The sequence below is a fragment of the Sugiyamaella lignohabitans genome, chromosome A (genome assembly GCF_001640025.1).
Source record: "Sugiyamaella lignohabitans strain CBS 10342 chromosome A, complete sequence".
In the NCBI taxonomy this organism is placed as follows: Eukaryota; Fungi; Ascomycota; class Dipodascomycetes; order Dipodascales; family Trichomonascaceae; genus Sugiyamaella; species Sugiyamaella lignohabitans.
In genome coordinates, this window is record NC_031672.1 from 3228840 (window position 1) to 3671549 (window position 442710).

General features: G+C 44.5%; 139 protein-coding genes and 10 non-coding genes across 149 annotated transcripts; 66 read left to right on the forward strand and 83 right to left on the reverse strand.

Moving 5' to 3' along the window:
• Positions 1-6429: 6429 nt before the first annotated feature.
• SNT1 (Snt1p) lies at positions 6430-12696 on the reverse strand (the record flags this gene model as incomplete). The annotated part of the gene is made up of 2 exons (XM_018877867.1): positions 6430-12280; positions 12689-12696. 2 exons carry the CDS (start codon positions 12694-12696, stop codon positions 6430-6432), a joined length of 5859 nt encoding a protein of 1952 aa, XP_018735227.1.
• Positions 12697-13277: 581 nt separating this feature from the next.
• On the reverse strand, positions 13278-14669 carry THI22 (putative phosphomethylpyrimidine kinase; the record flags this gene model as incomplete). The annotated part of the gene is made up of 1 exon (XM_018877868.1): positions 13278-14669. One exon carries the CDS (start codon positions 14667-14669, stop codon positions 13278-13280), a length of 1392 nt encoding a protein of 463 aa, XP_018735228.1.
• Positions 14670-16702: 2033 nt separating this feature from the next.
• STP3 (Stp3p) lies at positions 16703-18514 on the forward strand (the record flags this gene model as incomplete). The annotated part of the gene is made up of 1 exon (XM_018877870.1): positions 16703-18514. The coding sequence occupies one exon, from the start codon at positions 16703-16705 to the stop codon at positions 18512-18514; it is 1812 nt and encodes a 603-aa protein (XP_018735229.1).
• Positions 18515-21650: 3136 nt separating this feature from the next.
• AWJ20_1021 (putative mitochondrial Complex I, NUKM_20kd subunit) lies at positions 21651-22313 on the reverse strand (the record flags this gene model as incomplete). The annotated part of the gene is made up of 1 exon (XM_018877871.1): positions 21651-22313. The coding sequence occupies one exon, from the start codon at positions 22311-22313 to the stop codon at positions 21651-21653; it is 663 nt and encodes a 220-aa protein (XP_018735230.1).
• A 6270-nt stretch (positions 22314-28583) lies between these two features.
• EXG1 (Exg1p) lies at positions 28584-30351 on the forward strand (the record flags this gene model as incomplete). The annotated part of the gene is made up of 2 exons (XM_018877872.1): positions 28584-28645; positions 29166-30351. 2 exons carry the CDS (start codon positions 28584-28586, stop codon positions 30349-30351), a joined length of 1248 nt encoding a protein of 415 aa, XP_018735231.1.
• Positions 30352-30622: 271 nt separating this feature from the next.
• On the reverse strand, positions 30623-34378 carry NUD1 (Nud1p; the record flags this gene model as incomplete). Its single annotated transcript, XM_018877873.1, has 1 exon — positions 30623-34378. The coding sequence occupies one exon, from the start codon at positions 34376-34378 to the stop codon at positions 30623-30625; it is 3756 nt and encodes a 1251-aa protein (XP_018735232.1).
• Positions 34379-41277: 6899 nt separating this feature from the next.
• PCS60 (Pcs60p) lies at positions 41278-43197 on the forward strand (the record flags this gene model as incomplete). Its single annotated transcript, XM_018877874.1, has 1 exon — positions 41278-43197. One exon carries the CDS (start codon positions 41278-41280, stop codon positions 43195-43197), a length of 1920 nt encoding a protein of 639 aa, XP_018735233.1.
• Positions 43198-43367: 170 nt separating this feature from the next.
• DUR1,2 (bifunctional urea carboxylase/allophanate hydrolase) lies at positions 43368-45470 on the reverse strand (the record flags this gene model as incomplete). Its single annotated transcript, XM_018877875.1, has 1 exon — positions 43368-45470. One exon carries the CDS (start codon positions 45468-45470, stop codon positions 43368-43370), a length of 2103 nt encoding a protein of 700 aa, XP_018735234.1.
• Positions 45471-46221: 751 nt separating this feature from the next.
• AWJ20_1026 lies at positions 46222-46293 on the reverse strand (the record flags this gene model as incomplete). The annotated part of the gene is made up of 1 exon: positions 46222-46293. It is a non-coding gene; the product is annotated as a tRNA-Arg (tRNA).
• A 2008-nt stretch (positions 46294-48301) lies between these two features.
• On the forward strand, positions 48302-50401 carry AWJ20_1027 (uncharacterized protein; the record flags this gene model as incomplete). Its single annotated transcript, XM_018877876.1, has 1 exon — positions 48302-50401. One exon carries the CDS (start codon positions 48302-48304, stop codon positions 50399-50401), a length of 2100 nt encoding a protein of 699 aa, XP_018735235.1.
• A 301-nt stretch (positions 50402-50702) lies between these two features.
• Positions 50703-50784, forward strand: AWJ20_1028 (the record flags this gene model as incomplete). The annotated part of the gene is made up of 1 exon: positions 50703-50784. It is a non-coding gene; the product is annotated as a tRNA-Gln (tRNA).
• A 421-nt stretch (positions 50785-51205) lies between these two features.
• AWJ20_1029 (uncharacterized protein) lies at positions 51206-53593 on the forward strand (the record flags this gene model as incomplete). Its single annotated transcript, XM_018877877.1, has 1 exon — positions 51206-53593. The coding sequence occupies one exon, from the start codon at positions 51206-51208 to the stop codon at positions 53591-53593; it is 2388 nt and encodes a 795-aa protein (XP_018735236.1).
• Positions 53594-53726: 133 nt separating this feature from the next.
• Positions 53727-55835, reverse strand: KEL2 (Kel2p; the record flags this gene model as incomplete). Its single annotated transcript, XM_018877879.1, has 1 exon — positions 53727-55835. The coding sequence occupies one exon, from the start codon at positions 55833-55835 to the stop codon at positions 53727-53729; it is 2109 nt and encodes a 702-aa protein (XP_018735237.1).
• Positions 55836-57328: 1493 nt separating this feature from the next.
• Positions 57329-60166, forward strand: AWJ20_1031 (filamentous hemagglutinin family outer membrane protein; the record flags this gene model as incomplete). The annotated part of the gene is made up of 1 exon (XM_018877880.1): positions 57329-60166. The coding sequence occupies one exon, from the start codon at positions 57329-57331 to the stop codon at positions 60164-60166; it is 2838 nt and encodes a 945-aa protein (XP_018735238.1).
• Positions 60167-60517: 351 nt separating this feature from the next.
• Positions 60518-61234, forward strand: AWJ20_1032 (uncharacterized protein; the record flags this gene model as incomplete). Its single annotated transcript, XM_018877881.1, has 1 exon — positions 60518-61234. One exon carries the CDS (start codon positions 60518-60520, stop codon positions 61232-61234), a length of 717 nt encoding a protein of 238 aa, XP_018735239.1.
• Positions 61235-61377: 143 nt separating this feature from the next.
• Positions 61378-62610, reverse strand: ODE1 (putative delta-12 fatty acid desaturase; the record flags this gene model as incomplete). Its single annotated transcript, XM_018877882.1, has 1 exon — positions 61378-62610. One exon carries the CDS (start codon positions 62608-62610, stop codon positions 61378-61380), a length of 1233 nt encoding a protein of 410 aa, XP_018735240.1.
• Positions 62611-65508: 2898 nt separating this feature from the next.
• RRP43 (Rrp43p) lies at positions 65509-66396 on the reverse strand (the record flags this gene model as incomplete). Its single annotated transcript, XM_018877883.1, has 1 exon — positions 65509-66396. One exon carries the CDS (start codon positions 66394-66396, stop codon positions 65509-65511), a length of 888 nt encoding a protein of 295 aa, XP_018735241.1.
• Positions 66397-66741: 345 nt separating this feature from the next.
• Positions 66742-66954, forward strand: TIM13 (Tim13p; the record flags this gene model as incomplete). Its single annotated transcript, XM_018877884.1, has 1 exon — positions 66742-66954. The coding sequence occupies one exon, from the start codon at positions 66742-66744 to the stop codon at positions 66952-66954; it is 213 nt and encodes a 70-aa protein (XP_018735242.1).
• A 455-nt stretch (positions 66955-67409) lies between these two features.
• Positions 67410-68351, forward strand: RBK1 (Rbk1p; the record flags this gene model as incomplete). The annotated part of the gene is made up of 1 exon (XM_018877885.1): positions 67410-68351. One exon carries the CDS (start codon positions 67410-67412, stop codon positions 68349-68351), a length of 942 nt encoding a protein of 313 aa, XP_018735243.1.
• A 190-nt stretch (positions 68352-68541) lies between these two features.
• On the reverse strand, positions 68542-71073 carry UBP12 (Ubp12p; the record flags this gene model as incomplete). Its single annotated transcript, XM_018877886.1, has 1 exon — positions 68542-71073. The coding sequence occupies one exon, from the start codon at positions 71071-71073 to the stop codon at positions 68542-68544; it is 2532 nt and encodes an 843-aa protein (XP_018735244.1).
• Positions 71074-71278: 205 nt separating this feature from the next.
• UBP12 (Ubp12p) lies at positions 71279-73462 on the reverse strand (the record flags this gene model as incomplete). The annotated part of the gene is made up of 1 exon (XM_018877887.1): positions 71279-73462. The coding sequence occupies one exon, from the start codon at positions 73460-73462 to the stop codon at positions 71279-71281; it is 2184 nt and encodes a 727-aa protein (XP_018735245.1).
• A 6214-nt stretch (positions 73463-79676) lies between these two features.
• Positions 79677-81338, forward strand: AWJ20_1039 (uncharacterized protein; the record flags this gene model as incomplete). Its single annotated transcript, XM_018877888.1, has 1 exon — positions 79677-81338. One exon carries the CDS (start codon positions 79677-79679, stop codon positions 81336-81338), a length of 1662 nt encoding a protein of 553 aa, XP_018735246.1.
• An 896-nt stretch (positions 81339-82234) lies between these two features.
• On the forward strand, positions 82235-85096 carry HUL4 (putative E3 ubiquitin-protein ligase HUL4; the record flags this gene model as incomplete). The annotated part of the gene is made up of 1 exon (XM_018877890.1): positions 82235-85096. The coding sequence occupies one exon, from the start codon at positions 82235-82237 to the stop codon at positions 85094-85096; it is 2862 nt and encodes a 953-aa protein (XP_018735247.1).
• A 4133-nt stretch (positions 85097-89229) lies between these two features.
• On the forward strand, positions 89230-90144 carry SOL1 (Sol1p; the record flags this gene model as incomplete). The annotated part of the gene is made up of 1 exon (XM_018877891.1): positions 89230-90144. One exon carries the CDS (start codon positions 89230-89232, stop codon positions 90142-90144), a length of 915 nt encoding a protein of 304 aa, XP_018735248.1.
• A 481-nt stretch (positions 90145-90625) lies between these two features.
• On the reverse strand, positions 90626-93145 carry SRS2 (DNA helicase SRS2; the record flags this gene model as incomplete). Its single annotated transcript, XM_018877892.1, has 1 exon — positions 90626-93145. One exon carries the CDS (start codon positions 93143-93145, stop codon positions 90626-90628), a length of 2520 nt encoding a protein of 839 aa, XP_018735249.1.
• A 241-nt stretch (positions 93146-93386) lies between these two features.
• Positions 93387-96263, forward strand: MSH2 (mismatch repair ATPase MSH2; the record flags this gene model as incomplete). The annotated part of the gene is made up of 1 exon (XM_018877893.1): positions 93387-96263. The coding sequence occupies one exon, from the start codon at positions 93387-93389 to the stop codon at positions 96261-96263; it is 2877 nt and encodes a 958-aa protein (XP_018735250.1).
• Positions 96264-96329: 66 nt separating this feature from the next.
• On the reverse strand, positions 96330-98678 carry AWJ20_1044 (uncharacterized protein; the record flags this gene model as incomplete). The annotated part of the gene is made up of 1 exon (XM_018877894.1): positions 96330-98678. One exon carries the CDS (start codon positions 98676-98678, stop codon positions 96330-96332), a length of 2349 nt encoding a protein of 782 aa, XP_018735251.1.
• A 665-nt stretch (positions 98679-99343) lies between these two features.
• On the reverse strand, positions 99344-100186 carry AWJ20_1045 (aldo-keto reductase superfamily protein; the record flags this gene model as incomplete). The annotated part of the gene is made up of 1 exon (XM_018877895.1): positions 99344-100186. The coding sequence occupies one exon, from the start codon at positions 100184-100186 to the stop codon at positions 99344-99346; it is 843 nt and encodes a 280-aa protein (XP_018735252.1).
• A 1013-nt stretch (positions 100187-101199) lies between these two features.
• On the forward strand, positions 101200-102438 carry FEX2 (Fex2p; the record flags this gene model as incomplete). Its single annotated transcript, XM_018877896.1, has 1 exon — positions 101200-102438. The coding sequence occupies one exon, from the start codon at positions 101200-101202 to the stop codon at positions 102436-102438; it is 1239 nt and encodes a 412-aa protein (XP_018735253.1).
• A 1156-nt stretch (positions 102439-103594) lies between these two features.
• On the forward strand, positions 103595-105250 carry AWJ20_1047 (arrestin Aly1 related; the record flags this gene model as incomplete). Its single annotated transcript, XM_018877897.1, has 1 exon — positions 103595-105250. One exon carries the CDS (start codon positions 103595-103597, stop codon positions 105248-105250), a length of 1656 nt encoding a protein of 551 aa, XP_018735254.1.
• Positions 105251-109790: 4540 nt separating this feature from the next.
• On the forward strand, positions 109791-111578 carry RTG1 (Rtg1p; the record flags this gene model as incomplete). Its single annotated transcript, XM_018877898.1, has 1 exon — positions 109791-111578. One exon carries the CDS (start codon positions 109791-109793, stop codon positions 111576-111578), a length of 1788 nt encoding a protein of 595 aa, XP_018735255.1.
• Positions 111579-113148: 1570 nt separating this feature from the next.
• On the reverse strand, positions 113149-113622 carry EMI5 (succinate dehydrogenase assembly factor SDH5; the record flags this gene model as incomplete). The annotated part of the gene is made up of 1 exon (XM_018877899.1): positions 113149-113622. One exon carries the CDS (start codon positions 113620-113622, stop codon positions 113149-113151), a length of 474 nt encoding a protein of 157 aa, XP_018735256.1.
• Positions 113623-115164: 1542 nt separating this feature from the next.
• Positions 115165-116247, forward strand: ATG18 (phosphoinositide binding protein ATG18; the record flags this gene model as incomplete). Its single annotated transcript, XM_018877901.1, has 1 exon — positions 115165-116247. The coding sequence occupies one exon, from the start codon at positions 115165-115167 to the stop codon at positions 116245-116247; it is 1083 nt and encodes a 360-aa protein (XP_018735257.1).
• Positions 116248-116580: 333 nt separating this feature from the next.
• COX23 (Cox23p) lies at positions 116581-116874 on the forward strand (the record flags this gene model as incomplete). The annotated part of the gene is made up of 1 exon (XM_018877902.1): positions 116581-116874. One exon carries the CDS (start codon positions 116581-116583, stop codon positions 116872-116874), a length of 294 nt encoding a protein of 97 aa, XP_018735258.1.
• A 285-nt stretch (positions 116875-117159) lies between these two features.
• Positions 117160-118839, reverse strand: AWJ20_1052 (uncharacterized protein; the record flags this gene model as incomplete). The annotated part of the gene is made up of 1 exon (XM_018877903.1): positions 117160-118839. One exon carries the CDS (start codon positions 118837-118839, stop codon positions 117160-117162), a length of 1680 nt encoding a protein of 559 aa, XP_018735259.1.
• A 2337-nt stretch (positions 118840-121176) lies between these two features.
• On the reverse strand, positions 121177-124320 carry AWJ20_1053 (uncharacterized protein; the record flags this gene model as incomplete). The annotated part of the gene is made up of 3 exons (XM_018877904.1): positions 121177-121184; positions 121255-123919; positions 124006-124320. 3 exons carry the CDS (start codon positions 124318-124320, stop codon positions 121177-121179), a joined length of 2988 nt encoding a protein of 995 aa, XP_018735260.1.
• A 588-nt stretch (positions 124321-124908) lies between these two features.
• Positions 124909-125811, reverse strand: EHD3 (Ehd3p; the record flags this gene model as incomplete). The annotated part of the gene is made up of 1 exon (XM_018877905.1): positions 124909-125811. The coding sequence occupies one exon, from the start codon at positions 125809-125811 to the stop codon at positions 124909-124911; it is 903 nt and encodes a 300-aa protein (XP_018735261.1).
• A 653-nt stretch (positions 125812-126464) lies between these two features.
• Positions 126465-128330, reverse strand: TOM70 (protein channel TOM70; the record flags this gene model as incomplete). Its single annotated transcript, XM_018877906.1, has 1 exon — positions 126465-128330. The coding sequence occupies one exon, from the start codon at positions 128328-128330 to the stop codon at positions 126465-126467; it is 1866 nt and encodes a 621-aa protein (XP_018735262.1).
• A 5297-nt stretch (positions 128331-133627) lies between these two features.
• Positions 133628-135541, forward strand: CAT2 (carnitine O-acetyltransferase CAT2; the record flags this gene model as incomplete). The annotated part of the gene is made up of 1 exon (XM_018877907.1): positions 133628-135541. One exon carries the CDS (start codon positions 133628-133630, stop codon positions 135539-135541), a length of 1914 nt encoding a protein of 637 aa, XP_018735263.1.
• A 182-nt stretch (positions 135542-135723) lies between these two features.
• On the reverse strand, positions 135724-137118 carry EAF7 (Eaf7p; the record flags this gene model as incomplete). Its single annotated transcript, XM_018877908.1, has 1 exon — positions 135724-137118. One exon carries the CDS (start codon positions 137116-137118, stop codon positions 135724-135726), a length of 1395 nt encoding a protein of 464 aa, XP_018735264.1.
• A 1249-nt stretch (positions 137119-138367) lies between these two features.
• On the reverse strand, positions 138368-140680 carry AWJ20_1058 (uncharacterized protein; the record flags this gene model as incomplete). Its single annotated transcript, XM_018877909.1, has 1 exon — positions 138368-140680. The coding sequence occupies one exon, from the start codon at positions 140678-140680 to the stop codon at positions 138368-138370; it is 2313 nt and encodes a 770-aa protein (XP_018735265.1).
• Positions 140681-141890: 1210 nt separating this feature from the next.
• Positions 141891-144245, reverse strand: SPT5 (transcription elongation factor SPT5; the record flags this gene model as incomplete). Its single annotated transcript, XM_018877910.1, has 1 exon — positions 141891-144245. One exon carries the CDS (start codon positions 144243-144245, stop codon positions 141891-141893), a length of 2355 nt encoding a protein of 784 aa, XP_018735266.1.
• Positions 144246-149608: 5363 nt separating this feature from the next.
• Positions 149609-152290, forward strand: GPH1 (Gph1p; the record flags this gene model as incomplete). Its single annotated transcript, XM_018877912.1, has 1 exon — positions 149609-152290. One exon carries the CDS (start codon positions 149609-149611, stop codon positions 152288-152290), a length of 2682 nt encoding a protein of 893 aa, XP_018735267.1.
• A 175-nt stretch (positions 152291-152465) lies between these two features.
• On the forward strand, positions 152466-152537 carry AWJ20_1061 (the record flags this gene model as incomplete). Its single annotated transcript has 1 exon — positions 152466-152537. It is a non-coding gene; the product is annotated as a tRNA-Gln (tRNA).
• A 331-nt stretch (positions 152538-152868) lies between these two features.
• AWJ20_1062 lies at positions 152869-152940 on the reverse strand (the record flags this gene model as incomplete). Its single annotated transcript has 1 exon — positions 152869-152940. It is a non-coding gene; the product is annotated as a tRNA-Gln (tRNA).
• Positions 152941-153939: 999 nt separating this feature from the next.
• Positions 153940-155397, forward strand: CCT2 (Cct2p; the record flags this gene model as incomplete). Its single annotated transcript, XM_018877913.1, has 1 exon — positions 153940-155397. The coding sequence occupies one exon, from the start codon at positions 153940-153942 to the stop codon at positions 155395-155397; it is 1458 nt and encodes a 485-aa protein (XP_018735268.1).
• Positions 155398-157850: 2453 nt separating this feature from the next.
• Positions 157851-159659, forward strand: ATG20 (Atg20p; the record flags this gene model as incomplete). The annotated part of the gene is made up of 1 exon (XM_018877914.1): positions 157851-159659. One exon carries the CDS (start codon positions 157851-157853, stop codon positions 159657-159659), a length of 1809 nt encoding a protein of 602 aa, XP_018735269.1.
• Positions 159660-159877: 218 nt separating this feature from the next.
• LOT6 (Lot6p) lies at positions 159878-160486 on the reverse strand (the record flags this gene model as incomplete). Its single annotated transcript, XM_018877915.1, has 1 exon — positions 159878-160486. The coding sequence occupies one exon, from the start codon at positions 160484-160486 to the stop codon at positions 159878-159880; it is 609 nt and encodes a 202-aa protein (XP_018735270.1).
• Positions 160487-160774: 288 nt separating this feature from the next.
• ARP9 (Arp9p) lies at positions 160775-163402 on the reverse strand (the record flags this gene model as incomplete). The annotated part of the gene is made up of 2 exons (XM_018877916.1): positions 160775-162099; positions 162715-163402. The coding sequence occupies 2 exons, from the start codon at positions 163400-163402 to the stop codon at positions 160775-160777; spliced, it is 2013 nt and encodes a 670-aa protein (XP_018735271.1).
• Positions 163403-163977: 575 nt separating this feature from the next.
• Positions 163978-164262, reverse strand: AWJ20_1067 (uncharacterized protein; the record flags this gene model as incomplete). Its single annotated transcript, XM_018877917.1, has 1 exon — positions 163978-164262. One exon carries the CDS (start codon positions 164260-164262, stop codon positions 163978-163980), a length of 285 nt encoding a protein of 94 aa, XP_018735272.1.
• Positions 164263-165602: 1340 nt separating this feature from the next.
• ECO1 (Eco1p) lies at positions 165603-166862 on the forward strand (the record flags this gene model as incomplete). The annotated part of the gene is made up of 1 exon (XM_018877918.1): positions 165603-166862. One exon carries the CDS (start codon positions 165603-165605, stop codon positions 166860-166862), a length of 1260 nt encoding a protein of 419 aa, XP_018735273.1.
• A 1279-nt stretch (positions 166863-168141) lies between these two features.
• ABZ1 (4-amino-4-deoxychorismate synthase) lies at positions 168142-170496 on the reverse strand (the record flags this gene model as incomplete). Its single annotated transcript, XM_018877919.1, has 1 exon — positions 168142-170496. One exon carries the CDS (start codon positions 170494-170496, stop codon positions 168142-168144), a length of 2355 nt encoding a protein of 784 aa, XP_018735274.1.
• Positions 170497-171207: 711 nt separating this feature from the next.
• Positions 171208-171624, forward strand: MRPL27 (mitochondrial 54S ribosomal protein YmL27; the record flags this gene model as incomplete). The annotated part of the gene is made up of 1 exon (XM_018877921.1): positions 171208-171624. One exon carries the CDS (start codon positions 171208-171210, stop codon positions 171622-171624), a length of 417 nt encoding a protein of 138 aa, XP_018735275.1.
• A 2511-nt stretch (positions 171625-174135) lies between these two features.
• Positions 174136-175260, forward strand: AWJ20_1071 (putative mitochondrial Complex I, 40kd subunit; the record flags this gene model as incomplete). Its single annotated transcript, XM_018877922.1, has 1 exon — positions 174136-175260. The coding sequence occupies one exon, from the start codon at positions 174136-174138 to the stop codon at positions 175258-175260; it is 1125 nt and encodes a 374-aa protein (XP_018735276.1).
• Positions 175261-175511: 251 nt separating this feature from the next.
• Positions 175512-178649, reverse strand: PIK1 (1-phosphatidylinositol 4-kinase; the record flags this gene model as incomplete). The annotated part of the gene is made up of 1 exon (XM_018877923.1): positions 175512-178649. The coding sequence occupies one exon, from the start codon at positions 178647-178649 to the stop codon at positions 175512-175514; it is 3138 nt and encodes a 1045-aa protein (XP_018735277.1).
• A 5226-nt stretch (positions 178650-183875) lies between these two features.
• AWJ20_1073 (uncharacterized protein) lies at positions 183876-186515 on the reverse strand (the record flags this gene model as incomplete). Its single annotated transcript, XM_018877924.1, has 1 exon — positions 183876-186515. The coding sequence occupies one exon, from the start codon at positions 186513-186515 to the stop codon at positions 183876-183878; it is 2640 nt and encodes an 879-aa protein (XP_018735278.1).
• A 1868-nt stretch (positions 186516-188383) lies between these two features.
• On the forward strand, positions 188384-189817 carry VPS62 (Vps62p; the record flags this gene model as incomplete). Its single annotated transcript, XM_018877925.1, has 1 exon — positions 188384-189817. The coding sequence occupies one exon, from the start codon at positions 188384-188386 to the stop codon at positions 189815-189817; it is 1434 nt and encodes a 477-aa protein (XP_018735279.1).
• A 553-nt stretch (positions 189818-190370) lies between these two features.
• Positions 190371-191945, reverse strand: SNF3 (Snf3p; the record flags this gene model as incomplete). Its single annotated transcript, XM_018877926.1, has 1 exon — positions 190371-191945. One exon carries the CDS (start codon positions 191943-191945, stop codon positions 190371-190373), a length of 1575 nt encoding a protein of 524 aa, XP_018735280.1.
• Positions 191946-196696: 4751 nt separating this feature from the next.
• AWJ20_1076 (Polysialic acid capsule expression protein) lies at positions 196697-197758 on the forward strand (the record flags this gene model as incomplete). Its single annotated transcript, XM_018877927.1, has 1 exon — positions 196697-197758. The coding sequence occupies one exon, from the start codon at positions 196697-196699 to the stop codon at positions 197756-197758; it is 1062 nt and encodes a 353-aa protein (XP_018735281.1).
• A 595-nt stretch (positions 197759-198353) lies between these two features.
• Positions 198354-201767, reverse strand: AWJ20_1077 (uncharacterized protein; the record flags this gene model as incomplete). The annotated part of the gene is made up of 1 exon (XM_018877928.1): positions 198354-201767. The coding sequence occupies one exon, from the start codon at positions 201765-201767 to the stop codon at positions 198354-198356; it is 3414 nt and encodes a 1137-aa protein (XP_018735282.1).
• A 968-nt stretch (positions 201768-202735) lies between these two features.
• SLI15 (Sli15p) lies at positions 202736-205921 on the forward strand (the record flags this gene model as incomplete). Its single annotated transcript, XM_018877929.1, has 1 exon — positions 202736-205921. The coding sequence occupies one exon, from the start codon at positions 202736-202738 to the stop codon at positions 205919-205921; it is 3186 nt and encodes a 1061-aa protein (XP_018735283.1).
• Positions 205922-206020: 99 nt separating this feature from the next.
• On the reverse strand, positions 206021-207193 carry CNS1 (Cns1p; the record flags this gene model as incomplete). The annotated part of the gene is made up of 1 exon (XM_018877930.1): positions 206021-207193. One exon carries the CDS (start codon positions 207191-207193, stop codon positions 206021-206023), a length of 1173 nt encoding a protein of 390 aa, XP_018735284.1.
• Positions 207194-207582: 389 nt separating this feature from the next.
• On the reverse strand, positions 207583-209922 carry AWJ20_1080 (Mediator of RNA polymerase II transcription subunit 12; the record flags this gene model as incomplete). Its single annotated transcript, XM_018877932.1, has 1 exon — positions 207583-209922. The coding sequence occupies one exon, from the start codon at positions 209920-209922 to the stop codon at positions 207583-207585; it is 2340 nt and encodes a 779-aa protein (XP_018735285.1).
• Positions 209923-210148: 226 nt separating this feature from the next.
• On the reverse strand, positions 210149-212614 carry SRB8 (Srb8p; the record flags this gene model as incomplete). The annotated part of the gene is made up of 1 exon (XM_018877933.1): positions 210149-212614. The coding sequence occupies one exon, from the start codon at positions 212612-212614 to the stop codon at positions 210149-210151; it is 2466 nt and encodes an 821-aa protein (XP_018735286.1).
• Positions 212615-214104: 1490 nt separating this feature from the next.
• AWJ20_1082 (uncharacterized protein) lies at positions 214105-214395 on the forward strand (the record flags this gene model as incomplete). The annotated part of the gene is made up of 1 exon (XM_018877934.1): positions 214105-214395. One exon carries the CDS (start codon positions 214105-214107, stop codon positions 214393-214395), a length of 291 nt encoding a protein of 96 aa, XP_018735287.1.
• A 492-nt stretch (positions 214396-214887) lies between these two features.
• POL30 (proliferating cell nuclear antigen) lies at positions 214888-215313 on the reverse strand (the record flags this gene model as incomplete). The annotated part of the gene is made up of 1 exon (XM_018877935.1): positions 214888-215313. One exon carries the CDS (start codon positions 215311-215313, stop codon positions 214888-214890), a length of 426 nt encoding a protein of 141 aa, XP_018735288.1.
• Positions 215314-216186: 873 nt separating this feature from the next.
• Positions 216187-219144, reverse strand: MCM6 (MCM DNA helicase complex subunit MCM6; the record flags this gene model as incomplete). Its single annotated transcript, XM_018877936.1, has 1 exon — positions 216187-219144. The coding sequence occupies one exon, from the start codon at positions 219142-219144 to the stop codon at positions 216187-216189; it is 2958 nt and encodes a 985-aa protein (XP_018735289.1).
• A 1232-nt stretch (positions 219145-220376) lies between these two features.
• Positions 220377-220664, reverse strand: TMA10 (Tma10p; the record flags this gene model as incomplete). Its single annotated transcript, XM_018877937.1, has 1 exon — positions 220377-220664. One exon carries the CDS (start codon positions 220662-220664, stop codon positions 220377-220379), a length of 288 nt encoding a protein of 95 aa, XP_018735290.1.
• A 3939-nt stretch (positions 220665-224603) lies between these two features.
• CKB2 (casein kinase 2 regulatory subunit CKB2) lies at positions 224604-225026 on the forward strand (the record flags this gene model as incomplete). Its single annotated transcript, XM_018877938.1, has 1 exon — positions 224604-225026. One exon carries the CDS (start codon positions 224604-224606, stop codon positions 225024-225026), a length of 423 nt encoding a protein of 140 aa, XP_018735291.1.
• A 992-nt stretch (positions 225027-226018) lies between these two features.
• On the forward strand, positions 226019-227749 carry AWJ20_1087 (uncharacterized protein; the record flags this gene model as incomplete). Its single annotated transcript, XM_018877939.1, has 1 exon — positions 226019-227749. The coding sequence occupies one exon, from the start codon at positions 226019-226021 to the stop codon at positions 227747-227749; it is 1731 nt and encodes a 576-aa protein (XP_018735292.1).
• Positions 227750-228135: 386 nt separating this feature from the next.
• On the reverse strand, positions 228136-229629 carry ARO8 (bifunctional 2-aminoadipate transaminase/aromatic-amino-acid:2-oxoglutarate transaminase; the record flags this gene model as incomplete). Its single annotated transcript, XM_018877940.1, has 1 exon — positions 228136-229629. One exon carries the CDS (start codon positions 229627-229629, stop codon positions 228136-228138), a length of 1494 nt encoding a protein of 497 aa, XP_018735293.1.
• Positions 229630-231911: 2282 nt separating this feature from the next.
• Positions 231912-233216, reverse strand: CDH1 (Cdh1p; the record flags this gene model as incomplete). The annotated part of the gene is made up of 1 exon (XM_018877941.1): positions 231912-233216. The coding sequence occupies one exon, from the start codon at positions 233214-233216 to the stop codon at positions 231912-231914; it is 1305 nt and encodes a 434-aa protein (XP_018735294.1).
• Positions 233217-236134: 2918 nt separating this feature from the next.
• SHS1 (septin SHS1) lies at positions 236135-236641 on the forward strand (the record flags this gene model as incomplete). The annotated part of the gene is made up of 1 exon (XM_018877943.1): positions 236135-236641. The coding sequence occupies one exon, from the start codon at positions 236135-236137 to the stop codon at positions 236639-236641; it is 507 nt and encodes a 168-aa protein (XP_018735295.1).
• Positions 236642-236983: 342 nt separating this feature from the next.
• Positions 236984-238123, reverse strand: MSW1 (tryptophan--tRNA ligase MSW1; the record flags this gene model as incomplete). The annotated part of the gene is made up of 1 exon (XM_018877944.1): positions 236984-238123. The coding sequence occupies one exon, from the start codon at positions 238121-238123 to the stop codon at positions 236984-236986; it is 1140 nt and encodes a 379-aa protein (XP_018735296.1).
• Positions 238124-239222: 1099 nt separating this feature from the next.
• On the forward strand, positions 239223-239963 carry AWJ20_1092 (uncharacterized protein; the record flags this gene model as incomplete). Its single annotated transcript, XM_018877945.1, has 1 exon — positions 239223-239963. The coding sequence occupies one exon, from the start codon at positions 239223-239225 to the stop codon at positions 239961-239963; it is 741 nt and encodes a 246-aa protein (XP_018735297.1).
• A 121-nt stretch (positions 239964-240084) lies between these two features.
• On the reverse strand, positions 240085-241686 carry CYC2 (Cyc2p; the record flags this gene model as incomplete). Its single annotated transcript, XM_018877946.1, has 1 exon — positions 240085-241686. The coding sequence occupies one exon, from the start codon at positions 241684-241686 to the stop codon at positions 240085-240087; it is 1602 nt and encodes a 533-aa protein (XP_018735298.1).
• Positions 241687-242857: 1171 nt separating this feature from the next.
• Positions 242858-243274, forward strand: CIA1 (Cia1p; the record flags this gene model as incomplete). The annotated part of the gene is made up of 1 exon (XM_018877947.1): positions 242858-243274. One exon carries the CDS (start codon positions 242858-242860, stop codon positions 243272-243274), a length of 417 nt encoding a protein of 138 aa, XP_018735299.1.
• Positions 243275-243402: 128 nt separating this feature from the next.
• Positions 243403-243969, forward strand: CIA1 (Cia1p; the record flags this gene model as incomplete). Its single annotated transcript, XM_018877948.1, has 1 exon — positions 243403-243969. The coding sequence occupies one exon, from the start codon at positions 243403-243405 to the stop codon at positions 243967-243969; it is 567 nt and encodes a 188-aa protein (XP_018735300.1).
• A 148-nt stretch (positions 243970-244117) lies between these two features.
• SWD1 (COMPASS subunit protein SWD1) lies at positions 244118-245044 on the reverse strand (the record flags this gene model as incomplete). Its single annotated transcript, XM_018877949.1, has 1 exon — positions 244118-245044. The coding sequence occupies one exon, from the start codon at positions 245042-245044 to the stop codon at positions 244118-244120; it is 927 nt and encodes a 308-aa protein (XP_018735301.1).
• A 1195-nt stretch (positions 245045-246239) lies between these two features.
• On the forward strand, positions 246240-248246 carry ESF1 (Esf1p; the record flags this gene model as incomplete). Its single annotated transcript, XM_018877950.1, has 1 exon — positions 246240-248246. The coding sequence occupies one exon, from the start codon at positions 246240-246242 to the stop codon at positions 248244-248246; it is 2007 nt and encodes a 668-aa protein (XP_018735302.1).
• Positions 248247-248459: 213 nt separating this feature from the next.
• Positions 248460-250908, reverse strand: RTS1 (protein phosphatase 2A regulatory subunit RTS1; the record flags this gene model as incomplete). Its single annotated transcript, XM_018877951.1, has 2 exons — positions 248460-250714; positions 250887-250908. The coding sequence occupies 2 exons, from the start codon at positions 250906-250908 to the stop codon at positions 248460-248462; spliced, it is 2277 nt and encodes a 758-aa protein (XP_018735303.1).
• Positions 250909-252728: 1820 nt separating this feature from the next.
• On the reverse strand, positions 252729-257126 carry MYO2 (myosin 2; the record flags this gene model as incomplete). Its single annotated transcript, XM_018877952.1, has 1 exon — positions 252729-257126. One exon carries the CDS (start codon positions 257124-257126, stop codon positions 252729-252731), a length of 4398 nt encoding a protein of 1465 aa, XP_018735304.1.
• Positions 257127-262995: 5869 nt separating this feature from the next.
• Positions 262996-264552, forward strand: GCD2 (Gcd2p; the record flags this gene model as incomplete). The annotated part of the gene is made up of 1 exon (XM_018877954.1): positions 262996-264552. The coding sequence occupies one exon, from the start codon at positions 262996-262998 to the stop codon at positions 264550-264552; it is 1557 nt and encodes a 518-aa protein (XP_018735305.1).
• A 1782-nt stretch (positions 264553-266334) lies between these two features.
• GCV3 (glycine decarboxylase subunit H) lies at positions 266335-266889 on the forward strand (the record flags this gene model as incomplete). The annotated part of the gene is made up of 1 exon (XM_018877955.1): positions 266335-266889. One exon carries the CDS (start codon positions 266335-266337, stop codon positions 266887-266889), a length of 555 nt encoding a protein of 184 aa, XP_018735306.1.
• A 1309-nt stretch (positions 266890-268198) lies between these two features.
• Positions 268199-270232, forward strand: AWJ20_1102 (bifunctional fructose-2,6-bisphosphate 2-phosphatase/6-phosphofructo-2-kinase; the record flags this gene model as incomplete). The annotated part of the gene is made up of 1 exon (XM_018877956.1): positions 268199-270232. The coding sequence occupies one exon, from the start codon at positions 268199-268201 to the stop codon at positions 270230-270232; it is 2034 nt and encodes a 677-aa protein (XP_018735307.1).
• Positions 270233-272600: 2368 nt separating this feature from the next.
• On the reverse strand, positions 272601-275450 carry FLC3 (Flc3p; the record flags this gene model as incomplete). The annotated part of the gene is made up of 1 exon (XM_018877957.1): positions 272601-275450. One exon carries the CDS (start codon positions 275448-275450, stop codon positions 272601-272603), a length of 2850 nt encoding a protein of 949 aa, XP_018735308.1.
• Positions 275451-277525: 2075 nt separating this feature from the next.
• Positions 277526-278542, reverse strand: BUB3 (Bub3p; the record flags this gene model as incomplete). The annotated part of the gene is made up of 1 exon (XM_018877958.1): positions 277526-278542. One exon carries the CDS (start codon positions 278540-278542, stop codon positions 277526-277528), a length of 1017 nt encoding a protein of 338 aa, XP_018735309.1.
• A 1022-nt stretch (positions 278543-279564) lies between these two features.
• On the forward strand, positions 279565-281154 carry ERG5 (C-22 sterol desaturase; the record flags this gene model as incomplete). Its single annotated transcript, XM_018877959.1, has 1 exon — positions 279565-281154. The coding sequence occupies one exon, from the start codon at positions 279565-279567 to the stop codon at positions 281152-281154; it is 1590 nt and encodes a 529-aa protein (XP_018735310.1).
• A 2339-nt stretch (positions 281155-283493) lies between these two features.
• Positions 283494-284309, reverse strand: BIO3 (adenosylmethionine-8-amino-7-oxononanoate transaminase; the record flags this gene model as incomplete). The annotated part of the gene is made up of 1 exon (XM_018877960.1): positions 283494-284309. The coding sequence occupies one exon, from the start codon at positions 284307-284309 to the stop codon at positions 283494-283496; it is 816 nt and encodes a 271-aa protein (XP_018735311.1).
• A 1145-nt stretch (positions 284310-285454) lies between these two features.
• On the reverse strand, positions 285455-286885 carry PHO11 (acid phosphatase PHO11; the record flags this gene model as incomplete). The annotated part of the gene is made up of 1 exon (XM_018877961.1): positions 285455-286885. The coding sequence occupies one exon, from the start codon at positions 286883-286885 to the stop codon at positions 285455-285457; it is 1431 nt and encodes a 476-aa protein (XP_018735312.1).
• Positions 286886-288794: 1909 nt separating this feature from the next.
• AWJ20_1108 (aldo-keto reductase superfamily protein) lies at positions 288795-289730 on the forward strand (the record flags this gene model as incomplete). The annotated part of the gene is made up of 1 exon (XM_018877962.1): positions 288795-289730. One exon carries the CDS (start codon positions 288795-288797, stop codon positions 289728-289730), a length of 936 nt encoding a protein of 311 aa, XP_018735313.1.
• Positions 289731-292209: 2479 nt separating this feature from the next.
• On the reverse strand, positions 292210-292566 carry RPC31 (Rpc31p; the record flags this gene model as incomplete). Its single annotated transcript, XM_018877963.1, has 1 exon — positions 292210-292566. One exon carries the CDS (start codon positions 292564-292566, stop codon positions 292210-292212), a length of 357 nt encoding a protein of 118 aa, XP_018735314.1.
• Positions 292567-293372: 806 nt separating this feature from the next.
• On the forward strand, positions 293373-294572 carry AWJ20_1110 (SMR domain protein; the record flags this gene model as incomplete). The annotated part of the gene is made up of 1 exon (XM_018877965.1): positions 293373-294572. The coding sequence occupies one exon, from the start codon at positions 293373-293375 to the stop codon at positions 294570-294572; it is 1200 nt and encodes a 399-aa protein (XP_018735315.1).
• A 1108-nt stretch (positions 294573-295680) lies between these two features.
• Positions 295681-297426, forward strand: VBA5 (Vba5p; the record flags this gene model as incomplete). The annotated part of the gene is made up of 1 exon (XM_018877966.1): positions 295681-297426. One exon carries the CDS (start codon positions 295681-295683, stop codon positions 297424-297426), a length of 1746 nt encoding a protein of 581 aa, XP_018735316.1.
• Positions 297427-297913: 487 nt separating this feature from the next.
• On the reverse strand, positions 297914-298007 carry AWJ20_1112 (the record flags this gene model as incomplete). Its single annotated transcript has 1 exon — positions 297914-298007. It is a non-coding gene; the product is annotated as a tRNA-Lys (tRNA).
• Positions 298008-299811: 1804 nt separating this feature from the next.
• On the reverse strand, positions 299812-301173 carry SAM50 (SAM complex subunit SAM50; the record flags this gene model as incomplete). The annotated part of the gene is made up of 1 exon (XM_018877967.1): positions 299812-301173. One exon carries the CDS (start codon positions 301171-301173, stop codon positions 299812-299814), a length of 1362 nt encoding a protein of 453 aa, XP_018735317.1.
• Positions 301174-301423: 250 nt separating this feature from the next.
• AWJ20_1114 lies at positions 301424-301517 on the reverse strand (the record flags this gene model as incomplete). The annotated part of the gene is made up of 1 exon: positions 301424-301517. It is a non-coding gene; the product is annotated as a tRNA-Lys (tRNA).
• Positions 301518-306601: 5084 nt separating this feature from the next.
• Positions 306602-308314, reverse strand: AWJ20_1115 (uncharacterized protein; the record flags this gene model as incomplete). The annotated part of the gene is made up of 1 exon (XM_018877968.1): positions 306602-308314. The coding sequence occupies one exon, from the start codon at positions 308312-308314 to the stop codon at positions 306602-306604; it is 1713 nt and encodes a 570-aa protein (XP_018735318.1).
• Positions 308315-309385: 1071 nt separating this feature from the next.
• Positions 309386-310354, forward strand: AWJ20_1116 (uncharacterized protein; the record flags this gene model as incomplete). Its single annotated transcript, XM_018877969.1, has 1 exon — positions 309386-310354. The coding sequence occupies one exon, from the start codon at positions 309386-309388 to the stop codon at positions 310352-310354; it is 969 nt and encodes a 322-aa protein (XP_018735319.1).
• A 208-nt stretch (positions 310355-310562) lies between these two features.
• On the reverse strand, positions 310563-310665 carry AWJ20_1117 (the record flags this gene model as incomplete). Its single annotated transcript has 1 exon — positions 310563-310665. It is a non-coding gene; the product is annotated as a tRNA-Arg (tRNA).
• An 859-nt stretch (positions 310666-311524) lies between these two features.
• Positions 311525-311947, forward strand: ERV1 (Erv1p; the record flags this gene model as incomplete). The annotated part of the gene is made up of 1 exon (XM_018877970.1): positions 311525-311947. The coding sequence occupies one exon, from the start codon at positions 311525-311527 to the stop codon at positions 311945-311947; it is 423 nt and encodes a 140-aa protein (XP_018735320.1).
• Positions 311948-312175: 228 nt separating this feature from the next.
• Positions 312176-314065, reverse strand: VRP1 (Vrp1p; the record flags this gene model as incomplete). Its single annotated transcript, XM_018877971.1, has 1 exon — positions 312176-314065. The coding sequence occupies one exon, from the start codon at positions 314063-314065 to the stop codon at positions 312176-312178; it is 1890 nt and encodes a 629-aa protein (XP_018735321.1).
• A 1523-nt stretch (positions 314066-315588) lies between these two features.
• FKS1 (1,3-beta-D-glucan synthase) lies at positions 315589-321180 on the forward strand (the record flags this gene model as incomplete). Its single annotated transcript, XM_018877972.1, has 1 exon — positions 315589-321180. The coding sequence occupies one exon, from the start codon at positions 315589-315591 to the stop codon at positions 321178-321180; it is 5592 nt and encodes a 1863-aa protein (XP_018735322.1).
• A 192-nt stretch (positions 321181-321372) lies between these two features.
• MSP1 (Msp1p) lies at positions 321373-322032 on the reverse strand (the record flags this gene model as incomplete). Its single annotated transcript, XM_018877973.1, has 1 exon — positions 321373-322032. One exon carries the CDS (start codon positions 322030-322032, stop codon positions 321373-321375), a length of 660 nt encoding a protein of 219 aa, XP_018735323.1.
• Positions 322033-322367: 335 nt separating this feature from the next.
• Positions 322368-322700, reverse strand: MSP1 (Msp1p; the record flags this gene model as incomplete). The annotated part of the gene is made up of 1 exon (XM_018877974.1): positions 322368-322700. The coding sequence occupies one exon, from the start codon at positions 322698-322700 to the stop codon at positions 322368-322370; it is 333 nt and encodes a 110-aa protein (XP_018735324.1).
• Positions 322701-323131: 431 nt separating this feature from the next.
• AWJ20_1123 lies at positions 323132-323203 on the reverse strand (the record flags this gene model as incomplete). Its single annotated transcript has 1 exon — positions 323132-323203. It is a non-coding gene; the product is annotated as a tRNA-Glu (tRNA).
• Positions 323204-325620: 2417 nt separating this feature from the next.
• Positions 325621-326754, forward strand: TPS1 (alpha,alpha-trehalose-phosphate synthase (UDP-forming) TPS1; the record flags this gene model as incomplete). The annotated part of the gene is made up of 1 exon (XM_018877975.1): positions 325621-326754. The coding sequence occupies one exon, from the start codon at positions 325621-325623 to the stop codon at positions 326752-326754; it is 1134 nt and encodes a 377-aa protein (XP_018735325.1).
• Positions 326755-327015: 261 nt separating this feature from the next.
• TRP2 (anthranilate synthase TRP2) lies at positions 327016-328581 on the reverse strand (the record flags this gene model as incomplete). Its single annotated transcript, XM_018877976.1, has 1 exon — positions 327016-328581. The coding sequence occupies one exon, from the start codon at positions 328579-328581 to the stop codon at positions 327016-327018; it is 1566 nt and encodes a 521-aa protein (XP_018735326.1).
• A 2094-nt stretch (positions 328582-330675) lies between these two features.
• Positions 330676-332010, forward strand: PTC2 (type 2C protein phosphatase PTC2; the record flags this gene model as incomplete). The annotated part of the gene is made up of 1 exon (XM_018877977.1): positions 330676-332010. One exon carries the CDS (start codon positions 330676-330678, stop codon positions 332008-332010), a length of 1335 nt encoding a protein of 444 aa, XP_018735327.1.
• Positions 332011-337892: 5882 nt separating this feature from the next.
• Positions 337893-338735, reverse strand: AWJ20_1127 (3'-5'-exodeoxyribonuclease; the record flags this gene model as incomplete). The annotated part of the gene is made up of 1 exon (XM_018877978.1): positions 337893-338735. The coding sequence occupies one exon, from the start codon at positions 338733-338735 to the stop codon at positions 337893-337895; it is 843 nt and encodes a 280-aa protein (XP_018735328.1).
• Positions 338736-340921: 2186 nt separating this feature from the next.
• On the reverse strand, positions 340922-342382 carry OSH7 (oxysterol-binding protein related protein OSH7; the record flags this gene model as incomplete). The annotated part of the gene is made up of 1 exon (XM_018877979.1): positions 340922-342382. One exon carries the CDS (start codon positions 342380-342382, stop codon positions 340922-340924), a length of 1461 nt encoding a protein of 486 aa, XP_018735329.1.
• Positions 342383-347605: 5223 nt separating this feature from the next.
• On the forward strand, positions 347606-348445 carry HGH1 (Hgh1p; the record flags this gene model as incomplete). Its single annotated transcript, XM_018877980.1, has 1 exon — positions 347606-348445. The coding sequence occupies one exon, from the start codon at positions 347606-347608 to the stop codon at positions 348443-348445; it is 840 nt and encodes a 279-aa protein (XP_018735330.1).
• A 65-nt stretch (positions 348446-348510) lies between these two features.
• On the reverse strand, positions 348511-349485 carry AWJ20_1130 (membrane transporter; the record flags this gene model as incomplete). The annotated part of the gene is made up of 1 exon (XM_018877982.1): positions 348511-349485. One exon carries the CDS (start codon positions 349483-349485, stop codon positions 348511-348513), a length of 975 nt encoding a protein of 324 aa, XP_018735331.1.
• Positions 349486-350529: 1044 nt separating this feature from the next.
• On the reverse strand, positions 350530-351240 carry DDI2 (Ddi2p; the record flags this gene model as incomplete). Its single annotated transcript, XM_018877983.1, has 1 exon — positions 350530-351240. One exon carries the CDS (start codon positions 351238-351240, stop codon positions 350530-350532), a length of 711 nt encoding a protein of 236 aa, XP_018735332.1.
• Positions 351241-355644: 4404 nt separating this feature from the next.
• UGP1 (UTP glucose-1-phosphate uridylyltransferase) lies at positions 355645-357150 on the forward strand (the record flags this gene model as incomplete). Its single annotated transcript, XM_018877984.1, has 1 exon — positions 355645-357150. The coding sequence occupies one exon, from the start codon at positions 355645-355647 to the stop codon at positions 357148-357150; it is 1506 nt and encodes a 501-aa protein (XP_018735333.1).
• A 319-nt stretch (positions 357151-357469) lies between these two features.
• Positions 357470-357541, reverse strand: AWJ20_1133 (the record flags this gene model as incomplete). Its single annotated transcript has 1 exon — positions 357470-357541. It is a non-coding gene; the product is annotated as a tRNA-His (tRNA).
• A 1129-nt stretch (positions 357542-358670) lies between these two features.
• Positions 358671-359486, reverse strand: RNH1 (Rnh1p; the record flags this gene model as incomplete). The annotated part of the gene is made up of 1 exon (XM_018877985.1): positions 358671-359486. The coding sequence occupies one exon, from the start codon at positions 359484-359486 to the stop codon at positions 358671-358673; it is 816 nt and encodes a 271-aa protein (XP_018735334.1).
• Positions 359487-361357: 1871 nt separating this feature from the next.
• On the forward strand, positions 361358-364045 carry YPP1 (Ypp1p; the record flags this gene model as incomplete). Its single annotated transcript, XM_018877986.1, has 1 exon — positions 361358-364045. The coding sequence occupies one exon, from the start codon at positions 361358-361360 to the stop codon at positions 364043-364045; it is 2688 nt and encodes an 895-aa protein (XP_018735335.1).
• A 2003-nt stretch (positions 364046-366048) lies between these two features.
• On the reverse strand, positions 366049-367464 carry GAD2 (glutamate decarboxylase; the record flags this gene model as incomplete). The annotated part of the gene is made up of 1 exon (XM_018877987.1): positions 366049-367464. One exon carries the CDS (start codon positions 367462-367464, stop codon positions 366049-366051), a length of 1416 nt encoding a protein of 471 aa, XP_018735336.1.
• A 1047-nt stretch (positions 367465-368511) lies between these two features.
• On the reverse strand, positions 368512-371487 carry POL92 (polyprotein of L1-like non-LTR retrotransposon Zorro 3; the record flags this gene model as incomplete). The annotated part of the gene is made up of 1 exon (XM_018877988.1): positions 368512-371487. One exon carries the CDS (start codon positions 371485-371487, stop codon positions 368512-368514), a length of 2976 nt encoding a protein of 991 aa, XP_018735337.1.
• A 2461-nt stretch (positions 371488-373948) lies between these two features.
• Positions 373949-374021, forward strand: AWJ20_1138 (the record flags this gene model as incomplete). Its single annotated transcript has 1 exon — positions 373949-374021. It is a non-coding gene; the product is annotated as a tRNA-Arg (tRNA).
• Positions 374022-374158: 137 nt separating this feature from the next.
• On the reverse strand, positions 374159-377740 carry RAD26 (DNA-dependent ATPase RAD26; the record flags this gene model as incomplete). Its single annotated transcript, XM_018877989.1, has 1 exon — positions 374159-377740. The coding sequence occupies one exon, from the start codon at positions 377738-377740 to the stop codon at positions 374159-374161; it is 3582 nt and encodes a 1193-aa protein (XP_018735338.1).
• A 1167-nt stretch (positions 377741-378907) lies between these two features.
• On the forward strand, positions 378908-380134 carry POT1 (acetyl-CoA C-acyltransferase; the record flags this gene model as incomplete). The annotated part of the gene is made up of 1 exon (XM_018877991.1): positions 378908-380134. The coding sequence occupies one exon, from the start codon at positions 378908-378910 to the stop codon at positions 380132-380134; it is 1227 nt and encodes a 408-aa protein (XP_018735339.1).
• A 182-nt stretch (positions 380135-380316) lies between these two features.
• On the reverse strand, positions 380317-381207 carry AWJ20_1141 (uncharacterized protein; the record flags this gene model as incomplete). The annotated part of the gene is made up of 1 exon (XM_018877992.1): positions 380317-381207. One exon carries the CDS (start codon positions 381205-381207, stop codon positions 380317-380319), a length of 891 nt encoding a protein of 296 aa, XP_018735340.1.
• A 790-nt stretch (positions 381208-381997) lies between these two features.
• AWJ20_1142 (uncharacterized protein) lies at positions 381998-384325 on the reverse strand (the record flags this gene model as incomplete). The annotated part of the gene is made up of 1 exon (XM_018877993.1): positions 381998-384325. One exon carries the CDS (start codon positions 384323-384325, stop codon positions 381998-382000), a length of 2328 nt encoding a protein of 775 aa, XP_018735341.1.
• A 1537-nt stretch (positions 384326-385862) lies between these two features.
• ARO1 (pentafunctional protein ARO1p) lies at positions 385863-388457 on the forward strand (the record flags this gene model as incomplete). The annotated part of the gene is made up of 1 exon (XM_018877994.1): positions 385863-388457. One exon carries the CDS (start codon positions 385863-385865, stop codon positions 388455-388457), a length of 2595 nt encoding a protein of 864 aa, XP_018735342.1.
• A 991-nt stretch (positions 388458-389448) lies between these two features.
• AWJ20_1144 (uncharacterized protein) lies at positions 389449-390435 on the forward strand (the record flags this gene model as incomplete). The annotated part of the gene is made up of 1 exon (XM_018877995.1): positions 389449-390435. One exon carries the CDS (start codon positions 389449-389451, stop codon positions 390433-390435), a length of 987 nt encoding a protein of 328 aa, XP_018735343.1.
• A 913-nt stretch (positions 390436-391348) lies between these two features.
• AWJ20_1145 (uncharacterized protein) lies at positions 391349-392653 on the forward strand (the record flags this gene model as incomplete). The annotated part of the gene is made up of 1 exon (XM_018877996.1): positions 391349-392653. The coding sequence occupies one exon, from the start codon at positions 391349-391351 to the stop codon at positions 392651-392653; it is 1305 nt and encodes a 434-aa protein (XP_018735344.1).
• Positions 392654-392901: 248 nt separating this feature from the next.
• On the reverse strand, positions 392902-393999 carry AWJ20_1146 (uncharacterized protein; the record flags this gene model as incomplete). The annotated part of the gene is made up of 1 exon (XM_018877997.1): positions 392902-393999. The coding sequence occupies one exon, from the start codon at positions 393997-393999 to the stop codon at positions 392902-392904; it is 1098 nt and encodes a 365-aa protein (XP_018735345.1).
• A 2007-nt stretch (positions 394000-396006) lies between these two features.
• AWJ20_1147 (uncharacterized protein) lies at positions 396007-397596 on the reverse strand (the record flags this gene model as incomplete). Its single annotated transcript, XM_018877998.1, has 1 exon — positions 396007-397596. The coding sequence occupies one exon, from the start codon at positions 397594-397596 to the stop codon at positions 396007-396009; it is 1590 nt and encodes a 529-aa protein (XP_018735346.1).
• AWJ20_1148 (uncharacterized protein) lies at positions 396152-396505 on the forward strand (the record flags this gene model as incomplete). The annotated part of the gene is made up of 1 exon (XM_018877999.1): positions 396152-396505. The coding sequence occupies one exon, from the start codon at positions 396152-396154 to the stop codon at positions 396503-396505; it is 354 nt and encodes a 117-aa protein (XP_018735347.1).
• A 2725-nt stretch (positions 397597-400321) lies between the features above and the next one.
• GAP1 (amino acid permease GAP1) lies at positions 400322-401944 on the reverse strand (the record flags this gene model as incomplete). The annotated part of the gene is made up of 1 exon (XM_018878000.1): positions 400322-401944. The coding sequence occupies one exon, from the start codon at positions 401942-401944 to the stop codon at positions 400322-400324; it is 1623 nt and encodes a 540-aa protein (XP_018735348.1).
• A 1554-nt stretch (positions 401945-403498) lies between these two features.
• AWJ20_1150 (uncharacterized protein) lies at positions 403499-404881 on the forward strand (the record flags this gene model as incomplete). Its single annotated transcript, XM_018878002.1, has 1 exon — positions 403499-404881. The coding sequence occupies one exon, from the start codon at positions 403499-403501 to the stop codon at positions 404879-404881; it is 1383 nt and encodes a 460-aa protein (XP_018735349.1).
• Positions 404882-405112: 231 nt separating this feature from the next.
• On the reverse strand, positions 405113-405685 carry FRQ1 (Frq1p; the record flags this gene model as incomplete). The annotated part of the gene is made up of 1 exon (XM_018878003.1): positions 405113-405685. One exon carries the CDS (start codon positions 405683-405685, stop codon positions 405113-405115), a length of 573 nt encoding a protein of 190 aa, XP_018735350.1.
• Positions 405686-407024: 1339 nt separating this feature from the next.
• Positions 407025-408323, reverse strand: AWJ20_1152 (uncharacterized protein; the record flags this gene model as incomplete). The annotated part of the gene is made up of 1 exon (XM_018878004.1): positions 407025-408323. One exon carries the CDS (start codon positions 408321-408323, stop codon positions 407025-407027), a length of 1299 nt encoding a protein of 432 aa, XP_018735351.1.
• Positions 408324-409196: 873 nt separating this feature from the next.
• Positions 409197-411809, forward strand: SEC15 (Sec15p; the record flags this gene model as incomplete). The annotated part of the gene is made up of 1 exon (XM_018878005.1): positions 409197-411809. The coding sequence occupies one exon, from the start codon at positions 409197-409199 to the stop codon at positions 411807-411809; it is 2613 nt and encodes an 870-aa protein (XP_018735352.1).
• Positions 411810-412766: 957 nt separating this feature from the next.
• Positions 412767-413177, reverse strand: BCK1 (mitogen-activated protein kinase kinase kinase BCK1; the record flags this gene model as incomplete). Its single annotated transcript, XM_018878006.1, has 1 exon — positions 412767-413177. One exon carries the CDS (start codon positions 413175-413177, stop codon positions 412767-412769), a length of 411 nt encoding a protein of 136 aa, XP_018735353.1.
• Positions 413178-413346: 169 nt separating this feature from the next.
• Positions 413347-416160, reverse strand: BCK1 (mitogen-activated protein kinase kinase kinase BCK1; the record flags this gene model as incomplete). The annotated part of the gene is made up of 1 exon (XM_018878007.1): positions 413347-416160. The coding sequence occupies one exon, from the start codon at positions 416158-416160 to the stop codon at positions 413347-413349; it is 2814 nt and encodes a 937-aa protein (XP_018735354.1).
• A 225-nt stretch (positions 416161-416385) lies between these two features.
• On the reverse strand, positions 416386-418725 carry AWJ20_1156 (uncharacterized protein; the record flags this gene model as incomplete). The annotated part of the gene is made up of 1 exon (XM_018878008.1): positions 416386-418725. One exon carries the CDS (start codon positions 418723-418725, stop codon positions 416386-416388), a length of 2340 nt encoding a protein of 779 aa, XP_018735355.1.
• A 706-nt stretch (positions 418726-419431) lies between these two features.
• MRPL49 (mitochondrial 54S ribosomal protein YmL49) lies at positions 419432-420169 on the reverse strand (the record flags this gene model as incomplete). The annotated part of the gene is made up of 1 exon (XM_018878009.1): positions 419432-420169. The coding sequence occupies one exon, from the start codon at positions 420167-420169 to the stop codon at positions 419432-419434; it is 738 nt and encodes a 245-aa protein (XP_018735356.1).
• Positions 420170-420630: 461 nt separating this feature from the next.
• On the forward strand, positions 420631-423531 carry FZO1 (mitofusin; the record flags this gene model as incomplete). The annotated part of the gene is made up of 1 exon (XM_018878010.1): positions 420631-423531. One exon carries the CDS (start codon positions 420631-420633, stop codon positions 423529-423531), a length of 2901 nt encoding a protein of 966 aa, XP_018735357.1.
• A 227-nt stretch (positions 423532-423758) lies between these two features.
• Positions 423759-424394, reverse strand: AWJ20_1159 (uncharacterized protein; the record flags this gene model as incomplete). Its single annotated transcript, XM_018878011.1, has 1 exon — positions 423759-424394. One exon carries the CDS (start codon positions 424392-424394, stop codon positions 423759-423761), a length of 636 nt encoding a protein of 211 aa, XP_018735358.1.
• Positions 424395-424684: 290 nt separating this feature from the next.
• AWJ20_1160 (queuine tRNA-ribosyltransferase) lies at positions 424685-425965 on the reverse strand (the record flags this gene model as incomplete). Its single annotated transcript, XM_018878013.1, has 1 exon — positions 424685-425965. One exon carries the CDS (start codon positions 425963-425965, stop codon positions 424685-424687), a length of 1281 nt encoding a protein of 426 aa, XP_018735359.1.
• A 391-nt stretch (positions 425966-426356) lies between these two features.
• Positions 426357-427925, forward strand: ELP4 (Elongator subunit ELP4; the record flags this gene model as incomplete). Its single annotated transcript, XM_018878014.1, has 1 exon — positions 426357-427925. One exon carries the CDS (start codon positions 426357-426359, stop codon positions 427923-427925), a length of 1569 nt encoding a protein of 522 aa, XP_018735360.1.
• A 465-nt stretch (positions 427926-428390) lies between these two features.
• MET30 (Met30p) lies at positions 428391-430607 on the forward strand (the record flags this gene model as incomplete). Its single annotated transcript, XM_018878015.1, has 1 exon — positions 428391-430607. The coding sequence occupies one exon, from the start codon at positions 428391-428393 to the stop codon at positions 430605-430607; it is 2217 nt and encodes a 738-aa protein (XP_018735361.1).
• A 215-nt stretch (positions 430608-430822) lies between these two features.
• CHS2 (chitin synthase CHS2) lies at positions 430823-433654 on the reverse strand (the record flags this gene model as incomplete). The annotated part of the gene is made up of 1 exon (XM_018878016.1): positions 430823-433654. The coding sequence occupies one exon, from the start codon at positions 433652-433654 to the stop codon at positions 430823-430825; it is 2832 nt and encodes a 943-aa protein (XP_018735362.1).
• A 2259-nt stretch (positions 433655-435913) lies between these two features.
• On the forward strand, positions 435914-436912 carry SCO1 (Sco1p; the record flags this gene model as incomplete). The annotated part of the gene is made up of 1 exon (XM_018878017.1): positions 435914-436912. The coding sequence occupies one exon, from the start codon at positions 435914-435916 to the stop codon at positions 436910-436912; it is 999 nt and encodes a 332-aa protein (XP_018735363.1).
• Positions 436913-437147: 235 nt separating this feature from the next.
• AIM2 lies at positions 437148-438036 on the reverse strand (the record flags this gene model as incomplete). The annotated part of the gene is made up of 2 exons (XM_018878018.1): positions 437148-437935; positions 437988-438036. 2 exons carry the CDS (start codon positions 438034-438036, stop codon positions 437148-437150), a joined length of 837 nt encoding a protein of 278 aa, XP_018735364.1.
• A 1569-nt stretch (positions 438037-439605) lies between these two features.
• On the forward strand, positions 439606-440157 carry YAR1 (Yar1p; the record flags this gene model as incomplete). Its single annotated transcript, XM_018878019.1, has 1 exon — positions 439606-440157. The coding sequence occupies one exon, from the start codon at positions 439606-439608 to the stop codon at positions 440155-440157; it is 552 nt and encodes a 183-aa protein (XP_018735365.1).
• Positions 440158-442710: the final 2553 nt, after the last annotated feature.

Consider the following 442710-nt stretch of genomic DNA (forward strand, 5'->3'; position numbering starts at 1 on the left):
GGAGGTCCGTGAGGAGGTCCATGAGGAGGTCCGTGCGGTGGCATTGAGTGAGTTCGTGGAGGCATTGACCCGCTAAACTGGCCTCCTCCTGTAGAACCATGGCCCTGACCATTATTATTATTATTAGTTGCCAAAGGTCCATCAAGACCATTACCACTAGAATTATATGGACCTTGTCCATGAGCAGGTCCATGAGTCTGATGTGCGAGGCCCTGAGCCGGTAACGAAGTCGTAGACAGAGAAGAAGACGGAGGGCCCTGAGACTGGCCATTTCCATTTCCATTGCCATAAGCCTGGTTCTGATTCTGGGTCTGATTCTGATTCTGGGGTGCAGCAGGGTAGCCGGAGCTAGGACGAGGTCCGGCACCAAAAATGTTGGAAAACGCCATATCCCGCTGCGACGGGCCCGTAGCACGAGCCTGCCCCTGAGCAGACTTCATCGAATCGTACATAATTCAACCCACAAAAGACCAAAAAGACAAGAAACAACAATCAAAAAACCAAAATCCCCGTACCGCTAGTGGTACATTCTAAACCTGCACACGTTAGTCCACCATCGCCCACTGGGGGTGGGGACGTGCCTCCGGCGGCTGGGGCTCTGCCCCAAACCCCGTGGCTCCTCTCGCTTCGCTCGAGTCGTTTTTGAGCGGGTGCCAATAAAACTCCTGCGAAGCAGGAGCAACCAGGGTCTGGGGCGGAGCCCCAGCCGCCGGAGGCACGTCCCCCCAGCAAGAATACCTACCAAAGAAGGAGCTGATACAATTGAAATGGCCAAGAATGCAAAGAGGAGATGTCAGCGAGAGACCGTGATAGACGAAAACGAGAGTCCCGACGAACCGGGGTTGTTGTAGCTGGAGATGGGTGCAATTTACTTGAACCAGGTGACAGATGACTTGGCAAGCAAAGGACTGGCGACGGGAAAATATCGAGAGAAATCCAATTCGAAAAACCACGGCACGAGTCGATTTGTCTTGAATCAAGCAATAAATCAATCAATCAATGCTGGTGAGTAGAAAAATTGGATCTCACAGCTGGCGAAGTAGACCTGACCAGAGTCGTGTTTCTAAAAGCGAGGTGCGAGTTTCAGGTGTCGAAAGATCTTTGGTCGAATGTCCGTGAATGTCGTCGCGAGCGAAAAGCTCTGATAACAGAGACAAAGGACAGAAATCAAATGTTCTCGAAGAAGCCCGTGAGCGAGCTGTGAAGTGGGTTTTGTTTGGTTGGGTCGGTGCTGTTGCTGCTCTGATGCTGCTGCTGCTGCTGCCTGCTCCTGTAATGGTTTTAACGATACTGTTAGGAGGTGGTCCAGTTTGGCTGAGACTGAGGCTGGAGACGAGGCGCATGTCTCTTGCAGCGGCTGATCCACCAGCCGCACGACCAACCACCGGCACCTGAAACAGGGTCTGTCTGCTGCCTCCGGCGGCTGGGGCTCCGCCCCAGACCCTGGTTGCTCCTGCTTCGCAGGAGTTGACCGGGGTACACACGGAACTCGACTCGAGCGGAGCGAGAGGAGCCACGGGGTCTGGGGCAGAGCCCCAGCCGCCGGAGGCAGGTCCCCACCCACCAGCGGCCGGTGTAGAGTGAGGCGGGTGTGGTGCCCAGTAGTTTATTTTCTTAGCGAGAAGCTCAAACAGGAAGAAGCAGAGAAAGAAACAAAACAAACAAACACTGGGTAATAGGTACTGCCGTATCAGGTTGCAGAACGGGTTTAAAACGGCCAGCACCGACCGAAGTGGCTAGCTCACCAGCGGTGCCTGATTGTCACCGGTTTCCGGGGCTGCATGATGCATCTGAGGAGCTCCGACATGGGATCTTCAGGGACGGGGCTGAGCGGTGGGGTGACGGTGCCTCCGGCGGCTGGGGCTCCGCCCCAGACCCCGTGGCTCTTGCTTCGCAAGAGATTGCTGGGACCGTCGACGAAACGACTCGAGCGCAGCGAGAGGAGCAGTGGGGTCTGGGGCGCAGCCCCAGCCGCCGGAGGCATGATCTCCTCGGATGATATTCCCGGCCCGTGCCGGTGTGAACGGAAATGCTGGCTGAGAACAAAATTGAGACTTCTTGAGTCTCTGACCATGAGAATGGAATGGAAACATCATTAGTATCTCACGTACTCATGACTCGAAATGCCATATACAAGAGATATTTGTCGAGAAACCCGTTCACCAAATTTGACTCACCTGGTCCAGAGTTTATCTTGCCAATAACCCTAATCTATTTCTGCTTCTCCTGAGCCCACCCGACCGGATGGAAATGCTCGTTGAAAACGGAAAATTGGAGACTTTGGTTTCGTTAATTCTCCATGGAGAGATCAATGGCATTAACTGGATCCCAAAGTAATAGCAAATCCGAGCGTCTGGAGATATCATATGAGAAATTTCATTATGAACCTTGCCCGTGCGAGCCAACACCTTGAAGCACATGTGCCAACTCCACGCGACTGGACAGAAATGCGAGTTAAAAGCGATTAGTGTTTTAGAGATATTAGTCTGAATTTTTATATTGTGTAATTTAATTGCATGTGCCAACCTATCATATGTGCTGGGAATGCTTATATTATTATGCGGGAGTTGTGGTTCGCCTGTTACCCGGAGTTTAGAGAACCACCTACCACGAACGAATGTTCTCAGCTGAGCTCTTTTCTTTTTGTTTTTCTTTTATTCGTTCTTTGAAGTTTTATCCAAATATATTCTAAGTGCCAGTAGAGTGACCTTACTTTTCAGTATTCTGGGAATAGGTTTCTTGTTCTGAAAGGTTTTATTGTTACCCGGCATTTTGATGTATTTCAACAGAAGCATGGTGTTGGACATGCATTTCTTTTACATGAAGTTAATGTCATGGGCCTAAATATGAGTAAACATTATATGAGTTTAACTAAGCGCTATCCATGACCCTGAACACTGAACACATTTTGGTGGATTGAATATCACCATTTTTGGATCTAGCAACAGGCTCAGTTTCCGGTGCACCGTTTATCCACGATGGGGAATTTTCTCGTTCTCATTCTTACTCAATTTTTAGTCTTTTAGTCTTATTTTTCTCTCCTCGGTGTGAATCATCCATCTGTTAAGAAGTCGAGGTATAGTCAAAAAAATGGTCTAATACTAGACAAAATCAAGTGGGGAATTTAAAACCTAGAAAGAGAAGTGAAAAATGGATAAGAAAAGGTACCTATAATAAATGCACTTACCCGGTCGAGAACCTCTGGCGAGATGTACTTCCTTGAATCTGTGAGACCAAGAATCGAAGAAGAATCACCGTTTTAGAGCTTCGAATGCCATAAACACGGGATGCTAGTAGGAAAGGTTCAAATTGCCTGCTTATTATTCTTTGAGCCCAACAACGACCCTCAAACTGCTCTCTTCGAACCCTGGCTCGGTCCTTAAACTACTGTAGAAAGCACCCTCAAGGCTGTTAATTCGTTGTGGAACATTTGCTCATTTTTGAGCTTCTGGTAATTTCCCAAGAGTTAAAAAAAAATCCGTCTGGGTTGAACCAAGCCAATGATATGTCTAGTGGGGGGTTTTGGCTCATGAAATGCGCGATGTTGGTAAATACAGTTCAAGGTCAGTCTCTACTCAGGTTAAAAAAAGCATCATACAAGAGGGAGCCTATTTTAGTTTGATGGAAGTATCGCTTTTCTGAATTCCCTGTTGCATAGTTCATTGCATAACACATCCATACATCCTGGCAGATGCTGGAAATAATAGTTTAAACATTGCATTGTAAGAGCCTGCCATGGAAACCGGAAATTTGACACAAGCTAACGAGCCTGGACGGCGCAAGTGAGAGATGCCAGCAGATTATCCTCTGAGGCTCTTTCTCATCTCATACCCCTCTAACCCAATTTAGACCCGGTTTAAATCGTCCACATAAAATGCATGTATGGAACCTGTCATATTAAATCTGTGGATCACCGGATGTGTCTTTGATTTGGCAGCTTGGAACGACCCCTGGCTGCTGCTAGCTGCAGTCTATCCGATCACCAAAAATAACCCGACTGAATCCAGCTGGCTGAGGGGCCTTGGGAAAGAACGGACCTGCCTCCGGCGGCTGGGGCTCCGCCCCAGACCCCGCTGCTCCTCTCGCTTCGCTCGAGTCGGCCGAGGTGGGGACCCCAGGCCGCTCCGCGAAGCGGAGCACAACCAGGGTCTGGGGCGGAGCCCCAGCCGCCGGAGGCAGGCCCCTTCCCACGGAGAAATGAGTACCGCACCAGTTGACCAGTCAAGGTACAGGGATATCCCTGTTACGCTGCCGATACTGGCATTGACAGAGATGCGTCCCCAATCAGGCTCGTGCATGAGCTCTGTCCCTTCCAGAAGTATAAATAGAGAAGCTTTTCCTGATATTTTTTGAATTTTAAGCCCGGTCCAGAGTTAGTCTAAGATCAGCATTTTGCCTTTTAATTTTGAATGGTCCATTTATTTATGATTCGCTAATAAATCTATTTGCTAGCTGTGGTGGTGGTGGTGGTGGTGGTGTGCTCGGTTCATAATTGGCTGCCATCTTGACGTTGGTAGTTCCTGTCTTTCATACGGCTCTTTCTTTACGGTGGTAACTCTTGAGTCTATCTGCCGAATTTGCAGTCATTAAGTAGAGATGGGTATAAGTTTCGCGATTCGCTGGTTTCTCTGGTCAATAGCGTTAGCTGCTATTGAAGCTTGTCGGGGTCTGCCTCCGGCGGCTGGGGCTCCGCCCCAGACCCTGGTTGTGCTCCGCTTCGCGGAGCGACCTGGGGTCCCCACCTCGGCCGACTCGAGCGAAGCGAGAGGAGCAGCGGGGTCTGGGGCGGAGCCCCAGCCGCCGGAGGCAGACCCCGGGCCCCTACTTCCCATATCGTCAGCCAGCAGAACAGCAGCGACAGAAAGAACAATTAAAGTACCCAGAATGAAAAAGAAGATATCATCCTACAAAGGATTAGGGGTTATAGAAGCTGATATATTCGGGAATGCAAGGGATCCACGAGGTATCATAATTCCCAGTTCTTTCAATCGGGCTGATTGTGCTGCGGTATCGACCCTGTATATCTTCACAGCCGGATATGCAATATATGCACCTGATTTTAACAGCTACAGACAGACAAAACCGAGACCACCTCAATTTCTAAGTTTTTTTCAGAAATTATAACCGACTAACACTAAATAAAACTGACTACAAAAAAACACCAGCCGCCCAATTTGTAAAAAAACCAGAACTGAGAAGCCATTGTCCTTCCTATCACCTCTAGTCCACTGCCACTTATCTTCACGAAGCCGCAGTCAGCCGCATACAACCGACGTCGTCAACTCCACGATTCACGACACCGCTTCTCGTTCCCCTCGACCCAAAACCCTCCAGAACCTCCATATCCGCACTCAACGAGGACCCTACCATGCCCGTAAGTGACTCCCTGACCCACCCCGAGCCCAATTGAGCCACCCTTTAAACGGGAAACGTGCTCTAGGGCCCACCAGCCTCCGGCAGCTGGGGCTCCGTCCCAGACCCCGTAGCTCTTGCTTCGCAAGAGATTGCTGGGACCGTCGACGAAACGACTCGAGCAAAGTGAGAGGAGCAGCGGGGTCTGGGGCGCAGCCCCAGCCGCTGGAGGCATACCCACCACCCAGAAACTAACGGCAGTGCCCAGGCACAAAACTCGACTTTTTTGGACTCGGTCAACGACCCCGACACCCGGATTGTCGGCAATTTTGCGATTCTGCCGCTGCGAACTAAAGTGCGTGGCCCGGCGTATCCTCCTCCCAGTGACGACAACTACGATATTCTGGACGAGGTGCTGGATCTTTTTCGAGTGAACTCGTTTTTCCGCAACTTCGAGATCAAAGGACCTGCTGACCGAGCTCTGATTTACGGCATCCTGTTTGTGTCCGACTGTCTTAGCAGACTTCGTCCCACCACTCCATTACAAGAAGCCACTCGTATTCTCAATACACTGGCCATTGACCACTTCTCGATCCCCGGCGAGCCTGGATTCCCGCTCAACACTCTCTACACTGCACCACGAGACCGTAACGAAGTCGACCTACTGCGTTCATACCTGTCCCAGTTCCGCCAGGAACTGGCTCTCCGTTTGCTCGAAAAGATCTATGAGAACCCTGCCGCCCCGAACAAGTACTGGCTGGCATTCACCAAACGCAAGTTCATGAACCTCAGCCTGTCCAAGGGTGCCGCCTGATGTACCCTATGTCTCTTTTTATATATATATATTTTTATTGTGTTGGTGGGGCCTGTGCCTCCGGCGGCTGGGGCTCCGCCCCAGACCCCGTGGCTCTTGCTTCGCAAGAGATTGCTGGGACCGTCGACGAAACGACTCGAGCGGAGCGAGAGGAGCAGCGGGGTCTGGGGCGGAGCCCCAGCCGCCGGAGGCATCACAGGAGAGAGAAAGACATAAATAATTCGTCATTAGTCGTTAAATATTATTAGTATTACAGTGGGGGATCACGGGTGACGGTTGTAGAAACCGCCCCGTTCGTTGCTTTCGCGGCTCGTGGGTTGTTCGTTGTAGTTGTGGCCGAACAGCGGTGGGGCAGGGCTCGTGGGTCGGTGTGCCTGTTGGTCTGCGGTGAGACTATGTGGGATTGACGGGCCGTGTGGGGGTATTTGTGGCTGGTCCGTGATACGGTTGCCTGGTGGAGTTGGATGGTAGCCCGGTTGCGGTTGGGAAGGCGGTCGGTGAGGTGGGAAGTTGGCTGTTGGCAGCGGTGGTGCAAACACTCCAGATCGCACCGTTAATGGTGCTAGTGACATGTATGTTCCGGATGATGAGTTCACTATTGGCCGGTTCGGTGGAATAGAGAACTGGCCAGTCGGTGGACCAGCTGGTTTGCCAAGCTGATGGCTTCTCGACCGTGCTTCAGCTTCGGCTTGCGCTTGAGCTTGGGCCTGTTGTTGTGAGGAAACTTCAGGTGACCCCTGATGCTGGTGCTGATGCTGATGTTGTTGATGCTGTTGATGTTGCTGCTGCTGCTGCTGCTGTTGTTGCTGCTGTTGCTGTTGGGGTTGTGGCTGTGGTTGTTGAGGTTGAGGTGGCGGTTGCTGCTGCTGGGGCAGTGGAGGTGGTGGTGACTGGGTCGAGTACCGGTTGTCGTACCAGCCACGTTCTGGAGGACCTGAGGACAACGGTGGCAACAGTGGGGAGGGTCCCTTGTCGAAAGTCGACCGTTGAGGCTCACTATTGAGAATGCTAGCAATAGTCGACGTTCGTGACGGGTTCAGCACCGGTCGTTGACTACCAGAGTATCCTTGGTAGGTACTCAGGTTCGAAAACGGAGGAAGAACAGGCCGTGGTGGCTGCTGTTGCTGTTGCTGCTGTTGCTGCTGCTGCTGTTGATGCTGAGGTTGTTGTTGTGGATGCTGTGGGGGACCCTGGGGATATACATCTCTTGACACCATTTGGCCCAAAGGCGGTGGACTTGCCTGAGTTACTCGAATTGGTGGTGAAGCCGAGAGAGGAGGGTTTCCTAGCGGAGGTTTAGCAGCAGCTGTAGGTGGTCCTGATTTCGAGCTGAATGATTTCGCACGTGGTGCAAAGTAACCAGGACTGGGACCTTGGAGTGGTCTTTGTAAGGGTCCACCTTGTGAAACCTGTCCTGATGGTGGAAGTTGTTGCTGTTGTTGCTGCGGAGGAATCTTTCCAGAGGAAGGACCCACACTAGGACCAGTTGGCAGTTGATGATAAACCTGAGCCGGCATCTGACCCTGCGACTGATGTGGTTGAGACCGGGGTTGAGGTTGAACTGGCTGTTGCTGCGGTGGTAGAGCTTGTTGTTGTGCCAATGGCAACTGCTGCTGTAGAGGTTGCTGTTGCTTCGACTGCTGATACTGCAGTTGCTGGTGAGATTCTGGGTACGAATGTGGTTGTGGTGATTGAGACTGTGCCTGTGCCTGTGCCTGCTCCTGTACATTGGAAGCGCCCTGTTGGTGATATCTGGGTCTCTGTAGAATATCTTCAGGCTCGAATTTCGGTTGAACTGGACTCAGAGAGTTTCTCGAGTCAGCTCTTGCCGCTATCTCGTTATACCGTCTTTCGGCAGCAAACTTGTGATAGTAATTCTTAAGCATCACCACACTCTTATTCTTCATAAATTTAGCCATTTCTTCCCACCGCGTTCCAAATGCCTCGAGTAATCTTTCAAATGTACCAATTTCAACCAAACTCCAGTAACTTGACACTTTTGTAGCTGTGACTTCGTTTTCACTTGGTTCTTGAGAACGATCATCCAGAGCAGCAGCTGTGGCAGCAGCCACCTCATCTCTCTTTTGTTGGGCTCTTTTACCAGATCCTCGAGGAGTTCTTGTCGTCTTGACTCGTTTCTTGACATCACCTCCAATATCATCACCAGCTTCCTGCTTCCTCTTTTCACCTAACTCTTCCCTTGCTTGATTAGCTGCGGCTGTTGCCAATGCTTCAAATGCACTTTCAACTACTGTCTTCGTGTCTGGTCTAGAGTTTGGTGATGGTATTTCGGTAGTCGTGTTCGTTACTGCTTCAGATGCAGACACTGTACCTGTCACACCACCCGGTACTACTGCCTCCGTAGGAGGCTTGGGCACCACCACAGGTCCTGTTTTGGTCTCAGAAGCACTACCGGGACCTGGATTATCTTCAGATTCACTAACAGCAGCTGTTCTACTGCCATTTCCACTAGGAGTAGCAGTGGTCGAATTAGAAACAGCTTTGGCCTTGCGTTTGGCCTTTCTAGTACCTCGTCGGTACCGATTCATAACCAAAGCTTTGTAGTCGACCTTTTTCTTCGTTTGATAATAATGTAACACACAATCTCCAAATGTTCTCTTTCCACCCATCATACGAGCGATTTTACCAAATTCCTTTGGATACAGCGCATACGCATCACAAAACGCTTCATGCTCTTCGGAAGTGAACGTGTCAATGGCATCAGTCACCAATCGTTTATACGGACGAGACTTGTCACCAACGAAATTATTCGAGTCGCGAAACTTGAACTTTTCACGTTCAATTGGATCGAAAATCATATCTGGCACAACTGCTGACGTCAACTGGGCTCTGACAAGTGGATCACGAGCATTTTCTCTTTCAAGATTGGCAAGAATTTCTAAGAATTCCGCTTCACTACGAACAGAATCTGCCTGATAAGTGGCTCTACTACGCCGGCTTGCTCGTTCATCGGCATGGGTAGCTGCCACCACTGGAGAAGTAGCAGCTCCTACTGAGGGTTCTTCAACAACTGCCGCTGACCCATTGGTTCCAGCTACCTCTACCTTTTTCTCATAACGGAGACGGAACTCTTCTTCAGCCTGTTCTCGAAACTTGCACCATGATTCTTTGAGTGATTTGTATTCTTCTTGAGACACCTGACGTTGTGATGATAATCGATTGTGGTATTCGTTTACAGCGTCAAAAAGCTCATCCTTCAACAACTTTTTGAAAATATTGTCGTTAAGGCGGAATACTTCGTAGTCGGCAAGATGTCTTGTTGGATGTTCAGTATCCAGATATGTCATCTTTGACCGTAGAACATCTTTCGGACATTGTTTCAATTCCTGAAACATATACTCAATGCGAGTCAGAGGATATGGTGCACCAGGAAGTTCCTGCTTGACTGGTATCGATTCGACCTTAGATTCAGGTTTCAATTCCAATTTGGGCACAACCTCCGGTTGCTCGTGTTCTGTAGACACCGGCACCAAAGCAGCACTAGCAGGTTCAACTGGTGGTATATCTTGCTCCATAGCGTCTATAGTATTTTCGGTAATGGCCGGTTTGGCGATGATTGGTACCTCAGATGGTGGAGAGCCTGCTTCAACCATCACTTCATCTATTGGGTCTGTACCTTCTGGTACAGACTCTATTACATTTGCCGAAATGCCTGTATTGTTGACTTGAGTTGACGAGTCTGATGACTTGGCTAAGACCATGTTTTCAGGTGCCTGTTTACTCACCGATTCCTGGATAGGAACAGGAGTAGATTCACTAGCAAGAATTGCAAACTGATTCAGAATATCCACAGCTTCAAGTTCATCGGGATTCTTGACTTGTGTAGAAGTAGAAGTGGTTGTTATTCGGGCTGGTTCTAAAGGTTGGTCTACCTCTGTAGTAGACTCCTTGAGAGGTAGAGTAGGAGCAGCGACTTCTGTCATTTCAGAATCTTTTACACTTGATGATGTGTCAGTAGATTCCTTGTTAATTTGCTCGGTTATCGACTCAGAAGTAGGAGCAGAGGCCTGCACTGACTCAGAAACAGGCTCAGAAACAGTAACAGTTTTTCTTTCTGATTCAGATACCGCTTCGACCACGGGTTCAAGAACAGTAGATTTTGAAACCTCCTCAACTTCCTTAGTCGGTTCTTCTCTGAAAACATTTCCTACATCAGAGCTAATAGCTGTACCATTCACAGGTGTGCCATTAACATGATCTGGTCTCTGTTCATTTGTCGATTCCACTGGTCTATCCGCTGTAGAACTAACTGGAACTTGAGCTTCAGTTTTCTTTTCTTCCGTCTTTGATTCAGACGCTTGTGTAGCGGTAGCAGGCTCCACAGCGTCTTTCAAGACAGTCTCATCTGGCTTCGGTGTTTCTGATTTCACCTCCAATTGATTATCAATTGACATCTTTTCACAAACCGCAGCAACGAAAGTCACCTTTTCACTCACAGCAGGCTCTGGGACTTCTTCTACTGACACCAACGATTCTCGTTTTCCATTATCTCGTGCACGTGTATCTTCACGCTCGGCTCCAATGGCCTTGGCCTCATCCAGTTTAACATCGCCATAATCATGTTTCGATTTGGAGTCTTTTTCCGTCTCTTGTTTAATTTCTGGCTCATTCCTGCTTGTTTCACCTTTTTCTTTCTCTGCTGTCTCTTTCTCTCTAACCAAGGCAGATTCTGATGCAACCGACGACAATGATCTCCTACTATCCTGTGAAGATCCATGTCGTTTCAACTCTGGAGACGGAGCCGAACTGCCAGTTCTGGACTCACTTGCTGCTCCATTAGGCTCTTCACCAACCTCGCTATACGAAAGTCGGGACCGAAACGCGTGTGAATTGGGTGGTACTTTATCGTCACTCGACTCTCTAGACCGTCTATTTGACCCTCTTCGGTCGAAATATTCTTCCCTATTATAGCTGCGATCATGATAGTCTCTCGATTCCCTAGAATGAGATGGTTTCCTTTCGTGATCATAATGATCTTCGCGAGGAGGAAACTGCTTACTTGGCCTTCTCTCCCATTTCCCTCGAATGCTGTCTTGAGCTTCTCTATCTCGATAATCTCGAGTATCGCGAGATTCACGGGGGTCACGGGCATCTCGATTGGTACGAGGCTCGCCAATATCACGAGAATCGCGGCCATCTCTGGCATCATGAACATCTCGAACATCTCGAACATCACGGACTTCCCGTGGATCTCTAGCCTCACGAGACTCTCGAGGATCGCGATTATCCCGACCCTCACGGCCATCTCGGCCATCGCGAATACCTCTTGGATCACGAGAATCCCATTCCCAATTCCTTGGCCTATCTCTCTCGCGGTCTCTTTCCCAATAACTCGGTCCAGATGGTAGTCCACTAGCACTTCTACGAGGTTGAGCATTGCCAGACCGTCTGAAATCTTCCGAGGTTCTTCGTCTGGTATCACTACTTGCACTACCGATACTAGTACTTCCACCACTACTCGCAGAACTATTAACACCATTACCTATGCTTCCAGGACCATCATCACCACCATCATCTCGTCTCGATCCAGAAAACTGTCTTGATCCCTGCCACCGCGATCCAGGTCCTGACCCGAGTCCATTAGAATGGCCCGAGCCACCTGAACCACCAGTAGAATACCGTTTTGCACCCTGTGGATGGAATGATTGATCAGGAGACGGACTTTTTATTCGAGAGGCAGATGCAATACTCGAGGTAGAATGCCGTGAAGGCCCTACTGGAGGTCGTTGTGTACTTGAATTGGAAGTGGCTGGAATGCTCGAAAATGAAAGAGATGACGTTGATTCTGGATATCCTGATGCTGCAGGGACTACAGTATTCAAAGAAGCCTGCTCATTATTCCCTATCGTCGACGACCCTAAACTAGTGCTACCTGGCCTGGATCCACCACGGGATTGTGGAGAAGCCACGCCAACCCTATCTCTTTCGCCAACTCTGTCTCTATCCCGATCTCGTTCTCGTTCTCGTTCCCGTTCTCGGTCTCGATCTCGATCTCTTTCTCTTTGTTCGCGGTCTCTCTCACGATCTCGTTCCCGGTCCCTTTCTCTATCGCGACCAAAGTCCACATCTCGCTCGGGAAATGGTCGAGAATCTCTGTAATCACGGTAATCTCGCCGCTACATAACCGTTAGTCATAAATTCTCTTAACTCGCATCTCACACATGCAAAAACCTGAATCCTGTTCAGAAACCTTTTCAGAAACCTGTTCACAAAGCGCACCAAATTCACAGATTACCATCCGTCACCATCACTTACATAATCGCCAGACTGGATATGATGCCTCCGCTTATACTCAGCGGCCTCGCGCTCTCTCCTCTCACGCTCTTTATTGCGCTCCTCTATTCGTCGGTCTGGTAGCCAGCCATAGCTGCCACTGCCACCTGGATTTGAATGAGACGGCATAGTTTGGCTAGCTGGTTCGTGCACTAGACCTGGACCCTACTGTTAGTACTGTACTCGGTTCGTATCTCGACACCCAAATCAACCTCGTTTGCCACATACCTTGTCATGCTCAGACTCTAAATATCAAATATCGATCTCAAGTATCTAACCAATGTATAACAACACTAATTTCTCCAGAGATATATAAATACGAAAAGTGGCCAATAAATAAATATCAATATGACACTCGGAAACAGGCACGATAACTGCCCGACCGCACCAATACGCTGACTTTTTCTCCTCAACAAAAGGATCAAACTATTTGTACCGAGTATCTACACTAACTACAGTCACGTTTCAATAGAGCGGTCTCTTCAAACACACACCCACGTCCCGGTCAAAGTCAATATCGTTATCTTCTGCGATGTCACCAGCCTCTCGCACCATCATTATATGCGAGCAGTTTTAATTTTGTGAATTCACCATCACCTCTCACCCCTGCGCGGCGTATGCGGCGTAGATGCAGGGTCCTCAAGGGGTGTGCCTCCGGCGGCTGGGGCTCCGCCCCAGACCCTGGTTGCTCCTGCTTCGCAGGAGATGGTTCGCGACCGTGGACGTAACGACTCGAGCGCAGCGAGAGGAGCAGCGGGGTCTGGGGCGGAGCCCCAGCCGCCGGAGGCACACCCCCCTACAGAGAAAATAAAGGAGTCTATTTAGAGCCATGGGCCAGAGAGTAGGACCAGAAGTCGCATTCCATGCGGGTGGCAGTGGCGAAGATGTCGACGAGCTGTTCGAGACGGGCGGGAGAGGCGTCGAGGACAGCGGCTTCGAGGAGGTCGATGCCGGCTTGAGAAGCGACAAGAAATTCCGGTTTGGAGTACTCTTCGACCCATCGCCAGTAGGGGTTTCCGGGCACGGATTGCGGGTCGGCTTTGATGTTGTTGGCAGCTTCGACATAGCCGAGAAGACAGGGAGAAAGTGCAAACTCGAGCCCAGTCCAGTCATCTTGCAATCCGGTGTCGAGAATGAATCTGGTGTACGCATAGCATTGAATGCTTTCTTTAGCGTTCTTAATATCTTCTTCAGGTAAACCGAACGTAGCACAGTAAGCCACGTGGAGTCTTGTTTCGTGCTGAATTGTCTGCACAATTTGAGCCGATTTGGCTGCCACGTCGATATCATTCGACTTGTATCCAGCCAGTGAGTGAGCACGGGCATAGTGGATCAAGTACAGATAATCTTGAGTAAGAAAGTATTTAAACGTTTCTACTGGTAGAGTACCTTGACCCACTTGTTTGGTGAACGGGTGGTTCACATACAAGTCCCAATGAGGTTTCACCTTGGGATGGTTCAAAAGATAATCCACAAAATGACCAGGCGTGTAGGGACGAATCTGTAGATTGTGGATATGATTAACTGGACCATGACCTTGGCCGATATTAGGAGCAGTTACAATGGCTCTCTGAACATATCGAATACCGTTCTTCACGGCATTATCAAGTGACATTCCATGACCCAGATTCGACGCAATGGCCGATGCCAGTGTACAACCCGTGCCATGAGTATTCTGAGAACCTACAAATGGGTTCTCAAACACATAATATTCCTCACCGTCATACAGAACATCGACAATCTTAGTAGGAACATCACCTTCTTTAGCAGGCTTTAAGTCATCAGTCAAGCCGATATGACCGCCTTTAACGAGCACCGCCTGGCATTTCAGTCCATATAAATCAGCAGCCAATTGCTTGATATCGGCAATAGACTGAATAGCAGAAGCGTCGTCCGACTCGGACAATCCAAGCTCCTTACGAATAAACAGAGCCTCCAGCAAATTCGGCGTAATAACCGTAGCCAGAGGAAACAACCCTCGAATATACTCACCAACGGCATCCTCGGCAATCAGTCTCGACCCCGAAGTCGACACCATAACCGGGTCAATCACCACACCCACCGTTCTCCCCTCGCGAGCACCTCGTTCAATCTCGGCACCAAGTTTCCTCACCACCGTCTGAACAGTCTCGCGAGTCGACAGCATTCCCGTCTTCACCACGTCCACAGGAACGTCCTCAAACACAGCGTCCAAACAGTTCTCTATCATCTCCTGGCTGGTCACTGGCCATATCTGTCTCACACCTTTGGCTGGGTTCTGTTAGATCCTGGGGGTGGCAGACTGCCTCCGGCGGCTGGGGCTCCGCCCCAGACCCTGGTTGCTCCTCTCGCTTCGCTCGAGTCGTTCCGTCGAACGAGACGGAGACGGTCCAGAGGTCTCCTGCGAAGCAGGAGCAACGGGGTCTGGGGCGGAGCCCCAGCCGCCGGAGGCTGGTGGGACACTTACTGTTCTGGGCGGTCAGGCCGGTGATACAGGTCATTCCGTAGCATCCGTGGGCTGTGAAGGTTTTGAGGTCGGCTTCAATGCCAGCACCCCCTGAGCTGTCAGAGCCTGTGAAGAGTTAGTTCCGCAGTGTTGAGGAGACCGAGCCAATTGGCTCGAAAATCGGTATTTTTTGGGTTCTTACCGGCAATTGTGAGGACTTTGGGCAATTTCGACGCCATTGCTGCTACAATTGTGGTAGTGAGGACAAAGAGAGCTTATCTGGTGCTTCCTAAAACAACCCGAGCTCCAGGGTCTAGGATTGACATCCCCTGAGAAGACTATGGTGCGGCTTAATGCACTGCAGGTACCGAACGCATGCTGCGATTGGACCCTGTTTACGCAGCCGCGCCTCTACCCCGCCTCCGCCCTCCAAACTCCACTCAAACCCCATTCAACCCCTCTTCAAGCCTTCAACCCAGCGGTGCTGACACCTCCCCACGCCCGACTCGAGCGAAGCGAGAGGAGCAGCGGGGTCTGGGGCGGAGCCCCAGCCGCCGGAGGCCAGCGGCCCGACCCCGGCACCACGCCGGCCCCAGCACGGCTGACCCGAACTGCCAGGCTGCTCGTTCGGGCAGGATCCGCGAGGCTGTGGAATGACCCAAAGCATAGTCAACCCTAGCCCAGAGAATGCGGTGCAGCGGGTTTGGTGAGCGCCGTGCCGAGATAAAAACGCGTGAACAGGCGGCTGAGGCAGGAGACCGAAAATCACAAAAGAGAGAAATAAAAAAAAAGCGGTGAAATGCGTGTGGAGAAGGAGTGGCTGCTAGGTCTAATGGCTGTAAAAAGGCCGGTATGGCGGGTATCGTGGGAGAGAGTCGGAGAAACAGAAGAGCGATCTCGGAACCGGAGCCAGCCATTTCTAGACATCCCGATCAGGGTAACAGTGCCCAGTTGGGCAGGCGCATATATGCACAGTATGCGTCCACGCCACATTCATAGTCAGAGTTGGGTGGAGAGTCAGCCGGACCGGCTGACACATGGAGACAAGCGCCAGGCGCGCTAGCCCGCAGGGTTGGGTTGCTGATGATGATGATGATGATGATTATTATTCAGCCGTGGGGCTATATAAACTTAGGAAGCCCCGGCTAACTTCGTTCTGCCACTTATATGCTAGCTACTTTGTGTGAAACAGAGTAGAAAAATATTGCAAAAAGCGTCCCAGCAACGAATTTGTCGGGGTTTTTGTGGTTTTAAAAGAATATTTACTGGTCTCGTGTTTGGTTTTGTGTGTTTTTTCACAAACATCCTATAGTGTGGCTATTTGTTCGAGACGCGGACAATTAAATTTCCCTATTGTAGCTATTGCAAGGCTTCACGTCCCGACCTTATATAAGGCTGAACTTGAAGGTTGGACCAGGAACTGACTGTCGGTGAACGCGAACCGTGTGCGTGTAAAAGCCGTTGATATCAAGACGAAGCTGTGTCGAGCTGGTTGATTTGTTTTTTTGTCCAGTTTGCTTGTTTTGCTTTGTTCATTGAAAAAAAAACTTTGGTGCTGTGACGTGACGAGATTTTTTTTTTTTTGTCTTTGCTCAGTACATTTCTTCGAAGTTTATTTATTTATTTCGGTGTTATTGATTCATTCTGAATAACCATTTGGAAGAAGTATTAAGTAAAGATTTGTTTTTGTTTGGCTTCGTTTCTACAGAAAAAAAAAAGAAGAATCTGGAAGAAACATAAAGATTTGAAAGAAAAATAAATCTAGGACAGTGACGGTTGCTATTATCCATAAACTTCGTTCTGGTGAATCATTTAAAATGGCCGGTGTTAAAAACGAGGAAAAAATATCTGATCAGTCTGCCACTGTTGATGGTGGTGCTGACATCAATGCCAGTGTCGAGACCGGTGCTACTGATTCATCCAATGGTGATGTTGGTAATGAGAATGGAAGTACAACCACGGCTGGAGATGACACTGATGTTCATCAACAGCTAACGGCTGAAGATGCCGAGGCTGACGGGCAATCTCATTTATTGAATGGCGGCGATAATGATAATGATGACAGTGAAGAGAAACAGAATGAAATGCTGGATCCCGCTATTACTGGTGATAGTTCGTCTATGGCCACTGCTGTAGCCGTAGCAGCAGCTGCTGCTGCCGCGGTTGCTGCCGCTAATTCTCCAGATGCCAATGGTAATGGTTCATTATCACCTAAAAGAGGTCGTAAAACTAAGAAAGCCAAGAAAGAGCTTGATCTGGATCTTGACCAGCATCAACACCAACATCATCATCATGCTCAACATCCACATATTCAAATCGAAGACCAACAAATTCTCGATCCGGCTGATGCTGAAGCATTAGCTGCCTCTGCTCTTTCCCAATCACCTCTTGATACTCTGTCGTTAGCTGCTACTTCTGCTGCTGCCGAAACCAAGTCTCGAGGAGCTCGTGCTGGTAATGGCAAGGCTTCTGGAAAAGGTGGACGCGGTGCTAATAAGAAGGCCGAATTGGAATATATGAACACTGCATCGGGAATTATTGATGAGAACATCAGTCCTGAGCTGGCTGGTGCTGGAGGAGTTGGTGTTGGCGGGGTAGATGGTGGTCATCATGACGGACATCATCATCATGGTCATGACGAGACAACACATCCCGACCTCGTTGCCAAGAGTGAGCAACAGTTACTGGAACAAGCTATTTCTGCTGCTGTGATTGCTGGTAATAATGCTGGTCACAATATGGGGGGTCATGGCATGCAATTACTACCCAGTAATTTCCAAACTGCGTTTGGTGAGAACCACGTGGCAGCTGCTCAATTGGCATCTGCCAATGAGCTTGATAGTGGTCCTATGAGTATAGCCAGTTTGACGAATCCCACTCCACAAGGTGGCCTTGCTTCTGCTAATGGAGCCAATCTTGCTGCTTCCAGTCGTAAGAAGCGACAATGTTCGACCTGTCTCGGCTGGTTCTCGAATCTTGCTACTCATCGATCCACTCACTTGGCAGACAACTCGCGACCTCACAGTTGTGAGGTTTGTGGAAGAGGGTTTGCCCGTCCCAACGATTTGTTCCGTCACCAAAAATCGCACCGCGACGATGCTGCCTTCAGATGCCCCCTGTTTGTCAAGGCCACTTTGTATCAAAACGCTTATGGCAATCTCGAACCTGCATGTCATCAGAACGGTGGTTTTTCACGATGCGACACGTATAAAAACCATCTCAAGGCTATGCACTTTGAGTATCCTGCCGGTACTAAGAAGCGAGACCGTCCTGGCATGTCTGGTAAATGTAAAGGATGTGGTTTGGAGTTTGAAAATGCCGACAGATGGATTAACGAACACATTGAGACCCGTGAGTGTGAAGATATAAAGAAGCTTGACGCTCTTCGTAACAAGTTTGATGACCCTTCAATTGAAGCTGCTGCTGTTGCTGCTGCCGCCGCCGCTGCTGCTGTTTCCGATGATGCTGATAAAGCCCTGGTCGACGCTACTCGGAATGCTGCTGTCCAGGCTCAACATCATAGTCCTTCACACGCCATTCACAACGACCACTCGGGTGTCAACGTTTCTGCTCCTGGCCCTATTCTACCGCCATCGTCTTCGGCCGGTCTCAGTGAAACCACCGCCTAGTCCTCTCCTATTATTATTTTATTTTTATTTTTGATTTTGCGCTCCTGCTGTTCTTGTTACTGTTTGTTCCTGTTTTCGTCGCTTCCCCTCTCACTCTAATTTGCTTGCCTGCTTCCCTCCTCGGTCCCAGTTTTGGTTTATGAATCTCTTTTTATTGCTGTACCTGTCTATAGATACGAATTAATGAGCTCGGTTACATCTGTGTCGTCGGCCTGCCTCCGGCGGCTGGGGCTCTGCCCCAGACCCCGTGGCTCCTCTCGCTTCGCTCGAGTCGTTACGTGGTGTTCCCAGTCTCACTGGTGTCCCTTCAGAGGAGACTCTTCAGAAACAACTTTTGTTGACGATCACGTAAATGCAGAACTGTTCACAGGAAATAAGTCTGCTTATTTGATCCCTTTAAGAATAAGATGGAGAGGATGACCCTGAGTGACGACATGATTAGAACCACAGTCAAAGGTGTAATTTTAACCTCGACAGGCAGTAGCAAATTTTGAAATACACACTGAGCAGACTACATATGTTAATCTCTTATATAAACTTAAGAGATTTTGTCACAGGCATCTGACTGCTATCTTGAAAAATATCATCTTCTCTCTGTAATTGTAAATATGGTAGACAACTTGGCGGAGCCTTCAATCGCCCACCTGTACGTTGAATAAATGCTTTGATAATCGTGTTAATATATACGTAAAAAGATGCATCACCTCCAGAGCGATTCGTTTCTTCTCTTGGCTCTGAGCTCAATTTGTCCCTGTCCATTGTTAGTTCCTGTATTGACGACATCCTGCTTTCTGCGGGAATTGTATGTTGCTCAACTTGGATGGGTAGCAATCCGCGAATCGTATATATCTCTCTCAAACAAGCTCGTAACAAATCTTGACACTTACATGAACCTTGTATGAAGTATAAGCTAATAGAGCTGGGATCAAACCGAATGTGATGAGCAAAAAGCTGCCGCTCTTCTTGGTGATGCGAAAGTGGTTTTGGGTGTTTTCCCGCATATCTAAAAAAAATAGTTAGAAATTGCCAAAATCCTCGATGTATTTAGATCATCTCATAGTAGTCTTGGATCAAAGAGTGTGTGCTCAGTGCTAGCGGATAAACAACGCGTTCAATTTTTCATAGTGGACATTTTTACTACTATCATTCCTTCAGTCGTCGAATTATTGAGGAATCGTAAAGAATATCAATTTGTTCGCATTCCAATACAAGATATGGGCTATGGCTCGTATGACTCGTCCTTCAAATATCTCTATAGCTGTCGATGAATTCATGTCGTCCAATATCTACACACCACCTATCGCAAATAAATATGCTGTCGCTTAAAACCCACATACGAGTAAGTATTATTTACCCATACAGTAAATATTCCACTGACACCACGATATCATGCCCATTGCCTCAACCTTAGTCATTGTCGAATATAGCACATGAATCGCATGCCTGAACCATTAAACCGTAGGCACAGGTATTATCGCAGTTTTTGTAACCAATCTTATGATCAAATCTCTACTTCTACCACATCCTTGAATATCCAGGGATTTCATACTTACTATAGAATTTCTCTATAGCGGGATCCTTATGGAGCGCTGTTTTGAATGTTAGTTCATGTCTTTCTGCTGAACCCGCGAGTCTCCACGCAAGATATCACCTAGGTTCTAAGATGAACAGTTATATCTATTATCACACATACCATGTCTATGTCCACCAGCCATTTTTCACTATTATTGTCTGTTAACAGAGATACCTCTCAATCACTCTCAACAGCTCTGCTATCGTCGTACGTACAGTTAATTTTGACGAACTGAATATCTGCAGCGTGATTGGAGAGCCCCTCGGTGCGTTTTAATGCATGTATGCAATTAAAAGCATTTACAGCTGTATTTGTAAGGTGGATCTGTTGCATTGCAACTGTTTCGATGAAAGAGATACGAGTTGGAGTCGATTTCCTTTGTCGGATTTTTGAACGTTCACATGAGTTTTGAATTTTGAGTCATTCTAAAGATATATTTCAAAAAACACTAGCTGTGACCATGACTGTAAGTTGACAATAGTTTCAACGATGGGTACAACAAAGTTGTCATGACGTGGATGTTCCCCCAGAGTGACATGATACCGTCATCTGCAGCACCAGTGACTCATATTAGTTTTAGAACAAGTCATATTTCACTGCTCTCTCTTTCTCTTTTGTCTATAAAAGGGGATAACATGCCACTTAACTGAGCATGAAAAAAAGAATATCTGAAGCAATACTCCTCAGACTGATGATGCCGCGTTCACAGTCGCTGATAGCTGGCTTGCGAGGTTCGTAGATTGGCGTACAGGCCAGATGTCAGATACTTCTACATAAAATTTTGGGTATTTTCCCTGACATCGCTCTCCTGTACACCAATCTACCAACCTCGCAAGCTGGCACTTCGTTGCGAATCACTGTAAATGGGGGGGTTTTTTTTGGTCCGGTTTAGTTCGAGTCGGACAGGGGACAACTTAACTGTTTCCAAGACAAACATAGGGATTTTCAGATGACATCTTCACGGTTACAGTGGCTGATAGCTGGCTTGCGAGGTTCGTAGATTGGTGTACAGGCCAGATGTCAGATACTTCTAAAAAAAGCCCTTTACTTTCTCTGACATCGCTCTCCTGTACACCAATCTACCAACATCGCAAGCTGGTACTTCATTGCGAATCACTGTACTGCCAGGGTCTTTAGTCCCTTCGAACTATTTTCAAGTCGGCAAGGAGACACTTACTAGGTCCAAGTAAACTAGGTAAACCCTTGCCGTTGTCAGATAGCCAGTTCACAACGTTTGTAGCCTGGTGTGCAGGCACGGGATCAGATACTTCTATATTCCTTTACAATCCCTGATTCCACTCTCCTGCACACCAGTCTACTAACATTGTGAAGGGGCACTTCTACTTCCCGGGGACCTGCTGCCTCCGGCGGCTGGGGCTCTGCCCCAGACCCCGTGGCTCCTCTCGCTACGCTCGAGTCGTTTCGTCGACGATCCCAGCAATCTCCTGCGAAGCAGGAGCAACCAGGGTCTGGGGCGGAGCCCCAGCCGCCGGAGGCAGACCCCCCATCCCGCCAGTATTCGTTCTATGCTAATATATTATTTTGGTTATACAGGAAAGATACCTACTTTCTGTACCACATTCTGGTGATCTTTTGGTTTCTCATCTTCTTCTGTAGCTGGAACACTCCGTACATGAGAGCTTCAGAAGTAGGGGGGCAGCCGGGCACGTAGACGTCGACAGGGACGATACGGTCACATCCACGCACGACCGAGTAAGAGTAGTGGTAGTAGCCACCTCCGTTGGCGCAAGAGCCCATGGAAATAACCCATCGGGGCTCGGGCATTTGATCGTAGACTTGACGCAGAGCAGGGGCCATCTTGTTGGTCAGGGTACCAGCTACAATCATGATATCAGACTGACGTGGCGAGGCACGGAAAATGATTCCCAAACGATCCTGATCGTAACGAGGAGCTGATACGTGCATCATCTCGACGGCACAACATGCCAAACCGAAAGTGACGGGCCAGAACGAGCCTTGACGAGCCCAATTGGCAATACCGTCCAACGAGGTCAACGCATAGTCAATGGCGCTGTTAGGCTTCTGTTCTGATGGTAGAGGGTAGTCGGTAGGCATGCCTTCTGTGGTGGTTTGTAAAAATTTAGGAATTCCTTGAGTCGAAGCATATCTGACACTGGATGGACCCACAGCAGCAGTAGCAGCCATGTTCCTCACAGGGAGACCAGCAAGTCTCGCCGAGTTTCTGTATAGCGATCTAGTAAACATAATGACGAATGATGTGTATGGATTTGTTGGTTGATTAGACCAGACTGTTTAAATTATTAATGCAATGAGAGTCCTGTCAATGTCCAAAAAAGTCGACTACTCGAGCTGACTCAAAATCCTCACCAAAAGTGTATATTAATTAGTCCTTGGATTGATATCTCAGTTGGATACCTGACTGTTTTTCCAAACCTTTTTTCTGCGATGTGCTTCCAAATATTATTGATGGGACCCGTTCAAGTGGCTGATACTTGTGTCGTCTGTATCTAATTTGCCGTTGTTCAAACACGTAGCTTATCCACACAAACAAACTATCTCACACCGATTTGCGCTTCTTCGTGAGATCTCTTCAGTCTGCTTCACGCACTCGAATATTTCATGTACAATGCTATTCAAACACTTTCTATTGGCCCGACAAATCACCGCACGGCTGGCGCACGCCGCGACACGTGCGGCTGGGTTTTTTTCGTGAAGCAGGGTCCGTCCCTGAATATGTCTATTGTGTAGAATGGCCTGTGAAAAACCGTAGATGGTGGGATGAGAGGTGTGCCTCCGGCGGCTGGGGCTCTGCCCCAGACCCCGTGGCTCCTCTCGCTGCGCTCGAGTCGTTTTAGTGTGGCCAAGTGGAGATTTTGGTGGGACAGGCTGAATGGAATCCATAGCCGACTGCAGAAAACAGAAATATATTTCGTACGTAAATGCGTGTGGAATAGTTTACTGGCCATACCGGCTCGTTTCCGAGGGCCAGTGCGCCGTGAAAAGAGAGCAGACTTAGGCCTCGTTGAAAAGCTCCTCCTTGAGGGTGATGCCTGCGACACATGTTAGTGATTGAACAATAAAAACAGCTGGAACGATTGAACAACAGCAAAAGTCACATTCTAGAAAGAGTAGAAACTCTCTTCTGTCATTTTTCTCTCTTCTGAACACATTCGACAGATAAATTTAGCCATTCATGACGTGGTTCACGTGCTAGGTGAGTCCACCTGGAACCACAATTCAAGACAACAAAAAACCACGTCGTGTCCGTGTCTGTTGTTCTTGTCCGACTGTACAGTACTTACCCAACTCATCTCTGACCTCCTTGAGCTCGTCAAGGTATTGTTGATATTGGTCCTTGTTTTCAACCTTGTATCTGAGACCCTCGAAAACACGCGAGGCAGTAGCGTAGTCGTTGACACGTCTGGCGGCTAAAAGAGCCTTCTCAAGAACAGTAGGGGCGGGAACCAAATCGTAAGAGAAAACGTTGTTCAACACACGTTGAACCTCGAACAAGTCGTAAGCCTCATCAAACTCCTTCTCGAATCTGTTCACTTGTTAGTTTCTGCAACCACTCAATATCAGCTTGTCCAGCACTCCAGACTCTGTCACAATCACAAACAAAGTACATGGCTCTTTAAGATTAAACCTGTTTTCTACGACTGAAATAACAGAACCATCGAGAAATCGCACTAAGACCACCCCCCGGTCACAAACTTGATACCGAAGGTAAGCCACGGAAGCCCAACCACGAGATGACATGTTGACAAGCAGAGCACTGACAACAAACAACAGACACATGACTTACCTGGCAGTAAACTCCTCAAAAGTCTCTTCATCATGAGCAGAAGAGTATTGTCTGATAGCAAATGATTTAGGAGCAGTAAGAGCGCCAGCACTGGCACGGGCCATCATAGGACGGGCAATGGCGGCCAAACGAGCAGGTCGGAGGAAGCGACTGGACATCATTTTTAGAAGATTGCTTGTTGCTGAGAGCTTTAAATAGGGTCTACTAGCAATTTAGTAGATGTGTGGTGTACAATTGACGAGTGTCGGTGGTAGGGGTAATAAATAAATTAACTGCCAAACTTGAAAATTGACAAAAATGACCTGATCGCTTTTGTACGTCTGATTATACGCCGAACAATCGGGCTCGACATGATCTAAAAATTATAAGCACTGAAAAAAACCAGCCAATCCTATTCGTCGGTGGGTAAGGGTCTCGCCAGTTGGGACTGGAGACCGGGGCTGCTTCAGCCGTGCTGGTTTGGGAGGATGCCTCCGGCGGCCGGGGCGTTGCCCCGGACCCCATTGCTCCTCTCGCTTCGCTCGAGTCGGGCTTGGGGGTGTCAGGAGCGTGTGGAGAGGGCTGGTGTTGGGTTGTGAGGTGTCCTGCGATTGCCCGGTTCGAGTTTGTGCAATTCCCCATTGGCACGCTAGCACGCTACCACCCCACAATCCAGCACCGGCCCTCTCCACACGCTCCTGACACCCCCAAGCCCGACTCGAGCGAAGCGAGAGGAGCCACGGGGTCTGGGGCGGAGCCCCAGCCGCCGGAGGCAAAGTCAACCCCGTAGAAGAAGAGGCTGTTGCCTTCAGGGTTGATACTGCATGTGTTGATGTAGATAGACCCCTCTGTTTGCATGGTAGCTGCAGTGCAGGATGACATTGCGGGGATGCTACTTTTTATCAATAAAGGGCCAACGAGTCTTGTCAGGGTCAAGTGGGGCTGGAATTTTAGATCAGTTGGTCGAGCAGTTGCAGGTCTGTAACGGGAAGTCACAATTGAGGCGAGTTATGGGTTGGTGGTTAGTATGAAATGGTTGTCAATGTTGCGGTTTATCGCAAGCGCAAGTGTGAAGAGTGATGTTGCAGGACGGTAGATGTGACCTCATACATTATCTTCAGTTGCTGTGGATGTTGTGGATCAAAGAACCGGAGTTGAATTGGCGGTGGATCTTGCCGTGTTTCAGGGCCCGAGTGATATTGGACCACAGCCGAGTCTGGATGGTGAAAATAAAATAAGCAGCCAGCCGTCTTTGAAGCCAAAACGGAGGTGTACAGTGTACAGAGGCATTAGCAGAAAATGTATCAAGATCCGTTAACAACAACGACAACTGAGTCCTAAATTATTTTAGCACGTTTCAGGTTTAACATTTATAGTAGCCAGCGATAATTGATTGTGGACAACCACATAACGCTAAACAAATTGGTAACTAGACCGTAGTGCTAGTATCAGCAAGATCCTAGACCATCCTAGTCGTTAGTCTCGTTAGTTACTTTTTATCGGGTTCTGACAGCAAAACGATGTAATCTGTTTTGAGTTTAGTTCTTTGTGAAGCCAAGTTTTCAGTTATCCTAGCCCTTTACATCGAGGGATGTGAAAATGAGGCCTTTTTGGAAATGATATTCCTGACGTTGTGTACAGTACCAATCCCATGAGGCCAACAAATAGAGCAAATGATCCGAGCAAATATAACTGGAGGTTCTCAATTTTTTTTTTGAAAAATTGAAAGTGGATTCTTTGTATTGGTTGGTTACTGGGTGTATGGGCTTTGCCGAAGCGCGATGCCGAACGAGGGGCCATGCGCTCAAACTTTGTGGTAGACATTGCAGTCAAAGAGGCGGGGGAGGGGGAGGGGTACTGGCAGGGGGAGGGGTCTGGCATGCATTGATTAATTAAAAGATGCGTTTAGCTGGTGCCAGGGGGAAGCACGAGCATAAATCGAATCGTTCCTCATCCACGGTTCCACGGTGGTTACACGGTTAAAGGATTTAGACGGTAGAAATTCGACTGAAAAAATCCCGATTTAGATGGCATGGAAACTACCAGTGACATGGTGCGCTACTGTCTGACTTCTAACTTCAATTGTAGTGTATTAGACGGTTATGATTAATTAGTGCACTTAGCCTGTGGATGTAACAGATTAGGCAGTTGACTTTCCGGTTGTTCAGCATTTGGAAAACTGTATAACGCGAGTTAGCAAGAAAGGACTAGCACACTGTAATTGTGGAGCCGGTGTGCAGGAAAGAAACAGCCCAGTACATGGTGAGCCACGAAAACGGCTCTGTAACAGCCCATATACAGTACTCTATGTACTGTACAGAACCTAGAACTGAACCTAGAGTACTGAACCTAGAGTACTGAACCTAGAGTACTGAACCTAGAGTACTGAACCTAGAGTATTGAACAGAACCTACAGTACTCACGGAGACCACCGTGATGCAGGGAACGAATTGGCTGTCTGGTTGCTGTTTATTATATTATACGTGTCTGGAGTCCGAGTCGCGGAGTCCAAAAGTCTACTGTCAGGTGGTCAGCTGCAAGATTGTTTCAAATCATGGCCGTTTCTCCCCTACTCCGCCTACTCCCGTCCCCCACCACCACAATATGTTATATAATTATTATATTACAATAAATAATTATTTCACATGTACCCATCACTAATGGTGGTGGCAGCCGTTAACGGGACGAATGTGCGTACCCCTGCCAAGAGACTAGAATATTGGAAAAGGAGCATAGAACATAGAACACCAGGCATGGAGCGAGTTCATGTGAGTACTGTGTCTGCAAGGCGGGAAAAAGGGCTATTGTTATTGCTATTGCTTTCTTTCTTTTTTTCTTTCTTTCTTTCTTTCTACACAGTCTAATATTGAATTGTCCCTTTCTCGGTAACTGGCTCGGCTAGACCATGGCCGCCTTACACAAAACATACAAGTTCATCACCGACAATTCATTGCCGACCCAATACAGCAGCAGCAGAATGCCTGAACGAGGGCATTTAACCCCACATTTTGTCGAATTTGCGTGTTTTGACCGAAAATCCGATCTTTGATACCCCCGCAATTCATCACCTGAGTTTGAGATCTTCTGTCTGGCAATGCCAATGAGGTCAATTCAACTACCAGTCGGTGCATTAACAAAGCATCATCAGTTCATATCTGAAGCAAATGAGCTTCACATGAGCTTCACATGAGCTTCACATGAGCTTCACAAAATCACTCTCGCCGGTGCCTTTAAGGTAACAGAATGCAACCCAGTCCACCTTAAGGCACACTCTCCATGTGCAGTGTATAATAATATGCACAAAGATAAACAACTGGGAAAAAATAAATATATTGAACCTCCTATTCTGTGACAACCCATGAGCGTTATGGAAGGTTTCCTGGGTACTCAACAAAGAAGGAAACTCGCTTGGATATTAGCTTATATTGCCTTTTTAGAGCCTCTACAAAACGGCGCGCTTGCCATCATAAAACTCTATTCCAGTGAGTCTGTTTCATTATTTACTGCTAAATTAAATTTTTCATAACCCTGAGCTAAAAAAAAAAAGTAGCTCTATTTCTCCGAGCTCTCTTTTATTTTTAATTTCCACATTTTCCCGATAATACCCTCAAATACTTTTCACTAGGACTCTACACTAGTTTCTACCTACTAGCTTCTGAAGCCCCCCTACATTCTATGTCAATCCAACGACCAGGTTCATTAATACGGCAGTGATAGCAGTTTCTTTTTGTAAATGTCACTGCAGCTCCAGTGCGTGTATTTTTCAAAGATTTTCTCCCAAAGTGGAGCTGAGTGCACTAGCTGCATTTTTTGGTGCATATCAAACACGTCAATTCTGTGTTGATACGCATCACCATGCATGTACGTGAATAATTACGTAGTTCGCTTGTCGAGATCTTCCGCTCATGTATACACGGATATTTTTCCATGCCTCTTTGTGACCTTTCTGTTGATCAAAGGCTTCAGTCACTTGATGCACCACCGCCAGTTGCTCCTCCATCTGACCCTGGGGGTCAACTGTTCACTTCTCAGCTGAAACTGACAAACCCTCTTCGTCATTGGTGTTTCCAAAAACAAAACCTGGGCAGCAGCCTCAATAGCTAGATCTGGTTAAAACCTAGTGCCGCTGCTGGTGGTGCTACTGCTACTGCTACTGCTACCAGTTCTGCTGCTGCTGCTGCTGCTGCTGCTGCTGCTCTTCTACTACTACTTCTGCCGCTAGCTCCCTTTAACAGTCTCTAGCTCTCACACCGGTTCATACTTTTTTACAAAGTAAATTAGACTTGTAACAGCAAATTAAAAATAAACCTAATTGTACACAAAAAGAGAAAAAGTAACAATGATCGGATCAACGCCATTGATCAATCTTTTGCCCGATCCGCACCAAGGTTAGTTTCGGTCGGTATGTGATGACAGCCCTTTAACAAGCAAAAAGCCGAATAACAAGCATCTCATCAACAACGCCTAACACAATCCCGTAGGGGCGGCCACTCGCACGCATGTACTCCGTCAAGCCATAGTCGCGCATCTCCTACCGTACAGCAGCACGCCGATACACGCTTATCCAAAGGCGGTATACGAATGTGGTGGTGGTGCCCCAGTATATAATACATGTGCGCCGTAATATATATAAGCACCAGTCGGACCTTTTTTAAAATTTACTTCTTCCATCCCTGTTTTCGTTATTTTGTCATTAGAAACGGAGATAGTTGAATATCCCCTGTATAATAATGTCATTTGTACAGATTGCTACAGCTTTATTAGCTGCTACTGGTGTTGTCGCTAGTCCATTGTAAGTATTTATATTCTCTACTGGTTGAATAATTGGCAAGAAAACTGGAACCCAATTCTCGAAGTGACTGGTAATATTGGTATTGGACGTAGCAACTGAATGTGTCTGTATTGGAATTGAATATGAACTATGAGCTCTTTGGTGGTACTTTGATGAAATTGGGCTTGTGGTTTTTTATCTCTCGTCATGTTACTCATAACTTCATCATGGATTCGGTTTCTCCGTTCTATCTCATAGAATCAATATGATGCCGGGCCAGGGTCACAATTTTACAAAACGCGCCCAAAAGCTTATCTGCTCAGCCTCGAGACGCATTCCTTTCTATGTTAGACCCTTGAAAGGTCCCTCCTGCCTAGAAAGACCCCTTCCCACAACTTCCTTCATGCACATATTGCATGCGTCTATGCAAGATCGAAACCCCCCCTTTCCCTACCCCCACTTGCCAAATCCAGTCAAGTCGTCATGAAGCGTGTGGTAAAATACAGTGGTCCGACGGATAATACTAACAAAAGTGAAACAGTCGGTTGACTCAGCGGAGTTACCTCGGATTCGACTACAACACTGAAAAGGTCCGTGGTGTAAATCTCGGTGGTTGGTTTGTTTCCGAACCTTTCATTACTCCATCGCTTTATAATATTTCTGGCGACCCACCAATTGATGAGTACCATCTTGCTCAAGCTTTGGGTTCAAATGCTCAGTCTGTTCTCTCTCAACACTGGAACACTTGGTACACTGCCGACGACTTTGCCACTATAGCCAGCTATGGTCTCAACCATGTTCGTATCCCAATTGGTTATTGGGCGTTCCAGCTGCAGCCTGGTGACCCATATGTTCAGGGCCAAGAACCAATTTTAGACAATGCCATTGAATGGGCTCGTAACAACGGTCTCAAGGTTTGGATCGATATCCACGGTGCCCCTGGTTCTCAAAATGGTTTTGACAACTCTGGTCAACGTGATGTTCTCAACTGGCAAAACGGTGACAATGTTCAAGCCACTTTGGACGTTGTCAAGTATGTCGCTCAAAAATATGGTCAAACTGACTATAATGATGTTGTTGTTGGAATTGAGTTAGTAAATGAGCCTTTGGGCCCTTCTCTGGACATGTCTGGTATTGAGCAATACTACAATGACGGATGGAGTGCTGTCCGTGACGCTGGTTCCGATACTGGTGTTGTTATTCACGACGCTTTCCAACCTCTTGGATTCTGGAACCAATTCATGACCACGCCAAACTACTGGAACGTCGTTCTTGACCACCACCAATACCAGGTTTTCTCTTCTGGACAGCTTCAAATGAACATTGGCCAACACATTGCTGCTGCTTGTAGTATTGGTGGTCAAACTCAAAGCGAGTACTTGTGGAGAGTCACTGGAGAATGGTCTGCTGCTCTTACTGATTGTACTCCTTGGCTCAACGGTGTTGGACGTGGCTCTCGTTACGAGGGTCAATATGACGGTTCTCCTTGGATTGGTTCTTGTGCTGGTAACGATGACGAAATCCCTGCCTGGCCTCAAGAGCGTCAACAAAACACCCGTAGATTCATTGAGGCCCAAATGGATGCCTACGACCAAGGTACTGGTTGGATTTTCTGGACCTTCAAGACTGAGCAATCTCCCGAGTGGGATTTGAGACGTCTTGTGGACGGTGGTCTTTTCCCTCAACCACTGACCGACAGACAGTATCCTAACCAATGCAACTTCTAAAGTTTTTGATTGATTTTTATTCTAGTATATTAGGTACCTAGTTAGCATTTTCTTTTGCATAACGGATCACGATGATGAGACGCCAATGAAAAAAATATATATTATATTATATCCGCTTTTCTTCTTTATAATTTAATTTATGTTCCTTTCTCTTTGCTAATCCTACTTACTGGAACAGGTTGCCTTCAGCGGCTGGGGCTCTCACCGTGGCTCCTCTCGCGTCGCTCGAGTCGTTACGTAGGGGATTGGATATGATAAAATTCATTAGTCATTAATTTACACTGCGAACTATTTTTAGAGCCTCTGTCATTTCTTCTTGGTCGATGAGTGCGCCGTCAAGCCATTTTAGACCTCTTGGAGACGAACCCACTAATGTTCCGCGGTACACGGTCCTTAGAGCCTTCACTTTATCCGACAGTCCAGTTTGATCAAACTCAGACAACTTCTCTAGCCACCTTTTTTGTTCGTATTTTGTATGCGTCTTACGGTAGCTTTCTTGATCATCTGCCGCTATTGGTGGGTAGAACAGTTCACTGGCAGGATTTTCCCGTGTGTCAAGGACCTGCAAATACGACATTTCCGAAATACAATCGACTAGTTCCCCAACATCGGAGATTTGGTTGCGGAATAGGTACAGTCGTCGAAGTTTAGGTATGCCTACTAGTGGACGAATGCTTTGGATTTGATTAAAAGATAAGTCCAGTTCACGCAGATTCAAGCAAAATTCTGGGAATGACTCAGGAAGTGCTTTCAATGAAACGCCTGATAACTCAAGAACTTGTAGATTCAAAAATGGCTCTCGAATATTAAAAGCCTCCAGTAAATTGCCTGATAAATAGAGCCTGTGAATATCACACAGTGTTTCCCATGTTTGAACATGTGTATTTTCAGTCTGGCTTCGGAATGAAACTACTTCCAACTTATACAATGATCCAAGGCCGATTACTCGTTTGTTTCTATCAAACTGCAACTCTTTGAGCCCTTTAAACTTTGACACATCGATGGTAGTATCATTTCCATTAAGACTTAGCTTTCTAACTGAAGATATCGTTTCTGTGGAAGAGAAACTCACAACCTTGTTGTGGTCTAAATCTAATGTGACCAGACTAGAAAGCATATCTAGTCCCTTGACCAGTTCAATGCGATTACCACTCAAATTGAGCTGCTCTAACTTGTTCCATTTCGACTTCTGAAAGTCAACAATAGCCAATTTATTATTTCTGGCACTCAGACTGCGAAGACCACGAATGTTGTCAATGCCAGACAATGAAGTTAGATCGTTATTGTCAACGTTCAAGTCCGTCAGTTGAATGAGTCCTGAAAGTGGCAGCAGTGAATCCAGCTTGTTGTTCGACAAGTTGAGTTGTTGTAGATGGCTCAGGGATTTGAACGACACCAGCTTCGTCAGTTTATTGTTACTAGCATTCAGCTCTAGCAATGAAGTTGGAAGACCATTAATAACATTCAGGTTGTTGTTGGATGCATCCAGTATTTCGAGACTCGGGCATAGCTTTGCCAGTTCAAGAAGAGTGGTGAATTGGTTGCCAGCAACTGACAGTTCTAACAATCGAGTCCAATCTTCGCTGGGATGTTTTTCATTCAAGATGCGTACAATCGAGTTATAAACATCAGAAAATGACGATTCAATGCTGAAGATATTGGTGGCATTGACTCTTGGAGTGACTATTGAACTGAGATTAGAAAATGGCTGGTGTTTGGACTGAAACAATCGGCGAGCATCTTCAGGTGCAATTTGAAACGATACCTCTCGCTTTTGAAATTGACTATAGGTTGAGGTGACTGTTATCTTATCCGACCGATTAGGGGTCAAATTTGGAGTTGTTTTTGGTCGACTATCAGCAGCAGACAACTTAATACTACTGGTTCGGGAAGTTTTGTGAGGTAGTACCGAATGTGACGGATGTGGCGTGGGTTGTGATCGAGATGATGAGCTTGAAATATCAGACATATTACTAACACCTTTAGCTATTTCTACGACATCATCAAGGTCGACATTTTGACTGATTTTATCAGCTGAATCATCACTTTCTGTTAACCCTTTTGGAATCATCTCTAAATCTTGAAGTGAGTTTACGGTCGTCTCATCCTTGGGGGCACTATTTGGTATTACTTCAGATAGCTCCCATTCTCGACTACCCTTCGAATCATCATCTAGATCATCAATGCCTTCAAAAGGGTCTTTATCAAATTCGTCCGACGAAGCAACTTTAGTTGTCCCTGTCCCGAAATCTGGCTGGCTAGTACTACGCCAACATTTATTAACGGTATCCCACACCATACCATCAAAGTGCTGGTTGTAATCTTTTAAATCGTTTGGTGTTATGACTGCCATAGCAGGGTGTCTTTTATTGGGGGAGCCTGGTACTTTGGATGGTAGAGAGGGGTTCATCAAAACTGGTGACCCGGTTGTTTTACTGTTTGCATTGCTTTTGTGAGAATTTATAGCAGAAGGTGGATTCTGGGTGTATGAGTTTGTCTGGCTTTCTTGATTGCCAGACTTTGATGAAGAATAAGAAGTAGACGATGACGATGACGAACTATGCTCCTCGTTGATAGAAGTTGCTCCAACCTCGTATACCCCCTTTGCAGAATTGTAATATTGGGCTTGATGGTTGGTGGGTTTATTCTCATATTTAGCCAGGGACGATGAATTGCTCGATTCGTCTTCATCTTCGCTTTCAATTTCAGGTGAGTGCTGTTTAAGCGAAATCTCCAGCATGTTCAAACTGTTTGTGCTGTCAGAAATGTCGGTAGAATCACTCATAATCGAAGAACTAGATTGAGAGAACTCCGGTACTGGTGGCCGTTGGTTTCGTAAAGCGTTCATAAGAGCATCTGCTTCGTTCATATAATCCTTTAACTGGTTGACTTCTTGTGAAACTGCTGGTTTCTTGCCTCTAAGTGAGTCAAGAGTGTCTGGAATATGTCGTAGAGTAGATGATGTAGATGTCTGGTCGTCTCGATTACCCACACTTCCCAGCAGATCTTCCATTCTGCCTTTTGTGTAAGTGTTACTTTTCTGGAATACTTTAAGTGGAGAACTTGCTGTCGAGTCAACTGATGAGGTGTGGTATTCGGAGAATTGTGATGGATCTGAATCGTTGGGTTGTGTCATTTCATTGGTTGATTTGTCAGGTATTGTGCTATTTCCTTGGTTTGGATAGCTGGGACTGGAATTTGCATCCTGTAAGTTAGCTGGTTTTCCTGATTCAGAAAGTTCGTGGGTATTATCTAGTGGTGGACTTGCGCGATCAAAAAATCTGAATCCCAGAGACCCCGAATCATTACCCACAGTGGTTTTAGTAGGTCCCTGGTCGGCCATAATTTTGGCCTCACGGGCATTCTTATTAAAAATTTCACGCATGCTGTTGTTGTTACTAGAATTACTCTCTGTGGCAGAATCTTCACTTCCTTCTGGAATATCAGACAGAGCCTTGGCATTACGACCATTTTTCCCCATGCTGTTTGGATTACTACTGTCATTTTCGTCGTCTTGATCTCTTTCAGGTCCTTGAAAAAGGTTTTGTAGTGATGAAGAGCTTGAAGAAAAGATATTGCCTGCATTGCTTCCAGTGCCATTGTTTTTATAGGCCCTCTTCCATTCTGGAGTTCTAGCTTGGGGAGCAGAATTATCTACTTTTCTGGTATCGTAGTGCAAGGAATTGACGGTACTGGCTGATCTACTGGCAGTATCCGTAGCACTGCCAGTTGGAATTCTGGCAGGTCCAGTCGCTAAAACGGAGCCTTGGCTACCAGCTCGTCCATGGGTACTTTCTTTCTCAGACACCCACTCCTCCTCTAGTCCTTCTTCAGCCCAGTCAATGGCCGGACCTGCAGATCTGTTCTGAGCTCTTGGTCCAATGCCATTCCCACTACTGTTATTCTTTGCTCCCGAAAAGGAAGTAGTAGTGCCGGCAGAACCATCATTCTCGCTCTCATTGGATAGCCATTCCTCCTGTAAACCGTCCTCGGACCAATCTAATATAGGTTTCATAGGGCTCGCCATGTTGTTGCGGTCGGCGCCTTTGTTAGCCTCAAGTTCGTCGCTACAGTTCTCGTTAGTATTCACAAGTCGATTCTGTTAACAGTGCCCCATCACGAACGCGACTATTAAGTACCATCATCCAAGTACTCTCTTTCCTTGCTCTTATCATGGAAGACAATTAATATCAGATAGATTAGATAGATTTATGAACATTGCAACACATGAACATGAATTCATATTCTCAAGTCGCGCTCGGCCAAAGTCATAAATCCTCCTCATATGAAATATACACACTACCAGTACACCAGATTACCGGTTTGCTGGTTCTGTCGTGTTGGCTTGACTTACCTCTGGTCTGAATACCGCAATTGATAGCGTGACAGGCCGTCGCTGTACTCGAGCTCGCTATTCATTGCAAGCTAAACCTCGTCACAACTGTCACGACTGTTGACCACGAAGAACTCTATTTTCGACGCAAATATAAGTTTTTCTTGTTGATTTTTGCTATCAAATTATATTTTCTGATACGATAACCGACTGTAGCTGACTAGCCAGACTACTACTGACTATATCGTCCGTTCAATATTGAATGTTACTATTGTACATGAGCACGGCTGCTAACTATACATTTGTCTGTGATCATAGTACCAGATGAGGAAAAGTAAACAACCCGCAGAGGAGCGGCGGAGAAATCGACGCGGGATCTGGACGCGCTTCTCTCAATACAACAGTGAACAGGTTCAGAAGAGGTCCTGTCGGTCTGCAGTTGCACCACCCTTCACTGCAACTGAAATGCAAATGCAAATGCGATTCCAGTCCAGTTGCAATTTAATCGTAATAACCTATCATAAAATCAGCATAAACTAATCATAAACGCAAATCGCAGCTTTGGCTTTTGACGGTCAGCGAACCCACCAAATACGCTCCTACAGCGGTCATACTCTCATCCGCTCATAAGCTCCTACGCTCCTACGACAACCAGCAGTCCTGAATCCTTCGTATCTGCTGTGTGCCGCCTCAATTCTCTGCCTGCCGCTGGCTGAAATAAAGAGAAGCGCCGCCTGAGCCTCAATTACCCATGGAAATGGGAAAACCGGCCGACCAACCGTTGCTACATTCCTGGGCCCTCGAGAGCCAAAACAACATGCAAGGTACAGACGTATAAAGCTGCTGCAGTATGTACGGTAATACATTCCATCCCGACGATATCGGGGCCTATTCGGGCTACGATTATCAGGCAACCCAGTATCGCACACTCTACCTCGACCTCACTATACACAATATTCACACAGCAGCAGCACCGGATCTCGCGAGATATATTAAAAAGCCGTCTGATGGGCGATCGGACCAGATCGGTTGTGATCGCTCAAGATATCCGAGATCTAAATAACATCACATCCAATGGCTCTTGTGTTTTCTGACACTCCCAATATTACCTGATTTTGGGGATACCTGCTTAACCGGCACTGTTCACTGGCAGCCACTCTGTAACACTGATTACACACCGACCGGGTCGATGGGTTTGTTTTGATGCCAAGAATGAACCAGATGGGGGGTGCGGGTTGTGCCTCCGGCGGCTGGGGCTCCGCCCCAGACCCCGCGGCTCCTCTCGCTGCGCTCGAGTCGTTGCTTGGGCGGTGCCAGCAAGTAGCCAGAGGTTTGTTGCTTGGAGATGGGTCAATGGGTCGAGTATTTCGGCTGCTGGCAGGGGCAATGTCTGTGTCCCGGAGCTGGTCCCTGCGTCGTACCGACAACCAACGGGCATCTGAACTCTATATCGATCGGACGTGGATATGCACGTGGGGCGTTGGCATGTCGGCGACGACCGTAAACAATCCTCGACTGAGGCGTTTGAACCGTGGCTGTTATGATTCATATGGGTCTGTCTCGGCCGGGCCCGTCTGTCGCTCGTCTAGGGCTGGATTACCTGACAATCCGGCCAATGGTCAGTCCATATTTTTTGCTTTCTCGGTTGGTTTGGCACCAGGAAAGCTGTAGATTCCTGCCAATCCATCGCTAACTCTTCCGTTTCTCGGTAAGCCAAATCGCCCATCCAACTGAAAAAAAAAACATCCAGCCCAAACCGCAGTCTGCCCCTCAGCCGACGCCCGACTCGAGCGAAGCGAGAGGAGCAGCGGGGTCTGGGGCGGAGCCCCAGCCGCCGGAGGCACAACCCCCGCCAGAAACCTGCCAGACGGCCCGTCCGTGGCGGCCGGCGTAACCGCCGATGAGCCCGTATTCGCTTAATATAAACTCCCAATGCCCTCCTACGGCCAGTTGGAACCTGCAGCGTAGAGTTGTTCGGCCGCCGTAGCAGCTGACCTGCTGCTGGCGCTGCTGCTGGAGGCACCGCTTACCGCTGCCGCTGGGGCGCTGTTTGCGGACATTACGCAGGTCATTTGGGTGCAGCATTTTTGGCGGGTTGTTATCCCGCATCTGCCGGGGCCCCCGCCGGCGGCCTGCCTCCACACAAGCAGGCCATTTATCCAGCCCGCCGGGGGCTGCCGGGGGAGAGTCTCCGGACGACACCCCCACGATGTGCGGCAGCTGGATTATTGAGAGGAGGAGGGCGCTGCTGCAGGCATCCGACGTCAATTTTTTGTCCGCAACTCAAACATACACAGATAAACATACCGCACACGCCGTGTTCCGATAACACACATACATACCAAGCAGGCTGCTGCTGACCGGTTAATCAAATATCGCTCTCGAACGAGATTAACTTTAAAGGCAGTACACAAAGTTCGGTCACAATAAAAACAAACACCGCTATTTTTGTCAGGTCACAAACCACCGGATCTTTTTTTTTTTTTTAGTTTATGGCTGGTTGATTTTGTATGTAAGTTGTTATTGTTGTTATTATTTGATTGTGGCTTTCTGTGGTTGTTATAACTTTCATTTTCTCCGAATCTAACCAGTCAAGTTACCTGCTGATACATAATTCTCCTCGCCTGTTGTCCGTCCGTCCGCTCTATTATTATTGTTCTCTGTGCGATTATTACTACATTCTTGTGCACCTACGGTTATTTCTACAACAGTGCCAATTAAAACTAGTTCTACAAGTGTATGGAATCTTAACCCTGGCAGTGGCTACGACTGGGGGGTATTCGCTCTTTATATTTTCATACGACTTTGATTTGGACTGGTTCTAGTTTCTTGGGTTAATTTTTGGTTTGGTTTGGTTTAGTTGGGTTTAGTTTATTGGTTTTTGTTTGGTTCTGTTTAGTTTTTCTGGTTTTGTTTTTGGAGAAGGTCAGCTCACGGTTAAAGTTGAGTTTTTGGTTCTGGAATTGTGTATTCTAGAGTGAATTTTTGGTTTATTTTCGGTATATTCAGGCTTACAAGAGTAATTTATTTTCACTCGTTAGACTAGGTTTCTGTGATACCTGTTGTGGACTTATAGTAGTGAGAAGTGTGCTGGTTTTTGGTATTATAATCCGAATCGCTTTTTGTTTGTTTTGATTCCTGATTTGGCATTTTGCTTACTATCTGCTATTGATTGCTGACTGTTTAATCAGTTATTATAATTCCTTGGTACGATTTCTGTGATTTCCGTTTCCTGAAATATTCTGTAGCATCTTGATCTAGCAAGGTCGTGGTGCTAGACTTTGGTTCCGGTTGTTTCGTGATTATTCGCGTTTGATGAATAATGCAATATAATCCTCCAACGAATCATGAACCAAAGACTAACTTGCAAATGATGAATTCCAATACTCATAGCAGCCAATACGGCAACATGATGGACGCTTCAAATACCGCCGCCTCGTTCGCAGGGTTTGCCCAGTTGGGCACTCAGCAACAGCAACAACCGGATCCGTTTGATATTCTATGCCCTCCAACGCCTAATCAACCACCTCCAGATATTCATCGTATTGAAATGCTGGAGAAACAGATTTCCAACTTCCGTGACACTCCATTTATCGCATCTGCTGTATACAGTCCAAACATGGCAGGGCCAACAGGAGGTCTTGTTCCAGATCTCGATATGGTCAATCATACCATGATCACCCCAACTATGAACAGTGGCAGTGAGTTTGAAGATTTCTCTTTTCTTCAACAGCCTGATGTCAACTTTAAAGCCATCAACTCGCTGTATGCTACAGCCTATGACTCTCCTTTACTTATGAACAACGGTTTCGACAATCAAACCCACGCCGCCCTCCGAAAGCAGCAATATATCAATAGTGGTATACCTTCACAGGCTGCTGGAGGGTATCCATCTCAACAACCACCGCATCCACAACAGCAGCAGCAGCAGCAGCTACAGCAACACGAGCTTGAACTCAGACTCCATGAGCAGCATCGTCAGCAGCAACTTCTACAGCAGCAGCAGCTTCAACAACAGCGTCGACAGCTTCAAGCTAAGCAACTGCAGCAACAACAGCAGATGACTCTTCAAGAGCGACAGAGACAGCAGCTTTTGAAGCAACAGCAACAGCATGTACAAGAACAACAACAGCAGTTAGCACAACAGCGGTTGTTAGAGTTGCAGTTGCAGCAACAACAGCAATATCTCACTCAGCAAGAAATCACTAGGGCAAAATCACAACAACAGCAACAACAGCAGCATGAACAACAGATGCTGCTCCAACGTCAGCAGTATCAAAAGGAGAAGATCCACAAAGAGTATCAGAGACTTCAACAGGAGCGAAAACAAAAAGCCCATCAACAACAACAGCTACAACTGCAGCAGCAGCAACAGCAGCAACAGCAGCAACAACAGCAAACTGTTAGACAACATCCACACTCTCACTCCCTGCCTCATCAGCCTCCTCCTCAATCAATGCTTCTGACACCTGATTTAGACCACCCTCAAACACATACTACACCTGCAACTGTCAAGTACCATAGTCAACCACAACCACAACCACTCCCACAATCTCATACAAGACCACAACCGCAACAGCAGCATCCACAGCAACAACAGCAACAACAGCAGCAGCAACAACAACAACAACAACAGCAACAACAGCAGTATAAACACTTCCCCAGTAAACCAACACCTCCACCTATGCCACCACCAATCTCAGCTCCAACACCAAGCTATGCTCGTACTTCGCCAGAATTTGCCTCGAAATCGACTTTTTCAGTGGTTCCTGCTCATCATCAACAAACTCCGAATCCCAATTCATTGCCGTCTCCTAAAGCACCTGCTGCAATGCCCAAAGCTAAACCAATTGTTTTTTCCAACATGACTCCTGCACAAATCAAAAACAACATGATTCAGAAGCCATCACTGAAGAAAAAACAGTCGAAAAAGAACTTGAGAGACAAGAGCATTATGATCGAAAGAGCGGCTGAATCTTCTACGGCTGAGATACCTGCTGTTCCACCAGTTCCATCTTCTTCTTCTGGTCCAATGACTGATTACCAATCAAGTGCCGATTCGAGATTGCCTCCTCATACCCCTCATAAGACCGAAATTCAGACATCGTCACCAACAACAATTCTTATGACGGAAAAAGCGACTGCTGTGCGCGGTAGAGAGTCCGGTTCTATTTCGTCGCCGACTCCTGCCAGTCGTCTACACTCTGGCGCTATCCTGGTCCATGAGGCATCGCAATCGAGTCCAGCACGAGGTATTTTCATCACTCAGGACCATACAACCCCTGTTACTGCAGACACAGACTTGGCTGCTCCACCCGGTCTTCCAAAAACAGCTCAGAGAGCTGTTTCTAAAGTGACGCCGGAAATGTCTTCAGCCATGTCTCAGTTCAAAGTAGTTCTCAGCTCTGACGAGGCAAACAGTCCGAAAAGTGCCGGTATTGGCAAGTCGAGCCTTCAGCAACAGCAGCAACCGGTGCAGTCACAGCAACAGCAGCAGTCTGTTTTCATGTCTAACCCACCGAGCCGTCGTAGCAGCAGTGCTCTTAGCACTCAAATGCCGTCTCCAATACCTCACAAGAAACAGTTTCAACAACTTATTAAAGAATCATCGTGGACTACTGCTGAAAGTGCTAGGACTCTAGGTTCTCCACTTAACATTCGTCCCGAGTCTGAGCTTTCAGCTATTTCTGATTCTGACAGGTCGAGTGCTGATATTTTATCTGAGTCTGCCGCCGCACCAGTATCAATGTCAATAACTGCAGAAGCTCACGACACTTTGCCTCTTGGTTCACAAGCATCTCAGTCCCAGCCTCAATCCTCGCTGCCCTTGGACGAATTCGCATACTTGGACACCTCATGGATGGAATCCGTAGCCAAGTCATATGCCTGGGACCCGCTAATCGAAGCAAGAAAGCTGGTTGACGACGACTCGAGCTCCTCCCAGTAACCTCCCCATATTTATTTTGCATATTGGTAACCCCTCGATTGCTTGTATTTTTACGCTGTAATTTTAATGAATGAGTACTCTAACTTGTGTGATGCTCTCTGCCTCCGGCGGCTGGGGCTCCGCCCCAGACCCCGCTGCTCCTCTCGCTCCGCTCGAGTCGTTTCAGGTGACAGTGCCCGTAATCTCCTGCGAAGCAGGAGCAACCAGGGTCGGGGGCGGAGCCCCAGCCGCCGGAGGCACACCACCCCTCTCGGACCTCGTGGATCGTCTCGCTTCGCTTGAGTCGAATCAGGGGGTTTCCAACTCTAATGGGGATGAGCTGAGAGTGTTTCGCGTTCTGAAGCAAAATATGGCATTCCGAATCCTCCCCGCCCCCCGAAATGTGCCCGCCAACGTGTTGGCAACGTATGAACCCTGTTTGGTCAATTAGACGCTGGGTTGTCTAAGAGTCGGTGTTTATCGATTCTAGATACCGATGGTAGATTATGCAAGATAACGATCGACATGCGGACGGAGGTATTTCGGTTGCAAATCAACAATACCCCGCATTTAGGTGGGGGCACTTTCTCGGAGCGAAACACCGGCCAAGTCGAACCGCTTTAAATTGACTTCATGACTTTCTTTAACCTCTTGATCTGTAGCACTCATGTTACTGTATTCAAGTATTAGAAACTTTGTTGCTGGACGCAGTTTATCAACCGTTGCCAGAGTGCAATGCGTTGCTCAAAGAACTGCAAGATCTCGAAGAAATGTCGCTAACAGATACCGAAATTTCACCTCGTCAAGTTCAAGATATCGATTTATAAGTGAAGAGTTAAGTCATGTAACTGGTCCTACAGAACCTCCCCTGTCTTCACATACTATAGGTAGTTTGGTGGAAGAAACAGCCAAGAATTACGGTCACTTGAATGCCGTTATTTCTATGCATCAAAATGTGGAACTCACTTATAGCGAGTTAGACCGTCTTTCATCTATAGTCGCGACCAATCTGGCTGAAAAGTACGGTATCAAGAAGAATGACAGAGTATCTGTTTGTGCTGGTAATATCTGGGAATATCCAGTTCTTCAGATTGGATTGGCTAAATTAGGTGCCATTATGATTCCGCTGAATCCGGCCTTTACTCATGGCCAGTTCCATGCTGGCATGGAAGGAAGTGGTTCAAAGGTATTGATTATTCAATCTCATCTTCATAGAGGCAGGCGGAAGCCGGCGAGGGATATGGAACCTCTTATACAAGAGATTCTGTCCAAGAAGAACTCTCCTGACATTGAAGCCATATTCGTTATTCCTCCAACGTCATCTACCCCAGAAGGAAACGCTATTAAAGGTGATGCTCTTTCTAAGCTATCTGCAAAGCATACTTCCGAATTCAAGTTTCATCGTGGTACCATCCCGTTTTCAAATCTTCTAGAGGACATTACACCCAAAGAATATGATACCGACTGTCAGGATACCATCAACATGCAATTTACATCCGGAACTACTTCAGCTCCTAAAATCACCTCATTGTCTCATTATAACCTGGTCAACAATGGACGTTTCATTGGTAATCGAATGGGATTGTCTGCTACCCAGTCTCACCATCCTACGGGCCAGGATCATATGTGTATCCCGGTGCCCATGTTTCATTGTTTCGGACTAGTTTTGTCAAATTTATGTGCATGGTCTACGGGATCTTGTCTAGTATACCCTTCAGACGCATTTGATCCCATTGCATCTCTAACTTCAGTACGCAAATACTCGTGCACTACTTTACATGGCGTTCCTACTATGTTTGCTGCCCAATTAGACCTGAATGATGGCCAACAAAGAGGGTACGAGTATCTTCGTACTGGAATTGCTGCTGGGTCCTCTGTACCAATTGAAATCATGAAGAGACTCTCCCAAGAGCTTCATCTTAATGAACTGACTATCTGTTATGGCATGACTGAGACAGCTCCAGTCAGTTTTATGTCTCATCCGAATGACAGTGCCGAGAGGCGCTGTACTACGGTTGGTACCATCATGCCTCATACCGAAGCTAAAATCGTTCGACCTGGGGATGATACTTTGACTCCTCTGCCTATTGGGGAAAAAGGTGAAATTGTGGTTGCTGGGTACTTATTGATGAAAGAATATTACCGGGATGCTTCCAAAACTGCCGAGGCAATTGCCGTAGATGCTGATGGCAAGAGATGGATGAAAACTGGTGATGAGGGTCAAATTGATAAGGAAGGATTTTTAACGGTGACTGGCCGTATTAAAGATCTTATCATTCGTGGAGGTGAGAATATTCATCCTCTGGAGATCGAGAATGCTCTTTTTACGCATGACGCTGTTCTTCAAGCATCAGTAGTCGGGGTTCCTGATAAGAAATACGGAGAAGCTATCTGCGCTTTTATCGTCCTTGATCATACTCATAAGAAAGATCCCCCATCCATCAGAGAGATCCAGGAATTCGTCACTGAACGATTGGGCCATTATATGGCACCCAAGTACGTACACTACGTCGACGACTTCCCAAAAACGGCCAGTGGTAAGATCAGGAAAGTCGATCTGAAGCAGACTGCCATAGAACTTATGTAATCTATACTGAACTTGTGTTTACACTATTTACAATTTGGATCGCCGGTTATTGCATGCCAAAATGACCCCCTCTAATCTTATCAAATACAAGAGGAACACGATTTGCGGCAGGGCCTCAACGTCTAATACTAACCAAAAGATCATAATAGTTGTTTATTAATAATACATAATCAGTCTTCGAACTCGATGAGGGCAACTCCCTGCTTCACAATGTCGCCAACACCATGTGTGACTGACTTGATAACTCCGTCTCTGGGACTGCGGATAGTAGTCTCCATCTTCATACTCAAGATGACAACCAACTCTTGGTCTTTCTGTACGCTATCTCCAGGAGCAACATGCACTTTCGCAATAGCACAAGGCATTGGTGCGATAACACTGTGTTTGTCTTCTTTGATACCAAGAGCTTTGGCTAGCCACTCTGGCTTGGGTTGTTGTAAAGTGTATTGAGTTCCGTCCTGGAAAACATTGACGGTATGTGTTTCGGGATCGATAACTACTGTGTTGTTGAACTGTGCGTAGTCTTCGAACTCAATGCGAAGTGCTTTAGATTCCGGATCGTATCTAGCAAGGGAGACCTTCGTTTGAGGACCACCATCTTGTGAATATAGGAACTGAGTATCATCGATTTGCTGAATGTCGATTCTGACATTTGGGCTTTCGGGGTCTGCACGGTGATCCCGGAACTCAATGGCACGCGATAGTCCTCCTCTGCTTGGAGACATAGAAAATGGACCTTGAGCAGAAGTCTCTGATAAGAGTGTGGCAACTGCTGCTTGTGCATAAACTGCAGATGGTGTTTCCTTGATCTGGAGCAAATGATCTCTATTCTTGGGGATAAACCCAGTCTCGAGTCCATCAGGATTATTAGACCCAAATTGGGTGCTGCCGACGATTCTCCTCAAGAATTCAATATTCGTAGTAGGTCCAACAACTTCAAGCTCGCCAAGTGCCATGTACATTTTAGCCAATGCCTCTTCACGGTCTTTGCCATGAACGATAAGTTTTCCGATCATTGGGTCATAAAGAGCAGAGATATCTGATCCTTCTTTAAAAGTAAAGTCGATTCTAGGTGATCCTGTAGATGGCAGAGACATGTGAACAATCTTTCCACTGGATGGAAGAAATTCCTTGAAAGGATCTTCACAGTAGATTCTAGCCTCAAATGAGTGTCCACTCAGCTGTACCTCTTCCTGCTTTTTCGGAAGTGGGAATCCAGCGGCAATCAGCAGTTGCCACTCAACAAGGTCCTCTCCACATACCATTTCGGTAACAGGGTGTTCGACCTGGAGTCGAGTGTTCATCTCCATAAAATAAAACTTATTGGTGTCATTGTCAAAAATAAACTCCACAGTGCCAGCACCTTCATATGCTACTGCCTTGGCGGCTAGTCTAGCTTTTTCCCACAATGATTGTCTAATTTCCTCACTGATTCCTGGTGCTGGTGACTCTTCAAGTACTTTCTGATGACGTCTTTGAACACTACAATCACGTTCTCCAAGGGCAACTGTATTGCCATACTTGTCAGCAAACACTTGCACTTCGATATGACGAGGAGTTGTGATATACTTTTCAATCAAAACATTGTCATCGCCAAATGATGATTTAGCTTCGGATTTGGCAGAATTGAGTTGTTGGTCGAATTCCTCAGCTGACTGGACGATTCTCATGCCTTTACCACCTCCACCAAGAACGGCCTTGATCAGAACCGGGTACCCGATTTCACCTGCTTTTTCTTTCAAGAATTGAGGATCCTGATTCGATCCATGGTATCCAGGAACGCAAGGTACTCCCGCTGCTTCCATTATTTCCTTCGATTTATCCTTAGCTCCCATTGCTTCAATTGCACCCTGTGGAGGGCCAACGAATACGAGTCCTTCTTCTCGAACCCGTTTGGCAAATTGTGCATTTTCCGATAAGAACCCATATCCAGGGTGAATTGAATCACAACCATTCTTCTTAGCAGTCTGTACTACTCTTTCGATATCGATATACCCACTGGTCTCACTTCCCAGAGAGAGGTTGATTGGCGTGCTGATGGAACTAGGCAAGTCACGATCAGGACCTGTATACACAGAGCTGGTTTTAATACCCAGTCTAGATGCTGTTCTGTGTACTCTATGTACAATTTCACCTCTATTGGCCACACATAGTGATTTTAAAGGCTTTGGTATAATGTTTGTTGTGTTTTTTTGTGAACCGGATGTTGAAAAGAGTCGAGCGCTTCGGCGACTGACTGCCACTTTCACGCCATTACTTGTCAGACGATTCATAACTTTGATATTCTTAACTGTCTAAGGACAATACCTTTTTCAAATTCTGTTAAGTCTTGTCGCGTCGTTTGTCTAGTGTTTGATCTTAACCTTCGTCCTTTTATAATATCAATAAGTCTGTGTTCGGCGCAAACTCGGTAGGGCCCAGATTTACACCAAATGTGGGGTAAGTGGGGCATACCTGCACCCCTGAGCGCGAACATAGGAACCATGGCCGAGCTATTTCCGGTACCGTTTACCGTTGTATACAACTGTTTATCAATATTCCGTTCTGGAGGGTTTATTATTGGCTGTTTTTTCTTATGAATATTGCTTTTCTTCTGGTTTTTTCGCGGATGATATTTGTTCTTTCTGTGTATACCGGCTATCGGCGGGCTCGCTAATAGGCGGTTGTTCCGCCATTCAGCATAAATTTATAAGTGGCTCTCGCTGGGTTATGCTCAGCTCTTATGTTGCCGGCCATCGGTTTTGTGTGGTTCTTGGCGGTTTTTTTTTTTTTTTTTGATAGATATTCAATCCTTTAAAGCAATTTAATAATATCACTCTCATGCCCATAAAATGAGTAGCTTACATATGCGGAATATACACGACGTACAAATGACATACAGCCTTTAGCTATGTTAGGAGAATCATTTCCAATAACTTCAAACAATTTAAATCAAGATATTGGATACTGAAAGAAAAGAATTTTAAAAAAATTATACTATGCTGTTACCTTTATGAAATGGAAAGGAAAGAAACAAAAAAATGAAGCCCACAGCATGACTCGAACACACAACCTTCGGTACCGAAAACCGACGCGCTACCATTGCGCCATATGGGCTCTTTGATGTATGTGTCAGCTCGAAGGGTATGTTGTATCCGGGTATAGGATTTTTTCCCGCTTAGAAGTTAACATAAGAAAAGTCAATGAATTGATATTAAAACGCAACTAGAAGTTAGCATAAGAAGACTTAATGATAACACAGCTTAGTCTTCCAGCTTCTAAGGGAAACTACGAGTATTTATATATCTTGGATATCAGGGTTAGGGTATCCGATATTGACTGATAAGATAAGAGTTGAGATGTGAAAGGAAACTATGTCTGACAGACCAAGTAAACAGCCTGTAATCAGGTAAACTTACGTAGCAGCCCTCCTGGTATTGTGTAAATGATTGGATTTGAAATTATACGAATTTTATTAATTATGTATAGTATAGGACTTTAAACAAGATTTATTCATTCATTATATGTCAGATTTAGACTGCCTTTAAATCACACCTCTAAGCCAAATCACGTAAACCTTACCCTTGGAAAACGGGAGTATAATTATGATTCAAGTCATTTTTTCGAGAAATTCAAGACAGGATACATATCTATTATCCAAAAGTACACGAATATGACACAAAGTATCTAGAAAGGTCCAAATAAAACAATATTACACCAGAATGATGGAATTGAGTCCTTCTAAATCAATTTCTTCAGTGATATTAAGAGTATTGGCAGGAATCACATTGTTTTCGCTCGTACTCACTTACTAAAGTATCACGGATACCAATCAAATATGCCTTGCCATTGTTAAATGCTTTTTTTTTTCTTTATTTTTTAATTCTAGCTATCTATCTCACGTGTTTAGTTGGCGTTTTTACCAATGAAAACTCGCCTAAACTCCAATGCCCAATATTTCTGATACCCTGCCATTCTCGGCTACATACTTGAATACTGGATCTTACCATAGACTGGATCGTGATTCATTATGTCAAGATCTGTACAAGAAAACTTGCAATTAACCCACAATGCCTTTCTTTTTTTCACTCAGAAAACCTAATTAGACACTCACAATATAACCAAGAAATAGAAAAAAGATACCAAGACGTGATGATCCCCCACAGACTTCCTTCTACGGAACGGTCCAATTCGACACCCTGTGGACATTAATATATTAGCTCCCAACAGCCACAAGCTCTCGAGAGATGCCGAGCTTCCAATCCACTGAACCATGCACCTACTTTACGATTTCGCTATGCTGTTTATTGGGGATACATTGCATGGTCAAATCTTCAATTTTTACAATGCTGCTGTCTTAATTCTAAAATAAGGTTTACTTGACAGTCAATGCTTTGAAACACTGCCATTGAGCGAAAGACTCCTCTCAACCTAATTGCTTTTTGCCGTTGAAATTGATTAGAACGCGTAAAATTAGGATTTGGCTGTTTCGTATTTTGACACCAACAGAGGGAAATATATCATGCACATTTGATGAACTCGCAAATCTTTCAAATTAACCGTTCACAATCACGAACATCCTCAACCAAGCTTGATCTTCACAAGCTTCCACCCAAATTTGTAAAAAATATTTTCTACTATACCCCGCAGTATTTCAATAGTGCACCGAATGACAAAAGTAAGTTGAATACGAAGAAAATACAATGCAATTGTGTAATTTAGCCGGGAACTTTTGAACTTTGTAGTACCTTACTTTGATGCCGTACCTATCGAACCCCCGCTTTCCGACGGGATTTAGAACAACCGTGCTCACACGATCATCATTGTTTATGCCCAGTAACTTGTATCATACGTCCTTTGCCCCGAAATGCGGGGATAGACAGGTTATCCTGCTGACAGTTCCTGCCCCTGAAGCTTAGCTAGCTTGCATTAATAGAAGCTGCAGAAGTTACCCCGCTGACAGTTACTGATCTTTGCCAGATAAAGGCATATATTGGAGTTCCGGTTAAATTGTTAATGCATCTCTCTATTTGAACAATACTCACACTCTTTAATTTATTGATATTTTTTTTTTGTTTGGAGCCTGTGGAGGGGGTCGTGGACCTCAATTTTTTTGTATATATAAATGACCTTACATCCCAGGTCATCATGGGCCTATCAAGCTATTCGGTCGCCAGCAATGATTGGTGTCATTGTTGCATTCGCTTATCTATGTTTCCAGGCCGCTATAGCAGCCCCACCTCCAATTGTCAACTCGAATCAAGGTGTAACTCTATTGTACCAAAACAATTTAAACTTCACTGATGATGTGAATCACAAATCTTTCTTGTTTCTCGATGGCTCAAACACTTATGAGCAAGCATCCGCAGCATGCGCGTCATATTCAGAGTCTCTTGTATCTCCAGCATTGCTTCGTTCTTCTCAGAATGATTTATCCTACCAGATAAACTATCTGTTATACTCTAGAAAGATTAACCCCGAGACTGGTATCTGGGTTCAAGGAGGTTATATCACTCCAAAAAGTGGTTTGTTTGTGCAACCTGTTCGGGATAGAAATGCTCACTATGCTGTTCTTTGCACTCAATCCGACACTAGTACTCTAATTGCTAACAATACTGTGACTCCTCAGAACTCTGTCTCTGTTCAATCAAGAGGAAATACCTTTGTTGGTTATAGGAACAAAAAGTCATTCCGCTTCCTTGGTATTCCTTATGCGGACCCATTTGACAGATGGTCGTATTCCAAGCCATACAGTGGCACAAGACAGGTTATCCAGGCCAATAAATATGGTGCTCAATGTTTCACAAGTCCATCTCCTCCCAACTCTGGATACAGTGAGGATTGTTTGTTCTTAAACGTGTTCACACCTTACCTTCCTCATGGCAATGGTCCAAGTACCAACCTCAAACCAGTTGCTGTGTGGGTCACTGGTGGAGGTTATACCTCAGGCTCCGGTTCGGATCCTACCTTCGACGGAAGTAATATGGCATCAAGAGGTGATACTGTATTGGTAACTGTGAACTATCGTCTTGGAACCATTGGTTTTTTGAACATTCCTGGTACTGACATTACCGGTAACTACGGATTCGCTGATGTTATCACTGCTCTTCAATGGGTTCAACAGAACATTGCCAATTTTGGTGGTGATCCTAATAAGGTCACTGTATTTGGTCAGTCTGCTGGTGCTGGTACCACCAGAGCCTTGCTTGGAAGCGAGCCTGCCAAAGGACTGTTCCATGCTGCTATTCCCGAGAGTAATCTTGGAGGCTACGACTATGGTACCTCGTACTCTGAGTACTACACCCCCGAGGAGGAATATAACGTAGCAGGTAAAGCCATCGTCACCGATGTTGGCTGCAGTTCTGCTTCGGATGTTGCTTCTTGTCTACAGGGAATCGACCCTCTCACCCTTTCCAACCTCAATGACGTTGCAAGGTACCTTACAGTTGATGGACATTATATTAAAGAAAGCCATATCGACGTTACTGGAAACAATTATCTTGCGGATGTTCCTCTGATTTATGGTAGTGCTCGTGATGACGGTGCTCCTTTCATTGGCTACCCCACCACAGACGACCTTGCTAGTTCAGTTGAGCAATTGCTCAGTTTCAATAGCTCTTTCACCAACTCCATTATCAGCAGTGGTCTATTCCCCGAACCTGGAAGCAGCATTGCTGATGTTTACAATGTAAGCTCCAGACTAGCCACTGACGTTATTTTCAGATGCATCGATCAAGCTACCATCAATTCTGCTGTCAAGCATAGAAAACTGTCCAAGGTATTTTACTATCAATTTGATAGAACTTACAATGGATATGATCCTAACAACGTTTGCTTCGCACCCTTGACTGCCTCTCATCCATACGGAGATCCATCCTTGCCATATTATAGATGTCACTCTGGTGAATTGTATTATGTTTTCGGTACTCTTAACGAGTTTGGCCTTCACTTTAGAGACGAATACGACCTACCATTTAACCAACTTATCATGGATTATTGGACTAGTTTTTTCAGAACTGGCAACCCAAATCCTGATCCCAACTACCTTAAAGCTCGTGGCTATACTGGTACTTTACAGGTCGCTTCTGCCAATGGCCAATGGCCCCAGTTCAATGCACAATCCCCTGAGATCTTCCTGCTCGACGCTCCTCGGGCTACTAAATCGCCTTTCGTTGATCTCGAACAATGCCAATTCTTGGGTCTACCCTTGAACTTTTATGAATAGTAAATCAGACTTTTGTTTTCCTTGCATTTTCTCTCATTGGAGGAGGCCTGGGGCTCAGCCTCAGACTCTATTTGCTCTCTCACACCTCTAAAACCACTCCACCGGTTCAAAAATGTGTAATTTCGCAGTTTCTAATGTGTAAAACAAAGTACCCATTGAGATAAAATAGTCCCTATACTCAAATAAACCATTAGGAGCTTCTTGACCCTCAATAAAGCCGTGGTAACCAAATACAAATGGCTCTGTGCGGCTTGGAAATAATGCATTAAATGGAGGTGCGTAAAAGACAAAACACGAATCAGGTCTTATAGTGTAGTTGGTTATCACAGCGGATTCTGATAAAGACCATTCCGCTAACCTGAGTTCGAATCTCGGTAAGACCTTAATTTTTTTGGATGCTCGCTAGACAATAGAAACAAAACAACCTATGAGGTTTCAATTGCAATAATATTTTCTACGTTGCTATAGCATCTATCAAAGGCTCATCCCTTTCCCTCTTATCTAGGTACCTGCGATAGTTGTTTCAAGTCAGTTGTCATCAGTCTCCAGTAGTTCAAATCACGACCCTAACATCCAACCTAAAACCTTGTTGGAGCCAAATCAGCAACTTCACCGTCTGTCTGTTTGTTTTAATCACCCAATAGATGTTAACTGTTCGCCATGTTTGTTTTCCCGGCCAACAATGAAGGGTATCGCAAACGAAAAAGAGTTTTGAAGGCGTGTGAGCAGTGCAAGAGACGCCGGAAAAGATGCGATTTTCCCATAGGCAGTGTCAGGTGCGAACCCTGCCAGAACTCTGATATCATGTGTAGTTTAGCTCCTACTTTTGAATTGTTAGAAAAGGAGTCTAGATTGGACAGTTTAGCTCAACAGAGTTTGAGCTCTAATGGACTCGTTTTCATGCCCAATAGTGCTACATCAGCCCAATCGGTACACTCAGCACAAACCGCCACAACTGTAACAAACCAGAAAAAATCGACAGCAGCATATACTCCTATAACTAGACCACCTATACGGCCAACACTTGACAAACGGTCATCCAGTGCCAATAGCATTTTAACATTAAGTGGGTTTGAACCAGGTTCTGCAACAAGCATTGGCCCCAACGGAATTACGACTGGAATCACTCACAATGGGATCAATGGTGATCTCAGTACTGTACCTGGTGTCATCATTAGTGCTGGTACAGGAACGAGCACAACTGCTGGCACTAATGGGACTAATGCTGTGAGCTCGTTTGCATCGGCTGCAATTAATGCCCAAGCAGCAGTTACTGCTTCCCCTAGTCTTCACCCGTCAGCGGCAGCTGCTGGCGGACCAGGTCCATCTCTTTTTAGACCGCTTAGACTTACTCCGGATGCCCCTAAACGACCGGGTATGGGGTCTCGTGCATCGAGTTATACGCATTCAGGTGCTGGCTCCTCATCACAGATTCGTAAACAGAGTCATCGTCGAACTGGCTCTCATAGTCCGGTGATGGCCAACAAAATCCCCAATGGTACTTTCTCGTCTAGCTCTTCATCTGCCACATCGCCTATTCCCAATCCCTCAGTAACCAGTAGTTCTAGCAGTGGAGGCCCTGTTTCAAGTGGAACTGCAACAGCTAGCAATGGAGCGTCTACTGTTGATAGAGAGTCTATAGGAGTATGGGTAAAAGGAGTAACAACTCAACAGCGATTAGATCCACATCTTCACACATATTTGGCATCGATTAATGCATTTTCAATGCCTCTTCGACCTGATCGTGAAGCATTAATTCGCATATACTGTGAGTCAATAGACAAGCTACTGCCACTTCTTGACAGAGAACAGTTTGTCAAGCTCCATAACATTGGACAAGCACCAACACTACTTCTTCATGCAGTGCTATTAGCAGCTGCAAGACACCCAAGAGCAGCTCAGCATCTCGGACATGAGTCGACAAGACAATTTTGTGCATCGACAGCTGCTAAAATCAGGGCCCTTCTGTTTGCAGAGGTCGAGCAAGATAGATTAACGCTGGTTCGTATATATGCTTTGCTTTCACTTCACTCAGAAGGTCCCGATGGACTTGAAAATAGTTGTTCGGACTTGCAAAAGGCTCTTCATTATGCCACGTCGCTGGGAATTCATCATGACCGTGGTTTCATAGATAAGGATCAGCTGCGTAAACTGTGGTGGAGTATATGGTGCATGGATCGGATAAGTGCTTGTGTCAATGCGCGACCACTTATTATTTCCAACGACGATATCGGCCTACCTCCTATTCGACCTGAAGAACATGCTCAGTTAGCTCGTCTCAGTGTGGCATGTCAGAAACTTGAAAAGGTCATTCATTTGTATCGACCTGGTTTTACGAAAAGCAATCCTTGTGTTGTTCCTGAAGAGGTTGACCAGTTGTTTTCAGGAGACGATACTCTGGAACCCATAAATGCTATACACGCACTTCTGCACTATTCAGCTGTTATTTTGGCTCATAAGAGAGTTAGCAGTACTGATGAAGAAGGACTACAAGAAGATTCTGTTGTTAATGAAGTTGTTGGGTTATCCAGTAATGGCTACCAACAGCAAGGTCAACAACAAGCGCAACAATTGCATTTACAGGAAAGAATTGCCCTTTCGCCTCAAACATTGTCAACACCTTTGACGATGATTCTGGCTCAAGAACAGCGAGTGAGCGAAGATCTGCTCAAAACACTAGACTACGTCTCTACTAAAGATGATGTTGATGAGACGTATCGAGCCACACCAGAATCAGACGCTTCGTTTGCGGACGCGCGTCTGCTTTCGGCAGCTGGGGCAGTTCTCCGGATCATTAGGAACTCTAAAGACCTACCTCCTTTACCTTTAATCCCTTACTGTGTGTCATTGACCCTGACAGTTTTTCTAAGAACATTTCCACGTGTGGACAGTGAAACCAATTTTAGCTGGCGCGATGCCTGTACAGCGCTGGAGAACATGGCCAACAGGTGGTGGGTTGCTGGTGCAATGGGAACAATGGGCAGAAATGTGTTTGGTTCACTAGAATCGGAGGCCAAAATCAAAGAAGAAGAAGCTGAAGCCGCCGCTATGCAAACCGACCTAGTGGGCATCCCCATGGAGCAATATCTTGACATGTTTTCGAATCTACCTAATCAAACGTCATTTATTGATGAAGCACTCTCCCTGGATGGGTTCAACAATGTCGAGCCTTGGTTTCAGGAAAAACGTTAATGTACATAATAATTAATTAGTCATAATAATAAAATAATAATAATAAGATTAACCAGCTATGGACGGTGGATACCGGTACGTTCGTGTCATACTGGTTGTGTTTTGTTTGCGAGCAAGCACCAGAAGCTAGATTTTATAGCTTGATATTGGGCATTTCAATAACTCGCAGCCCAGATACAATATTAACAGGGTCAAGACCGCCAACAATAAACATCCGCGAGTCATAATAACTACCCTTGTGGAAGCACTGGCCAGATGACTGCATTCCATTGCATAAACGTGAGTGCCAACTTCCGGTCTTAAGGTTGTAGATATCCACGAACACAATACACTTTTCTCCATCGTGGCCACCAACCACTATTAGTTGACCATCCACCAGGTCTGACATATGAAGAGTTCGCGGTCGCGAGCTATCAGCCAGGGTGTTCCATTTCTCACTCGCAAAATCAAACAGCCACAGCGTTTTGAAAACCCGATTCGTCGGGTCATTTCCTCCATAAACGAGCATCGAATCTTTATACGTATGCGCAGTATGGTTCACTCTAGGAGACGGCCAATTCTCTTTGCGCTCCACCTCGCTGAAGCTAACGTTATACGGATCACCTTGAGATATCGTCAATTTCCAAAGATCGTTGAAACTCTCATCAGAACTAGATGCCCCACCAAAAATGTACAGGGTAGATGTAACAATAGGCTTCTTGAAGCTGTTCATAGAAGCAGTTGATCCAATTGTTCCAACATCATCGAAATGCTTGCTTGATTTTCGTAGTGTACACGAGTGGCCAGCCCTAGGTTCAGGTAACTTGGCACCTTCCGGAGACAACTTGGTGAATCGGAACGACCTCACATCCAGTACATATAACGAGTTGTAAAACCTCGTTTCGTCTTGGCCGCCAAAATAATAAATATGGTAGTCATCAGCCAAAGTAGCAGAAAAGTCTCGTGAAGGGGGCGGCACCTGACCATAGATAGGAGGGCAAGACAGTAGATTGGTAATGCAGTTGAAAACATACAGCTTATTAGAATGACCGCTAGGTGTTCGTCCTCCGAAAATAAATAACTTGTTATTAACAAGCGTACAGCTGTGACCAGAGATGTATGGGGGATCACTGCCAAATAGACGTGGAGTGTGTAGATAAAAAGCCAATGGTGGAGCAGCCACGTCGAAGAAGAACGAAGCAGCATTGGCACCATTGCCATTGCCATTCAACACAGAGGCAGATGCTGACAGCGAAGCTCCCGATACAGACACATTCGCAGGCTTGACATTGCTGATAATAGATGAATTTGATGCCTCTTCTTCGATTTGACCGGGGACGTTCGTAGCAGAAAGCGTAGGGGACAATACGGATTGCCCAGGAATCGACAGCTGTGACTGGGATGGTAATTGTAACTGGGATTGAGATTGTAATTGCGATTGCGACTGCGATTGTGACTGAGGTGAGGCATGTGAGAGTGAAAACTGTGAGTTTCGATGATTCACAGTGCCTACATTGGAACTGAAATTAATACCCGAACCCCCGTTCGGGTTGTAGTTATTATTATTGTTGTTGTTATTAGAAGTAGCGGCATTACTGCTAGCATTGGAATTGGAGCGGTGAATATCAGTCGCTATTCTCGATCTATCACTATCAGATGAAGAAGACATGGACCCAGTCCTGCCCTTGAGATTAGATACACGATCGCGAGATGCTGCAGACGTGTAATATGACTGAATGGAAGGAGGGAACATCACCGCGGACGAAGTAATTACGGAACCCGAAAACGGGGTTGGTGAAACAGTGAGTTTTTCATTAGCAGCCACAATAGCAGGTACAGATTCACCATTTAAAGAACCAGAGACCGATGGCGAACCAGATCCGATCGAACCATTACCACTAATAACACTGACATTTGACTCGATAGGAGAAGGAACCCAAGGTTGTTGAATACTTAATCGATCGAGGTTTCGGGTTGTATCCTTTAGAGAGGTTGAGTCGACTTGAATGCTTAGAGAACTTTCATCATCGGGTTTTACGTCGCCATAAGGTTTTGTCAAAATCTGATCCAGAGGCCGATCTTTGACTGACAAAGAAGCCAATTGAACGTGAGCTCGCGAAGTTACTGAATTCGCAGATGATGCCAGAGAATGAAAGCTTTTAGTTGAAGGCGGTCGTGAGCTGGGAAGACAATTAATCGCTATAGGAGGAGAAGGAGGTGGTGGAGGAGGCACCTGTTGAGCAAGCTGAACATCCTGCGACATTGTCGTCATAAACAAAATGCACCAGCTGAATCCGAAAAGGAAACAACTAAGAAAATCGACACCCCAAAAATACGGCCGTTTGGTTCGTAGAACGCGAGTGTTTGTTTGTAATTTATGTTCCAACCACCGGTTTTCAGTTTGTGTCAAAAAAGTGGGTCTACTGGTGTTCACGTTTAGATAAGGAAGAAACGGGTTCTACTCAAACTAACATATGCACTCGTACTAATTACCAATTAGGTCTGCATACCGTTGTACAGTCGCACCAATTAAAACTATATTCCCCCACCGCCGCATGATGTTAGACCGTTAAATTTTAATTAGACATAACCAACGGTTTCAGAAAAGGGTTAATTGCATGGAGGATCCAAGGTGGAGGGTTAAAGTTTGGCTGTAATGAGGCGTTTAAAATAACCGTCTTCCAAAAAAACCCCGTTTATAGCTAATTCCGAAAACGATGGCTTTTTAGATCTTCATTCTTGCCAAACGGGTTTTGTGTCTTTTGTAAATTCTGAACAGTCAATAGATAATGACGGGGTGAAGATCGCTGTAGGTGGCCCCACCTCCGAAAACAGGCATAAACAGGTAGCTCGTTGGCTGCAGCGGATAAATACGTACAAAGGTACCGATAAACCCATAATTAAATAGTTTGGTACGGTTGCCAACTGTAACATTACAGTATGCATAGCTGCATGTGCGTTTATTCTAGGATATCCACGGATACCAACTGCTAATCTTAAGGTGTATTTTGATTATATAGCTAGTAGTTGCTGGTTTTGATCTTGTTTACAGAATTCTTGCCGTTTGTGGTACTTCCAACAGTTAACAGAAAAATGTCAGTTTGGCTCCGGCCCAGATGAGATGAGATGTGATAGCAGATGTGAGATGAAATAAGATCAGATAGATTATGGATTCCAGTCCTGAAGTTACATGTCAAGATGTTGTAATGGTTGACTAGCTGAATGGATTTGGGTTTTGTACAAAGCTTTTTTTGTTAATTCAGGGAACATATTATTTTAAGATCTATTGAATTGGTGGAGGAAAATAAAAAAAAATCTGTCAAGTCAAGACAATGATGTTGTCGACTGGGGTGGACGACAGACTGAGTGGGCCATCCTGAGGAAGGACCAACTTCTTCAGATGTGACAACTAAACTCGTGTTATGCTATGCTTATAGTTGCCTGTGATCGATCAAAGTACAGAGCCCGGGAACTCAAGTTAAGATCTGTGGTGTGCTGCTATTTCTTTTTGCTTTTAGTTAGTTGAAAGAATTGTTATGATTACTGTATCTAGACATGGAGTACCAAGGAAAAAAAATAGACTTGGGTATCTTCTCATATTGATTCGATTTGTTGGTTTATCAGCTCAACTCGGTAGCTTGTTCACACTCAATTATAAGTAGCAGAGAACATCCGCCATATCATGATTTCTTTCCTCATCCTTTCCCTCGTTAGAGAAAAAACACTCGCTCTTTTTCCTATTCTTTCGTTTATACTATGAAGTTCACTAATTCTGTGATTCTTCTCCAAGCGTTGGTATCAGCCTCTTTGGCCCTGCCAATTGAAAACAGCAATGGTGCCAAGCCTTTGAATTCGACTGCCAGTCCAATTGGTTTGATGGCTATTAATCCTGAACGAGATGATGTTCACCAACGCTCAGTCATTGCCAAGTCGGATGGTTCTCTTTGGCTCCGTAAGGGTACCGGCTCTGATGCCGTGGGCTCCGTCGACCGTGATATGGCTGTCCAGCCCATGGCTGGCGGTCGTAGACTTACAGTTGGTCAGGATGGATCTCTTCAACTTGCTGAGAAAGTAGATACCTCTAACAGCGAAGAATTTTCTATTGATGTTAAGGACTATGTTCTTCACTTGACTACTAAGGATGCTATGGCCTGTCCTGTTGACGATCAATATAAAGTGTTCTGGGGAGCCAATGTCCGTTGCGAAGGTGGTATTCCTGTCAAGCTGCAATCAATAAATTTGGAAGCCAGTAACAGCAACAACACCAGTGCCAACAAACTTTTGAAACGTCAGAATTACGGTGGTGCCTACATCTGGCACGAACCGTTCTTTGATTGCCAGGGTCAATACCATGAGGGTGTTCACTCATGCGACGAAGCTTATATTTGTGACCGACAATACTTTGACAATAGATGGCATGATGGCCAATGGAGAAATGGTGTCTGGCATGAGGGCAATTGGGGTTCTGATGGTATCTGGCACGACTCAGTTTATGATGGCAGATTCACTCCTGAAAGAGATGGTCGTTATGGACCTTATGGCCGTCACCATGGTGGGTATGAGAACGGCGGTTGTGGTCGTGAAGAATGTGGCCGTGAAGAGTGTGGCCATGAAGGATCCTGTGGACGTGAACGCGAACGCGAACGTGAGGAGTGTAGTCGTGAAGAGTCATGCGGTCGTGAAGAAAGCTGCGGCAGAGAAGAATCCTGTGGTTGTGGAAATGAAGGCTGTGGTTGTGACGGTCGCTATGATGGCCGTTATGAGGGTCACCACGGACGACACCACGAGGGGTATCACGATGGTCGCTACGATGGTCGTTATGATGGACGCTACGATGGTCGCTATGATGGCCGTTATGATGGTCGTTATGAGGGCCGTTATGAGGGTGCTCCCTACGACGGACGTCACCATGAAGGTCGCTACGAATGTGAAGAGGAACGTGGTTGCGGCTATGAGCACCACCCTTCTAACCAAGGCTGTAATGAATATGGCGGTTATGGCCGATATGGATATCACGAGCTAGTCAAGACTGAGGAAGCAGTTCCAGCTACCGAAGAAATGGAAGCTCAAGCTGTCGAAACCCCTGCTGAAGCCACTGTAGCAGTTGCTGATGCCGTTGTGCCTGCTGAAGAAGAAGAACAATCAGCTGTAGCTCCAGTAGTTTCACTTGCCAAGCGTCTTTTTGGACTCTGTGGAGGCAGTAGCAACAAGGGATGTGATTCCGGATGCGACAGTGGATGTGATAGCGGTGGTGGAAGCTCTGGATGTAGCCTTTGCGGACTCTGTGGCGGAGGTGGCGGTGGCAGCAGCTGTGGAAGCAGTTGCGGAAGTGGTTGCGGAAGTGGTTGTGGAAGCAGTTGCGGAAGTGGTTGCGGAGGTGGCTGCGGTAGCAGCTGTGGTGGATGTGGCAGTTGCGGTGGTGGCTGCGGTGGTAGTGGCTGTGGCGGCGGCGGTGGCGGCTGCGATGACGACTGCTATGACGATAGCTACGACTGTGGTTCCTCTGGTTGTTTTGGTATCTTCAACAAACGAGATGCTGTTGTACCTACTGAAGTGGCCACTGAACAAGACTTGACAAACAACCTATGTTGCCCATGCTGCTGCAAATGTGGATGCTGTCTTGCCAAGAGAGACGAATCTGCAGTTGCTACTGAAGAAGATATCAATTCTGCTTTTTTCTGTCCCAGCAGCTGCTGCGGAGGATGCTGCTGTGGAGGTAGTAGCAGTGATGATGATGACGAAGACGACTGTGGTTCAAGTTCCAGTTCTAGTTCCTGTGGATCCAGCTCGGGTTCTAGTTGTTGTGGATCAAGTTCTGGATCTAGCTCCAGTTCAGGCTGTGGAAAATCATCTGGTTCTAGCTGTGGATCAAGTGGATCTTCAGCCCCCAATTGTGCTCCAGAACCCGCTCCAGCACCCGTACCCGCACCAATCCCAGCTCCAGCACCAGCACCAGCTCCTGTCTATCCAGCACCCGCACCTGCTCCTGTTCCTGTGTCACCTGCTCCTGCTCCTGCTCCCGTGGCACCAGCTCCAGCTCCAGTTTGCCCGGCACCAGCACCAGCCCCTGCTCCTGCTCCTGCTCCTGTTCCTGCTCCTGTTCCCGCTCCGCCAGCTCCCGTGTGTCCAGCTCCTGCCCCTGCACCAGCTCCTCCTCCTCCGCCTCCACCTCCACCACCTCCTGTCTGCCCTGCTCCGGCACCAGCTCCAGCACCCCCTCCACCCCCTCCTCCTCCACCTCCACCTCCACCTCCACCTCCACCTCCACCTCCAGCTCCCGTATGTGCTCCACCACCACCACCTCCTCCACCAGCACCAGCACCAGCTCCCGTGTGTGCTCCACCACCTCCACCTCCACCTCCTCCTCCACCACCTCCACCTCCTCCTCCACCTCCTCCTCCTCCACCACCTCCACCTCCTCCTCCACCACCTCCACCACCACCTCCTCCAGCTGAGCCCTGTGAGCCAGAACCTGCTCCTGCTCCAGAGCCCGAGCCAGTCTGGTCAGAGCCCTGTGCTGAGGAGCCCGAGCCCGTTCCCGTTCCCGCACCCAGCGAGTGCGAAAGCGCCGAGAACAGCGAGGAGGCCAACTAAACCCGTCGCTGAGGCGTCCAGTAAAAACACCAGTTACACATTCCAGTCGTTCATTACAATCCTTATATAAACGGTTCTTTATTGTCGGTATAAATTAAAATAAAAATTATTCTAATTCCCCCTCCTCCTTCTCGCTGCCCTCGCTGCCCTCGCTGCCTCCGGCGGCTGGGGCGCTGCCCCAGACCCCGTTGTGCTCGCTTCGCGAGCATCCTCCCGGACACCGGTTCACCAGCACACGGGGGACCCCGCAATGGCTCGCGAAGCGAGCACAACGGGGTCTGGGGCAGCGCCCCAGCCGCCGGAGGCACCATCTCCGTCCCCCCTCGGACCCTATTACGCCGTGCATGTCGTATGCACCTGTCGGTATCTCGGCAACATGTTCGTGAACTTTCGTATCTCGAGACTGGACATCTGGACAAAATGGCGTCAACGGTGCTGAAGGTGGTCCTGCTCATTCTGGCGCTGATAAATGCCAAGTCGCTGCCTCTTGCATTCCATGCCAGGTTCTTTTATTATATGGCCAAACACTTTTATGTGTTTAAGAGGGTCAAGGCCAAATCAGTGTTCGAGCCTCGCCAGTATTCTACTCATACGCCGCTGATGGAGATTGATTTCAATCTTCACAAATCCAATTCGACCTATTTTACTGATCTGGATATGGCTCGAACTGACTTGATGATGCACGTATTCAAGGACTATTTCCTTCATTATCAGGACAGCGAGAACAAGACTCGTGACGGCAAGTGGCCCTATTGCCCTCTCGGCGGAGTGGTCTCGGTGTTCCGCCACGAGATCAAACCTTATAGTCCTTACAAGGTGCGATCGCGTATCCTAGGTTGGGATAATAAGTGGATTTTTGTCATTTCTCGGTTCGAGTCTGGCAAGAAGCTACATGCTATCGCTCTGTCTAAATATGTGTTTAAAATGCGCCGAAAGACTGTGCCTCCAGAAGAAGTGCTCAAATTCTGTGGTCTTGCTGACGAAGAGACGCTCAAACAGGGCAAAATGGACTTTGATAAGGCCGAGCATTTCCTCCACCTCGAGAACTTGGAGCATGAATCAATATAGAAAACCCCCCTCGAATAGACTATTGGCCAGACAGGTATGGCAGAAAGGTATGGAGTAATTTGTGTAACATCTAATAATCTATTATAGACGACTACTTATAGAAATAAACTGAAAACAAAAAATCAACCCTGGAGCTGGAGAAGCTATTCGTCGGAAAGACGCTTGCCAGGGTTAGTGGGAGGAACTCCGATATTGTTGATGTTTCTGAACATCTTAATACCGTTGTCACCCTCAATAAACTGACAAGATCTAGCTACTCTGTAGAGCGAGGTGATGAAGTTGGACTCGTCCTTGACATAGTGCTTGCCCAAAACCTTCTTGATAGCCTCGGTACCCTTGCGTCCATTGTAGAAAGGAATACGGGAAACGTAGTGGTGGAGAACGTGGGTTTCAATGATATCGTGCAAGATGTGCTTGCCAATAAAGCCAAAGTCACGGTCAACAGTAGCAGCAGCGCCACGGGCAAAACTCCATTCATCAGCGTCGTAGTGGGGCAAACGAGGATCAGTGTGTTGAAGATAGGTAATGTGGACCAACCAGTGGTTCACCCACATCCAGGGCAAAACGTACATGAGGATAACGGTAGAAAGACCCCATCTTTGGATAGAGTAGTACAAACCACCCAAGGTCAAACCGATACCAATATCAGAAATAATGATATCGTAGAAATCCTTCTTGTCGAAAATAGGAGAAGACGGAACATAGTGGTTGGTAACCCACTTGGAACGGGTCGGGTACTTTTGTCCAGTGACATTAGTGGTCAAGTACATGAGCCAGCCGAAAGTCTGTTGAAGAATCAATCCGTACAAAGTAACAATAGGAGTATCTTCGGCATTGGCCTTGATACCACGGATAGAGAAAAAGGTCTCCTTCTCCTTGGGGACGAAAACCATATCACGAGTCAAATGACCAGTAGCCTTGTGGTGCTTAGAGTGAGAAATTCTCCACGAGTGGTAAGGAACAAGCAAGAAAGAGTGAAGGACCCATCCAACAGTATCATTGGCCCATTTGTAGTCGGAAAAGGCGCCGTGGCCACACTCGTGGGCCAAAACCCACCAACCAGTACCAAACAAACCTTGGACAATAGTGTAAGCAGCCCAAGCAAGAACACGAACAGACAACCAGGGAATCAAGTGGATGTACGAAATGGCAAGATATCCAAACAAACCAATGAAGATACCGTCTCTAATGACATATCCCAAGGAGCGAGGAAGAGAACGCTTGTAGCACTCGGGAGGAATTGCATCGAGGATCTCCTTGATAGTGAACTGAGGAGCAATAAATTCCTCACCATAGGTGTTAATGGCCTTCTTGAAGCTGGGCTTCTGAGGTTGATGAGACGACGGTCTACGTTGAGTGACAGTAACGGACGACATTATTGAGGTTCTTTTTTTTCTGCTACTAAATAAGAAGTAAAAAAAAAAGCTCGACAATAGTCAATCCTCGAGAACTATTAAGTGTTGTAAAAAATCCAAGTACTTAAGCACTAAAAAACTCGAAGAGCTTGAAGAACTAAGAAATTAAAAACAAAAAAAAAAAAGATTTAAATTCGCTGTATGCAGATATTTTTCTATTTATACGTAGTACACCTGGATGATCCAAGAAATTTTATCTTCCCCTATATGTACCATGTACCTAATACATGCGTACATAAATACGCACCGTGCTACCGAGGAATCAGGGCCGTGTAAAAGTCAGACCTGACCAAAGTTGCCTGACACATGGCCGTTACTTACGTGTAATAAATGTGCCTGAAGACCGCATCTCCAAATCTATCGAATCTGCTGTCCAGGTCCACAAACTATGATCCTCAAAATTCTTTTATTTACTTTGTTGGCTGTTTGTAGCTGATAAAACTTATTTATCCGCCCCATGTCATACTGACTAAACTCACGGTTAAATTAGGCGTTTGTTTTACCAGGATGGTCTGCTGCGACGGTGGCATAATTGGCAATTGCCAGCTGGTCACTTATCAGGTTAATCTTTGCGAATCAGACTGCCTCCGGCGGCTGGGGCTCCGCCCCAGACCCTGGTTGCTCCTCTCGCTTCGCTCGAGTCGACCGTGTTGATTCAGGTGTGGTGTTGTCATGGTGCTGCTATCGTAAATACGTTTGGACTTGGTTGCAGCTTAATTTCCGAAATTCGTTATTGATATTTACAGCCTCGTTTCTTTTTATTGCGAAAAATCGTTGAATTTTCACCCATATTGCTTTTTTCTGCTCCTTATCAGGCAAGGATCTGAATATTTTTATCCCTCCGAGGCAAAACTTATTTTGATATGCATGCAGAGGTAATTTGATGATCGCCCGGCTCCTGGATCCTGGATATTCAGTCCTCACACTAGCACCAGAACAGCTACGAAATCCGCAAAAAAGTCCACCAACTTCATAGATAAGGAAGCCTTGCCATTATCTCATTGCTACTATAGTATCGGGGAGATCGGTCAATGGTGTGTTCTCGTCAACAGAACAAACAGACCACCACTAACATTGATATGAGGTCAGTTGAGGTAAGACTGCCGGCACCCTTCCGGAAGCACGTTACGGACATATGGAGTGGGACCGGCGACTTACGGAGTTTGAGTGGGGGATATCCGTGTGAAGCTGCCGGCGAGCAAATAAGACGAAGGATAATCGTCATTTGGTGGTCTAGAAGCGGGGGGTGTGGGAGATATCAATGCACCAACAGGCTGACCTGATGATACCTGTGGGTGCTAGTAGACATCTTTGTGTCGAAGGCTGCTATCGACAGATACCACAGGTATTTTAATGTTATTGTTATTATTTCATATCGAGTAATAAAATGGACTTATAAAATAAAATCAACAGCTGCTTCGCTCGGATAAACTTTAATTGGGTCCGACTGTAGTCCGCAATTAGTTAGACCAGGCCCTGTCTGAGTTTTAAACAACGCACCAGCCCATGACAACACCAGTGACACATTTTTCTTTCAAACTTCTCGATGTTAGCTTATCAGATAACTAACTGAAATCACTAGACTAGCCAATTTGGGGTTTACAAAGATAGATGGGATATTATCAAATTTACTTGTTTAAAGGCAGCAACCAAGCCGCTAACTAACGTCAGATAAAGCCAGCAAGGTCAGCTAGGGTCAGCTAGGGTCAGTTAGGGTCAGCCAGAGTCAGCTAGGGTCGCCAAGGTCAGCCAAGGTCAGCTAAGGGTAACCCAAACATACGACAAGGCACATTAAATTGGTTCAAACACTCTTTGACCAGAATCTTCGCCATTGTCTTCTTATTTGGAAGCTCATGGCCTGATGGGCAACAGAGCAGCCAGTTTTATTGCTCGATTCAGAGCCCGTGTCTGTCCTGTCTATAGCTCTTCTTGGGATAGTCTCACTGTAGAGTAGAGTAGAGTAGATCCGAAAACCGTTTCTTTATTGATCAAACAAGATCAAATATGCAACGCACCACACGCATGCTGAACATCCATGCACTCCTGTGCATCTGGTACAGAACAGTCCCCTGATATGCAGGTGGTAGATGAGCGGGTTTTCTTACCGCTTAACACGTGGGGGAATATATGACAGTCTGAGAACGAGTAATCGAAGCACGACAATGTATTAAAACAGCACTCAATGGTATCTAAAATATTTGTCAATGGAGTCAGGACTCAATTTTGGGGCTGAAGGGTTGGAATTAAAGGGCTTTCGACAACGAACACATGCTGGAAAACCTCTTCCGCAGTTTTGCTGTCTCATCTGCGCTGCAGCTTCTCCCAACAAACGACTGCGTGGGGTTTTGTTGAACCCAACTAAGTTATTCTATAGCCGCGACAGCGCGAATATGTGGTAAGTGACTGGCAGTAAAGCTGTGGGGACCAGACTCCGAAACTGGCTCTGGAAGCGGCATCTGGAGTTGAATCTGGAGATGAATCTGGAGATGAATCTGAGATGCATCTCTGGACCTGATTCTGGATTCTGGACCCTGCGTAAAAAAAACGACATATACACACGCCATTGTTAGTCTGTTAGCCTTACTATTCTTCACTCCTCCTATCTTTCACATCTTACATGGAATACAGATGTTTACGATATGGAAAGAAAATTAAATTTCGTGAAGCACTGATTGATCAAATACCTAGCATATATATCGCCCATAGATAGACTACACTGTATAGTACTTAGATTTTCAGGAATACTGTTCTGGCAGCGTTCGGATTCCTGGTAATGTGAAAGACCACATAAAAATCATGAGATTCACTGTTGTGCTAGTAAAATAATAAATAAATAATTACTAAATAGGTACAAGTACACTAGCTCACAGGAGCAGTAGCGAGTTCGCTAGCCCTTTTGCGAGCAGATGCCAGTACAGTCTGGATATGCTCTCTCGACACTTGAATACCCTTATTAATACCAGTAGCGTTACTCGATGTAACAGCAATCGTCAATCCAGTCAAGAGACCGGACGGCGAAGTCACGACATTTATCCGACTATTGAGACATGCCTCTTCGGTTTCGCCCTCGATGTCGGCTATAACTACTGTTTTCTGGTCCTTTTGCACCTCACCAATAGCAAAGGTGCTGCTAAACTGGTCCAAGGAAGCAGACTCATCAGAAAGCTTCAATGGACTTACGGTCGACAGATCACTGACAACTTGCTTTGTATCAGGATCGACCTCCATCTGAGGAATTCTTGTGTTTTTTAATGCAGTGATAATGGCTGTCCACACAGCGTCGAAACAGGGGCCAGTCCTGCTCAAAACCTGAACACTGGCACTCAAAACAAGCCATTTAGTTTTTTCGGCGCCGGGAATTACGAAATTAACTGGATCAATATAATCAGTGTTATTGAGCAATTGGAATGCTCGTTGTGAGATAACCATCTCCTCCTGAGTGGGTGGTCCATTGCGAGTACCACGAATGACTTCAACATTAGGATATACACCGTGCTTTCCCTTCTGTTCCGTAATACCGCCGGTAATTCCACACACGACGGTCGTACCTCCTACACTAATAACAGCCGAACCTAATGTCCCTGGCAGCGGCTCCGACGCCTGGATCGTGGCCTTCCTGAACTCGTCAAACGCTCTCAGTCCACTGGGTCGAAGTCCCAGTTCCAAGTGTCTCTGCAGATAAATATCAGGCTCCAGCCTGGCAAACACCTCAGGTGGAAACGACAACGGCGTAGCAGCTCCCTCCATCTCAACAGTAAATTATCCTCTCTCACCATGATCACTGCTTCACGGTCGCATTTAATAAATTTCAGTGGTTAGGGTTACACGTGCAAGGGGTGGAGATACGGGAGACGAGCCATTTGCCTCCGGCGGCTGGGGCTCTGCCCCAGACCCCGTAGCTCCTGCTTCGCAGGAGATGGCCGAGACTGTAGACGAAAACGACTCGAGCGAAGCGAGAGGAGCAGCGGGGTCTGGGGCGGAGCCCCAGCCGCCGGCGGCAGCGAATCCCCAGTATGGACTGGTGCGGCTGACTAGTGAAATTTTATGAGAGAAGGGGAATATTTTGGACTTGCTGCTTGGTATATATCAACAATGTCTGGATTCACCTCAATTTTCGGCAGCTCTGGTGCTGCCAAGGACAGCGCTCCCGGTGCTTTGAGCACTTCGACTTCGTCGGCTGGTAACGCCGAGATCAAGAAGAAGCTCCAACAGCAGATCTCGCAGGAACTGGCAGTGGCCAATGCCACCGAGTTGGTTAACGTAAGTAGAGTGGTACGGGGAGAACAGGCCCAAGAGAAGAATTAATGGGATGAGAACGGTTTTATGGGTGGTAATAAGAAAGTATGACTAACAGAACAGAAAATCACTGAGAATTGTTTCGAAAAGTGCATTCCCGTGCCCGGAGCCGTGGTCAGCAGCGCTGAGAACGACTGTACTAAGAAGTGCATGGAGAAGTACATGTATGCCTGGAACATCATTTCCAAGAGCTACATTTCCCGAATCCAACAGGCCGGCGCTTCTGGTATTTAAACCATTTAATAACCTTTTTATTGTAAATAGTGTATATATTTGATTTGTTTCATTGTTAACGGCAGTAGTTTCCGCATAGCGGGGACATGCAGGGTCGACCGATAAGGGCAAGGAATTGCTGGTTCCGAAGAGATGGAGGTAGAGGGAAGAGAATCGGGTGGGGAGAATGAATATGTTTAATAGTTAAATTAATGATCATCTGATTTGAAAAGAAAATAGATAGCAAAAGTATGAGAGATATTGTGGTATTTGGATCAATTAACTATGATCTGGTGACAACCTCGAAAAGAGTTCCTGCTAGCGGGGAGACAATTGCTGCTTCTGGATTCAAAACTTTTCATGGCGGAAAAGGCGCCAATCAAGCCAGAGCTTTGAGACGACTGTCAGATAAAAATGAAATCACTGTACGCATGATTGGTAGAGTTGGAAATGATGTTTTTGGCGAAGAATTGCTTTCTGGATTAGAAAAAGAGGGAATTGACGTTTCTCGTGTCGAGAAGATCAAGAATGAGCCTACCGGTACTGCTACTATCATTGTTGACGAAGCATTAGGAGAGAATCGAATTCTTGTATATCCAGGTGCTAATGGAACATTCAAAGTCACCGAGGAAACTGTTTGGGATGAGATCAGAAAAGCCAATTTCCTAGTTTTGCAGAACGAAATCCCTGTTGACGTAGTGTTTAAAGCTATCCAGGTAGCCCATGATGCTCACATCACTGTTATATATAATCCATCTCCTATGACAGAAATACCTCATGAAATTCTGTCAAAAGTGGATCTTCTCGTTCTGAACTCTACAGAGGCCAATGCCATTCTACCTGACTCTGTGGCTACCATAGACGACGATGTTGACAGGGCACTAATTGCCATGAAGAAACTCCAACAAAAACTCGAATCCACCAGCATTATCATCACGCTTGGAGCCAATGGCTCAATCTTCTCCTCTCCCGGAGCTTCTCCCCAGACCTTTTCTGCAGCTAAAGCCGACAAAATTGTCGACACCACCGGTGCCGGCGACACATTCCTCGGTGCATTCGTATCCAAATGGTCCAAAGACCCTCGCGACCACAATATTATCCCCGAGGCCATATCATTCGCCTCTGCTGCTTCTGCTCTTGCCGTAGCCCGTCCAGGGGCCGCAGATGGCATCCCATATCTTCGCGAGCTCTAAGGCGGGTCTGCCTCCGGCGGCTGGGGCTCCGCCCCAGACCCCGCTGCTCCTCTCGCTGCGCTCGAGTCGTTACGTCCACGGTCCCTGCCATCTCCTGCGAAGCAGGAGCAACGGGGTCTGGGGCGGAGCCCCAGCCGCCGGGGGCAAAGCCCATAAAACATAGTTAAAATGCAATTTATAAATAAGTTTGTCACAAGTCCCGGATGAGGTCTGAAGTGTCATCGTCAACGTCTTCCACGGATAGAGAAACCCCCATCATATTGCGGTGGCGGATGGATGAGGACAATGGGTCTACGACCGCGTCCCTGGCCGGATCTGTGACATATTCGGAGGAGCCGAGAACTCGTCCTGTTCCTTGGAACCTGTCGGCGCTTCTGGTCAGTACACGAGGAGGGCCAACAGGATTAAGACGACGACTAGAACTGCGACTCCTCCCCCCGTACTGTGATTCTGACTCTGGAGGAGGATCTCGGACAATTTTCCGCGCCTCTTCCACGAGTGACTTCATAGCATCACCTCCAAGGGGCTCGCTACTTCGCCGGCGATAAAATAAAAGGTATGCGGCTCCTGTAATACTTGCCTCGGGTTCAGTGGGACGAACGTTCGCATCGTCGTAATAGTACCACTTATTATCAACAAAGTTCTTAGCATAGGCTGTATAATGACCACCTCCTAATCCCCCATAGTGATTGTCCACAGCAATCAAATCATATATCAAGTCTCCTTCTTGGTAGCTCTTTTTATCAGCTACCCGGTCTGACATGTCCAGGCCCTCTATGGGGAAGTTAACAACAGACGAGATCTTGTCACGAAAACTACGGAAGCTGGAGAATCGCTTCAAGTGGATTGTGAAAATGTCCGGAATCTTCCACAAATCAATGGTCTTGGTCGCCTGTCGAAGTTTTTGACATCTGGAACAATACCACAAATCGTCCTGACCAAGAACCTCTGTTTTGGAGAACAAATCAAGGCAGTCACTAAGCTCGATAACAGTCTTTTTCTGCGTCTCTTTGGCTATACGCAGCTCCTCTGCCTCAGGGTTCGGCACTGTTTCAGGGGTCCAGTCATCAATGAGATTCTCCTTCCAATCACACACAAGAATCTCATTCGCAAACAGAAGTTGCGGTGCTTCGGCCGGCACATCACTAAGATTATCACTGACGTTAACAGGAGTTTCACCATCACCTGGCTTATCACCGACGGTGGAAAAGGCTTTTGTTTGATCTTTCATTGTGCCAAAGGGGGTGCCTGTATAAGCAGGCGTAGATATAGCTTGCGAATAGCTGGGAATAATCTCATCGTCCAGGCCACCAGTTAATGGCATCAAATCCAAGTCCAAGCCACTGCTTTCTGAGCTGTCTGATCCTCGACTTGAAGCCTTGTCACTTGACGAACTGCTAGCCAAACCAGATACTACGGAACTCGCACCGGGGGTATCTAAGAGTTTGGATTGTGGTTTTCGTGATGCTAGGGGTTTAGTGCTTTTCTGGCTTGAAAGTGAATAAACTCTAGGCGAAAACTCAATAAAGCTAATAGTAAAAGAGTCCTCTAGCTTCGTGGACAACGGTTTAGATACTTCTCGAGTATCTGCACTCACCGTTGCATCCACCGGCACGATATCACTATCTGTAATGCCATTAATCAAAGAGCTAACTTCATCGATATTCTCGGTTTCAACAACTTTGCTATCTGTCATGTCATCATTCATAGTGCTATCTTCATGCGTGTCTTCTTGGGCTTCGGCAGCGACTTCATCATTCACCGAACTCGCTTCACCATCATCTTCGGCATCAACAATGTTCGTATCACCGTCAACATCCGTAGAACCGGGTTCTTGGTCTTCGGTTATATCAATATCAGACCCCTCATCCTCAGATAGTTCAGCTTCATCGTCGTTCGTCGAACCTCTCAGTTGCATATATCGATCTGACAGCTTAGCTCTAATCACATCTTCATCTTTAGCCTCTTCACTGGTCAAAGTAATATAAAATGGAAGGCCAAAGTATGTTCCAAAGTCCGATGTGCCGGGTGGCTTACGCGCATCTGCTTTTACACTCCGAGTCGTTCTGTTGTATACTCTGACAGCAAAAGGATCTCCCTCTTCTTCTCCTTTAAATGCCCTGTCCAGCTCATACATTACGATAGCGTCATTTGGTTGGATTTTTAATGAGACAACGTCCCTGTCTTCGTGTTCCGTTATGATCCGCTGGCTGTAAACCTCAGCACACAGTAATCTATCAGCACCGCCATTTTTTGTCATATCTAGTCGTTTCACGATATATTCTTTTAATTGGCGAATGGTGGAATAAGCATCCATTGCGACTTCATACAAGATTGGCCTTCCTTGTAATGGCATAACGGTAATCACTTTAATCCACAGATTATCACTTGGTAATGGAAGTGTTAAATCCATAAAGGGATCAAATGTCACGCTTACCTTCTGACAGTCCGGACATACCAAAACCGACCTATAAAGACCAGCAAATAAATCCAGTACAACCGAGTCATTTCTCTTTTTATGGAGTTCCCAACACTCGTCTGCTAGAGCAGCAATAGCATCAGGGTCATTGACCTTGTCTTCAGGTAGCTCGGGTTTCTCAGTAGCAGGCTTCTGTTTTATTCTGTTGAGATCTTCATGAAGTCCATCCAATAAGAATGCTACAAACTCTTGTGAATCTTGCTGAGAATATCCTGCAAACGCACTACTATATCTTCCAATCATTGACTTGAATTGCCTGGGCGCATAGCTCACATTCTGTGAGGACAGAAGAAGGTTGTGGAGCAAAGACGAGAAGCCATTAGCTACATTCCCTTCGTATCCAATCGGGTTATCAAGGTTGATATCTTTCTCATAAGCACCAGCTATTAAATGTTGTTAGTAATTCCATATAGTGACACTTGAAAAGTCCTAGCAGTAGTAGATGCCATTAATACTTACTAAGGAAGTATGCAGATAACTCTTCTACATGTACCAGGCACTGCAAAGCCGAGTTCATATAGCAAGTGTTTCCAAGATTGTTCAGGCCCGTAATACCACTCGTTTTCTTAGTTTGTGTCGACAGCCAGCCAGTCAAATTTTTCTCTTCAACCACGAAAGTCAATTCGTTAACATGATCCATGAGCGTATACAATTTGACAGCTTCCGGCTTCGTAATCAAACGAGTTTTAAGCTTGCGAAAGTTTTGTGTTGTGAGTGCATTAGAAAGTGTAGGAGACTTGGATCCTTCAACAAACCAGAGTCGCATATCAGTACCTTCCAAATTCTCAATGATATCCTGCACCGTTGATGCCATAGAAAACTGCTTGGTAATAGGCTCGGTAACCCTATTGTTCATAACAAGAGGTACGAGGTGAACAATTGGCGGATTAAGCTCAGTAATCAGTTTATCGTTAACTTCGACCACTTGTCGAGTGACAATGGGACCCACGTTCCCGTACCATGAAGTCAGCATCCGCCATGATTCTTCACACAAATCAATTGCATCACCTTCGGGAACAAGCAGCACGTTAGAATCTACAGGCCCACAAACAGAGGCAGAAGTAGAAACTGATCGAGATGGTGAGGCAGATGGACTACGATCATAACTAGACAGCTCAGGATACGGGCCCCTAGGAAGGCGTAGTCTAGAAGGCTCTGAAAACCCAAAATTTGCCGAATTGTAGGGTCCAGCTCCAGCCAACATTCTATTTCTATATTGGTGCCTGTCCCTCCTAGTTTGACTATTACGATACTGTGACGACGTCATTCTTTCCCTTCCACTGTAATCTCTTCGAATTTCTTGTCGTACATAATCCTCATCATCTTCATCACTAGTTTGGCCGTAGTTAGAGCCAGAATGCTGCTCATCATCTTCGCTATCATCTTCCTGAGTTTTGTCGACTAAGAACGAACTACTGTCCAGTGGTCCGATTTTCATGCCACCTGTTAACGAACTCTGTTTGAAAAACTCAAACCAAGCTTCGCTCACAAGATAACGAATCTGACCAGCTTCTTTAGGAGTTCTGCTTTCCAAGCTCTGAATGGTATGGAACCGGTCTTTCTCAGGAATACTTGAATACTCGTCATCATTGTCGTATTGTTCGTCACCATCAATGTTATCTTCTTCTTGTCCTTTACCGTTATGTCTTTCATAATGCGCATCGTCGGATTCCTGGTTATATTGTCCGTAATGGTGTGTATTATGCTCGTACTCGACATCATAGAATCTCTCTTCATCTTGTTCCTCATCTTGATCGTCATCATATTTGTCATTATTATCACCATCCTCTTCATCATAACTGGAGTCCACAGTGGAGCCCAAAGTAGAGCTAGATTCCGGAGTCAATTCGGATGACTCGGGTCGGAGAAGGTTCGGATCCAGTACAGGCGTCCACGACAATGGACTATTAGCTGATGATTGTGACTGATACATATGTCCATTTGAAGTTAAAGCAATTCCAAGTGCAGCAGCAGCATTACTCGTTGGAAGCTCGTTATTAATGTCATTGCCAGTACTTCCATTGAAGGACCTAGACCCATTAATCGTGGAAGAGCCAGAGCTAATAGTCACTTCCCCACCATTGACAGGAGCATCATTGAGTTTCTTTGAATTAGATTTACTATTGCTGGCACTTCTGCCTGCCAATTTGTCCGCTCCAGCTGAAATGGCCGCTCTGATCATGCTCCCCTTGGCGATAAACGAATTCTTACTAATACCACCGAAACCTCTAGTTTTGCTTGTGGTTCTAGAAGGACCCTTACTATCACTTCTACTGGAGCTTCTGCTAGCATTTCTACTCGAGTTTCTACTTCTACTTCTGGAGCGAGCAGGTTCATCACTATCACGAATATCCAGATACTCCATTTCTTTGCCAACAGGAATAGAATGCTGGTTAGGAGATAATTCTACCCTTGAATAGGGCCGTTTATGAGATTCAGATGCCAATGAAGATGTTATACCGGTTGATGCTGGTGATTCATATGGTACGGAAGAGTCAATGTCTTTGAGAGAGCTTAAAGGTGACGAGCCTGATTCATCTGGGGTACTGGAATTGGATGCTTGAGACTGTAACTGTGACTGATGTGGCTGTAGTTGCGAAGGTGAATCCGGAGGCAATGGCGATGAGACCATCGTACAGGATCGGCCAGCTGATCCAACTTGTTACCCAGTAATGAATATTACGAGCTAAACCGCGAACAACTGAATGCAATATAACTCAATACTTAGAATCCGTTAATCCCGCCAATTTTAAAAAGCTATTGAATTTTAGAACTTCTACTGGTCAAGTCTGTCTAGTGTTAATATGACAAACTGTTGCAGCTGCCTTGGTCGGTACTTTTCAATACAACAGTGAATTACCCACACTTTCAACATACAAACCAGTCTACAATTAACCAGTCGTTGCAATTGTGAGCTTCACAAAGAGAAAACAATAAAACTTGCCTTTTCACTTGAAAAAACTAACAATGTCCAGTCCCATAAACAATTGACTAAATGCACAAGTCAACGACGTTTGTTGATTGTTGGGCCTATCGTTGAAAACTTAATCGTAGCAGCCAGCCTGAACAACGTTTGTGTTAAATGAAATTATATGCGCTTGTGTGTACCATATACTAATATGGGCAGCCAAGATTCCAATAATTTAGGGTCCAAAAATAAATCAACATATGCATCCCTAAGCAGGGTAATAGCTATTGGGAGTTTATCTTGCTTCAGGACTGTGGGGTAGATGACGCAAGCATGCCTCCAAGAACACCGCATTTCCACCCCCGTTGACCTCTCTCATTTTATAACTACTGTCCCATATCCTAGCTCTCCTCTTATTACAGTCTGGTAATGAATGAGTAATGTGTGTACAATGTGTCAAGCAAAATTTTCATTTGAGAGGTTCCATTATACTTGATTCGGCCTGGCTCTGAGGACCGGTGTCGACCGGTGCGATGGATCTATCGCCAAGCCCACGTTCTAAATATCACAGAAATCGGATTCTTGGCATACAAAACTATGTTGACCCCTTCTCCATGCAGATATTTCCACCCTGTATCTCTCTCGTGGTGAAAACCCTGTCGATCCTGACATATATAACTACTTTGACCAGATATTAAAGACAGGAACAAGTTGGTACTGGCACTTTGCAATTGTGATTTTGCCTCCGGCGGCTGGGGCTCCGCCCCAGACCCCGTTGCTCCTGCTTCGCAGGAGATTGCTTTGGCCGAAGAGGTAATGGGGTAACTAGTAGAGAAAGGTCCAGTGAGACATAGTTCATTCATTAATATTAATTAGCATTTCCAGCTGACAGCATGGGTTGACATAAACAATAAACTGTCCACACTAAAATAACCAGCTGATTGAGCTCAATTGGTGATTAACATCCTGTCACATTGGCTCTGGCTCATAGACCAGAGTGCTGCTTGAAGCTGAGAATTCCGACCTGGTTGACCAGAGCAATTTTAGCTTTCCAAATAGTATCTTCAGGCGGTCGAATCCAATTACTATTGGCGAGTTAATATCCTGCAGTGATCTCTCTAAGATGAATTGACCAAACTAAAGTCTCTCTCTGATCGTGTTGAGCTAGTATTTCTGGCTCTGCAAGAGTGCTGATCAAGGTTGAGCTTTCCCGCGTCATTCATCGCACTCAATCAAGGGCTTCTGAACTAATATCTCCGGTCTATGGCAATCCAAGCCATGAGTAATTAAGATGCAAATAAAATAATTCGTTCTTGTTCGATTCTCATGATCAGATATCCAAGAAATCACATTGTTTCCCGTTTTGTCTGGTGGTGAAGCAGTATATGTCCAGTCCCGTCTCATATGTATTTTTTTGGTGTCTTTTATGCTTTTTAGTAGTTCTCATTCAAGTTTTTGATATTAGACTCTCATTATTTGCTAAGAAATTGAGGAATTCGTGTGATTTATTCAATAGGTAATGATTCCCAGGAACCAGCCGAGCTGTAATCCACTAGGGTCTGTGAACATCGGGACCAATCGTGCCAAAGACAACTGTTTAGTGCTAGTCGTAATAAAACGAGCATTAGCATTCGTATGCTGGCAAAGGTACATTAAGTAGAATGAGATATTGGATTCTAGAACCTAGCGCATCACCAACGGTGACGCAATTGTGATCCAATCGTACATCACTGAATGTCATTAATATTCTTTAAAATGTGTCGCTTATTTGCGAGCATACAGGGAATCATGACTATGCCATAGGATACAGATTGGCCCTTTTCAGGATTCTTTGGTAATAAACTGGAGGCTGCAGCGAAGAATAGTTGAATAGTAAACAAATAGAGTAGTATTAGAGCAAGCGTAGAGAGTACAAAGAGACAACGAATACAAAAAGGCTTGGACAGTGGCTGCGATTAATAACTAAATCTTACCAGAGGATCAAGGGTTTCCAAAACTTCCTCGATTAGCTTGCTTGGTGGCGGATGAGATACACTCCGACCGGCCAATAATCTCCTGGCAGTTGTATTCAACTGAATAGATTCTGTAGCTGAGGGGTGGGGTAGGGAGGAGGGCGTGTGCCTCCAGTGACCGGAGCTTCTCTCCTGAATCCGTGGCTCTTCTCCCTGTACTCAATACGGGTGTGAGATAGCCAACACCTGGTGTGATATTTTTGTTCTATCCCTGTCTCGTTTCTCAGTTCAAGTACCGATCACGTTGCCACATTTTTATTTTGTCATCCTGAGTCGCTCCTTGACGTGAACCAATGATTTTGACTTAAGCTAATCTCCTTTGATCTATTCTGCTTTAGTTTAGTTAGAACGAGAAAAATATCTATCCCTTTCGATCTTAAGACGGGGTCGATGATTCACGATGTGATGACCCCATACGCCTTATCGCTGCAGCTTGTATGTCTGATAAGCGCTATCAAGATCTGCGCTCATCGCTGATCTCTAACTCTAATCCCTGTCAACCCGATCAGCTTGATCTCTGAATTCAAATTTATCGAGTCACATCCCCTGATTAGAGCGATAAATTGAATATCTCCTCAGCTTTGATGACCTCCATAACAATTCTTATGGTCGGTTATCACGTGCCTAGGGATACGGCATGCGTCTGTGTCCCGTGCGCTTGTTAATCTAATTTAAGCCCTATTTTTAAGCATAATCTTCCGTGCTTCTGCATAATCTCTGACACAAAAGTATATATATGGGTCTCTTCGCTCGCCCCTATCTTCCTCTTACTTATCACACATTCACATTTCTCACAGCTGACCACAATTGTTAAAGACTAACTAAGCGCTTATTTTCTGATTGAATTTACATTTTTTCAAGCAGAATTGTTAAAGACAGACTAATTGATTATTTCGAGTAGAATCGTTAAAGACTGACGAAGCGCCAATTTCTGATTGATTTTACATTTTTTCAAGTAGAATCGTTAAAGACCGACCAAAGGCTAATTTTCTGATTGATTTTATATTTTTCGAGTAGAATCTGTTTTTACGGTTAAATCCGAATTGTTAATTCTTATGGTTACTATGTTTCATTGTGGCTGGAACAAGATTAAGTCTTTGGGCAATTTGCTCCTACCTACTACTTACGTCTCGTTTCTCTTTGGTAAATATGAGAAGCCGGTTCCAAAGGAAGAACCGTTTATGAACGATTACAGATGGCGTGTTCAACCCACTGAGATGTGGACCCACCGTCCTCCACCTCCCTCAAAGATGAAGCGGAGACTGGCCAAAATCAAAGAGAGGATAGAACTTACTGCTCTCGTGGTCGTACTGGTTGGCGTCATACTATGTCCCATCCGGGAAAAAAAACCCCGGGAGGAGAAAGGGAGAGAGAGAAAGAAAGGAGCTGAATCAGCTGCCACCAAGAGATATGTCGGAGAGAAGAACGCAGTAGAAACACCATCAGGATCCACAAAACAGAAGGGATCCATTAAATCAATCAAGATGTCTACAACAGCCACTACCGACTCACAATCCACTCTCGTAACAGAGAAGAAACGAACTAGAGTCAAGAAGATTTTCAAGAAACTTTGGGGAAAGAAGACTGAGTCTCAGTCTGTGAAGGATACCCTTCCAGTATCTACCAAACCATTTCACAGTAGTCTCCCACCTGTCACTGGTACACTCCCAGTATCTACCAAATCAATTCACAGTAGTCTCCCACCTGTCACCGGTACACTCCCAGTATCTACCAAACCAATTCACACTACTTCCTCACTTCACGAAAATCCATTCAAGGTACCAAGAGAAGCTGTTGGAAATCCACCATCTCCCCCTCCAAGATACAACATGGTGGTCTGGTAATCAGTCATTCAGTTGGACAAACACTCTTTCCTCAACATACGTTAGAGCCAGGGGCATTGACTAGTATCTCTTGCATCTCAGACCTAGGGTAGTCGGTAGCTGCACTTCTCGCGCTTGATATCCTTAACTTGACATGCTCTAGTATTGGCATCCCGAGTCATACTGGGATATCTAGTCTTGTCATCCTTTGTCCAACTCCACTCACAGACGTATTCCATCAAGATTCCACTACTACTCCAAATCATTCAGGCTCTCTTTCTTTCTTCTTTTTTTTATTGCTATTCATTGTTAGCTTCTAGTCAAGGCTGGCGGCGAGGGAAGCTGCCGGAGCGAGCACAAATTGCATCGTGCCCTCCATCATCATTATTTCAATGACTCATGGACCAAGGCTGCTGGAGCGAACACAAATTGCATCGTGTCCTCCCCTATTCACTACCAGAGGATCTCGCATCAACGAGAGTATCTTTGCATCATCCACTATTCTGCATTATCTCTCAATATCTGCTTGATCCTCAGGTAAGAATTTGTAACTATTATCACAGCCACTGTCCAAGCCTTTTTGTATTTGTTGTCTCTTTGTACTCTCTACGCTTTTTTTCTAATATGACTCTATTTCTTTTTACTATTCAACTATTCTTCGCTGCATACTTCAGTTTATCAAAGAATCCGTAAAAGTTCACATCTATGTTCAAGGACAAAGTCAATAGCCATGATTACCTATATGCATTATTATTTATAATATAAGGTTTAATATTATTATATCAATATTAACTGCTATAATATTATGCTATATAGCTCATTACCATGTCAAAATGTAAATGGATGTGTTCCATTTTATGCTCAGGAGTGAGCTGCTCTCAGTCGAGTCGTTTGAGGGGGTGCTGCTGTTGTAGGTACAGAGATCTTAGAAGCAAATGGAGTCTACATATGCAAATAATGAATCATGGGGATGGAGAGTAGTCCACATATTTCGTACTTTACACCTCCTTGTACGAGCCAAGGCCGTGCGACCGGCTAGAAATATTAATGAGGCGCGATGTTATAAACATATTACTGGTACTCAGAAAATTATCAGTTTTCCAAGTTCCAGTTCTCTTTATAACTTGTTAAATCTATAAGATAATAAATTAAATAACATTGGCAGGAGTGGGCTGGAGGTATTATTAACATTTCGTTGCCTGAGCCAAAGCATGTCTTGGATATCATCGGCTGGACTTGTAGACTAAATACGGCGAGGGAGATGCAAAATGGAAAATTGGCCCAAATGCTAGGAGCCAAACTACGATGTTTTGTATATAGAATAGACGACATTATTATTTTCCAAAAACTGAACTCTACTTTATTAATAGGTGCATAATCTTTTGCAGATCTACGTTAGATAGATAGTGTGTAGATGGTGGACCAGCAATGATCTCTATCGCTGATTCAGAGGAGCTATATCGGCCAAACCCTAGCAAGCTTCAAACCTATCGCACTGTATTGGCCATAATCCGTTCTTTAGCAACTTTCAGCATATTCTAAGTGTGGAAAATGGGATTTCCGGTCAGAATAGTGGGTTCACTTGGGGACGATGCTGCAGCGATAAAAGACACTTTTTGAACTGATGCGTCTGCCAGCAGATCAGATAAAGAAGCTGCAGGAAAGAGTGGAGAAGCGACTTCTCACTTCACCAGATTGAGTACCTGAGTCGCGTTTGTCTTTACGTTTTTCTTTCCCAAAATGAGCAGGTGGACAGGACAGGCACGAATAAAAGGCTCGTCGCAGCTGGCGCATATGATTCTGCTGACCATTTGCGTGGCAGGACTCCAGTTCACATGGATAAGTATTTATGACCAAGAGTGTGGGGTGCTGGTGTGCCTTCGGTAGCTGGGGCTCCGCCACAGTCCCTGGTAGCTCCTGCTTCGCAGAAGATAGAGGGGACCGTCGAGAGAAACGACTCGAGCGTAGCGAGAGGAGGAGCGGGGTCTGGGGCGAAGCCCCAGCCGACGGAGGCCGACCCCATCTCCCTTAGAGAGCCATTTACTAACAGAGTTCTACGGAGTGGAAATGTCATATGTCAACGTTTATTTACTGTCACTTGGCATGACCAAGTCGATTTTGTCCATAGTGTGGATAGCAGGACCCATTTCAGGGCTGGTGATGCAGCCAGTTATTGGCGTTTTGTCGGATAACTGCACTTCGCAGTACGGGAGGAGGCGGCCGTATATGGTGGTGGGGTCGCTGATGGTTTCGTTTGGTTTAGTTATCATGGCATGGGCCAAAGATATAGCCGATTTGGTGTTTACTGGCCATGCTGCAAAGATGGTTGCACTTGTAATTGCGACATTTGCGATCTTTCTCACCGACTTCTCGATCAATGCTGTCCAGGCTTGCTGTAGAGCTATTATAGTGGATACGCTTCCTCCAGAAAGCCAGGAGCTAGGAAACGGATGGGCAGGCAGAATGATTGCCATTGGACATTTGATTGGCTATTTCTGTGGAGCCATAGACCTTGTCAGTGTCACAGGAGGCTGGCTAGGAGACACACAGCTCAAAGAGCTGGTGATTATATCAGCTCTGGCGTTGCTGATTACTGTCAGTATCACCAGCTTTGCAGTAACAGAAAGAGTTCTTTTAGCTAGTAATGAAGGAGGAGATCAAAGTGAAGATGGTCAGGAGGACAATGGCGCATTCAAAAGCGGTAGTGGTGCAAGTATTAAAGCTCGACTGCTGGTCAAGTCGGTGTTGGATGTGTTTATTACGTTACGAGAGACGATATGGAAATTACCACCTACAATTGCCCTTATTTTTAAAGTTCAACTGTGTGCGTGGTATGGCTGGTTCGGGTTTCTTTTCTACTCGTCGACCTGGGTTGGCGAGGTTTATTTCGGCCATGTTGGACATGACGACCTCGATACCACCGACCCTGTAGGAGATATGGCACGACAGGGAGCTACTGCGCTGGTAGTATTTTCGTTTGTATCATTGGCATCGTCATTAATATTTCCAGAACTCATTGGTAAGTCCAGTTCGGTCGTGCCTATGATTCGCCGTCATTCATCGCCTAGTTTGAATACAAGTACATCTAGGATTGTGGTTTTATTCTACTCATTGCTGTCATTACTTCTAGTACCCGTGAAACTAGTACTGGAGTCGGGACAGAAAGTGTTTGAAACGTTTAATATCGAACTGCCGGATCTGTGGTTTGCAGCACATATCGTGTACGCCATAGCCACATTTTCGTCTGCTTTCGTAGTGAATGTCAAGCAGGCCACATGTGTAGTTGCACTGTGTGGATTTTCATGGGCCATTACCACCTGGGCACCGTTTGCTTTATTAGGAGAGGAGATTCTTCAATTTGATGGATCAAAGTCAGTGCTTCCCGTATCAGAAGACAGCGATACCGAGCCACTACCAGAGGACAATCTTATCGGCGGTGAAAGCTCGACCAACCCGGCATTCCCCAAAGGATCTAAAGATTCCGACTCGGCACAGGCAGGAGTTTACTTAGGAATCCACAACGTGGCCATCACAGTTCCACAGCTGGTTGCCACCTTTGTATCGTTTCTCATATTCAGCTTCGCACAAACCACTGCCACCGAGACCAGTCTCAAGACACGGAGCGGAGCGACTGTTGAAGATGGGCCCGGCGATGGCGGGCTCGCTATTGCCCGAACACTCCAAGTCGGCAGTCTCACTGCGCTTCTAGCAGCATATTACACCCGTCGCTACAAGAAAGCACGGGCGGCATCTCGCGATATTTAACAAAATACAGAATCTATCACTCTCTTGCCAGTGTGCCTCCGGCGGCTGGGGCTCTGCCCCAGACCCCGTAGCTCCTGCTTCGCAGGAGACTGCTGGTACCGTCGACGGAAATGACTCGAGCGTAGCAAGAGGAGCCACGGGGTCTGGGGCAACACCCCAGCCGCCGGAGGCTCGGCACCGATCGTCGGTGGTCCCTGCGTTGTCCCTCTTAGCCGGATGTGGGCCTGTCAGATTTCCGCCGTGCAGGGGTGTTTATATAGATCTGGCGACATGAGTTGCTGCAATGTTGACATTGCGTATCTGATAAGGATAACAACGACGAAGTTGTAGTTCCAAAAAAAAGAGCTCTGGTTGCAGGTTGTTTCGATAGTTGTTGTGTGTGCTCATCGGGTTGGGCCGTTTCTGTGTTTATTTGTGAGTTTGTGACTCAGCTGTTTCTGGTACTGCGGAGCTCCCGGACGAGGTTCCTCTCATTGGGGCAGTGCATCTCTATTTCGGACCGTCTGCTTAGTGGCTTCCAATTGCTTCTCGAACGCTGTGGTTGTGATAATTATTTTTCCAGTTGTCTGGTATTGGTAAGTGCTCTTTGTTGTGACTAAGATTTAAACTTTAAAGTGGCAACGGTGGTTTAAAGACGAATTGTCAGTCTCAGGGTTAAGAAGTTGGTTGTTGCGGCTGGCAGTTTCCCGGTCCTGATTGTGTATATTGTGTATCTTTGTCTCAGATGGTTCTTCTTATTTTTATATTTGCTTTGAGTTTGAAAGTTATAAGATACTAACTGAAGTTCGAAGTTGCTACTTAGCGTTTGGTCACAGATCTACCGAGGCTGCTTACACTTTCGCCCATACAACTGGCTGATATCAGGCCATTGATCTGGTGTATCCGGTGGGTTGAACATGCCGCCATGGAGTTTATTCACTTCTCCGACTAAGAAGAAGTCGGGTCATTCTAATGGGTCAACCGGTAAGACAGCACAACACCGCCAGGATCAAGAGTCTGCTCTGATTGATATGTTTGGCAGTTCTATAGCACCTAGCGGGTTTGCCGGACCTAACATCTCGACCATGTCCTCTACTGAGGAGATCATGCGGTCTGTATCTGAGGTAGCAGCTGCTACTACTGTAGCGAATGGTTCTGTCAATGGAACTTCTAATAGCTCTGGCACAAATGCTGTTGGGGCTGTTGCAGGGAGCACCGATGAAGATTCACATCTTTCAAAATTGGTAGTTAAAAAATGTCATTGCTGTGGAACAAAACTTCAGGTCCCTGAAAAGCTGACGTATTATAAATGTGCTATTTGTGAGACGTTTTACGACGTCAAACCTGGTGTGATTACTAGAACTGAAAATGCTGTGGGTGGTGAGGCAGATGTGACTGTTAAAGGAAGTGCCAGCGAGATTACAGGAGCAGCTGCTGCCACGAAAAGCTATACATTATCTATCGAGGAGATTGAAAAAGTTATAGATCAGATTAGACGACACAAGGAAAGCAATCCTGGAGATATTAATACTTTGAATGATGATTATGCAGATCTTGATAGTATATTAACATCGAGCTTATCCACAGTGGACTCGATGAATGAGTCTTTTTCTTTACATCAGAAACGGGCGAGCTACTCAAGACCAAATATTAACTTTACAAAGGTGGAAATGTTCTACACGTTAATAATGAATTGTCCAGGTTACGAACGGCCAATGGATACCATTCTAACATGTCAATTGAACCTTCTCAAACGACTGAGAAAAGTTCTAGAATCACCTTTTGATATTTGCTTTCTTTTGGTAATACTTGAAAATCCCATTTTATACATTCCAGCATTATTTTCCAAAGCATCTGCTGCCGACACTACCAATAGCATTTTACAAGCACCCAAACCGCGTCCGACTGGACCACCAGATCCCCTCCTTCGAATTAGGGTCATGGCTGTAGATGTTTTAGAAAGAACTGTGGGTACCATTGCCCATGGCAAAAAGGCTTGTCGCCATTATTTATTAAATTGGTTGTCACGATACTCGTTGAGCCGATTCCAATCAAAAGTCGACTTGTTAAATGCCTATGTTGCACACCGTCTTTTAAAGCATTACCGAACCGTGCAGTCAAGAGCTAGAATTCATCCTATTCCCAAAACCACCACTGCATCATCGTCATCATCATCATCGCATCGAAAACCGCATTCCTCGTCCTCGTCAGCAGCAGCATCTACACCGCCATATTCGAGCTCGCCCTCTCCAGCACGGAATAGAAAGCGAAAGGGCAGTTCGTCATCTCAAATAAAACCGGATTTATACAGCAGCGACTGGAAAATATCTTCATTCGTCCGGGTCTTGTCAATATTGTTCAACGCCAACAGCGTTTCCACGAATAAAATACCAGTGTCGAATTTTTACAATACCATGGTGGATTACGCTGACGTGACCAGCGACTTTGATGAGTGGCAGAAAACACGACCTTTCACTACTAGTAATGCGAATAGCAATTCTGGCGTCATACACGGCAATGCCCTGATTCCTCAGCTTCCTTTTGCTCCAGGGAGACCACAATTCTCCTTCTGCCAGTATCCGTTTCTCTTGTCAATGGGTTCGAAGACGGAGATTTTAGAGCACGACGCTCGTCGACAAATGGAATTAAAAGCACAGGAAGCATTTTTCGGGTCGTTGGCTAATAAAGTGCCCGAGTCGCCATTCCTGCATATCCGTGTGAACAGAAATTCGCTTCTACAAGACTCGTTTGAAGCTATTGATAAAAACGACGAACATCTGAAAAAGGGACTGAAAGTCGAGTTCATTGGCGAGCCCGGTATCGATGCTGGTGGACTCAAAAAGGAATGGTTTTTGTTGCTTTTCAAAGAGCTTTTTGATCCATCTAATGCTTTATTTATTGAGGACGAGGAGTCTCATTATTGTTGGTTCGACGCTAGTTCTGAACATGCATTGAAATATTATAAGCTAACTGGCGTGGCTATTGGTCTGGCACTCTACAATTCTACTATTCTTGATGTCAACCTTCCCTCAGTGCTGTTTAAGAAGCTTCTTTCATCTCCCTATTCTATACAAGATTTTACAAAACTGTATCCTTCATACGGAGCCAATCTTCAAAAGTTGTTGAATTACGAGGGTGATGATATCGAGGAGGTGTTTTCACTTGACTTTAGCATCTGTTCACAGGATCCCGCCGACCGTTCGAAGATAAAAGAGACGGTTTTGATTCCAAATGGGAAAACCATTCTTGTTAACAAGTCCAATCGGCAGGACTATGTCAAGCGGGTTATGGCACATTATCTGGATATAAGTGTTAAGCGTCAGTTCGAGGCATTCAAGCAAGGATTTTACAAGGTAGCAGGTGGGAATGCCCTGTCACTGTTCCGACCAGAAGAAATCGAGCTGTTGATCCGTGGCAGTCTAGAGGCCATCGACGTCGATGCTCTTAGATCGGTGACCCGCTACCAGCACTGGGGTCCTAAAGGCTACGATGCCGAGCAGGATATTGTTGTCAAGTGGTTCTGGAAGTTTTTCAAGAACCTCGATCCTCTTAACCAGCGCAAACTACTCATATTTGTCACTGGATCAGACCGCATCCCCGCCACTGGCATCGTCAACATGCCTTTTAGAATCTCTAAAATCGGTGAGGACTCGGACCGGTTCCCTATCTCACACACCTGTTTCAACCAACTATGTCTTTACAAATACTCGAGTAGAGAGAAACTGACGGCCAAAATCATGACCGCTATCAACGAAAGTGAGGGCTTCGGTATCAAATAGAACCTCTAGCTAATAAAATGTCTAGTACTACTGGGTCGTGTGCTGCCTCCGGCGGCTGGGGCTCGGCCCCAGTGAATGGACATGTCAGTGAGCGGACATGCAATTTGTATTAATCTAATTCCCGTAAAATATGGTAAAAAATAGCCATAGAAAATAATTATTGATGTGCTGCCTGCTTTGTTCTTTCTTTGTGTTAATCAGATAAGCATATAACTTATAAATAGATACGCACGGATATCAGGTCATGTCATTGATATGATATGCCATGCCATGCCATACCACCACAATCCGTTTTCCGGGATCACGGTACCGGATTAACTCAGGCGACGGAACCACATTCTATCACAACACACCCCTTCCCACACACCGACTCCAGCGAAGCGAGAGGAGCAACGGGGTATGACATCTCCGATCACTGACATATCCATTCACTGACATCTCCGATCACTGACATATCCATTCACTGACATACCCGTTCACTGACATATCCATTCACTGACATGCTCGTTCACTGACATATTCATTCATTGACATGTGACATGCCCGTTCACTGACATGCCCATTCACTGATATGTCCATTCACTGACATGTCCGGTCACTGACACGTCACATCCATTCACTGACATGTCCGTTCGACATGTCCGTTCACTGACACCCCTGTCCGACATGTCTATTCACTGACATGTCATAATTATTTTTCTATGGCTATTTTTACCATGATTTACAGGAATTTAGATTTAATACAAACTACTGCTTCTTACAAGCTCTCGCCCTGCTAGTCATCTCTAACCAAGTTGCCGACCGCTCCACTACCATCACGAATAGTGCAATTACCCTTTTATATTTCCATTTCCAATTTGCAATTCCTCCTCCTCATCCTACTGCTAGTACTGTTAGCAGTACTACTAACACAAATTACACTTGCTATTCATCGCTAACTTTCACTATATCCAACATAGAACGATTACATACTGTACAGTATAGCTAACGCTTGAAATCATATGATCCTTAGCTAACAGGCTTGAGCTCAAGCTGACCGCTGATCGACTGATCTACTAACAAATATTTTGAATTTAAGCTAACAGATGAGCAATGTCGTCTTGTTCATCCCTGTATATCATTACCAAAAAACGATGGTCTCTTAAAACATGACGTAGTTAGGTAGTATTAAGGGTTTCACGGATTTCAGACCGAAACTTACGTTTACGTAGATGGAAAGAAGCGGTGATCCATTGTCATTGACAAAGTGAGAACGTTACATTCACCACATTCACAGTTCGATAGACTAGCCTATGAACTTCAAAAGTTCAAGTAATGAAGGCTTAATATGCAGCACGCAGTATACCACTTTATGCCTATACACATAACACGCATTTGGGTTCACGCTGTTATAAGCAGAGTGGCTGGGAGTTGATTTTAACCGATAGGCTATAACGGTTTTTTACCCCTCCTCCTGCAGAGCATTTACTACGCGACTAATTATACAGACAAGGTTGCAGTTGAATCTGTTTTAGTCGGTCTGACGTATGTTTATTATGCAGGTGAGTCAACCGATTGGTCTGCCGATAACGTACAGCGACATAACTAGAATGATAATTACTGTTTTGAGCAGCTTGGCATTTGGTGGCATCCGGCGAACTTTTTTGATGCCTCAAACTGACAGCTATAAATGGCCAAACTCTTTATAGTGATATCTGAATTCTGCCACAACCATTTGCCAGTCCATAGGCTTAGGAGCTTAGAAACAGCCAGCCCATGATTTGCTTCATCAAGCAAGCGGTGATGAATGAATTATGGGCATAGTAGCAGGCAAGGGAAATCGATCTAGAGAGCAATGTTTGAAAATGGGAGCTATAGGGGGAATATAAGGATATGTATGTGGGTGATATTTACAAGAGGGTGGAGGGTGGATGGCAGAGGGTAGAGGAGAGTGAGAGCGAGAATGAATGATAGTGAGGTATGAAATGAGAGAAGGTTGATTATGAAGAAGGGTAAATAAGAAAGATTTAATATGAGGAAGGGTAAGTAACAAATGAAAAAGGGTGATATATCAATGAAGAGTGATGTATGATATGTGAGGTGGGATATGTGAGGTGAGATGTGAGGTGAGTTGTGAGATTTGAGGTGGGAGGGGTCAGAGAGGGGCATGTGCGACAGGATTACGCGATGAGGGGGTCAAAATGGGAAGAAGAGTCGGGAAGAGAGGGGGTTTAAAGCCGGAAGAAGGATCTAGAAAGAGGGGTGGTGGGGATGGAGATGGGTTGAAGGATCGCTGCAGTGGGCGGGGGTTGATTTCGGCGGCGGTGAGAGGCAATACCGCGGAAATATGGGGGTCTAATGCTGTAAATGCAACACATAAAAAGAGACATCAGAGACATCAGAGACATAAGAAACATAATAGGAATAATAGGCACAATAGCTAGCTATAGGAGGCATAGACCACATAAAACGCATAAACCACACAGGGCCGACGTTAGAGACATAAGAGACATAAGAGACATAAGAGCCGAAAGACCGAGCTCAAGTCACGAGTCAAGGCCATTACTAAACCACGGGACCCTAAAAGTAGCCAGCCATCCCCGAGAGACCGACTCGAATGAAGCGAGAGGAGCTACGGGTGGCAGGGGCAGAGCCCCAGCCGCCGGAGGCATAGCCAGTCCTCACCAATTATAAGACCCCCATTATAGTAATGAGACACACATTAGCGTCAGAGGAGGCAGTTGCATGTCTGGCAGGCTTACATCATATTTAGTCCTGTCCGCGCGGCCCTTGCAGCCGCCGTGTCTGGCTGCTGCTGCCCCTATATACAGCCGACGGGGGACGGCGGATAGTCCCTCGAAACGAACCACAGGCGACTCATACAATAGAACATTTGAAAGCTGGCAGCTGGTTATCAGGTTTTTGTATACAACATTTTTTTTTTACGCTTGACAACAAATATTACTAAGACGATTTGCCGGATATATTCTGGTGTGAATGGTGTTATATTGCAAGTGAAAACTTAATTATTGAATTACCAACTGATTTGTCTTTAGCTGTGTTCGGTGTCGTCGTTGTTGTTTTTGATATTCAGAACTGCTTCTGCTTGTACTTTTACCACTAGATTCGCTTACAAGTAATATAGTTGAGCAGCATATCGCAGTGTTAGATACAACAATAAAACATACAACCAAGATTGTAGATCTGTTTCGACAGTTGTAATTCGAATATCTACCATTGTCTGGAAGTCAGAGTGGGCTTAAGAGCAAGGTGAGTATATGATTGGGGTTGGAATCGATGGTACTGCCGATTAGTGATGGCTGTGTAATGTGTGATGATGACTTTGAGGTGGTTACTTTGAGGTGGTGACTTTGAGATGGATAGTGGCATCAATGAATGGTGAAGCATGATGAGACCTATAGTGTGTATCTACCCGGTGAATTTACTAGTACTGGTGTTGGCCAGTTGATAGATAATGATATTGGATAGAGTAATTCGAATCGGTCGGTTGCTAGTACGATACGAGCAAGACGTATATCAATGAAGTGAGATAAATGAGCAACTCTCGTCACAACACAAGCACAAGTGATATTTATAAAAAGAGTTCTGTTAGAGCCCGTTCGACTTACTGTGAGCTTGGTCATGCTCATTACAAATTAGAACATTAGAATTCTTTCAAGTTGGTATCCAAAGCGGTTTCAGCCAGTTCTACCAGTAAAGCGAGCATCAGATATGGCAGTTTAGCATAGAAGAATCATAAATGTGCTAAGGTGAAACTTTTGTCATAGCAGCATTGTAGACAGCTTATCGTACTATTGAACGACTGAACGACTGAACCTGCTGAACAATTTAACAACTGAATATTGAATTTCGGACATTGCAGAGGTAAACCAATGTCTCTTGAGTAATTGGTGTGTGATGAATCAGCATGCCCTGACTGAATGCTCCATGTTGCACAAAAATTACTCCGAGTTCTATGAAATCCCTTTCCACGAAGTCCATCCAAATGAAAACCACCATCAAGGGACATTATTGTCATTCCACATCTCTACACAGCCAACTGACTAATATCGGATGCTCGCGAAGCGAGCACAACGGGGTCTGGGGCAGCGCCCCAGCCGCCGGAGGCAACACATCACTAACAACAAACAGCGATGACAACCACAGTTCCAGCCATTTATGCGTTCCCAGAGTTTTCTGGCGTGGCGGCCGCAGTAGCTGACCACGTTGTAGCAGCTCAGAACGCCGCCCTGTCGGGAAATTCTAAAGGCTCGTCGTCAGGATCCAGTACCGGCGGCGGATCCAACACTCCAACCAATAGCCACAGTCGTACTCATAGCACGAATACCAGCCACAGCCGGAATGGCGGGGGCGATGGGTCGTCAGGCGGACGGCGGTTCAAAATCGGGTTATCAGGAGGTTCATTAATTGCAGTTTTAAATGAAGGTTTATTGGCTAGAAATGATGTTTTATGGGACAAGTGGGATATTTATTTTGCCGATGAGCGGTTAGTCCCATTTTCCGATCCAGAGAGTAATTACGGTTTAGTAAAGCGACATTTGCTAGATCTGATTCCCGAAGACAAACCCCGTCCTCGGGTATTCCACGTGGACGAGTCTTTAATTGACGATGCTCAAGAGGCAGCTGACGCTTATGAGAAGACGCTTATTCGAGGGTTTGCTGCTAAAGATTCAGTCAAACTTCCAATGTTCGACTTGCTGCTATTGGGATGCGCCCCTGATGGCCATACATGTTCACTGTTCCCTCATCATCCTTTACTTCGTGAAAACCTCGCGTGGGTAGCCCCTATAGAAGACGCCCCCAAGGCCCCTGCCCGAAGAATCACACTGACTCTGCCCGTCATCTGTCACTCGCATCGTGTTACATTTGTCGTCGAGGGTCAAGTCAAGGCCCCAATCATCAAGACGATTATGGAACGTCCCGAGAAGGGCTCTCCTTGCAGTCTTGTCAATGAGGGAGCAGCAGGTAAAGTCAGCTGGTTTGTGGACGACGAAGCGTTAACCGGCGTGTTCGTGACCAAAAAGGAGTACAAGATGCAAGTCAAATAAGCAGACAGATGATGACGATGGTTGTGTGTGGTAATGGTAATTTGTTTTTATTTGGAATTGAAGTAATATCAGTAACACTACTAGCAGCGAGAAATGGAAGCAACTACTAAAAATAAGTTCCAACAATCAATGACAAAATTAAAAAATACACAACAGAAAACAATCAAACAACTCTTTCTGTATATTTCCCCCCCGTTGCATATGAAACGAATTTGCGCTTTTCAGTTAACATTTCTTGTCTTCTTTCCCATTTTCTCTATCTTCGTTGTGCCGACACTATATATACGCTAAATTTACATTAATCGTTCGTGTGGGTCCGTGCCTCCGGCGGCTGGGGCTGCGCCCCAGGCCCCCTGGCTCCTTTCGCTGCGCTCGAGTCGTTCGTCGACGGTCCAAGCAACTCCTGCGAAGCAGGAGCAACGGGGTCTGGGGCGGAGCCCCAGCCGCCGGAGGCTGTGTGGGGAAAACTGATGCTATGTGATTAGGTAAACGGCAGCTTTTGGTTAATGGGACCCCGTCGTGTGCCCAGTGTTTTCCTCTTGGGAGGGATGGGGTGACTGTGTGGCAGGGTGTTTGGTGAGTTCAGAGTTGGCGTTGGTTTCGATGGCATCAACGGCGTTCGGAACCCGGTTGCTCGGGTCTGTTTACTTGTATTCAGCAGACTGGTCCTGTTGTTGGTTGGTATGGATAACGAACGGGAAATGGGTGCACTGGGTATATGGGGTTTGCGCTTTTTGTTTTGCGGCCGTTCAATAACGCTACTAGCGAGCGTAAACCCGCTGAACGAGGCCGATTTGCTGGGTACTGTTGTTGCAGATGAAGCAAACTGGATCTGTTTACGATCGGGAACGGGTCGTCTCAAGAAGTTGGCATAGCTGACGAACATATCCCAGGATATGTTTGTGGTCCCCTTGCCTTTATCACAGGTCTTGAAGTGGTGTTCGAGACCAGTGAGTAGTCGAGTCATGCTAGCTTCTTCCTCGTTTCCGAACTTGACAAGTGTGGTAGCAAAGCTTACATATAGTAGCAGTTTGGCTCTTGTTAAAGATACAAACAGTAGACGGCGTTCTTCCTCTTCGCCCTTATCACCTCCTCGTGCAACGTGGTCGTCAATGGTATTGATAGAAAACACTATCGGCCATTCTAGACCCTTGGCAGAGTGCATTGTTGATATTGTTACTCGATCGTTTGAATACGCACTGTCTTCGCCATCTCCTCCTAGTGACAGACTTAGCAGTAGAGTTTGCAATGGGTTGAGATCTTCTTCTGCAGCACCCCCATCGTCGTTCATTTCATCATTTTGGTACACTAGATCTATTTGTGATCTGATAAGTTCAATATTTTCTAGTCTTTTCTCCTCGTTATTGGCATCATTTGCCGCCAGGATCTTGACGAGGTTTGTCTTTTCCAAAATATGATCTAGGATATTCCGAATGCAGGTTGCTGGTCCAAGCGCATCTGCCTCTTTTAGTATATCTCTACACCCCTCAATCAACTTGATGTAATTATCCAACCCCTCCAGTGCATCTTTTCTTATTTTGAGACCATGCTCTTCACGGAACTCTTCGTCGTAAGCATATTGCTTTAGTTGAGTAAATATACTCGTTTTATCATCAACTCGTGTCAGCAGTTTAGTTAGCGTGACGGGTCCAAACCCGCGTTTTGGTGCGTTGATCGTGCTAGAAATAGCTACTCTGTCATTATCAGAGTTCACAACGCGAAAATAATCAACGACCAATTTGACTTCTGCTCTATCCCAAAACTTAAATCCACCTAGTACTCTGTAGGGAATTCCATTGAATGCCAATTCCAGTTCACATTTTTTGCTGGCGTATCCAGTACGAGCAAGAATAGCCATATCTTGGTATTTGAATAGAGTACCTGAACAATCTCTCAGATATTTGATTTGTGTGGCAACATAAGCGGCCTCGTCTTTTTCACTTTTGAACTGGGCTAATACTGGAAGTGATTTTTTTGTAGTGTTCTGGGAATCCTGGGACTTCAGTAAACGGTCCCCGCCAATTCGGTTACGATCCCTTCGAATCAGGCCAACGGCTATATCTAGAATTGGCTGGGTTGAACGATAATTCTCTTCTAAATAAATAACTTTTGAGTTTGGAAACATCTTTTGTAATAGTCGCATATTCTCAGGTTGGGCATTTCGAAATGCATAAATGCTCTGATCTGGGTCTCCAACTATGGTAATATTACCAGTGGCCTTAGCAAACAGAACCGTGAGCTCCAGCTGGACAGTACTGCTATCTTGAAATTCATCAACCAAGACAGCTTGAATATTGGACACAATATCAGGGCACTGCTTAAGTAGATCTCTTGTTTTGATAATTATATCATCGAAATCCACCAGACCGTTCTCCTCGAGCTCATCTTGATATTTCCGGTAAATGTACATTCCTATTGGCGAATTAAACTCATTCGGACACACTTTAGCAAAATCTTGCACCTCTGTGTATCCATGGGACTTGAATTCTGATATCTTCTTAATACAGTGCTTGGGATCCAAGTTGATGTTCATTTTCGTCGTTGGATTCGAGTAGCACTTCCCGAGCTTGGAACTATAGCCGAATTCTTCAAGTTTGACCGTAGTCTCAGCAGAATTTACTATTTCTTTCATAATTGCAGCTTGATCCGTGGGGTCTGCGATTGTGATCTTACCACTAAGACCAATTCTCGATCCATATCTTACTAGGTATTTGAAACATTCGCCATGAAAAGTGCCAACATTGAGCTTTGAGACCTCATTATTATTGGGAATTAACTGCTTGATACGGGATCGCATCTCACGAGCAGCAGCATTAGTAAATGTCATGACCAAAATATCTTTGGCAGGGACGGTATTCATTAAGTACGCTACCCTCGAGGTGAGAGTCTTGGTCTTGCCCGTTCCTGGACCTGCTAGGATCTGATATTGACCCGATAATGGAGCCACCACCGCCTCATGTTGTGCTTCATTCAGATTTGCAAGGATCGGATCCTGATCCATATCAACTTGAAGAATACAGAATCTTAAAATCTAAGTTGAACTTTGGATCTGATTTTCATAATATGTTTTGGATATACTTATTCAAGACAGAATGTAAAGATAGCCGTATTTGTATAATTAACCCAACCCACGCGAACCAGACGCGAGATACGCGTACTAAATTGAAACCTGCATATTAAATCACCTACAAAATAAGACTGATCACCTACTGTCATTCATCAACATACAACTACAAACAATCATGTCATCTCGTCCAGAGCTGAAATTTTCAGACAGAAATGAAGAATCATCATTTGTTCGATTCTTCAACTCTCTGCCTGCAAAAGACCCTGCCACCGTTCGGGTTTTCGAGCGCACTGAAGGTTACACTGTTCACGGAGAAGATGCCAAGTACATTGCTCAGACCGTGTATCGAACGACGTCTGTACTAAAATATATTGGGGGTGATTCTAATCATGGGTTGGCTTCTTGTACGCTATCTGTTATTGTGTTCAAGAACTTTTTGAAAGATGCTCTTCTATCTAAAGCTTTGAAAGTCGATATCTACACCCCTGTTAAGGGAGCAGGTAGAAATTCAACCAGTCAATGGAATCTCTCTAAACACGCCTCTCCTGGTAATCTACAAGCTGTTGAAGATTTGATTACAATAGATCAGAAAGCTGTAGTTATTGCTGTTAAAGTGGTTACCAAAGCGGATCAACGTACAGTGGGAGCTAGTTTTGTAGACGCCTCTGCTCGTGAACTAGGCACCTCGGAATTCCCCGACAACGAGCTTTTCTCCAATCTTGAGTCTCTTGTTATCCAGTTAGGTGCCAAGGAATGTGTACTTCCTAAAAATGAAAACCAAAAAGATCCTGACTTGCTTAAAATCAGAGATATGGTAGATCGTTGTGGGCTGGTTATCACTGAGCAGGCCACATCGAACTTTAATGGTAAAGACACTGAACAAGACTTAACTCGTTTACTGAAAGTCAGCGATGATGAGGAAAATAATGAGGGTGAAGAGGGCAATTCAAATGATGGTATTGCTTCTTTTGTGGATACGAATAATACACCTGTTTCTTTGAGCCCACAGTTGAACCAGACTGTGGCCATGGGTGCGACCGCTGCCCTTATTAAATACCTACAGCTTATGACCGACCCAGAGAATTACGGCAAGTATCGTCTTATCCAACACGATTTGAGCCAGTATATGAGGCTCGATACATCTGCTTTAAAAGCTCTTAATCTCATGCCTGGGCCGAGAGATGGTGCAAAGTCAATGAGTTTGTTTGGTCTCCTTAACCGCTGTAAGACGATGGCTGGTACAAGGCTTTTGGGCCAGTGGCTTAAACAGCCACTAATGGATGTAAACGCCATTAGGGCCCGTCATCTTTTGGTAGAGATCATGATGAACGACACTGGCTTACGTCAATCATTACAGGAAGACCATTTGCAAGTTGTACCAGATTTAGGAAGATTGGTACGCAAGTTTCAAAAGGGTACTGCAAACCTCGAGGATGTGGTGAGAGTTTATCAGCTCGTTATTAGACTACCTGATTTCATTGATGTTTTGAGTAATGTTAGAGACGATGAAAGCAACTCTTACAGCAAGATTATTGAAGAGACATACACAGCTTCGTTAAGGAAATATCAGGCTAATTTAGAAAAATTACAGGAGTTGGTTGAAACAACAGTCGATTTAGCTGCTTTGGATCGTCATGAATTTATTATCAAGCCCGATTTTGACGATAGATTGAAGGAAATTCGCAATCGTTTAGATGATCTTAGAACAGAAATCGCAAATGAACATATACACGCTGGTGATGACCTTGGAATGGAACCAGAAAAGAAGCTCAAACTTGAACAGCATCATATCTATGGTTGGTGTATGAGACTTACAAGAACAGACTCCGGGTGTCTGAGAACCAGCCGTGGATATGTCGAGCTGTCAACTCAAAAAGCAGGCGTCTATTTCTATTCATTTAAGATGAAGCAGTTTAATGAAGAGTACACGGAACTTGACACTGAGTATCGACGAACCCAATCCTCGCTGGTTCGAGAAGTCGTCAATATCGCTGCTACCTACTGTACCGTTCTCGAGAGCCTGTCTACAGTTCTTGCACATTTGGATCTCATTGTCAGCTTTGCCCATGTATCAGCATTTGCTCCTTCACCATATGTCAGACCAAAGATGCACGAGCGTCACAGTGGTAATACAATCCTTAGACAAGCTCGACACCCATGTATGGAAGTTCAAGATGAAGTTACATTTATTCCTAATGATGTGGAGCTCATCCGAGGAGAATCAGACTTTTTGATCATTACTGGACCCAACATGGGTGGTAAATCCACTTATATCCGTCAAATCGGTGTTATTGCCCTCATGGCACAGATTGGCTGCTTTGTTCCTTGTGCTGAAGCCGAACTGACAATCTTTGACAGTATTCTTGCCCGTGTAGGTGCTGGCGACTCGCAATTAAAGGGTGTTTCTACTTTTATGGCTGAGATGCTTGAAACCGCTACTATTCTCAAGAGTGCGACTAGAGAAAGTCTTATTGTAATTGATGAGTTGGGACGTGGAACTAGTACGTATGACGGTTTTGGTCTTGCCTGGGCCATTTCAGAGTATATTGTCAAAAATATTGGATGCTTTGCCATGTTTGCAACCCATTTCCATGAATTGACTGCGTTGGCTGATAACCACCCAGGGGTCTGTAATTTGCATGTTGTTGCACATGTCGAGGATGATACCACTTCGCCAGATAGTGATATTACTTTGCTTTATAAGGTTGAGAAAGGTATAAGCGACCAATCATTTGGTATCCACGTTGCTGAGGTCGTGAAGTTCCCACCAAAGGTTGTAAAAATGGCAAAACGCAAAGCTAATGAGCTTGAGGATTATGAAGGTGATGACAATGATGAGGTATTGAAGAAAGCAACTAAGAAGTTCTCCACCGATCAGATCAATCAAGGCAACAAATTAATGAGAGAAATTCTTACCAAATGGCGCAAGTCTGTAGACAGCGATGAAGAGACGAGTGCTTCTTTAGAAAAACTAAGATCCCTTATTTCCACCGAGTATGAAGATAAGTTCAAGTCTGATCCTTACATTCAGGAAATAGTATCTCAACTATGATGTAAAAGTGATATTTAAATATATATAATAGTAGTAATAGGAAACCTTCGCAGGTTATGTTAAGAACTAGGACAAAGTAATTTCTATCAAGACAAGCTCGTCTCCTCGTGAACCGGCCTGCTCCACTGCTTCATATCTAATATCGAATTCTAAAAGCTTACCAAGAGTGATTCTAGATTTATCAAGGGGTTCACCGCCAATAGAAACAGAAGCATGTTCTACTGGGAATGTAGCATACAAACCAATAACACCCAATGCCTTGAGCCACAGATTTATGCCCAAATCGCCTTCGCCATCAGATGTTTTGGCCGTTATTTCGTAAGAATGAATTCCAGCCACTCCACAAATGTTATCTAGAAGACCGAAAAATGCAATTGCAGGGGAATCATCGCGGGATATATCAATCCAATCATCATCTTTTCTCAGCTTTCCATATGCAGGTTTAGCTGGGACGGGAATCAATGGGGCAGCAGTGATCATATCCCACTCACCCGATAAAAGGGACACCTCAGCGGTTTTGTCCTTCGGCAACCATATTTTCCCCGTTTTATATGAACGGATGACCAAATAGTCAGCCTTTGTGGCAACTTTCTGAATACCGCTATTGACAACAGCAAGCAAAGTCGTCCAATTCAAGCCCTGTGTCACTTCATCATAGCAGAGATTGAACGCAGCCAATAGTATACTATAAATACTAGTCGCCTTCCCATCTCGAGATCTTTCATACAAGTCTGAATAGTTATATCCCCAGTGTAAAGTCTTTCCTTCATCAGCATCAAATGGCAAGTAAGGAAAAACAGGTTTAGCAATGCCGGACGGTCTCAAAACCACTCTTTGATTAAATCTCGAAGGAGAAGAGAAGGCATTGATAAGATCAAGCTCATGTTTTTTTGGGCTATCTGTGAAGTAAATGGGACCACCAGAGATACATCTCGCAGCAGCATGTAGTCCAGTGACTCTGGTTGCTAAAGGTTCCTCTCCACCAGCTTGTAATTTCGACTGAAACATGTCAAAGTCTGGAATCGAGTATAGGTTTCCGGTATAAGTAGTATTGTACAGGTTACAATAAATATGCCAGAAATGACTAGCTAGGATCGTTGGGAAGAAGTCATTCGAGTTACGCAATACTGGTGTCGGTCTGGGCTTGGAGCCGACAGTTCTCTTTTGAAGCGAGCGAAGCATGATGTTGGGTACCATAGCCATACAGTAGATGACTTTTCCATCAAAGTATTTCAGCGACGAGTCAAAGAGCGCCTTTTGATATGCTGGATATAAAGCACCACGAATATGATGATCCTGGATATCGTCAATGACGGCCTGATAGTCAATCTTCACACATGTAATACCAGCTTCTGCAAGTGAAGAGAAGTAGTCGTCATAGAATTTAGCAGTATCCTCGGCGGCTACCAAACGGTAGGTTTTTCCATTTTTCATGCGAGCATCAACTGTTTTGTAAGACTCATCGAGTTCTGAACCAGGTACCACACCTTCCCAATATCCTACCAAAGTAGACCACACACCAATGTCTACAATATAGGGGAATTTGCTACGAATATCCTTGACAAGACCCTTGAGACCACTGGGAAATCTAAATTCATCGGCTCTCAAATCATACAATTGACGGTATTGATTAGTATGTTGCCAGCCATCATCTATAATTATACCGCTGATGTTAACACCAGACGCATCCAAGTCAGCCAATGCATTGATGATAAGGTCATGAGACAATACAGGTCCCAAACCATTCCAAGTACAGTACATTAGGCCGTCATACCATTCGGTTTTCCAAGTTGGACCCAACTTAATATTAAGACTCTCCATCTTTTGTAACACCTTGTTGTCGATCTGGAGGTTCTCGTTGTTGTCGCCGTCGTCGCCGTCGTCGTCACCGTCACCGTCCTCACGAAAAGCAACCTGTCTAGCAACATCAAATAGTGCCTGCACAACAGGTTCAAATTCAATTCCAGAAGTAACAAACACTCTTTGGCCCAATGTCTGGGTATCCGGAGAGTCATTCTCAGTGCGTAGGACGAGACTTCCACCACCACTTGTCTTCAAATTAGAAGTACACAAATCAACAGTGCCCGAAGAGGGCAAGATTCCAACATGAACACCATCGCTACGTTCAAATATAGTCAATACGCCCAATCTATCGAGTGATAATTCCGAGTCTCCGGTTCTAGGGGCCAACCAGAAGGCCGATTCTCTCACAAACGAGAGATGCCGAGTCAACAAGTGAGGTTTTCCAAGGTGGATTTCTTTGGAAGAATAGCCATCAATGGAGTTGGTGATCTCAAACACCTTAAAACCCGATTCTGATACATGGGTATCAGTGGAAGTCAAGTCAGAATTAAAATGTTTGAAGATATCAGAGAGATCCAGAAACGCCGCGAACGGAGAAACAGGCGGCGCCATTGTTTAAAAGAAGGAATATTCCCAAGTCGGAAAAGGAGCAGTGAACGACAGAGAGCTTCACGCAGCCTCAAAACACCAGAAACAAGGGTACAAATAAGGTTTTCAAATACTAGAGACTTCAAATGTTTGAACTCTACTTTATGATAGTTACTAGAAATAAGTGATAATGTCGAATACGATGATGCTTGTACTGTCAGCTGGACGATCGGCATATGGCGGGGCTTGCATCAGAGTGCAGATAGATACGCAATGCAGCACATTTCAGGGGAGATAAGAAGCACAGACAGGCAGGGTATGTTGCTAGAACGGGCCATAGTGTCAACTGTCGAACTAAATAGTAATTTCCCCGACCCGCTAATTTCATTCCGGTAAATACCTGCTTGTGAGATATGAGTGATTCAGCCAGTTCTTATTCGCAAAACTCTACCAAATTTCAGCCCACAAGCAGGTTAATTCCAGCAAATGTGGCTCCTGCTTCTGACTATGGCCCACGCCTTTCAGTATCAATAGAGCCAATCTTAAAGTGACGCCTTTAACAGTATAAAATCTCCTGCGAAGCAGGAGCTACGGGGTCTGGGGCAGAGCCCCAGCCGCCGGAGGCAGGATATTCCTCGCAAGATCAATCACTTAAGACCCGCTTATATTAAAGAAGGAGAAACTAGCAATTACTCCCAGGTGGTAGGATCCCAGCCAGGAGCAGTGACAAATTTGTCGGAAGCGCTTCCGAGGTTGTCGAGATCTTCCTTGGAAAGTTCGAAATCGTCGACCTCGATATTGCTCTTGATTCTCGACTCAGTAGCAGACTTGGGCAAAGGCAAAAATCCCTTCTGGAGGTTCCACTTGACAAGGATCTGGGCAACAGACTTACCATACTTATTAGCCAAAGCGACCAGCTCGGGATCGTCGAGTCTATTGCCTCTCATCAGAGGAGAATAGGCTTCAACAAGAATACCGTGTTCCTTACAGAAAGCAGCAATGTCTTGACGTTGGAGCCAGGGGTTGACCTCAACTTGATTGACAGCAGGCTTGATCTTGAGCTCGGGCCAGGAAAGCAATTCTTTAAGATGGTGAACGCCATAGTTAGAAACACCAATGTTCTTAACACTTCCCTCGACAACGGCCTCCTGCAAAGCCTTGTACGAGCCTAGTCTCAATTGAGAAGGACCTTGAGGAGCATGAAGAAGAATGAGATCAATGTATTCGATGCTAGCTGCATTCTGCAACGACTTCTTGATAGCAGCTTTCGTCTTCTCATATCCGAAGTCGTCTAACCAAACCTTGGTCGTATAAAATACATCACTACGCTTCACCGAGGGGTTGGTCTTCAAAAAAGCGGCAATTCCATCAGCAGCCTCCTTCTCGTTCTTATAGAAGCTGGCACTGTCAACATGTCTATAACCACTGCTCAAAGCAATCTGAACAATCTTGCTGGTCTCGCCTGGAGCAGCAAGGTATACACCAAAACCAATGTGAGGAATTTTGGCACCGGAACTGAGTACGAATGACATTGTTGAGGGGTTGTTACTTCAAGTCTACTGGATCAATTGGAAGTAAAGTCTACGAATATCAATTGGAAGAATAACTCGCCTGTATTTATATACTTCATAGTCCTTCACTGTTCCTCTCCCTCCTCGGTGCAGTAATGATCGACACCGTTAATTCCGCCATCTCACTAATCGTCTCGGTAAACGCCGATACATATCCGGCGATCGTCACCCAGTTCTCCAGGGAGTTGTACTCCAGTTTTTGCCTCCGGCGGCTGGGGCGCTGCCCCAGACCCCGTTGTGCTCGCTTAGCGAGCGACTGGGATTTTGGACCGGAGTCAAAGTGGGGTGAAAAGGTGCCGGGTGTTCATTGCAGCTCCGGTGACGTTTGTGCGAAAACTTTTGTGGTGCTGCGACATCCAGAGCTTCAGCTTCTTCTCCACCAATTTTTTCACGTTTGTGGTTAATCCTGAATAATTATGCTGAGACCTAATTCTCCGCTCAGTACCATTAAAAAAACTCGCCCAATATACGTGCACAAAATTATTACTAGTCAACCTTGTTTGGTCTCCGAGAACATTTACTAAGCTCGGTTTGGTACCCACTTTAACCACGAAACCCGGAAACCCTATACGGTCCAAGAAACTCCTGCGAAGTAGGAGCCACAAGATCTGGGGCGGAGCCCAAGCCGTCCGAGGCAAGTCCCCTGAACCAGCGGGGCTTTTTCAGGGGTATGTCGATCTTAGATAAGTCTGCGGACAATCTCCGATGAGATCCAGTTACCCGGCCGTGGAGCAAAGGGATCTGATCATAGGACTCGCAGAGTATGAGAACCATTAACCCGAGGACACCCTGCATTGGTGGAATAAAAATAGAGAGGAAAAGTAAATAAAATAACGCAGATGACGAGTTTTTACCTGCCATCTGTTTTCCTTCGTTCAAAAATCGAAACAGGTGGTCTTTTAACTCAGTGTACTGAGTTGATGTACTACTATTTGACATAGATGAATCTGAATTTGCATTTTTGATTTTTAGAAATGGCTTCTGAGAGTTCGACACCTCCAGATATTCCTATCAAAACAGAGCATGATAATGATGAGAGCGGTATAGTTCGTCAGAGATCGCACTCAATTTCTCATCCTCATCCTCATCCTCATTCGCATTCACATGGCCATCATAGACACCGTGTGGCTCTCGCCAAGAAGCCTATTCTTCCAGCGTTCTCCAACAAATACCTGGACCCTATTATTCTTCATTTGATTTTGGCGTTTTTTGGTATTGTGGGTGTTTTGGCAAGAATTGGTCTTGACCGTCTGACTTCGTTCCAAGGGTCTCATTATGGAGGTGTCTTGTGGAGTAATTTCGCTGGCTGCTTAATCATGGGAGCTTTGGCTAAGAGCAAAGACCTTTTCTCTGATTTGATAGTTGAAGAACCTGATTTCAGTCGAATCGTTGACATTGTTGAACATCACGGTTCTGAAAAACCCGTTTTACATCGTGCTTTCAAGTCCAAGGCCGAGATTCCACTTTATGTAGGACTGGCAACCGGCGCTTGTGGAAGTATCACCTCATTCTCGTCATTTATCATTTCGTTGTTTGAACTGAGTTCGCACCAACTTACTCCTGGGGTAGCTTATCCGAACCCAGGATATGGTGTTCCTGTTTTTCTCAGTTATCTCATCGTGACTATCGCAGTCTCATTCTCGGGATTTTATTTTGGTCACCACTTGATTGATGCCCTTGAAAAGTCCCGAAATGTCTCATTGGCACGATACACATTACTTATAGAGTTGGTGTTGTCGATGCTGGGGTTGTTGGGGTGGATTGTTGTGTTAGTTTTGACTATTGTTCGATCGGAATGGAGGTACTGGACTTTCTCGTGTCTGTTTGGGCCATTCGGAGTGTATGCTAGATTCTGGCTTGGAAAGCTTTTAAATAAAAAATCGACTAAGTTCTTCTTTGGTACATTTGCTGCTAATATTTTTGCTTCGATTCTCATTTCTATTCTAGTTCTTCTTCAGCACGGTAAAAGGCACTCTGGCTCTTTGTTGGTGCAGAGTGTACTACATTGTCAAGTTATTTCAGCTTTACAAGATGGTTTCTGTGGAAACTTTTCTACTATTAGTACATTTGTATCTGAACTATCAGGATTTAAACGCAAGAGATATGCTTATTTCTATGGAGGAGTCTCTATTGGACTTGGCTTCGCTATGGCCGTCTTAATACTCGGTACATACTCATGGGCAGTTGGACTGTCGGAATCTTCAGCTTGTTAAAATTTTTTTTATTTATCTTAGCTATCTGTACAATACTATTAATTTCCTGTTCCATTTGTATTGAGACCTTATTGTAAATTATAATAACTAATAATAATTGTAAATTCTTGTTACCAGAGCTCTGTCCTATCCCTTTCCTCGTTGCCCTCAGTCTATCTGTAAGGGGGACCAAGTTTCTACCATAGAATGGGAATTTGAGACTGAACAATGGATTAACTAGAGCTTAGGCTAGTCATCTGCTCTCTTGACAATAATTAAGATGTCAAGGAGGTCACATTGATAGTATTAACATTGTTGACATAGGTTGTCAGAAGTGGAGCTCCTCACACCTTGCCATAATATTAATATCTAGTACCGTGATACAAAAAGTCATCTGATACGCTATTCTCCCTCTAAACCCTTCCAAGTCCTATCAGTGAATTACATTATCATCCTTGCTGGTGGACGGATGGATTATCCGGTTAATGATGGAATCGTACTCAGAGTGTCCAGGTGCTTACTGTCGGCTGCTCTGTTAGGCGATAGCAACTGAACCCTTGAGCAGTTGCTAGCACAGGAGACCTGACCAGACAGATTGGAAGAAGAAACTTGAAGAAGAAACTTGAATAAGAAACTTGAACTGATATTATTGTAATAAGAAGCTTGGGTACCCCCATTCATCGGGGTCCGTCAGTAGCAGAGGACCGACACCAGACCATGACAATAATGGGCAGTCTAAGTTATCCGAAATAGAAGATCACATAACCTGGGCCAGAATGACCGTTGACGGCCTAGGCCACTCCATGGCCTGTGATTAGTCTTAGTCCCTGAAATGCAAACCTTGCGTTCTGATTATTACTTAATCGTGGACTATCATGAGAACGGGCCGAGACCCAATTGTCTCTTTTCGAATGCAGTATGCTTGCATTGTGCATGTGCCGGTGCTTAAAATGCAGTCGTAGCTCACCGGCTCGTCTGTGCCGATCGGCCCTTTTCTTTTTCTGCTGTTTGGTTGCTGATCTGCCGACGGTTGTCTAGGCCCGTCTTGATCGATCAATTATTCAACTAAACCACCACTGATTAGACGACTATATTCAAATAATCGTTTATATATCATATTAATCCTATAATCATGACTATTCTCTATTTCCCGTAGAACCTCATATTTTCAGCAAACATGCCTCTATCTGCGATGAGAGACGACATTGCTTCTATTTGTCAGGGGAAACCCAGGACTCTGTATAGCTCACTACACAAATCTATCACAATTAGCTTATCGGTATTAGAGCCAGTTATATTTTTACCAGCTTGTCCAAAATATGGCGAAGACATTACCCCACCCTCTTATGAAGACTCGAATTGTAACTCGTGTAATACAATCGCCCCTCAGCCAGTTCTGCGAGGCTCCCTTGTTCTCAAGTTGTCAAAGCCTACAAGTATCAGAAGTGTATCATTGAGCTTATATGGTGTTTCTGAAACCCAATGGCCATATTACAGCCCCCTTGATATTGGCCATAATGGCTCTCCATATATTTCCAAAGACTCGGTTGTTATTAATCGGCATGAATGGCATTTCGCTCCAAACGAACAAGCTGCTATGGATACTATCAAATTAATAAAAGATTCAGACCAATCAAGCACTGTAACCACTTCCGATACTTATGGTGCTGATACTGTCTTATTTTGTAACCGTACGAAGGTTCAGAACAAAAATGAGTATTCTATCTATAATAATGCGTCTACGAACACCATTACTGGTTCATGCATACCACTTCTAGAACCACGAAATGATAACTTTGATGATAAAAGCCATGATGAGAACCATAAAAAGGAAAAAGAGACCATATACCCTGCTGGAGAATACATTTATAACTTCACTATCGCACTTGGTAGAAACCTTCCAGAGACTGTTAGAACTCAGTTCGGCTCTATTAGATATTTTGTTGAGCCCAAAGTGGTTCACAAGGGGTTCTTTGGACATTCTAGCTCAGGCAAACAAGAAGTCGAGCTGGTGAGATGTCCTAAGTCTAATATTTATAACCCTCTTGCCAATAGCCCATGTCGGATATGGAAAGACTTTCGTAGTCTATTCCACTACGATATCCAATTAGGATCTCGGTATCTTACACTAGGAGAAAAGATATCTCTGGTGATTCGACATCGGCCAATGTTTGAACAAGTACGCATCGGAGAAGTCACTATCGATATCGTTCAATACATTAAGTATACGAATTCATACACAAAGAAGAAGTCGTCCCGGTGCCAACTAGTACAGCTTGCTAGAAAGAAGTATCCACATCAGAATATGAGCGAAACTATTTTGTCTAGCGATGAAGCTTTAATTGACGCCGATGTTCTACCTGATACAAACAGCTCTAGCTACATGGCATCAAAGTCTAACACGAACTTGTCCGATAGCGAGGTAACAGACGGTGAATACACTTCCGACAGTACTAGCATTAGTGTCAGTCCAAGTGTGGCAGTCAGTGAAGTATCACCCTCCCTTGGACGTTCGGTCAGTAGTAGTACGGGCAGTACCCAAACAGAGCAGCCCAGTGTCCAATTCCACACATCCACCTTGAGCGTTTCAGAAGAGCTGTGCTCACCGTCGGCCACGCTCATCCCTTACACAAGCTGCTCTCCATATATTCAGGTCAAACACAACCTACAAATCTGCTTCAAAGTATCTGCACCGCATCCCAAGAATCCAGGACTTAGAAAGCAAGAGGATATTCTTATCCAAATCCCTATCCATTTACTTTCATCCAAATGTACCACAGACAACCTAATTTTGCCTCTTTACCAGGCGACCCCTCCTGTACTCGCATGCTAATTTGATAATCTCTTTGTCTATAATGATTTCCTCCTAATAAGTTGGAGCTCTGCCCCTATAGATTCTTTTAAAAAATAAGAATAAATATGAAAAAAAAAGCAACTGGTAGGAAGTCAGTGTTGTAGGGAAATGTGACCGCTGCAAACCAAAGAAATTATTCTGTAGTATTCAATCTGTATTAGACGATTGCTCATTTCTTGCCTGGTGACCAAGCAACAAAGACTGTAGCTATGGCGTGAACAATCGGGTGCCGTGAGACTTGGGGCTACAGGCTGTCTAGTACTTCACGGCCAACATGAACGAAAGAATGAACCTAAATAAAATAATTTAAAGTTCGAATGGATGTGTAACTAACTGAAGAAAAAGCAGAGAGAAATGCTGAGGAGCCTCTTGTAGCATGCAGAAGGCGTTACTTAAGAACTATAGTGTAGAGCAGGAATTTATTGATAAACGAATAGGTCACAAGTTAAATAAACCATCCGAACTAAGCTGCAGAACGAACTTGATTTTAAATTACATCAGTAGATTTCAGAGAAATCAAGGGGATATAGCCACTGGTCTAAAAGCTTTACACCCAACACTCGGCATAGCCTGCCATCGTTTATTTGATGCTGCGGGTAACGCTAGGTTAATGGATATCGCCCTTTAATGCATTAAAGAAGCAACCGATCCCTTAATCAAAGCAGGACTGGCGCCCCTCGTCGTCGTTCGTCGAACTCTAAAGACGACAAACATATCTTTGACATGTTTCCAACCAGAATAGCATAAACAAAGTAATAAATATCGGAAAAATCTATCAGTCAAAAGACCAGGCAATTAAATTCAAAATATATTTCTATCCCTTAGAGCAGCTATACTAGAAGTGTGAAAAGTGTGAACACATCGTTCTGGTGGCCAAGGACTAAAGTATTAGATTGTGCTTTTTATACAGAGAAAAATTTATTCAAAGATGAAATGTGATATAATAGCTGAAACTGTTTGTTGGGAAAAATCAACCTGAACTAGAATTCAGCCCGTGATATTGAATTATTCATTTGTCAATGCGAATTTTGGAAGGAAAATAGAGAGGTAAAAAAGCATGAAAACAAAATCAATGATGACAGGGTTCTCAAATAAAGCCCTAGTAAATCAGAATAAACAGATTGCTTTGTGAAAACGTCATACCGAACCGTCAATACAGAAAGTACCAAGAGTGATATTGAGCCAAATACAAATGAGTCTACACCCATGATCAGGACCCCCACGGATGGGAGTTATCTGAACAATGAACCCATATCAAACCATCGGCCAAACAGTAGACTAAGAGAGATTTGTGATGTCCAATCACGTTGACCTCTCATCCGAGCTATAAGGGTAAATGGAAGCTCAAGCAGATGGAAAACTTTTGAGTGTAGTTTTTATATTTACTTGGTATTACAGTTTCTCGCGTGGAAAATTTAATGATTAATTCCCGTGTTTAGTATCAATAATATAGTATATATTGGTTATATGAACTGGTATTTCACTCGTTAAACTAACACAAAGTAATTAAATGCATAAAAAACTCAAGTACAGCTCTTTTTACTTTGCTCCAGGTGGGCAGTGGAACAACCCCATTCAGGGGACCCCCATGCTCGACTCATCTCAGCAAGAAGAGTAGCGGAGGTTAAAGCGGAGCCCCATTTCAAGGAAACAGGCGAGTCCCGGTTCTGGCCGTTGGGAACCTGCAGATCTGTGCAGAGCAGTGAACCTAGCTAGGTCAAAGAGGTCACTGGCAGCTGCAATGGGCTAACCGGTCGATCTGCAGGTCAGAAAAAATCCCGCAGTTTTCTGCAAAGGACTAACGGCGTTTCCCCACAAGGCTAGATATATTATCCTGTGACGGCACTGATAACCTGGGAACCTGAACTTTAAGACAGGGGTAGTGTCCTCGGGCATGTCAACTAATTTCAGCCTAAAGATGACGCTATCTCGCAGTTTATTTTTCTTTTACGATTATTAGTTAGTTGTAGTTTATTGTTTTTGGGATCGCTGCTGCTTGTGGACTGCAACCACCAACACCTCTGCTGACTACAAATCGTGGAGTAGTAGGTTGCTGCTCATCGTCTCCTGTCAATCACTAGCAGATTTGCAGACAATGATTCTAACTTCTAAAGCAACTGGAAGTATATTATTAGGGTCGGTTCTTGTAATTTTATTGGTCATTCGGACTCGACATTCCTCATGTAATGCTCAGACTCAATGACCATCTGAGGAGACATGCCTACGGAGTTTAATTTTTCATGAGTAATTTGAATGAAAAAAATGTATTATGCATTTTTTACATTTTTACAGCATCTCCGATAAGGCTATTGCTGTTTGTTATTATTGTATGCTGACAGTAGGTCAACTGGCCAAAAAACGAAAAACCCGAATTGGTGGATTGGCGGCGGGTTGTACCGAACTCAGTTAGAGACTTAGGCTGTTAATATGCAACGACGTTGAACGTTACATGACCATGACTGTAGCTGAATGGGGGTCATCAGACTGCAATGGGGGGAAAGCGGGGGACTTAACCACAGATTCACCGGGTCTTTTGCTCCTCGACTCGATCGATTGCCTGTATGCCCCGTGGTTTGTCTTCCCTGATCTTAAAAATAAAAATAAAAGTAAAAATAAATGAATACTTGACGGAAATAGAAAACATTTCTATTCGATGTGCAGAGCTTGCCAAAGATATGTAGCAGGGATACTATTTGATTACGGTATGACGACTATGAGTATTAAGAATGGACGTTTTAAGATGGCTGGAAATAGCTTGAGGAAGGAAAAATATTTGACCAGTCCTTTAATACCCAAGACGGAGTCTTTTCGACCGAGGGTAAACGGGATTCTCGGGCATATGCATATACCACGTTCGATAAGCTGCATTTGCGGAGTGCAGCTTAAATGTACTGTTCTCAGGAGATACATGAAAAAAAAATTATATACATATAAATATTATTGATTCTCGGATTATCCTTTGGATTTATTTTACCCCGTTCTCTTAAATTTTCCTTTGATTTAACCGGTACTGGTATTTGTTATTTACTATTTAGTACTGGGTATTTACTATTTAGTATTGGGATCTTTACTAATTACTAACTGGTGCTTTGGTCAGAAATATAATTTAATTAGGAACGGTATATTCTCTCGCATCAGTAATTATTCGAGACTCAAATACAACACAACTTCTAGCAGAGATCAGGAGACTTTCAAGTAAAATCTGATTGAAGAACAAGAACCTGGGTCAGATCTAGCGTCAAGTAAGTATACACATTGTTCAATTGGGGCTGGGCTGGTCGGTAGGGAAACGGATGGGGGCAGTCCACAGCTGATTTCAGTGATTACCAGTGGTCAAAGCCGAGTTCGTAGATAACCCCACGTCAGTTAAGGATCGACCGTAACCAGCCATTGGCTTATAAAAGTGAAAGCGTCCCTGCTATATGTTTCTCCGTAAGATCCGCTATAGGTAACCTAACTTTGGTAGTTGTCTAACCAGCCAGGATTAACATTACCCTGCTTTAACAGCTCACTTCAGCTGCTTCTCCCTACTAAACCGAACTGAATTACCCTTGCATTTGACAGGTGCTTGACAGGAACAGGCTCCCATACAGTTAGATAACCCCACACAGTGTGATTTCTCCCAACTGTTGCCCAAGTCAGACCTGCTTGTACGGCTTTCTGGTCCCGAACCTCACAATATTCTTTTCGGCCTGGGCCTTTTGCAAATAGTGTACCCCAGTTAAGCAGTGGTTACGTAGTGGTTCGTGAGGAACCCACCACCCACGTTTCTCCACACCACGCTGACTCAAAATATAAGATAACCGCATACAGTCGCGCTTCACGCTTCACCACTTTTAATCAGCGGTTATTTTTGCAGTAATTATATTCGCATCGTTTGTTTTACATTATTGTTACCAGAGACTTTTTGGAACTGTATTTTCAGTTATCGTCAATTATATTGGAGAATTTATTAACGATTATTGTTAATTGATCTTACTTTTAAGTTGGCGTTTACCATATCATATCAGTGAACGCATCACAGTACGCCACATCTTATTATCCGAACTACCGTTGATACTTTTGTTGGTGGTTTATCGTTCATTGGAGTATTTAGGGATTAGTTTTGGTGTCTTCTGTTGGTTCATATCAGGTTCACCGGTACAGGTATTATTTTGAAATTACTTTCGACATCGTAATCACACTCTGGTTTATCGTGTCTTCTGGTTGATACTCGTTGATAGGCGATAACAGATTGGTTTTCTAAGCGGGGTTGTTGATTAAATAACTAATTGAGTGGTTTATTTATTGACTGTGACTGATTAATTGGTTAACTGATTGACTATTTGATTGATTAATTCCTAGGTTGATCTACCATACTGGAATCTTAGAATCGGTAAAGCGAGAAAGTAAAGAAAGAGTACAACATCTAGTAAACTGCGGATAGAACGCGTTTGCTTTACCAGTAGTAGAGATATCTTGTCGACGAGACCCACAAATAGAGGCTGTGACAGTTGATCTCAACTAATCTGGAATCAAGATGCCTTCTGCTCCGTACATCAAACGTGAGGATGACGACGGCGGTGGTGGTCCTGGCGACTATCCCGTTTTTCCCAGTGGAGGTAGTAATAACAACAATTATGGCCCTGATTCCCAGGCCAGATTGATGTCAAGAGAGGTTCTTACACGAGGTTTCAATTCTTTTGATGATACAAATGCCAATCAAGCTTCATCTATGATTGATGAGTCGGATTTATTAGATCTGGAAGGCATCGGTTCGCCCGAGGTTCAAAATGCTTATGGACGAAACCAAGGTGCTCAACAAGGGATAAGCTTGACTGCTGGAGCTGGTTCTATTCCTGGCACTACTTCTAATTTTGTGCACAGTGGTAATAGTGTCACTTCAGCTACTTCGGCACCACGGGATTTCTCTCGTAATGCTGCACAACAGTCTTATAAGTCTAATTTACCACTCGGCACTACACCTCCTATCCCCGAATCAACATCTCCTTTTGACAACTTTTTGTACAATCAAGCGAGATTTGGTGCAAACGCTAATAATACTGGCGGTAACATCAACACGAACCAACAACAAGGCTTAGCAGCAAATTCTGGTAACTTCCAACAACCAAGTGGTCAATTGGCAGGCTTAGGCAATCCTCAGATCCATATACAGAACCAGTCTCACTCATCGCAACCACAAACCCAGGGCCAGCAGCAGAATTTTATCAGCAGTAAACATAATAGATTTCCCTCGACTGGAAACGCTTCTCTTGGTCCTGGTAGCTACACCTCCCCCAGACCAGAGTCTCATGTTGATAGATTTATGCATGAAAACGCCATAGCCAGTAACTCTAGTACTCCAATTGGTTCATATGATGGGAATTATTCGACCAGTCCAGGTTTCTCTGTGGGGTCTACTGGTGGCGGATTTTCTCTGCCAAACTATGGTATTGGTGGGTCTTCTGCTGCTGGTGGTAGTAGCAGCATAGGAAAGGCCATGATTCTCAATTCTGACGATAAACAGCAACAATTACTAGAACGCAGAAGAAAACGACGAGAATCTCACAACGCAGTAGAACGTCGTCGTCGTGATAATATTAATGAAAAAATCAAGGAATTGTCTGAATTGATTCCAGAGAAGTTTCTTATGGCCGGCATGGACCAACAGCTACTACAGAAAGGAATGGACGACAGACCCAATAAAGGTACAATTCTAGCTCGTAGTGTTGACTATATTCGTCAATTACAAGCCATTATTGACGACCAGAATAGAGCTGAATTAGATCTTCAGGACCTTGTCAACTCACTCCAGCGTAACCTTGGCGTTGCTGTCACGGAATACAAATATACATCAGCCGAACTAGCTCTCTCAAGACTTGGAATCGGTCCACAGATCAGTGGTGCCACCCCTCCAGTAATGCCCAACACAGGTATTGGTACAGGATCAGGCCCCGACGACCTGAAATCACCAATGTCGAACAGCAGCCAGTCATCTCGACCGACCAACAACGAGTCTGGTGCTCTATCCGACACAGCACAACCAAACCGGAATCTCCCCGGCGGATCTGGATCCACTCATATTGGTGGACCCACCGCAGGTTCGGGTAACAATTCTGCTAGTGGCAGCGGTAGTGGACAAATGGCCACAAACACCCTGTCTCCATCGCAACACCGAGGAAACCAGGGCGGTTCTCATGAAGATAGATCCACCAATGAAACCCCCGAGTTCACCCCGGAATTCGACATCGACTTCTACCAAAGGCAGGGCTATGCGCCACAAGACGAGTCGGCCATATTCGATGACGATTACGGCTACAATCGATAGTGCTTACCCAAGGTCTGTCCAACTCAGGCCCTGCTTATTTATTTGTTCCCTGTTTTCTCTTCTCGACCTCAGCACCTAATGAATTTTCCCTCTTTTGCTGATAATAGACTACTGTGCAATATAATCCCAAATCCGTATTGCCTCCGGCGGCTGGGGCTCCGCCCCAGACCCCGTAGCTCCTGCTTCGCAGGAGATTGATAGATCTGCCCACTATTTGTTTCACGCCCTGCATAATAGTACATGAATCAATGCAAGTGCGAGATCGTAACGAACCCGGGTTGGAACACCAGTGAAGTTTCGTGATCCTCTGAAGACTCCAAAATCGTAGACAAATAATCAGTATTATTAAGTAGGAAATATATATAAAGAAAGTGATTTTATTGAAACAAATGTACCACCCATTCGCTCACAAGTCTAAATTGAAATGTCTGGCGAGCTTTCAAAATTGATTCTGGATGTAATTTGTAAGACAGCGACATAGTGGTTAACTGGATTTCTTCATGTGTTTAGGACGGTCTGACATCAGTATAGCCAAAGAAACTGGGAACTGTGGTACATTTTACTTATGAATTAAGTTAGTCGCTCCATTAATTGTTTGTCAATTAATGGTGAGAAGTAAAATCAGCAGTTTCAATGTTCATAGTTCCACTTCTGGTGGAAGGCAACCTCTTCAGAAAACTGGGATTCAAATACTTATAGTCAACAGTATGTGAGCCTCAGAAATAGGACGCCAGAGTTTGTCGTTCCTAGTTCAGATGAGACATTAGAAGACCAAGTTCATCAGATCATAAGTTGTCATCGTACCTCTCAACAGAAATTCAGTCGGCTAGTTCTCAGATCTGAAATGTCACTCTATAAATTTTAAAAATAGTAACTATCATCACATGGATTAACCTCAGAGTTAGAAGTGGCAAATATCCTCCCTAAAATAATAATGGCCTTATTTTAAGAAGAAAGACTAATAAATAAAGTCACTCAAAACTATAGCAGGATCACAATCAGGCAAGAAGAGACCTGACAACGATCACCGAAACGGAAAAATTGAGAGTAAAGAACAAAATATAAGAATTTTTTCTGGCTATCGGTAACTATGCGATGTTGATGTTTGACCTTTCAGGGGGGCTGCATTTTTCAATTTAGGCTCATTCAGGGGTGCATATATCTAGCTCAAGCGTTGCTTCTGGCGGATCTATGCGCACGTTCCTGCTGATCTCTACATCACCTATGCTCTTAGAGTTACCATGTGCCCCTTATCAACTCTCTGCTGGTAGCAACTAGCACTCACAAAATATGTCTGGCAAGCCTCCGGCGGCTGGTGCTCTGCCATAGACCCCGTTACTCCTCTTGCTACGCTCGAGCCGGCTTAGCTAAATCTCTCATTGGCTATAGAATTGGCAGTGCTGAAGACTTAGTATGTATTTGCATCATAATACAATATATATATTTGGAACATAATTTTGTAACTTTGTCCTTGAAAAGTGTTACGTCTTGTCGGTAGAAACAATCAGAAGCCACGGGAAGTAGCAATTATATTTACATAAAATACCCCGTAGGGTAGTGAGGGGGGGGCTTAGAGGTCTGGCATGCGGAGCACCTCTTTCTCGCGGTTTTCAGCCAAATCACGCAGTTTGGCCATGAGGGGGCTTTTCTCCCATCTCTCAGGGCATGGCTTGACATCGTTATTTCTGGTAGCCCAATAGTAAATATCCCAGTCCTGCTCATCCAGGAGCTCGTCATACTCGTCCATCTCCTCACGAGACATAGTGCCGAGGTACACTTTAGCGAACTTGCTGAGAATCAAATCTGTTTCCAAAATACCTCTCTTACGACTTTGATATAATAATCGAGCACGCTTAGTCTCAGTCTCCTCACCAGGTCGTGGCAATGGTTGTACCTTTAACTCGATTTTAGATGTCACAATCTCCTCTTCAGACACGGCCGGAGCTCTGTTGTTGGTGCTTTGAAAACGGATGAGCAATGGTGCTCTTGACAGAACTGCCACACGACTGATAGGTCTCGAAACCAACGGTAATCTCCTCAGCATTGTGTATATGTCTTTCTCAGTAGATGTCGTTAATGATACCTTGAAATTTCTGGGGTTATGATCTTCCTTTTGAGACTCACCCGCGCCCGCGGCTGGTTCTGTTCGGGATCTGTCTCCGATTTACTCAGGGGGGAATGGAGGTCTGCCTCCGGCGGCTGGGGCTCTGCCCCAGGCCCCGTAGCTCGCTTCGCTCGTTTCTTGGACCTTGGGGAGAGTGGGTACTGAAATAGAAAATGACAGCGACTTCCGGAACAGTAAGGAAAGGGAGCCAACTGGCCTAAGCGAGATATAAACCAGCTGGAGCCAGACTATCAGTTTGACCCTATAAAATATCTAAAAACTCTTGATTCTGGATGAATGGAATGTCACAGAGTAAGAAACATTTAAGCATTTACCATTAGCTACTGAAGGAGTCTTTCAGATGGCCATCTCCATCAGCTATCAATCAAGTGTGCTTATCGCACATGTCAGCCTCACATCACGCGCTGCAGGGCACCACCCATATCGAACCCCTTAATTTACTATCAGACGCCATCAGAATAAGCAAGACCACAGCCAGCCACTACAAGTTTTTGGCCGAATCACTTTTTTCTGAGAAACAGCGATTGTTCGTCGTTCTGTGCGAGTGTCACCGAATTTTGTATAATACAGCCTGTCAATCTCGATCGTTTTGTTTTATTGGATCACTGGATCCTTCTGGACCGACATCAGCCAAAGCCCGGGTCATCCATTCATCCATCAAGCAACTCGTTCAAGGACTAGTTTGCAGTCGAAAATCCATTTGAAAGGGAAGAATCAGAAGAAAGAGAGAATTGAGAATTGGACAGAACAAACAATTATAGAGAGAAGATAACAACGGTAGGAATAGAGTCAAGATGACATCGCAGGATGTCATGAACTTTGTGAACTTCAACCAGGACTTCAGTTGCATCTCAGTGGGAAGTCGCAATGGGTACAAAATCTATAACTGCGATCCGTTTGGCAAGTGCTTCACCAAACGTAAGTACTACAATGATGGTTGAAAAAAGGACACATGTTGCTGGCTTTCTGGCCGTCAGTCAGTCTGCAGCAGTACTCGTACAGCCAGCAGTGAACCAATTCATTTCGTAGAAGCTGCTTCTAAACTAGCATTATCTCACCAGAATACTAACGAGAAATAGCAGATGGAGGAATTGGTAAGTCCAGGACACAAAAACCGGCAATCTGGACTCCCCAACGCAACGACTCGAGCGCAGCGAGAGGAGCAGCTGGGTCTGGGGCGGAGCCCCAGCCGCCGGAGGCAGACCCCTACAGCCATAAAAACAGGCAACTAACAGCGTCACAGGCATAGTGGAGATGTTATTTTGTACGTCGTTGGTAGCGGTAGTGGGAATTGGCGACCAACCAGCGTTGAGTCCACGGCGACTGAAGATCATGAATACCAAGCGACAGTCGACGATTTGCGAGTTGACGTTTCCAACGGCGGTTTTGAAGGTCAAACTGAATCGGAAACGGCTGATTGTGGTTCTGGAAGAACAGATATATATCTACGATATCAGTAACATGAAACTGTTGCACACAATCGAGACGGCGCCTAATCCCAATGCAGTGTGCTCATTATCGGCATCATCAGAGAACTGCTACATGGTATACCCCTCGGCTGCTCCAGTTAGCAGTGGCCTGAGTATTGGATCCGGTGTAGGTGGGGCTGGTATCGGTATTACAGGAAATGGTGGTGCTGGTGGTGCCGGTGGTGCGACCGCAGTCACATCGCCTAATCGCACGGGTGAATTAAAGATATTCGACTGTATCTCGCTCCAACCAGTAAATGTAATTGAAGCTCATAAGGGTCCATTATCGGTAGTCACGCTCAATAATGACGGTACATTGCTTGCAACAGCGTCGGATAAAGGAACTATTATCCGGATTTTCGCGGTTCCTAGTGGCCAGAAACTATACCAGTTTCGACGAGGTACCTATCCATCCAAGATCTTCTCTATCAACTTTAATCTCAACTCGACGTTACTGTGTGTGAGCAGTGCCACAGAAACTGTTCATATATTCAAACTATCGACCAAAAGCGGTGCAAAAGTATTAGCTCAAGGGAGCAACCCGCAACCTGGGCTGCCAACAGGGTACTCTAACAACTCAGCTGATGGGACTACATCTGTCTCAGAGGGTTCTAACGCAAATTCCACATCCAGTTCGGCATCAGTTGATGGGCCTGGCGATAGCAGTATTACAAGAGAAGATGACGACAGCGATGGTGATCTAGGAACTGGTGGTGTTAGTGGAGACGGGCTTTCCAGTGAGCCAGTTGGGCCCGTGAGATCAGAATCACAGGGACGATTTTCTGGAACCGCTGCCATGGGATTTATACGTAAACAATCCATCAGCAAGCACGTCGCAGGGTACCTACCCAACGCAGTATCGAACATCCTGGAACCAAAAACCCGCGATTTCGCCTACTTCAAACTGCCAGCACCTCCTGGAGTCAAGTCGGTCGTCGCATTCAGCAACTCATCAACCCACGCACTCGTGGTGACCTCGGAAGGCTACTTCTACCAGTACGCCATCGACCTCGATAACGGTGGCGAGTGCGAGCTCGTCAAGCAATTCTCGCTCCTCGACTCCGAGGAATACTAATATACTCTGCTAGCATACATACCCAAGCTCTAATAATACCATTTGTTGACGTTCAGTTGCCTCCGGCTGCTGGGGCTCCGCCCCAGACCCCATGGCTCCTGCTTCGCAGGAGATGCGTGGGGGTCGCGTGTGAATTTGGGGGATTGATTCTCCCAGCCACGGTTGACACGCCCGACGAAACGACTCGAGCGTAGCGGGAGGAGCCACGGGGTCTGGGGCAGAGCCCCAGCCGCCGGAGGCAGTCAGCGACGCAGGGTCTTCAAGCACGGCGTGATGCAGGTGATTTATAGTGGGAACATGCAAGAGTCGTGAAGCTTTGCTCTGTATTGCACCATGCCAATTGAACGAGACAAGTCCAAGGTGGACTTCACCAAGGATGGTAATTATAAATTTTTCCCAGATGAGCCTCTAGATAAGTTGCATGCCGACAAGTTTGCGTCTAAGGAGCCATCTCAGTTCTATGACCCCTGTGCCGAGGCTTCGAAGATGAGTCTCAACTGTCTGGAGAGAAACAATTATGACAAGTCGGCCTGTCTGACGTATTTCCAGGCATATCGCGATTGCAAGAAGACCTGGCAAAGAGCCCGTAAGGCTGCCGCTTACGGTGCATCCTCTTCTTCCTCGTAGAATTTGTTGTGAAGCTATTGATGAATGATAAGTTTTGCCAGCGGGGGGACAGCTCTCGACCCTGTTTCTCGCTTTTATTGTACATTGGTCGATATTTCTCAAAAACTAAAAGTTATTGTTCTGCCAAGTAGCGGTGCTATTGAACAGATCTGGCCCAATGTTGTGTGGCTTCCTGCTGGATATTCTAATCTAGCATCTTGGTTCTGGCTGAACATAAAGTCATGGAGAACATCCGTGTTTTAAATAACATATATTTAATATAAAATAGTTAACAATGAGCTTGTGTTAGAGCGAAAAATCCATGGCATCACTGTCGCTGTCACTGTCGTTGTTTCCATGCGCTGTGAAACTATGATCGTTGAGGAATGACTCTTGACTCATCATAGAACTGCTGTCGTCCGCTCCACCAACTGTTCGAAGAATATCGTTAACAATTGTCCGAACAGCCTGTCGAGCTGGCGTTTTGACAAATTGTCCAGTTGTACCCGCTGCAGTGGTGAATTGTCGTGTAACCGGAGGGGAGATGCCATCCATGATATGATCGATGTCTGAGTCTGTCTCATCGTAGAAAGTAGGTAGTTTACGATTAGCTGGAGTTGACGGTGGTTTCGAAAAGGCGTCATTTGTTTCGGTCCTCGTAGGCTGATGTTGCTTTGTAGAGGCTGAGGATGTATAATAAGTGTTACTGGCTGCTGTGGTTGTAGCTGTGGTGGTCGGATTATTAGTGTTACGGGTCGTAGTAGGGTCATTAAAAATATTCGTAGAAGGTTTTGGTTCTGGCGTCAGCCCTGATGCACTCTTTAAGGAAGATGGAGCTGGTGAAAAGAGCTCACTTTGTAGTTTTGGTGGTGCCACTATATCTGACATAGACGAATCTTCGTCCAAAAGATGCTGCAGAAAACTGCTGCGACGTACATCGCTAACTCCTGATTGTTGTGTTTTCGACGGTTTTGGTGTAGCTTGGATTCTCCAGTTTCGGTTGAGCACTTGGTGTCGAAGAACGCTGTTAGCTGCTCCTGTTGGAAACGGTTTCTGACTATTGCTTCCTGCCTTGGGAGTCCGTAAAACTGACTGCGGTATCCTTCCAGGACTCATGAGTCTAGTGACTGGCTTTTCGATATTAAAAGACGAATCATCCATGGAATTATCATATGCTGCATTTCTTGTATTCTGAGTATGGCCCATACCAGTAGGTGGCGCCAGTGTAGTTTGGTCGTTAAGCCGTAGTGGACTCCGATGGGGACTCTTTTCTGGATCTGTAAGTACAGGTATCCGTGATGGAGATCGCTTGATTTTGCGTTGTGATCCCACGGGTGACCCTAATTTCAATGGAGTCGACTGGTTTGCGGGGGTTATATCGTCGTCCAAAAACCTACCCCGACTTCTTCGAAAGTTATCCGGTGAATACTGTTGCTGTTGTTGATTTTCATATGCCCTATCTCTATTCAACCCTTGAAGACCAGTTTCAGGGCCATATAGCTGGCCATGACCATGGCCATGTTGACGAAGATATTCGTCCTCGTTGTCAGGGTCATATTCCTGTTCCCCTGGCATAGTCATATTGGTGGTATCATAAATGGACTCTTTGTCAATAGACAAGCTGCCCATTGGAGCCGCTATCTCTTCATATGTGGATAGGGTGACCTCAGCTGACGACTCCAAGAAGTCCTTCCAAAAGCCAGCATTATCCCACAATCTCCTTGATTCTTGAGAATACTTTTCAATGCTCGGTAAAATGGATTCAGAAATGATTCTATTTGCCTGTGCAAAGTTCTTGTCAATTTCTTGTAAAGCCAAAGTAATTGACTGCTCAGTCTTTTCCAGTTCTTCAGCTAGGGCCGTATTTGATGTTGGAGCCCCTGTATTGCGTGATCTGGTGCTTCCTGCTACAGTGAGTCTCCTATTAGCATTCGAAGTCAGCTTCTGAAAGGCACCGTTACCACTACCAGCTGTCCCTGGAATCATATTTAGCCTGTCTCTAGTAGACTCATATATCTTTGATCCATTTACCGCTGATTCAAGGTTGGATATCTGGGTCGATCACCTTCAACGCGCGTCACAATTCATCGCGTTACTGTTACCGCGCGTCAATTCTCATGCAAGATTAACGCAGGGTCTCTCAAATCTGTCAGATTGAACAACCCTGTTTTGGCCAATATCTCGATTTTATTCAGTTGAGATTTTAGGGATATTGAGTTTCTTGATCGAGCAATAAAACTGACTAATTTCTAAATAATTTGTTCAAAGAGAACTGCTGATAAATCAGTCACTCTGATAACTGTATAAAATAACCTGCTGCAGCTAATATCACATACTCCAACCAGATCCATAAGAAATTATAATTTAAACACTATGAAAACCAACACTAAATCGATACTAAATCAAATGAAGTCAGCTCAACGTTATTTTTGAATTTGTGATACGGATTTAGAAATTAGAAAGCCAGTCTGAAATAAGGCACCAAAGAAGAACATACTTCAGAAGACTCAACTAATCGCATATACGTCCTACAGATGGATTCTGACCAGTGAGGAAAAATATAATATATAATACATATAATATACAATATACAGTATAGCATAACCACTATAATTATCTCATCAATATGTACTTCAAGCTCGGGCCATAGATCTCGGACCCTAAAGTCACGTGAAAAAAGTCACAAAACCCTTGCCCTAAACGAAAAAAGGGGACGAGCTCGTCTTGTATCGGTTGATTAGCTTTGTATATCAAGATCTTGATACGGACAATTGAAATTTGAAAATGGGTGTTACTGTTCAATCTATTACTCCTGGTAAGTTGATACGGCTTTGTGAGACACAATTGAGCTGTGTGATAGAATACTGACTGAATTTTTTTTAGGCGACGGCAAGAACTTCCCCAAGAAGGGAGACCGTGTTTCGATGCACTATGTCGGAACCCTTGAGAACGGCAAGAAGTTCGATTCCTCTCGTGACCGTGGTCGTGCTTTCCAAACCGTTATCGGCGTTGGCCAAGTTATCCGTGGCTGGGACGAGGGTGTTCCCCAAATGAGCATTGGCGAAAAGGCTCTTCTCACCATCACCGGCGACTACGCCTATGGCGAGCGTGGATTCCCTGGTCTCATTCCCCCCAATGCCACTTTGATTGTAAGTAAACTCCTCATTTTTCTGATGTCTGTACTCATCAGACACAGCTGGCAGTGCAATTGACTAACTCAACGCTCTAGTTCGAAGTCGAGCTCCTCAGCATCAACTAAGCACCTCGACTGGCCACTCGTGTAATTATTTAGGTTATAATACAGTGTCACTTTGATTGACGGGTCTGCCTCCGGCGGCTGGGGCGCTGCCCCAGACCCCGTTGTGCTCGCTTCGCGAGCGGCTTCGGGATGGTGGCAATGTTTGGGGTGATATTGGCCCTGATTCGCTTCCCAACAAAGCGCCAGTCGTCCGAGCCTGCTCGCGAAGCGAGCACAACGGGGTCTGGGGCAACGCCCCAGCCGCCGGAGGCAGAGCAGGGAAGTACGGAAATGCATTGTCTATAGTGAAGGGTGTGAGAGGTCTACAAAAAGGGTCGATTTGTCAGGTCGGATGTTGGACGAGGCCGGCACGATGGGGAGTACTCGTTTGTAAAAGGTGTCGTACACCTTCAGTGTTGGCAGTGGCACGATGTCGTTGGGTGAGCCATCGGCCTGGTTTGAGCGGACTCGGATCAGGGTGTAGACGAGGTGTCGGCGGGTCGTTGGTAGGAGTCTGATGGCGACGTGTTTGGGTCCTTGCCAGGCGAAATCCGGCGAGGATGACATTGTTACCGCATATGTTAGAATGTGTGAGGTGGCGTTTTCGATGAAATAAGATGCTTCTAGGACAGTGGGTCTCGAGGGCTCCCGTTGCTGAAGTTGTTGGTCTGGTTGCTGTTGCTGAGTTTCGCTGTTTGGATCCTGTTGAGCATGCCGAATGTCTTTGATTGCAACTATGACTCTCGGCTCGTAGAGTGGAAGATGCAGTCTCACTGGAGACACGACAAACGAATGGATTGTGGCAGAGTCTGGTCGTTTCCATTTGATCGTCAGATTAGCTTCGGCTGATACTGTTCGAACGTCCTGTGAACTGGTCCGGAAACAGTCAAATACAAAGCTGTGTTTGATGGAATCGTTGTGGACGAGCTGATTGCCAGCCTCGCCAAGCTCTTTCGGCTGACGACTAATGATTTCACACGCAACGTCTTGTGATCCACTCGATACTACTAAAGATGTGTCTACTATAGACACCTCTCCCTCACTTAGAAACAGCACTGACGCCATCAGCTCCCATCTCTTGCGGATCACAGGACTATGTGAGATAGCTTCATCGGTAGATATCGTATTGTTCTCGGTTTTGTCATCTTTGTAATCCGTAATACCAGGTACAAATACATTGTCCCAAGGAACTGGATGTGGTCTTGGAGCGACATCAAAATTGACTCGAAACGGTTTGGTAACGGGGATTGATACTAGAGCACCATCTTTGATAAGTGTAGTCTTGTCGGTATCGGATTTGAGATAATATTTCACCGACAATTCTAGGGATATATTGTTGACAGCCGAGTTGGGCACTTGCAACGTCAAAGATTGACTTGATTTTGATGCTGCTGCTAACTCGTGGAACTCGCCGCTAGTTTCCTCTTCAGATTTCTCTGTATTATTGACTGGCTCAGACTGGCTGCTGTTTCTGCTTATCCAATTGAGGGAGATTGCCTTGCCTCCATCAGTGGATGCAGTTCCATCGACCTGAAGTAATATAGGTTCATCTTCCTGGTTTTCCACAAACACTCTGACCGTCAGTGTCTCACCCGTGGATGCTAAACTTGGAGCGTCACTTGTAGTGACAACTTGCGATGGTCGAGGATGAACTTGCATACCATGAGGAGGCGAGTTAGGGGATGTACGAATATGTCTATAAGCGATTTTGTTTGGCTCATTCTCAACAGCCCATTGAATAACTGGAATAAGGGCATCTTCAGTTCCTTGCTTAATCTCTTGTTGAACCTCGAAAAGAGGATATTTGATATCAACAAGGACTCTCGCATATTCAACGTCTCCAAGCTGTTTTGGAACGAGATGAAGCTGGAAAACTCGTGCCACATCTTTAGTAAAAGACAGGTTTGCTTTGAGTTTAGTTGTTTCACCGCTATTCTTGTCACTTTGTAACATGAACAATTGAGAGTTGGGTAATGTTTCATCATGAATAAGAGTAATTGGATTATTATCGAACCCTCCTCCTGTCACGAACACTTGAAGCCTACTTACTGTTACCGAATCAGGCGATTTGAACAGCGGAGATATTGTAATTTGAGCGTTGACACCAATACCCGTGTAACAAGACGAAGACTCAAATACGAATCCGGCATCAAACATTCGTATTTCTTGTCTTCTTCCCAATTGGAACACTGGTTGTGGGTCGGTATTTTCTCCAAAGATATCAACAGTTTTCTCGTTAGTAGTATCAGTACTAGAATCAGTTAAAGCCATGAGCTCCAGTCTTGCTGCTACTCCATCAACACTATTAACCTCTTCAGCACAAAGCACAATTCCTTCTAATAAAGGAATCAAAAGCTGTGGCCATTGATCTTTGCGGTATATTGCCACTGCCTTTTTGTAATAGCCAAGTCCTGTCTTATAATCCTTGGCTTTAGCGTACAGGTCTGCCAGTCGCGAATAAACCAATCCAGTCGATCGGGTGCCAGTAGTGTCCTCTAAGTCTGCTAGAGCCTGTTTCAGGAGTTCTAAACATGATTGATTGTAGTCAAAATCGCCACTAAAATAAGGATCTTCATCTCTAGCTAGTTCGCCTTCATTCAATTGCTTAATGAGGTCGTATGCCTGAAGAAATAGATACCCGCTTCTCGGCAATCGCAGGACTGAACCACCCAAGTCTTCATTGTGGGTTGATAATTTAGCCATTGATTGGTCTTTAGGGATAGCAGAGTTGCCGGTCCATGAGACCATTTCTGCCAGTCGCTCAAACTGATGCGCTCGCCAGTTTATGTATGAAAATCGTTCTGTCGATAGTCCTCGTTTCTCGATTAAGGTTGCAACACTTTCCAAGTGAATACAAAACTTTTTGTATGCAACGTTTGGCTGCTCCGTCAATAAGCAGAGGTTGACGATTTTAAATGCGATTATATCTAATAGCATTCTGCCCTGACACCATCTCTCGCTACTGTGCGCTGATATACCTGTTTTCGTCCCGTTATCAGGAGTCGTATCTCTATCTGCTGCCGGTTTATCAGTGCCTTCATCTTCTCTTTCTTGTACTGTGAGCTCTGGCTGTGAGCTCTGGCCGGTTAAACTCAATGTTTCGAATAATTCTAAAGTCGAGTCGTATGCTGTTTCATATAACGTTAGAGCTACTTCCAGTTCTTGTCTGTACTCGGCCATAGCAGCAAGCTTGAAATTATATCTTAGCTCCCAGCCAACATTTGGCAGCGGGGGAATTGTCAGCTTTCCTACTTCACTAGTAGACAGGATGTTATTTTGACCCCGCTTCCTTCGTAGAATTTTTGATATTGTTGTTGCAAACTCCTGAGACTGAGCATAAGCCAGCTGACATATTGTTTCTGCCAGGGTCTCCCGTTCAACCTCCTGACTCTTTTCTGGTAATACAAACAAACCTGTTCTAGCTGCCAGTCCTGTGCTTCTTCTAATATTATAAATACGATCATTAATGGCATCAGTGACTTCTCCTTCAACTAACAAAACCACAAGTAGCTTGATTCCACGCTCCTGAGCTTGGATCTTAAGCTCGTTCAAAACTCTGACCAAATCTTCATCCACGGCTATGCTCTTGCCCAGTTCATGAACACTGACAAGTGTTGCTGGAACCAAATACAAATACTTCTGAATCCAATCTACACTTAACACTCCATCTGGAAACAATTGTGAATTGGGATTATGTGGACTAATTGCTGAGTGCAAGTCGCCATTATTGTATTTCTTGACAAACTCCTGCTTTGGAGCCTGTCCTGCTGGTAGTTCTGTGTCAGATCCATAAACCACTTTTTTCGTGGGTAGCAGTTTAAATGTTTTCTGTAGAAAAGGTTAGAATGCTTTACTAGGAGAAGTTGTTTCAGGTGACTGAGATACTACCTCAAAGTTCGTGGTGAAAGACTTACCCTATCAATGAATTCGATATGTAGGAGATAATTGATCTCTCGACGGTTTACCCTGAAAGATTCAGGCTCCCAATGGGTTACAACCCGAGATTTCGCAGCCAATCGAGACTTGAAATCTGCTGCCAAAGGTGTCACAACGACTGGAACTTGACGAGATGCCAGCTGCTCGCCATGAGCAGTTAATGGGTGTGATTCGACCACTCGCTTGTATGCTTCATTGTTTGCAATATCTACCTCTGAATTCCCAGTTTCTAGTCCAGATACTACTAATAACGGTGTGAGATGACTGAGAAAGTCGCTCGGATAGACCTCCATCACTATAATTCTGATACAATTGATATGATTATGAGTTGAATTCGGTGAAGCAGGCAATGCCCTATAGACCTATTCATGATCACGTGATATTGACAGGTATCAGACGGATTCTGAGTGCAAATAGTTACAAATAGGTTTCAGTATCAGAAGATACTATATTAGTGTCTTCGGAGCTAGAGATTTAGCAATTGAGGGTTTCTAAGAGCCAATATTAAGCCAATCTGAATATTGTTCTGACTTCAGTGAAAAAGGGTGATATTGGCCTCTAACACCAGTAAAAGCTAGAGGTGGCTAATTTAAAAGTCAAATAATACATCTTTTAGACTATCTTTTGCTGGAACCCGATCTTGATAGAAATGATTGGTTTCTACTCCTAAAAGATCAGTATTTTGATGAACCATCGTTAATATCGACGATTGATAGACCCTGCATCAAGAAAGCACCTACATTGAACCTAAATAGGTTGTATATTATCAGTACTTTCTTACAGCCAACAGTTTAACTTGATTTCATTTACCTGAATACAAGTTAAAAAGATAGCATTCAGTATTTATTTAGTTAAATATTCAACAGCAGCTTATTTGCGGCTTATTTGCCGGTAAAGCTGGCCTTTCGCTTTTCAGCAAACGCAGCCATACCCTCTTTTTGGTCTTCAGTTCCAAACAGAGTGTGGAATACTCTGCGCTCATATTTGAGACCTTGCTCAAGAGAAAGGTTATATCCCTCATTAATGGCCTCCTTGGCAGCCTTGACAGCCAAAGGACTGAATTGAGCAATCTCAGCAGCAGTCTTAACAGCTTGATCAACAAGCTCTTCAGGCTTGAAAACCTTGGCAACCATACCCCATTCAAGAGCTTCTTGAGCCGAGAAGTTACGACCAGTAAGAATCAATTCACTAGCACGAGCCTTGCCAATGTATCTTGCAAGTCTCTGAGTACCACCAGCACCAGGAATAACACCCAACTTAATTTCAGGCTGACCAAAAACAGCCTTTTCACCAGCATAGATAATATCAGCCATCAATGCCAATTCACAACCACCTCCAAGAGCATAACCATTGACAGCAGCAATAATTGGTTTCTTAACTCTAGTCTGATCATTCCAGTTTTCAATGAAATCTTTACCATATACCTCAGCAACAGTCTTGTCTTTCATTTCTTTGATATCAGCTCCAGCAGCAAAAGCCTTTTCAGAACCAGTAATGACAATTGCACCGATTTCGGGATCCTTGTCAGCATCGAATAGAGCGTGGTTCAATTCTGCAATCAAGGGAGAAAACAAAGCATTTAAAGCCTTGGGACGATTCAAAGTAACTAAACGAACACCAGTGGCTGGTTTGGAAACGACAATGTGCTCATAAGAGCCACCAGTTGAATAAGCCATTCTGGCAGTGAAAACAATAGGAGTACGACCTGTAGAAACAGCCGCTAATCGGAGACAAGCTAGAGATGTGGTTGCGCCAATGCGAGAAGTGCGTAACGAGGCAAACATTGATTTCCAACGGATATGTAATTACACGCCGGGATTATGTCGATTTTTTATACACCTTTCAACGGAGTCAGTATTCCGTAGCTTTCTAAGCAGATTCCAGGTATCAATTCAACTCCACAGTTTATAACATGCAGCGAATCCCTTTAATATAGCGTTCTTCGGGAGCCAGTTCCGGCTATCCTCGGAAATATCTCGGCCAGCACAGCAGATTGTGGGGTCAATAACCCTAGCCCACATTAGTTCGGGTAATGTCCGGGGATACCCCTGAGTTATCAATCGAATCACAGGACCTGGTCTCAGTCGGCTCGAACTGGATAATTTGAATTGAGGGAGATATTTTCACTCGACTTTTCCGCTTTTGCGGGAAGTCCCACTCAATTTCCCATTCCAGCAGTACCTCGCTCCAGGGTCCAAGAAACGAGCGAAGCGAGACACGGGGTCTGGGGCAGAGCCCCAGCCGCCGGAGGCAAAACCCCCTTCTCTCAGACTTTGGGCTAACTCGAGGAGCTCACAAAGAGCTTTCGAAGAGAGCCCGAGAAGTAATTGACTCGGGACATTGTCCCGAGCCACCATAGTCAAAATACAAAAAATATAACTTAGAAGGGTCCTTTCAGATATATATATACACACAAGTTTTATGGGCGGTCGCCAGGTTACATATGAGCACTCTGGCGGCTGATGGCTTCCAGACGCTGACGAAGGGCAGGGCGTTCCTTGATTATGCGCAACTGGGTACGAGCAGCCTCAGCAAATGACAGAGCTTGTACACGTTCGGGAACAGTACGAGCGATTTCAGCATTGCGTTCAAACAGCTCGAGAGCATCCTCAGTCTTGTTTTGTTGCAAGCAGAATTGAGCTAGCGTGCTGATAGCAACATCACTGAGAGGGTCGATGGTGACGGCCTTGCGACAGAGCGACTCGGCTTCGGCAACATCTTGGTTCAGTTGGAAAACAGTAAGGGCCTTGTTAACAAGAGCAAGGACATTGACAGTACCGACAGACTTTTCAGTTTCAAGTTTAATGGCGATATCAAACTCTTTAAGAGCATCAGGACCACTACCTTGATCAAGAAGGATCTCACCGTAGTAGTTGTGAACGTCAGAAGACTTGGGGTACTTCTCAAGCAAGTTGCGGAAAGCAGTAATAGCCTCGGATGTAGAACCTTGTCTATATTGGGCAACAGCAAGTTGGATGTGAGAGTACATGAAGTCAGGGTTGAGTTCGATACTTTGCTTGTAATCAGAAATAGCAGCGTTGAAGTCAGATGTGAGGAAAGCGATTTGTGCACGGTGGTAGTATACATCAGCAGATTTAGGATCCAGCTTAAGAGCTTGTTCGAAATCTTGGTTAGCAGATGCCACGCTTCCTCTCTCCATCTGGACACTAGAACGTTTGATATAAGCTTGGACAGTAGGGTGCAGTTTGATACTCTTTTCAATGTCATCAAGAGCCTCGTCTCCCTCATTAAGAAGGAAGTTAAAGGTACCTCTGTATTCAAGGGCAAGAGCAAGAAGTTCGTCATCTTTGATCTCATCAACAGACTTCTTGATCAAATCAAAGGCTTGTTCATAGCTCTCAGCAGTTTCCTTGGACAAAGCGTCGAAAGCCAATTTAAGATTGTATTCACCAGTACCCTCAACAGCCTCGTTGAGAGAAGCAGGCAGTTGACGTTCGTGGAATGAGTTAAGGTAAGCAGAAACAAAGCTAGATGAAGGCAAAGTTTTAGGTTGTGTGGCGTACTTCTCATTAGCAATCTTTTCAGAGTTCAATCTCAAAACTCTGTCAACAGCATTGTTCAAGTTCTTATCTTGGAAATCACCCAAAATACAGGCCGAAGTGAAATCAAGAATAGCATCGGGGTATTTCTCCAACTTCTCCTCAGCAATGGCTCTTCGAGAAAGACATTTAATATAATCAGGCTTCAGCTCAAGAGCCTTGGTGGTGTCTTCAATGACTTTTTCAAAGTTTTGCAAAGCAGAGTAACAGGCGGCTCTGTTAGAATAAAAGATAGGATCAGTAGGATCACACTTGATAGCACTAGAATACAGCTCAATGGCCTTTTCATACTTTTTACTGCCATAGGCGTCGTTACCAGCTGCCTTGAACGAGGCTGCTAGTTTTTGTTTTTGATCAGCTGGGAGCGATGTGACGACGGAAAAGTCGTTAATAACGGGATATTCTGGAGCATTGGCTGATTCCTTAGTTAATGGGAAACCCAGCAATTCTGTGCCAGATGACTCTTTAACGGAACCAGTGGCGGCGGCACCTGTAGCAGTTGCAGCAGCCGAGGCAGCCTTCTTCTTATTCTTCTTTTTCGATTTCTTTTTTTCAGAGGTTCCTGCAGTTGGAGATGATGAAGAACTGGATTCATTATCAGCCTCTGAGGATGTCAGACTGGGTTGCTGACTCAACACATAGTACAAACCAGCACCAGTACCAGCTGCCAAAACTGTAGCGGTTACAATGGCAGCAGTCTTGTTTTTTTCAACAAAATTGCTCAAACTACTCCAAGCAGTCATTTTTGTATTTGCGAATGAATGTGAGCTAGGATATTAACTTTTGTGAATTAATGACGCTTCTCTTTTATACAATCCGGAAGACTTCCCAAAGAAAAGGTGCTTCTTTTCTATTCGACTAGACTTGCTAAATATTGTTGGAAATTATGATTCTGGACAAAGAATCAATTCTTCAATTAAGTAGGCCTATTCTCCTAAAAAATCCAACTCTCAAGCGTTTTACTGACTTGAAAATCCAATCCAATTGTTAGAAATTTCAGAGGCTATTTGTGTATATACCCAAATTTTTCACATATTGGGAATACCCTAACCGCGCTAGCGCCGTGCGACGAGAGTGAAGAGGGGGAAATAAAAGTAGTATATTACTAGTGAAAGAAGGGATTTGGCCAGTTCATATCTATTGTAGTTGTTCTAATAAACTGCCGTAGCTTCCCCATTGACATGAGAGTTTTGAGTGGGTGCAGGTAGGTATGAAAAGTGAAAATGTGTATGCCGGTTCTCCTCCGCTAGAGCCTGCAGATCAGACGCAGGGCTCTCACTAGCCATGTAGATCACAGCACCGTTTGGAATTCGATCTATTAGTAATCGGTGATCTAGATTTCGTTTAACAAGTTCTGACAAATGCTATAGTTCTCGTGTAGGAACTGGATGTGAAAGGTACACTCCGAGGTGTGTTTTCAAGAAATGAAAATCTCGGCTAGGGGTCTTACCCGTAAGGTGTCAGAGCGTTTTATCGCTTATTATATCGTTTCAGACATTTCTCTGGGGTCTTAGACCGGGCCCAGACTCTTCCTTCTCGATTGAAGATTATCAGGATTACCTAAGCTATTACCCAAGTTTGAGAGTATTCTGTCTTCGGCGACTACCTTATTGGCTAATGTTGACAGGTCTTCGTATAATCAATTAGCTTGAAGTATAGAATTGTAAATTTTTAATTTTTACGATTGACGAAGTAGTTGAGCTTATAAAGTTTGTCTAAATTAACACTTGAAGTTGGTGAGCATCTTGTTTGAAATTAATACTTGAGGTTAGCGAAAACTTTAAATGTGATTGACTGGTTTCAAAGGTTTCAAATACATGGCATTTTTCTGATCATGGTGGTTCATGAGAAAAAACTCGCAAATTGCGGGATTTTGGGACCAGTTTCATGGACATTTACAATATGTTCAAAAGAATATAAATATGGATTGAAATATCCTAGTTATGCCTGGCTCTTTTCATCCTCATCAACACTTCAACCAACAAAACCAACTAACTAATCCACTCCTTTGTATTAACTACATTCTTTACACTCTTTTTCACATTTTTCAAAATGGTTCCTTCAAGATTTATCGCCTCTGTTTTCCTTGCCATCTGCGCTGTCAACGCTGTTCCTATGGACGCTTCTGAGAGCACACAGCTCGAAGCTCGTCAGAACCCATTATTGGACGGTGCTGAGAGCGGATTCACCAACTACCGTCAAACTGTCGACACCTTGACTAGACAGCTTCAATCTAACCCTGGTCACTCTAACGCTGACCGTATGGCCGCTGCTATCACCGGTGTCGATTCTCAAATTGATAATGCCATTGGAACTATATCTACTGCCCTTGCTCCTTTCACCTTCGGTGTCTCCAAGGCCATTGGTAACTTCTTGCTTGGACCCTTCGTTCAATCCGTTACCAACGGTGCTGAGGTTGTTCTATCCAACCTTGTTGGTGGTGCTATGGATGCTGCTCAAGCTCCAATGGTTGCCAGTTTGAGTGACAATGTCAGCAGGCTTGTTCAACACGGTCAGCAATACAATGTTGATACCACCAGACTCGCCAACATCAATGCTGAGATCCAAAACCACCTTCCACGACTTGCTGCTCGTCAAAATCCACTTTTGGACGGTGCTGAGAGCGGATTCACCAACTACCGTCAAACTGTCGACACCTTGACCAGACAGCTTCAATCTAACCCTGGTCACTCTAACGCTGACCGTATGGCCGCTGCTATCACTGGTGTCGATTCTCAAATTGATAATGCCATTGGAACTATTTCCACTGCTTTGGCTCCTTTCACTTTCGGTGTCTCCAAGGCCATTGGTAATTTCTTACTTGGACCCTTCGTTCAATCCGTCACCAACGGTGCTGAGGTTGTTCTCTCCAACCTTGTTGGTGGTGCTATGGATGCTGCTCAAGCTCCAATGGTTGCCAGTTTGAGTGACAATGTCAACAGGCTTGTTCAACACGGTCAGCAATACAATGTTGATACCACCAGACTCGCCAACATCAATGCCGAGATCCAAAACCACCTTCCTGAACTCAACTAAACTTTGTCAGTTATCAACAGGTGGCTTCATCCGGATGGATTTCTCTTTTGACATATTTTCTTTTTACTATCTTATATTTTATCAATACAAAAATTTAACTAATAATCTAGTACGCATGCTGCCAACTGATACATGACCCTGACGATCAATATGCAACGACCTGCGGGACATTCATTTCTGTGCCAGCCAAAATATGCTTGCTCCAAGCATTTTTTCACTGATAAATGGACCCTAAATAATCATACTCAGTCAAAAAAGGTACAGAGTTGATTTGTTTTATGAAAAACCTCAAATACCAGCGAATTTTCAAATTCAACCGGTTCTACCCGTTTCTTATCGTTTCAGATATCTTGCATGCTCTAGACAATCACGGCGTCTTCTGCAAGATACCCTTACATCGGCATGACCATCTGGCGGTCAAATCTCTTTGTGATGAAACTGTATATTCTGTCATCCTCATTAAAATTAGGAATACTAGGTCAGTACGACTACAGAAAAAGCTATAGCTGACAATTACATTTAACTGCACCTGAGAAAGTAAGTTGGTTGTTCTCGCAACCCACTAAAGTCTTGAGACGATCAGTGAGGTCAGGTGTCATTTGTTTGCTGGGTCACTGCAAACTCATATCAGTTGACACCGCTCATCTACTACAACAAATAGGAACAGAATAATCGAAGCAACTGTCTAGCGTATTGTATTGTATTGTACTAGGATATTGTTTTGTGGCTATTGCCAAGAATGCCCATCTCTTTATCTAACGACGGGGATTTTCGAAATCACCGTAGAGGTGGTAGCTATTCAAACTCGGCGTCAGCGGATAGGAATCGTGATGGCAGATCAGGAGTCAATGCTACATTATCAGGTATCTTACAACAAGTTTTAAGAAGCCAGTCAGCAAGAGCAATGGGTGATTACTCTAGAACACCTTCTCTTGTGAGGGCAGGAAATGTATCCAGACGACCTTTGGTGTTTCTTGACGATGAAGATGATGATGAGGGGCAGAATCGAGCCATTCGAGAGCGTCACGCCATAATAATGCAACAAGATGATAGTGAACGAGATCGAGACCGTGAAAGAGAACGTGATGGCGACAGAGATGTCTCTTTAGGCCTAAGAAATAATGCTAATATTCGGACCAATGGCTTGGCCTCCTCCCGTATTGATATATACAGTGATATTAGACGACCTCGTTCAAATGCAAATATCGACAGAAATATGTATTATTATGAGTACTGTCCAATACCAAGACAGACTCCTGATGAAGTGTACGCCAATCTTCGGTCGCTACGGTTACGAAGAAGTGAGGTGCTTGATCAATATAGTCGTACTCCAAGAGAAGAAGACCCTAATAGTAGCGGATATGTTGACAAGCCATCAGTGATTGACCCAGTGCTGGACTTTCTCAGAATCGAAAAAGGACTCGTAGATGAATCTATTAGTAACCTGAAATGTTCGTGGCTGCGAAGTGGGGCTAAGTTCACTGGAAGTCTACATCCACCTGTGAACATGTCGAATCGAGATACTACCTACAGCAACCAACTGAATGAAGATGACAAGGGACTTCAAGTGACAATTGGTTCTGTTGAATATAGTCGACAGACCGTAACAGGATCTATGACTACGACAGATAGTTTATATTCTGTGAATTGTCAACCTATTGACGAACACTGGACAGGAGAGATCATAGATCCATATGATTTCTGCAGAGACGTGGTGCATTTAAGACAACGAGAACGTAAAGAATATGTAGGAGGAGTTTATACAAGAACCAATGTCGTTTTGTATATCAACAATCGACCAATTGATTTCGAAAAACAATATCTAAACTTCTCTCGGCTCCGGAGTTTATCGCTATTCTCGATCTTCTCACTGGAAGAGCTGATGCACCACATGGCAGATCATGATTTTGCACGCAAACTCCGACACCGTTTTATAATAATGAAGTGGAAGACCTCGTCACCCGAGAAATACTACTTCAGCATGCTCTGGAGAGGGTCTGGGTATATTGAAGGGTTTGTGTACGAACCTCACAAGGAGTTCCAAACTCAGAAATTCGACATTTGTCCCGAGCGACGAGGGAACATGGGCTTCCCCAGTTTTTCCTTTGCATAATTGTTATTTATTTTATATTTATATTTATCCATTGATAATCTTAAAGAAGCTTTCCACGCGGTTGTACTCCTGTACGGTTTCTACAACGGGGACCCACTGGAGTTGATCCAGAAGAACTCAAGGCTATAAATGACCAATTCGAGCACGGAGAATTATATGTGAAACCGAGTAAAAGTGTCGGAGCCAAATTCTTCCCGTAATGTCAGGGCTGCCGACGAACGGATCGCCAGGGCCTGGTTCGGATTAATTTTCGCACCGTTGCAGGGTACAGCTGACATGTCTGGTGCCGGTGCGGCGATACCTTTAGGCAGGTTTAGACCGAGCAGAGGTGCAAGTGCACTTGGAGAAAGAGCCGAGGTGAAAGTACCGACGGCATCAGCACCCGGCCGGCTCCAAAGTGACATGCACGGAAGAACCGCACGTGAAGTCAGATCTCAAGGTTGTTTCCTTGAACATGCTGAAAAATGATTGCTAAATGACAATTTCCTCAAATGTTTTGTTTTGCCAGATGCTCCCTTGGTCCGATTCCAGCTCGGCTGACGGCCGGAAGGAACCAGAGTGAACTTACTTTCTTTAGTGAAATTGAACGGCTTTTACAGCCGGCAATGATGCAGGTTAGTGGGGCATCGACATACCCCGGACCCAAATGGGTAAGCCAGTAGTTAGAAGGTGGGGTGTGGGAATAAATGAGCTGCAGCTCGGTCGGTGGCCGGGTTACTGAACCGATTTGTCGGCCTATATATAACGAGGCATATTCCCCGAGGATTGATTACCTTACACCAAAACATTTGGAACATTTGTATCTGTTTTTATATCAAAAAGATTTAAACAGGATTAATTTTACCTTTGGTAGATTAGTCGTCGTATCATACACGTCAGTTGTTTTACCAAATGCTCTCTACCAGGCTTGTGCCTTTACGTCGTTCAGTGAATATGGTTTCTCGTTCTGCTGTCAGTAGTAGTATGACGCTTGGTCTACGGGCCAATTCGACTGGGGCTAAACTTCCTCCTCCATATGTTGAGGATATTTCAAAAGGTGCTACCTTTCGATTCCAAGATTCTTTGCCAAAATTACCGGTACCAACTCTTGAGGAGACTGCTGTTAAATATCTTCGTTCAGTAAAGGCTATTGCCAGTCCTGAACAATACTCCAATACTGAAAAGGCAGTAAAAGAATTTCTTAAACCAGGTTCTCAAGGTCCAGAATTGCAAAAGAAATTGCTGGCTAGAGCCAATGATCCAAATGTTAAAAACTGGCTTTCTGAATGGTGGAATGAAGGTGCTTATATGGCCTACAGAGACCCTGTAGTCCCCTATGTCAGCTACTTTTATTCTTACAAAGATGACAAGCTACGTACTAATCCTGCCACTAGAGCAGCTGCCATTGCCACTGGTGCTTTGTCGTTCAAGAACCAATACGATACCAAGACTCTAGAACCAGAGTATATGAAGAAACTGCCCATTTGTATGGATCTATACCAGTACATGTTCCACGCATGTCGTATTCCCGTAGAGGGAGCTGACCAAATGGCTCAATATCCTACTGACAACAATACGCATATTATTGTCATTCGCAAAAATAGATTTTTCAAGGTTCCTTACATTGTCAATGGCAAGCAACTTAGCACTTCAGAACTTGAGTTAGAGTTCCTTAAGATCTACGACCTTACCAAGTCACTTGGTCATGGACCTGCTATTGGTGCTTTGACCAGTGAGAACCGTGATAAGTGGACCAAATTCCGTCAGCAATTACTTGCTGCTGATCCTAAGAATAAGGAGTCACTCAAACAGATCGAAGCTGCTGCTTTTGTCATTTGTTTGGATGAGGGAGCTCCTGTTACCAGAGAAGAGCGTGCTCACCAATATTGGCATGGCGACGGTCAAAACAGATTTTACGACAAGCCTTTGCAATTCATTGTTGCTGACAATGGAGCTGCTGGTTTCATGGGTGAGCATTCCATGATGGACGGTACTCAGACTCACCGTATCAACGACTATCTTAACGATGTTATTGTTAACAATAAGATTGAATTCGGAACCAGCACTGAAAACAGTAGCAGTCACAAACCCGAAGAAATCACTTTTGGTCTCAACTCTGAGGTCGAGAAAGCTATTTCTGAGTCGATCCAAGATTTTAAGGAAGTTATTGGAAAGCATGAATTGTCTGTCTTTGCCTACAAGGGCTACGGAAAGGGATTGATTAAGAAGTTCAAGACTTCTCCTGATGCCTATGTTCAGATGCTTATCCAATTGGCTTATTACAAGTATCAAGGAGAGTGTCGTCCAACTTACGAATCTGCTGCTACTAGAAGATTCCAATTGGGTAGAACTGAGACTTGTCGTTCCGTGTCTCTTGAATCTGTCAACTTTGTGAATACTTTTACTAGTCCTACAGCCAGCAACGCTGACAAGATTGCTGCTGCCAGAAAGGCTTTTGATAGCCACGTCAAGTATATCAGTGATGCCAGTGCTGGCAAAGGTGTCGACCGTCATTTGTTCGGTTTGAAGAAGCTTTTGTCTCCTAACGAAGACGTTCCTGCCATCTTCTCAGATCCTATGTACACATACTCATCGTCATGGTTCCTTTCGACCTCTCAATTGTCGTCCGAGTACTTTAACGGATACGGATGGTCGCAAGTCATTGACCAAGGATTTGGTCTTGCCTACATGATCAATGAGAACTCGATCCAAGTTAACATTGTCTCCAAGGGTCTAGGCTCTGAAAAGATGAGACACTATCTCGAGGAGGCTGCTGATGAGCTCGGCGAGCTCTTCTCCAGCGAGCTCAATCAATCCAAATTGTAATTATGTAATAGATTGCTTTCTGCTCAATAGTAATGATTATGCCCGACCGCTCGTGACGTTCACTCTTTTTCTATGACATCTGGGGCAGAGCCCTAGTTATCATACAAACTGAAGATCCACAAGTCAAACAAAGTGAAACTGATCATTAAAGTTCATTAAGTCGTAGCAGTAGAGTATAAAAACTATTTACGGCGAGTGCTTCTTCGCACGGGTTGAGCCTGTGGTTTAGCAGGGGTGGCTGTTTTGCGTCGTTTGGATGAACGGGTCGAGGATGATTTCGGTGGTTGCTCGTCTTCCTCCTCTTTTGCTGATTCTTCAGGTGTAGGAGCAGACGGTGATAATTCTTGGTCAGGTTCCTGTTTGGCCGACCGACTTTGAGCACGGGTCTTGCGTCTAGCAGGTTTTATGGGCGATGAGTGTGGAGGCGAGGCAACCGAGTGATCTGACTCGTTTTCTTCATCAGAAGAAGGGCCGCCAGACTGGTCGTCGTTTTCAGTTCCTGCTCTATTAGCCTCATCTGCGGTAGTTGCAATATTGGCGGCTTTTCTATTACGTTTGTTTGTCGATGGTGTACTAGCAGAAGCAGAGGCTCTCTTGGTAGAGTTAGAAGATTTCCTGTTGTCAGGAGTACTAGCAGAATGCTTTTGGCCACGTTCATCAGTTTCGCTGTCAGCTCCATGTTCCTCTTCAGAAGTATCTTCAATAGCATGGTCATTAGTAGAAGCAGCAGCTGACGCTCTGCTTCGTCGTTCTCGTTGATTTTCTTCTGGTTTCTGTTCAGATTTTACAACTATGTCCTTTGCTTCCTCTTCTTCAGTCTCTTCATTTTGTTCATCTGCTTCATCCTGTTCATTCTCCTTGTCGTCATCATGATTACTTTTGGTGTCGTCATCATTCTGATCCTTTTCGGTCTTGACATTAGTTTTGTTTTGTTCAGCATCTACAGCGTCTCCATCATCAGCTTCACTATCTGAGTCATTTTCTCCATCACCGTTTACGGCCTGTGCTTGCGCAATTATTAGATCACCATACTGGTCCCACGGCAAATCGAACTCTACAATGGCACTTGCTGTACTACTGGTACTATCAGCATCGTGATATTTATCTTCTTCTTCATCGTCTTCTCCTTCAGCGTTACTTCCATCGCCATTGACTTTTTCATCATCATCATTTTCTTGTTTATCTTCATCCTCTTCATCTTCCTCTTCCTCATCATCTTTTTCCTGATATTTCCGTTTAATCGAACTTCTCGAGCTATTACGCTTGGCACGTCGAGCACTAACAGTCTCCTCTCCATCTTCAGAATCATGTTCATTTTCCTCGTCCTGATCATCTTCTGCTTCAGGGTCACTACCATCCACAACTCCATTGTCTTCTAAACTGTCAAGACCAGGAAGATTATACAGCTCAGACAACTTGTCCCATATCTGAGGAATAGAAAGTCTTGATCCTGAAACATGCGGACTGTTGAGAAAATTACTAATACTCAGCATTCGAAAGTGTTTGTGCATACCAGCTGGTTTATAGCGGCAGACAGCTCTAAAGAGCATGGTCTCTTGCTCGACATTCCAGCTCATGATGGTCTCGTGTTCCTAAATTTCAACCCACAATCACCATAGAATCAGCAGCAAAATTTAAGTCAGAAAAAGGCAAAAAGTATTAGAAATATCAATCCTTTTTTTACCTTTTCTTTAAAAATAAATTAATACTCATATATTGGACCAGCCAGTGTTTAGCGAATTAATTCTGGACGCGAGAAGAGATCAAGTCGATAAAGATCAACAATGTGAACAGTAGGGGGAAGTGGCGCCGCATACTTTGAGGCGCAGATTGAAAAATATCGTGCATTTTAGAGATATGTATATTCAAGATTGCATTGAAAGATAAATTTCACTGTCGTACAGACTGATTCATAATCAAGAGGACTGCGAAAACAGACCGAATCTTTGGAATTTCTACACCAAATACCAACTGTAGACCATTCTCACCCATCCAAATACAAATACAATAGAAATATGAGTGGAAAGGAGTCTTTCGTGCCCTCAGGCTCTGCTGCCAGTATGAGCGCAGCTGCCGCTGGTCTCAATGTCTACAAGAACTACGGAGTTAAATATTTGTGTGCCAACTGTGCTTCTAAAGTGAACCTCAACAAAGGAGATCCTGTTCGATGCAAAGAATGTGGACATCGTGTTTTGTACAAAGAGAGAACTCGTAGAATGAGTAAGTGAGCTTGGAGTGAGAATTTGGATCAGAATCACAGCATAGAAAAAGCCCAGATGATCTTTTTGGGAGTCTTTACTAACAGAGCAGTTCAATTTGAGGCCCGATAGAGAGACGGTTGTTGTATAATATTCGAGCAGACCGGAAACAGGTTTGTTCTGGCAGGTAGACTGCCACCTTATTTAATGTGTAACGGAAACAAAAGTAATTTTACTTGGATCACTATAGGCTATACTGAGTTGGCCAGATGAAGTGAACCGAATATTCTAAGGTCTCGGGGCAGAGCACTGAGATCTTTCTAAATACTGAGATAACGAAAAAAAAAAATAGGAAGTTGTCCTGTTATATAAACGATTTAGAGGTGAAATGTTTATGCAAGTAGTATCAGTATTACAGTATTAAGAATAAGAGTATTAAGAGTATTATCATAAGAGTTGGAGGATATGAAGCCACGAGAGCTATGAACCATTTGTAGTTGAAAATGTTGAGAATATGCAATGAAGTTGTAAAAAGGCAGCAGGTCACCCCGACGCTCGACTCGAGCGTAGCGAGAGGAGCAGCGGGGTCTGGGGCGGAGCCCCAGCCGCCGGAGGCAGCAGGTCATGGCTACCTATTTTGATGGAAACTGGATGTTGGATGGTTAGGTCGTGAAGGCGGAGAAGAGGAGAGAGAAGGAGAGGGAGACGGCGACGGGGAGTCGAGTCGCAAGTGGCCATAGGGAGAAGATTTGTGGTCGTAGTTATCGTGGTCTTCTTCGATAGCGGAGATGAGTTTCTGAGTAGTTTCGTTGTATGGAGCGTTTTCGGTGGATGCTTCGAGGCGGCGGATAATGTGTTGGCGAGAGGCATGGTATTGCAGGGTTTGAAGAATGCCGTGAAGTCTGGTGAGGAGTTCGCCGATAGTGGCAGGATCATTGTCCTGGTCGAGAGCAAAGTCCACGAATTTGTTGATGCGTTCACGGTCTATTCTCGAGTCGTTCATGGAGTTGATGAGTCGGTCGACTTTAGTTTCGGATTCTTGGATCGTGGGCATTTCTGGTGAACCAGGCCGTGGTAGGTCGTGAGAGCTGTGACTTGGTCCATCGACACTCAGGCTGATGATAGGGGTAACAGGTCGGAGAATGCTAGTACCACCAGATATGTTATAGACTCCGGTGATTGGCTCAGGACTGCGACGAGATGGGTCTCTACTAGTATCCGAACCAGCAGTACCAATACCAATACCAGTCCCAGTACCAGCAGTAGCAGAAGTGGGTGGAGAAACAGCAGCATCCGAACCAGCTGTAACAGTAGCAGTGGCAGTAGCAGTGGCAGAAGATGAAGTAGCATCGGTCGATGTTGGTGCACCAGCAAGGGGTATATCGCCGATGAGAATCTCGGCGCTGTCAGAAGCATTTGCACCGAGATAGCTGTGGATTCTGCTAGCTGGAGGGATATACGAGTCGACTTTTCGTCTTATTCGTTTCCAGGTACGTTTACGAACAAACGATCTAAACCAGACATGAGTTCCATGCCAATTTCTCGAGCGAAACCGCCACGAGTACTTCCATCCCTGGTCATCGACATCTCCGGACATGTCGACATACCACCTTTTCCAAAGCCATTCCCAGGTGAAATCGGGCAGTGAGTAGTCGTTCATGCCGCCATTAAGTGCCCGACCCTGGCCAGTAGTCCAGTTATGAGGATCCAGTGGAAACAGCGATTTGTCCGAGAAAAACGGGTATCCCATGAAAAACCAGCCTCGTTGGTTCTCGACAACAGTGTCTACCCCGTAAAACAGACTCAGTTTCCGCAATCTTTCTGGATCATGATCGAGATCATCTTCACACTGGGCAAAATCAGTTGGCATTCTATCAAGAGCCGATAATAGCAGGAGATGTTCTTCCAGATCAGGTGTCAATTGAGGTTCACCCGGACGACTCGTGTCTACACCACCAGCACCACTACCAAATCTCTGGCTCGAACGTCTAAACAAATCAGCACTCGACCGTGAAAGTGATGCTGTCATACCATTTCCTATCGACCCTCTATAAGCAGGACCTCCTCCAGCACCTCCAGCGGCCGCAGCAGCAGCTGCAGCTGCTGCTCGAGCGTCCATATCCTGAGCTCTACTGACTCTTCGATGACCGTAATACAACGGTCTCTCCGAGTTTAATGCCAGAGACTGAACTAAATTATGAGCTTTATTCTGCAGTTTTGTAATCCCTACCTGTGAATGTGTTCTGTCCTTACCGCCATTACCATGACCGTGGACATGACTGTACCCACTAAAAACGCTCTCACCCGTCCGAACACTGTCAGCCGACTCCAGACTCGATCTCGGGTCCTCGACTCCTAACTCACGACCCTCACTGGCACCACCAGACACAGCTCCAACACGAGAACTATCACCAGAACCTCGACTAGCACTACCAGTGGCTCCACCAGTGGCACCACTAATCACCCCACCTGTCGACCCAGGTATCGCAGCAGCTGTCGCAACAGTAGTTCTAGGGCCACCTTCAGATCTCAGCAGTGACCTGAGATTGACAAAACTCGACTTTATACCCGACTTCGACCCCATCTGACCACTTCCACCCCCAGTCTGGTACCCACTGTCAACCTCGAGCGGATTGCGAGAGCTCGACCGCACCGCTCGTCCCGTATCGAAATTAATCTGTTCTTCTGGCGGCGATTCATCGCCTCTTCGTCTCCCAGGACTCGCACTCGGACTCTGACTCAAACTCGTCCTGTTGCCTCCACCCAAATTGAACTGTGCTAGCTCTCTGTCTCCTCCTCCTCCTCTACCACCAACTCCAACATTTCTGGCTCTTCCACCATCCTCGAGCTGTCTCCTTCCTCTCTCCAAACTGCTCCTGGCACTGTCATCCGACGACTCGGCCACTCGTCTCAAATCCTCCTCAGTCGGGACTTTCAGCATCGTTCACCCTCTGAATGTTTGTCATCTCGTGAACCACTCTCCCTTGCTATCATGCATAACCACCCCTCCGCCACATGCAGGGTTCACACACTCACCCTCGCACCCCCCTTCACTGCCTCCGGCGGCTGGGGCTCCGCCCCAGACCCCGCTGCTCCTCTCGCTGCGCTCGAGTCGGTTCCGTCTCCGGTCCCAGCAAAAAATCTCTTGCGAAGCAAGAGCAACCAGGGTCTGGGGCGGAGCCCCAGCCGCCGGAGGCAGACCCCTCCTTCCATACGGTCACGTGACACGTGTGAAATTTCAGGTGGTGAAGTACTAGGGTGAGTTGGCAGAGACTTGATCCGAGCTGAGCGGGTTAGAGAGAGTGTACAATGCTGATAAAATCGATAGATACGTTTATTGTGCGGTCGGGAGCGCTTCTGGAGGCCAGACCGGAGACGGTGAGTGAGGTTTTGTGGTGGTTTGGGGGTGGGAAGGATGGTGTTTGATGGGGGTGTTGTGGCAGGTAGGGATGTAGGTTGACTGGTGGATGAAGTACTAACAGACTGGGTGTAGACACGAGTGTCGTTGACATATTCACACAAGAACAAGAGCCGGGCCAAACCGAGTGCTGAATCGACCGCTAACGCCGCTGTGGCAAGCACAGTGGCTGCTGATGCCAAGCCAGCGGTGCTGTATGTGAAGACGTATGATCCAGTATCAGGAACCTGTTTCCGGGTTAAAATCGCACGATCCAACGAACTTTCGAGAATCTGGTCTGCTCTGGGCCCCCGGGGCGTCAGTATCACCAAAACCAGCGGATCAGGCGATATTTCGTCACTCAAACAACGAGGAATGGCATCTCTCATGAGCGGCGTCGACCAACACTTCGACGACGACGCTCCTGCCCGCGAAACAACGCCAGAACCGTCAGCCACGGGAACTACCACGCCATCGGCCACTCACTCGGAACAACCACAAGCGGGTTCTTCGAGTGGCAAGAAGAAAAAGGGCGGCAAACGGAAGTAAATGGGCGGGTGACTGCCTCCGGCGGCTGGGGCTCCGCCCCAGACCCTGGTTGCTCTTGCTTCGCAAGAGATTGCTGGGACCGGAGACGGAACCGACTCGAGCGCAGCGAGAGGAGCAGCGGGGTCTGGGGCGGAGCCCCAGCCGCCGGAGGCATGACCCGGTTCGTGTAATATACAGAGTTATTAAAAAGAAAGAGAGAATGTGTTTAGGGGGTGTCGGCCTCGTATTTGGGGGTCTCGCCGTCGTCGATGCCCCAGGCACCGGGCGTAGGTGCGCCAATGGGGCCCGGAGTGGGTGCTCCGAAGGGTGCGGGGGTCGGGGCGCCAAGTGGACCGGGGGTTGGTGCTCCGGGAGTGGGTGCTAGGTCGTCGCGGTAGGGAGCAGGGGTCGGGGCGCTGAGTGCTCCGGGAGTGGATGCTGCGAATCCTGGGGTTGGTGCCGAGTTGTAGAGAATGCCACCGCTGCGGGCTGGATTGCTGTCGCTGTATCGTGAGGATGGTGGATTGGCAAACGACGATGAAGACGAGGATGAAGATCCAAGATTGTTACTGGAACTATTGCCGAGATCCCAACCAGGGGTCGAGGATCCGGCATTCCAGGCAGGTGTTCGTCCTCCATCTCCCCCACTGTATCCGGGTGTTCTTCCTCCAGCATTCCAGGCAGGAGTTCGAGACCCAGAATTCCATGCGGGAGTCTTGTTTCCTCCTGCCCCTCCAGCCCATGCTGGTGTTTTATTTCCAGCACCACCTGCCCAGGCAGGTGTTCGAGCTCCTCCTGACCACGATGGAGTCTTGGAACCAGCCCATCCAGGGGTAGCTCCACCTGAAATAGGCCCTCCTGGTCCGCCAGGACCTCCATTAAATCCACCAGGTCCACCAGGTCCTCCATTATATCCGCCAGGACCACCAGGACCTCCTGGTCCGCCATTATAACCACCACGGGGTCCACCAGGACCTCCTCGGAACCCACCAGGACCGCCGGGACCTCCTCCCATTCCACGTCCGGGAAATAATGCGTCCAAATACGACAGTTTTCCCGAGCCATTGGGATTGTCAAATAGCAGTTTCTCGATATCGACAGTGACGACTTTATTTTTAGCGTCGAGCTCGATCCGCGCCATATTATCGTTGAAGTCCTTGATAAGACCGCTGAATCCCTTGTATTGAGATCCTCGGCCAATAGTCACTCGCTTGCCAATGACTCTGTTTCGTGGGATGTTTCCTCTAGTAGCACGATGGACTTGAGGTGGGCCCATACCACGAACTTCGGGGTTCATTTTATTGAGATCCACCATGCCAGGCTGAGCTTCATCTCGAGCTCCTTTGGTCGACACGGTCTGAACATTGCCGATTTTGCTAACAAAAACACCCAGGTTCTCAGCAATGTCTCGGTCATGCAAAAATATATACAATCGGTGAATATGAAGCACTTTACCCTGACGACCTTCTCCTGATACTTCACGAACAGTATCGCCCTCGCGGATCTCTCGTCCGTTACGATCCGTAGCAAACCGTGATCGTTGGTCTTTAATCACTTTCATGATAATAGAACTGGGTGGTAATGTTCTGATTTGTCCGTCCTGGTCAAGAACTTGTACCGATTCTCGCTCAATGTTCACAATACAGCCGACTGCTTGTGCATTCAACTGCACCAAATCGTACAATTCAAACTTACCTAGAACATTGGATCCTCCAATATCCGACGCTGCTTTCAAGTCTTTAGAAAATACGGTAATTTCTTCTTGTGACAGATCACTTAATAAAGTGACGCTGTTGTCTCGTAACGAGATCTTTACAACCATACCAGTATCATCTTTATAATTACCGTTGATAACTCGTACGTGGTCTCCTACCGAGAATCGTTTACGAAGAGTCGAAATAGGCACCTCGAATTTCTCGTCTTTCAGTAACTGGCCGGTACCTACAATAGTGACAATATCTCCAGTGACATCTATCACTTTACCCTGCATACCAGCTTGTTCTCCACTATGAACCTCGACATGCTCACCAGGCTGGAAATTCGATCCAGTAGCCAAAGCAGACTTTTTCATGCTCTGAGACAGAGCCAGCAAATCAATTCCCTCTTCACTGGCATTATTGAATCGAGTCAGTTCTTCCAGACGAGGATTGACATTGTCGGTAGTCAGAAACGAGATTTTGAAATCTTTTAATAAATAACCATTTTCATAGTCTTCACCAGCATACGAAAACGAGTTGGCGCCTCTTCTTTGCAGGTTTCTCTGGTCGTACTGAGATGCTTCAGTGGCTGAAAACAGCCGAGGAGGAGGCCGGGCCTTGGCTGCTGCTGCTCCGCCAAACCCGCCTCTTTTTCTCTTCAAAGCATCTGAATCAATCACCGACGCTGATTTACCGTAATCTAATCTTGGTACGACCTTGAGTCGCGCTTCAAGCCCGTTTTCACTGAGATTCTCCACAATAGCCAGGTCTCCCATGTACTTTCCTCGCTTGATACGAACATAGTTTCCGGGTGTTAGTTCTTGTTCTTTTGACTTGTTCACCCGGAACATATCTGGATATTCTTTAATAGGAACCAGCACCATATTTGTGGGATACACATTAGCAAAACCACGTAGTGCTTCCTGGACTGCAGCCTGTTTGCGGGCCTCTATGTATATATATCCAGTAAAAGTGTCTCTTTGGAAAGCCGAGAAGATTTCCAAAGGGTTTTTAGTGTACTGTAAATTGACTTTCTTCTTCAAAACAGATCTCACCAGTTCTTTTTCCTTACCTGGTTTACAACGGACTCCCCAGATATTCGGGTCATGAACCGACGGCAGCAGCAGACGCTGCGGCACCACTCCGGTATCCTCTCTGTACTTAGACGCCGTCGACCGTCCGTATTTCTCCCTATACTCGGAAGCCAGTCGTTCGGCGTCCTCCTCGGCAATGGCCTCTCGTCTCCTGTCCACCTCTCGGTGCAATCTATCGTCGTTGTCCTCGACCTCATCCAGCTCAGGCTCCTGAATAAACCCGTCCTCCCGCAACAGACCCTCCTCGTCCTCTTCGAAATCCTCCTCATCCTCGTCAACCTCGGCTTCTACATCCAAAAATTGGTTTCTTCTCTCTCTTCTAGGACGTTTTCTCCGCGACTGCTCTGTTAGATCTAGGTCTTTCTGGGCCCCCGAGCCTGCCTCCGGCGGCTGGGGCTGCGCCCCAGACCCCCCGGCTCCTCTCGCTTCGCTCGAGTCGGACGTCGGGATGCCCTCGTTTAGTTGGGGTTCACAGAATTGCTCGCGAGTGCGGTTCATGGACCCGCAACAACGATCTCTAAACACCGTTGCCCGATCCCCACGCCCGACTCGAGCGAAGCGAGAGGAGCCGGGGGGTCTGGGGCGCAGCCCCAGCCGCCGGAGGCACACCCCCATCCCCCAAACAGTCCCCAGTGGACCGTGGTACTTACACTGACTTCTTCTTCTTCGTCGTCGTCCTCGTCGTCCTCGTCATCTTCGTCGTCGTCATTTTCGGCTTCTTCGTCCGGTATTTGGTCCTGGTCGTCGCCACTGTCGGCGCCGTCGCCATTTATCCGGTTTTCAGATTCTTGGTCATCCGCGAGCTGTTGTTTGACGTTGGCCGACGAGTGGTCGTGGCCGTCTTCGTCGTCGTCTTGCTCGGCTCCGGGCGTCGTCACCTCATCTTCTCGCCCGTACTCTTGCTCTTCTTTGATCTGCCGCTCCGACATTTTCTGTTCTGTAGCCTGTTCTTGCTAAAAAACCCCGGCAATGAGCTAACTTTGTCAACTGTCTTCGTTGCTCAACCGCTCGTCTCTTCTCATGCCACACCGCGATCTCACAAAACTGAAATTTGGTGTCTCGTATCCAGGTTAGGGCTTGTATCCCGTTCCAGCACCTGTAATTTTTCAGAGACTAGTCACGTGATATAAGTTTGAAAAGGGTTCATTTTTTGGCTTTTTGAGGATTTGATTCTGTTTTATTTGCCAGAAATGATCTTGCTAGAGTGGTGATTGAATACCAGAGCTCTCAAGAGAGTTTAATAGGACACTGCTGGTGACGAGTTTCATGCAGAGACTTTAGATGTACTGTGTCGATCTCTGACATGACTCAGGGGGTCCAGTACCCCAACCAAGCTCGAAAATACTTTTGCCGATGAATTGTGTCACTGTCATCTTACTACTGCCTCGTTAATCGATATATACGTTTGTAGATGTTTTTATATGGTGTTTTTTCTTCGCCATACTTGAATCATCGCTCGTTCCACCCCATTCTACGGGCTGTAACCTGCTCATGAACATGAACCAAGTACAGAGCAGAGTGAAACATCTGTGAACAGTCATTCGATTGACATTCTGTTCAATATCGGGAAAGTGGGACATGACAAGTCTTCAGAATTTCAAACCATGTTCAGAACACTGTGGTACCTCTGGCGGTTCCGTGGCTAGAAGCACACTTGAACGCCCCAAATCCACCACTACCTCGCTACTCACACCACCCAGATCCCTAAACAGTCTCTCCCAAGCACGAAGTCACCCGACGCAACGACGTGAGCACAGCAAGAGGAGCAGTGGGGTCTGGGGCGCAGCCCCAGCTGCCGGGGTCAGACCCGGGGCCGGGGTTGTGCCTCCGGCGGCTGGGGCTGCGCCCCAGACCCCGTTGCTCCTGCTTCGCAGGAGATTACGAGGACCGTGGCGGTTAGGGGTGGAGATAGGGAGAGGTTGTTTCTAGTTTGAGGCTGTGAAGGAGAGTGCATTTGAGGTGTAGTCCTGTTAATATTTCTGAAGAGGAAGACCACTGTCATGTCATCTGACTGATAATCTTATTTTTGAAAAACTTAATAGTTCCTTCAAGCTAGAGATGCCTGGAGATCACTCAGCATCGACTCACAATCAATAATATGGCAATTGTAGATCATATCTACTTCTGCCTATATAAGGTTTTTCAGGGGGTGCAATTACATGGCGTGATGTTCCCGGATCCACCTCTCCAGCCGATTGATCCGTTTAACAGTCAACAGACAACCGAAAGACCAACTCCTCTACATTGCTTTAACGAAACTGCTGACCTGGATAAACTCGCTGACTCAGTACCCGACTGACACAGCATCAAATGTTCTAGTAGCACGCTGGCAGCAAAACCATTTCTTTCACGAAGCGGGCTTAGAACGGACAGATACCTTACCACACCTGTCAAGTGCTTGTGTGGATTCAAATTGGCTCATGAAGTATAACATAGTGAAAGCTTTCACTGTGGCATCTCGCATCTCGGTTTACCCCTGGAGCTGCTATTTCTCCGGACCAATCTAGATCTGCCCACTATTTGTTTCACGTCCTGCATAATGGCACATTGTTCTCTACGCCGATCGGGCCCGAAACATTACGAGATGCAGCGCACTAGTCCATCTAGCCACGAATTTATCCGGAGCCAAGTTTCGTAGTGGGGTGGTTTGTTTACAAACGGCTCACTTCCCTCTGAATTGATAATAATAACCAACTAACGAGCAAACGAACAAACCCAAATGTATCGTTTTTTATAAATCACCCATAAACCAGGCAGTGGCAGGTTATAATACCTTTCGAGATAGCCAATGAACAGTTACTATCGAGGCTTTCAACATCCAACCGGACTCAAAAGGCCGGCCGGCTGGTAATTAGCCGGGCGGTGTCCAGTTGCCTCCGGCGGCTGGGGCCCTGCCCCAGACCCCGCTGTGCTCGCTTCGCGAGCGTCTGATCCGTCCACTATCAATCGTAGAAAATAACGGAACCCAAGCCCCACCGGGCCCTACGAAGCCCGAGTCGAGCGAAGCGAGACGAGCAGCGGGGTCTGGGGCGGAGCCCCAGCCGCCGGAGGCAGAGCCCCTCCCGCCGGCCAGGGGGAAAGAGGGGCAGTGAGGGCCCCGCCGGAAGACGCGTGTTTATGCGAGAGGATGCATCAGGCTCAGCGGGTTGCAGTCGGATTTTTTCCTTTGTCTGAGGACGGATGAGACGATAGTTGGCGATAAAGTAGGCCAAGTGCAGGCCGATCGGCCCGTTTGGGCAAGAGGGTAACAACCTAAGCGGGCTAATCTGCCGAAAGTCTGCTTATATGTAGGTTTAGCGAGCATGGCATGCTCGGGACTGTGGCCAGTTGGGATGGGATGGCAGGCTTGTGCCGGTCGGGGCTGGCGAATCCGGCCAGAGCGGGTTGATTTTAGGCTACTGGGTCTGCGTTCGAGGGAGGGTGGGTAGCAAGCAGCAGGAATCCAGCAGGAGGTCGGTAGGCAGGGGAGCAGCAGGTGGGGGGCAGAAATGCGCCTGGAACCCCCCTCCCTCAGGCATGCTGTTGCTGCTGCTCAGGCTGGCTGGCCATCAGCAGGTGCTATTTGTTGAGACCACACCAATACAACCAACCTTGTTGCGATCAAAGACAAACTGTCTCAGATTTTAGTTGAACTTTAAAACGTAGGCATTTCCGGAAAGTTTTTCTTCTTCCCGTGCTAAGTTTAGAATTTCAATTCCTGATCAATTGAAAGAAAAGTGAGTATATTGATATTGGAAATTCACCAGACTAGTGGTAATGTGGTAGTGAGATATAGCGAGATGGATAGAGAGAGTGGTGCGACAAGGCGGGTCTAGAACATATGGTTCTGGTTCTCGTTGATAGTGGTTATTTTGATGAACTGGCTAAATGAACTTCAGCAATTGAAGCTCACGAAGAGTTTATGACTCGTGGATCACGGCAAGAGAGTAGGGAATCAAGCAATTCGAAACAAAGCAGTGCGTGCAATTGAAGCGCTGAGTTGTTATAGAAGGAAAGCAATAAGGATGAGATATATTCTGAACCAAGAACAGAAGAAGATTAGAATAGGAACCAGATCAAGAACAAGAAAAAGCTCGATGCTCGCCAATTGCTACCTGGCGGGCCATCATATCGCATCGATAGATGATTTGAGACTAGGGTACTAGACAAGACCATATTACGAGTATCTTGAAGCAATTGGATGACAAGCGGCCACAACGGAGTTTTATGAGCTATAAAAAACCGATGCAACCATAATTGATAACTAAATTGGTTGACTTGATAGATCACCTTGTTTTAAGCAGGCATCTTGAACATGTGCTTCAGAGTGATACAGGTTGCTCAAGCTGATTAAAAAAACAAACTGTTCAACTTTGCTGAGAATTTTGGCTTAGTGATAAGAAGCTATGGCATTGGTGTTGTTCTCTTGTCTCTTGTCTTCTTTCCCTACGTTTTCAATCTTTTTGTCTTTTTCACTCTATTTTCGGAAGAAGTGATTTAATAAGAGATGCTGGCAAAGTGTGATATGCAATGTAGGGATTGTCTGCATTGTAATTAGATTTGTCTTCTGATTCTACAAATTGCCATGCTCTTGGTTGATATTCTGATATTTTGATATTCTTATACTATTACCTGACCAGGACTGAGTTTACTTCAGATTCCATTTCTCGTGGAGAACAGAAACAATTGCAATTGGCTGAGAGTATCACTAGACCTGTTTGGGGAGGTGACTAGCTATGTTTCAATCTCAATTCTCTCACAGCAATAGTCAGATGAGTGGTGTATATTACCTGCTCATCAGTCTCAGCCCATATTGATACTATGGTGATGGCTTTCATCTTTCATCAGTCTACCTACCAAAGAGTCCACCGTCTTCTATTTTGATCCCTGTATCTGTTTCTGTGTGGCTGTTTCTGTACTATTACGAATACTGTGGTCGTAATATGCAGTTTTTGTTTCCTCAGTTCGAGCTCATTAAGTCGAATGTTAGATATGATCGAAATTTTACTTCTCTTAGAAGAGTTGTACTCTCATGCCCTTCTCAATCACCCTCGTTCACTCGTCAATCCATCACTGGCCAGAGTCCAAGCCGCTCGCGAAGCGAGCACAACGGGTCCGGGCAGAGCCCGGCCGCCGGAGGCGCAATACCCCCACCAGAAACTAACCCGAACAGCATGGATCCCCTTGACTCAAGACCGTCTTCTGGTGCGACCTCGGGAGCCACGTCTCCCGCTGCTTCTTCATACTCGTTCTCGTCTGCGTTCCCATTCGATGTCGATCCAAGACAGAAATTGAGACATCGTCGTGCTTTGTCGGGTATTACTCCCCGTGAGTTGAAGTTCATCGACTCGGTGATCCCCCTCAAGTCTCGTCAACAATGGAAGAAGTTTGCTGTGAAGGAGGTCGAGTCGAAAGACGACTTCCAGTCTGAGTTTGTTCGTCATGTAGAGATCACTTTGGGCCGTTCGTTATACAACTGTGACGAGCTTGCTGCCTACCAAGCAGCCGCTAGATCTATTAAGACCAAGTTGATTGTACAATGGAATAGAACTCAACAACAACACACTCTGTCGGATCCTAAGCGTATTTACTATTTGTCATTAGAGTTTCTCATGGGTAGAGCCATGGATAATGCCCTGTTGAATACAGGTCTTAAGGACGCTTCTAGACAAGGTTTGGACGAGTTTGGGTTTAGAATGGAGGATGTATTGGAGCAAGAGCCCGATGCCGGTCTTGGTAATGGTGGTTTGGGCCGTCTGGCTGCTTGTTTCATCGACTCGTTGACCACATCCAATTATCCTGCTTGGGGTTATGGTATTCAATACAAGTATGGTATTTTCCAACAGAAGATTGTTGATGGATACCAGGTCGAGCAACCTGATTACTGGCTCGTTTACTCGAATCCTTGGGAGATCACTCGTCGTGAAATTGCTGTTGATGTCATGTTCAATGGTTATGTTCAAAGAACTGCTGATGACCAAGGTATTGTCAAGAAATCTTGGGTTGGAGGTGACTTTGTCAGAGCTATTGCCCATGATATGCCCATTCCTGGTTACAAGACTAACAACGTCAATAACTTGAGATTATGGTCATCTGAACCCCATGTTGAGTTTGATTTCAGCAAGTTCAACGAAGGTGACTATGACCAAGCTGTTCGTGAACAAAACAATGCTGAGACTATCTCGTCAGTGCTTTATCCCAATGATAACTTCTACTCTGGTAAGGAGTTGCGTTTGAAGCAACAATACTTCTGGGTAGCTGCTTCTCTCAGTGATATTGTTCGTCGATTCAAGAAGACCCGTCGTCCTTGGAAGGAGTTCTCCGACCAAGTGGCTATTCAACTTAACGATACTCACCCTACCTTGGCTATTGTCGAGTTGATGAGAATCTTTGTTGATAGAGAGGGTCTTGACTGGGACTCTGCCTGGGCCATTACCACTGAGACTTTTGCCTACACCAACCACACTGTTCTTCCCGAAGCTTTGGAGAAGTGGTCAGTCGATGTTTTGGGCCACTTGTTGCCCCGTCATTTGGAAATCATCTACGATATCAACTTGTTCTTCTTGCAAATGGTTGACAAGAAGTTCCCTAAGGATCGTGAGTTGCTTTCTAGAGTATCGATTATCGAAGAAAGCTCTCCTAAACAAGTCCGTATGGCATATCTGGCCATCATCGGTTCTCACAAGGTCAATGGTGTCGCTGAGTTACACTCTGAGCTTATTAGAACCACTATTTTCAAGGACTTTGTTGCCATTTACGGTGCTGACAAGTTCATGAACGTTACTAATGGTATCACCCCTCGTCGTTGGTTGTTGCAAGCCAACCCTGCCTTGGCTTCTCTTATTGCCGAAAAGCTCGGTGGCAGCTACGACTACCTAAAGGATCTTGGTTTGTTGAAGGGTATTGAAAAGTATGCTCATGACTCTGAATTCCAGACTCAATGGTACAATATTAAGCGTGCCAATAAGGAGCGTCTTGCCAAGCTTGTCAAGTCTCAGAGTGGACTGGTTCTCAACCCAGATGCGCTCTTTGATGTGCAAGTTAAGCGTTTCCATGAGTACAAGCGTCAACAGCTCAATATCTTTGGTGTTATCCATCGTTACTTGGAACTCAAGGCCTTGTCTTCTGAGGAGAAGAAGAAGGTGGTACCCAGAGTTAGCATTTTCGGTGGTAAGTCAGCTCCTGGTTACTATATGGCCAAGGTTATCATCAAGTTGATTAACAGCGTTGCTGCTGTTGTCAATGAGGACGAGGATGTCAAGGGATTGCTGCAAGTGGCCTTTGTCGAAGACTATAATGTGTCCAAGGCTGAAATCATTACTCCTGCTTCTGACATTTCTGAACACATTTCAACTGCCGGTACCGAGGCTTCTGGTACCAGTAACATGAAGTTTGTTCTTAATGGTGGTCTCATTATTGGTACTGTTGATGGTGCCAACATTGAGATTGCCCGTGAGGTTGGCGAAGAGAACATGTTTATGTTCGGTCACCTTGCCGAAGCCGTCGAAGACCTTCGTTTTGATCACCGATACCGCGGCGTCAAGCTCAATGACAAGTTGCAGAAGGTGTTTGAGACTATTCAATCAGGCATATTCGGCGAGTCACACATTTACAACGACCTCATCTCATCTATCCGCGATAATGGTGATCACTATCTCGTTAGCGATGACTTTGACACCTATCTTGATGCTCAGAGACGTGTTGACGAGGCCTTTGTCGACAAGGACACCTGGGTCTCAAAGAGTATCATTGTTGTCGCCAACATGGGTTTCTTCTCCTCTGATAGAGCTATCGATGAGTATGCAGAGACCATCTGGAACGTTGAGCCTCTCCCTATCGCTAATTTCGACGAGTAACGCGCTGACAAGTTTCTTTATACTTATACAATTTCTTGAATCCTTAATATATATATTTTTTGTCCCTGCCTCCGGCTGCTAGGTCTCCTTCTTCAGCGTCTTACTCTTCAGGCTAAAGTTAATCGATCTGATAAAAGGGACGGCCTCCTACCAGCGTCACAAACAGACTTCAAATGGTTGCATGGTGTAGCGGTTATCACATCAGATTTTGATTCTGGGAATCCCGGTTCGACTCCGGGTGCGACCTTCTGCTTCAAGCTCCTCTTTTTTTCCTTTTTTATATCGAAGATTTAGAGACCACCCTATACACTCTCTATTATTGACGCTAACGTACCCAGTGGGATACGAAATGTAGTTCAAAGGTTCGAAAATAGACACTCCATTCCTTGAATTTACTGGTCAGTCTGCCTCCGGCGGCTGGGGCTCTGCCCCAGACCCCGCTGCTCCTCTCGCTACGCTCGAGTCGTTTGCTAAGACCGACTTTCAGTGTCTGATTAACTTTGAATTCGAATAACATCCGATGGTGTAAAAAAAATGCTTATTAAATTGCTCTACCCCTGAGTAAATTCAGGCAAAAAAGGTCGCACCCGGAGTCGAACCGGGATTCCCAGAATCAAAATCTGATGTGATAACCGCTACACCATGCAACCTGGCTATTGGCTTCTCATTTTTTCATTATACTGTCACCTAGCTATCTGAGTTTTTCCAGACCATAAAGTTTTGTGGTATTTACGCTATTTTCGGCATCCTAAAGACCTCCAATGGTATAAAGGTTGTTCCTCCTCTAATCTCAGAAGGAAATAACTGTTCCTGGGCAACAAAACAAGTGTTAAAGGGAGCCGGAATTGTCAACGCAGGGCAAATGGTTAAATGATAGCTGATACAGTTTCAGAAACAATAAACACGATTGACTTTTACTATTATTATTACTATCATGTAAAATTATATACTTTGGACTATAAAAAATACGTTCCTTTGATCATAAATAATTACCAAATATTTTATTTTGTATGACTTGTGTATTTTATTCGTATTAGTTAGTTGATGCCGAACATGCACACGAACTGAACTCTTACTTAGCTCCTTAAAAACGTCCGTACTCCGTTAAAATTAGTACATTGAACGACCAAGTACCTATTTTATTCATTTTATAACTATATTTCACGTTAAATTACAGAACTGGACCTAAAATTTAAGGTAAATTGAAATTGGTTCTAGATCCAGCAATCACGTGATTAACGCGCGGCGGATCACAGCCGCATTGGAAACGTTCTGAACAATTCGACAGTAAAAAGCAGCGTTTATGATCCGTAAGTTTGTCAACACGCTTCGTTTGGTTGACAACAGGATATCAAAAATCAATTGAGATCAAAATGGTAAGTAAGCATGTGTTGGCAATGAGGCTCTTAGCATCTGGTTTATATTTGAATAGTTTATTGTTTGTTAGCCAAGGGTTCTCATTGGTGCCAGCTAGGATGCGACCTGTGAAACCGATGGTAATGAGTGAGGACTAACATTGATCTCTATAGTCAGTTCCTATTTTCGGAGATGAAGTGGTAGAAGAAAGGGCTGAAAATGCCCGTCTTTCGGCTTTTGTTGGTGCCATCGCTGTCGGTGACCTTGTCAAAAGTACTTTGGGACCCAAAGGAATGGACAAGTTGTTGCAGTCGTCAACATCAACAAACTCCCTCGTCACAAATGATGGTGCTACCATCTTAAAGAATATCCCATTCAATAATCCAGCTGCTAAAGTTCTCGTTAATATTAGTCAAGTTCAGGATGACGAGGTCGGTGATGGTACAACTTCAGTAACAGTACTAGCCGCCGAATTATTAAGAGAGGCTGAAAAGTTGGTAGACAAAAAGATCCATCCCCAGACAATTATCGAAGGCTACAGAGTTGCTTCTAAAGCAGCATTGACTGCTTTGGAAAAATCTGCAGTCGACTCGTCAGCAGATCCCGTACGGTTTAGAAATGATTTAATTGCAATTGCCAAGACTACATTGAGTTCCAAGGTTTTGAGTCAAGATAAAGACTTTTTTGCTGAGCTAGCTGTCAATGCTATTCTACGTTTGAAAGGGTCAACCAACTTGGAGCATATCCAAATTATCAAAAAAGCAGGAGGAAAATTAAGTGATTCCTACCTCGATGAAGGATTCATCCTCGATAAAAAATTCGGAGTTAAACAACCTAAAAAGATTACCAATGCCAAGATCTTAATTGCCAATACCTCTATGGACACTGATAAGGTGAAGATCTATGGAGCCAAGATGAGAGTTGATTCTACGGCGAAATTGGCTGAGCTCGAAAAAGCCGAGAAAGAGAAAATGAAACTCAAGGTCGAAAAGATCAAGGCTCATGGAATCAACTGTTTTGTTAACCGTCAACTTATTTACAATTGGCCAGAACAGTTGTTTTCCGATGGTGGCATTAACACTATTGAACACGCGGATTTCGTTGGTGTCGAGCGTTTGGCGCTCGTTACTGGTGGTGAGGTTGTTTCTACATTTGACCACCCTGATAAGGTCAAATTGGGCCACTGTGATTCCATTGAGGAAGTCATCATTGGTGAAGATTCAATGATCCGATTTTCTGGTGTTGCTGCTGGTGAGGCCTGTACCATTGTTCTTCGTGGTGCTACTGATCAATTACTAGAAGAAGCTGACCGCTCTTTGCATGACGCTTTATCGGTGCTATCTCAGACTACAAAGGAAACTAGAACAACTTTAGGCGGTGGTTGTGCAGAGATGGTTATGTCTAAGGCTGTAATGGCTGCCGCTCAGAACGAGGAGGGAAAGACGGCTCTGGCTGTGGAGGCTTTTGCTAATGCACTTAAGCAGCTGCCCACTATTCTTGCTGACAATGCCGGCTTTGACTCGAGTGACCTCGTCACTAAATTACGTAATGCTGTTTATGAAGGTATGACCACTTATGGTCTTGATCTGGATAACGGTAAAATTGCAGACATGAGAGAGCTGGGTATTATCGAATCATACAAACTCAAGCGAGCTGTTGTTACCAGTGCCTCAGAAGCTGCCGAGCTGCTTCTTCGTGTAGATAACATCATCCGCTCTAAACCCAGAACTGCTGATAGGAATAGAATGTAGTGTATACCCTTTAATCTGATTTTTCATTTCTAGGAAAATAGTACAAATTGACAGCTGGCCTTAATTTGCAAGTAGGCATGTAAACTGCTTTGAATTATCGTAAAAAAATGCGCCAACTGAACTCCACCAGTTATCAAGATACTCACCCGTTTATTGGCTCGATGAATCACAAGGTAACATTCTTCTACTATATATAATCACTATTGTATACGGTTGTATTTAAACTTAAAGATTAAATAAGCGATTTCGGAAGCCATGATCAGTATACCGCAATTTGATTCCCTTGAATTAGTTATAGAGGACACCAGGCTGATGCTGTGACAGACCAAAAACCGGCGATAATAATGCGGCCTCTTTAGTCTCTGACTATGGGGATCGAGCGAGAAGTATAATCGTGAAAAGATCGGCTGAAAAAGTCACCCATGATAATTTTCTAACCTAGCTATATTTTACTATTGGTAGGTTGTTTTATTTTTCATTTCATTTTCCTATACCTATTTTGTAAGAGGAATTATAGCTTTTAGTTAGAAGACTTTGAGGAACGTCAATAAGAGAACCAGGGATATCATGCTTTGACTGGACGTCAACCTGGTGCCTTAGCTCTTTTATGAATAAGCTAGTCCAAGCTTATGTTAACTGCTATACCATTAAAACTGATTTATTTTCATTATTCCCAGTTTAATTTCTGCCTCCCAATTATATTGTTACCCGGACTACGGGGTTTCTTGAGATTACACCGTATGGCAGAGAACAATGATCAGAAAGGTGGCACTGAATGTCATAAATTGGAAATAATAGATTTCCGCTGAAAATATATTTAATAGGCTAAACATATTATACTTCTAATAAGCCTTCGATACATATACCACATAAAATTTCATTTTCTAACATGGTCAAGTTACTACATGGCTTGTAAATTATAAGTCCTCGAGGCCAAAATGTTTCACTCCGGGTAACACCAAATGTTCCCCGACTCACATATTGATATTAACAATTCCTGACAAGATCATGAGTTGAATCATGGTTTACACTTTCTAGGATAAACGTCTAGACTAATATGTCTAGCAAATTGAGCTCAACTACTATTTTTATCCGGTCGCCTGGGGGCTAGCAGTGAGCAGAATGAGGCTTCTCGATTAATATCTCCAGACTGAGTCCAATTCAACAAGCATTTTAGAGTTACGTTCATGAAATGGGGTTTCCAAGATAAAATTACCAAACTATGGACCTTCAGCGATTATTTTCGACTGGCATTCATTGGGTAGCGTGACCTTCAACTGAAAGTTAGAACTGGAGATATTGAAGGCTAGGGTTGAAATGTGAGTACCGGGTAACACTAAATGGGAAAGTGGGATAACTTATCAGATTATAGGAAAAAAAGTTGATTAACCGTCCAGGGTGGATATCCAGAGCGCACCTCTTAGCGAAGTGCGCTCTACCAGTATATCCACCTGGTGGCCTGGTATTTAGCTTGTGTGACCAAGAAGCAGAATATGCTATCCCGACCAATATCTCCAGACGGTAACCATTACTTCAAAGTTCAGCTAATAAATTAGTCTCAAGATAGACTTATCAATCTAACTACAGTCTTCAGCTGATAGCTTCAACTGTTGTCCGTCAGCTCGGATGGCAATACACGGATGCTACAGGACACATTGTGAGCTCACTTAGCCTCACTCGGCACGGCTCAACCGTCTCTGGTAATCTCGTCTCAACTGATTCTTCTATCACGATAATTCACTCCTGATAATTTTATCATCATTAGTACTCCAGCAGGTCCAGGGTGTACTTGTAACTCAATGGACGGATAATTAATGTTATGGTAAAACTATTTAATTTTGTTATAAAACCTACACTTATGCCCCTTTTTTTATCTTATTCTATTTCCACAATATTAATATTCTACTTATTATTATTATTATTGAGAATAACACAACACTATTGCTATACCTTTCTATCTTATAATTCATCTAGACTATTCAATCAAATAAAACAAATCTAGTTGGAGGTGAGTATCTTGCGAGCGGCTGTAAGTTCGCCGCTCGAAAGTGTGGCGCAAGTCGCAGTTGCAATCTGTAAGATAACGGGCTTATCGTCAGTCTGCTTCACAACAAACAAGCATAGACATAGCAAGACAAGGAGCGTGGAAAGGCATATGAATTCTGATTTTCAAAGACTTGGTTTGTATTTGATAGAAGATTGACCAGCTGAAAATAGAAATATCAGGAAATATTGTTGTATTTTGAATGGATAGTGAATTGGTTTCATAGACAATTGCCCCACACTTTAGATCCCTTGTACAAGAGCAATTGTGACCATAAGCATATACACCTTGTGCTCGAATTAACAATTTTCGAGTCTCTGACATAAGCAACATCAGTATAAGACAGTCAGATTTTTGAAAGGATATCCGAAGTAATTGAGTGGAGAATACTGACAAACCCAACAAAGCTATGGCTGACTTTGAAGATAATAATCCATTTGCAGGGGGCGATACACGTAGCGAAGTATCATCTGAAGCTCTGCATTATTCAATTCACAATGAAAACAATAATCCAAATGATGATCCTGAGGATGGAGATTCCTTTAATGATCTAGGTGGTGAGGGTGATGATGATGATGATGATGTTGACGACGGCGATTCTCATAGTGGCCCTGGCGAGGACGAGTCTACGTCTGGTGGTCCTGAATCAAGACAGCATTCTCGTTCATACGCATCTCGTGTGGAGCAACTTCTAGCAGAGAATCCAAAGGTACAAATCACGATTGTCAATGCTGGTAAATCTCATGAAGGCAATTCGAGAGGATTTATCGCTTATACTATTAAAATTCACGATCTCACAGTCCGAAGAAGGTATTCTGAGTTTGAAAGCTTGCGCACCACTCTTACCAAACTGTTTCCTACCTTGATTGTACCTCCGATTCCGGAGAAGCATTCTATGTCAGACTATGCTGTGTCTCCTACTAAAGCCAAAGAAGATAGTGGGATAATTGAACATAGACATCGAATGTTGGCAGTATTTCTTAATCGATGTTGTCATATGAAACGGATTCGCAATAGCTCAGTTTTCCAACGGTTCCTTGATCCTAATTCAAGCTGGAGTGAAGTGCTAAACTCGCCTCCAGTTTCAAATTTACCGAAGAATATTTTGAAAGCACCTCCTTTAGACCCTTCATCGCCTACAGCCGCTCATGCTTATTTGCCAATTCCTAGTTCCTCGGCCAAGCTTGCAACTGGAGGTAGTGGTAGTTCTGGCATTGCTGCTTTGACTGGTAGAAGAAGCTCACTTGATGAGTCAGATATTCACTCAGCAAGTTCTCACAATGATGGTCAGTCGGCGGCTGGGACTGCAGCCATTTCTACAGAAGCTGCTGGTGAGACTAGTGCTACAGCCACATTTGATGAAGTCGAACAAAATGCCAAAGAGTACGAGACAGTGATAGTAGGTGGTCTTGAGAAGGTGAATCGAAGAATTATAAAGCGGTATTCGGACATTGCCAGTGACTACTCTGAATTAGGTGCCAAGTTCAACGCATTCAGCTTGGAGGAATCGGGTCCATTGGCTAGAGCAGTTGAAAAGGTGGGACAAGCGGTAGATGATAGTTACATGGCAATGGAGGCGCTGGTTAATTCATTGTCGTCCTCTTTTAGCGAGCCACTAGGTGAGTCGGCACAATTTGCAGCTGTGGTTCGCTCGGTATTAAAGTACCGAAGACAGAAATCACTGCAGCACGAACTCACTGCTGATAGCTTAGCATCAAAACGAAACACTCTTGCAACACTGGAAAGATCCGAACATGAGGCGCAGAGAATCAATCATTATCTCCATGGCGATAACGATGTTAATAGTAACGGCAACGAGTCTGATGCGTCGTTTCCTCCAACTCATGAGCCATCGTCTGTACCGTCGAGTGCCTCAACCAAGCCCAAAAAGGCATCTTCTGCATTTAAATTCCCAGGTCTGAATAATCTCAACCAGGCTATCCATGGCATCATAGATGTGGATCCTGAGACAACTCGTCGTAACAATATTGGTAAAACTCGTGAGCAGATAAGTCAGCTCGAAGAAGCGCTTGTTGTTGCCAAATCAGACGCTGTACTAGCCAACGAGTCGGTCCGTGAAGAACTCGAGCGGTTCCAAAAAACCAAGGAAGAAGACCTTCGCAGAATCATGAACGCATATCTACAGTGTCACATAGAATGGGCAAAAAAGAACCTCGAAAGCTGGCAGGAATGTCGTCAAGAGGTAGACAAACTCTAAAGCATTAGTACGTCTATATATTATTATTATATATTATATTTTCCACTTTATGTCCTATGTTACTTCTAATAATCAGTGAGAGTCTGCCGCTTATTGGAAGGGAGCACTGGCCCATAAATTTGACTCTACAATAAAGAAGGGATATAGACTCGGGATCTCTATCCTAGCTTTGGGGATAGTCTTCAATTGTTATAAAAAGGAAATGTTTGTTGGAGCTATCATGAACTGAGCTCAGCCGATAGTTCCTCAACAAGCTTTTTGATAGAATCATCTACACTAGCATCTTTCCACGCTTGGAGTTGTTCTTCACGAAGAGTGAGCAGCTGCATAGTGTTTCTGTCAATATTGAGAGCTACAGCACTCGGAACGACTCTTATTTTGATTCCGGTAAGAATTTGGCGTAAATGGTCAGCAGCTCGCACGCCACCATGACCACCATAACTGACAATACCTGCAGGCTTTCCTGCCCATTCATAGAAGAGGTAGTCAATTGCATTTTTCAAGGATGCGGGGATACTCCAATTATACTGAGGAGTAACAAATATAAAAGCATCGAATTTGCTCACTACAGATGACCAGGCTCTACTGTGCTCATATTCGTAATGAGGAGTAGGATTATCTGATGGCAGAGTCGAAGGAATCTTGGGTTCATCATAAAGAGGCAGTTTCTGTTCTCCTACATCGACAAGCTCGAAAGTGATGTTCTTAGTGGCGAATTCGGCAGATCTCTGTCTCACGTACTCAGCGACATGGGGATTGACTCTGTTCTTTCGGGCACTGCCACTGATAACAGCCACTCTCTTAACGCTACTAATACTACCAGTCATTTCTAGAAACAAAACAAGAAACAGTAAGAAAAGAGATATGATAAAGTATATTTACTTCTCGCATTTAAGACCTGCCAGTGCGGCGGAACGACCTGACGGCCGACGCCATAGATCGCCAGCGAAGCTTCCGTTCCTGTTTGATAAGCACTGACCGATAATTGTTGATTGGAAGAATCAGGATGGCGTGCTAAGTGAAGAGCAGCATGGGACATAAGCTATAACGCAAAAGCTATGACGCCGATGCAAATAAAATAACAATAACAATAACAATAATAATAATAAGATCAATTAAATAACTTCCCAGATATATGCTGGACCGAAAGAATTGTAATCGTTACGTGACATGTACACATTGTCGATGGAGCCAGTGAAATACTGTTTAGCAGCGATTTCGGCACCAAGGAATGCCACATCTTCCCATCCATGACCCTTCCATTCAGGGAAGTACTCGGGCATTTTAGCCAGTTTGATAGAGGTGGGAGCTTGTCCATGACCTTGATGTAGCGCAGGATTGTTGACGGCACTATTAAGATGGCTGTTGAAGTTGTTAAATCCTGGAGTACCACCTCCATTGTTGGCATTTGGAGTATTATAGCCAGTGTTGACAGTTGAAGGTAGCTCTGAGTAAGTTGTGGGTCTTAGAATAAGAAATCGTGCTTGAAGGTTAACAAAGATAGCTTCTTTAAGACCCTTGATACGAGAACCACGACCTGTGATAATTAAATTATCCCAAATATCCTGGCGACGAATAATTTGATCTATCCTCTTAATCGCTTCTCCAACACTAAAGGTAAGTTTATCCACCAGCGTCTCAGTACCGTGAAATCGCTGTTTACCTACTTCAATAGTCTTGCCATTACGGTCTACGAAGCTATTGAACTCTCTATCCATATTAGGAGGCTCAACTTTCTTGGCGCCGCCAGATTCTTCGTTTTGTTTTGCTCGCTCTCGCTCGGCCAAAATCTCTCTTGTACGACCACTAGCAACAATAGCAGCTACATCTACAACACCATCATCCTCTAAATTATTATCCTCAGACGCATCAGGATTCAATCCAAACCATGAGTTTTTCGTATCGTCTTCACTGAGAACTTCATATATAGGCGATTTTTTGAGATCTTCAGCCTGTTCCCATGACAGATCTGGTAACAGTTTCGTGATTTCACTGGTTATCGAGTCCCCACCATACGGAATAGTTATAACGGCGTTCTCTACCACTTGAAAATCGGATATAGGACTAATTTCAGTCCGCTCTTTGCCAATATCGATTATGAGCGAGAATGGAGTGTTGTGAGCATAAGCCACTACTTGACAAGTAGGAATTAATGTGAAGCCTGTTACTTGGATAGTCTCAAATGCGTATTGAGTGATGCTTTCAATCTGACCTCTGGTCCATTGGCTTGGTGTTACCAGTAGTAGCGCTGGGGGAATATAACTGGCGACAGGTTTCGTTGCCGATTTATAGATAAGTTTAATAAAATAATTCAATGCCGCTAAATCCACGATTTTTGATGCAACAATTGGACGAACAGCATCTTTTTCTACTCCGGTACTCTTGAATTTTCCTTCATTCTCTGGATCTTTATATACTACAGTAGGAAGCTCAATAGTAGCTGGAGCCAGAGATTCACCCAGGCCATATTGAGCCTGTGTCAGTTCAGACCCAAGAGAGATAATCTTTTATTGGTTAGACTTTATTGAACTGAAAACTGAGCTCCTGTTCGAGGAGCTTGGGTCGACGGAGTGAAGAATAAAATATATGCCCTTTTACCCTTCCCTCTTTCAACCAATTGCAGCACACCAGACTTTCAACTACTTACAAACAGATTATTGTCACGAAATATCGGCATTATTAACAATTTATGCTCTTAGAACCCAGAACCCAAAGTCTAGACTGGAATTTCGTTACTACAAGACGCGTCCGTCTAGCATTGCAGATGTATTTCACATTTTCGACTCCGTAACAAAATATCCCACTTATTGATTAAACCTGAAATAAAATGTGTAATGTGAAGATGCATTGCATAAATATGCAGATGATTCAGGTTTAAATTACCAGGAGATCATATCATAATAAAAAATCAACTTCATCAGAAACGCTAGACGATATATATATATAAAGCCCTATCCAACAGAAAATTATAGAATAGGCAAATACCAACATGAACATTATAACTATAATAACTATAATAACTAGATAGTCTTTCCTAGAAGGTCAAACAAGTCACCAGCAATAATAGATCCGAATACCTGCAAATTCTGAAGAGCATTACTAAATAAGCTGGTAGCGGTAGAGCATCCTTTGGCGACAGGCTTGCCATTGAGTCTATCAAGCAACCAAGAATATGCGGCAGCAGATCCCTCAATGGATTCACTGATATGTTCTGAAACAAGACTCTTTTGGAAGTTAATGGAGACACCCTTAGAACACCACTGGTTATACAAGGTATTAGTAGCTACAATAGGGGCGACTTCATCCTCATCTGATTGATAGAAGTATAATGGCGTGATTGGAATCTGAGTAGGATCAACTCCCATAGTGTTCTCATTGATTACCTTTTGAGTTCTTGCATCATAAAAGAACTCATTTCCATTATTGAACCACGTCCAGAAATTTGTATCAACGTACTCGGCAAAATCACTCAGTAAACACTGTGATTTGGAATCATCGAATTTGGCCTTCTTATCTGGAAGGATGTATTGGTTTATGACATCCTGGAGTTCAGAATATTGGGCAACCATGCCGTTAATACCAGCAGGAATCAAACCAGCGAAAGGACCGCCATTAATTTGTAGCAACACAGAACTAACATTTGGTACTAATCCGCCTAAAGCGGTTCCCACAATTGTAAGCTCAGGTGCATAAGAAGGTTGAAGTTGTGCAGCCCTACAAAAATAGTCAGTAAACTTGTTCATTGAACAGAACATAAAAGGCGGACTGCCTCCGGCGGCTGGGGCTCTGCCCCAGACCCCGTAGCTCCTGCTTCGCAGGAGATTACTGAAGAGAAAACGACTTACCAGCCCTAGAAAATGTTAGTTAATATTTAATTCGAAGAGTTCAGGTTCCAAAAAAAAAAAAATACTTACTGAAGCAAGACTACCACCAGAGTAACCCCAGGTAACAATTCTGGGATTGAGATTCAGTCCAGTGAAAGATTGTGTTTGTAGAGCTGCTCTGATTGAATCAAGTACCAAACGACCTGCCAATTGTCCAACTGTGAATGCACTGTTGGGTCCTTCATAATCAGGAATAACGACGTAAACACCTTGGTTAAGAACAGCTTCGATCAGAAGAAAGTCCACTTGAGAAACGATACCATCAAGTCTTGAACCAACCTGAAGAGAATAAGAGGGTGCACAGTTCAGATAAGAAGAATCCTCCTCAATCTGATAGGAAAGAAGCTTATTACTGTCAGCATTTGCTGGGACTTGAAGCTTGTTAGTCCACTATTTTTTTTGGAATAAATTAATCGTGAATCGAATAGAGGGCTTCACATCAACTTACCAATAATAGTGCTGATGGCAGCAATAGGGTTACCCAGAGCATCTTCAGTTCTATACATAAATTGGTAGCTGGCCTTTGCCTTTTCAGGATCAATCAAAAATCCCAGACTACCAGGAATGGGTCTAGTTTTTAAGATTGCTCCAAGAGGCTGCTGCTCAAATCCAGAAGGAGTGGTATAGAACGAATCCTCAGTAGGAAGAGGAGGGACGGTACTCGCAGCATATGCCTGACAGGCAAATAACAGTATCAAAACTGAATTAATAAAATACATTACTGGAAGCCTGAGTCAAATGGATTTGGTATTCCAAATGTCCTTCTGGCGGACTTCTCGCCCCCTTTTATAAATGTGTTTATTTTTTTACTAATATATTATTTACATACCGATAGCCATGTGCCTAAAGATGGATGGCCGGTCAGGTGCAGTTTGACCCCGCATTGATTGACATCTGTTTCACTACCGAGGATAAAAGATGCAAAGAACCGGATGATCTGTGCTTAGAACGGTATTTTAGGTTGACAGGATGCATTGTTTATTATTAACAAAGACTATTTTCTTCTATTAGCCAGGTGCATGGACTTTGACACAAGCTATATCACTAGAAGCATACAATGAAGTAGACAATGGAGTAAAACAGTTGTATCTAGTAATGTCTTAAAATGAGCATCTAGTATGTTCATAGTCATTGAAATTCTTTACCATTTGGTATGTAGTTGATACCTGATATTGCCAGTTAAAAGAATTGGACCTTGGGCATCAGTGGTGAGTCTGCGGTGTGGTTTAGCGGGCCAAAGGACATATGACGAGATACCCCCGCTCGAATTTTGCTTTTACCGCTTGTTTTTCTTTCTTTTTCTAGATTTTTTGACTTTTTGTCTGTTTTTAGTTTAATTTTTCTTTTTGACTTCTGTCGCCCGTTAATTAAGGTTAAACGCCATTATCTTTTGCAGAAGAACCCTCATATTGCCCACAGGAAAAATCCTGACTATGACTATTGTGGCCAAGCTAGCCCCCTCGAGCCGCCCCGCATTTGGTGCCTTACGATCGGTTCCTGATGGTTACACTAATATCCGAATCCTAACGTCCTCGTTTAGAGTAGATCACTGATCCTCAACTACACTTCTGACATTCCGCGTATACTCTTTTGTACTGATCATTGATCTTTACCCCACTTCTTTAGTTTCTTCGGCACATCCTCAGGCCGCACCTACTTCTTTTCTCGCCCTCGTGCTTCGAACCTGGTACTTGAACCTGAAACTGCCATTGCTGTCCTTTGTTAAACTCGGTATAGCGGGTTCCCGCATACCATCTCATCACCGATGCTTGTCTACATCAACTCAAGAGCCGTCCCTGCGTCTAGCATGCTTGGATTTTCTCGAGCTACAACATCGTTACGAAACCCTTACATCTATCTTATCTATGCATATCACGCGCTTGGTCTCTGATCTCGACATTCTAACGCGTTTAAGTGAGCTGAACACGCGACTAAATCCACGACTTAGTTCTGGACACCGGCACTTTATACTAAAGTCGTAGCTGCCTGTTACTCTGTCCTCGTATGGGCTGACAAAATTTGTCTTGGTTCTGGTCAAATAATAGAGGACACGCTCAGAATGGCAGTATACATCTCTGAGAGAAAGAAGAGGAGATTACTGGCATTGGCCGCTGAAAAGGAGAACGATGGTGACTTTTTGGCAGCAGATCTGAACCCACTAACGGGTCCGATAAAAGGATTATCTTCACCATCTCTTTCATCAACGCCGTTATCTCTCACTAGCTCTTCTCCACCACGACCTGGAGGTTTACAGCGTGAAGGTTTACAGTTGATGTCTCCACCTCCATCCTCGCCATTGCGTTCGTTGTCGAATAGTAAATTGAACGAAAAAGCTAATAGAAATGACGAGAAACAGACACCCGAGACAAGGAGTTCGAAGAATAGGACACGTTCAGACCCGTTTGCAGACTTAATCTCTTTAGAATGTGGGGAAGTTACTCAATCTAGTGGAACGAGTAGCGACAAAATCCATCATACTATTTCCAGCAGTACAAATGGGACCAGTCAAAAGAATACAATTCTGTCAATGTTTTCGGCCAAAAAGCAATCTACCAAAATTTCTATTCATACTGATGCGAATGAGAATGCCGTGTTGGAACCGATAAAACCAACTCCCCTGAAACCTGTCAAATCCCTCATTCAAGCACAGCTCTTGGTCGGTGTAGAGTCTCAAAAAACATGCCCTTTATGTGGCATGTCTTATTCACCAGTACTAAAAGAAGATGTCAAATCACACGACAAGCTTCATGGTCGTTATTTGAGAGGTAGACCTTGGCCAAAGTCGTATGGAAAACGTATTCCATATAATCATGACTTTATTACTACATCGCATTCTGAATATATCGTCAAAATAGACGCCAGCTCCAAACCTTCGGAAAAAGCAGCAGTTCAAGATATTCTCGATCTTGTCAATTCAGAACTGAATGCCCCGCCTGAAAATCCTTATTGGCGAACTCGATCTGAGCAAGGTGCTGCTTTTGTTTATGTGAAAGACAAGCGAGCCACGTCTCTGCTAATTGTAGAACGTATCACCCAGGCTTACGTCATGGATGCCGCTACTGGCCAGCTAACCGACAAAATTCAACCAGCAATCATTGGTGTCTCGCGTATATTCACAGTGAAAGAGTGCCGTTCTCTTAATATGGCCTCGAAGCTACTTGATTCCTGTCTATCGAACTTTATATACGCACTTTCAGTTCCTAAAAACCGTGTTGCCTGGAGCCAACCCACAGCATCTGGACTCAAGCTGGCTCAACGCTGGACTCAGTTTGACCCAACCTATAAAACTGCCCTCGTCTATCTTGAAGAGGGATCGTGATGTCATATTTATTGTATATTATTAGCATTTGCATTGAATCTCTAGCATATTATTAAATAGGAGAGACTGTGGGGAATCCATCATTCTGTCAATTTATATGATGACCCTCCTATTGACTGTATATACTATAGCTGTCTGTCTAGTCTATATGGTCTTTTCTAATAGATAAAGTAGATCTCCAGCAATTGATCCAAACACCAGCAGTTTCGGAAGCGCATTACTGAAGGCTGGTAGCAGTAGAGCATCCCTTGGAAACAGCTTTTCCGTTGAGTCTGTCTAACAACCAAGAGAATGCCGCTGCTCAACCCTGCTTTTTTGGGGGTAGCGGGTAAAGTGCAAGATAATCTGGATTTACTCACCAATAATAGTCATTACAGAAGCAAGAGGATTGCCAAAGACACCCTCAGTTCTATACATATGGTATGCTGCTTGTGCTCTTTCAGGAAGAATCAGAAATCCCAAACTGCCAGGAACAGGGCGAGTCTTCAAGATAGATCCTAATGCCTGTTGTTCATACCTCTGCCTGGTGCCGTATAGAATGGATCCGCAGTGGAAGGAGACAGAATAACTGTAGCAGCATATGCTCCACAAGTCAGCAGGAATACTTGAATCCAAAGTACGAATTTCATCATTGGAAGCTAAATATTTTATTTTATCTTATTTGTTAATTCATACTAACATAGCAACGTCTCCATTTTCATATTACATCATACATTCGTTGCATAGTATTTCAAGCGAATTCACTTCGATTCACACCATGTTTACCATGCTAAGTAAGTACATCACAAACGCCTCCGATCGTCAATATTTCCCCTTCTTCTGCACAACAAACAATGACAAATTACATATCTCTTTTGGATATTTATACAAGGTTTTCCGCAAAGTGAAAAATACACGATCCACTACAGATGGGAGTTTTGAAAAAGCAAGTTACTTCATGATCTGTCGGGTATTGATTATCCTGCACATCCACGCCTCCCATGATCGACCAGTATCGCTAGTTTATCGAAAACTTTAAATGGACATGCATGGGGAAGCCGATTAATGCTTATCCTCGGGTAGTTAGTTATTCGAGATATGTCATTGTGATATATTTATGGCTTTGCTACATTGACCATGGTCTTAGGAAAGATAACTTCCATAGCCGGATAATTTGTCTTCCAGTTACGAGCTATGGAGATTAAGAAGTTGAAAAAAAAATGTTCCAGCTATGAGACAGAGTTCGACGATTAAGAAAGTAAATAGGAGTGATTAAGAGTGGGGTAAAATTATAGTATATCTAAACTTCGCGAAAGGCCTGAAGAGCTGTATTGAGCTTGGTCTGCATTTCGTCCCATTCAGCTTCAGGGTCACTGAGAATGGTGATAGCTCCACCAGCACCAATTCGCCAAGTATGCAAGTCTGCTTTGTACATGTATGTTGAGCGAATAATAACGCTCCAATCGCCTTCGTCTTGGACCGACCAGTAGCCTGATACTCCAGAATAAATACCTCGTGGTACTTGGTCCTCCAAATGATGTAGAATCTCAACAGAGCGTAATTTGGGAGCACCTGTCATAGATCCTGGTGGAAGTGAGTGGCTTAGGACATCAATACCCAAATACTCATTGGGCAGATCACCCTGAATAACTGATACCAGCTGATAAACAGATTTGTACTCCTCGACAGACATCAGTTTATCAGCACGAACATTGTGAAGAATTTGGTTGAGATCGTGTCTAATGAGATCTACGATCATGAGATTCTCACCGAGTTCTTTTGGTGTATTCAAGATGGCTTCAGCTTTAGCACGAGTCATGTCAGGCGATTTTTTCACAGTTCCTTTGATAGGACGGAACTCACACATACCCTGTCTGTTCCAAGACATAAACCGCTCAGGTGACGAACCTACTAAAATAGAATCAGGGAGATCGAGAAAACACGAATATGGAGCAGGATTACGTTTAAGCAAAATCTTGTATAGGTTCCAGGGATCAACCACTTCCTTATACTCGATTTTAGTTTGGGCTGTAAGACATAATTCGTAAGAGTCTCCACTTTTTAGATACTCTTGTGAGGCCCTGATTTTTGCAATGTACTTTTCTTTGTCTGGCATTGTAACAGTGGGATTAGCAGGAAGTTCTAGAGGGGTGATTGTGGATGTGAATGGGCCAGATTGTTTTTGGAGGTTATCAATTTTCTCTATTGTGGTTGTCAACCATTCATCGTCACCAGGGAGCAGAGACACTGTGTATAGTACATGAGTTTGATTATCAATAAGAATGGTTCGTTCAACATCGACAAGAGAAACATCAGCAGCATTAGTCTGATTTTCTTGGGACACAGGGAGAGGTTTCTTTTCAGGAATCATATTGAGGGAGGAAGCCTCATAAGTGAAGTAGCCTACTAAACCACCAATGAAAGGTGCGTTTGGAGGAGTTGTGGCCTGTTTGTATATAGCGATTTTAGGTGACATGTAGTGAGCGAGGAAATTCCAAACTGAAGGATGCGAATTGGTATCACCACCGTCCTTATGGCTACCATATGTGGCTAGGTCTATAGGAGAACGTTCAGTCTCTTTCCACTTTGTAATGTATGCATATTGGGGGGATTGACTCGTGTAATGCGTAATCGTATTTGTCTTGCCAGGTTGTAAAACACCGATGATAGACCATCTTCCTGGCTCTGAGGCCGAATTAAGTAAGACAAAGTTGCCTGTTTCCAACAGCTCATCGCAGATAATATCTGCACCAATATATGTTGACGATGGCGAATCACTATTAACTAGAGGCCGTAGCTGTAGTTTTTTATAAGGAACTTGTACCGGGGACGTAGTTGATGAAAGATCTCCCGTTGTTAAAGGTTCCGGCTTAATGCTATAATGCGATTTCATAATATTGAATTTTGCTTCGTCTTGAGAGGCAACTCGTCCATGTTCTGACGACCATTTCTGTGCTTCCAGCCAGAAGTTCATCAAGACCTCTGCACCGTACTCGGAGCAGATGCTTTCGGGGTGATACTGAACTCCATAAAATGGCTTTGAGAGATGCTTACCTGCCATCAAGACTCTCTCGGCATGATCATCTTCGGTCGATATTAACCAAGCAAGAGGAGTTATTGATCCTGATGTATCACGGCCAGATCCAGCTCTCGTACCATTGCTAGTTGTATTGCCATTAACATGGCCATTTGTTGTACCGTTAGGAAGATTATCTTTATCTGAGATTCTGGCATGTAATGAGTGATAGCGAATGCTCGAAAACCCTTGAGGGAGACCCTTGAAGATGCTTTCTCCAGAATGCTGAATCTTTCCAGGCTGACCATGCTTTATAACCTTGAGTCTATGAATTGAACCACCAAAGCCAAGAACCATGCTTTGGAAACCCAAACAGACACCGAAAATAGGCAATACATGCTCATCGGTCAATTTCCATAGACTATCGAGGACACCAATATCATCCGGGTTATCAGGAGATCCAGGACCAGGACCAACAACGACAGCATCAAATAAAGGTAGAATGTCGTTTATAAGTTCGTCGGATCCAATAGCATCATTTCGTATAGTGATAACAGTGGCACCAGTAACCTTTTCAATCAAAGTGGATAAGTTAAAAGTAAACGAGTCGTACGAGTCTATCAGTAAAATACGAGCCATTTTCAAGAAACAAATTGCCAAGCCTCAATTAATCAACTGAGAGCATTCACTAGAGTTGGTTTCACAGTGCACGGCAACAATGGTTGAGAGGATCAGACTGTTAAAACGCACGCACTGCCAGATCGAAATTTTTGAGACGTGAGATGCCCACTTTTCTGTCCATCTCGATCAAGCCGTGCTGATCTATCGCTGGAACATGTGAAAAATGCAAACTGAAAGGCCGACCGTTGGGAGAAGTCATACTTGGAAAAATATGAACTTATTAAACCAGACTAAATCCAAATAAAATCTCCGTAAATGAATCCTATAAAAAGAACGGCTAATAAAGGGTTTCTCAACTTTTCAATTTGTCAGGTAATATTTATATGGATTTAGCCAATCATAAAATACCAGTAATATAATTCTCGTATACTGAAAGACAAGATTAAGATAATTTTCACATTTCTCTAGCAACTTTTGTTTTGTGAATTTTCTCTTAGAAAAATTTAATAATTTTTGACACATAGTCAATAAATTATTATTCTAGGGGCAAAGAAAGTATCTCTAAATAACCAGCGATCACTTTCGTATCTTCAATCTCTTGCACCCTGCATATTTCACTCTGAAAAATACGCACGGCTGACGACATGAAATTTTAGTAGCTTCAGAGCTTCACGAGCATTGAATTCAGATAAGTAGACCAATTAATTGCCTTAACACACAACAGCCAAAATGAAACCCACTCAAATCAACTTCCTGCTACGCCCATGGCAGACATACCGTAATGGAGAGATCTTTTACGGTATGCTCAAAACTGGTAATAAGAGATGGTCACTGACTACCAAGCAAGGTAATAAAACATTCTACAAAGGTACTGGTTCGTCAGGTGTGGGTAGATGGACCACAAGAGGAAGATATATTGTCAACTGGGAAAAAGTACGAACCTACGTTGTTCCTAGCGGTATTGATACTACTCAACTGAAGCCATTGGTATGTGCCACAGCACCCAAGGTCAAGCATACATTCAGAGGCTATCAAGGTCCCATGGATGGAAAGCTATATGTACAAAAGGTGAAAGATTTCATCAAATACGGTGTTGAAGAGAGTCCTGAAAGTGCTAGAAACGAGAACTTTATTGAGAGAGGTTAATCTGGGAAATATGTCGACCGCAACCCAAGCTACAAAGTTTAATGGCCCAGGTTGTGCCAGCACAATGGTATGCATTTGAGAACCTCTGGAACTGAAGTATCAAGGGTCATTTGTATATCAAAGGCAATCTAAAAACTAGGCCCTGATGGAGGGTTTAGAATGTATATATTCTGTTTTGTTCATTAATTTGATTTGTTATGCATTGTTAAATATTAATATACTATGAGTAGTACCTATAAAGTCAGTTAGAATCAGGTAACAGAGGACACTTTCAATATATTGAGAGCCTGATAGCCATATTCTTTGGTATTCACGAAATTGCTTTAAATCGAGCCCCATAAGATTGGTGAATGGTAAAACGGCAATTGAGTACTCTACAACTGATACTTACAACTCCAAGTTTGATCCGTTGTGAATTTCGTAGTCAGCCAGGGTGATATGGTCCTTGAAGGTGGTATAACCTTTTTTCAGTACAATCTTCTCAGGAGAAGTACCAATTTGAGCAGCCAACAATCTTTTAAAGTCGCCGACCAGGTCGTCAGGCAGGCACTTGACTCTGACTTTCTTTCCTACTCTGAAACCGTTAGTTAAACACCAACGAGAATCCCCAGTCGTTCCGCGAAGCGGAACACAACGGGGTCTGGGGCAGCGCCCCAGCCGCCGGAGGCAATCCCCACAACCCACCTATCGTTACAAATGACTTCAATCATGGCACCGTCACCAGTTCAGAGCTCGAGTTCTCCAACATCGCTGATTATCTACCCACAGATGTTAGGGTTAGGATTCAGATTTCACACTCTAGGGAACTCCTGTTCAGTAGGCCCCAGAAAAATCCCAATAATTTTTGGAAGCTCTTAAACAAAAAAGGTCAAAAAAGGTACTGGTACTTTAGCGAGAAGATGGCATCGTGTGCCTTTGAAGAAGGAATCAAAACCAGGTCTGGTCCTCTGACTGGTTTCTAGAGTTTGAGACTCACAGTGTTTGAGGTGACAGCCGTAACAAAATGAAGATAACACGACCGTAATAAAAGTACCACTGTATCCAGAAGTGGTACTACCAGTGGACGACAAGCAAAGGAAGGGTCAGGCAGGGTCCAGCGATAAGAACCCTGACAATCTCTAGCGCGTGGGCGGCTACAAAGTTTCACACGGCCCGATGCAGTCAAATGCCACGTATAAATGCACTTCACACATCGCGATCTCACTTCCCACTCTGTTTGATCTGGTCTCCCTACAGTCTTGCTTTCAATTTCCCGCATCGCTACCTCTATTTGTACAGTTCAAAAATGGCACCTCAGACTCCTTTGCAAAGAAAAGCCAACCTCAAGTTCGCCAAGAACCAGCAGAGCAAGATGGGCAAGCCCCCAGCTCCCAAGCCCAAGGAACAGTCTCCTCTCTCCACCACCTGGTTAGGTAAGTACCACTAGCAACGGTTATTTTGAGTCTTTCACATGGTCACAAGGCTCAAACAACTTCTTCATGAAGTGATACAAGCTCCACTGGACCACGGATCGCACATTCGACCAAGAACTAACTTGCCCGTTTAGTCGTGCTCGGCTTCCTAGTGTTTGGCGGCGGCATTCTAGAGCTGCTCAACCTGATTGGCTTTTTCTAAGCACCACACACGGCTGTGTGGTCTGCCTGGCTATCTATTTATTATTTGTACTCGAGTATAATACTAAACAAAAGGGTTGTATATTCAAGCGCGTTGCACTGCTTCACTCACTTTTCACTTCCTCGACTGACACGTTCGTTCCACCTCCGCTTCCATGCATGCACTCACGCTAATCTTGATAGCCGATCCCATTGTGCAGAGAATGGACCCTGCACGGCTGACGGGGTGACCTGCCTCCGGCGGCTGGGGCTCTGCCCCAGACCCCGTTGCTGCTCTCGCTGCGCTCGAGTCGTTTTGTCTACGGTCCAGCAGTTTTCTGCGAAACAGGAGCCACGGGATCTGGGAGAGAGCCCCAGCCGCCCGAGGCAAGCCCACCCGTCCCGGTGGGCGCATGTTATGCGTATATAGGACTGCAGGGCTAGGGGCAGGGGTGCAGGTTCCTCCAATAGCGAGAGGCTATTTTTCAAATATCAGCAAATTCATAGCTCGATACTGAGATAGCTGCAGAGCGCGAGACGAACAGACAGACCGACTTGGAAGTTGTCTTGAGCTTTGAACAATTGAAATAAGCAATGCTGTCGGCTACATTGAGACAGGGACGAGGCGGTAAGTGTATTCTTTCAGTCTGCTAGAACAGCAGGCTGTAGTTTGAGTGATGTGATTGTGGCTGGGTATCGACTTTAGACGGGTGGTTACGCTGAGCGACCTTTATATAATTATTGGAGAAATCTAGTCAATGGTCTATTTGTAGCTGGTCGAGGATGGTTTGGCGAGTTGATATTGAAAGTGAATATGATAATTTTTTTTGAAGGGAAAAGAAGCGGTCAAGGCAGAGGCTCGGGTTGGAAAAGGCACGCGCATGTCAAAACATATCATTTTCTTAATTGTACTAACATAATGACAGTGTCAGCCATTGGTTCCTCCATTGGTAGACGTGGAATCCAAACTTTTGAGAACCTGGATTCACAAGTTAATATCACCAGAACTGGCAAAACTCTTATCACACAAGGTACCGGTGGCAGATCGTCGAGAACCGGGTATACTGCGACAGTATTCGGCGCTCCTGGTTTCTTGGGAACCGTTCTCACTGCTAAACTTGCTCGTCAAGGTACTATCACAGTTGCTCCTTTTAGAGAGGAGATTCACAAGAGACACCTCAAGGTCACAGGAGATTTGGGTGTCGTCAACTTCATGGAATGGGATATTCGAAACATCAAGTCCATTGAGGATTCCGTCAAGCACTCCGATATCGTTTATAATCTGGTCGGCCGTAATTACACCACCAAAAACTTCAGTTATCACGACGTAAATGTCGAGGGAGCCAAGCGTATTGCTGAGGCTGTCAAGAAGTTCAACGTCCCCAGACTTGTTCACGTTTCTTCTCACAGTGTCGACCCCAATTCGGCGTCGGAGTTCTACAGAACCAAGGCTCTCGGTGAAGAGGTCGTCAGAGATATCATTCCCGATGCCACTATCGTCCGTCCTGGTCCCATGTATGGCTTGGGTGATAAATTCCTTAACAAATTAGCCCAACAAAAGTATGTTTTACTACCTAATGAAGGTAAGGAGACATTCTATCCTACATTAGTCAACGATGTGGCTACTGCACTTGAAAAGATTGGATATGACGATTCCACTGCTGGCAAGACCTTTGAACTCAACGGACCCAAGCTGTACACCAAATCCGAGCTTCTCGACGCTATTCGTGACGCTACTAAGAACGAGATCAAGGACGTCAACATCTCCAAGGGCGCTTACCAGGCCATTTCCAAGCTGGCTCAAAACCTTTTCTGGGCCACCACCTCACCAGACGAGATCGAGCGTATGTTCATTGACCAGGTGGTCGACAAAAACGCCCTTGGCTTTGGTGACCTCGGCATCACCCCCAAGTCGCTCGAGTCCCGCATCCTGCACCTGCTCCGTTTCCACAGATCCAACGTGTACCTCCACGAGACTGTCGAGGCCGAAGCTGCCCGTAAGAAGGACGAGGAGACCTACACTAATATCATCGACCGTCTGTAGATATCCATCAAATAGATAAAACCATGCGCATTTCTTCTTCCTACTTCACGACATGCCTCCGGCGGCTGGGGCTCCGCCCCAGACCCCGCTGCTCCTCTCGCTGCGCTCGAGTCGTTTTCGTCGACGTCACAGCAATCTCCTGCGAAGCAGGAGCTACGGGGTCTGGGGCGCAGCCCCAGCCGCCGGAGGCATCCCAGGTCCCGTATCGTCGGTAATGTACAAATCGTAATCGTCAATGCAAAACTATTTTGTCAACTATATATACCTTGGGTGAGCAGCTGGAACTGGTCGTACAGTCTGGTGTAGATGCTGCCGAGACTTTTTTGGATGAGCACGTTGTCTACGAACTGGTCGACTTCCGTGTCACTCAGGTGTAGTTGAAATCGCTGCCGCAGCTGCAGCGAGGTCGCCGGTCCTGACGAGAAGCATGGCAGGTTGGAATCCCGCGACATCATTTCCACCAGGATTATTATTGATTCTGCGTGTTTTCTGAGCGTCTTGAATGTCTGTTTCAGAAGATATCGGAACTGCTGAAAGTATTCCGAGTCTACACCGCCCATGAGGTCAACATATTCTTGGGTCAGCTTAAATGGAGCAGCCTCGAATCCAAATTGTCCCGGTGAGTTCGATAGTAGAAATCCAAAGTCAATGTGGATGATGTGACCATAATTGTCGAGAAGAATGTTACCATTGTGCCTATCTTTGATTTGTAGAATGTACGACAGGATCGAGTATGGAGCTAAACTTTTGGCAAAACATGATAATGCTTCGTTGTGTGTATCGGAGCCTCGGGCACCAAACTTCTTTTCAAAATGTTCTGAAAGCGATGCAATAGTACCCTTGGGATTGGTTCCATTAGCAATAGATGCATTGGTGAGAGCTTTCTTAATTGAATGGATACTCAACCCGTTGGTAATTGTTTCTACAAGACCAGTCGACTCACTAGTAATCAGAATTCGCATCTTCTTCACCCACACAGACACGCCGCTATCTGCCCATATTTTATTGCTTGCCTCAATCAGCTGGCATGCAAATGCTTCTTGTCTAAGATCAAATCCGGTCTTTGCAATCACGGAAAACAGGTCCCAGTTGGGCAGGTGACCATATGGCGAGGTTCGTCTGATCCTCTCTTTACGCAGAGTCCAGTCTTCTCCTAGATTAGCAGCGCTGGGATCATCGCTCGCACCAATACCGGCTGTTTTCAAGTCGTTCTCCAGCTTTCGCTCACCCGCTTCTCCCTTGAAAATGGTTGTTGGATTCATGGTATGGTCTTCCATGCTTTGCATATTGGCAATGATCTTAGCTTTGATAGACGCTATCTCGTCTCTGGGAAGTTTTGAACCATTAGCTCCATCCAACTGGGTTAACATGATGGCTGCTGTTCGCATATGTGTTGCAAGATCGGTGATGTCAATATTATTATTGTTTGAGGAGCTTGAAGCTGGGCTCACATAGGATGAAGAGAATGATAAATTAGACGCCCGTGGTGAAGATGAAGAGTCGTTGTGGCTAGCGTGGAACGGTAAGGCAGATATAGAAGCCGTTAGAGCATCTGGTTGACCACTGTGTCCCTCGTAGTATAGACCGACCATGGACATATCGCCAACATCTCGTTCTTCTGTTGGTGGAATTAGTTCATCGTTACCATTTAATTCATTATAGTCGACATCATCATCTTCATCATCTGCAATTTCTGTGGATGCATCACCAGCAATACCACGTTCTTTTTTACGTTGGTCATGGAGATACGCCATGTCGAAAATATACCTCCTGTCAGTTTTATTCGATAACAGATGCTTATTTTTCTCGCTGTCCGGGTTGAAATCGACATCATCGCGAAGAAACTCAATTAACATTAGGAAGGGGACTTTTTCAGCTGAATTTAGTACTGTAGCTTCGGCTGGGGATATGCGAACTATTCTATTCTGGGTTGGATTAGGTCCGTTGGTGCGGGTCGGAAGTAGCAGAGGAATATCAACTTCAGCTGGAAGGTCTCTATTTATAAGAGCAAGCTCGACGCGAAGAGCTGCTAGTCGTGCCTGTTTTGGAACTTGCAAAAGTCGCGTGGAAATAGACTGCAATGCATATACAAACTGTGTCTCACAGCGGAAGTAATTGGTTTTCAATTGTCGAACCAGCTCTTGTCGAGGAACCTGACTAGTAGGATTCGAAGTCACTCGACGGCCAACAATCACAGGCGACAGAGGTGGAGACGCGTCTGAGTTAGCTCTGTTACGATAACTAGACGATGATAGATCTGGTAATGATAATGCCTCGGTCTTTCCTCGTAGATAGACGTCGTCCTTGATCAGTCTCGTAGACCGTTGCGATTTAAGAGCGGGTCCAGCTGTACGTGAAACATTGAGCGATGACGCATTTCCAGTAGCACCTGCTTCTGATACGATGCTGCTGTCAGCTTCAGCATCGGTTATAGCAGGCACAGTAGTTGTAGATGTTCGAACAGATGCGACCGATGAAACAGATGCGACTCTACTTGTGGATCCCGTAGTACTGACGGTTACAGTACTGGCAGTTCTTACTCTTCTCATAACAGGAGGACCAGAATTAGCATCTTCAGATTCCGATTTCTTAGAGTTGTCAGTGGCTGTTACGTTCGATGTAGACTTGCTCCGTAAAAGCTTGGTTGCAATATGAAAGATATGAGTTCTCTGTTTCCGACCCTGTGATACCATTAAGGGTTTGATGAATCCCGGAGCAGCAGGCATGCCAACTCCAGATGCAAATAATGAAGCAAGAATAATTGCTGGACCAGTATTTTCCCGTAACTTGTGACTAGGAGCCGAACCAACATTAAATAATAAATATTGAAGTTTATTATACAATCTCTTGCAGACCTGGAACCCATATGATTCTGGTTCTGTAGACGACTCAGTAAGATGTGCTTGTAACTGCCAAAACACCAGTAACGTACAATGAGTAGAATCATCACAAAGCTCTATCAATAGATCTTCTAGAGCCATAGACTCTGTCTCAACTGTAACATGCAATTGTACTAGCTGAGGAAGGAAAAACTCGACTTCTGCCGGTGGGTAGGTTCGAATTTTGTTACACAAATGATAATGAATTCCCAAATTATCAGCATATCGCTCCAGATACGATACACATAAAAAGAGTGAGAAATGTGAAGATTCGATAAACCTCAGCAGAAGAGAATATCCTCCACCAGACCCTGGTCCAATGCTACTGCTATTTGAAACGGATCTCGATTTGGACCCAATAGCAGACCCAATGATTGATCCTAGAGCTGAGCCAGTTCCAAGACCAGATCCAGACCCTGTTCTGGTAACCGAACCAGAACCGATTCCAGATTGGCTGTTGGATATTGAATCTGATCCATTCTCCGTCCGGCTGGGCCTACCACCGCCCATCAACCTATTCATCATATTCAACGAGCGCGATGTATCCGTTCGACAAGTAAAATTGACAATTGAATTATATCATTCAGCAAAACAAGTTGGCAATTAGCCAACAGAGCATCTCAGCACGTAAAAGACGAATAAAAAAAGAAGGTGAAAGCAATAATAAAGTAAACGTGGTCGTCCGCGAAGTCAAAATCAAGAAATCAACATTTGATATGATCATCATTTAACTGCGTGGCACCTATGCGTAGCCGCACTATCCGAGGAGTAAATATTTGAGTTCAGCGAATTAATCTATTTTAGTATTCATTTGAAATTTTGTTTTATATTTCAAGAAAATTTCGTTTTAACTACTAATAATTAAAGAGAAATATAATAAGCTGATATCCTGATTTCTGTGCTTCGAGATCAATCAATTGGCGAATATCTATCGATGGTACAAACCGACTGCATCGGCAAGAATGCATCAGCCTAATATTAAGCTATAAAATGCCTAATTTAGATCAAATAACATAGGCAATAGGTATTTTTGCCTCTTGGCTGCCAATTAAACTTATAAATACTTTGTATGAGCATATTCAAATAACCTCATGCATTGTGTAGAAGCCATTAGATGAAAAAGAGACAGCGTCTCTAGTCACTATAAGGTCAAGATGCTGCATAGGAAACCACTGTGACGCACATATTTGCATGCAGGGTCCAAAGTAAGGCATGCATGATAGGCGGACAAGACTTTACAGTCAGATGTAATTCACTCTAAAAGTAGATTCTGTATACTAATTAACTCATTTCTAGAGAGTGAGAGTTAGAGCGCATGTTTTAGTATCTGTCATTTGCCTACTCTAACTATTCCACCAGAGGAGAGAGTTTTAGACACTCAATCAAGGGAGCGAAAAATGACAAAATTTGCAGCACTAATTATTCTGTAACAACAACCAACGGTTGGAATCCTGCTTATTCCTATATGTGCAGTGAATATTGTTGATTTTTCTCTTAAAGACTGGATCTCACTGTGAAACATCATGAATTTCAGCCGCACTAGATCTGATGAAGGTAGAAGAAGGATCATGCTAAAACTCAAATTAAGCTTCCATATCAACCTATATCAACAAACATGGACGACTCTGAGCTACAAGCAATTCGCCAAGCGCGGTTGGCAGAAATGCAGCGTAATGGCGGAGGATCGGGTGGTGCTGGAGCACAAGGGTGAGTTTTCCTGGAATAAGATAAAAATACTGGGATTTTGGATGTACTAACTATTGTTCAGACCCGAAGCACAGCAAGCGCAGCAACAACAGGAAGACGATATGAGAGCCTCAGCAGTAAGTGATCATGATTTGAATTTGAGGCTATACATATCTGATTGAATAAGACTAACTGGTATAGCTTTCTCAAGTACTTAGCACGGAAGCCCGTGAAAGGCTATCTCGAATCAGAATTGTCAAAGCAGACAGAGCTAGAAAGTAAGTGAATGTCGCAAACACTATTAGTGTAACAGCACCAGAGCGTTATATTAATTTTTTTTAAATCGTTTTTTTTTTGGTCTTTTGATAAGCCTTGGATTGACTAACAAATAAAGCGTCGAGGACCTGATTATAAGAATGGCAAGATCTGGTCAAATCCAACGCAAAGTCAGCGAGGATGAGCTCGTATCACTACTCAGTCAAATTTCCCAACAAGAACACAAAGTAAATAGTACAAAAATTGTCTTTAATCGCCGTGATCATGAACAAGATGACGATTTTGGAAGCTCCAAAAAGCATGATGAGGATGACGACGAGGATGATTTCTTTGATTAAACTTGCTACCAGGAAGAAGTACCGTATAAAAGAAACTGCATATTACTACTGTACAAATACTAATTTTTTTTGATATGAGCATGAAGGCATCTTAACGTCATTTCATGGACAGATGCCGTGAACACTATAACATTTGGCATGGCAAACCGTGAAAGCTGGAATGCTAAACTATTCATTGGGTAGAGGAGTGCTCCTGGTCCACTGTGAATTGTAATTTAGTTTACTTTATAGCATCTGGCTTTTTGCTGTGGACAATTGCCTTGAAAAAGCACTTAAGCTATGCATGAGCGTCATGCAGGGTCCATTTACACACAAAATTTTGGATAAAAAAATGAATCTTAAACATGAGAGACGAACCGAAAAATCAGAAACGAATACTTTCTAATATACATGGCATATAAACAAAAAATGCCTTTGTATATCAAACAGTTTTCAGGGAAACAATATCAAGGCGAATATTACTTCCCTTCAAACTGATCTGTATTGCCCACATATCTTCAACAAGACTTTGGTTGACTATTAGAGATATTGAAATATATTAGAAGCACAAGATAGAGCCCAATAGTGAACTATATTTCACATTATAAACTACTCTTCACCAGTGGATTTCGAGCAGACTTAGAATATTACCCTTACCCAATTTTCAAAAATTTGGAATATATGGGCGAATACTCCGCATCGCATCTCAAAGTTACAATCTGTGTACTCTAATTGTTTCTTGTCATCTTCAGCAGGTCTTGTTTGCCAAAACGTAAAAATGCCACCAGTGTCACAATTTCCTATGGGACAAGGCCAAGAGCCTTCCTACTTTGAAAAATTTAAGATGGGTGCTATGATGGGAGTAAGTTTTGAGAGGCACTGAATATGTGTAATAGGTCTCAATTTTGGTACTAACAGTAATAATAGTCTACCGTCGGTGCTGTAATTGGTCTTCTTTTTGGTACGGTCGCAATTTTTCAACATGGCCCTGGTCCTAATGGAGTTATGAGAAGTCTTGGACAGTACATGCTTGGATCAGCTGCTACATTTGGGTAAGTATTAGCATTTGCAAGAGAATTTATGGCATTAAAACTGCTAAGAATAGTATTTTGATATGGTGTAGCTATTTATTGCACTTGTGTTGTATATGTTTGGCGTCCCTGAATTGAATGAGAATGGTTACAAATTATTTGGAGTGGTTACTATGCAAGTGGGAGTTATAGTTACTGACACTAACGCATTCAGAATGTTCATGTCTATTGGTTCTATTATTAGATCCGAGTCTGAACGTCCCCAATCCCCTCTACAGTGGCAGATGGCCTATGCCAGAGCCCGTATTGTGGCCAGAGAACAATTCGAGAAGGAGAAGAGAGATAACTAAACTTAATTGAATCCATCGAATTGATTGAACTAAATTAGGGTTAGTTGAGCTTTTTATGTCTTCTTTTCAAGCAAGAAAGTTTAAACTAATGTGTACATATATATTATATTATTAAGACCATTCCTGGACTGTGTGGATGACCAACTGGAACATCTAGTTAGTCCTCGCCATCTCTATCAGTCTCCAAAGCCATATCGTCTGTCTTTTGAATACCTGTGAAGAGCTTGTTGTCTCTGAACACAGAATTTAAAATCAGCAGTTCTCAATCAGAAGGTAAGTATATCAGGGTCGTGAAATATAAACGTTCAAGGGTCGTTAATAGATAGCGGTTAGGGCGATCCCATTGCATACAGGGGTACTTGAAATGCAGGGAAAAAAATCAGGGGCATTATCAACTCAATCCATGCAATTGGAAAAGGATATTTATAGTAAGAGTACAAGTTTCTTTATATTATACACTTGAGGGTTCATCTAGCCGGTATTATTTTAATAAATAGGCAGTCGATGGCATTTTTAGGTTTAGTCTTTATACAGCGAGGATAAGTTCTGAAAAGCAGTTAGTTTGTCATGTCACTTGATATAATGGGTCATTCACCAGGGATAAGAAGATCTTATACTCACATGAAGGTCTATGTTGACAGGAGGGTCTTTAAACAGAATATGATGCTGAACCAAAAAGATTGCGTCAAAGAAAATAGTGACCTATGTTCGGTTAGTGTCTGAGACCTGGAAGAGAAAGAGATTTGGTGAAAAAATCGCAAACAAATAAAACTAAATCAAATCAGTCGCACATATACTTACAGCCGCCAAAGCCAACTTGACAGAATTATTCCAAATACCAGACATATCATTTCTGTTGTATGCATCAAGAACAAGCTGACAGAGAGAAAGAAGACTTCCTGCTATATCATAACGTACTGACGTCATGGACCAGCCCTTAGTTGAACGTCTCTTATGATTGTAAATGACCTGAGGAATGTATTTAAATGCACTCATGACGACCTTAACATTACCGAGGATGGTAGCCACATCTAGCATTTGCAAATGGTACGGATTGTCGACGGTGTGAGATTGGATTCCTAGTGCATACAAGATCATGCCAATAGAAGTTACTGAACCACCTATTAACAAGTACTTTGTGATTCTGCTCAACACCTGTCGATGGTGTCTAGTGTAGCCAGCCCAGTAAAGCTGATAAACTGTGTATAGCACGACAGCCAGCCCATGATACGCATATACCACATCATTGAACCTGACTAAAGGGAACTTGAGTTCTCCATTGTTGGATAAAGTATGTCTTTGAGCATATTCATTGCGAACCACCACACTGAAATACAATAATGACAAACTGAATGCATATGTTAAGTAGCCAACTGCGTTTAGAATGACAAAATCCACTGACATGCCCTCTACAGACCTCAGCTGTCGATTAAGTAGCACTGGCGGGTACAGTGAAACACTCTGTAATTATGTTAGAGCCATTGAACAACAAAAATACTCCTATTTAAGACTCCAGACCACGGGATCAATCGCCAAAATAATCTCATTCTTCAGCTCTGACCGTTCTAACCAGACAGCCGATATTTGATCTGAAAACAAGCTTAACTCGTACAAAACCCTTACAAATCCCAGTAATTATCTTACCCATAGAATGACATATAACCAGCCTATCAGGCCCGACAGAACCACTAGAGCGCCTGCCATTTGTGCCTGTTTGTGCTGTGGAGCTTAACTCTAACTTGGATCGTTTTTAAAACACACGTCCGCTGCACATGCACCGGCTCACAGACGCGCTTCGACACCTGGCGTATCGGCACATGCACCCTGCCCATTAAGCCGTGCGAGCTAGTTTTTCCGAGGGGACCCTTTGAGTGTCTCCGGCGGCAGGAGCTCTGTCCCAGAAACCGTGGCTCCTCTCGCTACGCTCGAGTCGGTACGTTCACGGTCTCAGTAATCTACTGCGAAGCAGGAGTCGCGGGGTCTGGGGCAGAACCCCAGCTGTAGGAGGCAGTCAAGAACCCCTGGGTCGGTGCTAAGAGGCATAAATAGATTTTCGCTAGATGGACTATATATAAATCAATAGTGGTTCGTGGGTATCGTCGGTGGGGGTCGTGGCATGTAGGTGCCGTCGGCCGAGATGAAGCCACGCGAGTTTGGTAGTGGTGGAGGTGGAGGTGGTGGAGGACGGTATATTGGCGTCATTTGGTAGGCCGGAGGGGGTTGCATGGGTGGATAGGGTGGTGGTTGTTTTTGTGAGTTGATGAGGTTTTGAATTCTTCTTCGGTGCATGAAATGTCGTCGGATCCCTGCGAATAGAATTGACGCCAAAAACAAACCTCCAAGACCAGCGGCAATTCCAATAATGACGGCCTGGTGTCGTTGTAGCCATCCTTCTCCGAATGGTGTGATGAAGGTGGGGCCTGAATGACCACTACCACCTACACAGTTTCCTCGTTGACATTGACCAGTTCCTTGGCATGGTGTGCCATCTAGGAAATTTTGACTGGTAGTGAAACAAGTATTGCCAAATCGTGGATCTACACATGACAATTGACACGAGCTGTCGTCGGCACATGCTTTCGTCACATTGAGCACACTGCCATCAGAAGTCACTGAACTGTTGCCTAACAATGTCACACACTGCTGGTCTCGTGAGGTACAGTGGCCAGAAATACACGTTTGGCCAGTCAATCCTGGAGCGTCACACGATTGACCATTAGGAGCACGGACGTTTGGAGGACATGTTGACGAATTGCCGGTACAGAACTCAGCTGGATCACAAGACCCCTGTGAAGCTCGGCACAAGGTTGTTGAACTAGCAAATTTACAGTCCTGACAGCACGATTCATTAGCAGGGTCACATTGAGAGCCAGCTGTGAACTTACAGGTCAGTGGGTCGCAACATGTATTGTTACCACATCCTTCAGGACCACCACAATCGCACTCCTCACCTTCTTCAACAATTCCGTTGCCACATTCGTTGCTAGTAACGAGCTTGACACCAGTGTTGGACGTCAAACATGTCGAGTTTACCGAGTTTCGACCAAGGGCTCCACATACGTTGCCCTGTGTACACTTGCTAAATGAATCCTGAGACTCTGAAGATACCGGGTTCATCAAGAACTGAGCACCAGCATCACATGAAGAGGCTGATAATGGACAGCATTGAGAAGTCGCTTCCAGATTCTGTGCACAAGTGTCGCTATCACAGTCATGTACTGCACCATATGAATGGCCCAATTCATGTGCAAGTACTCTCCAATCCAGTGACGTACGGGAAATTACGTTAGTTCCAGCTGTGAATGTATTGTTACCGGACTCAGAAGCGGTGCTGACACATGCCATACCGAGCCAGGAAATGCCAACAATAGACCCCTGAGAGCAAGAAGTCAACAAACTCCAAGTGGCAAGCTGGTCATCCGACCTCTGTCCACGCCATTCTGAAAATAGTGACAGTCTGTTGCCGATGTTGTTATTCTGTGAAGATGAACAGTTGAAGTTCCAGGCATCTTTAGTTCCTCCTGGATTATCAGGACATCCTTGAGAAATATTTACCATATACACCTGACTCAACCCAAGTGTAATATTGAATGCACTTTCAAAAGCGTGCGATGCAGTATTGACAATATTGATAATATGCGAGTTTGCTTCTGAACTGCTGTTAAAGCCGGCCAGGAAATTGCAGTCAGCAGCAATTCCCATTAGAGCCACTTCTCTTGGAGACGGACATCCTGCTGTGTCGCCAATGCTATTCTGCAAATTGGCACCACTAGAGAATCCTGAATTACCACCTGTGTCGTTATTTGTATCCGAATCGTTCGATGCTCTAGGAAATATATTGCTCAACACTCTGTCTCCGAGAAATCCTTTGGTTTGAAAAGAATCAACATCACGCTTCTGATGGTTGGTTAAACGAGTGAAGTCTTTATCGGACAATGTGAAGGTTCTACTAAGTCGCATATCAAAATCTCTCCACACAACCAGACGGCTATCTACTGTATCCAGAAGATCGTACTCCTCATCATACCGGTTTCCCAGTGTCTGCTCCATAGCCTCGAGTCTGTTTAAATGATAAATAGAACTCGGTACACCCAAACCTTCTTCATCGTCGACTTTCCAAGCCCCTTCAACAATTGGATCAATGCCGTCCTCATGAACCACAATTCTAGCCCAGCCAACTGGCCTATACTGATGAATGAGATTTCCCGTAGTGGGTGAGATAAATGCTACTCTTCGATATGCTGTGCCTTTAAAAGCCCTGGCTTTGGTAGACGAACTATCTTCTACAAAGTCCGGATGGGGGACTATTTTCCCTTGTTCGTCCGTAGTTACTACTTGATGACTAGTAACAGCAGTATTCGGTTCGAGAACCAGTTTAAATTGTAACACATCCTCGGGCACTTCGGGAGCCCCGCTGACTAGAGACTCATTTCTAGTCAGATAACTGTATAAACCTTCCGACTCGAATCCAAAAGCTTGTTCATTTGGATCTGTAATGGCCCACCATCGCCGTCTCAAATTGTGCAAGTGGTTAAGAGATGGAATCTCGACCGTCAGAGTGAACGGATCATCAGCAGCGACTCTATGATTATCAGTCTCAATTGATATTCTGCTTACTGAAGACAAGTGTGATAAAGGCCGCAGTCGGTCAACTGAGGTCGACAACGCCAAATGAACGGAAATAAATAAACATATCAACGATGCCCAAGAGGGCATTTTGAAAGATGGTTGATAGTGATGTGATGTCGAATGATAGAAACTCCGAACTAAGTTTCAAAAATAAATGACGGAGTAAATAACAATAAATAGCTCACTCTACCCCAGACGGGTCATAAGCAGAGTTTATGGATAAATATGGAGATGGAACTTTGGCGTACCAGATTTCGCCTCTTCGCTTACCAAAGCGGAAACACTTGAAATTTGAACTCACAACAAACAAACCTTTGCCAGATCAAACTCGTAAAATATAATCAAGACACAATTCTCATGCAATATAGTCCAATTGCCAATTTCCAATTTCCGGCTTCTGAAAAAATACTTCAGTTGCCAATACACCAGCAAATTGAATGGTGACTTAGTCAAAAGCACCAATGCGGATTGAGAGAGAAATGTAGTAGATCTACCACTTGTAAGAAGTCGTTGCAATGAAGAATCTGTCGTGGTTATCAAAATGCTTTAAACACCCACTGTAAGTTCTAATAAAATGCCCGAACCAATACAACCCAATACCGGAGAACACACACACACACACACACAAAAATCCTCTCAAAGTATGATCCGGCCCGCAATCTAATAAACAACTTTTTGCCGTATAAACCTATTTATTTATACCCTAAAATTATGGTAAAGGTTGGTAAACCTAAATTTAACGGTTGAAGCAGATCCGATCGAAATTGGGTTTCAAATTAGATCACTAAATCTTGAATCTCGTATACGGCGGTCACAACCCGATAAAACGACAATTCAACGCACAAAGACTGATACAAGCAACGGAGATACTAGCGGTTTAGTAAAAATCTAGATCAAGTCCGTTGTTGATATTTCAGAGAACAGTTCCTATTACGGAACGATGCAGGGAGGGGCCAAGAGTGTGCAGCGGAGGGGCAGCCAGTCTCTTGAGGGGAGGATGGGCATGAGGCACAGCAGCATGGAAACCTTGGCGCTGACGAAGGAATCTGTAACCGCAGTGGGTGTGAATAATCCGGTGGCTCTTGGCTTGGATGAGTAATTGTAGAAACTTCCGGACTAAACAGCCACAATTCCGCAACCTGGCATTTCCGACATTTGAATCGACAGATTCACTAGCCCTGCTGGAGCCCGCCCCGCCTCAAAAAACCCCGAGCGTGGCTGAGTTAACCTCAGCCCGCATGACAGCGCCAATTCAGGGTCCGAAATGGCAGTCGATCGTTTCCATACGAACAGTGACGCAATGGACCGATTAGTAGCGGACTTGTCCTGTACGAGCGACCCCGCCAAGACCACACTGGGCAGTGACCGACACACGACAGCTGCATCGCTAGATATCCAAATGCAGGCTACAACGGCCGACTGACACCCTCTGTTTCAAATCCAAGCCAAGAAACAAACCCTTTTTCACGGGTTTGGTCATTGGGTGGGTCGGGGGTGTGCCTCCGGCGGCTGGGGCTCCGCCCCAGACCCTGGTTGTGCTCCGCTTCGCGGAGCGGCTGGGACCGTGGCGGTCCGACTCGAGCGGAGCGAGAGGAGCTGCGGGGTCTGGGGCGGAGCCCCAGCCGCCGGAGGCAGTCCTCCGACTGCCCCTCATCTGTCTCGTTCGAATCAATTGTGTATGTTGAGAGACGCCGCACAGACCGCGCATGCCGCTGTCCGATAAGATAAGGCGTCGGTCGGTACCATAACTGGCTGGATTGAAACCATCAGGCTTGTAAGCACGCTGTGTGTTCTTGATTGGATATATTAAAGAAGGTGGTATCGGGCATATCTGGTGTTTTGGAAGTGTACATTCTTTTGTAGTTAGCTCGGTTTTGTTGTTGCTACGCTTGTTTTGTTCGATAGACGTTCTCTATGGCTTGAGCTAGCTATTCACAGCAATGTTCGTCGATTGGATGTTGTTGCCTCTCAGCTGTCTCGGTTATTTATCTGTCGTTCTAGGAGCTACTCCTGATATTTTTGTTAGTACTAGTGGTGGTGTTAATATTAGTGATTTCAAGTCTTCGTTTCCTCATGACACTATTCCTGATTATATTCTGAAATATGCTCCCGTCGTTCATTTATATTCCGAGGAGAAATACTTGCCATACGATATAAATGAGTATGTGAAACATTTCGTTGTTCGTGACGAAACTGGCCAAATGGTCGCTCCTGTCCCACCTGTCACTCCGTTTACTATAGGAGATGTCGTTTATTCGGTAAAGAATGCGCTTGGTGGCCTGTTTTTGTCATCATCACCACAAGTACCCCTGAATACTGCACAAACACAAGGAGAAGCACAAGGACAAGGACAAGAAGATGAAAAATCTGCTGAAAATGGCGATGAAGATAGTAATCCTCCTGATATATCTCCTTCAAGGCCGTTGTCGGGCCTGCGTGAGCTGGCGGAAATCTCGCATTCCGTTCAGACTCGCAAGCTCGATCCTAATAATCTCTTTCTGTCTGCAGTTGAAGACTACTCTGTAGACCCCGACTGGATCACTGGAAGAGGCAATTTGCCCAGTTTTGAGGATGATAAGATTGCTAATGCTCCTGCTGTGCTTATTGTAGTTGATAAGGGCGATGGGATAGTAGACGCCTTCTGGTTTTGTTTCTATTCGTTTAATCTCGGTCCGTTTGTCATGGGTGGCGGTCCGTATGGAAATCATATTGGCGATTGGGAACACTCGCTAGTTAGGTTTAAAGATGGTGAACCTGTGTTATTGTGGATGTCTGCTCATGGCGGTGGTTCGGCTTATGATTTTGGTGCTTTGGAGAAGCTCAACACCGACAGTAACCGACCTGTGCTCTTCTCTGCTCGTGGGACACATGCTAATTATGCTACTGTAGGCCAGCATTCTCATGATATACCCTATCATATGTTATCTGATTTCACGGATAGGGGTCCTTTGTGGGATTTGTCTAAAAATTATTTGGCTTATACATATGACGGACACGAGGTACGACTGGCTAATGGATCGGATCCTGGTCGAGAAGACGAATATGGCGACTGGCTTAATTATCTGGGTCACTGGGGCGATAAAAAGCTCGCTCCGGAAGACCCTCGTCAGCGCTACCATCCTTTTGAATGGCTCATGATAGACGGACCCCTGGGACCACTGGCAAAAAATCTGCTGAGACGGGATCCATGCCAAAGATCGAAATGGTGGAACTTCTCGAAATCCTGTCGTATTAGACACCGACTGCTTATGGGTGAAGGCATCGAAAGTGAAGGAGGCGGATGTGCCCGTGCTCTGGACGCCATCGGACCATACTGGCTGCAATGGCTGCTTCGTGTGGTTACATCTGGCGGCTTTGGATGCTATTTAGTCGACCGCATTTGGGGTTAGTGGCCATTTATTTATTATATTTATTTTATTGGTTGGAGAATATCTGGTATTTTTGGGAGACTCCCCGTTCTGCCTCCGGCGGCTGGGGCTCTGCCCCAGACCCCGTGGTGCTCGCTTCGCGAGCAGCGACTGTTGGTCCTGTTGAGTTTATATTTCGCTATTTTAGTACTTCTAAAGTCATACAGCTTCAATTTTGTCGATTGGGGAGAAATTTTATAAGCAGTGGATCTGCGTGGCTATAGTTATCACACATCTCTTTTAGGTGGATACTGTGATTTTCAATTAAATAAAGTTAAAAAACGTTGAACCCCACCATGCAGCCTTCCTAAATTAAACAGATGCGTATCGCTTGACAGAGATCGACATAGTTTATCTTCTGCCTTCCCAAATTAGCAAGTGGATAGCGAAGTTTCATTCATAACTGTATAATATTAATATATATACATATACATATTTCTCATCCAAATTTCATAACGTGAATATTCAAAACATAATCTCAACTTAGTAACGTACAACAATTCATAAAACAAAAATCTGCTTAGACTGCAAACTTTTAAACGCGAGAACCGCCTTGCTCAGCATCCTCGACAAACTCAACATCTTGCTTAGCATCATAAGCGTTTTGAACAGCACTCTCACGAACCTTGGCATTGTCAATAGCAGTTGGAGCACCAAACAAAGTGTCCATCTCCTCAAGAGCAAGACCGGTAGTCTCAGGAAGGAACCAAACACCAATGCAGTTAAGGAAGTTGAATCCCATGAAGAGCATGAAAATACCCCATCCAAGAGACTTCAAAGCATAAGGAGAGAATTGGGTAACAACAAAGTTGAACAACCATTGAGATGAAGCACAAAGGGCAACGCAGTACTCTCTGATACGGTTGGGGAATATCTCAGAAGCATAGATCCATGGAACTGGGCCCCAACTAAAGCAGTAAGCAGTAACATAGAGGTAAATGAAGACAACCATGGCATAAGAAGCAGATGACAAGACAGCAGAATCGGGATTAGGAGGGTGAGTCTTGAGCAAGACACCAATAATAAGCATGAAAAGACCCATGAAGAAACCACCCACGAGAAGACACATTCTACGACCGAATCTCTCAATAGCGAACAGACAAAGAGCCATAGTCATGACCATCTTGACAACACCATAGAGACCAGTAGCGAAAAGACCAGTTGAAGTACTAGAGATACCAACAGCTTCGAAAATTTGTGGGGCATAGTAACCGATGGCATTAGTACCACTGAATTGTTGAGCAGCCATTAAAGAGAAACCAATGATAGCACGCTTGCGGTTTCCTGGAAGGAACATCTCCTTCCAAGTAACACCTCCAGTAACTTCAGTCTCGTGAAGAAGAGCTTGGTAAATTTCTTGGTATTCAGCTTGAACTTCAGGGCTTCCAACATCCAATCCTCTCATGTAAGCAAGGTTAGCAAGAGCCTTGTCATCTTCACCACGCTTAGCCAACCATCTTGGAGACTCCTTCAAGATAATGGTACCCAAAATAAGCAAAACAGCAGGAATCATTTGCACACCCAAAGGAATACGCCATTGTGAGTTAGGATCATTCACGCGCTCATTGACTCCATAATCAGTCCAGTACGAGATAGTGACACCAGTAACAATCCAGAACTGCCAGGTACCCATCATAGTACCTCTAATCTTCTTGGGAAGCATTTCAGCAACATAAGTGGGAACACAACAAGTGACACCACCAACACCAAGACCAGCAATAACACGACCAACGTAAAAGAGAGGCAAACCACCAGTACCAGCGATTTGCATGACAGCACCACAAAGGAAAACAATAGCAGCGAAGATCATGGATAATCTTCTACCAAATCTTTGACAGGCAGGAGAGATGAAAAGAGCACCAAAGAAACCACCGGCTTGAAGAAGAGATACGGCATTAGAAGAAACCGCACTAGAGTTAGAAGCTGTGACATGGAAGTGGTCCTTGAATGATTCTAAACTGAGAATACCAGAGATAACACCCGAATCATAACCCCACATCAAACCACCAGAACAGGCGACACATGTTGTGATGATAGTACGGATAAGACCCGTTCTATTCAACTTTAAAGTTGTGATATCAAGAGTTGGAGCAGGTTGAATAGGATCCATTGTGATAGTTTTTCTGATCTTCTTATGAGTTGAAAAAGGAGAGAAGAAAACCTGTTTGTCAATCCAAATTTAAAAAAAGACTTGCCAAGGACCTCCTATTTATATAGATCTAGCAATTTGATAAAAGTTGTAACCTACTCAGATGCATCAGATCAGATGGGAACAGGTAATCTCCATGCCGATCTCGAGATGCGTGGGGGAGAAGGTGCGGGGTATAGGGTGGGGCAAAGGAAGACGTGGAGGGGCAAAAACAGTACCTACTGTTACCGTTGGCAAAAAAAAAAAAACTACTACTACGACAACCCCACTAGTGCCAATATCGTTTTAGTGATAGTTGTTTAAATCCTTGCTTAACAGTTTGTATAGCCGTTTAATACCTGGCTAATTTTCCATGGTGCCGATATCATCGGTGGGGCTGAGGGGTAATATGAGATCATCCGACCACTCTGGAAGAAATAAATGTCTCAGAATTTAACAACGAGCTTTTCTACCCTATTAGCGATCGTACAAGAATCCCTCAACCATTGGTTTTGTGGACATTGTCTTAGTCTCATGCGGGGTGCTATGGGCTACCATCATAGAAGCTGATAGCGAATCTTCAGGGATGGTTGATGATCAAAATACACTTTTCCAAGGTTTAGGATACTGCCTTGGCCGATATGTGGAAATCTTGTCCCACGGCCCATAAGTGGACTACCCCCTCCTTTTTTCGCTAGGCCCCCCGCCTGTGTTTCTCATTTTTTTACTAGCCCCCCACGGCCGTGTGATATAAGCAGGCTGTTCTAGTACTGGGGGTTGCAGGTTGCAGTGAACGAACACTATCCTGCATGTGCCCCCACGAATCGACCTCAGTTCGACCTGAGAGCCTATAGTCAGTAAACACTGAGACATTATGATATTACCACCATGAGTTTTGACTACGTGCATCATTCGAGGGAGGGTACCAAAGTGGGGTTTTGTCGAAGCAAACTGGTTCAGACCTGGTAACTTGACAGCCTGTGTTAGTTCATGTTTGACATCTGAGATTGTTCTCTCTATTGACTGCTATCAATAGCATCTAAATAGTTTGCTGTTTACTAGAATTTGTTTACTTATTTAATGTATAATAGTTAGTTAAAAAAATTGACTCATATCATCACCGGGTTCCGGCCGTTGGTTGATCTGAGATCCTCTGGATCAATAAGCTGGTATAGTTTTTCCATGGATGAGATGGCGGAAAAATCATCGCCCCCTCTGCACTATTGAAGTGTAACTACGTTATCGATGGCTTCCCCACTTTCCTCGGCGAGGTAATTGGAATGGGCCTACGGATAATAATGTATGGATCTGCACCTAGATATAGCGGTCGGATTCCTGTGATGGTTTTGAAACGTGGGAATCAAATCGTGGGGGGCACTTTAACTAAGGGGGTAGGCCTTCAACCTTTGAACGTCTATGACGCGTAGCTGCTTAAAACTTGATGGTTACACTGTAGATCGGCATCGGCTTTGAGTATGGTCCGTTGAAATCATTGGACTTTTGAAAAATGGGGGGGTCAATGATTTCGATAAAATAGATATTTTTGATAGAAATAGATAAAGTCGATATATATCACACGACCAAGCTTTTATACGCTTTGAACTTTGTTTATGTGAAATTTATTTTTGATTTTAATTTTGTATTTTTGCATTTACATTTAGTAAATCTACAAATTAGCAATGGTACGAAATTTTATTGTCAGGAATTAAGCCGAATAGCTGAGCACTCTATGAATATCCTCCTGAATGATGGATTGGTTATATTGTTAGTAAGGTTGTTATCGTTCTCATTGATGAAATCTATTGTGACGTTTAAATTTCACTGGTCTCGTCTATGGGATTATTCTTGGTCTATGATTTACGATAACATTGATAAAATCTATTATGACGTTTAAATTTCACTGGTCTTATCTATGGGATTATTCTTTGTTTATGATTTACGATAATATTGATAAAATCTATTGTGACGTTTAAATTTTATTGGTCTTGTTTATGGGACTATTCTTTGTTCATGATTCACGATAACATTGATAAATATCATCATCTCTAGTCGTTCCAAATACACTACTAATCGATGAAAGGAGCTGATGAAGTGGTTGGTGTAGTGGTTAGAGGTATTTATATTTGGTTTCTAATAGCATTCGAGATGTTGGAACGAAATTATCAACAAAACTTTTTTTAATATTCTCAGTTAATGTATCTCAAAAACAGTTACCCCTAGTTCTATATGGTCAAGAAAACATTCTTACTAGCTTCCCATATTTTCTCTTAATACCCAATTTTAATATCCAGGTGTGGTTGTATGTTATTTTAATTTATTACGATTCCCAGAGGTGACTAAGCATTTTCTTGGTTTTCAGTGACTGCCTAGTGTCGATGTCAAACTTCGTATACTTCCCGCTGCGATACATAAAAATCAAAGAGCCATGATCCTATTCAAGTTCACTTCCTTGTATTATCTATTCAGCCTACGTTGTTTTCGTATATAACCTTTGAAGCTTCAAGGTTTGTTCTGCTTGTCAAGCTTACCCTTAACATAAAACTAGCGACTTGTCTAAATTAGGCCAGAAACACATATGCTGTAGATAGTGTTTTCTTCTCTTATTTTTCTTCTCTTGGCTATAAATACTAGAATTCTAGAACGCTAAAAGATAATAGTTCTCCGTGGCAAATAATGGAAAATGTGGAATTCTACACTACTAGACTGAAATGAATACTAAGTATTATAGCCACTCATTTTCGTCTGATTTACTTGACCGACTAAAATCTATTTGTAGCAAATAGTCTAACTTTTTTTTTTTATTGAGCGAAATTTGACCTAGAACACTGTCTTCGGCTATGGTCAATGCAAAGCTCGGTTGATATGCACTGTACGTATGCGGACTGCAACCTTAACTAACAGACTATCCGATTTTGGTGGCGACCACCTTGCATGAATCATGGGGTCGACCGTTAGTGCGAAGGTTAGCAATCTATATCTAAAAACAGCAGTTCGAGGGTAACTGGTAGGCGATAAGATTATACGGAGTTGATATTTGTTCTTTCGATTAAACTCAATATGCCGTCAACCAACTGTTAGCATACCACTATCAGGACTGTCGAATTTATGAACAAAACCAGATTTTTAAAATATCGCGAATATATAAAATACGGTTAGCGGAAGCTGGGTAATGGGAATTATCATTGATAAAGTTTAGATTGAGGCATGATCGATAGCTCGAAGTCGTCGGCCAAAAGGCTATGCTATATAAAAGAAACGAGGGAGAGAGTCAACTGCAAACAGACTTGGGATGGTCCTGTGATTAATGTGACCGACCATAGCTAGGTTTTTCTCTTAGATGATCCTGTTAGATTTTTTTCTTGGTTAAAGGGTTCTCTTAGAATGTCCTGTTGAGCTCTCCTATTAGCTGTCCTTTTGGACTGTCCTGTTAGACTGTCTTAATTTTTAACTTCTTGTCTTGACTTTATACATATGTACCTAAAAAAACTGTGACGGTCTGCTGTAACTACTAGCTACATAGCCTACCAAACCCAATACCTCATTTCATATATATACTGACCAAATATTATGCCCTTATCCCCTTCCAAAGTCCTACTTCACGATTGACCCGCCACGACTCCCGAATTCCGAATATTTAAAAGTGGCTTGGCTTACTAAGAATATTCAAAAAGTCCAGCCCTAGTTGTGGCTCATCACCGTAAAATTTCATGTGTTTATGCAGTGATGCCCGAATGTCGCCATCTGGAACTGACGCAACATCAGGAAATGACGCTATCACAGCCATACAGCTGCTAATGGGTGCATAGACCATAGTCATTGGTTGACTTTGCATACATAATGCCCCAAAGCCGTCAATGCAACGATCACATACCAAAATAGAGCCTAAAGTTGATAAGAAAATGTTAAATTAGCGTCCTTTCCTCGCTCCTGCCGTGCGAGGGGGTGTCTATACGAACCCAGCAACCAGATGGAATTAGGCAAGAAATAAGCTATACTAAGCTCAACGGCTTATTATCTGTCCTTCTGGGTAAGGAGCTGCAAGAGGGGTAGATTGGAGACGTACCCTAGCGGCTTTACTATCAGTGAGTATATATAGTTTGGAGTACCTCAGTAGATAGTAGATATATGCATTTAATTGTGGCTTGACCATTGTTCGGTCTGAAATTTGATTTTCATTATTCAAATTGAATTGATATCGACTTTATAAAAAGTCGTGCGGTTGTAGGTGGAGGGCCGATTTTTTTTTTGGCTCCGTTCCGCTATCTGATCGTCAGAAGATAGCAGGGCTGGAACCGAGCTGTATCGGAGGCGTCGAGCATATTAGCATCTGCAGTTTCTACCGAAAGTAATCCTTTTTTTTTGTTGTACCATTAGTTTTCTTTCGACATAAAATTCGACGAATTTTCGTGGTTGGTCGACAAGAGTCGAGTATTAACTCGCAAATATTTTTATTCAAAGTTTTGAGGTAAGCCGTGGCAAGGTTTTATTAAGTTTTTATCTTATCTTTTAAACTAGCCGCAAATAAGAGGTCCTGGTCATATAGTGAACAATTTTTAGTATTGTTTTTAAGAACTATTGGCATTTTAAGAAATCAAGGATCAATACTGAGGGGCATTAGCTGGAAATTGAAATATTATTTTTTGCTAATATCTGTTGAAGTGTTGAAATAACTTCTCGTCACGAGCTGACACTATTTTCCCTGAGTTTTCAGTTTTAGTGCAGATCCACTCACAATGTATTCGGCAATAACGCCACCATCAGAGGCTTCGCCATCGATATTGGCGACAGCCAAACATTTTCTCAAAGCTCAGGCTAATGCGCTGATATATTTGTCTTCACTTTATGATTCGGATCAAACAGCTCAGGATCAGTTCTTCTCTTCTCTACAGTACATGTATAATGCAATTCTCACAAATGGAAAGATTATCGTGACTGGTATGGGTAAATCATTCAAAATTGCCGACAAACTGGTAGCCACCATGAATTCATTAGGTATCCATGCTGCTAGTCTACATCCTTCTGACGCTTTACATGGTGATTTGGGAGTTGTCAGGCCTTCAGATGTGCTGATTATGATTACTTCTTCTGGAACCACCCCAGAGTTGACGACTTTACTAAATCATATCCCAAGAGGTTTGGTTGTATTATGTTTAACCTGTAGTCCTCAATCTCCACTGGCAAAAGCTTCACATTCTGTACTATCAGCTCAGGTGCCGGATCATCTGTCTGAAGTCAATGTATACGGGCTGGCTGCTCCCACAATCACAACGACTGCATGCTTGGCTGTGGGTGACGCTATTTGCATTACTTTAGCTGAGATGCTTGTTGCTGATGAGAAAACTAGAAGGCGTAATTTTGGAAAGTGGCACCCCGGTGGGGCTATTGGCCAATCTTATATTGAAAATAAGACTTCTGTTGCGAATGGTGGTGTGGTAGTAACGACGGCGGTTTCTTCACCTCCACAATGTTCCTATGTTGATTGGTCTGATATTGGTATTATAGACTGTTCTCCAGACCAATGTGATGAGTTGAATCTCTTGCGAGCATGTGCTGGTACAAGTTGGGTGCTGTTTGAATCAACTCATCTTGCTTCATCGTCGAATCTTCTGGCTGGATTTCGAAATAAAGCTAACTTTGCTCAGCGGCTGTACAATAAGAGTGAATATATCGCTATTTCATCTCTACCGCGGATCTCACAATCACAACTACAAGCTGAGCAAGAGAATCTTCTGTCACAGATATATGTCATCACTGATAGTACTGACACGCCCATCGGGGTGCTTGACAGACGATAACACAATGATACCGGTCAATGGTTGGACAGCTATACAATCTTTGAGAAATTATAATGCGATTTTAAACTGAAATCTTATCCGTCGTGAAGAAAACTTTGTGTGGCAGAATTTAGCGGCATTTTTGAGGATCCTGCCAATGGTCCTTTGGATCAGTCTTACTCGTGTATCAAAATTATTGGCATATGCTACAGTATTAAAGTCACTCGACTCGTCCATCAACGATCATTACACTAAAAGTAGGCATGCTTGCTCATAAATAATATTTATTACTAATTACATAATCATAGTAGTCTTGCTAAGAACCTGACTCATTTTATCTACCATTGTACTCCGCTCTGCTTCAATGTCTTTTAATGCCAGTGCCACATTTCTGGTTCGGAATCCAGGGGGTTTAGCAAACAGTCCCATATCATCTCTGAATCGCTTAGTGTCACTGCTCTTTTCGGGTTCTTTCTCTGGGATGTACTTGTTGGCTATAATCCATCTATCGTCTGGGCTTTGGATACACTTCAAAGCATTGATGCAAACAGAATATAGTTCCATGATATAAATATGCTCTGGGTGCAAGTTGTCTGGGTCCTCATTATATGATAATTTAACTTGTTGTAATTGTGCATAGACAGCTGATGCAGCTTGAAATTGTTAGTCCCTGTTCTTCCAAATAAGATTCATAAACTATTAATATAAACTTACCTCCTTGATAATCACCACGTTCCATTTTCCATGAATAAAGCAGTTTATGATATGAAATCCTGGGAATGTCATCCGAATTAATTGCAGCCTTGGCTTCCAAAATCGATGAAACTATATGCGTCATGCCTACGAATGGAAGGCGGCAGAGTCTTAAACCGTCTCCATTGGCCATACATTTAATAAACTCTTCCAAATGTTTTTTCATCTCAACGGGAGGACATGAATTTAGATCCAGCTCCACAAGCGCATTGTACGCCTCATCATACTCTCTAAGGTGTAGTGCGCTTCTCAACAGAGTTGTAAAAATCTGATTCACCAGCTTATCTTCACCAAGAGAGCTAAATGCAAGCCCTTCAGCTGCCAGTTGAGCAAACTCCATGGCTTGTATATGAGCTCCAAGCGCAGCAGCAACTTGAGCCACAGCATTGTTATAGCAAACCAATCCATTGAAGAGGTTACCAGGTAACCAATAGACTTCACTAATCTTTTTTGCGATGCTTTTTTGCAAGTCTGTGATTTGATTATTTTCGGATGACATCCCAAGAGAAGCACTGTGTAAAAGAAGGGCACCCTTAGAAGCATCCCCAACTGCTAACAAAATATTTCCCTTGACAAATGTCGAAAATGGATCCGATGGCAGATAGATGTTGATAAATTCTATCAAATCATTGGTGTTTGCACTAAGAGACTCTTTAACTTGCAAAAACATATCAACTACCAAGTCAGCCATCTTGCTTTGGGTATTGGTGTTTATCCTTTTCCAAATAGATTCAAGATTGATAGAGCTGTTAGCCAGGTTTTGGCGTACAATGAATCCTTCTAAAAATGAAAGATTACCGCTGTTGCCATTAACATGACTAGAATCTGTAACTGTCAGCTGCTGAACAGCGTACACAAAAGAATCCTTGACCACTTCATCGGTGGAATCAGAAGCACCACTGAATTGGAGGTCCATAACAGCACTCAATGACTTGAAAGTTGATAAATAGCTTGGGTAATTGGCAACATACTCGCTGACTAAATCTGGTTGCGAAGAGGACAGTAGCAGTAGGACTATTATGTCAAAGGTGATAATACGGCCAGTAGAGAAAAAGCTATTCAGCATTGTGTTATGGGCGCTAGCACCCAATCTGGTAAGAGTGAGGGCATCTTCACGTTCGTTTTGCTGTGTATCGTTCGTGAAAAGCTCTAGTACCGATTGGATAACATTATCAAGAGCTGGTATATCGTACAGTGCAGTCACTAAGGACTCCAAAGAGTTTTCCGTGACTTTTCCTTCAAGAATGCTCTCATACATATATGCAATACGATCAGCAGTGAGGTATGATTCGCGTCTGTTGAATTGTTCTTTTAATGTAAACAATAAATCTGATCGCACTTCCTTAGGAAGGAATTTCCTGAACCTAACCAATGCATCAACGGTTCTCAGTATACCTTCTACCAAGGCAACTTCATTTTTTCTCAAAAGCGTAGAAATCACTTCTGTTTCGTACTTAGCAGGGAGTGCTGATCGGTTGAAATATATAAGCTCAAGTGCCGTCAAAGGTCTAATTAAAGACACACTTGAAGCCTTGACCAACGAAACTCTATCGGTATGTTCATCATATACAAGTGACAAAAATTCATGACCCTGTTTTTCCAATTCTGCACACAAGCGATCAAACCGAATCCATTGGAGATGAATATCTCGTTCGTAGGCTTCGAAATCTGGATTAAACGATCCGCCACTATTTTCTACCGATACTGCAGCTCCAACTACACGACATACTTGACCAATTAATGAGACATTTCTATCGCTCGAGTTCTGGGGGAAACCTCTATAGTGATCGGCATATACAGGAATGGCTGTTTTTATCGTTTCCTTCGAATATCCTGTAGGACCGAATATTTTGCGAATGAATCCTTCAGAATGGCCCTCAGATATAGTTGATTGTGAAGAGACCAAGCACAATCCTTCAAGATCATCTTTATCGTGTTCGCTCTCTGTCAAGCTCCAATATGGAGGGTTTGATTCGTCCTTGCCAAGATTTTTAGGAATGGTACAAGAAATAGTAACGGTACTAGTATCACTTTTCCAAGCAACGACAAGCAGCAGTTTATCACTATAAGATATGAGTTCGAAATCAGCAACAAACCAAATAGAGCTTTTATCACGTGGGGCTACGGGTACTATCTCGAAATCGGGACCCATCTCAACCAGTGATGGTACTTCTCCATCGTGATTGAGAGACCAAAACTTAAATAGGCCCTCATTAAAAGGCGTGTAAGTCACTAATAGACTATGCCGTAGCCCATGTGAGTTATCGTTATAATGATGGCCGAACGATACATGACGGGGAACTGCCGCAGATTCTAGATATAATGACGAGCGTGCCGGTCCTGGTTCATTCGGTAAATGTGCATCCAGAATGTTTTCAGCAACTACTGACATTGAATCCAAAGACCACACTTTGAAAGCTCGGTTAATCGATACCGTTACAATGTAACTTCCGGTATCAATTTTGGAACTTCTATTTGGTAGAGAGTCAATGGAAATGATGGTCTTGGCAGACAAGCTTGGATTTCCTGGGACAGTATTGGAGCTATTCCAAGGTAAAAGACTTGATAATGATAAGCCACGTCCAGAATCCTGGAATGGGTACCAAGAGATGTCTCCTAGGGGCGAGTCGCGCACAAATTTTGTCAATGCACCATCCACTGTAGATGCAATTAGCACTTTAGAACTTATTGCATGTAACAGGTATGGTTTACGAATATCAAATCCATAAGGAAATTTGATGCTTCTCCATAAATGAGAGTTCTCATCTGAGAGTTGATTAGAGTTGTTGCCAGAAACGATAAACTGATCGAACGGAATCTGTAGTGTGTACAGCAGACCTGGTTTTACCAAAATATCTATAACCAGATAATCCTTATCCTCACTCAATGCAATACACCTTTCAAAAATTGGTAATGGAAAATTCAAACGAATAGTCCTTAACACTGGCAATGCAGCTCCTTTGGTTCCAAGGTCAATAGCACTAAGTTCCAAAGTTGAAGTCTTCTGGAAAACTCGCCATAAAATCGACTGAGGAAATTTCTTGCTACCAATTGGTAAGCCTACATGTTTCCGCGTGAATACTGATCCAGTGGTAGCAAGCTGATCTCGATAATAGTTTAATTCAACGTCCGATTTGTGATCCTCCGAGTTTTGGCTGTTGGTCGAGTCGAGTGAACTAATATCCGCATCCGGTTGGGGCAGTTTCAATTCGAGCAATTGATTTGCATCATTGCCCGACTTATATACAACGCTCTCTCTTGAAAGAGTTAGAGTCATATCTACGAAAGCTTTGCCCACTAATTCCTCGCATAAACTGAAGTGACATATGCCCCGAATGTACGAAAATGTCGTGAAGTGAATTTTAAACTTCAGCCGTACTATTTTGGCCATGCAGTTAAGGATTTATGTCGGGCAATATAAGAGCAACAATTAATAGTGCGATTTAAAAGTAAATGAGAAATTTTCTCTCAATTGTTCTACTGCTATTGAAACGGTTTTTGTGAGTTTAATTTGCGACTTGTTATAATACTAATTGTTCTCTCTTTGAGAGGAGTGCTAAATACATACTATATAACGGGAATTTAACAACACTGGATGATAAAAGCTAAACTATTCCGTTTCAAGTTATTACAAAGGAAGCTCTTCTTTTCTATAAATCTAACGACTGGGTTAAAACAATAGTTAAATAATCAATTGGAAGAAATTCTGAACTCTCCATAGGTTGTCACGTGCCAAGTCTAGCGTGAACTTGCGTTGCTGCAGTAACGCGCACTCCAAATGTAAACAAACGTTGATCAGCAAACTCATTTTACTTCCTAACCTAGGATTCTAAACATACAAAGGGTAAATTGATTAAGAGCTAGACATAAATTCACAACGAAAAGCCAGCTAACTTTTTGAATCGGAGTTTGAATAATACTCACGAAAGTCACATATCGTTGACTGTCGCCAAGATTTATTATTCATTCGGACTGTCGCCAGTTCACAGATGACATCCGAGGTGGGCTCCCTCGAGTGGGCTCGAAGAGAGTCGTCCTATGCTCAGGACTTGTTATATTCAGAAGTTGAGGATTTCACCTATGCCGCGAGACGAGAGATGGAATGGCTCAACGAGCATTTGGCTGATATTGTCTCCAACGATCATGAGTGAGTTTTAGAATTATAATGACCATATGTGAGAATACTATCTAACAACATCTAGCAAACTGGCGTCAATTCTTCAGAGTCCAACAAAATTGCGAGGGATGCCGTCTCCTCGTAAAGAGAAGCTTGCTTTGATGAACCACGATGGCTTGAACTCATCAGCGAATAGTTTTAATCTTCCTAAGCCTCCATCGAGAGGTCTGGTTGGAACCCCAACTAAACATGGCTCAAAAGGAACGACAAATAATAATAGTGCCACAGCACTTCAGAATATTGGTTTCACTTCTGATAAGGAAAATCTCACTCCTGTTTCTAATACCTTTGCTAAGACCATGGACAGCAATAAACCTAAAGATGTTTCGTCTGATGCATCGAAACGTCTCAACGTTCTCAGTCCTAAATTTGAAAATGGAATTTACCAACCGACTCCTAGTTTTGAGACCACATTGCGTTCGCCCCAGAAATCTAGTACTATTAAGCCAAATACTGTTTCAAACGCAAAATCGTACGGAGGTATGAAGGAAAATGGTTATGTTTTACGAGTTGAAAGCGACCAATCTATTTCAAGACCCCAGGGCATTTCACAATTCCACATGCAACAAGTCTCAACCCCGTCCCATACTTCTTCAGCTAATGAGACTGTCAAAGAAATTCAAACTAGCAAGAGCATTGCTGATATTACAAATAAAGATAATACCAAACCTACAATTAGTGGATCCTCATCTCAACAGTCCACTGGTGATCTAATAAACTCTAGTACACCTAAGGTTGCCCCGACAGTTTTCCCCAGTACTGCTTCTGTGGATGACGATGAAGATGAAGATGAGTTCATTGATGCTAAAGAGGACAATAATGACAGTTCATTTCTTGCAATAAGCCAATCCATCAGAAAGACAAATATTCCAGAGAATAAAGCAATTGAGAGGTACAGCTTTTTGTCCATTAAGCAGATAGCCTCAAATCAAGGACCATCATCCACCCAAATGGGAAAATTGGAAGGCCAGATATCTTCTCCAAAACCAGGCTCATACGAATCTGACGACTCGTTGGACAGTTCGCCTGTATCCCGAAATACTTTTGCATTTGCAAGTTTACCAGCTAGAGAACCACTTACTAAGAAATCGTTGTCCAAGATTCTCTCCGATTCACCTGAGTTCTCTAGACACAACTCGATTGCAGCAGAAGCCGACAGAGCCTTGCGATTACAAGCTAGTTCTGAGAGATCTGAGGGACTGCCAGCAGAGAAGAGCGAGGTTCCACCACCACCCAGCGATGCACCAAAGCGAGAATCTATCCCGACAAAGCCTATTCCAGTAGTGAAACCAACCGTCCGCTCTAGTGTTATTAAGAACATTGTAGCCCAAGAAAATATCGGTACCTACTCGGCGATCAAACAATCGACACAAGCGTCTCAGCGTGTAAGTAGTGTGAATTCCACAAAGTCAGTAACTCAGAGCAGCCAGCCTACTGCTGAATCAGTTTCATCTTCAAAGCTACCTCAAAAAGTCACCGAAACACCAAAGAGACAGTTAGCAGAAGTAAAAGCTCCTGATAGTGGCAACAGTCTTATGTCCAGGACTGCTGGAGGTGTTTTGAGATTTGCAAAGCAGCTTTTCTTTGAGCCCTCGCACGACAAGATTAAGACTTTACCGGAAGTGCAGCCAACTCCAGCACCGTCGTCAAAACAGGATACATGGTCAAGGCTGATGGCACCCACCTATGCCAGTACTAGAAAGAATCTCAACACATCTCCAGTAAGAATTCCGTCATCTGAAGCACCCAGTGTCACAGCTCCACCTAGTCCTAGTCCCTCCTTTGGTGGAGCCAAATCCACAGTTCATGTTCTTCCTCCGTCAACTACGTCAACTACGAAATCATCCAATATTACAGCTGATGCACCTCCATCGCCCACTAAGAGTTTACATCGAGAACCTTTTAAGCATACGCCGGTGCCGGTGAAATCTCAACCCCCAACGGTAAAACCACCTTCCAAGCCGGTAATACCAGCTTCTGCTGCTAAGCCTGCGGCAAACATATCTAAAGCAGCTCCAAAAGTATCCACTACAGCATCGGCTGCAACCAGTATTACGGTGACAACGTCATCTCAGGCAGCCGTAGTTAAAGGGTCGAATGTCAAGCTCACAAAACAGCAACTCCAACCGAAACAACAGCCTTCAAGTCAGCCGAAGGTCACCTTGAAACTTCCTCTTACCGGGAGAAAAGATCCCATGGCTGAAAATAAAGGAACAAATACAAATACTTCTGTTTCTGGAAACTCAGCTTCTGCATCGCTTAACCTTACAAGTAGCACAAGTTCTAGAGGAAACCCGGTTATTGGACCGGGTACTTCTTTGAATCCCAAAGCTCAAAGTAGACCAATAGCACCTGCCACTATCAAAAAAGACATACCGAGCACAACTCATCCAAAAGTACCGCCATCCTCTAATATTCAGTCGATAAGCAAGCCAACGATTCCAGTATCAGGTGCTGCTGACAGTGCTACTTCGCAACCGAGAATTATACAAAAAGCTCGCTTTGATCAAGATAAATCAAAGAAGCGTACATCTGATCAAGCCTTTACTACTCCTATGCCGGAGCGTTCAGGCGTCCTAACTTCAGGTGGACTTAAGAAAGCTAAAACCCCAGGGCTGACTAAGACTCCTTCTACTGCTAGCACCTCTACACTGGGAATGGTAGGCTCTCAACTCAAGAAGCCATCGCATGCCACTTCAGGTTCAATGATGAAGTCTACATTACTCCAACAGGCCAAGGTAGTTGCTTCCAATAGTATCCCACAGGTTGAAGGAGTTAAATTTTCAAACGACAAAATTCGATTTGGAGGTCAATCATCCACAGCTACGACGCCTGGACAAACTTCCACAAAGACACCAAGTACCCTCAGACAAGTCACAAGCATCAACAGTAACAGCAAGCCTCATGGACTTATATTTACTCCCCAAGCTCAGCAACAGCGACAACAGCTGATGCTGCCAGAGACGATCCTACCAGAAATCATGTCAGAGTCGGAAGATGACGACGATGGTAACATTCTCCAGGATTGGGCCAACTCACCAGAGTTGAGATCAATGCTCATCAGGCAACAAAAGATCGATCCTGATCAGGTATTCGGACCCATTGCCCCTCTGCATATGGACGAGATTTTTAAACAGTCGCGGGTATCTAGATTTAGACCCCGTAGTTCTTCGGCTAATTGGTCGGGACAAGACAGGTTGACTCAGCAAGAGATTGAACGGTATGCTCAAGAAATGGGCTATAGGAAGGACTAGACCTTGTACTAGGCATTATTTATATAGCTTTTAATATTTTGGAAATGAAGTCATGAATATATCATTAATAAATGAAAACTGTACATAAGAGCCTAGAGCTTATTCGCCTTGCATCAGCTGCTGGGCTTGCTGTTTATTCCAGCTCGAAGTCCATTCCTCAGCTCTATTTTTCGGCACAACAAAGAACCGTGCAACACCATCCATAACAGGAATAACTGGTGACTTCATTGAAAGTACCTTGATAATAGAGGATTTCTTACCAACCTTAGCTAAGCCTCCACTTATTGTTTGCACAAAAACTTCTAAGTTGCTCAATTGATAATCTGTCTGATGGCTGCTGGACTTCGAAAACCATGGTGGCGGATTCTCGAACAGTTGACTCAGGAAAAAATTGATTGGTGCTTCTAAATCAGACTGCTGGAATATATCACTTTCCATTTCGAGAGGATAGAGAAATAGCAAAGGTACTGATAAGTCCGATCCAGGATTGAGTTCATCCCGAAGTGAGATTTTTAGATCTTGATGCATCGACCTCTGTTGGTCATCGTTTCCAGCCCCACCAATCGCTGTATTAATTAAGGTGATATTCCTCGATTGCAATGCCACTTCTAGGTTTCTCTTCTTGGTCTCTTTAAGTTCAATAGCCTTTTTCCGTTTTTGTTCTAATTCAGCTAATCTATCTCTTCGAGTTTCAGCAGATGTTTTCAAGCTTTTGAGTGCAGCATTATCGGGATCTATAGATAAAGCATAATCAGCACAAGCTAGGGCCTCGTCAACTCTATCAACCGCTAAGTATGCTTTAGACGAGCGGAATAATGCCTTGACATTTTTGGGGGAAATTTTGAGAGCTAATTTGCAGTCTCCAATGCAGCGTCTATAATTTTTCAGTTCTAAATTACAAGCAGCTCGATTAACATAGCAAGCGACGTTAATCTCATCCACTTCACATTTGACATCCAGTGCTTTAGTATAAAACTCAATAGCATCCTTGTAGTTCTTTTGTCTATAGCAGTCGTTTCCTTGTTCTTTGAAATTGGTAGCAATCTCATCAGGCTCACCATCATAAGCAAGTGCTTTTAATGCTTCGATTTCTACATTATCTTCACCTTCGTCAGCTTCCAGATCTGTCATAAAAAATGGTAACCGTTTTAGTTCCTTAACAATCTGATCTGGGGAGTAGTCCGAAAACTCTGTGAGCTGAGGCGGTAGAGATGGCATCCCTGGACCAGGGACATATCGCTTTGGAGGCGTCCAATCAGGATTAGACGACATTTTTTATGTGAAAGAGTAAAGTATCACAAAAACAATAAAAAGAATATTGTAGAGACATTGCATACAGAAATTATCTATGATTTTCGTAAGGCTGAATGCAGGTATCAGTGACGATCAGGGTCTGCCTGGACTTTATTTTACCCTTACCCAGACAGTTGTCAAAAGCATTTATAACAAAATGAGTTAAAAATGTTTAATGTGAGTTCTAGAAGCATCTTATTTGAAATTCGTGGAGAGATTTTGTTCACAGGATCCTTGTATTTTGTGTGACAGTCGGAGTGTTGCGAGAGGTAACCAGCTCCACACTGATTTCTTGAAGGTCATTCATAAATCATTACTGCATTCAATATACAAGTATAGACAAAATATTATAAAGTAAAATATACAAATCATGCAGGGTTGTTTCTCTCTGTCGCGCTATCAAACATTGCAAGATTGAGTGGTGCATCATTGACAGACATAACAGGGTTACCTTCTTCCAAAAGATCGAACGAGCGAACCTTCAGTTCGGAGTAAGTTTCCGATGCTTTGTCAAAAACGACCAAATCCGACAGATAGAACCTTGAACCTGGACTCGACATCGGATTTGCTGCCGATGCACCTGTGACAACATTGCTATATAATGATGGCTGGCCAGATGGCGTTGCTATCGACGAACCCGCTTGCGAAATTCGACTAGCTAGTGGGGACAATGCTGCCGTTCCAGACCTTGGTTGTGGCCTAATGTTGGTCGAAAAGTCCTCACGAATGGCATTAAGTGCATCTAAAAGTAATCCAGAAAGATCAGGTAAGCTCTTAATTACCGAAGTGTCGTGCAAGACAGAAAATCCATGAATGATTTTATCACGGAGGAGATTGCCCTGTTGAGACTGATTCGATGTATTATGAAAATGAATCATCAAAATTTTGACAAACAAAATTACAGCATCGTGAATGTCTGATTTAGAATAATGAACCACTTCCGGGCTTGCAGTAGAAGGTATTGTGGCTGAAGTTGCAGGTGCAACAGGTGTTTCACCATCCAGTTCAGTATTAGGAACAACCTCCCCACCGTCGACAGCCATGCCATCACTACCAAGAGAACCTTCAGATTTACTAGCCGAACGGTCCAATGGCGGTACCGGTACCGCTGCAGGTGGAGTTACATCAACTACTTTCATAGCAGTACCTTCCACTTCACTCTCTTCGCACACAGAAACTAGTTTTTCCAAACACTTTTCGATATCAAAAATATGTGAGGAACAAATGTCTTTGGTGCATGAATCCGACACCGAATCGACAATTTCCAATAGCACCCCTACAATGTTCTTTTTTCCTTCAGCGGCATCATTTTGTACTATAGGGAACTGACTAGACTTCAGAAATTTGACTTCGCACTGGTACAATACCTCTCCTTTGATTGCTTTATGCAAGTGAACAATCAGATCACCAAATACTGTTTTTGGCACTCGTAAATTAATGCCTTTACAAGCACAAGATAAAAATAGTCGGCTCGCAGTCTCAATAAACTGTGGCGAGATTTCTGATTCTGATCGGCTTTCCACATCCTCTAAACGTAAGAGTTCCAAGGTTACCTTGGCTTGAACTTGACAGAGAGCAACATTGAAGTCGTTACAAATAGTAACAATGTTCAAGATATCGTGTTCATATCGATTCTCAACAGAATCGGAGGCGTCTTGATTGCTTAACTCAGAAGGTTGCTCATCGGTATGATTATCTGTTGATTGAGGAACAAAATTCAAAAGCTTATTAACAATATTTCGCAAGAACGAGAGAATTGCAGGGTCTCGCTTTTCAACAATCGGGTCTACAAATCCTGACATGAACAAGTCAAAGTCATTGGTAGATAGCCACACAAGAAAATCAGTAACAGCTGTTGACCACTCATCATATGTTTCACTGGTAGGCGAATTTATGATTTCCTCCACAATATACCTGAGATAAATGCTGGGATTGGACCTTTCGAAACTACGGCGATGAACTTCCAGTAAGAGATCTTCACTAGGTTTCAAGGAAAGTGATGATAAATCTTGAGAAGAAATAACTGTCATCATAAGCTTCGAGTTTACCGTTGATCCTGGCAGTCGCACGCTCTTGAGTTGCATAAAAATATCCGCAATCTTCTCCATTGACACGCACTCGTATATAACACAGAATATGAGCAATTTGGTGAACGCATTCATATTATACAGGAGAGCGGGTTCGACTTGATCTCGCAACCAGGTGGTGAAAATATCATCAAAAACGTGTAGATCCACATCTCTCAACTGTTGCAATACCCTGACAGACATCCGTAGCTCAGAGTCGTCAGTATTTTGTCTCTTGCAAGATTCTAATAATAAAGTAGAAGCGGAGTTGAAATATCGAGGCAAACTTGCAGCGCTGATTACTTCGTCAAGCTGGATACCTAATTTGGTCATTATTGCCATCTCAATTTCACCGTTTACACTACTCTTAGGGGTCTCCAAAGAATTGGATTCCGACATCGGCGAGAGTGTGATAACTTCCTGAGGGGACTGATGTGAGGAGCCCGAAGACCCGTTTCCAGGTTTGAGCAGAAGCTCAAGCTCAGATCGTAGTTCGGGTTTGTCGTTAAGACTGCCAAGAGCGACTTGAATCAAATCCCAAAGGCCCTTCGACATTCTTGTTTTTATCTTGAGTGAATGATACTGAGTAATAAATAATTGGATGAGATCATCCAAATGGTTGAGCGCAGATAGTTCGAGCATATGATCCAGCACAGTATTAGCTAAGAAATATAAGTATCTTCCAGAAGATACTTTTGGCACCAAAACCCAGATTAAGTGACTTAATGCCCTCACTTCCCTCAATTTCTCAAATACTTGTTGCACCACTGCAAATTGAGACAAGCTTGGAATATATCTAGAATATGTTGTTAGTACCCTTTATTTGATTTGTCCCGTAAAACAGTAATCAGTCGCTGCTCATTTACACTTACCCTTTCGAAATGCTGGAGTCAAAAGCCTCCACGAGATAGTCACTCATTTCGATCTTGGACTCTTTACGCAACCCTTCTAGCATCGAGAGTTCCTCTTTAGTAATTGAGCTGTCATCTTCATCCTCATGAGGGTTCTCGCTAGTCGTAAATAGAAATTTTAGTCGTTCACGCAGCATGGATTTAGTTTGCTCAAGGTCGTCTTGCGCATTAATCGTAGAGGAACTACCTTCTTTGCGTAATCCACTTAGCAACATCCTCTGTTGTGAAACATATGAGTCGGTCTTGTCTACGAGGGGCAAATTGTTCAGAATTAGCATCTGGGTATTGGCACGTGCTTGAAGCCTACTCACAAAGAGAATACCCGACGAAATAACTTGTCGAAAGTAGCCTCCCAGACTGACAAGCCCGTGGTCCACAAACTCGGCTACTAAATCGTACACGTTATCCATATCATAGCAGTCGACATTGCTAATGCCAATTAGGAACGACAAAAAACTTGGTGAAATTTCCCAATCATGACGCTGTTTCCATTGAATGCATAATCCTAGACAAATAAATATCCGCTCGCGACCTATCCTGCTTCGCGTTGTTGCCCAGGTAAACAAAGTATTCAGGATTTCTTGTCGTGTCAGACGACTCACCATCAAATCTGCTGACACAGAATCAAACTTATACGGGGCCGTCAGACCATCCAGTTTTCTAATAAAAACTGCTTTGCCGCTTCGTGAAGCTCTTGCCATTGGTGACCCTCCTACTAATAAGGATTCGTTTCTTATTCGGATAGTTTCCAGCAGACTATAAATATCAGAGTCATCTCTTGCACTGCTACTGTTGATACTATTGCTAACCACACCAGTGTCACTGGTACGTCCATTATTGGCCCCGCTACTAGGCTTTGCTACTTCACTCAATACGGGACCCAGTATTCGCCAATTTTTGGGCATAACAAACGAGTCACTCGATATGAGCAACAACTCTTTCGCATATTTTGCAATCTTGCCAAGAAGTTCTTTAAAAACGTTCTGCAGAGATAAATCGGTACTCAATTTTGAGATTGTAGAATACTGGTGAAGCAGGGCCAGAGCCAACAGCTGAGAATAACTACGGTTGGAAATCAGCTCTTTCCAAAGCATTCGAATAAATATTAGTGCAATCGGTAGCTCCTCAGGCGTTCCATTATGTAATAACTTCAGTGTCCATTTTAGAAATATGTCCTTGTCAAGTAATTGTTCGTAGAAAAGATATGCTGATAACCGGGTCATATATTCGATCTTGAATTTCCAAGCTTGTCTAGGTGAAAGTGATGCGGTGCTCGTTGCCACTGGTGGAGTTCCTGCTCGAGGTGTTGGAGTTGAGCGTTGAGGGATTCCTGAGGCAGGAGAACTGGCTACTGGTGTCGTACCTCTACTTCCATTAACCGGATTGCTTGTCGTATTTACATTTGCACTGTTGGTAGCAGTTGAACTGGCTGTAGCATCAGCTGGGAACTCCTTAATAAGCTTTTCAATGTAGCCAACGACCTCTTCTGACCAATCTCTGATCCAAGCAGCTTCTGCAGCTTGAGATGACCCTCCACTTCCCATTCCTTTTCTCTTTAAACCTCGCAGTTCATTGGCCCCTACACACCGTGCAAACCATACTGCTCGTGAGATAGGAATACTCTTATTGCAGCAGTGTTCTAAAAGACTTCGATTTCTAATGCCATGAGGAATTGTTCTTGATAATCTTCGTAATGGTACAGATGGCGAAGCCAGATCTCGTAGCCACGCTTCTCGCTTCTGATCGGTTAATGTTACTCGTGGAGGCGGTTTGAATGTCCAATTCGATGAGATACGGCAGTTGCGTTCACGTATTTCCATTGCATTCACCAGGAAGAACGACAAGGCTGGTAAACTGGTCCATTGTTTTAGTAATGGGATCATCGACGCTTTACCAGACCCTGATTCATTTGTTACTTTCGGTTGTTCGTGATGCCCTCGTTGTAAACAGTCCAGAGCCACTGTGTCTTCCTCTTTAGACCGTCTCCAAGGCTCGAAGTCAGGGTAGATTTTAGGTAAATGGTTTCCATTAGGCAATGGATATACGTCAGTAGGTTCTGTCAGGACATACCGCAGCTCAGAAAGATTATCTCGAGCTGACATTGACGAACTTAAATGCTGTCTACCCTGACTTAACCCTCCCGACCCTCCACTGCTACCTCCACTACTACCAAGTCTTGGTCCGCCTCCTGATGAAGACGTGAGAAAATTACCATATTTCGACCCGACTCCACCTGAGCTGCCTCCTCCCATTCCACTTCCACCGACACTTCCTCCCATTCCCCCACTGTTGCCGGCATTTCCTCCGGCCAACGACCCATGTCTTCCATTGGCTCCACTTCCAGCACCACCAACCCTACTACCAGTGCCTCCACCACCGCTCGGTGGACCACTCGTGCTCTGTATATTCACCCGTCGAGACATGAAACTTATTCCTTCTTAGTCCTTTCGGGTATTTTCTCTTTTTGCTCTCTCTAGGGTTATCGGTCTGTTTCGCTGTTAGCAACGTCTTCTTCATAGCCATATATATCTCCACTAGAACGGGGTCCGTGACTGCCTCCGGCGGCTGGGGCGCTGCCCCAGGCCCCGTTGCTCCTGCTTCGCAGGAGTTCTTTCGACTCCCAGAGAATCGGAAACTCTTTTTACAGTTCGGGTTCATTGAGTTCTTTCGATGTCTGCCGCTGCTATTTTTCATCTCGCCGAGAGGGATTCTGATGTATCAACCAAAAATATCAACATATGTATCAACCAAATACCAAAAATGTAAATATCTGCGAGTAATCTAGAGCCCTCATACAATCTTTTGTAAAATATTTCCAGTCGTTTTGCCCTTAGATTGGCATTCAAATCCCCAACAGCTCGAATCTTAGATGTCGAGATTGGTGTCATAACCCCCGAACCTTCACCGGTGACTGATAAGGAGACCAAACAGCCAGATCAATTTTGAATTTCCGAGTCAACACGTAGCTGTCAGAGCTATCTATCCACCAGTTACCTACCTTTAGTAGCCATTTCTCTTAGTTTTGATCTATACAAAATACCACTAGTAACTTTCCAGCCAACCTACAGTACCGACCGTCTCCTGTTCAATGATTCTTTATTGAAAAGTCCGCGATATCTCGTTAGATCTTGCTGTCTACTAATGTTCTATTTCCTGTTGTTCAAAATCCAAAGATCTATTTTCTTAGTTTATCGTTGTCTTATGTCCTTAGACTGATTCCGGATTTCCTAGCTTTTGACAATCTCTCCAACTAGACTACTTCTCATCAGTATTAGTGCATATCATATCTGTACTTCGCTGCTCTCTCTTCGGTGGTACGTAAGGCTGGTGAGCGCCGATCGCGCATAACAGATATCACCGCCCATCCAACCCGATCTAGCAACCCCACCATAACTATAATGGAACGGCTACTTTCTCCGCCTGCGGTCACCGGACTAATCGGGTGGGGGTACTTCCTGACCACCAGGAGAATCAGTCTGACTTAGAAGAAATGGGTCTAGAATTATTCAAGAAATGGGCTGAGTCAGAACGGGTTTTCTAAGTTATTTCGCTAGGAATAGTATCCAGCCAGGTTTATTTCTGACGACAAGAGACGGGGTTGTGTGATCAGTGTAGTGTGGCTGTGGTCAGGCTAATATGGCTGTGCGCGTACGAGCTGAGCTGGTAGTAAAGTTTGTATTAGTGGATTTGATCGAATGATGATGTGAAAATTCTATATATATGTATATATATTTATAGGCTGGATGGGTATGCTAGATTGGGGATTGTAAGAAGAGTTGGGTGTTTCAGGAGGATTATAAAAGAGGGTCATATATCTAAAATGTCTTTTGACAGTCTGATTCACCTTAGTCCTGAGGTAAAGATTAGACTAATTGTCAAACTAATAACGAATATAAAGATACCAACTTAATTTATGTCTGAAATCGGTGAATTCCAACAAGTTGTCATTAACGGACATATCATGTCAGTGAACGAGCATGTCGTGTCAGTGAACGGACATATCATGTCAGTGAACGGGCATGTCATGTTAGTGAACGGGCATGTCGTGTCAGTGAACGGACATATCATGTCAGTGAACGGGCATGTCATGTCAGTGAACGGACATATCATGTCAGTGAACGAGCATGTCGTGTCAGTGAACGGACATGTCGTGTCAGTGAACGGACATATCATGTCAGTGATCAGAGACATATCATGTCAGTGATCAGAGACATATCATGTCAGTGAACGAGCATGTATGTCCTCGTTCGATAATGTTAGTTTGGACATTCATCCGTGGTGCAACACCCAAGTTATGAGCTGCACTAGCAGGAAATACAGTCAATCAAATGTAAATACTTCGTAGACACTGACCGTAGGAACCAAGCAAGATCAACATGTTAAGTCATTCCACGTTAGCTATAAAGCTAAAGTGCCGATCATGGTGAGATGATCTGGAATATTAGAGATGTAATTGAATGAATCTACAGATTTGATGTTGATGGGTCTTGCCGGCCTCGCTGTGCTCTTTTGAATCATTAACTTTTCCAGTTTACTCTCATGATCTCAATATAAAAAAATTACTGTAACTATGACCGGAATTACCCGCTAGTAGCGGCCAGTCGGATTTCATTAAATTCCGCATGACGGTCATTTTTTGACATTATTAAGGACATAAATTAAATCTAAATAAAATAAAGATCTGGGGTTGCAAATTTTACTCTTCGCCCTCACCAATCTTGGGAGCAAAATAGTAACGCAAGTGGCCATTAGGGAGCTTGAACTCGATCTGACTAGGCAGGTCATCACACAAGTCCAATGTGACGGTTGACGAAAGAGAGCTGGCTTTGCAAATATTGTTAAAGTAAGAAAGATTGAACGACAGCGAAGCAGGCTCGCCAATGTTGATAATAACAGAGTTATCCTTGTTTTCCAAATCGGTATAAGGCTTGAGATGGATGCTGCCATCACCGAGATCACCCTCGGCGATGAAAGTAACACCCTCCTTGTCGGCAACAATTTTGATGGACTCGGAGATAGCCTTGAAGTCACGACAGATACGTTGTAAGTCGGCCGAAGGCATAGTAATTGAGGCAGTATATTCAGCTTCAGGGATTGTAAGGTATTCTTGATCAATGTCCATCAACTTGAGGTTGAACTCAGAGATACGATCCAATTTGTTGTCCTCAAAAGTCAAAGCCAACTTATTAGCTTGATCTTCAGCGCGAAGTGTGAGAATGTCATCATTATTAGAGCACTTAAGAACAGTAGCTAGAGAGTTGATGTTAAGACCTAGAGTCAAGTTACGATCAGTTCTGTATTCAGAAAATCCGTCAGTCCCAAGTAGCAACGACACCAGGACAATGTGTGAACTGTCAAGAGCTTGGAGAGCAATACCAGATTCAGAGAAATCAAAGTTACAATCGGTGACGAGCTCACGAATAGCGTCAACAATCTATGAAAAGTACGTTAGTATTCAGACAAAAAATCAATCTGGGCATTGACTAAGCAATCCCTCGACATCAGCGTTGTGAAACTTACCTTTTTCAAAAGGGCGGCTTGGTCGAGTTTGGCTTCAAGCATTTTTGTTGTATATATTTATAATTAGGCTGTTTTTTGAACAGAATTAAGTGCAATTGAAATGCGTGATATGTGTAGTGAGGATAGAACAAATCGACAGACGCTGATTACTTTATATCTCTAGCATCTTCGAGACGCGACTCTGCCGCGTGGTAATTAGATCGTGCGGCTGAACGTCCACATTAGGCAACCGTCCTGGCGGTCAAACCCATACGCGACCGGTACGCGTCTGTCTTTCTCACGAAGCCTCCGGCGGCTGGGGCTCCGCCCCAGACCCCGTGGCTCCTGCTTCGCAGGAGATGGCTGGCACCGTCGGTGAAACGACTCGAGCGCAGCGAGAGGAGCTACCAGGGTCTGGGGCGGAGCCCCAGCCGCCGGAGGCAGTGCACCAGTTCGATGTTCGTCATTAGAATATAGTAAAATTACACATGAACATTTAAGCAAATTCGTTATCTTCGTCATCTTCGCCGTCAATTTGTGTCGTGGCGGCAGAGGGTTCGGTGTCTGGTGCTGAGGCTGCTGCTTCGGCGGCTTCAGTGGCAGGCTCGTTCTCGGTCATCTCGTCCACGATGGCACAATTGGGATGGAGAGCGTAGATGGCTGACTCGCTTTCTCTTGTGCCATCTTCTAGCTGCTGTCCGACGACCTTGATCAGAATGCTGTCTTTTACTAGTCTTTTAAGAACCTTGTGGAAAAGGTTCTTTTCATCTTCAAGAGCTTCTTCGCTGTTGAGGTTATCGATCTCGTGCTCGAGATACCAGGTTGATAGGGTTTCTTCTCTCAAACCGTCAGATCCTGCGGGCTCGAGGTTTATCCGTTGAACAATTAGGTTCATCATGTGCACATACTTGTCGTAAGTAATCTTGGTTCGGCTGTGAGTCGACTGTTGACCTTCGGTCTCGTTGTCTTCCTCGGGAAGCATGTTCGAATCAGGACCGTCGACAGCGGCGTCTTCGTCTTCGTCCACTTCAACATCATCCTTATCGACGTGGATAATCGATTGTCGTAAGAGGTGATAGGCTTCGTTGACAAACTCAGGGGTGATGGTTTTGACACAATTGGCTCTGGCAATAGCTTCAGACAATCGGATCATGGATTCCAGTTGACGCACAGTAATACGGTACGAGTTTCTACCAAACCCTTGTGAATCGTTGAGTCGAAGTTCCTTGTATCTCTTTACGAGAGTCAGTCGGGCCTCCTTTTTCAGCTTGGGCTTAAATGTTCGAGCATATCGAATATATCGCTGGAGCTGCTCTGTGGTGAAGGGGGATTTGATGGCTGCATCGCGATTCATGTGTAAGTCGACAATATGGCTTGCTAATTGGTTGTCAATGGTTTCATTACAATCGTCCAAAACTACGAAAAACAAGTCGAAACGGGACATAATAGGTGCACTCATGTTGATATTGGCTCGCAACGAGGTTTTACGGTTGTATCGTCCACCAATAGGATTGGCAGCAGCCAAAATAGATGTACGAGCATTCAAAGTAGCATGAATACCAGCTTTGGCAATTGAAATGGTTTGCTGTTCCATGGCTTCGTGAATGGCAACTTGATCGGATATATCCATTTTATCGAACTCATCAATAGCACAAATACCGTTGTCAGCAAGCATCAAAGCACCTGCTTCGATAGTGAACTCACCAGTCTCCTCATCTTTTACAACTGCGGCAGTAAGACCAGCAGCTGATGATGCCTTACCCGAAGTATAAACAGCACGAGGAAGAAATCCACAAACATACTTTAAAAACTGCGATTTCGAAGTCGATGGATCACCAACAATACACACATTGATGTCACCTCTGAGATTGATTCCTTCAACAGTGGTCTTATGAACACCACCCATCAATTGAAGTAAGATTCCCTTCTTAATGATCTCATGACCCCATACTGTAGGAGCAATTGAATCGACTAGTTTCGAATAGATATAATCTGAATGAACCATTTCTTTTAGCTCTGCCACCTCTTCTATAGTCAAAGAATTGAGGAATTGCTCCTGTTCCTCTTCACCTTGAGAGCCATCACCACGAACATCACCACGAGAAGCGTCACTAGCATCGGATTCCTGGACCATACACGCCAAAAAGGCAAGTTTATAAGTCAAGTCTCTGGCTCCAAGAGCTTTTAATCCACTGACTCCACTATTAATACCTTCAGCTCCACGGCCAACACCACGACTATCTCTAATAGCAGTGGGTTTAACACCAGGCAGGCCCAACTGAGCCACATCTGGAATGACAATTTCTGTACCCGTAAATACACACTTGTCACCAGCCTTGGCTCTCTCGACAATCTCTCCACGGAGAATGACGTCTAAAGTCCGTGGCATAGATCCAGTGGGGATTTCGTTGGAATTTTCTTGGATTCGCACTTTCTGCCAATCGACAAACTGAGACTTGGCGACGTTCAAAGTCCAAGCTGTACGGTTTTGACAAGTGGCATTAGGACACATGTATGGTTCAGTATATCGAAACACTTGCTCAACACCTTCGACAACCGATTTACAAGCGTCACAAATAAATGTGGCCTTGTACAGTTCAGGACGCACTTCACTAGTTCTGGTCACAGTTCCAGAAATACTGATTAAAGCGCCAATCTTATCACTTCGAAGATCTCGAATACGGTTGATAAGTGGTAAATTATAAAACGCAATTTGAAAAATCTTCTCTGAGTCCTCAGCTGATGTCATACTAGTACCCGTTTGTGAAGGATCCTGGGAGCTGGCACCGGATCCCATTCTAGGAAAGAGAAGTCCAGGTTCGTACTTCTTGATTAATCGTCGTAATCCCTTTTGTAAAAATGGTAAGAATCTATAATACTGATCCGCAATAGCACCTGCTAATACACCGTAATCGTAGCTTTGTAGGTGTAACACATCGACATATAAAGTTGACAGTTCATACGTTTTAAGAGCATGAATTTGGGCAATATAGTGTTTACCACCCTGAGAACTATCATCCTGGAAGTTTTCCAGAAACTTTTCAAACGATTCACGGACCTGTTCACCAGTATGGTCGATAACTCTCGGGACATTTGAAAGACCCAGAGCCCCTCGTCGAATATCAGCCGGTTGGTCATCGTTGTCAATTGGATTAGTATTGTTATTGTTGTTGTTATTGCCAAATCCCGGTCGACCAGCGCCACGAGGACCCGCAACGCCAATTCCACCACCGAACCCGTCACTATTCTGTGGATGAGCCGAACTAGAAGTTGCCGAGAAGTCGCCAAACCGTCTATGATTATTACCAGCAGAACTCGATCCACCAAAGCCACCAAAGGCACTCGAGTCACTCTGAGGCAAGTTAGGCGACGAGGGAATAGGCATTTGCCCATCGTCCGAAGTGACGCCACCACCGTTGTCCTCCGACATTAAAGCGTCTACAAGATTCGACATTGTTGTGACAGACTTTCAAAAAAAAATACCTTTTGGTGTATCTAGAAAACAAATAAAAAAAAAAACAAGAAGCAGCATCCATGTCATGTAACATTTAATTACATCTCGCGTCAAGCCACGCGTTTTGCACGGCAAAACCCATTACGCTTCCCAATCGGGTAATAACACCGACGCGAACAACGCGCCTCGAGACCGTCTCCAATTCTCCTACCACTGGAACCCAATTGTGCTACAACGGGTGCTCCAGCTGAGGTGGTTGCGCCTCCGGCGGCTGGGGCTCCGCCCCAGACCCTGGTTGCTCCTGCTTCGCAGGAGATTGCCGCCACCGGTGATTAAACGACTCGAGCGCAGCGAGAGGAGCTACCAGGGTCTGGGGCGGAGCCCCAGCCGCCGGAGGCAGTCCCCCCAAACCGAAAAGGATACAAAAGGGGACCTCTCTTGCCATTGAAAACTGTCGATATCCACCGGCGGTCGCTGGGATGATCCCCCGAATATGAAGGGACTGGGGACTGCCTCCGGCGGCTGGGGCTCCGCCCCAGACCCTGGTTGCTCCTCTCGCTGCGCTCGAGTCGTTGCGTTCGCGAAAGGGCACATTTTTTTCTTCCGCTAGGTTATGGGTTGATAATCTCAGGGCCGAGGAGATAAGAGCACCCGACACCAAACCCCGGCTCGAAGCCTGATTGGCTGCTTCTACCGCCCCAAACAAATCGAATGCCACGGGCGAACGGTCCCGCCTGCTCGCGGAGCGAGCACAACAGGGTCTGGGGCAGCGCCCCAGCCGCCGGAGGCAGCACCACCGGCCCAGTTGCATGACCAGAAGCACGATAGCTGATAACGCAAGGCACGGCAGAGATAACCCGATCGGCCAGGCGCCTCGATTCGACGACGGAGTGGTCCTAATCGGCACCGTATCTGACGCCATTACTGTCCTGATAAGAGCGGAGCCGGTCCCTTGTCCCGGTGGTGCTGCCTCCGGCAGCTGGGGCTCCACTTCAAACCCTGATTGCCCCTGGTTCGCAGAAGTTTTCCGGGTCAAGAGGGCACCCCTAGTAACGACTCGAGCGAAGCGAGAGGAGCAACCAGGGTCTGGGGCGGAGCCCCAGCCGCCGGAGGCATGGCCTCCCGTAGCAGAAGTAGTACAGCGGTAGCATTTATTTACATCGGATAGTATAGCGCTAGCAGAGTGCTAGCGGGTGAACGGTCGTTATTGGGATCATCAGTCATCAGCGTCATTAAAAGTCTTCTTCAAAGACCTCGTCGTTTCTATCAAACTTGGTTTGAGAGTTCATGTCGGGGTGGTTACCAGTGGTCGAGTTAGATCGACGACGGGTGTGGTTGAAATTGAACTCGCCAGTTTGCTCGAGGTCCTCGATCTCGTCGCCCTCTTTACCCCAATTGCCTCTGCCGTGACCGTCTTTCTTGACCTTGTTGGGGTCTTGGTTGTAATGGCCATTCTTGGCAAAGAAACGGGGAAGTTGTTCTTCAGAAGAACCACTGGTAGATCTGGTAGTACGAGCCATCTTGATACTGTGTTTGTATTGTGTGACTTGTGAGAGAGAAATGGGTGCTTGTAAAGCTAATGACTTAAGTCGGTCGTGGTTGTTACGATAGTTGGTTAATAATAGTTGGTTTCGGGGTGTATTCTACTATTGTTGTGCTGTTCTAAATAAATAGAATCAATACTTCAATAATAATATGAATAAAGAAGAAGAAAAAAAGAGAGAAAGAAATTCGAAATTGTCGACCGATATCGTCTTTATTTATACTTTTTCCACCTGGTAATAATGCCATGTTCCATGCTCTCTTGTCTGATTGCTTTTTCCTGCTACCCTTTCCTCATTCCCGGTTCAATGTCTCGTTTGAACTAAGTTTATCTGCGTTGGGACGAGGGGGAGTGGGGGGGGGAAACCTGTATATCGCACTACAGGCATGACGTATTGAGTCTGTCCCTCTCTCTATAAGCCTGCTGGCTACACCAATTTGACCCACCCTCGCAATCTCCCACTTTCCACGCACACAATATGGGTAAATTACCCCCTGTAGATAAGTCACGCTCACCCTCCAGCCAGCAGTGTGCCCGCCTTCCTAATCTAGGCTAGATTATGCATGTTAACACTGCGCCGATGCATGCCAGAATGCGGGGGAGGGGGCATTTCTATAGCCCCAGTAGGCCTCTAGCATCAGGCCAGCTAAGCGCTCTCCACCGGATTCCATCAGTTCTTAACCCCACGGTCTCATTGGATTCATTTCCTTTTTTTATCACTCCTTGCTCAAAAATCCTAAAGATAACAGTAGCCAGTAGCACAACAACAACGAAACGAAAAAAGAAAAACAGTCCATTTGACGAGGGCGACTGCCCTGGTCAAATCCGGACCCACATCCCAACAGAACAGAACACACAATGAGACGGGTTGGGGCACCGATGATGCATTCATGCTGTGGGTTAGGACCCGGATAATGGTCAGGGGATCAGGCGAGGGCCGATCGCCGCGATCGGCAAGAGTCACTCGAGGTAACGCAATAAACAAACATGTTATGATCTGCCGACTCCGGCACCACTCTCGGATTCGAGGCCCTTCTACGGTGCTCTCCCAGGGGTCCGGTCGACTCGAGTCGACAAGTGAGTATATGTGTAACTTCGGAGCGATGTGCCTGTTTGCTGGCCAATCGGGCCGATCCGTACAATCAGCGCTTTTCCCTCAACTTCCACTGCCAGCAAACGACCCCCACCACTACCCCCACCATATCATCAGTATCATCACATACTCTCCAAACAGCTCACACCCTCTCACCACCAATTGCCTCATAACCCGACCTCCTCCAAACCCAGAACTGGAACAACTGCCCATACCGGCCGGACACACTGCTGGAATGAGCAGATAACACGGAACCCGGCATGCTGCGAGACACTTACATCATCGTCATGCGATGCTGCGGCCCGGTGCAACTCTGCTGTCGGGGAGTCTGCCTCCGGCGGCTGGGGCTCCGCCCCAGACCCCACTGCTCCTCTCGCTCCGCTCGAGTCGTTACGTCACGAACCCCCGTGAAACTCCTGCGAAGCAGGAGCAACCAGGGTCTGGGGCGGAGCCCCAGCCGCCGGAGGCACGGCCCCCCTCCCCCTGCACCCCAGCAACGCCAGTGACTCATTAGCACCCCTAACTTACTCCACAGTTGGGTCTGATGCCCGTGTAATCTCGTGTTTCAGCGGCTGCACGGGAGGTGGTGGCCGTGCCTCCGGCGGCTGGGGCTCTGCCCCAGACCCCGTGGCTCCTCTCGCTCCGCTCGAGTTGGGTTCCGGAGAAATTGGTCGAGTGTCGAGTGAGGGGTGACTGGTCTTTTCGGGGTGGCTGGTGTGTTTTTAGATTGGGTCGGGTGGTGGTGACTGATGGTATCGCGCTAAGGCTGTAAACAGCAAACTCAGGGGTATGCAGCATGGCGAATGGCGTCAATCGTTTTTACTGCGGGTGTTGCGAGCTGGCCGTGATTCATGTGACTGGTTTCATGTTTCCACAGGGGTTTATTGGACGTAGGTTCCGTGATGAGATTGAGCTTGTTTTGGACTGATGATCCTGGCACGAAGTGCTCTCATAACACCGTTATTTAAGGGATTTCGTACTGTGCTTGAAGACTCGTGACGGTCAGTTAGGGCCGATGCAGCACTTTGTCGCCAATAAGTGTGAGCTGGGCTATTGATTGGTGTCCAGCTTTCTTTTTGGATTTGACCCAAGGTATGGAAGCTATTTATTAATTAACTTACATTATTGAACAATATGTATATTTGAATTGACTTATATTTCCGACCACTTTCACTCGCAGCTGTTACCATCCTACTGCACAAAAAATAACTCAGTGTATGAAGAAGAGTCAATAATCTTCTTTTTCATTTCTAGTTCATGGTCATAAATGAATTGTGAGTGTGCTTATTAGAGTTGAAAAGCAAACTTGTTTTGTTTCAGACCAATTCACTGCAATTTTTATAGTGTGCTTCTTATATAGTAGTTTGGTACATGGTACATAAAGCATCTTACTTCCATTTGCCCCACTATCTACATATGAAAAATAATATCTCGGTTTTTAAATTATTATTATTATTATTTGCTACGCTGAATAGCTAGTTCGGGCTATTGAAATTATAACTGTCAAAAGGTTTAATTTTTTATTTTCGCAAAAACTCATTTACTCAGCTCCGTAGTCTGTTACCGAGTTATCGCGGACTTGATGCTGCAGACTTGAAGTTCTTCTCGCACTTCATGCCGCAGTACCATGAGGTGGCTTGTAACGACAAAAACCGACAATATTGGCTTGGTGGCCTTTTTATGAGATTATGACCAAAATATCAATATTCACGAAGAGGATATTTGAGAGATAGAAAAATTATAAAATCATTTTATTTTTCATTTCATATATTCATTATCCAGCCGAATATTTATTGATATCTCAAGCCGAGAACATTGCTAAGCAGCGATATGATATTACCAGCCGTGCAGTGAAGCAGGACCGGCTGGCAGAAAAATATCATGGCCATGCTGCACCGTTTCCTAAACAGTCATCTATAGAGATATATCTCATTTCGTATATTCTGGGCGGTGCTTCTGAAAAGGAGATTACAAACCAGAAGGATATCGAATTCATTTCGTCAAAACCAGATTTACATACAAATTCATTGAAAACGATAGCCCTGTGGCTGTTCTAGCATCAAATACACAGACGCACCAGTCAACTGCGAGGTACTGAGCGAGAGTAAACTATTAATCTACTCACTTGACGCGAATTTCAACAAAAAGCACTACTGGGATTTGTAAACCCCATAACATTGTTGGCCACGTACCAATAAGAATAATTCGCACCAAAAAAACTACCACTATACTGCAGCGAACAGACTAGATCCAATATCAACATCAGCGCGCCAAAATGGACGACAACATGACGACATCGGAGTACTCCGAATATTCAGGTAAGCAAGATCAAACCCACACCGTCTGTCAGATCTCGGATACTTGTCTCGTCTCGTCGTTTCCCAATAACAGTCGAGGTCGTTCCGTCTCAGATCACGAACCCCACACAGAGATCCCGCGGAGCCATACTCCCCCAAGCCCCGACTCGAGCGAAGCGAGAGGAGCCACGGGGTCTGGGGCGGAGCCCCAGCCGCCGGAGGCACATCTGTCTATCCATAGAACAAGAACTAACACTGAACAGAAGATTTGTGGATCGACTGGTTTCTAGGATCGAAAGGAAACGAGTATTTCTGCGATATTGATAATGATTTCATCACAGACAGGTTTAATTTAACGGGCCTGAATACAGAGGTTGACCGGTTACAGGAGTCGATTGACATTATCACCGACAACTTTTCGCGATCGGTGGACGATGACGAGCGCGATAGAATAGAAAAGGTGGCCGAGCATTTGTATGGACTGGTGCATGCTAGATATATCCTAACTACGCGAGGACTACAAAAGATGTTGGAGAAGTACAAGAATTGTGATTTTGGCCGCTGTCCTCGTGTGCACTGTCATTTACATGCTTTGCTTCCTATTGGTTTGCACGACATGCCCCGTCAGTCCACAGTCAAACTGTACTGTCCCAAGTGTGAAGATATATATAACCCAAAATCGTCGCGCCACTCGTCGATTGACGGTGCCTATTTCGGTTCCAGCTTCCCCGGCATGCTTTTCCAAGTCTACCCACAACTGGCTCCTAGCAAGTCGTCGGAGAGATACGTGCCCAAGATCTTCGGGTTTAAAATCCACGAAAGCGCCAAACTTGCTCGATGGCAGGACAAGCAGCGAATGCTCATGGAGGAACGTCTCAAGGACGACAGTTCCACCCACAACCCCACAAACACTACTAACAATAACGGGAGTGTCACCAAAACGACCTAGATTCTCCTCTTACACTGTCACTGTAATATTATCCTCGCCACCCACTCACTCACGTCCCATAGACTCATGCTCCACGTCTGCTAACGAACCTTTTAAGCTAATATTTATATATGCATTCTTGTGTATTTCTGGAGGGGTCTGCCTCCGGCGGCTGGGGCTCCGCCCCAGACCCTGGTTGCTCCTGCTTCGCAGGAGTCTCGTGGGGACCCCGACGAAACGACTGAGCGTAGCCGAGTTGGGGCAGAGCCCAGCCGCCGGAGGCAGCACCACGGTCGATGGCTTATCATGCATAATCAGGGTTATCAGCTCGGTTTGGAAATGTCACCTATGGAAGTGAGCCAACTGTGAATTGGTTCGATTCGGTCGGGTGTTGGGAGTTTGGCCTGTGCTGATATTAGACAGTGAGAGTTAGTCTCTGGCGTTGACTGGATCTGTGCAATTCTGAATCACTGCTGCATGATGCGGAGTAATGACACATTCAAACAGTCAGATCTGAGATCTGAGATCTCAGCAGGATCTTCTTTTCTGCAGCATGATAAATATAAATACCCCTGAAATTGACTGTTCTGTACTTGTGAGAGGACAATAGAGTTTACGTATTCAGAAAGGCAGCAATGACTTCTGAAATAAATAAATTTGCTTTCTTGAAGCTCAATGGCATTGTCATAAACAAAGAGAATGAAACTAATGCTAAACGTTTGGAGCAGGATACCATCAATGTGATGGTCCTGTCGTTCTGTCATGAACTATTGAACTATGGTTATGTCGTTACTAATGAACTTTATGATACACTGTCTAGAATAGACCAGTCGTCTTCGCTGTTCACCGAGGTGTTGGAGATAGCTGCCGCTTCGGTAGGGGCAAATGTAAGGCACGAGCCCTTTTATCCAAACTTCCCTCTCCAGGTGATGAATGCTTCTGAGGCAGAGCTGTGCCTGAATAGCTTTTTACACTATTGGTCTAACGGGCAACTACTTCCCTTCTATCGGAAGATGCCTAGAATCAAATTACGGAAGGCCTATCCAGTGACGACTATCGCGTTAATACCGATTGAGAAGATCAAAGACCGATTCTTCTCGATATTGGCGTCGAAATCCAGTATCCCTGATTCTTTACTGGCATTTGTTGATGAGGGTATCGCTCTAGGCTGGGCAAACGAGTACGAGGGGGTCATCCCTTTCAAGCTCACCCTTTGTCGAGTCGCTGTCGCCGTGGTAAGAAAGCAGAATATGCCTATTAATCATCTGGTGACGACGAGTACTGATGTATTACGAATCATGGCTAGTTTATCTGATGGCGACATTGAACTAATAAAGAAGATAAAGTTCAAATCATTTCCAAGGAAGACACGCCGTATTCTTGTGAGTGCTCTTGAAAAGGTTATATCGACTTCAGATATCAAAAGGTACCCCGATCTGTGGAAGAGGGCATTTCATAGTCTTCATATCGGCGAATATGGAGGCCGAGCCGCGTCAATTGCATCCAAATTTCGTAATACAAACAACGTCCATACTCCAGAGACAGCAATAGCCGAAGCTTTGAAGGGAGGTGTCATTCATACCGCAGTTGAGGGACTGGTTCGCCAGCCGTCAGTGTTCGGTCGTACACTCGACAAACTGCTTCGAGACTGCCAAAATGAATCTGATTTTGATTACGTTCTAGGTGCATTTTCCAGAGTGGTTTCGTCAGTCGAGACAAAAGTGTTGATTCAATTGTTAGGTCATTTCCAAGGTCGCCTGGATGACAGTGTCACCACCAGACTTGTATTTACAAAGGGAAGCAAACCAAAAATTCTCGAGGCCCCTAAGTTACCGGCCATAAACCATATTTATGCCACCAAATTGCTCCAATTAATTACATCAGCATTGGAATCTTCATTCAAGGAGAGAGCACTTCTAGCTTGTTACGAGGTATATATCTCGCGTGATGTTCACAATGTGGTAGTACCGTTACAGTTAGCATCAGCGAATAACAACAAGCGAACAGTTGCACGGGGATCTCGTATCACTCTGGAGGATGATGACAAGCCAATTCTACGACTTTTCATACACTGGATTGGGTACGATATCGATTTGAGTGCTGTACTCCTGTCAGGCGACTTGAAAAGAGAGAAAGTTATCAATTTCAGCAATCTTAGGGCCGGCGATTTTGCAGTACATTCTGGTGATATTACGAGAGCCCCGGGTCCTGAAGGCGCCAGTGAGTTCATCGACATCGACATGGAAAAAGCCATGAACGCAGGATTCAGGTATGTTGTGCTCGATGTCCGAGTGTATACAAGTCTGGGAGGCCTGGTTTTCTCAAGTCTTGAGCAGTGCTTTGCGGGATTCATGCTAAGAGAATCTTTAGAGGCCGGCGAAATTTTCGAGCCAACCACGGTGCGAGCCAAATTCGACCTGACCTCCGACACAAGAGCCGTAAATCCATGCCTTTTCGATATGGAGACCAAAGAAGTTGTATGGATGGATGTGACCACACTCCATGTATCTGATCATGGCAACTCTGTTAGCCACAACGTTCAAGCGGTTTCTAAAGTCGTCCAGTCGTGTCTTGAGATGTATAAAACCAAAGTCACCATCCCGCAACTGATAAAACTACACGCGGACGCATCCAACGCCGTAATCACCACCAACAGACTACACGCCAACTTCACAGTGGGATTTGGTCCCGAATTCGACCTCGATGTGAACGACTTCGCCGACATCAACTCCCGGTGGGTCTAGCCCTAACTATCGCATATGCTATTTATTTAACGAAACGCATCTCCTGTCTATGACCAGCTGCATCCCAGATCCCGCTGCACGTCTCGCTACGCTCGAGTCGTTCCGTCGACGGTCCCAGCAATCTCCTGCGAAGCAGGAGCCACGGGGGTCTGGGGCAGAGCCCCAGCCGCCGGAGGCACACAGACCACTCCCATGTCTCCGGCTGCTGGGCCCTGCCCCAGACCCCACTGTTCCTCTCGCTTCGCTCGAGTCGTTTCATCGAAGGATCCCAGCACTCTTCTGCGAAGCAGGAGCCACGGGGTCTGGGGCAGCGCCCCAGCCGCCGGAGGCAGCACGGGCCAGACACAGGTCGTTTCCAGAGTGTACATTACAATATAGATGACTATTTACTTGGCAACACCGAACTGTTGGGCGATATGGGCACCGAAGAGCTCGAGGGCCTTTTCTAGTTTATCAGCAGGGACCGATGCGAATGTGCCTCTGAAATAAATAGCGTTCTTTTCGTCGACGGTTTCGGCGAGTTCTTTTTGAGGGGGGTTGGTCTTGTCGTTGACGAGGAACCAGTGGCCGGGGACCAGCTGGACGCCGAATTTCAATCCCTCTTCGTAGAGGTAGTTCTCGATAGCAACGGCATCGTTGTTGAACTCGGCATACTTAGGGTGCTTGCGGGCATCGAGCTTGATCCAGAAGAACATACCGGCATCGGGGGCAATGAAATCAATCACCTCCTTGGGAACATACTTCTCAATGGCATCTACAGCCACATCACGCTTGTGCGAGTAGGCCTTACGAAGACCAATGAGCCAGTCAAGGTATCCCTCTTGGCCCCATCTTTGCAAGAGACCATTGACAATGGCTTGTGAGAAACCACTGGCAACTTGAATCGACACCTCGTGCAAACGCAGGTATCTCTCGACAAATGCCTCTTGAGCGACAATCCATCCAATACGGGTACCAGGGGCAATGACCTTGGAAAACGAGTCAAGACGGATAACTCTTCCGTCAGTATCGACTTCAAGGTAAGAAGACACCAGGGTCTTCAGGAAGTCTTCATGCGAAATGTGTTCATAATCCTTCTTACGTTGCTCGGGATCCTTGGTGTATTCGGGCATTTGCAAAAAGTAGTAAGGTTCATCCTCAACAATAAGGAAATCGTGCTTTTGAGCAATCTTGTAAATAGCCTCACGACGTTCACGAGAAAGAGTGCTACCAGTGGGGTTTTGACCAGTAGGGATCGTGTAAAGAAGCTTGGGCTTAGGGCCAACCCACTCGTCCAATTGCTTGTCTAATTGAACGGGGTCAATACCATTGAGATCCATCTTGACAGGGACAATATTAACACCCAAACCGTGAACACACTCGGCAGCAGACGAGAAAGTGAACTGTTCAGCGAGAATAGTATCACCACGGTTGGTGAAAGTACGTAAAGTAGAGTCCCAACCTTGGGTATTACCAACAGTCAGAATGACCTGCCAGTTCTTGTAGGCAACGTCATGAACAATCTCAGTGTGCTTGGTGATGAAATCCAACAACTGAGGTGCTCCGTTGGAGTGTCCATATTGCAAAGCAGTATTCAAGAAGATGTCATCGTACTTTCCAGTAACAGCCTTGGTGACATGGACATTAGTAGTCTCCTCGGCGCTGGTAGGAGCAGCATCATTTCCTTTAGCAAAAGGAGGAGCAGGTGATTCGATAGAAAGGTTGTCAAATGGGAACATGGTTGGCACTGGCAAACCACCACCGAGAGAAATAATCTTGGGATCATGGAAATGCTTGAATGCCTCCTTCAAAGCCGAAGGGTTTCTGCCCTTGGCCTCCTCAGAAAAGTGGTGTCTAAGATCTTGAGCCAAAGGCTTGGAAGAAGCGTCTGTAGCAGTCATTTTTTAAAAACTTCAAAAAATTTTCAGAATTTTTCAGTACTTTTGGATTTAGTTCTTGTACAAGACGAGGTTTTCGGTTTTTTTTTTCAGTTGATTCGACTAATTTGGATTATATTTATTAGATCCAATAAGGTGTCGTTGTTTCTGATGCCAACAGTTTTAATCTGATCCAAAAAAGAAAACAATCCGACTTAGACTCTCTTCACCACTGTTATATAGCTTATGGCCTATACCAGATTTATTTATCTAAAGGTTGTTAGTCAGAAATATTAATCGTGCATAGAACGGCTACATCTGCCGTCGAGATGGTGCTTCCGATGGCTAAGATAGCGCCATATTCCGACATCGGCACCCGAAAGTGAATGAGTAATGTTTTATGACTTTATCCGGGCCCTAGCCCTGGAAAACGGTCTTACGGCTTATCACCACATCAATCACCGCGTCCGATAGCGTTTGGGGTTGGCTGGGTAGCTGGGTCGATATTTGGTCTGATTGTTGGTCTGATAGTTGGCTGATAATTGACTGGCTAGTTTGCTGGATACTTCACTGGTTTGAAAAGGAAGTCAATAATTACAGTAGCAGATCATCACAGTAGAAACCGAGATTTCTTGAGAGTGATTTGATAGAGAGATTTGATCTTTTCTGGTCGTCGGTCGTCTGAATCAAAGATGCGGAATGCCCGATCCAATCCGCTAATGCCCAACACTACCATCCCCATTTCGAACTGTAATTGCCAGAACCGACAAAACGACCCCGTCTTTTGCCAAGCCGATATTCAGTGACATAGGAACATGAATATTCTACAGGAATAAATATCACACATCACATGAATACTATCAACAGCATGGATAGCACGAATCACACAAATCACCCGGTACTTACTGTATATTAAACAATATCAACACTAAAGTCACTTATCACTAGTCACTATTTGTAGTAGTAATAGTAGTAGTATCTACAGTAGAGATATTATCAGGTCAAGGCGGAAATTGACGGCACTTTATAGTTGATAGGATGCAATGCATTGATGAACTCCCAACCCCGACAACAGTAATACAGTCGATCCAGACAACATCAGTAACTGTATCTCGTAGCATCGTTCGCTCTCAGTATCTCTACACTGATGGAAATTCCGTGCGGGGTCAGCAAAACGACGAGGGTCGAGCCACGAGCCCACCAAATTAGACTTTCGTGCTCTCCGAACATACTCCCTTGTACCTGCAGTTATCCTACTTCATCCTACTAACAACCAACTGAGCAATGAATACCTGAGCCAGCTGACTTCTCGTCTCTCAAAGCAGATCTCAATATAACCTGAGAAGCAAATACACTGAAGAACTAAACTGGCCAAAGTAACAACTCACTGGTGGTTGGTATCTTTTAACGATAACCCTGTAATATTGGCAAACTCGGTAGTCCAGTCAACCCCCAGCTGCTCAGCAGTGACTCAGTTCTCGTTCAGCTCTTATCAGTTATCAGCCCTCACATACTACCCCTCTCCCCCTGAGTACCTATCGATAGATAAGAGACTCGCAATCTGCTTTCTCCCGCTAGAAAAATATGCCCTGAGTCAGACATCTCAGCGTATTTGTTCGGTTATCAGCGGCCGTATCACACAAAAACTGGCCCGGGTTAGGTGACTTGGCACGACAAAACCACCTTCCCCTGCCTGTCAGCTAAAGGTAACCCACAGCGCCGCCTTCATCCAGCGGAGCTCCACGCGAATACACCTCCGGCTGCAACTCCGTTTCAGCTCTGACACCCCTAATCTCCCCCGGTCCCATATCCTTCTCAGAATCCAAATCCAACTGACCCAGTTCCAGCCAGTCTAAATCCTTCTCTGTCCAACCCGGTCCATCCTGGACCCGTGCCGGCCCAACATCCTAACCGTACTCTCTCCTCCAAAACCCCAGCTTGTGCCATTCGCGACAACCCTCCTCTACCCCAAGCACGACTCATCCGATCACTGTCGGGCGGTCCGACGCGTAATTTCAGCAGCTCGATCGCCGTCAAACGCGCTTGTCAGGGTCTAACACGATTCCGCCAACCTGCCTCCGGCGGCTGGGGCTCCGCCCCAGACCTTGGTTGTGCTCGCTTCGCGAGCATTCCGTGGAGAACAGTCTGTAGGGACCCCATCGCCGCTCGCGAAGCGAGCACAACCAGGGTCTGGGGCGGAGCCCCAGCCGCCGGAGGCAGGACCCGAAAGAAGAGCATGTCAGTGTTTAAATAGTAATAAATAAGAGGGTCGGTTGTTCGTTATCTTCGTTAGAAATCGTAATAAATTATCGCAGTTGCTGGAACACATCTAGCAGCGACGAGTTCAGGCGTGTGTTGGCCCTGTTGTCGTCGAAGATGTTCCAGAACCGCAGTGTCTCGTCGCCAGCACCGGTCACGATAGTTTTGCCGTCGGGACTCAGTGCCAGGTACAGAACTCGGTAGGTATGGCCCGTCAGTGCAGCGACCTGTTGCATCGACGGGTATTTCCAGATCATGATTTGGTTTTGCGAGAATCCGTGTGTTGACACAATCTCGTTCGAGTTCTTACTCCATGCCAGGTTACACACTTGACTGCCTGTATCTATCTCGTTCAGTAATGATCCAGTCTGGGTATTCCAGAACCGGATTTTTCTATCGGCAGTACCTCCTCCACTGGCTAGTAATCCTCGTTGGTGCGGACTCCAGGAAATCGCTTTAATTGCTGCTTCATGTGCTTGGAATTTATGTAGTGGTTCAGTGTTCAATCCGTCCCATACCATCAGCTTATTATCGTTTCCTCCACTAGCAAGTAGGTTTTCCTCGACATTCCACCTTAATCCACACACTTCTTGTCGATGTCCACTGAGTCTTGTCACATAATGGTCTGCTACCCTCACATCGCGGTGCAGAATCGTTCTATCTTGGCTTCCTGATGTCAGAATATGTTCATTCCACGACAATGCACTAGCTCTCGCTAGATGGCCCGTCATTTTACGAATCCGTTTACAATTCTGAGTATCCCAGATCTGTACTGCGCCCGAACTCGTGCCCACTGCCAGGTGCGGTCCATGGGTTATCCATGATAACGAGGTGATTCGCTCGTCGTTCAGTGTACACAGACTATCGACCTGTCCACTTTGTGCATTCCACAGATAAACAGAGCTTCCTAGACCGACTCCAAGCACATTTGTAGACCCCCAGTCGACCAAATTCAGGTAGAAATCGTCTGCCAAATCCGGCGCATCCAGTACTTTATACGGCACTTTGGACACTGGACGAGGTTGTTTTCTCGGCGATAACAGCAGTCTCTGCGAATCCATTCGCACTGGCGAAACCGAATAGATCTCATGCGAGCTATTGGCTGTAAGGTTTCTTCGAGAAGGAGATGACGATGGCGAAGTATGATCTGATGCCAGACCACCAAACAGTCTATCCACGGGTCTATGAACCCCTCCTGTGGTCTGAACCCCTCCACCTGCCCGACTGCCCCTAGACGGCGATTTATAGTGAAACATATTCTTATTTGGAGTCGCTGGTTCGGATCTGGACGATGCTTGTGGCGGCGACGTCGTCTTACCACCTCCTAACATCGACTCATCTCCACCACCCATCCCCGACGCGCTTCCAGAACCCACCGTCGACGGCACCGCCGACGGCACATCATTACCAAACAGCTCCGCTTTGAGCAACGTCGAAAATGTGCGATTGGCCTCTTCCACTACACATTTCTGTTAGTCCAGTTGAATCTCGGTGGTGAGGACATCCCTCCGGCGGCTGGGGCTGCGCCCCAGACCCCGCTGCTCCTCTCGCTCCGCTCGAGTCGTTCCGTTGACGGTCCCAGCAAACTCCTGCGAAGCAGGAGCCACGGGGTCTGGGGCGCAGCCCCAGCCGCCGGAGGCACACGGTCACCCCCAGTATCTGCTTACCTCGCTGGTAGTCGAGCTCGCTGGTGGCCGGGCGTCGCGTCTTTTTTTCCGATTCGTCTTCGCCTGCCAGGCTGAACGCTGCTTGGAGATTGATCCCGCTACGGTTCGGGATGTACCGGTCTCCGTAGATTATTCGTCGTTTTTGTGGTGAGCCTGTTGGTGACGACGATGTTGTGGTGATTGGTCGTCGAGGGAGGTTGATTCCGTCGCTGTCGAGGTGTACTTTGCGACCGTTGATTCGCACCGGGGTTGGTGACCCCGGTGTTGGCGGAATGTTCGAGCTCGACAGATCCGTGTCTTCGTCATTGCTCATTGTGAACTAGTCTGGCCTTCTGGCTCTTGGTGATTTGGGTCCTGATCTGTTCCTGTATGTCTCTCTGTCGATCTTGTTCTCGTGACTCTTGATATGTACTCTCTAATTCGTCGAAATACGATATTTCTTGTTCTTACAACGTTACAATACCTCGATGATTGTTATGATTTGTATAGCTTTCAATGGCCAGCGGTTCAATGGTCTACGAATCAAATCAATCAAATTCTAGGGCATCTGCAGTTCTGAATCGAGTACTTTGTGGTTGTTGAGATTGTCGATTCCTGGTAGTTACTGCTATTATTTTTAATTATTTTCTTGCTCTGTTGTCCAATACTTCTCACAATTGATAATTTATAAGGTTGATTACTGATCCTGGTTCATAAGTTTTCTGTGAACTTCTGCAACGGCCGCGATCGGTTCATACAAATTCCACCTGATTCGATTTACCAAGCACCGGTGAGGCTCACTCTGTTCTATCCGGCTTGAATAAAAACTTCTCAATTATAATTGGTTTCAATTAACAAACCAAATAATTCTCTAGTTCCCTCTAATTCAATTCTATGAGTTGATGCTTAGATGTATATGCCAGTTGGTCTGCCCTGCCTATCTGCTGCCGGCTGTATGTCGTTCCTATGGTTTCAATTCTGATGGTTGGTTTCAAATCCGTTTATATTTTCAGGTTGGTGAATGCATATGCAAGCGACCGTCTGTATGCCGGGTAAATCTTTGAGATGAGGCATGGCTCGACAGCGACCCTGCCGATCAGCCAGTGTCTTTCGTTACGAACTATCAACTTATATAAAATGAATAAAAAAAAAGGGATTGAAAGGAGATATTACCAGCCTGCTGTGTTTAGAGTTGGTAGATAAGGAGGCTGTATGGATAACAGGATTAAGTAGCCACTTTAAGTAGGCGGTTGTGCAAGCCTTTTCAACTGTTATGGGCAGCATCGGGTAAAGTCTAATTACTCGTAGCTAGCGGGAAATTTAAATATGGATAGTTTCTGTGTGAATTCAAACAATTACTAGCTTCAGAACAATGTTCGTAGAAACTGAAACGGAGCTTACCTCAATCAACCTAGTGGCCGATCAAAACGCAGGGGGATATGCATGCACGTAGAGCGTTATCAGCCATACCCTGCATAAGTTTGTTCATATGCTATATTACAGAATAATATATATTTTGTTCTGCGTTTTCCAAATTTTATTTAAAATTTTGCACGATAAACACTAGAAGATTTATTTTGAGAGAAATACTAGTAACACAGTTTTGCTATTTTACAGTCCTACAACTTAGCAATCCTCGTGTTCAACCCAACGGTCGGATAATCTTTTAGCAATGGATAACATTTCGGCAATAAATTATGATGTACGTGATTGTTGAGTTGTCTTTTAAATGTCAGGGTTTGACAGATGTTTTTAAAAAAAACTTGTGATCAATATTATATATTTCGAAATGACTTTCTAACATTAAGCGTAGAACCGTGCCTCGCCAGAGGAAATGAGACGACGGAGAATCGTCAAAAAGGGTTTTCAGCTGTGTTTGATGGTGGTAGGCCAGAGTGGCACGGGAAAGACTACATTTATAAACACATTGTGTGATGGAGATGTCTTGAAAATTCCGTTTTCTCCGCCCACAATGGAAATACGCGCTAGAACTGTTCGTAAGTATTAAACTTGGCGATGCAAAACACAGCAGCTTTGGAAATGTGTTAAAACGTATCTATGAACTGCTCGCAAGATGGAAAAAGTTTTTTGAAATCACACAGATTTCAAGACAGAAACACCCAACAACTCGTAATGTCGGAACCATTATTACTGTTTTATAAAAGTGTCTCAATAAATGTGATACAGTTCTACTGAGGACTTAAAAATTAGTACTAACAAATATATTCAGCGTTGGGAGACAAAGACGGAACTACTATTGGGTTGACAGTAGTCGATACTCCTGGATTTGGTGATAATATTAATAATGAAGATAATTGTGACGCTATCCTTAAATATTTGGAAAGCAAATTCGACGATATCCTTATTAGCGAACAACGTATCGATCGTAAAAATAGAGCCAAAGATGAGAGAGTACACGTAGCACTTTATTTTATTAGTCCCACAGGTCATGGGTAAGTTTACTCCAACCATAAGCCTCTAAATTGAACCACTAACACAGCAGGCTCCGCGAACTTGATATCGATTTAATGAGAAATTTGTCTACAAGAGTAAATGTGATTCCCGTCATAGCAAAAGCAGATACTCTTACCAAAAAAGAGCTCAAACTTAATAAACAGGCTATCATGAATGATATTAATCATTTTAAGATTCCTATTTATGACTTTCCGGTTGGAATAAATGATGATGTTGAGACAGTTCAGGAGTGCAGAGCATTACAAGCAATGATTCCGTTTGCTGTTGTGGGCCGTGAAAAAGTTTTCTTCTGCGAGAATGAACATGAATATGTTCATGGCCGTGAATATCCATGGGGTTTCGTTAGAATTGATGACCCTGACCAGTCTGACTTTGCCGCTCTGCGATCAGTATTATTTGGCTCTCACCTAACTGAATTCAGAGAACTCACGCACGACAGATTATATGAAAAATATCGTACTGAGAAACTGCAGTTAGTCGGAACCAGAGGCGCTGTTCCCTCATCCCCTGGAATAGACACAAATATTCTCCTCAACGGAGTGACTGGGTCTACGCATACGCTAGGAGATTTAGTAAAAGACAGAGAATTAGATGATAATAGTCAACTACAGAGGTTTCAGCGTGATTCTGACGACAAAACCCCCACAATGGTTTAAATGCTTTTTTTTAATTGCTTACTATCAGCAAAACATGTGCCCAGCATAGCATGTGCTAATAAAAAAAAATGAGACAACTGACAAAAATCAACGAGATAGAATGAAACCCCAAGAGAATTCAATAGAGAAACCTTATAATTGACCTCTCTCTATGATATACTTACCAGGTTATAAATTCCAAAAATAAATTATGAATATTATATACAATTCTACCTAAAGGGATGCATGCAGAGCAATCGGGAAAGGGGTCCGCTCTGGGGGGTTAACTATTTACAAATCGTGTGAGACACTCTCTTGGAGGTGGTCATACTTCTGGAATACTGTTACTATTGACAGTCTTTTTTACAGGCCAACCGCACGGTTCACTTGGTCGAGTGTCTTCGAAGCTGATTCTCTTGCTCGCAATGTTCCATTACGAGAAACTTGCTCAATATAAGACGGGTCATCAAGTAATCGCTTATAATTATCCCTGACAGTCGCTAGAGACTCGACCAAAATATCCGAAACAGCGTCTTTAAATTGTTTATGGTCTTTAATGTGCGAGAGTTGAGTTTCTAAGAGCGTTTGAGGCTCTGTTCGTAAAAGCCCTGAAGCCACGACGAGAAGATTCGAAACACCTGGTCGTTCGATTGGATCAAATGTTATTGGACCTTGAATTGAATCAGTGACGGCTCTTCGAATTTTCTTTTGGATTACCTTTGGTTCGTCTGTTATATAGACACAAGAGTTCTGATCAGGATCCGACTTGGACATTTTCTTTGTGGTGTCTCTTAAAGATGCAATTTTTTTAAAAGGGGCAAAAAGAGTTGAGGGGGTTGGAAAAATAGGGTTCTTTTTGTCTCCAAATCTATGGTTAAATGTAGATGTGATATATCTTGTAAGCTCCAAGTGCTGTGACTGGTCTTCCCCCACTGGAACATAGTTCGCCTTGTGGATCAAAATATCTGCTGCTTGCAAAGCAGGATAAGCAAATAACCCAAGCTGTAAATTTCGTAGACTTTCTTCATTCATGTCACTGATAGATGCCAATTCAGAAACATCTGCCTTGGATTTCCACTGAACCATCCTATTTAAATATCCCATTCCTGTGATGGTTGACAGAATCCAGTATAATTGACTATGCTCAGCAACTGATGACTGGTGATAGACAATACATCTTTCTGGATCTATACCTGATGCTATTATACTTGCTAAGGCTTGTTGACGCCATTCGCGAAGTTTAACAGGATCCTTTGGTATCGTCAAAGCGTGCAAATCTGCTACAGCAAAGAACAATTTCGCATCAGTTGGAGCTACATCTGAAATATCTGCCCATGACCGTACAGCACCTAAATAATTGCCCAGATGAAAGACTCCCGTGGGCTGAATTGCTGAAAACACCGTTGATCCAGGGTCCAACTTCAAGGTTGAAGTAGAAACAATGCTGCTTCTGGTTGAGGATTTCAACGAAGCTGTCGACTGAAGTAACCTAGTCAATCGCATTTCATATTCTACTGGCCAAACAAACTAGAAACGTAGTCGATAAACCGAATCTAATTCACCAACCTATCAGTAAGCTCCAACTTTGTTTTTCTTTTTAACGTTTGGGCTGGATTCGTTCATCCAAACCGACCTCATGTCGGCATCAGTCTACAAATATGTGACCCAGGTTTTTTTCCTTGCCCAGAGGGGCCGTACCCTATTTCAGGGGTTCTTTGCAGTGGAGATCCATGCGTCGTAGGTGATCGGCATGTAGAGCTGCTCCATTGTCATTGAACGAAGCACTCCCTCCTAAAGAGAAGGATTTCCAAGATTATGCTTGGAGGAAAGCATTAGGCTGATAAGTTAGGTAATGATGGCCGCCTATGCTTGGCTGCCTATGCTCATTAGAGCTCGCCCAAGAACGAGGTCGCGTCTTGTCGTTTTGAATTGTCAGATTTTCTTAAAGTTCCGTACTGTAAAACGTCTAGTCCGAGAGTAAGACATTGTAAACAGTTCGGTTAGAAAACGAATAGTGGTTCTACACCAAGCTAATAATTAACTTTACAATCTGTTTAAGATTATGTTTAATCCGCATCGGTCTACTCGAATTGCGCCCCACATAGACATGGTTTCTAGACTAATTTTCTAAAATGCAAATGTAGTACTGGTGCTGCTGCACACAACACAGGAACAAGCTTGAAACGAAAATGTTTATAAAAAAGATGCTGCCTATATATTTATTAAAATGACCCAATTAGTATGACCCATACCATTGTTCCATATAATATTGTTAAGATCAATGGAACCAGTCCGTGTCTAGTTTCCATGTCTATGGATACCTGCCAGTGAATATGCGGTCAAGTTTCTTTTTTTACCAAATAATTCGTTAGATTCACTCCTCACGACTCCATCAATGTGGATTATCAACTTTATTTATCGTTAGCATCAAAATACCATATTCTCTCAGTTTCTTAACCGACTTTTATGCAAATTATCGATATTTATTATTAATTACAATTTACAACCAAAGCTGTGTATTATTAATTTTTGATTTCTCTTCCATTTATACCCCTCCTTTTGATACTTAGTATTGTTGTTCTCTGACTAAGATTGTTCATTAATGGATCAGAACCCCCAAAACTCGTATAACCCCAGCTCCTCACTGTACAACAATCCTGCTCATCAAAACAGCGACACCATCCACAATAGATTTCGCTTCGAATTAGAAATATCCCAAGAACCAGTCCGTTCTCGCATGTGCGGGTTTGGTGATAAGGATAGAAGGCTCATATCTCCACCACCGTGTGTTCAGTTAAAGATATATGATAGAGAAACTGGAGCGCCTTACGAGGATATCACGCATTTAGATGTTTCGTTTTACGCATTATTGGTAGAGCTGTGGACTGTTGATGAGACTACTAATTTGTCATCAGTTGTCCAAAGCCCAAAAGCCATGTCAGGCCCAGGGGCCAGTTCTAGAGGTTCCGAAGGGCTTCCTGGCTCAGGTCGGAGCCAAATAGTAAGGAACCTGATAGGAACTTTAGTAGCTACAGCTTTCAAGCTATATAATTTAGATGATAATCTTGGCATTTGGTTTGTACTTCACGACCTCTCGGTTCGCATAGAAGGTGAATACAAGCTTAAATTTTCATTTGTAAGGTTGTCTTCAACTCCAGGGTCAAATCCAGCAGTTCCAGTATTATGTGAATCATTTTCTCAGCCTTTTAGATCCTATTCAGCTAAGAAATTCCCAGGTGTTATTGACACCACCGAATTAAGCCGCTATTTCGCACTTCAAGGGATAAGAATCCCCATTCGTAGACTTCCAAAGCCTGATTCCGACCTGAAACATAGCAAATAGACACTCAAAACTGACACAACTAATTACAAACCATTTCTATTAATAACTATGTACACGAATAAATTAAAATGGGTCCGTGTCTAAAATTCTGTACTATACACCCAGTAACTTCTGTCTCTCTTTAAGGCTCCATTCTGAAAGTATTTTGTGAATTCCATCCTCTTCTACCCAATAACCCGCCAATAGGTGCGTCCCCATTAGGACCCATAGAGCCAGCTATAAAATTTACATACCCTTCCGGCCCACAGACTACCGCTAGTGAGGGTTTCTCTGGTACAGGTGGGTTATCTGCCACTTGCTCCAGAATTGAATTGTACCTAAGTTTCGGGTTTTGTGGACTAACATCTTTTGTTGGCGATGCTTTATTTGATGCAACGGTATCTTTTTCACCACTGACATTAGCCAATTTCTGCTCCGATACTTGATTCGATATTTCTACAAGAGAAGGCTTTGCTTCTATTCCAAGTTCCTTTTCCTTTCTCATTGCTTCCATCATCTTTTGAATCTTTACTTCTTGTTCTATCTGGTCGTGGACTTCTGCATTAGCCTGGGCACTGCTGTAGTTTAGCTCTGCAGGTTCTGGGACGTCCTTCAGACTCACAAACTTGTTTTCGTTGTCCACAAAAATATTAAATTTGGCCCTGCCGACTTTTTCCAGGAATAATAAAAATCTTTGAAAAGGAATTTCATCGCGCGACCGAACAGAATAGTATACAGTGGTGAAACCTCTTGGTGGGTTGACCGAGAACAGAGACTGTAAAATAGCCGAAATTCCTGTGCCGCCAGCAAAAAATGCCACATTCTCTGGTAATGGAACTCCTTCTGGATGATCATATTCTGGAGCCATTCTGCTTGGCAAATCTAGCATAGGATTCCGAGGTTCTGTGGCATCAATGGGAGAATATGGGAATTTATAACCAATATGAGGACCTCGAATCTCAACATCACTACCAAGAGGCAATTTGTGGAGATATCGTGAAACTTCACCATCAGAATATTTCTTAACCAACATCACAAACCGACCCTCGTCATCATCTTTGCCAAGAAGTCGTAAGAGTCCTTTTGTTTCATCTCCCTCCTTGTACTGCATATAGTACATTGGTAAAGGAGTATATTTGCGCACAACCTGGATTTCAGGCTGCTTAACCTCGACACTCCAAATCTTCTTTCCATTCCATAGTCCACCTTTTTTCTTAATCAACTCACGGTGGGTATCATACTTTGGGGAAAGCTCCAGCAAGGCTACATCCGGAGAAATGTCTTCCTTGTATGTCAGTTTATAGGTAACAAAATGATCAGGAGATAGCACATTTTGATCACCCGATTTCTTTTCCGACATGAAATGTCGGTATGCATATATGGCCCATAATACACCTGCCAATCCAGCTAGTAATGGGATGTGTCTCTGAAACGGTTTTGATTCCACCGGGATAAATTTTGCTTCCTTTGGTGGCTCAGGATACTCATAGGACACACGGTTATATTCGGCTTGTGGAACATATTCGGATTTTTTAACCGGTGTCGAAGACCAATTGTTCTTAGCAGGGACATCTGGCTTGGGTTTCGAACTGGATTCATCCGACTTTGACGTTTCTGAGTAGGCTCTGACGCCAACTACCGTAATCTTTGACCAACCACATACCCGTGGGGTCGATGTACGATAAAACACACTCTTTCCGACATGGATTGAGATTCGTGTAGTCGATAACCACAGAGGAGCCATTTACTTCCTTCCAACTTTTAGCTTGTCGCGTTTTATAGTACTGCAGTAAAATGGTCCTTCTCTATAAATTTCAGCCTGTGCGGCTAGATTTGTCGTTGTATGGGCGATCCCCCTGACCATGCAATAGGTACCGGCCCTGCTTGAGGTTGGCACATTCCGTAGACAGCCCACCCGAAGAGAGATATTTGTTCGGCCATTCAAAATGAAGAGAATAATCAAATCTTCATATAAAAATTGCAATATTTATACTTTCATATAGAATACTAAATGGACCTGAAATTATTCCGGGTATTCCAATGGAGAATGACTGGCGTCCAATGCCACACGAAGAATTAACATCCCCGTTATCAAAATCTGTCTGCTCCAATTCACTCGGCCATATCTTTGTACCTGCGTCGGGTAGTTAGTTACCTCTCCATATTTGGGTTCTTTAAATGTTTCTAAGACATGCATAATTTGCTGTTTAGACCGAGGTGCCCTAGCAAGTCCATTCCGCCCACACCTTTGTTCTGCACTTTAACTAGCCATATACAGGTAACTTTTTCACTTAGGACCAAGATATTTTGCTAATCAGTTTGGTCCTCTATCATCTGAGATAACTGCATTCTTAGTTCATTTGCTTGGCATAAAATTTCGGCAATTTGGATGTACCTTTGTCCGCCTTGTGCAGATTCCCTGCAGATCCTCGCAGAGCTAGTTACAAACCTTATATCGAATAACATTTGAATTCCTAATCCATCCATGCGAATTCCAAAATCAGCTAGCAAGAAGAGTCGAGCAACAAAAACTGATGGGTACGCAAACATTCCAAAAACGTTAGCTTTCCTTATCATGATAGTTTGTTTAAAATTTGCCCTGCTGAGCCTTTCTAGGTGATAATAATGTAGCCAGCATTTCGTAGTTTTTAGTTTGCGGTCGAAGGATTAATTCCATCCAGCAAAGAATAAAAATCTGACTGGAATAATCGTTTTGTCCACTCATTAAATTCCAACATTAATGTTCTGTTCCTCGGAAATCTACCAGGACCACAGAACCACTATATATTTATATCTAAGTCGTTTTAGAACATCCAATGCATGTATACGAATCCTGTCGGGCACCCTGCTCAGACCCAGATCCGACATTGAGTTAAGTTGATCTGATATTTTCACATCTTACTAAGATGGTAAACATGGAATTTTCAAAAATAGCGACACTGGAAGGTCATTCTGATCGAGTGTGGAGTTTGTCAGTACATCCACATTTACCATTATTAGCGACCTGTTCGAGTGATAAAACTGCTAGAGTATACTCTTTACAGAATGACCAATTCCCACTACTGGGGGTATTAGAAGATAGTCATAAACGAAGTATCAGGACGGTAGCTTGGAAGCCCACTGGAGAAGAGCCTTCGCTCGCACTAGGAAGCTTTGACTCAACTGTCAGTATATGGGGTCGTGAAGGTGATGAATGGAGTTTTTTGGCCACCATTGAGGGCCACGAGAACGAAGTCAAGCGGGTTGCTTGGTCATTTGACGGAATATTTTTGGCAACCTGCTCTCGTGATAAGAGCATATGGATCTGGGAAGGTAAGTTTAAGACTGTCTGACGTTTGGATTTGCTAGTAAATAACTAACAAAGTTGCTAGCTGATGATATGAACGAAGAGTTTGAGTGTCTCAGTGTCCTTCAAGAGCATACGCAAGATGTCAAGCACGTAACATGGCATCCTAAGGAGATGTTACTGGCGTCAACGTCTTATGATGACACAATTCGCATATGGAAAGAAGATGATGATGATTGGACATGTGTAGCCGATATTGCTGGTCATACAGGTACAGTATGGGGTTGCGATTTCGAGACCCCCTCATCAGCTGAAAGCGAAGCCCGCTTGGTTTCATGCTCTGACGACTTAACTTGCATTGTATGGGCCAGAGTGGGTAGTACAGGTGGATTCGATAGGAACGCCATTCCATCCACATTCCGCTCAGACCAGTTATCTGAGGAATGGGTCAAGGAAGCAACGCTGCCTGCTGCTCATAGCAGAACAATTTACTCAATTGCGTGGAGCCCTACTAGCAGACGTATTGCTTCTGTAGGTGCCGATGGCAAGCTTGTAATTTATAGTCAGAAACCCAACAGCACAGAGTGGTCAATTGATCAAATTATAGAAACATCGCATGGTATTTATGAGACGAACTATGTTGTATGGGCCGCTCCTCGATCCGACGGCAAAGAACTAATACTGACAGGTGGAGACGATGGAAATGTCCACATCTGGCAGGAGTCCAGTTTGGATGCGTGAATAAAAATTATGATGCGATACATTAATACTAATAAATAGGCATGTTTGAATGCTCGGCCAAGCTGCTCAGCCTCAGATGGGTGGGCTCGGTCCCAAGCCTCGAGACTACTGCTTTGGAAGATTCAATCATGAAGGACCTGAAGTGAGATCAATCGTCGTCGTCGGAAACTGGTGGATCTTCAACCGGACCGAGAGACATAGGAATTACAAATGAATCCTCGGTATACTCTCCTCTGTTACGCTCGATTGTTATGACATCGACATCTCCTCCCTCCTCATCAAGCTTTTTCTTATTTTCAGCAGCCTCGTCGACAAGATCAAACTCATCTTCTCGCTCTTCGTACTCTATATTCTCTTCAAGTTCAACAAAATCCGGTGCCAGTGCACTCCATTTTTGAGGAATCGAATATGTCCAGAGATAGACTGCACCGGTATCTAGTCCAGTCGCTGCCACAGCTGCCTTGTTAGGGTGGAATTCTATATCTACAAGTTCCTCTTTTGGACCCTCGTATATTTTGACTAGTGATCCCATAGAAGTCTCCCACATATAGATATCATGGGCAGATTCATAAGTAGTAGCAACAACATATTCACCGCTAGAACTCATTGCTATCGAGTTCCATTGCAAACGATTTACAACATCATGAAATTTGTGCTCAAGTTCCATATCCCACGATTCAGGCTCCATTCTGCTAAGATCTGGACTGTTGAAAAGCCGTATTGTACGGTCGGACGCGTTGACTACAATGCTTCGTCCTGAAGAACTGATTCGTATCTGCTTGATATTAGAACTGCTGATTTTAAAACTACGCACGAGTTCCAAATCTTTAGTGCGAATAATGTTTAATGCTCCTTTGTTGGTTCCTGACAGAATATAATCTCCTTTTTTTGTGAATTCTGTTACGAGAGTTACTTGTTTGCCGGCTTTCGATTTCGTGTTGGTTTCGACTTCTGGCTTTTCTTCTACCTCCTGATCAACTTGCTGGTCGGAATCTACATCCATTTTATCGGGATCTTCTTCTTTGGCCTTGGACTTTGAAGCTGCTGCCGATAAGGGATCAATCACCGTTGGCATCACTTTAACTATAGGCTTTTCACCAGTTAAATCGACATACCGTGGATGATCCTCATATAGAGATGCAACAAAAATGTTATTATTATCAGGATGAAGAGATGCATTCCAAACAGGGGCTCCAAGGTTGATAGTTTTCACCGCCTGACCAGTGCTAAGATCCCATAAGATACATTTCCAATCTCTAGAAGATGATAATATGTATCTACCATCTCGAGACCAGCTAATAGATTGAATTGGCCGTGTGTGTCCTCGCAAAATCAGAATAACCCCGTATGTATCATAATCAAAAATGACAATTGTGCCATCTAGTAAACCGGACGCGAGATAATCGCCTTTTCTATTGAACTTGATGCATGCTGAGTGACCCCATACTACAAATTGTGTTAGTCTATACAATAGAAAACCCCCAGTAAATGACGCGATGTTTCAATTATTGGATCTTAGGTGTGTATATTCTCACAAAGATAACGTCTTAGACAACATCGAATTGTAAGACCCAATTTTCCAATAATCAACTACTGCCAGAGATATCATGTCAGAAACGAGATTAGACAATGAAATATAAAAAACGTACCAAACGAATGAGTTAATGTATCGGGAAATTCCTGTGCTAGAGCAAAAGGATCTAGTAAAGACAGGTTCATTCCTCAAAACAAATGGGATGATTAATGGCTTTTCTCAGGCTCGAATACTGGAGATCACGATCTCGCGATTTATCTCACTACTGTGCCTGGATCTGTTGGGCTGGGGTTCCAGAACCAGTAACAACTGAGGTATTGTTGTTATCGATGTTAGCATCGACAGACAATAGTGGATGATAGTTATAACGAGTTGCAGCTTAATCAATATAATATTAGTTAGGGAAAAAGTAAGACTTAAGGAAATCTAGTTAATCAAATTAAAACCTGATAAAAACCCTCTATTTAAATACTTTACAAAGGTACGCTAGCTTGTTTGACACCCTCCAATTAATAACCAATCTGACTTATACGTGTATAAGGCTTATTAATCTTTCTCTCAGATAGAAAGTCTCGGCCTTCTGGTTCATAGATCTCCACAAGATCCGTTAGATACAGCCGTGTATCTCAGGGGGAAGTGAAATTTTTGAGCCGTATAAAAAATAAATCATGTCGATCATAAATATTTTGAAGTCAATAATCCTATTTATCTATACTTTTGACAGGTAGTTTAAAAAATGGCTCGAAAGTCTGCTGCTGGTGGTGCTGCTAATAAGTCTAATCCTAGGCCCAAGGCTGAGGCTGTGACAAGTGACCCAAGATTTGCATCCGTTCATAATGATCCAAGATTCAACTTACCGAAGAGAAAGAATATCAAAAGTGATCTGGACAGTAGATTCAAAGATGCTATCAGCAAAGAGAAGGAGTTCCAAAAAGTTGAAACCATTGATAAATATGGACGAAAAATTAGTAGGAACAATACTAGGAAAGAGTTGGAACGATATTATAACCTAGATGATGAGAAAAAGGCCGACTCTGAGGAGAGCGAGAGTGAGCAGGAAGAAAAAGCGACGGCAGATATTCAGGAAGACTCTGAATCTGAGTCTGAATCTTCTGATGAAAGCGATGATGAAGAGAAGCTGGCAAAGTCTGTTACATATGATCGTGCCAGAGGAGAGGGTCCAGAAGACTCGGAGAGCAGCAGCTCTGATGATAGTAGTTCTGATGATAGCGATGACAGTGACGATGATGTCTTTGGTGATGAGGAAGATTATGATGAAGAGGAAGAGGAGGGACCAGGAGTCAAGCCAAAGGTTGAACTTGGTGATGAAACTTCATCATTTGCAGTTGTTAACATGGATTGGGACAACATCCGTGCAGTTGATCTGATGGCCACTTTATCCAGTTTTGCACCAGCTCGTGGAAGAATTGTGTCCGTTAGTATCTATCCCAGTGAATATGGAAAAGAAAAAATGGCTCAAGAAGAACTTCAAGGACCAGCCAAGGAGTTATTTGTTGACTCGAAGAAAAAGAGCAAGTCCAAGAAACCAGTTAGTGACGAAGAGTCGTCCGACGAAGAAGAAATCAATGAAAAGACTATTATTCAAGAAGATAAAGGAGAAGAAGTTGATGGGTCTAAACTCAGAAAATACCAACTACAACGTCTGAAATACTACTATGCTGTGGTCAAGTGTGACTCTGTTGCGACTGCTAAGAACATCTACGACAATGTAGATGGTACTGAATACGAATCGACTGCCAACTTTTTTGATTTGAGATATATCCCTGAAGGCATGGACTTTGAAGATGCTCCTAGAGACGAGTGTACAAAGATTCCCTCCAATTATAAGCCGAACAACTTTGTCACTGACGCTCTCCAGCATTCTAAAGTAAAGCTCACTTGGGACGAAACACCCAGCGAAAGATTACAACTTGCTTCCAAGGCATTCAGTCAGAAAGAAATTGACGATATGGATTTTAAGGCATATCTTGCCAGTGATAGTGAGGATGAAGAAGAAGCTGGTGAGGATGCACGCGAAAAATATCTTTCGTTGCTAGGACCCATGGCTAATAAGCTTAACGGAAAGGACGGTAAAGACAGCGATGGAGAAGATGACGTGGATATGGAAATCACGTTTACTCCTGGTTTGGATGAGGCAGGAAAAGCTCAAGAGGAAGAGAAGGAAGAGACGACAATCGAGAAGTACCGTCGTAAAGAAAAGGAACGAAGAAAGAAGAGAATGGAGAAGTTCAAAGAATCCAAGCATGCTGATGATGACGAGGAAGCCGTCACCAAACCTGATATCAAACAAACCAATAAAAAGAACAAAAAGGGTGCCAAGGTGGACGACAAGAAGGCTGCAGAGATGGAACTTCTTCTTATGGATGACAATCTTGACAATCTCCAAGCCAAAAAGTCTGATCAGATCGATCGGAACGTTAAGAAATCGAAGAAGAGCAAGAAACTACAGGAGGCAGAAGCTGCCGAAACTGGTTTCGATATGCAAGACGAGCGTTTCAAAGATTTGTTTGAAAATCCTGACTATGCTATCGACACTACTGTTCCTCAATTTAAGAAGACCGATGGTATGGAGAAGGTAATGAGCGAGCGTAGAAAGAGATCTCAAAACACTGGTAATGGCTCGGCTTCCAAATCTTCTTCCAAACGAAAGGTAGACTCCGTGGACGGCAAAGACGAACTTCTTTCGCTCGTAGAAAAGGTCAAGAGACGGGCAAAGAAATAAGCATCCTATAGCATTATGTATATTTTAATTTATTTTATTCATTCACCAGCCCTAGTTGAGCTCTGTGAGCAAGTACGCGTCGCCCTAGTTCGACAAAAACTGAAGGGATCCGGTCTGAAGCTGAGCCTCAGCACGCAGATATATAAAGCGGAAGTCAAAATAAGTCTAGATTTGATAACTACATGCAATTTTTCCTAGTGATTTCGTTCACTGTCAATTGGCAGGGCTGGTGGCAGGGGATTCGGTGTGGGCATTGGCATCGCTCAGGCCGCGTGTCGTCAGGTCGGGTATGGAGGTAGGAAGGGGTTGATCGGTTTTTGTGAATGCGGTGGTTTCTGGGTCATATATATTGGCCGGTGTCTGTTCGCCGTCTTTAACAGCGTCCGTAGCAACGTTAAAAGTTGTTTCATTTCCACTGTTCTCTTTGTTGGCAGATGGTGAACCTTGGCTATCAGCCTGGTTGATATTGAGACCATTTAGACCCTTGACGCAATCTTCTAGTCGCTGCCAGCTCTCAAGTCTAGCACGTTCGCGTTCCTCTTCAGACTCTTTGGCCTGTCGATACATGATTGAACACTGATCGTAGAGTACCGGGTTGGCTTCCATAAACACCTTTGTGGCATTGAACACCATACCATGGATCGTTCTGTTCCAGTGGCCCGAGTTCTCATGTAAAGCCGGGAATATTATTGGCAAGATTGTCTCTGAATACTCAGTAACCAGGTTACAAAAGTATTCATGAGTCCAGTAATAAAGAGCACGCTCAGCCACCTGGAAATGAGGACTCGAGATACACTTTGCCAGTTGCATAAATAGTGGGACATGGATCTTTTGGAACTGATGTGGCTCAATCACTTCAAATATATCTTCAATTTCAATCAAAAATAGCACTTCCTTGGGTGAATTGACTTTGGGCCAGTACCTCAGTAATCCCATAATAATCTCTTCAGTCAGTGAATCATCTTTCTCAAGAAACTGAACCACGCAGTATGCTAGCTGTGAATGGTATAAGCTTAGAGCTCTTGCCTTGTGAAGCGGCAGTAGCACTCGGCCGAGAAAGATCTTGTGTTCAGCTTTCAAGGGAAGTGCAAATCCATTAATAATACTTCCTAAAATTTCTAGCAGCTCAGCGATACCATTGAATCGATCTGTTTCATATACAAATTGAAAAAAGACATTATTAATAGATCGACGAATAAATGCTCGTAATGTCAGGAATTTGCCATAAGTTCTGTGTAGTGTTGTTTTCAGGCAGTCTCGTTCGCGGGGGTCCTCACTGTCAAACAACTCCAGCAGCTGTTGAATGAATCGTTGGTCAATATACTGCTTGGCAATGTTCACATTAAACGAAGGAGACTCCATAAATCGAAGGAAGAAGTCATACACTAGAGCCATATGAGGCCATGCTACCTCGCTAACAGGCTCATCTTCATCGGGGTCAAAAATATCTCCTACTGGATTGACTGGTGGTCCAATAGGACGGAACAGGTTCTTTACAAACATCTCAATCACTGAAGCATGCATTTGCTCATTGAATGTGATTGGTGTCGTCGATACAAAGTCGATCAACTCACAAAGAATATTGCGTTTCATTTCCTTTCCTTGAATATCGGCTGCTGGGTCGTTAAAGTCAAACAATACTTTACATTGGTCAACTTTACGCAGGAAAAGCTCGCTATGGTCGGCAGGCGATACTTCATTGAAATTCGGTAGATGTTCTAACTCTCTTTTAGCCGAAATTTCAAAACGTGAAGAATTGTGTCTTTTTGGTGCTCTGATGCCATCAAATGAACCAAATCTATCAATAGACAGACGATTGGCTTGTGACGGGCTGTTTGGTCCAGATGTTCCGGGAAGTTCTAAATCACTTGGCATTGTCTCTGTAGATCCAGGTGCCGGAACAAATGGATAGCCTGAAGGTCCGACAGCCAAAACAGGTCGATTACTTCCTGGACTGCCTCCACCTCCACTAGAGGGTGAGGTCGGGCCACTGTTATTACCACCAATTCCAATGAAAGATGGCGACAGCTGAGCTCCCACTCCTGGAGTCTGTCTTGGATCTAATGAGATTGTAGGGATATTATCAGAAGCGGTAGCTGCAACAGTGGCAGACGAAACTGGCGTCGTTACAACTACTGCTGGAGAGGCAGACCCAGATCCAGGTCCTGATCCAGATCCTGACCCGGTCAAAGCACCAGCCTGGCTTGATGGCGGAGTTGATGCTGAAGGACTCTTGCTACCACTGCTGCCAGAGCTGGCCCCTAGTCCTGATCCACTGCCTCTTACTCCTCCACTATTCGACCCACTACTATTGCTACTGCCACCTGGTGAATTGCCATCTCCCTTGACAATCTCAATGGCGCTCCTTCCATTCCCACCAGACTGGTCCTGGCCTGCTTCCCCTGCTCCACCAGACTGTTGCTGCTGTCTCAGCTGTTCATGTGAATGAGACTTTGCAAGCTTATCGTCTCTCTTTCTATTCTTTGTATCTTGACTTTTCGATCGGCTTAGCTATTTACTTGTTAGTTTTTCTATATACTTCTCAGCTTGGCTCTCCTGACTACCAGCAACCAGCCCCCTATGAACCTTTATCCAGTCCGGACGCCAATTCAACGACTGCCAACATAGACAATATCATACGAAACGGATAGATACCAACCATCTGAATAACTCAGCTACAACTTCCAAAAAGACAAAACGAAAAACACCAGATATACCGTATTATTCTATCACACTTACTCTTTTAGTCCAGCCTTTCATCATCGTGGAATGCGACGAATCCCAACCCCTGTTGGTGGATCTCCTCCTGTGCCTATTACTTGAGCAATTACTAGGTCGTAATTCTTATTTTGACCCGAGTATATTGACTTTTGCAATATCTACTCTTTTGAACTGTCAACCAAGGGTCCACCTCTAAAGCCTGTTTGTTTCGTGTTGTTGTTGTTCGGTCTGTCCTTACAAAAACAGGTCTTTCCGCGTTCCAAACTTCCAATGGCGTTTCGTGCCTTGTCTCTATAAATTATACTATTACAATGACCCACGTTTGACAAATATTAAGGTGTTTACCTACTATCCTGCCTCTTCACTTGTGAATTCTGTCGTCACTGCACCGCTAAATAACCGCTGCTAACTGAGTCGACTGTCGTTTATGATCGAGTCCAAATGAATATCTACGCTCAGTTTTCAGTATTTCAACTTGTCAACACCCTGTTATATTCTAACAGTAATCTAGAGGCTGTTTTTTGTCGAGTTCTCCTTACTCCTATTCCGCCTCCACTTTGAAATCACGTCTAATTAATGCACCTTCTGACTGATAAAATAATCTTAGTCGTATTTGTTGCTATCAATAGAACTTGTCGAATTCTCTCACTTCAACCAAACAAATCAGTTGCAGCCTACTCGAATTCGAGTTTACTCCAGAGTTTTATCGTCTCGTGCTTGTTTATGTTCTGCTATGCTGAGGTCAGTCGCGGTGTTTTGAGTATGTGTATGTGTATGTGTGTATGTTTATCGACAATGGTGACGACACTCAGTAATATTCACGTAGGACCTGTAGTACTGGTAGTACCTGGGTGATGCAGAAAGGCTCAATGACCCGCTTTCACTTCTCTCTTACTATTCTCCCAACCAGGCTGGCCAAAACAGAAATACCCCACAGCAACCTCAGCTGCCGCCCTATATAACCACTTTCAAGTGTACGGCGCTATCTCCCCCTATAGTATAGTATGGTCTACTACGCCTATAGGGGTATACAGTTATACTGAGTTGTACTGAGTTATTTGGTAAGCTATACTGAATTATTCTGAGTTATTTGGTAAGCTATAGTGAATTCTAATGAGAGGTCGGTGTGTGTTTATTCAGCCAAGACATTGCTGTCGAGCTTGCTTTCAATTGTCTGAATGTGAGATTGACATAGCAGGTGAAATGGCTTGGCAGTGAGATTTCCCGGTTCTAGCAGGGATGAAAAATGCTTAGATTCAGCGAATCACTCTGTCAGTTGGTTTCATCAGAGCTTCTGAATCTAGATACTACTGTAGCTTTTGTAATTCTAATTATTATATTATTTTATTTTGGGGCCACAATGAGATCAGGAAGGTGGATTCGTGACATCTTTCTGGTCGTGTCAACTACAAACATCGATACGTCCAAAATGTAACCCCACCCCTTCCATCCTCATAGCCCCTTTAACCTTGTATTCTAGTCTTTATAGTCGTTATTTATACCCATTGTAACCTCTACCGTTACTTTACTTTACGAAGTTCTCATAGATATCAGGCATTTACTCGTGATTGTCCTCTGCCAAGCCTAAACACCAAGGACTGAGGCTCGGCCCCAACCAGCAGATGCAAGTCATGTTTCACAGTGATTAAAATAAACGTATAGAAATTGACCATATTCTCTAATTTTTCAGCGTTAATTTATAGTGTAGAGTCATTAGCAGCTAGCAAAAAGCAAAAAGGCAGCAGTGGTATCATCAAGTCATCACGCCGCAATGGGGTATCCGTCATTAGGAGGCTCGCTAAGCATTCCAGCATCTGACAGGCTGGTTCCGTCAGTGATATCCTGACTAGGTAGTTGCTGCTGTTGAATCTGTTGTGATTCATCACCATTAATGGCTGCTTGGTTAACAGTAGCTGTCAGCTCGGCAAGTCGCTTAAGATTGGGAACTTGCAACCAACCTGGGATGTAGGATTCAATGCGTTTTAGTACACGAGGCTCCATTATCTCAAATGGACCACTATCGTCGAGTGGAATAGCCTCCAGCAGAAGGGTGTTGTTGTTATCATTCTTCACTCTTGAAGCCACAGCATTCAGGATTTCGGCACTGATAGGAGGTTCGTAATCAGCAACAAGGTATTGGTTGATCAACTTCTGGACCTGGGCTGGTGTCAAAGTCCAGCAAATATCATAAATGATATCGATATCTTCCATTGTAGATTTCTTAAGCTGCAGCAGCTTGACTGATTGCATGATATGTTCGAGTCTTAGAATGCCCTCAGCAACGTCGTGTGCTTTACACCACTCCTCAATACGAGTGATATTATAGTTGATTTGAAGACCTCGCTTCCACGACAAGAATGCTCTTCTCATCAGCAAGTCGTTGAATGCTTTAACACCAACAAGCTTGAGTAGTTCCATGATAGGTTGCTTGACAAACTCTGGTTCCAGATAGTATGCATCCATGGCTTTGTGAACCTTGTTGAATAGACTCAACAAGTCATCCATAGTAGCGGTGTTTCCACTTCCAGTGAACATCTTTGACAAGAACCTCGTGTTTTCTTGAGTAATAAAGCCTGGCAATGATTGCGACATGACAATAGCAGGCACAATCATCTTGTCCAGTACCTTTTTAATCTCCTTCATCCATGTGTGATAGATGTTAAACTCAAGGTTCTCAAGGTCCTGTTTGACAATGCCAACCAAGCGACCATATTCTTGGAACTCGAATTCGCCCATTTCATCAAGCAAAGCCTCATTTTGCACAATGTTGGCCTCTGCAAGACAGATAAAGGAAAGGATTTCGTGAACATTAGAAATCCAGAATGCACCAGGGTTGATAACATCCTCACCAGTATGCTTCATGACTGAATCCTGAATAGCGTGCATAGCTTGTCCAAGGAATCTCTCAGACTCTTTAACGAATCCCAGTCTCCACATCTCAGAAGTAATCAAGTTGATAATGTTAGCTGGGAACAAAATCTCCTTGGGGGTGATCTTTTCATTACTGCTTGGAGCAGGAATCTTCAAATTAAAGATCATGCCTTGGATGACTTCAGTATGTAGAACCTTTTCATCCTCCAACAACCGTTCAATCTCTCCGTTCAAGCCAATAGATCCAATACTGATCTCAGTACTCGCACTGTATTGACGGCCGTGATGGTGAAGCTCATTAGAGTTGGGAATAGCAATAGAAGCAGGTCTAGGACTGAAACCAGCAGCTTCGTCAAACGCACCACCAGCAAGAGCTCCAGCAGCAGCACCTCCAAGGGCATTAGTAAGCGACCGTCTCTTGGGATTGCGCTTCTTTGGAGAGGCTGTATTGAGATTATTGCCGCCATTGAGAACACCTCCAAGACTACGCAGAGGTGTCAAGCTAGGAGCAAATGTTGAAGGTTGTGCCTTGATAGCATTCTCCAGATCTATGCGCAACTGGCTAATAGTTTCATTCAGACTGGCATGTTTTTCTTCATATTCCTTGACCGTCTTAGCAGACTCACTTAATGCCAATTCTTTAGCTTCTAGTTCTTCACGCACACGCTTGTTTTCTTCTACTTGTGATTGCAGTTTGGCCACGATATGATCGTGTTCCTTTTGGACTGATGCCAAATTGGCCTTTATAGTATCAATTTCACGCAGCAGTTGTTGTCTTGTTTCATCTGATTCATTGGAATAATCAACCAAACGCTGTTCAGATTCACCATGCTTACGTTGCCACTGAGAAATCTGGTTATGTAGACCATCAATGGTACTCTGCAACTTTTTGTTGTCCTCTCTACGAGTGGCCAAAGATTGCGTGAGCTCGACAACCTTGTTTTCCAGTCGATACTGAACTTCTTTGTAGTGGTTAACCGACTTAGCTTCAAGTCGCAGTTGTTTAAGCTCTTTGATAGCAGCTCTACGACGAACCAAACCTTGAACAAGAATAATCTTGTTACGAGTAGCATGATATTCTTTTCTGGCCACATGACCTCTCCAAACTTTTTGAATGGTAATGGCAGCACTGTCGTATCTAGCTTGTAATAGACGTCTTCGAAGCATGTAACCACGAACCATTCTCTGCAAAGCAATAATAGAAGTACGGGTTTGAGAATAGCTTGTCCGAGCAGTGTAGCCTCTCCATCTCGTCTGGATGACAGTGGCAGCAGCCTCGCGGCGTTCATTCTCATATCTTTTTCTAGCAATGAAGCCACGAATCAAAGTCTGGGCAGCTATAATGCTTTGACGAGTAGCAAGGTATTGCTTGCGGAAGTGTAACATGCGTAAGTTTTTCTGGATAACGATAGCACATTCATTGAGGCGGTCACTACGCAGCTTTTCAAGGTACGCCAACATACCGGCTCTGAAAAAGATTTTGGTCTTACCGAGTTGATACTTATCAGGCGACTGAATAGATTGTTGTAGAATCACATCACACAACTCTTTGACAGCCACTGACCAGTTGGTCGATGGGACCAACATGTAGTAACGCGACGCAAACTCTTCATAGGTCCATCGGGTGGGGAAACCAGCACATGAAATCCGAATTGTCTCTAAAACACCACATGCTCGTAGCTGCGACAAAACCATAGGACCATTGAATTTCCAGGCCGCCTTATCATCATTGGGCTTGATACATCGGATATAGTGTACATTTGTCGAGTTGATAGTAGTCATAAGCTCAATCAATGAGCCCTTGAATATACTACCTAGAGTTGGTTTTCTCACCACTGCCCTACCAGGAGCACTAGAAGAACTTGCAGCAGCCGGAGCGGCAGCAGCAGCAGATTTGGTTTCCAAAACCTGCTTCAAGAACTCATTGCTAGTAGCATTTAACACTTCAATAAGCTCATCAGGAACAGTATCTCTATTCTTCTCGATAAAGCCCTCTACTTCATAAGCAACATCCATGGCGTAATGACTAACAATGAAAGAACTCTTACCAAATCGTGGTTTCTTGAAAAACTTCGAATGTTCAGCATTATCGAAGTTCTGGTATAATTTTCCCACCCAGCCTTCATCCGATCCAGCTGGTAATCTTGATTCTTCATCAAGCAGCGAAAGAATACCCATCTTGGCTTCAATCAGACTGATACAAGGCTGGTTATCACTGAAATCAATGAAAGTCCACTCGATCTCTTCTCGAACATATTCATCTTGCTCGAGTTTGAACACATGCTGGTTAAATTCTTGTTGTAACTTCTCGTTGGCATAATTAATGCAGAATTGTTCAAATGAGTTGATCTTAAAATGTTCAAAACCATAGATATCCAGAACACCGATAAACGAGTTGACTTGGTGCTTAGATTCATCAGCCAGCAATCCCTGGTTAATCACAGTGACCAACCAGTCAAACAGAGTTGAGTAGATATACTTTGCGACTGAATCTCTTACCACGGTGGCTTGTTTATGGTTCAAATTGGAAACAATCTTTTCACTTCTAGTAATAATCTGCTTTTTAGTGATCCATTTGGCAAAATTTACAGCATCCAGACCCAGCAGTTCACACACTTGTGTCAAAGCTGGTTCGTCCGAGTTAAGAACAGCATTTGTTCTTGTGGCAGTAACCTTGATATTACCAATATACAGCAGAGCCGCGAGGATCTTGAAAATATCATGCTGAACAGTAGAATCGACGCCAATGGTGGTAAGAGCCTCTCTAGTGAGTGAAAATTCGGCAGCATCATCGACATTTTGAATCGCAGGCTCTCCACCCTGGTTAAGATAATCGAACTCTTCAACAGGCAGCAGCTTAAACTGTTGTCTCTCTTCATCAGTAGCACCACTACAAAGCTGGTAGAAAATATGATAATTTCTCTCTGTAGCCGGCTGGAACACCAAACGCGATCTTTCTAGTAAATAAGTGCGGATTCTAGCACCAATAATATCGACATTTTTATCGAACTGGATCTCGAGATACTTTCCGAATCGCGAAGAATTGTCGTTTCTGGTGGTCTTGGCGTTACCAAAAGCTTCCATAATAGGATTTGTAGCGAGAATCTGCTCTTCAGTCTGACTTAAAGCCTCGTTATTATGATGGCTGTGACCCTTGGCAATTTTTCTCGGATGGTCTGGATCCTCTACGGTCGCAAAGTATCGCATAATATACTTCGCACTGACCGTCTTACCAGCACCCGACTCACCAGACACAACAATAGTCTGATTACTCTTATCTCGAAGCATGCATCTACCACGTTAGTCTCACAACCACCCCACGATCTCGCGAAGCGAGCACAACCAGGGTCTGGGGCGGAGCCCCAGCCGCCGGAGGCAGTCCAACTTACCTGTACGCATCCTCCGCAATCGCGAAAAGATGTGGTTCCAGCTCGCCACGGGGCTTGCCGCTGTATGCCTGGATGATATCGGGCGTGTACAAGTTGTCCACACGCTGAAACGGGTTCGTGGCTATGAGCACGATACCCGAGTATGTGTAAATATTGAGCTGGGCATATCGCATTCGAATGGCATGAAGCACTGCCGGCTCGTTCAGATACGACAGACTGGTCAGATCTTCAGTGGTCTCGAGAATAGGAGGGTTCCGTAGTGGAGGCAGGCTCTCACTGTTCGCATCGATATCGGCCACGGTTGTCTCCGCGGTTCGTTCCTGAAATCCTGGTTAGATTTGCTGTGGGGGGACTGCCTCCGGCGGCTGGGGCTCTGCCCCAGACCCCGTGGCTCCTCTCGCTGCGCTCGAGTCGGGCGTATGGGGTCCCGGAAAGCTCGCGAAGCGAGCACAACCAGGGTCTGGGGCGGAGCCCCAGCCGCCGGAGGCAGGGGCCACAAAAGCACTTACCGTTCCGTCTTCCAGTTTCAGGGAGAGTGTGACTTTGGTGTCGTCGACGTCTTTGGCAACGACCTCGGCTCCGATCCATCCTTCTTTGTCATCCTGGACCCAACACCGGCTGAGAGTTGTTAGTACTGAGACTGGGGTGGAATGCGCATGTCGCAAACGCACGCACGGACGGTTTTCGCTATTAGGAGAAATAGCGTGTCTTTGATCTGTTGACAAACAGGATCAGGGAATCAGATTTTGGCCGTCAGGTTCTGCCAGCTGGCGGCGCGGGCTACTTACGTTCCAGGTTCATATGCTGACGCAATCATCTGGAAGTGGTCTTTCTATGCTTTTGGTAACGTTTTGTAAGTGTGTTTGTTCGCTTCGATCTATCTAGCAATTCACAGACAGCAGACCAGGTAGCTAATGCTGATTCACAGTACCGTATACCGCAGTACAAATACTATCCTAGCTCTATGAAACGCTGGGATATCTAAGCACTCTGTTGGCACGGTTTTAAGCGGTTGTCAGAGCGTCCAGGTTGTATACTCCGTTACTTCCTGCTTGTTACTCAGTGGTTCGACGCTCAAATGGCAGCTACAGGTGGATACCGGATGTCGAATATGATTCAACGTGGATTTCAAACGACTCTTTTCTAATCCGTCCTGTACAATCCAGTCCAATAAAGCACAATCCAGTACAATATAACAAAACAATTCAATCTAGTTCAGAAGAGCCAGTTAGTCGATATCGTCAACTTCCCGAATAACGCAACGCTTCCTATGGTACACAGTTGAGATCAGATCGCACAAACGCTGTCTGTAATACGTTAGCTCGTCGTCGACCTTGATGCAATTTGCCCTTAAATTATTTTATTTCCTGTTAATATGAAATGAATGAGATGACCATGCTAAACCCACACATACGCCAAAGGTTAAACTAAATTTGACTAAGATTTTCTGCCTTGATCTGTCTTACTTACAAGTTTGAGTTTCTCACTATTACACAAGTGTGGTCGACTGAAAAAAAATAATATTCAAATCAATCTGCTCTATCCACACAAGTCAGCTTGAATATCTCGTTCAAACGATGTTATCAACTTCTAACAGACTTTGACTGTTTACTGTGGCTGTATGTAGCTAAACAACCTATCTGGTCCTATCAGTAGCGAACTAACTGTTATAGAACTGATATAATGCTGAGACCTGCTGTAACGAATAAAAACAACCAGTCAGAATGGAAATGACTGTGCCGTTGTGTGTTAATCGATTTCAAATTCACTCAGTCGGGTCCGTCCTTAGAAAACTGGGTCTGTCTGTGTGTTTTGGTCTGTGTCGATATACAGGTATAGTACCACTCTAGTAATAACAGAAATAGCGGCTCTTTGGGTCAACCTTACTTACGGATCAAAGCCCTACCCTAGTTTACCACGTAAGTTTAAAAAATCGCGACCACCCGCGTCCCTCATCCATCTCTTTCTGCCTTTAAAATGCCACTACTCCAGGGGTAACTGCAGCCCGGCTGCTGCCCTATTTGGGCAGATGGGTCTTCTGTAGTGTGGCTGTTGGGACAAATCCACCTGAAACACCACTTTCAATCCAATTCGGCAGTGTTTTTGCAGCTCGCCACGCGTCCACTACTTTTAGGTGATGAGGCTTTTTCAGGGGTTGGTCACGGCGCTCCGGAAAAGCGGTCGAGAGCCTCCGGCGGCTGGGGCGCTGCCCCAGACCCCGTTGCTCGCTTCGCGAGTTGTTTAGGGTCGCCGGTTGTAGTTAGAATAGAGCTGGTTGGTTTTGAATCCTTGGTTGTGGTTTTTTGTAAGTGTATTTCTCCACATTTGATTGGCTAGATCGGGACCTCGGCCTCAATTCTGCGCCGTTCATCTACATTGAGGTTAGGGCTCTATAAATAATATTAATTTCAGGGGGTGACGGATGACCTGGAGAAAACAGGGGTAAATAGAGGATTAGCATGGCTGACTAGCATAGCCTGGTTTCTCCCGAGAGTTGACTCCGATAGCACCTGATCAAGTGTGGATCCGTCCTTTGAGGTCAGGCCGTACCTGCTCAGAGCTGTTCGGATTGCTGCCTTAACTATCAGAATATTTTCAGATAATTAACTTGTTGCCTGACCAGACATGAGGAACAGCCTAGTGTCACTCTTAAGGGTACTCCAAAAGTCGTAGCCAGTGGGCTGCGCCAGTGTGCTGCACCAATATATATCACCTGTGCCCCTACTGGAGCAAAACGACACGAGCTTCGGAGGTCTGTTATCGGTGCCTTAGCTCTACCGTCCTTATAGGATATCGTCTAATAGAGTTTGTTCGGCTATGAACTTATATTGGCATATAGCAGCCTCACTATTAATGATAATTAATATATATATCCTGTTAATTCCATTTGTTTGTTTTGGATTAAAAGAGCTATACCGAGAAGTCTCACCCTGACTACTGGTATATTTGTGGCTCATTAAATCTTTCGTTGAATAAGATGGAGACGGTGGTAACCGAAGAGCATTTTTGGCCCTTTGAGTAGTATGCATCTAATGCGAAGATTATATTTTCCTCATACAGTACAACGGTTTAATATGTTATACTAAAAACGAGAGCAAGCTGAATATCAGGATCCAGTGAAAGTTCCGTAAAGATGGGAAATTAAAATGTTTGCCAAAAGCATTTAGAGCAATAAATCATGTCACTATGAGATGCTAGACAGTTTCCTAGTACACTAGAAGCTTAATCGTGAAATAATAAAATGTGTAGCTTTGAGACCAATATCCTACAGCAAAAATTTATCAGACAAATAATCCATGTCAGAGAATGGGCGTGTCGGTGAACGGACATGTCAGTGAATGGACATGTCAGTGAATGGACATGTCAGTGATTGGGCATGTCACTGCAATGGACATATCAGTGATTGGGCATGTCAGAGAATGGGCGTGTCGGTGAACGAACATGTCAGTGATTGGGCATGTCAGTGATTGGACATGTCAGTGATTGGGCATGTCAGTGAACGGACATAGCACAGAACGGATATTTCAGAAAACTGGCATGTCAGTGATCGGGCATATCAGTGAACGGACATGGCATAGAACTGATATTTCAGAAAATTGACATGTTAGAGAACGGGTGTCAGTGGTTCACTGAGATGCCTGTTCACTGACACTATTATTCTATCATAATGGCACTACATAGATATTCATATTTCTTCTTCGAACATGATTTATTTCAGCTAATATCTCACCTGTCACATGTATGTTGTCGATCAATCCTGCTTCCCCTGAATATACCTAATTTGACTAGTTTCACCTATCTGCTTCTTACACAAAGCATACAAAATCTATGGCAACGCACTGAAAAAAGCAGATACCTCTATTGCTTCCTCCTCTTCCAATGCGCACTTAACTCGACACTCATATTAAATCTATGACTCACCATCCTTGATCTCTTTGATCAGTGACTTCTCCTCTTGATTTTCCTAATTTTTGACATCTCTTCTATCGCCAAAGTAAGTGATAACAAACAATCAAACATAAAACATAGTCATTCAGTCTTCATTACTGATCATACTTTTTATCGTAGAATTCAAACCTCTGATAGTAGTTTTTTCCTCACATTTCACACATCTGGGACTCCACGTAAAGCATCTGATCATACACTTAGAAGATTAATTTTATGCCATTGGTGTTTTTGGACTCTCGTAAAGTGGTATAGCAACGACTTAATCCAAGAATCTGCATCGACAGCAGATTCTGGAGCAGAAAGGCATTGGGAGTATCCAAGATACCAACCACCTGGCGTCTCTACAGGACACAATTCTTGCAACAATCGAAAGGGAGTCAGTCACTGTCTCAGCTCTATAATAATTGAGTCTACTATTGTAGTACGATAATTATACTACTCTCAATCCGAAGTAAATCATAAACTAGCACTAGGCCGAGTTCATATATTACTTCGACCATTACACGACTAAATACTTCCTGAAGTGAGAAGGAAAACCGAAGAAAAAATCCACGACTTTAATGGCTACTAGATGCCGGAACTAATTATGATGGTACTCTCTTCACAAGAACATTACCTTTCGTTCTGGCAGGAATGGACTAACATCTGAGCACTACAAAATGCACTATAATGCGTGATTCATTATTTGAAGTTCAAAGCATTTAAATAGTCATTTATCACTGAGCGGCCCGTCACTCGTCTTTTGATTAATCATTTTCGGTTTGTTCAGAAGTACACTATCGTTGCACTTTACAGTCAACGACAGCTTACAGCGTGCAAAGTATCCCATTCAATTTGAAATCCCAATGTGATTCTCTTCAGAGGAGTTTTTGAGCAATTGTAGCTATGACAAAGGCTTCTCATAGCCAATTCATTATCCCACACTCCCGAAAAATCCGAGCCATCTCCTGCGAAGCAGGAGCCACGGGGTCTGGGGCGGAGCCCCAGCCGCCGGAGGCAGGTCGAACACCACAAAACAACACAGGAAATTGGATCATGTTTATTAAATCATTAAATGGCGTGAACAATGCTTAGACGGAACGCTTGAACTCGATGCCACGGGCCTTTCTGGCCTCGAGAAGGGCGTCAAGACGTCTGTCGAGGAACTCGGCCTGCTTGGTACGTATACTGTCAACGACCAGACCCACGCCCAGGAAAGCGACTGCGGAGTACAGGAAGCCAATTGGCTTGTATCCAAGGGGCTTTTGGCGAATGCCTTGTGCCAGTCCTTGCACTGAAAGACCTGTTCTTGTTAGCACTCTGACGGGACGGTGGTGGTGGTTTCGCCTCCGGCGGCTGGGGCTCTGCCCCAGACCCCGTTGCTCCTGCTTCGCAGGAGATTGCTTGGATCGTAGACGGACTCGTTGAAGCGTGTCGTTGAAATCGAGGTGTCGAGTTCTTGGTTAACTACGAGCAAGGTCAAAGTTGAGCCGAGATATCAGTACCACTCAGACTGATGAAGGGGAATACTCACCAAAAACGGTCCAGGCAGCGAGGTCTCCGTATAAACCCATGTTTTTTGTTTGTCTATTGAGTTTGTGTGTTTCGAAGATGTATAGTATAAATGCTATTTGCTTGATTGGTGGAAGTAAATCTGCAGAAATATGCGCATACGTGAAGGGTGTATGTTCGTAACAGACCTTAATTTGGGGAAGTGAATATTTTTGTCAGGGCAAGGCCATGATGAGCATCAGCAGGGTGACCATCAGGATCATTTATCACCATCATTTGACTAGTTCAACTCTGTTAGCTGGGTGTCTTATAAAAGATCCACATCAACAATGTCTGGCACTGAGTCTACTGAGAAGCCTCTGGAGGCTGCTGCTACTCCTTCAACAATTGGTACTGCTGCTCAGGAATCTTCCAATGCTACTCCAGCATCATCAACTGCTGGTGCTACTACATCAGCCAATTCTACTTCAAATACCGATACAACAGCTACTGGGACTGATTCTGCCGCTGCTGGTGGTGCTAAATTGAGTGCCAAGGAACTGAAAGCTTTAAAGAAGAAAGAGAAACAAGCCAAGAGAGCTGCTCAAAAAGAGGCATCTGGTCTTCCTCCACGAAGCGATGCCGGTGCTGCTAAGAGTAACACCTCGACTCCAAACCTCGCTCCTGTAGGATCTAATCAAGGAACTCCTCGTCAAAGTCATCAATCTCACAATACTGGATCAAACACTTCGAATACTAGTAGCGGTGCATCAGGTCAAAGCTCGGGATCAGGAGCTAATAAGGGTGATCAAGCTCCTCTTACTGTAGCCCAGTCTATTGAATCGAATTTACCACTCTTTGCCCATTTAGAACCATCGGTCCCTCTCAACAAAGCAATTGCATCGTTCCCATCGGCACATGTGCACCATTCGATACTTCAGCTTTATTTACAGTACTCTACTTATAAAATTATCGGATCCACAGCCAGATGTAGAGCCATGCTAGAAGCTTTCAAAGATGTCATCTCCGACTATGTAACTCCCGAAGGCACGACCCTTACCAGAAATCTTACCTCTCAACTCAGCATTCAAATCGATTTTCTTAAACAGGCCCGTCAATTGAGCATTCCAATGGGCAACTCGATTCGATGGCTCAAACAAGAAATCTCCAAAGTAAGCATAGACCTGACGGAGCAGGCTGCCAAGGAAGAGCTTATTGAATCGATTTCGAATTTCATCCGCGACAGACTAGACGTAGCTGATCAAGTCATTATGGAAAGTGCTGCTCAGTCTATCAATGATGGTGATGTCATTCTCACATATGCCTGTTCCAACGTCGTCAAACAGGCTCTTATTGCTGCTCAGAAGAGTAATAAGAAGTTCCGAGTCATTGTTGTCGATTCGCGACCACTATTTGAGGGCAAAGCTCTAGCAAAAGAGCTGGTTGAGAACGGTATTCATTGTACTTATGTCCTTATTAATGCATTGCCATATGTAATTCAGGATGTGACTACCGTGTTCCTCGGTGCCAATGCCATGTTTTCCAACGGACAATTGTATTCACGAGTAGGAACAGCAGCCATTGCAACTTCAGCCCAGTCTCATAACATTCCTGTTATCGTGCTGTGTGAAACAATCAAATTCAGTGACCGAGTGCAATTGGACTCTGTCGCTTATAACGAGCGAGCAGCCGCCAACTCATTACTGTCTAACATTTCCATCGACCCTGAGAACAATGTCATTGCATCACCCATCAAAGACACCATCCAACCTACCAACCCACTGTCCATCCTCAACATCCTCTACGACCTCACCCACCAGAGTGCCATCAAAAAGGTCATCACCGAAGTGGGCTCTCTCCCTGCCAGCTCTGTACCTGTCATCCTTCGTGAGTACAGAGCCACATAGACATCCCATCAACCGTAGACACCCTAGACACATTCTACATGTTAATAACATTATTTTTATTTACATTAAAAGTTGCTATGTACATAAACCCATCGAGTCTACTCTTTCAGAGACTCAAGTCTACACCTGTTAGTATCACCGCTAGGGGATAGGGGGCTTGCCTCCGGCGGCTGGGGCTCCGCCCCAGACCCTGGTTGTGCTCCGCTTTGCGGAGCGGCTGGGTCCGTGTAGCAACGACTCGAGCGAAGCGAGAGGAGCCACGGGGTCTGGGGCGAAGCCCCAGCCGCCGGAGGCAGTCACCGACAAACTTACGTTTTACCACCGAGTTTGACTACCGTCGTCCGGATGAGACGCGGGTCACGGCGCAGTGACCGTAGAACCTCGTTTTGTACACTGGGACTGGCATCGAACTTCATGTAAAAATGGCTGCCAAGGACATGCGACTGACGGTTGATGTTCATGATCTTGGGGAGTGGACGCACGCCCCAGTTCTCTATTTTACGAATGACACCTCTATTGTTGATAATGAGCTTGCCAGCCATCCGTACTAGCTCGGCAGCGTCAGCAGCTCCGTGAGTTCCAGCGCATCGCGCCAGGCCTACCATCTCATACAGCATGTTGAAGATTGTGTGTGGTGATGGTCAGGATACTGTGAAAATGGACCAAATAAATGCAAATCAGCGTTCTTTCCAGAAACTTGTGGAAATATTGAGAGTTATTACAAAGATGATAACCAATAAAGTCCAGATTACTCTTTTTTTGGTTATAAAATTGCAACACCAATTTTATTTACTCTGTAAAAGCTAATGATCTGAGTTACCAGTATGGAAATGAAAAATGAAAAATATTGCATAAGTGGTGTTTTTTGCATTTAACAGGCAGATGGGTCTAACAGGCTTATAGAATTTCGACAGCCAGGACTATAAATGCCTCGGGATTATTCAGACAATAATCTCAATTATTTTAAGGGGAATTTAATAATGAGAAGTCAACCAGATATTCTATCAAATTAGTTAAGAGTTAACAAAAAATATGGTTGACTGAAAATAATCACATGATATCAGCCTTCAGGATCAGACTGATACTGGCAGGAGCATATATCCACTTAGCGGGCATATTCACATGCTATAGTATGCCATGCAATTCAGACCCGAGCTGCAGTCAGATAGAAAAGATCCACAGCGAGCTGCTAGCAGACGATAAAACAGGCGATAAAACGAGAAATGGCTTAACAGCTAACTAACTATTATCCGACACCCATTGGCTCAACAGTCTCAGACTCATGACACGAGCCCCCTGTAAATCTTGCGAAGCAGGAGCCACGGGGTCTGGGGCAGAGCCCCAGCCGCCAGAGGCAGTCCGTTTAAAACCAAAAGTTTAGTGTCCAGAAATGCAACAGTGAATTCGTGAATTCTACTCAGTGCTCAACAGCCTTGTTTTGAACTCGGTGGAGTGGTGCGGTGGGTGCAGGGAGACAGGTCGGTTCTGTGACCCGAGTCAGTCAAGACCGCATACGCATTTTTACACCGTCCACTGACCTGCAATCTGCATATCGAGCTTATCGGACAAGTGAGCTTGAAAAATTATAAGATCAATCACTTTTGTCTGTTTAACCTGATTTGTTGTTTTTTAGTTGGATTTAGTGATTTGTTGTTATTTATACAGGACCGCTGATTTCATCTGTGAAGACCCAATTACGCTGATACAAACACGTGAATTACACAAAGCACCTTGCACCAATACTAGCATAACAACACAACACCAAGAATAACTAAAACAACAATGTTTACTCGATCCATTTTCCGTCAAGCTTCTGCTGCTGCCAGAATTGCTTCACCTGCTATGGCCATGGCCAGACCAGCTGTTGCTACTCGTTCGTTTATGCCTGCTGCCTTTAGATTCTACTCTGTTAAGAACACCTTGACTGAGGGATCTCCTGCCTTGGCCTATGCTTCTGAGAAGCCTCTTGTTAGATATACTGAGGAGCACGAGTGGATTGCCCTCCACAAAGACAATGTTGCTTTCATTGGAATCACAAAATACGCTGCTGATGCTCTTGGTGACGCTACCTATATTGAGGTGTCTGATGTCGGTGAGGAGATTGAGCCCAATGGATCGCTTGGATCTGTTGAGAGTGTCAAATCCGCCAGTGATCTTTACTCACCCGTGACTGGTGAGATCATTGAGAAGAACGAGGGTCTCATTGAGAACCCCACTATTGTTAACAAGGATCCTCTTGGTGACGGTTGGTTTGTCAAGCTCAAGGTCAGTGCTCCTGAGGAGGTTGAGGGACTCATGGACATTGAGGCCTATGAGGAGTTCATCAAGTCTGATTAAACTATCTATGTACGAATAATTGAATGTTTGATATGTATTTGGATTTGTCACGTTTGTCCGGACAGCTTTTTGTTAGGTAGAGCTGATGCACATTGAAGAGCAATGAGTTTCGAGGGGCAGAGCCCACTGAGACTTTTATACTGCTTCCTGAACGATTAGCTAGACTCAAATGAATCGAGTAAAGAAGCCCATTTTAATTTCCTAGGGTCTGGGAAAATGATGTAATGAGAAATAGTTCAGATATCGCGGACCGGGTCGTTGACCAGTTTGATGGATATGCTAATGATTTTTAAAGGTGCACCACCAGCTGCAAATAAAATAACCCGTCTGACGTTGCTATGATTTATTATTTCAAGGCAAAGTCAAGCTTTTATGAGCGGTCTGTCACTATGTCAATTCAAGATGAGATATAGTACCTTCTTGAGCTCTAAAAGTTAGATAAATTATCAACTGAATATACCAACTGATACACGACAAAACAATATCCGGAATTATACAACTGGAAAGTTGATTCTGGAAACGAACTGTAAAACTATCCATCGTTATTTTGAAAGTATATAAGAATCATATCAGTCCACCGGGTATTGAGCTGAGATAGTCTACGTAAGAGCTACTCGAGCAGGCATACAAGTTGTAAAATCAAGTCGTACGATTGACATCATACGAGGTAGATTTACAACCTTTCTACAATTTACTCTCTTCTAACTAAGTATAAATTTCGTTTACTTCAACAAAAGAGTCCATTCTGGCTCAGATAAAGACAATAATATATGATAATTTATAGGACGTCCGAAAGTTACCCGCCTTTGCAGGTTAGGTGGGTTACCCCGGATCTAGCCTCACTGTATATTTCGCACCTGCAGAAGCGTGCTATTTAAACGGTGTTTTGTTATCAGGATCACCGCAGACCAATTGTTATCTGTAGGTCCGATTTGATTGGACTGGGTCATAATTGTGCACTGCTACAGATTTAACATCGAGTAACTCTTTTAAAGGGCTCAAGAGGTTCTTTAGAGTTGAAAAAGCTTTGTGCTAATTATATCATCCGACACTAAAATAGATCGTCATAGACCTCATTCCGCTCGAAGCAGTCTTTATAATCAGGCTTCATTTATCGCTTCACATCGAAATTTGTTGACTCTATTGGACTAGATCGCACAGAATCCGATTGACTTGACTCACACGTTTTGAAATTATAGAACATTTTAAAGCTGTTATCTGTTGGCGAGATTCTTAACTTTTGTCAGATTAATTTTATCGCGACGGCTCTTAGATTGTATCACATTATCATCTATCAATTGAAGTTATCATGTCATCCAACCTCCCTGATACTTTCCACGACTCGGACTCGGATTCAGACTCCAACTCAAACAGTCATGGAAGTACAAAGTCATCTACTTATGAAAGTGGCAAAGACAATGTAACTGGCGTGACGTCTACTCCCCCTCGCAAGCCAATTGAACTGACTGTTTCTACAGTCGGTGTATCTGGAACTCCTGGTAGTGGCACTACTTTCACCGTACCAATATCACCTTCTGCTACATCACCAGCATCAGGAAGATCTGCTTCGTCTCCAACTGTCACTAATAAACCATCATTCAACGACCTTTCAAGTGGTCTGGGTGGTATTTCTATAGCTTCTACGGCAGGATCTCGAGTTGGTGGTGGTACTACTGGTACAGGAGATTCCGGAAACATAAACCGATCCAAACTTGATCCTGTTCCATCTTTTACGATTCTTCCTCAAAAGAAGACCACTCGTCGTAATTCAGACGTGGATGCAATTCACCGATCGTTGCCCAAGTCGCACGTTTCACCAGCTCAACTCTACTCTACAGACTCGGGTCATTTATACCACGCAGGTAAACTGTGTATTGTATTAGTGGGTCTTCCAGCCCGTGGTAAAACCCATCACGCAGTAGCATTGACAAGATATCTTCGTTGGTTGGGTGTCAAGACCCATGCGTTCCATTTAGGCGACTATCGTAGAAAGCTGACCCCCAAGGATTTCCGGGTTCCAGACGACTATTTCATGCCCAATGCATCCAAAGAAACCAAGGCTTTTAGACAAAAGGTTGAAGCAGCCTGTCTAGCTGATATGTTCAAGTTCTATGATGAGGAGAACGGCCAAGTTGTTATTTACGATGCAGTGAATGGTACTTCTGCCAAACGTAGAGCGTTGGCCAAGACCATGACAGACCGTAATGTTGGTGTTTTGTTTGTTGAATGTTTTTTCACCGACAAGAATCTTGTGGCAAGAAATGTTCGAGACGTCAAGATATCGTCTCCCGATTACCAAGGAATGGATCCCGACGAGGCTGTTAAACATTACTTGCGAAGAATTGAGCTTCGTATTCCGGATTATGAAACAATGACAGAGACTGAGTTGACGTATGTCAAGCTAGTCAATGTGTCAGAACGGTTCATTATCAACTATGGAGAACGACACTTGGGATATTTATTCAACCGGATTATATTCTTCTTGATGAACTCACGAATCAAGGTGGGTAGTGTATTCTTTGCCCGTGCTGGATCTGGAAATGCCTCTAATGAAGAAGATGATTATAAATCAGATGGCCATTTATCTGGAAAAGGTGAGGAGTATGCCGAAAAGCTGAAAGAGACATTGTGGGCACATATTGACGAACGTCGACTCAAACTTGCACAAATCTCAGCCCCTGATCTGGCACTGGATAAGAAATTGCAACGACAAGCTCGAGTAGCACATGAAGTGTTGCGGTCGTCAATGTCTTCTGGAACAGGAACTGATTTTATGGAGAATATTTCACCGCCTGTCACTTCAGGTACTTCGACACCCAATTCATCGGCCGACGCAAGAGCTATCTCGACCATTAGAGCCGATGCCCTGAATTTCCAAGATAAGTCCAACGTGACAGTCTGGTGTTCGACAAGACTTCGAACAGTACAAACTGCCGAGCGGTTTGCACAAGAAGGCAATAAAACTATTCAACGCAGTCTCCTCAATCAACTGAACCCCGGTGTCGCTGGTGGGCTCACTGAGGCCGGATTAAAAGAAGAGTTCCCTTACGAGTATCTTCGACACCAGCAAGACCCGTATCACCACCGCTACCCTCGAGCCGAATCGTATCAAGACGTGGCAGTTCGTCTCGAAAGTCTCATCCTAGAGATGGAACGCACCCAGGGAGACCTCCTCATAATATGCCACGAAACTGTACTCCGTGTTCTCTACGGCTATCTCATGGCCTGCTCGGTGGAAGACATCCCTTTCCTACGGTTCCCCCGCAACGAAATCGTCGAAATCGTGCCCAACGCATACATCAACCAGGGCAACCGTATCACGATCCCCAACGTTGACCCTTAGTTCTAATAAACACTCTCTAATTAAACGGATCTGTGTGCCTCCGGCGGCTGGGGCTTCGCCCCAGACCCCGCTGCTCCTCTCGCTTCGCTCGAGTCGTTGCTTGGGGTGTCCAGAGTTTCGATGATCCGGTGTACGGAGAGAGCTGTTGAAAGGTCAAGTTTCAAGCTACAAACCTACCCCTTTCAGCCAATATCCCGACGCCCGACTCGTGAGAAGGGAGGGGAGCTGACGGGGTGTGGGGCAGAGCCCCAGCCGCCGGAGGCATGCCCCGAAAAGAGTGGTGAGAAACGAAAAAAGAACTTTTAAATGGCAAAAAAACATATGTACGTTAGTCGGCTTTTATAAGCAGCTTGAGTTTCATTCGCATGCGACGCCATTCGGCATACTCGTCGCGGACGAAACTGGCTCTCTCACCGGCCGTGTCTTTGATGTAAAACCAGCGGGCGGGCCACGTGTCGAGTAGCAGGTCGACAATGCCCAGATCACGCACCAGAATCACAGCAATAAACCATAGAATGCCAATTACTACACCAGCCACCACTCCAGCAGCCACTTGTATGGGTGTATGGTACAAGAGATAGACTCGTGAGTAACAGACCGAGGTCGCTAACACCAGCAGAAAAATGGCTCTAGACACCTTCTTGCGGGTCGAGAAGTTCTTGACTCGGAAAAACATCCACAGACAGATATACGTAGCATAATAAGCCATGAATTGTGAATGTGCCGAAGGCATACCATATCCATTACCGTCAAGGAGCGGGGTAGCATAGTATAAAGTAGGACGTTCCTGCTTTATGACCTGTTTCAGATACAGGTTAATGATTTCACAAGCGAGTTGACCACCGAACATCAAAATAGTCTCTGCTTCACGACGAGATAGAACGAGCGAGGCATATACCATGAGAATGGCCTGAGGAGTCAGCGACAGAATCGCCAGCAGCAGCGACACAGGATCATCCGGGTTATAGAGCACCTCGGTGAACTCGAGCGCTATTCTTTTCGTCATCTTCTACACCAAACGCCACAATCTACCAACACAATAATATCGTGCAACTCAGTTCAATATTCAACGCTCACCACCAATGAATTATCTACTTCTGACGAACAGAGTAGGATCTGGTTCAGCTTCTCTATCTATATCGTTCAGTTAGTACTGTTTCAGCATCTGGCATCTAACCCACAAAACTCGCATCACCACCCTTATCCCCTTATCCACCACTCCTCACACCTCTACCCAACTCATATCCAACCGTCCAACCCCCAAAAAGCTCCTGCGAAGCAGGAGCCACGGGGTCTGGGGCAGAGCCCCAGCCGCCGGAGGCAAGTCCGACCCCCCGAACCCGACCCATCTGACGTGGCGTTTACACCTTATTTTCGGCTCAGTCGTTCTAACCACCGAGCCCGAAGCTGTAAAAAGGCCAAAGAGCCAGATACCCGGGCCAAAGGACCCAATTGTGTATGAAGCATGCACCAGCGCTGGTTCGATCTGAGACCACTTACAATGAAAGGAAATGTGCAGGTTATAGCTCTGAAGAAAGAGATCCTGTACAAGAAAAAGTCGCAGCTCCAGATAATCAAGCCCAAATTTGTAAAGGGCGGATCGTCTGTGTTTCGCGAGTTTTCGTTCTCACAGAGATTGCTGATTTTCCACGCCTTTGATTCGATCTTTAAGTTTACAAGTCTTCGGCATATGTTTTGTTTTCGCGTGTGTTGGAAAAATCACGGATCAGCGCATCGTGCGGCACTAGCAATGCAGGTCGTTCCAGTTACCTGTTCAGGGTCCCGAGGCTCGTCTACGACGCTATTTTTTCCTCCCGGCCCATTTGGGTGTTAGTGGGGCTTTCGTTCTGGTTCGGTCTGTTTCACCGGCCGAACGGCACTTGGTTCACTGGTGGTTTTTATTGGCTTTGATTCGTCTTCGGGAATCGGGTTTTATCGTGCATCTTCCGCCCCTGATCGACGTTCCGGCAGGGTCCGGATGGCCGGCGGCGGCTGGAGCTCTGCCCCAGACCCCGTGGCTCTTCTCGCTGCGCTCGAGTCGGTTTCGCGGGGGGTTTTGTTGATTGGGAGCTGGGGTCGGATTAATATCGAGGTCGGTGATATGAGAACCTAGGTTGTTTGTTTGATGGGAAATGGGTGATGACTCAGATTTCTTGTAATTATTATTAAAAACTAAGTATTATGCAGTTTGACGATTTATTTAGTGGGTGACAAAAAATTTCAAATAAACAAAAACAAAAACAGAAATTAATAAAAATAATAATAATCAAAAATAACAGTAAACATGAGCTTTTAGTCGTCGTTGTTGGTTGTATGCTGGTGTTTTTGCAAGTTTTAAAGTCGCTTGGTTTGCCATTATACAGGTCTATCATGGGCTGGTTGTGTCAGGTTTACCATCTTGTGTATACAGAGCTTGTGCATCGCCATCTATATCTTCTTCGCAGATAGACTGGTATACTGATGAACCTGTGTCTGATACTTGAGATTGTCGCGAAATGGCTCGAGCCTGGCCTGGTGGCGAGGTGGTTCCAGAATGTCGACTGGCTCGGATAGTATCTAGCGAGGTGGTTGATAAACTGGCTGGCAATTGGTACTCTCGTTGTGGCCCGGCAATTACAACTGCTGGTTGTTGCCTTTGAGGAAGGAGTGGGTCATGGGAGGTGGTCAGTGTATGTGGAGTTGCAACATTGGTGCTAGTCGAGCTGCTTGTTGTTGCCGAGTCGGTGCTTATCCGATTGGTCAGAGTTCGAATACTATTACTGGTGCTCGTGCTCAGAGGGTCAGTTACAACTCGTAGTTTGCTAGGTCCAGCTGCTCCAATCGATGCTTGTGTTGGGAATATAAATCCAGGGTCCTCGTTGCCACTGCTACTGGCATTAGATACGACTGTGGACTTTGCACTCGATGATGTCGATGCTGGTACCGGTACAGGCACAGATACATGTCTTATTTGACGTCCAGCAACAACGGGTTCTCCAATAGTAGCAACATTATTTGAGCCTGGCTTGTTAAGTCGAATCGGCTGTCTGTTAATAACTTCAAATCCTTTGCCAGCACTGATATCGCTATCACGGCTATGACTGAAATTGTCCTTCAGACGTCCTCCTACTCTACCCATGATACCTTTGACAGAGCCATAAATTCCTGGCTTGGTCGATGATGATGATGCCGCTGGTCCAGTCTCGTCAATGCTATCCTCTCTTAACAACGAGTATCGACTGGTGTCCAAACTCATCTTCATAGGCGAACGCGACGAATCTCGGCCAGTGTAGACCAGTGGGTTCACACTCTCTGAATCCCTAGGTTTATACTCATCATCGGCTTCTCCAGCAATTTCATCATCAAACAATGAGTTCGTGGCTCGCTTTGTAATGTACAAATCGGCTTCTCTCACAGCATAGTTAGTCTTGCTTGACCCTTTAGGTCCATTGGCATTATTAGAAAGCGCCGCTTCTGACGACTCTGCTGGGGTGTCCATGGTCCAATCATTAGAACTCTGTCTCCGACGAGGTCTTCTATAGTAGTTGGCAGATGATGCTGTTGATGCTGTTGCCACCGGAGTGGTAGCACTACGAGATGTTTCCATAGTGGGAGACGAAATAAACACCTCTTCAAACACGCTCTCTCGAGGTTTCATGGTTGCCATACTATTTCCAGCAGGATTGATCGAGTACTGGCTCCTTGGCCGTCGATATCCTGTATCAGCTGTAACATCCGTTGGTGATTGAGGAATCAACCCTCCCTTATCAGCTATGAGATTGGCTGTATTGCTGTTGCCATTACCGCCTGTGCCAATAGTATCGCCATCATGTTGCAATTGCTTCAAACCATAGACAGGAGGTCCTGTGTATCGCTCGGCCATAAGAGGACCTTCGGAAATGGTTCCCTCATCGTCCTTGCCAGCACCTCCCAACCTTGCAAACAACTCAAACAACGCTTGAGCAATATGTACAATAAATAATAACAAAATCACTGCATGGATAATTAGTATCACATACGCAACCCATCCTCGCACCGTCTCATCGGTATGAAGTGACTTTGCAAATGGTACTAGCAAAAATATTATCACGATTCGTGTAGCGGAGAATAAACTCGTCACCATTGTCATGCTAGTACCGCTCTTAAACGGTTTATAATGAACCACGCTGATAAACCGAATCACTTCGATGACCGCTAGTAATGTAATCTGCGCGATTCCGGACTCCTGGATAGCTCCAAATGTCAGTCCCTGCATAAATACCACTACGAGATCCACTGCAAAGTACATGACATGGGTGTCTTTGAAACTGTTAAACAATGGTCCGTACACTAACAGCGTCGGCAAATCGTCAGTAAACTCCATGACCTGCTTCGACATTATATGCATTTTGTAGGTGATCCATACAGCACTGCAAACCCAGATAATGATCAAAACCAGTGCAAACACATCTGATACAACTGGCGAGTGGTGTACAAGTAGCATTTGGAAAAACGACGTGGCCAGTAAAGGTAGTGCAAAAAATAGTAGCACAAGTCGAACTACAATACCTGCTACGAAAAATGCCCCTCTACGCCAGTCAATACGGAATCCAGACCGCGTTCCTAGGCTGCCCATGGAACGATGCCACCTACTAGTTAATAAATATACAAATACTGCCAGTGCCAAGACGAGTCCTAGTAAAATCAACATCCAAATTATGAAACTAGGCCAAATATCCCTGTCATGGGCCAACTGTACGTCTCGTGCCATTTTACTCATGCCATAGTGGCCCTCATCGATATAAATATTACCAGAAAAGTTCTCTATCTTTGACGAGGCAAAACTGTAATGAAATAGCAAACAACTCCATGACGCAGTAGCTAGCAACGGTCGAAAAAATCCTGGGTACTCCAGATTCAGACACCCAAGAAAGAATGCAAACTGCAAATATCTCAAAAAATCACCCAAACCAGGTGTGATTAATCGAATGGCATTCGCATCGTATCCGTAATTACTGCTCCAAATAAGAATGTTTTTCGTTCCTGTCCATGGATTGAGCCATGATGCTAGCACATAAACTATCGCTAAACCAATTAAAGTCGCTAGTACTGCAAACACCAGCACATACCACACATAGCTGGCCATGACCGGAGTAGCCTCCACAGTGATACAACCTATAAGTCGACCGTCATTCCGAGCGTCTATGATGTAAAATGTGGTATCCAGACTCACAGCCTGATACGTGTTGCTAATATTCATAGAGTAGCTGAATGATGACGGCCCCTCTGCTAAGGGGCACTGAGTTCCGGTAAAGTCGCAAAACCGTTCATACTTATTGTACGAGTTGAACTCTAAAACTTTCGACTCGACTCTTAACGTCGCTAGATACAGTTAGATATATGGTCAGTTCATCGATAAACACAAACTTAATAATGGTGTACTTACTGTAATGGTTAGTAGCAGCATCCAAATCATCAATCATACCACCAGTGATATTTCCTGTTACTGACATGGACAGAGTCCGGAACGGCGAGTTCTCTATCGGTTCTATCGACGCAGTGGCTCCTGTTGGTACAAATAACGTTCCATTTTGCTCTGGGTCCGCCATGCAGTTGGAGAATTGTACATGGGTACTTAGAGCCAAACTTGGCAGCACCATCAGCGCTACAGCCGATGTTTTCCACCAGGTTCCCGTCATGTTGATACGCGAACTAGCACCAAGAACGATATACGAAATTTTCTGAGAAATAAGGTGATGCAGCTGCCGTGACGGTCTGGTTCTACTCTATGATAAACACGATTATTTCATTAGCAAAGAAAGAATCAAATATCGAGTGCCCCAACTCCAAAATTCGAATAGAAAGCTGTTGGTACTAGGTACTAGGTACTAGGTAGGTAATCGAGGTCCTGTTCTGGACCCAAAACCTGCGCTGAAGCAATTAATTTGCTACCAACGATTAAAAAATGTCTCGGCACCTCTGCGAAGATAATATCCTTGCAGATTTCTTTCAAATAAGCTTTGTGGACTATGAAATCAACCTTAATATAACAGCCAATATCTCAGTTAATCAGGCTTTCTCGTTTCTTTTTCTGTTTCACCTAGTCTCTCGACTCTCCTGTGAATATATAAATATTCAGTATCGCTGTTTCTTCTTTCTCCAACAGCTGACTCGATCCTTAAACCTTGGACCCCTAAATTTGATAAATAGCAGGACTTGCTCTGAAATGACTGCCAACGCTGCTCCGTCTCGTTAGTATACATACTGGGTCGCCGTCACGTCCGGCGCCTGGGGCTCCGCCCCAGATCCCACTGCGCCTATCGCTTCGCTAGAGTCGATACCCGGGGGTGGGCTGGATCCTCCTGGTTTTGGTTTCAGGATCTTAAATACAGGGTAGCAATAAGGTAGTCCTGACAGCTGATTAAAACAGCTATTACTGAAGTTAACTAGGATCTGGCCTCGGAAAAAATGGAGTTGATCTATTTTTGTTCGTCATTGCTCTGGTTGAGAATAGAAGCATGTGAATACAATTAGCCCAACAACTGAGATTCTGGGTACTGGGGAACTCTACAACTCATGTTTCATCGTGTTTGTTGTCACCTGAAGCTGGAAATAGGTCCGGAACGCAGTTTACTAACTCGAGAATTCTTTTAAGGACAAACCATGGCTATGAAACAGGAGATGCGACACAGGGCGTGTCACGCCAGTTGCAGTTTTAACAAACGAGCTCGTTCAGTCTCGAATCCACGTATTACTTACACAGAAAGCAGTCAATCAATGCTAACAAGAAACAAAATCCCGGCCCAGTACAACAGTGTATGGAAGGGCACAGTCAGTCGATTCACCCAGGTAGAAAAGGAACTGTGTGGTCCAGCCTAATAGTGTCTTGACAATAGAAGGAGATATTTTTAGCTGGTACGTTATTATCAGCAGTTGGAGACAGTGGTGTTGGGTTTGGTACTGTGTTTAACCAGGTGCAGTATTCACCACGGGCCCGGCAGTATCGTATAGCGATGGTGACGACGTGTGCCTGCAGGAGGTTGGGAGAGACTTTAATTGACCGGGTGAGCTCATAATGCGTTAAAAAATCAGGGCCCGCATCGCAGCTTAACATGCGGAAGCTCGTTTCAGGACAGGTGCATCAGGGTCTCGAGCGGCAGGATCCAACTCTCAGGGGAACTCAGGAGTCCATAAAAACACAATTGGACCCGTCGACGCTCGACTCGAGCGTAGCGAGAGGAGCCACAGGGTCTGGGGCAGAGCCACAGGGTCTGGGGCAGAGCCCCAGCCGCCGGAGGCATCCTGGCCAGCAAAACTTCATAAAGTAGAAATACATTAGTCGCGACCGCGACACTCACTGTCGGCCAGATCACGGATATAAATAGAGGAGGCAGCAGGCTGGGGCCCATTAATTAGAGGAGCCTCTTTGTACGAGTCGTCACTAGTGCCAATGGCTAGTTTTGTGCCGTCAAAGTTGACATCAATGGACATGACCGAATGGGCTAATGGTTGGTATTGCTTGAGTCGCTTCTTGGCTTTATAGTCCCATAGACACACGGTGGAGTCCGATCCAGCAGTGAAAAACGTGCCGTATTTAGGGTGAAATGATAGCGAATTGACTGGTGTGACTGTGTCTATGCCAGCCAGTCGGTCTACAATGCGATGACACTTGAATGCATACTTCTGAGCCTGTACTTGTGGTGATGGGTCAAAGAACTCGACTGCTACACGACCTTCTATCGAGGTACTTACGTATCCCATTCCGTCGGGCATACATCGTACAGTTCGTGTGGGGTATTTCAGGGAACTTTCACGAATTTGAACTGGCTCTTGAATGCTACGGATGTCGTAGATTCGCACCTCACGACCCGACATGGCCACTACCAGGTAATTATCAACACTATCCATAGAAAATACTTTACCAGGTAGCGACGTTGAGATGGACCTATCTGTACGGGGATCTGTTTGGTGTAATGATCTATCCCAAGATCCGGAAATCACAGTCTGAGTTCCTTCATGGTACACAATGGACTTGACAGCAGCTTGATGATCTGGGCCAATAATGGTTTTTTGGGATGTTTCCAGATCAACTTGATATACACGGGATTCTAAACCTCCAGCAAAGGCTATTGGAGAAGGGCTGGAGCCTTTTTTTTCCCAGGTGCAATCCAGTAGTGGGGCCTGAAATTTGACTGAGGTCAGCAGATGCCCTGATCCTGGGCCCGACCCAGCATTATAAACACGTAACGTTGTGTCCCATGATGAAACTAGTAGATGATTGGATCCAGCAGCCGGTGTGAACTGGACTTTTGATATCAGGTCCGCAGGCGCGTTTGCCAGAGTTGTAGCCATGTTGATATGTTTCTATTGGTTGGATGGATGGATGACCACCTGCCAGACCACTAGACGGTGAATATGAAGTAAAGACTCGAGAAAATAAAGCGAAACCACAGAGCTAGACCACTACAGAAGTCAGACAGAACTCAAAAAAAAGTTTAGACCGAATCAGACAAAAGTGACAACAGCTGTCGGACTCCTACACAGAAGTGAAGATAGCGACGACCGAGGTGTAACAACAAAAGCACTAGAAATTAAAGCTAAATCACCACAATTACGTCGGTAAGCTAATACGATAAGCTATTGCTACTCAAAACGAGAACAATAAACTAGTCAAAGGTAGATCTGTCAAGATAACGACAGAGTCGGCAAATCTAATGTAATGTAGAATGAATCCTCAATGTAAACAATCTTGTTATTGACATATGCTGAAATATGCGCGAGCGTTTCTACAGCAACACAAAAAAATGAGAGTAAGTATTCACATGGCGCTGCCGCGCCTTTCATATGCACCCATTCATTTATGGCGCGCGCTATGTTTGAAAGCAATGAAGTCGGTTCGGTGCCAGGATCAGGCGTTTGGCTGTCACTCTTCCGCCCCTAATCGGGAAACCTCTTACCACGTAATTGTCAACTTTACTTCACATGCCACAGAACCCCGCCAATCATTGTTTGGCATTCTTCTCTGCGGGGTATGCGTAAATCTGCAAAGAATATCATCAGGCCCCCGCAAATGGCATACTTTAGATTAGATTTTGCATTCACATGCCATTATCTTCTTGCCGACGGGTCAAACGATAAGCTCATCGGACTTTACTTGGAACTGATCATCATGTTTCGTAGCTGTCTTATATAATACATATAATCAGTTAAAATTCACTTTAATTAGCATTTTGTTTTTGTTATAAGTGGACAAACTGGTTTTTATCTGCGTTGTTTGTAACATTTCAAATTCTAGGTCGTTACTTATATTCGAAGTACTAAAGCCGTTGACCAGTTTGAGTTTGTATTTATCACTTGGACTAGATTTAGTCAAAATGGTATCAATAATATTAAAGGTGGTCGGTGGCCTTGTTGGCTTTCTTGTTTTACTACTTGTAAGAGAACAGATTGTTGAATTTCAATACAAGAGTAAAGCTAAGAAGTACGGATGTGCACCTCCACTTACTATCCTGGATAGGCCATTCGGCTTTCCCTCGTTTCTCAAGCTTAGAAAGGCAAATTCCGAAGACAATATCTTTTTCTGGGCAATTGATTACATCGAGTCTCTTACTGATAAGTATCGCGAGCCAGGAGTTAGTAAAGATGTCGGACTATGGACCACACGTCACCAAACAACTTTCGATATGAATATTCTTACTGTCGATCCAGAGAATATCAAGTCGGTTTTGGCGACAAACTTCAAGGACTATTCCTTGGGAATTCGTTACCAACAATTACTTCCTCTTCTTGGAAATGGTATTTTCACTCTTAGTGGTGAGGGCTGGAAGCACTCAAGAGCCATGCTTCGTCCTCAATTTTCCCGTGATCAAGTATCCCAATTGGAATCTCTTCAAGACCATGTTGGTACTTTGATTGACATCTTCAAGACCAAAAGCCGTGGTGGTAACTTTTTTGATGCCCAAGTGCATTTCCATGAGTTGACTATGGATACTGCTACCGAATTCTTGTTCGGAGAGAGTGTTGATTCACTCCATGATTCTCAGCGTCGTGTTCAAGGTCCTACTCGTCTTGTATCTGCATCTGAGTTTGCTTCTGCTTTCCAATACTGTCTGGCCAAGTTGTCACTTCGTACCCATTGTGGTCCTCTCTACTTCCTCATTGACTCGTTTGAATTCCGTAAGAGAATCTCCATTTGTCACAATTTCGTTGACTACTTTGTCTACAAAGCTTTGGAAAGACCTCAAACTACCGAAAAGGACTCTGAAGGATACGTGTTTATTCATGAGCTGGCCAAGGAGACTCGTGACCCCTTGGTAATCCGTCAACAATGTCTTAATATTCTTCTCGCCGGCCGAGATACTACTGCTTCACTGTTATCATTCTTAACCTACTATTTGGCCCGTGACAAGCGTGTTTGGAACAAGCTGCGGGAGGCTGTCCTGGCTGAATTCGGTGAAACCCCTGATTCCCTCAGTTTCGAGTCGCTCAAGAGATGTACCTATCTCAATCATGTTATTAATGAGATGCTACGTCTGCATGCTATTGTACCTCTTAACTTTAGAACTGCCATCGTCGATACAGTCCTACCCAGAGGTGGTGGCCCAGATCAAAGCAAGCCTATCTTTGTTCCCAAGGGAACAAAGGTGGTTTATTCTATTTTTGTTACACAACGTATGAAGGCGCTCTGGGGAGAAGATGCCGCTGAATTCAGACCTGAGAGATGGGCTGAAGGTACAACTCACACTTGGGACTACCTTCCATTTAACGGTGGTCCCAGAATCTGTTTGGGTCAACAATTTGCACTCACTGAAATCGGATTTACAACTGTTAGAATCTGCCAAGAATTTAAGGACATTATTTTCACTGGTTCTCCTTCATATCACAAATTGCCTCAATCCACTGGGCTTACTATTTCTGTAGCAAATGGTGTCAACGTATCTTTTGTCCCAGTAGACGAAAAATAGGCATGATTGCTTTTATGTTTATAGTGATTTATTTGTTTTAATGATTTAAGCGGTGAAACTTATTTTATCTTTGTTGAAGTAAACAACCACTTGGGTGAGACAGCAAGTGGGGTTAGGAGTTCTCAACGAGTCATGCCGTGACTCGTTGACTCGGAGTCATCTGCTGATCATTAGTTTCTTTTTATAGCAAAATGCTGCAATAAAAAGAGACTGTGGCCAACTGTGACTATCTTTTTGCCTTCACCACAAACTACTTGATATATGACGCTCTTAGAACAACAATTCCAGCAGGCTTTGACAAAGCGACAACAGAAGTCGACTCTGCGGAAACTAACTGTGGCTAAGCCTAACCACGTTGACTTTTCAAGCAATGACTATCTCTCCTTGGTAGACTGTCCGTCGCTGCATGATATATTTCGACATGAGTTAACTCAATGTGGTGGGAAAAATTCCGGAATTAAACTCGGAGGTGGTGGTTCCCGCCTGCTGGATGGAAATTCCACCTATGCCGAGCAGCTTGAGCGTGAGATTGCCCACTTTCACAATGCTCCGACCTGCCTCTTATTTAATTCCGGCTTTGATGCTAATGTTGGCTTTTTCTCTTGTGTTGCCCAGCCCGGTGATATCATTGTTTATGATGAATATATTCATGCAAGTGTACATGATGGTATGAGACTCTCACGGGCATCTCAAAGGCTGTCTTTTGATCACAACAGTCTGCGATCCTTGTCAAAATTACTTTGCAGGTTAATCAAAGACAATCCGTCACTCAAATCTGGTCGTAGCAATGTGTTTATTGCTGTCGAAAGCGTTTATAGCATGGACGGTGATGTTGCACCTCTCGCATCACTAGTTGAGCTAATTGAAGACCTGTTTCCTTATTCTAACGCTCACTTAATAGTTGATGAAGCACATGCTACGGGCGTTTGTGGCTCTGAAGGAAAGGGTCTAGTCAACTCGCTGAAACTTGAACAGAAGGTGTTCGCTAGAATTCATACATTCGGAAAAGCCCTTGCCAGTGGAGGAGCCGCTATTCTCTGCTCAGAGCTTACCCGACTCTATTTGATAAACTATGCACGACCGCTGATATACTCCACAATGCTTGGGTTTTACTCATTAGCATCTATAAAGTCGTCATATCGGTTTTTGCAAGAATCACCTGAGGCAACAGGCCGGCGAAACAAGCTTTGGGACTTGGTCTTTCACTTCCATACACAGCTTCTTAACAGATTTGCTACCTCAAGTCTAATATCATACTCTATTGACCAACCAAGATCATGCATCTTCTCACTACAATGCTTAGAGCCCAGGAGCTTGGCCAAATTCTGTCAAGGTCATGGATTAATGATACGGCCGATAGTGTACCCCACTGTTCCCAAAGGAAAGGAGCGTGTTCGTGTATGCATTCACGCCGGAAACACAGAAGAAGAAGTTAATAAGTTGGTATATATTTTAACAGAATGGGCTGCAAAGAAAGCACGTGTTAATGACCATTCCAAACTATAAACATTTTTACACCTTAATCGAAATATTTTATAATTTTTGACTCCAGTAACTGAATTGTCTCGTTGGAGGAAGTTTGGCTGGCCATAATATATAGCACATTACCCAGTCCCCTTGTATGTACATTCCAACCATCATAAGATCCAGCAAGATATTTCTGAAACTCAGCAGTCACATTTGAAGCATATCCTTAGAAGTGTTAGTAATCTCGAGCTAAAAGCTAAAAGCTTTGGTTAATGCTTACCTGATACCGAATCCTTTAAAGTAATAGCAAGAACTGATCCAAGGCAGAATACTGAATCAACCTCAGATTTCTTTGAAACCTCATTGACAAATTTCTTAGACCACATGCTCCACAAACCCTGTCCAACATCTGCCTGCCAATCCTGCTTAAATGTGCCCCACGATTCATCGCGGTCAAGGGAGTACAATGCGTTTAGGGACTCATTGGCCACATTACAACCCACAGGGTGGGCTGTATAGCTGTGTCCATGGAGCAATGCATCTGTTTTCTCTGTACTTAAGAAAGTTTTAAAGATCGATTCACTTGCAAGGGTAACACTGAGAGGAACAAGTCCCCCTGTGAGAAGTTTGGCATGAATCGAGATATCTGGGTCAACCTTAATAAAATCACTAGCTTTCACTCTTCCAAGCCTATAAAGACCAGTGAATACCTCATCAAATATGATAGGCAGGCCAGACCAGTCGTTCTCATCTCCGCTACCTTTTCCTGAACCAAAGAGCTGTGGACTTTCCCTAACAACTTCAACCAGGGACTTTTGAAACAACGGGTCACTAAAAGGTTAATAAATGTTTAATATATCAGGTGGTTAAACTTACACTGCCAACATTCCACCTGCCCCTAGAAGAACGGGCTCAAATATTACAGCTCCAAATTTATGTCCCTGATTTATGAGATCTGTTATCTTTTCCTTAATGTACCTTTTGTAATGTGAGCCATCTCTATTCTCAATATCATATATCTCATCCAAAGAGCTGAAGGCCGCGCTGGCCCCTAGTTCATTCTGTAAAGACTCTGGAACAACCACCTTCCAGACTCCATTCTTCAAAACTACATTTGGATATTCGAACCAGTAGCCCCTGTCTTTGTACCACGTTATTTTCTTATTGTACACAGATGGTTCTGTGCAATCCATGGAGCCAATAGTGTCGCCGTGATAACTTCTCTTTAAACCGATTACTCCAATGTCTTTGTCAGAAACGTCCCATCCATAACGGTCACATGCGGATTTCAAAGCCATTTTAATAGCCACTTCAATTCCTGTGCTCCCGTTATCAGAATAGAAGACCCGATTGACCCGAGGATTTCCTAGTTTCGAGATAATGTTTTCGGCTAATGAAATAGCAGGTTGATGGATTGTGCTCGCTAGAATTACATGGCCATATCTACCCGCTGCGTAAGCGGCAGCAAGAGACAAAGTGGGATTTCCATGGCCCAACCCTTGAGTCCACCAGGATGCTGAGCCGTCAAACGAGGAGTTTAACAAGCTGCTGGACTTTCCAGCCTGTATAGAATTGAATGTTTGAAAAGAATCATTATAAGCAGAATCAATGGTGGTGATACTCTTTTCAGGAATGTTTTTATGCTGTGAAAAAGGGAACCAAATCGTCTTATCTGCTCTTGAAGCCATATTAGATAAAGATTGGATCCTGTTTTGATGGGATTGTTCCAAGTCATCGAGTAAAAGCTTTACTGTCTTAGACTCAGCTTCTTGCTTATAGTAGGATTCCAGGTTTTTTCTGTCAATAGCATCGTCGGCATCAACTTCAGGTGGGGTGTTAATAGAAACAACTTGACCCACTTTCTTATGGAAATAGTCTTCAAAATACTTGTAATTTTGGTAACGCTCTTCTTTGAAAGAAATTAGTGCTTCAACATCATAACCTCTAACATGGAGAGATTCAAATGCAGATATAGTTGACGATATACCACCAAGTTTAGAGTCCGCTACCAGAATGACTGGCAGTCGAAGTGGTCTGTACAAATCTGCTTGAGATGTTTTAGACGGGGTTGGCGAGAGAACTCCGCCAGCAGTCTCAGTCAAGATCCATCCATTGTTTGATTTGTCGGCAAATTTTTGAAAACTGTTGGAAAGCAATTGCAAAATCTTGTTATCTGAAGGGATTGTAAATCCGCCAGATCTTACTGCCAAATGCGGACTAACTGGGTCATTGTATTGGTAGAGGCATTCCGTTTGAATCGAGGTATTAAACTTGGACAAATGGCTTTACAGTTTGTTAGATTCTTCCACAAAATTAAATTAGTCCAGAAACTTACTTGTCATCAGCTTCGGATAATTCACCTGTCGAAATCGGTTTCACATAAAGTACACGGTTGGACCTTGCAAGAGCCTGGCAGAGGACTGAAGCTACTACTGTCTTTCCTACGTTTGTATTTGCGCCATATATTTGGAAGACCTTCAATGAATCCCAGATAACGGACCCAAGCATTTTTTTTGTCGGAGTGGTTTACAGGAGTGGAAAATGTGTTCAGATTGAGATTTAAGGATGACTACGAGTCATGATCGGCAGAGTCACTCCATGCATTGTGGCAGCAACCATCAAATACCCAAGTATGGAAAAGAGTCATGCAGATCTATATGTGCCAAGATTTGCCCATCATTTAGCGGTTGAGTACGGCAAACAGTAATCCCGCTCAACAAATGCAAATACAAAAAACATCAATTATTTATAGCACAGTTCTAATCAAGTAATTAAATGAATGACATGAATTCAAGGTAAATGTTTACAAGGGTTTTCTATGAGGTGTTCTGTTTTACTCAATTGGTTGGTCATCCCAAGTGATAAGGCCAGTTTGAGCCTGGATGTCACCCTTATGGTAGTTAAGAGCAGTACTTTGGTTGTAGTTCCAGAAGAATGAAAGGTATTGAGGATACTCAGGAGGAACTTGACACTCGGTAACATAATCGACTGTGAGGTTTTGGACGATGTTGGTGTAGTCCTTCAAAGGGCACGAGAATCCAGGACCATTCTGACAATTTTCACGAGGGATCACTGCCTCATTGACCACAGTTCTGACGTATGTACCCTTAGGGAATTGAGAAGTGGCATTACATTCAAGTCTCTCAAGAACAAGGTGACCGCCCATGGGAACAAAGTTTCCTGACTTATAGATAGAATGAAAGTCAACATGATCAAGAGGTAAATCATTCTTTGGGACAAAAAGACCAAGGGCGACCAAAACGGGAGTAATATTAGTATCATGACAGAACGAGAAAAATAACTTTCCAGCATTGGGGTCATTCAACAAGGAGAGGGTGGCATTAGCATAGACTGACCCAATAGGGAGAGAAATATTAGCACCTGGACCACCACCAGTGCCATAGAAGTAGTTCAAGTCATTATAGTATCCAAAAGTGATCCACTCTTCGAGGGTAAAAACGTTGAACCAAGGAGAGAAGGGACGACCGTTCAATTCAAAAGGTGCGAGAAGCATAAGGTTGTAAATATCGCTCACAGTCAAATTGAGTCCAACGTTCTCTCTGTTAAGTCTTTCAGCAGCAACTGCAAACTGCGTCAAGTTGTTCAAATTAGGAGTGGGAGAATCATTGCCGGTGAAACAGGTAGGAGTAAGAGAGTTAGCACCTTGATCAGCAACCTCAGGAATGATGTTCACATAAGCATTGGTGGAGTAGTTATAGCCAAAGAAACCTTCGCCAAATCTTCTAGCAGTCTCAACAATACGCTCATAACCAGATGAAAAAATGGGGACATTCTCACCATTCCAAAGATGACCATATCTTGAACGGTAGACAACACCTCTGTGGAATCCGTTGAGTAAGCCCGAGTAGGGTCCACTGACAGTTTCCTCTGCCCAAATGTCAGGATTGTCCAAAAATGTCTCCCAAGAATTGGCGAATGCAAGAGAGCCTACCAAAGTTTTGTTTGAAGCTTTAAGCTTTTTGAAACTACCAACCATTCCCTGTGCGACACTGGGATCTGGATATCTCTCACCATGTCTGTGAAGCATGATGACTTGAGACACCTCACAACTGGCAGGGGCATCACGATTAATACCATATCCCTCACTGTCACTATAAGGACCGTTACCACCAATGTGCTTTAAAAGGTTGTAATTATCATAAAATTGCTGGGAGAACTGTTTCTCCTCAAAAATTGGTTGACCCAATTGAGCATTGGCAGTAGCCAATGCAGTAAGAAAAGCGAGTGTGGAGATGCCAACCATGGTAGAATCCTTAGTTTTTTTTTTTCTGTTTCGTATGGTATACCGGTCAAATCTACAAGCGATAATAGGGGTTATATATTGCCCCGCACTTGTTGAGTGATATACAGCATTTTATCCTCTTTACATGATACTAGCTATGATGATATACACGTGAAGACCAAAGTTCTCACAGTGCATGGCAAAGTGTTGGAACAGTTGGAGAACCAGCTGTGCATATTCCTCTTTCCGTATTATCAATACTTTTTCTGTTAAAATCAAAAAGCGTAATAGGTATAAAAGTCTATTATCAAGATTAGATTTTTCTTTCTAAATTGGGAAACACGTGCGTAATCAATAGACTTTTTGTGTCAGACAAGCTCAGAAAATCTTAGCTTGCATCTAATCCTGCAGAATCTGATTGCGTCGAGTCAGGCACTGGTAGATCCATATAGTGGGGCTCTTTGTAATTTCTGCACGAATACTGCATAGCCCTGTCGGACAAAGGTTCCGACGGAAGATCTCCACAAATGATATATTGATTGACCAACGGAACCCGTTTGATCTGATAGTGAGCTTCAACAGTTTTTTGGGTTGAGAACAAACTTTAGCTATAGTTATCAGCCCTATAATTATTTTCTGATCGCAATTGAGCTCCTAAGTTACTCGCTGTCAAGGCGCTGCAGACACCACATCCAGCCACTTATCGTCCTGAACTGCAAAAGGATTACCAGATACTTTGCATATAATTGCTATAATATTGGGACATTAATCAAATATTATTACCATCGGCGTTGTCCAGATCTCCGACGGCGTCGAATAGTCCAAAACACGTGTATTACAATAGAGTACCGATAGGTAATTTCCAACGCTCGGCTCTACCTTTTGATGCAAGATGACCAGAATATCGCATAAACTCAGAATCTAGACTTTTTGGAACATAACTGTATTTTGATTCAAAGTCCGAAAAAGATTGTTGTGTCACAAATTTAAGATTTATATATACCTGAACAAATCAAAAGTCCTACAAAGGCACGAGGCCAGTAGATAAATGCGAAAATCACCAAATGGACGGTCTCGAACATATATGTAATTCTCCAAGGGTCTTTGACATCTCCGTTGTTGAGTGCATTATAAAGTCCAGGCTTGGAAACAATGGTTTCTTTGTAGGACTTGTATGTACCATGTGTATTAATTCCACATTGAATTTCTCGCCGACACAAAATCGGAAAGACTTCAATATATTATAAAATTAGCAAATGGCATTTGATACCAATTAGTGCCGTCTATAATATGAGCTGAGCTATAAGGTTAGGTTTCTACCATCAAGGTACGACTTGAGCCGCTGGGGGAGACCAACTTTAATAACTCTCAAATGACATTGGCAATGGTGACATATTCACTTTTTGATAGTGGCTGGTAAATATGATCAATGTTGGGGATAATACACCAAAAGAGTCTTTATTATAAGTGTCAGTTTGGCTGATGTTGACCCCTGTGAATCTGCTATTTCCGACATGGAGTTATCGATATATGCACGGCGTACTGCTCATAGGAGATTAGGTGGGGTTATCTACGGTTGAAAGTCCAGATTATATAAGCCCATTCAATAGCCTGAAATAAATAACAACGCAATTGAAAACTCATCAACAGCAGAAATGGAATTTGAAACGTAAGTACAAAAAATCGGGTATATCGATTGAACAGTGCTTGATTTCGAAGTACCTTTAGCATCAATAGCGCATCGTGTGACCTTCAACCAAGTTCATTATAACATTGAAATTAACCATGTTTGAAATTCTAACCAGTTTTAAGATTGGGAAACTCTGGCCTCAAGGTCTCCAAAATCATTTTGGGTAAGTCGACTAGTCTAAAAATGTCCGAGATAGAGAGAGTAGATCGTGGATTAGACTAACATCTCTGATTAGGTGGCATGAGCTACGGTAAAAAGGCATGGAACAAATGGGTTATAGAAGATGAAGAGCTTATTTTCTCATTGATGAAACAGGCATATGATGCTGGTATTAGAACTTTTGATACTGCAGATGTGTATTCCAATGGTTATTCCGAGATACTTATTGGTAAATTCATCAAGAAGTACAATATTCCTCGTGAGACATTAGTAATTTTGACTAAATGCTATTCAAGAGCTGCTACTGACCCTTCAATTGAGAGTACTGAGCTCAATTGGATTAATCGATGGGGATTGAGTAGAAAACATATTCTTGACGCTGTAGCTGGCTCGGTCGAACGTCTTGGTACCTACATCGATGTGTACCAAATCCATAGATATGATCCCGAAACACCCAAGGAAGAGATTATGGAAGCACTTCACGACGTTGTTAAATCTGGTCAGGTTCGTTATATCGGAGCTTCCAGTATGAGGGCCATCGAGTTTGTCCAGTTGCAACAAGTCGCTGAAAAGAATAACTGGACAAAGTTTATCAGTATGCAGAACTTCTACAACCTCATTTACCGTGAAGAGGAGCGTGAAATGATTCCATACTGCAAGGAAAATGGTGTCGGTCTGATTCCTTGGTCTCCTATTGCTAGAGGTATGCTCGCCCGTCCGCTTGGTGTCGACAGTGAACGTGCCAACACTGATCTCCGGTTTGGACATCTCCGTATTGGCCAATTTGAATCCGACAAGGAGATTATTGGTAGAGTTGAAGAGCTTGCTAAAAAGAGGGGTATCTCAATGGCTCAAGTATCTATTGCTTGGACTCTTGCAAAGGGAACATGTCCCATTGTTGGTCTCAGCAAGCCTGAACGTATTCAGGAAGCTGTAGAGGCTGTGAAGATCAAGCTGACTGATGAAGAGATCAGTTATCTCGAGGAGGCTTATGCTCCTCATTCTGTAACTTATTAGTTAATATATGCCCCTCAGGGGAAACTAGGGGTTAATTCACGCAAAACGCGTCATTACTCAAGGCTGTTCACGATACTCATTTAAGCGTTGCTCATAAACACACCCAAGGGGCTGTGGAGTTCAATTCTCCAGGCACAGGTGTCTCACATGACTCCCTATAAATTTGACACATGCGGTGCTCTCGCTACTCTAGCTACTCTAAAGACCAGAAACTGCAAATAATATCATGTGAAATCAGTCTACTTTTCTCATCACCCGATACTTTACCCCAACCTATCGCCACAATCGCGTCAATCCGGGGTAGATTGTCTGCCGATCCTTTGTGGGGTATGGGCAAGGTAGGAAGCGGATCGAACGAAATATTATATGACGGCCGATTATAAAAGCAACTAGTCTCCTTATCTTGTTCTTTTACTAACTACATCTTTTGTCGTTTTTTATAATTGGTCTCAAAAATCCTTTATTTTCAAATACAAAGTGACGGTCAATCTACTCTAAAGTCACGAATTCCAAAAAGATATAAGCATACTTTGAATTGTACAGATTGTGGAATTCATAATACTCACCTAATCAGCAACCACTACTACGCCACTACAAAATGCTACTTGTCGCCAATCGCGCTGCTAATCGATATACTTGGAGAATGAAGGCTCCACTCTTCTTTGGAGGAGTTGTGGGTGGATTTTATATGATGAAATGGTGGTTCTATCGACCAGTAATGAAAAAGTTTCCTGGTGATAGGGTCGTACCAGTCGAAAGATCTGGCGGTGGCATCTAGACAGTTGACATGGAGCTACTCTTTAAAGAGTTCTGGGCTTCAATTCATAGTCGATTCCGGCTGGCTGGATCTTCTGTTTAGTTTGCATTTTTTTTTTTTTAATTGGGCCGATTCCATTGCTCTGTTTTATTTATTCCTACCATAAAACGAGGAAAGCATTTTGAGAAGGGTTTGTCTTCTTTCTTTTTATTATCATGTTATTATCTTGAGTACTATATATTTAATACTATCTTATAATATATCATGGCTTTAATGCTGTTTAGTTCATACAGGTGACAATATATTGAATTATGCTCACCAGGTATCACGGCTGTTGGCAGAAGTGTCCATGTCTATCGTGGCTCTGCAATACTAAACAACCAAGCTGTCTACAGTTTCCATAGGCTCTTAATTCCCAGGCACTTTTAACCTCGGTTGCTACCTGAGAGCAAAAGTACGTGTCCATGACTATCGTGGCTCTACAATACTAAACAACCAAGCTGTCTACAGTTTCCATAGGCTCTTAATTCCCAAGCACTGTAACCTCGGTTGCTACCTGAGAGCAAAGTACAGTGGACGATTGATGGTGGTAAGTTCATGATGCATTTCTCCCAACAAAATATCACCTGTCTGTATTGCTTCTTTTGTCCCAACAATCAGTTTTAGCGCGATGCATTGTTGCAAATATGCATTCCGATAAGGTCTTATCCTGCATATATCCTGTACCCCGCCATGCATTGTTTTAAGGTGGCATTTTTAAACAGTTTAAAAGTGGCTCTCAACAGCTGTGAGCCATACCCAGCTATAGTCAGACGATAAAATCACGGTAACATTCTTTCCACGCGTGTAATCTGGTTTTCAGTCATTTAGCCCTGAATCAACTGCTAATTCTAAAGCTTCCAATCGTTATTCCAATGCCAGACTTCTCGTTACTTTTATTTACATATGATATTGGTCTTATTTTCTTCAACTCCACTCATTCCCATTATGGTTTTCTACAATGGTAGGAACAACTTTTACACGAATTGTAGGTTTGATCCCTAGGGGCAATAAGACTGTTCCTGACTGATGGCAAAATAATAAATAGTCTATTAGAGCATGTCTAGATATAGTACAAATGTTGTCATTAAACGTTTAATATGCGGCTTCCCTATCGTCGTCGTCTCCATCACCCATGTCGTCACCGTCATCGAAGTACTTTTCAGCGTTATAGTCGTCGTCTTCATCTTCCTCGAACTCGTCCTCTTCATCATCTTCCTCGTCATCTTCTTCATGCTCACTGGCGCTTTTATTCTCTTCTTTGTCGTCCACTTTACCCAGAAGTTCAATAAGCGATTTCTGATTACCTTCTTCTGACTCATTTTTGGGTGCTGAAAGTTCTAGTAGGTCATTTGTAAACTTGGTAATATCGAGCTTCTTCAGCTTACTGCCGGTCACACCCATGGTTGAATGTAACTCTTTAGGAAAAAATGCTACAACTAGATGCATGTTAGTGAATATGGGTCTAATAAATAGAAATGACTCCTAAATAGGCTCCGAGTAGTCTAGGAATAAATATTCACTGTTCTTGGATTTCAAATGAAATTCTGCTACTGGGGTCGTATCTGCACTATCGATAGATGCGCAAATTAGCGTATCATTATATTTAGAACCTCGAACCAAGACTAGACTCGCCAAGTAGAGAAAGAGAATACAAGTCACCTAGTCAGCTTCCATTCGCAACTACTTACTATAAGGATGCTCGTCTACAGAACGTCCTATTTTCCTTTTTTTGATGTATCTGTCGGTATAACGTTTGATTCCGTCATTCACATTTTGTTCTACTTCTACTACCACCCTGCCTTTTTTAGTGGAAGAGCCTGTATATAGCGGACCATCTCGAATATCGGCTCTGAGTTTGAGGTATTGAGCAACCACCTGCCTCTCATGGTTGGTGCCTTCAGCTTGTACTGGTAAAATTGTCTTTGGATATCGCTCAGATGGTGTGAAATCCGGTTTCAAATCCGGATTTGCAAACATATGCGACATCTGTGCTCCACCACGGCCGCCACCACCACCTCTTCCTCCTCGAAATGACATATTTATGGGCGTTGTTGATGCTGGTGATACGTTTTCGAGGCTACTTCAGGAGCGAGAAAAATTACATGTAAAGAAGTGGGCAAGGGACAAAGTGGCACGTGATCGGAGATAAATATCTCCACAAACAGCTATGAGATAAAATGCTGAGAATATAATAAAATAGTACTAAAGCTTTACCGATAATATTGTAATCAAATGTAACAAACGGAATTTTGAAGTTTCTGGCTGTTTGGAGTGGAGTTAGACCCACTCATATATAATTTTGCGCTAGATCTAACCGTCTTTTTTAAATTTTTAAACTTTATATTCCAATCTTCCTATAATAATCGAAATCATTGCTGATATAATAGTCAAAATTCTCTGATATTATTCATAATCCAGAAAAACTATAATTTATCAGAACAGTGTTGTTGAATCAACAGTCAATTCTTAAAATTAACTTCACATGATACGCTTTGACATCTACCCCGAACCCTAACTGTATCTAGTACATCTGCCGACAGTAGCTGAATCACGATGATAGCTACAAATAAGTCACCAATCAAAACAGACCTAAAGAAAGATACGTTTGATTGCTGGGTGAAAGCCAATACTGTTGTTCGCAGAGATTTGATATTATTTTGACATCATAGGCACCTATGAGATTTTGTACATATACTTTGGTATTAGGTCTCTTCGTCTTAACCCCTTCACTTAATCTTGGACCACTTGATAAGGCCTGCCAAAAGACAATACACCTAAATTGATCACATTTTGACTAAATTAATTTGCTCTATTACCCATGATATCTGCAATCCTATTTCTTGATGCTGGATCAGACTGTTATAGACAAATTGGAGGAGGATTATAAGTCCCTTGATAATGCGTTGATCTCGGCAATCGCGAGCGAATATGATAGCGAGACCGATGCAAGAGAAGTGTTAAACAGTCTCCATCTCGAGGCAATTGCCAATGATGTCGACTGGTCGACTTTTGAAAATTCGACCAAGGAAGCTATTGCTGCTCTACAACTCGAAGAAAGCTCGCCGGATACCACAGATAAGCAATTGGAGGATGTTGACGACGAACTTACAGACGACCTACGTTTCTTGAGACAGTCATTCCCGAACATACCTTTAGCATCTATTAAACACAAGTACAGAGTCAATAATGGAGACCTCGACAAGGTGACTGACTTATTACTCAACCAATCTTTAATTGATGAAGAGCTTACTGAGCAGGACAGATATTTACAAGCATTTCCAGGTAAATCTCGGCGCAGTCAAACTTCTTCATCGAATAAAGAATTGAAAAGAGCTGAAGAAACCAAGCCCTCTAACATCAAGACGCTTAGATCGTTGTTAGGAGTATCGGAAGAAAATGCCACAAAGTTGCTAGATGAAAATGATGGTTCGCTCATGAAAAGTTTCATTATTGCAAACTCCAACGCAACTCCAGCGCCTGCTGTTAAACAGATTGCTCCATCTCAGACATATAATCAGGTAGCATCACGGCTCAACAAGAATTCCATCAATTACGAGAATAGTGGGTACAGGGCAGGTGACGTTAAAATATTAAGAGAAGAGGCGGAATCAGCTTATGAAAGGCGGCAAGAATCCATGGAAAAGGCAAGAGAAATGTATCAAAAATCCAAATCAAATCCTCTTTATAGAAGTGCCGCGGGATATTACGCTGGTGTGGCTTCGCAACATGGTCAAAACGGCCACCAAGCAATGGACAGTATGTTCCGGACAATGATAGAGAGCAAGAGCTCATCCTATGTCATTGATTTTCATGGGGTGCCAATGCATGTGGCCCTTGAAGTAGCTACTGAAAAGTTGCGAGACTGGTGGGCACATGAGTCAAAAGCCCAAAGCATTTCCTCGCTAAGACTCATTACTGGTGCTGGTCGCCATAGTAGTGCGGGTATTCCCAAAATCAAAAATGCTATCCGAAAGCTTTTGCGAGAGCAGGATTGGCGTTATGAAGAAGGTATATCCTATTTTGATGTAATTGGCTGTAAATAGTATTATTTGCATATGTATACAAGTAAATTTGGCATCTATTCGTACATAAAATATTTCACTCTTGTCGACCCATTGTATGTTTGGAAGTATTAAATTTATAATATATTTTCTTGGTTTTCAGTAGGGTCGTATAAATTATATTTTATTCAACAAGGGCTTTATCTGTATCTGCTTGTTTTATTTGGAATTGGTTTATGCTGCTGTCATATGTGACTGGATCCAATTATTATTATAGAGGAGGTAAAGATTCAATTCATAAATATGTACAGTTCTTGGCTCCAGGCATGTAATTTCGAGTGGCCTGTCTGGTACAGAGACTTGATCTCAGACCGCTTTCATATCCAATTGGATCTCACCCTGCTGTCATATGCGACTGGATCCGATCATTATATGGAAGATAACTCGCGACTCAGCTCATGTGATTGCATGTGACAAGGAATGGCCTATCTGCCCTATTGAGCCTTGATCATACACATTGTCAGATCCAATAAAAACATAAGGTAGATCACAATTCAACTATTCACAGATGCGTTCACGGTGCTCCGTTCTTTTGACACTTGTGACAGGCACATTGAACAGTCTCCAACAACGAAACGAGTACATCGGGCCCACCAGCCCTTTATTTGCCCCACCGGCGTCGAACTAATTTCGGGCATGGTGGGCCCGGTGACCCAACACTTAGTTTAAGGGCGCTCTGCCCACTTTTTCAAAAAATTTTTCTTATGTCACCTAATAATACGTGCTGGATTCTCCATGTCAAATCCGGTTTAGCCCCTGCTATTTTCATTGATATGAATTTCGGGGTCGGAGGATCTAACTGTCCGTATGCGAGGATCGGCAGGCACTGGGCATTGTAAACTGTCCAAGTAAAAGTGGCACACTTCGGAGTAAAAGTGGCACATTTCGGACTTTTAGCTATGCCATCGGAATTAAACCACCGGAGGCAACCTGGAGTCAATAACCCTATTAGTCGATTTGCGCAGAGCTACTTGATCCAGACACTCCCTAAGGGGACGCATTTACACTATAAATATTAATGTTTAGAACTTGAACATTACTCTAATGTGAGCTGTTATCAAATAATTCCCTTGTATCTTCATTACAAATCATGAATGAGAAGGAAGCTCCAGCAGGAGCTGATACTACTACCACAGTTCCTAGCAGCTTGAGGAGTATGAGTGAATCAATTGAAGACTCGCCAGCAATCGCTAGAACTGGTTCCAAGGAGGCTCCTGAGAACGAAAATGAAAAAAACGGCGAAGGTGTTGAGTCTAAAACTCCTTTTAAATTAAGTGCTCGCGGATTTATTATTTTGGCAGTGTACATGTTATTAACGCTCTTAGTAGCTGTTGATTCTACCGCAATTGGTGCTCCATTGCCTGTCATAACAGCAGAACTCCATGGTACCACAACTCAAGCAATCTGGACTGGTAGTTCTTATTTATTAAGTTCAGCTGTATTTCTTCCTACCATAGGATCACTATCAGAAATATTTGGCAGGATGCCATTGACCGAACTGTCGACTCTTTTATTCGCTGTTGGTTCAATAATTTGCGCAGTCGCACACAGCTTTACAGTGTTAATCATAGGTAGAACCATTCAAGGTGTTGGAGGTGGTGGTATCCTGGTTCTAACCGAAATCATCGTTACTGATCTAGTACCATTGCGTGAGAGAGGAAAATATTTTGGATATATTGGTGCAGTTTGGGCATTGGGCACTATTGTTGCACCAATTTTCAGTAGTGGTGTTACACAGTCTTCTACCTGGAGGTGGATCTTTTACTTCAATCTACCTATTTGTGGAATCGCATTGGTTTTGATCCCAATATTGGTTCGCATGCACCTTGATAGTTCAACAATCTTACAGAAGATTAAGCGTATCGATATTATTGGAATCTCAGTCTTCACTGCGTCTATGACTTCACTTTTGCTTGGCATAACTTTTGGAGGTGTCAATTTCCCCTGGAATTCATATCATGTGCTCCTTCCGTTGATTCTAGGAGTAGTTGGCTTTGCTGGATTTTGCGTTTACGAATATAAAGTGCCCAAAGACCCTATGATTAGGCTTGCTGTGTTTTCAAATCGAAGTGCATTTATCGGATATATCCAAGTCTTAATCCATGGTCTTATTCTATGGTGTTTGATATATTACTTGCCACTTTATTACCAGGGAGTTAAAGGGTATTCTGCCCTAATATCGGGTGTTGCTGCTTTGCCAGAGACAATCACAATTTCACCAATGGCTATCATCTCTGGTATTTTAGTTGCCAAATATTCGCATTATGTCTATCAATCATGGGTGGCATGGGCTTTTGTAACACTAGGTGCAGGGCTTCTTTATTTATTGAAAGTCCATACCACAGTTGGTCAGTTTATTGGTCTCAATATTCCAATTTCTATCGGCGCTGGCATTTTATTTGCATCGTTGAACATTAGCGTTATTGCTCCGAACACAAATGAAAATACCCCGTATGCCGCTGCTATGCTTGCATTTGTTAGAGTTATGGGTCAAGCCATTGGTGTTGCTATTGGTGGGTCAATCTTCGCCAATAGATTATCTGATAAAATTTCGTCAGATCCGTTGCTTTCAGCTTTCAGAGACAATTCTCAAGCTATAGCTCTCGTGGAAGTGATTAAGCATTTACCTGAATCGCCCGTTAAAGCTGCACTAATATTAGCATTCGACGATGCAGTGCGATTAGTTTATATCATCCTAGCTGCATTTGCTGGTTTTGCATTTATCCTGAATATTTTTGTTAAAGAGTATTCTTTAGATGTCGACTACAAGTCGAAGCAACATGTTGTAGAAAATAACTCTGATGCCGTCAAGAATGATGTCTCCCAAGCAGTTTAAGCATCGCGATGAATGAATAAATGAATAAATTTTGTTTAAAGTCCTATACTATTCATAATTAATTCAAATAATTTCAAATCCCATCATTTGCGCAATACCAGGAGGACTGCTCGCATTTTTACCTGATTACAGGCTGTTTACTTTGGCTATTTTGAGTTCGAAATATTTGACGCAACTGGATTCCCCATTAAAATATTAACATGATATACAGTATTTCAATGAGTACACGGGAAAATGGTTCAGCTACCATGTTTACACCTTTATTAACGCTTACTGGAAAAAAAAACCGGTACTAGTCATCTCTACCATAAGAAAACATCGTTGATTCGTCAAGCATCGCGATTATTTATTTACTATAGTATAGAATATATGTTCCCTATCACCATATGTACATAAAGATAAATCAAATTTTAAAAAAAAAAAAAAAAGGAGGATCATAAACCTGTTTCTAATTCAAAGCGAGAGGGATTGAGCCGACAAAAAAATAAGCCCTACGTGGGGGTCGAACCCACAACCTTGTGATGACTTTTATCTCGAAGAGGTTTAAGAGTCACACGCTCTACCGATTGAGCTAGCAAGGCATTTGTTGGAAAGGAAGTCGATGGATATATTTTCAAAACCGTTTACAACATTCCTGTTCAGTTCTTTCAGGGATTTTTTTTGGCGAAATATGTCTTCTCACAAGCAGCGATATACTGTGACTCTCTTGAAATGATTATAGTCTCGTTGGGCACCCATTAGAAAGCTTTTCTTTTTTGTTTTGGATGTGAATGTCTAGCGCAAAACTTGCCAGTTATGGAGGAAGAAAGAAATTGGATGGTCATAAACACCACGAAAAGACCAGAACAACGCGAAATTCAAGCCGACCTTTATTTCAGTTACTTGACAACCCCGAGCGCACCCGCATTCAGCGGTCTCCGGACGTGATGGAGCCTCAAGTCATGGAGGAACGCGCAAGCAGCGACGAAATGGTAAATGCGTCGACGCGTTCACTTCCGTGGGATGAAGTAACCGACTGCTCTGAAGCCGAAGATGAATACTTTGAACCCACTCCGGTTCCTACTGAGCCTGAAACAGTTAATTTGGTGAAGGACGACGCGTCTATGGCGGAGTCGGCGTCAGAAATTGAGAAGCTCAAAAAGCTCAAAGCAATCTACAATCAACAAGTCGAAACCTACAACCAACAAGCCAAACTCATTAAACAACAAGAAGAAGCAATTAAACAACAAGAAGAAGCAATTAAACAACAAGAAGAAGCAATTAAACAACAAGAAGAAGCAATTAAACAACAAGAAGAAGCACTTAAACAGAGCAACGCCACTATCAACAGGTGTAAGAACGCAATGGAAAGGATTAAGAAGGTCCGCGCAGCCAAAGACAATGAGTTGGTAGCTCTACGTAAATACGTAGCCGCAATCGAGAGTGAGCAAGATAGCACGTCTCTGAGGAGAATTAGCTAGCCGAGTTTTTCCCTGACCACTGGAGTAAATTCTAAGGTTACTCAAAAGTGTTCAGGTTGTCCACTGTTCGAAAAGGAAGGTTCTGGGGAATGCGGCCTATCTAGCGTACGTGTTGAAATTAACATGAAGGTATAGCCTGTAGGGGGCCAATAGTAGAACAGTCCTACTATCATTACGAGAGTATAGTAATATTTTTAATGTTGTTGTATAATTGTTTTAGGACTTAAATATTGATTAATTATTATTATTAGATCAAATATTACGGACTCATTAAAACATCGTAAGTCATTTTGATATTTTAATGGGGAATCCAGTGGCGTCAAATATACTGAACTCAAAATAGTCAAAGTAAACAGCCTGTAATCAGGTAAAAATGCGAGCAGTCCTCCTGGTAATATGTAAATGATGGGATTTGAAACTATTTGAATTGTATTAATTATGTATAGTATAGGACTTTAAAAAAGATTTATTCATTCAGTCGCTTGGTAGCATGGGTTTTAATCACTCATATTAAGATTGAATATATTTCAATAAGTTTGGCACATGATGTCCCAAATTCTACGAGATTAATTTGAGGCTAATACTTTCAGATGGCGTTTGATATCATAACTTTTGGCCTTGGGATATAGGACTTTAAACACTATTTATTCATTCTTGGGATGTAAATGATGGGATGTAAGTGATCACACATGCTCTGTGGGTGATGCGATGTGTAAGTGATCATTCATGCTATGTAGGTGATGCGATGTTAAGTGATCACCCATGCTATGTAGGTGATCGCTGATCGCCCATGCAACGAATTATCCTGAATTTGCTCTCGCTTGAATTTAATCTTCGGTACAACGAACTCAGATTTGTATATTTTAATCTCCTCAAAGCATTAAACAGGTACAGATCCATTGGATTTATTTTCTATCTACTTATATCAAAATGCAAGCCCAACGCCGAACTGTAGGCCCCGATATGTCAAGTCGTGCGAGTTGGTGCTTAAAGGCACCGAATATATAAGCTCTACCTGGGCATTAGGAGAACGATAAGTCAATCCTACACCAGCTCCAGTAGATGGGTTGGAAAAGATATTTTGTACGAGACTTTTGAGAGGAGAGGTAGCGCCCTCAGAAGTAGGGGCAGCTACTAGAGACGCTCCGTTAAACAAAAATATAGCTCGCAATGGGGAATCATTAGCTAGTCGAGGAAGTTTTGCGTATGCGCTAATATTTCCAATCGCGAATCCATGACCTCCAATAATATCTCCTTCATCTTTGGGACCCAGTCCATTATATTGAAATCCATAAATATCTTTAGCTCCTCCAAGATAAAATCTATCGAGAATAGTTGTCTTTTCTCCATGGAGAATACCGGATCCAGCGGAGAAGTTTAAAACTATTCTGTCATTGATGGGATCCAGTGAGTATGCCGTAGATGCTAAAAGAGAGGTCTTGATGAACGAAACATCACCCGGAAGGCCTAATATTGAGCCAGCAACCTCTCCGGTAACTGCAGCAGAGAATCCTTTTGTAGGATAATAAATCGAGTCACGGCTATCAATACTGGCAGAACCACTGACCGATACTTTCAAGTTGTCTCCAGATGACGCTCTTATAATGTCACTTGCAGCTGCACCCACGCCAACAACGGACCGATTGACAGCTTCGAATCCAACCTCTCTGGTAATTGGGGCATTGGCTTTACTACAAACGCTATTATTGACAAGTCTTCCACTGAATCCTTTTATCACTTGAGAGTGCGATGCCCAGGGCAGAGTTTGGGATGAAACTTTACCAGAAATTATCGCTTTTGTAAATGGAGAACCCAGAACCGGTGTAGCAAAGTTAACAGCATAGGAGGAGACATCCCTTGGTCTAGTGTTGAATAATGCATCAATACTTATTGACTCTGCTCCTCCAAAAAGATTATTTATGCCACTAGATAGAATCAATCCCGCTTCATCTTGCCTCGTAATACTTGATACCTTTAACCAGTGAGCATCAGCTTGTTCAACTGACAGGATAGCTTTAAGATCGAGTTTCTCATTGTTGTCATCAATTCCTTTATCTAAGTCTAACTTGACGGCAATCGATTTATGAACGCCAAATGCTTTTAGTCGATTGACAGTAGTCTGAAGTCGTGATAAGAGCCCGCTGAGGGTGCTTTCTTGGAAAAGTGGGTCCAATTGAGTCTGGAAAAACCCTTCGCGAAATGATTCGCTGTCTCCAGATAATTCAACTTTCTTCACTTCGACTGGACGAGTGGCATTTTGTTCCAAAAGATAATCAACAGAAGACATTGTTCCTATATGATTGAAACTACTGCATCGATATCGGATATCCAGCTATTTGTTTCTTCTACAGTGATTGGTTTGGTGAATTTAGCCCTAACCCAGAGAGATTATTTTGCAACTGAGTTAGCAAGCTCGATACTGACGAAATATTGAAGGTTCAATTTTGTTCAACTTAAATAATTGGTATTGGCATCAGATGTCGAGCCGACTCTATAAAAAATTCCTTAAATAAGAGGATAAGAAAGTAAAAAAAATAAGCCCTACGTGGGGGTCGAACCCACAACCTTGTGATGACTTTTATCTCGAAGAGGTTTAAGAGTCACACGCTCTACCGATTGAGCTAGCAAGGCATTTGTTGGTTGGTTTGAGGTTTGCTATTTTGTCAATCGTAACTGGCTCTTCAGTTGTAGGCACAGAATGGACCATGCAAGTTCATGCTGCAGCCCGTCAAAACGCAATTGAGCGAGCGTCCATTAAGCAAAATTGGCAATACTTTCTAAAAATTCAGATAGAAAGAAATAACTAGGACAAGAAAGCTAATTTTGAATTATTTCAAGAAATGGGTAGCTTTGAGCAATAATTTTTTTTTTAAAAAAAAAAATGGGAGTACTACTGGTTGTAGGGCTAAATAGGATCAAGATCAGAATCGCGGTATTGCACAATAACAATAAATCGTGGTGTTGTTAGCAAACTTTGAGACAAAAGCTACTACAGAGTATTCTGTTGGCTATAATTGAATCCAATAGTAAATTACAAGTGGTTTGAGCTTCTTATGCTGCACTTTACTTAATAAACTAACACCTGTTTATGCAGGGACCATTCAACCTGATCGACGACTTCCAAATTTAATGAGATTATCTAAAATATCTGCCAATAAATGGGAAAATACCAGAACAACGGGTTCTCTTGGTACACTCAATCTGACTATTGGTTAACTGGTCTAGATCAAAGCTGAGTTTTTTTTTTAATTCAAGTAATTTTAAATTTGCAATAGCCTCTTGGCATTGTGGCTCGTGGAGTTTACCTGCCCCGTCTTGTATATATCTGAAGAAGAATAAATTTATACCACACTTTATAGTAACCATTCTCTATTCTCTAATATCTCCTTTTGACAATGTATATCAAGTAAAAAAAAACGACTTTCAGCCCTCAGAACGGTCTCTTGCAAAAAATCATATTTTATATGTGGGTTAGGTTTTCGATTGTACTGATCCTAAGTTCCAGGTCCAATGCGATCAATTTAGAAAACACAACCCGTCGCCATGTCTTTATCGGTGACCGAAATTAAGGGTGAGCAAAGAACTTTCAGGCTATTTTCGGAGGAATTTACGTACTAACTATCTACAGGAGCTGCTAAAGGCCAGCAACAAGGTGTGAAGGCTGTTCCAAGTATACGGCCAACTAAATGTGAGTAGGAGCAATTAGGACCAAGTTCTGCTCAAGATCTGAGAGTAGTTCAGGTTCTATTAGTAATTCTCAATTAATTATAGCAGGTACTAACTAATTACTAGCTATTGAGGGCTGGGTCGTCATCGCAACTAATATTCACGAAGAAGCCAGTGAAGAAGATGCAACTGACTTTTTCAGCGAATTTGGCACTGTTCAGAATATCCACCTCAATCTCGACAGACGTACTGGTTATGTTAAAGGTTACGCATTGGTAGAGTACTCGACGCGAGATGAGGCCAACCAGGCTGTTATTGAGGGTTCTGGTCAACTCTTTCTGGACAAGCCTGTTGAAATTAATTTTGTATTCTTAGAAGGAGGGTCTGGCACTACGACTAGTTACACTGGAAAAACTGCAAGAAGTAAGAGTCCCACCAGAGGTAACCTTTATTAGCAGTGACCGTTATATTTATTATATCTGTAAGATACCTTTTATCATTAGATGATTTAAGTCAGGTGGTTGGGGCTCCGCCTCTAACACTAACACTTGTTGTGCACGCTTGGCAAGCTCTGATTTGACAGGAAAGAGCTTATGGCAGTAATAGCTAGTTTAATACCCCACAAGGCTATAGACGGCTCTATAATGGATATAGTTTAGATGGGAAGGCCAGTACCTCAAAATAAATAATATAAATTACATGCCCATGGAAGATGCAAACTCTTTTTCAGCTGTTCCCAGCAAGCTATTGAGCCAACCACTACTACCAGCATTAGCCTTTTGTGCCGTTACTTGTGTCTGTACCTGAGATAATGATGACTTTTGTGGTTGAGAAAATGTTTGCAATTGAACCTGTCCAAGAACAGGCTGGTTTTTGATCGAAGTTGTAGTAGGGTTATCGTTCTTTGATGGTTGGAATTGTGGTAGCAACTGGGGTGCTGGTAAAGATGATGATGTTGATGCTGGTCTGTGAGAAACCGTCTTAGGTGGACTATTTTCCTTATTGAGCCATTCTTGCATGTCAACATAATCTTTTCCGACCTGTACCATGACCCGGTCGTCGATTTTCTTTACTTGCAATGTATTTCCGTCAGAAGCGGTATTGTTAGATGCTTGTGGTGCAAAATATGGTGCCTGTTGATGGTGAAATGTATTGGATAATGGCGATGACGGAGATGGATAATGCTGGTGCGAGTGGGCAGCAAGACTGCCTAACTCACTAGATGGTGATGCGTGTATTGCGGATAACGTCAAATGGCTCTCACTTTTCCGTTTACTAGCAGTAGCAGTAGGCGCCCACGAACGAAGGGAAGAAGGAGATGATTTACGCTGTGTGCGAGTTCGACGGAAAGAAGACGAGGGTGTACCAACACTGCTTCTACTACTTCTACTTCTTCTGCTGGTGGTCGAAATTTGGTCTAAAGAAGGTGAAGTCGGCAGAGCACTGTTTCCCGGTCCACTGGAACTAGCGCCCTTAGTAGCCCTAGGAGAAGACGAGAGTCCAGATTGAGCCGAAAGCAAATTGCTTTGTTCCTGTTTAGCAACTTCGAACACATGCATGAGGCTGGGCATTTCGGCTACTATAGATGACTTAGTAGAGCCAATTGATGATATGTCGTCAAATGAAGATGCTAATGAAAAAGACCTGCTATGGTCAAGATTGTTTTTCCTTCGGTTGTTGATGTTGTTGTTATTGTTCAAAGTGTAATGAGTGTCCTGCCATCCAAAATGTTGGGTATTAGGTGACAGTCGATGCGGTGAATCAAGTAAAATGCTGTCATCTAAATTTTCTGGTTGTTGGTTATGAGAAGCAGAGAATTTTACAAACATGGATTGCAAATCTTGTGATATCTGGTACGTTTCTTGAGCTGATTCCAAGGGCGAAGACTCCATTTCAGCAATCAATTGTTTCACAAAATCTCTGTAAGCCAATACTAATGCGTTTGTCTCAGCTCTTTTGGAATGGTCATCTACTTCTGATTTTGAAAGCAATTGAGATAATTCGTAGTGAATTTTGATCAAAGTTGATCTTGAAATGACCATCAGCAGCTTGGATTCTAGAATAGCGTATGACTTGACAATTCTCAACACAATCATGGTAAGAACTGTTCCAGCATCAGTGTGCATCGATGGTAGAGAATACACCTTTTGTTTTAAAATGTAAATATCCCATGACGATATTTCAGTCAACAAGGACTGCGCACGTTTCATCACTACTACAGCTAAATCCAGTTCAAACTGACGAGCCTCTCGTTCAAAATCAAATGCAATCAAGATAGAAAAGACAGATCGATTATCCAATTCATGTGTGTACTTCAGTAATGTTGACAGGATAAAATTAGCAGTGAGAATGTCCTCGGCTTCTATAGGCTTGAATGTTGTGCAGAGTGCCTCAAGGTCGGCCTCATTAATCTCGTAACATTGCAAAATGTCTAAAATGGCATCCCCAGTAGATGAAGATTCCTGTTCTACAGATTCGTAGGCAGTTGTCAGCCCATCACTACCAGCCGATTCTGACGAGTATATCGTCGTGGTCTGAGGATTAAGTGTGGCAGTTGACATCCTCAGCTGCTGCCCGGACAAAAGATGTAGTCCTGGAGCTCCGTATCTCTCCTTACTGTAACTATAGCGAATGCAATTGTAAGTGCTCCTATAGGATTGACTGTCCTGGATGAGGTCGATCTTGTTGAATGAGGTCGATGTTGCTAGATGAGGTCAAACTTGTCTTGTTGGACAAAGTTGGACAGTGATAGCTGCGATTGATAAAACAAACGTAAAGATCAAATGAAATCTAATAATGTGAAAAAATGTCCGAAATATTCTATAAATTAATGCTCAGTCTAAATGCAATCGTTTCTGTGCCGTGGTTGTCGTCGGTCTTTGAATATGATATTCTTATCTGCTATAAAAAGTCGAATGTTTGTTTTGATAGCTGTAATGCCGTCTATTCCTCGTAACAACCAGTTCTAATCGCTATATCCCCTATCAATGCACGAGATCAATTCCATCCAATTGATCCGTTTAAACAAAATGCCATGAAGTTCGCCAGGATCTAATAAATGATGGCCCTTGATCTGGTGAGTTCAAGATATTCCTCACGCGCTCGGTTGCTGCGTTTGACTTGCGTCTCACTTGCGTTACAGCCCGAAATTAACTGATTGGGATCAATCAAAATATGCAACCAAAACGAATTACCGCTTACCGCTTATTTTCGGCCGTTCAATTTGTGGTGTGATTCTATCTATCTTGACCGGGATCACCACGATAAACCTGTAGCAAAAAAATTGGCTGTCTTAAAAGAGTCTGCCCCAGAACGAGGAAACTTTAACTTTCTCTGGTAGTTGGAGCCAGACAAATGTTTAATCTTGTTCCTAGTGTTGCCAAATGCACTAAAATAAATCTGTACAAGGTCAGGATTCAAAATGTTACTCTCCTAAACACCAGCCACAGCTCGGTACATGTCTCATTCCTTGTATACTCAATTTATAGCACTTTGCAGTAATAGCTGCGAAGTCAGACGAGTGAGATGAGCCTGTTCAAACCCTGACTATTCTAACGATTTCCTATTACTTTGAAAAATAGTACCGATATCTCAAGATAACGTTTGATCTGAAAACAAATCAAAACAAATAAATAAATCTGTCCCATAAAAACAAAGCAGTTACGGCACGGGCACGTTTTGGCGTAACGCCTCACCACCGCAAGCCAGCAGTCGTCCTACTCACCCGCCAGACCGGCCGAACCTTAACTGCCATTCCGATCGTGTGAGTTACCAAACCTGCACATTTGCGCTTCTTCTCGTCGCTATAGCGACTGGTCGTTCTTCTGCAGGGCGAACCGTGAGGCTGGGTTCGTGGGGTTGTGGTCTTTGCCTCCGGCGGCTGGGGCTCCGCCCCAGACCCCGTAGCTCCTGCTTCGCAGGAGATTGCGGGGAGCATGGGTGCTCAATTGGTGTGTGGAGAGACGAACTGTGGGGTCTGGTGTACAGTCCTGGTGGGTACAGGAAGTGTGATGAGTATGCAGGGTCTATGCAGGGTCTATGTATGTGATTCACATAGGTAATTTTTGAAGATATATAGTGGCTCGAGAGGAGAGCTTGGGAAAAGAGTCGATGGCCATCTGTACAGACTGACAGCCAACCTTGACTACGCCGCGACGCACTAATTGGAACACCGAGTCTTCGGACACAGCAGTTTCGCCGATGTCTACTTCGCGAAGCAGTGGACAGTGCAATAAGGTCTCAATAATGTGGCTGTCATTGACAAAACTGTTACCAAATAGCGATAACTGCTTTAGTTGGGGACAGTTTACAAAAAAAGATCCTTTGAAGTCCCTATTCAATACAGGATCCATATGGTCTAAAATCACTCGCTGTAGAACTTGACCGCACCCAAACTGGGTGAAGATGTTTTTGATGTGTATTTTACAGCTTGTAAGTTCTAGTGTCTCGAGTTCATTGAGGTAACCTGCCATATCCCTTAAATGTGGCCATTCTACTCGGTCCAGTTTTAGGCTAGAAAGATGACTTGGCCATTCAGTTGGCATTTCTGTATTAGTTGTTGCAGAGATCCTGGTAGGTTTTCCAGATGAGATGGATAAAGATCTCAGTTTGTCATTTTTAAAAGTACTAGAAAGCCAAGAGACATCACCGCTGTTGAGGGTGTTGAACGTCAGCGATAAATTCTCAAGATTTGGAAATGTCTTCATGGAAAGAGAGCTCATACTAAAGTCAAAGACTGCTAATTTCAACTTGAGCGTCTTTAGTGATGGATATTCATGTGATTCAGTGTGTGTAATTGTATATGCCGCTAGGTCAATATCTTGTAAATTGGCAGAATTCTTTCCAAAGAACTCGTCCAGGTAGATAATACGACGCTCTGTAGAAGGACTGTTTCCCTCGAAAGATAGGGTTAGCTTTTGCATTGGAAGAAAATTGCTGATCGATCTGACAGAAGTACCAGATATAAGATGTAAATGCTCAATCGACTTGCCAGAATATTTACTTGTCGCACGAGATATCAGTTCTAGGCTTCTTTTCTCTGCATCATAGCTGGCGAATGGGCCAATCCTTAAATATTTCAACGTTCTAATTGGAGAAGAGATCGTAGGAGACACCATGAATACTTTATCTAGACACCTTTCCAGATTCTTAGCAGTATGTCTTTTACGTTTGAACTGAGAAAAATCTATCGATGTAGCCCAGAGATAATGGTCATTAGCAAGGTAATCGTGCCATGACTTCGATACTGACTGTAATCTGAGCCATTCTTTTGTGCCCAGATACTGAAATATGGCATAGCTGACTTCTGCTGGAAAAACAGCAAGAGGATCCTGTCTTTGATTGAAATTGGTTTTCTGTTTGAGTTTCTGCATATGACCATCCATTACTGATTGTAGCTTTTCCCATCTCTTCATTGCAACAGGGTCTGAAGGCTTGATCCGTGTGACTTTCTTGGCTTCTATTAGCACCTCCAAAGCCTGGAAATACTTCTTTTCCATCTTCACCATCAACAGAGCACATCTCAAGTAGCCAGCAGGATCAGTAGGAATTAGTTTTATGAGCAATTTAGCATCAGTCATGGAATTCCTGAACAATTCAGCTTTCTCAGCAGCCACTGCGCGTCGCTCTACAACATCGAAAAGAGCTCGAGGACTGCACCCGTTTTTTTTACCCCATTGAATAGCCTGGGTGAAACTGTCGATAGCATTGCTATAATTCCCTTGTAGAAAATATTCGTCTCCACGCTTAATAAACGTTTTCATTTGTCTGATCTGTTGCAACTGTAAACAGATCACATGTGAAATTTACGCGTCTCCACGCTTAATAAAAGCCTTCTATTGTCTGATCTGCTGCAATTGTAAACAAATCACCTGCGAAATATAATCGAAAGCCGTGTGATCTAATTAAACTGTGCATGATGATCCAGATCAGGGTCTGAAAAAAATACTTTTAAGATTGCATGTTGCCCCTGAGCACCAGCTTAAGTCGAGTATTTAGCTCTGGTGACCACCCCAGTGCCCGACTCGAGCGAAGCGAAAGGAGCAGCGGGGTCGGAAGCGGAGCCCCAGCCGCTGAAGGCATGCCCCCCTCCCCCCACAGAAGAGAAAATTGCAGCCTTGCAGCCGGCTTCTGTCCCATCCGTTGTAGCTAGTTAGAGTAATGTCACGATTATCTACTGATTAGCTCAAATTGTTTTACGATAAAAGTATAATTGAGTGCGGGGAATTTACCCCAGTCTCTGGAGATATGATTCTTCCTTTACGATGAACCCTATTTCGCTACCACTACTCAACAATCACATTACGGTCTATGAGTCCGGGTGAATACGGTAAAGTCTAGTCGTTTCATCCATCCTATAATTATTAATCATAGGAGATATCATAGGAGCAGTGGTCCCTGTCAGAGTTGATCGTCGAGACCGGCGTAAGCTATCCGACATGTGGCGGATAAGTGACAAGGTGTCGGATGCATGTTTTTACAGGCCTATCAACTGAACCTATTTGTAAACTACCTAAAACTGGTCAGATAGTGTCTAACCATAAGTCGACAGGAAGACCGGCCCGAGATCTGATCCGATATTCCTGACATGATGTTCTCTTCCCCACATCTCTGAGTACTTACAGTCACCCGACAAAGCTGGGGAAACATCCGACTGACGTTTATTTCCCCACAGACTCGATGGTGTCATGTTTTGATCTGCATCTTCCTCACGAGTATATATATCCTGTGAAATTTATTCAGTATTGATATTTAGCATATTAATTTTGGTGGTTTGTCTATTTAATCACTACCTTATTCTAGTTCCTCTGTCTTCTATTATTCAAAAAACAAAAATGGAACAATCATTCACAGATCAGTCTTTCACCGACCTCGTTATTGGGGCTATGGGTCCTAAGACCACACCCAAGATGAGACGTATTTTGGGATCACTTATTCAGCATATTCATGATTTTACTCGTGAAAACCATATCACTGTTGATGAGTGGTTGGCTGGTGTCGAATTTATCAATCGCATTGGCCAGATTTCGGACGACAAGCGGGATGAGGGTATCCTTGTATCAGATGTGTTTGGACTTGAGTCGCTGGTGGATTCACTCACGAATCAGATTGGTGGTGCTGCTGGTCAGTCTACTGAAACTGCTATTATTGGACCATTCTACAGATCAGGCTCGCCTAGATATCCTAATGGAGCTTCTATCATTCAAAAGGATGTTGGCGGTGAATTAGCTTGGGTTCATGGCCGAGTTACTGATAAACAGGGCAAACCGCTAGCCGGTGTTGAACTTGAGGTCTGGCATACTGCTCCAAATGGATTGTATGAACAGCAAGATCCAGATCAACCTGAGTATAACTTACGAGGAACTTTTACGACTGATGAAAATGGAAAGTATGATTATATCTGCCTCCGCCCTACAAGCTACCCAATTCCCTATGATGGACCTGCCGGTGATCTATTGAGATTGATGGACAGACATCCTAATAGACCTTCTCATATTCACTGGAGAGTCACTAAGCAAGGCTATCACTCTCTTATTACACAGATCTATGACAGTCGAGACGATTACGTTACCAATGATGCTGTTTTTGCTGTCAAAGATGGGCTTGTTGTTGAGTTCACTGACGCCTCTGATGAGGCTAAAAAGAGAAATGTCCAATTTGAGCTTGCCTATGATATTACTCTTTCTACCAGTGACGAGGCTGCTGCTGCTCTCAAGAGAAGAGACGAGATTCTACTAAAAAAGGAGCAAGAACTTGCCAAGACTGGTCAAGTACAAACTGCTTATCGAAACGGATCGCATTAGTGGTGATTTCAGTGTCTATCTTTTGAATGTAAATTTATGTTTCGTTCTCAATCTATCGTATATATGAAGAGCCGGTGCATGAAAAATAAATGATATTAAAAAAAGGTAACAAATATAAAAAAAGAAATTGAAAATAAAATAAAATAAAATAAAACAAAAAAAGACTTAAATGTTAATTATAATAATAATTAACCCAGAAAAAGAGAAGCACCCGAAGTGGGAGTCGAACCCACAATCTTCAGATATCGTATTGCTTCCTATTGCTAGGAGGAATAGAAGTCTAACGCGTTAACCAATTGCGCTATCCGGGCTTTTCCTGTTGAAAATCTTATTTCTGAATTGCCCAAATAGTGTGTGCTTTGTCGATCTATATTTTAGAGTTTTCAATAAACTTAATATTTTTGCTTATCTAGTGCTGATAGATACTTCTATCGTTTTTGATATGTCTCTAGAATGCATATACTGTTAATATTTTATAGAGATCAAGTCGATTTAAGGGTTTCAGCTGGGTCTTCTCAACCCCTAGCCAATATGTGCCTTAAATATGCAGTGTATCTTTGGCCGGGTCTGTGACAATTTCACATATATCACCAAATATAAATTTTTGGTAAAATAAAAATCAAATCAAGAATATTAAAAAACAGCACCAGGAAACAAACAAAGATATACCACAAGAAGAATAAATAAAGTGCAAGGATATTTCTGAATACAAGTTGATTGAGCGGCGCATGAGGCTCAAATATCGACTTGGCTTGCCCACAAGCTGATATTTCAGCATCACAGTAATCAAAGTCAGATAGAGATACCATGACAGAAACTATAGAGCTGCCCAAGAAACGAACGGTAACATATATCGACGGACGACGAGTAGTATTAGACGAAAATGGAAAACCGTATGTATAAACCAAATTAAACAAGGTCAGGCCACATGTCTTGCCACACTATTTCACGTGCCAAGGAAGCTAATCAGACCATTATAGATGTCGCTCTTGTAATAGTCTACTAGACTTTCAGTTTGCGAACTCAAAGATAAATCCTAAAAAGATTTCCAAGGACAAAGACACAAACAAGTCAGCCCCAAAACAAGATACAAAGACAGACCAAAGTCCAGATACAACACGTAGGGCCAAAGATCGTGATCCATCGAAAGCTATTGCAGGACTAGCAGCTATGACTGGAGTTGGAGCAGCTTCTATTGATAAAAAACCAGCTATGGAAGAAGACGATGACGTCGTCATACAACCAAAGGACTGTCCACCTGATTCTCAATTGCTAGGACGGTCAACATGGACATTATTACACACAATGGCAGCCAATTACCCAGAGAAGGCTACATTTGCAGAGCAAGCAGAAATGGGCTCGTTTCTAAATATCTTCTCTAAAGTGTACCCCTGTTGGTACTGTGCAGACGATTTCCGCAGTTGGCTCAATAAACCAGAGAACAAACCAAAGCTGGGAGGTAAGGAAGAGTTCAGTCTCTGGCTTTGTGGTGCTCATAATCAAGTCAACAATAAATTGGGCAAGCCTCAATTCAAATGTGTAGACTGGAGATCTCGTTGGCTAGACGGGTGGTCTGACGGAAGATGTGATTGAGAGCATCGTGCCTCTGGCCTCTGGGACCCTGTCCCAGACCCCATTTGCTCTTTGAGCAAGCTATAAAATGCGCATAAATAAATTCCATGTATATAGACATATTTAATTCCCACTCAGAAATATAATCATCAACTTCATATTATTGGTAATTGCTATTTAACAATAAGCTAGTGTTAATCAGTCATGCTGAGACATATCACAGTTCACCGACTGTGGAATTCCGCAATTCTATGTATAGCTTGCTAGGTTCAAAGGAACAGAGCTACCTCTTCCACTTGGATAAAGCTTGGTTTTACCATCAAACTTGCGTGGTTTGGGAATGTCATTCTGGTTCCTGAATCTAAATCGCGAATCATCAATCTTCACAACAGGCGGAGCAGACTCAGACGATCCGTTAGATCGTCCGTTAGTTGCTGAGATTGTGTATGACGAAGGATCAATCTTTCGAATGTCAGAAGAAGCAGATGAGATTGTTCTTCGTGAAAAGATATTGAGAGACGTTGATCCTTGGCTTGGAGTGGATGGAGGAGATGAAGCAGGAGGAGGAGGGGCTGTCGAGGAAGGAGGTGCTACAGGAGGAGCTGGTGGTGGAGCAGGTGGAGCAGAGGGAGAAGGTGGAGCAAATGATGGAGGTGGGGGAGCAAGTGATGGTGCTGGTGGGGGAGAAGGGGGCACAACCGCCGAGCGAAGTGGGGAGATATGCGATGGCGTCGACAAAGCTGGGGCCGGTGGAGGTGGCGGAGGTGGTGGAGCTGGAGCAGAAGGCGCTGGAGCAGGTGGAGGTGGTGCTATTGATGATGAAAAAGAGGAAGTGGAAGGAGGTGGAGGTGGAGGAGGTGCAGGTGGCGGAGCTGCCGATGAAGAGAAAGATGGAGGCGCTGGTGGTGGAGGAGGGGGAGTAGCAGTCGATGAGAACAGAGAAGGGGGAGGAGGAGGAGCCGGTGGTGGTGGAGCAGAAGAAAAGTTGGCACTTGATGAAGAGACCGATGCAGAAGGTGGAGGTGGAGGGGGAGCCGGAGGAGCTGGTGACGAAGGTGGAGGAGTGAATGAATTCTGAGATGATCCACTTGGAGACCGTCCTCTAGTACCTCCACCAGGTACCGGTGGTCTTAAAGACGAAGAGGATCCTGGAGGTGGAGGAGGTGGTGTTGCTGGGAAGGATGACCCAGAGGCCAATGATGGCGACCGGGATGCCAATGACTTTGGTTTTCCAGGTATAGGAGCAGGAGGTTTACCGCCAGGACGAGATGACGGCACAGAAGGGGCAGTAGGAACCGTATTGCTAGAGGAACTGACGGACCGTCCCTTGAAGCCGGCACCACCAGAACCAGGAATGGGAGGTGCTGGTGCTGATGGCGGTGGTGGTGGAGCTCCTGAAGGAGCTGATGGGCCTGAATTGGGAGTTACATGTCTAAGTTTAGGAATTGACGGAGCGAATGAAGATGGTGAAGGAGATATTGGAATAGGAGGCGCAGGTGGTGCCGAGTTAGAAGGTGGAGGTGGAGGTGGTGGCGCTGGAGGAGCAGAACTGTCAGGAATTGGAGGAGCCCGTACTGGAGGTCTGCCTGATGGCAATGATGGAATGGAGGATGTAGTACCTGGACGACCAGGAATTACAGGAATTGCAGGAGCCGAACCAGACGGGGCAAAGCTAGAGTCACTGGAGTCCTTGCTTCTTTCAACATTGACTCCACCAGCTCTGTGTTTTAATTTGGGCATTCCACCAGCAAATAATCCAGCCAATTGAGGAGGACCGGCTGGAGGTTCGTCATCATCCATTGATGGGGCAGAAGGAGCAGAAGAGGGTGGAATTGGGGGAGCACGACCAGCATTCGTCGGCACTGGTGGAGCACCACCTCGTGATCTTGAGCTTGGTCCACCAGATCCTCCTGATGAACTCGATACAACTCTTCCACCTGTCTGAGGAGCACTTCTATCATTTGTTACAGCCTTTTTCAGTTTCATTCCTTTCCGAATATCGCCAAGTAAAGCATCTCTGCCACCACCAGCTCCAGGTGGGGGTCCTACGGGGGCCGGAGCTGACGTCGATTGACTGGAAAGTGATCCAAATGCCAAAGGAGGAGGTGGTGGAGGAGGCGGAGGTGGAGGTCCTGCCATGATTTATGAAGATTAACTGATGGTAACGAGAATTTAATTAACCTTGTACTGTGGTACTCGTTCCACTTCGGGTTCAGAAATGTTCGAAATGAGTCCCTATTTGTGGTCTTGCTTAAAAACACAAGATTGAAACTAGAAATTTATTACCAATCACTCGAACTGGTTTAATTGCCACAGATATACTAATCTAATTTTTAAAAAATAAAATTGTATCAATTTATCAATGAGAATAAGAGCCAAATGTGTCAGTGTCAATATCAAGGATAACAATGCGAACGCAAGTCAGTCTAGGTCAATCGCATTGCCTTTATAACCCTAGCCCACGACCTTATTAGAGGGAATGAAATATCCAACTCATGTCGATTACATCTCATATTTTTTATTTGTTAATATCATATTTTAACTAATGGAAGCGATTACTATGAATTCCTCAGTTTTTTTTGAACAAATAGATATGAGTCAAGGATCCGGGTAGGATCCGTGTAATAGGGTCATTTTTGGCTTGGGTAATTGAGAGATTAATAGATGGCATGAGCTAATAATGAATTGAGGTCGAACTGGATCAATCTGGGATCAAATTGTGAGATCAAACCACGGGTCAAACTGGATCAAACTGTGAGATAAAACTTAAAACTCCAGTTCCTGCGCACCGAACGATGGGAACTGTCTTTGTTTGTAGGGCAGAATTAAATGAAGTTGGGATGTCAGAAAAATATTTCATTTATCACCTATTTTTTCGGTTCCGGTTCCTAGACAGTCGAGCATAATTCCAAAGACAATGTTGAACTTCCCACCGACTTTACAAGAAAGGAGTCCAGTAAGAATACCAGTTATGCTCCATATACTATTCCAGCTTTCTGGGTGTTCGATGCTGAAACTTGCCACACACAAATTGGGATCCTCACGTCGAATATTCCATTTTGGGTTATCATTTTAATCTTAGGGGGGATTCTGGGATAGCACCGTTCAAACACCAGAGTTCCATAGTATTGGCCACCTTCATATACAGTTCCAGAGGGCGCACATAACAAGTAGTGCCATTCACGAATACTTCTTTCGTTGGGCACAGCTATTATACCTTCGGTTGGATTTTCTTGTAGGAGTTTATATTCTTTGGCTAGCTTTGGGTAGTTAGAAAATACAGTAAGCTCAATAGAAATAAAAATCAACATCAGCTACGCTAAGTTGTATGACATACTCTTTTCTATGCTTGGGTTGAAATCGCCATTTTAAGATAACTATGGATTGTCGAAAAAATGTGCTGGCAGGGCAAACAGATGTTGACCTACAGGGCCTGGCCCTGATTATTAAATATTATGTCAATGATAAAGTACAAATTATGTGTACCCCAGCGTACTAATGAAAAACGATTGTAAACGTTTACAAAATGATTGATGTTTGTTTATTAGGCTAGTTCATGGATATGGAAACCACAGAGCCTCCCTTACTTTTCTCAGCTTTAAAATAACTGCCAAGGTAGGTATTAAATAAAGCAGGATAATTAATTTAGACGTCATAAGAAAATGCAGAGAATTAACAAAGAGACAGGGATTTATTCCATGACTCATAAGCCAAAAAATTCTGGAGACAAGAGATCTCCGTCTAAATCCAAGTCTAGTGGCAATTCGGCAGAATCATCAAGTAGACACAAACACAAATACCGGCGAAGTGGTCATCAATCTAAGAGCTCATTTCCGAGACTAGATGACATAGACCATTTGGGAATTACCTTGACATCTCCGAATGCCCTTTCGGCAGGTTTTGAGACAGATGGTAAGCAAGATGACCCTAGTTCTTTGAACGAATGGCAAACTAACTTTGCTTCAGAAAATAATAGCTCTGCATGGACCGTAGAAGAGAATGGACTTGATGAGAGCACGGATGGAGAGCAGGCTGTTGGTGTGAATAAAGACAAAGTGAAGTCAGAAATTGATGCCATTGAAAAGCAGGCAAACTCTGGTGATATTAGACAGGCACTGAATAGAAATGTAGACGGAATATCTCTAGACTATGGATCACCTTTGTATTACGCATGGAGTTCTAATGATAATGCCAGTCCTCCAATATCTGCTAAGGAAATTTCTGACATATTCATCCGGGTAGGAGACACATTTGGTTTCCAGAAGGACAATGTTAAGAACATGTTTGAGCATCTGATGGTATTATTAGACTCTCGTTCTTCAAGACTGGGTATGAGCAGAGCTTTGCTTAGCTTACATGCCGATTACATTGGAGGAGAAAACGCTAACTTTCGCAAATGGTATTTTGCTGCACAAATAGATGGTTACAAGCATTCTCAAACCACGATCGACCCGAATTCAAAGCCTGAGACGCCCCTTTCTAAGCAAAAATATGATTGCAACAACCTAGATGCCGCTCTGGAAATTTGGAGAAAACAAATGGCGTCCATGTCAACTGAGCACCGCATTTCGCAAATAATAATTTATCTGTTGTGCTGGGGAGAAGCGAATCAAGTAAGGTTTATGCCTGAATGTCTTGCTTTCATTTTTTTGTGTGCAAACGAACATTACTTTCATTCCATTAATGCTTCTTCTGCCGCAAGCTACGAGTATTCTACAGGGCCGTCGATGGTTGGTTCCAAGGAATACTCTGAGTTTTACTTTCTCGAGAAAATTATAACTCCATTTTATGATATACTGCGGGGACAGCTTTATGAAAACGTTAACGGAGTATATATACGCAAAGAAAGGGATCACAGCAAAGTTATTGGATATGATGATATCAACCAGCTGTTTTGGTATAAACAGGGAATAGAACGGTTGAAATTAGAAAATGGAGAATCGCTAGTTAGTTTGCCCATTTACGAGTGGTATTCAAACTTAGAGTATGTCAAATGGAACAGAGCGTTTTACAAGACTTATTGTGAGACACGGTCATGGTTACACATGGCTATTAATTTCAACAGAATATGGATCATCCATTTATCAATGTTCTGGTTCTACACTGCGTTTAATTCTCCATCACTCTACACGATTGACTTTGATTATACCAAGAACAATCAGCCACCATCACATGTAAGATGGACAGTTGTGGCGCTTGGTGCCGCAATAGGCCCATTTGTAAACATAGTTGCGACAGCGTCCGAGTATATGTTTGTTCCACGTAAATTTCCAGGAGCTCAAGGTTTGCTACTGCGACTGGTTATCCTAATTATTGCATTAGCAATTGTTGTGGCACCAACTCTATATATTTTGCTCAAGAGGCCACTAAATGGACCGGACAGAGTAGGCACTAGTATTGCCATTGTTCAAATGGCGCTAGCAATTGTATTTACGATATTCTTCTCCATAACTCCCTTGGGTCATCAGTTCGGGAGCTTATTTTCTAGAGATAAAGGGAGGAAAAATCTTGGAACTAAATACTTCACTGCCGCTTTTCATGAATTGCGTGGAAACGACAGGTTGATCTCTTATGGTCTATGGGTTTCAATATTGGTTGCAAAACTTACTGAGTCGTACTTCTTTTTAACCTTGTCTTTGCGAGATCCTATTCGAGAGCTGTCGGTACTGAATCTTTCAAACTGCATTGGGGATGTTTACTTGGGTCCTGTACTCTGCAAACAACAAGCCAAGATAGTCATGTTTGGAATGTTTGTAACCGACCTTGTTTTGTTCTTCCTAGATTCATACCTGTGGTACATCATATTCAATACTCTCTTTTCTGTGGCGAGATCATTCTATCTCGGCGTATCCATTTGGACTCCTTGGCGTAACATCTACTCAAGGCTTGTGAAGAGAATTTCTTCAAAAATTCTATTTGGTCATGGTATTCCTTCAAATACAGATCAAGGTACGAAAATGGTATCTGACATTTGGAATGGTATCATTGACAGCATGTACATGCAACATCTAATCCCATTTGGAGAATGCGAAAAACTTCTATTTAAAATAGAAAAGTCACCAGAAGGAAAAGAAGAGGTGGTTGAGCCGACGTTTTTTTTATCACAAGAAGATCAATCTTTTCATTCGTCTGTTTTTGAAGCTCAATCTGAGGCGGAGAGACGGATATCATTTTTTGCCCAGTCTCTAGCGACGCCAATACCAGAAACGTATCCAATTGAAAATATGCCTACATTCACTGTACTTATACCTCATTATCGTGAGAAGATTATGCTCGGTATTCGTGAGGTGATTAGAGGAGATGATCAAGATGCCAGAATATCACTCTTGGAATATCTAAAACAACTCCACCCGCTAGAATGGGACTGTTTTGTGGAGAAAACAAAGGAAGAAAACTTGATAAAAGCCATTGGTCTCTCCAACGACAACAGAAAACATCAGACTGGACATTCTGAAATCCCATTTTACTGTATCGGCTTCAAATATGCCGAAGACTCTGAAGTCTACAAGACAAGAATTTGGGCATCTGAAAGAGCGCAAACCCTATACAGAACTGTTGCTGGATTTACAAAGTACTCTGAAGCGATACGACTTTTGTATGATGTCGAAAATAAATCTGGTGTGTCCAGTTGTTTACAAAATGTTGAAAAAGTCATAGATCGTAAATTCAGACTTTTGGTCAGTATGCAGAGATATCCAGAGTTTAACGAAGATGAACGCGAGGATACAGAGCAGCTTTTGTTGAACTTTCCTCAGCTGAAAATAGCCTATATTTCGAAAGAGATTGACGAGTCGAGTGGCACCGAATATTATTATTCTGTGTTAATTGATAGAGATTCAATGTTAAACAAGGATGGCTCAAGGGAGCCTAATATTAAAATCCGTCTTTCAGGAGATCCAATACTAGGAGATGGCAAGGGTGACAATCAAAACCATGCAATTATATTTTACCGTGGCGAATATATTCAACTGGTTGATGCAAACCAAGACAACTACCTTGAAGAGTGTTTGAAAATCCGAAGTGTTCTAGCAGAATTCGAGGAGATTGCATACCCCAGAGATCCATATAGCCCGGCTACCAATATTGAAGGAAACTCTGGGAATGCTTTACCCCGCGCGCCGGTGGCAATTTTAGGAGCACGAGAGTATGTCTTTTCAGAGAATATTGGCGTTTTAGGCGACGTAGCTGCCGGAAAAGAACAGACATTTGGTACATTATTTGCCAGAACTTTGGCCAAGATTGGCGGCAAACTTCATTACGGCCACCCAGATTTTCTCAACGGCATATTTATGACAACAAGAGGTGGTGTGTCCAAGGCTCAAAAGGGTCTTCATTTGAACGAAGATATATATGCGGGAATGACAGCTATCCTACGAGGAGGCCGAATAAAGCACAGCGAGTACATCCAGTGTGGAAAGGGAAGAGATCTGGGGTTTGGTTCTATCCTAAACTTTACCAGTAAAATTGGGGCTGGAATGGGCGAGCAGATGCTGTCAAGAGAATATTTCTATCTTGGCACTCGACTACCATTAGATCGATTTCTGTCATTTTACTATGCTCATCCCGGGTTTCACATTAATAATATGTTCATTGTTGTTTCCTTAGAGCTGTTTTTAGTGGTGATGCTGAACCTGGCAGCTCTTGCTGGAGAGACGGTTATTTGTGATTACGATCCAAATGCACCAAACACTGACGTCCATCATCCTCCGGGCTGTCAAAATCTGATTCCTTTATTCAAATGGGTAGAGAGATGTGTTCTTTCAATTTTCGTAGTATTCTTTATCTCATTTCTTCCACTATTTGTACAGGAGTTAACAGAAAGAGGGTTTTGGCGCTCAACCACAAGACTTGGAAAACATTTGTTGTCTCTGTCTCCTATATTTGAAGTGTTTGTCTGTCAGATATATGCCCAGTCACTTACTTATGATTTGTCAATGGGAGGAGCAAAGTATATCTCTACCGGAAGAGGGTTTGCTACTTCAAGAATCTCGTTTGCTACTCTTTATACTAGGTTTGCTACTACATCTATTTACTTTGGGACCAGGTCGTTTGTCATGCTACTGTTTATAATAATCACATCCTGGAAAGTTTCCTTGTTGTGGTTTCTGATTACTACAGTGGCATTGTGTCTCGCACCAGTGATTTATAATCCTCACCAGTTTGCTCGTCATGCGTTTATCCTCGACTATAGGAATTTTATTCTATGGCTCTTCAGAGTAGAGAAGGTGGGCGGTGAAGGAAGCGGACAGCATATAAACTCGTGGATTGGGTACATCAGAGAAAACCGAGCACAGATCACCGGGTACAAACGTAAAACGTTAGAAACGTTGGATAGTCATAAAGAAGGCTCCATTCCCAAGATTCTGAATATAATCACATCAGAGGTGCTCATTCCACTACTTGTGGCTTCTTCGGCAGTGATTCCGTATCTGTATGTTCATTCTCAAAACAAGATCCGCGCCTTGAAGCCTTATTCGAATCCCATAATGAGACTGGGAATATGCGCATTTGGCCCAATGCTTGTGGACGGAATGGTGATATTAATTACATTTTTCATTGCCTGTTGTACGAACCCTCTCTCTAAACGAGTGAAAAAGAAGGACCGTGCCGAAATAATGTCGCCAGGCCTGGCAATTATCACCCACCTAATCGCAGTGGTTAATCATTTTGCATTTTTCGAAGTAATGTGGCTAATGGAAAGGTGGAATTTTCGCCGGGCACTGCTAGGAATCATATCAGTAATTTTGGTTCAAACCTGTATCATTAAAATCATCACAGGACTGCTGCTGACAAGAGAGCTCAAACACTCGAGAAGTTCTGTGTCTTGGTGGACAGGCGGTTGGGCGACTTCTGAGTTAGGGTGGATGGTTACGACCCAGCCAATACGGGAGTATATTTGCAAGGTCATGGAAATGAGTCTTTTTGCACTGGATTTTACGCTCGGACATTTCATTTTCTTTGTACAGAGCCCGCTATTATCAATACCATACATTGATCGATGGCACAGTATGATGTTGTTTTGGCTGAGACCCAAAAAGCAGAAACTGTCGGAAAAGCTCGTGTCATCTACTACCACTGTTTGGCGGCAAAATAGGCGGATGAGGAGGTACTCAGCTTTGTTTCTTCTAGTGATGATATTGTTCATGGCAGCCTTGATTGGGCCAGCATTTATCCCCGAGGAATACAAAAATGCGGTTGCTGATTATGTAGAGTCGTATTATCCTGGAATCGTAAGCCCCACCCCAGCTCGTTAAGGAAAATAGAAACGATAGTTATAATCTAATTAATAAAAGTTCCCTAGTTGTTTACACGCTCCCATGGGCTGAACGGGGAGAATGTGATATATATTCTAATTAAATAAATCTCCCTAGTTATTTACACACTGCCTCATAGACAGAAGGGAAGCTAAAGGTAAAGTCAAAATAAATTCTATTTCAGAGCCAAATTTATGAGATCTCGCGAATATGGTTCATAGGTAACGGCTTTTCCGAGGCCTGATGATTGAAAAAATCACTCGTCCTCAATGGTCTAACATTAATCTCGGTGTTGTCGTCATCCACCCTTTTTCCATTGACAAAATTATTACGAATATACTCTCTCATCGACACCATGGCAGCATTTCTACAAGCTTCCTTGATATCACTGCCGCTCATTCCAGCAGTCTGTTCAACGACAAAATCCAAGTCAAACCCTGGATCCAACTTCGCACCGTTTAACATGATTTCTAAAATCTTTCGGCGCTCGGGTGCCTGAGGAAGAGGAACCGCAAACCGTTTTGGCAGTCTTCGCAATATAGCACTATCAATGTCATTGGGTCTATTAGTAGCACCTAGAACCAGCACACGGCCCTCACTAGTCAGACCATCCCAGAGTGTCATAAACTCGGCTTTAAGCATCGAAGTGATCTCATGGTCAGTAGACTGCCGTTCTCTAAGAAACGAGTCAATCTCGTCAATAAAAATAATGCATGGTTGTAGCTTCTGGGCCAGCGAAAAAATCGCCGCTACTAGCTTGTTACTCTCGCCGAACCACTTGTCCATGATCGTAGACATTTTGATATTGATGAAATTTGCCGAGCTCTCAGCTGCAAGAGCCTTGGCAAGCATCGTCTTTCCACAACCCGGTGGACCATATAATAGCACTCCCTTGGGTGCCTGCAACAGACTCGAATGGTGTGAATATAGCCCTGGTCTGTACGGGTTAGTATACGAAGGTTATGGCGGGGTGTTGCCTCCGGCGGCTGGGGCTCCGCCCCAGACCCCGTGGCTCCTGCTTCGCAGGAGATGGCTGGGACCGTGGAGGAGTGACAGCTACAGTGATGGCAAGCGTTCCCGCTGATAAGATAACTTTATCAGTACCAGTTGGAGAGCTTTGGCAAAAGATGCTGCCACCAGGTTTGGTCACCGTTAGATAGACGGACTCATCACACATCACAAATCACTTACACCGTCAATGGATACAAAACACTCTCACGGAGTTCGTCTATGATGTCCTCGAGACCACCCACATCCTTAAACTGGACTTTTATCTCTGCTGGAGTGACCACCGAAGCCACTATTATCTGCTCATAATCATCGAGCTCTAGTTCTAGTCCTGGGTGTCTTGCCTGGAGTCGTTGTAATGACGCATTTGCCTTCTTTTTAGCTTCTGCACTATGAGGACCATCTCCTATCTGGCTCATCAAATGGCTGAACAGATAATATATCGAGGCACTGGCTCCTATCAGGAATGCTATATCTGCCAGTACTCGTGGATCAAACTTGATTCGAGACATGTTCGGTGGCTAACGGTGATTTCGAATTCAAATTTCAAACTCAATTAAATGAAATGGGCCAGTTCTCAATTTGAGTCCCGAGTTATATCTGGCGTGCTGTTTTCCCAGTGATACTTTATAAATTAGTCGAGAGCTGGTCAGTGACAAATTCGAAATTTACAGCAGTCAATGTTGCAGTTGCAGGAAGTACCGCGGCGATGAACCACTGAGCTAAAGAGAGCGGTGAAGCCACTCATGTCAGCCTCATCATGAATAATTCCTCCAGAAAAAAGTACTTGGTCAGGCTGGGACACCAGCAACCTTCAGCAAACCCCGAATGGCATTACCAAATACAAAACTCAACAGAATCCAACGTAGATATATCAAAAGTAAAAAAAAAAGACCATAGTACAGCGTTACACAGATCCTATTCAAACGGGAAAAAAGAAACACTCCGATACAGGGAATCGAACCCTGATCTGGACGGTGAGAGCGTCCTGTGCTAGCCATTACACCATATCGGATTATTGCTGAACACTTTCTGCTCAGAATTTCCCTGAGACTGTTTTCCTCGAACGGTCGCTGCCTCCGGGGGCTGGGGCTCTGCCCCAGACCCCGTGGCTCGCTTCGCTCGATGCTTAGATTTTGGTCACAAGCACTATAGAACGGTTTAGGGCAGCGAAATGCCACGTTATACGGTCTCAGCAACGAGCGAAGCGAGCCACGGGGTCTGGGGCGGATTATTATGCCGCCGGAGGCAGTAACCACCAGGCCCGCGAGCACGTCACACGTGTGGAAGAGCGGTTTTGTGGCCCTGATGCAAGAAATTCGGCGAGACGAGAAAAATATATTTGCGAGTGTGCAGGGTGCAGATAATACCCCTGAAAAGTACTATTTCGCCGAGTTACATGCGGGAGCGACATCTGGCAACGGCATTTGCCCGCGAGCTGTCAGACACTTCGGGTAAAGAATTCTATCGAACTCCCCACAATTTTAGACAGAATCGACATGGGCAATTCTGGTAGTAGTGTCATTGGCGTCGAAAACAGCAGTAGAAACCACCTAGTCGCATGTATAGTATAGACTTTCAACAAGATTTATTCATTCATTCATTCACCCAGGTTCGCATGAAAAAAATAGAACATGGGGACATAGCAAGGTGAAGAAATAAATGGGTGTAAAAAGCTAACAGGAGTGTCTAGAGCTCTGGCTGTAACATACGACATCACCCATGAGTAACTTCAGTGAGTGTAACTTAACTGCAATTGCATCAAATCATGATCAGTCGAGACTGTAGCTGTATTCTGGGTTCCCGATGCACTCAGTCTCTATCAGTTCATGTGAAAACACTTTGAGACTCGGTCCAATCAGTTCAATCAGTTCGTCTGCTCAAACAAGCCAATCAACCTAATTCAGTTCAACCGGATCACCACCAGAACCGTTACACAGCAGGCCAACCGACCGGCGAGCTTTCTAGAAAACCGACGCAGCTGCAAGCAGTCCTGCAACCTGCATCAGAAGAACTCACAGGTCAGTCGAAAGAAATTCCCTCTCTCATTCGCTCTTCCAAAATTTTTTTTTTCATTTTTCTTTTCAAAAAATTCACAGGTCACCTCACGTCACCGACTCGAGCGCAGCGAGAGGAGCCACGGGGTCTGGGGCAGAGCCCCAGCCGCCGGAGGCACAACCCCCCTGAAACCACCCGGGGACCCTCCCGACAGATGGGTTGCATTTCTTGCTGTAAAATGCGAGTGGGATCGACATAGTTAATTGTGAGACTGCAACAAAGACAGACGGTTAGCGACCTCTGGCGGTCGGCGCACGTGACACGCGTGGAGGACCATATAATGAGAGCAACTCTCCGGTTATAGTAGGACGAAACTTCAAGAAACTTTGGCTGCTCAATCCACGCCTGATCTTGATCTGCTTTGAAACACCAGAACTACTGTAGGTATCAATTGTATTGGCTTTTGGTTGATTGATTGATAGACAGATTAATCTATTAATCTATTAACTGAGTGATTGATTGATTGACTGACTGACTGACTGACTGATATACAGTGTTGCTTTGTGATCTAATAGACCACTACGACCACTACTGATATTATTCACTTCCACTACCACAGACGCTGAGACTCTCTGATAACAGTGTGAGTGAGCGAGTTTATACTAAACTGGTGAATACAAGATACAATAACTGGCATTGTTTTGATTAGCATTGGAATTGGATTCTGGCGATATCTGGCTGAAACACACCATGGTCAAGGGAAACGTGATTGCCATTTCGAACCGGCTGCCTGTGACTATCAAACGCAATGAGGACGGCACCTACAAGTACAACATGTCCTCTGGCGGTCTGGTCACAGCGCTCTCGGGTCTCAAAAAGTCGACCAATTTCAAATGGTTTGGTTGGGCAGGTAGGTAGCTTTGGGTGCGGGGTGTGCCTCCGGCGGCTGGGGCTGCGCCCCAGACCCCCCGGCTCCTCTCGCTGCGCTCGAGTCGTTGCGTCGGGCTGTGGTACCTTTCTGGGGGGTGGTATTGCGTGGATAAATACTCTAAGAGTTGGGAATCAGTTAGACTCTTCAGGGGTACCACACGCAACGACTCGCGAAGCGAGGAACCAGGGTGTCTGGGACACAGCCCCAGCCTCTAGGCATGCGACCCACACGTATTTCCACAGAAACACCGAGCACCGACTCGAGCGAAGCGAGAGGAGCCACGGGGTCTGGGGCGGAGCCCCAGCCGCCGGAGGCAGCAGTGACAAGAGACTAACAGAGTAGGACACGAGATCCCGTTAGAGGACCAGGCTCGTGTGACGAGGGATTTGGAGGAGAAGTTCAGCTGTATCCCGGTGTATTTGAGCGACGAGCTGGCGGATCTTCATTATAATGGGTTCAGTAACTCGATTTTGTGGCCGTTATTTCACTATCATCCAGGTGAGATGAATTTCGATGATGTCGCTTGGGAGGCTTATTGTAAAGCGAATAAGAAGTTTGCCGAGATTGTGGCTGACTATGTTCAGGAAGGAGATCTTGTTTGGGTGCATGATTATCATTTGATGCTGTTGCCTCAGATGCTGAGAGACGAGATGGCCAGGCGAAGACAACAGAAAGAGTCTGCCGAGGCATTCAAATTGTCGATTGGATTCTTCCTTCACACGCCATTCCCTAGTTCGGAGATTTATAGAGTGTTGCCAGTTCGTAAGGAGATTCTTTTGGGAGTGTTACAATGTGATTTGGTGGGATTCCACACCTACGACTATGCTCGACACTTTTTATCGTCGGTGTCACGGATATTGCATATAAACCCGTCTCATAACGGAGTCACTATTGATGGTCGCAATGTGACGGTTGGTGCGTTCCCAATAGGTATTGACGCCGACTCGTTTATTAACGGGCTTAAACAGCCGGATGTACAAGCTCGTATTGATACTTTGGAGAAGAAGTTTGGCGACACAAAGATCATTGTTGGCGTAGACCGTCTGGATTATATTAAAGGAGTTCCGCAAAAGTTCCATGCATTTGAAATTTTTCTGGAAGAGCACCCCGAGTGGATTGGAAAGGTCGTTTTTGTGCAAGTGGCTGTGCCGTCTCGTCAGGATGTCGAGGAGTACCAGAATCTACGGGCCGTTGTGAACGAGTTAGTAGGTCGCATCAACGGCAAATTTGGCAGTGTCGAGTTCACCCCGATCCACTTTTTGCACAAGAGCATTGATTTCAAGGAACTGATTTCCCTGTATGCTGTGAGTGATGTGTGTCTGGTGAGCAGTACTCGAGACGGCATGAACCTCGTGTCGTACGAGTATGTAGCATGTCAAGAGAAGAAGAACGGAGCGCTCATTCTGTCCGAGTTCACCGGAGCAGCCCAATCACTGAACGGCAGTATCATCGTCAATCCTTGGAACACGGACGAGATGTCCACAGCCATTGTCGACGCGCTGACCATGTCCGAGGAAAAGCGCCGCGTCAACCACCAGAAGCTGCTCAAGTACGTTTCCAAATACACGGCGGCCTTCTGGGGAGACAACTTCGTCAGCGAGCTGGAAAAAATCAGCGAAGCCACACCCTCATCCTGACCTTTCCGCTTTTTTTATTTATAATATACTGAGATCTTGTTACTGGGGACATGCCTCCGGCGGCTGGGGCTCCGCCCCAGACCCCGCTGCTCCTCTCGCTGCGCTCGAGTCGAGGCTGGGAGGTGTCCAGAAAGTCGGGTTTCTTGCTTTAACCCCCCACGCTCGACTCGAGCGGAGCGAGAGGAGCAGCGGGGTCTGGGGCTGAGCCCCAGCCGCCGGAGGCATGTCCCCCCTCAGAAAATGTACAGGTGATAGATTAGTCTATGAAGAAGCGGTTTTAGCGGCCCAGATTCTCTCGGCCTCTTCGAGACAGTGTCTGTTGGCACGCATTTTGTTGATGGTCTCGATGTACTCGTCGTAGGAGTCCGAGTTGTAGACGATGCCGCCGCCTGCTTGAAGGTATGCGGTGCCGTCTTTGACGAGCATGGTTCGGAGAGCGATGCAGGTGTCCATGGACTCGGACTCGTAGCCCCAGTGGCCCACGGCTCCGGCGTAGACTCCGCGACGTTCTTTCTCGAGCTCGCCAATGAGCTCCATGGCTCGCACTTTGGGTGCTCCAGACACGGTTCCGGCAGGGAATACCGACCGGAAAGCGTCGAATCGCGTCTTGTCAGGACGCAAAACTCCCGACACTTGTGACACCAAATGAATAACATGCGAGAATCGCTCGACTGTCATCAAACGGTCAACAGATGACGACACAGGATCACACACCCGGTTGATATCGTTACGGGCAAGGTCGACCAGCATCACATGTTCAGCACGATCTTTCTGTGATGATAACAAGGTAGCAGCAAGTTGGTCGTCCTCGTCAGCAGTCTTGCCTCTCTTGACAGTACCAGCAATTGGATGGGTGATAATGCGACCCTTATCGGATTTAACTAGCAGTTCAGGCGATGCACCTACAATCTGGAAGTCAATGAAATCCACGTAAAACAGGTATGGAGACGGGTTGACAGTACGCAGGTGTCTATAAATATTGAAAGCATGCAAGTCAGTAGGATGGGCCACTCGTTGTGAAGGCACGGCCTGGAAAATATCACCCTTCAAAATATGTTCTTTCAGAGCAGTGACATGACCCTCATAACCCTCTTGTCCAATATTGGACTTGTAGATATCGTTAGGAGTCACTTTAGGCTGTGGAGGTTGGAAATCGTCCGTCGATTGTAACTTGGTAATGACATCGGAAATAATGGCAAAACTGTCGTTATAAGCTTTGGCGATATCAAACGAGTCTCTCTGGTCATCAGGAATGTGAATATTGTGAATGACTTGGATTCTCTGGAAAACATTATCAAACGCAACAATAGTATCGAACAGCATAAGAGCCGACTCGGGAACTCCTAATGGATCAGCCAGATCTCTCTTGGTACGAGGTTCGAAATACTTGATACAGTCGTATGAGATATAACCCACGGCACCTCCAGAGAGATTGGGCAATACAGAGTCCTTCTTGGCCTGTCTATATGGCTTTAACTCGTTCTCGAGTTCGGTCAAAGGGTCGACATCAGGACCGAATCCATTACCAGTTTTCAGGATTTTCCTGGGATTCACGCCAATAAACGAGTACCTGTCGAGTTTCTCGCCTCCAATAGCACTTTCAAATAAAAACGACGCAGTAGGAGGTCGGGCCTTGTCGCCTGGACGGGCCAGTTTGAGGTATGCCTGGTGTGGAGTCAAAGCATCTGCCAAGATAAACGAGAATACCGGGTAGGTATTAGGAGGAAGAGGCGACTCCTCAGTTGACTGCTGCTGACGAGCAACGTCCTCATCAGCCTTGATACTGGCTTTCAGCCCGTCTAAAGACGGTTGCAACTCGATAGCCATGGTACTACCACTCCAAGAATATGAGTATGAATGTGAATACTAAGTTCTAGTCCCTGAATAATCACAGACACTAATCCAACCAATGATCTAATCTACGCAATTCGGATCACAAGCCAGTTGAACAATATCAACAAAAACAACCAAACGACGGAAGACACAAAAATCCACTGGACAGAATGAATCAATCAGTCAATCAATGTCGAGTTGAAATCACCAAGCAATTGCACTCAAAAAACAATTCAAAAAGACCAAACCAAAACCTGATCAAAATAAACTGTCACACTGAAAATCCCAAAATTCAAAAAAAGTTTCCAAACAAAAAAAAAGGATCCTTTTCGTTTCAAAACGCTGACTCAATGACACACTCTCACAGTCTGACTCTTGAAATGAATCACGGACCGCCAATCTTATTCCCGTGCATGAGATGCGATCACCTGAAAAATATCCCAACCCCCCTAGCCCACCCCTGCACGGCGCTACCACTCTCCCCCGCATATCCAGAGGGGTTCTCAGGGGGGTCTGCCTCCGGCGGCTGGGGCTCCGCCCCAGACCCTGGTTGCTCCTCTCGCTACGCTCGAGTCGGGCGTGGGGCTGTGAGGGAAGTCCTAGTTTCCAGTGGGTTTGATTCCCTGAGGTTTAATCTGGCCTAAAGTCACGTGATCCCAACACCCAAACCCCCGCTGGCAGGCCCCCGACGCCCGACTCGAGCGTAGCGAGAGGAGCAACCAGGGTCTGGGGCGGAGCCCCAGCCGCCGGAGGCAAATCCCCCCCCTGCCGAGCCAGGCGGCCTTGGCGCGGGCGCGGGTGTGGAGTGCAGAGGTGTTCAGGAGACCGATTGCTCCCAACGGCAAGTGCCCCGCAGAAACAGGAGGCAGCAGCGGCAGCCGCTAGGGTGGCCGAGTGGGGTTGGTTGGTGGAAATTGACCTCCCTGGGAGGGCAGCCTGGGAGGGCAGCAGCAGCGGCAGGAACAGAAGCGGCAGGAACAGAAGCGGCAGGCAGCAGGAGCAGGAGGATAGCCATGGGCTGGGGAGGGAGGGAGAGGGCGGCGGGGGAGACAGACGCACCAGTGCCGGTCGGTCTGTAGGGGGAGGGGTTCGGTTGACATCGCATTTCCACAATTTTTTCTCCAATAACAAGCAAACGCAGACGACTCTACGCGACTTTTTTTGAATCAACTGCCGGCCATTGACCACGCAATCTGACTGTTTTGCCGGATTCCTATTCCCACCATCGGATCCCATCCTCCGATACCCTATAAATACCAGATTTGTTCCGCTGGGACAAACCTGTCTCGTTCATAATCAGCCGCCAGCCAGCCAGTCAGCCAGTCAGTCAGCAGGACCCGTTTCCTAGCCTTTTCCTGCACATAATCTTTCTTTAGTGAGAAATTTTGAATTTAACTTTGGACTGTTAAGGACGCTAATTTGCATCTGCTCCTTCCACCAAACCCAAGTTCAATTTTTTCTTCCTGTCAACCACGTCCGTCTGGTCGAATCACCGCCAACTGCACGTACCTCGTCACTCGAATTGAACCCACTGTCTCGAGTCATTGACCAGTCAGTGAATTACTAACGAGAAAAACCAATCGATCGAGCAAATTGCACGAACCGTGTCACATCCATCCCGTGGATTCTCAACAAAAAAACACCCCCACTGACCACTTCTCAGTGACACCAATCTAACTACCAACCCACACGAAAAAACAATGGGCCAGATCTTGTCACAGCCCGTGACGGAAAAAGTGAGTATTTCGCGGGCCGGAGGGTGCCTCCGGCGGCTGGGGCTGCGCCCCAAACCCCCTAGCTCCTCTCGCTGCGCTCGAGTCGGGCGTCGGCGGTGCCAGACACGCCGGAATTCTCCTGCGAAGTAGGAGCTACGGGGTCTGAGGCAGAGTCCCAGCCGCCGGAGGTACTCTCCCCACCCCGAATTGTGCCCCTCGGTGCGAAAAAACTCCTGCGAAGCAGGAGCCACGGGGTCTGGGGCAGAGCCCCAGCCGCCGGAGGCACGATTCCCCTCCCCCAGGACTGGAGAGCTAACAGGAGTAGTTTTCAGAGACCGGCGAAGATGACCGGCTGTATTATGGACTGTCGTCGATGCAGGGTTGGCGTGTGACTATGGAGGACTCGCACGCCACTATTTTGGATCTCAAGCAGTTTGCGAATAAGAAGAGCATCGGGTCAGAAAGTGGCGGCGCCAGTGGTTCCGCGTCTGGCAGCGTGCCCGACGAGAAAGTATCGTTTTTCGCTGTTTATGATGGCCATGGAGGCGATCGGGTAGCACTTTTTTCGGGCGAAAATGTACACAAAATTATTGCTCGTCAAGCCACGTTTGATCGTGGTGAGTATGGCCAGGCAATCAAGGACGGCTTTTTGAGCACCGATAGAGCTATTTTAGAAGAGGGCAATGTCGACTCGTCGGGCTGTGCCGCTACTTCTGCTATTGTCACTGATAAGAGTATCATTGTTGGTAATGCTGGTGATTCGCGTACTGTATTGGGAGTCAAGGGTATTGCTAAACCTCTTTCTTTTGATCACAAACCTCAGAACGAGGGCGAAAAAGCCCGTATTTGTGCTGCTGGTGGTTATGTAGACGTTGGACGTGTTAATGGAAACCTGGCTCTTTCACGAGCTATTGGCGATTTCGATTTCAAAAAGAGCGCCGATTTGCCTCCAGAAGAACAAGTGGTTACTGCTTATCCAGATGTGTTAGAACACGAAATCACACCTGATGACGAGTTCTTAATTCTTGCTTGTGATGGTATTTGGGACTGTATGCATTCTCAACAAGTTGTGGAGTTTGTTCGACGAGGTATTGCTGCTAAACAACCTCTGGAACTTATTTGTGAAAACTTGATGGATAACTGTTTGGCTCCTGAGACTGATATGACCGGTATTGGATGTGATAATATGACTGTTATGATCATTGCATTACTAAATGGACAAACTAAAGAGGAATGGTATGAGACTGTTGCAGGTCGTGTAGCTCGTGGCGAGGGTCCTGTGGCTCCTGTATCCAGTGCTGAGATTAAAGGAAATCCTTTCAGTAATAGTCATAGTAACAATGGCCGATCCACTGATAATGAGTATGGTTCTGGTTCAGGTGGTCGTGCTGGTTCTGCCGGTGGTAGTAGTTTGTCATCACTGGCTTTACAACAGCTTATGGGCCAAGTGCTGCCTAATGGGTCATATGTGATCCAGTCGGATAACAGTAATGCATCTTCACTATTTGCTAATATGGGTTTGTCATTAACTGAAGAGGAAGACGACGATGATGACGAGGAAACCGGTGGATCGCGTTCAAAGGGTCATATTCAAGAACTTGACGATGACGATGAAGACGATGAAGACGATAAAATCGACGCCGACGACGACGACGACCATGAACTCGCCAGTCATAATAGTAAAGTCGTAGAGGTCGAAGATGATTAGACCCACCAGTATTAAGCACCTAAAACCAGGGTTCCAGTGCACCAGAAATCAGTGTTCGCGAAGTGACTAACTTGGGCTTCTGACTGGGCTAAAAGAGATTTACCGCCCTTAATCCATTTTCCGCCTATTCTACTATTAATTATATTATCCTTGAATCACCAAAACAACCATGACTCATCTTTCCATTATCCATACACCCACCTGGCGCTGCAACTTGCTGTTGTGACCTGCATCCCTTCAGTCCTTGTTAGTATTCTCTTTTCCTGATTCTGGCCATGGGCTCTGTTCTGTGGTGTTTTTTTTATTGTGCTTACCCCTTCCGCCTGCCGACCCGTAAATATTAGAAATAAGTGCGTTACACACTTTTGCAGTTTCTCAAATATGTGATGACTTGTTGATGATGCTAATTTTCCTGTTTTGTTATTGTTTTGCTTTGTATTATTCGAACCGATATGTATCTCTGTAATGATGTTTTTCGTTAAAGACTGTCTCGAGGCCCTGTCTCGCCATGTCTCTGTTAGAGCGCTGCCTCCGGCGGCTGGGGCTCCGCCCCAGACCCTGGTTGCTCCTCTCGCTGCGCTCGAGTCGTTTTCCCGCAGGCCACTCGCCACTAATCTCCTGCGAAGCAGGAGCAACCAGGGTCTGGGGCGGAGCCCCAGCCGCCGGAGGCACTCCCCTCTACCCCTAGCAGCAGCAGGTGGTGCTGGCAGGACCGTTGAGTGCTGCATTCAGACGTTGGTATCGTACATACTATGCAAGAATATCATCCGCGCTACGCCCTATCTGTGTCATGACGATGCCAGTAGCAGCACTCCTTACTTTGGAAAAGATTGACTAATCAGTTTATTTCGTGGGTTCGATATTTGTTCCTGGACCTGCGTATCAACAAGGCGTGTTTATAGTTATTCCGAAGCCTGGAGACCTGTCTTGAGTTGTGCCTCCGGCGGCTGGGGCTCCACCCCAGACCCTGGTTGCTCCTCTCCCTGCGCTCGAGTAGTTCACGCCACTGAATCGAATACTAGGTGATTGCCTTCAAATGGAGACATTAGTTTGGTCAATTCATCCTGGGAGTTCATTGTATGGGCTGAATCTGGAATAAACTAGTTGGATTCGACCACCTAAAGGTTTTAGTGAGGGAAACAGAAATTGCACAAATCACCCTACAAAGCCATACGACCGGGCGGGAAAATACTACTGAATAGGGGATATTGGCCTGAATATTCATTTTAGATAGTTTATTGAATGACCAACTCTACTGTCGCCTGGAAATGCTAATATTAATGGGTCATCTGGTGGCCATCTCGTGTTACCCGGTGAATAGAAAACAGCCATTCCTTGGATGCTTTTTGTAGATAAGCTATTTCACTTTGATTTTCGTGCCTCATACTTCACCCTTTAGATATACTTGTCCAAGGATATTAAGTTCTATAATACGAAGACGGCGTGTATTGTCCAGACTCCTACAACCAACTTTCTAGCCTACGAATTTCCTGGTATTACCCGGCATATCAATGTATTTAGACCTAAATATAATACGTACGTGGACTAGCATTCAATGACCAAGGCATTCCGTATTATTTGCGACCAAACAAACATTGATCAGTTAAACGAAGCCCCACCTATAAAATAGTGAAAGGACTGGCTGAATAAGTGATCCATGATCATTTTCTGACCCGCTACTAGTCTGCTCTGAGGAAAATGGATATATTGCCTGGCCGGAAAATCGTAGTGTTTCACGTTTCCCGCAGTGCCTTCAAAAACATGGGTGAATCATCATTAAATTCATGAAAATATACCATTATTTACTTTAGATTTCTAGTGCATGATATCAAATAAATATCTATTTATTATTTATTTTATTAATAAATGCCATGTTTTAAGTCATGAAATTAAAGGAAAACGGCCCAGCTGCTAATATTCGACTATAAGGTGACCATGTAAACGCCGGGTAACAGTATCCCTGCCGTTGGCTTCCCTCCCAATAAAAAAAAAATAAGGAAGAGTTCTACCTTCAATCAACGACATTTTGCCCTCCATGAACTAACAAGACCACATGTTTCCGGAGAGCTAAAAGTTGAACACGATCAGATGGGGGCTCTAATTTGAGGTATGAGACGTTCCATCCTGGACAGTTTATTGTGTGATGAAATAATATCAACGGTGTGAGCTGGGAGTGTGATAGACCCATCAACAAGCTGTATTTTTCTATTTATGAGAATCCTCTATGAACCAGCACATGTTTCCGAACAGCTACAAGCTGAACACAGTCAGCTGACAACCCTACTTCGAGATATTAGTCGAGATTTTCATCCTGGACACTTTATTGATTTGAATTATTGATATTTAAAAGTGTAAGTTTTACCGGTGTTACCCGGTATCTGTCCCGATTCTGGCTTCCCAATTAGGAAGAATTCTATCCTCTATCAGCCACATTTGCCCTCTAAATATTGGCATTTCCAGCTGGCAGGGAGCCCGTGACGCCCCCCCCCCCCCCCAAGTTTCACGCCTGAATATTGGCATTTCCAGCTGGGAGTATGGATCCAGGATGAATATCTAGACTATCTCCAGCCGATCGTGCAGAGGATCTGGCATCGATGTAGATAACTCGACATGGGCTCGCCCGACTAATATCTGATTGTGCCGAGGATCTGGCATGGATGTAGATGACTCGACGTGTGCTTGCCCCACTACTATCTCCAGATGGTCGAATTCAATCAGTATTCATTTGGTATCAGACTCTTGATATTTCTTAACAAATCACTGAATTCCTCTGAGCAAGGAAAATTTAAATAAATAAATTTTGAATAAAAGAATAAAAATATTTCCCAAATCGTGAAATCGAGGGGTTACCCGGAGTATAAATTAGTAGTGCCGTAGCATTATTATATCTATCATGGGTCAGGTCATGAGTGGCCAGTCCAAAGTCCAGACTAATATCCTCAGCGGGTAGTATACAATTAGCATTTACTGTCTTTTATATATAGGGATACTGATTAGAACAAAATATATCTTGCATGTAAACGCTATGTTCATGTAAGTAATCAAATGCTCAATATGGGCAGTTGAATGACCAGCTTACGAAGATATCTGTAGGGTGTAACAAATCTCACCAACTAGTGTCATTAATCGCAAGAACCGAGGTAATAAAAGCATATATTGTTAAAACCATAATATAAAGTCATAAGTCTAAGTCTAGCTCTTGTTAATACTGATTTCTGTATAATTGCTCTCGGACCCTCCTCAGACATTCTATGCCAAGTCAACTCAAGAGCGAGAAATTTCTGGCATAAAATGATTGATGGATTAGAAGCAAGTGTAATATTTCATATGTGATAAGATAATATTAAAGAGAAATAAAATAAATAATCTGATACTATCAACTCATTCAGTATATGATAACCACTACATGCATTATCGCTGCAACTGCCTGCATGTCCTATATCGCTATAGATCAGCCCTCATCGCTGATCTCTACTCTAATCCCTGTCAAAGCGACCGAGCCCATGATAGTTTTGAATTTATCGAGTCACATCCCCTTATCAAAAATATAATGGAATATCTTATCAGCTTTGATAACCTCCATAAGTATTCCTTAGTCGATTATCACGTGCTCAAGGCGATATTCCACGCGTCTGGCTCCCATCCCTGCAGTTGTTTCCCAACCCTATTTCAAGCATAATCTTTCCTACTTTCTACATAATCTTTGGCACAACAATATATATATGGGTGGCTTCGTTCGCCCCTCTCTTCCTCTTACTTATCACACTTCACATTCTCACAGCTGACCAAACGCTAATTTTCTGATCGATTTTACAGTTTTTCAAGCAAAATCGTTAAAGACCGACTGAACATAAAATTTCGGATTGATTTTACATTATTTCGAGTAGAATCGCTAAAGGCTGAGAAAGCAAATTTTCTGATTGAATTTACATTATTTCAAGTAGAGTCGTTAGATTGACAAGCGCTAATTTTCTGATCGATTTTACATTATTTCAAGTAGAGTCGTTAGATTGACAAGCGCTAATTTTCTGATTGATCTTAGATTATTCCGAGTAGAACCGTGAAAGACAGAAGAGCGTTAATTTCTGATTTTTACATTATTTCAGGCAGAACCGTTAAAGACCAATAAAAGGCTATTGTCCCGATTGATTTTACATTTTTCCTAGTAGAATCTGTTGTTACGGTTGAATCCGAGCTATTAATTCTTTTTATTCTGGATTATTCTACTATGCTTCATTGTGGCTGGACCAAGATCAAGTCTTTGGGCAATTTGCTCCTACCTACTACTTACGTGTCGTTTCTCCTTGGTAAACATGAGAAACCGGTTCCACAAGTAGAACCGTTTATGAACTACAGATGGCCTGCTCAAGCCACTGAGATGTGGACACCCCTTCCTCCACCTCCCCCAAAGATGAAACGGGGACTGGCCAAAATCAAAGAGAAGATAGAACTTACTGCCCTCGTGGTCGTACTGGTTGGCATCATACTATGCCCCATCCGGGATAAGGAACCCCTGGAGGAGAAAGGGAATGAGAGAATGAAAGGAGCTAAATCAGCTGCCACCAAGAGATATGTCGGAGAGAAGGACACAGTAGAAACACCATCAGGATCGACCAAACAGAAGGGATCCACCAAATCATTCAAGATGTCAACAACTGCCACTACCGACTCACAATCCACTCTCGTAACAGAGAAGAAACGAACTAGAGTCAAGAAGATTTTCAAGAAACTTTGGGGAAAGAAGACGGAATATCAATCTGTGAAGGATACCCTCCCAGTATCTACCAAACCAATTCACAGTAGTCTCCCACCTATCACCGATACACTCCAAGTATCTACCAAACCAATTCACAGTAGTCTCCCACCTATCACCGATACACTCCAAGTATCTACCAAACCAATTCACACTACTCCCCCTCTTAACGAAAATCCGTTTAAGATTCCAAGAAAACTCGTTGGAACACCACCATGTCCCCCTCCAAGATACCACATAATCGTCTGGTAAATCAGCCATTCAGTTGGACAAAGACTCTTTCCACCACACACGGAATCACGGCATCGACTAGTATCTCTTGCGTCTCAGACCTAGGATAATCGGTAGCTGCACCTCGCGCTTGATGTCCTTAATATGAGATGCTCTAGTATTGGCACCCCGAGTCATACTGGGATATCTAGTCTTGCCTCTTGTCCTCTTTGTCCAACGCAGTCACTAATGGTATTCACAGATCCATTCCGGATTCCACTCGTATTCCAAATCACTCGTGGTTTTTTTTTAATTTGTTTATTTATTGCAGCGAGGGAAGCTGCCGGAGCAAGCACAACGTGCATCGTGCCCTCCAATCAATTGCATGATTATTTTTTCAATGGCTCATGGACCAAGGCTGCTGGAGCGAACACAAATTGCATCGTGTCCTCCCCTATTCGCTACCAGAGGATCTTCCATCAACGAGAGAAACTTTGCATCATCCACTATTCTGCATTATCTCTTAATGTCTGTTTGATCCTCTGGTAAGAATTTGTCATTATCAATTATAGCCGCCGTCCAAGCCTTTTTTGTATTCATTGTCTCTCTGTACTCTCTATTCTTGTTTTAATATTAGTCTATTGTTTACCATTCTACTACTCTTCTAAGGATCCTCCAGTTTCATTGAAGAATCCTGATTGCTAGACAGGAAGTTCTGACTAAAGCCCTACCTCTATTAGCAAGATCCTGGAGTAGTTGCTAAAAATGGTGCAAAGAGAATGACTGAATGAAGCATGTACCGAGTGTCAAGACCTCAAGAATCGGTCGTAAGGTACTTCTAGGTCATAGTCACAACGCTGACTACGCCGAAACAGTCAAAATCTACCTCTGAGAGCAAAAAAATTAATTAATATTAAAATCAGATATCGAAGAGCGCATGGGTGTTTTCCCAGATAGCATCAGTGAGCTCTTCGAGAGTGATGCCTTTGATGCCAGCGACAACCTGGGCCACCAGAGAGATAGAACAGGGTTCACAACGGCCCCGGACCATGGCTCCTGGCGTAAATTTTTCTTTCTTAACAGCGTCGTAAGGGAGTAGTTGAGCTGCCACTGGGGCACTCGCTGCAAGGTATTTCTTGTACGAGGCATGCGATGGTCTTATCTCACACCATGGACCGTCGGTCTCGAGCATGATCCGATTAAGTGGAATTGCCTCTACCACTTTCAAATTCTCTTCTGTTTTCAATGAGCAACCGTTTATACCAATATACAGACCCAACGACAGCAAGTCTTGGACCTCGTCCAAGGTGCCTGTGAATGAATGCACCACACCTCCCTTAGGAAGTTTTCCAGCCTCAATATAAGGAGATAAAATAGAATGGAAGTCGTCTTTACAAGCACGAGAGTGCAGGAATAATGGTAAGTTCACTTTTGTTGCAACATCGAGCTGCTGTTTGAAGTATTTTCGCTGAACATCGGCTGGGGCATAGTGCAGTCGGTCATAATCAAGTCCTATTTCGCCAAATGCCTTAACAATACCTCTATTTTTGCCATCAACAGCAAGCTCTTCAAGCTTCTGAATATACTCTTCTGGTTTCATTTTATGCTTTTCTATGTCATCTATCTCCGTGGCATGGCATGGATGGACACCCACTGTGGAGTATAATGGATTGTTCCTACTGTCTGCTTCACCCTTGCTAAACTTCTGACATAATTCTATCGCTGCAAGAGACTCTTCGAGATTCGAACCAGTCACCAGCATCTTCTCTACACCAGTCTCTTTGGCTCGTTCTAGGACCAGTGGTAGATCCTCTTCATGGTGTTTCCGCCCGTGGTAATATCCCTTGAACTGGACATCCGTCAAATTGGCACCTGTTTCTGTTAGTCTTCTTCACGGGGACATGCCTCCGGCGGCTGGGGCTCCGCCCCAGACCCCGTAGCTCCTGCTTCGCAGGAGATACTCGGGGTGGTGGGCTGTATCCATCAGTCGGTTTTGGCACTTACCGATGTCTATATATCGCAGCTTTTGTACCGCTGCTTTGGCCGCTTGCATGCTGTTTGTTCTATAAATGCACGATTCAATCTATTTTATTTCCAAAAGTTTCAACCTCGCTCGGCTTTTTTATTGCAACCAACTCTATTACTCTATGTCGGTTACGTGTGAAAAGGTGAAGATTGATCTGAAATAATGCATGATTTTCAACATCGCGAACTTGCACCTCGGACCAAGAATCTTCTGCGAAGCGGGAGCCATGGGGTCTGGGAAAGAGCCCCAGCCGCCGGGAGACAAGTTACCCAAGAGAAATATCTACGGAAATCGGCTCACAAGGGTGTTTGAACCAGGGATTATTGCCAGAAGTGGGCTCTTATCGCCGATAACAATCTCTGTTTTAGGAAGGTCCCTTGCCCATATCGATATCTGGGAGATCAGGACAGGAGCATTTCGAAGAGTTAACCGACCATGGCACCGGTTCTTCTGGGGTTGGATCAAGCATTCCAGCTGGCGGATATTATTTATGGCAATGACAACTTGTAAGTATAAGACGGTGTATTACTATTGATTAGTTCATGATTAAGGTTTGACAGATCTCGTAATGAGAAGATGAGTATGGGACGTTACTAACAAAATCTTTCTGCTAGGTCTCATATTGAACTGGTCCCAAGCACAATTCACTTGGATTCAACCTTGGTATTTCAAGATGGTGTCTTAGGACTACATAACAAGACATTGATGAGTATCTATGGGGTACTAAGGAAAGAATTAGAAGATCTGTTCGAGAAGTCGCATCAGCTGACAGAGGTTCAGAGACATGAGTTGTGGAAGTTGACTTTAATATCACTTTTGGCTACTACGGAGAACCTGAGAGCAATAAATTCCAGAAAAAGACTGATAAAACAGTTTCCAGACAGATTTAAACCCATTGAGGAACTACGGATCCTAAATATCATATTTGCATCTCCTTTACAAAGGCATACTAAGAGCCCAATGCTGTGGCAGCACCGTCGTTGGATTGTAGAAATACTCTCCAAGGATAGTAATAACAGTTTCAGTCGGCAATTGTCAACGACTGGCAATAACACAGACAGAAAAGAAACAGAAACAGGCGATATTAGTCGAAGTATATACAAACGTGTATGGTCAGACCTGCAGCCAGACAGCAATGTCAAGAACCAAGATCAGTTGAATACTTCCCAAACTCCGACTAATACAGTAGAAGTAACAACTGATACAAGCACAAGTGGTAGAAATCTACATCGTCTAGAAGCGGAATTTTGGGTGATATTTCTGGCTGGAGAGATTCACCCACGAAACTACTACGCTTGGGCATATGCTCGATGGCTAATTGATAGGTTCGACTACTCGAAAAACAAAGACGAGTTAAATTGGCTCATTGAGACGGTATATGGCGTGTGCAAGTCTCATGTTAGTGACATCTCATCATGGTCGTTTCTTCAACACCTCATTGAAGTCGCTTCGGACCCTGAAACAACAATCAATTATACACGAAAATGCTACGAACTAACCGAACTGTGTCCGGGTCACGAGTCAATGTGGACTTTTCTCAGGTGGGCACTAGCCACGACATCCCATACACTTTCTGACCTACCACCAGCAACTTGGGACCGCGAGCTCCAAACAAAGGCAGACGACTGGATTCTACGACGACAAGTAACACTTCATAATTTCTAAACCACCGTCTCTCAAACCACAACTGAGAAGCTACTTTTTGTATTTATCGGGTAATTTTACAGATCCCACCCAATAACCAAAACAGTGGAGAAGCTCTCCACTCCCCGAACACCGACTCGAGCGCAGCGAGAGGAGCCACGGGGTCTGGGGCGGAGCCCCAGCCGCCGGAGGCAGTCAGAGGCTCCAGAAAAATAGATGCCATGATAAATACGTGTATGTATATAAGATACGTAACAACTAGGTAGAGAGGGATTTGATTAGGACTCGGCATCCACGAACTCGTCGTCACTCTCACCAGAGACGGAGGCAGCGCTGGTGCCAGAAGAAGTCTTAGGAAGAGCAGATTTCAAGCCGCTGACGTCGTTGAGCCCACCAGAAGGCGTGGGGGTAGCGCCAGGAGCAGGTGCTGAGGCTGTAGAAGTAGCAGTAGCAGCAACTGTGTCATGAGGGTTCTTCTTAAAGGCAGGAATGCTGAAATGTTCATGGAACTGCTGGCCAGGGAGAATAGGGGCAATTGAGAACACTTGCTCAGTCTGCTTCTTGACATCCAGGGGATCGATGTCTTTATAAATGACATATTCCAAAGGCGAGTTATCGACATGCTTAAACAGCTTAGGATGGAACTCAACCCCGTCCTCTTCACGTTTACGGGCCTCGGCTCTCTGGCGGTCTTCAATGAAGAACTTCTCATCGGTAGCTACAGTGTGGTCACGAGCACCAAGTGCATTAGTAACCTTCTCCCATAGTCTTCGAGACTCAAGAGGACCCTGCTCGGCAATAGGACGTACCTTTGGTGGAGACTTCTTGGCAGTAGCAGCATCGAAAAACACACTCTTGTGACCGGTACTAAGGTTCTTGATTTCGAGAACCTCATTCCACTTACCAGTGATTTCATACAGAACCTTTCCAGTGGAAATTTTCTTAATCTCACCGTGAATGGCGTTGTAGGTACCAGAAATAAAACCCTTGGTCTTGAATTCAATGTTGCAAATAAGATCGTTATCTTTACACTTGATGACGGCAAAGTCGCCCAATTCGAACTTGAGAGTACCAATCAACACACCTCTGGCATACATATTTGGCTGGGTGATTTCGTACTCTTCAGCTTCGCCATTAGGACTCTTAATATCGAGAAACTTTAAGAAACCAACACCCTCCATAATACTTGCAGCGGAGTTACCAAGAAAACGTGATTTGGGCACAAGAGTACCATCAATACGAATATGGTGTTCGGGCCAGATATAGAAATAGGACGACTTGGGAGGATGGTGAGATGTCTGCTCAGCAATATAATACGATCTAGTATTATCATCATTATCCCAATAACAAGTGAAATGTTCACCCAGAACAGGGTTCAAAGGTTTCTTTACGGCTTTAGGGGCAATGTGCCAACCCGACAAGTACCACTTGACGACCTGAACGAACCGGTCGACAGGGTCTTTAGTAGCATGAGCCTCGTTGAGGATATATGGATGTTGCAATTGATTTGTGATTCTTTCCAGCATCGACTTGCGCTCCAAGATGAAGGTGGGAAGTGTAATACGCGACAAGTCAGCACCAGCACGTAGTTGACCGATCAAACTAAGAATGATGTTTTGTCCTTCTCCATCGACCTCATCGATATCATCAATATCTTCAGCTGGAGAAGGTGTGTTCTGAGAGGGCGATTTTGAGTGGCCGTGGCCGTGACCATGGCGGCCAAGTAATCCTACTGCCATTTTACTAAACGATGGGGATGAGTTGTCAAGTTTGTTTGCCGTTATTTACTCACTATTAAAAATGTGAGTATCTAACTGAGTTTAATATGTATTACGAACAGAGCTGAATCGAGAATCAAATCGGAACCTCGGAATGACAATCTAAGACGACAAATCGAAAATGGTTGTTGAGAACAATAAATACCAGGCAATTAGAGGTTGAAATTAGTCGATGCCTATTCAACGAGAAGATCCTGAATGTCACTTTTAGTGTCTCTACAAAACTGTTAGATACAATACTACAATACCAAAGAAAGAGCCAAGAAGAGCAAAAGCTAGAAACGGACCGATGTGTCGACTTTTTTTAACAATTGAGTCAAAACCCAGTGGCAATTGAGAATGCAACTTGTTTCTTGCTTTCTACCAGACTAATTTACTATATTTACTGTCGCTGTGGGACCTTCCAGTTGTTTTTCTACCAAAAAAAGTAACCTGTAATATCGTACTAACTTGTAGCCTGCCAATGCTGTTCAGCTGTCCAGACTTCCCCCTCTTTTCTTGCCCTTTATCCTGGTATTTATACTGCTGTTATTCCTTCTCTTTATTTGGCTTTTCGCAGCTATATCGTTCTACTGCCTCAACTTCCTGCTCAACTATCTAACCAGCTAAATTCCAAAGCACGATCGATATCAATCGTTCAATTGCAAAATCCACCCAACTAGCCACCGAATTACACAAACAAATCTTACCTTTAATTCACTATCGATAGAAGACCGACTGAAGAAAAAGAGAGAGAAAGCAACAAATAAAATTACCACAAATTACGAAACGAAACAAGTAAAACTGCGGAAACCAAACCAAGTCTCGATGCAATAAATTATTTTACCAATAATTAATTGAAATAATAACCAATCAACCAATTGAAATAATTAAATTCCAAATGAAAGAAAAATATTATTCAAATATCAAACAGGCCCGTATAAACGTGTATAAATGATGGTAAAAAAGTAAGAGTCAAGCAAACGCAAGGTAAAAATAAAAGTCTAAATTAAAATACATGCACAGAGGAGGCGAAGGCAACAAAAACACACGCTGAACCGCAACTGACTAACGGGAGACATTGGGCTGCTGCTGCTGCTGCTGCTGCCCGTTGTACTCACCTCCACCTGTGCTGCACGGTTATTATTATCGCTTTACTGAGTCAAGCACCACCACCTCAGTAGCCGTCTGTAAATAGGTAGGTACGGGAGTTGCTGCCGGGCGGTAGCGCGTCGTGAAACCTGCTGCAGTTCCGGTGGTGCATGTGCGGTTGCTCCGGGTTGTAGGTCGGTGGATGCAGCGGAATCAGGGGTCCCACGGCGGTCGGGTCAGGCCCTAGTGGCTGAGCCAGCAGAGCCTGCCGTTGCCGTTACGACCGTCTCAGTCGACCGGGGCTCACTATCTCCGGATCAAGATTTCTCCCACGTCAAAAATCGACAGTCAAAAATTGCCAATTAAGATTCTATAAAGCGGGATCCAGCAGAGACTTCACCAGCTGGGCAACCTCACCTGGCAACCTCAGCTGGCAACCTCAGCTAGCGGCCTCACCTGGCGGCCTCACCTGGCGGGGTAAGTGGGGCGACGTGAGGCAGCAGGGCTCTTGGCTACCAAAGGTAGAAAGGCGTTTTTCCCTTTGATGTGCTTTTCACGACCCAGAAACTCAGCCCAGAATCTCAATGACCGGGGTCAATTGTGTTATAAAGTGAAGCTACGAAGAGGGATAGCGGATTTCAGAGCATACGGCACGTCCAGGGACCGTGTCTGGCTCTCAAGGCTCACAAAACCAGTAGGGTTGGCGTCCCGAGCCGACTGACGCGGCCTGCTGCCCGTCGCCTGGGCCACCCGGGCAGGCCGCTATCGCTCCCAGAGTCTCAACCCCTCCTGCGCTGTACGGTTAATCTGCGACCAAAACAGCAAAGACCGTCGCTGACACTGGGCATCGCATGTGGGTTAGGACCGCATCTTCGCGCCCGCTAGGGTTCGCCATCCGGCCTCCGGTGCGTGGGAGGAGGGGGGGCTGCCTCCGGCGGCTGGGGCTCCGCCCCAGACCCTGGTTGCTCCTGCTTCGCAGGAGAATAGCGGGACCGGACACTCAACGACTCGAGCGCAGCGAGAGGAGCAGCCAGGGTCTGGGGCGGAGCCCCAGCCGCCGGAGGCATGTCCCCGTGAAAATGCAAGCGGGATGTGGAAGTGTTCACAAGTAACATTGTATTTATCTGTCGAAAAACAACAGTGAGCTATTCCCCTAAGAAGTTCGTTGGTACCCGGGTGTGGAGTGCTTTGCCTGTATTTCATGTGAAACTGCTGTCGTCTCATTAGATATCGACTGACTGGCTTAACGAAACAGTAGTATCGATTCTAGAGTGGTTCTCTGGAAAGTTTGATGTACAGCATTGGTCGTTTTGGCTTCAATTCTCCAGTCTGCCACTCACCTGGTGGCTATTCAAATTGATATAATAGCCTAAGCGCTATGCACGTCTTAGACATGCTTATATATATAATCCAAGCCATTTAAACCCTGTGGAGCAGGTAGGCATCTAGAATTATTGGTGCTGTTAAGCACAATATCATGATAGATGGTGTTTGTAGTAAGACAATTTACATTTGGGGTTAAAATATGATACAGCGTCATAGTCGAGGCTAGAATGGGCGATTTTCATAGGAAATATCCTTCTACTGACATTCAATGTTTGTTTATAATATGTAAATCTTATGACACCACCAGCACATAGCAAGTAATACATGAACTTGATACCACAATGGTAACAGACACAGCAGATGCGACAATCCTCAACCGGTGACATAGGTGCCTAAGCTTTAATTTATGGAATAGAATAGAATCCGAAGTTTTGATATCAAACCCAACAGTTGTAAAACAAAATCTTGAGACACCTGAACACAGGTAACAATGATGCAAAAAAAGAGCTGCCCCATGTCAAAATTTAGGACTGCCCCTAATTATTGGCTAGTAAATTATAATGCCAATAGCAATCTTACCATTTTCATTCATGGACTTGGCGACGAATCCAACGGCTATATGGTTCAATAAAATCAGTCGAAAATCAGTAGTTAGTTATTCTGGACCCAGCCCACCTATCCAAGACGAACTTAAAGGCACCAATATTCCAACAAGAATAAAACATCTATCATATGACACACAGAAAAGTGTCGTTAGTTATACAATCAGGTTGGTTAGTAATAATAATGATTCCATGACCTGGGCAGTTCACTGTATGGCCATTCATTTCCAACGAGCTAGACACCCATACCAAGGGCAGGAAATGCTAAGAGCATAGCCAGTTCATCTTCTAAGTCACTGGATCCGTTGAAATATTTGTCTGACTTTAACTTTGCGAGAAACAATTGAAATTATTGAAAAACGTTGAAAAACTAGTAAACTGTAGCCGGCCAAGAAAGTAGTCTCGACAGTATTTTTTGGAATTCATTTGTGTACTAATTGAATTTAATCGGCTTGAAATTATTAGTTAGGGTATTTATTCTACATGTTTTTTTGAATTGGCAAAAAGACATACCAGTGACATTGGCCCGATACCCTGGCCTAGCCATTCAATAAACCCACAACGTAGTTCTTCATTTCTTATACGAGTTTTAGAAGCTGGACTATTAACTTCCCTTTACCATTGATGTATTTGAATTCAATCTGTTATAAAATCTGTATCAAATGCTAAATTTTTGCCCACCTCGCTGACTTTCAACGATTCTATTAATTTCCTGCTCGCCAAAAATTAGCATTACCCGGCATTAATCTCGCGTTTGAAGAAAATGATATTTATCGTGAACTGGTATGGCAAAATGCATATTTCTCGAAAATAAGACGCAATTGGACGTCGTAGAGATTCTATTTTGTACGAAACATGTAATTCATGTCATAGGCAGGAATCACAAACAAATTTGATGAACTTAAGAATACTCCACTCCTAATCGTGAAGGTATTAAATGACCCATGACCAAGCTCCGTTCCATTTTCCGGGTAACCCTTATATTCACTCTTGGGAAAGAAGTGTAGAAAAACAGTAAACCTATTTTAAATTTTTCTTTCCTCGAGGAGTTAAACTATTGTATATAGAGCTGAAAAGTCGTCAATAATGGTTTGAAAACAAAGAAATAAATGAAACATAGAAATATTGGGAGGGAAGAAGAAAATGTATTTAGCACTTACCCGGCAGACCGAGACTGGCGACAAAAATGGTTTTTTGAATCTAAGATATGACAATCGGACGAGAAAGAAATTCCCGGTGCTTAGTACCCACAAGTCCATGCAATTTCACAATTGTTCTATTTCATGAAATCTTCACTGTTTTCCTTAGGATATGTTTTTCCAATTTATATGACTTACTATACCTATGAGCCGACTTGCGTTTTCTCTGCTGCATTTTCAGTGCAAATATCAGTCCACGAAATCGAAACTAAAAGAAACTCTCACTCTATATACGTGAAATACGGAATTATACCTTAAAAGACAAAAAGAACTGCTAACCCTCTCCCAAATAGATGACGACCACACCCCGCATGCCTCATGCAGGGCCCAGTAGTAAGTCCTTGTGTGGTGTGAATGCCTCCGGCGGCTGGGGCTCTGCCCCAGACCCTGCTGCTTCTCTCGCTACGCTTGAGGAGAGCATCTACGGCCCTAGCAATCTCCTGCGAAGCAGGAGCAACAGGGTCTGGGGCGGAGCCCCAGCCGCCGGAGGCAGCAGGTCTCAAATCTGATTTGGCTCTGCAGCAAAAAAAAGATTTTCAGCCGTGCTGAAAAATCTATGATATCCTGTGAAGGGGTTGATCTAGCAGGTTCTCTATTACAAACCCCCTGATCCTTCAACTATGGCTGCCTCTGCTCAGGACCTTATTGACGTATGTATCTGATCTCGTGATTCGTTGCATTGTTTTCTAGAATTGCATAACTAACGTTTATTTTAGCTTGTCGGTTTTCTTCACTCGGAACAACCTCCAGTGCGTCAACTAGCTTTGGAGAACATCGTTCCTATTGCTAATCTTCAACACTCATACCTTTTCAAGAATGATGACTTTAGAGCTATTAAGGACTTGAAAGTCCTTATTCATGACAAGACAGAGCGTACAGCTCAGTTATCATTGACCATTCTTGTCAATCTTTGTGATGACACGGCTATTCTTGATTTTATGGCTTCAGATGAAACTCTCGTCCGTTTTATTGTCGATTCTATCCTTATGCTGGATCAATATAATGGCGACCTGTTCTGCATTTTACTTGCTAATCTTTCCAAGAATGATCAAGTTACAAAACTGTTTGAATTCAAGAGACAGAAGAGATCAGCCGATTCCACTGATTCCAACAAAAAGACGCCATCTTCAGAGATAGTCACCCTGGAAAATGAGACTTTCAAGTCTGATAATGTTATGGATTGCCTCATGGACTGTTTTGTCAAGGGAAGTGAGCGCACTCTCAATAAAATGGCGGATTTCGACTATTTGGCCTTTTTCTTTGCCGATATTTCGAGATTCAGGGAGGGCAGAGAATACTTTGTCACTGAACAAGAATATGATGGAGTGGTGCCAATTACCAAATTATTGGTATTCACTGAGTCGGAGTCTAAGACTCGTCGTGCAGGTGTGGCTTCCACTATCAAGAATTCCTTATTCCAGGTTCAGGCCCACGAGAAACTTGTTACCGATCCCTCAATCAACTTGCTACCTTATATTTTGCTGCCTCTTGCCGGACCAGAAGATATTCCTGAAGACGAGCTCTTCAATCTCCCTGATGAGTTACAGCTCCTTCCTCCTGATAAGAAGCGTGATCCCGACCACCAAATCCTGTGTACCCATGTGGAGAGTCTGTTGCTGCTGTCAACGACAAGGCCCATGAGAGAGTACATGAGAGAAAAGAGTGTGTATCCTATCATTAGAGAACTGCATTTGGCTATTGATGACGAAGTCGTCCAAGATCCTTGTGAAAGATTGGTTCAAATGCTTATGAGAGATGAGGCACCTGAAGAAAAAATCACTGAAGAGGATGATGAAGATGGCGACGAGATTGTAGAGATTTTGTAGCCTAATCACCATGTATATTTATTTATTAGAATTAATAAACACATAGATTTATTTAGAAAGCAAAACTATTCTATTTCTATTTCTATCTCTATCTCTTCTATTAGCTGTTTTTCTTGCAGTGTCGGAGTGATGTCGGCCACTGTATATAGGCTGCGCGGTGGTCTAACTCCTCTCGATGCAAAGTAAAATGATGACGGTACCATGAGCAGTGACATAACAGCCAATGTTATCATCAGTACGCCCCATGAATATCGTTCGACAGTGTACCCTGCTTGTATGGGCCCCGCAAGAGAACCTAGCGAGTAGGCCATGTTGAATAAGCCGTATATTTGTCCATATCCCTTTCCTTTGCCGAACTGGCCTGGCGCTTTTGACTCTTCTTGGGAAACCGTGTCAGATAACTCGGATAATATAGGCGAAAATATCATCACCGATGTAATTCCATATAGAGCCAGCATGGTCACGAAAATGACTACATCATGAGCTGAATTGTTATTTGGCAATTGTAACAGCATCAGTGGAACTGTTGAGAAGAGGAACCCAAAAGTAAGAAAATATCTTGGGCCATGTCTATCGCATAAATAGCCTATCAGGGGTTCTAAAAAGGCTGGAATGGCCATTGGTAGAAACATGAGGCCCGATTGAAGACTATTGAACCCAAATAATTTCATAAGCCTAATCGTCATCGTCGCATCCAGTGCGGTTAACTGCCATGCCACTACCAACGACTGCATCAAGCTGTTGATGACTCTTGGATTTTTTAGCATTTTAGCAAATCTCAATGGACTTGCTGAATATTCTCGGCGAGGCTCCCCTCCAACTGGTTTGGCAGCAAGTATTTCTTTATCTTCCTTCATTCTCTGGGTACTTTTGGTTTCCTTCATGAGTAATCGAAGAAGTACATCTACCCCAAGTATTGCTAGTGACAACTGAAACACTGCTTCGTATCCAAACTTCTGATATACCACACCTCCAACCACCGGACCCAATATCGTTCCAATACTGACAGCCAGCGACGGAAAACTCACAATAAACGTCATCTGGCCTTGGGATGCTACATCCGCAACAATAGCTAGACCAACTGACCAGACTATAGATCCCGATATCCCCTGGATGAACCTCCCGAACACATAAACATAAGGAGAGTGCGTGGCAGAAATTAATATGGTTGCAGAAATCAACAAGAGAAGACCGAATACCATGGGCAACTTTCTAGCGCTGAGTCTGTCTGACAGAAACCCGAAAATTGGGGATGGGACTATCAGCCCGATTGAATACATTGCCAGTGACAGATCTATCCACCACTGGATATGATTATCAGCTACCCCCATCCTATCTTTGAGTGAAAACGGAATTATCGGCACAACAACGCTATACAGAAAAGTGTCAGTGAATGTCGAGAGAGAAACAGTCAGAATCGTGAATATCACCGACTCGCGGCATCTTGCGATGGTGCTCATGAACCGGCTGGGGCTCCTGAACATAGCACAGCTCATCTTATAATACAAAAAACCAAACCAATAAATAAACAAACAGAATAAACAGAAGAAAGTGCGTAGATTGACATGTACCAGATTATACCAGCTCGTTTTTGCGAGAAATTAAGCTTCATTTTAATTACACCCCCAACTCCTCGCTATAAGATTGGATTCTGATTAAAGTTTCATCTCTCGAGACTAGCTAAGCGGAGTTTGGCATCTCGGCGACACAGCCGCCAACTATCGAAGGCCAACAAGTGTTGATTGGGGGCTACTGCCTCCGGCGGCTGGGGCTCCGCCCCAGACCCCGTGGCTCCTGCTTCGCAGGAGATTGCTAGGGCAGTCGACGGCAGGGCGGGCGAAGGGGGTATCGTGATTTCACTATCCCAGGTACAAATGCTTATCACACTTGTGATTATTTTAGAGTCAGTGATACGAGGTGCAAGTGGTGTGATGTTAAAACTAATTTCCCATCGTTTCGCTATTTATTATATGGCCCCTGCATCAGGGGATCAACCGTGCATGCATCATGTATATATGTACATAATATCTTAAAGTGAAGCATGGCGCGTTGACATGTACACCAGCATCGAAATTAAGGTACTTTTAAAGCTTCTCTTTGCTTGGCTCGTATTGGAAGTTGTTTCCCAAAACCAAATTCTTAAAATGGTCAATGCCGACAGCGCTAGTATGGCACCAAGGTTTAGCAGCGTACTCGCTGTCAATGACATTGGCAAAACAGTTGAGCCAGTCGAGACGAGGGTACGCCTCGTTGATTTCGTAAACGGTCTGGGTATCAATGATACCAGTGTTTTTGCCAGCGTTATCAAGGATAGTAGTTAATTGAAGGAGAAATCCTAACTGAGTAATATTACCCACGGTTCCAAGATCTTGATGGCGGATGATTGCCTCACTGGCAGCCTCGGCATAGTCTTGATCATTCGTCTCCTTTAAGATTAGGTCCCTAGCAAGATATCCTCCATAGTACTCAAAAGACAGCTTGGTGGCTTTCAAATTAGCATCAGTGGTGCCAATATCGTGCAACAAACTGGTGGCCAAGTATACTTCTAGATCAAGGTCCCAGTCAGGGAATTGATCTTTAAGAATGGCTACTCCATAGAAATATACTCTCATAGAGTGGTTGAATGCAGGCAATGGCAAGTTTTTCTTAGCATACTCGATAATTGTTTTTGCGCTCTTGGAATCAGGCAAAGTCAAACTTTTGAAAGATTGTCGAGTAGGAGCATGGATGAACTCCTTCCCTTTCAGATGCGCTTGCACATCAATTGGAACTGCAACAAATCCGTATTTCGACATTTTTTATTATTGATTCACAAAAATCCAGATATTAATTCAACTCCACTGAAACGGATATGTAATTCACTTGCTGAACAAAATGAGTAAACGAATAGCTCGAAAACTCAATTACCAATTGTTGCTTACTGCTTACGGCTTACTGATTATGCTAAATTGCTTATTGCTAATTGCTTATTACTTCTGATTGCGTATTACCAATAGCCTATATCGATCGCTTAGCTGTCGGTAACTCAATTACTCAATAACCGAATACTTTGACTGATTGTTAGAATTAATTCGATTGATGTCCAAATCTACCAGCAACTCGCTTGTTTATATACTAATCTATCTCCGCTGGCCGATCAGCTTGTCCCCGCTGTGCACGGGTCTGGGCCATCACTCGTCTCTCTAATATTACAGATCTTTCTGACTAACCATGCAGTCCAGCAAGCGGCTAATCTTGGCTTGCTTGTGTGGTTTGCGTTAACTTTCCAAGCTTTGTCGGCTTTTACCCCGCGTTTATCCGTTCATCTCCGTCGTCATCAACGACTCGCCGCTTACAAGCCGGATTTCAAGGTTGTTCTATGCCGGCAATTGTCTTATTTCCGCTGTACCCTGCCTGCATATGCTCACCTCTCCTGCCGAATTGTGCCCGGATCATCCGTGCCTTTCTTGTTTCTCTCTCACAAACCAAGCTCCAGATTCCTCTTCACCAACCAATCCTCTCTTCTATAATTTTATCAACCCCTAACACTACACAAGCAGCCAATCGACACTGCCTGTCGGCAGTCGTCATCAGGCGATCTATTTGCTGCCCTGCATCGACCCTGCATTTTTCCGGGTTCTAATATGCAGGGGTCACTTGGTGACATCCGGGGATATTTCAGGGGTTGGGCTGTGCCTCCGGCGGCCGGGCTCCGCCCGGACCCGTGGCTCCTCTCGCTGCGCTCGAGTCGTTGCGTCGACGGTCCGGCAGCGTGGGGGTGACGGCTCTTGCTAGTGAGTACTATTGGCTGGTGAAAGTGAACGAAAATTGTCCAATGGGGCTGTAACTGGGCTGGTGAGCACTTAAAAACCATACCAGTTCAGGTGTTTACATCGTCGACCGGCTCAATTCTTCAGTGACTCGAGAGTAAGGGAGGTGGCTCACGGTCCAAGCAATCTCCTGCGAAGCAGGAGCCACGGGGTCTGGGGCGCAGCCCCAGCCGCCGGAGGCAGACCCTGGCCCTCGAGTCGTTCAGTCGGGTCACGAAGTGTTCGAGGTCGGTCAGAAACTGGAGGACTCGAGCTGCAGGTACAGGGTCGGATTATCTCCTGAGCGTGCATGGAGGGGCCGGAAGAATGGCGGCAGTCGGCTCGGACTCGCCCGTCGGTGTTTTTTGGCTGTCACGAACCGGTGGCTTGGGATATCGTACAATGCCTATTGTTTGAACAGGCTGTGTGCTTCAACGAATGGGTTATCGAGCAAAGCACATGCGATGCCATTAGCAAATATTTATATAACTAATTTATTAGTGTGAACAGAAATTCTAGAGAAAAAAGATAAAAAAATAATAATTAGATAAATATTAATAATTAAAGTAAAGAGAAGCTAAATTTGACAAAGATTTTTACAATTTTAGCGTGCTTTTGAATTGCTCCCTCAATTTTATTTTCGGTTCGGAGAGAATCGTAGTATTTCGATTGTACTCTTTCAACAACGTAAATTAAGCTTTTTGTCATCAAACTCATTTTTTCCGGATATCGTGGAGGGGTTTCCCTTTTCAAGCGATTCGATTCCCCGAACTTTGTCTCATTTTTGTACGACCCCGCAGAGGCAGCACCCCCGCCGGGACGTGCTAGCCCGACCCCTCAGTCTTTCGTCTTCCCAGTTTTCACTCACATTTTCCTTTCCCAGAAATCCAAACACTTTATTCAATATCCGGCAGTGGTGCCCCCACTCGAATCACCCCACCAGGTTACCCCGCCGTTCTCTGAGACCAGCCATCAGTCCAAGGTCGTAGTAGCGTCTGTAGCGGTCGAATGAGGGGGAGGAGGGTCTGGTTTAGGTTGCATTCTCCCTGAGATCTGAGACGCCGCCAGCAGGAGCCACTGACGGGTCATTTAACCCGCACGCTGGCTGGCGCAAGATATGTGAGTGACCAGTTTAAACAGCAGACCATGCAGCGGCGTGTGCAGCAGATCTGCCCGAACTAGACTGCCAGAGAAACCCCTCTGTCAATCGCGCTCTCCTCCTTGCCCTTGACGAACCGCCTCTTCTCCAACCACCGCAACTGACGAGGGGGTGGTTGGGGTCTGCCTCCGGCGGCCGGGCTCTGCCCGGACCCGTTGCTCCTCTCGCTTCGCTCGAGTCGGTTTCTCCACGGTCCCAGCAACCGACTCGAGCGCAGCGAGAGGAGCAACCAGGGTCTGGGGCGGAGCCCCAGCCGCCGGAGGCAGGCCCCCTCTTCCCGTGAGAGAGCGAACCGCGGGGGTTGCATCGAAAAAACGCAAGGTAGCCAAAACGCAACCCACCAAGCATCTCTGGCCAACCTGCATATGTTGTGGTTTTTCCCGTTTGCCCACAGGTCACATTACAAGAGCTGTGCGTGTTGAGCAGCAGCAGCAGCAGAAGCAGAAGAAGCTATTTATATATATAATCACTGCGTAAGCCACGCACCACCCCACCAGCCGTCAACGTCAGTGTTTTATTGATTCACCCCGCCAATTGCAGTGGAAGCTCAAGAGAACTACAACTATCTACTAAAGTAAGTGGGTTTATGAGGACGGGGACTGCCTCCGGCGGCTGGGGCTCCGCCCCAGACCCTGGTTGCTCCTCTCGCTGCGCTCGAGTCGGTTGCTAAGACCGTGGAGCAATCGACTCGAGCGAAGCGAGAGGAGCTACGGGTCCGGGCAGAGCCCGGCCGCCGGAGGCACTGGTCTCCCCGGTGGAGTTTTTTGGTTGATTTGGTGAGCGGGAATTGGAAATGGGGTCGTGAATGGAGTGGGGTGATCGAGTGTTTCTTGTAGCTGATCTCAATTCGCAAGTTGGAGTATGGGATCTTTTAGCTTGGAATTTGGCGATGTCGAGCGTGATTTGCGTGTGGTTATATGCTCGTTGGGCCAGACAACTTTGATTTGAATTTTGAGACTGAGATTGCGATGGCTTTGTTGATTCAGAGCCATCTACCATGTGAACACCCTCGGATGGTGATTCGCTATTGGGTCTGGTGTGTGGAAATTCGAACTTCGACAACTCAATTTTGACATTTGAATTTGAAATATGTCTTTGAAGAGAAGTTTTTTACTCAATTTTGATCAAAAAATGATGACTGCGGTTTAAATTGTGTTGCAAGAACCATGGTTTAGAGACTCTACACACGAGTCCAACCAGCCAATCGTGAACTTGACTGTGAATTGAATATGACCTCAGTATGACCTCAGCATGAACTGAGTATGAACTGAGTATGAATTGACTATGAAGTGAGCTACAGGGACTGTTGCTAAATCGACAATCATGAACCTTGTCAGTATTGGCGTGCTTTTCATGTGTCCAGCTGTTATTTTCAGTAACTTTACCATTGTCTCTATCAGTGTATCAGAATATCTGCCTATGACTCTACATATGAATCCACCAGTGACTCCTGTGTCTGTCCCTCTGTCTCTACTAGTAGATCTGTCACATTCTGTGTTTTAATTCTGGTGAGCTTCACTATAGAGTCTAAGATACGGAAAGCAATGATTCTATTAGGATCTTCCTGATTATACTACCAAGAGTTTTTAACAGTATACACCAGTATTATTCCTCTAGTGACTCTATAAGCATCCTCAGAATGATTCATACAACTGGCTCTGTAAGTCTCCTTTTGGGTTTCTCCGTGGGTCTCTCTATAAGTGACTTCACAGGTTCCTGGATCAATGGTTGTTTGTAGAATACTGCTCAGTATCGCTATTGAATCGTAACTGGTAGTTCTACTGGCTTCTTTCTACTAAGTCTCATATCTGTATCGATTCTACGGCTCTATGAGAGTATATTGTCCAGTCTATTCTATTCGGACTGTCTTGGTATATGGGCACACACCTTTTGTGAGCCTTGCCGATGCCAAAGACACTATTGGATTGTTTCCATTAGTGCATGTGTTTCACAGAAGCTGAAGTGCTGAGTTTTCCATTATTTGTGAGACTTGTCTCTAGAGTCTCTGTTAGATGACTCTGACTACTGACAAGATATGGAAGCTGCAATAGTGGTCGAGGTACTGCTCTAATCACGCGCTACCACTCTGCGATTCTCTGCTATTCCAAACAAAAGCCCTAATTCACGATACCCCAAAACGCCTTTTCCCCGCGCCGCTCGCGAAGCGAGCACAACGGGGTCTGGGGCAGCGCCCCAGCCGCCGGAGGCAGAACCCCCCCACCCCTTAGCAACCCGAACTAACAGAAAACAGAATGTCTCAAGCCTCGCCTAAGAAGCATCTCAAGAGCCAGTCGGCTTTTGCATTTGATGCCAGTGCCACGACTGTTGCTGCCAGTCAGATGCGTAATGCTTTGAACAGATTGGCCGACTCTGTTGAGGACGAGAGCCAGAAGCACAAGTTTGAGGGCGAAATGGACAGCTTTTTCGCTCTTTTCCGCCGTTACTTGCTTGATTCCGCTCGTGGAAACACTTTGGAGTGGGATCGTATCCAGCCTCCTCAGGCCGACCAGGTCATTGACTATGGTTCTCTCCCTGCTAATGAGGACGGTACTAAGTACTTGAACAAATTGGCTGTTTTGAAGCTCAATGGTGGTCTCGGTACTTCAATGGGTTGTGTTGGACCCAAGTCGATTATCGAAGTCAGAGATGGCAAGTCTTTCTTAGACCTGTCGGTTCGTCAAATTGAACACTTGAACCGTCAATATGATGCCGATGTGCCTTTTATTCTCATGAACTCATTCAACACTGATGAGGACACCTCGACTATTATCAAGAAATACCAGGGTCACAAGATCAATATCAAGACTTTTAACCAGTCTCGATTCCCCCGTGTTTTCAAGGACTCGTTGTTGCCAGTCCCCAAGTCTTATGAAGACAGAATCGATTCGTGGTATCCTCCTGGTCACGGTGATCTTTTCGAGAGTATCGCTGCTTCTGGCGTTCTTGACCAGTTGATTGCTGAGGGTAAAGAGATTCTTTTTGTTTCCAACGGTGATAACTTGGGTGCTGTTGTCGATTTCCCTATCTTGAAGCATATGGTTGAGAACGACTCGGAGTATATTATGGAATTGACCGACAAGACCCGTGCCGATGTCAAGGGTGGTACTATCATTGATTACGATGGCAGCGTGCGTCTTTTGGAAATCGCCCAAGTTCCTAAAGAACATGTTGAGGATTTCAAGTCTATCAAGAAATTCAAGTACTTCAACACCAACAACTTGTGGATCAACCTCAAGGCTATTAAGCGTGTTGTTGAGAAGAACGAACTCGCCATGGAGATCATCCCTAACTCCAAGACCATTGCTATTGGTAACAGTGATTTCCAAGTTCTTCAATTAGAGACCGCAGTTGGTGCTGCTATCCGTCACTTCAAGGGTGCTCACGGTGTTAATGTTCCTCGTCGTCGTTTCTTGCCTGTTAAGACTTCATCTGATTTGATGCTCGTCAAGTCCGATTTGTACTCTCTTACTCAGGGCCGTTTGGAGATCTCGCCATTGCGTTACGGTGGTGCTCCTCTGATCAAGCTAGGCCCTCACTTCAAGAAGGTCTCTGATTTCCAAGCCCGTATCCCTCACATCCCACAGATTGTCGAGCTCGATCATCTCACCATCACCGGCAACGTCACTCTCGGCAAGGGCGTCACCCTGAAGGGTACTGTGATCATCGTGTGCGAAGAGGGCAAAAAGATCGATATCCCCAAGGGCAGCGTGCTCGAAAACGTTGTCATCACCGGAAACCTCTCCATCCTCGAACACTAGTGTGTGTTCTTTTGTATTAAAATATTTACATGTGCCATTTGTCTGTGGGTGTTAGGGCCTGCCTCCGGCGGCTGGGGCTCTGCCCCAGACCCCGTGGCTCGCTTCGCTCGTTGCTAGTGGTTGGTGGGCCGTGTTGGTTGTCTGGTGGAGTTGTTTGGGAAAAAACTAAAGAAGAATTGGGCCACTCTCTTGGGCCGGACTGCCTCCGGCGGCTGGGGCTCTGCCCCAGACCCCGTGGCTCGCTTCGCTCGTTGCTGGGGGTTTATGTTCCGTGTTGGTCGTCTGGTGGGGTTATATGGGGAAAAAATAAAAAAGAAACTGCCGTTGCCAGGAATCGAGCCTGGGTTTCTTCGGCCACAACGAAGTGTACTAACCACTATACTACAACGGCTTTTTTATATCCGGAAAATTGCGCAGATCTATGTAAGTTAACTTTCATTAGTTAAAGCCATACCCAAACCCTTATTTTTCTCCCCTGATGTACCCTTTCTGGGGTGATTAAGCGACCGGCAGGACGTCGATCACAAGAGGATCAAGACTGGTCTTGAATATCTTACTGTTACAGTTCATATGTTGACAGTGGTAAACGTTTAAATGAATTCTTTGGCTGTGTGAATATTTGGGGAAGGAAAGCTGGTTGTGGTTCTTGGGCAGTGTGACCAAAACGAAAGTATATCGCGACTCAACTGCCTAAATTTTCCCTGAGAAGCGGGATTTTTAGCCCTCTGCAGCGGGTGGTATCAGTATATCATCACTTTGCTACCTGTCCCTAAATATGACTTGAGTAGTTGTCTTTCTCTTTCGTATTTTCTTAGCTTCGGCGAGATTAATTAGTTGTCTTTAGTCCTGGAGTTCAATAAAATTCAGATCAATTGTTTTTTATAAACCAGAAGAACTGCTCTTATATTTACTCTATAAACTCTTTGATGCACATAACATCTAAAGCATGACTATTATAGATTGTTTACTTTTGCTAATTTATTTGAATTGTATTAGTTATGTATCGTATAGGACTTTAAACAAGATTTATTGATTGCTTGATTACTTTGGATTCTATATATTGAAGACATTTCATGGAGGTGCATTATACAGAAATGTGTGAAATGTACGTTTGTGGAATGTCAATCGAGTTGTCTCGAATTTCCGGTTCGCCATTGCCTATGAAAGCTAGCTAAATGTACTTCATTCATTTTGCCATGTTATGAATAAGTTTGCTGGAACTGAGCATGTATCAACAGTAATCATTAAACTGTGATCATTAAACTGACGAATATATTCTTCTGTTCCTGGCTTCGCTTAAGAATTGCCGCAGTGTCTAGTGGATTGCAATTCAAAAAACAGAATTCACTGGCGGCGACTAAAATAGTTACAAAAAAAACATGTTCCGGACTTCAATTTTAGGAGAATATTACAGAACTAAACAACATCGATCGTTTGAGATCTTAATTCCCCCGTATGGCTATCCGATAAATCGCTAATTGACTACGAAATAAAATATTATAAATTATCTTCTGTCTCCTCTACTTGGAAGTTGCACCTTGGTTAGCGAGTCGGTCGGCCTGTTCATTTCCATAGTGTCCAGAATGGCCCTTGACATGTTCTATTTGCACTGATACGCCCTTCTCACGCAGATGGGCCAGATGCCTACGGCCCTCACGAATGAGATCGTCGTTCCGGACAGGATTACCGCTAGCAGTTTTATAGTTATTTCTTTCCCACTTGTTTGCGTAAACTGACAAGCAGTTCTTGGAATATTCTGAATCAGAGACTATCTTGAGCGAAGAAAGTGGTTTACCAGTGTCAACCTCTTTGACAGCATTTTTTAGTGCATGTCCGATAGCGGCCAATTCTGCTCGCTGATTAGTTTGTTGTCCGCCGCTTAGTTTAGCACTGACATTGCGAGAATCGTTGTCACCGTAAAAGACTCCATATCCAGCAGCTGCTCCTGGTTGGCCATTTCCACGAGAGCTTCCATCTGTATATACCACTTCGGATCTGGTACTTGATCTATTAGCGGATCTGGACCCTGAGTGACTACTTCCGGAGTGACTTCCCGCGTGACCACCTCCCGAGTGACTACTTCTCGACACTGTGGGCCCTCTCGAGCTTCGGGAGGTTGTCTCGGCACGGGATTGATTCGACACATAATTGCTGGCTGGCCGGGCCGAATAAACAGTTGATATACTTGAACTGCCATTTGCAAATGCGTTTGCTTCTTCACGAGTAGCAAATGATTTGAAAACTGCTCCTGAATAGCCATTTGTCGACCGCCGGGTCTCATCCCAAGAATTAAAGACACCAGTCGACCGACCATTACGAACGGCGTAGTATTTCATCTTGGTCGCCTTGTTGATAATTATTGAACGTTTAATTTTTCAAAGATAATTCCGGCTCCCTTTATATAAGTAGAAGCCGAGTCTGAAATTGGAGATTTCCCCCTTGTTTAATTTGTAAGATTGATAGATCTGTCTTAAAATGATAACTCTAATGGAGCGCGAGTGCTGCAAGAAATTCTGTGGTGAGAGGTAGATAGATATGTGTCAAGTGATGCTGGCTGATTGCAGTTATCGTAACCTGAATCAGCAGAAGAACTTTGTTTCGAGTACTAACCAGAATGAACACAGGCAGATAGGATCAAGTGATGCTGGCTGACTGCAGTTATCGTAACCTGAATCAGCAGAAGAACTTTGTTTCGAGTACTAACCAGAATGAACCCAGGCAGATATGCGTCAAGTGATGCTGGTTGACTGCAGTTATCATAACCTGGATCACCAGAAGAACTTCGTTTCGTGTACTAACCAGAATGAACCCAGAATGAACCAAAATATTTTTTTTGAATAGATTGAATCTTTAATAATCATCTGATATCTGCAGCTATTTTATTTATGGAATTGACAAAATAGCACTTCTGTAAATCTGTTTGTACAAAGGGCATTTGATGGATATGAACTTTTGAGTACTCATATTTTCACCTGTCACCCGACTGTAGAATAATTTACTGTTGCAGATCATGTTCATACAAGAGCCTTCTACCACTTATTTGGAAAGCCCAATGTCCTGTGTGGGGTAGTAAAAAAGTTCAATAAGGTTTGTATGTCTATGGAGGTTTTCAGAGATTTTCTCAAGTGCTAGTTGTCGTCTTATTTAACTCGATTTCTAGGCTATACTTTTTATCTCAACTGTCATAGATCGAGCTTCTCCAGCCAAAGTCTCAGTACAGCGATTTTTCAGAACTTCTCAATAGCTAATTGTCGTCTTATTCACCTCGATTTCCTAGCTACCTATATTTTATCTCCATACTCATGAATCAGGCTTCTCCAACCAAAGTCTCATCATAGCGATTTTTCATACTCTAACCAATTAACTAATTATCCTAATCCAAATTCTCTCCAGCACTGATCAGGCTTTTTTTGGTGGACTTTGGTATCTAAACCGTTACTGGTAAAATAACAAAAATTACCTTCATAGGACAGGTCATTACTGTTATCGTCAAACGTAGCTGACTCCAGTCAAATGCTGTAAAAAAAATCAGCGGGGTATAATACCAAGCCAGCAGAATTAGGACCCTTGAATCAGTCTATGCAGATTACCCCACTACCCCTCCCCTTTTTTACCTAGGTAAATAAATTCCCCCTGAAACTTAAGACCCTACCCTGTACCCTTACCCAATATATTGTATACGTTTCTGTCCCGAGGTATCTGCTACAATAGCAGGCACTGAAATATATAGGATCCAGGAGGGTCAACTTGCCAACCTACTCTATTGGATAATTTTGCTTTAGTTTTGATCATCCGTTGCTATCAGAAGAACCTGTCCAGGGCCTAGAATTGTCCAAAGGAGACTCAATTAAAACGCCCCCGCCACCAACATTCACAATAAAGTGGCTCTTGTTACTAGTTGTCCATCCTAGACATCATCATGTCGGCAGTAAGTTCGATTCTATCATGGCAAGATTTAAAAATCCCAAAAAAAAAGCTTGTGGATTAATCTTAATCAATAGCAAGTGAATTGCAAAGAAAATGATACTAATATTTGAACTAGATACATCATCGACGGAATTTGAGCAAGTCAGTTAGTGGGGCGAGCTCAGCTGTAAATTTAAATCAACATATACAGAGCTTAGACACAGCAAGAGCTGCTGGTAAATGGGAGCTGGTTCCAGAATTAGCTGCTAAAGTTATTAAACATGCTCCAGCCTATGCTCGTATGGCACAGATAGCTCAAGTGGAGGCCAATTTGACACTTTTATTGAAGAAGCGGTCAAGTCGTCAAGATGAGCTGTTGCTGCCAGTTGTCAAAGGTAGCTCTTTAGGTGAACAATTGAAATCTGTAGCGTCATCTTTTCCTGAATTTTCAGAGTCTGGATCTCCTGATGCTGCAGAAGCCAATTTTATTCAGACTGTTGTGCGAGCCCATCTGCATTTAGTCCAAGGGGATTTCCAACAGGCTGCTCAGACATTGGGAAGCTTTCCAATTCCGAATAACCCGTCACTGGTATATACAAAAGCGGCTGCTTTTAAGGCCAAAGCAATTTTGGGAGCCGCTTTCCAATTGTATGGAAATTCCAATGGTGCCATTCTTACTTATAAAGATCCCTTAGGAAAGCCCTCGTACCCAGAAGAAGTGGCATGGGCCGAAGTTTTGTACTATAAATTCGCTTCTCTAGTGACATCTGATGCCGGAACTGTGGCTCCTGCTAATAGCAAGAGCTTGACACTTTATGCCCTGAGAGAATATTCTAATATCGCTGGTAGAAGTCAAGTGGCAGTTGGTGATCGAAATAGCCGACTAGCATTACATCGATTATTCCTTGACCATGCTTCTAGTGAACTTGCCAATGATCCTAGTAACTTACAACTTCAGAACGATGTTCGACAGATTTCTCAAAGTTATGAAGGCACACTTTTCAATGGCTCAGCCGGTCGTGGTAACAGTGAAGGACATGGCAAGGGTGACTCTTCAATTGAAGAATATCTACGGGTTTTGCTTCAGAACTGGCGTGCCACTACAACATTGACAGTGCCAAATGGGCGTATTGTGGATAAGCACCAAATTTCATATGCAAATCATATTTTCGAGGTGCTGAAAAAAGCTGCATTCACCTCGTTCCATTCACCCCTGGTCATGAGGTACCACGTCGAGGTGTTAAGTGCCCTTGGTCACTATTCTGAGGCAATGGCTGCTTTTGACACCTATTCTGCATACCAAGAGACTCACAGGATTCGTGTTGAGAGTGGTGGGGATTTGGAAGGCCGCCAGGGAGATTCTACTTCGGGTGTCTGTGAAGCTTTCCACAAAGTCATCAATATTGCCATTCATATTAATAGAGATCGCAATAAGGCCAAAGATCTGGCTGATAGACTTAGTACATGGATACCACATGTTGATGCCCCAGTGGATGGCATCGCTGGATTGACTATTAATGGAAGTTCCAGTGAAGTTACTAATGGTCATGCAAATGGTATTCCAAATGGTCATGCAAATGGCGCTATCAACGGTACCGTTCAAGAACATTCCAAGAAAGAAATTAACGGGTCTGTCAATGGTAATACTAACGGCAAAATTGACGTTGCTCGTACTACTACTGTTGCCAGTGACGTGCCACCAGAAGTATTGGCGAAAGCCTATGGAGCCGTTGCCGATGCTTATGCATATTACAGCAAAGCAACATTTTCCGACGAATCGCAGTTCCAGTCGATTATTACTACTGCCTGTGAAAACTATGAACAATCTCTTAAAGTGTGGCCGCAACACAGCACGACGAGCTATAACTATGCTTTGTTATTAGCTCAAAATGCTGACCCGTCAAAGGCATTGGAAGTGGTTAGAAACGGACTGGTTTACAAACAGAATCACTATCCTTCTTGGCACTTGCTTGCACTACTGCTGACATCTCGTGATGAGTATGAAGCTGCTAATAAGCTACTTAATAGTGCGATAGAGCTGGCGATAAAGGAGTACGAAGAGGGAACACTTGGTGGAATTGAGGTGAGAGGATGCGTTTTGCAAATGAAGCTCACCCAACTGGCCATTATTGAAGCGACCGCCAATATTGAGACTGTTTTGGATTACCTTCCAGAGACCTTGGCCTTGTATGGACAACTGTTCCCGAACTCACAACCTGTCATTAACAAGGAAGGAGTTAATACAAATACCAAGGATGAAGTGAATGACCATGCTGTTAAATCTCGCCGTACATTGAGTCGAATAAAAACTTCAGACCGACGACACCGCAGTAGATCTAAATCACGAGGCCATGCCACTAACACTAAAACTGCACCTACCTCTGATGTTGAAGATGAGCAGTTGTCTAAGCCAACAGAACTATTACAGCAGCAGCTTTTCCAGGATGTGTGGCTGTACATTGCCGGTGTATATCGACGGGCGAAAATGGATCGTGATGCTGAAGAGTGTATTGTTGAGGCTGAACACATGTTTCGAGAATCTGCAGATACTCAGGTTGAACTGGGTCAGCTTATGGCTAACGACCGTCCTCTGCATTCACTCAAACAATTTGAAGCTGCTCTTGACGAAAATGGCGATCATCTCAATGCTACCCTGAGTCTGGCCGAGCTGGTTTTATCTCACTCGCGACTAGGAAAGAGTGACAAGTCTGCTGAAGCAACTTCTTCTTCTTCTGTACAGCCTTTTGAATTTTTCATTTCTCACAAAGACGAACTAGCAGCACACGCAAGACTCCAAAGTCTTTTAGAAACTCAAGTTACAAAGAGTCCTGGAAGATACAGCTCAGAAGCCTGGTTTTTTCTGGGTTCTATGTATGAGAAAGCTGGCGAAGACAAAAATGCCCAGAATGCTTTGTGGAAGTCTGTTCAAATTGAGGAGGTGCGTGGTGTCCGTGACTATAGCATCTCGCGCTACTACGAGTTGAAATGAGTCGGACGTTATATATACGTGATAAATCACTGTAGTTGTATTTGTTTATATATCAAATGATAAGATGAAAGAGCTTTCTATACCCCACGATCTCATTCCAGAGTAATTGCTATTGTTTAGAATCGATTGGAGTGATCGACTCGAGCGTAGCGAGAGGAGCAGCGGGGTCTGGGGCGGAGCCCCAGCCGCCGGAGGCATTGAAACAGTCAAGAAACAATCTGACATTACATTATTATCGTAGTTACGCGTCAACCAATCCGTAGAATAGGGCCCAAGTGAGAATGAATCCTGAGAGGCCGGAGAGCACGTCGCTAATCCAGACATCTCCCAGAGGGCTCATGAAATATTTCTTGGGAGAACCTCCTGCCACAACTACAAAGACAGCTATACTGACCAGCAGAGAGGAGAGGAAATAGAAAATGAATCCATGAAAAGACTCGAGCCGCAGAACTCCAGCACCAACACCTGATGCTAGAGCTGTGATATTTCTGATTCTCGTCAAAGCCTGAAAAGGAAAGTTAGAACCTGCTCTCACTGGTAATAAGTAGTGACTGTAAAGCCTATTCTTAGCCAGTTTATTAGACTAGAGTACTCAGACTGCTTTAATACTTGGACTCCAACACAACCACGACCCGAGGATATCTACCACCGAGAATGACCCTCGGGGATATCAACCAAGAATGGAGAAGAAAACAGGGCCAAAGCCAAAGTGCTAGGTGCCGGCTCCTTAGTATCTTACCTTTTTGTTGGCCTGGATATTGTCAGGGAAGAGTGGCGAAATTGCCTTTTCTCGGAGATCAGACATGATTCGTTTTAATAGTCTATGTTGGCTGCTCCACTGAAGATGTCAGTCGTAATGTTCATGAAGCTCCAAGATGCATGAGGGTTGGGTGTTTTCATCATATCCTTCTGCTGCACTTACAGTACCTTCCCCCTGAACTATCCAGAGCCGTTGAAATGGTTTCTAAGTAAGTATTGTGGACTTAATTTCGAGTTGAGTCTCTAATTTCGTACATCATATGCTAACTCTCGATTTAGTTGCAGAGATCTGAGAAATGGTGTCGCAGTTTGTCTACAACGATCACCTTGCGTGATGTTGGATCGAAACACCCCCAAACAATGTCTGGACGACCCACAGCTGTTCAAGACGCTTCCTGAAGACTGTATTGTTCTTTTCAAAAAGTATATGGAGTGCAAGTAAGTTATTTTTGGATGAGAGGACCGATATTTGCTTCGTTTCGACTGGGTTCTGGGTAGACCGAGAATAGTGTTTCGGGAGACTCAAGACTCTGTTCTATTTTATTCTCTTTTGATTAGGAGAGCGTTTACTAACATGATTAGAATGGGTGCTGTGGATATGCGTAAACGATTTAGAGGAAACGGACCGCAGTCTGTGGGTAAATACGATAAAGAGCTGTCACAGTTGTCTTCAGGCCAGTTCGATATGGAGGAAGAGCTCAGGATATTAGAAGGAAATGATAGGAGGAGTAAGAAGTAGATATCTTTGGGCCACTTCGACATTTAGGAAGCTCGGGGGTACTAGAAGGAAATGATAGGAGATTTAGGAAATAGGATTTTATCTACGATCTCCTTTGTAAATAGTATACAGTCGCTGAGACAAACGATCGCAGTAGTACATAATGGTAATAGTAATAATATTTACTATGATTTATATAAAGGATGTTAGCTGCATACAATCCAGGAGTCCTCCAGGAGTTCTCAAGGAGTCCAGAAGGGCATTTTATTCTACCCAATTCTTGAGTCATGACGCCAGAGAAAAAGATATCTGGCCATGCTCTACAGCTAGTAAGCTCTCTATAGAGAGGTGCCGATTGCTTCAATCTGTTCCAGAAGCTGATCGATAGTCTCAGTAGTTACGCTGTGTTGAAGTTAGTAAAAAGAGTTCGTTATACAAAAGGAACCAACCTGCCGTGGGCTAGCGAGATTTCTAAACCTCGAGGAGTACGCCACCGTGACACAAACGACTCGGGTAGACTTCTTACTTACTTGGGGGAATTAACCACTACACGGAAAAACTCTCCTGTTCCACTTGAGTGTGGTGAATAATCGACTAAAAATTTTCCTCGCTTGAAAAGTTGGCTCACTATTTGGCGAGTGTGGTTCGAGTTTTCTTCAGCTTTTTCTGAGATGGATTTGAACTGAGTTGATGGATGGTTGAAATAGAAACATGTTTGAAGACATGGAGGAGGGAGATCCGAGATCAAAGTAAACTTATCAGATTCATGGACCTTGCGAGCAAGGTACTCGGTGACACTAAAGGAATGGTCGATACGTTCGCCAAATCCCTTTGTACCATACCAGTTCCAGGCAAGATACATCTTAAGAGCATCTGAACGACGACCACAGCCCATGGTGCCATCAGCCAAGTCAAAGTTATCATCACCATCATGGCTATTGTGGAAGAGATATGGTGCTTGCAGAGAGTTTGCCTGTTGAAATGTAGCCTCGTCAGGAACCAGTAAGAATGAACAAGTACAAGGAACACCCAGCATTTTATGTGGATTTACTGTGATACTGTTTGCACGGTGTGATCCCTTCAGCTTGTAGTTCTGCTTAGATGAGAAAATGACATTACCACCCCAGGATCCATCAATATGAAACCATGTCTTATACTTTTCTGAAATATCTGCAATCGCATTAAAGTCGTCAAAAGATCCATATACAGTAGTTCCTGCAGTACCATTAATATATAGAGGGGTATACCCATCTTGAATTGTTTTTTGGATGAGCTGTTCAAGGTGATCTGTATCCATTGTACCATCAGGGCGAGTGTTGACTTTAAAAAGAGATCTACTACCGAGGCCACAGAGAATAGCTGCTTTCTCAACACTGTAATGACAGTGGTTACTGGCATATACAGCGAACTTGTGGTTGCCATTTCCTTCAGTTTTGGTATCTGGGAAGAGAATACTTCGTGCAATGTGAAGACTGTGGATATTCGAGTATGAACCACCGGGGAAGGTCAGTCCACCAGACCGTGATCCTGTAAAACCAAAAAGCTTGGCATACTCATGACCGGTCCTCTTTTCTATCAATGTCAGTGCTGGCGAGACCGTGAATACATGAACATTTGTATTGAGCATCGACAGAAGAAGGTCGCCTGCTACCCCCACGGAATTGTTCGAGGCATACAGTTTGTCCAAAAATCCATTGTGCCAAGTAACTACAGAGTTATCCAGAACAGTGTCAACATTTTTCAGCAAACCTTCGATTCCTTGGCCTTCTTCTGGGATAGAAATATTAACAGAGGTTGCTAAAGCCTTAGGATCGGCTGAACTTCCAATAGTCCCTGAAGGCGAATCTGCCACTCTAACGTACTCGACAAATGTTTTAGTTAATGATTCGAGAACGAGCTCTAACTCGTCGGCCCGACTTGAAGGAGAAATCGTAGCTGTCATTTCCAGAATAATATTTATGACCTTTTGTTTAAAGAGTGACTATAAAATGAAATTAATACTGATTTTCGTAATTTTGACATCATGCATAGTATTTCGACATCTCTCACAAAATTCGGTAAGACCATGTCGATCATTTCGGCTGGACATTAACGGTCATATATATCAGTTGGACCGTAGCCTGGTAGTTATTTACTATCTGACTCCATTCTATATGAATTATGTCAATATGTTACTTTAAAGCTTTTTTATTCTGAAGAAGTCCAAAAAATAAAAATGGATGGGCCATTTAAATAGAATGAGAGCGACGTTTAAATGACATATAGAGCTAATTTAGTCAAGCTAGACCAAAGACCAGAAAGTTCCGACCTTCACCCGGTTCAGTTTTTTTCTTTTTTATTGTAGATTCACAACATCTGGAGTGATTTAGAAAATATAAACCACTACTACACGACATAGTGGAGATTTTCAGTGAGCTAATTTAATTGTGCGGGTTCATTTTGTGGTATAAGTGCGTGGCTTCAAAATTATATCAAAATATCAATCAATCAGTTTCTCCCCCTTATATTAATAATAATATTCTCCCCCTTTTCAATTTAAATCAATCAATAGTTTTAATTCTATACACAAGTAATAGATCTCAAATAATATTAAGACCTATCATTTATACACCATTAAGAGTACCACGCTCGCATTTACCTGGCTGCGGGCAGTTTGGCAATTATTTTCCTTTATTCAAAAAAAAAAATTTTTTTTCTTAAACTTAATAATAATAATAATAATTAATCAATATTAAAGTCCTAACACAATTATACAACAACATTAAAATATTACTATACTCTCGTAATGATAGTAGGACTATTCTACTATTGGCCCCCTACAGGCTATACCTTCGTGTTGGTTTCAACATGTGCGCTAGATAGGCCGGATTCCCCAGAACCTCCCTTTCCGAGCAGTGGAAAACCTGAACACCTTTGAGTAACCTTAGTATTTACTCCAGTGGTCAGGGGAAACCGCTGCTAGCTAATTCTCCTTAGAGAACGTGCTATCTTAGCTTAAAAGTGACGGATTCGCCTTAAGGAAGGAGGCGACCGCTTTGAGACCCTTTCGGGTATCAAGAAGAGATGGTAGATCCAACTCACGGGATGCTTCGCGGAGGATCTGTCGATGTTCTTCAGTAAGTGGACAGTCGCGGAGGATATGCTCCACCGTTTCTTCAACTCCACATCGGCAATCATATCTACGATTACTGATTCGAAATCTCTGAAAGAACGAGCCCATTGCACCCATACCCGTTCTTAACTGAACCAACTTGCTTAGTTCTCCTCGCGGACTTTCATAAAGAAAAGGTCGCAGTGCATTCGCGTGCTTTGTAGAGTAGAGCCGGGGAGCTGTGAAGGACCGGTAAAAAGCTCCTTTCGGCGACTGAGTGTACTCTATCTCCCATTTTTGGTAGCATTGTGATCTAATTTCCTTGCGTATAGATTTCTTCTGGCTGCTTGCTTTGGATATGGCTTCACTGTCTCTGGAAGCCCACGGGGGTTTCCAAAGTCTGTACCTGTCCTTTTTGATGTCCGTAGCTTCAACTGTCCTATACAATTCATCCAATCGGTCACCCAGTATGGTTCCAGAATATAGCTTTCTAGCTCGAATGCGGTGGGGGTTATACCTATGAAGGTCACGATGGAGTCGTACTAAATAATATTGTTCGGTTTCCAGCATTCTATGCTCAACAGGGGGGATTTCCGCGTCTCGGTGGAGGCTGTCAATGGCCGTTGGTTTGTAGGCCCCTAAGATACTTCGAAGAGCTGCATTTTGGATCCTTTGGATAGCCTCTTTTAATCCTTTGCCGATTCGATTGTACCAAATTGGACTGGCATACTCGAGTATCGGCCTAACACAGCTTTTGTAGAGGCATCTCATGGTAGCGCCAGTTACTCCTCGAGTAACTCCTCCCAAGCGACGAATGATATTTAACGCTGACTGGCCTTTGCTGATTACTGATTTAGCGTGCTCGTCGAACTTAAGTTGGCGGTCTATAGTGACTCCTAATAACCTTAGGGAGCCAGTTGCCTGAATTCTCTCCCCCGTGGGGAGTATGAGCCGCCTACACCCCTTTGGAGTTACACGTTTCGCAATGTGCATGAATCCCAGCTTCTCGCCGTAGTCAATAAACGCATGTGCTGAAGTTGCCCATTCATGGCATCGAGCCAAGATATTGCTCAGCTTGGCCGTGTTTTCTGCGTATCTGGTGCTCGATACATAGATGGTGATATCGTCAATGAATCCAATGACTTTGCCGCCCATGCTTTTGATCAACGGATATAGCGGGCTCGTGTATATCAGGAATAGTAGTGGGGATATGGGCGAGCCCTGAGGAATACCCGTTGCTATTCTACGCTCTTTGGTACGCTTCCCATCAATCACCAGGCTTGTTCGTCTTCCTCTCATGAATTGGTAAACCCAGTTCTGCACTGCTGTAGGTAGCCCCATTCCCCCCATAGTGTCGAGGAGCGTGTCCCGGTGGACGTGATCAAAAGCTCCTTTGATATCTATGGCAAGGACTGAAGTAACCTGACCCCTCTTCATTCGTTTTTCAGCGTGATGCACAAGCTTGTGGGCTGCTTCCACTGCGGAGGAGCCATGGCGACCACCATACTGATCTACTGGCAGCATTCCACTGGTTAGAGCTGTCAGTCGACGTTGCATAATCTTCTCCAGAACTTTGCCTAGTGTACTCAGTAGTGTAATCGGCCGGTAGGACCGCGCCAATGTAGGATCTCGCTTTCGTTTGGGAATAACGACAGTGATTCCTTCTCGAAAGCATTTTGGATGATAGCCAACTCTAATGCAGTACTTTAGAAGGCCCTTCAGCAATTTACGGAAGCGTTTCACTACCCACGCTCTTTTGATAGCGACGGTTTTGACTCCATCAGGCCCGGGAGCCTTGTGAGGCGCTTGATCGCGTATGGCGTCTTCGATTTCTTGCGTACGTAGGCTCTTCCATTGGCCGGTTTTGACCACTTTGAGCACTCTTCTCGTCGACGGCGTGACATGCGGAAACAATCCCCGATAAAGTTCGTCTTCCTGCTCTTCAAATGTTTGAGCCAATTCGCCGGTTTCCAACCGGAGGGCGGGCATTACCGATTCTTGTTCGCGAGGTTTGATCATCTTATGTGCGTCATAAATTTCGCCTCCACGACGTGAGGCGAGGAATGAGTTCCAGGTGGTGTTCTTAGCCTCTAGAATCTTAGAGGCATACTCCTCATTAGCTTGCTGCCGCAGCCTTATATTCTCCTCAGTGGGCTTACTGCGAGCTCGTCTTCGAGCTCTACCAACGTCGCGCTTGGCCTGTCGTAATTCAGGTGTCCACCACCTCTTGCTCCTAGGAACAATCTTCAATTTTGGCACCGTCTCATCCAAACAGTTACAGAGCAATCCAATAAGCTTTGAGGCGTATCTGTCTGCGACTTTGTGTGTAGATTTTCCATTGCTGTAGCCCCGGAGTTCCTTAGGAATGGTTACCATAGCCGCTCGGGAGTTCAAAACCTTCTCGAAATTTTCCCAATCAGCCCGCTTATAATTGTACCTTCCACCATAGGTTTGAAGCAACTCAATGTCTAATGGATTGGTGTCGATCCTCCATTTCTGAAGGTAATGGTCGGAGCCTACATCTTCACTCTTCTCTGGCGTGATGGTTATGTTTGGGGTTGTGAATGTTAAATCAATCGTATTGCCAAAAATATGAGTTGGAACATTCGGCACCGTAGCTAGTAGGAGTCCATTGTCGTTAACCCAGTCTGCCCAGCTATTTGCCTCTCGGGTGACGTGCTCAGTGCTCTGCCACATGGGATGATGAAGATTAAAATCTCCTGCGATAATAATGAGTTCTGGAATTTGAGGAAGTAAAGTCTTGTAATATTCCACTGGGTGGATATCTTCGCTTATGCGGTTGTAGATGTTAGTGATATAAAGTTGACCAATTTGGATAGTTACCACATTCTCGGTGGTGAGTTCCCCCACCATTTTCAGTTAAGACTGGCCGTATATTCTCTTGTTGATATAAGTTATTGCGTTGATTCTCCCTGTCTGGGACTGTGTGTGGACGGCTACCCAAGCACTATGTTGGATCGGGTGCTGTCCCAGGTTGAGACCCGGCTCCTGGAGTAGAAGTAGGTCGAAGTCTGCAAACATGTCCTGGACATGGTGTGTTACCGATATTTGCTTTTGGCAGTTCAGCTGGGCTACTCGCAAAGGAGCGGTCAGCTTATTGTCGTTCAACTTCGTTCTCTGATTCATTAGGCGAAGTGGTGCCTGAAGAAGCGGCACTGAGGGTTTCGACGTGTTGTGAAAGGGCAACCAACGAGGGAAGCGACGTATTGGTGCTGGAAGAAACAGCGCTCTGAGGTTCGCGAGGCGGAGGGTGGGAATCTGAAGTTGACTCCTCTCCTGACAAAACCGCATTGCGGGATTCAGCCTGTTGTGATGTTACAGTCGGTGGGGATTGCAATGAAGTGCCGGAAGAAGCAGCACTGTCAGGTTCGCCAGGCGAAGTGGAAGAATCCGAAGTGGGATCTGATACCTTGTTGGAAGAAGCATCGTTGAGTGATTCAGCGTATTGGGAAGTGGCAGTCAGGGGAGACTGCGATGGAGTGTCGGAAGAAGCGACACGACTTGGTCCTGGGCTGGTGCCAGAAGAAGCAGCACTGTCAGATTCGCCAGGCGAAGTGGAAGAATCCGAAGTGGGATCTGATACCTTGTTGGAAGAAGTACCGTTGATAGATTCAGCGTGTTGGGAAGTGGCAGTCAGCGGAGGCTGCGATGGAGTGCCAGAAGAAGCGACACTACTTTGTCCTGGACGTCGGATGAGAGTTACCGGTCGGGTTGGAACGCGTTTGTCACTAGCAGCCTGCCACGGGTAGACTCTCCGCTTCATGTCGGCGCACAGGAGGCCGTAACGCTGAAGCTTGTTGCATTCACTCAGTGAAACCAGAGTGAGAACTATAGACATAGCCTTCGTCGTGGGGTCGGACATTCTTTTGGGCGTGAGCCACCGGATAGGGCTTGCCAACTTCACATCGTTCGCAAACTCGATTTCTTCGTGATATTCATCTAAGTTGGTGTCCTTCGGGATTCCATGGACTACACACTTATACCAAGGGGTGTTATCCATGACCTCACCGTACTGTTGAATAGCCTCTGTAAACTTCTCAGGGATATCGCCTTTGAAATGGACTCGAACATTATTCTTGGGCGTGAGCGTAAGAGCCACGACCGATTTCCCTTCACCCATTTGCTGATTAAGTTTACTTACCAGCTCACTGCGTGAAGGTACGTCGGGTCCAAGTTTGACAACCTTGAAATTAGACCGGGCTGGTAGACTAGCAACCTTCTGGGCTGCTTCAACCGCCTCCTGTTCGCGTATTATTGCTGCTAGATCCACAGATTGAAGTTTATTTGCTACCCATTTCTTGGCATGGGTAACTTCTCGGCGCATGAGGCCAGCTTTGGCTTGAACACGAGCTTCAGTTGCCGCAGTCTGCTCCGCGAATTTAAATTCACGAGAGTTACTCTCACGCACCATCTTGCCAGCGTAAGTCGCGAGGCTTTCTTGACTCTTCTCTACCGTTTTAAGGCGTTCTTCTAGGTAGGCAATTTTCTCTTTGTGCTTAGTCTCGATTGCGGCTAAGTATTTACGTAGAGCTACCAACTCATTGCCTTTGGCTGCGCCGTCCTTTTTAATCCTTTCCATTGCGGTATTATACTTGTTAATAGTGGCGTTGTTCTGTTTAAGTGCTTCTTCTTGTTGTTTAATGAGTTTACCTTGTTGGTTGTTGGTTTGTTTAAATGCTTCTTCTTGTTGTTTAAGGAGTTTGGCTTGTTGATTGTTGATTGCTTTGAGCTTCTCAATTTCTGACGCGAGCTCCGCCATAGACGCGGCGTCCTTCGCCAAATTAATTGTTTCAGGCTCAGTAGGAATCGGGGTGGCTTCAAAGTATTCATCTTCGGCTTCAGAGCAGTCGGTTACTTCATCCCAGGGAAGTGAACGCGTCGACGCGTTTTCCATTGCGTCGTTGCTGGCGCGTTCCTCCGTGGCTTGAGGCTCCATCACGTCCGGAGACCGCTGAATGCGGGTGCGCTCGGGGTTGTCAAGTAACTGAAATAAAGGTCGGCTTGAATTTCGCGTTGTTCTGGTCTTATTCGTGGTGTTTATGACCATTCAATTTTTTTCTCAGTCGCTGTTTTTGACTTTTACTTTTCTTAAACTTTTTATTTTTCATCTATTCCTATTGGATTACATACCTTGCCATTTCCTAGAATTTAGAATAGGAAGTTCGGTTATTATTTTGTTGTTATATTGATATTTCAAGGCAAGTTAGACTCCGTTTTCTTGTCTCATTCTCAACTCCCAATGGCACTGCATGAAAAATAAATTGCAGATCACTTCTGGCCCTTAAGAAAAAAAAGGCATACATAAATATCTCAGTTCCACGTGGCCTAATTGGCAAGGCGTCTGACTACGAATCAGGAGATTGCAGGTTCAAGCCCTGTCGTGGAAGTTAGTTTCAGGTTAAAATCCTGATAATTCTTTTTTCTAGTACTTATATACTGAGGCAATCAAGTCAATATCGAATGGCTGTCATTAATTAAATTTTTTAATAAATAGATAAAATAATATAAATAAAAAAAGTGCAGTTTATGTACGGTCAACCGAACAAAACTCCTCTTTTAATGTCCAAGTAGAATCTGTGCTATTCCAACTAGCGATTTCCCTTAACATTTGACGGATTGTAGCTACTTCCTGAGTATCATCAAGTCTGACACTAGCTGCTGCCAGAATTGATGCAGATTTACCTTTATGTTCAGGCTGATTGTACAAATATGAAACCATATTCTTGAGGATTTTGGTCCGAGCAGCCAGATTGCCTCCAGGTAGACCGTCATCAATGCTAGCAATGGTAGCCTTTTCCTTTTCCTCGAGCTCCCGCTTTTGTCGGATGTTCTGCAAAATCGACGTTGATGACAATTTATTCGACTCAACTCTGGGGGATGAAGATCTAGATGATCGTGAAGTCGTTCCTGGCGTCGTGGAAGGAGTCCCCAGTCTTCCTTTTGGTAAAGGACTACTTCTATTTGTAACCCTACCAGCACTTCCGAAACGACCCGTCCAAGTTGGAGTACCAATCTGGGCCTTTCGAGCAGCATTTCGAGATTCTCGAAGAGCATTAGCAGCTTGTGTTGCAACTCGAGATGCTTCTCTTTCAACCAAAATAGTATCTGGCCTTGAAGCCTCCATAATGGAATCATGCTCAAGAGTACTCTGGACTCCTGACTTTGCAAATATACCCTCCAAAACACTGTCTTCATGCTCCAAAGCTGAAGATTTATCTTTGCCATCCTGGACAACTTCGTTACCAGTTTGAAAATCTTCCAGTCCAGCAACCCCTCCTAGTTTTGAAACTTGATTTAGATCGTCCTCCTCGGCCTTCTTTTGAGTACCTGCTTGTGAAAGTGTACGCTCTGTCCCGGAGAACATACCGCCTGTTTCGGTTCCGCCTTCTAGATCTCCAAGCGTAAATAAGTCATGAAGATCGTTCATTTTAAAAAATCTACGCTGTTTAGGATCTTTGAGAATCTTATTAGTAAGAAACTGCTTAAAGATCTGACGGTGATAGATCTTTTCCTCGATTGCACCAGCTGTCATCAGCCTGTAAATTACCACATCTTTCTTCTGTCCTAGCCGCCATGCTCTTTCCCTGGCTTGAACATCAGTTGAAGGATTCCAGTCCGGATCATAGATGATCACCCTGTCAGCCCCGGTAAGATTTACTCCCAGCCCACCAACTTTGGTGGTCAATAAAAAAATATCGATTGTGGGATCGCTATTGAATTCATCTACTAAACGTTGTCTATTGGCGATTGGTGTAGTTCCATCCATACGAAGAAACCTGAGCCGGTCACCTGTACCAGGAAGCATGAGGTCAAGGATAAACCTTTGAAGGATATCCAACATCTGACGCGTTTGACAGAAGAGTAAAGTTTTGTGATTTTGAGACTTCCACAATTCCACAAGAGCTTTGACTACCTGCATTTTACCGGATTTACTTGGCAAGCCATATTCATAATCCGGAGTCTTCAATAGTACATCTCTATTCACAAGATCTGGATGATTGCAAATCTTTCGCAAGATATCCACTCCAAATAATACCTGTCGTTTACCAGCAAATATGGATTTCATCTCATCCGACTTTAAAAAATTCTGATATGCATCATTCTGAATTTTAGTCAATTTACAGAATAAAACCTTTTCGCTCTTCTTGGGCAAGTCAGCTGCCACATCTACCTTCATTCTTCTCAACATATACGGTGAAATAATATCGCGCAATACTACTGCACATTTGTATGCTGTCTGGACTTGAACATTAGTCGCATTTGCATACCCGCCAACGTTGATCGGAATAGAGAATTGATTTTGAAATACAGGCAACGTTCCTAGTCGGCCGGGAAAAACGAAATCAAACAAGCTCCATAATTCCGTTAAATTATTTTGAATGGGCGTACCTGACAAAATGATTCTATTAGCAGTCTTCACTTGTTTGCATTTGAGGGAGATGTCAGAATCTGGGTTTCTTATCTTGTGACCTTCATCCAAAACGCAATATCCCCACTTCCTTGGCAAAATATACTTTGAATATATTCGCATTCCAACATAGGTGGTAATGAGTACATGTCCTTTAGACATTACCGAATCAACTAACGACTTTGCTCCAGCACGTTTCTTGATTTCCCCAACCGTCAATGGATCATCAGGGTCTAGATCGATTAATGCTTCCTCCATTTGCTGCTCCTTGGTAGGATCCATACCCGAGCCAATGGAATGCAGGATAACTACTCTCAATGCTGGCCACCATCGATGAAATTCGTTGACCCATTGTTTCATTACAGTTGCTGGACAAACTACCAATGCCGGCTTGTCCAACTTACCACTATAATGCAGTCCAGCTAGAAATGAAACTATTTGTATAGTTTTTCCCAATCCCATTTCGTCACCAATGATCCCTCCTGTCTTTTGAGAATACAACTCCCATAGCCACTGAACACCTGTCCGCTGATAATCGAACAGGCTTGTATATATATCACCTGGGACCTTGAACTCATTATCTAGAACAGCATCAGGGTATGTCGGGTGCGGAATTTGCCATTCTTCTACACCTTCTCCTAAATTCACCACCTCAGTCTGATTGTCTTTAGCTACTTTATTACGGTATGCTTTCCTTTTTGAGATCCATCTAGCTAGTCGCTCTTTATAAACGGCAATGTTTCCATCATCCAGGCCAGAGATTGCCGACTCTGCTTCCGCCTTGCGTTTACGCTTGACAGATTTTGGTTCTGAATACTCTTGTTCCTCGTCGTCAATGCTGAAGTCCTCCTGGTCTTCTTCATTTTGATCATGATCTTCAATTTCGATTCCAGCGCCTTCTTCTTCAGAAATAGTTTCAGGAATGTATTCATCTTCCTCGTCCTCAGATTTAACTACATCCGAGTCAGACTCAGATTGGGAATGTATAAAATCGACCTTGCTGACCTCTTCCAACGTACTCCTTGAGGGCGAACTCTTTACTCTATCTGATTCTTGACCATGAACGGACTCGTCAGGACTGGTTGATCGCCTTTTGGTCAATCTTACCTTTATTTTCAAAGGCGAAGGCCGATCCTCTTCTTCTTTAACCTTTGATTCGACTGCATTAGCTTTATTTTGCTGTTCCATCTTTCGTTTTTTGCGATGTCGCTCGATAATTAGTTCTTGTACTTCCTCTTCAGTCTCCTCACCTTCATCTAAATCTTCAAGCTCCATACCGGGAACTATAAGGTTCTGATGTGACTTAGGACGATTATGGGTTGGAACTTCGTACGAATTACCCTTTGAGAAGGGTGTTATTTTACCTGTGCGCACTAGATAGTCATGTTGTGACTCTCCCTTAGCTCTGCCTACAGATTTTAAAGAAGATTGTCCAACTGAGGAGCTGGGAATATCATCAGCATCATTCTGCCTCTCCTGCATTCTCTCTTGAATATCTGCCAAATCTTGATTGAGAGTTTTCAAATGAATTTCACGGATCCTTTGAATCTCGGCCCGGATATCTTCTCTTTGACTTATTTTGGTATTGGGATTTCCCAACCTTTCTTCCAGTCTCGCAACTCGGTTCTCAAAATCGGCCTTTGCCTTTTTTGTTTTATCAAGACGCTTCTTGTCTAGTTCATCATCCCGCTTAGCCATAGCTTCTGTGGCCTAATGGCTGATTAGTAACAAGATCATCGAGTTGTTCCTCTAACCACTTTTTATAAAAACTTACTTTAATAGCTACATCTCTTTCTAAGTCATCTTGATCCATTGACCAAGCATCCAGTGCTTCAAGCTCCGACAGGGCTTTGGTAGCAAGAGTGCCATTGCCAGTGGCAACTGGATCAAGAGATCCATTTACACCCCCCGTATCTTCCCCATTTTCTACTTTATTTTCTGAGCCTGTATCCATAGTAAAGAACCCCTATATCTAAGAGATTCTACTTATTACTAGGAGTAATAAATATTCGTTTGCGATTTGTTGCCAAATACAAATCTAGTGTGAACATGAACAGATGAAAGTGCTTCGAGATGATTACCCTTTTATGCGCAGTTTACTTCCTCTTATCAGCCTGTATATTTATCTGGTAGTCATAGCTCTTTCATCCAGATATAAAAAATGCAATTAAATCACAGATATTGAGACTAACCGCCATTAAGACTCTAGTTGTATGTCCCAGTTCTCTGTCTTTAAAGAACGAACTATGCTATTGATACTTTGCTAGGTAAGCAATCATAAAGAAGAAGCGCAATGATCTGCAGGGGAAGCTACTAATGGGTCTCAAAAGAAAAAAAGTTAATCCAGTCCACATTTCTTTTTATTCTTATTTTTTGGTTCAAGTAATGCTAAATAACACAGTTGGTAACTCCAGGTCTCCTTCTTTCCCAGCGTTTTCCAGAAAATTTGAAATGTGGGCCAAAATACTCATTTTGAGGTTCTAGACTTACGTCAAGTTACCTTCAATCCAAAATTAGAATGGATCAAACCACACACACCAATAGTCTTGATTTGGTTTTCGGATTAATTAAAAATTGGATAATAAATCATAAATGCTCTCAACCCCGTCCCCGCACTCGGAGGTAGGCGGCTAGCGGGTAGTCACTTATCCGACAACCCTAAGCCAGTGCATTTCGTGGGGTAAGTGCTTACCCGCTCAGTTCTCGTGTGGAGAGTAGGGAATCGAATCGAATAAGTCAGTTCCGTGTGCAATACAAATCATTTACTTGGATATATAACTATTGTGTTCTTTATTTCTCGACGGGGTATTGCTGTTGGATCAGTCCCAAGTGTATCATACTCTAACTGAAAGGGGATCATAAATCATGGCCGCCAAATCAGCAGTTCGCTCCATCTTGGAGAAAAGTCCCAGTGATATTGTTATAGTATCTGCATTAAGAACTCCTATTACTAGGGCTAAAAAGGGTGGACTCAAGGATGTTTACCCAGAAGAATTGCTAAGTAAAGTACTGTCTGCTACAGTGAAAAAATCTGGCATAGATAAGAACCTGGTAGATGACGTACTGGTTGGTGCAGTATTACAGACTCTAGGAGGCCACAAGGCCAGTGCCCTCGCTGTAAAAAGTGTTGGTTTTCCTATTTCTACTACCACAAATACCATTAATAGACAATGTGGTTCATCTGCTCAAGCAATGTCATATATTGCTTCGTCAATTCGTTCAGGAGATATTGACATTGGTATTGCTGCTGGCGTAGAGTCTATGACTTTTGATTATTTCCCTCATAGAGGAATTCCCACCAGAATATCCGAGTCTCTTAAAGCATCTGCTTCTGATGAAGCTAAGAATGTTCTCATGCCTATGGGAATTACCTCTGAGAACGTGGCAGAAAAGTATGGCATTACACGTGAAGAGCAGGACCATTTCGCATATCTCAGTCATACTCGAGCTGCCAGGGCCACTGAAAGCGGTCATTTTGCAAAGGAGATTGTTCCTGTGGAAGCTAGATTTGTAGATGAAAACGGCGTTGAGTCGCCCAATACAGTCACTGTTTCTAAAGATGACGGTATTCGAGCCACTATTTCGCTCGATAAATTGGCTACTTTAAAGCCTGTTTTCTCAGAGACTGGTACCACCACAGCAGGCAATTCATCGCAAATATCCGACGGTGCTTCCGCAGTTCTTCTTATGACGCGAGCTAAAGCACACGAACTTGGTCTCAGACCGGTAGCAAGATTTATTGCATCCAAGGCAGCTGGTGTTCCCTCTGCTTTAATGGGAATTGGACCAGCAGCTGCTATCCCCAAGCTTCTGGAACGTGTTGGTCTTGTATCGTCTGATATCGATGTGTGGGAGATCAACGAAGCATTCGCCAGTCAGTCGGTTTACTGTGTAAAGGAGCTTGGCCTTGATTCTGATAAGGTGAATCCAAATGGTGGTGCCATCGCTCTGGGTCATCCTCTTGGAGCTACTGGTGGACGTTTGGTCGCAACTCTTAATAATGACCTTCACAGCCTTGATGGAGAGCTTGGTGTCCTCTCAATGTGCATGTCGACTGGTCAGGGCTATGCTGCTCTCCTGTCCCGTGAATAAATTTAAAAGATATAACAAATATATACATAGCATAGACAATGTGGTCTAACCTTAGAAGTGCATTACTTTAAAATATATGTGGAATTAGACAAGAAGGACCATATCTTTTTGCAGTCTCTCTGCTTTCGAATACCGCGATATCAAATCTATTAAAATACTACAATAAAAACAGTCTATTAACTCTATTTACTAAGGGCCTCCTCAAATTCAGGTTTCTTTGACTCAGAATCGAAATCCGGACGAAGCAATTCATACCCACTAGTAGTACGGCCATAGGTAATACCACCCAATCTAGAGACGGATTGGAGCTTAACAGGATCAATGATATTACGTTGTTCGTTGATGACATCCTCACGAACGTGGAAATTGACACCTTCAACCAAAACCAAAGTTCCGGAAGGGTTTCCGGTGACCTTAGAAGTCCATTCATGGGAGTGGATAAGCTTTGCTTCAACAGAAAAGGCAGATTCGGCCACATGCTCAGGCTTGACCTTAGAAGATGCTAATGGAGTTAGGCCCGAAAGCTTCCACTCATCAACATCAGTTGGGGCATTGGTACTACAGTAGTTGGCAGCTTCAACAAACCATTCAGAGATAATGTTGATTGTGAGCTCTTTAGTTTCCAGAATGTTAGCAGCTGTGTCCTTTGGAGCACCGGTTCCCTTGCTGAAACCAAGACAGAAAATTGGAGGGTCATGATTCACCATTGTAAAGTATGAAAATGGAGCCAGATTGCGCACACCATCTTTAGAAACTGTGGAAACAAAGCCAATCGGTCTTGGAGTGACGGCAGAAATAAGCATCTTGTAGTTGTCTACAGGATTACGGTCAGGACCATAAGGATCTAACTCAATCTTCTTGTGGGTTTTCCACTCATCGTCCGTTGCTCCGGATCCAACCTTCCAATCGACGTCAACAGTCTGGTGATAGTGGAATTGGACATCCTTTTCAAAAGGGGGTCTCTCTCTTTGTACTTTTCCGAAATCTCCATGGGGATTTCTCTTGATTTGAGCTTCAAGACCAAATCTAGTGGGCTCAGCACCGGGGCCTGGCTTATCAGTACCTGTAGTCATTGTGAAGTGAAAGTATCTAATTTGAGGGCTTCTAGATGATAATATTGGTAATCTCTTTACTAACCGCAATCTCATTCACAGTAGATAAAAGGATTATAATTTCACTGTAGAGTAATTCTCAACAGATATAGTATGAATAATAATCAAATCGACTGTCTTCGGTCGTATTATTATATTGGATGCTCAGGGACAGGGTTGCTGCAGACGGATGAGAGCTTACCATGATCCGCAGCTTAGCCGGGTTTAGCTTAAGCCAGCATGCAGATGTATGGAACAATCGGCCGCGTGAAAACGTTTAACCGACACCCTGTGCGGAGTACCGGAATTTATCTATCCGTATATTCTATTTCAAAACAATTATATATTCCAGTGATCCCAAGTTTCAGGGATTGAAACTTCCCCCTGGCAAGTGGCAGTTTCGTCGCTCTTTTTGGTGTAAGCTATAGAATTGCATTATAAATTTATCATTATTATGATGCATCATAAATCATATAAATAATTAGCCAGATCTATCTAAGAATCCCAAGTTATGCAAGAATTCTGGAACTGACATGTCTTCCATATTATCGTTGGAGCCATTTTTCTCGCCCAATCTAGAAGTTGTTAGCTCATGTCCATGTAATATATAATATAAGAAATAGATAGTTGGGAAGATTACGCCAGGGACATCCACTGTTAAGATATACTTACCGTGAGTTATTTCCAAATAGATCAAGGCTCTTGAGATGCTCCCAGTCCAAATTCCTGTCGTCTGGAAAGGATGCAGCAGCAGCCATGGCTGACCCAGGCCTTAAGTTAGAGACAGATGACATTGGCTGCTGCTCATTGGGAGCAAAGGCAGATTCGATTTTGGACTGCTGATTTTGTTAGTAAAAATGAAACCAATAACTGTAAGGTTCTTACTTACCGGGCCAGTTGTACCTAGACCAGCCTCTAAGCTGGCAGCAGCTGCAAATGCTTGTAGCGCATTTGTCAATCCGTGCATGGAACTCTGCGACATTTTCTTATCATAAATGGCAGATTCGTCAAGAATGGCGAATCTCTCCTTTGTGAAGTACTGCAAGCTGAGAGATGTTACGCCAGGCCAGCTCTCTTCCAAAAACGCTAGAGGAATAATCTTCTGGACCGTACTAGGGGTGCTTCCAGGATATGTAACTTGTCGAATCGAGTTTGTCTTGATTGCCAATAGTAAAGGGATAGATGAAAAGTATTCAAAAAATGGAGAAGCATGACTGGGTGGAAATGACATACCAAAATTTAGTAATAGCTGCGAGCTGATTGTTGGTAGTGTATCCTGAGGAACAAAAAAGTTGGAGCTAGTCGTTGCAAACTCATCTGTTGTGTAGAAAAGAGAAGCAGTCGCTATAAATGTTAAATAAAGATTGATTTTGTGAGGTGCAATGGGTTCTGATGCTTTCACGCTGAGATCAGCCAGTGAACAATGCTCTGGCAAGTTTCGACCCCATAGTTGTAGCTTTGCCGTAATATCATTGTAAAACAGAGACCTCTGAACGCGTGGTCTTACAGCGAAAGAGGGCTGGTTGAGCTGGCTAATTACATTGTTCAACAACCTTACTAATGGCAACAGTGCATTAAATATCGATAAGCTTCGAGCGGGCGCTGCAGACCAAGATTCATTTCTAGACCGGAAAATTGAGTTTGCTGGCTTTCCAGAGTTGGCATCCATACCCATCAAATTTGCAGTCAGCGAAGCGTACGGACTTTGGATTGGCTTCCATAATTCCCATTCTTCCCAGCCATCTTCTTCGATTGGATCTAATTCGAAATCATTATCTGATGTATGTGGAGGACGTCCCAATCGAGCCGCTATTAAAGTATCTATAATACAACAGGCATACCAGGTTCTTTTCGAGAACACTGAAGAGGAGGTATTAAACGCATGAAACCCTTGCTCGTAAGCAACTCGTACAGCCAGTCCAATAGTAGTCCAGCTACTATCCCAATAGCCTTTAGAGAAAAATATCAATGCTATTAGTAATAATGCCTGTACTCTTTCCAAAGATCCTGGTCCTAGAGCCGATTCAGAGATAAATCGCTGTATTTGGATTCTAAAAGGATTCAGATCTCGCGTCTTACGAGAAATATGGGAAGCAAATTCCAGTGTCGCCCATAGCAACATTTCTCTATCAGACCCTGAAAACGACTCCATGGAATATGCCACTCTAATCAGGTCGACCTTGTTTACCATTGGCAGCCAGGAATGAACATATGAAAAGTAAGTATCTAGCAACGAGATTCGATCAGTCAATGCCATTGAATCTAGTCCTGATTTCATTAGATTATTCGATCCCATCAGCAATAACGATGAGGCTGACTGAATATAAGGCCGAGCTCTTAGGATAGGTTTAAAATCCGGAGACATGCCACTACTGGCTCCAAGAAATAGAAAACGACTGCCATCAGAAATGTGCCCGTCTGATACTGCCGAGTTCGTATCTTGTTTGGGACGAAACATACCCTCTGCGCCAGAACGGTCATCCCCATTATTGCCTAGACCATGATGAACATCGTCTGGAGTATTTTCATTAAGTTTCCTTTTGGCAGCAGCTCCGGGACTACTATTTGAAGGGGTTTGGACAGCAACACCTCCTGACAAGGCGATTGAACCTGCCTTGCTCTGCGTTATAGAGAGTCGTCTTCTATGTTCACTTCTGGCAGAATCACCATCGGAGTTTGCTACACTCTCTTTCAAACGCTTACAGACACCTGAATTCTGCCATGCTCGATCCATCTCGTCCTTGGACCTATTATTCATATCTTCGACTTCAGCCAAACCATCTAATACAGTATATAACTCCTGTTCGCCATGACTATTGCTGATGATATATGCCCCTAGCATTTGCTCTATTCGCTTGACATACCCTTCTAACTGTTGGAGGTAGCCCGAGGGCAAACCTCTTTTCTTGGATTCACTATATTCACATTTTGTGCCCGACGTCGCACAAGAACCACACGTGGGTTCTTGTCCATTACATTTTATTTTCCGATTACGACATTGCAAACACGCTCGACTGACTCGATGTCTCTTGGCAGGCTGAGACTCGGACTCAACCTTAATAACACCTTCATCGCCTAATAAGTCAGCTGATTCGACCATTTTTGCATTCTTCACAAGTCGACTTGCCTCCAATTATCACAAATATCCTGGGCAACTGATCTGATTCAACCCAAATACTGACCCGTCGGATGAAGTTTTACACAACACTTGCTTTACAACTGTAAATCGAGATACTAGATAGTGTACTGCACGGGTAAAGGATTGACCGCAAGGGAATCTATTGGGAATCTATTGACCGAGCTTGATCTCCCTAGAGTTGTAGTTGGTGGGGGGTAAAATGCCGCCCCGCGGCTACAAAGCCGTTCCGGTGGGGGCGTACGCCTTCGAAAACTCAGTCCCGAACGGTCCAGAAATCTCTTTCTGGTTTCCATTTTAGTTCAGTCCAGAACCTGAGAAACTTCTTGTGAATTTAAGTCATGAAAAACAGGATTCGGACCAATGTTCCGAGAGCAGGGAGCTAGAAAGATAAAACTGTGGTTGTAGAGCCGCAGTTCCCCACTTCAACCTATGAAACTGTACGCCGTTCCTGTATGTTCGAGACAACGGTCTCAGTTGGCTGCTGCCTGATAAAAAAGTGGGCGGAGTAGTGAATATGCAGTGGTTCGGTTTGCCATGCCGAACGGAATTGAATTTTGCGGATTTTCCTTCTTCGATCCGGTGCGTATCGCGTGACATACGGCACGTCTGGTTTCTGATAAAGCGGTCAATCCCTCGGTAACTGTACTTGAAACATACTCGACACCAGTTGATAAGAATAACTCTCTATGGTAATCAGATAGGAAGATATAAACAATATCACAGATGTTCGTTACTAGTCTGTATACTAAATTGAATCCATGTTTATAAAAAGGTAAAAATCTAAGGTAATACACTAGTGGATATTTTTCCGTGGTCCGTGCGCCTGATCTACCCGTACCCTTCACGCATTATGCGGAAGATACTTTTGCCGCGAGGCAGGCTAAGGCTATCAAGCACTATGACCTGACCCGTACGATCGCATGTCGGAAATGGATGCCGGAGATCTAGACCAATGACGAAATAGTGGGCCACCCAAAAACATCTCATCTTGCTTCGCTATAACAGACTCTTATCGATCTGCCAGCATCTGTTATCAATAGTTTGAAGGATACACATTGTCATTCGAAATCACTGGATTCGATACCGTACTTCAAGTGGTTGTAAATCTTATTTTCTGTTTGTTGTTAGCTGTGAGGTATACCCAGATTTGTGTTTCAAAAATTCGGCGCTGCTTATCACTCACTGTGCACATCGCACTCCCATCGCTCTCACGTCACTTTGCACCTCAAATTTGGGTCACATTCTCGCTTATTCGTATGTTAGTTGTTCTTGACTTCCCCACTTCACTTGCACAGACTTTACCAAAACTAACTCTTTTAGTAGAATCAGTGACTGTAACCATTAGCCAGGGTTTGTTCAGTATTTGTCTGGCTTACTCTGTTCTTGTTCCATTACGGCCTGTATTTTGTAGCACTGGTTAGCTCGCCAATCTTTTTATCAGCTGAAAACCTTCGTCAATCAGGGATTGGCCATTCTGCTAGCCAGCAAGTTTCCCATCATGGCCCAAAATGATTCCAATGACAATCTCTGGTGGTTAAAATCGATGGGATTCACCCTCAATTATTCCAAGGATGCAACGATACTCCTCGTAGGGAGCCGTGGCGCTGGCAAGTCGACCTTGGCTGTTATAGCTGCTATGGCATTGAAACGGCGATTTGTTGATCTGATAACCACCTTTGAAACTCTGGCAGGTATTTCTGTGGAAGCGTTTCGTGCTAAATATGGGGCTCAAGAGCTATTCAACAAAGAAGCTGAACTACTCGAGTCTATCTTAGCTCGCAATCCTACCAATTGTGTCATCGCTACATCCAGTGCTTCGGTGGTGGAGCCTACCCGTACTGTTCTTATGAGACATATCACGCGAATGCCCATTATTTACATCACCAGGAGTTTGGATGAGGTGAGCGAGTATCTTAAACCTCATGAAGATCATGATCGTTTACTACGGATGGCTACTGATAATGCTCCTCTATATCGATTGTGTTCTACTTTTGAATTTGTTAATCTAGGATTAAGGTACCTCACTATTGATGATATCGATGGAGTCAACAATAGTCGAGTGGCCACTCCGATCTCTGTTACCGCAAGTCCCAAAGATGAGCATGCTACTTTATCCAGTGGGTCTACCATGACATCAGCACCCCATGCTCTTGTTCGAGGTTCTCCGTTGATACCTTTGGGCTTGAAAAAGCTTGAACGTGACTTCTTGGCCTTTCTTGATCATATATACACCAGTGCCAGTTTGGATTTACATTCTTCAGAGAAGGCATCTGCATCTAGACCGCCCAGTCCAACTTCTACCTCGCCCTCACTTCCCCATCTTACAACAGCATCCACTTGGAACCCCTTGGTTTCTAAGCGAAATAACTTGCAGGTGTACTCCCGCTCGTTATTATTACCTTTTTTCGATATTCCATTTGCACGCATCGATCTAGAAGAAATTTCGATTGGCGTCGATGCTTTGGAAATACGGGTTGATCTAATGGCACTTTCAGCATTAACTAAGAAAAACAGCCAAGGTGTTTTGACCTATATAGCAGAACAAGTGGCTTATATCCGGCGACTATCAGAGTTACCAATCGTCTACAACTTCTCCAAGTCGATATTCACCAGCAAACCGGAATCGCTCGATATCAATACGAACGGCAATCCAGATTTCTGGATTGAGCTATATATCGAGCTGTTGTTTTTTGGACTGCGACTAAATATCGACTATCTAACAGTATGGCTTGAGCTGCTGCCAGAGCGGGTTATTCAAGCTCTTGTGTCAAAGAAAAAAGTAACAAAACTAATTGGCTGCGCCACCACCAGTGTATGGGAATCTAATAAGCTCTCCAAACAGCTTTCTCTAGGTTTTAATCTTGGTTGTGATATTATGCGAATTACAAGCTACGCGTTAACTATAAAGGACAACTTTACCTTACTATCTGCTCTTCAAGAGGTGAGTAGCAACTACAACAAACCTATCATAGCATACAACAATGGGCCACTTGGTAAGATGTCAAGATGTCTCAATGCCATATTAGCCCCTGTGGAACATCCAGCTCTTTACTCACATCCGGACAGCTTTTACGGCTTGTCCGACAAAAATCCATGGCTCGGTGAATTTGCCAACAAACAAGGTGATATACTTACATTGCAAGAGGCAAATCGAAGCTTATACAGTTTATTTGTTCTTCCCAAACAAAATTTTTACCGTCTGGGTCAAGAATTGTTGTCAGCGAAGGTAGACTACACTTATCGAAAAGCAGCGGAACTTATAGGACTACCCCATGAGTATCATACTAGGAAGATTAATAGTCTAGAGGAAGTTCCAGAGATATTTTCAGACCCAGAATTTGGTGGAGCCGTTATTGGATGGCCATTCAAGGTGTCCATTATAAACAAGTTGACCACAGTCTCGACCCATGCCAGGCTTATCGGTGCTTGTAATATTGTGGTTTCCATTCGAGATCCAAATTCGTTCCACCCTATTGCTCTGCACGGTGAAAATACAGAATGGAAAGGAATGCTTAAATGCATTTTCAAGAATTTGAGTACTAGAAGTGCTATTACTCCTGCGACAACGGCTGTTGTTATTGGGGGAGGAGGAAGTGCACGGTCGGCAGTATTTGCACTCACTTGTCTTGGTGTGCGTAATATACTGGTATGCAATCGTACCAGAGCCAATGCTGAGAGATTAGTGGCGCATTTCGAGGGTCAATACGCCAAATTATCTGCTGATGGGGCTTTGGGAAGCTCTAAAATAGACCTGGCTAGTACAACGGTATGGTCAATGAGATACATAACTCGCAGAGACAGTCTTCTGAAACCGGATACAACGCGGCCAAAGAATTTTGGTTCTTTAACTTTTGAAAATGAGTCTGATGGCCCGAATCCTACAACTTCGATGGGAATTATTGATGCTTTAACAGATGAGTGGCCTAATGATATAACACCACCTACAATAATCATCAACTGTACTCCTGCTCACAATTATGAACTCCCTGAAAGTTGGCTTTCAAATCCTAATGGTGGTTTGGGTCTAGAGGTAAGTATTCTTGATGATACGAAACTACTTAGTCGGGCGGGGTTTTATACCTTTGTCCCCTGATAATGATAGCTGCTAACACACACAGATCCTCTATCAAACCAAGTCGACTAAATTTATTGAGCAAGTGGAGGCGAGAGTTATGAAGGGGTGGAAAGCAATCCGAGGTACAGAGGTTCTTACTGAAATGTCGGCAGCGTCTTTTGAGGCATTAACCGGTAAGAAAGCACCCCTTCCCTTTCTACGTCAGGCAGCAGCGACAATTGCCTCGCCATGATTTACATGTCGCTGTCATATTATAAGGCTATAGTGCTTGTATATAATATTTTATTTATTTTTACCATTGAAATAGTCGGTGATCGGAGACCACCCATCGCCAACTTAGCTACACTCGCTTGTCCTCGTTGATGCTCCAACGTTTAACTCTAAGATCACAATCTACATCTTAGCCCTTCAGGCCCTTGATTTTGTAAAAGCAGATTCACAGGCTGGCAAGTGTAAACTTAGGCAGTACGACTATAGACTATAGAGTGGATAAATTCTAGAACTGCTTTTTATTTACCCCATTTGAATAAAATAGTTCGCAGGCTAAGAAAAAATTAACTCAAAATACCGCGTTTAAACTTTTATACAGTGAATCAATAAGGAGTCAAATTAAGTCAAATATCGGCAGGAGGAAAATCTGGGGAAACGCAGTGATGGACTGCATTGGACCAAAAGTGTGGCCTCTGGAAGTTCGGAAGGAAGATGCGTCTGCCGATCCGACTTTGTGGATAAATATTCCAGTTGTTGAAGCGATCATGCTAATGCATTGGCCCGGCATATGCCTCCTGTGGGGAACCTGCAGGTAAAGTATTCACCCGAAGTTGATTCGCACACTAATATTTGTTGATTACACTCTCTTGATAGATCTTCCGGGATGAAGTCTACTTATAAATACGGTTCCAAGACAACTATCAAAAGTTAGTAATTACAAACCCTTAAGACCAGGAAGCTTTTTGAGTGACGTTTGACAATTTATCAAGAAACCATACAATCAGATATTCCTGCAACCATGACAGCCTCTAAAAAATTACCACCCATCATGAATATGACTGATGAAACTATCACTGAGAATACAAATATCATTAATTCTCAGTCTGGAGATGCCCGTCTCCAATTTTTAATGCATCGTCTTGTGACCCATCTTCATGACTTTGCTAGAGAGACGAGACTCACTACAGATGAATGGATGGCAGCAATCATGTTTTTGACTCAGGTTGGCAAGATCTGTTCTGATGAGAGACAGGAGTTCATCCTATTGTCAGATATTCTTGGATTATCCGTTCTAGTTGATGGAATCAGCCATCCTAAACCGCCAAATGCCACAATTGGTACCCTTCTTGGACCCTTCCACGCACACGCACATGAGTTTGAGAATGGTGCTGCCATTGCCTCTGAAGGAAAGGGTGAGATGTGTGTTTTCGAGTGCACCTTGAAAGATACTAATGGACGTCCTATTGAAGGTGGATCAATTGATATTTGGGAGACTGATGAGACGGGTCATTATGATACACAATACGAGGACCGAGACGGACCAGATTGTCGAGGCATAGTTCACAGTGATAAGAATGGGGATTTCTGGGTTAAGGGAATCCGTCCAGTATCTTATCCAATCCCCCATGATGGTCCAGTAGGAAAGCTGTTAAAACTACTTAACCGCCACCCTTATAGACCAGCTCACATTCATTTCAAGATTAAGAAAGAAGGATATGATGAATTGATCACTGCCCTATACGTTAAGGGAGATGAATATGAAACCAGCGATGCTGTGTTCGGGGTTAAGTCTGAGTTGCTGATTGAGCTTAAGAAAATTGAGGATCCAGAATTCGCAGCCAAGTACGGTGTCAAGGTTGGTGATTGGTATATACATAAAGATTTCGTTCTGGTCACCAATGAAGAGGCGAAGGAGCTGTTTGTCAAAAACTCGAAGAAAGCTTTGGCTAAGATCAATGTCAATGCAACTATTGTAGACGGCCTTCCCGTAGCAGATTTGGATTAGAGTACATACTATAAACGTAACGTATTTATTAGAATATAAGATATTTATTCTCAATTCCACGTTCCTTACTATAGATTACGTTCCTTACTACCGACTATTGAGGGCTAGTGAAATTGTCGCATCTCCTCCCAAATCCATACCCGACGTGATACGACAAATCGAGAAACCGTTTCTCAACTTCAACTTGCTTATCTGACATCAAATTTTGTGATATCCCGGGGCTCAGCCTGGCAGCTGAGCTCTCCTACGGCTCCGCGGTTGAAAAATATGGCCCCCGCAACCAACCTCCCGAAATGTCGGAACGAGGGGGTTTAGTGCAGAACCTCAGTCATCGGAAACTATGCCCATGACCGAGAAAATAGCATATCATGGTTTAGAATAGCAACCGGGTCCGTCGTATGGGCATTTGCTTTCCCGCCCATTTCCCCCGTCCCATTCTTTGCATGGATAAATGATATCTCATTTGAGCTAATCTTTTATCCTAGTTGTAAAGATTTAACCGACAATTTAGGGGAATCGTGAGGCTGATGCTATAGGATGCACTTTAATCTGTGGGGTAACTGCAAAGATCTTCCCAAAACGGGACAATTATGACCCCCATATGTCCATATCTACACACACAGACCCCCCCTACCTACTGTTTACACCAATGTTGGAGGACGGGTTAACTTTGGCCGTTATCGTTTCAAAGTTTGGGGGCCGCCAAATGCAGCCCAAACACAGCATGTGGTTATGACTTGTCCATTTTGTTTGTTGCCTAGCATGAGAAATTCCCCTGTGAACGGGGTATAACTTTATGCGCGATCCACTTAAACGGCTAATTCCTCGCCCGAGTCCATGCCAATATATATATGCAGGTCCAGAACGGAATCAGTTTAGAATATGATTTAATCACAACACAAGTTTTGTAGAAATGGTACAAACGAATACAAGTAACGTAAAGCTTTCGGTTCTTATTGTGGGCGCTGGACTTGGTGGTCTAGCTGCCGCTGTAGGTCTGGCCAAAACTGGACATTCTGTCACAGTTCTAGAGCAAGCGGAGGTTCTCTCTGAAGTTGGAGCTGGCATTCAAGTTCCACCCAACTCAACTCGTATTTTAATCAAATGGGGTTTACGGGAAGCTATGGAGCGTGATTCCATGTTACCAGGTGGCATTTTTCTCCGATCATACAAAGATGGCAAAGTTCTATCAACACAGGATTTGAATCCTGCTATGTCTGAGCAATATGGCAGCCCATATTGGCACGCTCATCGTGCCGACTTCCACAGGGTGTTGGTAGATGCATGTAGAGCTGAGAAGGTCACTATTTTATTGGGTGAGCGTGTTGACAAGGTTGATTTTGCAAATAATGCTGTCAATACAGCCAAAGGCAACGTTTACAAAGCGGATCTTATCCTGGGTGCTGATGGTCTTAGATCTGAGACTCGAAGCCAGTTTCTGGGTAAAAAAGATCTTGCATACAACACTGGAGATTTGGCTTATCGCATGCTTATTAAAACAGAAGATATGAAAAATGTTCCAGAACTCGAGTTCTTGATGCAGCCAAATTTGAATTTCTGGATTGGTCCAGATATGCACTGTGTGGTGTATCTTCTTCATGAGGGCAAGTACTGCAATGTTGTCGTTTTATCTCCAGATAATTTACCCAAGGATGTCAATATTCAAGCTGCTGATACAAATGAGCTTCGAGAGCTCTTCAAAGGGTGGGATTGGCGTTTCCAGTCGTTGATTTCTTTGGTTGAGTCGACATCCAAATGGAGATTACAAAACTCGCGCGAGCTAGAGTCGTGGGTTCACAAGACTGCCAACTTTGCTCTGTTAGGAGATTCTTGTCACGCTACACTTCCCTATCTTGCTCAAGGTGCTGCACAAGCTGTTGAAGATGCCGCTTGTTTGAGTGAGCTTCTATCACATATGGAACACAAGTCCCAGCTCCACGACTTACTAGAAGTTTATGAGAATATCCGCAAGTCGAGAACAACAGTCTTTGTTAAGGGTTCAACGCATATGGGAGCCAAGGTATTCCATCTTCACGATGGACCATTGCAAGAAGAACGAGACCGTCTGTTCAAGGCTGGAGGTGTTGGCAATCCTAACAAATGGGCTGACCCCGAGCAAAGAGATTATATGTTTTCCTATGATGCTTTTGAAGAGGGAAGAAAAGGCTGGGAAGCTTACAGGAATGCAAGTATCAAACGACCAGAACACAGGCTCTAAACGATTGCTCGTGGCTTTGTAACGTGTACTTAATTTATGTTAACAACTTGTAAAAATAAATAAATCAGAAAAAAAACAAAAAAAACAATATATACTATGGAACTATACGTCTGGGTCTGGGATTCTGCCTCAGGTACAGGAGCCATCTCACTTTGCTCGCGAATGGACGCCTGTGCTTGACACGTTATTTCTTAAAGTCTGTACAGCGGGCACCCCGGTGATTTGACGGCAGTATTGAAGAAAATGCACTATTCTATATCTATTGGGTCACCATCCTTCAGGCTCTCTTGCACTGCAGTGGCTACTTTCAGCGTCATGACACTTTCTTTACCACTACAATTAGGTTTTTCTTGTCCTCTAAGAACATTGATAAAGTGGTCTAGTTGTAAGTCGTAAGACAGTCCGCTTTCAACAAGCAAAGTGTCTACTTTCATTTTGCTTGTCCAGCCAATTCCAGAATCTTCAAATGAGTATCGAGCCATTTCAGGGATGCTAAGTGACGCAGTGGTTCCAAATATATAGTAAGCACTCGAAGCTTCTTCTGTAGATGGTAACTGAGGAGAGTGTGCTGCTAGATGACTAGACCCAAAAGTGCTACTATCACGACTCGAATCGAAATCAGAAAGCATGAATGTGCCAATTGCGCCACAGTTGAATAATAATGTGACTGATGCCTGCTGGGCAGAACCCGATTGTGCTCCAAATGCATTAATTGATGGGAATTTTTGGGCGTAAACCCTGACTATAGGTCCAATTAAATACTGTAGAATATCAATATCGTGAACCAAGTTCAGGTATAATTGTCTAGATAGTCTTTTATCATTTTCCCAATCCTCAGATGGAAACACAGAGTCGAGATAATCCATTGGTTTCCGCAACGTCCACGAACCAGAAATTGCCGTAATTATTCCGAGCTCACCACTATCAATTGCCTTCTTAGCTGCTACAATAGAGGGATGAAATCGGCGATGATGTCCCATTAATAGCGATACTCCTTTTTTATCGGCCACATTTGCAATCTCTTCAGCTGACTTTACTTTTGTACTCAAGGTATTTTCTACTAGCATGTGAACACCCTGTGCTATTAGCTTTCGAGCTATAGAGTCTGTGACTTGGGTCGGCGAAGCAACTATGGCAGCATCTGGAATGCCTGATTCAAACAATTCAGCTAAAGAAAAATAATGCTTTGTGTGTAATCCAGCCGCCACTCTTATTCCAGTTGGCGAGGGCTCTACTAGGCCAGATAGTTCGACATTGGGGTGCTGGGAAATCAGCTTGGCATGTCTAGTTCCAACTATTCCACCGCCAATAACGGCTATCTTAATTGTTCTATCCTCGACAGTCATTATTTGAAATCTGTGGAACTGAACTTATTCGGGTAGAACTCGCCAATAAACCGACAACCAGAAACAGATTTCCGAATTGTAAACAAACAGCTAAACAATCACAGTAGTTTTATCCAGGCAAGATATTCTGATAAAGAGCCTGTATACTGATAAATTGATCAATACAATAAAGATTCACAAACTGATAACACCACCCAAATATATGAATAACTGGCGTGAAAGAAAGGTAAATCGATTGTCCACAGACTACCAAAATACCATGAACAACAAGTGGAAGTGAGAGTGAAACTTGTGTCAAACAAAACTCAAACAATGGATCCAATACGGAAACCAGAACGGAAAAATGCCAAATATGTTACCCAGTAAGAGTTACGTGCCCATTAAACTGGTGGTGGTTTCTGCATAATTTGAGCTGCGGATACCTTTGAGTATATGGAAATATTTTGAATCACTTCGGATCAATCGAAGTCTAATTCCAGTGATAACCATGCGTTTGATTATCCGATCTGCGTGCTGTATGACGATCTTAGTAGAATTGAATGCGGGGGCCAATTTGTTGAGTAAGGAATAGCGCCATTTACTGTGGGGTAAACGAGAAATACACAAGTTATCAGATTTATAGTTTATGATTGGCGATTTGTTTGGCTGGCATCAGTTATCGAACTTCGAATTTACACTTTCGACACAGGTGCTGTTAAGTTTTTACACTATTGTTGTGACTATTCACGAAACTGGTTGGGGACGTAGAAGTTTTGGGAGACTAGCTTCCGCATCACCCAATCTAGCGGAGATCCGATGCAAATATCAACGATACTCCTAAAAAAATAAAAAAAACGGATCTACTACTAGCAAACATTTATATGGATCTGCTTGTCCTTTGTCACTTTGAATTTAGTATAACGTGACAAGTTTGGTTTCAAGTCTAGGCTGTGAGTGGACATCATACGGGGAACTAAATTATCGCACTGAGACATAGTTTACATATCAATATGATCTAATCGAATCTGGTTGTTTACAGGCCCAGCTCGCTTGGCTCTGTCGACTGCCCCACTTAACGGGTCGTTGGGGTGCATTATATCTAACCAGTCCTAAAATTTGAGAAAAGAGTCTCGGTAGACTACTCGGCTTCGGCATTACAGATCCCGTCGAAGTGCTCAGCATACCAAGTGCCCGTACTGCACCATTGGGATAGTATTTGGTGATAGTAACTAGACATCAAAAAAAAATATAAGTGGTGAACTATTGAAAATAACCTGTTTGGGTTTCTTAGAATAATATGCCGGCGGCTGTTTTACTTGTTTCATTAGGTTAAGATTCAACTTTATTGCGCGACACCTGACACGAAGCACTTTCGTAAGGTCCTACCATAATTTCTCGTTGATAGACATTATCAGTTGAATAAGTTCTCCGGCCGACGGGTAAAACATTAAAAAAATAAAATAAAAATATAAAGGCGGAGATCTGTCTAGTCTACATTGGTACGTTCACAATCGGATTTGCGTTAGAGGGGCACTTCCCCTGGTTTTACTCAGTCGAGGTGCGGTGCGGGGTTTGCATGCACCCACAAAGTGCCTCCATATATTCTCACCAAATTTGCATTGATATTCTTGGAGGCTCGCCTCGTTGGTAAGTAGTGGGAGCGAGACTGCCTCCGGCGGCTGGGGCTCCACCCCAGTCCTCGTGGCTCCTGCTTCGCAGGAGTTCTGGACGGGTTACTCCTGCTCTATAAATCAAAAGGAAAGTACCATGTTGTCGGCATCTGCCATAAATAATTATTGAAGACAATTCAGATATTCTTTTATGCCCAGAAATTCTAGATTGGAAATATAGCTGGGTAGTCGTTGGTAGCATTTGAACAGGGACAGCAAATTGCCAGCAAGATTGTTTTCATTAGCCTGTAGCAGAGTACATTGCTTGATGGGATACGCCTGCTGAAGACTTGCTGAAATTCAATTATGATTTAATATATGTCGCTACTTCTATTGTAGTATATACAAAACATGCTGTTTAGGTTTGAACGGTCTTCAAATTGTCACTGACCTTGAATGGAGCCTCGGTCTTTTGTGTCACTTCTTCTACAGTGATACCGGGGAAGACTTCGATAAGAGTAAGACCCTCAGTGGGATGAGCATCGAAAACAGCCAAGTCGGTAATGATACGTGAAACACAGCCCTTACCAGTAAGTGGGAAACTGCATTCCTTGACAATCTTCGAGCGACCCTTCTTATCAACATGCTCGGTGACGACAACGACCCTGGTCTTGGCAGGGTTAGCAACCAAATCCATGGCACCACCCATTCCTTTAACCATACCTGGAAGAGCCCAGTTAGCAAGGTCACCAAATTCTGACACTTGCATAGCTCCAAGGATGGTAAGGTCGACACGGCCAGATCTGATCATTGCAAACGACTCTTCTGAACCGAACAATGAAGCACCATCAATTAGAGTAACAGTTTCTTTACCAGCGTTAATCAAATCAGGATCTTCTTCGCCCTTCAATGGATAGGGACCGAGACCAAGAATACCGTTTTCAGATTGCAAAGTAACATGGAAGCCTTCAGGCAAGTAACCAGGAGCTAGAGTAGGCATTCCAATTCCCAAATTGGCATAACCGTTACTCTTGAACTCTTGAGCAGCTCTACGAACAATCTTCTCTCTTTTGGCAGCAGCCTCAGCCTTCCCAGGAGGAAGGTCTGAAGGAGTCGATTCCTTGACTTGATCGGCAGGAACACTGTTCTTGTAAATTTCGATCATCTTGGGAGTTGTGGATTGAATGACCTTGGAAACATAGATAGCAGGAAGGTGGACGTCTTCAGCGGCGATTTCACCTGGTTGGACAATGTGTTCAGCTTCTACAATAGTTACCTTACCAGCACGGCCCATGACGGAATTAAAGTTACGAGCTGAACCACGGAAATAACAGTTACCGAATGTATCAGCCTTGTAAGCCTTGACAAAAGCGACATCACCAACAATGGCTCTCTCAAGTAAATATTTACGACCGTCTTCAAAAACTCTCGTCTCACGAGGTTCACTGGTTTCAATAACAGATCCATCAGACCCGTATCTAACAGGCAGTTTGCCCTGTTCAACCCAGGTTCCCACACCAGTAGCAGTATAAAATGCAGGTACACCAGCACCTCCAGCACGACACCTTTCGGCGATAGTTCCTTGAGGAGTGAGTTCAAGAGAGATCTTACCACTGAGATATAACGACTCAAAGGTTTTATTTCCACCAATATAAGATGCGATCATTTTTGTGATTTGTCCGCTTACTAGAAGTTTACTAAGACCCGATCCATCCACACCAGCATTGTTAGAAACAGCTGTGATATTTTGCACTTCCGACTTCTGTTCAAGGGCATTGATCAGTGTATCAGGCACTCCCGAAAGGCCAAATCCTCCGCAAAGAAGAGTAATATTAGATTTTACATCTTCGAGGGCTTCTTCAGGAGACGCGACTACTTTGGTTGGGGTGGAAGATGAATTTCTGAATTGAAATTGGTTACGTAGCGCCAGGGAAAACCTGGGAGACGAAACGATTCTATTCACTGCCGTAGCAGATGCTACCACTGGTCGTCGAAGTAGAACACCCATTTGTTCTCACCGTGTATAATGTAGGTGTTTGGATCAATATTTCAAACCAGGGGTACCTTATATTTTCAACAGATGAGGTCTTAGGCTGGTTAAATATTAGCCCGCTTAGGAACAAATGTGGGGATCGGCTAAACAATTACGTGCATGTGGGGTTCCGCTGTTTTCCGACTTCGGAGCGGAGCTTTTTCGGCTGGCCGCATGAGCAGGACAGCTATCCGCCAATGAGTAATTTTTAATTTTTGGGTATCAGGTGGATATGAGAGACTTGATTTTGCATTTTCTTTAAGCTTTGTCATCTTATGGTCTAAAATTTCTACCATCCAGATGGTGAAGAGGTTGTCTATGATGTGAATATAAAGACTGCACGTGAGCCTCAGCTTCTGGATCACCGAGGTAAATTGCCCAGTCTTCCGCACATCTGATGGCGGAATAAAATCATGGAACCAAACCTTGAATCCAGTGGAGTCGTCGGAATTTTCCGTAGAATGCGCAAACTTCCGTTATTCTGTGAACCGGGTCTTTTGCATTGCACTATTTGATGAGCATAACTAGACAGTGCATAATTGGCAAGTTGATCGACAGGGTCCAAGATCATGGTGAATAATGAACAGCAATTATGAAGCGAATTATTATATGAGGTGGTCCAAAAGACTCACAGTATGGCATTAGGATAAATGTCGAAAGTGACTTTTCAAGACAAAAGAGTCACTCCTCTCACTAGTTTGGCTCACAAAAATGCTCCTGTGCCACATGAGACGGAAAAGATCCAGGCATATAATGATGAAGCGACTCTGGAGCAATCACTGCGAGCCAACTTCCGCTCACAAGTTTTGAGTATTTCGGGAAAAAGCAAACAAAAGCTTGACAATGCCGCTGATGCCTTTGTTTTTGCTAGCCAACTGAGTGTGTCGATACAAACTAGATTTACGAAATGTTCAATGCCAGCCCGAGCTCCTATGATGATATTTTATTTTACGCATATTGTCACATTTTGTAATGAGGTGTCCAGAGTGTCTGAAAAACTGGCATACTACCGGAATAAAATGAAACTACCTGCTACTTTATTGTCATATGTAAACAAGTTGGATATAGAAGATTTACAAAGACTTGATCAAGGATTTGCTCTTTCTCAAGCTTTGTACGGGTTCTTGAGTGATAGTAAATTATCATACATCTCCAAATGGGAAGATATATACGTTTACTATGGGATTATGAATAGAAGATTGGAATGGGAAAGTGGTGAGTATGTCGACGATACTGAGAGAGTGAAGAGACGTATGTACGCTTGGAATTATTTCCTGGTTTCAATGCAAACGTTGAAGAGGTGGTTATCCAGGTTTATTGCTAGCAATGAAGTAGGGGTGGATAAAAGGACTAGAGCTGGAAAGCCTCAGGTGAGCACTACAATGGGTGAGATGTTTTTAAAGTAGTGGTGAAACCACGTCAAAATAGATCAAGAAAGAATGATCGTGTACATGCCTTGGATTGACTTAATTATGAAAGAAATGTTTTATAAAGAGAAACATAATTATAGATTACTATAACAAAGCTGTTTGTGCCTTCTTAGACTATATGGGATTGGAAGGGACCTGTAAATTGCAAAAGCCTGGATATTGAATAATACCGAGATCTTGTGTCCATATGTCGCAATTCAATTTGCATAATTATGATTTTTTAGCTCAGTAAATACGGAGGTCTATTCTGTCAGAATAAGTTATTTTGAGACCATTTAACTGGTAATAAAATTGTTAAGACTAAATGTTTTTTTAAAAATTCAATTACCAACCATCAACGCGACAGCTGGAAAAACACCTCTGCCCCATATATATTACTCTGCATAAACAATAAAATTGACTTAACGGACTAGTACCAATACTTCGTGTCAAACAAAATTAACCATCTTTAATCTTAGCTTAATTTAGTTAGGACTCCAAAATAGAGGCTTTACAACGCCCCTCAAATTTGCCAATTACTTCTTGTACACTCAAGTTGTGAGATTCAGAGTTATCATTGCATGCATGAAACTAGTCTTCAAACTTGCATTGTATGCATCGACATTACATTGCAATATGAAAAGAAATTCCCACAACTTATTTTCATGTCTCAAACTTTATATCAAGATAATTTTTATCCCAGAGCAAAATAGTTGTGATAAAGAGGATATCTGGCACTATCCAGCTTGAATTGGACAATATTTCATCTTCAGTATTATTTTCTAGCAAAAAGATTTTAATCCAGCGTCTCAGTAAGACGCTGAGCCGTATTTTTTTTAAACAAATAGCTAAGTGATATAGAATCAGGCCTTGCTATAAAAATAATAGAAGATCATATGAAACCCATACTCGTGGAGTTGGCTATGTCACATATACAGATATGATTGGTTAAGCGCACCGTCTCATATCTTGCTTAACACTGTCTGCTGCAACCATAGCATTGGTCGCGAACGTCATAACCTGGAATCTGGTGTGGGCCCGAACTTCGTAGCCTGGTCTTGACTTTTCACTGCATAATCTATAATCTCACTGTGGACTCCCTAGGATGGGAATGTGTCTAGGTAGCTGGATCACACCTACGTATGAAATGAAATTTCTAGATTATAAATGATTTTGGAACGTTTGGATTTTGCAAATAATTAGCTATTACTATTAGTCACACAATTTTATACTAATAGTAGCGACATACATATATTTAGTTAAAATTATACAGAAACACAAAACAAAGAGGGTTACTGATCTTTCTTGATTTTTCCTTTGATCATGGTCCAAATCTCTTGGTATGCATCAGGCTCAGGGAGATCGTGTTCTTCAGTATAGATAAATCTTTTCTTATCAAGGTCAATATTTTGTCTGTGAATCCACAATGGACCTCTGTAGTAGATCTTGGCCCCAATGTATACAACGATCATAAGAACAACAGAAACATAATTGGCAAAAAAGGTTCTGGCAGTAGACTTAGCTCCAAGTGGCCAGACAGCAAGGTAAAATTCAACGACGATTAGGATAAGACACCAGAATAGACCCCAGTAGGCAGCGTAAGGCATACTGCTAGATTTCCAGGGCAGTTCCGAAAGGCTTCTACCGTTGTATTTCCAGGCAATACGCATTCTAAGAGAAGACAAAAAGATCAAACCCCAGACAACCAAAGCACAGAGAGAGGTCAGATTAGAAAACCAACCGAAAACAGTGGAGCCCTTATTATCAACATTCAAGTAAGCAAGACCACCACCTATGATAGTGGTAAGAATAAAACCAGGCCAGGGTCTACCCTGACTATCACATTTCTTGAAAAGCTTAGGGGCCATATCGAGTTCAGCCAAACCAAGAAGTAGACGACCAGAACAGTACATGGCAGCATTACCGGAACTCAAAACAGAGATGAGAATGATAACATTTTGCATTTGAGCCAAGCCAGGAAGACCAGCACTTTTGAAGGCAATAACGAATGGAGAGGCAGAAGAACCAGAGCCAAACAAGTTTGGATCGTTGGGGTTTGTGGTAATAGTAACCATGAACGAACCCAAAATATAAAAGAAACCAAGACGAAGCCAGATGGATTGAACACTCTTTGGAATAGAAGCTTTGGGATTTCTAGCCTCGGCAGCAACGACACCAGAAAGTTCAATTCCTGTCAAAGCGAAAATACAGTTGGGCATGACACTCAAGAAACCCTTGAAACCATTGATGAAGGGCTTTTCCCTCCAATAATGAAAACCAGTGCTTTTATGAGTTGGACCTCCGCCAGCGGAAATAACAATGGAGCAAACAACAACGATAATAATCCAACTGAATTTAAGAAAAGACATAACAGTCTCAGCTTCAGCAAAAACGTTAACTGCGAAAACGTTGATAAGGATCAAAACAACCAAAAAGACAGAAATCCACACAGCTGGACTGATACTATCATCCCAGTATGCTAGGACAGTGACCAGACCGGCAAGTTCATTAGGAATGGTGATCATATAAGAAAACCAATAAGTCCAACCCATCATAAAAGCAGCAGCGGGATCAACGAGACCTCTGGTCCATTGTGGGAATGCAGAAGGAACAGGATACAGAACAGCCAACTCACCAATGGACTGATTTAAAGCCCATCCAATAGAAGCGGCAATCCAGAAACCGATCCAAAGAGACGCGGGACCACCAGAATGAAGAGAACCACCAGAACCAAGCCAAAGACCCTCACCAATGGCAGAACCAATGGAAATCATCCAGATATGTCTCGAGGTTAATCGACGATCAAGACCATGTGTCAATGGTCCTTCCACCATAATGACATCGCCGGTTTCGACGTCCCTCTCAGGGGACACAGACGAGTTCTTTACTTCGAGTTCGGGGTCAGCAACACCCATTATGGAACGGTCGATTTATGAGAATAAATGTGGTCGCTGTTTGACTAGCGATTTATTAATTGTCAAAAAAAATTGACACTACAGATTAGGAAGCTATAATATATCAGGAAAAAGGTACTTTTATATTTATATTAAGTTTTGGGCAAACTAGAGCATGTATCTCCATCCAATGGAAATAAGCAAATTAGTGTTAAGGAGAGAAAGAAATGATATAGTGAAGCAGGGTTTAGGGGGCAGGTTTCATGGTGGTGTGGTATGATCACTGATAAGAACCTGGTTGAAAACGGTAGCCATCTTGGTAGATCTTAGCAGGATATCGCGTAATATCCTGCCTTGTAAAATACTGACAACACATCAAATTGGATCAATATTAGACAAATAGGGCTCACCAAAAACTCAAATCCGTTACCTTCACTGGTAAACAGATAATCTGCTTTACGAAAATCTCGATATTAAAAAATATAAAAAGTATCCACGTTTTTTCGTATTGTGGCTATAGAAACAGGTAGCATTGAATCGTTATACATTTTAGTTAAGATTTGGAAATAGACTTTTCCTATCTACATAGCGTAAACTCTCGATCTCTTCAGTGTAGAACTAACGGGGGATGCCCGTTGGCTGTACGTCGCCGAAACTGGCAGTGCCGTGCTTGCCTGCAGCTGATAAGGAAATTAGCTCTGAAATATGGTTCAATCTAGGACCGTTCGATAGACACTTGTATCGGGCACAACCAGTCAACAAACGACGTATCCTGATCATAGATTGCAAATCAGTGAAAATAGATACAAACAGAATTCCACCATAAAAAAAATGGGGTTGAAAAATTGAATTAGCGACCGGTAACGGCTTATCAGCAGATCCCATTTTTAAGATTCTAGTCTTATCAGTGCAGGAGCCGGTACTGGCAGTGATGTGCAGACAATGCGTATACCACTTTATAGTTCCCGGATTTCAAACAAGCAAGAGTCCGAACTGAACAGAAAAAACCCGAATTAGGTTTTACAACATCGCTTACACCACCGCCATCATGCGAGAATGTGGGCCATTAAGCAGCGATAGCGTCCACAGTGCATGACAAACGAGCGATACCGGCGTCACCCCTCACGAAACACCCCTCAATTCCCCTCATCTCGTCCCCCCACCCGCCATCCTAATACCAACTAAAAAAATACCTGCCTAACCGACACCCGACGCCCGACTCGAGCGTAGCGAGAGGAGCGGTGGGGTCTGGGGCGGAGCCCCAGCCGCCAGACAAAGCCGTGGGGGCACCAGAGACATGCCTCCGGCGGCTGGGGCTGCGCCCCAGACCCCGCTGCTCCTCTCGCTACGCTCGAGTCGGGCGACGGGTTGGCGTTGGTTTGGGGTGTTTTCAGGGGGTGGTTCAGGTGGTATTAGAGATTGCGGCGGGAGAGGCGTGCGCGGCTTGTCAACGTGGTTAGGGCTAGGCATGTGTTCGGACAACTATTGGAGAATCGAGGCATTGCAGGCACGACAACGTCGGTTGAATATTAGTAGAGTCGACAGTCGGTGAGCGGTGGGTCTTGTTTTTTGAGAATGAAGCTGACCAATTTCTATACTAGTGGACTGGCCTCTGCAGTTGTGATGGCATCGTCTGTAAAGGGCGATGCTGATTGCAACTCGGGATCGGTGTACATTTTCAATGGTGGCTCAGACAAGGTCCATCATGACCAGCAGAAGCCATTGGTTATGAACATGGATCAGACTCAATTGGTTCTGGCAGACTTTGCTGGTGTCGACGATGCCGAAACTATCAAGGATCTTAACGACGCTTACTTGATTGAAAATATTCGATCCAAGTATCACACTCACCAGGGGCTGCTGTCTAAAGGACAACCTCAACAACCAGTTGTAGTCATGGTCGAGAATTTACCAGAAAACAGAAGAAAAGAATTTCTAGGTGCATCTCCCGCATTTACTATTGACTGGGAACATGCTCATGATGGCTTTTTCCCGGAATTGGTTGAGAAGTGGGCTAAAGCTGCCGAGGACCTGTATAACCAAGCTAAGCATCTGGTGGCTGAGGGATCATATTTCATAACTGGTAGAAAGACTATCGACTGGAATAGAATGCGTTCCGTTCATATTGGCAGAGATGAGTCTGACGAGCATGTCCGAGCTGTTCAGGATGAAGCTCAGGATCTCCGTTTGGCAGTCAGCAATCTCGTTGACAAAGACGATAGAGCATTCATTCACCTGACCTCGTTAGCAAAGGACTGCAAGGACTCTTATGAAGATTCAGTTCAAACAATTGAAGACGCTCTTCACGAACTCATCTCTAATGCGCACGTTGGTTACAGAGTGGCGGTGATTGTTCCTCCTGGAGCTTCGTGTAGCAGTTCCGACGATAACGAGGACCAGGACCACGAATCGAAGCACCAAGGCAAGAAACATCACGGTAACAAACACCATGGAAAGAAGCACCATAATAAGGACTCTGACAAGACTGAATACAACAAAAAAAGTCACTCTAAACACCACAACAAAAACAGTAACCATATTGTGTCGGAAGACGACCAAGCCGAGGTGAGACTTCCCCTTGACCGTCGTGACTTGCCCGTCAGTCCTGCTCCTAACAGTAAAGGAGACGTTCGTGCGACGTTTGCCGCCAACGGATTCAAGACCCTGGAAAAGTGCGAGCAGTCGACCAACAGCTGTTCGGGCCACGGATCATGCGTGTCAACTAACTACGGCACTTTTGTGTGTGCCTGTAAACCCAGCTACGACGCTTCGAAGAAGAAGACCACCAACTGGGGCGGCTCTGCGTGCCAAAAGAAAGACGTCAGCATCGAGTTCCAGCTGTTCTTCTGGACAGGCCTTGGCATTCTCCTGGCGCTCTACTGGGCCATCAGCGTCCTTTTCAGCATCGGTTCCGAGCCCCTGCCTGGCATTCTCGGCGTCGCTAAGAAATCCGCCTAATCTATTTCTCATTTCTGTACCTAATACACATTTTTAACTCACTTCCTGTGGTGGGACATGCCTCCGGCGGCTGGGGCTCTGCCCCAGACCCCGTGGCTCCTCTCGCTTCGCTCGAGTCGTTTGCGTCTACGGTCCCGGCCATCTCCTGCGAAGCAGGAGCAACCAGGTCTGGGACGGAGCCCCAGCCGCCGGAGGCAGCACCCTCAAAGAAAAAAGAAGCACCCAGTAAAACTAAACTAAACCGTCGTAAAGCTTGAGGGCCGAGGTGATGGTGGGGTCGAGTTTCGAGCCCTCACAGAACTCGTCGAACGAGATTTTGCCGTTCTTGTCTTTGTCCATGAGCTGGAAGATTTTATCGACCCGCTTTTCAGGCGTGCTTTCGTCTTCCGGTAGTTTGACCATGGACCCGACCATTTTGTAGATGGCGCTAACTATGGAATGCATTTCATCGTAGCTGATCTCGCCGTCGTTGTCGATATCGTACAGTTTGAACGCCCATTTCAGTTTGTCCTCGGTGTCGCCTCTTGACGTCACACTCAGTGCTGTGATGAACTCCTTGAAATCAACGTTTCCCGAGTTGTCTGTGTCAAATACATTGAAAACGTACTCGGAAAACGACGAGGGGTCGCCAAATGGGAAGAATTGCTTGTATATCTTCTCAAACTCGGCTTTATCCAGAAGTCCCGAGGGGCAGTCTCTGTGAAATCCTTTGTACCATTGCTGGAGTTCCTTACGGTCAAAGTGAGTAGCGTCTTTCAGGGTGCGAAGGTCTTCCGACGATAATTTACTGGCTGATTTACCCATTTTAAGGCTGATGTTTATTTATAAGAAGATGAAGACAAAGTGGAATAGTGATCAGAACCGGAACTGAAGGTCAATAAAATAAATTCGAAGCTACCAAGTGGTGTCCAAATACGACAGTTACAATGGTAGAAAAATGACAATAGTGTGGAAGTGAGAATACGATTGACACTCAATATGATTATGAAAATGGAAATGACAACCAGAACAAAAGAAAATTAAAGCCAAGTGAAATAGGTCAGTTAACTATGTCCAGCCTTTTCTTTGTGTTGTTGTAATAAAAATAAGAGTGGATGCTAGAGATCAATCTGGGAAACGAACCCGGTGATAGACGGTTGTAACGGGCGAATTTAACAATAATAACTATCGAGACACCGGAAGTATTGCTAGAAATAAATTATTTCAAAACTACCGGAATTAATAAACCAAATCAAATCAATACCTGTCGATAGAAACAGTTAAAGTAAGATAAATAATCAAACAGATAACACCAGAGATAAAAGAGATAAAAAATGAAGAAGCTGGGAGATGCTGACTAGGAGAGATGGCCCGCTGTTTCAGGGTGGAGAAGTGATAACCGCGCGGGTCTGTCGATTGATCTGTACGACTGTCAATCTTGAGTTGGGACTGAGAATCCCGTGGTGCCGTGCCAGTCAACAACAGCAGCAGTAGCAGAAGAAGTCAGTTAAATTGAAGTATAACCTACAGCAGCAGGGGGTGCGGATGCAAGTGCACAATTAAAATGTTGTGGTCCCTAAATCGAATTAATTCAACGACTGACGGGAGAGATGTGATAGGATGATAATCACGCTCGGATTCTCTGGAAATTCAAACGCCCTTGACCCTAATCTGATAACTGCCAGAACCAACTGAAACCAATAAATTCGAGAAAAATCAAACAAAAGCAGAATAAAAGCGAATCAAAGAATCGAGATCCCAAGCACGAAATTAAATAAAAAACACACAACACAGCCGAACCGAAACTCACCTTCACAGGCTCTTCATATGCTGCCAAGCACCGTGGCACGAGGCAGTGCAGCTTCCCAATCCTCTCCCTCACTGCCTTCAACCGTGCCGAGCCGCATCCTGCACCTCCCCCTGAAGTTGCCGTTCCTGTCACGCTATTTTTTATTTTCCAGGGGTCGTGCCTCCGGCGGCTGGGGCTCCGCCCCAGACCCCGCTGCTCCTCTCGCTGCGCTCGAGTCGGGCGTGGGGAGTCACCAGCAAATTTTTATTCCACGGGACCGAGACGAAAACGACTCGAGCGCAGCGAGAGGAGCAGAGGGGTCTGGGGCGGAGCCCCAGCCGCCGGAGGCACACCCCCCAAGGAGAAGAAAAAAAACTACAGAGTGGATTTAATATGGTCCAGGGTGTCGGAGACGGCTTTGGTAGCGTGTTTGAAGTCGTCGAGGTCGAGGTAGATTTGTGCACTCAGACGTACCCACCAGGCCCCGTTGTAGTAGAACAGTGGCACGAACGTCTTCCATTTGTTGCAGATATAGGTTGTGTAGGCAGACACGATTTGTGAAGCTTGGGTGGGAGGTGCGGTGAGAGGAACACGGACGTTGATCATAGAGTTGGAGATGGTGTCTTGTTTGCCGGATAGAATCTCGGTACCAAACTCTTTGAGCATATAATTGGCGGCGTCGATAGCTAGTTTGTAGCAGTAATCGCGAATGGCCTTCTCGCCGCCACAGATATTGTTACGGAATGCAATGGCATCTTCTACAGATTGGATGTTGGATACGTCTACAGTACCGTTTTCACAGAACTTGTCAGCAAAAGCAAGTGGCTTTTTGCTACCAGACTTGATTTCTGGTTCTGGCACGTACAATGCAGAGATGGTGACTCCATTGATGATTTCATGATGTGCTTTGTCCACATACAAAAGAGCCAGAGACACTGGTGTGAAGAACCATTTGTGTAGATTGGACGTGAAAAAGTCAGGACGGGCTTGACGAAGCTTGATTTCTGATAATCCTATACCATGAGCACCGTCTACAAGAGACAGAATATCCCGTTTACGACACTCGGCACAGAGGGTTTGCCAGGGCAATTGAGCTGCTGGGACCGACGAGGTAGTATCAAATAACGCCATTTTGACGTTACTGTGAGAGTCCATGGCTTCTGTATATGCATCAACAATTTCTTGATTACTCATGGGATATTTGATTTGAACCTCGATAAGTTCGATGCCCACGCGATCACGCAGATACTTCAGAGCACTTGAGCAGGCCACGAAGCTGGTGTTACAATACACTACAGCTTGTCCTTTCTGGAACGGATAATTTCGAAGAACACTGTTAATACCTGTAGTATCATTAGTTACAAACACCAGGCTCTCGACATCAGCATCTACTATTTCAGCTACCTTGGCACGCACTTGATTGACCTTCTTGTCGACATTGAGTTTAAAATGGTCTTCAGGAAACGCAAACGATTTCGTCAAATACTCGAATTTCGCATTAATGACACATTTCGGCACTGCTCCATAACTTCCATGGTTGACATTGACCACTCCATCCTCAAACGAGAAGTACTTTTCACGAAACTCTCTACCAAACGGGGTTCTGGGCTCATTCGCACCCAAATCCAACGACCCTACGCGTTTTTCAATGCCGTTTGTGTCAACCTGCACCATTTCTCAATTTCTTGCCTCAAAAACAATTCAATTGACCACAATCAACAACAAAAAGAACAAGAATAACCACCGGTCATACCTGGACTTATATAGTCCCCTCCCATGAGATAACCACCGTGACTCACAACGCGATAAGATAACGTGCATGCAATCAGTCACGCCGATCCCATGCATCCCGGTTATCGGCGGTCGTCTCCTCCTCGCAATCCTACTCCTCACACCCTCCTCTTCTACCCTTGGAACCTGGGTCCGGGTCCAGGGGGGACGGGGCGTGCCTCCGGCGGCTGGGGCTCCGCCCCAGACCCTGGTTGCTCCTGCTACGCAGGAGATTGACTGGGACCGTCGACGCAAACGACTCGAGCGAAGCGAGAGGAGCAGTGGGGTCTGGGGCGGAGCCCCAGCCGCCGGAGGCACACCCACACCCGTAACACCCCCGCCTGGACCCTGGCTGGATTCAGGGTCCAGGGGGTGTGGACCTAACCCTGACTGTTGGCAGGCTTCACGGTGCAGGGCAAGGGCACATGCCAGTAAGCGGTGTCGTTTGTTTATGTGGGACCTGCGATCCAAGGAGATTACGGATGAGAGACCGAGGGCGCAGTACAGGACGGGCCATCACTGAACGTTCGAATTGCACTGGATTGCACTTGTTTCATGAACTGAGTTGAGCGGGTGTTGATACTGGCTGTTTTAGACGGAAATTGCGTCGACTGAAGATTGATTTGTGGTTTCGAGAAGAGGACGAACTGAACTGGAAAGCTGGACCTGGAAGTTCGAAGTGGCCAGTCCGGTTGTCTAGCAAGAGCAAGAGCATATCTATTTTGATTGTCAGGTGCATGTCAGTGGGCGTACTGTGGCTTAGTATAGAACTGATTAATGAGTTTGGCTAATTCCAGGCCCGTAGGGTCTACAGATGACCATGTCAGACCGCATGCCAAGAGCTTGAATGGTGATCTGTCGATATCGTCAACAACGCTGGTTCAAGACGATTCTTTCAAAGATATGAAACTTCAGTTACAGCAGCTTCTTCTGTCTACTGACTTTGTCATTCAGTCAAAAGTTTCTGGAGTTGGTGCTGGTCGGAGACGGGTGGTTGGAACCCCGTCTGACGACTACCTCGAACAACTGGCTCCGATTATAAGAGACTCGATGAAAAAAGGCAATACATCTGAACTAGTAGACACGCTCGAAGGACTGCAGAGACTTAAAGATCGTGAAATAAACCAGATTTGTAGTGGAGACCACAATGAATATATGGCATCAGTGGAGCAGCTATCCGAGGTTGCTCGAGACGCGAACTCTATGAAGGAAAAAGTCGCTATGATTGCAAATAATGTGTCACAATCAGGAGTGAAACTGGCTCTGGCGAAAAAGAAATATTTAAAAACCCAGCAATGTCATGGCAATATCTCGTCTGCCATCGAGGCTGTAGAAGCGTGTTTATTAGTGTTGGAACTCACAAATAATGTCCACCAGTTGTTGAAAGAAAAGAGAAAATTCGCTGCTTTAAAGAGTTTGGATGACCTACGGAATATCCATTTAAAAGAAGTGTCGGATTTCGGATTTGCCCAGTTGGTCGAACGATCTCTTCCAGCACTCACAAAAATGGTCCGTACCAAGACCATAAGCGATACTGATCAATGGCTCAGCGAGCTGAGTTCCAAAAGTCCGACTATCGGTAAAGACATATTTGAGCGGGTGTTGCAACAGAAACATGAATGGAAAAAGTATACCCAGAGTGCACCCCATTATCGCAAGTATAAATTCAATTCACCAGCGGAACTGTCGTTTCGAGAATCTCATGTCAATTATTTAACATCGGATGCTATAGAGATGGATTTTTCCATTCTGTACGAGTCGGTGCTGGTACATTCAAGTTTAGGGCTGTTGCCTCAATTCCAACGGCATTTCGAAACAGATCGTAAAATCCAGCGTGACTATTTAGTACCAAACAGCCTGTCGCCATTTTCTGCTGATAATGCCGAACAGAGTCTGGACGAAGTGGCTAACATTTTCCATGCTGTGGCGGGATTCTGTATTATAGACCGAATTATATCTCGCCGACTACCAACACTGAGACTATCACGAGAAGTCGACGATATATGGGAGTCGCTGAGCAACAAAATCGATACCATATTAACGTCACATATTACGAAAATTAGGGACCCCGAGCTACTGCGTGGGTATAAGAGACTTCTTGGTACGCTGCTAAACGCGATGCAGACTTTTGGATTTGACACGTCCAAGGTTGAAGAAATTATTTTGAAATTGTTTAAATGGTATTCTAAAATGCTTGCTGACGATTTCGAAAAGCTATTTCTCCAGAACTTACAACGAGATGATTACATGCCCATGGTTGTGGAGTCGCCTGAAATATACGACGAAATATGCCGTGTTGCATGGTATAAACCAGATCCTAATGACCGCAAGCGGCCATTTCCAAAACCAGTACCATTTTCAGAAATATACCCATTCTGCTGTACCGAAGTGCGTACTTTTGTGAACCACCATCAGTCGTTTCTAGATGAGCTTCAGCATGATCCAGTTCAAATTGAAGACGTGTTGCAATCGTCGCTAGATGGTCTGCTGTCGAATGTGGTGTGCAAGACTTTTGAAGAGAGATTACAGTCTACGACGAGAGAGCAAATCGTTCAAATCCTGATCAATTTAGAATATTTCGAGTCTGCTTCTGTGGAATTAGAAAAGAAACTGGCCGGCGAAAGGATATCGGATAGACGAGGCAAGATCAGTCTGGAAGCCACGGCTGCATTCGCCAAGGCACGTAAGAAAGCAGAAGGACGTATTTTCGAGCTCCTCAATTCTGTTGTTGATAACTTCCTCGATCTTGCAGACTACGACTGGGGTACAACCGAGCTTACCGATCGACCGAGCTCGTATCTTGTGGATATGGCCAAGTTCCTCAAGACTATGGTTAACTCATCGCTAGTTAACCTGCCCCGGTCCATCAAAAGTTTTGTATATTTTGACGCCTTCGATCATTTATCAAGCTCGCTATTACAGTTTTTGCTAGATTCTGGAGAGAATATCACTCTGGCTTCGGTTGCTAATTTCGATGTTGATGTCAAGTACCTCGACCAGTTTGTCAACGAGCTAGGAGCCGATGCCAATGATCTGAGTATAACCACGACTGTAACCGAGTTACGCCAGAACGTGGATCTGTTGCTCAATGGTAGTATTGAAGACTATGTTGATCCTCTAATTCGTATGAAGAAATACGACAGAGTCAAACCGGAAAATGCCCAAGCACTATTTGCAAAGATCAGTCATGCCAAACAACAAGAGCAACTGGGTTCGGAAGGTGATAGTAGCACAACCACCAGCAACGGAAGACTCTCTCAGCTGTCTATCAGAGAATCTTTCTCGTCTGCATCAGCCAGTCTGTCACCAAAATTACCATCGCCATCCTCTTCAAAGCTCATGAAAATGTACCAAAAGGGCGTGGGCAAACTCAACGACAGAGTCAACTGATATCTACACTCCATGCATCATCCCGTCATTTTTTATATTATATATACTCCGTTACTTTAACCTATTTACATGACCGTATGTTATTGACCAATCGATCTTTTATCCCCAGAACCAGCCCTTTCTTCCAGTCTGTGGCTTGCTCTCGGGTTGAAGTGCAGTCTCCGAGACGCTCTCATGTTTCTTCTTGAACGCCACAACTGCTTCGTCTAACGAATTCTCCAGATCTGAAACTTGTGCTACAAAGGCTGTTAGCCACTACTTTTCTTTCCACAATTGCCTCCGGCGGCTGGGGCTCTGCCCCAGACCCCGCTGCTCGCTTTGCTCGTTGCTTCAATCCCCTGGCAGGATTGAAAATCATGCAACTAGTTATAACGTCTGTAAGAGAGTACCAGCCAGAGGATGCATAAAACGACTAAACGAAGACTTACTTGTGAGTGTGGTTCTCTTCTCTTCGAGCTCCAGCTTTCGCTTCACAGCTTGTAAGCCGAAATATGTCACAAGAACTGTCAAAAAAACCTTAGAAAGAGGAATACCAAACATATCAAATAGAGACGCACGGTGGTTTCTTTGGACAGAATAGCTCCTGGCCCACTTTTGAGCTGGACTTCGCATCGCTCGGAACATAGCGACTTATACTCTTTGATGTATATTTCAAGTATATTTCAATTACAGTCGATCTTGTGAAGTAGATAACATATTCGGGTAAGATCGGCAACTGTGGTTTTATAGTGAAGTATGGGTTTATATCGACCTCATTAAATTACATTTCCCCATCAGAAAAATTGGATTCCTTTATAGAAGTCTGATCGAACCTGACCGAAGCGTGAGAATGTCCGAGTTGTAATATGAATAATAGAGTAATTGATGATATGATTCACTTTTGTTAACAATGTTCAGATGCCGCTCATCACTGTTAGCCTTCGCTAGTCATAGTACATTATATATTAAATACAGCTCCTAATGCTTAATTCTATCTCGTTTTTTACTATTAAATTTGATCATCTCTCCAAGTTTGGTCTCTTGGAATGAGAAATCGGGGTCTACCATACAGAAAACATGGTGCAATAGTCGTTGTGCAGTTGGTCTCTTTTCGGCGTCAATGGTGAAACACTGGTCGAGGAAGTCTTTACCCAAAGCACTTACAAACGGTTTTGTATCCTCTGGAATGGGTGGTGCTTGTCGTGATGTTCCCAATTTGTACATTGCTCCGATGGCTTCATCTGTAGACCATGGTCTTCGTCCAGCAAACATCTCTAATAGGACGCAGCCCAGAGACCACACATCTACTTTGGCACTATAACCTTGTCTAGCATTGTGAACAACGTTATGAACTACTTCTGGTGCCATCCAAAATATAGTTCCTTGCATCGACATTTCCGCATCATTGGCGTATATATCACCTGAAGTGTTAGTAAATTCTAGTCTACAAATGTCCAAGCTTCGTACTTACGACTCTTCTTTGAAATTCCAAAATCAGAGATCTTACAAACACCATCTACATCTAATAGGAGGTTATCAGCTTTGAGATCCTAAATGGTTAGTATTTGATAATATCATTGCGCAAGATGTCAAACCATAGAGAATTGCACATGAATCTCACAAATCCCATGGTACTCTTACTTACTCTATGAAGGATGCCTCGTGAGTGAAGGTATGAAAGTCCATCAAGAACCTGGTGAGTAAGGGATTTGATAATAGGTTCTTCGAACCTGCCATACATTCGCAAGCATCGTCCTACTGATCCACCAGGAACATATTCAAGAAATAGGTTGTACACGTCAGGAAGAGCTTCAAACCCAAGATACTGCACAATATTGAGATGGTCCAGGTCTTTAAGAGTCTCAACTTCCGAGTGAAGCGCCCCAACAACCTCTTTCTGACGCTCGCTATCTTTATCACTTATACTTTGAGGAACTTCGACTTGCTTTACTGCCATCATTTCGCCTGTTGTCGCATTGAGCGCCAAATATACCTTGCCAAATGTGCCTTTTCCAATAAGCTCACCCTTGACCCATACAAACTGCTTGAATTCGCCCTTTTGATCACGAAGCGTACTGAGATTTCCATCACGAATCTCATTTGGCTTCATTTCAACCACTTTCTGGCCCCACATTTTGGTGCTCTTTCGACGTAATAGTGCGCCGCTGGTAGGGAGACCAGAAGCGTTTGCTGACGAGAATCGCTTTCGCGCTTCGCTAGCTTCTCGAGCTACAATACGCAGTGATTTCATTCTAGTTGGAACTCTTAATTTTGCTGCGGGGAATTTAGAGTTGGTGACAGTCGGGCCATTGTGAGCATCTGAAGTTATAGCCTCTGCCACAGACAGTTTACGTTCTGTATCTTGCTGAGTAGATGCTGGTAGCGTGGTGGCAGCAGAAGCAGCAGCAGCAGCGGCAGTTGGTTTGGCTGCTCGTTGCTCTCTTATCTTTACAGGTTGTATCCTCCAAGGTTTACTCTGATGAACAGGTGATTCCTTGGGCTCAGTTACTGGTGCAAGTCCGCCAGACGTCGTGAGTGTTGCATTCTCTGTCTCCACTGCTGAACTGGCAATGGGAGAAAGTGGATCATCATCAATAATTGGCTGATCCAAATCAGTATTTGGAAAGAATCGATCCATGTTATCGTACACAACTTCTGGTGGAGGTCGTACGGCCCATGAAGTTCCATATTCATCCACAATCCTTACTGGAGATGCTATAGTAGATGACGACTTATAAGGGGTGACTGGAGACAAAGCCGGGTGGCTAACTGGAGAGCTGGTGGTTTCGACATGAAGCTCTGGTTTAGGTTCAACCAATGTCGGTGGTTTCTTGGCCCACAAACCATCATCATCTGAAGAATCATCATCGTCGTCATCGTCAAAAGCAGGTGCTCCTTCAAAGGAAATCTCATTTTCCGCAAACTTTTCATCTGGACCCATTGACTTTTCAGTTGATGGGCCAAGAGGACTGGGACGGCCAAATTCTGGCATCTTAAATATGGGTACCATTGTCCCGTTGTCACTTGAACTGCTATTACTGTTCCCTTCATTGGGTGTTAGCATGGATGTGTTTACAGAAAGCGTACTAGGTGACCTAGAACCAGTCAGCGAATCAGATCCCTTTCTAACCGGTTTCCTAGCTACAGCGTTTTGCGAGGTATTACCCACATATGGCATTGGAATGAGAGTCTCGCTCTGACCAGGACTATAAGTCTTAACAGATGTATTTGGAGGAACGTCCTTCGTATTGAGTGTGACTTTAGTGTTCGGAGGTGTAGAAGAAGCAGGTTTTGTAGCTGCTGACAAGCTTGATTGCGATGTTGGAGGAGGTGTACCAACACTAGTCTTGGCTTCTTTTGAAAGAGATGAACTATTTTTCTTATCTACCGTGCCTTGTCTCTTTAAAGAGGTAACACTCTTTATAGACTGAGAACGAGTCAGACTCTTAATTGATTGCGATCTGCTGACTGGCGGTGGAGGCGGATCACGAAGTGCAACAAGATTGGACGACGCTTTACGTTCATATGGAGATGGCCTACGGTCGTCGAAATTAATCTCTCTCCTTGCTGGTCTGATAACCTTAAACGAATCATCAGAAGGTCGATATTGAGTTTTAGGAACACCAGTCTGCTGTTCATTCAAAGCTGTAGTAGTAGCAGTTCCAGTTGCAACACCGCCAGGATTAGTACCACCAGAATCGCCCTCATGAGGCACTAACCTGATAGTTGGAGCATTCGAGTCTGAAGAAACATGGATTTTAACTGGAGATTTGACCTTCTCTTGCTGATTCTGTGTATTAATCTTGAAATAATCTGTATTAGCCGAGTTCCCGCCATCGTGTAACATATGCGACGGGGTATTGAGAAATTGGAAAGGCTCATTCTGAGGCGATAGATCGGATAGTGACAGGCTACTGGATGATTTGTGTGGATCTGAAAGAGAAGAAGATGTCGAGGACACAAACAGTTTTATACAATCTGACATCTGATGAGAATAAGAAGTATGTAAAACATCATGGAGCATAGAATCCTCAAGTGCCTGGCCCTTTTGACAGCCAAACTCCGTAAGATGGACCACAATATTGTGAACATCCAGACCCAGCTCAGTAGCTACGACCGATTTCACCTTGGCAACTGACGACATGTCAGGTATTGATATTGCTGTAAACGTTTTGTTGTCTATAGTGGCGAGAATGGTCTGTTTTCCGAGCGACGGAACAGCTTCTTTCTGGGGGCGATACTTAGGGTCCAAGAAAATGAACTTATCAACTGCTTTGAATGGACTTGTCTTCTTCTGGACGGGAATATTGTACAAAGGAGACGTTGGCGAGTCAATACGCAAGTTGTCCCGGCTCTTGCTTCTATCGCGCATCCGAAACTTCTTGAACAATCCCCGATTCTTCCTATGTTCAGGTGGATCAAGAATATTAACCTTAACATCTCTGTTGATACCACCGTCTTCCGATTCTAACAGACTGGTGGTGCTGGTCGTTTGAGCCAGCAGGTTAATAAGCGATGACTCAGACGAGTTCGACTTATTATGACGCCGCAAAAAACCCGGTCGAAATGATGGCGATATTGGAGCCTATATGACTGGTTAGTACGTTCGTGGCTCTGCCTCCGGCGGCTGGGGCTCCGCCCCAGACCCCACTGCTCCTCTCACTCCGCTCGAGTAGGGCGTCGGCGGTCCCAACTGCGGAATACTTACTCCTTGGAATGTAGTTTTGGACCCACTTTCGAAGGTGGACATCGGTCGCTGCTTTGGCTGGGACATTCTTGGGCGTGGCTGTACTGTCTCGTACGAGGCTTTCTGGTCGATAGGGTTCGAGATGATTCTTTCTAATGGAGAGGTCGTTAGAGTGTCTTCAGCTGCAAGCACAGGTCGTGGCTCGTCCAGTGAGTTCGAGATTCGTGGAAATTCTGTCACTGATGATGGTCGTCCAGTTCGTGGCGACAGTTCCGTTGGGGGTATCAGGGTATTATTCGTGTAAACATTATTTTCGTTAAAGTTAGTAATATTGTTAGGGTTACTGTCGTTAGAAGTTGTCGAGTTGGTGGATGCTGACTTGTCCAATAGTTTTCGCAGGTTATGAATAAACCGCGATGGGCTGGTGTCGTATTCTTCGTTTCTCGTCGAAAAAGGTCCGAGTTCTTTTAGTTTCTGATAATTTACAAGGGAAAGGAACTGGGCTCCCTGGATATTACGCGTGCGAAACGTGCTTATCCAGTCAGGGCCAAATTTATTGGCCTCTAACCATTGACAAACTCTTTCGTTGGTCCAGTCACTGGGCTCGTTTGCTCTCCATGACACAGCGGCTGGACTAACTACTATTGACTGTGATCGAACTTTCGTAGCTGGAGGTGTCTGAACAGGTATCTCGTTAGAAACAGACCCTATCGTGCTGATACTACCAGTTTCCAGCCTGCTGGCATGTGATGGCAAATAGTTGGGTAGCGCACTCGTAGAACTACCAGACCCTATGCTACCAACATTGCTATGGCTGGTGACGTCGGTATATGTAGTTAATGGAGCAGCAGGTGTTGGAGAATATGTCGTAATAGGCGATGGAGCACCTTGATATCGTGTATACTTCAGTGGAGTCGACATTAGAGGAGAAGAGTTTGCTGAAGACATGATTCTCGAGCCAGGATGCCCACTAAGTGTCGAGCCGGCACCAGTATTGCCCCCAGTGCCAAACCCGCTGCCACTTCCAACTGGAGGTGAACTCATAGGAAATCCAGGACTGGACTCAAAACCACCACTGGCAGAGATATAATTCGAACTCGGTGAAGCCGTAACATCTGGTGAAGTGTTTGTATTTACTGGCTGGTTACCAGCTGACACTGATCGGGGGGTATATGGCAGATTAGGCTGTCTTGCTGATGGGTATACAGCTAAGTTGTTTACCATAGAAGAATTAGGATATACGTTTACAGACCCGTTTTTCCAGCCATGGCTACTTTGACGTTGTGGATATGGCATTGGAGACGAAAAGTTGCCTGGGTCAGACTGATGATGACCTCCACTGCCAACCAATGGTGAGCTATTAGCATTTGAATGGGCTGTATGGTACGAAACTGGGCTATCTCCACCAGACAAAAATGACGAGTCTGCATTTGAACTACCATTGGCGTGAGCTTTGGCATAGTAATGAATATTGTTGTAACTGGCACTGCTATGTAGAATTGGAGAGTTTCCACTCACAGCAGTCGTATTAGAATACAGATACGGAGATGATGGCAAATGTGCTGTAGCCATTGTTGGCCAACCGTTGCTGTTGTTACTAGTTGATCCAGGACTGGTACCACCAGAACCGCCAAGAGCTGCACTTCCACTTGTGCTACGAAGTCTGGACCCAACAGGTGGGTGACGGCTTTCACCATAAACATCTTTATTGCTATTAGCAACACCCGTAGTATTCACATGGTTAACAGAGCCAGTAGAACTAGCAGGAGTCCCAGTGCTATGAAGACCAGGACCAATACCAGTAGTACCCGAGCCATTGACACTAGGAACACTTTCTGAACCAGTTGTAGAGTCAATAGGACCATTGCTAACTACAGCTACTGGTTCTGAGCTTGTGGATTTCTTTCCAACTTCACTGTGTCCTGTATTTGGTCCACTAAATTCACCATTGGCATGACTTCCAGCAGATCCGGTGCCAGATCCGGTACCAGCTGTAGTGGCAGCTCCAGTACTGCTACCACCGCTACTGCCGGCACTACCACTTCCACCACCGCTCTTACGATGCGAGCGATGAATTCGAGGACGGGCCATAGCAGGATATGGGTCGTCAGCAGCCCCTGAGCGTACTGAACTAGTAACAGCTCTGAGATCAAAGTCAAAAGTACCAGTATCTGGGATGCCGAGTGCGTGACTCAAGTCAGAGGTGGGCACCTCATCTTCCTCGTACTCAGCTCGACTCAATCTCGGCATGATTTCGAGGGTTGTTTCTCAGATAAAAAAGCTACTCCAGTTATCAGTGAAACACGCTCATTTAACAAATCAATATTCCACTCTGAGACAAAATGTTTCTCGGTATAATTTTCTTTTTTCTTGGGTTCTTTCCCACAATTCCTGTTGTATTCTATAGGCTTCTATCGAATCTTATTCAGTATTCAGATCGGTCCCATTCAGAGCACCTTACTCATGTGCATCAGCATGTGAATGCACTATAGAACTCAATATTAGACTATGAGTCGTGATCCGATATCAGGCCCGTTTGCGACCGGTTGATTTTTACGCAGCTCAATCAGTCAGACCGATTCGGATACACCGACACACGTTTAAATCCGATGAATTTCGTAAAGACAACCAATTCTTGCTCGGTTGACTGGCTTCTCACGAACCTGATCTCGCGATGGTCCGCTACTTCACGAGCAGCATGCGCGCGGCTACATGTTCAGGAAGAGCACTTCTCACTTCCAGCATTCGGCATCACAATTTTGGCCCCAAGGACTCTATTCAGACCTCATTTTCTATTCTCATAACTAAAACCTGTCCTCTGATACCCCTAGCAACTCCTGCTTCACAGGAGCAACGGGGTCTGGGGCGGAGCCCCAGCCGCCGGAGGCAAAACTCCCCCCCCCTCCCAGTACCCAGTCCGTCAAGAGCATGTACAATATATTATTTACAGGAAGCGTTAACCTTTAGTTGAGCCGTAGTCCTGGTTGACCCGGAGCTCAGAGATGCGGATGACAGTGAGCGCATTTTTGGCGACCACGTGGCGGACATGCCTTCTGCGTCGTTTGGATTTGCTGAACACCGAGCGCTTGACCCGGGTGCTCTCGACAACAACACCTTTGATTGAGAAGACATTCGAATCGATGCGTGGGTTGCCGGTCAATGTGTAGTCGCGAGAGCCAATAACCGAGACCTGGTCGAAATTCAGCACGTCGCCCACTTTGGCCTCGCTCAGTGATACTGGGAGTAGGATATTATCGCCTTCAGTGACCAGAAATTTCCGGTCGTACATGTGAATTGTGGCATATAAAGCTGAGGCCTCTTTCAACGGCGTGATATCTGCTGGCTTGGTGTATCTGAATCGTCTTTTCACAAGCGCTTCTGACGACAGCACTAGAGGCGAGATGCCAGTCTCGATTCCGCCTGTCTGTTGTGTAAATTGTTCGAGCTCTTCAGTCGTTTCCTGCTGATTCTCATGCTGTTGTGATTCCGGCCAGCTAACATTCGAGCCGGCACTCGTCCTAGTACTAGTTCCAAGACCATTCTGAACACCAGCTGATCTGGTGAACAGCGACGCTGGACTCGACGAAAATGCGAATTTTTGGGCCTTTAACAAACTTCCAGAACTAACCCCCGCAGGCTGTCGCACCAGCAGTGCGTTGGCCGACCCCGCTAATCGCGTCAGTCTCGAGATCATCTTTTATTTCCGGCAAAGTCTGCTCTGGATCTCACTCTCAAACCACTCGGTTCACGCACTTCCTGAATTTTTCAGTCCCTGAAATTTCACACCTGCAGCAGGGTAAATTCATCACGTGACCAGTTGGAGGGGAGGGGGTCACGGGAGGGTGATGGGACTCCGCCACAGGCCTCCGCTGCTCTTCTCGCTTCACTCGAGTCGGTTCCAGCGACGGTCCTAGCCATCTCCTGCGAAGCAGGAGCTACGGGGTCTGGGGCGGAGCCCCAGCCCGCCGGAGGCAAGTTCACTTCGGACCGGCGGGCCATGGGCCGCATAAGTGGCCGTTTTTGGTTGTGAAGCGGGTGGCTACGGTTAGAAAAAGTAGCGGTCAGGGGAGAGTTGGTTTACGGATTGATTTTGGTTTGAAACTGGTTTTCTGTTGATTTACCGGATTTTTGGTGAGAAACAAGAAACAGTCGAGAATGTCGGGCACTTCTGGTGACTGCGGGAGCGGCAGTGGCAGCGACAGCGGCGCCAGCAGCAGCAGCTCCAGCAGTAGCAATAGCAGCAACAGTAGCGTGACCGGACCTCAGGTGTATGATAAGGGCAAGGCGAAAGCTCCTGAGATTCGAAGAAATGATTCCAACGAGGATGGTCTTGACACTAATGGCCATAGCGAAAATAATAGACCTGGTCTTGGCTCGGATGGCGTTGATAGTAACATAGATTTCGGGTTTGACTTACGACCGGATGTCATTTCCAGCAACAGATCACTCAGCGCGGCAGCTGGAAGTAGCAGTAGTGGCTCGGGAAGTAGCAGTTTTCACAGACGAGCTCCTTCTATTAATACTCAGAGACAGGCTTTCACTCAGATCAATCAGTTGCAGTATAATCAGAACCGGCTGGTTCTGGCAGGTGCTATTCAACAGGCCACTGACTTGCTCAATGACCTCCAGCAAATGAACAGAGTATGGCCTATTTATTATCCTCGAGAGGCTGTTGAAGGTCCCAGTAGTGAAAGTGCTAGTACAAATACGAATGATAGTGCAAGTTCGACTGCAAATATGACTGTACTGAATGGTGGTGCAAACTCGAGTACAAATGGTACCGTAAATGGCAGCAGCGACAACAGCACCAGTTCACAGAAAGATAGTAAGCATCAAGAAATTTCTGAAAATGGAACTGGTAGAAGCCAGAATGGAAATAGTATCAACAGTTCTGATAATCAAGGGCCTCGTCTGGTGGTTCCGTCTGCGTCAAGACAGCTTCAAGTATTCAAGCTGGATCTGAAACTAGGATCTGGGTCTGGATCTCAAGAATTGCTTAATTCGCTGGAAAAGAACTCGGTTGCTTCGCTACTAGATGCCAAAATTGTTCAGACTCTGAAACATCTGGCGTCGTTGAGAGAGCGTATTAATGATACTGCATCTAAAGTGCTTGTCACTGGAGACTTGAATTCGGGTAAATCTACGTTTTGTAACGCTTTGCTGCGAAGACGAATTCTTCCTGAAGATCAGCAGCCCTGTACAAACGTATTTTGTGAAGTGCGAGACTGTCGTGAGAATGATGGACTTGAACAGGTGCATGCAGTACTGATTGATCGTGAGTACGATCGCAATGACGAAGCTACTTATGAGATACATGGTCTGGATAGTCTAGACGACTTAGTTTATGAGTTCCAGAAATACTCGATTCTCAAGGTGTATGTTGACGAGAAGCGACCACCTCATGAGTCACTGCTTCGTAATGGAGTGGTGGATATCTCACTTATAGACGCACCAGGGCTGAATATGAGCTCTTTCCAGACCACTAGAGTGTTTTCCCGCCAAGAGGAAATCGATCTAGTGGTGTTTGTAGTGAGCGCCGAAAATCATTTCACTCTATCAGCCAACGAATTTATTTCTAGTGTGGCTAACGAAAAATCATTTATATTTATTGTTGTCAATCAGTTTGACAAGATCAAGGACAGATCACGATGCATGAACAGGATTTTGGGCCAAGTCGAAAAGTTGTCCCCCCAGACTCATAAAGATGCCCGGGACTTTGTGCATTTTGTCAGTTCTAGGGATGTTGGTACCAGTAGTGGTGGTGGAGGTGGTGACGATGGGCCTGATGGAGATGATGGAGATGGTGGTAATGGAAGAGATGACGATCTCAGTCCTGATTTTGATCGTTTGGAAGAGTCGTTACGAAACTTTGTGCTGGAAAAACGGTCATTGTCGAAACTGGCACCTGCAAAGACATATCTTAACAATATCTTGCAGGACATTGAAATCCTGTCAGAGGTGAATATCAAGTTTACAAAGTCAGAGCGTGATTTAAGACTTCATGAACTGGACGATATGACACCCAAATTCGAGCACGCTCTCAGTGATAGTGTCAAGGTCACCGAGAAGATTGACAAGGATATCGAGCACTGTGCCGAGAAACTGTATGAGCACACCAAGAAAGAACTCAACAGAGTGCTCATGCAAACCGGCCAGTTGCCATCTGTCAGTTATACATCTATTTTCGACGCATACAATTATGCCAATAGCATTCGAGCAGCGATTATCCAGCGAATTCAAGACGCTGTATACGACTGCGAAGTCCATGCCAGAAAAGAAACTGCTATAGTAGTCAACTCGATCAAGTCATTGGGAATTCTTCATTTAGGAGAGCAACCAGCGTTCTTAAAGATATTCAAAGAAGATGCCATGTTTACTAAAGGACGACACAACCTCGCACGATCCATCCAAGCCGAGCTTTCAGTGTCTGATTTCATCACCGCTGCTGCTCCTACATGGGTTAGTGTAATTACCAACCCTTTTAATTCACTACTAACTCTTGGCGAGAAGAGCAAGGAACTGACATTGTCAGAGATATCTGAACCCATCAGCCAAGTAGGAACTGTCAACAACGCTCTTACCGTAGCATCGGTTATTGGCGGTGGTCAGATGATCTTACAATCGAAATGGCTCAACCACGCTCTGAACGCAGTCAGATGGGTCGACTTCCAACTTCTAAAACGATTACTAGTTCCTGCCCTGGTAGTTGGTTCTGTCTGCGGAGTGGCATACGTGATCTCCGAAGTTCCCAACTCAGTTCCACGAAACGTATCACGCAAAATCGCCCGTGAAGTGGTCAGCCTGGGCTATGTCGAAGCCAACGCCAAACGAATCGCTAAAGAAAGCCGCAAAGTGTTAAAATACCCGTCTCAAGACGTTCGCACCGGGTTCCAACGACTCATCGAAAACACTGCCCATCAACGCGAGGCGTGTGAAAAGTCTGCCAAAGAAGCACAAGCGGGCTACGAGTACTTCGTCAAACTCCACACCGACGCGGCGCACCAACGGGCTCTCATCGACCAGTGCAACCTCGAGACGCATCTCGAAGTCGACTAGCATAATTTTTTTGGTCTATAATTTGATATGTAAATAGCATTATCCTACATCCCACCCGACGTCTGCCTCCGGCGGCTGGGGCTTCGCCCAGACCCCGCTGCTCCTCTCGCTTCACTCGAGTCGGGTGTGTTGGACCCAGCATTTTCTAGGGACCCCGTAGCTACGACTCGAGCGAAGCGAGAGGAGCAGCGGGGTCTGAGGCGCAGCCCCAGCTGCCGGAGGCATGTCTAATCCTCGTACTCCCCTTCCTCATCCAGGTCCTCTTCACCGTCACTGGACGGCTCTTCGTCGTCGTCATCGTCGGAGATGAGCCCGCGCCACTTCACCATTCGGTTCTGAAGATCTATACGGTCGCCAGCGACAATGAACTTTCCCTGACCGAGGTGGTGGATGGTCCGCTGCTCTTGGCGGTCTTTATCTATCCATGCTCGCACCACTCTTAATACAAACAGGTCGTATTTGCTCACAAGACTGGTGTTTTCAACCACACATTCGAGATTCGCAAGACACTCGCCAATCAGGGGAGCTTTGACTTTGGATCCTTGGACTGCTGTCAGGTTATATTCTCGGAACTTATTGACCTCGTCGCCCGAACAATTACCAATATCAACGACAGTCTCGGCCATATCCACTGTAGGAACTGCAATAACACACTCTTTGGTTTTTTTAAGAGTGTTGAAGCTGTAATCCCACGGACCCAACGAGCACGCTATCAGCGTCGGATGATGGTGCTGCAGCATCATATGAAACCCCATGGTCATAACATTAATCGACTCGTCTCGAGCCCGAGTCGTCACCAGCACAATCGGACCCGGTTCTATCAACTGACACACTTTCTTGAGCGGAAAACTGTGTAAAACCATCCTCGATATCAACCTCTAAGATCTGAAGCAATCTACGATTCTATCTTGGAAATGCAATTATATTGCCGCTTCGGGTAACCCCCTGTCGATCTCCAACATCGGATCTCGGGGGTCGACCCTGCCTCCGGCGGCTGGGGCTCTGCCCCAGACCCCGTAGCTCCTGCTTCGCAGGAGAGACCGGACTCCCCACGCCCCGACTCGAGCGCAGCGAAAGGAGCAGCGGGGTCTGGGGCTCAGCCCCAGCCGCCGGAGGCAGAATTGGGTCCGTTAAATGCTGTTCTATGTACATTTTAGAGGTCTATGTTGACTGTTTTGAGGGCCGTGATGGCCCAGGAGGGGTATTTTTCGCGGTCCCCGTTGTACAGGTCGTGGAAGAACTGTTTGACGAAGTCGGGATACGAGTCTTGCAGGATGGCACGTCGGGCTCGGCGCATCAGTTCCAGTTGGTAGTACACGTTGTGGAGGGTGAGAAGATGTGCTCCGGCGGTTTCTTTGGCTGCCAGGTGGAAAATAAAAGATCTTGTGATGCCGAGTCCACCCTCGGATTTCGGTTTACAGATGGGACAACCGCATCCTTCTTCGACGGGCGAGAAGTCGTCCATGTACTTTCGGCTTCTCAGGTTGAGATTGCCGAACCGCGTGATGGCGTTTCCAAATCTGGCGGTTCTGGTAGGATATACACAGTCAAACAGGTCGGCTCCTAACGCTACTGATACCACGAGGTCTTCGGCATATCCTACTCCCATACAGTATCGGGGTTTGTTGGCAGGCAGAAGATCAGTACAGAGAGACACAACTCTACAGTACGATTCTTTATCTTCTCCTCCGGATAATCCTCCAATAGCAATTCCAGGAGTGTCACGAGCAGCCATTTCTGCGCAACATTGACGACGTAGGTCGAGATCTAGTCCTCCTTGGATGATGGCGAATAGGTTCTGTGTGTCGGGGTTCTTGTGGGATTTTATACATCTATCGAGCCATCTGATGCTTCTATGCATGGCCTCCTCGACACGAGGTCCTGTAGTCAGAGTAGCTACTACGTCGTCAAGTTGCATCATGATATCTGAACCAATACTGTTCTGTAGCGACATGGAATGTTCAGGGGTCAGCAACATGGGCGACCCGTCGTGGGGACTCAGAAAATTCACTCCTTCTTCTGTGATAGTAGCAAGTTTCAATAACGATACCATTTGGAACCCGCCACTATCGGTGAGGATGTTTCCATTCCATCCTTGGAGTTTATGAGCTCCTCCAACGGTATCCAGAGTTTCTTGACCTGGTTTCAGTCCCAAGTGATATGTGTTATTTAAACAGATTTTACAGCCCAGATCTTTCAGTTGTTCATAGGTCAACCCTTTTAAAGACGCTTGAGTGCCTACTGGCATAAACATCGGCGTTTCTACTGTTCCATGGGGTAGTTTCATGGTCGCAGCTCGTGCTTTGGATTTCGAACATTTTCCCACCAGTTCAAATTTCATAGCTGGTCCTTGGTAGCTGGTAGCTGTCGAGGACACGCTGGAAATGCTTCCTAGAGCTCCTTTCTCCACACTTTTCTGAAGCAGCCCGCTCATTATCCTCATAAATATTTTATTTTTGTTCCGAGCTTATCTACCGTCGACGTCGAAAATCAAATTTTTGTTTTTCTGTTATGTAAGGTTAAATACTGCAGATCGGCAAAAGATAAGCCTCAGGGTCCAGTGCGAATTCGTGAACTAGGGTGTCTTTTTTTTGCCTCCGGCGGCTGGGGCTCCGCCCCAGACCCCGTGGCTCCTCTCGCTCCGCTTGAGTCGTTATCCACTGGTGCCTTTTTCTTTTTTCTCTGGTTTATCGGCTTGCGAATGGTGCTTCGAGGGGAATCATGAGTCGCACGGCTCAAATTTTTTGGCATGTTCGAAATGCAAGTCGATCCAGGTATCTTCACAAGATCTCTCACTGGGTTAATTGAACTTGAAACCATTGTCAATGTCGTTTAAGAAGAAAACTGTCGTAATATCTGGTGGGACTGGGACTGGAGCTGTTGGAAGAACTCCAGCTCAGTCCATGGTTCCAGGACGTGTTCCTGCTGTCCCAATATCAACATCTGGACCAGCACAAATTAGAGGTGGTCCAGTTGCCAGAGGTCCTGTTCCAGGATCTGGTGCTGGAATTGCTCCGGGATTGAGTACTTCTAGGGGGCTGGCGTCTGTACGGACGGTAGATGTTACTATTCAGAATCGTGGTTCTTCTTCATCTCAGATATCAACTAGCAACATCATGGAACATGATGGAGTGAGACCCTCTTTACAGACATCTGCTCCTACAATTTCCCTTGGATCCAGTAGTCTGGATAAGTTATTAAATCATGGTGGTCTGCCATTGGGATCTTTATTGGCAGTTGAAGAATCTGGATCAACCGATTTCGCCAGTATCATTCTACGGAGCTTTGCCGCTCAGGGTATTGTTCATGCTCGATTGCTGGATCAAACTAAAAAAGCAATTGCTCCTACAAGAATTGTCGTCGTTGGGGGTGACGATTCATGGGGCATGGAACTTCCTGGCGTTTATAAAGACAAGAAAGAAGCTGCTCGTGAAAACCTCAGGAAAGAGCAGTCGAGAATCTCAGTAGGAAACCTTGCTAATAATCCTTCTACGACACGTATAACAACTGGATCCAATAATGAAGAAATCAACTCCAACTCATCTCCTAGTGTCACTTCCTCTACCGATTCAGCTTCAGCTAATGAGACAAGTACCGCTTCTGGTGACTCTACTACTGCTAATACTACCACATCTGGCGAAAGTCGTAGCTCACATGATATGAAGATTGCCTGGAGATATGCGCAGAATTCAGCACCGAAGAGCAATGTTGCTAACGAAACCGTAACCTCGAAACCTAATTACACAACATTATTCGACTTCACATCACGACTAATACCTAGACCCAGTGTCAATGAGATCAGTTATATCCCAGTGAAAACCAGTTTTGCATCGATAATATCACAACTGGAGACGATATCTCAGCAAGCCAGTAGTAAAGGCATGGTTCTCAGGGTGGTAGTTCCATCTCTACTACATCCAGCAATCTACCCACCACATTTTGCACACCCTAACGAGCTAATTCCATTCCTCCACTCGCTTCGAGGTTTATGTCGCAAGTATCCACAGACTCTCACGGTCATCATATCACTGCCATTACAACTGTTTCCCCGAGACACTGCTCTAATCCGGTGGTTCGAGCTATTATGTGACGGTGTCCTGCATTTAGAACCGTTTCCAGAAGAAATCATTAACGAACTTCGAGAAGCCAATTCTAAAGATATTGGCGGGTCCTCATCCTCCAAAACAACGTCGTCGAGCAATGCAAACCAATCACAGGGGCTAGTTCACATTTACAAGCTTCCTGTCTTCTCAGAAAAAGGAGTAATGGCTGTCCGCAAAAGTGAGCATGCTTTCCGTGTAGGACGCCGCCAGTTCGAAGTCCAAGAATGGGGCATTCCTGTCGAAGATGCCCCAGGTCCCGACACCGAAGAATCCAAAAAGCTCGACTACTAACCATCCAAAAACTGGAGACCCCACGCCCGACTCGAGCGCAGCGAGAGGAGCAGCGGGGTCTGGGGCGGAGCCCCAGCCGCCGGAGGCCATCCCCAACCCAAACGAGCACAAATAGACATATTTATACTTTTTTTGTTCCCCTGCCAGCCTCCGGCGGCCGGGGCTCCTCCTCAGATCCCGTGGTACCTGCTTCGCAGGTGGGTTTAGGACTCAGGGGTGGGACCTGCTTTGGACCCTGCAGATGCGCATCTGCGTAGGGTAAGTATGCAAGATAATAATATGGACTCGCAGCAGAGATCTGATAAGAATCTTTCTGTTGAGTATCGGCGGGACGACGGGTCTGCTTCGGACGGTGCACCCTGATTCATGACTGAAACCGTAAAATAGATTGGTTACAAGGTGTAGTTAGGGTCGCGTCGCACAAGACGTTTAGATTTGTGTCAATCAAGTTTAGATGGAATAATAATGCCTCGAACAAACGGAGTAGAACGATCGCATGGCACTTTTGGACATGGATCCGGGAATGGAGGTGGTTTGGGACGTGGGAATCTCAGTCCTGAAGAACAGTCGCCTCGGGCATCTCAGGAGTCGGTGGGAATAATATCTTGGCAGAATGGAACTATTCCGAAGATTCGAATCCGAATCCCTAGTAATACCCGCCAGAAGCTTGCTAGAGTCATTAATAAGACGCTTCCGGCATTTATTATCAATGGACTTAATGAGGTTAATATCAGTGGTTTACCTAATGATCATTCTTCTGGCCTTTCAAGTGGGTTTTCTAATGTATTTGATAATGGGCAGGGTCATGGACATGGTCGTGGTAACCACAACAACAATCTGGAATCCGACAGAACTTTCAGCACTCAGTCTGCTTCGCATCTTCATACCGGTGGGTTTGCTAACACATCTTCCCGGTCTGTTAATTCGGATCATGTGATATTAGAAGGTCTGGCTGTGCCGAGCTCGTCTCATCATTCACTTCATCATGCGAGGTCCACGCTGTCGTTTGAATCGGTTCCGTCGATGATGTCTAGGGCGTCGCAGCGGTCACAACGATCACAACCGGTGTATGATATCCAAGGGTCTGCTGTCAATGTTAATCCCAGTGGTAATGCCAATGTCAGTGGTAATGTTAATAGTTCTATTCATGGTTTTGGTGTTGGAACCAGTGGTAATAATACTGGTTCTGGTAGTGGAAGTGGTAACGGTTCGATGGGTGCTCCTATAACTAGATACTATTCATGGACCTCGACTCATTCCGGAATTCCTTCTCCGATACATAACATTACGATAAGAAGCGTTTCTGCTTCGTGTGGAGGTGTACCAAAGCTACAATCTGATAGGGATAGTACTAAGAGCACTACTTTTGGAGAAACCGAGTCGGGAATCGCGTTTCTATATGAAGGACAGCAATCTATAGCGTCGTCTCAAGATGATGACCGCTATGATCCTGTAAAACATTTGCCGGCGGAAATCGTGGCTCAAGTGTTTCGTAACTTGGATGTAGAATCAATCAACACTTGCCGGCTTCTTTCACGAACTTGGAAACATGCTGTTGAATCGGACAGTGTGTGGAGACAGAAATTCTATGCCAATGGTTGGGAAGCTACCAGTGATGTCCTTGAACCTGGGTTATATTGGGAGCAACTATTCCGGACTCGCTATATATTAGAACAACGATGGCTCAAAGGAGCAGTGTCACCAAAGGTACTTGCTGGTCATGCTGATGGAGTGTACTGCGTACATATGGACAATGAAAAGATAGTCACCGGATCCCGAGACAGGATGATTAAGATATGGGATCTTGAAACGGGTAAACTGTTGCAGACTCTCGGAGGTGAGGGTCAAAACAACATTGTAAGACGGACAAGAAGAAGCTTACCTTTGAATGAAGCACAAGATAGAGGAGCTGGTGATCATCCTGCTACAATACAGCATACCGGGTCTATTTTGTGTCTTGCTTTAGATGACAGTATTATGGTGTCAGGATCGAGTGACTCGTCTTGTATCATTTGGCAGTTGCCAAAATTTAAACCTCTGAAACAGGTATACCGTCATTCAGACGGCGTGCTCGACGTGTGTCTAAGCAAGGACTATATTGTTTCATGCTCGAAAGATGCTACCATCTCTATCTGGGATAGAAACGATCCAAATTACACATTGAAATATAGGTTACACGGCCACCGAGGACCGGTCAATGCAATTGATTTACGTGGTGATTATTTATTCAGTGCAAGTGGAGACGGATTTATCAAGATGTGGAGCGTGTCAACAGGCACATGGATTCGTGATTTTCAAGCCCATTCGAAAGGACTTGCATGTGTTCAAGCGTCAGATGATTGCAAAACCATTGTTAGTGGCGGCACTGACAATGTTATTAGACTGTGGGATGTGGAAACAAGCCAGTGTGTGCGCACCCTGACTGGACATAAAGGGCTCGTGCGGTCCCTATATATCTTGGGTGACAAAATCATATCAGGATCATATGATCAGTCTATTCATATCTGGGATATTAACACTGGCAAGCTACTCACAAATCTGAGTGGTTGGCATGGCAGCTGGATATTTAGTGCCAAAGCTGATTGTAAACGCATTGTATCCACATCATTCGGCACCAAACCGGTCATTTTAGATTTTTCATACGGGCTCGATAAACGGTATCTAAAGTGCATTCAAAAATAGAGCTGCTGACCATGGTCTAGAGACCCGTCTGGGACTTGGCCTAGGACGCTGGGGTGAAAGTCCCACTTAATACGAATTAGTATATGACATTATGATTTGTATTTTATTTATTAAACACAATCGGAAGTTGAAGTTTGAAGTTGTAGTAAAATATATTTCAAATATTTGCGAGTCATGAAAAAAGGTATAAAAAAGATGAGAAGAAAATATATGCATTACTTTTGGCCAGTAATAATTGGCTTGCGTCTTCTATTCATAGTCCTGTTCTTGGTCTCTGAAAGGTATTTCACACCGCTTTGAACAAGGTATGCAGAGGATCCGATGGCTCTAAACAGGGCCAGGCCTGCCACTGACCACAGGATGATCTTTAAGTAAACGTTGTTGTTAGTACTATCAAGTCCGAATACCTGGGTCATGATCATTGCAAGTAGTGCGTTGGAAATCATCCAAACGAGCACAACTCTGGTTCTGACTTCACGGTAGTAATCTTGTTGGACAGTAAGCTGGTTAGCAGGGGCTTCAGGGATTCTCGTACGTTCACGAAGGTTGTGAAGAGCCTCTTCGTATCCACTATCAATATCAAGTTGCTCAGAGGGCATTTCGATTTCAACGACATCTTTTCCAGCCTCTGTCTTGACAACAGCAGAACCCAAATCCATCTTTTGCTCGTTGTCACCCTTTGTACCCCAGGTGACATCATGAGTATTACAGAAGGCGTAGATTTGCAGAGTACAGACATAGCTTGGCAAAAGGAAGAAGTACTGCAAACTGGAGGTAAAGACGTGCCACGGATCAAAGTAAAGGAATGACATTAGAGCATAAAGTCCATAGGTTGAAGCTAGAGATACGATAATGGTGGTAAACACGTTGTTTCCAACAGTCACGCCATCTCCCGAGTTTCTCAGAGTCTCAATGACAAAGTAAAGACCACAGCCGGTTGCGAAAGCAGACACAATGGAAAGCAAAATCATGCAGGTCATGAACAGTCCATGAGCACCCTGTGGTCTGTTACCGAGAGACAAAACGAACAAAGCAGCGATGACCGAAATCAAGATATACTTGAAGATCAAGAAAATGTACTCAGCACCATTGTTTGGAATAACAACCGGTTGACTACCAGCAAGAGATCCGGCAACGAAGTAAAAGGCTAGGTAATAGTTTGCCAACGAAAAAAATGTAAAAATGAGTTGGATGAATTGATATAGAAATTCAACGTGGAGGAAGAACTTTCTTGTAAATGAGTGATCGGTTTTCCAGACTTGTCTGAAATGGGTCAACGAGTAAATAGCAGCGAAAAGTGCACCATTAAGCCATCTTCTACGTTGCGAAATAAACTCGGGAATTGCATCTGGAACATCTGTCTCACCAGTTGCGGCTCGCACATACTTCAAAACCCACTTTTCATCCCTCTTCGCGACCAGTTCCCAACAAAGAATACGATCCTCTGCTAGATACATGTTAGAGGTGAAAACGTCAGTGTCGTTTCCATGCAATGTTTCTCCCTTAAAATACGAAGCCAGAGGACCGGTACCATCCTCGTGGTTTCTAAGTGCTCTGTATCTGTAGGCAGATAAAGCTCCGGGTAATACTGAGATATATCCAAAAGCACTCTCCAAAGGCTTATCGAGAATATTGGACATCTTGTATTCGAAATTCTGGGCAGCGACCAGTGGGTTAAACAGGTTGAGACCGCCCTTTCCAGTCATGGCCTTGATCTCACCGCAGGCACCGGCCACATTCGAATCACTATCAAAAGCCTTCCAGAGGTGGTAAATAGTGTCCCTACCGGGTCTGGTACCCACATCGAGCAGAACGGTGACATTAGGGTTCAAAAGAGGACAGAAAGCATTGAACAACCATCTGTGAGAGTTGATCTTCTTCTGGTTCTTTTCCTTCAGACAGAAGAGCATTTGAACGGGAACAATACCCTTTTCAGCACCCTGAAATTTAAGGTCGTCGTCCAGAGATACTTGGGTGGTATACTCGAAAATGTGTGCCTTGACTTCTTTACCGTTGACAAAGTTCTTGGCAATACCTTCTTGATACACACCCATAGCAGCTAATACGTCCAAAACTCTTGGGTTGACCTTTGTACGACCGTCTGATACAATGGAGACGACAATTTTTTTCCAACCGTCTTTACCCCATACTCTACTTTTGTGTCTAGAGCAGAGGTGTGCAATGTTTTTCATCACTGCATGCAAAGTTCTTGTGAACGATTCCTCGTCTTCGTTATACATGGTAACACAGATACACAGCTGGATTTCACGCTCGTAAATAGCAGGACGAAGGGTAAATCCAGACTCGGAAAAGTCATCAGGATCCGAAGTACAGGCTGTGTATCTCATGTAGACAAACTCATCATTGTCACGTCTAGGAAGGAAACTATACAACTTGGTGGGAACAGGACAATCCAAAATCAAATTACCTCTAACAAGCTTGACCTCCTTTCTAGACATGGATTTGTGTCTTCTGGGGTGGGCCTTGTCTGGCAATTCGTAATGCTCGGTACTCAGAGTAACCTGACTCGACGTTGTAGATCTGACATCGTCAAAAGCAGCCTCAACCTCTTCAACAAACCCGTCCTCTGAATCACTATAATCAATTCCGGCTATAGCTCTTCCCCCATGTTCTCTATCGATTTCTTCGTCACTATCACTGTCGTCAATAGTAATAACGGACTCAGTGTTGGATGCAATGCTGTTTTGACGACCATATTCATGGTGATGGTGGCTTCCTGCAAGATCAGCTCCAGCTCCTCCTACAGCTGTGGGCCTAGCAAAACGGCCTGTTCCATAAGGGGCATGGAAATTTGGCTGAGGGGGTAATGGAATTGACGAAGCAGGATAATTTGCGGTGCCTGGAGATGGAGCTCTTGGTAAAGGAGATCCACTGCTGGCAATTGAAGGACTCTGATCTTTCAAAGGGGATTCTAAACGAGTCCACTCGGCTCTTCCAGCGCCAAACTGACTAAATCTAGTAGGTGAACCTCTTGGAGTGCCGTGCACAGACGTGCTATCCCGTCGACTACTTCCGTGGTTCGACATGCGACTAGGAGATCCTGCTGGTGAGCTGTATGGGTTGGCCAGGTCGTCTATATAACTAGTTAGTGACTGATACAATTCACCCGAACTACCTCTTATTCTATCCGACAACTGTGTTGTTTGTGGAGAACCCCGTAATTTCAACCAATGCTCAGAACGACTCAAGACTTACCCAAATAATATTGCTGCCTGTTTGGCGAATAAGCTAATGGAGACGGTTGTGTAATGGTTGGTGGAGCAGGAGCCCCACCGGCAGCAGAACTGCCCGGAATTTCTGGCAGATTCCTGGGTGCCGGTGAGCCCCTAGTAGGGGAAGTTGGTCGATTATTATCCATAGCCAATTGTGAGGTGATGAACAAGAAATTGCAATCTCGTTTCTAGACTTCTCCACAACGACTGAATGGTAGACTTATATAAAATCACCGACAAGACAAACGAAAAAAAAGAGTTTGACAAGAACGTATAATATGTCTGAGTATTTAGGTTAAGTTCAGCATCTGCTGCACCGCCGCTATTTATTTGGGGTGTATTTTTCTATGCATTGTTTGTTGTTTTGATCTCTCCTAGTTAGGAGCTGTGCAGGTACACAAAGCAGATCCAAGGCATGATCGTCCGACGCTAAGCCAGTTGGGCCGAGATGTAAATAGTTCCTGTCAGCGGAGAAAAAGTTCAAAAAATGATATATAAAATACAACCGACTACTATTTCCTGTTGAATAGTGTTTTGGCCAAGGTTTAAACATGCATAGATTTTGTATTACGGGTATGTGTAATCGCTAGCCATCTACTTTAATCTTGATTTTACTGAGTCTATTTTGGCACCTGGAAATCACTGATTATGCGGCTTGCATACTATCACAGGTGGTAGGTGCAGGCTATTTTCAGTGGGTCTTGAGTCTATTGGATCCTAAGAAACCTTGCTGGCTTGTCAGTAGCATGGAATGGACGTTATGAAAACAGCGAGGTTGGTGAAGTCTGTATGGCGCGTATTAATGAGGCGGTAGTTTCCAAATTTCTCAGCCATATTAATAAGAGGCTGTGGGTAATATGAGGTGAATGGTTGGTCGGCTGTTCAGTGACGCTATTAGCATGCATGGTATGACACTGGACGACTGGTCCAGCAATCTCACGAGCGGGGATGTGATCTTGCCATGCAAGTACCACCTTTTGAAATGGCTGATGATGCCTCAACTTGTGCTGATTCAAGCCATCATGCCATCCATGTATGCACGTAGTACCTGCCTCTGACCAGCACTCCACTTCTTGAGAAAATTATAAAAGAACTCTAGTTTGATCTCCTCTACCGAAGAATTGACACGACCTGACAGTAACTGGTAAGAATTGACAGCTTATTACCCTGGTACATGTCAATCCAGTTAGAGTTCAAAAGACCGTCCGCTGCAGCTAGACATATTTGCCCGTCAACACCTCACAGTAAGCTCATCCGTTTCCTGCGGCCAATCGAAGATTAACTGGCAGCTCCAGCACCTTTGTCTCACCAGACAATGGACCTCAGGCCCTGCCAAGTCGTCACACAACTGCCATTGGCCAGTGACCTACCAAATAGACTGCCCGATGCAGTATAGCTGTTATGCAGGGACGCGAGGATCGGCCAGAATCTGTGCACATCTGTTTACAAATCCCGGCCCCGAGACTTTTCCGACGTTCGCGAGAAGTGCTACGGGACGGGGTCCTGCCTCCGGCAGCTGGGGCTGCGCCCCAGACCCCCCGGCTCCTCTCCCTTCGCTCGAGTCGGTGCGTACACGGTCCCAGAACGCTCCGCGAAGCGGAGCACAACGGGGTCTGGGGCAGCGTCCCAGCCGCCTGAGGCCTGTCCCCGTCAATAATGGTTCCGGGAGAGTGGTCGGAGGTGTTTAGACCGGGTTTTGTCCCCAGTCAGTCCTTTAGTATCCGTGAGCCGGAACCCTTCCGACCGGAGAGGAAATACGAGTTGAATACGATACCTGGTGACTTTAACTGGGTCAATTGAGCCTCGAAAACTCACTCATGAGCTTAATTTGCAAAATATTACTTGAATTCGAGTGTTCGAGTGCCTGGAGATACTGCTGAGACTGATCACTTGCATCAGTTCACTTATTCCTATCGATGTGTATCGTTAAGAGAATATTTCAGTCAGATGTGCGATATTTACGAGATAATTTATTTCGACATGAACGAGCATATTTCCAGACCGCATGAGCTGATTATAAGAGTTCGTCAGTGGTCCATAGACTTCATAGATACCTCGTTTCGAAACTGTGCCATGTCTCTCACACTTGGCAAAGGCTGTATACCTTGGTTAGGCAACAGAGTACTTATTACTGGTGCTAGATCTTCTCGTTTAATATCCTCATGTCGACCTCTTCTGAACTCAAGTAAAGTTCCAGGGTCATCGCAGCCAGATCAAACTAATCAGACAATCGAATCAAACGAATCCAAAAGTTCTGCTTCTCATATTGCAGATAATGGTACCGCTCGTCATGGATTCGATCCTAAAAAACCTCGAAAACCTTTGAGCAGAATTGCATTGGGTCAAGAGCCTGGCAAGCAGGGACCTATCTCGTCAGCCAGACAACCTGGTTTCATTAACTGGACTGCGGCTGGTATTTTCTTGGCTGTTGGCGGTGGTTTGACTTGGTATTTCCAGCGCGAAAAGAAGAGAATTGCTATTCGAAAGGAAGAAGAAGCTAATCAGAGTGTGGGCATGCCGTCTATTGGCGGTCCTTTCAGTTTGATTGATCAGAACGGCAACAAGTTTACTGATAAAGATATGCTTGGTAAATTTGCTCTGCTGTATTTTGGTTTCTCCATGTGTCCAGATATCTGTCCTGAAGAGCTTGAAAACATGTCGAACATCCTCGACGATATCAACAAACCAGGCGAAGAGCACCGTCTACTACCAGTATTCATCACCTGTGATCCTAACCGAGATTCACCAGAAGTGCTTAAAGCATATCTAGCAGAGTTCCATCCCGATATCATTGGCCTGACTGGTTCGTACGAAGATATCAAACAGACCTGTAAAGAGTATCGGGTGTACTTCTCGACACCTCCCGATCTCAAGGCCGGAGACGAGTACCTGGTCGACCACTCGATCTTCTTCTACCTCATGGACCCAGAGGGCCGTTTTGTCGAAGCCCTCGGAAAAAACTACACTCCAGAACAAGTCAACGAGCGAATCAAAAGCCACATGGACGCCTGGGTCCCGCAATCGCAGCGTGAACAGAAATCCAAGGGTTTCCTCTCCGGCTTGTTCTCCTAACTCTCCTGTCATCCACATCTGTATATATTCTCCTCTTTCTTTTAACGGGCAGCATGCCTCCGGCGGCTGGGGCCCTGCCCCAGACCCTGTAGCTCCTCTCGCTGCGCTCGAGTCGTTCCGTCGACGGTCCCAGTAGCTCCGCGAAGCGGAGCACAACGGGGTCTGGGGCAGCGCCCCAGCCGCTGGAGGCATTTGTTCCTCATACCAGCTAATAATAAAAGTGTATTTAGTGTAATTAGTTCTTGGGGAAAGACTGCTTGAACCAGGCGACGGCGTCGCAGAAAGCCTTCTCTTTAGCGAACTTGACAATGGGGTTGGTGATGTCACCACGGACAGCGAATCCGTGCTCGACGCCAGAGGCCAGGGTCGTGAAATAGGTGGCCTTGATCTCCTTGAGAGTGGCCTCGGTCTGCTTTCTCAACTCTTCGGTGTAGATAGTATCGGTCTCGGCACCGGCAATGAAGAGAGGTCCCTTGATAGCACGGATCTCGTCGATGGTGACAAACGAGGGGTGGAAAACAGCCACGGCGTGAACCTTCTTCTCGCCGAGAAGTTGGATGGCATACTTGGCTCCGAAACAGTATCCAACAGCTGTAATGTAGGTAGGAGCGTACTTCTTCACAATCTCTTCGTAGACAGTGTCAATATCAGGACGGGTCTTCTCAGGAGTGTGGTGAGGCAGCCAGTCCTTGGCAAAGTCGAAAGCTGGTCCGTTCTGTCTGGCAAGAATAGTGTCTCCCTTGAAAATATCGGGTAAAACAACCAAGTATCCGGCCTCGGCATACTGGTCAGCCAACAATTGACTGTTGATGAACTCGTGACCAAAAACGTCGGGAAGGAAAAGAAGCACGTTCTTGGATGATTGGTCTCCTACAATGTACGAGGCAATTCCGCCAAAGTCGACAGTCTTTCCAGAAGCTTCACCTTCTGTTTCAATTGTTAGTGTTTTTCTTTTGTGGCAGTCAATTGTTGGGTCGGTGAGTGCCTCCGGCGGCTGGGGCTCTGCCCCAGACCCCGTGGCTCCTGCTTCGCAGGAGATTGCTCGGTCCGTGAGGGGTCAACGGGGTAAACCTACCATGTCTGAAGCCTTTGGTACAACATTCTCCGGGAGGGTTGGAAGCCATTGTTTATTGTGTGATAGATATTATGCAATTGAGACAGGTGATGAAAGCAATTCAACTCAATGAGTGTGTGTCGGAATAATAGCAATGAAAATTTCACGCTCAGGAACAAGATGGAAGTTTGCCGGTTTTTATATTTCTACTTGCCATCGGAGATTACGATATATCGAGGAAAATAACGGCAGATCGGCGCTAACTCCGATCGGCCGGCATACGGAAAACGGCCCCCTGGTTCCTAACCCAAACTAGGGGTAACCCCAGTAAACGGGTATAAACTCACCCATAAACGGCACAGGTTTCTCATATTTGACTGTATCTCACCACAAAGGGTCCAGAACTTTCTCTCTAGACTTTCTAGGATCAATATTAGAAGCATTGTCAGTTGCATTCAAAGTTTGGATCCGTGAGCCTGGAAATGTTAAATAACTGAGAATGGAGATATCATTGGATTCATTTAGTCCATTGCCGTTTAACGGAGGTAAAGTGACCAAAAAAATTCTGCTGGGTGTCAAAATCAGTTGAAAAGAGTACCAAAAGCTCCAGAAATATCACCAAGCATGAGTTCCAGACGGATGGTCCACAAGCGAGCCAGACAACTGTCTATCAGTGGGGTAACTACTTCTTCGGATAGCCAGCATGCGGAAATATATGCGATATGACGGGCCAGGATATACGAGTACGAGTTGCAGGGAGTACTCTCAGTTGATTGGATATGAGGTGAGTGCCTTTGCACAGCCAAACATGTGTTTCGGAGAATACTCCGAAATGTGACACAAGCAGCTATCTGGCGATAAGTAATGAATGTGAATGAAATACTCAATTCTACCCCAGGTATCTCGATCACATCCAATATTCTGCGACGATTGGACTGGTAGCATCACAGCACCATAGTTGCACAGTAGCAGAATAACAAAATGCTACGGATGAGCTCTTATATCGTTCTTTAACCAGATCAGAGGTTTGCTGGCTGCAGGACACTGAACTGTCCAATCTTTCAAAATCGCAACTCAAACAGTAGTTGATCAGTGTCATATCGTCCATGACCCTTGAAGCTAGAAATTTCAGAGCCCATTAATTAATTAACCACAGGGCACGTAGAAGTAACTCCCGCGAAGCGGGAGCTACGGGGTCTGGGGCAACGCCCCAGCCGCCGGAGGCAATCAGTCCCCGACAGCGTATCCATTTGACAACGATAACAAAGAAGAATTAGAAATTGGTAGATTGAAGAAAGCTAATTAGTTTATTTAGCGTGAAAAGCGGCGAGATCAAGTCCGCGCGGAGAGTGTAGTCATCAGAAGTCACCTGCAAACAGGGTCCGAACGGCTTGTTCTATCTTTGACGAGATCGTCGGACTCGTGCATGATCTAGAAAAATTAATTTTGGTAGGTGATGCGATATAGCAACAAATACACAACCAAGTAGCCAGGACGAACTGGTTTAACGGTTACGAGAACAAGAGTCACGAGATTCAATTATTTCGAAGTCAGCTCTTTCTCTTATAATTAATTATCCACAAAAAAAAACTATTTCAGCACTCATTCGATTCGAGGTATCAGGATAATATAGCTCACAATGGCGTCGACCCCCTTGACCGCAGAACAGATTGACGACCTCATCTTCGATACTCGTGCTGGCGAACTCGAAGTCGTACAAGAGTTCCTTAATACTCACAGTGGAGAACAACTTCTCCAGGTTAAAGATGAATACAGTTTGGCAACCCCACTTCACATGGCCAGTGGAAATGGACATATCGAGATAGTCAAGCTGCTGCTTGCCAAGTTGTCTGGTGACGAACTCGTCAAGTTTGTCAAAGCAGAAAATGACTCTGGAAACACGGCTCTTCACTGGGCCTCATTGAACGGACACTTGGAAGTTGTCAAACTGCTGTGTGATGCGGGAAGTGACCCTTTTTCCAAGAACAAAGCTGGCCATGACTCGTTCTACGAGGCCGAGGTCAACGAGCAAGAAACCGTCATCGACTATCTTTTAGAACGCTATTCTGTTGAGCCAGAAGACGACGATGAGCCTGAATCGTCTTCTGATGCTGCTGCTTCTGCTGCTACCACTACTACTTCCACAGATGAAGTTGCCAGCAAAGTGGAGAACCTCTCAGTGGGCAATTAAGACTGTGCCTGTGATACTGTGCCTCCAGCGACTCTTGTACTCTCTTCGTAACTCACAATACCCGGCACCGACACAAAATATTCCAGAAAACAGGAGACCTATAGAGGTGGGAGTATCGTGAAGTGTGTGTTGCGACGAGCGGGAAAAACCTGGTGAGCACTTGTGGACAAAACTGCATGTACAAACTAGAGATTAGTTATCCGTATTAATTTATTTATCTTATGCTTATAAACCTAACGTCTGGTCTACCTGCTTGCGAACGATCTTGTTGAACTGGTCTCTATTTTCACGCCACATCTTGCTGGCATCGACATTGGCACCACTCTCGTCATTGGGTTCTGCCAGCATACTCATGACACTAATAAGAATCTTCTCGACGCTCTGAATAGGACTCCATCGCTCAGACGCCGACTCATACATATTCGGGTCGTCGCCAGGAGCATGCAATATCGAAATACACACGGTACCGTCCTTGAACACTGTTCTTGTTAGACACTGTCGGCTGAGGGGCCATGCCTCCGGCGGCTGGGGCTGCGCCCCAGACCCCGTGGCTCCTGCTTCGCAGGAGAGTTTGGGCTTTTCTGGGATCTCGAAGAACCGACTCGAGCGTAGCGAGAGGAGCAGTGGGGTCTGGGGCGCAGCCCCAGCCGCCGGAGGCATGTCCCCCTTCGCGGTGAATACTTACCGTTAGGGTGGAAAATTGGGCAGGTGAATTTCATGACAGGTGGGCTGAGAGGGTAGTCTTCAGGGAATCTGAGGGTGGCTGGGAAAAGTCCGCCTTCGAAAGGAGTTCCTTCGGGGCCCTGGATCAGACATTCCCAAAGGAAGAAGTTGTCTTCGTCGACAGGGCCAGCAGAGATTCCATCGGGTGGGTCATTGATGAGCTGTTTGTACTCGGTCATAAGACGCTTGGCAGCGGTCGAAGTTTTCGCTGTTTTCTTCATGTTTTCGATATTTCCACTGCTAACAGATCGAATTTGTGCTGTGGGTCCTCGGCTGTGGAGTAAGCTTAACTGGCTGAGTGTCAGACCTATAACCGTGGTATTGGCTCTCTGTTTCCAGCGTATTAGCATATAATGCTTTAAAGCGTAACTGTTCATTGAGACTTGGCTGGGGCCCTCTAAACGTTAAGAACACTGTTGTCAGATGTCTTGATCTGAATTACTTAGAATCATACTATGTACCATTGTGGTAGCGTGCGATATGGCGTTTGAGCAAGATTATGGTTGTGTGGCCACTAGTGCCCGGAGAAATGTACGCGGATTAAATATATGTGTTCAACGGTATGCAAGGATGGGCGACAGAAACTGCGCTATTGAGCCTGATAGCGGTTAGGACGCTGCAACTCAGTAACTACTTATCACCACTGGTTATACCACCAATAATGTCTATTATCTGTTAAACAAATAAATCAGTTTGATCCGTTTGTTCATTAACTCTTTCGTCATGTGACTCTTAAGAATATTCTGTACTATCTTGAAGTTTATTTGAGTGGTGAGTGAGCTTGAGATGAAGTGGCAGTATGTTTTAAGTGTAGTTATTACGTTTGAAGTATGGCGTCAGATAGTCAATTTTCCATTTTTATTAGTCAATTATTAAGTTAAGGGCTTAGGCGTCATCTTCATCGGTGTAAAACTTTGAGGACACTAGGAACAGCAACTTCGAAAGTCGTTGTACCACCCTTAGTAGTCTGTATGTATTCTGTATCTTTTGCTCTGTGTGCTCAGTATCTCCTGCTCCCTCTGAAAGAATAACTTTTGTATTCTCCCCTCGTAAATCTCCTGCGAAGCAGGAGCCGTGGGGTCTGGGGCGCAGCCCCAGCCGCCGGAGGCAGAACTGACTCAACAAATGACACCAGTCCGTAAGAGAGATATATGGATAGTACCCAGACAGTATATACATGACATCACAGCGACGCAAATAATTCGCCATAAACTTGCACTTACCGGTTCCGGGAGTTTCAGGACGACTGCACTCGATCTATATATATCTTGCACCTTCCAGACTAGACCCAAAATCATCATTTGACAGCGGGTGAAGCTTAAAAGATATAAGCGTAAATGTTTATTTACAGACAGTGCTGCAGATAACCCACGGACCAGCTACGATCAGCTGCGGCGGCTTCACGGCACCGGCAACACGTGACTTTTTTTTAGATTTAGACTTCTAAGAAAGGTTTACCTTTGAGGATCTTGCAGAGCGACCATATCAATAAGTTTGGAGGCAAGCCCAGCACGAAAGTCGAAGCCGGTCTGATCCAGGAGAACCTCGAAGTGCTGCAAGTGCTGTTGTATGACAGAGAACAGTTTATCAGGTCTGTGGAAAGTATCCCCCGACTTACATGCTGTAGATGCCCGACTGTGAATTGACTCACCTAGCCCCATGATCATCTACGAGGGCGAGAAGTACGCATGGTAGGTTCTCCAAACCTGGTTTTTCCTTTGTTTCTCTCGGGTTCAAGAGCTGGGATTTCTGGAGGTCTGCCTCCGGCGGCTGGGGCTCCGCCCCAGACCCCGCTGCTCCTCTCGCTTCGCTCGAGTCGTTGCGTCGACG